The sequence below is a fragment of the Triturus cristatus genome, chromosome 3_1 (genome assembly GCF_964204655.1).
Source record: "Triturus cristatus chromosome 3_1, aTriCri1.1, whole genome shotgun sequence".
NCBI classification, from domain to species: Eukaryota; Metazoa; Chordata; class Amphibia; order Caudata; family Salamandridae; genus Triturus; species Triturus cristatus.
The window spans coordinates 1091115758-1091678260 of NC_140583.1; the positions used below are offsets into that span (position 1 = coordinate 1091115758).

The window sequence follows — 562503 nt, forward strand, 5'->3', positions numbered from 1 at the left end:
CCTTTAATTAATGACAAAGTGGCTCAAGCCTACAGGGACACATGTGCCAGTGTCACTATGGTGACACCAGGCTTTGTGGACCCTGGACAGTACATACCAGGTGAGAACTACCTGGTGACCAATGCCAGCAATGCCACTACTTCACACAGTGTGGCATTTGTTAACTTCTCATGGGGAGGGGTAACTGGCCTCAAAAGGGTTGTGGTTAGTGCAGACCTCCCAGTAGAATGTTTGTTGGGCAATGACCTAGAGAGTTCTCTATGGTCAGAAGTGGAGTACAGGACTCATGCAGAGATGTTAGGTATATCATCACATGTCCTTGCTGTGACCAGGTCACAGGCCAAAAAGTGCCTCACTGAACCTCAGGTCTTGGATCCTGGAACAATGGACCAAGCACCTACCAAGAAGAAGAACAGGAGGGTCAAGGCTGTGCCTTCCCCCCTGCCTCAGAGTGATGATCAGCCTTCCCAGGAAGCTGATCTAGAGGACCCTGAAGGAACTGTCCCTGAAGAGCTTGAACCTGATCAGGTTGAGTTTCTGGGGACAGGGGGACCTTCAAGGGCTGACTTGAGGCAGGCTCAGTTATCCTGTCCCTCTCTTGAACCCCTCAGACAGCTGGCTGCTGCTGAGGCTGCTGGGAATGCTCAAGGTACCCATAAAGTGTATTGGGATGAAGGGCTCCTTTATTCAGAGGCTAGAGACCCCAAGCCTGGTGCTACCAGGAGGTTGGTCATACCTCTGCAATTTAGGGGCTTCCTGCTTACCTTGGCCCATGACATTCCTTTAGCAGGACACCTAGGCCAGAATAAGACCTGGGACAGACTTGTCCCTCACTTTCACTGGCCTCACATGAATGAAGATACAAAGGAGTTTTGTCGCTCCTGTGTTACCTGCCAAGCCAGTGGCAAATCAGGTGGCACAACAAAGGCCCCCCTAATACCACTACCTGTGGTGGGGGTCCCCTTTGAAAGAGTGGGAATAGACATAGTGGGTCCCATGGATCCTCCCACTGCATCTGGGCACAGATTTATACTGGTGGTAGTGGATCATGCCACCAGGTATCCAGAGGCAATTCCCCTTAGGACCACTACAGCTCCTGTTGTGGCCAGGGCCCTGCTGGGAGTATTCTCCAGAGTGGGGTTTCCTAAGGAGGTAGTATCTGACAGAGGTACCAACTTTATGTCAGGATACTTGACAGCTATGTGGAAGGAATGTGGTGTCAACTACAAGTTCACCACCCCTTATCACCCACAATGCAATGGGCTTGTTGAGAGATTCAACAAGACCCTAAAGGGTATGATCAAAGGATTACCTGAAAAGCTCAGGCGAAGATGGGATATCCTTCTACCCTGCCTTCTGTTTGCTTACAGAGAGGTCCCACAAAAAGGAGTTGGCTACAGCCCCTTTGAATTGTTGTTTGGGCACCCTGTGAGAGGCCCACTGTGTTTGGTGAAGGAAGGATGGGAGTTACCTCTCAAAAAGCCTAAGCTAGACATAGTGGACTATGTACTTGGTCTCCGCTCCAGGATGGCTGAGTATATGGAGAAGGCATCTAAAAACCTTGAGGCAAGACAGCCCTTACAGAAAGCTTGGCATGACCAAAAGGCTGTCTTGGTTGAGTATCAGCCAGGACAGAAGGTATGGGTGTTGGAGCCAGTGGCCCCAGCAGCACTCCAAGACAAATGGTCTGGACCCCATACAATCCTGGAAAAGAAGGGAGAGGTCACCTACTTGGTGGACCTAGGAACTCCCAGGAGTCCCCACAGGGTACTCCATGTTAACAGGCTTAAAGCATATGTTGACAGGGCAGACATGGGCTTGCTCATGGCTACAGATGAGGGACAGGAGGAAGAGAGTGACCCTCTCCCAGACCTGTTGTCTCAGAACCCTGAAGATGGCTCAGTTGAAGGAGTGACCCTTGGAGGCAACCTCACTGCCCATCAGCAGACTGAATGTAGACAGGTTCTACAATCATTTTCACATATGTTTTCCTTGATACCTAGTCAAACTGACTGGTGTACCCATGTTGTGGACACTGGTGACAGTCTGCCTGTAAAGAACAAACTTTACAGACAACCTGACCACGTCAGGGACTGTATAAAGGCTGAGGTACATAAAATGCTGGAATTAGGTGTCATTGAACCCTCAGAGAGCCCCTGGGCTAGCCCAGTGGTTCTGGTCCCCAAACCTCACACCAAAGATGGCAAGAGAGAGATGAGGTTCTGTGTGGACTACAGAGGACTCAATGCTGTCACCAGGACAGATGCACACCCTATTCCAAGGGCAGATGAGCTCATAGACAAACTAGCTTCTGCAAAGTTTTTGAGCACATTTGACTTGACAGCTGGCTATTGGCAAATCAGATTAGCTGAGGAGTCTAAGGCCAAAACAGCATTCTCAACCCCAGGTGGGCATTATCAGTTTGTGGTGATGCCCTTTGGTCTGAAGAATGCACCTGCCACCTTCCAAAGGCTGGTGAACCAAGTCCTTACTGGGTTGGATGACTTTTGCGCAGCATATCTTGATGACATTGCTGTCTTTAGCTCCACCTGGGAGGATCACCTGATCCACCTGAAGAAGGCTCTTGAGGCCCTGCAGAGGGCAGGCCTCACTATCAAGGCTACTAAGTGCCAGATAGGGCAGAGTAAGGTTGTGTATTTGGGCCACCTTGTAGGTGGGGGCCAAGTTCAACCACTGGAGAGTAAGATACAGTCCATCAAGGATTGGTCCCCTCCAACCACCCAGACTCAAGTTCGAGCTTTCTTGGGCTTGACTGGGTATTACAGGAAGTTTGTTAAGAACTATGGGTCCATTGTGACTCCTCTTAATGATCTGACATCCAAGAAGATGCCCAAAAAGGTTCAGTGGACAGTAAGCTGTCAAAAGGCATTTGATGACCTGAAGGAGGCCATGTGCTCTGCACCTATCCTGAAAAGTCCTGACTACTCCAAAGAGTTTATTGTCCAAACAGATGCTTCTGAGTTGGGTGTGGGAGCTGTGCTGTCACAACTTAATGTAGATGGTCAAGACCAACCCATTGCTTTTATTAGCAGAAGGTTGACCCCCAGAGAGAAGAATTGGTCAGCTATTGAGAGGGAGGCCTTTGCTGTGGTGTGGGCCCTGAAGAAGCTGAGGCCATACTTGTTTGGCACTCACTTCAAGATTCAGACCGACCATAAGCCCCTCTTATGGCTAAATCAGATGAAGGGTGAAAACCCCAAACTGCTTAGGTGGTCCATTTCCCTACAGGGGATGGACTTTACAGTGGAGCACCGGCCAGGTACTGACCATGGGAATGCAGATGGTCTCTCCAGGTACTTCCACTTAGGACATGAAGACGAGACTGGTCAAGGCTAGTTTAATGTCCCAGCGTTTGGGGGGGGGTTGTGTAGGAGAGTAGGGTCTGCTATCCTATGGTCACCCCAAATTTTTGCTTTTTGCTTCACTGGTTTTTGACATATTGAGGCTGTGGGCCTGCCAATCAGACCCCCAGCCTGCTGTTCTCTCTACTAAATTAAAACTATGCACCCTAGGTGCATAACCAATTGGAAGTGGATCACCCTGTCAGCCCCTGTACCAGTGTACACTAGGTACCCAGGGCATTGGTGTACCCAAGGCCTGCCAAGGGCTGCAGCATGTATTATGCCACCCCAGGCTTGGCCTAACAATCTGACACAACTGGCTGATCACTCAGCTGGGGTAAGTTGGTGTAATCACCTCTTACTTAGGTGTAGTATACCTATACCTAACCTTAAATGGGACACCTGGTAACCTATAAGTCACTCCTATGGCAGGCCTTAACAATCCTGAAGGCAGAGTGCTTGGTTCCATGTGAGATGGTGCTCTGGCATGAGCTGAGCCTGTCTGCAGTGGTCGGAACAACTTCCTTCTACTGTTTCCAGATATCGTCATACCATATACTCTTAAGTGCATTATGAACCTCGCGGTTAAATGCTATCTTTGGTTTGGCTTTATCAAAACATGTCGAGTAAGGTGTCATACGAATTGGAATACTAACCCCTCGCCAATTCTGGCGACGGGGTTAGCATTCCACCCTTCTAGAGGGACACGACATGTACAGTACCTGAAACCCGGGTAAAATCAGACATAGCCTCAGCTCCACAAAATGGATGCTGCCACCACAGACACAAGTCTGCCCTCCTGCTGCTGGGAGTCCTTCCAGCTTGGGAGGTGTGGACAAAGGGTTTCCTGCCAGGGGAGGTGCGTGCACCACCCCAGACAGGATTTTGTGTATTGGTCAGGTAGGGCTTGAAAGAAACCAGACATGCCTGTGGCTCACAAGGAGCCTCGGTGCATATGCCAGTTCAAACCGGTCCTGGGGCACACCAGTCCCGGGCCTGGGGCGAGCTGGACAAAGGATTGGGGGTGTAACCACCCCCCTTCCTGGTCCCACCCATAGGGAGGGACCTAGCAGGTAGTCCGGCCCCTAGAATCCGCTTAAAGGTAGGAGCTGTGTCCTAAGACTTCAGACATCCTGGAATCAACTTGAAACTAAGAAGAAGACGGGAACTTCGACATTCTGCTGCACAGAAGACTGAAGAAAATCTCCCCTGTGGTCAGGGAGTGACCACCTTGCTAACGCAAGCACCATCCAGCGCATCAACGTCTGCTTTGCTGCCGCCTCCCGCCGGAGCCCGAGCCCAGAGACTGACAAGACCTGGACCTCCAGACCTCTCACCGCCCGATCCACAGTCCCTGAAAAGAGGAGACCCGTGGAGGCACCGAGACACGTGGAGCCAGCCATCTTGGAACGACTACGACAAGCTGACCAGTGCAACAACCGAGGCTCCCTCCAAGTTGTGCTTTGGGTCCTGAGAAGCCCAACCCTCGAGCAGCATCTGCACCAAAGGTGAGCCCTCCAGCATCTCCACGATCTGCGTGGGGCCCTTCTGCATTTTGCCACTCGACGCGCCTAACCGGTTGCTGGCCCGCTGGCTAGTGGCCATCTTGGCGACGAAATCTACAACAAACACCGCTGGTCTGGTTGCTCCAGACTGGCCCTTGCTCCCCTCCAAAGGAGCAATCCCTCTGACCTTGCTGGTCAGAACCAACAGCTGATTTCCGAATCCTCCTACAATTGCTTTTGCCAAGGCTTGTTTGCTTCGATCAAGTCGCCGACACCGCCGACAGCGAGAGCCTGCGTGGGACAGCTCGTGAGCCGACTCCTGGACATCGTCGACCTCCAGGGACCACGTGGCTGCGGAGACAAGCTACCCCTCATCACCTGTTTGCACCCGACATCGCCTGGTACCCACCTGGTGCCACGCTGGTCACTGGCTAGTGACTGTGAACACTGTCCCCTCTGCTTACAGGTCTTCAACATCTCCGATCCACTCTTGGATCCACTGCATCTCTCCCGGACCGACCGCCTGCAGCATCTTTGTCTTCAAGCTCCACGGAACAGATAGAAGAAACCCGACGCACTTCGAGGCCTATGCACCCGCTTCCTGTGGGTGAGGTAAAGCTGGTACTCCGGTGCCCATGTGTAGTAATACATCTCTAGTGCCTGTGTTCCAAATCTTAAGTTCCTAGTCAACCCGGAAGATCTCCTTTGCAGTAACTTTGTACTTTTTACGCACCCATTGAAACCTATGGGAGCACGCGTGTGACTATTTGCTCTGCACACGCCACCCGTGGACCTCCTGGTCACTAACTGACGTTAGCTCCTTGTAGGCCCAGCGATTCTAGAGGCCCTAGGCCTTTTCCCTTTTCTGTTCGTGGTACTTATACCACTATTTTAGTATATGGTTTGAGTGGCCACCAGGGCCTATCCATATAACGTGCAACTTCTGTGTATTCTGTGATAATCTTGTTTGACGATTTGTGCTCCTGTGCTCATAAAGAGACTAGGGGTTACTTTGAGAAATAAATACATATATATTTTGAATATATATCTGTGTGGTGTCCTTTCATTGGTATAAAAGGGGGTTACATTTGGTAAAACAGCTGGCTTAACACGCTTCACGAGTTTAGCCTCAAAGACTGCTTAGCCTACGCTACCACTAGGGCAGCTAGTCTGAAAAGGTTGACTTACAACCACACCATAAGGGTTGCTTGGCATGGTACAAGGTGATCACTTTAACTAGTGAGCATCATATACCAGGCCAACTTCTCACATCCTGTACCTGCCCTCTCAGCATGGTTTTAAACGCTTCCCACGGTGTAACCCCAGAATCTACCGAACCCAGGTTCTCACTGAAAAAGCATTCAACTCCCTTCTGATATCTGTTGAGAATTTTTTATCTTTGAGGTACCAGGAATCTATCCTCATGGGCAGAACATGGGTTCTTCTCCGGCCTCCTAGGGTTACCTCCACTGAGGCATGGTCAGACACTCCCCATACCATGTGTTTAGCTCTGGTAAAGTCACCCAGACCACCTGCCTGTGTGAACAGGTAGTCAATTCTGGACAGGCTCCTGTTGGCCGCTGACAGATGTGTAAATTGTTTAGCAGTGGGGTGGTAGCTTCTCCATATATTTCGCTAAGACCCAGTGATGTCCGGAAATCTCCCAAGTTGCCCACCCTTCTACCCGTGGCCAATCCCCCCCGTCGTGTCTAGTTCAGTGGAGATTATATCGTTCATGTCTCCTCTTATTATCAGTCGTCTCTTTGGAAGTTCTAGTAGAACATGTCCCAGTATGTCTAGTGTGGGTGACTGTAGTTCCGGTGGTACGTATACCGAAATAAGATTTACACTTCGTCCTTCCCAAAAGCCGCTCAGTGCCACGAATCTTCCCAATGGATCTTGGCAATCCTTGTCTTTTCTAAGAAGAAGTGAGTTTTTGCAAAGAATGCCCACCCCTTTTGAGTCCGCAGTGTAGCCTGAGTGTCTGGAGTGTGCCTATTAATGAACTGCAGCACTATGGTAAATTTAATTCTACTGTTAATCCCAGTTATATTCCAGGACCATATTCAAATTTTCTGCATGTGACTATCGTGAGATACTATGTCGTGGAGTGTACCCCTTCCTTGTCATCCCTCCCGGTGTGGGTACCTTCTGCTGTGGTGAGGTGTGCGTGTCTTGGAAAACTGTTGTGTCGGGTGCGCTTTGTGTGAGGTAAAAGGGTATAACTACCCATCCAACCATGGATCTCTCTCCTCCCTCCCTGCTAAATCGGCAAACATACCCCAACTTCCCCACCTGCAGAGAGCCTGTCGCCCTTTAAACTGATTATTCTAAATACACAATTTGTGAGGTGGTGACACAGCCACGCTGAGTTCCTATGAAGTAAGCAAAACTTTTAATGACTCCTTTACTTCACTCTGTTCCTGGGTTTCAAAACCTGTATCCCCCAAAAGGCTTTCTGGTATGCCCTGGACGAGTCTTGCGGCCCTGCCTTGGCCTTGCAGAGGTGAAAGAGTCAATAAGAATAGGGTGACGCTGGCACCCCCGTCCCATACTTTGTCCTTCAATCTCAACCAGGGGTCCCCTCTTATCCAGGTAGACCCATCGTTCTCAATTTAGTTAGCCTCGTCTTCTTTGCGACTGCATTCTGGGTGGTTCTTGTCATCGCTTTGCTCAGGCTGCGCTATCATCTCCTTGTCCTGGTTTGGTTCCTTTCTGGAGGGTTCTTGGCCCTTTACTCCCTCGCCGAGTGGCTGTACGCCACCCCTGCAGTCACTCCCATGCTTCTTCCAGGAATGTGAAGTGCCATGTTTTATCTTTCGCTATTATTCGGAGCTTGGCTGGAAACAGCATCATGTACTTTTTTTCTCTCTCTCATAGTTCTCGCTTTATCCCCTCAAAACTTCGTTGTTTCTGCACTTGTAGGGTGAAATCCGAGAAGAAGCGGACTCGGATATTTTCAAAGAGTAGTTCTCCCTTGGCTCGTGCCACCTGAAGGATCGCCTCTCTATCCCGTTAGTTGAAGATTTTGCAATTATCATTCTTGAAGGTGCCCCAGGTTTGGCCGGAGCACTAGGGCCTGGTGGGCTCTTTCGATTGAGAAAAGTTGGACAGCTGTTTTGGTCGCAGTGTGTTCACGATGAAATCTATGAGGAATAGATCCACGCTCTGGCCCTCGGCTCCCTCAGGGACCCCCACCACTCGGATATTATTTCTTCTTGCCCTCCCTTCCTGGTCTTCAATTGTTGCCGCCATGATATTTGTCTGATGTGTCAGTGACTGTACTTGTGATTTGAGACGCTTTGATGTAGATTGGACCTGGAAGATTTGGGTCTCTGCCGTAGTGACTTTCTCGGTTAGTTTCTGCAGGTCCACCCTGATCAGGGTGACCTCTAGCATTACTGAATCTATTTTGGGCTCCAGTGACCCTTTGAGATTTACTATGGCGGCCATTATCACCCCCAGCGAGGGTTCCTCTGTTCCTTCTTCCTCGCCAGACCGCAGGAGTCCAGGTTCTGCGTAATTGTCCATTTTATTGGTTTGACAACCCCCTGTCCCCTTTGATTTCACATTTTTTTCTGTCTGCTAAGCCTCTGGATAGGCCCTTGTTCGTGACTCCTGGTCACTATCTTCAGGTATGTGGTCCCCGATCAGATCCTCCCTCAATATGGTGCAGCTTTAGCATTGCTTTAGTGTTCCCTTCCCTGGGTTTAACCTTCCGGTGTCTCGTGGGATGTCCCTCACTTCACAGTGCCAGCTGGGTCAGGGTACCACCCTTCTTCAGGCCGCCGCTGCACCTGGGCCCACCACCCGAGTTGAGCAGTCAACAGGATCCACGCTGCTCAACCAGTCAGGGGAGAGGAGGGAGAGGGGAAGAGAGAGGGTCCAGCAGCCGCTTGTGATGTGTCTAGGTGCCTGGGGTAGGGGTTAAAGGAGTTTCAACACCTCTTTATTGCCTCTCCGGGTTCAGATTTTGCTCCACGCTTATGCTTTCATTGTGTATGGCTCGTGCCCGCCTCTCAACAGCTCCTCGGCCAGGGCGCCACCCAACTGACACTGTTCCAGGCTCAGGCCTTGCCTCGGTGCTCCTCCCTGTGTGCCGTATACTGGGCCCGGCCCCAGGTGTTCCTACAATCCCAGGGGTACGACAGGCCCCAGCGCCCTGATTGCTGCTTTCTACCTCACTGCACCTCTCCTTACAAGTGTTACGCCTCCAGCACTTTCCTGGGGTCTCTTTTGGCTATGAAGGAGGAGAGGGAAAGACCGACCTCAGGTCCACTCGCAGTGAGGGGGACGGAGTGGGGGAAGGAGTCCCACCCGCTCTTCAAAGTCTCTCAAGGGCCAGAACTCACCCAAGTCTCTACCCCGATATGGGCTCACCCTCACCTTGCTATCCTGGTGACCTCCGTGCGAGCTCCTCAGTTTGTGTGCAGCCCGGCGTTCAATTGGCCCCCAGCCCAGGCGCCACCCAGCTATCTCTGTTTTCAGGCATAGGCCTCGCCCGGTGCTACTCCTTATCCACCCTGTCCCAAGTTAGGCCCAGGGCATACATCAACCACCGGCCCCCTGACCACAGGGGTCCGGTAGGCCCCGGATCCCTGGGTTCATCTCTTCACTGTGCCCTGTCTCTGCTCTTGGATATCTCACTTCCAACGCCTCCCTGAGGTCTCTTCCACCATTTGGGGAGGGTTGGGGGGAGCCGGCTTCGGTTCTACTTACCCGCCACTGTCTGTGGGATGCCCTCCGACTCTATAGTTCGAGCCGGCCTCCTCCGCTGCTCTGGTGATCTCCCTTGCTCGGGGGGCCACTCCAACGCCTTGTCTGCAGCCCTCAATTTCCCGGGTCCCAGACCTGTTCACAGTCACAGGGCCCCTCAGGATGGTCTCCGGGTGTACCTGAAGATATCTCCTCTGGTGGGGGTTGTTAGAACCGGCGGTCTCTAGTTGGCAGAGGTATACACTTCTGACAAATAGGGACCAACCAACTCTAGTCAGGGAAAGGGGATTACACACTCAGATAACCCCTGCTACCCCCTTGGTAGCTTGGCAGAGCAGACAGGCTTATCTCAGAGGCAGTGTGTTAAGCATTTATGACCACATACAGTAATAAAGTGAATACACTACAGATGGACACGACACAGAAGTTATTATAAAAATAGTATTTTTATATAAGGCTTAGCACAAGACCAAATAACGACAAAAATATACCACAGTCTTAATAAATACTCTTTGGAAGGAAAAATAATAGTTCAAATAAGGTTTCTTCTTGGCAAATAGTTCTTTAGCAAAGTATTCTTCTGAGCACAGTTCTTTGGCAACAATGTAACCCCCACAGGAGTCACACGACGTCGAGTCTACAAGATTCCCAAGGTCCGGCGTTGACCGCGAGGAGCGCTGCGTCGAGCCTGGAGTCGCAACAGACCCCACAAGTACAGTACCTTGAGAAACGAAGAAAACGAGGATCCACGGCGTCGAGATGTCGGCGTCGAGGTCGGCGTCGATCGTGCCTCGGAGTCGGGTCAATCCGCAGCGGTGTCGAGGGATGTCGGGCCGGAGCAGCGCTCACGGCGTCGAGAAGGGCGTCGAGTCGATGCGATCAGCAGCGGCGTCGGGACGGGGTCGCTTGGAGGTAGAGCCGATACTCACTCCTCACTGGCGTCGATACCGGCGTCGAGACGGGGTCACTTGGAGCCGGGGCCGATACCCACTGCTCACTGGCGTTGCTGCTGGCGTCGAGACTGCAGATTTTCCCTTGTGTACTGGAAACAACACTTTCCAGCAATTCGGCAATTCAGTAGATGGTGAAGTCCTTTGGCCCTGGGACTTCAACAGGAGACTGGCACTCTTCCAGTCCTTGGAGATTTCCTAGCAAGTGTTCAGAGAGTACACACCAAGTTCCTCTCTCCTTGTTCCTTGGCAAAAATAAAGAAGCAGCTTTCAGGTTCCTCCACAGCAAAACAGCACTCTGGCAGAAAGGGGAGGCAAGTCCTTAGATCAGCAGGCTTCTTGTCCTTGGTACAGGTTTCCTTGTCAGAAGTGATCTGAGTTCTTGGTTCAGGGGTCCTTCTCTTATACCCCTTTTTCCCTTTGTTCCCTTTGTCCAAGCAGGGAGATTCCCACCAGCTCAGGTTTGTTGTGGGTGTTGCCAGGCAGAGGCACCTGGCCTATTCACTGAGCAGGGCAGGGTCCTCAGCCGCCCAGCAGGAGGCGGAGCCAGTATTGTCACTGGCAGGAGCAGGGCTATCAGTCGCCCAGCAGGAGGCGGAGCCAGTATTGTGTCAGGCAGGGCAGGCTACTCTTCCCTCACTCTATGTGTAAACACCCCATTCACCCCACACTGACTCATTCAGACTTCTGGAGCCACCCAGCCCCTGACACACACACCAAACCAGCAGAGACCGGTAGATAGTTGGACAAGAAAATAGCCACTTTCTAAAGGTGCTATTTTCAAACATAGAATTTAAAAACCATCCATCCTAAAGGGTGTGTTATTAAATTCTGAGTTCAGGGATACTAAACTCGACTTGCTACCATGCTCCCTGAGTCAGATAGATTATAATGGAGTTAATAATCAGTCTGCCCAGTCTGGCCTATTGGAGGCAGGAAGCCCTTCAATAGTGAAAAACGAAAAATGGCTGTAATTCACTATTAGGGCATGCCACACACATCAGGGCATGACCTACCTTTTACCAACAATGCACCCTGCCCTAGGGCCTACCATAGAGGTGTCTGAAATGTGGCAAAGTGAAGGTTTAGAGACTGGTAAGTAGGTTTCCTTACCAAGTTGACATGGCAGTCAGGGACTGCACGCAGGCGCTGCGGTGGCAGGCCTGAGACACATTTTACACGCTGCTTCTGTGGGTGGCACAACCCGTGCTGCAAGCCCACCAGCAGCAGTTAACTTACACGCCCTTGGCACACGCAGTGCACTAGACTAGGGTCTGAACAGTAAGTCAACCAAGCCAATCATGGTAACACCAATCAATGTAACAATTTAACATAGGGAGCACTTGCACTGTGGCACTGATCAGCAGTGGCACAGTGCCCAAAGCAATAATCCAGCAAAAACATCGTAAACAGAGGAGGCAAACAGAAAAAAATGGAGGAGAGACTCATGCCAATGATGCCAGGTCTAACACGTGTCCCCTCCAGCTGAAATGTGGGGAGAACTACCCTTCACCCAGGGAGTCCTCATCACTAAGGCGGAAAAATCTGGACAGACGATCAGCATTGGCGTTATCTGTACCAGGGCGGTGCTCCACCGTAAAGTCCATCCCCTGTAGGGAAATGGACCACCTCAACAGCTTTGGGTTCTCACCCCTCATCTGCATTAACCATCTGAGGGGCCTGTGGTCTGTCTGAACCCGGAAGTGAGTCCCAAACAGGTAGGGTCTTAGCTTCTTCAGCGCCCAGACCACAGCAAATGCCTCACGCTCTATCGCACTCCACCTTTGTTCCCTGGGAAGTAACCTCCGGCTGATGAAGGCTACAGGTAAGTCTCGGCCCTCCTCATTCATCTGTGCTAGAACAGCCCCCACACCATGCTCTGAAGCGTCTGTCTGGACAATGAATTCTTTTGAAAAGTCGGGTGCCTGGAGGACCGGTGCTGTACACATTGCAGTTTTCAGGGTGTCAAAGGCGTTCTGACAGGCGTCAGTCCAGATCACAAGTCTCGGCTGCTTCCTGGAAGTCAGCGAGGTCAAGGGGTGCACAATGTTGCCATACCCCTTGACAAACCTCCTGTAGTAACCCGTGAGACCCAAGAAGGCTCTCACCTGAGTCTGGGTTTTGGGCGGTTCCCAAGCCAGGATGGTATCTATCTTGGGTTGCAGGGGGGCCACCTTGCCGCTCCCTACTTGGTGCCCCAAGTACACCACGGAACCCTGCCCAATCTGGCACTTACTAGCCTTGATTGTGAGGCCTGCTCTGCGCAGGGCCAACAACACTTCCTGGAGGTGGCGCAAGTGTTCCTCCCAGCTGGCGCTGAACACTGCTATATCGTCCAGGTAGGCGGCGCTGAAATCTTCCAGCCCGGCCAATACCTGGTTAACCAACCTCTGGAATGTGGCAGGGGCATTCTTCATCCCAAAGGGCATCACACGGAACTGGTAGTGCCCATCTGGTGTGGAGAATGCAGACCTCTCTTTTGCCCCATCAGTCAAGGCGATCTGCCAGTACCCAGACGTTAGATCAAACGTACTAAGGTACCGGGCAGCCCCCAACCGATCGATGAGCTCATCAGCTCTGGGGATGGGGTGCGCGTCAGTCTTGGTGACCGAATTGAGTCCTCGGTAATCCACACAGAACCGAAGTTCTGGTGAAGCACCAGGCGCTGCAGCCTTTGGGACCAAGACCACTGGGCTGGCCCAAGGACTGCTAGAGGACTCAACCACCCCTAAGGCAAACATCTTGGAGACCTCCTCCTTGATATATGCTCTGACCTTTTCAGTCACCCTGTAGGCCTTGTGCCTCACAGGAGTGCTGTCCCCAGTGTCCACATCATGGACACACCACTGAGTGACACCAGGGATTAAGGAGAACAGATCAGGGAATTGTACCAACAGATGGCGACAATCTTGCTGCTGCTCAGGGGTCAGTGTGTCAGAGAGGACAACACCATCCACTGACCCATCTTTTTCTTTTGCACACAGGAGGTCAGGAAGAGGCTCACTCTCCTCCTCCATCCCAGCATCTGTGGCAAGGGGCATGCCCACTTCGGACCTTTCTAAGTGGGGCTTTAACCGGTTGACATGCAGGACCCTTAAGGGGTTCCTGGGAGACTTCAAGTCCACCAAGTAGGTGACATCGCTCTTTTTCTCCACAACCTCAAATGGTCCAGTCCACCTGTCCTTGAGCGCACAAGGTTCCACAGGGGCCATGACCCAAACTTTCTGACCAGGTTGAAGCTCAACCAGAGTGGCATTCTGATCGTACCACCGCTTCATCTCCTCCTGGCTGGCCTCCAGATTTGCCTGAGCAAGATCTCTGAAGCGCCGAGTCTGGTTCCTAAAGGCCAGCATGTAACTATATACATCCTGGGGAGGTTTCCTGGGAGATTGCTCCCAGCCTTCTTTGACCAGACTCAAAGGTCCTCTTACCGGGTGACCATACAGAAGCTCAAAGGGGCTGAACCCTAGAGACTTCTGTGGCACCTCACGGTAAGCAAACAGCAGGCATGGCAAGAGGACGTCCCATTTACGCCTCATTGGTTCTTCAAGACCCATGATCATGCCTTTTAGGGTCCGGTTGAATCTCTCAACCAGCCCATTACCTTGAGGGTGGTAAGGAGTGGTAAACTTGTAGGTTACCCCACACTCCTTCCACAGAGACTTCATATAATTCGAAATGAAGTTGGTGCCCCGGTCTGACACCACCTCTCTGGGGAACCCCATGCGGGAGAAAACACCCATCAGTGCCCGTCCCACCACGGGGGCCGTCACTGTGCGGAGAGGGATGGCTTCCGGGTACCGGGTGGCATGGTCCACCAAGACCAGGATAAACCTGTTGCCCATGGCTGTCTTGGGGTCCAGTGGCCCCACAATGTCAATTCCCACTCGCTCAAAGGGGGTACTGACGACGGGAAAAGGTTGGAGGGGAGCCTTCTGCTTCCGCCCGCTTTTCCCACTTGCCTGGCAAGTTTGACAGGTCCTACAATGGATATCTGAATCCCTTCTCATCTGGGGCCAATAAAAATGAGTGACAAGCCTGTCATAGGTCTTGTCCTGCCCCAGATGTCCAGCTAACGGAACGTCATGAGCCAACCCCAGTAGGAAGGCTCTGAAGCGCTGGGGTACCACCAGCACACGGGCTGACCCAGGTTCAGCAGCCTTAGGCTCGCTATACAGGAGGTCGTTCTCCCAGTAGACCCAATGTGATCCTGACTGATCACCTGTCGTTTGGGCTGAGGCCTGCTGCCTCATACCCACAAGAGAAGGGCACACTTTCTGTTCAGCACAAAATTCCTCCCTGGAGGGACCACCATCCTGCTGCCAATGGGTCAGCTCGGGCAGGTCTCCCAGTTCGGCCACTTGTTCTCCTGTCGGTTCCAGGGCATCCCCCTCAGGGTCTGCTCCCTCCTGGACCGCGGGAACGATGGGGGACGGTTTCCCGCGCCCCCTGCCTCTTCTCTTCACGGTTGGGACCTGGGCCATACTTTCAGGCTCCAGGGCCCCATCAACACCCTTACTGACTGACATGGACCGGGTGGTCGCACACACCCACTCAGGCAGACCCAACATTTCCAGATGCGATTTTCTCTCCACCTTAGCCCAAGGGGAGTCCTCCAAATCATTGCCCAAGAGACAATCAACAGGCATGGCGGGCCTCACAGCAACCTGAAGAGTACCTGAGACCCCCCCCCACTCAAAGGGAACTTGAGCTACCTCACACTGACTCTGTGAGTTGTCAGCAGCTACAACGGGGTAGAATGCATGAGGGACCACCTGCTCTCTGGACACCAAGTGACACTTGACAGCTGTCACACTCGCTCCGGTGTCTCTGAGAGCTTCCACCCTATGGCCATTAATGGTCACCCACTGCCTATATTTCTTAGTGTTACTAGGCAGAGGGGTTGGAGGGACCATTTCCACATCTCCTAAAGAGACCAGGGACATTTCTGCGGGACCCCACCCACCGGGGGCACCCATCTCCTCCCCTCCCAGGGCTACACTCGCTACCTGACGAGGGGGTGCACGCGGCGGTGCATTCGAAACCTTCATGGGACACTGGGGATCATAATAACGGTGTCCCACCTGCTTACAGGCATAGCAGGTCATGGGGCCCCTGTGAACAGGTTTACCTGTCGGGGCCTCTGGCTTCTTTACAGGGGGAGGCTGGGAACCCTTCCCTTGGTTCCCTTGGGGACTACTTTGGGGCCCTTTCTGAAACTCCCTCTGTTTACCCCTGTCCCCCCCACTCTTCTGCTGGGGACCCTGCCCACCTTTGGCTGAGTCTCCCACTGGACCCTTGTGGACCCTGGTACTGACCCAGCGGTCCGCCTCCTCAGCAAGTTTTCTAGGGTTAGATAGCTTGCTATCAACAAGGTGCTGGCGTAGCTCTGGAAAACAGTTATTAGACAAGTGCTCCCAAGCAAACAAATCATAAAGAGCATCATAACTATCAACCTTGCTACCCTTTATCCAACCATCCATGGTTCTGCAGAAAAAAGACACATATTCAACCCACGTAGTACCAGGCAACTTCTTACATTCTCTAAAGGTTTGTCTGTACTTTTCTGGAGTTAAGCCATATCTCAGCATTAAAGCATCTTTCATATGAGTATAAGACATCCTATCCTCAGCAGGAAGGCTCAACAAGGTATCTCTCCCCTTGTTTGTAAAGCGGCTCCACAACCCCGTTCCCCAATCCTTCTCAGGGACCCGGTGGGCCAATAATGCTAACTCATATGCTTTAAACCATTGGCTAATATCTTCATTCTTACTGTAATCTTTGATCACATCTTTAGGAAAATAAAACCTACTTTCTGCAGGCACGGATGGAGTGCTGCCACCAGAGGGATTCAACTCTAAACTCTTAGTTTTAAGCTCCATCTCCCTCACCATCTTCTCACGTTCAAACGCTAATTTCTCTCTCTCAAAATCTAATCTTTTGCTCTCCATTTCAGCTTCTCTCTTGCTTCTCGCATTCTCTAATTCCAACTGCCCTCCTAATTTAAGTTTTGCCATTTCTAACTTGTACCCCCTCTCCTTCTCCCTGTCTTCTAATTCTTCGGGGGAAAGGCTCCTAGAGGACGCACTACTGCCTGGAGATGACACTGGCCCACCTGTGGGCTCTTCCTCTTCCTCTTCTTCTTCCTCTTCCGGTACCACCACCGGATCAGAGGGATTTCTGGCCTCTAACCAGGCCTTCAGCGCTTTGAGGAAGCCCTCTTTCTTTGAGACACCTGTGGTAGGAACTTTAAACTGCTTGCAAAATCCTTTTAGATCTTTTAGCGTGTAGGAATCTATCTTCTCCTTATCGAATTCCCCCACAACATTCTCCACAGGTGTAGCAGCTCCGGCATTCTCCATGGTCAAAACTGGCAGTGTTTAAGAAAATAAGCTCCAGGAAAGCGGAGAACAAAAATAGAATATCCTACCAAACAGACTGTGGCTGCGTTATGGTCTGCTTTCACTATGTAGCGTACACTAATCACTGCACATGAGTCATAAATGCAAAGATCAAATCCTCACCGCTGACCACCAATGTTAGAACCGGCGGTCTCTAGTTGGCAGAGGTATACACTTCTGACAAATAGGGACCAACCAACTCTAGTCAGGGAAAGGGGATTACACACTCAGATAACCCCTGCTACCCCCTTGGTAGCTTGGCAGAGCAGACAGGCTTATCTCAGAGGCAGTGTGTTAAGCATTTATGACCACATACAGTAATAAAGTGAATACACTACAGATGGACACGACACAGAAGTTATTATAAAAATAGTATTTTTATATAAGGCTTAGCACAAGACCAAATAACGACAAAAATATACCACAGTCTTAATAAATACTGTTTGGAAGGGAAAATAATAGTTCAAATAAGGTTTCTTCTTGGCAAATAGTTCTTTAGCAAAGTATTCTTCTGAGCACAGTTCTTTGGCAACAATGTAACCCCCACAGGAGTCACACGACGTCGAGTCTACAAGATTCCCAAGGTCCGGCGTTGACCGCGAGGAGCGCTGCGTCGAGCCTGGAGTCGCAACAGACCCCACAAGTACAGTACCTTGAGAAACGAAGAAAACGAGGATCCACGGCGTCGAGATGTCGGCGTCGAGGTCGGCGTCGATCGTGCCTCGGAGTCGGGTCAATCCGCAGCGGTGTCGAGGGATGTCGGGCCGGAGCAGCGCTCACGGCGTCGAGAAGGGCGTCGAGTCGATGCGATCAGCAGCGGCGTCGGGACGGGGTCGCTTGGAGGTAGAGCCGATACTCACTCCTCACTGGCGTCGATACCGGCGTCGAGACGGGGTCACTTGGAGCCGGGGCCGATACCCACTGCTCACTGGCGTTGCTGCTGGCGTCGAGACTGCAGATTTTCCCTTGTGTACTGGAAACAACACTTTCCAGCAATTCAGCAATTCAGTAGATGGTGAAGTCCTTTGGCCCTGGGACTTCAACAGGAGACTGGCACTCTTCCAGTCCTTGGAGATTTCCTAGCAAGTGTTCAGAGAGTACACACCAAGTTCCTCTCTCCTTGTTCCTTGGCAAAAATAAAGAAGCAGCTTTCAGGTTCCTCCACAGCAAAACAGCACTCTGGCAGAAAGGGGAGGCAAGTCCTTAGATCAGCAGGCTTCTTGTCCTTGGTACAGGTTTCCTTGTCAGAAGTGATCTGAGTTCTTGGTTCAGGGGTCCTTCTCTTATACCCCTTTTTCCCTTTGTTCCCTTTGTCCAAGCAGGGAGATTCCCACCAGCTCAGGTTTGTTGTGGGTGTTGCCAGGCAGAGGCACCTGGCCTATTCACTGAGCAGGGCAGGGTCCTCAGCCGCCCAGCAGGAGGCGGAGCCAGTATTGTCACTGGCAGGAGCAGGGCTATCAGTCGCCCAGCAGGAGGCGGAGCCAGTATTGTGTCAGGCAGGGCAGGCTACTCTTCCCTCACTCTATGTGTAAACGCCCCATTCACCCCACACTGACTCATTCAGACCTCTGGAGCCACCCAGCCCCTGACACACACACCAAACCAGCAGAGACCGGTGGATAGTTGGACAAGAAAATAGCCACTTTCTAAAGGTGCTATTTTCAAACATAGAATTTAAAAACCATCCATCCTAAAGGGTGTGTTATTAAATTCTGAGTTCAGGGATACTAAACTCGACTTGCTACCATGCTCCCTGAGTCAGATAGATTATAATGGAGTTAATAATCAGTCTGCCCAGTCTGGCCTATTGGAGGCAGGTAGCCCTTCAATAGTGAAAAACGAAAAATGGCTGTAATTCACTATTAGGGCATGCCACACACATCAGGGCATGACCTACCTTTTACCAACAATGCACCCTGCCCTAGGGCCTACCATAGAGGTGTCTGAAATGTGGCAAAGTGAAGGTTTAGAGACTGGTAAGTAGGTTTCCTTACCAAGTCGACATGGCAGTCAGGGACTGCACGCAGGCGCTGCGGTGGCAGGCCTGAGACACATTTTACACGCTGCTTCTGTGGGTGGCACAACCCGTGCTGCAAGCCCACCAGCAGCAGTTAACTTACACGCCCTTGGCACACGCAGTGCACTAGACTAGGGTCTGAACAGTAAGTCAACCAAGCCAATCATGGTAACACCAATCAATGTAACAATTTAACATAGGGAGCACTTGCACTGTGGCACTGATCAGCAGTGGCACAGTGCCCAAAGCAATAATCCAGCAAAAACATCGTAAACAGAGGAGGCAAACAGAAAAAAATGGAGGAGAGACTCATGCCAATGATGCCAGGTCTAACAGGGGTGATTTGCTGGTCTGGATCATGTACGGATTGTGGGATCAGCTCCCTAGAGTGTAAGGAGCATGCTCAACTTGCGACCATCTTTGATTGCGGCTTAGCCACGCCCCCATAAACGCTTTTAATGAATATCCTCTATAGCCTTTAAAACAGTGATGAATGGGAATGCATTTAGATGTTCTCAATATATTAGGCTATGCCGAAAAGCAAACTTCAGGTGTTATATACTCTGCAATCTCTATGGGTGCAAACTATTGTGTGGACGGAAAAGTATTATGTCATGAAAAATTGTCATAGAATGCACTCCAAGTTTTTCCAGATTTCTTTTGCTGCGAACAGGCATCAGATTTCTGCCATGCTATCACCCTGTGGTATTCTTCCTGGTTGTTCCAATCAACCAAATATTGCAATTGTTTTCTAACAATTTTTGCATCTACAATCTTATGTACTTCATATATTTTTTTAGCATTTTTCTGAAATGGAGTAGGATTTGGAGCAAGGCATGTCACTGCAGACCAAGGTTTTAACAAGAAAGCATAAAATATAGGATGAATTTTTATGGACTGGGGCAATTGTAATCATATAGTTGATTTTTCACAATTTGTTCAATGCTAAATAGAACCATAGACTTGGGTTGCAATTTAGAAAACGTATTTATTAAAGTAAGTTATTTTTAAGTAGCAAGACTGTCTCACTGACCACACACTTGGGCAGTGGTGTTCATTCTCAATCAGCATATAACTTGCCATTAGCCTTGGCTTTTTCTAAAGCCTCCTGTGCTTATATTTCTGATTTCTTTAAGTTCAGTTAAATGTTCCTGTATTGAGAGAAGAAATGCAGACAGTGGGAAGATGGCCTTATAGAGAAACGGAAGGTGACGTTCTTGTTGCAGAATGTTCTGTATTGTTATATGTTAACTCTGCTGACTACAGCAACTTACTCCAATCCCCTTCATGTAGCAAAGCTTGGTACCCGCTGATGTCAGGTATCATGTCTCAGCCATCCTTGGCATGGGGCTCAAGGGGCGGAGGAGCCTCTAGCCTTCTCACAGAACACCGGCTGCCTCTCGCCACACGTTCTTTGACCTTTTGTTTAACCCCCACCACATAGGGCCACATGCTATGCAGCCGCGGCACGTGCAGGTATGAGCGGTATGGCCGGGTAGGGGGGATTTCAACAGACCACGGTGAGGGAAAATGTATTATTTATTTAATTTTCCCTCGGCATTGTCCGTCAACCCCCCCTCCCCCCCAAAGTGGCCCAACCGCTCTTACCTGCATGGACCCCGGCTGATGATACCTATAGGATCAATTGTTTGAGGGAGCATAATATATCCCCAAATCTATTTTTTGAGAATTTTCACTTGGACCCGCATGTTTAAGTGTTATGCCTACATAGGTGTTGTATATGTAATTGACATGTTGAAACATTTGTATCTCTAAACTGTTTTACGTCTGTATTGTGTAGATGTTTTATGGCTATATGTTTTCACATTGTGCTATGAATCTATAGGAAGAGGAATCCAATAAAAAGACTCAATGACAAATCAGTACTTATTTTATGTCATTGTATGTCTATTGTTTGTGATTGTACAGATGCCAGGTTGAAACAAGAGATGTACATATATATGTGACTAAAATATTAGGAGAACGGTAGAGTGAGGATCAGAAGGGAGTGCACTAAGAAAGAAGTCTCAGGTCTTAATCGCCCGATGGTGTGTGTAAGGGTTACGCGTTTACTGAAGTAAAATACCTATCTATGTTGCAGGGGGTATTTCTTCTGTATTCTTGATTATTCTGATACTGCCCCCCTATTTCCTGAACAGGATCATCCCCTGTATGTTAGATTATGGCTGTGTATGTAGGCATTGCAAGACTGAAAGGTTGCAGTCTTGCACCACTGCAAATTGTACATTTAACACTAACTCGGACATATCCTGACACGTATGTCTCAAGCTACAATGTGCTCTGTGCATCCTGGCTCTGCAAGCTTAGGTAAGTAGTGCCTTGTTTGCAGCAAAAAAGAGTGTGGCACTGTTAGACCTGGCATCTTTGGCGTGGTTACCCCTGACTTTTTGCCTCTACCTCCTGTATTTTTGATGCTATGCTGGATTTCGATTTTGCTGGTTTAGATGCTTTGGGCACTTTGCCACTGCTGATCAGTGTCAAAGTGCAAGTGCTCCCTTGGTAAATTGTTGTATTGATTGGTTATCCATGATTGGGATATTTGTTTCACCTGTTAGCCCCTAGTAAAGTGCACTGCGTGTGCCAGGGCTGGTGATTCAAATGCTACTAGTGGGCTGCAGCACTGATTGTGCCACCCACAGGAGTAGCGCTAAAATGATGTCTTAGGCCTGCTTGCAGTGCCTATGTGCAGTCCAGGACTGCCATGTCGACCTGGCCAGTGCACCCACTGACCAGGCCTTATCCTTCCCTTTCTGTACATGTCAGGCATCCCTATGGTGGCCCTAGGTACCCCCCTGGGCTGGGTGCAGTGTATCTGAAAGGTAGGGCATGTACTGAGGTGTGTAACATGCCCTGGTAGTGAATTACAGCCATTTTCGTTTTTCACTGCTGAGAGGCTATCTTGCCCATAGGATAGAATGGGGAAGGCTGTTTACATGCCTATCTTCCCATAAGGGCAAGATAGAAAATCCAAGTTTGGTATCTCTGTGTTCAGAATTTAATTATACATCTTTTTAGCAAGATGGTTTTTAAATTCACTGTGTGAGAATAGCACTTTTTAGAAAGTAGCTATTCTCCTGTTTAACCTTCCTGTGTGCCTGTGTGCTGGTTGGCTGACTGGTGTCAGGTGATGTGCTAGGTGGCTCCAGGAGCCTGGATGAGTCAGCAGCAGGGTGAATAGGGAGATCTGCTTTAGATGGGTGGGAGGAGTAGTCCCTGGGTCTGAATAGGGCTGCCCCTGACAAACACAAAGCTGGCTCCACCCCCTGCTGGCCAGGCTGAGGACTCTGCCTCTGCTGGCACAAAGAAGGCTCCACCTCCTGCTGAGCGTCTAACGACCCTGCCCCTCACTCTGAAAGGAACCAGGTGCTCCAGAGCAGAGCACACCCAGGAACCGGTTTGAGCAGGGGAATCCCCCCACTGAAACACAAGAGACAAAGACTTGGAGGGGTATAAGAAGAGGACCCCAGACACCTAAAACTTTAGATCACTTTGGAACTAAGAAGAAACCTCTGCCAAGGAGAAAGCTGGAAGAAACTGAAGAGGAGAAGACTGCCTGCTTGCTGTTTTGCTTTGCTGCCAAGGAGAGGGGAAGGACTTTGCTGTGTCCCCTTCTTTTGATTCTGATCTCCAAGGGCCTGAGAAGAGCTGGCTCCCTGTTAAGAAGTCCCAGGAACAAAAGGACTTCACCACCAGCTCCCCTGGAACTCTGCTGAGAGAGTTCTGACCTGCCTTGGAGTGCTTGCCCAGTCTTGGGGCTTCAGGAGGTCGTTTTGCTGTGTTGAGGGAGCTGGGAAGCAGAAGCGTGAACAAGAGTGACTGGTACCCAGCGCATCATCCGATTGCGTGTCGCAAGACGAGAGTGCGTGGAAAATTTCATCGCGGCACCATCGCAACACGCAGGGTCTCCGCATCGCCGAGTGCGTCGAGCATCGTCCCGAAGCGTGAAGCTTCCTGCCATTGCGAGGGTTGTCGCAGAACCAGTTTGCGGGCCGCACCACTGCCGGTGCGTGAAAAGTCTCCAATCGCTGCGTGCGTCGACGCAGAGTCCCGTTCCGTGGCGCATCGAGAGTTGCGGCGCCGGAAGGCAACGCTGCGCCACGCATCGCACCACATCGAAGAGTGTCGCATCGAACCTGTGCGTGAAGCTTCCCCCTAAGAAACCTACGCAACGAAAGCCAAAGGTATCGCATCCTCCCCCTACAGATCGGAGCCGGCGCATCCACCTCTGCTGCGTGAAGCAGGGCTGCTGCAAAGCCTCCCCAGGATCTCAGGAGCATCGCATCGCCTTTGCCATCTTCCTTGTTATAGCTTTTGGGAACCTTATCGCAACTACAGGTACTGTTGGGCACGAGAGTGTCGCATTTTGTGCATTGAGAGTCGCATTGTGCAGGACACTGATTTTGACATCCTGGAGTACTTTCTGCAAACTCTTGAACTATCTTTAAAGTAACCTTTTTGAATTATATGTTGGTTTGTCTGTAATATTTGGTCTTGTGAAGTTTTTAGTAAAGATACATTATTTTTCTAAAACTGGTGTGGAGTAAATCTGTGGTGTTTTCACTGTGTTACTGTGAGTGTTGGTACAAATACTTTACACATTGCCTTTGATAGCCTAGACTGCTCAGGCCAAGCTACCTAGAGGGTGAGCAGGGGTTATCTTAACAGTGTATCCCCCTTTCCCTGACTAGAAGAAAGGGTCCCTACTTGGACAGTGGTACCTACCCTGCCGACTAGAGACCCCCAGATCTAACATTGGTGGTCAGCGGTGGGATTGAACTTGTATTTGTACTTGACCCACAGTAATTGGTGTACATCACTAGTTTAAGTGCAGACCAATAGACAACCACATACTATATTTTTTTTGATTCTATTTTTGAGTAACTCTTCAAGATCATCATGTCTCAGGTGGCAACAAGCGAGAAGGCAGAATTGGAGTTTTCCATTGCGGATTTATATTCATACAAAGTTGAAGATCTCAAGCAATTCTGCAAAGACCGTGGTTGCTCTTTTAAAAGCGGAGCTAGAAAAGATGTGCTACAAAGAGTCCTGAAGGCCTGGTGGGAGGCCCAAGAGGAAAGTGATGCAAATGAAGAGGATGGTTTTGTTCCCCAAGATCTGCCTGTGAGCAGACCAGTCTCAAGGGCTAGCAGCTCCCATTCCAGTAGGGGGCTCACTCCAGAGGAGCTGGAGGAGAATCAGAGGGTGAGAAACCATGAAATGGAAATGATGAAAATGAAAATGAAGCAATTGGAAGTAGAGAAGGACAAGGCGGCGGAGGAGAGCAAGAATGCCCGTGCCTTGGAAGAGAAGAAATTGCTTCTGGCTCATGAAGTGAGCATGAGAGAACTGGACATCAAGGCCAAGCAGGTGGAGTCCGGTTCAAATGGTGGCAGCGCACAGCCAGTGCAGGGGGGTAAAGTATATATCCCCAAAGATTTAGTACAGAATTACAATAGGAGTGAGGATATCTATGCCTGGTTCACATCGTATGAAATTGCATTGAGGATGAATGGGGTGCCTGAACAGCATTGGGGGGCGGGCCTGTGGAAACATTTTGAGGCTTCTGGGAGGAGTGCTCTAGAGCCCTTAGAATTAGCAGGTGCCATGACCTATCCCAATATGAAGGAGGCCCTATGTCTCAGGTATGGACTTACTCCAGAGCAGTATAGACTGCAGTTTAGAAATTCCAAGAAGAAAGAGTCTGAGACTTGGATGGAGTGTGTGAATCTGTACTCGCGGGCACTGGAAGGTTGGATGAAGGGCAGCAAGGTAACTGATTATAAGGGGTTGTTACATTTAATTAGTTGGGAGCACTTGAGTAGTCTATGTGTTCCAGAGCTGCGCCAGCATCTTTTAGATAGCAAGTTGACGGACCCCATTGAGCTTGCTAAGGAGGCGGACCGCTGGACCAGTACCAGGGTCCACAGAGGAATTGTGGGTACCATTGCCAAAGGTGGGCAGGGTCCCCAGCAGAAGAGTGGGGGGGACAAGGGTAACCAAAAGGAGTTCTCACAAGGGCCCCAAAATAGTTCCCAGGGTAACCAGTCCCAGCCCCCCAAGTCCAAACCCAAACCAACCTGGCCCCCTAAGGGCAGGTCGGATAACAAGGGTCCCATTAAGTGTTATCACTGTCAGGAATTGGGTCACAAGTCTCCTGTGTGTCCCAAGAAATCCCAGGCACCCACTGGTGCTCCAACACCGGGTATAGCTAGTGTAGCTTTTGGGGGGGATTTAATTTCTAGTGATTTGGAGGGTTTAGCAGTTATGTCCCTTGTCTCTTTAGGAGACACAGAGATGGTCCAGGAAACCCCTGTCCCTGATAACACTAAGAAGTACAGGCAGTGGGTGACCATCAATGGGAGGAGGGTGGAGGCTCTCAGGGACACTGGAGCCAGTGTGACTACGGTCAGGTGTCAGTGGGTCCCTGAGGAGCTGATCATTCCAGACGTACTTCACCCAGTAGTGTCAGCTGACAACTCTGTGCGCATTTGCAAGGTAGCACATGTTCCCTTTGAGTGGGGGGGGGTCTCAGGTCCTCTCAAAGTTGTTGTGAGTCCATCCATGCCAGTAGACTGTCTGCTAGGTAATGACCTGGAGAGTTCCCCGTGGAAGGAGGTGGAACGCCAGGCTCATTTGGAGATGTTGGGTTTGCCTGAGTGGGTCTGTGTGACCACCCGGTCCATGGCAGACAGACAGGGTTGTGAAGCAGACCTGGAGCCTGAAACAGTGGCCCAGGTCCCTGCCAGAAAGAGGAAGGGCAGGGGGCGTGGTGCGTCCACCCCCGCTGTTCCCACGGTCCAGGAAGGAGCAGAACCTACGGGGGATGCCCTGGAGCAAACAGGGGAACAGGTCGCTGAGCTGGGAGACATACCTGAGCTGACCCATTGGCAGCAAGAGGGTGGTCCCTCCAGAGAGGAGTTCTGCCGTGCGCAGAAGACATGCCCTACTCTTGAAGGTCTGCGGCACCAGGCTGCAGACCAGGCAGCAGGTGCTGATCCGAAGAACTTTTTTCTCTACTGGGAGAATGACTTGTTGTACAGTGAGCCTAGGTTTGCTGAGCCCAGTGGATCACGTACCCTGGTGGTACCCGCAGGGTTCAGAGACTTCCTACTGGGTCTGGCTCACGACGTGCCGCTTGCAGGACATCTCGGGCAGGACAAGACCCGACAAAGGCTTGCCACCCACTTTTACTGGCCCGGGATGAAGACGGACATCGCTTCCTTTTGTAAATCATGCCAGACTTGCCAGGCAAGTGGCAAGGCTGGAGGAAAATGCAAAGGCCCTCTCCAGCCTTTTCCGGTAGTGAGCACCCCTTTCGAGCGGGTGGGAATAGATATTGTGGGGCCACTGGACCCCAGGACCGCCTTAGGCAACAGGTTCATCCTGGTCCTGGTGGATCATGCCACCCGGTACCCGGAGGCTATCCCTCTCAGGACAACCACAGCCCCGGTGGTGGGCCGTGCGTTGATGGGGATCTTTTCCCGTGTGGGTTTCCCCAAAGAGGTGGTATCTGACCGGGGTACCAACTTCATCTCCAGGTATATGAAGTCTCTGTGGGAGGAGTGTGGGGTAACTTATAAGTTCACCACTCCTTACCACCCTCAAGGAAATGGGTTGGTTGAAAGGTTCAACCGGACCCTGAAAGGCATGATCATGGGGCTGACAGAGCCCATGAGACGGAAGTGGGACGTCTTTTTGCCATGCCTATTATTTGCCTACAGGGAGGTACCACAAAAGTCTCTAGGGTTCAGTCCCTTTGAGCTTTTGTACGGGCACCCTGTTAGAGGACCTCTCAGTCTGGTGAAGGAGGGTTGGGAGAAATCCCCGGGGAAAACCCCTCAGGATGTGTTCAGCTATGTGCTGGCCATCCGCAACCAGACACAGCGCTTCCGGGCCCTCGCTCAGGCGAACCTGGAAGCCAGCCAGGATGAGATGAAGAGGTGGTATGACCAGCATACCACTCTGATGGAATTTCAACCTGGGCAGATGGTGTGGGTGATGGCGCCAGTGGAGCCTTGCGCGCTCCAGGACAAGTGGACTGGGCCATATGAGGTGGTGGAGCGCAAGAGTGAGGTGACCTACCTGGTCAACTTGCGATCTCCCAGGAACCCCATGAGGGTCCTACACGTGAACCGCCTCAAACCCCATTTTGAGAGGTCTGAAATAACAATGCTACTTGCTACAGATGCAGGTATGGAGGAGGATAGCGATCCTCTTCCTGACCTCCTGGCAGCTAAGGAGCAAGATGGGTCAGTGGATGGAGTGGTCCTCTCGCCCACCCTGACCCCAGAACAGCAGAGGGACTGTCGCCATGTGTTGGGTCAGTTTGCATCTCTGTTCTCCCTGACCCCCGGTATCACCAACTGGTGTGTCCATGACGTGGACACGGGAGATAGCATGCCTGTGAAACAGAAGTTTTACCGGGTGGCTGACAAGGTCAGGGCCAGCATCAAGAAGGAGGTTTCTAAGATGTTGGAGCTAGGGGTGATTGAGCCCTCCAGCAGCCCCTGGGCTAGCCCAGTGGTACTTGTACCGAAAGCTGCTGCACCAGGTGCCACTCCAGAACTTAGGTTTTGTGTGGACTACCGTGGGCTCAATGCTGTCACGAAGACTGACGCACACCCCATCCCCAGAGCTGATGAGCTCGTGGATCGGTTGGGAGCTGCCAACTACCTCAGTACGTTTGATTTAACGTCTGGGTACTGGCAGATTGCCTTAACTGATGGGGCCAAGGAGAGGTCTGCGTTTTCAACGCCAGAGGGGCACTTCCAGTTCCGTGTCATGCCCTTTGGGTTGAAGAACGCCCCTGCCACATTCCAGAGACTGGTCAACCAGGTACTGTCCGGGCTGGAGCAATTCAGCGCCGCATATCTGGATGACATCGCTGTGTTCAGCTCCACTTGGGAAGAACACTTGCAACACCTCTGCGCAGTGTTGAAGGCTCTGCATAGTGCAGGCCTCACTATCAAGGCCAGTAAGTGCCAGGTAGGGCAGGGTTCGGTGGTGTATTTGGGACACCAGGTAGGAAGCGGCCAGGTGGCGCCCCTACAAGCCAAGATAGATACCATCCGGGCTTGGGAACCCCCCAAAACCCAGACAGCGGTGAGAGCCTTCTTAGGACTCACCGGGTACTATCGCCGTTTTGTCAAGGGGTATGGCACCATTGTGGCTCCCTTGACAGAACTAACTTCCAAGAAGTTACCGAAGAAAGTAATTTGGACCAGTGCCTGCCAAGAAGCTTTTGATGCCCTGAAGGAGGCCATGTGTACAGCACCTGTACTCAAGGCGCCTGACTTCTCCAAGGAATTCATAGTGCAGACAGACGCTTCTGAGCATGGAGTGGGAGCGGTGCTCTCACAACTAAATGATGAGGACTTGGACCAACCTGTAGCTTTCATTAGCAGGAGGCTACTTCCCAGGGAACAGAGGTGGAGTGCGATTGAAAGGGAAGCTTTTGCTGTGGTCTGGGCGCTGAAGAAGCTGAGACCCTACTTGTTTGGGACTCACTTCCGGGTTCAGACGGACCACAGGCCCCTCAGATGGTTGATGCAGATGAGGGGTGAGAATCCTAAGCTGTTGAGGTGGTCCATTTCCCTACAGGGGATGGACTTTACGGTGGAACACCGCCCCGGTACAGAACACGCCAACGCTGATGGTCTGTCCAGGTTTTTCCGCCTTAGCGATGAGAACTCCCAAGAGGGTGGGTAGTTCTCCCCACTTTCAGCTGGAGGGGACACGTGTTAGACCTGGCATCTTTGGCGTGGTTACCCCTGACTTTTTGCCTCTACCTCCTGTATTTTTGATGCTATGCTGGATTTCGATTTTGCTGGTTTAGATGCTTTGGGCACTTTGCCACTGCTGATCAGTGTCAAAGTGCAAGTGCTCCCTTGGTAAATTGTTGTATTGATTGGTTATCCCTGATTGGGATATTTGTTTCACCTGTTAGCCCCTAGTAAAGTGCACTGCGTGTGCCAGGGCTGGTGATTCAAATGCTACTAGTGGGCTGCAGCACTGATTGTGCCACCCACAGGAGTAGCGCTAAAATGATGTCTTAGGCCTGCTTGCAGTGCCTATGTGCAGTCCAGGACTGCCATGTCGACCTGGCCAGTGCACCCACTGACCAGGCCTTATCCTTCCCTTTCTGTACATGTCAGGCATCACTATGGTGGCCCTAGGTACCCCCCTGGGCTGGGTGCAGTGTATCTGAAAGGTAGGGCATGTACTGAGGTGTGTAACATGCCCTGGTAGTGAATTACAGCCATTTTCGTTTTTCACTGCTGAGAGGCTATCTTGCCCATAGGATAGAATGGGGAAGGCTGTTTACATGCCTATCTTCCCATAAGGGCAAGATAGAAAATCCAAGTTTGGTATCTCTGTGTTCAGAATTTAATTATACATCTTTTTAGCAAGATGGTTTTTAAATTCACTGTGTGAGAATAGCACTTTTTAGAAAGTAGCTATTCTCCTGTTTAACCTTCCTGTGTGCCTGTGTGCTGGTTGGCTGACTGGTGTCAGGTGATGTGCTAGGTGGCTCCAGGAGCCTGGATGAGTCAGCAGCAGGGTGAATAGGGAGATCTGCTTTAGATGGGTGGGAGGAGTAGTCCCTGGGTCTGAATAGGGCTGCCCCTGACAAACACAAAGCTGGCTCCACCCCCTGCTGGCCAGGCTGAGGACTCTGCCTCTGCTGGCACAAATAAGGCTCCACCTCCTGCTGAGCGTCTAACGACCCTGCCCCTCACTCTGAAAGGAACCAGGTGCTCCAGAGCAGAGCACACCCAGGAACCGGTTTGAGCAGGGGAATCCCCCCACTGAAACACAAGAGACAAAGACTTGGAGGGGTATAAGAAGAGGACCCCAGACACCTAAAACTTTAGATCACTTTGGAACTAAGAAGAAACCTCTGCCAAGGAGAAAGCTGGAAGAAACTGAAGAGGAGAAGACTGCCTGCTTGCTGTTTTGCTTTGCTGCCAAGGAGAGGGGAAGGACTTTGCTGTGTCCCCTTCTTTTGATTCTGATCTCCAAGGGCCTGAGAAGAGCTGGCTCCCTGTTAAGAAGTCCCAGGAACAAAAGGACTTCACCACCAGCTCCCCTGGAACTCTGCTGAGAGAGTTCTGACCTGCCTTGGAGTGCTTGCCCAGTCTTGGGGCTTCAGGAGGTCGTTTTGCTGTGTTGAGGGAGCTGGGAAGCAGAAGCGTGAACAAGAGTGACTGGTACCCAGCGCATCATCCGATTGCGTGTTGGAAGACGAGAGTGCGTGGAAAATTTCATCGCGGCACCATCGCAACACGCAGGGTCTCCGCATCGCCGAGTGCGTCGAGCATCGTCCCGAAGCGTGAAGCTTCCTGCCATTGCGAGGGTTGTCACAGAACCAGTTTGCGGGCCGCACCACTGCCGGTGCGTGAAAAGTCTCCAATCGCTGCGTGCGTCGACGCAGAGTCCCGTTCCGTGGCGCATCGAGAGTTGCGGCGCCGGAAGGCAACGCTGCGCCACGCATCGCACCACATCGAAGAGTGTCGCATCGAACCTGTGCGTGAAGCTTCCCCCTAAGAAACCTACGCAACGAAAGCCAAAGGTATCGCATCCTCCCCCTACAGATCGGAGCCGGCGCATCCACCTCTGCTGCGTGAAGCAGGGCTGCTGCAAAGCCTCCCCAGGATCTCAGGAGCATCGCATCGCCTTTGCCATCTTCCTTGTTATAGCTTTTGGGAACCTTATCGCAACTACAGGTACTGTTGGGCACGAGAGTGTCGCATTTTGTGCATTGAGAGTCGCATTGTGCAGGACACTGATTTTGACATCCTGGAGTACTTTCTGCAAACTCTTGAACTATCTTTAAAGTAACCTTTTTGAATTATATGTTGGTTTGTCTGTAATATTTGGTCTTGTGAAGTTTTTAGTAAAGATACATTATTTTTCTAAAACTGGTGTGGAGTAAATCTGTGGTGTTTTCACTGTGTTACTGTGAGTGTTGGTACAAATACTTTACACATTGCCTTTGATAGCCTAGACTGCTCAGGCCAAGCTACCTAGAGGGTGAGCAGGGGTTATCTTAACAGTGTATCCCCCTTTCCCTGACTAGAAGCAAGGGTCCCTACTTGGACAGTGGTACCTACCCTGCCGACTAGAGACCCCCAGATCTAACAGGCACTCATTGTAATTGAAGCTTAGGTAAGTCGTGCCCAGTTTGCAGAAAAGAAGAGTGCAGCACTCATTGTAATTGAAGCTTAGGTAAGTAGTGCCTGTTTGCAGCAAAAAAAGAGTGTAGCACACATTGAAATTGAAGCTTAGGTAAGTAGTGCCCAGTTTGCAGCCATGAAGAGTGTGTCACTTATTGTAATTGAAGCTTAGGTAAGTAGTGCCCAGTTTGCAGCAAAAAATAGTGCAGCACTCGTTGTAATTGAAGCTTATGTAAGAAGTGCCCAGTTTGCAGCAAAGAAGAGTGTATCATCTATTGTAATTGAAGCTTAGGTAAGTAGTGCCCAGTTTGCAGCAAAGAAGAGTGCAGCAGTCATTGTAATTGAAGCTTAGGTAAGTAGTGCCCAGTTTGCAGCAAAGAAGAGTGTGGCACTCATGGTAATTGAAGCTTAGGTAAGTAGTGCTCAGTTTGCAGCAAAGAAGAGTGCAGCACTCATTGTAATTGAAGCTTAGGTAAGTAGTGCCCAGTTTGCAGCAAAGAAGAGTGCAGCACTCATTGTAATGGAAACTTAGGTAAGTAGTACCCAGTTTGGAGCAAAGAAGAGTGTATCATCTATTGTAATTGAAGCTTAGGTAAGTAGTGCCCAGTTTGCAGCAAAGAAGAGTGCAGCACTCATTGTAATTGAAGCTTAGGCAAGTAGTGCCCAGTTTACAGCAACGAAGAGTGTGGCACTCATGGTAATTGAAGCTTAGGTAAGTAGTGCTCAGTTTGCAGCAAAGAAGAGTGCAGCACTCATTGTAATTGAAGCTTAGGTAAGTAGTGCCCAGTTTGCAGCAAAGAAGAGTGCAGCACTCATTGTAATGGAAACTTAGGTAAGTAGTGCCCAGTTTGCAGCAAAGAAGAGTGTGGCACTCATGGTAATTGAAGCTTAGGTAAGTAGTGCTCAGTTTGCAGCAAAGAAGAGTGCAGCACTCATTGTAATTGAAGCTTAGGAAAGTAGTGCCCAGTTTGCAGCAAAGAAGAGTGTATCACTTATTGTAATAGAAGATTAGGTAAGTAGTGCTTGCAGTGGTTGTATGAGTGATACATAGCTCGGGTTATTTCACTATTGTCCTGCGGTTTACTCCCGTTTCTAATGCTGGCAAATGAAATATTCACGCCATTCACATTTGCATAGTGTTTCGTCTTGCGAATGGAAAATGTTTTGTGGCAGCCTGCCGGTCAAATGCTGCCACACATATCTATGTGCTGGCCTTCCACACTGATTGGAGAGGGTCCCATCGCGTTAATTGCGCCAGTGCCAGGCATTTTGTATTCACATTGGTATAGTTTACGTTGCTGCCGAAAAGATTTGAATGGGTCTTGAACCAACATTTGCACCGACCGGCAGCAACGTCATAATTAAGATAAAGCATGCCACATAGTAATGTGTGGGTGAGAGTCCGCTAAAAAAACAGTTTTGTCTCATCTGATTTCTGTAGAAAATGTAGGGTTACCTCTCTTCTGATTCTTACACTTATAAACTAGGGACTGAGGTGTCTTCTCCCCCTGTCCCTATTTACCTCTTTGACGTATAGTTTTATCCAAGGCAAACAGCCAAATAGCTGGATATTGCCAAGGCCACTGGAATAATGAGGCAAGGGAGGGCCAAATTATGCAGCAGAGGTGAGTCAATTATGTGACAAGAAAAGGCAATTTGTGCTGCACGTTACAATAGTATTACTTCATTAGTTCGTTATTTTTACACTTGTTAACTCTGTCTGGGCATTAATTGCACCTTATTGGTACTAGTTTGATACCCAAATATAGCAATAAGCAACAGGAAGTTGACCAGTCAGGCACTGCGCTGCAGCATGTGTTGCGGAGATTTTAGTAACTTTTGAACTGTTTGAGTTACAAAAACTTTCTTTGTTGTTGCTAAAATCTGCAGATTATGCAGCAGATAATGGATTATGTGGTAAATGCGTAAAATCTATAACTATGTGGAAAACGCAGCGGCCACACAAACACATAATTCCAGTTGCCCTGGCTATAACCAATGGCACAAAAAAGCCTTAAAGATAATGACATAAGGTAAGTTTTTTATCATTATGATGAGATACCCAGCTTCCAGTAGTAACTCGTTAAGAGACACATTCTACCAATTGGTCAACACACATTTATCAGGAAACCCCAAAACACACGGAACAAGGGAAAAGTGACCATAGTGGAACTCACGGGCAATGTTTTGATGAATGAAACTTGCAAAGCGATGATTTAGAGATCTCTGCTTGCAATAGTCAATAGGTTCCGAGTTCCTATACCGAAGCCAGGAGGAAAACATTTTACATAACCTTCGTTTGACCATTTTCATTCACAGGTGAAGCATGGAATATATAACATATATATAACAAAGCGACCTATTCTGAAAAAAAAAGTAGCTTACCTGTATCATTAAGAACGCACCATATTTGGGTCATTTATTCACCTATCATAGTAGGATTGCAGCTCGTGTTCAACAATTCACATAATCCTGCTTTCCTATGGGGAAAAAACGGGGTTGTATATCTGTGCTACTCTGTAACCAATACCATACTATATTTCAAATATGTCAGAAGGTCAGAAATGTGTATACGACACTTAACCAACGACAAGGTATTTAAAAAATTTAAAGCCTTGTTCCAAATCTGACCACAAGGTGGCAGAATAACACAACTCATGCGAGTCTGTGAAAGTCACCAGGTTGCCCTTCTGTTTTAAGAGGTAAGTGATCATCCCTGCCAAAGCTGCCCTCAAACCATAACAGAATGACTGTTGACGACATGTGGTTACATTAAAAGACATACATAATGAACTTAGTTACACCGCTCCATATTAAAATTCTAATGATAAAAATGCAACATTTTTCCCTAGCTTCTTGTTGACCCTAAATTGATGCTCCCATTATGATGTCTTTTTTAACTAAAAAAAAAATTAATGCGTCTAAGTTTATTACATTTTTTGTCTGGTTTATACGCTCTTCAAAAGTCAGAAATTACTTGTGAATCTAGCAGCTGCTATTATCACGCTACTGCCTTTTAATCACTTAGGGCCAGGTTTACTAGCATTTTGCGCTGGGTGACCCACACCAGAACGACATTTTGTTGTTGTTAATTTACTTTCCTGTGCAAAACTTGTTTCGCACTGGAAAGTTGTATGAAAGTAACACAAACCAGCGTGAAGAACTACTTTGCGTAACTTAGCGTCCCGGGAGCATTCAATGGGTGGTACATGGGTGTTCCCATGCAACCACCCTTGTTCTTTTCATGCAGACCCTATCTGCTAATAATAATAGAAAGAGTTTGTATAAAAAAACAAAGCCACTTCAAACCAGGAGTTAAAAGGAGACATTTTTCATTTCTTTTTTCTTTGCTGACTTTGCATGTGTGCTGCACTTTACAGCATGCATACAAACAAAAACAAAAAATCACTCACATCCTGGCCGGCAGGCTGGCCGGCCACTGCCAACTCTCTTGTGTCCCATCCCGTCCTCTTCCTGGCTTCTTGTTAGAAACAGGAAGCACCAGGGCTCCCACGCTCCCTGCAGCCAATCACGATGCTGCAATGCAGCGTTGTGATTGGTCTGAGCGCCGTGACATGTTCTTCATGCTGGTTGTAGTACAGCCTGCATGGAGAACAGGGAGTAGGCATGACTGTTTTGGGCGGCCCAAGAGGGCTGACAAACAGTCATTGGGCACAGGAGTGTTCTACCACTCCTCTGCTGCCCCGCTGCCCCGCCCCATCACACACGCTGCTGCAGTGGGAGAACAAAATAAAATGATAATAACATCATGTTATTATCATTTTATTTTCTCCTTTCTTCTGCTGCTTCCTGGCAGTGGGGCGACGCTCCACCGCCTGAGCGGAGGAGATGCCACAGCTCTATTGCACTTTTTAAGTTCTACTCTGTGGTTTTTTGGCTTTATTCGGATCAATGTTCCCTCTTATTATTTTTTATTCTCATAAAAGTGTGCTCAAATGGAACTCAAAAGGAGCCACAATGCGAATAAACATGCTACTTCTAAGAGTCATCAACGGCCAGGTGGTGAGACATGTCCATCATGCAACTGTGCTGCTCTCCCACAAATATTTGCCGCATCCACGGGCAGTACAAGTTACATAGATAGGATCAGCAGGACTTGCTAGGAACATTCTTCATACTTAACAGCTGCAAGCCAGGGATTCAAGTAATAAGAGCAGAAGCAAGTACTAAAGTCAACAAAATGCAATGGACTAAAAATAAATATAAAATAAATAAATGAAATAAACAAAACGAATCTAGGTTTCAATCAATCAACCAGTACTTTTTAAGCGGGACTACTCACCTGTGAAAGTCTCAAGGTGCGAGGGGTGAGTTCTGCAGTTCTGACCGGGCGCTGCGGTTCAGTCGAACAGCCAGGTCTTGAGATCCTTCCTGAATTGGGTCAGTGACCGGATAGATAGAGGTGGCGAGGCAGGTTTAATTGACTCTTTCACTATGCCAATGAAAGATCTAATCTATGGGTGGTCAACTATATGTGAATGTATATGAATGTATACACGTATTGATATTAGTATATATTTTTTGTTTTTTACAGAGTTTTATATAGCGCAAAGTTTACCCGAATTGGGTATCAGAGCGCTTTACATAGCACCAGTTGCATTACATGAGGACACATTCATTATTGTTAGACACTGGGAGATTAAGTAATTTGGCCAGAATCACAGGATGATCAGCGTCATTGCCGAGACTCAAACCCAGTTCCCCAGATTCGAGGTCGACCGCCCTAGCTGTTAGGCCAACTCCTCTCCCCAGTTTTAATGTAGCATGATCAATGTGCAGGACCAGTAGACAACAATGGAGCTGCTCCACAACAAACATGGGCAGAAGTAAATGTAAACCCTAAACTGTATTGATAAAATGTTCAAAGAGGGACTATTGCATTGTATTGTAATTGCATTTATATAGCGCTTACTACCCCTGAAGAGGCGTCAAAGCGCATTTTCGGCGAGTAGCAAGCTACTCCGGAACCCAATAAGGATTAGTGATTGAATTAGTACAGTGAAATATGAAAGTAATTTGAGTGGTGGATTGGTTAGTCAGTTATTTGGATTCAGATGGATAGTGGAGGGATAGAAGAGGGGAAAAGGTTTGCATTTATATAGCGCTTGTTTCCCCTGATGGGGTGTTGAAGCCCTTTTTTTGGCGAGTAGCACGCTACTCTAGAACCCATAGATTATTAGTGGTGAATTAGTATAGTGAAATATGAAAGTAATTTGAGTGGTGGATATTAGTCAGTTATTTGGATTGAGAAGGATAGCGGAGGGATAGAAGAGGGAAAAAAAGGTTGCCATTTATATGGCACTTGTTACCCCTAATGGGGTGTCGAAGCACTTTCTTGGTGAGCAGCACTCTACTCCGGAACCCATAAGGATACGTGGTGAATTAGTACAGTGAAATATGAAAGTAATTTGAGTGGTGGATAGGTTAGTCAGTTACTTGGATTCAGAAGGCTAGCGGAGGGATAGAAGAGGGAAAAAGGTTTGCATTTATATAGCACCTGTTACCCCTGTTGGGGTGTTGAAGTCCTTTTTTGGCGAGTAGCAGCTACTCCGGAACCCATTAAAGGATTAGTGTTGAATTAGTATAGTGAAATATGAAAGTAATTTGAGTGGTGAATGATATGTTAGTTGGTTATTTGGATTGAGAAGGGTAGCAGAGGGATAGCAGAGGGACAGAGGTATATATATATATAATCACTTGTTACGCCTGATGGGGTGTTGAAGCGCCTTTTCGGTGAGTAGCACGCTTCTCTGGAACCCATAAAGGATTAGTGGTGAATTATTATAGTGAAATGCGAAAGTAATTTGAGTGGTGGATATTAATCAGTTATTTGGATTGAGAAGGATAGTGGAGGTCAAAAGGGTAGCATTTATTTAGTGCTTACTACCCCTAATAAGTTGTTGAAGTGCTTTTTCGGCGAGTAGCACGCCACTTGGAACCCATAAAGGATTAGTGGGAATTAGTATAGTGACATATGAAATATGATAAGTGGACATGTTAGTCTTGAATTTTGATTGAAAAGGATAGTGGAGGGATAGAAGAGTGAAGGATTTAGATTTTTTTTTGGGACGTCATAGCAGTAGCGGGAGGCTTGGAATGAGGAAGAAGGGACGTGGAGGCTAAGTGTCAGATGGAAAGAAGAGTTTAAAAGGCTTGTTTTGGGGGATCGGTATAGTAAAAGAGGTGTCAGATGGTGCATGGAGGGGTAGAGAGTCTAGAAAGGGCTATTTTGGGGGTCATAGTAGTGGTATGGGGTTTGAGATGAATGGGAGTGGATGTAGAAGATATATTGAGAGAGGTATAGGGTGAGAAATAGGGTGGTGCATTGGATATGCTGAATTAGAAGAAAGTAATAAATATATAGATCCAAAAGTACATGGGAAGTTTATAGATGCATAAAGGAAGTAAGTAGATGTAGATTAAAGATATTGATAGAGGTATAGGGTGAGAAGTAGAGTAATGCATTGAATATGTTATTTGGGGGGGAGGAAAGTAATAAATACATAGATGCAAGTACATGGAAGGTATATAGATGCATAAAGGACGTCAGTATAAGTAGATTAAAGATGCATTAGATAAACTCTGGTTTTCAAGTCTTGTACTTAAACATTTATTTATTTATTCTTTTTTTTAAAAATATAATTATTCAACATGTTTATACAAAGCAATACACGTATACAGGTATGTATCTATAGTACAAATAAAAGCTTATATGCAGAGAGATATGCTGTAATATTTCTGTTTGCGTATGGTGCTTATGTGGGGAAGAGCCAATTCTTGAGTAGTTTTCTGAAGTTAAGGTGGTTGTCAGTGGATCTTATGTTGTGTGGGGGGGAACAGTTCCATATTTTGGCTGCTTGAACAGAGAAGAATGTGCCACCCATGTTTTTTTCTATAAGAGAATAAGCTATATTGAGTGTAGGAAAGTAGGATCTGCTTTTATGTTTCCCCCCACTTTTTGCCTAGTGCTAAGCTGCTACTGACTACTCTGACTGGGATCCTGCTAATCAGGACCCCAGTCTATCTGTTTTCTCCCTTAGATTGATATGTTCAGTACTTAGGTACATCCCATATTGGATACTGGGGTACCCTTATCAGTCCCTGGCATATGGTACTAATGTACACAGGGCATAGGTACCCCAAAGGTCCCCCATGGGCTGAAGCATGCATTATGCCACCCATGGGAGACCATTCAAAATGGAACTACAGGCCTGCCATTGCAGCCTGCGTATGCTGGAGCTAGTAACACTCACTAAAGATATATGATTCCTATGTCTAGGGTCACTGCACTTAAAGCCCATAAGTCACCCCTATAGCGGGCCTTATCAATCCTGAAGGCAGGGTGCTTGGTTCTATGTGTGAGGGTGCCCCTGAATGAGCAGGCCAACCTACAGAGTCCATTCTCCCAAGTTGTAAATGAAGCAGCCATATACTTTATAGAGGGGCACCGAGTAATTAAGCGATGACCATCGCGAAACTGGCTGCAACTAATCCTATCATGTTTGGTATCAAACATGTTGGAATCATACCCCCACACCATAAATGCTGTGGGAGGTATGATTCCAAGCACTATAAGAGCCCTCCGTTATGTTCTCAGTACTCCCAGTACCAGCCTTCTTGACCCGGACAGCACAAAATGGTTGCTGCCAACCAGAGACATGATTCTGCCCTCCGGCTGCTGAGCCAAGCTCGAGTGGGGAATGCAGAACAATGGGTAACCTGTTACAGGGAGGTGTGACCACCTCCCAGACAGGATATAGTGCATTGGGATAGGGTGGGGGTGCTTGCCAGCACCACTCAGTCTGCATGAGGGGCACATTTGGTGTCCCCATGCAGAGTCCAATTCAAACCAGCTCTGGGAGCCGCTGGCTCCCACTCTGGTGCGAAACTGGGCATAGTTTATGGGAGTAACCTCCCCCCTGTCCAGACCCTCCCCTGGGAGAGTCCCCTGAATCGTCTCAACCCTTTCCTTAGGGTACTTAAGGGCTTACCCGTGGGTGGGTCCCTAGATTTGTTGTGGGACAAGATTCAAATCAGACACCACTTCTTCATCTACTGTCTGGGCACTCTGGACTTTGTTTGGACTCGACTTTATCTCCCTTCCAGTCTGCTGCATCGTCTGTACCTGTGCACCATAGAGGATCCTTCCAAGGCCTGTGAGCATCAAAGACACCTGAAGGAATTTCCCTTGAAGTGAAGGAGTCACTTCCCTGCATTCACAGGCACTGCAACTAAGTCGATTGGTCTGCTTATCCTGAGCTCCTCCAGACTCCAAAAGGATCTGCAACACAGGTGGTAGTTTCCACAACTCACAAGGCCTGCCCTGCCCTCTCACCAAGTTTGAGGCCAGTCTCCATTGTGGGGGTTGCAATAACTGAACCCCTGTGCACAGTGTCAACTTGCAGTTGCAAAGGCTTGTTGGATTCCTTCCAAGAAGATCTTCAGGCTCCAAGTAGCCCCAACCTCGAGCACCTCCAGTGACCAGAATCTTCAGCCCCACCACATCATGTGCATCATGGCCTGCATCTTTTGGTAAGCTGCTTGAGGTCCTCTTGCTACTCCAGTGCCTTTGGTCTGTGGGTCCAGTTGAGGGTCACCTTTGTTTCTTTTGGGCTCCCCTAATTGCTCGGGTCCTGCCATGACTCCCCTGCTTCTGGTGAGCCCCTGGACCTTGCTGGTCCCGACATTGCACCTTCTTCGACTTCTGTGTTGCTTGTATTTACCAAGACTTATTGGTGCTTCCGCCAGACACCGACCCCTCAGCACTCGACATCCAACATGGGACAGCTCATTTATGGTTCCTGGTCTTCCTCAGTGTTGCCTGGTCCTCACAGCTGCAGAGTCAAGATCATTATCATCCATCCTGCAACACCCAACAACGGAGGGCATTCGTCCACCAAGTCTCCTGGTCACTCCTGAGTGACATAGACTCTATCCCCTCTGCTTGCAGGTACCTCTCATTTAGAATCCACCTTTGGATTTCACTGGACATTTTCTCCTTCTTCAGCAGCTGCACTTTCCTGAAGTCCTCCATTGGGTTCGACTGCAGTTTCTGACACCACTTCACACCTATGCACCCGGCTTCCCTGGTGCAGGTAACGCGAGTACTAGGGTATCCATGGGTGGGGTGTCTCTCCAACCTTCTATCTTCCACAGGGTTTCTTCAGGGTTCACTGGGAAGGTTCCTTAATCTTTAAAATTCCAACCACGACTTACCCGTAGAGTTGTACGGAGCACGCAGTCTTGTTCCTACACTGCACATGCTCTCCGTGGGGTCCCTATCTACTCACCTTGGGTGGTTCCTTGGGTCCCCAGCACTTCTACGTCCTCTCGACCTTGTCTTGACCCGAGTCATGGTTCTTATACCACTTTCTTAGTATTTGGTTTACCCCCACCCCAGGGCCCAATGTGTATTCTGTGCTTTTTACTGTATTTCTTTGCAAAGTATTGGGTGCATTGTGTTTATCTCCGTGTAGGAGATATCTAAAGGTATTAGAGAGTATTATATAATAGATACATATTTTTATAGATACCTTGTGTGGTTCTTTTTAGCTTAATCTAAACTATAGGATTGCATTCTTGTAAAACTAGCTGCTTTACAGTCTTTCTGGACTATGCCTGAAGGCTGATCTCCACAGCTACCACTTAGAGAGCTTTACAAGGTTCTCTAAGACCTCTTAAATCACCATTAGGGTTGTCTAGACTGGTGCAAGGTGCCCACTTACATTAGTGGACATCATATACCAGGCTAGCTTCTCACACTGAGCAATAGGTGCCAAATGAATTTTTTTATATTTCAAGGAACATTTGTGTTCTCACACTTCTCTGGTACTCTGTATTCCCTTCAAGATGCAGGCTGATTAATGTTTCAGGAGTCAACCGGTTCATCGGAAATTAGCTGAGAGTCCTAACATTTTCATAACATCTAGTTTCTGCGAACTAACCATCTCAGAACATCTAGAAGTCCTTGATGCAAATTCATTCCCAGTTTCGGTGCTCTGTCCAGGACAGTCAGCCTCACCCTAAGGTCTCCCAGAAGTGGTGTGAAAAGAAAGAGGAAGCAGGAATTCAGAAATAATTTAATCTATTTTGCTATCAGAGACTGCCAATAACAGGTAACAGGTATGAGGTTGAACTATCAACCAACATCACCAGCACCACTAAAGGAGCTTTGAGTGCATTGCTTCTTTTGCAAAACAAAAGTACGCAGTATAGTCTAAGTGCTGGGTTTGCCTAATTCAAAGGCTGCCTAGTCTTGATTCCACTTCCTGCATCTTTTCTCCATCTCTCTATGCTTCTTTTTTCTTTATCTCACTTATGAAGGCTCCTTTTATGTCCTTTGGTTTCTCTCTTTGTCACTGTACTACTATATTGTTATTCTTCTCTCATTCTCCCTTCCCACCCTGTGTCCTTGTAAATTTAGTCTGATCTCTGACTATACAGACCTGGATGTCATACGCCCTGCCATTGGCACATCATGATTTCATCTGATGAACTTGTCTTGCTGTCCAGTACCAGCAACAAATACCTTATTTTGATGCAACAGAAGACCCTTCCCCATTTTGCTTCTTTTGGCATCCTGGTGTAGCCATACAGCGAGTTTGGTGGCTTGCTGGGGTTGTACTGCCTGCAGAAATTGTGTATTTCATCTCCCTAGTTCCCTTCTGTTGCCAACATCATGAGGCTGAGACTGGAGGCTCTGTCATTCAGCTTGTCAGGACAGACCATAAGCTTTCCTTCACTGAAGAGAGACTAGGCCGTGGCTACCGTATCTTTTTCTATCTGTAAACCATGTCTGGAAAGGCGAAATCTAAGAATGTCACTGTGTCGGCTTCCCATGTCGGCTTCAAACATAGAGGGTATATTTACAAGGGAATAGTGCCACCAGAATGTTACTTATAGCGATGTTCCGGTGGCACTATGCCCATCTCCATATTTATAAGGTGGCGCTAAGCCACTTTCAGTGGCTAAATGCTACCTTGTAAATAAGGCCCCTTTACATGCATAACGTAGCGTGAAAGGGCCATGTAGTGGTTGTTGCTGTGGGCGTTCCACCGCAACACCCATTTCATTTTGACACTGCCCCAGATTTGCAAGGATGTGTAAAGGTGAGGCAGCGCCAAAAACTAACGACAATCAATAGCAGGCGTAGAAATGGCACAAGGAGGAAAAATACTTTTCTTTCTCCTCGTTTTTGCTTTGCATTCTGCAGCACACCCAGAAAGAGAAAAACACCATTAAGGATTGTTTATGAGCAGGAAGGTGTCCCTTCCTACACATGAACAATCATCAAATAATGACAGTTTTCTACTTCTATGTGGGCTGCAAGAATGCAGAACACATATAAGTAGCAAATCACCATTATTGATTGTTTATGTGCAGGAAGGCACACCTTCCTGCACATAAACAATCATACCCTGCAACGCAGGCACCCTTGCACTGTTATAGGCAACTCATTTTAGCACCAGCGCTAGGGAAAACACAGGATTGCGCTGTATTGTCGTAGATACGGAACATCCATGTGTTTTGGAAATGTCGGAGTGCGGCACTGCCAAATTTGGTGCAGCTCCACACTCCGATATTTCCTTGTAAATATGCCCCATAGTTGTGAATACATAGAGTTGACTTATAGACACCTTCATGCTTCCCTCAGAATTCTGGTAACTTCTACCAAGGTATGGGAAAGCAATGAAACATTATGGAGGTGCATTATGACAAATGTGTTCTGCAGGTCTCCAAATACATCATTTGCACAGTGCTGTAAAGGTGTAGGCGCATTACTCCAATGCGAAGAGCGTGATAAGGTAATCAAAATGATCACACCAATTGTTGACGATGTCTTTCATTTTTCACCCTCTGATGCGTGCAACATTGTTTTCTCCTCTTAGAACCAGTTTTGAAAATATCATAAGGGATTTTATCTGATCAACGGGCTGCAGAAATGAAAGAAAGTGGGTAGTGGTTTCCGGTGGTAGTGGTATTTAATTTCCAGTAATTGATGCATGACCTATATTCCTCTCTGCGTTAATGTATGAAAAATATTGGCGCTCCTGTGAAGAATAAAGTTTTTCTCCGGATTTCCATTAAGATATTACCGTAAAACGTGATCTTTTAGTATCAATTGGTTATTTCTTCCGTGTGCACTCCTCGTATCAAAAATAGGGTCAATAGGTTTTCAAATGCTGCATTGTATATTTAATTGATGATAGGATGTTTGCTACTACTTGCATAAATGGGGCATCTCCCTGCTGCTCTAGTTTGTGCTATGTTTTAGGTTTAAATATGTTTGCTATTAAATTATGACAACAAACAGATGTTTTAAAAAAAGAAGGTACATTGCATAGTGGTAAGGTCAATGTGGAGATAACTGATTGACTCCCCTGGGACTGAATCATTTTTTACATTCTTTTTAGGCCTCTGGAATTGTTGTTTTTTCTTCAGAAGGCATGACTGCTTGGCGTGTAAAAGAAAGGAAGTGAGGCATCTCATACCGAGCAAAACATGGCTTATGGCAATACTTAGAAGAGAATGCAATCTTCTTATTTTGCCAATCAAAGTGAGTATTTTGTCTGCTTTACCAGTTGATACGTAACAAAGTTGCGCATACGAGAATTTTGCGAGGGACAAAAGAGATTGTTCCATATTCCCATTTCTGAAAGCCATGATTTAGGCAGGACTTTGCCACCAAACGTCCTCTGCCAGGAATGGTTTGTCATCAGTTCACTGTAGGACCTCAGGTTTGTTCTTCCTTAGGTTAAGAAATTCCAAACAAAGAAAGAAAGTGAGAACGAATAATCTACGTAATTGTCATTCCAATACTTCCAGTCTTCTTCCTTCCATCCCTTCTGTTGTAGTCCAAGGGATTGGAACCCGCAGAGTGTTTTAAAAGAATTGAGAAAGTACAGTGGCAGTAAACACTGCCATTGATTTTGGCAGCTTTAGTGTGTGATCACTGGTGGGTGACTGGGCCAGAGGAAGAACTAACGATGAGGGCTATTTTGGATCTAAACAGCAATGGCGCATCATGGCCTCCACCTGACACGGATGCGTGTTGCCTCGTGTCTTTTGCTAGTGCTCGTGCCTGTACCTTGGACACTGGGCCAGAGGAGACAGCAATGGCGGGTGGTTTAGCACCACGTCAGTGCACCCGCTCTTGCTGGGCTGTGCAGGTCTGTACACCACAGCAGCAGCATTGCCCCTCTTGGCTCCAACAGATGATCGATTGACTTAGGACTGACAAAAACAAAAGGGCTAATTTATGAGGTTTTGCCATAGGGAAGCATCGCAGGCCTTCCTGCTGTGCTGCCTTGGGCAAAAGAAAAGGGCAGGAATGCACCGTATCTATCAGATATGGCACATTCATGTCCTTTTCCCCTGCGCCGGTACACAATGGGGTGCCGTGCGCCAATGCAGGTACCTTTGCACCATGGTGCAAGGGTGTCTGCGTTGTGGGGGTGATTATTTTTGTGCAAAAACAATCACAAGAGGCTTGCTCCTCTTTCTATGTGTGCTGCGTTCTGCAGCACACATAGCAAAAGGAAAAACAAGGAGAAATAAAGATATTTCTCCTCGTTGTGCCTCCCTAAGTTTCTGGCGCTGCCTCAGATTTATGATTTCTCGTAAAGTGTCAAAAAGTCATGGATGTTGCTAGAAACGCCCCCAGCAACATCCATTGTACGCCCCTTTAAAATAGAAAACAGCGTTAAAGGAAACAATATTTAAGAGGCAGCATTAAGCCAAAAAAAGTGGCTTAGTGCTGCCTCATAAATATGGAGCAGGCTATTGCACCACGGAATGACACAAAAAGTGCCGCTCGGGCGGCGCAAGGGGCCTCATAAATGAGGCTCAAATATTCTTCTTTTTGAGACTGATACAAACAACCTCAATTCTGAGTATCTTTTCGTGTGGGAAATTTATATAGGGAGAAGTGAACTGAAGAAAGGGGGCCCAGAAGACAGATTTACATCAGATCCTTCATAAGGCACAGGTCAGAGCTTGGTCTGAAATTCTTGTATACTACTTTATAATGGGGACTGTTTTTCTTGCCAGCAATCACTTTTTCCCCCACATAGTAACTGTGTGACTGATACATGTGAACAGCGTTCTACTTGCTCTCTCATACTTTATGTACAGTATTGTGTGACTTAATTAAAGTGTTTTTTCTCTTTCAGGTAAAACACCGACCGGAAATTGATTTCTTGATTGCTATTGAATGTTTCAGTGAATTCTGAGTCTTTGGCCCCCATCAGCAAGCCCTGGACTGCTCAGCTTCGTTACTCTGAGGGTCAAATGCTGAAGGATGTAATTGCTGCTCAGTTTTATGCACAATAGTGAGACACAGCCAAGGCTTTAATTGGGATGGAAAATCTGGTGGTCTCTCAAAGGGTTGTGGCTGATGTAATTAAGGGCGTGGCTTAAAAACACGTGAGCTAAAAGCTTGTGTTTAGCATAGTATGCGGACCGACTGGTATTTTTCTGCTTCTGTCATTGCATTCAGATGTACAATACAACAACTAATGTTACAACTAGAACAAGACAGAACTATTGACTTTGTCAATGGTTGTTAGTTGCACACAAAAAAAAGAAACAACTATGGCTTTGTTGTACATATTATTGAAAATGCTTCAGTTTTGAAGTGATGAGACTGAAAGAACTATAACAAGTCTCTTTGAAGTTACATAAAAGGCAGTGAAGAGTGGTACTGATGCAGAGTTACGTCTTTTTTCTCCCTGAGTGTAAAGGCAAAAATGGAGAGCCCAATAGGGACCTGTCTCAGCACATGCTTTTGAGAACTACAGGTGCTGAGCACCGGCAGGACCATGCCTACCTAAAGCACTGGGCATAGCTAAGGGACACCAGTGGTACACTGTTCCGCTTGTTACCATCTAAGCCCAGTAACCTCTGTCCGCCCTGGATCTCCTGAAAATGCACCCATATGAGTTCAAATTCTCCAGGCCACATGACAGGCATTCAGCACCCTAAATGTAGGATATTGCAACAAATATGTGTGGAAATAAAAGCATTAACTAGCATCCTAGAGTAGAGTGATAGAACAAATTGGATACATTTTCTCTATTGGAGATACTGCAAGCTCTTTCAGTTGTGTCAAATGGCTACTGTTTCTCTTGCAGATGCATTAACATCAGTCGTAGCCACTAGCCCCCTGCACGGGTCCTGGACACATGGAGCAAAAATTTGCTGAAGACCAATACCCAACATTGCTGACTAAATCTGTGATCAACTAGGCTAGTTGAAGCTGAACAAACACCCATAAGTGACATAGCTGAAGATCCTTCTATTAATAGGTTTTTGTTTTCTAGAACTTTGCATCACTCCGTCGTTGATGTAGATTTCTTAAGAGTCCTGAAAGGACTGAAAACACAATGGCTCTTGACACATTGTGGACGTTTTACACTAACCCTGGGCGGAGTTCGCGGAGTTGCACTACGCGAAGCTACACGAATTGCAAAAAAAAACTCCGCCGCACTACGCGGGGCTCCGCGGGCAGCGGAGTATGGTAGAAAAATGGTGTTTGCGGTGATTGCACAGTGCCGGCTGCTTGTCTGCACTGTGTAATCATTGTGAACAGCACCATGCACAGCGCAAGCTTACCTTTTCTGCCGCTCGAGTAGATTTTTACTCGAACGGCATCTTTCGCAACGCGTACGGGCAGTTTCTCAATGCGAGCGGTCGCGAGCATACGCGACCACTCGCAATGAGAAACCTGACCCCCCGTGTTGAGAAATCTCGCCGGGAGGTTTATTTTCTATGCTTGCGCTCGCCAACTTGATGTTGGCGATCGCAAACGAAGAAAAATCTCGCCGGGAGGTGGATTTTCCTCGCTTGTACTCCCCAACTTGACGTTGGTGAACGCGAACGACGAAAAAAAACTCTGCTACGCTGCGCGAAGTGGAGTTTTTCGGATCTCCGTGAGCACCGCGTATCGCGGAGTGCAGGAAACTCCGCAAACTCCTCGAGCGGAGCGAAGTTCACTGCCCTGGCTTATTTTATACCTGCTCGCGTGATCTGATTCACCTATTCTGAAATTTGCTCCTGTTATTTTTATTTCTATATGTGAAGCAGATTTGCAACGTTATTGGAATTTTCAAACGATTCCGGGGTTAATAATCAGACGTTGGCACTGTCACAGCTTGCCATGAGTAGTCACGTTTGGAAATGCATTTATGCATTCGGACATGCGATTAGTGCATTTTTCAGACTGCGTAAATTAAACACACTTGCCAACTTTCATTGTTTCTCAATGGGGACAATCGTTTTCACCATCTTCCCAGGACTTTTCTCTGTCTTAAAGGTATTTCTTCTCTTCATCTCCAGGTGATGAATCTACTTTTACCTCTGCGAGGTGAAAAATTGTGACCGCGAGAGAGGGCGAAGGAGAATCTTTGCAAAATATTTCTGGATGCCCACAAATTTATGAGTTTGTTGGTTTTCACATAATCTTTCAGGTTTACGCGAACTGATGTTTGCTCGTTAGTTCAACCAGTTAGGACTACGTGTGCTTTTATGAATTATAAACTGCCAGTTGCGCTTGCTAGCAATGCCATCTGCATGTGTAAGTATCCCTCAACTGAAAAAATAGCTTCGTAGATCGAGGCTTAGAGTGCAGGTTCCTTTGCACCATGGTGCAAGGGTGTCTACATTGTGGGGATGATTATTTTTGTGCAAAAACAATCACAAGAGGCTTGCTCCTCTTTCTATGTGTGCTGCGTTCTGCAGCACACATAGCAAAAGGAAAAAGAAGGCGAAATAAAGATATTTCTCCTCGTTGTGCCTCCCTAAGTTTCTGGCGCTGCCTCAGATTTATGATTTCTCGTTAAGTGTCAAAAAGCCATGGATGTTGCTAGAAACGCCCCCAGCAACATCCATTGTACGCCCCTTTAAAATAGAAAACAGCGTTAAAGGAAACAATATTTAAGAGGCAGCATTAAGCCAAAAAAAGTGGCTTAGTGCTGCCTCATAAATATGGAGCAGGCTATTGCACCACGGAATGACACAAAAAGTGCCGCTCGGGCGGCGCAAGGGGCCTCATAAATGAGGCTCAAATATTCTTCTTTTTGAGACTGATACAAACGACCTCAATTCTGAGTATCTTTTCGTGTGGGAAATATATATAGGGAGAAGTGAACTGAAGAAAGGGGGCCCAGAAGACAGATTTACATCAGATCCTTCATAAGGCACAGGTCAGAGCTTGGTCTGACATTCTTGTATACTACTTTATAATGGGGACTGTTTTTCTTGCCAGCAATCACCTTTTCCCCCACATAGTAACTGTGTGACTGATAGATGTGAACAGCCTTCTTCTTGCTCTCTCATACTTTATGTACAGTACTGTGTGACTTAATTAAAGTGTTTTTTCTCTTTCAGGTAAAACACCGACCGGAAATTGATTTCTTGATTGCTATTAAATGTTTCAGTGATTTCTGAGTCTTTGGCCCCCATCAGCAAGCCCTGGACTGCTCAGCTTCGTTACTCTGAGGGGCAAATGCTTAAGGATGTAATTTCTGCTCAGTTTTATGCACAGTAGTGAGACACAGCCAAGGCTTTAATTGGGATGGAAAAACTGGTGGTCTCTCAAAGGGTTGTGGCTGATGTAATTAAGGGTGTATTCTAAATCACAAGAGCGACCCTTATGTCCCTGTGAACCGGGTAAGTACAATGTACTGCAAAACAACGTTCACAAGGAACTAATTTGAAAAAATCATCTGTTACATACAACCTCAATGATTGCTTTTGAATGAATCTCACACCAATAAGTCAAGAAAAAAGAATAAAAATTAAACAAAACCAAATCAATGATAAACACAGTAAGTCTGCACAGGACCCTTTTGGATTATTGAAATCTACCAAGCCTCAGCCGAGGTCTTTATTTAATAATCACTTTTTTATATCACATATAAAAACACATTTTATATATACACAATACCTCTCTTTCTTACATTCACAGTGAATAGTGAGCCCCAGTGAAAAAAACCATAACCTTTTATAATGTGACAAGACAAAAAATGTGGAAGGTTATTGGAAAAATTATAAGGACAGTTTATATACAATATACAGTGATTCAGTCAAGGCTGTCTCTTATTTTGTTGTCGACGGCGTTTCGACCCACTTTTAAATACCGGGTCTCATCAGGACTGTAATTCTGGGGACTGAGGGAAAAGAAAGAAGGGAAAATAACTATACTATGATCCATTATCCATATACTAATGTTTTAAAAGAAGGGTACCTTAAAGACTTACAAATTCTTGGCTTACCAGTGTAACACATACAATCGTCCGTATAGGATCCAGTATGCTTAGAGATGTGACGGATGGAAAATACATCCAAACCTATGGGTAGGGAATATTCATTTTTAGTGAAAAATCGATCATAAATTTCTCCATATAATCACCCCGGGTGCAGTATATTAGCGCACTTACTTGGGCTTTTTATTCCTCCAAGGGTAGGGGTCAATTAGTATACCCGATATTTGAGGGGATTCAGACTGCTGTTTCAACACTTCTGTAACGTATTGAAAACTGTGATCAATGTACATAGAACAAAAACAAGTGGTCCAACATCGAAATCCACTTAGTTTACTTACATATTCAATTTCAGAAGAGAGGATCAAGTCTCCTATTATCAGTAATGATACTGCTGTATATTCAAGCAGCGGCGCTCACCCACTGTAAAAAACGAAGGTGCCTATGAGTTAGCCATTGTCCCTCCTTATATCCTAATAGTGGATTAAAAAGTGTAATCCTTTTGATGCAAAAGGCTACTTACTTTGTGGCCCCTCGGTCAATACGTGTTCCTTCATGCAAAGTCCGTAGCCGAATCAATCTCGCTAGCATTCGGACCCGGAACTGGCTAGTTTATATCTGCCGATACTATGAAAACAAGACGGCGCGAATGGCGGCCATCTTGTAACAGCAAATTAACGTCCAATGACCTCTCTATTCGTAAAAAATACATTCTGATTATTTAGTGAGCTTATGAATAATATCTTTCCCTTGGAGGCTGTAAGCGGGGGGTGGGGGGAAGGATAGCGGAATCAATCTCGTTGCTAATTAAGGGTGTGGCTTAAAAACACGTGAGCTAAAAGCTTGTGTTTAGCATAGTGTGCGGACCGACTGGTATTTTTCTGCTTCTGTCATTGCATTCAGATATACAATACAACAACCAATGTTACAAATAGAACAAGACAGGACTATTGACTTTGTCAATGGTTGTTAGTTGCACACAAAAAAATAAACAACTATGGCTTTGTTGTACATATTATTGAAAATGCTTCAGTTTTGAAGTGATGAGACTGAAAGAACTATAACAAGTCTCTTTGAAGTTACATCAAAGGCAGTGAAGAGTGGTACTGATGCAGAGTTACGTCTTTTTTCTCCCTGAGTGTGAAGGGAAAAATGGAGAGCCCAATAGGGACCTGTCTCAGCACATGCTTTTGAGAACTACGGGTGCTGAGCACCGGCAGGACCCGGCCCACCGAAAGCCCTGGACACAGCTAAGGGACACCAGTGGTACACTGTTCTGCTTGTTTCTGAGCCCAATAACCTCTGTCCGCCCTGGATCTCCCGAAAACGCACCCATATGAGCTCAAACTCTCCAGGCCACATGACAGCATTCAGCACCCTAAATGTAGGATATTGCAACACATATGGGTGGAAATAAAAGCATTAACTAGCATCCTAGAGTAGAGTGATAGAACAAATTGGATACATTTTCTCTATTGGGTGTATCTTAAAAAAAGATGGGCTGGGCCGACTCGGCAGCTCAACTAGTGAGCCACTGAGGGATACTGCAAGCTCTTTCAGTTGTGTCAAATGGCTACTGTTTCTCTTGCAGATGCATTAACATCAGTCGTAGCCACTAGCCCCCTGCACGGGTCCTGGGCACATGGAGCAAAAATTTGCTAAAGACCAATACCCAACATTGCTGACTAAATCTGTGATCAACTAGGCTAGTTGAAGCTGAACAAACACCCATAAGTGACATAGCTGAAGATCCTTCTATTAATAGGTTCTTGTTTTCTATAACTTTGCATCACTCCGTCGTTGATGTAGATTTCTTAAGAGTCCTGAAAGGACTGAAAACGCAATGACTCTTGACACACTGTGGACATTTTACACTAACCCTGGGCGGAGTTCGCGGAGTTGAACTACGCGAAGCTACGCGAATTGCAAAAAAACTCCGCCGCACTACGCGGGGCTCCGCGGGCAGAGGAGTATGGTAGAAAAATGGTGTTCGCGGTGATTGCACAGTGCCGGCTGCTTGTCCGCACTGTGCAATCATTGTGAAAAGCACCATGCACAGCGCAAGCTTACCTTTTCTGCCGCTCGAGTAGATTTTTGCTCGAACGGCAGCTTTCGCAACGCGAACAGGCAGTTTCTCAATGCGAGCGGTCACAAGCATACACGGCCACTCGCAATGAGAAACCTGACCCCCCGTGTTGAGAAATCTCGCCGGGAGGTTTATTTTCTATGTTCGCGCTCGCCTACTTGATATTGGCGATCGCAAACGAGGAAAAATCTCGCCGGGAGGTGGATTTTCCTCGCTTGTACTCCCCAACTTGACATTGGTGAACGCGAGCGACAAAAAAACCCTCCGCTACGCTGCGCGAAGTGGAGTTTTTCGGATCTCCGTGAGCTCCGCGTATCGTGGAGTGCAGGAAACTCCGCAAACTCCACGAGCGGAGCGGAGTTCACTGCCCTGGCTTATTTTATACTTGCTCGCTTGATCTGATTCACCTGTTCTGAAATTTGCTCCTGTTGTTTTTATTTCTATATGTGAAGCAGATTTGCAACGTTATTGGAATTTTCTAATGATTCCGGGGTTAATAATCGGACGTTGGCACTGTCACAGCTTGCCATGAGTAGTCACGTTTGGAAATGCATTTATGCATTCGGACATGCAATTAGTGCATTTTTCAGACTGCGTAAATTAAACACACTTGCCAACTTTCATTGTTTCTCAATGGGGACAATCATTTTCACCATCTTCCCAGGACCTTTCTCTGTTTTAAAGGTATTTTCTCTCTTCATCTCCAGATGACGAATCTACTTTTACCTCTGAGAGGTGAAAAATTATGACCGCGAGAGAGGGCGAAGGAGAATCTTTGCAAAATATTTCTGGATGCCCACAAATTATTGAGTTTGTTGGTTTTCACATAATCTTTCAGGTTTACGCGAACTAATGTTTGCTCGTTAGTTCAACCAGTTAGGACTACGCGTGCTTTAATGAATTATAATCTGCCAGTTGCGCTTGCTAGCAATGCCATTCGCATGTGTAAATATCCCTCAACTGAAAAAATAGCTTCGTAGATCGAGGCTTAGAGTACGACGTTATTACACCATCTCTTATCTACCCCAGTTTACGCCTTGGATCAACAATACGAACTTGGGGGCATATCAGCAACAACCGGCAATAATTATCGCTAAGCGCACTTAGCGCTAGGATAATTATCGCCGGCTAGCGTGGATTTTTATCACTGAGATAGCGTGCTATTAGCAATGCTTATCTCAAAAGCGATAAAAATCCTCACGCTTACTGCCTAACGTGATATTATCGCTGGAAACTCAGCGATAATCTCACGCAATGTGGCGTTAGCTTTATGATAGGGACTCACAAACTTAGCCATGATATCCACCTTCCATAGGATATCATGGCTAAGTCAGTCCTGAAGCAGGCGTAAGGAAAGTAGCGATAACCCTTTCTTGCCTCTATGCTTCACAGCGTGGGGCTTGATGATAGGAGAAATGTCGCTTAGATACATTTCTCCTGTCATGTCAGGTCAGGAACGCCCACTTCGCATCTCATTAGAGATGCAAAGCTGGGCGTTAGGAATTCCTACGCTAACGCAAGTTTTCATGCTATAGCGTGAGCTTGCTAATTAGGCGATAAAATTATCGCCGCTTTTTGGCCGAAAACGGCCGCAAAAGCGGCGATAATTCTATCGCCTCGCCTTGCTGATATGCCCCTTGATTGGCCGTCCATCCATGGCCAACCCTACCTTAGCGCTTTGAAACGGCGATCAACAGGTACCGAGCACTTTATTAATGCAATAAAATAAAAAGTGAATACTTAAGAGAGGAAAAGCGTGCTAGCATCTTTCCCGGAGTGCAAACACCCGTCATCCCGCCAGCCCAGCCGCTCACGTGCAAGCAAGCATCACGTCAAGGGGTCAGGGGGCGGACAGGGTCTTCTCCTTTCCCGTTTCCCAGGATTATCCAACATGCCCCGCTCCCGGACCTCAAAACCACCCCAGATCGTTTCTCCTGAAAGTTGTGTTAAGTTTTTTGTTTAATATATTTGCTTTGACCATAAACGTTGACCCTTTGTTCTGGTTTTGTTGCACTTGAAAAAAAAACCCTGCAATGACCCTTTGCAGCGAGGGCGACGAGCCACTTAACTGTAATTAAAGACAGGGACCTGGGTCTTGTCAGTGCACCATATACATATCCCGCTCAACACTGGCACGTTGTTCTCTTGCCCGTGCAGACTGACTCTTTCATATCCTTTGGAACACTGCCACATTGTGCTCGCTTTCTGCAAGTGCATCTTGGTGCAGTGTAAGGGGAGTAGACTTCCAGATTCCGTCTACGAATTCATTGTACATACGCAGGGCCAGGTCCATTTCCAACTGCTGGCATTTTCTTTTCTTTTCTTTTTTTCTTTTCTTATTTATTTGCAAATACCTTTACCCACAACTGAAACCAAAGCCCGCAGCAAAAAGCCATATGAACCTAAAATATAAGAAAATAGCATGATTGACAAGGACTTGCAAAGGCACACAGACATGTAATTGCACAACTGCACATTTAACGTTTTTTGTGAAGTATGATTTTTGTAATGTTTGAAAATTAAAGAGGGGCAGAAGAAGGAGGAAACCATTCCTGTTGCAGCAGTTGATTGTGGAGGGCAGCGAAAGGACTGGTTAGTGCCATTCACACGTCCCCAGGTCAAAGCCCTTCTCCCCGCTCCAACTAACTGTCTGCGGCTGTCACAGGATCTGCGTTTTCTCTGGTTCTCCACAACACTGGCGTAGCACAGGGGGTGGTGGTCCACCCTGAGGGGCATGCGTTTAGGGTGCAGCGGCATCCTTCCCCCCGCTCTTACCTGCAGCATCACCAGCACCCCCGCTCTCACACACGGCCGCGGGGCGCTCTCCATAGGTATCTAGTAGCCGCCGGCATGGTTTGGGGTTGGCGGGGTTGGGGGGAAAGAGGGCGAGTGGGAGGGGTAAGGTGATATTTAAACAAAAAAAACTTACCTTACCGCTGCGTCTCTCCGTCCTCTGTCCTCCTGTCGGGAATGAAACAGGAAGCAGGCAGCCAGGCTCCCCTGACCAATCACAATGCTGCATAGTCTCATGCAGTGCTTAATTTGTTAAAATAAAAGTGAGTGATAGGGCCCCTCTCAGGAGACCTCTGCAGCCTGCATTACCCGTTGCCCTAGCCATGCCGTGCAGGAACTGCCTTTGACACTCTCATTTTGATGCCTATTTCATAGGCACCGCCCTGGGAACACCAAAGAACCACCTGCCAGACAGGAGAAAACTCCTGATCTGGTGGGCTGTTCCTACATGGGTTTGATGATACGGGAACAGGGCAGTCCCACTCCTGCACTGCCAAACTCTTAATATGGCACAAATACTTTGCACCTGTGAAGGCTGCGGGTGTTTCATCTGATCTATATCCCACAAGCTCACCCATATCCCTGGCAGACTCTCTGACTCCAGAGCTCACCAGCCTGCCCACCGCTAACAGAAAACCCAACTAGACCATCATAAGTCCTCACCAAGCCTAAACCTGCAGGTGCGGCTGTGCATACGACAAACACTCACACCAACCAACTGCAATGTAGCCGTAGTGCAGGCAGCAGCCTGGTTCTGTGCTTTAAAAAATGAACAGAATTATCGCCATGAAAAAGTGTTTATAAATGAGTTCACTCATATGGTTTCAGAGTAGTGGTGCTTCAAAGGAGGTAATAATAACAGTAGTCCTTATTTGGAATGTGAATGGATAAACAATGCAAAAAACAAGCTCAATGGCAGAATACTATTGTACTGTTCAAGCATGCCATTGGAAAAAAATACAGTCATACATTGTGTTGCAAAGTATTTGTATTTTCTTAAATACAAGTGTGTGATGTGCAATGTGTCCCATTTGAACAACGGAACAAAAAAGAACAATAAGATAAGTGACATTACATTTATACAAACAGCACACAAAAGAAATGTACACGTTTCCAAAACTATAACAAAGGAACACATAGAATTTTTTTTCAAATGAAGCAAACCCTTGTATCAGTCAAGGAATCGGGTTGCTGGTTTGCTGTATGTGTCGACCTCTTTAATAATATGGGGTCTCAGCAGAACCGACAGAATGTGGGGACACTAGATGAAATCTGAGATAAATCACACAGTGTGCACACCAACCAAAGTGCCAAAAACAAAGGGGGTACTCACATGGGGCACCCCGGGTGGGAGCCCCAAGGAGAGGATGGGCCATATTAGCAAGAAATGGCGATAACTATCGCTAACCTAGGTTAGTGCTAGTTTTTCTATCGCCGTCGATCCCTGCAAGTTATCGCCCTGTTAGTGACGTATTACCAACGTGTTGCTGACAAGGGAAAACTGCCGCCGACCTTGTGTGCTCTGAGCGCTACAACTACACACCTAAGGGAGCCCTGCTGCATCAACTGCATCGGGTGGTCCACCAGCAGACTACGCGGTGACTGCTGTACCCAGCCCAGTGAAAGCACACCTGGCTCAGGCTCCTGCTGGCTGAGTCACAGATTTGGAGCGAGTGCAGTGGACTGCGCCACAGGGTCAATGTCCAGGTAAGGACAAGGTGGGACGTGTAGCGCAGGAGGGCCGGGGGAGAGTCGCTCATGCCAATCACATGTAGATGACGCACCCTCAGTGGTGGCTCCACCGCTATGTTGGAAGAGCGTTGCCCCACCAACCCAAGCAGGGCAGAAGAGGAACAATCATCACATGATGATAACTCAATCAATCAATCACTCAGAAGAATTGTAAGCTCGCTACTCACCTGTGAGGGTCTCGTGTCACGGAGGGGGAGGGGGGGGGGGCGCAGATCTGTTAGCCGAAGAGCCAGGTCTTTAGGGTCTTTCTGAAGGTGTTCAGGGAGAGGGCACCTCTGATGTCTGCCGGTAGCTCGTTCCAGGTATTGAATGAAATGTGGGAGAAGGATCTTCCGCCTGCTCTGGCTCTGTGGATGCGCGGGGTTTCAGACAGTGCGAGGCTGGAAGATCAGATGTCTCATCTGTGTACGTGGAAGTTGATTCTGTTGGTGAGGTATTTGATTAAGTTGTTGTGTAGGCATTTGTAGGCGTGAGTGATGATTTTGAAGGTGACTCATTTCACCACGGGGAGACAGTGGAGTCTATGTAGGGTGTTGGCTGATGTGTCAGTGCCGGGGGATGCCGAGGACGAGTCTGGTGGCGGTGTACTGTAATGTCGGTAGTTTAAGGAGTAGGGACTTGTAAATGGCGGCGTAGAGTGCATTTCCATAGTCCAGTCTGCTGGTGATGAGTGCGTGGGTGACTGTCTTCCTTGACTCTGGGGGGTATCCATTTGAAGGTCTTGCAGAGGATGAGGAGGGTGTTGAAACAGCTCGAGGTGACGGTGTAGACCTGTCTGTTCATGGTGAGGGATGGGTCGAGTACGATGCCGAGGTTTCTGGCGTGGTCCGAGGGGGTAGGTGGGCTTCCAAGGGCGAAGGCCAACAGGTGCTGTCCCATGCTGAAGGGGTGGTTCCAAGAACAAGGACTTCTGTCTTCTCGGCGTTGATGTTGAAGATGTCGAGCTCAGAGATGAACCCTCTGGGACTCCGCAAGTGATTTACATGGTTTCGGAGAGGAAGATTGTCAGTCTGATCCTTTGGCCTCTTCTGGTGAGGAATGATCAGATCCAGTCGAGGGTTGCTCCTTGTATGCCGGCGTCGTGTAGTCTGGCTACTAGTGTGCGGTGTCGAAGGCCGCTGAAAAGTCGAGTATGATGAGGGCTGTGGAGTGGCCTTGGTCCAGGAGGGTGCGGATGTCGTCTTTGGCGGAGAGTAGAGCGATCTCGGTGCTATGGTAGATGTGAGGAGGGCAGGGGTTGGTGGGGTCCCCCAAGTGGATGCCTCTCATGGTCGAGGCGGTGTATTCGGGTGCGACCGGCGTCCAGGTGGAGATGGTGGGATGGCTGGTGTGTTGGGGGGACCTCCACGTGCGTCTGGTGGATGAACAGCAAAGTTGTTGTGGAGTATTTTTTATCTTGAGGTGGAACTAGGTTCCACACATATCGCAGAGCTCTTGGACGGGGTGATGTCTGTGGCTACGCTGCCTGCGTGGGTTGGTGAATTCATGAATGACCTTGAAGAGTTGCCTGGAGTTAGTGGAGTTGTTGAGGATTTGGTTGTGGTAGTCCATCATGGCGTCCTTGTAGGTGGTGTAGATTTCAGGTGTCTTGGTGTTTCTCCAGTTCTCCTCCAGGGATCTGCAGGTGCGTATTGCTTCTTGGAGATCAGTGGTGAACCAGGCGGCTTTCCTGGGGTGCTGTTTGTCGGGCTTGCATAGCGGGGTGGGCTAGTATGCGCTGTTGGAGATCGAAGTGTGGAGTTCACTGGCTGCGACGCTGGGATTGGCTGTGTTGGAGGCCGGGGTGGTGGTTAAGGTCTGGCGGCAGTGGAGGCAGGTGAACTGGCCGTGGGTCGTTTTTGGCGAGGCCTGTTGTCCGTCTCTGAGTTTTCCGTGGTTGAGTGCGTGGAGGGGGGCTGAGCTATAGCAGTGGCTACCTCAAGATCCAGGGTTCCTGGCGCTGGTCGCGGTCGGGACACGGACTGGTGCAGACAGGCTTGCCTTAGGCACGCCTTCAGCGCACCAGCGGCGCATGTCTGCTGCGCGACTGCGTAACGGCTGCCATTAAGGAGGGGAGTGGGAGGAACGATCATCTGGGATGCAGGAATGTGCAAGGACAGGGGTGCACAGCCGCAGGGGTAGCAGCCGCGGAAATCGTGAAGTGAGGGCTCAGAGAAGACAAAAATACAGAAAGAAAAGGGAAAAACAAGGGATAACTAACTGATGTGATCATGCTATGTATCCTCAGGGCGTGGAATGGTGGGTAGGACTGCTCCAAACACGGAGCAGGGCATGGGCGGATTGGCATGGCCACTCAAGTGTGCAATGAATGTTTGGTCAGCCCACTCATGACGCCCAAAGCAGTCATGCGCACTACCCTGTTCGCGATGCAGGCTGCCTTTCAGCCTGCATGGAGAACATGGCGACCCCTCCGGCCCCTGGCTGCATGACTTGTCCTATTTCCAATTACCAATCACACTGCCGCATCGCAGGGTTGAGATTGACTTAGGGGAGGGAGCCTGACTGCCTACTTTATTTTCCTGGAGGCAGACGCAGGAGATAAGGAGCTACGAAGACATGGGACACGGCTTCGAGGTAAGACTTTCCTCAATACATTTTTAGCAACATCCTCTTACATACATCCCCGCTTCCATGCACCATCCAGTGTTCTTTCTGGCTTTTACGACCGCACAGCTGTCCACCACCCCTGCACTTCTCAATGGTGGTCGTTGTGCGCCCATGCACAGCGTACCACATGCGTACCACTCTTGTGCCAAAAGCACATATGTACTTGCAACGCATGCCATAACATTGCATTCCATTGCAATGCATACTAATACTAGGCACATTGCAACAGTCGAGTAGGTGTTGCATAGGTGTTGCATAGCGGAGACTTTAGGAACACTGTTTCCACTTCGGTGAGTGCAACCCTAAACTATCCTTTGCACCACAAACCCAACCGTGAAGCCTGGAAATCCTTTTTTAGCACCCACAACACACCCAAAAAATCTAATTTGAGACTAATGCACGCCCCATTTTTAATTTTTAACCCTAAATCACCCCATTTTTCATATTTTACCCCATAATACACCCCATTTTTCATATTTTACCTGAAAATACACCCCATTTTTCATATTTTACCCCATAAACCTACAATACACCCAATTTTTCATATTTTACCCCAATAAACACCCTACAATTTAAATCTTTACATCCGAAACCCATACCCAACCGAAATACTTAAATTACACCATTACTGACCTCACAATGCATTGTATTCAAATGCGATGTTACGGCACCTGCGTTGTCAGAGTTGCGTTGTTAACGATGTACTGCCTGCGTTGTAATGGTCGTCTCCCGAGCCAAAGGCAACCATAGGCTATGCTGTTTGCGTCCGACTGGCCCTGGACCGCGCTTAGCACCAAGGATCATTCCTCTTGGACACCCCACAGATACGACGCCAGCAACCTCCTCGCCATCAACACTGGACGCCACCTCGCCTGCCAAGACCAACCTCTGCTCCAGACATCGCTATCGCCGACTCCGAACTCTCCTAGCACTACCATCATTGTATGAATCACATCTTCACCTTGCCCACCGGACGCCAGCCACATCAGCGCACCCCCTTGCAGCTGGATCAAGGCCACCGCAGAACGCCTTGTCAACTCCCTCCCCACCGACACTCCACCAATGCTTCCTAACGATGGCACCACAACGCGCAACCACCACTGATGGATCTCCAACAACGCCGACATTCGGGCACCCCTCATGAACGGCACTGTGCCTGTTCCTTCCGACTGCCTCATGGCAGGCCTGAGGGTGAGGCAGTGCCACAGTGTTAGGCTGGCCCCATGCATTGCTGGAGTTGCATCATGGTTGTGACACGACTGCAGCAATGCATGACTTTAGTGCAGGCACATACGTCAGGATTCCTGATGTATCTGTCATTAATTGCGTCATGGAGCGCTGTCCAGTGAGTACAGCGTATCCATGCTGTTGCAAGGGTGGCATATTGAGAAGTGTTGCAACGCTGTCTTGTCGCAGCGCAGCAACACTTTTCATGACTGGGGCCCAGGCATGCGCACTATCTTATTGATGGTGCACATTCCTGCACTGTATTTTTGTCACAGGGCTGCGCTGCAACATTGCTTGCAGCGCTGTCTAGCACCAAAAACATGCATAGATGTGGGCCCAAGACTCATCCCACTTCTTAAGACCAGCTATTTTCTGCTCTTAAGTTCATGCAGCTAAGGGGCCTTAGCGCGACTTTTTTTGAAGCTTCGCCGGGCTGTCCTTGCTAATAGGGCGAAGTGCGTTTAGCGGTAGTTTTTGAGTTATTTAGAGATGGAACGCCTACCTTGCATGTCATTAGCGAAAATTATCGCTGGCATGCAAGGCGATAGAAAAAACGTCTGCCATCGCCGGAAAGCTGTCACTAACGCCTGTTAGCGACAGCTTGCTAATAGGGAGATAAATATATAGCCACTTTAGCGGCAAAATAGTGCCGAGCAAGCGGATGCTTGTGAAGAGGAGCAAGGCACCACGGTGGGGGCCTACTCGATAACCGACCAGTTGAAGGAATAGTGCGGAAAACATGCGGTCGGGAAAGATACTCCGACAGGATCGAAACGGGTTGCTTGTATCCAGCCCATCAGTGACAACTCTAGAGCAGCCCTATTGCATCCTTGAATAGCACAATTGTATTCTGCCACTGAGCTTGTTTTTGCATTGTTAATCCTTACACATTTCTAATATGAACCGCTGTTCCTCTTATATTGTTTAGTTCCCTGGTTCTTATTGAGTAGGGCTGTCCTTGTTCTGTGTTAGAATCACAGGAGGGGATGACATTTTTTTTATCAAATTTTTTATTTTACAGAGTTTTATTTAGCGCTAACTTCACCCGAAGGTATCGGGTATAAGAGCGCTTTGCATAGCACCAGTTGCGTTACATGAGGACACATTCATTTTTTTGTTAGGCACGTGGAGATTAAGTGATTTGCCCAGAATCACAGGATGTTCAGCGTCGTTGCCGAGACTCGAACCCAGTTCCCCAGTTTCGAGGTCAACCGCCTAACTGTTAGACCAACTCCTCTCCCCTAATATCCCCATAAATAATTCCATCCCCACCCACAACCCAAAGGAAACCTGCACCTCATAATTCCGGCTGTAAGCTCAACACTGAGGGTCGATTTGCATGACCATGAGACAACTACACCTCAGTCAGCACCTCACAATGACTGAGTGTTCCATAAGTGCTTAAAGCAGAATCTTTACAATGTGCAACTGAAACATAAGAATAAGAAGGCACAATTGAAATGCGTTCACACACATGATTATAGCTTCTATTGCTGCATCCCCCCAAGGCCGGTTCATCTTCAAAACCTTAAGATTTCTGATTGAAGAACAGATTAAATCTTTATTAAACAATGCTTCATAGTCTGGTACCTGCTTCTGAAGTTCTTCCTCCGGCTCGCCCTTAACCGTAGAGACTTATTTTGCAAAGTAAGAGTGCCTCTGTTGTAAATGAAAGATACAGAGTCCATCAGTTCATGTAGGTTACTTCTTTAATGATAGCTTGGTTCCAGTACAGAAGATCAGGATGGTAGCAGAGGTAAGATAGTAGAAAGATAGCCCCACCAGGAGCAAGCTCCATTCAGCTCAGCCTGAGTACACCAACTGACAATCTCCCCTAGAGAGGCACCCAGGCATTCCATGATGTCATGCAACATTCCATCAGAGCACAGTGAAGACAAGCTTACAAGTAATTTACCACACATCCTCTCTCCTTAGGGAACAAAAGAAGTAAAGTAAGATACCCAATAAACCTTTGGCAAGAAGGTGCAGCAATAAGGTGCACCTATCCTCAGGTGTAATGCATGAGGTATCACGAAAATGACTGGCATGAACAGAAATGTGTTAAAGATCACAAACAACATTACTACACGCCCCATCCCCCTCCCTTAGGGAAAACAATGCAAGGCACAGATGAAAAACACAATGCAACAAGAAGGGCGAACACCCACCCAACCTCCCCAAAAGCGGGTACACCCAGGGAAAACACCCTGTTAACCAGGTGGATGTAAATACAGACCCTTGGGAGAAAGCAACATCCCCAATAAAAGATACAACAAGGATTAGAATCACTCTAGTTAGCCCAAAGAGAGCAACCACAACCGGAAAGACACTAGAGAGAAAATATGTTGGAAAGACACAAAAAATTCCCCTGATTAGGCTCGAAGGCATGCTGACGCTTAAGATCCACTAGGAGTAACAAAGAGATCTAAACACAAAACTGCACATTCAAAGTCCTCCAAACATGAAACCCTTGGCCACGAGTTCCATGGAGGCGGACTTCGACTGGAACACAGTGTCAACTAGAAAAGAAGACTCATTGATAGCGCTGGAAATTAATCAAGCACGCCAAAAAACACAGGGTACTAACCCTTGAAAATAGAACAACCTCCCCTAAATAGGGTACACCATAGGGTACACACACCCAAGAAAACTACAAACTAAAATAGAGGCATTGTCTACCCCCACACCCTCCCCAAAGAAATGGGTACACTCAATGTACAAAGACAACAAAACGCAACCTGAACCACATCCCCAACTAGTTTACACCTAGAAGGGTACACAGGGTACTAACCCTGGAACACCGAAAACTAGATTAGAGGCAAATACTACCCCCACAAACTCCCCAAATAAATGGGTACACTCTATGTATATAGACCGAGAAACTACTGACATCAACTACAACCACAACCTCCTCAAAGGGACAGAAACACTGCATGTTAAACACTAGGCAAAACAGCACGACTACAGCTAGGTAGGGTACACCCACAAAGCAGTCACCCTAAAAACTGACATGAGGCATTGACTACCCCACAAAGACAACCTAGAAAACACCACAGGATGTTTACCCTGGGATCCAATACAAGGCATTGACTACCCGCAAAAAACGGAACCCCCCCCCTCAATAGGAAACACCCAAAATAAATGATAAAACTGGGAAACAAACTGTGGACTCAAAACGCTATGTCATACACCTCCACGCCCCTACCACCACAAGAAAGAACAGACATATAGCGAACATGCATGCCCCTACCACCACAAGAAAGAACAGACATATAGCGAACATGCATAGAAAGTTCAAACAAGTTAATCAGAAAACATATAACAAGCACCGGTGAGCGGTTTCTCACCCGGGATCCCAACACACAGTTCTGCGCAGTGACTAGCATCCAATGCGGTATAGGCTTGAAGCATGCAGTGAGCAGACACTGAATTTCACCACAAGCAATTGAGTGTCACGCAGTTTGTGGAATGTAACATCTGAAGAATTGACAAACCTTCTGAAGTTCCATTCACCAAAGTATCTCAGCTTCCGCTTGTCACCCGGGCTGTTACCCTCGGAAGAAATCATGGGACTGAGAACGCAGACCAAGCTGGAAAAGACCGAGAGGCAGACCATAACACCTTCGCTGGAGTCCGTAGTTGCCAAGCTGACAGAAGCGCAATGACGAAGGCAGGCAATCTGAGGCGATAGCGTGAATCCGGGCCAAAATGGCGGCACGTTTCCAGACGGCACGCCGGGTGGCTCACGGCACGCAAATACAGAAGAGCGTCGGTCAGCAGCTCGAGGAATGCGAGAACATCAAAGCGTCACTGGAGATTCCACGAAGAATCAGCGACAGAGGTAAGGGCGCGCGCTACCACAAGCATGGGGATATTTGAAAAATGTGGCTCGCGCTGAGATCAAAGGTGTAACCGCCACGGAGCAACGAAACTCCGTGGGGTCTGGGCAATGCACACGCAAACACAAAATTACCTCCATGACATTGTCCAAATAAAGAATCCACTCAAAGAGTCCCCCAAGCTTCAGGTCCTACCAGCGAGTTTGCTCAAAGTACGCCAACCAGCATAGACCGAAGAGGCAACACTGGAGATGCCTCACGAGTTAGCGCTCATGTCCACACGAAGGCAGACACAGACAGGATACCGTGAGGCGTCAGACAGTTGATGAGTCAAATCACACTCAAAGCTCACCAGACTTGCTGTAGGGCCACGACAGGCTGACACAGGCTGAAGAAAGTTGCTGGAATTTTCCAGGTGACCGCAAAGTCTTGGGTGATGAGACTACAAACCCAGGTTGCAAGCTCCAGATAGGACACTGGTGGGGAAAGCCAGAGAACACTGCAGGCTTGTTGACAGAAAAGTTGTTGACTGTTGAAGTCTTACAGGTGACAGCAGACAGATGGGTGACAGCAGACTAAACGCCCAGGCTGCAGGCTGTCCAGGTGGAACAGGACACTGGTGGGGCTGGCCAGGGCGTTACCTCCGACTTTCAATTGACGTTTTGAAAGTCATAAAAGTCCTTAAAGTCTTTAGTTACTAGTCCTTAGGTTCCTTGATTGACTCTCTCCTCTTGTTGCACACGTAGGTTCAAAATCGTCGCCAAAATTGTTGTAAATGAAAGATACAGAGTCCATCAGTTCATGTAGGTTACTTCTTTAATGATAGCTTGGTTCCAGTACAGAAGATCAGGATGGTAGCAGAGGTAAGATAGTAGAAAGATAGCCCCACCAGGAGCAAGCTCCATTCAGCTCAGCCTGAGTACACCAACTGACAATCTCCCCTAGAGAGGCACCCAGGCATTCCATGATGTCATGCAACATTCCATCAGAGCACAGTGAAGACAAGCTTACAAGTAATTTACCACAGCCTCCTTCAACTAGACTTCTTTTTGGACCATCACCTCATACTTGCAATGTCAAAGAATGGCTATAGACCTAGTACAGCCACCTTGCACATCTTCAGAGTATCCCACTGACCAGGGCATCCCATAATGCTGCTACATCGACTCTCTGTCTCAGTGACTTCAGGTTGTGGATGGGGGTACACGACTGGCCATGATTGTGAGCTCTGCAGCTGAGTCTAAAGGCAGTACAAGTTTCTCACTGTGCCTGTCTAAAGAGTATTCAGACTACATGCTCATCAATGCTCGGCCATTCTGCTGAAAGCACAGAACGATGTTTGCATATGTTCCAATTGTAATTACTATTTTAGATGAAAGTGTGTAAAAGAGGTGCATGGTTGTTAAAATATTGTCAGTGCCAAAGAAAAAAAATGGTGTGTTAACAGGTGAGGGGGGCGTGGCTACGCTAAGGAAGATGGCGGACGTGCCCATGTAGAGCTCCGGCCGCCAGCCCAGTGCATCTGCAACCATCCTGGTTGGCGGGACAAGATTCCGTCTCGGCAAGCTGCCCAATTAAAGGTGGCGGCAGGCACGAAGGTGCAAGCCCGGCATACACGTCCAGGACCCCAAAACCAGGTGGATACGCCAGGAGGAGCGAGTCAGCACAAAATGCCAGCCGTGCGAAATCTACGGTGGAGCCTTGGAGGGACCTGAAAACAAATGAAAGCTGACCTGGGCTCGACCCCACTGCTGTACCCAGGTGAGGAGTAGCTCTGGGGTGCGGGTCGAGTGCCGAGAGCGGCCGGCGCCCTTCCATCAGGTGCCAAAGAGGACCTGAGCACGCGGAAAGGATCCTGATTGAGCGTGAGGACACAGGCCCGTAAGCAAGCGCCCCCCCCCTGCTGCCCCAGAACAGAATATATTAGCGACAACTAAGTGCTATGGGCAGTGGAGACTTTGCGGAGGCGGGGCAGCGAACGCTGGGAGAGAAGACTGCCAGGGGACCCGGTAGGCATAGCTGGGCCCCCGGGTGAGCACTACACATGAGGAACGCGGGAGTCGACCTGCGTGTCCTCACATCGCCAGGAATCTACACGGCACAGCAGTTCAGAGCCTGCTGGGTGGAGGCTGGTACCCGGCAGGCCCGGCAAAGTGAAGGCACAAGTGGCAATACTCCGCAGCGGTCAGGGCGACCCCAGGCGCCGGGCTGGGGCCTGGGCAACGCCACGGTGGGGGAAGGAAGATAAGCAACCCTGAAGTCTGCAGCCCCCCCAAGGGGGGTGGAGGCAGGAAGAGGCCCAGAGCCTGCTGAGTAAAGTGCCAGACCCGCAGTGGTGATTCAAACAAGTTCCCAGAGAGGTGCAAGGTAGGCCCCATGGTGCGCGATTAACTGCGGCCAAGTTTGCAGTTGGTGAGCCCTGCGAAGAAGCGCTCTCCCCCCATCCCTACCATCCAGCGGCGACTGGGCACTGTGACTACCGGAGGCCCTGGGGATGGGGACTGAAGAGTATGGGCACCAGAGACAGCCTGGAACGTTGGTGTTGAGGCCTAGACGCCATTGTAGAACCGATGTCCCTAATATCTGAAGAGGCATACCAGCTGGCTGCCATTCTAGAGCCGACCGGGAGCAGCTGCACAGAGACAACGCAGGGAAGAGACAGCAAGAAGGTACTGTTGCAAAATGGCAGCCAAATGCGACACAAGCAGGAAGGTGAGGAAAGTTTCCCTGTAAAAGCAGTTACGGAAAGAGTAGCGATCTGGGGTCACATGTGAGACGGCACGAGCCCCGCGCCTGAAGGCAGCCGACCATTTCACAGAGGAGCCGACACGAACCGAGAGGTGGAGATTGCAATTAGGGCCAAGGACTGAGCACCCTGCGGGGAAGACGCTCCTTCTTCACCTGCCCAGTAAAGGTCAAGGAGACAATTTCCAGGTGCAGTAAACAGCAGAATTCACACCAGAAAGCAACACAAGATACCCACATTGACAGGGGCAGGGGCCTGGCGAGACGCGGTGACCTCCAGGGGCAACGCTGTAACCAGAAACTTGGAAGATTGACCACCACGCACTATCAAAGCAGCCAAAGCAAAAGTACGGCGCCCCAACAGGAGAGCATCTGGGTACCCCTGCGATGAGACCCGGAGGCTCCTGTTCAGTAAATGCAGCTCACATGCGACGTGCAAGGACATTAGGAGAGCGCCACCGAAATCTGAACCAAAAAACTGAGAACAAGGCAGTAATCCGCTTTCCACTGGCCAGCAGCCTCTAGGATCAGTAGTTCTTGGACCCTTCCATGAAGGAGGCGACTGGACAGAAGCTGAATAGAACCTGCAAACACAGCGGAGCCCCGGAGCGACGGAAATATGGGGCGACAACGCCAAACTAATGCCTTACATGCAACGGGCCCGGCGCATCAGCAGCTCCTGACCTAGACCAAACTCCAAAATCGGATGCTACCACGCCACAAGCGATGTCCGACAAATTAGACAGAGTGTCGGCAGCAATAGAGCACTCCCGTATCACAACGGAAGACAGATTTGGGGCCCTGTCTTTGGACCTTGGGTTATTACACGACGATCACCGAAAGTTGGCCGACAGAGTAACAGAGGGAGAAAATACCCTGACCAGCCTGCAACCGATAACTAAGGCACATCAGGACAATATATGGAGCCTCCAGCCCAGGCGACTAAGTTGGAGGAGAAGACGGACGATTTGGATGGGCGATCCCCCTGCAGCAACATCCGAGTGATAAACTTGCCAGGAGTGTAAGGTTCTCATCCCGAAAGGTACATCGAGACTTGGTTCAAATCATTCACCCAGGATGCTGAACTCACACCTTTCTTCTCAGTGGAGAGGGCCCACAGAGTCCCGGCTTGGCACCCCCCCTCCCACCCCTCCCCCCACCGGGGATGCCTCCATGACCACTGCTCCTGAAACTGCTTCATTTCAGAGACAGGGATGCTGTGCTGAGAGCGGCCAGGCAACACGGCCCTCTCTAAGTTGAAGATAAGCAGTGCAACAGCAAAGGGCCACTTTCATAGAAGCAAAGAAAATGCTCCAACAAAAAGGAAAACAATATTCGCTGTGTTTCCAACCCGCCTTCGAATCATAAATGATGGAAGCACCAAATTCTTTACGGACCCAAAGGCAGTATTTGAGTGGGCAGTGACCAATGGACCGGGCAGCTCGCAGTGGGAGACAGTCCACAGCTCGAGGAGATCGAGGGGCCTGGAGAAATCTGGAGCACAAGAAGCAAGAACAGAAAGGACGCAGCCCAGCTGCTGGTCCCCCTAATCTTGAAGAAAAAATAGCAGAATGCAGGAGGGATATCCAGGCAGCAGCTAAATTGGACATAGCCGCAATGGCATCAGACAGAGAGGATGGCCCACATATCTTCTCGTCTGAGGACAATTCCAGAGACACAAGAATTTCCCGAGAAGACTCGATAACCCCGCCATTGGTGACCCACCAGACGGCAGACATTTTGATCTGAATGAGCCAGCCACTTAAAACTGGCCCTCTTTTCCACTCTCATGGCACACACACGTTACCTGCGCAGCAGTGTCAATCCCAGCTGCAAGCACATTGATTTGAAATGATTAGCCGCCTAAGATCAACTATCCTTCCTCCCTGTATGCCACACATACACGTCACATACACAGCAGCGTCCACCAATACCTCGGCATTGAACACCGCTACCAGTAATTGCCTTGAAACACGCTAAACCCACGACTGATACATACAGAAAAACGGGCAACGCAAGGCCATGGGCTTAGAAAACCAGCAAAGTACACCCCCCACATAACATTGGAATGCAGTTAAACCATACCGTTTGGACGTATCACCAGTTATGATAGGTCTGCAATGTTGGAACTTTGTTCCTCACGACTAGTTGTTGCATCTCCCAGTTGCTTTAACCCTTTACGAACCCAATCACACCCAGGGCGGGCGCCTCAATAATGTCGGATCAGCAGGTGGGATGGGAGGGACGAAAACAGGATGCAACACCATCCATGCCTATTCTCCTGGCTTCCTAGAACTAAAAGGAAACCGTGTCAAGAACAACAGTTATTAGCTTCCTGACCTTAAACATCAGGGGTATGGACACAGCAAGAAAGTGGTATGCAGTGTAGTCATACGCTAAGCGACAAAAGGCGCATATCACGCTGTTGCAAGAAACGCACCTCACCTCAAAAGAACTAGACCGAATACAGAAGCGCTGGCAGGGTATTTTCTGTGCCACCACCTACTCTGCATTCGCCCGGGGGGGGCGATGATATGGCTTAGACCCGGGGTCCGGTTAAAGAAACACGTAGCATAGTGGAAAGAGAAGGAGATACGCATTCCTAGAGGGGCTGTTAGACGGGCGACCTCTGTAAATAGGCAGCATTTACGCCCCAAACACGGACCCAGGGCAATTCTGTGACTCACTCTCGACAGTTCTTCCACAGTTCTTCCACAATTCAGGCACGCGCCATGGGTGCTGAGGGGCAAATATAATTGTGTACTAGACCTGACATTAGGTCGATCACACCCCCCGCAAGTGCTCGCAGAACGATATCGCCTATGGACGCAACATTGGGCTTTGGCGGATGCTCGGTTAACCCAAAACCCAACCACTAAACTATACTCCTATCCCTCAGTACCCCACAACCTGGGGGTGCGACTTGATAGTTTTTTAGGTCTCGCCTGCGTGGGCTGCGGACATGCGCAGTCTCGCTGGCGAGATTTAACGTTTTGGGTATTTTTCTGTAAAGGGCTTTAAGCCCCGCCCCTCTTTTCCATTGGCTGGCGTCACCGTTTATGCTCAACGGTGGCCAGCCATTGGAAAAGAGCTCTTTGTGATGTTTACGTTTGGCTTTTTCTGCCGTCCCACTTGGACGGCCTCGCCTGCTTTCCTTCTGAAGTAAAAGGTTTCTTATCTTTATGGGGCCAAACACATGGCCCCATAAAGATAAGAAACCTTTTACTTCAGAAGGAAAGCAGGCCATCCAAGTGGGATGGCAGAAAAAGAGAAAAGTCTACGTCAACCGCGGCTACCTGGCGAGCGCTTACAGACTTGTTGTGAGGAGACCTGTGGACATTTGAAGGCTGTTATGAGCGGAAAACCATGCTGTAGTGCAGAGTAGGAGACTGTGCACCTGTAAAGGAGGAGCTGTATTCAGGGCAGCGAGGCAATGCGAGGTGCCGTACGCCAGAACTAATAGTGCAGCACAGAGGGCACTATGCTAGGTGCAGTATTGCAGTAAGTACCTGGTGTTTTTAAAGCATGTTTGGCACGCATGTGGTTTCGGTGCAGGGTCTAATGGAAACAATCTTAAAGCTACATACAGTACATGCACAAGTAGTACTGGACAGCATTTACCCGCGCGATGCTGATCTTTTTTGATGACATAGTGACGCCCATCCTCCCTGGAGGTCACTAGGATCGCGGTGCCGATGGAGCCCTCCCTGATTTTGGCTACCCGGTTGTACTTGTCCATGTTTAAGGCATCCCTATAACATAGTGCTGCAGTCTTCGGGACTTCAGGAAGAGTTCATGCGCGAGGGGTGTTGAAGGGTCACAGTCTCTCCCCCGCAGTGGCGCACAATGGTTCGCTCCAGGCACAGAGGCAGCAGCAGCACATCCTCGGCCCAAGCCACTCTCTCTGTGTATCGGTTGCTGAGCAGCGGCCGCCGGAACTTTCCCCACTTTGGACCTATCCCTTTCGATATGCGTCTCGTTGGTAGCTCCGGTCACTTTGCTAAGTCACTATTTTTTTGGGTAGACTTAGTCTACAGTATTTACATTTAGCTTTTGTTGCTTTGTTGGTGGCGGTGGTATTAACAGTCCCAGTTCCAAATCACTGCTGCCTGTGCATCTCCTGAACTGTGAAACGTTTGCATCGCTGGCTAGTTGCATATATTGGAATCTGTTGTTTGCTTCAAGTTTATTTAAGATCCTATGTTCCTCACACAAAATGACCACAAACACAATCCATTCAAGAAGTAATCGATCCTGTATTTTAACTTGTCTCACCAGGCAGTCGCCTCTCACGTCCCACATCAAAGTGTTCGTTTGCACACGCTGTATTCTTACGGCTCTGTTTGTTTGTGCGACTTAAAATGCTTCAAGGGATGGAATTGCGTAGCACGCAGTTTCAAAATATTAGCCTTATCTCTAGCGTTCAATGAAAGGCATTATTTTACCTGCTTCAAAAAATCCCCGCCATCTCGTTGAACGCATAGCGGCCACAGTGCATCGATTTACACAACATATTGTAAGCCTGTTTCTTTGGTAAAAGCAGGGGTTTTCCTATCAAATCTGTAAAAGCTCTGCCGAATTTTCACAAAAGTAACAGTTCAACTTTACCAGCAAAACTGAGTATAGGTGTGAAATATGTGGCGGTACTGTGAGCCAGCCACCCCCTCTCCATGTCCAGAACTGTCTTGACCCCTACCCTGCACCGACGGTCTGCTGCACTCTGCGTTCCCATCGTCTCACCCATGCTGCGGTTTACCCTCCCCCACCCTCCCACGAAGAGTCACAATGTGACTCCCAGACTCGAGCCCGTGTTGCTCAGTTATCCTGTTAAAACATGTTTACCTTCATCACCTGATCTCATCCGTGCATTCCTGAATTTACTGCCTTTAAATAACTCTTTTCCTCTGATCAGGGAAGTTAATGGATGAGTCTCTTTTGCATGCCTCGTCCTTTTGCAAGCAGTAAATATAATGAGACAACTCTCCTGAACGTATGCAAATCGTAACTGTGTTAGCAATTCAATCTCATTTATGCAAACTGTTCTAATAGGCATACTGGAGAGTTGAGGAAACGTGCTCACAAGTTACATTTTGATACAAATCATCTGAGTAAATAAAGAATAGCATGGTGCTGTTCGGCGTCCTTGACTTGAACTGGTTTTATTTTGTTTTATTTTGCTATGATTCTCACAAGCGGTACGGTCTATCTACTTGAGTAATAAGTGGCATAAGCTAACTGAATGGTACCTAGACAATATCCTGTATGTGCTTTGCCACACTATGCAACCACTGTCATGTATACAATATGACTGAATGTTGTTTGCGTCCGTGCAGCGCAAGGTGTTCCATCGGAATGGTGTCACATTTTGTTGTCTAGGTGTGACAGATTGGAGACTGATTAGGCTAAATGATCCACTTCAAGTAGTATGTGCCCATATTCTGTGGGCAGTGAATGAATGGGTGAATGTTCTTCTTTTATGTGTTGAAGCTGGAGGGTGCTCATTGTCTGGCGGAAGCATAAGTGGCGCAGGTGCTGTGATGCTGTAGAAACCAGTTGAGGACATACTTGACAGTGCGTTTTATCCTGGTGTGTAGAGCTGTTATGTGCTACAGGAACAAAAGATGGACGGAATGCTGAGTAAATCAAGCATTTGCCCTCAGTCGAGAGATGGGTTAAATCCATTGTTCTTTTACTCACTATGCCACCCCAGTTTGGACCCAGCCATATGCAAGTCAGTCTTGGTACAGCTCCTCATGGGAACCGTCCAGCTTGAATTGCTAAGCCATGTCCTTATTGGACTGGAAACGAGCATCCTGGAACTGGTTTGGTTTTGCCCCTCATCAGCCAGGCTAGCTTGAATCCAGTGGCACAGCGAGCAAGGGACCCACTTCTGGGCATAGCCATGCCACTTGGGGCTAAATGTGCTACGTTAACACCTCGTGTGGGACGGGTATGCCCAGACGTGGGTCCCGTGCTCTCTATGCCACTGGAGTCATATGCACTGATTTGCATATGGCTGGGTTTAAACTAGAATGGCATGGGGAGCAAAAAAATTATGGAATTGGCACAGATCTCTGTACATGGTGTGAATATTTGACATTGTTTACCATTCTGTCCATCAGTTGTTGTTTTTGTGCATAGAGCTGTTATGAGCACATTGATATATAGCTGTACGGTGTGTATATCACTCCTGTGTTGGATGGGTGTACAATGTATTGTTTTAAGACTATCCTTGAATTTTGGCTGTGTTGAGTGTTTTGCTGATAGCCTATATGTAACATATCAGTGATGTGCTGTAAAGTACTTAATTTGAGCCAGTGATTGCCACCAGCACTTATTTTGCTGCATCAAATATTTACCGAGAGCAACAGAGGGGAAAAACACATAATTCGAAAAAAGACAGATGAAGAGAAAGATGGACAAACCTTCACACAGGGAGAACGTAGGAACCTGCATTAGTGAGATAAAGGTGCAAGGAGTGTCTGGGAGTGGATTAGAGAGGGATCAAGTGGTTTAACCCCTTGCATGCCCGCCCCTTTCCCCACCCAGTGCCGCGCTTTGTATTAGTGGGCGGAGTTCATGACGAGCTGGACTCGTCATGGGCACTGAAGGGGTTAAGACTACTCGCATTGATATTCATGGCACCAATATTTCATTGCACCAGTCATGTACTTCTGAGCAGAGCTTCAGGCACCGGCACTCGTTCTTATGAAAATTAAGCATTACAAATTAAGATGGATGTGTGTGCAACATTCTGTCTAAAAGCACGCACTCTGATACACGACCTAGAGCTTGCAGAAAGAAGTGAGAGACCCCACGTCAAGGGCTGAAGACAGAACAGGGTAGGAAGGTACGTGTGAAGAGGAAGTTTCATACTAATGAAGAAGGCGGCACGGAAGTGGGGCGCAAGTATGGAGGTACACTGCCTGCTGTATCTTGCCACTTAAACGCGATTGTTACCCAGGGTGGACTGGAATTTATGGAAGTTATGAAATTTCAGGCAACCAGAGCCTGGCAAAGTATGGATGCCAACGGGTAAGCCACATGTTGTTCTGAGATGCCCCAGTCCTGTCAGCCTATTGTAAACTCTCCTACTTTCCATATACACAGTTTTTATTGTGCATTGTGCGATTGAGTTTACAGGGAGCCTGTGAAAATTACTCCGAAGTCCTTTGTTTGGTCTCAGCAGCTTGTTACCTTTCCAAGGAATACTAAACGAACGGTCTCTGCCACACCAGTGACATTTTGCTGTTCAACAGGCAATCTTTGTCCAGAAGGGCTCCCTCCCCTAACACTGGGGAACATCAGATGCTTCTGCCATATGGGGTCCTTCTGCTTCAGTCCTTCCCAAGTTGCAAGTGCTGTTTGAGTGCACTTCTCATATAGTATGATGTATGTATATAGCGCTTACTACCTCTGACGAGTCATTGAAGCACTTTGCGGCAAGTAGCGCGCAAGATTTATGACATGCTTCATGCTTAAATGTTAATCACTGTCCACAATTCTCACAAATATTGCTGCTGAAAGGTTTTTTAAAACTTATTTTAAGCTTTTTCGACAGTCTTGTGAATGGGGTACACTGGTACAGAAGTTTTGTGATGTGTACCACCCCGTTAGAATTGGATGCCATTTTCACTAGTCAGCACTGGCTTTTCTTGGAACAAATCTTCTTCCTTTTTGCAATCCCTTCAAAGTTTAACAAAATAAACTGTAAAACTGCACACCACTCTCCTTTGGAAAAAGGATGTGAAGAGTGTGTGAACTCCAATCCTAGATTGTGTGTTTATCAGTTTGAAATCCACACGTTCCCATTAGTCTTATACTAAACAAGCATTGAAAATACAATAGGTCTCGCCTTTCATTAAGTTAAAGCAATTTGCTTTGCTAATGGTATTGTATAGCAAAGCAAATGGCTTTAACTTAATGAAAGGCGAGACCTATTGCATTTTTAATGCTTGTTATGTTTGCAGGAAATGTTGCCTATGACCCAGTATACAGATTATCTGGGGAGAGTAATCTCAGATCAGGATGCGCATCTGTTAACTCTCAGTTGGAGACCGCCTCACCACCAGATCCAACTTGGAAACTGCAACGCGAGTGTCTAGAGGACCCTGTATTTCGCCACGATCATGAGACTAGCATCACAGAATATTTTGAGGCCAACACAAACACAGCATCCATCAGAATGTTAGAGTGGGATGCTTTTAAAGTTGTGATGCGGGGAGCTTGTATCAGACAAATAACCGGAGTGTGCAGGGCACTTGATAGTAGTCGAAAAGGCAGAACTTAGATTAGCATTGCTGACTAAAGCAGAAAATGCAAATACGGCAACCCACACAGAAGTTGCAGAGGCTAAAATAGAATATGAGGAGGCTTGGCGGACCTGCGGCAATACATTTTTTAATTATACGCAGCTAAAAGACACGGGGGAGACAGATCAGGCACACTTCTGCCCTGGTTGGCTTGCCAGCACCAAGAAATCCACCCAGTTACCGAAATTAGGGACTCCTTAGGCGGAATCATGACAGCCCAGTCTGACATTTCGCGGCTCTTCTGCGATTACTATGCAACGCTCTATCAGTGCCCCACACAAGACAGCTGGGATGCACTTGCCCGATACTTAGACCCCCTTACAATGCTCCATATTCCGAGCGAGGACGGAGACCTCCTGGAAAAGGAAATTACAAAGTATGATGTGAAGCAGGAGGTCCACACACTGGCCCAAAATGAAGCCCCGGGGTGGATGGTTTACCCCTAGAATATTATCACACTTTCATTAGTCAATTGGCGCGAGGTGACTGACTGCTATGTATGCACAGCCCTGGAGGAGGAGGAGGACCACCAAGTTCACTGTGGGAATCTCTTATAGTTTCAATCCCGAAACCTGATCAGGACCCAACACACCTAGCCACATATAGAGCAATCACGCTACTCTACACCGACTGCAAAATCCTGGGCAAGATCTTGGCGGATCGATTGGGCCCTCTGCTTCCACGACTCAGACACCGAGACCAGAATGGATGTGTGCCAGGCAGAACTACGTCCCAGAATATTGGCAGGCTCTTTCGGGTTCAGGATCAGGCCGGAGAACGCTACCCCAGGACGTCCTGCGTGATCCTGGACCTTGAAAAGGCATTAGATACCCTAATCTGGCCATACCTCTTTGAAAAACTGGGGCAAATGGGAATAGGCCTCTCAGGGCGTACATAAAACTATTATACACAAAACTCACCTCCATAATACGGCTGGGTAAATATGTCTCCTCGTCCTTTCCAGTGGAGATAGGTACCAGGCAGGGGTGCCCCCTCTCCCACCTCTTATTTGCCGTGGCTATGGAACCCTTAGCGATTAGATTACGGCGGGACAGGGATGCATGGGGCATCTCAATTGCAGGAACCACCCATATCGTTTCAATGTTCGCAGACGACCTACTACTTTATGGGTGGGATATAGAATCCGATCTCAGCCCCATAGGAGACATTCTCTCAGACTTTTCAGCCGCAACAAGGCTTAAAGTCAATTGGATAAAGTCTGTCATATACCCCCTAAACCTTCCCCCACAGGAGTTAAGATTTGGGGCCTCTCGCATAACATGGAGCACCGGTGCTCCAAGATACCTCGGTATCGAGCTTTATCACTCACCGGCTGACTTCTTTGAGGGCAATCACCGCCGAGCCCTGCTGGGAGCCAGGACACAGGTAAACTTCTGGAAGGCATTGCCCTTGGCACCCATCAGCAGAATTGCATTAGCCAAGATGATCCTAGTACTGCAATTTCTTTAGTGTTAAGCAACATTCCTGTTATCCCCCGCGCTCCTTTTTTCACGAACTAGACACTCTACTGAGTTTCTTCATATGAGGTGACAAACGTTGCAGAGTCGCACTCTCAAAAATGCAGCTCCCATTGAAACAAGGAGGATTGGGGGCACCGTCCTTTGAGGCCTACTTTTACGCAACACAAGCGCAGTAGATCACTAGATGGACGGCGGGACGCCACTTAGCAGAGACGGCTACTAATGAGGGGCCCATGTCAACACAGGCCATTTGCCGCCTTCTGCTCCCAGACACACAACCCAGAGCATCGCACTCGATCCAGGTAAAGGTGGCACGGGCATGCATGCTGCGAATACATCGCATTTCGGGAAATACCCCACTATACGCCCCTTTGTACCCGCTAGCTGGTCTGCCCAAAAAAGAAGTGTTTTACACTGCCCGCACAATGCAAACCTGGATGGATCACAACATTTTATAAGTTGGATTTCTATTTGAGGAGGGGCAACTAGTGCCGTTCAATCACCTTTCGAACGAGACAGGCCTCCCCCAGGACAATTCTTACTACACAGGCAATTAATACTCAGCAGTCGCCGTATATGGGATCTCACGGAAGGGGAACCAGCGACGCACCCAGTACTACATTGCAATCCTCCACATGGGACCAGGGAGGCACTTAATCACAAAGCTTTATAAAGCGATTCAGGATCTCACTGCTACTACACTAGCCCCACTGTGACTGAAATGGGAAGAGGAGATAGGTCACCCATTCCATGGCAAGGAATGGGAACAGGTTTTAGAGTTCCCGAAGAAGGTATCTAGAAATGCCCGCCTTAATAACATACAATTTTCCATATTGCACCACGCTTACCTCACCCCAGCAAGGCTCCAGCGCTTTTACCCAGATGCACAGTTGGTATGCCCGAGATGCCAATCTGCAGATGCGACATTTGTACACATGTTCTGGTCATGCCCCACACTACAGCCCTATTGACAGACTATCCACAAGACATTTAACCCTGGGCGGACAGCTACGCTCGCGTAGTTTGTGCTACTTCACGCTACGCAAATTGCACGTAGCATAGTGCACAAATGCATATCGTAGCGTAGTTGGCATTTTTTGCTCGCTCGAGGTCCTCAATGTCAAGTTGGCGACTGTGAGAGAGCAAAATGACATCCCGGCGAGACTTTATCCTCGTTCGCGATCAGCAACATCAAGTTGCCGATCGCAAGCGTGGAAAATAAACCTCCCGGCGAGATACTCAACGCGGCAAGGTCAGGTTTCTCATTGTGAGTGGTCGCGTATGCTCGCGACCGCTTGCGATGAGAAACTACCAGTCCGCGTTGAGAAAGCTGCTGCTCGAGTAAAAATCTACTCGAGCGGCAGAAAACGACAGCTCACACTGTGCAAGATGCCGTTTTCAATGATTGCATAGTGCGGACAAGCATCCAGCACTGTGCAATCACCGCGAACAGCGTACTACGCAGTTCGCATAGTGCAAAGTGCACTTTGCATAGCTACGGGTAGCGTTACTACGCAAACTATGCCCAGGGTTAAAGACATTGCAGGAAATAACAGGACTCAAAGACATTGACACATGGGAAGCCAGTGGGTTGGGGCTCTTTCATAAGCATAAAACTCTCAAGGTCCAAGCACACTTTGCCTCCCTAGCTCTTCTATTGGCAAAAAGGGGGATCGCTATGCACTGGAGAACCCCAAGCGGTCCCCCCTTAGCAGCCTGGGTGGGAGCAGTCAAGAAATTGGGCTCCTCAGAGGAGGCCACAATTAGGAGGGAGGAGGCACAAGGGACATGTAAAAGACACATTTCCATGGAATGTTCATAGCTACTGCATCAGTTCTGCCAGCATAGGGCTGACACACAGCAATCAGGGCTACCCCCGAGCGCACATGAGGGCTCCAACCATGCGGCACAACCCGAGTCCTATCTTGGCGCATGAGACGGCGAGCCACAACGGCCCCAAGAGCCATGACCAGATGATACCTCCCCCCCAGAATGGAACACTGAGGCAGCATACAAAACTTTGGCTGAACAGCATTCCCAATGGCTTATGCGTCCATGGTAGAGCCTCTGATCCCATCCCCTGCCTATGAGAACACATGATGAAGTAGATTCCTTTGTCCCTAAAGGACAACGCAGACAAACCAGGTTGCCCAACCTAATTCCCCAAGTTTTAATTTCCATTTAGGAGCACATGCCGGTTGATTATTCCCTTTAACAAACTGACTTTATGTCCCAAGACACACCATCCTGTCAGGCAAACATTGAAACTTATCATGACCCACACAGTGCCACATGATATGCATGATCCAATTAAATTTCCCTTTTCTTTTTACTTTTGATTCCAGGATCTCACCTGAGCTAGCGAACCGTAACATATGACTGTTAAGTCTTGATTGACTACCATCTATGAATGCCTACATATTGTGAAATAATGAAATGCCAATACAAATAAAAAAAATAAAAAAAGCAGGTGAGGAGAGAGAGTGGGTGAGTGTGTGTGAAGGGGCAACACAAGAAAGTGCATGCGGAAGGATAGAGTGAAAGAGGACAAACAGGAAGGAGATGACGTGTGGTATGCAGATGAAAGATTTCAGAAAGACATGAGGTGAAAAAATGCACAACTGGCAAACAGTGAGAAACATGGAAAGATGAGGGATTGGGAAACTTTGTAGATCAATACATCTTCCATAGACCTAATTAATGTTTTAGTCGAAGTCCATGTTTTCAGAATTGTAACATTTTCAAATCTAATTGCTGACAAAATGTAAATGTTATTACTCATTTAATTGGTTTAATTGGTACTGCTAACATGCACTGGCAGCACCAATAGGTCGTGATTATATTCGATGTATGTTCATTGTTGTGTGATACGTATGAATGAAACAACAGAGAACTCACTGAGTGGTACCCTCACACTAGTCATTGATTACTCATGAGAAAGTGTCACTCAAATTGTCACATATTTGGCAGTAGAATGTCACTCATATGCAAACTGAAACCATAAAAATATCATTTCAGTTCAGGAAAACTTTATTTTGGTCGATAAGACCATTAAAGTATATATACAATACAATACATTTCATTAAAAAAATAAGATAATGAAAGGGAACCATCCATCTTACACAAAAGCATACGCATCATCTTAGTATTTCATAAAGCAGTCTAGAACGACACGTTTCCGGAGCCGTCGACCTCATTAAAGTGCAAGTGCAAAATATATACAATTACAAAGGAGAGTTACCATTACAGGCAAACATGGGGTACAACTTCTCGATTGTGGTTGTAAGAATACAATTGATTTTGGACAACATTAAAGTGGTTTGCTGGGGTCGTAGGATGGTAGGTCCACAAAAATCATCGCACAAGCCACCTTGAGGTTTAGAGAATACACATAGAAGGAGAAGTAAAAACTTAGTACGACATCAAAATTAGGATTTGAGACATAAAAACTTTACATTGAGATTAAACCATTAACGGATGGGGATATTATTACATTTTGAAAGGCTTTAGAGTTTAAGTTAGACCACTAACAGATGGGGACATTATGTGCACTTGCTGCTTTGATATCTGGTTTAAATGAGTCCAACGTCCATGCCACATTGAAATAAAAATTTGGGATACAGCAAATACAATGGGCTTGCGGGTGTCAGTTTTCAGGACTCTAAAGGCCTGACTACAATACACGAACCATAGATTCCTACACAACTGGATAAGTCAACGCAACCTAACTAGCTTGTAGCCAGGGCAAAAAAAGAAAACATGGAACTCTGACTCTTCCTCACAGTTGCAGGCAGGGCACCCTCGCAAAGCTGTCTTGGACCATTTACATAAAAAGGCGCAAAGCTGCAGGGTACCATATCTGAACTGGACATATAGTTTCCTTGCCAGGGGAGGTTGGATATCATCCAGAAAGGGCTCAATTGTGTATTCCTCTTTCATTAGCAGAAATTTGGTGGTCAGGTGTCCTGAGGTTGAGCTCCCTTCGATAGCTGCAAGTTTGGTCATATGGTAGATTTTTACTAATTCGGTGCGTGAGATTGCAAAACATGCTTCCTCTCGGTTACTCCAAAGACTAGGCTTTCCCAACCTACAGCATTCATCCTTGATGGATGTAAACCAAGGAATTTTGTCTACACCCGGGAGACCCAGTAACTCTTTTAGTTCTGATCGATGGGCTGCCAATTCCGGCTTCACCCACAGTCTACGCCAAAAGGTTAGGGTTCTGAGACCAATTTCATCCCCAATTGGTCTAATTCCTAGGTCCAGTTGTAGGGGGATTAGAGGGGTGCTTACAGGGAGACCTAGGCTCCGCCTCATAAAACTATTCTCTACTTTGCTCATGTTGGTACCCATATTTCCACCCCGTACATTGTTGCACCCCTGGCTTGCACCTTGTAAATCTCTACTATTGGCCCAGCAGGTTTAGAGGAAGAGTTTCAGAGTAATTTTATAATGCCCCAGTAGTCTGAGCTAATTTAAGCTTGGCCTTGGCTATCTGTGGACCCCACTCCATATTTTCAGGGTGAAACCCAAATAATCAAATACCGTCACCCTCTCCAGCATAGTGCCATCCAGACAGGGATTGGAGTGTGATGTCTTGGCTGGGTTGAAGACCATAAACTTGGTCTTCTGGCTGTTAATCTCCAGCCCCCTGTTGTTACAAAAAGAGACAAAGCTATCCAAAATCCTCTGGATGCCCAGGGGCGATTTTGACATTAAGAGGGTGTCATCCACAAACATCATTGCTGGGACCTTTGTACCTTCTAGATTAGGGGCATCATTTTCTTTTACCTCGGTGAGTTGGGCAACCAATGCGTTGACAAAGAGGTAGAACAGGGTAGGTGCAAGCACACACCCCTGCCTTACTCCTCTGTCTACTGGAAAGCGGGAAGTTGGTTCATCTCATTTCCCACACCTTACTTGGGCAAAGTTCCTTTCATGCAATCTAATGAGCATGCTCAAAAGATGGCAGGGGTTCCCCATGACTCGTTTTTGGCCGAAAAGCGGCGATAATTTTATCGCCTAATTAGCAAGGCCACGCTAACGCGTAAAACCTTGCTTTAGCGTGGGGATTCCTAACGCCCAGCTTTGCATCTCTAATGAGATGCAAAGTGGGCGTTCCTGACCTAACAAGACAGGAGAAATGTCGCTAAGTGACATTTCTCCTATCATCAAGCCCCACGCTATGAAGCATAGCGGCAGGAAAAGTAGCGATAACCCCTGTTATCGCTACTTTCCTTACCCCTGCTTCAGGACTGACTTAGCCATGATATCCTTTGAAAGGTGGATATCATGGCTAAGTTTGTGAGTCCCTATCAGCAAGCTAACGCCACATTGCGGGATAATCTCACGTTAGGCAGTTAGCGTGAGGACTTTTATTGCTGAGGAGATAAGCTCTGCTAATAGCACGCTATCTCAGCGATAAAAATCCACGTTACCCAGCGATAATTATCCTCACGCTAAGAGCGCTGAGCGATAATTATCGCCGGGTGTTGCTGATATGCCCCTAAGTATGCCCCATAATTTAGCTCTGGGCACCAGATCAGAAGCCGACTTCAGATCCACAAAAATTAAATAGAGGCTGCCACCATCCATTCTCACGATTTTCCAAAATATAAGTTGGCTTCTATCACTCATAAGCTACCTGAAAACTTGGCAGCTATGCTGTATCTTGTCCCTGTGCTGCGTGGGGTCACAGGAGCGCGTTCTGCTTTTTTGTGTGCTGGATATCTGACCCTTGAGACTTCCTGGGCCAGAAAATAAAGTGTATCAGCAGGTCAGGCGAGTTTGTCTTTTGTGATGCCCACTTGGCAAAAGTGAATATTACCTACTAAACCAATTTTGCTGACATTGTTTAGAGCTTTGCCAACTCAGATATAGCAGACCTATGTTAAAACTAGATCAATGTCATTACAGCTAAATCTAAACAGAGAACTGCCTTAAGAGGACAATACATAGAAAAGTCTTTACGGAGCCATTTCTATAGGAGAAAGCCATTACAAAGAAAAAACATTTACAACAGAGAAATCATTATTGAGATGGTTTGTTCAGATAAATATTGTTACACAGAAATCATCACACCGGAAAGTAATTACAAAGAAGTTGCATTTACTTTGCAACAACAAACAATAAAAAACATGAAAGTATACATTCATTTCAATATTGGTTAAAAATAAAAGAAAGGTTTAAAGATCTTAATAAAGGAAATGGTAAGGGTTACAATAACTGATAACATTAGAGCTATGGTTTAGGATAAGGGCCATAGTGATTGAAAGATATCTGGTTTGAGTTAGATTCACCAATTTCAGTTAAAGATAAAAACAACACATTGTGAAGCCCTCCAGTCTAACGTCCTAAATGCAAAAATAGCAAGCAACACTAGTGTTGCAAATAAATAAAAACTTTGACCGTTTCAACTGACCAAACGTCTCACTAGAGAAGGGGTCATTTGAAGCCTAATGATAAAATACATTACATTTAGTGCAACATAGATATGTTTTCTCTTAATACAACTCTGTGAAAATGGAACCAAATCATGTGACAGAAACATGTTACTTTCATCAAGAACTTATCTAATGGGCAAGTGGCAGGTCCTTCTCTTGTGGGTAGCGCAAGAGTCCTTGAGGAGAAGATGTAATTCATTAATACAATACCCAGTTTATTATCTTCCTGAAATCCCGCTTCTAAATACCTTCTCTGAAAATGAGGATTACCTTCACAGAATTGTGCAAATGTACTACGCTGAATAAAATGGCTTCTAGACCTACTAACGTCATGAAACTTAGCAAGCATAATTGAGGCTGAAAGATGCTTCAGATCAATAAGAAATAACATCCATATTTGATTGTAAAATATATCAGTAGAGACAGATATATGTGAAAAACAATAACGCTGACGTACATGATATGTGAATATGTTTTCACACCAACCTTATCTGCCATCCTAACCCTTAAATGTGAATGAAAGTGACAGTGAGATATCACTCCAAATTAATAAAACTGTTTGGAATCTGGAGTTTGTTTATCACAAATATTTCTCCTTTGAACCTTTATGATACACCAACAAAAATATTAAATCCTGGCACTAGAAGAGTGTCACTTTGCTTATAATAATTTCCCATTACTGGAGTTTCATGGAAAATATTTACAAAACCAACCAGCCCAGCTCATAAACAGAAATGACATTTCAAAAGTACACTTGTCTGGTTCCCAAAGTGTTGCCTTCACTGTTGGTGAAACAGAAAGCAATTCCATGACCTGTCAGTCCAGCACACAGGTCTTGGTGTCATTCCTCAAATAATTCAGCCATCCACTCAGCTAAACTCACTGTAATTGTTTTTAAATTACAGCTAAAACGAATACAGTTCAATGTGTAAATACATTTTCAATGTACTGTAGTTACTGACCCATTGCCCTTATCACAGTCAGAATATACTCATCACAACACTGGGTAGTTATACTCGTATCTGACCATTAAATTCTAGCCCCATTTGCAAACATACTAGCCTTTCACAACGACTTTAAGCTTTTCTTTTAATCATTAAGATTTTGACATTTAAATACAAATATTTTCACATGTGCCCTCGTTTTCTTTCATTCACAAGTGAAGTGATGCACAAAGACAAAGTAGCTTTGAAAAGGTGTTTAAGGGATGGCCTGGAAATGTAATTTGTTTTTTACAATGCAAAAAATTGGAACCAATGTATTGTGTGTATATACTTTTTATATTAATGTATACTAACAGCCTTGTAAAAATCCACGTCTCATGACTATTAGGAGGCCAGGCATCTGTTGGTAGTGGTTAAACAGAAATGCAATCAAATGACAAGTTGTAATGAGTCAAGAAGAAAGCCAAAGTATAAATTCACCAAGGAAATCTTTGTTCCTTAATGTAATCTGTGTTTGGCTTTCAAATCAATCATTGTTTGACAGCCCAGGCTCCACACTTACTGTAGGAAATCTGCTTCTTTCTGTGTGGTCACCTCATATTTTTTTATTTTTACTGGACCCTATATTTTTGCTGGTGTTAAACCTCTGTGAACTTTAAACCTGCTAACCAGTGGTAGAGGGCTTGTGCTGCCTCTTTAAACATGGTTGAATTGTCATACTCCTAATTGGTTTATTTAACTTTCCTCTACATCCTTAGTATATGGTACTAATCGCATCCAGGGCCTGAAGGTTAAATGCCACTAAAGGACTGCAGCATCTTTTGTGCCATCCACTACAGTGTCAGTGCAAACATGGCTTCAAGCCTACTAGAGTAGCCAGACTATAGCAGAGTATAAACCACAGTTCAACCTGTTAAAATAAACCCTTTTGACAGGTCAAAACCTCCATTTTAAAAACTGATAAGCCACCCTATGTAGGCATTGTAGTCCAGAAGGCAGGGTGTATGGTATTGTGAAGTAGGACATGTAGACATGTAATGTAATGTTCACATGTCCTTACAGTAATTCACTCCATAAAGTCAGGCATTACTGTCCTATGAATAAAACCAGGCTGTAGCTTAAAATTCTTAAACTGTATTTCGGGAATGGGACTGTCTATGAAAATAATTAACACAACTACTTTTAATAGTCATTAAAACTCCAGACACATGGCAAAGACAGGCTTATAATAAATATTAAGGAAGATTAACTTTTAGAAAGTTTACTTTCCCTGCTTGCATTTCCTGACAGCTTATTTCTATTTGAGCTCAAACTTCTCCCAGGAAGAGATTAGCATTTGAATAGGTGTGAAAAAGGTTCAAAAGGCTTCCCAGGAGAAATTAACAGGCTGACCTGAACTTCTTTGAACATCCCAGAATAAGCAGGGTTGGGGCTGTGAGCATTCATTTTTGACATTATAGTGTCAAATCCTGCTAGAGTGTCTGCTGGGTTTACATATCGCACTTTGAGAAGCACTTGAAAGGCGGGAGAAGAGGATGTTAAGAAAATTCTTGCATATCCACTGCCTGGTTGCTGCTGAACCCTGATTTGTCCTACCAGACTTTTGTCTCTAGGTTTTACATATAACACTGGGGGCACACTTGAATGGAAGGGAAACAAGATGGCATATCAGTTATTGTGTATTTACTGTTTGGTTGCTGGAAACCCCCACGTTTGTTCTACCGGACTTCTGTTTCTGGGTTTATTGTGGGTACAGTGTCAGCCTCAATCTTGATTTTATTGTGAGATGTTGAAGGTCATTAGGATTACCATAGTACACTCTCCACACACACAAGTTGAGTGTGGAGGAAGATGTTTGCCATCTTGAAAACTTCAAAGGTGGGTAGGGTTGCTCCAGGGAACTTTTATTTCATTAGTTAGGTGTGCCTAGGAGTCATTCCCACCCACTAACTCGCACCAGGCATAAATATGGCATTGCCGGCTACCCATTCCAGGTCACTGCTGGACTTGAAAAAAAAGAAGAGGGCTGGACCTGCTGTATGTGGTGAAAGAGGAGCCCTGAATGACTAGACCAGCTCCTTCAGTTACCCAGGTCAAAAAATATACTCCATGGGTCATAAGGCCGACCTCATGTTCTAGCTAAATTGACACATGCTACAAGAATCCTTTTCCTGCAACTACCCAGCTGATCAGTGGCCACTGCACTTGGATTGGAGCCTGCTGGTGGCCTTTACCTGTAACCCTGGGTGTCAGTCTCTAAGTGCCCATCCCTGCCGCTGAGTTCCTGGTTGGCTTTAGAAGGGCACTCTGGTGGTGGATTGGGACGTAAAGGACTAAAGTCAGAAGGTAAAATCTTTGACCAGGACGAACCTGGTTTATCTAGCCCATGCTCCATTATGTCCTGATCTATGCAACAATTTGCTATCATTGACAGTTTGTGCTTCTTGGCACTATTCCTTCTTGCAATTTTAAAAATGATTGTCTCCTGTTCCTGTTATTGGATTACTGTCATTTTGTTTAATTAATTTGACTCTATTTTTCTAATTCAGCTTGGGATTTGTATTATTTTGGGTTTTGAATGTATTACTGTTTTGGTACTACATAAGTACTTTACACATTGCCCTAGCCTCTATGTTCTGTGCCATAGCTATTAGGATTTTGAGCTAAAGTTAATTTCGTCACTGAGGATTAAGCCTGCCAAGGATAGTCATTATTCCTTGAAGTGGGTTGTCACTCCCCAAAATAGTAATTCAATTTCTTGCACTTGCCCTATGTGTAAATTGGTTATTTTTTTGTCACAGGGAGTGGATCAAATCCTTATTCAAAGTGTAGACATACTTGATGTATAAAATCTAAAACTGGTTTCGCAATGTAGATATGTGAGGATATGGGTGTATTATATGGTATGACTATGCGGCCTTACCATTCAATCCACTTCTAAAAACTGTCAGGGGTCCAATCAGGCTCATTTGTAAAACCTTAAGCTCAAACCTGGGTAGCTATGGCCTTGAGCAGCAAGACTTAAACAAAGGAACTAGTGTAAAGCATCTAACAGTACCACACAAAGAAATAAGAAAGGAACATGGCACGAAACAAAACCAACACCAATTTATAAAAATAGATTATATTTTAATTAATTTTTAGAGTCCAAGGTGAGCAAAATCCACCAGAGGGTTCAGGAGATACAGATTTTCAGCAAAGAAAACTTAAATTTCCCTGTAGCCATAAGCAAGCATTGGTAACAATAAAGATTGTTAACTTTTGAAACGTTTGTTTGGGGTCCAAATCCAACAGGGAGAATTTGTTGGGTGGGGGACGAAAAGGATTTTATGGACAGTTACCTCGCCACCAATGCATTTTACAGCACAGTTCCAAACTTTAAAGCGTGACCGCCGTAGACTTCAATGGAGTGGTCCTGAAGTTGCCAATGCAGGATATGGAAGATGCTCAAGGATGCTCTGGGTGCTGTGCAGTCAACATGGGTGCCTTTGCAGTTATTCCGCGGTCCATGGGTCAGGTGATGCGACTTGGCCACAGAGGTTGGGGTCCCTCGAAGTACTCTTTGAGACAGTGGAAGGCCAGCTGCAGTGGGGCTACCGTCTTCCTCTACAGTGGTCCCAGCGATGTCCTTTATAGAAGGCTCGTGTCTCTCCTGGGCAACCCATCTGGACTCAAATAACACTCCTAGGTCTGGCTGAATTGGATGCAACTGTTGCCCATCGAGGATTGGCCTCTTTGGAGCACCAAGCAGCACTCAGCGATGGTTCTACCAAAGAGGTTACTGACTTGCCGAGGTGGCCTACATCTGCTTTGATTGCCCTGGTGCAGGTTCCAGGGGGTCAGCTGACTGACCCTTGGATTCACGTGTTCTGGGACTGGGGAGCAACTTTTCCTCAGGCCAAGAGCCACATTCACAGTCCTCTCTTCGCTAGCCTAGGGTGCAGCAGGTGCAGTCCAGCAGATAGTGCAGCCCCTCTTTGCCAAGTCCAGGAGTCAGCAGGGCTGTCTTTTCCCCAGTTCTGGTATGATCTGAGGTTCAGTGTGCCAGGGGTGCCATATTTATTCCCAAAAAGTGCCCTGGGAGGATGATGTAGTCTCAGGCCAAAGGGTAACCAGGTTCCCTCCTTCTTGGTGATGACTTTCTGGTTATGTGTGCCATCTAGCAATCCCAGAGTGCACTTTTCCACCCACTCTCAAAATGTCTGAATCCGTCCTCGGATTTGAGGAGCTTGGTAGCCCACGCTAGAGATGTGGCTACCTGAGGGCTACATGCCCATGACAAAACCGGTTTGGGTTCTGGTCTCTCCTCTCTGTTTTCTCCATCAGCTTATCTACGTCAAAAAGGGCAGCCCCTCAAGAGTGTGAATGACTTTTGCCCACCAATTCCAGCTTCGCCTTTTTGGCCATCACCCTGAGTGGCTTCCTGTGAAGGGAAGATAACACCTTGCCTTGTAGTAGGCTGCTACTGCACCTAAGCCTGGGGGTTGTTCACACTACTTCCCAGGAGGGCAGAAAGCTGTCTGGTGGCCACTGACTGTGTGAGGCAACTGGACAAACTGCAGAGTGGCAACATTCTGATATGTTCTAAAAGTTGCATTTCTACAACAGTGAAATTAAATATGACTCCAGCATCCAGTCAAGTTTAATACCATGATTAATTTGATACCTTGCAGTACCCATCTCATTAGTCCAATTCAGAAGTTAGCCAGGCTGGATGGTCAGCCGGTAACCCTGTGTTAGCCAATGGGGCTACTAACCCTCCCACAGCAAAGCAACAATTTGGAAGTGATGCTGTCAGGACATATGTATAAAATACATTTCCAACTTAATAATATGCAGCTCCCTGACTTAGGGATCGATAGGGCTTTCTTAGAGGAGACTTACATGTATTGTTAAGGGAAGTGGGGGCTTTACCATTGGATTGAATGGCAAAGCCGAACTAGCTGAGTTACCACTGTCCTTCCAGGCTGCATTGGTAGGCTGAGAGACACTTTGTACTTTCTCACACACAGGGTGGCACAATCAGAGCTGCAGCCCTGTGTGAACACTCTGCCTTACCTACCCTGGGTACCATATACTAGGGAATTATAAGTAAGTCAGTCTCTGCCAATTGGGGGTAGCCAGTTTGACATTCACTTTGTAAGGGTTAAAACACTGGTGCTGGGGTCTGGTTAGCGGGCCTCAGTGCACTCACAGAGAGTCATAAATCCAGGGGAGTCAAGGCCCCGTTTTACTTGTAATACACATCCTATCTCCTCTCCCTATCACTCCATAGTGAGTAGGTATGACATATTTAACCTTCTTTAAAAATTCTAAGCATGTGGCGAATCTAATAAGTAGACCAGACAACAATGAAAGAAGAATACACACGTATTTTGCATGCCTGGACCATTATCAAGTACCAACTATCCACCTAATCCTCAGCCAGGAAAGCATCCATTTAGAAGACAGCCAAGAGGCAGACAGCAACATTTTGGTAGGTAATTTTTCTCAGAAAATATTTGGAAGTGGGCAGAATTCTAAAAGTGCTAAAATACTAAACTTCTCCAGGGAAGAAAAACTGATTCTGGCACAAGGAAACAGAATGCAAATGTAAGAACCTCATAAAATAATATGTTGGAGCAATATTTTGAATTTGCTGACGAGGAATATAACAAATTTAAAACCAGAGTTGAAACTCACACGCCAAGGATAGAAGAAAGCAATTGTGGACAAATCATAAAGAAGAATTATGAAATCCTGAATTGGAATGATAATGAAAGAACAGGAAAGTTTTCACAGAGACAAGCTGGACTGTCCATTGGCAGGGCTATGCAACTTTGTGAAAAACTATGAGAACAAATGTAAACCTTCACTAAACACATCCACCCCACCAACATCATCACTATCTTAATCTTTCAACTTAGAAGTAGAATGCAGTTCAGTGGATGAAACTTCAACCTCAAAAATATTATTTAATATTTTACAACATTTATGAAAACACTGGCTGGCACAATCATTAAACAACAGACAGGAACACAGATACGAGCCTACAGACAAGAAACTAACACAAAATATCACAAGGAGAAAATCCAAACCTACAGTAGGCCTACAGACTCTAGCCAGACGGAAAGAACAGAGAGAACCATCACCACAAACAAAGGCCTATCCTCTAACCACAAGCCTGAAAAGATTGAAAAATAGCTTTCTGAATAAAAGATTATCGTATGATCCAACTGTACAATGGTCATAGTGCAAACCAAAATAAACTTGATCAAATGCATACGAAGGAGACTTAAGATCCGCTCATTCAACTCCCATTAACCACAAGTAATCACATAAAGGAGTAGCAATAATAAACTGTATGCAAGAACTTCAGCATAAGACAAAGAGGTTGCCACAAATAACACCCATCAAATTAGTTACATAATACCTCAAAAAGCAAGGTCTGGACCAGAACATCATAGGCCTGCCCACAAGATCATGTTTCCCTTCTCTTTTGCACCATCATATCACTTCTTATATACCTTATGATTCACTTCATCTGGCACCACCAACGCCTTGGTCTTATTCCCATGCGACCATCGTCCAGCAGCAACACATCACCTTTCACTGTGACAACTTTTATAGGAAAATAAAACCCACACTTTCTGCAACCACTAAGTTCAGGGTTGTACGTTTCTTGTGCCCATTTCCCCGCTTGTCATGTTCGTGCCTAGAGTCATAAAAAGAACAAGAGCTCACTCAAGTTTTGTGCAACTTTCGGGGAACAAGAAGTCTTTGACATGCTCCTGCTCATTCTGTCACCTTTGGCCATTGTAATTTCAGAGTGGGGTCTTTTGTTTTTCAGAGTTGCTCTGGTGCCTCTGCACCCCTGGAAGCTAAGAGGACATCCTCTTGTGCACAGTATGGGTGGTGGACCTCCACATTATCGCTCGGCACAGGGAATGTCCAAATTTGGCGTACTTGTGGAGTCTCTAATGCCACAATATCCTGTGGAAGATGGAGCTTGATCAAATAAATTACCCACTTCAAGATGGTGGTCTCTCCACTGGGGACCACATAAACTTTCCAATCCAAGATGTACCAGATTCTCCTCGTCCCAGGGCAGTTCATGTTTTTGGCATATAACAGGTAGTGCTCGGAAAGGATGGGTGTGTTGCAATCCATTACATTTTCTTATTTTTTCATCGTCCTGAACTTCCAATTGCTTTGTATTTTTGTCCCTGGCTGACTTAGATCATTCCTTGTGATTGTTTCCTTTTCTGTTGTTTCGTGTCGCTTTTTCTATTTTTGTTGTTATTTTTCCTCTTAGCAATTTTTGAGTATCATCTTCTTTGTTGATCATGTGACTCTAGACCCACTATTCTACTTGGTTCTTTTCTCCCTCTTACTGCCAACAGGAGTTTAGTGCCTTGCTAATTATCACAATATAATCTACATCACCAACCAAGATCCACGCATATTGCCAAAGGAGGTTTTTCCTTTTTCCCTCTTATTTGCGATTCACTAAAGAAGGCGACTGTCACAATTATTATATATTAATATGCACAAGGTGGCACTTTTACTATTAGGAGGGGGCACCATTTCCTGGGATAATCTCGAAAGGGACTCAACAGACCTACATTGCATATAGTCCTTGGCATCCCTACCTCCCCAGTTTGTTTTTATTTAAGATGATTCTTCCCATCCATTCTTTTTATAAAAAGTGTTCACCACTCTACATCTCAGCAGTACAATTGTGGCTTCCTCTGTTCCTGTATCTGGAGGGGTAAGCACAGCACACAACGTGTGCTTGACCTGCACTTTCCAACTGATGTCAATGACCAACTCCAACTGCAAGAGGTCTTTAATAAGCGCTCAAAAATCGTATCACTTCTGACATGGTATGAAGATGACTTTACATATTTGTGATGCATTGAATCAAGACACGACTCCATTTCCTCTCACTCGAGAGCCGTTGTCATAATCCATTACTCATTCCTGTGGAATCCCATTCCAATTAAACACATGCCTGGTAACCCCAATTCAAAGTTTTAGAACTCACAACATTAAAAAACCTCACCTGAGACCACCTAAAATAATAATCTACTGTAACTGTGGAATATTTTGGTCCTTCACTCAGCACTTCATATGGATTAGACTTATCAAGAGGCAGTTTAATACCCACATGATCAGAACCCCTACCGGTGCCATCCTCATCACCACAAGAAATATGTACATGAACCACACAGGTAGGGATAATTTATCTTTATTGCACAAACATATTCCAGGTGCATCTGCACCCACAAGCAGGCGGCAACAGTTGGCTCGTGAACCTGTTCATCACCTCATGCCAGAGTAACCCTTTATGTACATCATTCAGTTGTGGGACATGTATAAAAGACTGCGCAAGTAAAGAGAATCAGAAAAGGGGCCTGCCCATATTTTTATCTTACTCATGGGGTGTGTGGCACAAAAAAAGGTTTTGGATAACACTTCATTAGGTTTTTTCGCACAAAGAATGGTCAAGTAGAGAACAAAAAAGAGCAGAGCCCGTGATTCTAGGCAGACGCCTTTGGCAAATGTTGGATGTTGGAGTAGGTAATATGAGAGTTTGAATGATTGTATAGGGGCGGCTCCTTTGCTAAGGTGGAGGAGAGTCGCCCCACTGAGCAGGTCGAAAGGAAAAAATTTAATGATAATAACTCATTGTTATTATCATTTTATTTTTAAGTTGTTGCTCAGCTGGGTAGGGGCAGAGCAGGATGGGCTCTGACAGAGGAGCTGGAGGAGGAGTGGTTCGCACTCTCTTAAGTGCACATGACGGTTTGGCTGGCAGTCCCGGGCCGGCCAAACCGTCATGCGCACTTTGCATGTTCTCCACTCAGGCTGCATCACAGCCTGGGTGAAGATCATGCCCAGGCTCCCTGTTTCCATATGAGTGCCGAACCATGGCTCTCAGACCAATCACAATTTTTGCATTGCAGCATTGTGATTGGCTTAGGGGAGCCTGGAAGCCTGGGTGCTTCCTTTTACTGTCTACACACAAAAGAAAGTAAGGCATCTTAAACTTGCAATTTTGATCAAGTTGCAATCTATTCAACAGTGTAGCAAAAGCACCTTCACTTTGTAAAAACTGACCTCACCCACAATGTGTTGTGGCATGCTTCATCATAGGGCTGCTGCAATCGCCTCAGCGTAGACCAACGCTTGAGACAGAGCAATAGGGTGGGGTAGACAATACAAACAAATAGAAAAGTAAAAGAAAGGATCCAAAAAAGGTGCAGACAGTGAATCTTAAAACTAACTAAGGGATATTCAAATTACAATTTTATTCCTGGATTCCCTTGTCAGGGTTAAAAAGGTAATTCATACCCCCGGATAGTGGTGAACTGAGTGTATTATGCACTCTACACCACTCTGTTCTGCATAGAGGTCGACATGTTTCTGCCGTGATCCGTGTCTCTATCGGCATTCATCAGGACTATCGGATTACTATGCTAAATTTCCTTTCTGTAAATATACCCCTATTATCTAAATATACTCAGTATTACTCCACCTGTTTTATGTGGTGTAGTCCAGTACACTTACTCTTATTTGAGATCTGTAAATGGAGAGAATAAAAAACAAGTGAAGAAAGTCCGGGCAGAAATAAACAGACGAGCAACAATAGTGTTACAAGTGATTAAAAGTGCTATATATGCTACCATTTATTCTTAGCCAAGTTGGTGCGACACAGGCGTTATTTTACTTATACGCCACCTCTCGTCGGGGAACAATTGCCCTTATTATTTTTTGTTAACACTAAATGCAAGTGTTATTTATTCAAGCATAATGTGTCTACGTCCTAACGGGAATGAACGCACCTGTTGTAAAGAAATTATGCTGGTAATCATGCCCCAACAGTACACTTATCGAAAAATCTAGAAATTAATGTGCTTGGGACCACACATGGCCAAACACTTGGCGAATCTTACCGAGTTTATTGAATTGATCGCTAGAACTGGCACGGGAGCAGAGGGCGACCCCATGTAGTCACACACTGTTTGGAGAAATTGCAATCAGGCAAGTTTAGTAATACGCTGGACTCACACTTATGGTATAGCTCACTATATCCAGTGGGATTTACTGTGGTATACCTGGTCTGGTGTGGCAGATGTAATACCTCCTCAACCCTTGTAAAGACCCCAGGTCCCCTGGATAACGTGTGAGCTCCACCTAGAGCTGTCCTCGTATACACAATGCCAAGCCCATTCCTCGTATACACAATGCCAAGCCCGTTCCCCCTCTCCTTACATCATCAAGGGTGGTGCGCCGCCTCCAATTTGGGCCCTCCTGGTGCCGTGCAGGTGCACGGCTTCAGGGCCAACCGGCCCTTCTATGAGGAGCGGCTTCCTGTCACGTGTGCCACGTCCCAGGGGGCATGGGCATGTGACGTGGGGCGTTGGGCGTGTTGGGCACGTTCAGAGCAACTAGAGCGCTAGCTGCCGCTTGTACTAGCGCAATGTTCTCAGTGCGCGGTAGTGCACTAAAACATGAAGACCCATACTTTCATGTACATGGCAAGTTAACCAAAAAACCAAGCGCCAGATGGCGTTCATTAAAAGTAATAAACTAAGCATGCGGTTGTCCTACTGAACGTCCATTCCCTGGTACCCCCCCCCACCCAGTGCCTTGAGACACTCACAGGTGAGTAGTCGCACTAACAAACACCTGATTGATTGATTGATTGATTGATTGATTGATTGATTGACTGATTTATTGGTAATATGTGAGTATCAGACTCTAAAAAGGAACAAGGAAGTAAGAAATAATAAAATGTTTATAGCAGGTTGCTTGTTGTTGCTTGTTGAAACTTTATTAACAAGCATCACAAATCTCCAAAAAATGGCTCAACAGAGCATGTTGTCCCATGCTTGTATGTCAGTACCAGATCAACTCAGGAAACCAGGAATGTAGAATTAGTAGATTGTTTATAACAGATTGTTTGTTATTGATGGTTAGAACTTTATTAACAAACATTCATGTCCCTGGCTTAAAATAGTATAATGTTTATACCCGGTTGTTTGTTTTTTGCTTGTTGAAAGTATATTAACAAGCGAACTGGTCTACATATAAAAAGATAAACAGAGACTGCTGTCACCTGCTTGTATGTCAGTATCAGACCAAAAAAGGAAACAAGGCATGTGGTAAAGGATTATTTTAACAGATTGTTATTACTTGTTAGAACTTTATTAACACACAAACAAATTTCCATATCGCTGGCTAAACATCGCAGGTACTCCTTATATATGAGGCCTCTACAGGCATGCTTTGTATGTGTTATGGCCTCCCCAGACTTGTCCATGGGATGTCATCATTAAGGCCTCTCTCATGACTCCGTATCCTGTAGACCCATTTCTGTTCGCGTATGAACAGGGTGCGAATGGGATCCCTGGTGTTGGATGAGATGTACGATTTATCCAAAACATTCCAGTATAGAGCCTCCACTGTGTGTCCCATTTCTGCATAATGTGTTTTGAGACATGTTGTAATCTTTGCACAGCAGATGTTACTCCTGTGATCCATAATTCTCACTTTCACTTTTCTTGATGTCATACCCACATAGATCAAACCACATGGGCATTTGATCATTTATATCACATTTGTGGAGTTGCAGTTAGTATGAATTTGTTGATCCCATGGGTAATTTAAACCCACGTCTACACTCATGGTGTTAGTGGTTAATCTGCAGACGTCACACATGCCACATCTAGTGTGTCCTGTGACCGATGGGAGCTCCCAGTCTCTTTGTGGTGCCACTTGAGGAGTAAGGCGAAGTCTTGAGTGGACCAAATGGTCCCTGATGTTAGAGTTTCTCCTAAAGAAGAATAAAGGTTTTTCAAGGTGGAGTCCGCTGGAATTGAGTATACACCAGTGTTTCAGGATAATGCATTTAATATGGGTGGAGGCTGTATTGAATGTTGTTACGCAAATCGTGTTTTTGTTCTCAGGTCTCTCTACCTTCTCCAACAGGGCTTCCCTGTGGCAGTTCTGCTCTATTTTCTGCGATCATCGTACCACTCTCGTAGGGTACCCCCTGCTCCCTAATCTTCCTGATAAAAGGGCTGCCTCCTCTTTGAAGTTCTCCAGTTCCGAACAGTTCCTGCGTAAGCACAGAAATTGTCCCACTGGAAGGTTCTTCCTCAATGATTTGGGGTGAAAGCTACCAAATAGTAGTAGTCCATTTTTGTCTGTGGGTTTGTGGTAAAGCTTAGTAGACAGTTTACCTCCATGTGGAATAATTTACAGGTACAGAAAGGGAAGGCCATCCTTCGCAATGGTTGTGGTAAAATGTAAGAAGGTGTTCTGTGTGTTAAGCCATTGCATAAAGTCTACCATAGATTGTTCACTTCCTTTCCAGATGAGAATAACGTCATCTATGAAGCGTTTCGAGACCCGGATATTATGTGTCCATGGGTTCTCTGTGTCAAAGATGTATTTATGTTCAAAAGCTAAGACATACAACCATGCTAGGCTTGGCGCACAGGGGCTCCCCATTGATGTCCCATGGGTCTGTAGGTAGTATGTCCCTTTATACTCAAAATAGTTCTTGGTAAGTGCTAATTTAGACAGATGTATTATGAAGGGCCTGGGGGTGTAGTCCTGCCAATCCTGCTCAAACAATATCTCCTCTACTACCCGCAGAGTTTCCTTCTGTGGGATACTGGTGTACAGGGATTCTATACCCAAACCCACCAGATATTCCTCATCAGGGTTGAAATCCATATATTGTAGGAGGTTCCAGACATCAGTGGTATCTTTGAGATACACTGCTTGACTTTGGACCAAAGGCTTAAAAAAGAAGTCACAAAATTGTGACAAAGGTTCCAAAATGGATCCAATGCCTGCGACGATAGGTCTCCCTGGTGGAGGTCTTGCAGCTTTATGCACCTTGGGTAGTGTGTAAAAATAAGGTATGACAGGATCTTTCTGCTGCAAGAAGCTAGCCTCATGTTCCGAGATGCAGTTGTTGTTTTAAGGCCTCTTCTACAATGGTGGTGATTTCCCTTTTCAATTCTGGTGTAGGGTCTCTGGGGAGGACCCTGTATTTCCTTTCATCACCCAGTAGCCTCAAGCATTCATGATCATATGCTGTTTTAGTCTGGATCACAATTGCCCCTCCCTTGTCTGCAGGCTTTATGACCAGCTCCTGATTTTTTTTCAGTTGGTCTAGAGCCTCTTTCTCCTCCCTTGTGAGGTTCCTAAACGGTTGGGTGTGTGACCTGCCCAGTTCCTTTAACTCATGAATGACCGCCCTCTCGAAAGTGATGACTTCCAGGAGAAGAGTGGAGTTCGGAGGAATGAAATTGGATTTTGGGCGAAAGTTAGTATCACCTCTATTCTCCATTCTCTCTGGCCGCTCTTCAAAAAAGACCTTCAGTCTTACTGCTCTGAAGAATTCTGACAGCTTCTGTCTCAGCCTGAAGCTGTCCAAAGTGTTTGTGGGAATGAAACCCGGTCCCTTATTGGGCAGTGTTTCCTGGGCAGCGGTGAGTTGGGTGTCTGTGAGGTTCATTACTAGATTCCCTCTCTGCTGGTCCCCGGTGAGGCGTCCCGTGCCATTCTCCTCGTCACCCTCTGACTGAGGTCTTCCCACTGTACACCCAATGTCCCTCTTTGCTTTCCCCTGCCACGCCCCCTGCCTCTGCCTAAAAAAGGAGTGGGGCTCTGTGGAAAATAGGGGTTGTGGGGTCCCTGCATAGGTGGAAAGGGTTGGAACATGGGGGGACCAACCAAAACCATGGCCTGGGTAATTTTGGGACATGGGGTTGTAACTAGGTTCCTGGTACTGACCGCTCCCTCTATCTCTACCCCTCCTCCTTGGTCTGTTCTCGTACTCACTTCCATCGCTGCTGGAGGTCATGGAGTACCAACACTTTCTCCCTGTCTGTTGTCCCTTCTTTAACTCCTCCATCTGTTTTTCAATATATTCATCTGTAGTGTATGGATATATTTTTTCTTCCGAAATTTCTTAAGATCCTTCTGCAACTTTTAGATCATGAATTGCATCAGGTAATCTTTGTACTCCCCAATCTCCTTGTTTGTCTCCTCTAGTTTCCTTTTATACGTGGCCAAGACTATACTTGCTTTTAATCCCTGCTCACTTGTTTGTATTTGAATTAGCAGAGTATCCGCTATCCTTTTTGCTGTGGTTATGATTAACACTAGCCAATCCCTCGTGCACTTCCATGCAATTAGTGCCCAATCTCTTCTGAATGACGAGTCTTCCAGGAAGATTAGTGGTTCATTAGTCACTATTAGGCTTTTGGGGGCAGCATTCACCCTCAAATACTCTGTTAGGATGGCCCCATGCAAGATGGCTTTCACATGTGTCTTCCTAAGTTCTACCAGGGTATCCCATCCTTCCCTTTGGGTCAAGACCTGACTAATGGTTGTTTCTCCTAGCAAAAAAGGGCCTGCCAGTATCTCTAAGACAGCTTCCTCATGGAAGGCAAGTCCTTGCTGCAAGGACATGATTACCTGCAAGTGTGTTCACTGGACTGTAGGTAGAAAATGCCTATCTCTTTAACACAGTGTACCCAACAGGGTACCTGTGAGCTCTTATACCCCTACAGCTCAATGGACGTGCTTACTAGACTTCACACAAGGTAAGGAGAAGGAATACGCCTTACTTCACCCTCCTCAAAGTCAATATCTACACACAAAAGAAAGAAAGTCACAATTTGTATCAAGTTGCAATCTATTCAACAGTGTAGCAAAAGCACCTTCACTTTGTAAAAACTGCCCTGGAAGCGGGCGAAGAGGACCGAGAGGCTGCGGCACATAGGTAATCAATTAACTATTTATTTTTCATTCCATTCCATTTGCCCCTCCCTCCCTCCGCGTCCCGCCCCCACCCACTGGCATTAATTAGCAGCCGTCACTGTGATGGAAATCAACTATCATAAAGTCTTGTGCAATCACTCTTTACTAGTAGTGACTATTCCATTGGTTCTCTTTTGGCTTAGAAAATGCAACCTATACATGCTGGCTTTGACCATTAAACCAAGCAGTGTTTTTATAACACTTCAATCAATGTGTTTTATATAAAACATTTGTGCATTCTTTTATTATTGGCCAGTTAAAATGTGCATTATTTTTATCTACCATTGGAAGCATGAGAGACTGTGCTGAAATTGGCGGGAGTGATCCTAGGACCTGAAGATTGCAGCAGTGGGAACTCGTGTGATTAAGTCCTTACACTCTAAAAGGTAGCTGGCAGAGCCTCAATGAGTTTTTATCAATTCGGGATCCTAAAAACACATTTTCAATGGAAAAATGAGAAAACACTCTTGTTCGTTGTCTGGTGCTTCCGGTTGGATGGTGCCTAAGTTCCACGGTTTAAGAACTAGGATGCTCTGTCTGAGCCTCCTTGCTGTGGATCTCCGAGTATCTAGAAGCCACAGTGCCCTGGTAGCGTCCACACCAAAAAACACTTTAAATGAAGTGTACACTGCGAAAAGCCGATGAGCCTGTTAGATCTCATCTCTGTGCATAAGCCTACATAAGAAGTCCCACCTTGTTGATTTGTGAGTAAGTAAGTAACTTTTTGTTTCGATTAATTAAGATCTTACAAAAAGAAAAAATCAATAATTAAAATACATAAGACAAAATGTAGGCTCTGGACAAGGTTAAAAATTGATTTAAGATCCGAAAGTGCTGTCTGGAATTTGTCAGACACATGGCTTATCCTCCCTATTCTCCTAGTTAAAATGCAGGTGTTCAGGATAAAGGGTTTTCTCAGAATGTTTTGTAAAAATTAAAGAGTCACACAGCTGTCTTTGGAATCAAGCATTCAACGTTGTCTAAAGGTTCCTGGTTGCCAGGAGTTTCCCAAGATTTTAATGTTAATGTCTGTTCCCTGGCTGGCAAGCTGGTGCAGGAGTCACGACTCATGCACGAGGTCCTGGGGCCAAGATTGTTATTAAGGTACAAGCATACAAATTAGCAGCTTTTGAAGTCGAGAATCTGTCAGATTTAGAAGGTCCCCGGGGGCCAGAGATGCTATTAAAGTGCCAGGGTGCAAATTAGCAGCCTTAAAGTGCATGGAAACTGTCTAGATGTTGTCAAGCCCAGGACTTGTCTGACGGCCTCCCAATGACGTTATTTAGAAAGCAGGTATCCAAGATGAAGTAAGTGTATACAAACTTTTTGATAAGGTTGGAAACTTCTCACAACTGTGGTCAGGCAATATAAACGTTATCAGTGATCTCCAAGGAGCCAGGATAGCCCAAGGTTTTGCTGCTAGTGTCCCCTCCCCCGGCTAGCAGCCTTACCCAAATGTTTTTGTGTCAATGACCAGCCCCGGCTGGCAGCCATTTTCTTTGCAACTCAATGCACTCGTTTGCCTGTTTAGGTAGTTTTTGTTCGAAAATCTCATGAAGAGACAGTTCAGAATGGGGTCGTTGGGTTCTAGACAGCACATGACAGCCTGCCTGCATTTATGAATCCCTTTACTTATTGGTCAAGGCTTCAGGTGGCACCTCCTCTCTACTGCCATCTCGAGCAGATGCAGGCTAGATGCAAGCGATCCTCTTTGCTTGAGTCACGCAAGCGGCAACCTCTGTTGTCGGAGTACAGCCATGTGGGGTTTTCCACTAGTGTAGGTGGGCAGCCTAGCTGGCACCGCAGCAGCTTTAATTTTAAATGAAGTGGATATGTGCAGGTTAAGTACGATGCTTGCTTTAGCTTTGGGTAGCTGTTGATGACCATCCAGGCATGACCTCTTTTAGCGAGCTCCTCTTTGTCTTTTAGGAGAGAGAATTTGAACAATGGAGAGTTAACTGTTTTTTTTTTTTTAAATAATTATATGACAGGGGTAGATACCAGAGGTTCCCAAGGTGCAAGTTTACTGAGGATTGGTTCAGGTACACTTTGAAGCTGTTACTATAGTTCCAGCTACCTGGGTTGTCAATTGCAGACCATAAGATGTTGTTTAAAGTGTTAGGGGCCGATTCACAGAACTAATCTGAGACAAAATCCTAAACTTACTACTTTTGGTATTCACAGAAGGCATTTAGTAGTAGTGAAACTAGGATTTTGTCTTAAGATTGACTTAACACAGACTTAAGACAGACTTAAGACAGACTTAAGACAAACTTAAGACAAACTTAGGACAGACTTAAGACAGACTTAAGACAAACTTAAGACAGACTTAGGACAGATTTGAGACAGACTTAAGACAGACTTAAGACAAAATCCTAACTTTACTACTACTAAATGCCTTCTGTGAATACCACATGTAGTAAGTTTAGGATTTTGTCTCAGATTAGTTCTGTGAATCGGGCCATTAAGCTCTCTGTGATTTAATTTAAAGCAGAACTTCACAATTGCCCCTGCAGCCTGACTGATTGCCTCATGAGACTGAACTCTAGCCAGATTTGACTTAGAGAAGAGCTTTGTGCTACGTTTAACACATAATAATAATACACTTTTGATTGAAACTTGTCCAGTAGGGCTGAATTACGACAGAGAAGGGTCTCACTACCGTAGGTTAAAGTTGGCACATTCTTTGTCACCATTACGTTAAAGAGTGGCTCGAGTGTTGGGCCTTTCAGTTTCTTGCTCTTGTGCAGGGTGTTAATAGCGACATTTAGGGTGCTGCTCTTGTTTGTGATGGATGGGAGCTGTTGGTTGGCCATTCCCTTGACATCTAACAGTATCCCTGGGTACTTATTTTTTTTACTGTTTCTAGCACGTGTGTGCAGGGATGCCAATTTACAGTTTTCCTGATTGCCTTGCTGACCATCATCATCTTGGTTTTGCTTTGGTTAATGACCAGGTCATTTTATTGTAGCATGCAAGTGCAGGGTGTTAATCAATCTCTGCAAGCCTACTTTTGTTAGGCTACACAGGACCACGTTGCCTGCATATAATAAGTGCTACTGTGCCAAGACTAGGAGCGTGGCTGTTAGTTTTGTCAAGAACCGGTGAGAGGTCACCCATGAAAAGGTTGAATAGGTATGGAGCCAGCACGCACCCCTGTTTTAAGCATTGCTGGTTGATCTTTTTTAACAGGAGGAAGCCATCTCCGATTTTATTCCGCACCCATGTTTGATTGTGAAGTGACTAGATGGTTCTGTGCAGATGTGAAGGGATGTTCCAAGCTCTGATCTTCCTCCCAAGCTTTGCTTGGTTTGCACAGTCAAAAGCAGACTTATAATCGACAAAGCAGAGGTAGATTCATGAGATTCTGCTGTCTTGTTTGGTCTAGTAAAATGAACAAGGCCAAGATGCTAGTGATTGTGCAAGACCCCCTCCTGAAACCAGATTGTGTTGTTGCGATTATTTGATTTGCATCAGCCCAGAATGTCAAGTCATCTAAGACAAGAGATGTGAAGTATTTTGCTTCATTGTCTAGAAGTGTGATGAGGTGGTGGTTTTCCGGTGAGGTTTTATCTCCATCTTTGTGGGGTGATTACTGCACCTCTCCATGAGTCAGGTATAATGCCTGTATGCACTGCATTGGAATAGAGGGGAGTCAACTTTCCTGTCTATTACGTCAGATCTTGTTTGTAAATCGCCTGGGATATTTCGTTTGGCCCAGGGGCACATCCCTCCTGCCTTTGATGATGACGTTAGCAGTTTCTTGTTCAGATAGTTGAACTCCATCTAGAATGAAGGAGAAATGCAAATGTGTCTGTAGACAGTTGAGTTTGTGGGAGGTTGTCCCCGTGTCTGGATTGTCTGTGGTGTGTGCCCCAGTTAACAGGTTTATCTGCTACTGTGGTGGCCACTTGGAAGGGAGTTGGTGCTGATAAAGGCTCTTTACAGGGAGAGCTGGGTTGTCTGATGACAGCAATGTTGAATGTGCCTCTAAGAGTGTTGTGGGCACTAGGTAATATGATGCAGAGAAGTGTTTCTTGAGAAAAGCAACCCAGCACTCTCCTCTGATGGAAGTGTTCCCTAAGGGCAGCTACTGCCTGTTTAGATTATTCACAGTTGACTAGATCTTTCTTGAGTTGGGCTGCTTGCGGTTGTGGATCAGTTTGGCCCATAAGTCATCCGTATTATTACAGTTGTCAACCCAGACCGACTTGGTGTATTTTTGTTTATGGCCCTTAGAGTGTCTATGTTGCCTTTTGTTTTGGTACTGCCCCTTCGAACCATTCTCAAGGCCTGGTTTAGTTTTTTCTTGGCCAGGTGACAGGCTACAGATCTCTTGTTGGGTTTTTGGCAGTGTCCTGGAGGTGCTGACTTGGTGGGCCATCCATTTTGCTGTTATTATTTGCAAGTAGGCCAGTTCTAAATTTGTTCCATGTTGCTAGTTGGGTTAGGTTGTATCTTTCACATTCTTATAGGACTGCCTTGGCGTTGTTGGCAATCTTCACTATAGATGTTTCTGACAATTTCAGCTTCTTCTAGTTTATAGTGAATTGACAGCCAAACTTAACAGGCCTGTTCTCGACAACCTCTCTTCTTAGGCCTAAGACCAGTGTTTGTCGGAGATGATCACTCTCGCAATGCTCTGCAATTTGGAAAGAGTAAACGGAATCAAAGCCCATACAGTTCCAGCTTCCTGTTTTCAGAAAGTGCCTCCAAGGATCATTAAACATGTGTGAAAATCTGAGCCCCAACTAAAATCAGAGGCAAAGTGCTTGCATTGACTCAAAGAAAATATTTGTTGAACTTCACCAGCCCCACAAGTTTTTTGATCCCCTACAACAACTTCAGCCACTTGCGTTGCAAGAGTGTCTTGGCCACAATGTATATAATGAAAAGTACCCCCTCTGCTCGGTTGTGTAGAAAAATACAGCCATAATTATAGTGCAGTGGTTCTCCCATCATTGGGCCTTCGTAGCACAGCACCTCGTGCACCATGGATAGATATGCCCAAGACTTCAGCATGAGTTCGTTTATGCTCTTATTCTTTATGGACAAAATACTTTTTTGATCCTGAGTCCATGATATGGCTCATTATGATAGATGTTATTCATGCCAATGCATCATAAGGATTTTTTATTCTCAAGTCCCATTTGGTGGACACAGGGCGATGGGGACAACTTGGCCCCAATTGTGGAATTCGAGTTTGTCTATCGCTGTTGTCCTGGAGCACCTTATACTATTACCCGGCAAACTTGGCCAAGTGCAGCCCTTCCCATACTTGACGTGACCAATCACTGGCTTCTCAGGGAGGTGGTGTGAGGTATGAGCTTAGAACTCAACAATCAACCAGCAGAGACAAGTATTTTGTAATTTCACAACAGTACTACACTCTATACAATTCAATTCCGTATGCATGGCACTGATCCTGGTCAAGCTATTACCTTGTGGTGCTACACCCGCTGATATCTCTTTTGCAATCTCCCACCTGGGAGACCCTTGATAAACTTCTCACTCTACAAATTGTTGCTGTAGCATAAATTCAGAAAATAGTCTGGAACACACCAAAAGTACAGTTAAGCAAGTGAGAGTTTTATGTAGACTTAAGGTGTGTTTTATTATATGTAATTCAATGAAGAAAATAAGAAGCAACAGTGACAGCGGAAGTAATCCAATAGGTAACAAGAAAAGCAAATAGTTGAATTTGCCACAACATTCCTAGACAGTCTCTCTACTGTAGTTCCAGGAAGACTCCTTGGCTTTTATCATCTTGCAGACAGGCTTCTGGGTAATAGGCAGACCCTCAGGACCTCCAGCAGCAAGTGCAAATTTCAAGTGACCTCTGGGAGACTTGCTATCCGGCAGGCACCAGCTATGTCCACGCTTCAGTCTTTGATGTACTCTGAGGAACATACCCTTCCATGGTTATGAAAAGCTTGGAAATGTGGTGGCTTGGGTCCCACGTTAATCCACAACCTTCAGAACGGGTTTTGGATGGAACCCATTTGAAGAGCCTTCGTGAGGCTGCTTTCCAGACTCAGCCTTTGTGTAGCTTGATGGTTCTCACAGCACGTAGCACCGTGACTGTGTCCAAACTGAGCACTGACAATATGGCCAGAATGAAGTATGAGGATTTTGGTCCTGGCTGTCATGAGCCTCTCCGAAGCAATAATCAGGGATAGACAAAAGGATGTCAGGACCTAGAAACGTCCTCACCTTACTCAACAGAAACTGTAGTTCCACCACTCACGTCTACCATCCACCAAATGGCAGTGCACAAGATAACTAATCATTAGCCCCTTGTTAATTAAAGTCTTTATGGAATTTCTAAGTGTAGCCCTATTTCCAACCTCCAGAGTTTCTGGATAGCCACACTCCAGCCACAAAAATGTTTATATGTATGTATGTGTAAGGAAACACACTTTTTGCAGGCCAACTAATCAGACATTGGTGCCAGTGTTGTAACCCATTACAAACGGTATGAAGGACAGGCTATCCCCAGTTGACATAAACTGACTTAATTACAAGTCGCTAGTTTATGGGACCCAGGGCACGTAAGACAGAGTGTCTCCCCAGGGCTGTAGCACTGGTTGTGCCACCCTGTGTGTAACAAAGAACAAAACAGCTTCCAGTTTGCCATTGCAGCCTGAAAGAGCAGTTTTAAAACTGCTAGTTTCATAATGGGACAGTCCCTCCTTCCCTTAACAAGAAGGCCTAGTGAGCCCTAAGGCAGGGAGCTGAATATTATTTAGCAGGACACATATTTTTAATATGCCCTAACAGAAAACTTCCCAAATTGTCATTTTTGCTGTGGAAAAGTTAGTGGCCCTTTGGCTAGCACAGAGTTATTGGCTGACCCCTCCGCCAGACTAACTTCTAAGAAGGACTACTAAAATGGGTTCTTTGAGGTATCAAATTAGTCGTGGCATTTAGCCTGATTTGATGCCCAAGTCAAATTGAATAGCAAACAGATGGAGCTCCCTATATTCCCTAGAACAAGGGTAATACATTTAAAAAAATAAGTGTTCTACAAGGAAAGATTTTTAAAAAAGATTTGTCAAATTGAGGTTCAGTCATGGATTTCAAAAGTACGAAAGAATACATCAAACATTTTTGTAATAACAAAAGAAATACGTGCAACCAATGACGCAGATATTTTAGTTCTGTATTTGAAGCATTGGATTAAAGAGACCAATTATCATAATGTAGTCAAATGAAAAGGTGCACCAAGTGACGACGCAGTGAGAAGTGAAAGTCAGTGAGCCTTAACAAATAATGGAAAAGATACAAGAATAGATAAGTATTTACAACATCTACAAATGGCCAATACCCATGGAGTTTAAGACTGAAAGAATTACAAGCAAAATTATATCAGCATTTGAGTTTGAGTATCCAACAGTGAATAATATGGGTAGGCCCATGATATGTTAATGTTTCGACCCGTAAATACACAAATCATCCGGGGTCTTCATTAGGACAAACATTTGGTAGTCACCAACAGAATAAGATATACAGAAAGTCGGTCTCAACTCAGTAGGAAATAAGGGACAAGGCAGAATAAGAGTTCTTACCTAGCTCGAACAACCAGAGGCAAGTTCAATATCAAAACAATCATAAAGGTTTCTTTTAATAGGATAAGGAACGAGGAAAAACGAAACCCATACAATTAGTCACGGGGGAATGAATTCCCAAATAAGAATTTTAGAACAAGGTGTATAAAGAGCGTGATTGGAAATTCTTCTAAAAGTGGAAATATGCACACATGTGAAAGTGTGCATGAGGACATGCTAAACATGGTCAGAGTCATGGGACTTATCGTGATGATGGAAGACATGCTCTTCGAAGATATTGGGTCCCAGCTTTCATAGGGGCATGCATTCATATGACTGGCATTCAGATATCACCTTTGTCTATGTAATCTATATAGGTCATAGTGATACACAAAACTGTATATGGGGGAGGAGAGTGTGGCAAGCTTTTAATAATTGTATCAGGTGCATGTCACATGTGCAAAGTGCTCTAAGGAGGCGATTCTGACTTGTTCGGACAAAATGCTGAGAGGTCACTATACACTGGAAGAAAAGAACGTGTGTGTCATCAGGTGCCACAATCCCCACAAGTGACTCATAGTGGAACCCTCGTGCCCACAGGAACACCTGCGTACATTGGGGAGAGGAGTTGGCCTAACGGCTAGGGCGGTCGACATCGAATCTGGGAAACTGTGTTCAAGTCTCAGCAATGACTCTGAACATCCTGTGATTCTGGGCAAATCACGTAATCTCCCTGTGCCTAACAAAAATGAATGTGTCCTCATGTAATGCAACTGGTGTTGTGTATTGCGCTCTGATACCCAATTCGGGTTAAGTTTGCGCTATATAAAACTCTGTAAAAGCAAAAGTAAGTGCATCGGAATAGGAGAGTCCATGTGCACAATCCCATTAGTATGATTCACGAAATGCACTTCCCTTGCGCATAGACAAAATTAATTTCCAATCATTGTAGCAATATCCTGCAATATTACACATGATCCAAATGTATAAAGGACTGATGGCTCCTGGTGCCAGCGAATGTACTACTAAGATTCCAAACACTGTGAAAACACATGTATGAACCACTGCTGCATAGACACAATGTCAAGAGGCTAGTAGCTCGTTGAGCCAGAACGTGATTGCGTCACAAGATCCTAATAGTTATGTAAGGGTGGAACCTGGCACCGACAAAAGCATCTTGGAAATGCCAAACACTTGTGGAAACACATGTGCATACTTACAATATGTAGCAACAATGGACCCAACTGTGTGTACCTTAAACAGGTCGGGCTAACAAAGGAGTAAAGGCTAAAATGCTCTTCCGCTGCAGTATACACATACAATTCAGCTCTCCCCTTCTAAACAAGCATTTGCAATGCAATCGGTCTCGCCTTTGGGACCTTATATGTATTTAGCTTCCTTTTCTTTAGGCGCAGGGCAGTGCAGCAAAGTGACTTACTGCGCTCCCCTGCATCAAAATCTTGTAAATGAGGCCCTGTGTGTGTATTACTTTGCAAACACTGACAACGAAACACCATAAGGGTTGAGATTACAGGCAATGGTTGCAGACTCAGGGATGGGTTTACATCCCAGATTTTCCAAGGACACAACATGCAATTTTAACCCCTTCGCCGCGGCACGAATTTTGCAGCGATGCTGGGGGGGTTCGGGGTGAGCGTGGCGCCGCCATGCTCGTGACGGAACCACTCCGTCATGAGCCACGGGCGCGCTGTGCTCATGACGGAGTGGTTCCGTCATGACTCCGCCCACTTGCATTGTTCGCCCGCACAGGCGGGGAATCAGCGCCGCGTGGGCGGAGCGGCCGCAACGGCCGGAGCATGACGGAACCACTCCGTCATGAGCACACGGCGCCCGTGGATCATGACGGAGTGGTTCCGTCATGAGCAGGCAAGGGGTTAAAGTATATATCACGCTCCCCAGTGCCTTACTAGGACAAGCCAGTGGTCACAGTTATTTGTCGTTTTTGGTGGACAATATGTCTTTTGAACCCTGGCCACTACACTGACCCTTTCAAAATATGACCCCTTGAATTAAGGTGCTCTTACACACAAGCTTTCTCAAACAACTGGCATAAATAAATACACATTTGCCACTACTGCAGTCAGTGCATTTATTATAAAAATCTACTTTGTACACACACTAAATAACCACCTTTTCAGACACAGGGGTGCAGTTGAAAAGCAGCAAACTTGTAAATGTGCATTTACTTCTGTCAAAACACATCTGGCAGGCTTTGTGTTCAAGGATGTGATCACTGGAGTCAGGCCATGAGTGGAAAGAGCAAAGTGGTGCATAACCCCCGCACTTGGCCCACTCCAATTCGTACAAATCCCACATATACCTTTCTGAATAAATTTACATCCGCCACGTGTTCGTCTTTTTTGTGGGATTACTTGGCCGCAGTTTTATTACCATGCACTGCCCCACGAATGTACATTTTGCAAGGGCAGCACAGTCCTTTTAACCCCCTGAGCCCCAGCTGAGGGTGCGTGGTGTCCCCTTCGGGGGCGGCCTCTGCCAACCTTATAATTAAATATACTCCAGGGCTAACAAACACCTGCCAGTGCACAATATACAGGTTAGTGGCGTGTGTGGAGCATTCTTACAAAGAACCGTCTTTCCATCAGAGCCACCCCTCCTGGGCTGACTAGCATAGCTGTGTTAATGCAAACACCCTCACTTAGGGGCATATTATCAATAAACTGCGTTAAAATTATTGCCGCTTTAGTGGCGATAATGGACTTGATAATATGCCCTTAAGAATTCCCAGAGAAGCCCATGTTCTGGTGTCAACATGGGCTTCCATGGGAATTCTCTGCGGCATGTTATCAAGCTCATTATCGCCGCTTTAGCGACAGTTTTCTGCCGCTGAAGCGGCGATAATTTTAACGCCGTGCTTGATAATATGCCCCCTAGCACCTTGGGCCTATGTTAACTCAACAAGTAGCTACACTGTTTTCTTAAATTAGTATTTTAATTTTTGATCATGGGTTGTGAGAATCAACATATAGGCTTTGCACTGCATAATGAAGGTTGCATTTTCATGGTGTGTAGCACCTACTCATTTATTTATGCAGGAGGTGCATGTATCGCTGGGCATCACTTCAGGGTAACTTCACAGTGCTAACAATGCGCTGCTCATGCCAGTCGAGACCTAAAAACAACCCAAACAGCGGTGCTTCACCACGGGAGCAGAGCATTGACTGCTTCGCGCAAGTAATACACGGAAACATAATTGTTCTGCTCCAAACACAAACATGGCGGGGTCAGATCGCTTGGCTGTGGTTTTGTGTGAATATGTTTTAAGACCAGACAGTTAACACGAGGTCTTCACCTTGCCCCCAAGCGCACACATACTGGCTGTAGATAAAACGCAGCGGCAGTGTGACTCTATTTTTATTTATTTTTTGCAGATTTATATAGGGCTAACTTGACCCCAAGGTATTGGAGTGCTTTACTTGAGCACCAGTTACGTTACTCATGGACACATTCCTTTCTGGTAGGCAAGGGGAGATTTAGGGGCATATTATCAAGACAAGCGATAAAATTATCGCCGCTTTAGCGGCAGAAAACAGCCGCTAAAACGGCAATAATGGGCTTGATAATATGCTCCATTGAATTCCAATTGAAGCCCATGTTAGATGTAAAGGACATCAAACATGGGCTTCAATTGGAATTCCATAGAGCATATTATCAAGCCCATTATTGCCGTTTTAGCGGCGGTTTTCTGCCGCTAAAGCGGTGATAATTTTATCGCCTGGCTTGATAATATGCCCCTAAGTGATTTGCCCAAAATCACAGGATGCTCGAGCCCACGCCGAGACTCGAACCTGGTTCCCCAGCTCTAAAGTCAGCAGCTCTGGTCGTTGTTCTTATTTTTAAGTTCAGCCTTTGATTGTGCTGGTACACACAAACTTTGCTAAACATAACAGCTTGCGCATTTACGCACAAAAGACCATGCCGTCGAAGATGTGTACTGACGAGTTTGGAAAAAGTTAGCAGGTACAGGACCCTGCATCGGCTCCACATTGTGTGATTCTGGGCAAATCACGTATTCTCCCCGGCCCGAGCCGACACATGAATTTGACCTCGTGTGAGTAGTTTGGTGCTCATGTAAAGTGCCCCAAAGCCCTTGGAGCGAGTTCTCACAATATAGAACTGCAAATAATAATTGTAAAGCGCAGTCACTGCCTGTTGGATTGACCTTGTCTGCTTATAAACCTGATCATCCCCTGGATGGTAAACAGCGACAGCAGGAATGCACGAAGTATGACAGTTCCATACCAGACAGGGGATCAGCAGGCAGCACTCTCGCAGATGCACAGTCACAAAATGGTGCCTTAGTTGCCTTTCAAAAAGTGGTGTGGGAGCTGAAACATTTTTTCAACCCGAAAAGTCTACCTAGTAGCATTATGCTATATGTGATATATACCCTGCATGCAGAGATGCAAGTAGAGCCACATTTCTAAAGGGGGGGGGGGCTACTAAAAATGTCGGGGGGGTACTTTTTCCACCAATAGGCAGAGTGGAGATGAAGGGGTGAAAACAACAACAAAGCCCCTTTAACGCGTAAATGGTCTTTTAAAGACCCGTGAAGTTTTCGGGTGCGGCTTCGATAAGCTCACAACCTGTGTGTGTGGGGGAGGGGGGGTCATGACATGGCTTAAAAAACGCTGACAAAGCCAATTGCTCTCTCACAGGCGAGCCCTATTGGCTCTGCAAATGCTGGTTTGCTTTTGGGATCTGTGCAAACAATATGATCATCCTCCTTAGTTAATGGGGGCTTATTTAGGACGCGCCAGAAAGGCTGCACAGTTGCTTTGTTTAACTCTGCAGCCTTACAAACAGTTCTGAATGAATTACCAGGAGCGGGAATACCATCACACCTGTCTGAACTTCCATTGGACTCCGGCAGCCCTCACCTGCCGGACGGAAGGCGCCAAAATGAGCCACGTCAACGACGGCCATTTTACAGTTTCATTGGTCCCTTCAGATAAGCAGACTGTACTCTAGAACGAGCAATACCGTGGCAGCAACCCTGCTCTATAGAGCGGGTGTGTACTAAGTCGAGGCTCATATTGTTTGCCCAGAACTCAGGAGCATATTATCAAAGGTCCAGCGATAAATATCGCAAAGCGCGCTTAGCGCTTGCATATTTATCGCTGGCTATCTCTGGAATTTATCACCCGGTTAGCGCGTTATCAACAACACGCATCGCAGAGGCGATAACAATTCCAGAGATAGTGGGGATATCGCCGTTTTACATGGTGGAAAACGTCGATATCCTAGATGATAGGGCCTGTGGTCTTAGCCACACAATCCACCCCCCATGTTAGGTATGCCTTAGTCAGGAATTTAACAGACGTTAAATTCCTGCGTTAAGGCATACTTAACTTGATTTCAAATATCGCTAACCCGCCTTGTCAATATGACGAAGCTGGGTTAGCGATATTTTCCCAAGGGAGTCTTGTCAGGCACGCCTCCTTTGCATCTCATTAGCGATGCGATCGGAGGCGTGCTGACAAGGGGCGCTATTCCCAGTAAACTGTAGCTAACAGCTGTTAGCGACAGCTTGCTGATAGGGCGATAAAAATATCGCCGCTTTAGCGTCAAAAAGTGCCGCTAAAGCGGCGATATTTCCCTTGATGATGTGCCCCCAAGGGGCACATTTACAAGCAGGCGATAAAAAATTATCGCCGCTTTGGCGGCCGTTTTCGGCCGAAAAGCGGCAATAATTTTATCGCCTAATTAGCAAGGCCACGCTAACGCGTGAAACCTTGCTTAAGCGTTGGGATTCTTTACGCCCAGCTTTGCATCTCTAATGAGATGCAAAGTGGGCGTTCCTGACCTAACATGACAGGAGAAATGTCACTAAGTGACATTTCTCCTATCATCAAGCCCCACGCTATGAAGCATAGCGGCAGGAAAAGTAGCGATAACCCCTGTTATCGCTACTTTCCTTACGCCTGCTTCAGGACTGACTTAGGCATGATATCCTATGAAGGGTGGATATCATGGCTAAGTTTGTGAGTCCCTATCAGCAAGCTAACGCCACATTGCGTGAGATTATCGCTGGGTTTCCAGCGATAATCTCACGTTAGGCAGTTAGCGTGAGGATTTTTATCGCTGAGGAGATAGCGTTGCTAATAGCACTCTATCTCAGCGATAAAAATCCATGTTACCCGGCGATAATTATCCTCACGCTAAGAGCGCTGAGCGATAATTATCACCAGGTGTTGCTGATATGCCCCCAAGTTTGTTAGTAAAATTTAAACTACAGCATAAAATCTATAAAACGAAAGACGCGCACACCAGTTCCAGGCACTGTGCATGTTTGACGGTGATCTTATTGTCATTCAAGTTCACACATATAGGTTTCAAGGTAAAACTATAGCATTTATTGGTAGCCACGGCGAGGTTTTAGGTGGTAGGTAAATTGTGCGCTGGTGGACGAGGAGACTCGAGATCTAATCCCAGCTTCTCAGTTTAACTACACGTGTGATCCTGAACAGATAGTTTTCTCTCTCTCTTCCCATTTCTGCCAGAAGAGGGGGAGATTACACTGCGCTGCAGGGAGATGTTAACGTCTGTGTATAAAACGAGACATTAAAACTTTGAATGTATAGCGTTTGCAGTGTGCTTCAGTATTGTGCAATCATATGCAACATGGAAATAATTTTGAAGTTCTAAGGCAAACGTGGTTGGGTATGCGGTAAGTACATCATGATCCCACACGCAGTGGACAGAAACTGGAAAACAGCACATAGGGGATTAGTTTTTCAAAGTAGGCAATATTAAACAGTTTTTACATTACAGAGAAGGTTGTTTCTTTTAGGAATAAAACACATTTTTGGCTGTGGTTTAAGGACTACTTTTAGGAAATTTGAATAATGTTCTCGGAATTTTTAACAAAACTTGCGCAAAATGACGTGAAAGTTTAATTTCTCGATGTGTGATGCGCTGCGGCATTTCGCGGTTTCAAAGGTCGCACGACATACAGGCAAGTGGACACGTTTGAGGTGCAAAGTTTATATTTAAAATAACTATTTACACGGGCTTAATGTCTTTTTCAGACTGTTAAGCCCACAACTTAAAGCAATGCCCCCTTTATGTTTAAAAAAATAGCTTTTTTTCATTCGGATAACTGACTGGAAAAGGAACTCTTTGTTCTCGTGTTCTCGAGGGGCTACCAACCAAAATTCCCGAGTCTGTGTGAGCCCCTTTAACGTCCTCATCTTTACAAATACTACGCTAACAAGGTGTTTAGTCTGTATCAAACTACGAGCAACCCATAATGCTATATGGTTTAAATCCTTTGTCAGTTAAAAAAAACGAAAATACTGCAATGGGCGATTTTGCAGAGTGGCTGTGAACGAAGAGGGTGTTTGGTTTGTAGGAAAGTTGTATCAGCAGAGATACACGTACGGCAGCTCTAACCCACGTGCACGGCTTAATAAACAAGTTCTCGGCTTTGGCAAAGGCAGCCGCTTGTTTATAATTGCATAGCGCTTTCACTTTAAGTGAAAGCACGATGCAAAAATAAACACGTGGCTGCCTTTGCCAAAGCCGAATGATAACAAAAAAGTGCGTAGCGGCTAATTAGGAGACACTGTCTCCCTCCGCCAGTAAAAGATGCAATCCCGGTGGGCAGGGCCAAAAGGAGACAGGGTGGTAACCAGGAGGGACTAGAAACCCTCCTGGACAATCATAACACCGGTTTTGCATAATTGGTGACACAAAATGACGCGCACCAATGCAAAACATGGGCGGAGCAGAAAGCGAGCTTCTGGAATCGTATTGATTCCAAGAAGCCCTTGTATGACGAGAGCTGCGCATGCGCTGCTTTCGTCAGGCCGAGACCTAAAAACCACCGTGTCCCTGCGCGTGCCATCCGCATTTGCAAGAAATCTGTAGCAACAATTAGCCCTAACTGGTATACCTCAACCAGGTTGGGCAAACAAAGGCACATATAGCAAAGCCCAAAGCAAGCTCCCCGGAGGAGCATGAAAATAAAATTAAAATGACGCTCTCAACTTCTACAGAAACATCTGTGAACCTGCGTGTTCCATCCAGGTTTGTAAGCTGGCGAGTCTTCTTCACGCGACGTGAGGTTTCATGACAATGTGAGGCATGCAACCACTATCATGTTAACCGCAGTGTGGTATGAGGAATGAGGAAGCAGCGCATTGTCACCACGTGACATGCAAAGGCAGGAAAGCTGGAAAGCTTATCCCAATGTGGTGTGTGTGACATGATAACCTAGAAAGAACCTATAGAGGCACCACGAGGGCGGGTGCATGAGATTGCTGGATTGTTGGCTCCAATGTGGGCCAGTAAAACAAGCCCTGTGATTTCTAAGGGTGAATATATTGCCAAGTACATGTTACCATGACCAGTGTGTTTTAGAAAACAAAGACCTACCAAAGCGGGGAAGTCAAGAAAGCCAGTATGTATGTAATAAGGTCTTCCAAAATGCAACTAAATACCAGGTCTGCCCTACAAGGGAGGAAGGCTTCCTCATCAGAGTTTGCAGTAGGTGCTAGTAGTACTGGGCATACACATACAATACAAGTGAATTTAAGGTCACTTTTAAGGAAAGGAAACTTTTAGAAAGTTGTCACTGTTGCCCAGTTTGTCCAGTAGCCTCACACAGCTGTTTGCCACCAGACAGCCTTCTGCCCTCCTGGGGAGTAGTGCGAGCGACTCCCAGGCTCAGGAACAATAACAAGTCTGCTATAGGGAGAGGTGTTACCTCCCCCTTGCAGGAACCCACTCAGAGTATTGGCCCAAAGGCGAGTTTTAAAGGTGAAGTCCCATTGGTGGGCAAATGGTGATCACACTCCTAAAGGGTTGCCCCTTTGTTCAAGTAGGTAGACTCAAAGCAGGAACAAAGAGGGGAGACCAGTGCCCAAAATTGGTTATCCCGTAGGCGTGTAGCCCACAGGTAGTCACACCTCTATGGTGGGCTGCCAAGCTCCTTAAATCCATGGAAGGGTTCAGACATCTTTGTAGTGGGCAGAATAGTGCACTCTGGGATTGCTAGATGCCACACACAGCCAGAAGTCATCTAAAGTTGGGATGGATCCAGATAGCCCATCATCCCTTCAGGGCAACTTTCTAATCATAAATATGGCATCCTGGGCACCCTGAACCTCATATTACTTCAGAACTGGAGGAAGGACCAAAGAAGGAGTGCCCTGCTGACCCCTGTACCTGGTAAAGGGAGGCTGTACCTTCTGCTGGACTGTACCTGCAGCACCTTGGGCTAGCGAAGACAGGCCTGTGCCTGTGTCTTGTGGCTTACGGAAACATCACTCCCAAGCCCCAAGCCAAAGAAGTGATGCCAAGGGTCAGTTGACTGACCCCCTGGAACCAGCATCTGTGCCATCAAAGCTGGAATAGCCCAACTCTGCAAGTCAGTAGTCGCTTCTGGAGAATCACCGCTGATGCCCACTGTCTCCTGGAAAGACCAATCCTCAACAGGCAAAAGTTGCACCTGAGTCTGCCAAACCCGGGAGTGTCATCGGAGTCCAGATTGGTCACTTAAGAGGGACACTCGCCTCCTCCAAAGGAAACCGCTAAACCCACTATGGATGCAGACCGATAGCCTAGCAGCAGCTGGTTTTCTACTGGCTCAAAGAGGACTTTGAGGGACCCTCACCTTTGTGGCCAAAGTCCTCCCACCTGACTCATGAACTGGGAGTAAAACACCCCCATCAACTGCACAGCACCCAGAGCATCCTTGGGCCTCCTCTATCTCCTGCATCCCCAGCATCAGCACCACTCCTTTAAAGTCTACGGTGGTTGTGATGCAAAGTTTAGAACTGTGCTGGAGATCACTTTGGTGACCAGGCTGCTGCTCAAATACTCCTTATTGCCCCCCGACCTTCTCCCTGCCAGATTTGGTCGCTCTAGTCTGGCAGAAGTAGCCGAACACAACTCTTTCAAATTTTTTGAAACTTTACAGTTACCAATGCTTGTTTGCTGTTGTAACTAAGAACTGTGATTTACATTTACTTTAAAAATGTATATCAATGGAAGCCACCAGTGGACTTTGCTCATCTTGTTATCTAAAAAAGCACATAAAATCTAATCTATTTTTATAAATTGGTGTTGGATTTCTTTAGTGCTGTCTGACTTTATTTTGTTGTTTGGTGTTTCTAAATGCTTTACACTAGTTGTTTAAGCCTTGATGTTCAAAGCCACAGCTACCCAGGGTTGATCTAACAGTAACTCAAACAAAGCTGACTGGATCCAAGACAGTTTTTCGAGTGCATTGCAAGGTGAGGTTGCACAACTTTACCAGATAATACACAAGTATTCATGTATGTAAATGGAATTTCTATAGCACAAGCCTAACAAGCCTAGCTAAAAGACAGCTGAGCAATTTACATGGTCACGTCAATGACAAACATAAAGTCAATAAGTAAGAGGAGAGGAGGCTGGGTTGTGGATGGTTACAATTTTCTGATTTAGTGCTCTTTAAAGAGGTGAGCCTTCAGTTCTTTCCTACATTGGAGCAGCATTTGGGCGGTCCTGAAGAATGTTCATCCAAATCCTAGGTACATAGAAGGAGAAAAAGGTTTCCTGTCTTATTTTCTTCACGCTTCTTAGTCTGCACTCTAATAATGTACTGGCTATGGGTGTGTGGAGAACCACCAGAGAATGTGAGCTTGTCTGCAACATACCAGTTGTGATAGCTTTGTAAGTGATGCAGCTGGTTTTGAAGATGGAGAGGTCTGGCAAGGGGATTGAATGGTTTCCTATCAGGAATGGAGTAATGTCACCATGTTTCTTCATGCAGTCAATCTGCTCCCATCCTACACTGTTAGACCTGGCATTTCTTGGCGTGATTACCCCTGACTTTTTGTCTCTACCTCTCCTATTTTTGATGCTGTGATGGATTTCGTTTTACTGGCTTAGATGCTTTGGGCACTTTGCCACTGCTGATCCGTGTCAAAGTGTAAGTGCTCCCTGTATAAAGTGTAATGGTAATTGGGTTTCCATGATTGGTATGTTTGCCTTACTAGTAAAGTCCCTAGTAAAGTGCACTATGTGTGCCAGGGCTGGTAATGCAAATGCTACTAGTGGGCCTGCAGCACTAATTGTGCCACCCACACAAGTAGCCCTAAAGAGAGAACACAGGCCTGCCACTGCAGTGCCTGCACGCAGTTTGTTAAACTTCTATGTTGTCCTGACAAGTGCACCCACTTGCCAGGCCTCACCCTTCCCTTTTATGGCAGGGTGCAGTGTATGTGAAAGGTAGGACATGTACTGAGGTGTGTACCATGTCCTAACAGTGAAATACTCTCCATTTCATTTTTCACTGTTGAAAGGCCATCTTGCCCATAGGACAGAATGGGGAAGGCTGTGTAATATGCTTCCAGCCTATCTTCCCAACGGCTTAAGATGGAGAGGTGAAATTTAGTGTGCCTGAACTCACAATTGAATAACACATCTTTTTGTGAAGGTGGTTTTTGCATTGTGTGTTTAGAAACCACTCTTTTAGATGTGGCTGGGTTTTTGTGTTCTAACATTTCTGTATGTCTCTGCCTGGTAGTCGATTGACTGTCTGGATTTGAATGTGATAGGCTCTGGGGAATGTCTTGACCCAGGAGAGGAGGTGAGACAGCAACAGGCTGACCTGCATCTGGAGTGTAGGGGGGAGGAGTAGCCCCTGGAGGTGAAGAGGCCTGGGCTGCTGCCATGAAACAATGGCTCCATCTCCTGTTGAGTGATTAAGGATCCAGACCCCCACTATCAAAGGAAGAAGGTGTCACTGGCAGGGAGACACCCAGAACTGGTTTGGACAGGGGTCAGTTTCCCCCTGAACACAAAAACTTCAAAGACATTTTAGGGTATAACTAAAGAGCTGAAACCCCTGAATGTTGGAATGGAATGGAACTGATCAAGAATGATAAGGATTGAAACTACTTCGTGATCAAGAGGAACATCTGCCCAGGAAGAAATAGCTGAAGAGAATGAAGGAAGGGACTGACTCTTGCTGTGTGTTCTGGGGCTGGCCTGCAGTTTGCTGATTTAACCAAAGAGAGGGTAAAGTGACTTTGCTGTGTGCTGTGTTCCCCTGCTTGAAAGGACTTTCCTGTGTGTTGTGTCCTGAAGTAACTTATCCCCAAGGGCCAGAGGAGAGCTGGCTTCATGTTGTGGAAACTCAGGAACATTAAAGTTTCCAGGTGTGTCTCAGCAACGCTGTGTGCGTGTGCTTTTTGCAGCCTGAGACCCTCCTAAGAATTGCCCTGTGATCGTGGGCACCTGGAGTCCAAGAGATTCTCAGCGACGCTGTGTGCGTGTGTTTTGTGCAGCTGGAGACCTTCGTGAGGATTGCCCTGTGGTCGTGTGCACCCGGAACTCAAGTGAGTCTCAGTGACGCTGTGTGCGTGTGCTTCGTGCAGCCTGAGACCTTCGTGAGGATTGCCCTGTGATTGTGTGCACCCGGAACTCAAGTGAGTTTTAGGGACGCTGTGTGCGTGTGCTTCGTGCAGCCTGAGACCTTCGTGAGGATTGCCCTGTTATCGTGCACACCCGAGGCTCAAGTGAGTCTCAGAGACGCTGTGTGCGTGTGCCCTGTTGCAGCCTGAGATCTTTGTTATCACCATCGGCCCGGACCGGCATCCCCAGAGGAGCTGTGCTGCCGGTCTGAGCCCGCCGTTGCCAGAGCTTGACCTCGAACCAACTCTGTCGGGAGAGGGCCGGAGTTCCACTGCCCGGAATCAACAAAATCGCATCTGAGGCCCAAGTCACGAGAAGAGGAAAGGAAAGCGAGGTCGGACCCCCCAGGTAACGCCTGTCGCCATCTGGGGTCTGGTGCGGGCTTGGAGAGAGACGCTCTCGGCCTTTCCCATTCTTGCAGTGCGAGGCTCCGCTCAAGCTCGTATCGCGGCCCGTACTTGCCGAGAAGTGGCAGTACCGGCACCGGAGTGTGGAGCTGCACTTTGGTTTACACCATAACCGTGTTGGGGGCATTACGCATTGCATTATTTTTGCATAACGAACTGCCTGCTTGTTGCATTACGCATTGCATTATTTTTGCATAATGAACTGCCTGATTGTTGCATTACATATTGCATTATTTTTTCATAACGAACTACCTGATTGTTGCATTACGCATTGCATTATTTTGGCATTACGAACTGCCTGATTGTTACATAACGAACTGCATTATTTTGACATTACAAAGTGCCTGATTCTTGCATTACGAACTGCATAGCATTGCATTAGGACTGCAGGGGATCATAGAGAATTGCTCAGTAATACTGCAAGAACCTGCAAGGGCTTGCTTGCCTAATAACCGTCCTGGTGAAATATTACAAATACGCGTATGTTGGATTCTTATTGTGTGGTCTCATCGTATATCTTTTTATATAAACATATAATTGTTTCTTTATTAAACTCGTTTGGAGTCCATTTGTGGTATCATCATTGTGTTGCTGAGAGCATGGTTGCAAATACTTTACACACTTGCCTTGAAGATAATCCTGGCTGCTCGTGCCAAGCTACCGAGGGGGTGAGCAGGGGCTATCTGAGAAGGTGTCCTTCCTTTCCCTGATTTAGAAGCAAGGGTCTCTCTTTGGACTAAGGTACCTACCTCAGCCAACTAGACACCCCCAGTTCTAACATACACCATGTGCCATGCTAAACCAGGAGCATCCAAAACAGATACCACTGGCTTCAAAACTCAGACTCACACACAGAGTTCTACTAGCGCAGTTGCTACAGGCACACTACAAATGCATACACACTCTACATACAAACAGGATGTCAGCCAAGGTTCGTGGCATCCACATAAAAAGCTCAATTTTACACAAAAAATCATTCTCACATCACAAAATAGTGTCCTCACTGCTTTATGTGCGAAACCAAGGACAGGGACAGTGGTCCTCTGTCCATTATCATCTCATGCTTGTTGTTCTACTTAAGGTGAAATGACAGGTCCAGGGCGTCACATAGTCGGGGTCAGGCCTAGACTTCTGCACTCACGCTTAGTTAAGTGTGATGGTAGGGAAAAAATAAAAATCAGGATATGAGATACACACTTAGTCTGGCACTCAAGGCAGGGCAATGTGCCTGGCTATTATGCAGGATCCCCTGCCCTTACCCACCATTAGGATGTGACATTTCGTACTCGATAAAATGTGATGCATGCGCGGCGCAGGAGCGCATGATGTATTCGGCACGGGGTTGCCCCAAAAAGTTTAATAGAATATGGGGAAAGTGGCTGGGGGGTCTAATCTAGGGGTGTCGGTGCGGGTGGAGGGAGTGAGGGGTTCGGGGAGGGGGCGGGAGATCTCGCTATTGATTGTCAATGAATCCGGGAGATGCCATTTTGATGCCAGTTCATTTGGACTGTTGTATGTGTATTTATGTGTGTTCTTTTGCAAAATAAAAATGTGCTTATCAAAAAAAAATGTGATGCATAGGGTTTGGAATTTATCAAATGTGCTAAATAGAACCTAGGTCACGTTTGACCTTGAAAATAAATGGGGCACAACATGAAGATTTTGATGCTTACTAAACCAAACCTTTCATGTTTTGGTGATTTCTGGCCAATTTTATTTGTAAATCCTGGCAGGTTTGACTTGTTGAAATGCAATGGGTCTGCGGACTTTATTGGTTTTATCACCTTTTAATTATTGAGGGTGATAAGCTATGCAACACTCATAGTTCTGACTCTTACACAAACAGGACTTTGAGCAGGAATTAGTAAATTTCCGTCTCACTTGTACAGGTGGCCTTAGTGTTCAAAGCAACTATTTCATACTCAGTAAACAGCTGAAACTTTGCTGTTTTTGATAGTGATATGAAAAATATTCGCTGAACTGATTCGGTCAGATTCTACGCCATAACTTTGCAACTATCCATTCATCCACCTGCCACATTTATGAGCCTGCTCTCTGCCTCTTCCATGGCTATACTATTATACCGGTAAAAATTGTGTTGTACCTGCACACCTATTATTGAGTAAGAATCAGTGATATAAGAACAAGTAGGCTTTGTTATAACTGATATCAGCGTGCTGTCATGTGTTAGGGTTTCAGCCCTGACCCTATCTGTAACTATGTAGAAATGAAAAGGGGTGGAGTGATCCACACCTACATGACGCACAGCAGTCGCACTCTGGAGAGTTTTCAAAAAATAGTATGCAATTTTAATCAACCAATATTTCAAAATAACATGATTGTTTGATATTCAAATACATAACGTGAATCAAAAGCGTATTATTGAACATACGTTGTGAGTAAATGAAACATAATTCATGGCTGTAATACTTGACAAACAAAATGAATCTGCTGAACAATGTGATTCCTTAAACTTCAAAATACATCCGTATTTTTTAACTTTTATCCCAATGCATTTCGGGTTATTAACCCTTCTTCAGGGGGAGCGGTTCATGTGCTTCAGAGAGCAGTTCCACGTTTACAACACTACAAAAAATGAAACAGTCGTACTTAGTTGACATCAGTAATACTAGGATTTGCACTCAAAGCCAGAAGTGTGTGAGTGAGCAAGAAGTTGTTTTTAAGTAGCCCGGTGTGTTTCAGAAGCGAAGAGAAAGTCTTGAAGGCCAAAGAAAAGTTTTAGTGAATATCGTGCAGGAAACGGGTGATAAGATCAACGCAACCTGTGTCCAAGGAAAATTCTAGTGAATATCGTGCAAGAAACGACCGAAAAAAGAGAGAACCAAAGTCGAATCGCATTAGTGTGAAAACCATGAAGTAAGTGTGTCGTATTCACATTCAGGGGTCCAAACAAATACAAGTATATAGGGACCGTGATCATGTGGCAGTATCCGGCTGTTAAAAATGTACGAGAATCCTGTTAGTGCGCAAACGACTTTGTAAAAAAAGTGACTGTCAAAAGAAAGCAGTCAAATCTTACCCTTCAGTGTTCTAAATGTTGTCCATTTCAAGTGTTGGACGTGTCTAAGAAGAAAAAATGAGCTACGTTGAGTTCGGTGTATGGCCGGCACAGTACCAATACGTTAACGAAAGATCAAAAGGTAGCGTAGCTTACCCGTCAACAGATCCAAGAAACGCGAGACGTGGGAATCCTGATGCGTTCGTAACAGCGACGCGTCATCATTGTGAGTCATGAAAAAAGGTTGTTTTTATAGGCAGCCTGAGTTGTTATGGAAAACTTTATTAAACTCGGGTTGCTTAGAACAATCTTAAACGGTTAGTGAGTGTCGTGTAAACGTATGCCATCCTACTAACCACGGAAAAGGAAAGAGAGAAAAAGAAATATAATAAAATCGTGAATTGAATAGTTGGGTAATATGGTCTCAGGACCTACTTGAAGCGATTAGGCACTCCAGTAAGTTGCGGGAGCCACAAAAATATAAGCGCGTATGTGTCAATGAGGGGAAAGAAAGTAGTGAATTTAATTAGTTAATAAGGTGATGTGTACTCAAGCCCTGCTAAAAACCGTGGGTCACTCCAGTGAATAGTAAGAACCAGAAATTTAGAATGTATGAGGCGAGTGCAAATCCTTCACAGAGCTGTTATCCTGCGGGGCGAGCGTGAGTCTGCCGTTCAGAAATGGGGTGCATTTATAAACATGAATCATAAGAAACAAGAGAATTCAATATGATCATTGAGCCCCCCCGGAATTAAAGTGCCCAATTTTTTTATCCAGAACGTTTCTTTTCTTGCTAGCGTGTTGTGTGGGTCATTGCAAGATGTGGTACAAATTTTCTCTAAGATGGTGAAACGTAGCTGGGGTATTGTGTGTGCTGTTTTTATCCAATGTGTGGCCAAACAGGATTTAAAATTCTTATTGCGAATAGTGCTCTTATGTTCTATTATCCTTGTTTTTATTTTTCTCGAAGTTCTGCCTACATACACGAGTCCGCATGGACATTGTATCGCATATATAACGGCTTCTGTGTTGCAGTCTGATGAATGTCGCAAGGGAATTTTTTCTCCTGTATAAGGGTGGTTGAAAGTCTGTCCCACCATTACATTACCACATTGGCCACAGTTGTGGCATTTTTGCATGCCTTTATGCTTGAGTTGTTTATTTGAAGGTTTGAATTTTAGGATTTCTCTTATATTATTAGACCTGGTATGTGCAAATATCGGTGGACCTTGAAAGAGATCTATAAAATCAGTTTCTGACGTAACAAGTTCCCAATGTTTATTGATTATTTTCTTGATGTGAGATGCCTGAGTGGAATATTTCAAGACACATACTTCGCGATGTGATGTGGTTTTGCCTGCTGGAAGTAATAGATCTTCTCTGTTTTTATTGGAAATTTTCTTCTCGGCTTCATTTAGAATATCATCTGGGTATCCTCTTTCTTTATACCGCTTCTTTTGTTCATTGATGAGTTGTGAGCTTTCTAGATCATTTGACGTGATCCTCTTTATTCTGATGAATTGTGAGATTGGTAAGTGTTTTTTCAAGGAGAATGGATGTCCGCTGGAGAAATGTAACGCATTATTAACATCAGTTGGTTTTCTGTAAACTGAGGTTTGTATACCTTCCTGGGTCTTACGAAGTTCTATGTCCCAAAAATTTATTTTTTCCGGTTGTATGTCATGTGTGAATTGTATTCTGGGGTTACAAAGATTTAGCTGTTGGATGCAGGTTTCAAGAACTTCTTGTGGACCCCTCCAAAGGCACAAAATGTCATCGATATATCGAAGAAACAGTATCGTGTGTTGTTGCCATAAAGGATTTTGGAGGATATGATGGATATGATGATATTCAAAGTGCGCCATGAAGGTGTTGGCGTATGCGGGTGCTCCAGGAAATCCCATTGATGTTCCTGTCTTTTGTAGATAATATTCATCTTGCCAAAGAAAGTAGCTGTGATACAGCGAAAAATGTAGGAGCTCTAGTAGAAACACGCTCAAATCCCGCTCTAGGGAAGAGTCTAAAAGTCGCCATTCGATTGCTTCAAGTCCCTCATTGTGAGGTATCGAAGTATAAAGTGCTACCACATCTATTGTGCACAGTAGAAAGTCTTCGTTCAAAAGATGATTTAATGTTCTCAATTTTAAGAGGCAATCGGTGGTGTCTTTTACATAGGTTACCCATGAGAAAACTTAGGTTGAAATGGTTCTTTGCACAAAACAGACCAGACGCAACTGAATCCACAATTGAACGTTTCAGACCTAAAAGCAAATTTATGGCTCCCACTTCACATAAGACATTGGATAACTTTGAATTACTAGTGAAAAAAGAACTTACTCGGATCAAATACAGAAGATCACAATACACTAACCTCACGTTGAGAGAATCACGAATACTCAATGCTTTGCAACAAGACGATACTATCACTTGTCAACCAGCAGACAAAGGTGGAGCCTTAGTTATCTTGGACTCTGGATTTTACACACAGAGTGTGGATTTACATGTAAAGGATGAACACACCTACATTCACTTACAAGGGAACCCCATTAAAGTTTTTCAGGAAACATTAAGTTCTATGCTTCAGAAAGCTGTTGACAATGCTGTCATTTCAGAAAACACCAGAAGATTCTTATCAGTTTCCACTCCAAAGACACCGCATATTTATATGCTCCCTAAAATCCATAAGAACTTGAAGAATCCACCTTTTCGACCGATTGTAGCAGGGTGTGGATCCATCCATGAACCGATCGGACAATTTTTGGATTACTACCTACAACCACTGGTACAATCATGGGTAACCTATGTAAAAGACACCACCGATTGCCTCTTAAAATTGAGAACATTAAATCATCTTTTGAACGAAGACTTTCTCCTGTGCACAATAGATGCGGTAGCACTTTATACTTCGATACCTCACAATGAGGGACTTGAAGCAATCGAATGGCGACTTTTAGACTCTTCCGTAGAGCGGGATTTGAGCGTGTTTCTACTAGAGCTCCTACATTTTTCGCTGTATCACAGCTACTTTCTTTGGCAAGATGAATATTATCTACAAAAGACAGGAACATCAATGGAATTTCCTGGAGCACCCGCATACGCCAAAACCTTCATGGCGCACTTTGAATATCATCATATCCTCCAAAATCCTTTATGGCAACAACACACGATACTGTTTCTTCGATATATCGATGACATTTTGTGCCTTTGGAGGGGTCCACAAGAAGTTCTTGAAACCTGCATCCAACAGCTAAATCTTTGTAACCCCAGAATACAATTCACACATGACATACAACCGGAAAAAATACATTTTTTGGACATAGAACTTCGTAAGACCCAGGAAGGTATACAAACCTCAGTTTACAGAAAACCAACTGATGTTAATAATGCATTACATTTCTCCAGCGGACATCCATTCTCCTTGAAAAAACACTTACCAATCTCACAATTCATCAGAATAAAGAGGATCACGTCAAATGATCTAGAAAGCTCACAACTCATCAATGAACAAAAGAAGCGGTATAAAGAAAGAGGATACCCAGATGATATTCTAAATGAAGCCGAGAAGAAAATTTCCAATAAAAACAGAGAAGATCTATTACTTCCAGCAGGCAAAACCACATCACATCGCGAAGTATGTGTCTTGAAATATTCCACTCAGGCATCTCACATCAAGAAAATAATCAATAAACATTGGGAACTTGTTACGTCAGAAACTGATTTTATAGATCTCTTTCAAGGTCCACCGATATTTGCACATACCAGGTCTAATAATATAAGAGAAATCCTAAAATTCAAACCTTCAAATAAACAACTCAAGCATAAAGGCATGCAAAAATGCCACAACTGTGGCCAATGTGGTAATGTAATGGTGGGACAGACTTTCAACCACCCTTATACAGGAGAACAAATTCCCTTGCGACATTCATCAGACTGCAACACAGAAGCCGTTATATATGCGATACAATGTCCATGCGGACTCGTGTATGTAGGCAGAACTTCGAGAAAAATAAAAACAAGGATAATAGAACATAAGAGCACTATTCGCAATATGAATTTTAAATCCTGCTTGGCCACACATTGGATAAAAACAGCACACACAATACCCCAGCTACGTTTCACCATCTTAGAGAAAATTTGTACCACATCTTGCAATGACCCTCACAACACGCTAGCAAGAAAAGAAACGTTCTGGATAAAAAAATTGGGCACTTTAATTCCGGGGGGGCTCAATGATCATATTGAATTCTCTTGTTTCTTATGATTCATGTTTATAAATGCACCCCATTTCTGAACGGCAGACTCACGCTCGCCCCGCAGGATAACAGCTCTGTGAAGGATTTGCACTCGCCTCATACATTCTAAATTTCTGGTTCTTACTATTCACTGGAGTGACCCACGGTTTTTAGCAGGGCTTGAGTACACATCACCTTATTAACTAATTAAATTCACTACTTTCTTTCCCCTCATTGACACATACGCGCTTATATTTTTGTGGCTCCCGCAACTTACTGGAGTGCCTAATCGCTTCAAGTAGGTCCTGAGACCATATTACCCAACTATTCAATTCACGATTTTATTATATTTCTTTTTCTCTCTTTCCTTTTCCGTGGTTAGTAGGATGGCATACGTTTACACGACACTCACTAACCGTTTAAGATTGTTCTAAGCAACCCGAGTTTAATAAAGTTTTCCATAACAACTCAGGCTGCCTATAAAAACAACCTTTTTTCATGACTCACAATGATGACGCGTCGCTGTTACGAACGCATCAGGATTCCCACGTCTCGCGTTTCTTGGATCTGTTGACGGGTAAGCTACGCTACCTTTTGATCTTTCGTTAACGTATTGGTACTGTTCCGGCCATACACCGAACTCAACGTAGCTCATTTTTTCTTCTTAGACACGTCCAACACTTGAAATGGACAACATTTAGAACACTGAAGGGTAAGATTTGACTGCTTTCTTTTGACAGTCACTTTTTTACAAAGTCGTTTGCGCACTAACAGGATTCTCGTACATTTTTAACAGCCGGATACTGCCACATGATCACGGTCCCTATATACTTGTATTTGTTTGGACCCCTGAATGTGAGTACGACACACTTACTTCATGGTTTTCACACTAATGCGATTCGACTTTGGTTCTCTCTTTTTTCGGTCGTTTCTTGCACGATATTCACTAGAATTTTCCTTGGACACAGGTTGCGTTGATCTTATCACCCGTTTCCTGCACGATATTCACTAAAACTTTTCTTTGGCCTTCAAGACTTTCTCTTCGCTTCTGAAACACACCGGGCTACTTAAAAACAACTTCTTGCTCACTCACACACTTCTGGCTTTGAGTGCAAATCCTAGTATTACTGATGTCAACTAAGTACGACTGTTTCATTTTTTGTAGTGTTGTAAACGTGGAACTGCTCTCTGAAGCACATGAACCGCTCCCCCTGAAGAAGGGTTAATAACCCGAAATGCATTGGGATAAAAGTTAAAAAATACGGATGTATTTTGAAGTTTAAGGAATCACATTGTTCAGCAGATTCATTTTGTTTGTCAAGTATTACAGCCATGAATTATGTTTCATTTACTCACAACGTATGTTCAATAATACGCTTTTGATTCACGTTATGTATTTGAATATCAAACAATCATGTTATTTTGAAATATTGGTTGATTAAAATTGCATACTATTTTTTGAAAACTCTCCAGAGTGCGACTGCTGTGCGTCATGTAGGTGTGGATCACTCCACCCCTTTTCATTTCTATACTATTATACCACCAGCGGTTAATTTGAACCGGTTGTTTCCTCTGCCCTGCACCAGTACTTAATCGTCAATACCGGCACTTGTGACAGATTGCCACATGGTGACACTGTTTGTCCAATTTAGAGAGGAGCACAACCACAATTGTTTATTAATTCAATCTATATTAAAAATGACTACTATCTGCCTTACAAGCCATTCTTATAACTTTGGGGGCCTGGAATAGTCTGATTTGTCACACTTGTAGGAGTATGATAGTTGGTAGTTGTATTTGGTGCTGTTATTGGCCACGCTGGAAGGGGCACTAGGTGGTGCAAGCTGCAGTGGCCACCTGACGAGGGCCCTGGCACTGTATAATGAGACTCTCCACTTCTGTACCTCAAGCCGTTGGGCATTCTGTCACATCCAATTCTTGTCTTTCCAACAATGGGGCAATTGGGTAGATAGTTACCCCGAGCCTTCCCATCCCCTTCACCCGCAGTCTGGAACCATGTTCACACACCCAAGCACCCCTGACAAGGAGCGTTTGCAGCAGGAGCGTTACGGCGCTGCCGCGCATATTTTAAAATTCTTACCTGTTATTTTTTCTTTTAGGTCTCTGGACTTGCGCTTCACCTCCCCCTCACTTGCACAGTAATTCGTGCCCTCACCGCCGTTTGGCGGGCTGGTTCCGGGGTGGCAGACATCTTGGGTTGGGGTGCGAGGATCGGGCTGACAGCGCTTACTGCGCATGCGCCAGCGGGGGAACGGGCATTTAAGGCGAGTCCCCGCCTTCCCCCCCCCTGACAAGGAGCGTTTGCAGCAGGAGCGTTACGGCGCTGCCGCGCATATTTTAAAATTCTTACCTGTTATTTTTTCTTTTAGGTCTCTGGACTTGCGCTTCACCTCCCCCTCACTTGCACAGTAATTCGTGCCCTCACCGCCGTTTGGCGGGCTGGTTCCGGGGTGGCAGACATCTTGGGTTGGGGTGCGAGGATCGGGCTGACAGCGCTTACTGCGCATGCGCCAGCGGGGGAACGGGCATTTAAGGCGAGTCCCCGCCTTCCCCCCCCCCTGACAAGGAGCGTTTGCAGCAGGAGCGTTACGGCGCTGCCGCACATATTTTAAAATTCTTACCTGTTATTTTTTCTTTTAGGTCTCTGGACTTGCGCTTCACCTCCCCCTCACTTGCACAGTAATTCGTGCCCTCACCGCCGTTTGGCGGGCTGGTTCCGGGGTGGCAGACATCTTGGGTTGGGGTGCGAGGATCGGGCTGACAGCGCTTACTGCGCATGCGCCAGCGGGGGAACGGGCATTTAATGCTCCTCCCCTAGCGCAGCGGGATCGCGCAGCGGGCGTGTCCTCGCGTGGCCGGAGTCGTGCCAGAGTCCTGCCCGTCTGCGCCCGTCTGCGCCCGTGTGCGCCCGTCTGCGCCCGTCCGCGCTAAGGCCGTGCGGGACGTGGCGGGCTCTGGCTCGGGTGCGTAAGAGCTCAACTAAGTGTCTGTCGCCATGCTGACGTATTCCAGGGAGAGTTTGATGCTTATCAACAAGGTGAGTTGCTGCTGTGCGCGCCCGCCTATCCATCCTCTCTGTGGTCCATACCGTTGTCCATGCAACGGCTTGATACTCGATCCCCCAAAGCCTCTCCCCCGGAAATCTCCCTCGGTTTTCCAGCATAGTAGGGTCTCCTCTCCCGCTTTGCGGATCATGAACTTGAATGTGAGGTCGATTCTGAAACACCAACAAAATCTGTTCGATCTCATTGAGGATGAAGATCCGGACATTATGGCTATAACTGAAACATGGCTTCAGGAAGCTGATACTGCCATTCTCAATCTGGCATGCCCCTCTGGCTACTCGATATACACCTTGAATAGAGCCTCTAGAGGTGGGGGAATAGCGCTGATAGTTAGGTCCTGTTTTCCCTGTGTGTGGAATAGCATTAAGATCGCTGGCTGTGAAAGTGCCTCCTTCAAAGTTTCTGTCAATCCTGAGTTTACACTGTCTGGGATGGTGGTATATCGTCCGCCTGGCAGTGACGTGTCGTTTAGGAATGCTTTTGTGGATACTGTTGGCACTCTGGCCACTGACTGCGCCAATTTTTCCATACTGGGCGATTTAAATCTGCATTTCGACACATTGTCCAGCTTGACAGTTCGTGCCATCTCTTTGGATTTAGAGGCTTTCCAATTATTCCAGCTGGTCTCATTGCCTACGCATATCGGGGGACATACTTTGGATCCTTTCTTTACCAACTTGACTGAGGCCAAGGTCAATGCAGTTACACCGGTAGAATGGTCTGATCATTTCCTGGTGTCTATTCAGTGTCCCGTATCAGTGACTTTTCCCATTTCCTCAGCCAGACGGGTGCTTAGGAGGCCTTGGAACAAACTCAGGCTGGAAGATTTTCACCATTTTCTGTTGGTGGAACCCTTGGGCACATTGGACAATGTGGAGGAAGGATACGATCTCTTCTGCTCTTGGCTTACTAGGGCGCTGGACGCTCTGATACCTATTGTATCAATTAAGATCAACCCCCGTGAGTCTAGCCCCTGGTATGGCGGGGCCTTACGCGCCTTGAAGGGAGCCTGTAGACGGGCAGAGAGGGCATGGCGGAAGACCTACGGGGCCGACTTAAAAGCCGCATATGCTGCTTCGGTTAAGCTTTATCACCGGGCCATATGTCGGGCTCGTGCGGCCTTCTATGCTGAAGAATTTCGAAAGAGCATCAACCCGTCGAAGGCTATCTTCAAAGCGGTTAAAGATCTTATGGCCAAACGGACTATTCCTTTAGCTGAGAGCTCAGTCTCCCATTGTGAAGCCCTAGCCTCTTATTTCCTGGGAAAGGTCCAAGCCATCTATCGGGCCTTCCCTAGTATTGGGGCTCCGCTGGAAAGTTCTATCGAGACATCATGTCAGCTCACCCTGCCTTCATTCCCCCCCCTCACCTCTGATGGGTTTGACAAACTTGCTTTGCAAGTTAAATCAGGATCTCCATCTGATCCGGTAAAGCCTGCTCTCTTTCGAGACCAGACCTTTTTGGGGCGCCCTGTGGTGCGCTCCCTTGTCAACCTCTCCCTGGAGTCGGGGGTAGTTCCAACTAAATGGAAGCAGGCGGTAGTGTCTCCGATTATTAAAAAACCCTCCTTAGACCCGTCTAAGCCTGAAAGCTTCCGCCCCATCTCGCTGCTACCATGGCCGGCAAAGTTGACAGAGGCCCATGTCAATCTGGCCCTGTCGGACCATCTAGCCCGGACCAATGCCCTTGATCCCACACAGAACGGTTTTCGTGCTGGGCACAGCACGGAGACCGCTCTCCTCGCAATGGTGGAATATCTGCGTGCTAGGTTGGATGCGGGTCAGACGGCGGCGCTGATATTGTTAGATCTCAGCGCCGCCTTCGACACTGTATCCCATGGCATCCTCCTGCATCGGCTAGAGGAGATTGGTGTTCGGGGTCTGGCGTTGCAGTGGTTCCGCTCCTTCCTGGACAATCGCTCCTTCTGTGTGGCCATTCCTCCCTTCTCGTCCAGTTTTCAGACTCTGGCCATGGGGGTTCCGCAAGGGTCTTCGCTAAGCCCCACGTTGTTCAACCTTTACGTGAGACCGCTGGCTGAGGTCGCAAGGCAGTGGGGCCTTACTTTGGTCTCATATGCCGATGACACTCAGCTGGCGGTTACTCTTAGCGGAGATGTCCATCTAGACGCCCCTAGGTTTCAGTCCGGATTGAAGGCGGTGGCTTGCTGGTTGACAGAAAACTGTCTCCAGCTTAATGCCACAAAAACAGAGGTGATGGTTGTCGGGAAGGGAGTAGAGCTTTGGGGGGATCAGTGGTGGCCTTCTGAGCTGGGCCCCACTCCGACCCCTGTGTCGGAGGTGAAAAATCTGGGGGTCTGGTTGGACGCCGGCCTTTCCTTCGCAGGACATACAAAAAAAACAGCTGCTTGTTGTTTCGGCCTATTAAGAGGTCTTAGACCAGTCCTCAAATACTTCGATGCCCCTACCAGACAGCTTGTAGTCCAGGCTACTATCATCTCTCGCCTGGACTACGCTAGCTCTCTTCTGGTTGGGGCGAATCAGGCTGAGCTAACTCGCCTTCAGCGGGTTCAAAATGCTGCGGCTAGAGCCATTGTTGGCCTGCCCAGATTTTGCCCGGTGGCGAATGTCCTCCGATCCTTGCACTGGCTCCCTGTAAGGAAGCGTATTCTTTTCAAGGTCCTCTGCTTGGCTTTTAAGATACTTAGAGGTATCGGCCCCGAAATTTTGTCCAATCTTATCTCCTTTTATGTTCCCACTCGTAGCCTCCATTCTCAGGGCCAGGCCCTCGCTGTGGTCCCTAGATTTAGACTCTGTCGGATGGGGGGTCGTTCCTTCAGCGTGAAAGCTGCACTAATTTGGAACACCCTCCCAGTTGAAATCCGACAGTTAGACGATCTGCTTTCCTTCCGTAGAGCGATTAAGACTTTTCTCTTTTAGTTGTCTATTTTGGGCGTCATTGTTTTGTTGTGTTGTGTTCCTCCTTGTCTTTGCGCCGGGACGCTCCTTGGCTGGAGTAGCTGTGCGCACAATAAATCAACTTAACATAACATAACATAACTCCAGTCGTGACCTCTGTCTGGCCCCATCAGGGACCTTTTCCAACACAAGGCTCCACGTTTCGGGCACAGGAGCGGAGTTGTGAAAAGAAAGCGCTTATGGGCATAGAGCCAGGGCAGCTTTTGGGACAATGCATCAGGTGGAAGGGCAACATGCTCCCACTTTTATATCCCACACTACAGCTTCGATAGTTAAGATTCTTTGACTACCAAAATGCATAAAGTGGAGGAATTACTGTGTTGTGTACACATTAGCCACTCAAATTAGAGTTGTCTGAGGTTTGGAAAAGGGACCTTTCACACCAAAATATGTTTGGAAAAAATTTCCCATGTTTTGCGATATTGGGATTAAGGAAATTGGCTGTAGTGGCAGAAAACACTAATTTAAATTGGAAGTAGTGGCAAAAAACATTAATTTAAATTGGAAACACCTCCAAATATTCCCACGCACCTAAAGGTTTCCATCAACACTCACTTCTCCCCTCCTTCTCTCTGCTATGGTAGAGCTGAGTTAAAGAAAAGGACTTAACTTATTTTATTAAATCCAGTTCCTGGTGAAAAGCCGGCAAAGTCAATTTCCTATGATTGTCGCAGGACAAAAAAAGCTTTTAATGGTCGTGGGCTTCTTCATTTGACCGTAAAGTGCGGTGCCTTTGTTTCATGTCTTAAGCTCTTTCTGTTTCATGCTAATTTGGAAACTCAATATTGCGGCTTTTTTTCCCAGAAAGGTGAAAGGGGGTTTTCTCTTTTGTGTTTTCCGAGGAAAGCAAGTCCGATCAGAAAGACGACGGATTCCGATCCAAGGGGCTGACATTTCCATCCGAAGCCATTAAAAAAAGGTTTCGTTTTCAGGGAAATTGCCTCGCTCTGATTTCACAGCCCAAAAAGTCATCATTGGATTGCCTTGATCAATAGGAAACAACGGATTGAACACCAGTGTGCCTGCGGTAACCAAGAGTTGTCTTAATTTTTTATTGGAAAGGAGGTGATCTTATATGATTTTTCCACGATTGTTGATAACTCTTCGCTTGCGGGGTCCAGTTTTTCTGGGATTGCATCCTTTTCCAGCTCTTTGGGCGTACAGCAGGGAGGACATTGTCCAGACTCTCTTGGCAGGTTTGAAATGTTATTTTCTCTTTCTATACCTCTAATTGACATTTGGTAAATGTGATCAATTGTGCCATGATGTTCTTCTGTCCTCAGTGCATGTTGGACAGAGCAATGACTATATTGATGCATATTGTGTCACTGTACCTAATTAGTTCCACAGGGCACCAGTACAGTCAAGTGCTCTACCACTGAGCTATATCCCAGACCGCGTGACTGATTGAAGACCTTTGTACAGTGCGCACTACAACAAGGTGTCTCTTAATGCTGGTGATCTGACAGTGGGGCTTTAAAATAAGGGGTGATTTCTGTAAAAGCTCAAATATCAAGTGATTTTAGCCGGCTAAACTGCAAAGAGTGGAATTAGGTGCCCTTTTATATTTCCTTACACTAATATCTCAACCAAATTTAGAGAAGATAAAGTGCCAAGTGCTTGCTCCTAAAATGAAGTAATCCTAACCACTGCTAGATCAGACTGTCAGAGGGTACAAAATCCCACCATTGGCACAACAATGTTCACAGACACAAATAATATTGAACCAACTATTAATTTTTGGGAATAAATGTTAATAATTTCCTATTTCATGCAAGAAATGGGTAAGCTGTGAAGTCAATAAGATGATTGCCTTTGGGACTTGTTCATGCGGCTGTTTCACTTTCAACATTACATGTCATCCTGCCGAAAATGTAACACAGCTGATTAAGTGGGATTTCCAATGGAATGAAAGAATGAATGCAAACGTGTTTATAGCACACTTTACATGTGAATGCCTCAAGACGCTTGTGAAATCTCTGGTGAGCGTATTTATTTCTCTACCATTGGAAATCTCTCTGAAAACAGAAGTGCATCTATTGGGTGGCAAAATGAATATATGGATATTGCTTTAATGTGTGATTAAAAGCACTTGTGCACAAAGTTCACCACAGTAGTGTCAGAGTTTCACATTGCCTGCACAGATGCATGCAATTCAATGAAATGACAGCATTGCCGAAAACAATATACAGATATTTATATCCCTAACAAAACTGAGTAGTTATGAATATCAAACTTTGATGACCTGACTTGTCACTAGATCTGTGTTACAGTCCCAGCTACTCTATTTTGCCTAATTGTGTCACTGTGGAGAAATCTCATTTTTTAGATCTGGCTTGGCTGCACAGATGTCCACTGACCTATTGTTACCAATTCTGTAAACTATACATAGAATGGGGCTTGACTCCACACAGAGGAATGTCACTCTCCTACCTCATTTAATCTCCTGTGGAGTGCTTGCTTGATATATTTGAAGCACTATTTTAGATCTCAAAGACACACTGAATTATCTCACATTAAATGTGCTATCTCATCATGCAGTGTATACAGAAAGTAATTGGATATGTTTTATTTTTCACTGCAGCTGGCGTTTCTGCGATGTTTTAGCCAGCACTCAAAATGTAAGCTTGGGCTATTGGCTCTGCCAATGCTTGCTTAGTTCTTGTGCCTCATTTCCTTTGCCTTCCAAATCTGAGAGCGACTATAAACACGCTGAACACCAACAGCAAGCGCTGTAGAAAACATTTTTACTTTTATATTCTTTTGGTCTTTACCGTCACCACCATATAGAGATGACGTTCACAAATTATTGTGTGTGCTCTGGAAGTTATGTGATGAAAAAAGGCTTGTTCTATCCTACGATGGACAAACGTCTGTAATTTAGCAACCTTGAAGAAATATGTTATTACATTGCTGGAAAAAATGCAGGGGGCAATGTTCAAGTGCACCAATAGGTTTGAATCTGGGAAGCACCTTGTTTAGTTTTGAAAGGAAGCAATGGGAAGTAAATACATGAATGAATGAATCAGTGAATGGCTAAATATGGAAATTAACGAATTATTAAACAAACGCGAATAAATATACATGAATGTATGAATGAATAGACAATCAACAAATGGCCAAATGAAGTCATGAATGAACGGATGAACAAATCAAGAAATGATTGAATGAAGAATAAGTCAATGAACGAATGATTTGAAGAATCCCTTAATGGATTTGTGAATGAGTGAGTGAGCGACTGAACATATTTTCCAAGGAGAAACAGAACAAAGGGACTTAGCTATGTAGTTCTCGAGTACTTTGTCCTCGAATACAAGTTCCCCTTTTAGCGGTGTGATTTTGGAATTTAACGGTTGGGACAAATAGCATCTATTGTGAGTGTCCCCAGTGAAATGGGCCATAGCATGTTCATTTTAGTGCTTGCTGCACAAAAATCAACATGTCCCAGTACATACCGAGCCTCTTCACCCAGAGAATATTGTGATGTTTGACCTGCTAATACCTGTAGAAAACACCGAGTCGTGCAATAAATGTGATATAGTGCCACCATGCCTCAATGCATTCGTTTCAGAGAGCTCAGAGACACTGTGTGGATAAAGGAGTGCAAAAATAAATCATATATAATTCTAAAAAAGCAGGCAATTGCTCTAAAACTAGGTCAGCATGCTGGAGGGAGGTGGTTCAACGAGGGTGGAAGAGAGCAGAGCGTTGGCACGCTCAGCCCTTCCAAGGTAGGGCAGTCTGGGCACAAAGGAACACTGAACATTTACTAACTATACCAGAGGTCATGGGGTCACCGGAGTCTGTCTGCCCTGGGTCACTATGTTAACCATGTCGAGGCCTCCGCCTCACAAAGAAGCGCTCTGTTCAGACACCTGGTTACCATGGAAATCCAGCATCCTCTGCCCGTTGTCTGGTCCAGGGATCTCGGCGACAAATTGGCATGTCTGGGTTCTGTGCACAAAGTTGCAGCAGGTGCCGTGTGCTTAAAAACATGTCTCAACTTTTTGTTTCTTCTTTTCGTGCAATATTCCGATGACTGCAATATTCAGATGAGTGCCAGGCCTACAAGTGGGTAGATTTGATGGCTGATAGATTTTTACATTCTTGATCTTACAACAACGTAATGCATTCTGGCTCTTGTAATCCTGAAATGGTCCCACTGAATCGCATGCATTAACGGATAATAATGCCTTGTAATATGAAAGCCCAGGACAGGAAACGTAGAGGCATAATCACGAAGGTATTTTCAGACATTAACATAAGTTTGGAGATAAAAAAAATCCCAGCTAATCGAGGCATCAGTTCCTAAAAGAATTCCTGCTGGACGTAAATGCATTTACTATTGCGATTTTTCTGCCATGAGTTCAGAGAAATTTGGAATGGTAAATCCCACTCAAGGGGCGAGAAGTCGGTGATCCAAGATGTGGTTTGAATTGGAAATTTGGGAACGGCCACAAACATGTACACGTGTGTCATTCCCAAATGTTTATACCCTCCCTTCCCACCCTGGAAATGGTCGACAATTAACTAGAGGTAAGGGCTGAAGTAACTTCACTTTTATGAAGCGAATGAAAACCGACCACCAACAGATAGATTGCTGGTAGTAAAGGACAAGAGCTTCCTACATTGGGAAAATGTTTCCCCCACAGAGATGACAAAACATGCAATTACACAGGAGGGTTCCTGCCGTCTATAAAAACTGCTATGCTATGAAGAACTCTACAGTTCTGAGTAAGAGCCTGCAGGAATAGTCAAAATACATTATCAGTAATGCGTCAGGAAACCTGCAAATCCTACTATTGAGAATGCTTGTGAATACCAAAGAAATGTAAATGCACATTCAAGCAAAGATCTAAATCTCCGCCAGAACCTTTTTGCTTTTACAGCAGAATAGATCACAGGTGTCCTTCTGACGCAGTCCTAACTCCATGGGGTCTCTCTATGACCCACAAGGTTCCACATCGAGCCTCTACAAGGGTAAGAGCTGTAGTGCTCAAGCCTCTATTATAAATACAAAGGGGCAGATTTACAACAAAGTAACGCAGCACGGTGCAGGAAGTCATTTTGCTGCGCCGTGCTGCGTTACTTTGGAAAGCACGGAGATGCGACATATTTTCAAGAATATGTCGCATATGTGTGCTTCCCCTGCGCTGGCGCACAAACTGCAGCCATGCGCTGGCGCAGGCACCCTTGCACCATGGTGCAAGGATGCCTGCGTCATGGGGAGATTGTTTTTGTGCAGGAAGGGACACCTTCCTGCACAAAAACAATCACAGGAGGCTTTTTCCTCTTTCAATGCGTGCTGTAGAAAGCAGCACGCATTGAAGAGGAAAAAACGAGGAGAAATGAAAACATTTCTCCTCGTTGCGCCTCGCTACGCCACCTCTAGGGTGGCGTAACATTCACACGCATCTCCAGATTTACGATTCCTCGTAAATCTGGAAATGTGTCTTGTTCCATGGGTGTTGCGTGGGAACACCCACAGCAACACCCATGGAACGCCCCTTCCAAGCACAGTGCTGCGTGTGAAGGGGCCATATTTATGAGGAGAGGAAAATTCACACAGGGTGGCTTTTCCTCTCCTTGTAAATATGGAGGAGTGGTGGTGCAGGAGAATTGTAAATCTGCCCCAAAGTATCTTGGAACAATTCTAATGAACTACGATGGAGAGTTTTTGTGCTATATCTATCCTAGCTTATCTGTCCATATAGCAATCTAAAACATTTGTGGAAACATCTGGCCACTATATGTTCTAAAGCTGGAAGCCAGAGCATATAAGACTTCTGTGGCACTCAAATAAGATTTCCTAAAGACATACCATTGTGCTTACAGCACTCAGATTTGTTTGTGCACTATGGCGCCATCAGTGCAGATATAGACGCCGATGGGGAGCTTTACGAACATTTTACGTGGTGTTTGCATCACAAAAATGAAGCAAATCAGCACAAAATCTTTTTTTCCGATTTACTTTCTAGCTCCAAACCTGTATAGTGCAGGAAATAACATGAAAGTAACGCAAAGCAGCTTATTACTTAACGCTACGCTGGCTTACCAAGGGTGGAGCATGGGCGTTCCCATGTAACCACCCAAGGTTTCTGATGCTAAACCCTATTTACTAAATAAATGAGGCAGGGTTTAGCGTAAAAAAACAGCGCCCTTTTGAAGTAGACACAACAAGAGAGAAATGCTTTAATTTCTCCTTCCTTTTCCGACTTTGTACATGTGCTGCACCATACAGCACACATACAAAGAGGGAAAATGGTTTAAGTCAGTCTATGCATAGTATTTTGTACTGGAAGGATACCCATGGCCATGCTTTATGGCACAAAGGTATCTCTGTAGCACACAGCAGCTGATTTCAACGGAGGCGCTAGGGAAAGGGGAGTAGAGTGCCATATTTCTGTAAATATGGTGGACCCCTCCTCTCTCCTCTTCAAGCAGCACAGCATTTGCAGCTGCTGCACTGCGCTGTGTGAATAAGTGGTAAATCTGGCCCTAAGAGTGGCCATTTACTGGTAATATGCCCTGTGGTAGGTTTGATGGATATATCTCTCTGAAATGGTTTCCTAAATGGTGGCCAATCTTAGATTAGGGATATCACAAGTCTAAATATGTCACTGGGTCAGAGGGGGAAGCTTGACCAGGTGAACAGTGGGAGGAGCTGGACTTTGCTTGACAGAGTGGACGCTGACCCAGATGGACCATGCAAGGACCTTCACCTGGTGGGGAGCGGAAGCGGCAGCCAGTTGACAGCAGAGTGAGAAATACAAATGTGTATATTGTGGAACGCTAACACACAGAGGGGAAGTATGAAGTGCTGCCTATGACTGGAAGTGTGGGGATCTGGTATTGAGTTGCATTGTGAGGAGTTGCTTCAGGTGTAGGGAAGGAGACGGTTGATTTGTTGCGAAATGTGTGAAGCTGACACTGGTGTCAGTGCGAGAACTTGATTGGCAGTGTGTAGAGCTTGCATCAATGGGAAGTGAGATGCTTCCAATGCTAGAAAGTGTGAGGTGTTGGCAGTGATGGGAAATGTGGAGTTCTGGCACTGGAAGCAGTATGAGAAGCAGGCAGTAATCAGAGATGTGGGGTGTTGGCAATAACAAGCCAATTTTCAGAGCAAGCCTGGTGGGAAGCACAAATAGCTCACTATGGTGCACAGTATTAGAAGCTGGCACTGTTGTGGAGAGGTTAAGTAGGTGAGTGAATGCGTGAGGAAGGTCAAGAGGTCTCAATGAATCGCCTGTTTTTACTCTAGGCGCCATTTTTTGCATATGCATATGGTGCTCCGTCCTGTTGTTCACAAGTTTGTTTAAAGGCATTAGCTGCTTCAGAAAAACTGACGCACATAAAAATAATGTTGATTATCAAAGAGTAGAACCCAAGACTCTTGGCTTCACAGTTGGCAATCTAACCACTAAACAAGATGGAGCATATTTTTCATATTTTCATGCAAGGCAACGCAAGAAGCCACCTTGCTCTGTGTAAAAGGGAGAGGGTAGGAACGCGCCATATTTAACACCTTTATATGGCACATTCCTGCTCTCTGCCTGCATTGGAGCACAATGTGCTGCCCGTCGCCAATGCAGGCACCCTTGCGTCATGGTACAAGAGTGCCTGCATTGTAGGATTGTTTTTGTTCAGGGACTTGTACTGCCTTGCCTTACTCCACATTTACCATGCCACGAAGTGCCACGCAACATCACCTCAAGTGGCTTGGTGAATGTAATTCTAGGTTTTGGTTCTCCCTTGTGCAGTGCTAGGGTGACGCAAAGCCATGATAAATATGCCCCCAGATGTCTCTGGAGAAGGCAAGCAACTTTGACAGTTATCCTGGTACATGGTAATTGCCTGCAAAAAACACTACGAAAAAATGTGGAAGGTCGTACCTTGTAGAGAAGCACACAAAATCCTATGGAGAAAGCTTGCCATGTGCCCAGCACACATGTAAGGTCACGCCTTTTTCTCTTTTCAGGATGTTTCATGCATCACTGCATGGTTTGTGGGTTGCACTCGTCTTCATACTCGTGCCCAGCCAAGGTGAGTGCTACAGACTTTTTTGATGCTATTTGAATATTGATGTCACGGGTGCGCAATGATGCAAAGTCCATGATCTCGGAATTAGTCAGTTAAAAATAAAATAGCTTGCAAGCTTCAGGCAATGTTAGTGTGGTAAAGACTTGCAATTGGAAGGCGGGATGGTCTTGCATGGCAGCACTTGAAACGTTCCTACTGGTGCTCTGGGCTGCGATCAGGGCCCAACTCAGTGACCAGGTGGCATCTGCCTGCCTTTGGCATGATGTGCACATCACCACGCACTGCCTGCAGTTCCAGGGCAAACATTCTGCTGCAGGGGAACTGGGTGTTTTGTCTGTCAAGAATTGACTATTGTGTTTACTTGCTCCACTCAGGGCTTGGGCAAGGCTAAGTGGCAGAGGGGAATTACAGTTCCTTGCATCTTGAGGTCCTGTCCATCTTGAGAGTGACGTTTAGCACCAGGAAATTGGTAAAGTGAGTAATCGCCTCTTTGGAAATCAGGAAACTTAACCATTCTTTCTGATGCTGTAGTGTGCCACTTTGTCCAAATTACATCCTCATGGTATAAGTTCCCCAACCCCCATTTATACAGCACCAACCTCCTGGGCATTAATCGAGAGATAGTACCAATTACTGAGCAAATCAGCTAGTGACAGAGAGTGTAGAACATAGACAAAGCAGAACACGTGAATTTATTATTGAGGCAGGGGGTTGGCAAACACTGTCAGACCATTCAATGGACATCCTTAAACTCTACCTACTTGGAGGTGACCTTCTGAGTTAAGTTTTTGTGGAATGTACACTTTGGGTGGTTTAGCTGCTATCCCAAAGGCTCTTTTTGGGTTCAATTTGCATTGTGTTCGATTAGCATTTGCCGCCCTATCATCACCTTTTATAGCAGAGGTAGTCCCGTTTTGAGGTTAAAGGGCTGAAGTTTGTGGATGGTGTCCCCCTAAGAATGTATGGGTGTGACTGAAGAGGAGATGCAAAATCTCCTTCTCACTGGCAAGAAAGATAACCTTTTTACCTGGAGACAGGGACAAAGGAAGATTTGCCTCCTCCAAAGGGAGGCTGTGTACTCTAGTTGTAGGTTCCCCCAAATATACTCCACAGGTTTGTCCAAAGTACTCAAATGGAGCTGACATTGCTTGTCGCAGTGCACTTTCTGCCACTCTTTACCCACCCACCTCCTAAAGTAGAGTTCTGTACGTCACATACTTCCACTGATTTGAGTACAGATGTGACCACCACCAGTGCTGGGCACCCAACTCTAGCTGTAGTTTCTAGAGTTCAGCGCTATAATGTAGTTATGCCTCTGCATGCACCTTTGGCCACAATAATCCTGACATAGGTTCCAGGGTTTACCATAGTGCCCTAGATTTGCTCAATCCACTTTTCCCATAGAAGAGCACAGCATTAACATGCATCTTCCTAATGTGGCCCCAGCACCGCCGATGAAGCCATGAGCATATCCTCCAAAAATAAGCATTGCATTCCAGGTAAAACTTCCACAGTTAAACACTAGGGGTGGTTCAATGTAGTTTAATCACACAGAATTACCTGAAAATTCCGCCAGATTACCCTAGAATTACGTGAGAAGAGTAATTTAGCACTATTTTTAGTGCAAAAAATGCCTTAGCGTATCCAAAATGGACTCGAGCATGCATTTTGCACTGAAGAATAACGCTAAATGAAACAGAGAACAAATAGCGAGCACAGGCGGCCTCTCTTGCTTGGTAAATGTGCTTTTGGGGTTGGATTTCCCCCCAATTTACTTCCGGTTTAAGTGCTATTTTTTTAGCGCAAAATGCAACTATGCATCCAATACGGACACTTAGGGGCATATTAACAAGGCCTTTATCTCCGCTTTTTTGGCTTTAAAAGCCAAAGAAGCGAAGATAAAAATATCGCCCTATCAACAACGGGGTGCTAACATGCAAAATCGCAAGTTAGCACCCTTTTTCACTACGCTTCCCTTTGCATCTCTAATGAGATGCAAAGTGGGTGTTCCAGAGCAAAATAATAGGAGAAATGTCGCTAAGCAACATTTCTCCTATTATCAAGCTTCACGCTAACCCTGTTAGTGACAAAAAAAGCAGCGCTAACCACGGTTAACGCTGGTTTTTTTTTTAAAGTCTGCTAATTTTCAGACTTAACCATGTAATCCAATGGGAGGTGGATTACATGGCTAAGTCCACCATGTGCTATCAACAAGGATATCCCTATCCTTGTAGTTTTATCGCTGCATTACCAGCGATAACCTCCCAAAATGCCGCTATCGCTGGATTTTTTATCGCCTAGGCGGTTAGCGTTGTTAATAACGCGATAACCAGGCGATATTATCCAGCGATAGCGCGCGTTAAAAAAATTAACGCTACGTGCCCTTAGTGTTAATTTTCCCTGTTCCTTGTTAATATGCCCCTAAGATGCATCTTGCACTAAGAACAGCGCTAAATGCAGCAGAACACAAATAGTGAGTGCAAGCAACCGCTCGCTAAATGTGCTCTTGGGTTGAATGTTTTCATTCAAATTACTCTTAATTGTGTGAGGAGGAGTAATCACATAATTATCTGTAATTCCATGTTAAATAGTAAAGTGGAATTACCAAAATGACTGCACTTACTCTGGCGTAATACAAATTCACCCAGGCCTGTTAAACACTGTAGTCTAAACAGGACCTCAAAAGTTGGGGGGCGGAATTCTACACATAACTATAGATTGTGACATCTAAAGCATGGGACAGGTTCACAAATGTGGACTCTGAGCTGTGCAGAGTACTACTAATGTGGGCTACAAAGCCGGGCTCTGTACTATTAAAGGCTGGACACATATTTTGTGGCTCGAGGACTGCCATGATTTCACAAATTGCATCTATTAGGCCTTTGCTTAATTAGGTAGAAGAGAGCTCTATATCCCTGCTAGTTACCATGCATGATCCATTGATAGGACATTAAAAGCATGCAAAGATGTGTGTGAACATGTCTGTGTGGCAGTGCATGTCTGCTTGAATGTGTATGATTTTCCCTGTGCTTGAAGTGCCCATCTGTGTGTGTGTCTGCCTGTTTGGATGTCAGTGTGTTTATGTCTGTCTCCCTGGGCTATGCGTGTTTGCATGTCTGTTTCCATGCGTGTGTGTGGCTACATGGGTTCGTTTTTGTATGTGGATGTGCCCATCCTTGCATATTTGTTTGTGTGTGTTTCTGTATTTCTTTGTATGAGTGGTGTATGTGTGTTCAGAGTGTAGTGGTGGATGTTTTCAAGTGTCTATATGTGTACCTGTGTATGTGTGCATATCTAGTTGTGTTTTTCTTTAATTGTATGAGGATGTATCTGTGTGCGTACATGTATCTCTATATCAGTGCGAGTGTCGATGAGTTTGTGGTTTTATGTGTCTGGGTTTGGAGGTGCGATGCATACATTGGTATGCTTCTGTGTTTGAATGTGGTTATCTTCATCTTTGTATGTACATGGCTAGGTGTGCTTGTTTTTGTTTGTGGGTGTGTCCAGCTGTGCTTATGTATGTTCATGTGTATCGGTATTGCTGTGTTTTAGTGGTATATGTGTGTGTGTCAGTGTGTTGGGGAGATGGGTGTCTTCAAATGTTTATAGGTGTACCTTTGTGTGAGAGTGTGTGTTTGGTTGAATGTGGATGTGTCCCTGTTGGTCCCTGTATCTGTGAGTCAGTGTGAGGGTTGCAGTCTTTGTGTCTTTGTGCATGTCTTGATTTGGAGGTAGGGAGCCATGTCTTGGTTTGCCTTTGTATGTAGGTGTAATTGTGTGCATGTGATTGTGTGTGCGTTTGCATAAATGCATTCCTCTTCATCTAGTCAGTGTTGTGTTATTTTATGCTATGTGTATTTTTTAAAGTGCGCTATCACCCTAGAGGGTATCCTGTCTCTGAGCAGGTGTGTGTGCCTAACCCTGCCTAGGGTAGGTTGTTTAATTGAAAAGCCAGGTATTTAGCTTCTTGCAGAATTCAAGAAGGGGGCTCTGATGTGGAGTGGGAGATCATTCCACACTTTAAAAGCAATGTAATACAACACCCATCCTCCTGATCTGGTTCTGTGTAAGTGTGGGATGTATGCAAGCAGGAGTCCTGTGAGGCAGAGGTATTTGGATGGTTGATAGAAGTAGATGCAAATGTTCAGCTGGGCAGAGTCTAAGTTATGTAGTGCTTTGAATGTGTGTGTGAGGAGTTTGCGGTGGTTGTGCTTGATTGTCAGTAGTCAGAGAAGCTCTCTGAAGAGTGAGTGCGACCATTCGTTTTGCTTCACATGAGAGGATCAGTACCCAAATCTGAAAGGAAGCGAGATGCATGACGACTGATTTTCAAAACGAGTAGTGACTTCTGTCTCCTTCTCACAGCCCACTCCAGAGAGCTCTTGTATCCATTCTGGCACAATGACTCCAAAACACCCAAGGTGGATGATGGCAGTTCTGCTGAGATCAAAATTGCAATTCCTTTCATCTTCTTTGGAGTCCCCTACAAGTCACTGTATGTAAGTAACGCTGAGCCTTAGAGCCGAATAATACTTTTGTAGTATGCCACAAATTTGGTTTTAAAAAGTTTATGCTATTTCTGTTTTAATAGAAAAATACTTTTTTACATTGACATTGTTTTCTTATATTTATAAACTGCTACTCTGTCATTTTTTATCATTTGATGGCAAAGCACAAATTGGAAGGAGATTAGAAAAAACAAAATTTTTCAAAATTTTACTCCACCATTTAGGTAGCCACAATGTGTGATGTGTAACAAGAAGTTAATGAATTCATTAACATGTTACTAATGGTTCGGCACATCATTTTCCTGCAACTGGCTACTGAATTTATCACTGTGAAGAGATTCTCTCCTTAAAGTCCCTGTATCTCTGAGTGTTGGTCAACCTTTCTTTTACAATAATACTTCAAAAGCATCATGGAGAGAACGCCTTCAGAATAATGTACTTAGCAACATTCATCAGACAAATTACAGATCAATCTAAAGTTATATTTCAATTCATTGAGAACTATTTTCTTGTACCCCCTCACTTTATGATTGAATAAACTAATGCTCAAATTCAGAAGTCACCAAACCCTTACTCTAAAAATGTTAATGCATTTTGGAACTTCATATTATGGATGTACAATAATATCTATGTCCTAGTTTGAGTCTTCATATTTCTCTGCAAATTATATACGTTATCGATAATGAATATAGTTAAGGCCAATAGTGTCAATAGTGATGAAAGAAAACCATTTTACGTGTTTTTTCTTTGTCGTCATTATAGCTTTTGATTTGCTGAATGTAAGACTTAAATCTTATTTGACCATTAACTGTAGTAGGAAAATTAAAGTATGGAGAGGTCACACACCAGCCCTTCTAAGTTTATATTAGGAGAAAGACCGTTTTAAACATTGAATGCTTAATTCATATATACATATCTTGATTCACACTAGTCGTTTTGTAAAACTTTGAACACTACTGCTAAACATTAGGGACGTGTGATATGCTACATTTGTAGACGACGGTTTGATGTAGGTGACAAACCTCTCTTCTTCATTACCTTCTCCCACAGGATAAAATTCCTGCAAGGAAATTGTCTTGCTAAATGTTGCCTTTTGCATGCATTTCTTTCAGAAACGTGCTACAATAGAAGGAATTTATTCTCCCAAATGTTCCTTTTTCAAAACTTCTCTTCACAAAGACTCAAAGTTTTGAAAAAATATTTTTAAAGTTTGCAGAGAAAAGCTTAGTTACTTTACACATCCCTATTAGACTTTCCTAATTTAAACACCAAAAATGTGAAGCTAAGCACTTTAAACTGTAAGAATATAATAATTTAGCAGTCAGTTTAGCAGTATTAGAAAAACAATGCATAGGTATTGTTTTGGAAACAATTGACGATATACCACTCCTTCAATGTAATATTTGGGATAAAGTGTCCCCTGCCGGACATTATAAGGATTTTGCAAGTCACCAAGGAGTTCCATGACCATATAGAGGAACAAGGCTGAAGGCCGAATTCTTTCATAAGGTAATGGCACTTCAAGATGACTTGCAATATCCTTATCATGTGTTTCAGAGAGTACTTTATACCTTATAATACATGGTCCCACCATCACCTTCATTACAAACCACTTTAACCCTTGGTGCTTAGCTCTTTCATATGAAAGAGAGAGCATGTTTGCAAACATGAAGAATACTGCAAAATGAAATACATCAAAAAAGCTGTTAGATATCTGTTTCAAAAAGATATTAGAATCCGTTTAATACAAGTCAGATAAAAAAAATGGTGCAGTACCTCAGAATGTGCAGAAGCATGCAGGAGTACTCTAACTTTTCTATAATTACCTAAGGGGTGAAAAAAAGAAACCTGTTGCTAAAAATATCTCCTTTCACCTTACTACTGGAAAGACAGAGTAGAAGAAAGAAAAGCAACATTCCCATTTCATTTTTAAACTGCTGATTTAGTTCTGCTTTGTGACCTGCCTTTCCAGATGACTACTGGCAGGAGGCATGGTGATGTCTTAACTCAATTGCAATAAGTTATAACACTTGAGTTCTGACATCTTTTCTTTATAATCTGTGACTGAGTGTATCAAAAGTCACCGATTATATAGAAATTAGAGACTGGTTTTAATACAGGATTGCAGAATACCATGTACTATATATGGGATAAAGTACCCCGTCATTCACTCTAAGGATATTGCAAGTGACTGAGGAGTTTCAATATCACATAGAGGAACGAGACAGAAGGCCTCCTTCCTTTATAAAGGTATGGAACTCCGAGTTGAGGTAGCTATTGGCGGTAAACTGCGGGACTCCGTATTCTCACCAGGACACCGGTTTGAGGACTCTTGCGGTTCGATATCTGTCCGGGGACGTACACGAGCCGTAAACGATGTCTGTGGGACCCTGCGCCTTCTGAATCTGTATCTGATCCTCGCATATCTTCGTTCAGCCAATTTTTATCCCCTGGAGCTTTAATTGGTGAACTGGGTATTCTGTATCCTTTCTAGGATACCGGCTTGGGGACTTACGTGATTCGATCACGACCTGAGGACACATGCGAGCCGAATACAATGTCTGGTGGACCCTGTGCTCTTTTGATTTTGATCTTTACTTGATCCACTGATATCATCAACTAGCCCATTACCATCTTCTGGAGTTTTCTATTGCTGAGTATGCGTTCACCGGCTTGAGTTTCCAGCCTCTAAATGATGTACTAGGTGTTTAAGCTATGCGCACACCAGTGAATTACTAGCATTGCTGAGATATTTCTCTCCTTCTAAACCGACTACGTGCTTATGTGCCCGAAGCCCGACATGTAAACTAGCATTCAGTCTCAAACTAACTATTTGGGCATTGTCATTAAGACTGATATGTCAATTGCGCCCTGAGGAAGGAGCTCATTGCAAAATATTTTGGGATCTCCGAAACGCGCGTCGGCTCTCTTTTGCTTGATTTACTGTGTTTTATGTATGCTATATTGTACTGTGCTATTTTTGTCCATTGCTGTATGCTATATTGTACTGTGCTATTTTTGTCCATTGTTGTTTTTATATGTATGAATTTGGTATATGTACTGTATTTTGTAGTTTTTTGTGTTGGGCATATGACTGTGTTCTCTAGATTACTTATATTGTTATAATTGAATTTACTATATGTTTGGTTTTATATGTAATTAACTAGTAGTGATTCCACTACAACACTATAATGCATAGTATCATTTTAGATAAATAAATGAAAATGAAAGAAAAAATAATCTAACTACTTCTTTCGGCCTGTGGGCACATCTTTATATATGGACTTATTGCCTATATAGATTGTATCAGAGGGGGGAATGTGCTTCTGTTTTTTGTATTGATTATTCCCTGACTCCTTTCCCCTCCTATTTGCTGACTCAGGGTCCCTCCATGTTTTTCTATTAACGAGACAGAAGGCCTCCTTCCTTTATAAAGTTATGGAACTCCGAGTTGACTTGCAATATAGTTATCATGAACAGCAGGGGGTATGTTTTCCTTTAAAATACATGGTCACACCATCACCTTTCCCACAAACCACTTAAATGCGTGGTGTGTAGCTCATTCAAATGAAAGAAAGAGCATCTTTACAAACCTGAAGAATAAAAATAAATCTTCATTGTGCAATTAAACACATCAAAAAAGATATTCCATAGTATTTGCGAAAAGATATCAGAATCAGTTTAATATGTAGTTTTTTATCAAAAAGGTGCAGTAGCTCGGAATGTGCAGAAACATGCAGAAAGATTCTAACTTTTCTATAATTACCTCAGGTGTGAAAAAGATAAACAGTTTGCCATATATATCTAATGTCTGTGTGTCACTGTAGAGCAGAAGAAAGAAGAGCCACATGTATTTTTTTTACTTTAAACTGCAGCTGGCATTGTGACTTTAGAACTCAACTGTAATAACTTATTATGACTGTAGGACTTGGCCCTTTTTGGCTAAAGTTCCTTAAACTTTTTGCCTTCTTCCTAGACCTAGATGCTTTGAGCACTTTGCCACTGCTGATCACTGTCAAAGTGCAAGTGCTCCCTGTATACAGTGTTATGGTAATTGGTTGTCCATAATTGAAATGTTTGTCATACTAGTAAAGTCCCTAGTAAAGTACACTATGTGTGCCAGGGCTGGTAATGCAAATGCTACAAGTGGGCCTTCAGCACTAATTGTGCCACCCACATAAGTAGCCCTAAAGAAAGATCTCAGGCCTGCCACTGTAGTGCCTGCGCACAGTTTGTTAACTGCCTTGTTGTCCTGACAAGTGCACCCACTTGCCACGCCTTACCCTTCCCTTTTTATGCACAACAGACACCCCTATAGTAGGCCCAAGGTACCCCCCTGTGAAGGGTGCAGTGTATGTGAAAGGTAGGACATGTACTGAGGTGTATACCATGTCCTGACAGCGAAATACTGCCAAATTCGCTTTTCACTGTTGCAAGGCCATCTTGCCCATAGGACAGAATGGGGAATGCTGGGTCACATGTTTTCAGCATATCTTCCTATAGGCATATGATGGAGGGATGGAGTTTAGTGTGCCTGAACTCAGAATTTAATTACACATCTTTTTGTGAATATGGTTTTTAAATTGTTTGTTTAGAAACCACGCTTTTAGAAGTGGCTGGTTTCTTGTCTTAAACCATCCTGTGTGCCTCTGCCTGGCTGTAGATTGACTGTGTTTGGATGTGACGGGGTCTGGGGAGTGTCCTGGCACCAGGGAGGAGTAGTTGAGACAGCACAGGCTGGCCTGCATTTGGTGTAGTGGGAGGAGTAGCCCCTTTGATGCGAAGAGGCCTGTGCTGCTGCTACAAAAGAATGGTTCCACCTCCTGCAGAGTGTCTGAGGCCCAGAACCCCTCTATCAAAGAAAGAAGGTGTGCACTGACAGGAAGACACCCAGGTCTGGTTTGGACTGGGTGCAGAGCCCCCTGCACACAAAGACTTCAAAGGCATTTAGGGGTACAAATGTGAGAGCTGAAACCCCTGAACTCAAGACTGAAATCCCGACTGAAAAAGGATTGAAACTACTTTGTGATCAAAAGGAACCTCTGCCAAAGGAGAACAGCTGAAGAGACTGAAGAGAAGGACTGCCCTTGCTGTGTGTTCTGGGGCTGGCCTGCAGTTTGCTGGTTTGACTAAGGAGAGGACAAGGGACTTTGCTGTGTGCTGTGCCCCCCTGCTTGAGAGGACTTTGCTGTGTGCTGTGTCCTGAAGTAACTTGTCTCCAAGGGCCCGAGGAGAGCTGGTCCCCTGTTGTGGAAACTGAGGAACATCAAAGTTTCCAACCGTGTCTCAGCGACGCTTGGTGCGTGTGCTCTTGCACGCCTGAGAATGCTGTGTGGTCTGTGGTGCTGTTTACGAGCGACCGCATTGCCCCCGCAGGCAGCGTGAAACATCGTCCACGCTGCTGCATTGCTGTTTGTGGCTCGAGCCGTCATCGTAACTGAGGCTGTGAGTGAGATCGCCGCCACTGGCATGAGCTACAACGTGCTAAAGGATTTCTTGAAGCTAGGGAAGCTGCAAGGAGAAAGGGATCGTGATCGTTGTTCGCCAGGAGGAATCTGCCCAAGATCGTCAACGAAGGAGAAGGCAGCGCTGTAACCCATCCGGCTACAGCATCGCCTAGCAACAGAAATGCAACGTCATCGGGGCCACCCAGCAGGACGTCCGAAGAGCAGAAGGAGAGAGGGAGGCAGCACACCCCCATGTAAGGCTTGGACTCTGGTCAGGAGCCGCAAGCGTGTGTGGCCTGGGTAGGCGTGCCGGAGGAGTACAGGAGTGCTCTGATCTCTCTCCCGCTGCACCGCGTTAGACGCGTTGAGTCCCCGAGTGCCCTGTACCTGCCCAGCAGTACCGGGGCCGCCTCTTTAAGCATACAACCGTTGTCTCCGCTGTTGGGGCTTAGTGGTGCCCGAGGTGACCGCGCAGATTGGCTTATACATTATTCCTTGAATTACGAACTGCCTGATTCTTGCATTACGAACTGCATTATTCTTGCATACGAACTGCATTATTCTTGCGTTGCGAACTGCATTAGTACTTGCATTAAGGACTGTCTTATTACTACATTACGAACTGCATAGCAGTGCATTAGAACTGCATTACATCATCGGGAATTGCTCATTAATACCGCAAGAACTTACAAGTGATTGAGGGTGGGCAGAATTTGTGTAGTCGCGCTACGTAAAGCTCCGCGAAACGGTAAAAAATCTCTGCTAGCACGCAAAAGTTCAGCGAACACGCGGAATTGCTTGTTCCGCCCGTTCCCGATGCTTTTTTCCTGTTCCCGAATACTGTTTGCGTGCTCGGGGGGGGGGGGGGGTTGTTAATATCTCGCAAACACACATTTTGAAAATGCGAACAAGCAAAAAATTCCGCGTAGCCATGGATCGTGGAATTTTTGGCAATTTCGCGCTCTCTGCAGAACGCGAAATTGCCCAAATTCTGCAAATTCCGCGAGCGGAGCGGAATTTGCCGCCCAGGCCTACAAGTGATTGCTGGCCTAATAACCGGCAAAGTGAAATATTACGAATATGCATATGTGGGATTTCTATCGTTTGGTCTCATCGTATTCCTCATTGATAAAGATAATGCTGTTTTTATAAAACCAGTGTGGTGTCCATTTGTGGTGTTATCACTGTGTTACTGGGAGTGTGGTTGCAAATAATTTACACATTGCCTTGGAGATAAGCCTTGCTGCTCGTGCCAAGCTACCGGGGGGTGAGCAGGGGTTCTCTGAGAGTGTGTCCCTCCCTTCCCTGACTAGAAGCAAGGGTCCCTATTTGGCCTAAGGTACCTACCATAGCCAACTAGAGACCCCCAGTTCTAACAATAACTTATTATGTAGTTTCTTTATAATCGGTGACTGGGTGCGTCACAAGTCGCCGATCATAAATAAATTGGAGACAGATTTTTATATAGGGAATGCCAGAATCCAATGTTTTATAGTCGCATGAGTCACATCCGTGCTGGCTTACCTGGTGGCCTCCTAATAAAAGCAGATTGACCTACTGGGAAACCAGGAGGTTTCTGTTGAGGCCAGTTGTGAGCCTTTTCTTACCATGCAAATAGCAAGAGAACTGGAAGAGGTGTTAACTGTTGCAAAAGTAGATGGAGATAGCTCCTAAAACAGATGCTTCTATAATAATACTACAGGCTTTATTACGAGTCTAGTGGTCCATGGGTTGCCAGACTCATGGGGGCGCAGTGGTGGCAGTCTTCCAACCGCCCCATTATGACCAGGGTGGTTGGGCCACCCTGGGACCACTGTAACCGCCAGGCATCAAAGATCCCTGGCGGTGACGCTGCGGTATTGAGGCCACAATCTGCTTGGCGGGGTCGCTGCGGCCCTGCCACATATATCGGGCCCGATTCACAGAACTAACTTAGGACAAAATCCTAAACTTACTACCATTTACTCATTTTGGTATTCACAGAAGGCACTTACTCATTTTGGTATTCCCAGAAGGTACTTACTCATTAATGAGTAAGTGCCTTCTGTGAATACCAAAATGAGTAAGTGCCTTCTGGGAATACCAAAATGGTAGTAAGTTTAGGATTTTATCTTAAGTTAGTTCTGTGAATCGGGCCCATTATGTGTTTCCTCACCGCCACACTTTTCATGGTGGTGCGACTGCCATGAAAAGTGTGGTGGTGAGGAAATAATGGGAGCCCTACAGGGCCCCCCTTGTGCATCACGCCATGTGGCCCCTGTGTGCATGCACACCAGTAACTGCACGACATGGACTGCACCAGTAAATGCTGTGCAGGTACTGCCTTTTATGTTCCCATTGCGGTGCCTATTTCATGCCAAAGAACTGCCTGCGAGACAGGAGAAAACTCAAAATCTGGCAGGCGGTTTGTACATGTGTTTGGCGGTGCGGGAATGGTGCGGTCCCGCTGCTGCACCACCAAACTCATAACGAGGCCCAATGCTCTTTAAAACAGAGTAACACATCATTTAGAAACAACTGAGAACTATAATAAAGACAGTAAACCCTGTTATGTACTGAAGATAATTATATAGAAATTGGACACTAATTTATTATCTACAGTCTCTGTTTAGATAAAACAGAAAACAACATTTATGTAAAAATGCAATTGTTGATATAAATACAGGAATCACTGACACAATATCATGGTAAATAATATCGTTGACAAAAATACTTTGTCAAAAATGTTATTTACCACAAAATTGTGTCCCAGTACTTATGATTGTAAGTACCAAAATATTGGGAAAAAATATTGTCAACCCTAATATCATCCAAAAACATACAAAAATGTCAATTAAAAAATAAATATAGTAGTAAATATTAAATATTCTAATATATAAATGTAGTATAATGTAAAATAATTAGTATAAATATTTATTTTACATCTTATAATTTTTTATAAATATTTTTCATTTATTGATGGCGGTCACCAGTAGGAAGTTATAGTTAGGAACTCTAGGGCCTGATTTGGAGGCCATCTGTGACGGTCTGACTGCTGACATCCCTTCAGTCTGACCACCGCATTACAATGCTGGCAGTCAGACCCACTTCTGTACGATGCAAGACCGCCCCCTCTGCCAGAGTCAGAGATCCCGAAGGGACCCTGTCGGTACTGTATCCCAGAATGGCAGGGGTGCTGAGGCAGGCACCGGTATCGGGATTACAACATCCCTTTCCAACAACCAATTCATGGCAGGAACAACTCCATGAAAAGGTTGTTGGAAACAGATAATGGGACACCAAACATACATCGGTGGCCACTGAAAAGTGGCCCTTGGGGCACATGTCGTGCTCCCACACTCTTCTATGCACTGTGGGCCATGTGCATAGCACTTGGTGCATGCACGTGCAGGAGGTGTTGCTCGGTGGAGGCACGTGCTGTGTTTCCGACATCCATACCGGTGATGGCATCATGATGCGGTGTCAGACCGCCTGCATGTATGTCGGCGGTTGGTCTCCTGATCGCTGCAGTAGCAGTCAGCAATCCGACCGTCTGGCATCATAACGATGTCCTTAGTTTCCATAAGAAAATTGTTCTTTGACTTGCCTATATCTTTGGTGTCATTTGACGAATCTTCAGTAAATTTCCCCACAGAAGAACCCCGGTTATTCGTGTTGCGCATGGAAAGTTTCAGGGTGATCCATCAAGCCGGGGCAGAGAATCATGCATTTCCCATGGTTATTCCATTAGGACACGGCTACAGCGCGAACTGCTGAATGGAATTACACCAAATTTGGCACAAAGGTAGATGCTGGCACAGGGAAGTGCCTTTTTTGTGATTTGGTGTAAATACATTCAGTATTTTCAGAGATATTAACTGAAATCCAAATTTGTATATATAGGGACATGGATCCTCTGAGGACACGACAGTCCCCATGCTCAAATTTGATTGGCTACCAACACTTCAAACCAGGTAGTCTTAACAGCCATCTTGGTCCGAGTCCCAGAAAAAACTTTTTTTTTAAATAAAAAGGGGGCAGGGTAGGAATACCCTGACCCCCTATGCCTCTTGGGGACCCAACAGGGCCAAAAAGGCATTTTTATTTGTTTCATTTTCAGCGAGAAACGCATTAGATCCAAGGCTACTGTCGAAAATGACTACAGGCTCTCCCAGCGGTCCCCAGTGAAAGTCACTGGGTGCCGTGGGTGGGAGGGGGTCCCAGAGACCAAATTCAGCCCCGGTATGGGTGCCTCCTTCCCATCTCTAAATGGCCAGGCCCGAGGGATAGGGTCCCCAGGGCCAAAATTGGCCAAGTGAGAGGGACCACGCAGCCCCCTCCCTTATTGCAATTAGGCTCAGCCCTGGGGGATGGGGTCCCTGGGGCAGAAATTGGCCCAGGGAGGGGGGCTGCATGCCACTTTTCTCATTACAGAAAGGCCAGCCCTGTGGTGGTGGGGCCCCTTGGGCCAAAAGTGGCCTGGGGAAGGGGGGGCCATATGCGACCCCTCCCCTAATAAAAGATTTGAGAAAGGAAAAACGTCCGGCCTGGGGAAGTTGACAGAGACCCCACTCCTTTTACCCCCTGCAAATGCACCTCCTGGCACCCTACGGAGTGGGGAATTATGTTCTCTTGGATGCTGAGGGTCCTTGGGGGCCAGGAGCACCTCCTGTTACCTCCTGTAATTCCAACACAGTGGGTTTGCTGAGAGCTCTTCAGAGGCTGCCTCCCCTTTCTCCACCACGCTGCAAACAGTTGGGGGATGAAGTCCCCTTGGATGCTGAGGGACCTTAGTGGCCAAGAACCCCTTCTGTTACCTCCAGTAAGACCGCCACAGAGGGATTGTTGAGAGCTGAGTGGGCAGAAATAGGCCTCATGCCATGGTCAGTGACATAACTGATGACATCTCAAATGACATAACTGATCATATATAAATATATACCGTAAAAATATAAACGATTCAGTAAAAAATGTTTTATTAATTATGTTGGTCAATAAATAAGATATTAAATATTTTACATCTCAAAATAAGTCAATAAAAAGTAGTACATACATTAATACTTCTGCATATTAAATGATTTAAACATTTTGCACATATACTTCAAAACATTGTTAAATTAGTGTACATAAAAATAAGGTCCAGCAATACATGCTTCGCTGTACGTCAATGGCCCATACAGGGCGGGCTTCCCTGCATTAATTAAGGGAGGGGTCCGGAGTGCACGCACCATTCTTCCGCGTCTATGCCTCTGAGGAAGAGGTTTCTAACTTCGAAACGCGTCAGGCTGAATAGACGCTGTGGAACTGCTAAATGCTATCGATGTATGCTGTGACTCCCATACCATTAAATGTTTGATACCTATGACAGCGTCAGAGTGCTTCCTGAAGGAGGGCATCCTTGGAGCGAGAATATTAGGCGGCGAGCCTAGCCGCCGGGAATGCACCACCCCATGGCAGGGGGCCGTGTGATCGGGGATACACCGGGTCGCAATGGAGATGCTGTGTCTGGATTGAGGGAGAAGCGCTACACATCGAGGCCCATCTGGGGGCTTTTAACTTTTGCGGCAGTTTAATCAAGTGTGCAATAGATTGTAAAGTTCATCTTTCACGGACTACAAGGCCCAGCAATACATGCTTCGCTGTACGTCAACGGCCCATACAGGGCGGGCTTCCCTGCATTAATTAAGGGAGGGGTCCGGAGTGCACGCACCATTCTTCCGCGTCTATGCCTCTGAGGAAGAGGTTTCTAACTTCGAAACGCGTCAGGCTGAATAGACGCTGTGGAACTGCTAAATGCTATCGATGTATGCTGTGACTCCCATACCATTAAAGGTTTGATACCTATGACAGCGTCAGAGTGCTTCCTGAAGGAGGGCATCCTTGGAGCGAGAATATTTGGCGGCGAGCCTAGCCGCCGGGAATGCACCACCCCATGGCAGGGGACCATGTGATCGGGGATACACCGGGTCGCAATGGAGATGCTGTGTCTGGATTGAGGGAGAAGCGCTACACATCGAGGCCCATCTGGGGGCTTTTAACTTTTGCGGCAGTTTAATCAAGTGTGCAATAGATTGTAAAGTTCATCTTTCACGGACTACAAGGCCCAGCAATACATGCTTCGCTGTACGTCAACGGCCCATACAGGGCGGGCTTCCCTGCATTAATTAAGGGAGGGGTCTGGAGTGCACGCACCATTCTTCCGCGTCTATGCCTCTGAGGAAGAGGTTTCTAACTTCGAAACGCGTCAGGCTGAATAGACGCTGTGGAACTGCTAAATGCTTTCGATGTATGCTGTGACTCCCATACCATTAAAGGTTTGATACCTATGACAGCGTCAGAGTGCTTCCTGAAGGAGGGCATCCTTGGAGCGAGAATATTTGGCGGCGAGCCTAGCCGCCGGGAATGCACCACCCCATGGCAGGGGGCCGTGTGATCGGGGATACACCGGGTCGCAATGGAGATGCTGTGTCTGGATTGAGGGAGAAGCGCTACACATCGAGGCCCATCTGGGGGCTTTTAACTTTTGCGGCAGTTTAATCAAGTGTGCAATAGATTGTAAAGTTCATCTTTCACGGACTACAAGGCCCAGCAATACATGCTTCGCTGTACGTCAACGGCCCATACAGGGCGGGCTTCCCTGCATTAATTAAGGGAGGGGTCCGGAGTGCACGCACCATTCTTCCGCGTCTATGCCTCTGAGGAAGAGGTTTCTAACTTCGAAACGCGTCAGGCTGAATAGACGCTGTGGAACTGCTAAATGCTATCGATGTATGCTGTGACTCCCATACCATTAAAGGTTTGATACCTATGACAGCGTCAGAGTGCTTCCTGAAGGAGGGCATCCTTGGAGCGAGAATAAAAATATATTTATTTAATTGAAAAATGTTAGCATTTAAGACGCTCTAAATCAGAATTAGGACGCTCTAAATCAGAATCACTAGGGTACAACGACTGGATTGATAAAGGGATCTTTTTCCCTCATCAACTAGAAAACTTAGCGTACCCGATCACTTTTAAGGATCTCCAAGCTAAATATAACCTGAACAATATAGAGTTTTATAACTTTCTAAAGGTTAAAGCATCACTGTCAAAGGCTAAACTACATACCTCAGCTCCATCCTTACCAAACTTTGTAATGAAGGTTAATAAGTTGGGTCAACAAGTCTCTAAGATCTATAAACTAATTCGCCCAAAGAACTCAACCCTTAATAAGAATCTGATATCCTTCTGGGAATCACACTCCTCTAACACGATCTCTGAATCGAATTGGCCACAAATATGGAGCTCTGCCACCAGAAATAACATATCCCCAGTCCTATCACAGACAAAATTTTGACTTCTACATAAGGCATATTGGGCGCCAGCTCGCCTACACTCGCTAAATATAAGGGATGATCCTAGTTGCTGGAACTGCAAATAGGAAACAGGTGACTTGGCCCATCTTATACTGCCCTGTAAAAGTGTTGTGTCATATTGGAACAAGATATTTAGTTTTATATCCAAATTACTTTCTTGCAATCTTAAAAAAGAATTTTCCACTCTAAAGACCGGCTACTTGGGTGTGGATACACTAAACGATGAGGATAAAGCCCTACTAGACCTTCTGCTTCCGTCTGCAGTTAAGATCATCCTGAATAACTGGAAAGACACACAAAAGGCGACTTTTCAGTGTTGGTTGAACTGGATCACTCACCTTAGGGGCGCTGACAATATCGCTTTCCAAAACTCCCAATGGAAATCTCCCAATAGACAAATGTGGGATAGTTTAAACACATATTTCAATATGCATAAACCTCCATGAATCACCAGTGAAGATGTGTCAACATGGCCCTTCTCGTGACACTCCTGTAAGCTACATGTCTTGATTGTGATCTTTATTTATTTATTGACTTATTTTACAGGGGTACTACATTACTTCTACTATATAGTTTATTGCATAATTAGAGAACAGCCTGGTTTTTAGGAGCATGTGGAACGCCAAAAGAATGCTTTCCTTCTTGAATTCCAGAGGGAGTAAGTTCCACAATCTAGCAGTGCCCGCAATGAAACTACTGCCCCCATGAGGCAGTTGTGCCCTAGGGATTACTAGATTAAAGGACGTGGCTGAGCGGAGCTGCCTTTCTGGGACATTCCCCCTGAAACTGTGTGTAAAGTAATCAGGGGCAAGTCCATGTAGTGCTCTAAAGGCGATGCAAAGGGTCTCAAATTCGATTTGCCTTTTAACTGGTAGCCAATGCAAAATTGGGAGGGCATGAGCCACTGACTGAGGTTTCGGGATGGCAAGCAGCAGAAAAGCTGCTGCATTTTAAAGGACCTGCATTTTGTTGAGGAATCATGATTGTAAATTAAGAAACAACCCGCTGCAGTAATCAATTTTTGACAGGATAAGTGCTGCATCCACAGCTTTCTGAAGCTCTAATGTCCCTTGAAGGACAGCTTGGTGTCAATGTAGACTCCTAAGTTTTTCACCTTTTTGACTGGAATCGGTATTTCTCCCAGTTCTTGTGGCCACCAGCTTGGTGTCCAGAAGTAGGTATCGCATCCAAAGAGAAGCAACTCAGTTTTTCCTGTGTTTAGCTTCAGGCAGTTTTGGGACATCCAGTGTCCAACTTCATGCATACAGTCATGAAATCTCGATGCAGTGTTTGTCGGGTCCCTGGCAAAAGATGCCAAGATTTGCGTGTCGTCAGTATATAACACTGTCTTAAAACCGAAGGACTTTATAAGTGAGCAGAGGGAGGTAACATAAAGGTTAAAAAGGGTCAGAGTCAGCGAGGAACCCTGCGGCACCCTGCATGGAAAAGAGAACAAAGGGGACCTGTGTCCACCAAGCTCCACCCAATGCTCCCTATCACTGAGAAAGGACTTCAGTAGAGCCAAAGCCCTACCCCTGATGCCCACGGAAAGAGTCGGCTAATAAGAGGATTGTGATCAACCGTGTTGAAGGCCGCAGAGATGTCCAGCAGTATCAAGGCTGCCTTCCCACCTTTGTCCAGGACGTCCCTCTTTTCCTCCGACACATTGATCAAATCCAACTCAGTGCTATGTTGACTTCTTAAGCGATATTGAGAGCTGTCCAGAAATGTATTGTCATTAATAAACTAGGTTAGCTCTATTGTTAGAAATGGGATTTCTGGTTGGCTAAGGCTTGCGGCAAAGCCAGGCAGAAACCACCACTCTAGTTAGGGCAAGGGAGTTACACGTTGAAGATAACCCCTGCTCATCCCCTCGGTAGCTTGGCATGAGCAGTCAGGCTTATCCCAGAGGCAATATGTAAAGCGTTTGCGCAACACGCACACGCAGCAGCAACACACAAGGCACACTACAAAAGAAACTCCACACATGGTTATATAAAAAAATATGTAATGTGGTTGAAGTCAGCGCACTACTATAATTTTCATAAGGAAAACATTTTTAATCTCTGAGATTCCTCATACTAAAAACACGTACTGTGTGCAAACCGGATGAAGGGAGCCACCCTACTTAAACATGAAAAAAGCAGATGCGCAGCATCTGTATACCGATTGCACTGCTTAAAATGTATGCTTCTGCATGTAGACCACTTAACCAACAATTGTATACAAATGTTACTGAAATAAACAGCTAAATCAACTTTGTTGATGTTGGCATTTACTCATTGAAATCATGAGCTTAAACAACTACTTAGTTGACGAATTTCTTACAAACAATCACTTAAGATAAACACTGTTGGTTGTGAAAATCAAAACATTTTTCAATTAGCAATTATTGAAATTATCAAAATTACAAATATTATATGACAACAAGACGGTTGAGAATGGTGTAGCCCAATGCATTTCGGGATAGTAGATAATCCCTTCTTCAGGGGCCTATAAATGAAAGAGAAAAAGAGAAAACAAAGAACCATGTTTGCAACAATAAACTGTGTACAATGCATTATCATGTACAATTCGAAACTGATACATCGTCTAATGACCAGAGTGGCCTTGGCACACCTGTACTTGTCCTGCACGCAGAGTTGAAAGAATAGAAAAATCAAGTCTAAAACCAGTGTCTGTGGTTGAAAGCAACTGAGAAACAACCTTAACCCCGAGGTAAACCACTGTGCACCACTCACCGTTGCTATAACAAGGTTTGTGAAATAAAGTTTTAGTCAAAAGTGAAAAAAAGTAAACAAAACTGGACAACTGAATCTTACAGGAAAGCCGTCACGTGTCCATGTCCAAAGCTGCTGGTTGATGACACTCAAAATGTCCTCCTGGCCGTAAAGGTACAGCTATGCTATGGCTACCAACCACATCTCCAAAAAACGCTCTCGAAAGAATCCACCAAAGCACTGTTTTCCAGCACGTGATCCCCAAGGGAATATCTAAATGATCAGGTGCCTATGTACAAAATGGGGATGAGGTCACTAACTGGAATGCTCGTGTATATTATTCCAAATAATGTTAAACCAACGAAACAAATCCCATGCTTAAAAAACGCTGTTACCTGAAGTACTCTGCACGTAAGTCTGCTCTAGAAAGCTATAGATGCTGAAAATAGGTGAACAACGTTCCCACACTCGAAAAAATAGAATGGAAATCCAACGTGTCATACCAAAAGGGAAACCGTAAACCCTCATTAATAATAGTGAAAACATGGTGTGTAGATACACAGCCCAACCAACAAACTGTATGATAAAGGCACTCAGTAAAACCTTACCTAGATTACCAGAGTGAAGGGACAACTGCTGCTACGAAATAGGAGATAATGCTGTAACAGCGAGCTGGCGTGACAACTAACGGAGCTTAAATCCAACGGAGACGTGTGTTCGTGCACCTGCGCTGCATGCGCGCCAACACGCTAAAGAAAGGACTAACGCTAGAGACCTGTGTAGTTACTCCCAACCCAATCTAAGATGGCGCGCCTTCAAACAAAATGATGCTGTGGAATGCTGTGTATAAATTAAAAGCTAGCTCACAGGGGGAAGCTGAAAAACGATGATGTTAGCAATAAAAAGAATTATAAATGAAGCCTGCGGCTACTACATGAAAAAGTTACGTGAAAAAGATTACAACCATAGGCATAAACTGGTGACAAATAGGGAAACCGGACCACGAGCCCAAAGTGGAAAATGTGGAAAAACCATTGGAAATGAAATGAAAAAATGTTAGTAATAAAGTCTGAAAGGCTAAAATTAGTATCTACCACCAAAAGTATGCACCACTGGCAGAATCACTGTGGCTAAGGAAAATGTAGACAGAAAGAGTGCAAGTATTAAAACGAAGTGTAGTTACCCACGAACCAAATAGTGAGGACAGTACTTACAATCTTGACACCTTCACAAGAAGCAAGCGAATTCTATCTTGTCATTTAATCCTGCTGGTACCAATGTGTGCAAGAATTTTACCCACCAGACCTCCCTTTGTGCCAATAATTTGGGAATGTCCAAATCCATTTTCTGAGGCACCACTTCAAGTATTGTGTACTTTAATTGGGCAATGGTATGTTGGTGTTCAATCCAGTGTGTTGCTAGGTGAGACTTCTGGTTTTTTGTTCGAATCGAACTCTTATGTTCAGAGATCCCAATTTTTGTCTTTCGCGATGTTTTACCAACGTACAAGAGTCCGCAAGGACACTTGATAGTGTAGATCACGTTCAAACTATTACAATCACCACTGTATCTCAAATGAATAGCTTTCCCAGTATGCGGATGGTTAATGATGTTCCCTGACATCACATTATTGCAGTTGACACAATTATAGCATTTCCGCATGCCTGTGTAAGATGTGTGAATTGCGGCTGATGGTTTTTTAAGCAATTCATGAATGTTCCTGCTCCGCTTGTACGCAAACAAGGGCTGTTCCTGAAACAAACCATTGAAATCAGGTTCGTGTTGGAGCAATTCCCACCTATGTTTGATGATTTTGCTAATTAATGTTGATGTAATGGAGTATTTTGACACAAACACCTGTCTTTTGTGAGTGCTCCTTGGTTGTAACTTCAATAGTTCACTACGATCTTTAAGTCTGGTTTTAGCCAATGCTGTACTGAGAACTTGTTCTGGATAACCCTGTTCTTGAAACTTAATGCTTTGTTGAAAAAGAGCCTCTTCTAACTGATTGTGGTCTGATGTAATTCTCTTGACACGTAATGTTTGTGAAAATGGTAAATTGCGTAGCAAGGAAGGTGGATGAAAACTAGAGTACAACAAAAGATTGTTCCTATCAGTAGGTTTTGAAAATACTGAAGTGGAAAAAGAATTGCTATTCTTGGTAATGAGAACATCCAGATAAGACAGAGATTCTGTGCTGATGTTGTGTGTAAATTTAATCCGAGGGTTCTTATCATTTAGTTCTTTGATGCTGGATTCTAGTTTGACTCGTGAATCTGTCCAAATCAAAAAAATGTCGTCGATGAAACGAACGTAAAATGCTAGGTTCGTACTCCAATGGATGTTATTGAAAATGTGGTCTTGTTCAAATTTGGACATGAATGTGTTGGCGTACACTGGTGCCCCGGAAAAACCCATGCTAGTGCCACTGATCTGGAGATAATACTCATCATGCCCGTGAAAATAGCTATGCTGAAGGCAAAATGTTAATAATTCTAAGATGAACACCTTGTTGGTAGCCAAATCAGGTAGCTGAAGAAGAGCCCATTCACACGCCTCAATACCCTCTGCTAGCGGTATAGACGTGTAAAGAGATGTAACGTCTATAGTACACAGAAGCCAAGATGAGGTGTAATTCTCTGAGACATTGTTCAAAAGATTTAAGAAATGTGTGGTGTCCTTGACATAACTTCTCCATGATTGTACAAACCTTTGGAGAAAGTGATCGACAAATTGTCCTGCTGGTGTGAACAAGGACTCACATCCTAAGACAATGGGACGGAAAGAAGGGTCTTGTAAATTCTTATGAACCTTGGGCAACATGTACAGTGTTGGTCTTCTAGGATGAGTTACTGTTAGAAAGCTGCGGACTTTTTTAGAGATCCATGACATTTCTTCTGCATGGTCTAGAATCTGTGACAAAGTGTGTGCTATCTTGGTAGTCGGATCTTGGTCTAATTTGAGATACGTATTGGTATCTTGTAGATGTTGCTCTACTTTGTTGATTCCTGTCCAGAGTATTTCAGGTAACAGCGTTTTTTAAGCATGGGATTTGTTTCGTTGGTTTAACATTATTTGGAATAATATACACGAGCATTCCAGTTAGTGACCTCATCCCCATTTTGTACATAGGCACCTGATCATTTAGATATTCCCTTGGGGATCACGTGCCGGAAAACAGTGATTTGATGGATTCTTTCACGAGCGTTTTTTGGAGATGTGATTGGTAGCCATAGCATAGCTGTACCTTTACGGCCAGGAGGACATTTTGAGTGTCATCAACCAGCAGCTTTGGACATGGACACGTGACGGCTTTCCTGTAAGATTCGGTTGTCCAGTTTTGTTTACTTTTTTTCACTTTTGACTAAAACTTTATTTCACAAACCTTGTGCACCCCTGATGTGGTTCACACCCTGCCTCCTGGATATGAAATACAAAGAGTAGATAGAGAGAATGAACAATGCGGGGGAGGAGTGGCCATTATATATAGGGACTCCCTCAGCTGCTCGACGATACCACTGCAAGAGCTAACAGATGCAGAAGGGATGGGTTTCATAATTAAAATTAATGATAACTTCTCCTTCTCGGGGGCTTTGATCTATCGCCCACCAGGACCCTGTGCTGGCTTCCTGGGTAACATCGGAGAGGTGCTCAGCCCATTGATACTTAGATATTCTAATTTCACTCTGATGGGTGACATAAACATCCACCTAGAGTCCACAACCGATGCACCTGCTGCCTCCTATCGGGAAACCATGGAGGTTTTGGGCCTCACTATTCGAGACACCCTAGCCACCCATGAGGCAGGGCATACAATAGACTGCATTGCCACTAACCTAGACACTTTGACAACTAACCCCCTTAGACCCCAAATTTGGACTGACCATATGCTGATTCCTTTTATGCTTCCCCTTAGGTCCTACCGAGAAAACGATCATAAAAAGGAACACAGCAAGGTCACAAGGGATGAATGGAAAACGATACTGTCCCACCCAGAACTTATAACTATAGCCAGGAACTGTAGACCCCAGCTGGTAGTACCTGTAAATCCCATCAGTTTCAGAACATGGATGAATGATCTGAAAGGTACAGTTGGGCAGGGAAAAAACAGAACGAGGCAGGGTAGAAAGAAAACATCTGCACCCTGGTTCGATCGAGATCTCAAAGATAAACAAGGGGAGCTTAGAAGAGCTGAACGAAGCTGGCGGAAATACTACTCTAGCCTAGAACGTAGCAAATACAAAAGGATAAAAAATGCCTATCATGCGCTAAACAAACAGGCTAAAAAAAGGTACTTCTCGTTGGCAATAGAAACAGCCAGCAGCAAACAAAAGGAAATATTTAAAATTGTAAACGGCTTTAATAAGCCTAAATGTTTAGCGCAGGATATCCCGCCCTCGCAGGCACTCTGTGACAAGATCGCAGATTTCTTTGAGGGAAAAGTACAGGGGCTGACGAAGGACTTCGATGTCCCTATATTAGAGCCAAGAACAGAGGATGATATAGTGAGGCAAGGGGCCACGCAGTTGACAACTTTCCTTCCAGTTAGCCTGGAGGATACCAAAAGAGGAATTCTGGCAACAAAATCCGGATCCCCCTTCGATCCATGCCCAGTTAGACTTTTACACCTCATTGTGGACATTGCCAATCCAATAATAAATGCCATTGTCAACACCTCACTGTCCACAGCCAAAGTCCCCCCAGAGTGGAAACTGGCAGCGGTGAAACCACTGCAAAAAAAACAACTCCCTGACCCCACCACATTGTCGAACCTACGACCCATCTCACTACTTCCGGCTCTGTGCAAAGTCACAGAGTCAATTGTAAATAAACAACTTACTCGTTTCTTGGAAGATAGTGATGTATGGCACCCCAACCAGGCAGGTTTCAGGGCCCAACATTCCACCGAATCGGCCCTCCTGTTCACTACAGAAACTATCCGCTCAGCCCTAGACCAAGGCAAGAAGGCCGTCCTGATTTTATTAGACCTATCGGCGGCCTTCGATACGGTCTCACATGCCATCCTATTAGACCGGTTAATAACATCTGGTGTCACAGGGACAGTGCTTGAGTGGATAAGAAACTTTTTAAGTGACAGGAGGCAAGTGGTGACCCTGGGGGAATTCTGCTCCAGTGAAAAAGCGCTGTTGACGGGAGTTCCGCAGGGTTCGAGCCTGAGCCCGACCCTGTTTAATGTTTATACTGCACCCCTGATAAAACTGATATCGTCATTTGGCATAGACGCTATAGCCTATGCCGATGACACACAACTTATCCTGGTAATGGATAAGGATAACCAAGCCTGGGAGGATAAGCTCAAAGATTGCCTAACGGCCACCTTTGAATGGATGCGCCTAAATCACCTGAAATGCAACACAGGTAAAACAGAGATCATGCCTATAGGCCCAAAAAATGAGTTCACCCCACGATTATGGTGGCCAGAAAAAGCTGAAATACCACCTCATACAACCAACTCGGCCCGTAATCTGGGGGTGCATTTTGACTCTGACCTGTCTTTTAGACAACAAGCAGCTAGAGTGGCAGGCATGTGCTTTGGGGTAATAAAGGGACTGAGAAAGTTCTTTGATCTTTTGCCCCTTGAAGCAAGGAAAACAGTTACGGTTGCACTTGTAACATCGCGCATCGATTACTGCAACAGCCTCTATGCTGGTACAAATAAAGTTGTCACACACAAACTTCAGATGGTGCAACATGCAGCAGCGAGGCTGGTTCTAAAATGGCCGAAAAGATCATCTGCAACCAAAGCCCTCAAGGCATTACATTGGCTGCCCATTACAAAAAGGGTTTTGTTTAAAGTACTGTTAATTACTTTTAGAGCTGTTCACAACCTAGGCCCGTCCTATCTGAGGAAAAAATTCAGCAGATACTGTCCAACCAGAGCACTGCGTTCTTCAACGGCCAACCTGCTTACCGTCCCGAGTTTCAGACTCAAAACTCGAGGGGGCAAATCCCTGGCGGTACTGGGAGCAAAAGCATGGAATACTCTTCCCCCCCAGTTGAGATTACTGGATAAAGAAATAGACTTCCGTAAACATCTAAAAACCTGGATCTTTAATCTCCAAGATATAACTGCCAGAAGCCTAGTGTAATTCGGGTTCTCGGTCAAGTAAGCATAGGGACTACCTAACATCTGGTGGTCCTTTCTGGCGCCTAGATGCTCCTTGGAGCGATTGCCGCGCGATACAAATTGGCACTTACATTACATTACATTACATTACATTATAGCAACGGTGAGTGGTGCACAGTGGTTTACCTCGGGGTTAAGGTTATTTCTCAGTTGCTTTCAACCACAGACACTGGTTTTAGACTTGATTTTTCTATTCTTTCAACTCTGCGTGCAGGACAAGTACAGGTGTGCCAAGGCCGCTCTGGTCATTAGACGATGTATCAGTTTCGAATTGTACATGATAATGCATTGTACACAGTTTATTGTTGCAAACATGGTTCTTTGTTTTCTCTTTTTCTCTTTCATTTATAGGCCCCTGAAGAAGGGATTATCTACTATCCCGAAATGCATTGGGCTACACCATTCTCAACCGTCTTGTTGTCATATAATATTTGTAATTTTGATAATTTCAATAATTGCTAATTGAAAAATGTTTTGATTTTCACAACCAACAGTGTTTATCTTAAGTGATTGTTTGTAAGAAATTCGTCAACTAAGTAGTTGTTTAAGCTCATGATTTCAATGAGTAAATGCCAACATCAACAATGTTGATTTAGCTGTTTATTTCATTAACATTTGTATACAATTGTTGGTTCAGTGGTTTACATGCAGAAGCATACATTTTAAGCAGTGCAATCGGTATACAGATGCTGCGCATCTGCTTTTTTCATATATACAAAAATAGCCTTTGTATTATCATAAACACATTAGAAACATAATCACACATTCACACTGTGACAACTGGCACCAGGAAATATTCACAGGGAATTATATACAAGACACGGCCAATCGGGCCACTGTCAGAACCATTAGGAAATACAAGTAATGAAACAACCGGTAACTACCGGCAAAATACTCTACTTAGCATCACCTTAGGCATAAAACATCATAAGCATAAACGCATTATACCATCTCATTAGCCCTAAACATCACAGCATGACATTTGCATTAGGCATCACCTTAGCATAAACACATTATGCAATCCTCATATTAGGCATGAACCACATTAGCACTTCTCAGTATAGCAGGTTGTGTCACACATAATTAGCAGCAGAGTACCATAATAAATACTGCACACATGGCCCTAAGCATAGCACATTATGCCTAAGCATCTGCCACAGGGCACCATAGTAAACGCCTGCCACGTGTACATGTTATCAACACATTACCTTATGGCACACATACCATAGGCAGGACACAGGGGTAACAAGCCCTAGATTGCACACATTACAAAAGTCACGATTAGCTGTGCATCAGCTTAGACCACCTGCCCCTCAGTCACCCCAACCAATGCAGAGGATCACTTTGGGCAGTAACTACCATAGGTCGCTGTGCCTAAATTATGCCACTACGTGGGCAGACCCATCTTCACTCTCAGTGAAGCAACCCCTGCATCTTGTGGGGAATACTTGCCCCCTAGCTGCCGATGCAGCTGTAACAATGCTCGCAATGCCAAAGGGGCAGGGGGTGTAACTCACCCATGTCTTCTTAACTGGAGAATGCCCCTGATGCTGTGCGAAGTATGCAGCAGCCCGTGATCATGTGGCGTAGCTACACTCAGGCCAGGGAAACAATCTGCCTGGTCAGGAACCTCCGTCGAGGTATCTCTCAGGGCCCTTCATCGGAGGTACAAGGGGGAGCCTGCAAGGTTCCGGCTCAATTTTGCGGCTAGCCCCGCCCACAACCAGGTGCTGTTACGCCCGACTTCCTTGTTGGCCCAGTGCAGAGCTGGAGGTTTCCTCCTCTGGTTCTTGGTCCCCTGTTGGAACTCCCCACCACAACTCTCCTTTACGGGTGGGACAGGGGGCTCGAAAGGTTCCAGGTAAAACGTGTCGCCGGTCCCACCCCAGGCAATCTTTGCCTGTTTTCCTGTTCTGGCGCAGCTTCCTCTCCTGAGTGCCCCGCCCACAACCTTGCAATCTCCGGCCTGACTTGTTTCCTGTGTGACGTGGCTGCTCCCGCCACACTGAGCAGAAGAGCCCGCTCTCCTCTTGCATAAAAGTAAGGGGTGGGCTCCCGCCGTTGCTCCTCATGCAGTCACACTTTGGGGGCTCCCAAATAAACTTGGCAACACGTGGGGCTCTCTCTGGCCACGGGAGCCCCGCCTACAAACAGGCACCAGCTGGGCCTGACTTCTGGCCTGCAGCTGATCACGGAGCGAGGTTTCCGTCAATTTCAGCTTCTCTGCCACGCAATACAGGGCGAAGCCTCCGTAACTTCTTTGTGTAGGGAGGCTGCCCCACACCCCCAGCATGGCACAAACGCACACTGCACTCACCATAATTAAGAATGTTGAGCCCACTTCTAGGGCCCCAAATGAAAAGAAGCCAAAGCGCTTAGCATGTGCTCTTCGCAGATTACTCCCATCCAGTCTGGGCAATGTCCTTCTCGCGCCGAATGCGCTCTTCAGGGCAATGGTCATCAGCTCTCCATGAAGCAGGAGGGGAAATCCAGGGCTGCGACTCCCTCAGTCCAGGGTCACCAGGGCAGAGCCTGGCACAGCAAAGCAGGGAGGATAAAGAAAAAGTATTTGGTCCTGGGGACACCCCAGCAGGGCGCAGTCAGGCAGGCCAGCATGCAGGGACCCCCAAGTACAGCAGCTGGGTCCCACAGCGGTTCCTTTTGGCTGTCCAGCAGACTGCCGGCCACTAGTTCCAGGTGCACACCATGCAGCACCTTCATGGGGTCACAGCCCCAGTACTTATACCATATTTTCCCTTTGTTTGTCTGCCCTGGCACAGGACTTGGTGGGACCAGCCTAAACTGGTTCTGGAGCACTGTGTTGACAAGGCTCCTCTTCCCCTTTGTCATGCGGGGGCTCGTCATCAGACACACCACAGGGGGTGGAGCAAGCATTCACATAGGCAGGCACAATCCTATTCAGGGTCCAGGGACTTCTCCTCCCACTACTCCAACTGCAGATGTCCCATTCAGTCTAGCGCTGACTCACCCTGCCCCTCCTGGAGCCACACACACCTCCCAGCCCCTGTCACTCAAAAGCCAGACATGCAATTCACATCAGGCAGGCAGACACATAGCACACAGAAATGCTGACTTCTAAAAGTAAAACACACAAGATGATGGACGGAATGTTGCACATTGGCAAAACATTCACCCCCAGTCACAGATCTGGGTTTAATCCATCGTTATTTCACTCACCACGCCACTCCAGTTCAGACATGGCCATATGCAAATCAGTCTTGACCCTGTGCCTCATGGGAACAGTCCAGCCCGAACTGCCAAGCCATGTCTTCCCTGGACCGGAATCAAGCATCCTATGACCGGTTTCGGGGTTTCACCCCTCTTCAGCCAGGATAGCTTGACTCCAGTGGCGTAGTGAGCACGGGACCCACGTCTGGGCATACCCTTCCCACATAGGGCGAACAGCAAAACACACAAGATGATGGACGGAATGTTGCACATTGGCAAAACATTCACCCCCAGTCACAAATCTGGGTTTAATCCATCGTTATTTTGCTCACCACGCCACCCCAGTTCAGACATGGCCATATGCAAATCAGTCTTGACCCTGTGTCTTATGGGAACAGTCCATGCCACTGGAATCAAGCTATCCTGGCTGAAGAGGGGTGAAACCCCGAAACCGGTCCTAGGATGCTTGTTTCCAGTCCAGGGAGGACCTGACCTGGCAGTTCGGGATGGACTGTTCCCATAGGGTACAGGGTCAAGACTGTTTTGCATATGGCTGGGTCCAAACTAGAATGGCATGGTGAGCAAAAAAACGATGGATTTAGGCCCAGATCTCTGTACCGGGGTGAATGTATGACATTGTTCTGCATTCTGTCCATCAATAGTTCTTTTGCATTTGTCAACCCGAGTGGGACGGGTATGCTCAGACGTGAGTCCCGTGCTCTCCATGCCACTGGAATCAAGCTATTCTGGCTGAAGAGGGGTGAAACCCCGAAACCGGTCCTAGGATGCTTGTTTCCAGTCCAGGGAGGACCTGGCATGGCAGTTCGGGCTGGACTGTTCCCATAGGGCACAGGGTCAAGACTAATTTGCATATGGCTGGGTGTAAACTGGAATGGCATGGTGAGCAAAAAACGATGGATTTAGGCCCAGATCTCTGTACTGGGGTGAATGCATGACATTGTTCTGCATTCTGTCCATCAATAGTTCTTTTGCATTTGTCACCCTGAGTGGGACGGGTATGCTCAGACGTGAGTCCCGTGCTCTCCATGCCACTGGAATCAAGCTATCCTGGCTGAAGAGGGGTAAAACCCCAAAACCGGTCTTAGGATGCTTGTTTCCAGTCCAGGGAGGACCTGGCCTGGCAGTTCGGGCTGGACTGTTCCCATTGGGCACAGGGTCAAGACTGATGAGCATATTGCTGGGTCCAAACTGGAATGGCATGGTGAGCAAAAAAACTATGGATTTAGGCCCAGATCTCTGTACTGGGGTGAATGTATGACATTGTTCTGCATTCTGTTCATCAATAGTTCTTTTGCATTTGTCACCCCGAGTGGGACGGGTATGCTCAGACATGAGTCCCGTGCTCTCCATGCCACAGGAATCAAGCTATTCTGGCTGAAGAGGGGTGAAACCCCGAAACCGGTCCTAGGATGCTTCTTTCCAGTCCAGGGAGGACCTGGCCTGGCAGTTCGGGCTGGACTGTTCCCATAGGGCACAGGGTCAAGACTGATTTGCATATGGCTGGGTCCAAATTGGAATGGCATGGTGAGCAAAAAAACGATGGATTTAGGCCCAGATCTCTGTACTGGGGTGAATGTATGACATTGTTCTGCATTCTGTCCATCAACAGTTCTTTTGAACTTCTAAAAGTGGAATTTCTAAAATAGTCATAATAAATCTGCGCATACCATTGCGTAGCAATTATTATTACTATTTTAAACATACCAAACTTGACCACGCTGCTCCTCTCATATCAGGAATTACCACTGAAACATGTATCAGGGAATCCCCAATGCATTCCTATGGGGAGGCAGCCCCACAGTAGTGAGAAACCAAAATGGCCGTTTGTCACTACCAGGACATGTCACACACTTAAGGTACATGTCGTATCTTTTACCTACAATGCATCCTCGGCTAGGGCCTACCTTAGGGGTGACTGACATGTAGTAAAAGGGGGGTCACGGACATGGCACACACTTTAGGTGCCACGTCACAGTGGCAGTAACACTGCACGCACAGGCCCTGCAATGGCAGAGGCCTGAAATAGGTTTGAAAGGCTACTTTGGTGGGTGGCGCAATAAGCGCTGCAAGCCCACCAGTAGCATTTAATTTACCAGCCCTGGGTATATCAGATACCATTTTACAAGGGACTGACAGGTAAATTAAATAGGCCAAACAGGCGCAGACCAATCTTACCACATTTATCACAGAGAGCACACACACTTTACACTGAACAGCAGTGCTAAAGTGCCCAGAGTCCTAAAACCACCAACACCATGTCAGAAAAAAGGCTAGGAGAAAGGCAAAAAGTTTAGGAATGACCCTGCAAAAAGGGCCAAGTCCAACATCTATAATCATTGCCTTCTCCACAATCTTAGCCTGAAAAGGTAGTCGAGAGATCGACCTGTAACTGTTTGTGTCTTTATTATCCAGATTTGTTTTTTTCAGCAATGGGAGGATGGATGCCCTCTTCCATTGTATTGGAAAATTGCCATCGGAAAACATACAGTTGAAGATATCTTTAAGGTAATTGGCTGTGACCTCAGGGACTAAGTGGAGGACTTTTTTAGGGGGCATGGGTCCCAGGGCGATCCCGATCTTGTCTGACTGAGAATAGTCATGACCTGTGTATCCGAAATGGGATTAAAAGTGTTGAAGCTAGGGATAGTGACTGCTGGGGTGCCTAAACAGCTTAATCCCTCCATTGTAATGGGGAAGGGTCCCTCAATGCCCATTCCCGCCACCCGATGGGTGGAAGAAAAGCAGTCTGAGACTGCTTTAACTTTTGCCTGGAAGGAATCTGCTAGCAGATTTCAGAATTTTTGATCTACAGCCGTGTTTTCATGTACGGGGAGTTTACTCAGCTTCTGTACTGTGGAAAAGAGTTATTTGGAGGAATTGAGGGAGGTACTAATTTTAAAAGAAAAATAGCCATTTTTTTGTGGTTAAAATTTTTGTTTTGTATTCCACTGTGGCTTTTTTATAAGCAATCATGTCATCAGGATCATAATGAATGCGCCATTTCCTTTCCAACCTTCAACAGGCTTGCTTCTGTTGTCTCAGAATATCGTCAAACCACGGCTCAGAGGGTGAGGTCCTTTTATTGGTTATAGTTTTTAGAGGTGATATATTGTTTAGGTTGTCAGTAACCCAGTTGTGATAGGTGTTGGGGGCCCCATCTAGGTCCACTGGGAGACCAGGTTTGGAGTAGTGCAAGGGGGTCTTGAGAGTTTCTGAGGTGATTTTGTGCCAAGGGCGTTTCAGCGATTAATGCAGGAAGGGGGGTGCCGGCTCAGCTGCAGCTTCGGGGCAGATGCTGAACATCACAGGTGAGTGGTCAGACCATGATAGAGGAATGATGGGAGAGACTTTAAGATAAGGGTTGTCTGAAAAAATGCCATCCAGAGCATGGCCAGCCTTATGGGTAGGGCTATTCACTAGCTTTGAGATGCCTGCACTTCCCAGAAGGACAGTGAAAGCTGCAGTGTCTTTAGTAGCCCTGGGCAAAAATTCCATTCTGCTTGCGGAAATTGCAATAATTTGACATTTTCGCGTTCCGCGGAGAGCGCCTAAAGGTCAAAATTTCCGCAATCCGGATCTTACCGGAAATTTTGTTCTTGCTCGCGCTGTAAAAAAATACATTCTCGCGTGCGCGCGATCGCCTTACCTGAATCCCCGCGTTCACCGTCAAGTTTTCCCGATCCGGTCGCGTTCTCCACGAGATGTTGGATTGTTGGTAGCCATTTGCGCTGTCTCGCGACAATTCGCGCCCACATTAACGTCATTTGTTGCGCGATCACGTCATTTGTTGCGCGATCACGTCTTTCTTCTCGCGATCATGCACCGCAAGAGTATGAGATGCTTGAGATCTCGAACACGTCATTTTCCACCGCGAGCAAGAGCGTGAGGACGCGGGCACGTCATATCGAACGCGAGCGGGCGGGCCGAGTGAAAACAAGATGGCCACACCCGTGAGCAACTGCTTGGGTAAGTTGGCGAGCCACGATCATGCAGAAAATACCGCGAACAGGCGGGAAAAAAACTTCCGCGTCTTTGCGATATTTCCGCGTGTTTGCAGAGATTTTTAACATTTTCGCGATAGTTTGCGAAAGTGAATTGCGCAAATTCTGCCCACCCCTAGTCTTTAGATGGAGGTTTAAGTCCTCTAAGATGGTGTAATCAGGAAAAAGGACTTTGATGTCCAGCAGTTGACTGCTGTTGTACAAAAGAGTTGCAGTAAGACCTGGGGGTCTATACAGTAGTACTCCGAATACCGGCTAGTCAGGGTAATTTTAAAGATCAGCGCTTCACAGTTCCGAACCGTTCGGAAGGGCTCGAAAGAGACTTTCAGATGTTCCTGCAAAATAATTCCTAGCCCTCTGCCCTTTTTTAAAGGATGGTCTAATCTGGAGATGGCAAAGCCCGGGGGTGCGGCCATGATGAGGTCTGGGTCAGACCCGGCGTCTGCCCAGCTATCAGTAACAAACGCCAGGTCCAGTTCCTGAGACTATAAATTCTGCAAAAGCCTGTGCGTTTTTATCAGTGACCTGGCAGTGACAAGCGTTGCTTTAAAGCACCTGAAACCTTTCCTTGAAGGGGTTAAGTCAGCGATTGTTTGTTTTGAGTTAGACGGGGTGAGGTCTGATATGGTGGGGAGTGTACCTTTAATTTTAAGGTTTGTCAAAGTAAGTCAGCATTAAGAGCAGATCCTCAAAGTCAGAGGGTACTGAGGTTTTAACGTGGGGTCGGAACAGCATCTACAAGAATCTCGTATCGAGGTCAGCTCATCTCGTGAATACTGCTGGAGTTTAGATGCAAAATTAGCAGAGTGCCTGGCACTAAGCGCTGTTCCAGCACGGATGGGCGCAGACGGGCTCACCTTTAGTGCTCCTTCGGTGCACCAGCGGCGCTTGTCTGCTGCACATCAGCAGTGCCGTCAAGTTTAAATAATGGAGCAACTTGACCGTCACCCTGTGAGAGCACTGGGGACCGGAAGCGGTCGGGCTCCCTTCCCTTCCCCCACGCTCTCGCCACTCAATCAGAAGTACCCGCGGTGGACCAAAGACCGGGTGGAAGAGGGCTCCTGGGAAACCAATGTCTAAAAGGAGGTGAGCCCAGGTTAAAATTGCCCAAGTTAAAGATAAAAATTAAAAACAATTCGGCATGCAGAAGTTTGTTAGGACTTTCACTCACTCCCACCAGCAATTCAGTGTTAGCCTGGTAGTCCTTCAGTCATTCCTGCCTTGCTATGACATCATCTGCTAGGAGGAGCTGTAGTTGTTTACACCCAATAAAACCATATCTTGTTTTCCTAAACAATAAATTATCCCATTTCCTGGGAAACCGTGTAACTATCCAGTGGTGTTTCATAATAATCTTTCCTATTCTATTTATTACCATGGGCACTGTGGGTGGTGGGTTTTTTGGCGTGTAAGTCTCACATTCCAAATATTTATGAGCCTATAGAGGTATCACTGTTGGTGCTTGTTTCTGTAACCCTCCAATCATCTCTAAGTTCATCATTCCTGCTTGTCCAGGATCTCAGTATTTCTGTCCATGGCTCAGCGATAGGACATCTGTGAGGCCCCCTGGTCTCCTCCCTTTGTGTGGCTCTTTCCTCCATCTTGGCCCAGTTATCTACAGCCTGTTCCTATAGCGTTAATGAGGGACCTTTTGGTGCTTTCCACCTCCTGGCTGCCTGCCTACCTGCCCAAACCAAGGCCAGGTCTGCGAAGCACAAACCCACCTCCTTAGCCTTCAGCCTGGGAAACAGCCCCAGAAGGCATACTTCCACGGTGCATGCAAGCTGTCAGCCCAGGGTGGAGTTAATCTGAGACAGCACAGCCTCCCAGTATTCCTGTAGTAGCACACATCCCCTTGTCATGTGTATGAACCCCATGTCTTACTGCGCACATCTCGGGCAGCCTCGGGTTTCCCCACCGTGTATAACATTTAATCTGTGGGGCGTCAGATAAACCCTATGCACGTATTTAAATTGGATGAGTTGTAACACCGCATTCCTGGATATTTGCTTCAGGTTCTTCAATACCTGAGACCATTCCTTGTCCAGCAAGTCCCTCCCCACTACTGTATTCCATCTGGTTCTTAATTGTTCCAGGGGTGTTTTCACCATACCGATCACTGCACTGTAGTACCATTTCACCAGCTGTCTAGAAGACCCCAGTGTTACCAACACTTGTAGGGTCTCGTGTGTTTGTGCTTCCAGCCAAGCGCTACCCCATAATTCTTTAAATGTTGTAACTACTGCATGGTAAGTGAGAAGCTGACGTCCATCCAAACCATACCGGTCCAGAAAGTCCTCTAATGGGATCAGCATGCCATCCTGATAACAGGCTCCCTCCGATGTTACCCCAGCCTCCGTCCAACTAACCATTTGAGTACTTGTAAATTGGGTAGGTGGTTTCCCCCCCTGGAAGCTATTAGAGGCAGACTCTGCATATGGCGGGACTCCCACCATGTGGCTACAACATCTCTACCAGCTATACAATTTCACTCATACGAGTATCCCCAGGTCCTGAACCGTCATCAAGGAATGTTTCAACCCAGTCAGTAGGTGTTTCTGGGTAATGACCAAATTCTTTTGCATTTAGAAGCTCCGGGCTCCGACCTTCAAACCACTGGGCTAGCCACTGCAATTAGTCCGCCAAATAGTATAACTTGAATTCTGGGGCCCGAGTCCTCCCTCCTCTGTAATTCTCTGCAATGTGGCCAGCAAAACTCTAAACCGCCCCCCATCCCATATCCGCTCCCGCACCAGTCTGTGAAACCCGTTGAACCACGAGAGTGTGATTATCACCGGTAAATTCACAAAATAATATATCAGTCTGGGGAGCATAATCATTTTTAACAGCGTAATTCGAACCATCATGGAAAGCCTGAGTGAGCACAAAAAATGGGACACATGACTTAAGGGACCGCTGGACTGGGTTCAGGTTTCCTTCTCGTAAATCCTCTATCTTGGGAAATACCTGTATTGCAATATACTTGAAGGAGCAGGGAGCCCAGTTCAAATCTACCTGCAGGTCAGCTAGGCGATGTGCCTCTTCTGATATTGGGAATATATGCGTTTTTGTTTTGTTTATTCGTAACCCTCCAGAAGAATCAGTGCTTGTGTCACACACCGACTCCTGTCTCCCAGGTATATTAGGAGGAAATCAGCATAGAGTGAGATGATTTGGTCTCTCCCTCCTATCCGCATCCCATGTACTGGATCATTTAGTCTAAACGATTCGGTAATGGCGCAATTTCAGGGCGAACAGAAGTGGGGACAGGTGGCACCGCTGCCTGGTGCCCCTAAATATATTGTGTGATTGTGATATCGACCCTCGTGCCTTTACTCGAGTCGTAGGATCAGTATACAGCAATTGGACCCACTTTATCCACCCATCTCCCAGTCCCATTCTGGTCATCGTAGCACACAGAAAGTCCTATTGTATCGAATCAAAGGCTTTCTCCAAATCGACTAACATTATCAAAGCTTCAGGATAACCCCTCCTGTCTGGGTGGTGCATGATATGAAAGAGCCTACGAATGTTAGAAGATGTGGCCCTTATCGGAATGAACCCATTCTGGTCCAGGTGAAGTAAGTACTGCATATGCAGGAGAAGTCGCGATGCCAGCACTTTGCTCAGGATTTGACAATTGACTTTCAACATAGAAAGAGGTCAGAACCCCAATACTCACGCTCCCTCTTGTCCTGCTTTTGGCAGGGGTATCAACAAAGCGTCTCTTGTCGACGCCGGCAGTGCACCCACTTCCAGGGCCTCCATGTATAATATTTCCAATTTAGGAGTCAATATATGTGCCATTACTGAGTAGAACTCCTATGGCAGGCCGTCCGGTCCTGGAGTCTTACCCACAGCCATCTCTCTGATAGCTCCCCTTAGTTCATGGATTGTCACTGGTCCTCCCAATGCTTCACGCAATTAGGGGTCTAACGTCCATAGTGGCAACGGAGACAAAAACTCCCTTATGTCTTCTATCGGTACCAGGCCAGGGGCCACATATACCCTTTCATAATATGAACTAAATGCCTCATTTATTACTTTAGGGGAGTATAAACTCACCCCAGCTGCAGATGTGATATGCGTGATGGGTGTCCCTCTTGACTCCAGTCGCACTAGCCAGGTTAATTGTCTGCCCGCTTTGCCCCCCTCCTCATGCACCCTGGTATGGTATTCGCGAATGTCAAATTTTCGTAGCCTCTCCAATGCACTGTTATATTCCTTTCTCGTGATTTTCATTTGCTTATGTGTTTGTTCGTCATTAGACAGTTGGAGGCCTTGGTCATATAGCGTGTTTTCCAACTGAGCCACTTCAGTCAATAGTTCTCTTCCCAGACCCACTGTCTGGCCCAAGCAATGCCCTCTTACCACCACCTTAAACGCCTCCCACTCCGTGGCCCTGAAGTCTGTCGAATCATACTTATGCTGGAAGTATTCAGTGATTGTCACATCTAGAGAGTGCTTAAAGTGTTCGTCCATGAGGAGATTGGTATTTAGCTGCCAAGTTGGGGTAACAGTCGGTTCCGCAACCAAATGATAAGGAGTAATGGGTTATGACCTGAAAAGGTATTCAGGATGCATCACTGCCCCCGTTTAAATGGTCCGAACAGACAAACAGATCTAACCTAGTGTGAAGATCATACAGATGCGAGTAGTAAGAATACTCTCATGGTAGGCCATGTTGTACCCTCCAAACATCTGTTAATTTCCACTGTTTCAGCCAGTCGCCAAATCTGCGAGCTAGTTTGTAGACCGACATGCCACGTAACAGAGGGGTGGATCTATCCAGTGTGGTGTTCACCAAGCAGTTAAAGTCTCCTCCAAGAAATAGGTCAGCTGGGTCCAGAGCAGACAGCCGTGTGGACATTTTTTCTAAGAAGCTAATCTGGTCATGGTTAGGCGTGTATATGCTTCCTAGAGTGATTTACATCCCAGCAGTCTATCCTGCACTAATACATATCTACTCTCTTTATCTATATGTGCATGTAGCAGTTCAAATTGTACACCAGCTCTTATCCTCATTAATGCTCCCATATAGAAGGTGATAGAGTGTATCTGGCCTCGCCACTTCCGCCATAATCTAGTTCCCTTTTCCGCGGTCAAGTAGGTATCCTGCAACATGGCTACTTGCACACCCCTTCTTATGAGCTAATTATGTATCTTATGACTTTTGGCAGTTGTACCCATTCCTCTAACATTCCAGGATTTCGTGATGTGAGTCTTGCATGTTCAACTTAGGCATGTCTTAGAGCCTTTCCATACCCCTCCCCGCTCTCTCCCCCCATCCCCACCTCATGTTGTGTCTGCACAAGCACCACTGGATATGAACTAAACCCAACAGCCCAACAACTCTTTGCCCTAGAGCAGCTTTGCAACAGCTGGCCGCCCAAACATGTAAATTAAGTATCAGAATATAGAAATAGAAGGTGTCTAACCACATCAATTTGGGGGTATGATTCAAAATAAATCCGCTGCTCTCCTGTCCCTGCCCAGGCTTTGGTGTGAGCCCACTGCAGTTCCACTACTGTCAATGATTAAACCTCGTCTTCCTTTTCTCCCCCCTTGTATCTCTTCCATCCGATATCAACACTTTTTTCCATTGCATCATATCCCTCCCCCTTAATCTTGCCGCCTCACTCATTACCCAACTTGTACTTTGAGCTCTGCCCTCCCCCTCTGTTCCGACTCCCCAACCATATCACCTGATTCTGCTAGCACCTCGAGTCCAGTTCATATCAGTTCATCAATCAATCAATCAGGGGCGTGGCCTGACGGCATGGTCGGATAGACGCTTCTCTGTGGAGCTCCTGCCCCATAGGAAAAACTCCTACATAATCCTGGCGAACTTGCTATAATTCTTGGTGCTGTGGAAGTCGGAGCCCCCCTCTGCCCCTAGGGTCTTTGTTTGGGGGTACAGAGGAGGTCCGCGGTGGGGGAAATCGCCTCTGAGGTCCTGGAGATGCTCCGAACCGTCTGGAGGCAAGATGGCTGTGCCGACCTATGCCGGGAGAACGGGGACCGCTCAGTGAGCCGTCCCTCGCGGCCCCCGAGGTGAGGATCCGCGTTGAGGTCCCGGACGGAACCGAGATCTCTGCCGCAGTGAGTGGGGGCATGTAGGTGGCGAACCCGGAGGCGGATGACGGCGGCGGCTCCCCGGGCCCCTGGAAGTGGTGAGATCCGGATGGGCGCACAGGCCCGGTGTAGATAGTGCACAGAGGCTGGCCCACCTGATATCCTGCGGAGCCCCCACGGAGAGTCGGAGGCCGGGAGTGAGCGGATCCACCCCCCAGGCCTCTGGTCGTGCGGTGGTGCCGGTAATTCAGTCCCCGGAGACGGAGGAACACTACTGTAAGTAGGAGGAGGCGGGGCCTAGAAGGCCGGCTGAGACATCTGCGCAAGGCCGAGGCTCTGCGGCCTGCCTGCTGGTTGGCCTGGAGGCCGCGGGGGGGCTGCCTGGGGGCCCGTTTGGGGGCCTTAAAAATCTGTGGGCTGTGTCTTGCGCCCGTCTGGGAGGGCCACGTGCCTGGTGACCGACTTGTCCCCCAGAAGTGGATGTTCATAAACGGAGAGGCCGGAGATAAGCCTGGATGACCGCAACAAGGAGAGGCAAGGCTAACTCTACCCCAGCGGTGTGGAAGACGCCGGGGGGACCAAGCGGCAGTGTATAGTGCCGGAGGCACTATACACTGCCGCCAGGAGGTGAGAGGCGGGGTCCCCCCTTGAGTGCCGTGTACGGGGTTCGGACCCGGGATACCCTACGGGAGCAGCCCGCTGGGGTTGGGGAACAGACGCAGAATGCCTGGTACTGGCTCCGGGCGGAGGTCGGGTGGCCTGCTTGGCGTGAACGGCGCGGAGTCCCCAGCGAGGAGGTGGATTGTTGGAGGGGCACCCCTTCCCAGATTCCTCTGAACGGGGGGGACACAGCGTCATCCCCGGCGGCGGCCCCGCAGACGATGGGGAAGGACCATCCCCTGAGAGGCACCCAGGCGACTAAAATTGTGCAATACATGGTCCCGGGGCCGACAACGACGGATCACCTTCGTGCTGGTATGGAGCAAGGGGCCCATCAAGATACGGCCGCTCGAGATAAAGAAGATATATTGGCAGCGATTCGCGACTCCAGGGTAGCATTGGCAACAAAAATGGATGGGATGGCCATGGACATTAATCACCTACGCCTGGATCTCAGGAAGGTGGCGGACAGGGTTCCCACTACGGAGGGAGACCTAAGTACCCTGCAGTCGGAGGTTAGACAGATGCGGGAGACGGTCACGGCACTTCAGGATCATACGGCACGCCTAGAGGACAGAGCGGAAGACGCAGAAGGACGCTCTCGGCGGAACAATCACCGCTTTATGGGATTTCCTGAAAAGGCGGAGGGGCCGGCAGCTGACCTCTTCTCGGAAGACTGGATTGGCAGAGCGTTCCCCCAGCTGAGGCTCTCCAAGATGTTTGCGGTGGAAAGGGCACCTAGATCGCTGGGGCCACCACCAAAACCAGGCTCCCCGCCAAGAGCCTTGATTGCCCGGCTGTTCAACTTTAGGGATCGGGACATGATTTTGCAACCTATTCGTGCCAAAGGCCCACCTCGGTTTGAAGGCCAAGACATTCACATTTACCCCGATTATACTGAAAAGGTGCAAGACCTACGGAACAACTTCCTGAGTGTCAAAAGACGGATGCGAAGCCATAATATTAAATATAGCCTGATGTTTCCCGCTAGGCTCCGGGTACAGTATGCGGATAGAGTCCACTTCTTTGGTACCCCGTTGGAGGCTGCAGATTGGATGGACTCGTTGGGACTGGCCGGCCCGGACCAAAACCAAGGATGGCAAGAGCAGAAACGCCGGAGTAATCGATGGGGGAACCAGCAACGTAGTGCAGAAGGACGACGGCGGCAAGACTGAGAGCGGACAGACGAGGGGTGTATCGTGGTGGGATCAGATGGCACGCTACATACGGAGAGAGTGGAGATCCCGACGCAGAACCAGTTTTCCCCACTCTGTCTGGTGCAGGAAACACAGTCAGATCTGGAGGGGGCCGCCGTCCCGGAGGTGGTAGGCTCTGGAACTGGGTGAGGGAAGACCCTGAGGCTAAGACTGAGTGATGGACATTCAGAGTCACTGTTAGTATCGGGTTTGGCCCGGGGGGCGCCTGACTTTACTGAGGAACGATAGAGCACGGGCATTGTGCCCCCTGAACTTGAGGGGTGGAGGGGGGGGATTGCTTGATAATTGTTGGAGGAGAATACACTAGTTCGCCTACACGCTGGTTAGGTTTGCCAGCTGTGGAGTACCGAGGCGGCCTGGATAGACCTTGGTCGGGTGGGGCTACACGGTGCCAGGCAGTCGGCTGAGTCACTGAGTCAAAGGATGGAGGGAGGTAGCAACGGACTTGGGGGTGTAAGTGTGGAAATTGTTCTAGTACGTTGAAAGGGGATTGCTGGGGGGAGGGTGGAGCTTTGGGGCGGGGTCGGAGTCCTCAAACCAGAAATGGCTGTGAGAATGACAGGCTACTGCCTGAGGGTGCGGGAGTTGGGTTTTTCAGTTCGGGGTTTGTTGAGGTTGCTGTTGGGTCTGGTCTATGGTAATAAGGGGGGGTCTACGTACCGCAGGCACGGGGGATGGAGATACCCACAATTGTTCAGTCATGGCAGGGGATAAGCAAAATTACAAACTGATCACTTGGAACGTCCGAGGGCTCAATAACAGGGTGAAACGGATTCGGGTAGCCTCATACCTCAGGCGGTATGGGGTCAGTATAGCTCTACTCCAGGAAACCCACCTATGGGGAGACTGTCTTAAATTCGTCCAACGGAGGTGGAGGGGTCAGATTTTTGCTACACCATACTCTGGGTTTGCCCGGGGAACACTAATATGGGTGGCACCAGGAGTCCCTTTTCAGGCTCTGCATGTTAAACAGGATTCAGATGGGAGGTTTGTGGTGGTGAAGGGGACTCTAGATGGGCGCAGTATATGCCTGGTGAATGTCTATGCCCCGAATAGTGACAATGGTGGGTTTTTAAGCCGGGTATTGGGACTGTTGGATCTGGACCCTGACACGGAATTGGTGGTGGCAGGGGACTTTAATTGTGCGATGGATGGGGAGCTTGATAGACTCCCCCCCAGACTGGATGCTAAGCCCCGAGTCAGAGAAGCGATGAACCAAATGCTTCTTAATTATGGCCTTCTGGATGTGTGGCGCCACCATAATCCTAGTCGTAGAGTGTACTCGTGCCACACAGCTGCTGCCAATACCTTTAGCAGATTGGACTACTTTTTCATTCAAAAGACGGCGATCTATCGGGTAACGGAGACGCAATATTTAGCCCGCTATCTGTCGGATCATTCCCCGCTCCTGATCGCGTACTCGCTGGCCCGACCAAGGTCTAAGATACCATTATGGAGGCTCAATGTTGAAGCTTTCGGTGACCCGGTTTATAAAGACGCCATATTGACGGGACTGACAGAGTATATGGAGCTCAACTGGGGCTCCGCCAGCACCAGGGCGACAGAATGGGAGGCGATGAAAGTGGTGGTTCGGGGGATCTGTCGGTCCACGGAGGTGGGGGTCAAAACAGTATTGGAGCGTGGTCTGCGGCAGCAAGAGGAACGATTGGAGGTGTTGGAAAACGAACTCCCCATGAACAATAAGCGGTCGGCGGAGGGGAAAGATGTGAGGCGGCGGATAGGAGAATTATGGGACTCGCTAGGCAAATATGCTAGAACTGCGAGTAGGAGTCGCTGGTACACGGACGGGGACAAGGCTGGACGGCTACTGGCGCACCTGATACGGGCGGAGACCCAGCCCACCCGATCTTGGCACTAAAACACAATATGGGACTGTTGGTGTATGTCCAACATGAAATAAATAACGTATTCGTGGCCCACTTACGTAAAATATACTCTGAGACACAGTCCCCATCGGCCTATGAGGCGGTGGCGGCCTATTTGGTTGAGGAGGAACTGCCCAGTGTAGACGCGGACAGTCAGGAAGCCTTGGGGGCCCCCTTTAGTGGGGAAGAACTACGGGCAGCTATCGCCCACCTCAAAACTGCAAAGTCCCCGGGAATGGACGGCAAACCCGCCGAGCTATATAAGGAATTTGGTGGCCTACTGGTCCCCAAACTACTGGAGATCACAGTGGAGGCCGAGAAACGTGGTATACTCCCAGACTCCCTGAGGAAAGCATTGATTGTGATTGATTGTGATGATCCCTAAGCCTGGGAAGGACCCCCTCCTCCCCGGCTCCTATAGGCCCATCTCCATGTTGAATGTTGACCTTAAGATTCTTAGTCAGGTATTGGCGACTCGGCTCCTCCCCTACCTTCGACGGCTGGTACATGATGACCAGTCCGGCTTTATACCGGGCAGAAATACGCTGCGGAATATCCGACGCCTGGCCCACATTATGCAATCGGTGGAAGGACGGGCCCAACAAGACACCCTGGTGTTCCTCGATATCGAACAGGCATTCGATTCAATAAGGTGGTATTACCTATGGCAGGTTTTGCTAAAAATGGGCTTGGGGGAGGGGTTTGTAAACTGGATTAAGTTACTATATGCACGGCCGATGGCGTGAGTTCGTACGGGTCGGTATGTGTCGGATGCATTTCCCATAGCACGGGGTACGCGGCAGGGTTGTCCACTTTCCCCACTGCTATTTGCCCTGGCAATGGAGCCCTTGGCGTGTCACCTGCGCAGGATACTTGTAGGACAGGGAGTACGAGTGGGGAATGCGGAGCACGTGGTGTCATTGTACGCCGATGGCTCGTTAATATACTTGAGTCAGCCGACCCAATCAATGTCGATATTGCTATCAGCATTGGCCCAATTTGCTGAAGCCTCCGGGCTCTACATTAATAGAACAAAGTCACAGCTTTATGCGATTGCCGCAGAGATTAATTGGGGGGAGGACCAACGACCGGCGCTGGAACTTCCATGGGCGGAGGACACGGTCCGATACCTGGGGATATGGGTCGATAGATCCGAGACGGGGTTTTATCAGCGCAACATGTGAAGGATAATCCGTGGGTTGCAGGGTAGTATAATGTTTTGGAACACTCTTAACCTCTCACTGATGGGAAAGATTGCACTCATGAAGATGGTGGTCCTGCCCCGTTGTCTCTATGTCATGCAAGGCTCCTTTTTTGAAATTCCACACAGAGTCTTCCGGGAACTCGATTCACTGTTGGTCCAATATTATGGAATGGGAAGAGATGCAGAGTTAGTTTAGACATCCTGAATCGTAGTTGGGGTACCGGGGTCTAGAGATCCCTGACTTGGAACTTTACTACTTTGCATCGCAATTGCAGCATACCATAGCCTGGTTGGACGCTGATCCCTCTTGGGAGAGATCCCTGCTGGAGGGTACGTATGGGGACTGACAGCTCGGGACTTGGGGCTGCAATTTGGAACCGAGTGGTTCGTAAAATTATACAGGACAGACCTTTTGCCCCGGAGGCGGACATATGGCAGCTGCCGCCCTTTGTACAGATTGAACAGGTGATGTCGACGGAGGCATGGCAGACGGGGGGCTGCCTGATGTTGTCCGACCTGTACCCGGAAGGAAAATGTATCACTTACCAGGAGGCGATAACTGCCTTTGAGTTGGGCAGTTTCTGCAATATGCAAAAATAGCGGCAACGGCACGACAACTGTGGCCTACGTTTCCGGAGGCCCCGAAACACACCCGGACTCTGGTTACTCTGATTGCCATGGCGGGAGGGTGAAAACGTGTCACTCACCTCTACAGGGCGTTACGGGATGATAAAAAGAGCGGAACCCTAAAAATAGAAGAAAAATGGCAGCGGGTGTGTCCTCAGGAGGTCATGACACGAGACTGGGAAAGGATACATGAGAATGTGCGAAAGGTGTCAGTGAGCAATCGTTTTAAGCAAATTCAGTACAACATAATACATATGACGTACCTCTCTCCTAGAAGGTTGCACGCCATTGATGGCTCCAGAGACCCCCATTGCCCTAGATGTCGCTTTGATCCGGCAGATTTTGTGCATATGGTTTGGACGTTTCCATCAATCCAGGCATATTGGGGGGCGGTTCTTGGTGCTCTGACCCGGATAACCGGATGGATCCCCGCACATACCTCCTAGGCTTGATTCCACGGGACCCAAAACGCAAGATAAGTAGGCGGTTCCTGATCCTGGGGCTAGTTATTGCCAAGAGGCGCATAGCCATCCACTGGTTAACACAGCAGGGACCGCCATTGGCAAAGTGGAGGTCCGATTTCCGGGAGTGGGCCCTGGCTGAGGAGGGGCATATGCGAAGTACAAGGAAGGATGACAAGCTGCCTGAGGTGCTCTTGGCATGGGGAGCAATGGTGCAGGAGATATAGGGACAGGCCTCCCAAGTCACTATATCCAGTGTAGCTGAGGCGTCTTCCGGGGAGGGAGGGACCCCGGGTCCGGGGAGGGTGACAGAAGGCGGCCCTCATGAATGAATATGTCAAAGCATGGACCACGAGTTACGTTGACCCGGCAGAGGGGGGGGAGGGTAGGATGGGGGATCGTTGGGATGGGGGCAGGAGATGGGAGGGGGGGCACTTATGTTACATTCAGAGTAGTTATTGTATATTTCAAGAGTCAACGATGGACGAGGTTGAAGAGTATGGACATTCCGTGGCAGTGAACATGGACATTGTTGTTCCGGATTAGGTCACTGGTCACTCACAGTTATTTGTCTCACTGTTTATTATTATTGAGCTTCTTTGCCGAATGTATCGATAGTGATCTGTTCTGATGTATACTGAGGTCGGCGGAAGTTGTAATATTCAGAAAACCAATAAACTACGTTTACAATTTAAAAAAAAAAAACAACTTAAAAAAAAAAAAACAATCAATCCATCAGTACATTTGTAGAGCGCGCTACTCACCCGTGAGGGTCTCAAGGCGCTGAGGGGAGGGGGGGTGCTGCTGTTGTTGCAGGGATTCTGCTTATGCACAGAACTATGCACAGGAAACCAGGACCTCAGTGAATTGTGGTGTACCAAAAACTCACCTCAGAACCCAGAACCCCTTATCCGACCAGCATCAGTGTCCCATTTGTTATCCGAGTTTTATCTCGGCGGTCCCAATGTATAGACAACCCAGAACAAGCGACTTAGTGTATTCTCAGGAATGGTGGGAATCATAAATACCTGTTCGTAATTATTCTCATATCAGTCCACAACAGAATAAACAGGGACACAGTAAAGTTTAAAGAGTTTATTTTATAAACCTCGTGTCCTAAGATGCAGTACTTTGGCTAACATAAGCAGACAAATGATTAAGATCAAAACCATCAGCATAGTTACAATACCATAGAAAATGAAAGGAGTAATCATAATAAAATGACAGTGGATGACAGCCACCTTCCTTTCACTAGTAAACTAATATTATTATTATTAGACTAATAAAAGGTCTCTAGGCTTGAATGGGGAACCCCATACCGTAAAGATCAGCTTAGTGGAATCACATCACAGGATCAGCTAGACTCTGCTCCTGGGAAAGCTCTTCTTCCGAATGTCTCTAAAGCATGCAGCACTGTAATATTAAAAGCACTCGACTTTCAGGTATTTGCAGCTGCGTGCGTGTTATGGCTAAATATTGGGCCGATCAACCTGAACCCAACAACATGCACCGTCTAGCGACCCAGACTGATTCTTTACACAATGTTCAGACCAAGGTCGCTGGTCACTGTTAGGGATGTGAACAACAGACAGTTCTCATGTGAAGCAAAGGCGAGCAAGCATTTCTCAATTAACAACATGTAACTACAGTGTCGTTTGCAAAAGCAGCAAAAGTGACAAGATGGCTTTCTAACATCTAACGCGGTTGTGCTAACTTAGCATTGTACGTATATAAATAGCAGTCTTCACTACACCCCCCTTGATCGGACCACTAACCATTAGTGGCGCAATTTCAAGAACGCAGAGATCAAGTTCGATAGAACGGAACTAAGGGCACAAATTGTGAATCCATATAAGGTAAGTGAAGAGTTCGATGGAAAAAAAAGGGAGAAACAAAAAAAAACATTTAAAGGGGAAAAAAAATATCATCGATGGATGTTCAACGAAAAGACAAAAAACAAAAAGGCATTCCACAGGAATTTTGGATGACCTCCAAGTTAATCCATCAAGGTATAAGCACAATAAGTTGCAACAGCTTCCAAGAGGAAATCATTGGAACGTTCTGCAAAATTATCTGTCATCCAATTCAGCAAGGGGAAGGAACACACATGTTCCTCGACAACCGGAGCCTCTAGTACTATCAGAGGACAACTGGCGTGTTCTTCAAGATAACTTCTCGCCTAGAATTCAGCTGCAGCCGTTCCGATGTCCCAATTCCATAGGACTCCATGTGCTGCTCCACAGGCCATAATCCTGACGCCAGAACAGTCCAACTCTTGAGCCACTAAGGGGCTCATTAGCCGATCATAATCCGGGGCAGGAGACACCGAGTTCGACAAGCACAAATCCAGAGCCCATTGGAATGGACACTCTAGGCAATGAAAGACAGGCTGCACGCAAGTAAAGTAGGGAAACCGGAAGGACAATCCATAGGCTATGCTTAGAGTTGCCAGTGGTAAAGTTCCATAGTATTCAAGCATCCGGTTACGAAGATGGAGCAGCCGGGACATGCTGTCATGTGACGCAAGTTGTGCATCCATAGCGTAGTACGCAGATCAATAAAAGCACCCCAGCTACGAGGGCGAGAAGCAAAGGGAGACCTCCGAAGACGCTGGAAAAAATAGAATGAAAAAATGCTGGGATCACACCAAAAATAGTTTGAAAGGACGTCACGAGGCCGGAGCCCACAATTTTAAAAAAATGAGCCAGGCCACTTGTTGACGAGGCATTAAAGATAGTCTGAATCAGGGCCCCAAAATGAAGTGGGAGATCAGTATTCAAAAGCGCTTGCACCTCTGTGCGCGTATTTGCTACGTGAAGGACAAATGTTTCCCGGGACGAAGTCAACACGACTTCTTTTTGAGTCAATAGAGCCCTTATTCTGCTCATCTTGTTGAACTCTGCTTTCAAGGTTGGAATGGAAGGCCAGATGGATACATCGAGCTGTCCATGCGGGGGTGGGAAAAGAACGTTATTACAGCAGACTACTCTCTGTGATACAGTCACTATGTAGGGAATTCCCACTAACATCCCACAGCAAGCTTCATTATTTAATAGCAAATAACTACCGTTAGCAAGCAGCGTAAAAGACGGTGTTATAATTGGCACCGGGATCCCTTTCAGGATGCAAGCTAAATTAGGAGTGTGCACATTACATGCACCATGCAACTGGATGTGCCTACACACCACAGAGTGATCTGGCGTGGAAGTGCACTCTTCACCTTTTAAGTAAACCTCTTTTCCATCCCTCACGCATCTATACGTGAATGGGAGTGACCAAACTTCGTGCAGGAAGGCAGTACCCAGTCTTTCATATCTGCCAAGGGCATAATGTTTCATGAACGAACTGAACTTAAACAGGGGGAATGGTAATGTGATCAACCCGTGGATAAGCCACACAGCGGAGTTTAATTTGGCAACAGAGAAGGGTTAAGGTTCTAACTTTTCAATGTGCAGCAATGAGTATGTTGCATCTTTCATGGACATGAACTGTTGTTTCGCAGTTAAATTAAAAGGAAGGAACAAAGATGAAGTATTCATGTAATTCCAAGGGACTTTCCCAGCCTTTAACGTTTGCAACGTCCATGCAAACTGCATAATGGAACGCAATTGATTTTGACCATGATACAAAACAGACAAATCATCCTGCACAATGTCAACCACAGATGAAGCAATATTATCTAAGGTATAAATTCTGGAAGACAGGGTGTTAATGCTATTATCTATAACAGCCAATACTTTCTCCATATTGGCTTGGTCAATAGCTCGTAATCTGGATGCAGCTTCAATCTGTGATAGCTTCCAAACTTCCTTGTAAACAGCATATACCCATCTTTTGGACCTGCCAACCGCAGGACCCTTAACAAAATCATTCAAATCTATTTTGTCGTTCAATTGTGATAAATGAAGCTTAACCGATGCTAAGGTGGAATGTTGCAGCCAAGATTGGCATAACTTCTCTACTGAGTAGGTAGTTACAGTGTGAGAAGATTCAAAACGGGGGTCTACACAAACTTGTGTATACCCCGGTGCCAAATCCAGAAACCGATGTTGACAGGAATCCGAGCTCGTTTGCCATATCAACCACCCTTCCGGATTTAATTCAGAAATATTGAAGGATGTGTTGGAAATGTATGACTGCAACGTAGCAAGGGACAGATCCGTATGATTATCCCAATTAGGATAAGCACCCAGACCCGGAGCTGAGGGAGAATTTAGTTTTTTAGAAGTAGCCAATCTAAAACAGGTGGTCTGAAAAATTGACGAATTCAAAAATAACATGTGGTTCGGGATGAGGCAGGCACGATGCAAAGCTTCTGTTCCCTGTACCTGCCACGGTTTAGAACCCCAAACCGATTTAAGATCGATAGTAGCTTTCCACAGATCATAGCCTCCGATTGCCAACTCGTCCATAAAGGACTTGGAATACAACAATTTGGTGTGTGTCAGTCTAACTTTAGAAGCAGACTCAGCCGCAACCTTAAAATAAAAGGAGGCCGGATTCGACACACTGAAATCAGAAAAATATGTGAATTTGTCCACTAATGTGATGGAGCTGCCCAGCCTAGGGGCTGGACAGTGTTCCCATGGCGTATAATTTACAAAATTTCTAAACGTATTTGCTTCGTGTAGGAAATGCGTGCCATAATGTTGATAGCAAAATTGCTCATCATAATTAGCAGTATCTAAATACAAATCCTCAGCATCAAATGCAGCATAATATTTCAAATCAGAAAACAGTGCTTCTATTGCTTGTACATCCCAATCATCCAAGTGGATGTTCTGCCTAACTACATCACCCATAGAAACACGAAATACATTTGGCACATTGATTACTTCAGTGGGACCATGAATTTGAAATTTAACAGCATCCCAAGTGATCCCATCCAATACAGGCCAGGCAGTAATGTTCACAAAAGTCTGGTCCCTTTTCATAATATGTGATGAGGAGTGGGGGGCCAAAGTTCAATCAATTAGTCTAATTGTAGATCTTTCTTTCAGGTAGTGTCCATTTATAAGTCTAAAAAACACTACCACAAAGCCAATGGACATAAACAAAAAAATACATATGAGCACCAGCCAAATGTAAGTCCAAGGGGGAATTAAAAAATGTCTTTTAAACCAGGCAACAAAAATTGAAACTTTTGACGGGGCAATAGAAGTCATTGAATTAGTGTCAAAGGAGTAGCGCGACTGGGTAACTGTGGTGGATTGTAAAACAGGCAACGGGACAGCCGCAGGATAAGCATACTCAATATCTTCAGGTAGACCACCATGTGTCGGTGGCAATAAAGGACCAGTAACTGTATGCATCTCGACGGCAACATCAGGGGTGGTAGAAGCTGGGGCCACAACAGAATTTCTCAGCATCGAAGGGCAAGAAACCGCTGGAGTCATACTAAGAAGAATTGGCCACTCGCTGTAGCTTGACATTGTCAATAGAGATGTACCTGTTATCCTTGCGACCAGGAAGTGGAGGTAAAATGACTGTACGTGTACCCTGTACTCCAAGCACCGGAACTGGTGCATGATAAGAGGGGTGAAACTCCTTCTTGTTCTCCACCTTCTCACGGACCAGATCACCAACTCGAGGAAGCCAGGCGACTACCAGAATCTGAAGCGCAGCATCAGATGTGGAGGGTACGTGTTCCTTCGCTAGACTGTCTCTGGCTTCTTGTAGATTCTGCAATACAGCACAGTGATCATCTACGTCAAAGGGTGTGGCCGACGCCGCCATGTCTAGACCATCAAGGTCCGGGACAAACATTCGTATGCCAAAGAGCATCATGTATGGGGTCCGCCCACCCAGAGACCTTCTAGGGAGATTATTAAGTGCACGTTGTACGTCATACAAGTGGGCTAGCCAGTTCCGGCCAGTACCTAAAACCCTGGCTGTCAAAGATTGCTCTAAGTCACGGTTCATTCGCTCCACTACACTATTACCCTCAGGTCGGTATGGAGACAAAAATTTGACTTGGACCCCCAAATTTCTCATGGCTTCTTTGTACGCCTTAGAGGCGAACGCAGGGCCCTGATCAGAATGAAAGGTACCACATGCAAAACTTCCAACAAAGACACGCAAATCCTTGATGACAGTGCGGGTATCAGCACTCCTTTGTGGCCACACCCACAGAAAACGTGTGCACGAATCCACTGCAACCAAGATGTATTTGTACGCAGTATCAGAGGTGAATGGACCGCAATGATCTAAATAAACACAACCCAGTGGTTTATTAGATATGTACAACTGAGTTTGTGGTGAGCGCGCCGCAGTTGAAGGTTTTATCTGCTGGCAAATGTCACAATTAAGAACATAAGCGCGAGCTTGTTTATATAAACCGTACCACCAGTAACGTTGTTGTAACAGAGATACAGTAGCTGCAACGCCGGCATGAGCAGACGCCATGCCCTCGTGAGCCGCTAATATCAAAGATGGTCTGCAGTCCGTGTTGGGAATCAATCTGTCACCAACGTTGTTAATCCTCACTAACAGGACGCTATCAGGACTTAAGAGAAGGGAAACCTCTAGGATATTTTGTTCCCTTCTCTGTAGCAGCAATAGCTGCCAAGATGTCATCATCGATCTTACTTTGTGATCTTGTTACTGCTGCTACTAAGTATGTCGCCACTGCTGTTTTTTGCTGCCTCGTCAGCTAGGCTGTTGCCTACAGCATGGACACCAACTCGTTGGTGACCAAGAGTGTGAATAAAAATCACGAAAGGCAGATGTTCTTTAAGTTCTGCCACTCGAACCCAAAGTGTTTTATGCTTAATTGTGCTACCTTTGGAATCACGGTAGTCATTTTGAGACCAAAAATGTAGATTGTCGTTGTAAGATTGAACACAATAGAACGAGTCACTTACTATAAGAGTAGTGACTCGAGGATCAGCAAACTCCAGTGCAAGCACCAGAGCCCGAAGCTCCGCCAATTGTGCGGTACAATCACTCAATGACTGCGTATGCACGACATCGGATTGGAATTCACCATTCACGAAAGTACCGACCACAATTGCGCAGGCCGCTGAATAGGCATGCTTCGATCCAGTAGCCGGTTGCGCAAAACCGTCAGTGTATATGACATAATGGTAATCCTCGAGCGGGCGCAAGGACAGAGGAGCTGGATGAATGAATTCATACTGTAAGAACTCCTGAGTCTGTAGAGCCGCTTCAAAGATATATGTGACGTCGGGTGATGTCAAGGAAGTGGCCCATTGTATCCACCTTGGATGCAAAACCTTAGAATTAGGTACACTTGCTTTCGTCACCACCTCAAGGGCAGGATATGGTGTTACCACCAACATGCGTTTACCTTGCGATAGCGCTTGTTCTTTCAGAATCGCCATCTGCACTGCCGTCAGAACTTTCTCGACAGCGGAAAATCGCGGTTCAGCCGAAGTGTACAGGTGTGATTTGTAGGCAATGGGGACGGTGTCGCCCTCATTGAACGTTAAGTACGTGAAACCCACTGCGCCCGGCACAATTCTTATGACCAGGTTAGTGTGGTTATCACACGTCAGTAAGTATTTTGAAGCTAGAAGGTCAGCCTGCAACGATTGCAATATAGCTGAATGCTCCGGCAGCCAGCATGATTTGGAAAAAGTAGGTTGTACCAAGGCATAAAGCGACTTGATACGCTGGGCATAATCAGGAATGTACGTTCGACCGAAATTCAGAAAGCCCAGCAGAGATTGTAATTTCTTTAGTGTCGTAGGAGCACGTAGGCATGCGCATTTTTCTAGGAAGTGCGGAGCCAATCCTCGACCTTCATTGTTGAGTTCGTATCCCAAAAACAACACTGTATATTCCGCAATGTGAGACTTCGCAAAGTTGAATTTGTAACCGAAGTCTGCAAACAAAACAATAATGCGATCAACGCGACACAGATGCGGCCACAACTCGTCATCTGTGAGATAAATATCATCCACATACGAGTACGCATCAGGGTCTATGCTCTCTAACAGAGAGACTACACTAGCGGCAAAGACACCAGGGCTGTTCTTATAGCCCATCGGTAATCTTTTGAAATGTTTTTGTTTGCCACCCGAGGTATATGCTGTCCACTCACTACTAAGAGAGGACAGGTTATGGCTGTAAAAGCCGTTGGAAATGTCAAGTGTGGTTTTAAACCGTTTTCTCACGAGACTATCGACGAGAGCCGAACTGTGGGTATTCTGTACTGCGCATGTCCGGCAATGAGAGTTTCAATGCCGGTAATCCAAAACCAGGCGGTACGACCCATCAGGCTTCGTCACAGTGAATAAAGGATTATTCATTGGTGACACACATGTTTCAATTACACCTTGATATTCCAATTGTTCAAGGATAGCCGCGACATGAGGTCTTGCTTCGCGACGCATGGGATATTGGGGTTGTGGCTGGGGCGTGGACTGCAACGGAATCTCAAGGCTGGGGGACAATTTGTCCCAGCCTACCTGATTACGATACAAAGCAGGTGCAAGCACCAGAGCCCACTCCTCGGCAAACTTCTTAGCTTGGTCCTTTGGTACTGTGTGCGCAAAGGACGGGAGGATCATCTCCTCCCCTCTAGGAGCATCTAAAATGAAAGCCGGGGGCCAATCAGCCTCTGCCAATAGAATATCATACGAAGAGGTTAGATTATCCCCAAAAAAACCTTGAATCGTGCGTTGTATGTCACCTTCGATTAAGAGGACTATATTATACAGTCTGTCAGGGGGAGCCACTCTAGTGTCTGCAGTTTCTACAGTTATGAACGTATCAGTTGCTGTCGCCACCAGATATGGACGCAGTGCTTGTCGCACTACTGTAACTTCCGCCGCGCTGTCGAGCAGCGTTTGTGCCCATGTCAGGTTCTGAAGCTGCGTCCGCACTATCTGTGGCATACCTCTCTGTTAGCGCAGCAACTTTCTTCTTCTGAAACGGGGGTCGTTGACGTGCAGACTCGTCCTGCTTGCCTTTGCCGTCAGTCTGACGGGGTTGCTCACGACTTTGGGCACCCCTTCCTATCCCATGGTCTCCGCCACCGGATTGTGAAGCCGATGTTTCCTGTGAAGAACGAGGAGAGCGTTGTTCAGAAACCTGAAACCTATCAGGTGACTTAATACTAGATCGATCGCGCAGATTGTATGTGCGTTCACTAGACGACTGTAAGGGTGAGGAAGGACGAGACCCCTGTTTCTGTTGCTGCTTCCCCTGTTTCTTTGCTCGCCAATTTTGTTTAGGAAAATTAGGGCGTTCGTCTTTAGTAGACGAGCTCACCTTAGTTTGCTGTACCATATCAGGAATTATCACAGTAGGTTTAACACCTAAGGCACTGCGGCCTATGGTCCTATAGGCTTCCGCAATTATTTTAGCTAACTCCTTAGGCCTGTCGAGTTCGTCCACGCGATCCAGCTTATTAGCTACTTGGAACTGCATGGCATCGCCTTTGAGGTTGCCCATTACCATGGAAGCAACCACATCGAACACTCCGACAAGCCTCATTCCCAATTCAACAGCAGCCTCCGCCCCTTTATTCTCTTGAACACGTTTAATGACGGAGGGTAGTACAGACATCGATGGATTGCCGAAGCACTTCGAGTAGGTCGCGGCAAAGACCTTGCCCCAGTTTGCGCAATCGGCCATATCTGGGACCAAGTCTTTCGGCAAACTAATGGTGAGAATCCAGTGTTTCTCCACAGGAGAGGTACGCGGAAAAACCGCCTGCAGTTGGTCAAATTTCTCAGCAAGCCAATAAGGTAAATCATCCTTATTTTGGGGGGCTTGCCCATCACCGAATTAACCATAACAGGACTAATAACCACCGCGTGGTGGTCCGTTGGTTGTCCCACAACAGCAGGTGCCCCCACCTGCACGTTGCGTGACACGTACTGCACTAAAGCCCTATGAACTGTGATCAGGGCTGTGTGTAGCACCCGCAACTCAGCCACCGCCACCGTGAGATAGCAGGGATGAGGCGTAAATCCTTCTAGCACCGGCCATGTGGCCCCTGCAATAGACAACGGGCCCATTCTAGCCTGTGCAACCGCATGGGGAAGGGCGCAATTAAACTAAATGGTATGCTGCCAGGCAGAAATAGGAATTTCTTGTGTCCTTTACGGTGTATAAATGGCAGGTAGCTGCGTGGGAGTATAGGAATGAAACGTATGATCGTCTGCATCCACCGCCGGAAAGGTCACCTTAGAGTAAAACAACTCATAAGGGTAAGACGCATCAGCGCTCACCACAAAAATAACAGCCATCCCATCATCCGGCACCCCATATGTCATCAAATGACGGTGCAGAGGTGCACGACTATGCGCGGCAATGTCAACCGCCATAAGGACACACTAACACACTAAAGAGTATCAACGATATCAACAGTAGCACTGGGGTTCAGTAAAAATAACCTTTTTAATGATCAAGCTTGAAGGAACCTATTAGTCGAAACACAGGTAGGTTAAACCCGTCACTCCTGTTAACCGGAAACAAGAGTGAGGGTGTTCTGGACTAATATAAGCACTACTAAGGCGTTTCAAATCAATCGACCAAACGTTAGGTGCTGCATGTTGCAGGGATTCTGCTTATGCACAGAACTATGCACAGGAAACCAGGACCTCAGTGAATTGTGATGTACCAAAAACTCACCTCAGAACCCAGAACCCCTTATCCAACCAGCATCAGTGTCCCATTCGTTATCTGAGTTTAATCTTGGCGGACCCAATGTGTAGACAACCCAGAACAAGTGACTTAGGGTATTCTCACGAATGGTGGGAATCAGAAATACCTGTAATTATTCTCATATCAGTCCACAACAGAATAAACAGGGACACGGTAAAGTTTAAAGAGTTTATTTTATAAACCTCGTGTCCTAAGATGCAGTACTTTGGCTAACATAAGCAGACAAATGATTAAGATCAAAACCATCAGCATAGTTACAATACCATAGAAAATGAAAGGAGTAATCATAATAAAATGACAGTGGATGACAGCCACCTTCCTTTCGCTAGTAAACTGATATTATTATTATTAGACTAATAAACGGTCTCTAGGCTTGAATGGGGAACCCCATACCGTAAAGATCAGCTTAGTGGAATCACATCACAGGATCAGCTAGACTCTGCTCCTGGGAAAGCTCTTCTTCCGATTGTCTCTAAAGCATGCAGCACTGTAATATTAAAAGCACTCGACTTTCAGGTATTTGCAGCTGCGTGCGTGTTATGGCTAAATAGTGGGCCGATCAACCTAAACCCAACAACAAGCACCGTCTAGCGACCCAGACTGTTTCTTTACACAATGTTCAGACCAAGGTCGCTGATCACTGTTAGGGATGTGAACAACAGACAGTTCTCATGTGAAGCAAAGGCGAGCAAGCATTGCTCAATTAATAACATGTAACTACAGTGTCGTGTGCAAAAGCAGCAAAAGTGGCAAGATGGCTTTCTAACATCTAATGCGGTTGTGCTAACTTAGCATTGTACGTATATAAATAGCAGTCTTCACTACACTGTTGCTCGAATAACCAGGTCTTGAGGTGTTTCCTGAAGGTGAGATGGTCCTGGGTTAGTCGTAGATGTGCGGGGAGGGAGTTCCATGTCTTGGCTGCCAGGTAGGAGAACGATCTTCCTCTGGTGGTGGTTCTGCAAATCCGTGGGACGGTGGTGAGGGCGAGGCTGGTGGAGCGGAGCTGGTGGGTGGGTGTGTAGAGCGAGAGGCGGTTGTTGAGGTATTCGGGGCCCCTGTTGTGGAGCGCTTTGTGTGCGTGGGTGAGCAGCCTGAACGGGATCCTCTTGTTGACGGGGAGCCAGTGCAGGTTTCTCAGATGGGCGGATATGTGGCTGTGGCGAGGGATGTCGAGGATGAGTCGTGCGGAGGCGTTCTGTATGCGCTGAAGACGTTTCTGAAGTTTGGCTGTGGTTCCTGCATATAGGGCGTTCCCATAGTCCAGTAGGCTGGTGACGAGGGCCTGGGTGACCGTCTTTCTGGTTTCGGTGGGGATCCACCGGAAAATCTTTCAGAGCATGCGCAGGGTGTTGAAACATGAGGATGAGACTGCGTTGACTTGCTTGGTCATCGTGAGGGAGGAGTCCAGGATGAATCCCAGGATGCGCGCGTGGTCCGTGGGTGTCGGTGAGGTGCCCAGCGTTGCGGGCCACCAGGAGTCGTCCCAGGCGGATGGGGATTGTCCGAGGATGAGGACCTCCATCTTGTCCGAGTTGAGTTTCAGACGGCTGTGCTTCATCCATTCTGCGACATCTTTCATTCCGTCCTGGAGGTTGGTTTTGGCGGTGGATGGGTCTTTGGTGAGGGAGAGTATCAGTTGGGTGTCGTCGGCGTAGGAGATGATGTTGATGTTGTGTTTGCGTACGATGGTGGCGAGGGGGCTCATGTAGATATTTAAGAGGGTTGGGCTGAGTGATGAGCCTTGGGGTACGCCACAGATGATCTTGATGGCCTCTGAGCGGAAGGGAGGGAGGCGGACTCTCTGGGTTCTGTTGGAGAGGAACGATGTGATCCAATCCAGGGCCTTTCCTCGGATTCCAGTGTTGTAGAGGCGGGTTATTAGGGTGCGGTGGCAGACGGTATCAAAGGCTGCCGAGAGGTCCAGGAGGATGAGGGCAGCTGTCTCTCCGTTGTCCATCATGGTTCTGATGTCATCGGTGGCTGCGATGAGGGCGGTCTCGGTGCAGTGAACCAGGCGTAACTACTGGGAGCCTCACTTCACTCCTCATCGATTCTCCTGTGTCAGATTGGCCAGTTCCACCGTCAGAGGATTCAGCCATTCTGCCATCCTCTGGCGGTGTTGACAGTACCTCTGCCACTGCCTTGATGGCCTTGTGTCGCTCCTGCACCATTGGGAGTGACAGGTGGAAATAAGTTTTTGCAGGTTGAGCCGCTTGGTTGCTCTCTGTAGTCTCCTCCGTTGAGGCTTGGGTGCTACCTTCAGGCTATTGCATGGCTCCGCGGACAGGAGATCTGCCCTGTAGCTTTCAAACAACAGCCAAGCCTCAGCTGGAGAGTCACAGAAGTATGCCTTCCCTTCTAATTATACGCGTAGCTGGGCCTGGAACTGCAACGAGTACGGTATACCGTCTGCTCTAAGTGCCTTTTTCACTTCCAGAAATAATGCACGTTGTGCCTGCACTGTGAAGTCGGGAAACACTGTCACTTTACTGTTGTCTATTACATATGGACCATGAGTTTGCGAGTGTTAGATTATAGCATCTCGATCTACACAATACACCAGTTGTGCTAGCACTGGCTGCGATGGCACCCAGTGTGCCCTTTCAAGTGCAAAGAACTTAGAGAGTGACCCCGGGGCACCGTCTTCTGAAACCATTTGACTAGGAATCCCAACATATCTGTCCCTCTGTGCCTTCCGGGATCCCCACCACTCAAATGAATGAATGAATGAATAGGTGTATTTGCATAAGTTAACTAAAACCATTGCAATACAAAATAAAAAAGAAAGAACATTTTCCTATACTATAAAAAAAAGATGATAAAATAAGGTTCTTAAGTGCCACCAATTGTCTCAGGTCTTATTTTCAAATTTGGGTTTGACCGTTTCACTGTGGCCCCTCCTGTGGGAGATTATCGCCACCCAGAATGTTCGGGACTCCAAGACTGCCTTTATTGCCGTTCCTCTAGTTTTGAGATATTTCTATTGTAAAGTGCTAATGCATTGCTAATTCATGACCTGGTGAGCCAGATTTGTGGCTGATTATGCGCGACTGTTGTGAGCCATCTGGAGACACAGCCCCGTGGGCTCGTAGTTTCATTTGTTCGGTGGCTGCGACCAGTAAGGTGCAAGGGAGCTTTAGGCTCGATTGCTTCTTCCTAGGCTTGGTTTGTTCTCTTTCTGGGACCTTTGTTTGAAGTAATCCGGGATCAGCGTTTGGACTCTTCGAGGGCAAGGTGCAGTTGCAGGGCGGGGATAGATGGCTTGCCTAATAGTTTTGACAAATCTTCCACAGAGGACCAAAATGTTGGATTCTCTTTGTGAAAAGCATATAGCAGAGACCTTGAGGCAGGTGTTTGCTTTTTCAATTAGGCATAATTGTCTAAGGAAGATCCTCTTTCGGTTGCTAGGACCGGGCACTCTAATGTTGTTGCTGCAGTTGCGCCCCTTGGCATCTCCGGCACACCTTTCTAATGCTGTCACCCTATTGTTTAGTTTGTCCAGTTGGTGGGCTGTCTTCTTTTGCTCCAGTTGCACCTCTTCCAGGGCAAGTTTTAACATTTTCATCCTATCTGTCAGTTTGTGGTGCTCTGCTTGCAGGAGACCCAGCCCTACCGACATTGTCCCTATGTCTTGCTGTAGGGTGACTTTCGTGTCCGCTATTGCAGGCAAGATTTTGTTTAAGTGTGTATGTATGGATTGTCCATGCTCATCTACTTCCTCCATGTCCGTGTCTATATTTCCCTGGGAAGATTCACCTGTTTCCGGCGGTCCACTCCCCTGTTTGGGTTTAGGCTTTTCTTACAGCTTCAAAGCTCCTATCTTGGTCACTCAAACATTCTCAGTGACTGGATCGAATTTCTTAACAAGCTGCTTGAAAAACATGAGTCAAACACACCTTCCAAAACTAAATCAAACCATGGTCATCAGTAGTGTGACATGTATACATCGTGAAGATTCATGGGTTTACAGGTGAACTCAGGGAACCAGGACATCAATGTACTAAGGCAAAGTTCTCAAATCTTTAGGAACCTCAATCAAATTAGTATTGGTTTAAGGGTTTTCTCACAAATTCCTGGACAAAAATCTGAAGGAATAGGACAGAAACAATCTGAAAAAAAATCACAAAGCATCATTCCAGTGGCCAAATTCTTGCATCGGGTGCCCAATATTCTAACATCCTTTGCCCCTTCTCAGAAATCTGTGCTACTGTGGCAAGAATCTTGACAATTTTACAGATGAAGGATTCTCCTGTACATAGTCCCCAACCTCCTCTAGAAGTATGTCATTTCAGAGACATGTCGGGTAATTTTTTTATAAAGGTGTTGCATGCCATAGCTGCTCTATCATGATGCATCTTTGAGAGATGGATTCCTGATTTCACTCACCCTGCTAAATATTCTGAATTCCTCGAAGGTTCTGAGTTGAACTTAGAGTGTAGGATGCCAAGATGGTGTAAAGAATAGCAAGTTGTCTCAGAAGACTAATTTTTGCAATAGGTGAAATTGGGTTTGGTCAAAGTAATCTGCCACCATTCCAATTAGGGATAAACGTCAGTGTAGGTAAAAGAATTTGGGCAAAAATAACTGAGAAAATTGCAACAATTGGTTGGCTATCTGGGACACGCTGAGAAGTTCCACACTCAAAAGTCCTATCCTGAATTTAGATAAGGAGGTGGAGGAAGAGGATAAAATATCTGTATTTAATGGCTCCCACTGGATAAAAGCATGATCGGACCATAAAAAAGCTATCATTCCGAGTGCGCACAAGCTTTATCTTTAATTTACATTTCTTCCTTTTCATTCCTTTCCCAGTGGGTAACAGAACCACAATGTGTGAAAACGCCAATCCAAAAGCACTGAATGAACATGAAGCATCAGACTTGCCAAAAATAAATAAGCTAACAAGTAAATAAATAAATTCATAAAGCCATAAATAAATACATAACCTAGTGAGTATGTTAACATTTCAATGCCAATTTAGAGTTGAGGGGGATGGATTGGACTAGACTAGAGTGGGTGGGAGTGGGGTGTATTGGATTGGAATAGGGTGGATTGGAGTGGGGTGGATTGTATTGAAGTGGGGTGGACTGGAGTGTGGTGGGCTGAATGGATTGTATTGAGTGGAGTGGACTGAACTGGGCTGGGGTGGATTGTATCTGTGTAAATGGGGGTGGATGGGGTGGATTGGACTGCAGTTGAGTGTGGTGGATTGCAGTGGGTGGACTGGATAGCGTGGATTAGATTGGGGTGGGGTGGATTTAAATTGGGTGGGGTGGGTGGATTGGATTTGTGGGGTTGATTGGAGTTGAGTGTGTTGGGGTGGGGTTGGGTGTTATGGAGTGGGATCGATTGGATTGGAGTGGGGTGGATTGGAGTTAGTTGGACTTTTTATGGGGAATTAAGCATGGTGGCATGGAGTGGGATGGAATGGGATGGGGTGGAATGGAATGGGGTGAACTGGAGTGAGGTGGATTGGATTGACATGGGTGGATAGGGTGGATTTGAGTGGAGTAGATTGGACAGCAGTATGGTGGGTTTGATTGGAGTGAGGTGGATTGGATTGGGTGGGGAGGGTTGGATTGGATTGGGGTAGATTGGATTGGGGTGGATTGGATTGGGTTGGGGTGTACTGGATTCGGTGTTGGGTGGATTGGATGGAGGTGGGGTGGGGTGGATTGGAGTGGGGTGGGTGGCTGTGTTAGGTAGATTGGATTTGGCTGAATTGGGGTGAATTGGATTGGTATATGGTGGATTGTATTGGAGTGGGGTGGATTGGACGGAAGAGGGGTGGGTTGGATTGGGGTGAGGTGGATTGTATTGGAGTGGGATGGATGGGAGTGGGGTGGATTGTTTTAGATTGGTGTGTGGCAAATTGTTTTGGATTGGAGTGAGGCAGGCTGGAGTGGGGGAGATTGGCATTGGGCATATTGTTTTAGATCGGAGTGGGCAGATTGGAGTGAGGCAAATTGTTTTAGATTGTAGAGTGGCAGATTGTTTTGAAGTGGGCAGATTATTTTGGATTGAAGTAGGGCAGATTGGAGTGCAGAAGATTAGAGTGGGGCACGTTTTTTTAATTGGTGTGGGGCAGATAGTTTTGATTTGAAGTGGGGCGAATTGGAGTGGGATGGGTTAGGAGAATTGGAGTGTAGTGGATTGGAGTTTTTTTTTTTTTAATTTTGTTTATTGGCATTTTTCAAACAAACAAAAAGCAACAGTTCGCATTCCAGGTCACATTACAATCAATATAACCAGGTAAAGATACTGTTCGAATGCGTAAACACAAAAACTTAACAATCAGTCAGGAATCAATACAGTATCATTTAGTATCCAAATTGCAACCTCTAATGATAATTGGTTCACAAGTGCGACACCACTGTGCGGCACATGGTTTGTATTTGTGCCTAGTCCCATTGGCGGGGGGTTTGTAGGCCTAAGGTTAACATAACTATACAATATTTCAGCCTGACATTCCATCTATGCCTGTACAACTTCAGCTAGTATGTTCCTTTTAGCGTCAACAGGGGTTGGGGAGAGGGTGTTGCTGCCTTGTTGAGCTTTCAGCCAATCCAAAAAGAGATCCCATATATTTTTGGGTCGGGAGGCCGTTGGCATCAACTCCCAAAAGGTGGTCAATTGAGTGTGACTAAAAACAACATCTTGTATCCATTTCTTGCTCGCAGGAGTTCGTCTATCACCCCAATGTATCGCCACTCTACATTTGGCAAGCAAGAGCAGCATGGCATGTAACTTACGATTCTCTGGCTTGGTATTTTTAACATACCCTAATAGTCCAATGAGTGGCTGAGGCTCACCTGAGGTCCCTAAAATCTTCTATATTTTGCTAAATATGTCTGCCCAAAAGGTCGCTACAGGTGGGCACAGCCATGACATGTGAAGGAAAGTAGCGGGGGCAAAGCCACACCTCCAGCAGTTCTCATCAGGTCTGATCCCCATATGATGTAACTGAGACGGGGTTCTATAAAACCTATGCAAGTATTTAAAATGTATTAGCCTCAACTTATAATTTGGAGAAAGCATGAGAAGTTAGCCGCAACAAAAAGCACAGACGTCGCCCGTCATCTGGTTATCTAGCTCTATATTCCAACTGTGTTGGGCCTTAGGCACAGTCAGAGGTGCTGTGGTTTGCATAGAGATATATAGTTGTGTGATCAATCTGCAAGGTGATGCATTTGTGAGCATCTGCTTGAGTGCAGGTAGTGGAGTGGGGGGTTTGGGAAGGTGTCATGGAGTTGCCTGCATGGCGTTCTTATTTTGTAATATAGAAACAGCTCAGAGAAGCTCCTTGTGCCCTCAGCCGTGTGGCCCGGCTAAGTGCAGAAAACATCGCCAGGGTAGAGATCGGCAAAGGTTTCAAAGCCCATGGATTTTGCCATAGCAACATTTCCACCGTCTGCCAATGCCGGAATCATACGACTCCGCACCAGTGGGAGAGATGGGGCATATAGGACCTTCAAGTTGGCTCTAGTACGCAGCCTGTCCCAGGCCCAGCTAAGGGTTTCGACAGTATCTATTCCATCCCGTGACCTGCGGTATGGTTGGCATAGAGCCATCTGAAGAGGAACCGGATCCTTGACATCCCTTTCCACTGCTGCATGAGGCTGAAAAGGGTAGGATGTAACCAATAATGCAAGAATTGGGCTTGCGCACAAAAACGCATAAAGTGGGACATCTGGGACTCCCAATCCTCCCTGCATGAGGGGTAGTGTGAGCAGCTCCCAGGAGACGCGTGCTTGCTTCCTGGACAATATCATTTAAATCAGCAGTGAGCGAAGAGTGTGAAAAAAGGCCTTGGTTAGCGGAAGCGGGATGTTAACCAACAAATATAAAAATGTAGGCTAGACCACCATTTTAGCAATGGAAATCGTACCAGCAAGAGACGACGGCACTCCAGACCGTACCTTTATCTTGTCTTCCAGCCACCCGTTCGCCCGTCCATAATTTAGGTTCCAAATTTCTTGCTCATCTCGGCTTAGCCAGATGCCCAGATACTTTACCGAGCCATCTGCCCATTTCAACGGGTGGCCCAGGTCAGAAGGCTTGGTTGCCTCTGTGAGTGGAAATAAAGTGGACTTTTTCCAGTTTATAAATATACCAGAGAGCCTGCCAAATTTTGTGAGTTCCCTAAGCAACGGGTTTAAGATAATCTCAGGGTCCACAATGTACAGCATCACATTGTCCGCATACAGAGAAATGAGTAGCCCTCTAGTGCTAAATCCCAATCCCCTTGCGATGTTGGCGCAGCCGAGCTGCAATGGGCTTCATTGCGATGGCAAAAAGGAGAGGGGATAGCCCTGACGAGTCCCTCGGGATAAACAAAAAGGGTCCGATAAAATCCCGTTCATGCGCAATCTAGCTGAAGGAGCAGTATACAATAATTTGATTAGTATTATAAAGGTCGGACTAATGCCCATCCTTCCCAGAATGGTGAATAGATATGGCCACTCAAGGAACGCCACAAGCGCTTTAAATTTGGGATTCAAATAATGCAGTACCGTAAAAAATTTACATAAATTGTGGGAAGTAGATCGGCCTGGTATGAAACCAGACTGATCCGGTCTGGCTATCAAAGGGAGTAGACGTTGCAGTCTGTTTTCCAACAGTTTGGCATAGATCTTGGCGTTGATATTAATCAGAGAGAGCGGCCGGTAAGAGTCTATCTCGTGGCTTGGTTTACCAGGCTTCGGTATGGTCTGGATTATCGCCTCTCGCATAGATGGAGGGAGTATTACAGAGGTCTGAGCCTCCTCAAAAACTGCAAGAAGGTGGGGCGCCAAGAGGTCAGCATATACCTTGTACAAGACAGTCGTCAAACCGTCGGATCCCGGGGCCTTGTCCGCCAGCAGACCGCTGATAAGCTGCTGGATATCATTGGAGGTGAAAGGTTCATCTAAATATTCTCTGTGGGCCCGCCAGAGCCAAAGTAATTCAATAGACTCAAGAAATGATTGGAGTTCCTCCGGTACCGTCTGATGAGTGGCAGTATATAAACTAGTATAGAATTTAGTGAAGTTGTCCATGACCGCCCGATGTCCTCTGACTATAGTGGAATCATCACCTGCTATTTCAGACATATAAGTGACTGTGTGCGTTTTTTTTTAGCATATTCACCAGTGTCTTGCCAGATCTGTCCCCCTCACCGTATCGCCTAGCTTGGGAATATTTTCCCAAAAATTGTACCTCCCTGCGGGCCTCCTCTTCAAATTCAATGAGTAACTTCTTAATAGACAGTAAAAGCGCAGGCTCTTCCGTAGTGTAATATGTGGTTTCCAGTTCCCTGATGCGAGTCTCCAGAGCAGTCAACGTGCCTCTAATAGCTTTGAGGAACCCCACCTGGCGTGAAATACATTTCCCTCGTATAACCACTTTGAATGCCTCCCAGAGTGTTGCATGCGTGGAACTGACCCGGCATTGGTGGCAAAATATTCCTTGATGTCCCTCTGTATCTCCTCCTTAAAAGCAGAGTCCAGCAAGGCGTTAGGGGGTAACTTCAAAACTGACCATCCTTTGTGGTGTGTTTGGGGTGCTCAGCTGTAGCAAACATGGGGCGTGGTCAGACAGTGTTCTGGGGAGATGCGTAGTGTCTATGGTCCATGCTACAATATCTCATGAAACTACCCAATGGTTTAGCCTGGACCAGGCTCCATAATGTGCTGATATGCATGTGCTCTCCGCCACCCCCGAGTTCCTCTGCTTCCAAATATCAACCAGGCTGCCTTCCCCTATTATAGTGTTTAGGGGATTCCTGGAATTGGGGTGTAAAGTGTGAGAGCTACCCTTTCTGTCCAAGGAATCATTTAGCACCACATTAAAATCACCCGTCATATTATAGTATAGCACCCAAGAAGTTGCATTTTGGCCCAAACATCGCAAAAGAATTTGGGGCAATCAACATTCGGCCCATACACCGCAGCGATTGCCATCTTTATTCCTCCCAATGACCCACAGAGATTTACAAAACGGCCCTCAGGGTCTATCTGCGCATCCATAGATTTCCAATCTAGTCCCTGCTGAATCAGTAGCGCTACCCCTCTTGCATAATTAGAGTATATAGAGGAATAGACATGTCCCCAAGATCTGGAGTGTAACCTAAGGGGAGATGTGCTGGTCAAATGGGTTTTTTGAAGTAAGCAGATGTCAATACGATGTCTACTTAAGTAAGAGTGGACTAATCTAGTTTTCCTGCTATCATTGAATCCCCAAATGTTCCAAGTTAAGAATCTGTAGTCAGTCATGCTGTCTGGGGTATGTGTGTGTGAAATCCAATTTCAGGACAATCAGTGCATAAAAATTCCTAGCTTCTCTCACGTGCTAGCATTACTTCTCGTGTGCTACACGCTAGGCTATTCTGAAGGTTGCAATCGATTACATCATTTGGTTCTTCGTTAATTGCATTCCTGACAAACTTACCCATCAAATCAAATCCAACCCTCCACCCTCCTCCCACCGACACCAACCCCCCAATCAGGTTGTGCATGACATCCCCCCTTTAAGAAAAAACAAAACAGTGCGTTCCAGGCCAGCGCCTGAAAAGGAAACTTGGGAGCTCTCCTCAGGGGCATGGTTTTACCGGCAAACAGCCCTTCCAGAAGGCGGGGTGGCGGAGGGCTATAAAGGGAACCAACGGCAAGTGTAACAGAGTTATTCAAAAATAATTTCCAACAATGCAATTGGAGGGTTATAACGCAATACTAGCATCACCCCACAAAGATGGCAACATAAAAGCTCTCATAGGCTGCTTGTGGCTTGACAAGTATAAATCAACTGTTATGCATAGTGTTCAATCATTATCACTTAGGTGCACCTCAGGACTCACAGTTTTTGTAGTGTTCGAAGCACGCCTCATCCCACATACATGTTTAGCAAACTTTAGAGCTGATTTAGCATCCGTGAAAAAGTGAGCAGTGCCATCATGAGCGACTTTTAGCTTGGCTGGTTTGAGTAATGCATAAGTGATCTCCGCCTGCAGGAGTGGGCACTTGACCGGCACAAACTCACGGCGTGCTGCCTGCACCATGGGGTTGAAGTCTGGGAATAAAGAGATATTGTTACCTTTGTACTGGATTGTCCCCCTTTCTCTGGCCAGGCATAGTACGACATGTCGGTCTCGGTAGTTCAACAGCCGAGCCAGTATCGGACGGGGAGTGTTCCCGACGGGTGGCCTTGGCCCCAGCATACAAAGTGCCTTTTCTACTATAAAGACAGTTGATAAGTCTGATCCAAACAGCTCGCGTAACATTTCCTCCACAAACGTTTCCATCTTAGAGATAGCCGTCATCTCAGGTACGCCTGTGATGCGGATATTGTTGCGCCTTGATCGGGCCTCTAAGTCATCATTTTTAGCTCTGATCAGGGTCAGTACATTTGTAACAACTGTTCCTTGGACTCCACCTGGAAGTCATGTGCATTGGAGGTACGGTTCTCAAGCTGATCCAACCTGTTGTCGTGCGTATCTACCCGTTTTCTGGCCTGATCCAATTGAGAGGTGAGAACTTCAAGCTTGGTGTTTATAGTCTTCAAGCTGGACCTCATCTCCAGCAGAAGCGCCTGCATGTCCTCTTCCTGATTGCCTCTGTTGGGTGCAGTGGTGTTGTCTCCCTCTCCTTCTGTACCAGAGTCCGTTTGTCACGTCAGCTGTTTATTTTCAAAGGTCAGTTTAGATTGCTTGGCTTCGTGCTTGCCCATAATTATGAAGTGTCAGTAGTCAAAAGTGCAGTCTGGAAAATAGGTTGACCTCTCGCTCTGAAGAACCTCCAAACTCCTATAAGGCAACAAGGGCTCTCAGAGCTTCCCGCAATTGCTTATGTTTCCAAGGCGCCCCAGGTTCGATATCAATAGTAGGGCGGGGGGTTCAGCCAGAGCAAAAGTCACTGCCCTCAGAAGACAAACGCTGTAATAGTGGCAATGACAATACTAACTTTGGGGGCACTTGTCGCAGCAAGCTAGCAGAGTCCCAGGGCCTCTCCAGTAGCGATGGGTTGGTGGCCACTAGTGTCTTAAGGCGTTCATTAGCAGAATCTCAGTAGGCCTTCCGCGAGAGGTCACATGCAGTGTTTCTGAGCAGTAAGGCTTAAATGTCCCTCACACGCCTCCTGCAATCTACTCGCCCCCGCAGTGGCAGGCTGATTTCAACAGGGGAGGCTGTGACAGTACCTCACCGCGTCCTCTGCAGGAAACTGCCTGCGTTTTTCCTCTCAATGCAACCGCCCTAAGCCTGTAGATGCTCGCAAGTTCCCAGAAATAAACTCAGGATAGCCCAGGTGCTCAAATTGTGGCCGGTCCCCTACCCCGTCTCCCGCAACAGTCTTGGGGGTAGCAGATCAGTAGAGGCCGAGCGTTTTCTCAGCTTCGTGCCCAACTGCGCCTTATCTCCAGGAATCGGCCAGGGGGCGTTGATGCATCTGAGGGTGAGGCACATGATATTATAAAGCCTCCTGTGTCCAAGCGCAGGCACAGAGATAGAACGCGAGCGCGCCCCCGTTGCAAACGAGGGCCTCCAGCTTCCCACCGCTCCTGCCCCACTCCTCACCTCTGTGTATGTCCTCTAGCGTGCCTCAGGATTCACTGGCCGGTGTCTCTGCTGATCTTCCCGAGCTGGGTCCGGTGTTCTCCCATGTCAACACAGGAGTCTCAGCACCAGCGCTGACGGGCGTCTGCGTACTTTCTCTCCCTCTGTAAAATGGCGGACCCGTCCGATCCGTGCTCAGGAGAAGGCGTATGATCCTGCACTCCTCTTCCAAATGGATTAGCCTGAGTCTCCGGCTTGCTCCCACACTGCCACCAGCTCCACGCACCAAAGCGAGGCTCCTGAGCCCCCAGCGCTCCAAGTTAGTGCGAACGTGTACAGGCCACGCAGTTCAGCCGATGTGTTTTTGCAGTTGTCGTAGGGAACTTCCAGATCACCCACTTCCACTCGGCTAGTATCGGTGTATACTCTGCGTCTTCCAACACACAGAGCTTAGAATATCTGGCACCGTTGGTCCGGCTAAAGGGTAGATTTCATGCAGATTTTAGCCTCGGCCGGCGGAGCACAATCAGAGAGCAGCCATCTCGCTGCTCGGCTAGGCCACGCCCCCCGTATTGGGTTGGAGTCGATCGGATTGAGGTGAGTGGTTTGGATTGGAGTGGGGTGGACTGGATTTTTCTGGAGTTGATTGGATTGAGTGGGGCGGATTAGTGTGGGGTGAGGTGGATTGGTGTGGTTTGGAGTGGGGCAGGTTGGAGTTGGGGGGGTTTGAGGTGTACTGCACTACTATGTGTTAAGGCATCCTTTCAGAAATTAGAATTTGCACATAAGAAAGAAACAACGTTGCTTTGCAATAAAATAATCCTCATCTTTTGAAAGAAGAGCCCACAAGCAAAATCAAAAGAAAACATGAATGCAAAGTGAGAAAAAAAACTTGGCAAAATAAAAGAAAGTTAACTATAGAAAATTAATCTTTGCAATTTTGTTTGTCCTGCTGGGCAAGTTTTTGCCAGTCACACACATTCTGTTTGCAGGGCACTATAAGTAAAAAAGAACAAAATAGTACCTAAATCACCTTGGAGCAGCATCAGAGCACTAATTACGTTGAATCAACCAGTGCTTGGTCCCTGCTCCACAGAAGGGAACGGAAATTATGTTAGGCCTCCCTTGACGAATTATGAGGCTGTAAAGAAGAGTACTACACAAGCGAACAATTGGTAAGCAGTGGGTGGACTCCCAGCCCTTTTTGTTAAAAAACGTCTCGCTAGCGAGATGCATGTGCTTTCGCATGCTCTAGCAGGCTCCACCGTAAAAAAAGACTTACAGTTGGAGTTACATTACGGCGGGTGGCCTGATGTCTGCCAGGGGAGTGGAGGTGATCACCTGTACTGCCAAGGTGGACTACCTGAAGTCATATTTATAAATCTCAATATTTTACGCAGAGATCTCTATTCCATGAAAAGAGCCACCACTTCGTTGTGAGACCAGGTGGTTTTATAATGATTGGGACGGCTGTTTTCAGTCTTTTGTTTTTTAAGATGCTAGCTGGTTAGTCTCATGGACCTGCCCATAAAAGTTGTACAAATGTATCATTGGTAACATATTTTACCCTCAGAATTTGTACACAAAATCTCAGATTGCTATTATTACCCCCAATGAACGGTGACAAATATGCATCTGTAGAGTCACACATCTATCATAAGCGCTCAACAATCTCAGACATATTTCACCCGTTTTAGAACTCATCGAAATTAAAGGGCTGGCTAGTTGTTGCCAATCTACATAATGTTTTACAATCCATGTAAGTGACGTGTACCTTTTGTTCTATAGGTAAACAACAATGGGGTGATTTCCTTCAACGTCCTGGTCAGCCAGTTCACGCCCGAGGCCTTTCCTCTCTCAGATGGCCGGGCATTCATTGCGCCTTTTTGGGCTGACGTACACAACGGAATCAGAGGGGAGATCTATTACCGCGAGACCAGCGACCCCGAGATCCTGAGGAACGCCACCAAAGCCGTCAGGAGGAACTTCCGGAACTTGCCATCTTTCTCAGCCACCTGGGTGTTTGTGGTGACCTGGGATGAGGTCACATTCTACGGTGGCAGCAGCACCACCCCAGTAAGGCCGAATTTGATTTCTATGAGGTTCTGTGGCTGCAGTCCATGTCATTCTGCACTAAATTATATGTAAAGTTCACTTTGTGAAGTTTTCGATATCATTCTTTTAAGATCTAACATACCTCTGAACTTGACATGACAGCAAATGTTTGGATGGTACCTTTGTTATATAATCCTTCAGCAAATGGTGCTGTCTTCCTGTGCACACCACAGGATCTGTAACAGTTGCAAGCTTTGTTGCTCCCTTCTAGTAAAGGCATATATTGTCTATTGAGATCTTCTATTGTCTGATTGGACATGGGCAAGGCACATAAAATCAAAGTGTAAGGTAAACATTTAACTCGTGGTTAAACTCCCAGTGCATCAGGGACATTTGCTTCTTTATTCCTGGAAATGTGCTCCGTTTTGTGGGTTCATCTTCAGGAGTACCATACATGACTATAATTCCGCCATGACACCCTGGCATGGCAGACATGTTACCATATTTTTACTTCCCAAAGCTGATGCCGTCATCCAGGCAGGAGCCGTTTTGAGAGAAAATGTCCTCCCTCAATAAGGGATACTTCAAATTTCGAACAAAGCTTAAATGAGCCCCTTACTTCTATATGGTTCAACAATTGTGCACTATGTTCATTCCAAGCAATTTGCAGTCGCAAACCGCCTCATTCACAATGAATATTAGACATAATGGACGACATGGTCACAGGGAAAGGAAGTGTGGGCCTGCTGTGTGCACACATACATATCTTCTCTAAGCCTACAGCTCATTATCATTGGATTAATGCCCTGCGCATGCATGGTTGCCCCCTCAGTTGAACTGGGCAAGCCAAACAAAATGCTGTGACTCAGGATTAAATCTTCGATCACTTTGCTTCAGACCCCTATTAAAATAGGAATATATTAGAGCCATAGGCCCAGGGCGGAATAGAGGCCCCTGCAACCACTGTGGTACGGGGATGCCTAAAAAATTCAGCGGGTGGGTATTCATCCCAAGACATGTGTCCTCGTGTAACGTAACTGGTGCTCATGTAAAGCGCTCGGTTGTATGATGCAACAACAAATTCCCCAACCCTGCATGCCTAAACAATGCAGTCTGAGTAACGACCACGCCTTAATCACGCATTCCTTTACCACGCATGCCTTTACCATGAATCTTCGTGGTAAAGGCATGTATGGGAATGGGGTATGCATGGCTAAGCTCGCCACCTCCTCCCTACCGCTCTACGGTATAAATTCCCAGCCCCGCCCTTAGGTGCAAATACCCCTACCCCCTCCCAAGCCCCACGCAGTGCCCTCCTCCTGCCCTGATGCCTAAAACCCTGTCCCTTAACCTGACCCAGCCCTGACCCAGCCCTAATAACTGCTCAGCCCTCCCCTAAGCCTACCCGACTACCCATTCCCCTCCCCATGTCCTGGGGCCTAATACCCTAACCCCTAATTAAAAAAAAAAACCCAAGACTTACCAGCCCTAAAAACTACTCCGATCCCCCCAGCCCTGAAAACTACCCCTGACCCCGCAGCCCTGTAAACTAGCCCCACCACCCTAGCCCTGAAAACTACCTCCAATCCTCTGCCCTGAAGACTAGCTCGAACCCCCATCCCAGAAAACTACCTCGACCCACCCCAGCACACAAAACTACCCTTGGCCCACGCCCCAGCCCAGAAAACTACCCCAACCCCCCCCCCGAGCCTACAAAACTACCCCAACCCACAAAATTACCCCGACCAACAAAACTACCCCTGCCCCAGCCCACAACTACCACGACCCACCCCCAGCCCACAAAACAACCCTGACTGACCTCCCAGCCCACAAAACATTCCTGACCCACCCCCAGCATACAAACTTACGCCCGACCCCTAGCCCACAAAACTCCCCTGACCCATCCCCCCAACCCCACAGCGGATCTCTCCCTGCTTCCTGCTTCTGTACAATGCAGCCTGCAGCCCACAAAACATCCCTGACCCACCCCCAGCACGCAAAATATCCCCGACCCACCCCAGCACACAAAACATCCCAACCCACTCCCCAGCCCACACAACAATCCCGACCCAACCCCCAGCCCCACTTACCTCACTGCGGATCTCTCCCTGCATCCTGCTTCTGTTCAATGAAGCCCGCAGCCCACAAAACATCCCTGACCCACCCCCAGCACACAAAACAACCCGACCCATCCCCAGCCCACAAAACATTCCCGACTCACCCCCAGCCCACAAAACATTCCAGACTCACCCCCAGCCCACAAAACAAACCCAACCCAACCCCCAGCCCAAAAAACAACCCCAAACCACCCCCCAGCCTAACTTACCACACTGCTTCCTGCTTCTGTCCAATGCAGCCCGCAGCCCACAATACATCCCTGACCCACCCCCAGCACACAAAACTTCCCAGACCCACTCCCCATCTCACAACTACCCAGACCCACCCCCAGCCAATAAATAATTCCTGACCCACCCCAGCTCACAAAACAAACCCAACCCACCCCCCAGCCCACAAAACAACCCTGACCCACCCCCCAGCCACACTTACCTCACTGCAGCTCTCTCCCTGCTTCCTGCTTCTGTCCAATGCAGCCCACAGCCCACAAAACATCCCTGACCCACCCCCAGCACACAAAACATCCCAGGCCCACTCCCCAGTCCACAACTACCTGACCCATCCCCAGCCCACAAAACATTCCCGACCCACCCCAAGCCGATAAAACATTCCTGACCCACCCCAGCCCACAAAACCACCCCAACCCACCCCCAGCCCCACTTACCACACTGCGGATCTCTCCCTGCTTCTGTCCAATGCAGCCCGCAGCCCACAAAACATCCCTGACCCACCCCCAGCACACAAAACATCCCAGACCCACTCCCCATCCAACAACTATCCTGACCCACCCCAGCCCATAAATCATTCATGACCCACCCCCAGCTCACAAAACAAACCCAACCCACCCCCCAGCACACAAAACAACCCAGACCCACCCCCAGACCCACTTACCTCACTGCAGCTCTCTCCGTGCTTCCTGCTTCTGTCCAATGCAGCCCACAGCCCACAAAACATCCCTGACCCACCCCAGCACACAAAACATCCCAGACCCACTCCCCAGCCCACAAAACAACACCGACCCACCCCAGCCCACAAAACATTCCCCACTTACACCAGCCCACAAAACAAACCCAACCCACCTCCCAGGTCCACTTACGTCACTGCAGATCTCTCCCTGCTTCTGTCCAATGCAGCCCGCGGCCCACAAAACATCCCTGAACCACCCCAGCACACAAAACATCCCGACTCACCCCCAGCACACAAAATATCCCAGACCCAGCCCACAAAACAACCCTGACTGACCCCCAGCCCACAAAACATTCCTGACCCACCTCCCAGCCTTCAAAACTACGCCCGGCCCCTAGACCACAAAACTCCCCTGACCCATCCCCGAGCCCCACATACCTCACCGCGGATCTCTCCCTGCTTCCTGTTTCTGTCCAATGCAGCCCGCAGCCCACAAAACATCATGACCCACCCCAGCACACAAAACATCCCCGACCCACCCCTAGCCCACAAAACATCCCAACCCACTCCCCAGCCCACAAAACATCCTGACCCACCCCCAGCACACAAAACATCCCCGACCCACCCCCAGCCCACAAAACATCCCAACCCACTCCCCAGCCTACAAAACATCCTGACCCACCCCCAGCACACAAAACATCCCAGACCCACACCCCCAGCCCACAAAACATCCCAATCCACTCCCCAGTCCACCAAACATCCTGACCCACCCCCAGCACAGAAAACATCCCAGACCCACTCCCCAGCCCACAAAACAACACCGACCCACCCCCAGCCCACAAAATATTCCCGACCCACCCCAGCCCACAAAACAAACCCAACCCACCCCCAGACCCACTTAACTCACTGCAGATCTCTCCCTGCTTCCTGCTTCTGTCCAATGCAGCCCACAAACATTCCTGACCCACCCCCAGCACACAAAACATCCCAGGCCCACTCCCCAGCCCACATCTACCGCGACCCACCCCCAGCCCACAAAACATTCCTGACCCACCCCAGCCCACAAAACAACCCCAACCCACCCCCCAGCCTGACTTACCACACTGCGGATCTCTCCCTGCTTCCCACTTCTGTCCAATGCAGCCCGCAGCCCACAAAACATCCCTGACCCACCCCCAGCACACAAAACATCCCAGACCCACTCCCCATCCCACAACTATCCTGACCCACCCCCAGCCCACAAAACATTCCTGACCCACCCCAGCCCACAAAACAACCCCAACCCACCCCCCAGCCCGACTTACCACACTGCGGATCTCTCCCTGCTTCCCGCTTCTGTCCAATGCAGCCCGCAGCCCACAAAACATCCCTGACCCACCCCCAGCACACAAAACATCCCAGACCCACTCCCCATCCCACAACTATCCTGACCCACCCACAGCCCATAAATCATTCCTGACCCACCCCAGCTCACAAAACAAACCCAACCCACCCCCAGCACACAAAACAACCAAGACCCACCCCCCCAGACCCACTTACCTCACTGCAGCTCTCTCCGTGCTTCCTGCTTCTGTCCAATGCAGCCCACAAAACATCCCTGACCCACCCTCAGCACACAAAACATCCCAGACCCACTCCCCAGCCCACAAAACAACACCGACCTACCCCAGCCCACAAAACATTCCCGACTCACCCCAGCCCACAAAACAAACCCTACCCACCTCCCAGATCCACTTACGTCACTGCAGATCTCTCCCTGCTTCTGTCCAATGCAGCCCGCGGCCCACAAAACATCCCTGACCCACCCCAGCACACAAAATATCCCAGACCCACCCCCAGCCCACAAAACATATCCGACCCAGCCCACAAAACAACCCCGACTGACCCCCAGCCCACAAAATATTCCTGACCCCCCTCCCAGCCTACAAAACTATGCCCGACCCCTAGCCCACAAAACTCCCCTGACCCATCCGCCAGCCCCACATACCTCACCACGGATCTCTCCCTGCTTCCTGCTTCTGTCCAATGCAGCCCGCAGCCCACAAAACATCTGTGACCCACCCCAGCACACAAAACATCCCGACCCACCCCCAGCCCACAAAACATCCCAACCCACTCCCGAGCCCACAAAACATCCCGACCCACTCCCCAGCCCTCAAAACAACCCGACCCACCCCCCAGCCCCACTTACCTCACAGATCTCTCCCTGCTTCCTGCTTCTGTCCAATGAAGCCCGCAGCCCATAAAACATCCCTGACCCACTCCCCAGCCCACAAAACAACACCGACCCACCCCCAGCCCACAAAACATTCCCGACCCACCCCAGCCCACAAAACAAACCCAACCCACCCCCAGACCCACTTACCTCACTGCAGATCTCTCCCTGCGTCCTGCTTCTGTCCAATGCAGCCCACAAACATTCCTGACCCACCCCCAGCACACAAAACATCCCAGGCCCACTCCCCAGTCCACAACTACCTGACCCATCCCCAGCCCACAAAACATTCCCGACCCACCCCCAGCCCACAAAACATCCCAACCCACTCCCCAGCCCACAAAACATCCCGACCCACTCCCCAGCCCTCAAAACAACCCGACCCACCCCCCAGCCCCACTTACCTCACAGATCTCTCCCTGCTTCCTGCTTCTGTCCAATGAAGCCCGCAGCCCAGAAAACATCCCTGACCCACTCCCCAGCCCACAAAACAACCCCAACCCACCCCCAGCCCGACTTACCACACTGCGGATCTCTCCCTGCTTCCCGCTTCTGTCCAATGCAGCCCGCAGCCCACAAAACATCCCTGACCCACCCCCAGCACACAAAACATCCCAGACCCACTCCCCATCCCACAACTATCCTGACCCACCCACAGCCCATAAATCATTCCTGACCCACCCCAGCTCACAAAACAAACCCAACCCACCCCCAGCACACAAAACAACCAAGACCCACCCCCCCAGACCCACTTACCTCACTGCAGCTCTCTCCGTGCTTCCTGCTTCTGTCCAATGCAGCCCACAGCCCACAAAACATCCCTGACCCACCCTCAGCACACAAAACATCCCAGACCCACTCCCCAGCCCACAAAACAACACCGACCTATCCCAGCCCACAAAACATTCCCGACTCACCCCAGCCCACAAAACAAACCCTACCCACCTCCCAGATCCACTTACGTCACTGCAGATCTCTCCCTGCTTCTGTCCAATGCAGCCCGCGGCCCACAAAACATCCCTGAACCACCCCAGCACACAAAACATCCCGACCCACCCCCAGCACACAAAATATCCCAGACCCACCCCCCAGCCCACAAAACATTTCCGACCCAGCCCACAAAACAACCCCGACTGACCCCCAGCCCACAAAACATTCCTGACCCACCTCCCAGCCTTCAAAACTACGCCCGGCCCCTAGCCCACAAAACTCCCCTGACCCATCCCCGAGCCCCACATACCTCACCGCGGATCTCTCCCTGCTTCCTGCTTCTGTCCAATGCAGCCCGCAGCCCACAAAACATCATGACCCACCCCAGCACACAAAACATCCCCGATCCACCCCCAGCCCACAAAACATCCCAACCCACTCCCCAGCCCACAAAACATTCTGACCCACCCCCAGCACACAAAACATCCCCGACCCACCCCCAGCCCACAAAACATCCCAACCCACTCCCCAGCCCACCAAACATCCTGACCCACCCCCAGCACAGAAAACATCCCAGACCCACTCCCCAGCCCACAAAACAACACCAACCCACCCTCAGCCCACAAAACATTCCAGACCCACCCCAGCCCACAAAACAAACCCAACCCACCCCCAGACCCACTTAACTCACTGCAGATCTCTCCCTGCTTCCTGCTTCTGTCCAATGCAGCCCACAAACATTCCTGACCCACCCCCAGCACACAAAACATCCCAGGACCACTCCCCAGCCCACAAAACAACACCAACCAACCCCCAGCCCACAAAACATTCCCGACCCACCCCAGCCCACAAAACAAACCCAACCCACCCCCAGACCCACTTAACTCACTGCAGATCTCTCCCTGCTTCCTGCTTCTGTCCAATGCAGCCCACAAACATTCCTGACCCACCCCCAGCCCACAAAACATTCCTGACCCACCCCCATCCGACAAAACATTCCTGACCCACCCCAGCCCACAAAACAACCCCAACCCACCCCCCAGCCCGACTTACCACACTGCGGATCTCTCCCTGCTTCCTGCTTCTGTCCAATGCAGCCCGCAGCCCACAAAACATCCCTGACCCACCCCAGCACACAAAACATCCCAGACCCACTCCCCATCCCACAACTATCCTGACCCACCCACAGCCCATAAATCATTCCTGACCCACCCCCTGCTCACAAAACAAACCCAACCCACCCCCAGCACACAAAACAACCAAGACCCACCCCCCAGACCCACTTACCTCACTGCAGCTCTCTCCGTGCTTCCTGCTTTTGTCCAATGCAGCCCACAGCCCACAAAACATCCCTAACCCACCCTCAGCACACAAAACATCCCAGACCCACTCCCCAGCCCACAAAACAACACCGACCTACCCCAGCCCACAAAACATTCCAGACTCACCCCAGCCCACAAAATAAACCCAACCCACCTCCCAGATCCACTTACGTCACTGCAGATCTCTCCCTGCTTCTGTCCAATGCACCCCGCGGCCCACAAAACATCCCTGACCCACCCCAGCACACAAAATATCCCAGACCCAGCCCACAAAACATTTCCGACCCAGCCCACAAAACAACCCCGACTGACCCCCAGCCCACAAAACATTCCTGACCCACCTCCCAGCCTACAAAACTATGCCCGACCCCTAGCCCCATCCGCCAGCCCCACATACCTCACCACGGATCTCTCCCTGCTTCCTGCTTCTGTCCAATGCAGCCCGCAGCCCACAAAACATCTGTGACCCACCCCAGCACACAAAACATCCCGACCCACCCCCAGCCCACAAAACATCCCAACCCACTCCCCAGCCCACAAAACATCCCGACCCACTCCCCAGCCCTCAAAACAACCCGACCCACCCCCCAGCCCCACTTACCTCACAGTTCTCTCCCTGCTTCCTGCTTCTGTCCAATGAAGCCCGCAGCCCATAAAACATCCCTGACCCACTCCCCAGCCCACAAAACAACACCAACCCACCCCCAGCCCACAAAACATTCCCGACCCACCCCAGCCCACAAAACAAGCCCAACCCACCCCCAGACTCACTTACCTCACTGCAGATATCTCCCTGCTTCCTGCTTCTGTCCAATGCAGCCCACAAACATTCCTGACCCACCCCCAGCACACAAAACATCCCAGGCCCACTCCCCAGCCCACATCTACCGCGACCCACCCCCAGCCCACAAAACATTCCCGACCCACCCCCAGCCAACAAAACATTCCTGACCCACCCCTGCCCACAAAACAACCCCAACCCACACCCCAGTCCGACTTACCACACTGCGGATCTCTCCCTGCTTCCTGCTTCTGTCCAATGCAGCCCGCAGCCCACAAAACATCCCTGACCCACCCCCAGCACACAAAACATCCCAGACCCACTCCCCATCCCACAACTATCCTGACCCACCCACAGCCCATAAATCATTCCTGACCCACCCCCAGCTCACAAAACAAACCCAACCCACCCCAGCACACAAAACAACCCAGACCCACCCCCCCAGACCCACTTACCTCACTGCAGCTCTCTCCTTGCTTCCTGCTTCTGTCCAATGCAGCCCAGAGCCCACAAAACATCCCTGACCCACCCCCAGCACACAAAACATCCCAGACCCACTCCCCAGCCCACAAAACAACACCGACCCACCCCAGCCCACAAAACATTCCCGACTCACCCCAGCCCACAAAACAAACCCAACCCACCTCCCAGATCCACTTACGTCACTGCAGATCTCTCCCTGCTTCTGTCCAATGCAGCCCGCTGCCCACAAAACATCCCTGACCCACCCCAGCACACAAAACAACCCCGACTGACCCCCAGCCCACAAAACATTCCTGACCCACCTCCCAGCCTACAAACCTACGCCCGACCCCTAGCCCACAAAACTCCCCTGACCCATCCCCCAGCCCCACATACCTCACCACAGATCTCTCCCTGCTTCCTGCTTCTGTCCAATGCAGCCCGCAGCCCACAAAACATCCGTGACCCACCCCAGCACACAAAACATCCCGACCCACCCCCAGCCCACAAAACATCCCAACCCACTCCCCAGCCCACAAAACATCCCGACCCACTCCCCAGCCCTCAAAACAACCCCAACCCACCCCCCAGCCCCACTTACCTCACAGATCTCTCCCTGCTTCCTGCTTCTGTCTAATGAAGCCCGCAGCCCATAAAACATCCCTGACCCACACCCAGACCACAAAACAACCCGACTCACCCCCAGCCCACAAAACATTCCCGACTCACCCCAGCCCACAAAACAAACCCGCCCCACCCCACAAAACAACCCAGCCCCACTTACCACACTGTGGATCTCTCCCTGCTTCCCTTCCTGCTTCTGTCCAATGCAGCCCGCAGCCCACAAAACATCCCTGACCCACCCCCAGCACACAAAACATCCCAGACCCACTCCCCATCCCACAACTACCCGGACCCACCCCAGCCCATAAATCATTCCCGACTCACCCCAGCCCACAAAACAAACCCAACCCAACCCACCCCCAGCCCAAAAAATAACCCAGACCCAACCCCAGCCCCACTTACCTCACTGCAGCTCTCTCCCTGCATCCTGCTTCTGTCCAATGCAGCCCTCAGCCCACAAAAAATCCCTGACCCAACCCCAGCACACAAAACATCCCAGACCCTCTCCCCAGCCCACAAAACAACCCTGACTCACCCCCAGCCCACAAAACATTCCCGACTCACCCCAGCCCACAAAACAAACCCGACCCACCCCCAGACCCACTTATCTCACTGCAGATCTCTCCCTGCTTCCTGCTTCTGTCCAATGCAGCCCAAAGCCCACAAACATCCCTGACCCACTCCCAGCACACAAAATATCCCAGACCCACTCCCCAGCCCACAACTACCCCGACCCACCCCCAGCCCACAAAACATTCCCGACCCACCCCCAGCCCACAAAACATTCCTGACCCTCCCCCAGCCTACAAAACAACCCCTACTCACCTCCCAGCACCACTTACCTCACTGCAGATCTCTCCCTGCTTCCTGCTTCTGTCCAATGCAGCCTACAGCTCACAAAACATCCCTGAGCCACCCCCAGCACACAAAACATCCTCGACTCACTCCCCAGCCCACCAAACAACCCGACCCACCCCAGCCTACAAAATATTCCCAACCCACCCCCAGCCCACAAAACAACCCTGACCCACCCCCTCCAGCCCCACTTACCTCACTGCAGATCTCTCCCTGCTTCCTGCTTCTGTCCAATGCAGCCCACAGCCCACAAAAAATCCCTGACCCAACCCCAGCACACAAAACATCCCAGACCCACTCCCTAGCCCACAAAACAACCCCAACCCACCCACAGCCCACAAAATATTCCCGACTCACCCCCGGCCCACAAAACAACCCCGGCCCACCCCAGACCCACTTATCTCACTGCAGATCTCTCCCTGCTTCCTGCTTCTGTTAAATGCAGCCCACAAACATCCCTGACCCACCCCCAGCACACAAAATATCCCAGACCCACTCCCCAGCCCACAACTACCCTGACCCACCCCCAGCCCACAAAACATTCCCGACCCACCCCCAGCCCACAAAACATTCGTGACCCTCCCCCAGCCTACAAAACAACCCCTACTCACCTCCCAGCCCCACTTACCTCACTGCAGATCTCTCCCTGCTTCCTGCTTCTGTCCAATGCAGCCTGCAGCCTACAAAACATCCCTGACCCACCCCAGCACACAAAACATCCCCGACCCACTCCCCAGCCCACAAAACAACCCGACCCACCCCCAGCCCACAAAACAACCCTGACCCACCCCCGCAGCCCCACTTACCTCACTGCAGCACACTCCCTGTTTCCTGCTTCGGTCCAATGCACTCCCCAGCCCACAAAACAACCCCAACCCACACAATATTCCCGACTCACCGCCAGCCCACAAAACAAGCCCGACCCACCCCCAGACCCACTTATCTCACTGCAGATCTCTCCCTGCTTCCTGCTTCTGTCCAATGCAGCCCACAGCCCACAAACATCCCTGACCCACCCCCAGCACACAAAACATCCCGGACCCACTGCCCAGCCCACAACTACCCCGACCCACCCCCAGCCCACAAAACATTCCCGACCCACCCCCAGCCCACAAAACATTCCTGACCCTCCCCCAGCCTTCCCCCAGCCTACAAAACAACCCCGGCCCACCTCCCAGCCCCACTTACCTCACTGCAGACCTCTCCCTGCTTCCTGCTTCTGTCCAATACAGCCTGCAGCCCACAAAACATCCCTGAGCCACCCCAGCACACAAAACATCCCCGACCCACCCCAGCACACAAAACATCCCCGACCCACTCCCAGTCCACAAAACATTCCCGACTCACCCCAGTCCATGAAACAAACCCGACCCACCTCCCAGCCCACAAAACATTCCAGACACACCCTCCAGCCCCCAAAACATTTCCGACCCAGCCCACAAAACAAACCCAACCTACCCTCCAGCCCACAAAACATTTCTGACCCACCCCCTTCTCACAAAAGATTCCCGACCCACCCCACAGCCCACAAAACAACCCCGACTCACCCCAGCCCCAAACGTACCCCAACTCACCCCCAGCCCCACTTTTTTCACCTCTCCCTGCTTCCTGCTTCCATCCATCCATTCTGCAGCTACACCACGCTTATGCCTCAACTGCACACATGCGTGGTTAAGGCATATGCATGGTTAAGGCATGCATGGTAGGTCTTGCGGAGTCGGAACACTTGTGGTATAGACCACGGTGTTCCGACTTTTTCCCAAAGCACTCCAATACCTTTGGGTCAAGTTTGCGCTATATAAATCTGCCCCCAAAAAATGAACAATGAATATTTGTGAGAGTATGGGGGACTTAAGGGCCCCTCCTCACATTCTGCTGGGGTCCCCATCAGTTTGTATTACACAACTGCCAATGGCCTATGCCCTTTTCAATAGTCTTAATCACCATCCCTTGCAATAGGAAAACACACTTTGACCAACTATCAGGTCTGTAGTACCATTAACACATTTCAAGCCAGAGATGTCAACTCTCCCTCTCGATATTGCCCCTCCACAGTCATTTGTCTATAGCGAGAAAGAAATCGTTTCAGCTGAGGACCTGCAATGGTTACGACTCCATACCAAGCAACCTGATTGGCTGATATGCTCACAGAAGTCCAATGAATGTGCTATAATCTCCTTACTCCTCCCTTCCTCAGTTGGATGCCAGTAAATCATAACACGTAAATCTTTATACCCGCTTCCGTTATTTGGCTTCTGATAGACTGAAATACTATAAAACTGAAGTGCTTAATTTGAGCCGGTGTTTTCCGGTGCTCGTCACCGGCACTTAATTGTCAGCACCGGCACATGTGGCAGTCTGCTGCATGGTGGTGCTCTTTGTCTCTTTTAGAGACAAGCATACCAACAGTTGTTTAATAATTCAGTGCACTTTAAAAAGGACAAATATCTGCTGCCAAAGCCATTCTTAGAGCTTAGGGGATCTGGAATCGTCAGAATTGAATTTGTCACATTTGTAGGAGCGTGATAGTTAGTAGTTGTGTTGTTCCTGTTATTGGCAACGCTGACAGGAGAAATTTGTGGTGCAAGCGCAAGTGGACTTCTGAAGAGAGCACTGAAACTGATAACTGATTGCAGCTATCCATGTCGCTCAGGAAGTGCGCCCTCTGCTGTCCAGCCAGCCCTACACAAGAAGAGTCATGCATTGGTACCTAGAATTGTCACTAGAAACTGTGGGGCAGATTTACGTTTCCTGGCGCATCCCTGCAAATCAGCAGGGATGCGCCAGGAAAGATGCGTGACACAAGTTTACCCTTGCGACACAACAGATGAGCCGCATTTACAATGCGGTGCTTTATGGCGCAAGGATAAACAGATGCATGTCGCATCTGTCGGCGTAAGGTTGGCGCCGCAGTGCTGGAGTTGTGTCGCGGGTGCGTCGCAACTCCAGCACTGTTCCAACCTGGCCTATCCTCAACATGGTGGGTCACGCCTTACTTAGTCAAAAAAAGAGAGCTGGTTATGGTCCAATGTCCGTGCTCCACTCATGACAGTTAAATCAATGAGGACATTGTTCCCTGTTGGCGGTGAAACAAAAATAGCGATCACCTGTTCAACATGAAAAGGGATAGAGGAAAGAGGGTAGAGGGGGGAGGGAGGGTAGAGGGGAGATGAAAAGAGGCAGAGAGAAATTTCCCCAGTCTCAAGGATCCAATCCCGAAGGGGAGGACTCTATGTAGCCTCTAGTTTGCCCTCACACACCCCGAAGGATGTCTTGCTTCATCATTGGGCTTGTTGTTGCTCCTCGTCGGGCCGGCGCTGCAATGCCCGACGGTCCCCCGAAGGGTCTCTTTTTCGGAGGTCTTTTAAAGAGAAAAGCCGTAAGGTGAATGCGGGTGTGTGGGCTAAAAAACAGTAGGTAGGATCCGTGAGATAAGTGATGGCGTGCGTGCGTGGTGTGTGAAAAATAAAATGCCTAGGGGTGTCCAAACAGTGAATTTTAATATAATGGAGCCCCGGGCAAGGTAAAAAGACCAAAAGGTCGCAAGGTCACTAATAAGCGCAAGGTGCTAATGTGACTTCAGTGAAAGGTCGACATGTTTCACGCCTGAAATGCCCGAACGGGTCAGTGGCGTTTCATCAGGACCAGAGCAGTGTGAGAGGTTGTGCACGGTGAAGACGGGGGTGCCAAGGATTAGGACCCACGTCTTAAAAGAGGTTAGAAGAGGTACGGGGCTGCGGGGTATAGTGACCTAGTCAGCAGGAAAGGAAGAGCGTACCAAGCTAATGTAACCCTCGTGTATTTGGAGATCTCCAGGCAGCCGCTGGCAGAGGGTAGGTGCTGATTGAGCTGGCCCCCGACGCAACCCAAATAGGGCGCTGGCAGCCTCGGCTAGACCTAGGAGGCCCCGTTCAAATACACGAGGGTTAGATTAGCTTGGTACGCTCTTCCTTTCCTGCTGACTAGGTCACTATACCCCGCAGCCCCGTACCTCTTCTAACCTCTTTTAAGACGTGGGTTACCACTCCAATCCTTGGCACCCCCGTCTTCACCGTGCACAACCTCTCACACTGCTCTGGTCCTGATGAAACGCCACTGACCCGTTCGGGCATTTCAGGCGTGAAACATGTCGACCTTTCACTGAAGTCACATTAGCACCTTGCGCTTATTAGTGACCTTGCGACCTTTTGGTCTTTTTACCTTGCCCGGGGCTCCATTATATTAAAATTCACTGTTTGGACACCCCTAGGCATTTTATTTTTCACACACCACGCACGCACGCCATCACTTATCTCACGGATCCTACCTACTGTTTTTTAGCCCACACACCCGCATTCACCTTACGGCTTTTCTCTTTAAAAGACCTCCGAAAAAGAGACCCTTCGGGGGACCGTCGGGCATTGCAGCGCCGGCCCGACGAGGAGCAACAACAAGCCCAATGATGAAGCAAGACATCCTTCGGGGTGTGTGAGGGCAAACTAGAGGCTACATAGAGTCCTCCCCTTCGGGATTGGATCCTTGAGACTGGGGAAATTTCTCTCTGCCTCTTTTCATCTCCCCTCTACCCTCCCTCCCCCCTCTACCCTCTTTCCTCTATCCCTTTTCATGTTGAACAGGTGATCGCTATTTTTGTTTCACCGCCAACAGGGTCACGCCTTACGCCTGCTTCAAGCAGGCGCAAGGTTTTGACGCAGCGGCGACGGAAAAGTGACTGAGTGAAATCTCTTAGATTTCACTCAGGCACTTTTCCGAGGCGTTCCTGCGATGGATGTGTCACGTTGTAAATAGAGCGCAACGTGGCGCATGGTTTACGCCGCCACTGCATCACAGAAGTGACGCAACGGCGGCGCAAATGTGGTGTACAGGGGTCATAAATCTGCCCCTGTGTACACTGTGGGGCAGATTTACAAGCCCCGTACGCCACATTTGCACCGCCGTTGCATCACATTTGTGACGCCACAGCGGCGCAAAGCCAGCGCCATGCTGCGGGGTATTTACAACGTGACGCATCTAGGGAGATGCGTCACGTTGTAAAGCCCTGCGCCACATGTGGGCGTTCCAGCGCGGGGGGGCGTTCCGGCACAGGAACACCTCCTAAAAGTGGCTGAGTGAATCAGTCACTTTTACAGCCATGCTGCGTCAAAACCCTGCGCCTGCTTGAAGCAGGCGTAAAGATTGACGCAGCATGTTAGGCATAATGGAGTCCCGAGCCTGGCTGGAGCTGCGTCGCGCTTGCGACGCGACTCCAGCAATGTGTCACCTTTACGGCAGCAGATGCGTCACGCATCTGTCTATTCTTGCCCCATGGTGCGCTGCATCCATGGTGGCGCAAGAGGTGTCTGCCGTGATGCAAAATAACTGGCGCATGTCTGCTGATAAGCAGGGATGCGCCAGTTATTGTAAATCTGCCCCTGAAAGACCAAAGATATCAGTGCCCGTCATAGCACACGCAGAGGTAACCACACACGATTCACACAGTGTCGACAAAGCCAGTAGGGCAGGCTTTAATGTGATAAAAAGCATTTGTTCGGGAAATCTAAATAAACATCATTTATAAATGCCCCAGTGATTACAAAGGACGCTGCACTCCCAAGTACACAATCTGTCTGCACTCTGCAGTGCAGTGTATTTGTCAACGCTGGGTGGATGGCCGTATAGGTATTCCTCCCGATAAGCTTGTTTACTAATCCCCTTGGCCCCGATTCCAAGCCTTCCACGCCATGTCTAGCTGTAACAGGAATTCACGCTTGACGCAGTTTCCCGGCTTCGCCGTCCGGGTCAAACTGTAACCTCGCACAATGTCCTCATTATGCGCCGTCTCAAGGAATGCGCTTGTTTCGGTGAGACCGGGGCATCTGGGCTCGCACAGTTCACGTGTACTACATTACTCCTTGTGCCGCTAAAGTTACCTGCTGGAAGGGAGACACAGAACAAAGGGAGGGAAACCTGAGATGGGAGTCGGAGAAGAATTCAGACTGGACTTTTATTTTTTTTCCCACAGGTGAACACTTTCCAGGCGCTCCTGGTCACAGACGGCACTTTGTCGTTTGCCATGTTCAATTACGCCGAAATCAGTTGGACCACCGGTACGGCGAGTGGGGGAGACCCCCTGACTGGCCTCGGGGGTGTCATGGCACAGGTAAGCTCTGACTTAAAAGAACGAAGTGTCACATCTCAGTGGGTTAATGCACCACATGAATAGACCTGTGTGTAAACTCAGGGTCACAAGGCCAACCCAGACTTCCATCTTAGTATGTCAATTAGGGCCGGATCCACATACATTGTTCAGGGGTGTAAAGCAGGCCCAGCAGCCTCTGCAGCGCAGGGGGCGCCCAGCCCTTCTGGGGGCCCCATTGAGCCCAAGGCCAATGAATATCTGTGCGATCTGGGAGACTCCTGGGACCCACACTATATGCTGCAGGGGAAGGGAGCATCATTTACGTGAAGTACATTATTCTATGCGTATGAATCTTAGTCACATTTCATGAAAATCTGGCACAGAGCCAACCCTCTTGCAGATCTGGACACCCATGGATGCAATTCTTTTTTTACTAATTTATCCATTTCCATGGACAGGGAAGTTAATTTTACTCTTCAAAAGGTACACAATCTGAGTAGGCCACGTTTCGTAACTTTGCCCACATTTGGCAAACATACCATGTTAAACATTGCAACCACTGCAACATTTTGTTAGCATTGTTTAGTGTGCTCAGGACTCACTGTATCCTTTTGATCAAGGAGGTGGTTATACCCATTGTGAGCAGGCAGGTAAAGTGGGGGTGATAAGTCAAATAATAAGGGGGCATATTATCAAGACAGGCGATAAAATTATCGCCACTTTAGCAGCAGAAAAATGCTGCTAAAACGGCGATAATGGGCTTGATAATATGCTCTATGGAATTCCAATTGAAGCTTGGGTTAGATGTCCTTCACATCTAACATGGGCTTCAATTGGAATTCCATAGAGCATATTATCAAGCCCATTATCGCCGTTATAGCGGTAGTTTTCTGCCGCTAAAGCGGCGACAATTTTATCGCCTGTCTTGATAATATGCCCCATGGTATTTATACAGCAATTTTTGTATATGCATTAAAATACTTCAGCCTCCAATAGTCATACCCGTAATGAAATGGGTCTGACACATTGTTGAGATGCTGTTTGGGGAAGGAACTCAAGGTCAAAAACATGCAACATGGAACAAAGAATTGGCAGCTCCTAATCACAAGGGGGCTTATTTACACAAGCCCCTTGTGCCGCTGGTGCGTCTCTTTTTTGGATGCACCAGTGGCGCAGTGTGGTGCTCCATTCTACAACGCCACGCAAAGTCACCCTGTGTGGCTTTTCAAGGCCTTGCAAATATGGCCCTTTTTATGCAACACTTTGTGTTGCTGTGGGTGTTCCCAGCAACACCCATGGATTATGCCACATTACCAGATTTACAACATTTTGTAAACCTGGGAATGGGTCAGAATCCTATGCTTCCCCAGGGGATGCGTAAGGAGGCTCAAGGAGGAGAAAGACTTTTATTTCTCCATGTGTTTCCTCTTTCTATGCGTGCTGTATTCTGCAGCACATATAGAAAGAGGAAAACACCATCAATCATTGTTTTTGTGCAGGAAGGTGTTCCTTTCTGACAAAAACAATCATCCCGCAACACAGGCACCCTTGCACCATGGCGCATGGCAGCCAATTGTGCCCCTACACAGGGGAAATCACAGGAATGCGTTGTATTGTTGTTAATATGACGCATTCCTGTGCTTTAAAAATGCGCAGCATGATGCAGCTAAATGGATTGCGGTGCCACGCTGCGTTATTTTCTTGTAGATGAAGCCCAAGAGCTCTTTTTGGTGAGATCTGCTGTGAACACATGAGGGGGCATGAGGTAGAGAACTCAGCGTGCACTCCGCGTTCTTTCTATGCTGTTTTTTTCCACTACCTCCTTACATTTACAGTGGCTCCAATCCATCGAAATCCTTCACAAACAGCCAGAGCAACAACTATCTTTGATTCCCAAAGTTCCTCTGTTTTTACCCAGCTAATTTGTTTAGTCTTTGCCATTTTAATGTCACTTCTTTGGCAGACAGGGAGGTACAACACCAGGAAAATAAAAATCCAGTGAGGTCTGTAAGTAGAACCAATTTTTATATCAATGTAATTAGATTAAGCTTCTGGGTCTCCAAATTAAGATTTCAGCAGGCAAGTCAATCAAAATCAATCAATCAATAGCTCAATCAATCCATGCAGAGCCCAAAGATTTTCTTCTCTGCTTCTGATCATTTTCTTCCTGCCTTGGTTCCCTTTTCTGCCTTTCTCTCTTTTGCTCTGCTTCAAGTATGATGATGAAAAATAAGCCATGGTCAAAAATTTGAAGATTAAACTAAGTCCTGCCCCCCTAGGATGAATGTGGGTGCCCACAACCTCCAGCCACCTCCATAAATTAAGCACTGCCAGAAATTAATTTCAGTCTCGAGTGTCGTTATCATCTTCCTTTTAAGTTAGTGTTCTAACTGTACCGAATTTGACATCATTCAAACTATTTTAATATCCTGTTGTCTTAAAGAAGCCATGAAGCAAATCGCCTTTCACTGTTTTTGTCTTTTCAGGCTGGTTTCAATGGAGGAAATAGCACCAATTACTTCAGTGTTCCAGGATCTAGATCATTAGAAATCATCAACATCAAAGATACCACAAATGTCAATTTTCCCGGGCGCTGGATGTTCAAAATCGACGGAAAGGAAATTGATCCAGCCAATGGGTGTAGTCTGAGAGGTACATTCAGGCCCAATCTCAATTGTTTAACTTTTTGTTATCTACATCCTCGGAAATATTCTCATTGCAACCTAGATGCCTCATTTCAGGGTCAATGTGCCCCCACTGACTACCTGTGCATGTTTATTTCCTATGATAAATAAATCTTCTTAGCCATAATTCCACTCAGACACATGACACCATAAATCACACTTATGGGACCTGAACAGGACAAAACATATCTGTGATTAATGAACAGTTTTGAGAGACATAAATGCATCGATAAGGTACTTTTTAAAAAGGGAGGTGAAAGTACTCTTTGAGCCAGTGACGTTTTGCAAATGTGACAACTTCACAACATTTTTCACTTATGCAAACATTTTTCTGTCAGCAAAGAATCCTGCTGGAAAAGCTTTTGCAGAGGAATGTTCTCACAAAAACTCTTTTTACAAGGACATTATGACATTAAAAACGTAGCTGCTGTGAGTAAAGACTAAAAACATTCCTCTTTCATAATGGTAGATAGAGTTGGACTCTGCGTGTAATTTAGTATTTGTTAGTTACATTACAACACCATTGTCAACATTTTCCTTTTAATTATTAACAAAAGTCTAGGAGTTTTTTCAATAGTTAAAAAAAAAGTCAGAGGGTCCGATTAAGGGTCTGGCTGTGAGGGAGTGGACCGCTATGGTGGCAGCCCTCTCCCACGCTGCCAAACCTGTGTGGAGTGCCCACACAGGTTTGGCAGCGTGGGAGAGGGTTGCCACCATAGCGGTCCACTCCCTCACCGCCAAACCCTTAATCAGATTATGAGTTTCCTTGTGTCTGGTGGGCTTTTTTGGGCGGTCCCACAGCTGTGCCGATAAAGTCCATGCCGTGCACAAATTGGGGTGCATGCACAAAGGGAGGTACATGTTGTGCCTCCCTGCATGCATCCCCATGCATATGGGCAGGACCCCTTTGTTTCAGGACTGCCAGCCTTTTCATGGAGAAAAGATCTCCATGACACCGCCGGTGGTCCTGAAACTCGTAACATGCATGGCGGTGCCGCAGCAGCACCAGGGAACGGCTGTTGCAGCGGTGCAATGGTGGTCAAACAGCCAAAGTTGTAATTGGGTGGTTGGACCTCCGGTGCCCCCGTGAGTCTGGCATAAATGTTGGGTGGGCAATGGTTTACTTCTTGGGCATTTATCACACATACTATGAATAAGACATTTGCTTTTACTATCCACAGTGCATTAGTATGAAAAATAGAACAGTAATTTTCTGATCTGAGGAAGAGTCCTCCTGTTGACACTCAGAGCTTGATTATGAGTGCCCGGAGGGTTAGATGACATGTTTCTCACCCGATAAGTAATGATACACCCGGCGTCAGAATTTATTGGTTGATAACAATTTGCCTATAACAAGTTTATCCCTTCAAAATGGGGCGAACTGTGTAGATTTTGAACCTTTCTGCACCAAAATCTCTATGTCCTTATATTTACAAACCTTTTCCCTGATTATATTTTGGGAGGTTTCACCAGGCAAAACATTTTTAGGGGAAAATCTGAAGAACCGTTCTTAACATTACCAGGTGTGATGAACATTGCACCACTTGTAATTGCGACCACTTTACAAATATGTGTTTGCAAACTGGTGTGAAACAACAGAGGCACTATAATCGAGGCATATTTGTTCCGCAGACGGGTCTTCTGGAAAGTACACACATTTGGCCCCACAGACCTCAAACTCCAAGGGCATCTCTTATCATTTATTGGACTTACCCTGGGAAAGATGGCTACTGCATGATTTATATTGCACTGAGCCTTCCTCCTCCGGCCTGCTCACCTCCAGTGATTTCCTCCTCAGCCCATTCTCCATTTCTCATGATGTGACTGCAAGAAAAAGAATCCCACAGCCAACATATCAAAAGCTGAAATCTACCTCTCTCTCGATTACACACTTTAAGAATTCAACTAATTGTTCTCAGTCCTGAAAGACGAGATTGAGGCTGGATGAATGTGAAAACATGGGAAATACACAGAGTCCTACTTAAAGCACTTATCAATCTGCTTGTTCAAAACCTGAGCATGGCTGAGTTCACAAAGGAAATTTGTTGTAGTGCACATCTGAGCCGGAAATACGTACTCCATGACAAGATGTTAGTTTAAATAGTATACATGGAAGGAAAGGTTGTATAGTGCTAGTGTTACCAGCGTATGCCCCTGCTTGCACACACTCCTTTCTTGAATAAGGACTTATAGTCAAAGAAAAAAGTGTACTCTCGTATAAAGGGGTTCTAGCCAATGTGCAATTTCACTAGTAATTGTCATGTTATGTTATTATGTGATCTGTTGTTTTTATATTGTGCTACTCACAGGGCGGGTCACAACTCCAAAAAATTACTAGCGATGACGAAGAGCAGGATAGGAAGGTGGTTTACTTCCTGCTTTCGAATTGGTTGGATCAGGTTAACCCAGCACTCATTTTGAGGCTGGGGGCATGTGTCAGCACTCCCTGGGCTGTTTTGCAGGACTGGGAGTGTGCAGGCTGAAGTGCGGATGTCATATTGGCGAGATGTAGACAGACGGACAGTCTGACATGCTCTTTGAGCACCTATGATGTCATCCTGCAATCTGCAGGAATCTGCCCCGCCCCCACCATCCATTCGCTGCGGCTGGTAGCACATATAAAATAAAATGATGATGGCGATTTTATTATTGTGTGTGTACCTGCTGTGCTTGCAACAAGTAGGGTGACGCTCCTCCGCCTGAACTGAGGAGTTGCCGCTGGCTAATCACCGATGGGGGTATCCCGGTGCTCTGTAACCAGTGTTTGAGGCCAGCCCTGGGGGCTTCAGCTTCTTGCGAAAGTCAAGAAGAGAGAAGGATGAGGCTCTGATGGGTGGTGTGAGATTGTTCCAAACTTTAGGGGCCAGGTGCTAGAAGGTGCGGCCCCTGCTCTACTGATATGTATGCGTGGTGTGTGGTAATGGGAGACCAACAGAGTGGAGGTTTCTGAAAGGTTGGTGGAAGTAAATGCGGCTGTTCAGGTAGACAAGGCCAGTGTTATTGACAGCTTTGTAGGTGTAATTAGTTCTCAAGAAGAGATTGAGAGATTCTTCAAGAAATTCTGGAGATCAACCAGTCTACACAAGGGTAGTCTTAAGGCCGTTTGATGTTATGTCCACTATTCATGTCTATTTACTTAATGAGAAGTGAATGTATATCTATCCAGATGAGATTTTTAATTGGCCCTATGTCCTTCTGGTAATTGCTAATCATAATTGTTATCCTTATTTTATACAGGTCAGTTTCTACGTCAAGGTGAGACCTTCTCTGAAAGTGCCAATTGCTCCACAAAGTGCCGTTGCTTGGATTTCAACAATGAGATCTTCTGCCAGGAGTCTGTGTGTGGGCCATATGAAGTGTGCGAACCCAAGGAACGCTTTTTCCAGTGCCTGCCAGTGGAGAGTAGCACCTGCGTGATCTTCGGAGACCCCCATTACCACACTTTCGATGGACTTCTCTTTCACTTCCAGGGCTCGTGCTCTTACTTGCTGGCTCGTCAGTGCTGGCAGACTGCTAACCTCCCATTCTTTAGTGTGGAGGCCAAAAATGAAAACCGCGGAGGCTCGTCTGTTTCCTGGTTGAAGGATATCTCGTTGGAAGTGTACTCCTATAGCATTGTCATCCCTAAGGGCAGCTTTGGGAAGGTCAAGGTAAGCCTTATGCAGGAGCAACAGGCACTATTAGGGTTTTGGGTAGCGTTCAGCAGGAGAACACTGTACACATTCCTTCATTTCACTGTACCCAGGACTACAGTGTGGATGACTGTGGTGGGAATGCATGTTGATTTTCTAGTACTGAATCTAGAGTTAACTTGCTAGTCTAATGATTCTGCTTGGTAGACTAAAGAGGAAATGATTGCTATGCCTGGAATTTCTTATAACTCTTTAGGTCCCAAAGCTGGAAGAAGTGCAAAGCAGGGGATAAATATCATGCCCCTACTGGTATATAATCATCTATATTGGTGTCTTGTATCATTGTTCAATGCTGTCCATGGTGTAATGGTGTACAGAAAACCATTTGTGTATATTTAAGCATATCTCACATCTGGTTGTATTTTGACTTCTCCTGATTTTTTCTTTGAATTAACTCTGCTGAACTCTCCATTATTCTGATACAGCTACAAAGTGATTTGCACCCTTTATCATGCTCATCTGAAGGCCCCCCCTTCCTTTTATCTAGTTCTTCTGTTGTAAGATACAGAGAGGCAAATTTATCATGATGCTGTGTCACCCTTACACCACGCAACAGAGCGCAAGGGCGATGCAACACTAAAGTCAGATTTATCAAGCCACGCAAAGCAGTTCAAGTTGTTGCTTTGCGTTACTCTGCCCCAATGTGGCATTCCATGGGTGGAGCTTGGGTGTTACCACGCATCCACCCATGGATTTTGGTGCATTCCTAGATTTACCATTACTGGTAGACCTGGGAATGCGTTCAAATTCTACACCCCCCCAGGGGAGGCGTAACGAGGAGAAATATATTTTTTTCTCATCGTTTTCTCTTTCTATGTGTGCAGCAGGATGCAGAAAGGGAAAATGCCTCTCAGGATTGTTTTCGTGCTGGAAGGTGCAGCTTCTTGCACAATAAAATACAGCTTACAGAGCAGACACCCTTGCACCGTGGTTCAAGGGTGCCTGTGCTGGCACAAGGCAGCACATTGGGCATCAGTGCAAAGAAAGGACAGGAATGTGCTGTATAATGTTAAATACAGCACATTCCTGTCCTTTCATGCAGCGCATCAGGGTGGATTGCTGCGCTGCGTGAAATGTTGATAAATATGCCCCAAAGTATTGCTGTATTTTGCACACAATCCACTTCTCTACCACTGAGTGGTGTCAATGCTTAACTTAATCAAGGAATCACAACTTTTTGTTTAAAGTTTCCTTTCCAAGAAACCATTTATTTGAACACAATTTTCTACTCAGGACAGCCATAAAAGTAAACGGAATTTAGAAGTGGGTAGTGGTCAAAAACGAATCCTGCCTGACCTTCCCTGCCTATCTTTGACAGCACATCATACTTGATTTAAAGCAATGATCCACTCTTGCTCCCTGTGCCTGCCACAGTAGACTGGCGGCAAAAGCAGCTGACAAGTGTACGTTATGGCACTTCTCAGTTGTCACTGGGATTAAAATCATGAATGGCTACGGAGAGTATCTCACTACCGCTCATGTGGTGGTAGTTTTTGTCTGCATTTTATATAGCGCCAACTCTTCCCAAATGTATTGGAGCACTTTACAAGAGCACCAGTTCCATTACATGTGGACGCATTCATCTTTTCGTAGGCACGGGGAGATTACGTGATTTGCCCAGAATCACAGGATCTTAAGCGGATGCCAAGACTCAAAGCTGATTCCCTAGCTACAAAGTCTGCAGCTCAGGCTGTTACACCACATCCTCTTCCGTAGCAAGGCCTTGCCAATTTTCCAATAAGCACTAGAAGTACAGAGGAGTTTAACACTTGATCAAGTGTCTGCTTCAAGGAATTTCTAATTTCTTGCAGCATTATCCCCCTTTCTGACTCTGTCAATGAACTGACCCATACACATGTGGGTCGCTGAAAATAAATTGAGGTAAGCTTATGAGACAGAGGCCTATCCTAAAAGAAAAAAACAAGTTCAAGCTCTTAGGAGAGATAAACACAAGGCAAGACATCATGAACAATGAAGACAGAGAGAGTTATAGATGTGAAATATGAATGTAGGAGGATTGAGAACTGAATGTAGCAGTGCTTAATTTGGAGAACATGAAGTGCCAGGACCCTTCTCAGAAGGCCACTGCAGATTGTACCACAAACTGCCCCTGCCAGCGCTGCCAATAACATTACCAACATAACACCTCACTGCTACAAGTTTGACAATTCAGACTATTTTATGTCACACAAAGCTATAATAATGGTGTGAGAGGCTGGGAATACTCATTTTCACTGTATATTGTCTTAATAAACACCGTTGTTGTGCTTATCTCAAAATTAAAGACAGTGCAACCATGTGGTGGTCTGTCACTAGAGCTGGTGCTGGCATTTAAGTGCAGGTGCTGAGCACCAGAAACCACCGGCTCAAATTATGCACTGGAATGTAGTCAAGAAAGTTCTTATATAAGGACTATTCTTAGAGTGCATCAGCTCCACCTGGGGGAATGGGATTGTGAGGCACTCTAAATTAATACCACTTTTGGTAATAGAAAAATAAATATTCTTAGAGTGATGGATATATGTCAACCGTTATAGAAATCTGGGTGTAGTCCATGGGACTGCATTGCAGCAGATTGAAGCAGACTTTCATCATCTCTAGGGGGCAATGCTAAAGGTGCTATTAGAGAACTCTGTTAGAAGTAAATAGTAATTATCTAATTGTTATGATGTTGGTCCTCTCTATGTTACTATTATTATTGTGTTGTTATTCAAGGTGTTTTAATCATCTTTATTATTAATAGCAGTGTGAGAAGTTGCAAAAAGTGATTAAAAACTGCTTTGTTTGTGTAATTCACAAAGGATGAAAAGGTATAACATTCAAAATTAATCCTAGGCCTAAGGTAGATTTACTTAAAAAAACTCCACAAAACCCACTTTTGTACAGGAATTCTAACATTACTGAAATTGAGACACAATTACAAACTGGTAAAGTTTAACTAGTGCGAAGTTTGGCAACTTGACTCCATGTCAAGGCCAAAATTATCATCATCATCATCATTATTATTATTATTATTATTATTGGGAATTTAACACTCCGTAGGCTCTACGTCATAATCTAATTCTTTCAAGGTTTCAAATAATCCTTTTATACCCAGACATGCAAAACCCTTTTTTCCTGGACTGGTATCTTCATAGCTTTTTGTCTGTCTAACATGTTCTTCTGCTTTCTTTCTAGGTAAATGACTTGGTGACTTCCCTTCCTGTTGTCTTGGAGCTTGGAGCAATCAAAATTTACCAAAGTGGGTTGTCAACAGCAGTAGAGACTGACTTTGGCCTCTTAGTAACCTACGATGGGGAGCACTATGCCTCTATTTCTGTTCCAGGGACCTACATCAATGCCACTTGTGGGCTGTGTGGGAACTACAACAAGAACCCTCAGGATGACATCCTGCGTTCTGACGGCAGGCCGGCGGTATCTGTCGTGGACTTGGGTGAAAGCTGGAGGGTGTACCATCCGGACTGGCGATGCTCACCGGGCTGCATGGATAATTGCAGCTTCTGCGATGCTTCCACTGAATCTCTTTACTTTGCGTCTAATTTCTGTGGATTTATCAACAAGACCAGCGGCCCACTGTGGGAGTGTGGCGCTGTGGTGGATCCCATGGCCTTTGTGCACAGCTGTGTGTATGACCTGTGTAGTTCCCGGGACAATACCAGCAGCCTCTGCCAGGCCATACAGGCATATGCTTTGGTGTGCCAGGCTCTTGGAATTCCTGTTGGAGAATGGCGGACTCAAGTAGGGTGTGGTAAGTCGGACTGAAATCAATAATTCTGAAATAGCTACGAAATTGTCTTAATCGAAAACAGATGTAGTATGAAGTATGAATCTGTAAAATCTTTTCTTCGGCCTTTTAAGACTTGAATGTATCGATCATCTCATTAATAGGAATCCTATTGTGAGAGAAGCACTGACTGATCAATCTTATAATGTGTCTGGTTTTGGCATTGATCTCCCTGATCTTTCCTTTTGCTCTGAGAGCATCCGGTTGTACAGACATTGGGATATATTTACAAGGGTTTAATGCCACAGGAATGTCACTTTTTGTGATGTTCCTGTGGCGTTAAATTTAATGTAGCTTAACGCTGCCTTGTAAATAAGACCCCCTTTCTTGCTAAGTGTAGCGTGAAAGGGGTGGACTATGGGTGTTGTGATGGCCGTTCTGCCGTAACAACCATTGACTTTGACGCTGCCCCTTATTTACAAGGGTGGCGTAAATAGAAGGCAGCGCCAACATTAAGACCAGGGAAAACCATGTCCTAGCATGGCAAAACGAGGAGAAAGTATAAATTTCGACTAGTTTTTGCTGTTTCCATGTTTGCTGCATATGTACACATAGAAACAGCAAATCACCATGAATTATTGTATGTGTGCAGGAAGGTGTCCCTTCTGAGTTGTCTGTCGAACACTCTATTCCTTAGTAAAAGATAAATTGGAACTGGAACAACAAGTTAGTAGGTCAAAATGTTATACAGTTGAAGCAGATAGGAGATGTGGTTTCTATGCCTGCACTTTGAGAACTGGGTTGGGGTGGTTCTCTTTTCAAGTGTCTTTTTGAGGCTGCTCTATCAACACAGCCTTTGTGTAGAGTGATACTCTTCACATCAGGGTAATCTCCAAACTGGAGCAGCAACAACAGAGGCACAGAGAAATGTGAGCTTCCTGCACCTAGTTCTTAAGAGCGACACTGAACAGTTATAAGGAAAGAGACAAAAAGCTGGCCTCACCTGAAAAGATCTAAACAGATTGTAGTCCCACCATTTACCCCCACCTTCCACCAAATTTCAGTGCTACAGGAAGACTAATGCGCAGCTCTTCTCAGAAAAAGGACTTTTTGCATTTTAAAGGAGCCTTTTCACCTCTGTCCCCATTTCAATGTCTAGGTATATCCCACTAGCTTTAGAAATTTCAGCTATACACTTCTGCTGTCTGGGAAAACAACCTCACCTCTGTCTTCTGCACAGAAAAAGACCAAGAGCTTCCACAATGGACCCAAAGGCCGCCATTGCTCTGGCTCACTCATACACAATGCATGTACTATTTAGGCCTCATATACAAACACACACAACATACACTTGTTAGTACTAGGATCTGAGTTAGAACATAGAAGCAGAATTTTACACGAGTGGGTCAGTAGGTATCCACTGCAGTGACACAAGTTAAAATATATCTGGTCATGAATTCACAGGAAATGGTACGCTGCCACCACAGCTCTATGTACTAACCCTATGCCAGGGACAGTACTCCACTTTCTGTACAATGAGGGCATACTTGGTGCACCCCTGTAAGTCAAAGGACAGGTCCAGGACCTCAATGATATCAGGGGGCACAGCTTAGGCTCTGTATTTATACTAGACTTGATGTACCATATAAATAAACTAAAGGACTATACCTACCAATAGTCCCAATACCATTACCAAATAATCAGTCAGTTGGCAGTGAAGAAGATTCAATCGTTTATTTAAACAAAATACCCTATAGAGGAGCCTCTCCGAACCTCATCCATCAGGTGCGCCGAGAAGACTGTTGGCTCGTATTCAAACATGAGGTTATATACTTTTCAGTTCAACACATACAATCACTGTAAAAGGAAAAACACGAGTTGGCCCTCGAGCTCCAGGAAAGGACCATATATGGCACACATCAGACCAGTACAAAGGCTTTACTATCTATTACTGATGAGGTCAGGAGGGGTCACTCCCTTTCATCTTGGTGCCTGGGAGTGTAGACACGGCGCCTCCAGGAATGCGCTTATCACCCCCAAAGCCAGATGCGACCTTGAGTCTTAGAACAGTCAAGTAAACAGCCTACCTTCAGCTGCTACCAGTAACTCAGATGAACTGGGGCCTGACAACTGCCCGTGATCAACACGTGATCACGGCCCGTGCTCGAGCATATGTTCGGAAGATGGCGTCTGTATGGTTCTCGTCCTACTCTTTTAGCAATAGACGTACAGGGAGGAAATAAACGAGTTTCCTCCAAGCAAAAGCATATATATCAAACAGGGAGCGTACGTATAGATGCATCATGCTAACATAATATGGGTCCGATACTCCTTATATACGGGAAATCTACTTTTTATCCCTCAGAACGGCCCTTTTAGCATGATGTAGCTAACTAAAACAGTTCAATCTTCAAATATTCCCTCATCAATCTGCATTAGGTCTTTGAGCTCCTGCTGAACTAGCTGAGCTTTTACCGCTGTTGGGGATGGACCAGACACAGAGGAAGTGAGTTTTGTTGCGCAATAAGAGCAACATGTAGGTCCACATTGTATACAAACACAACACGTGAATATGATACTGGCTATACATGCCAGCACCATCAAAATTTTCCATCCCCAAGTAGACAGCAAACCCCAGAACCAAACAGAGAGACACTACGTACCAGTTTCTACATGTATCTCGGAAGCTAAACGATGTAGCTTCTGTATGGCCAAATGAACAGAGGGGGCGGAGTCAGGAATATAAACACAGCAAGAGCTGCCGATCACACGGCATGCTCCTCCTCGATCTGCCAAGATAATGTACAAAACCATACGGTTCTGAAGCGAAACAAGTCTGGTCGCCTGTAGCTCTACTGTTATATTGGTCAGTATTCCTGCAGTAGTGTTAATTACCCCTTCAACTACTCTAGACAAACGTCATACTTCTTGGCTAGTAATTATAGGCCCCCAAAAGGGGAACACTCCCTTCATAATGTTGGTGAAATGCTGCAGTGGAGTATTGGTCTGATCTATATCGGTGGTATCTATCACCCTTTTATTTATCCTAATAAGCACGCTACGTTTATCTAGTTGGTGATCCTTGTGATAATTAGAAGGGGCAATATAGACTGGAGGGTACAGGAAGGACAGGTAGCAACGTCCAGTCCAACCTCGGGCAAGCTAAGTATAGGCACTTTCTCCACAGACAAAATATACATTAGGAGGGGTTAACAACGGGGGGCTGCTAAAGGTACGCAACTGATAAGTGTAATTACATCAGCTTTCTCCTACTGGGATGTACCCTGCTCCTTGAACACAAACGTAGAGGTACTGTTTAATACAGGCACTGGAATAGCCCTATCTTCAGTAACATTACGGTCCTGAAACTGTCGATAATATTGAGTGAAATTGAATTCAACAAAGTCCAAAATTTCATTTTTCAACCAAGTGGTATTTTCATGCATTATATACATATTCATACAGGCATTCGGATCTAAGGTTCCTTCTCCATTATTCCCATCGGGGTTAAATCCTTGATGAACCTCAATATATGCTAAAATCATTTCATAATCTCTCTCTGAAAACCTTCAAGCGTCCACAGTGTAATGCATATACATCATAGAAAGCAATTTGAACCAAGCCTCGCAACTTCCCAGATGAGACAAAGATAGGGATATAAATAAGTCGTGCTTGTGCATAACAGATGGTAAAAGACCACAAACCCAACAATTTGTAGTATTGGTGGCACTGTGTTCTTGATGAAGCATTTCAATGAATGCGTTTCTCACATAGGTCTGACGATGCCTTTCCTTATGAGGGGCCAAAGTATGAAATACATGTTCCGGAGGTGGGGTAGTTGTTCCTAAAACAGTATGTATAGGGTGGTGAAATTCTAAATATATGAATACTCCCAGTAATATGATTAGCAATATTGCTATAGTAGCTATAAATGCAATTTTAACACGATTGGTCCAACTAGAAAAAACAGGCATATATGTAGGAAAATAGCGTGGTACAAAAGGACGTTCCTCTCAGGAACAAAACGAGCAAAGGGATACATGCTAACTAAAAGTCCAACAATAAACTAGGGCAATGCAGTCCAACCTGCCAGAGGGTGCTTCTTTCCTGTGTCCGTTTAGAGCCTCACAGGCAGGCTCCTATCGTTCATCACAGATAATACAAAAACAAACTTCTCACGTTGGAGTTATGTTCTCACAAAACCCTTGAAGAAAACACAACCTGGTCCCCTTTTGAACATGAAATTCAGTCTTTCTTTCTGAACAGAGCAAACAAATGTTCAAGGCTCTCAGCGCGTTCAGTCCAGTGTCTCGCTCAGTACACCAGAAGCGTATCTAACAGACATTCATAACACAGGTCTGTACCCTATCACTCAAGTCTCTCCCTATCTCCTACCATGTTCACCTGGTGTACCGTGTTGTTTTTTGGGCCGCAGGTTGTATCGAGTATGGCCAGGCACTTCTTGATCAGAGAACAAAACAGAGGATGACGAATCTGGTGAAACGGGGGTACTGTGAGCCTCTGGGTTAGCTGTAGGAACAACAGAATCTGGGGCGGTCAATTGTGCTGATGACAGAGCCCCTTCCGAGCCCGGTGCACCTTCTCCATGCCCTGCTCCAATTACCTGGGCATCAGAAAAAGGGATGAATCGAGGAACTCGCTCACTTTCCTGAGTCAGAACCCCGTCTTGGATTCGCTGATCATATGGAAGCGGGAGGGGTAGTTTTTTTAGATGTGACACATGTATCCAGTGTCGCTTGTCGTTCACTTTTACCGCCGTCCGCGTGGCCAACAAGACTTGAAACGGTTCAGACCAACGAGGATCCAAGCTGGATTTTCGCTGATAGTTACGGACCAGAACCCACTGTCCTGGTTCCAAGCGATGTCCAGGACCCTCCGGCAGGGGCTGCAAAACTGCTGAGACCTGTTGATGAAGGGAATGAAGATTTTTAGTCAAAGCATACAAATAGTCTGTCAGCATAGGATACTCTATATCATGAAAGGTTCTGGGTCTCGGGATGCCCCAAACATTAGCAGGGCGCCCAAAAATGACCTCATACGGAGACAAACCAGAACGAGAATGTGGGGTAGCTCGTATTGACATTAATGCCAGCTGCAGAGCATCCGGCCACCTCAATCCAGTACTTTCTTGAATTTTTGCTAATTTGAGCTTTAATATCCCATTATACTTCTCGACCAACCCAGCAGACTGGGGGTGTTGAGCCGCATGGAATTTCTGTTTAATCTGTAATCCATTACATGTGTGATAAGTTCTGCATTAAAATGTCTTCCGTTATCACTCCAGATCACACGAGGCAATCCGTAGCGAGGGAAATATTCCTTTATCAACGCTTTTACCGTTGCCAAAGCAGTGTTTTCTTTTGTCGGGTAGGCTTCCACCCATTTACTGAAAGCGCATACCACGACCAGGACATACTTCAAATTATTAACGCTCTCCAGCTGGATATAATCCATTTGAAGCACCTCAAAAGGCAAAGATGGTGGTGCAAAGTTTCCACTCAGAACAGGCTCCCAGCCCCCTAGATTATGTCATAAGCAAACCATGCAATATTGTACCAAATGAGCAGCGGTCCTAAAAATATTGGGATTGTACCATACAGAATCTAATAATGCACAAATGCCTTTCACCCCAATATGAGCTGGACCATGTGCCATTGTCTCCACCGCATTCACTAATGCATTAGGCAACAGCCACCGCTGCTTTTTTGACAGATCAATCCAATAGTCCTCTGCATCTAATCTCCCAATTTGCTCTTTCCAGTGAGCCAGTTCAATAGAGGTAGCTTCTTTCTGTATTTCTTGGACACTCTCCATGGTATTATCAAACATCTCTGTTTCAGTCACCCACCTGGCAGAGCTAGTCACAAACATTGAGGTCAATTTGGATTTCGCAGTTTCCTTAGCTACTTGATCGGCAAAGGCATTACCCTCCCCAACTGCATCAACCACTGCCTTGTGTGCACTACATTTGACTACAGCCACTATTTCTGGTAACGTCAATGCTGTCAGTAATCGCAAAATCAAGGGGCCATGCTGTATTCGCTGACCATGAGAAGTAAGAAAACCTCTTTCTGCCCAGAGTCAGCCAAAAGTATGAGCCACGCCAAAGGCGTACTGGCTGTCGGTGTAAATATTTACTCTCAGTCCTTCACTTAACTCACAGGCCTGAAACAATGCCACTAATTCAGCCGCCTGTGCTGTCTGATAGGGTACTCGAGAAGCCTCAACTATAGTGTGAAGAGTAATTATCGCATATGCAGCAGTTGTCGTGCCATCTGGTAACTTGAAACAAGAGCCATCGACGTACAACTCCCCTTGAGGGTCAGATAGAGGAGTGTTAGTCAGATCTACCCGTCCCATCCTCAGTCCGAACATCATTTTTCTTTTCATTCGAAGGGAGGGGTAGTAACGTAGCAGGGTTTTGTATCCGGTAAGACGCGCACTTGTAAGGTGCTGGGTCTTTGTTTTGTTCAATAATGTATCCACAGTGTGCGGTACCATCACTGTGAGGTCAGTGTTCAGAACGAGCCCTTCCGACTGTCGAATAGCCACCGCAACCACAGCAGTAACTCTTAAACAGCTAGGGAGTGCTCTGGCGACGTTATCCAACACCGCCGAGAAATAGGCACAAGGTCTCTGCTTATCACCAAATCTTTGTTTTAACACAGAAAGCGAGCAACCGTCCACCTTGTGTACGTAAAGCACAAAAGGTTTCCGGTAGTCAGGAGTACCAAGAACAGGTGCAGAACAAAGCGCAGATTTCAAAGAGTCAAAAGCATCTTGACAAGCATCAGTCCAGGGTAAAGGTTCATGCACATCGTTAGTGGTTAAATACAGAAGAGGTTTAGTAAGAAGGGAAAAATTAGGGATCCGTTGGCGACAGTAAGACGTTATGCCAAGAAATGCATGAACATCACGCTGAGTACGAGGTACAGACATATTAAAAATGGTAGTCACATGCTCAGGGGTTAGTCTCCTCCCCTCCTTTGACAGTAGATGACCGAGATAGGTCACCTCCTGTCGACAATATTGAAATTTAGAAAGGTATACTTTATTGTGATTAGCAGCCAAATGAGACAATAATTGTACAGTGGCCTTCTTACAACCTTCCTCGGTATCAGAGGCCACTAACAAATCATCTACGTATTGCAAAAGCACATTACCAGGGGGCAAAACCAAATCATCCAACAACGTTTTCAAAGCTTGACTATAAATACTAGGTCTCTCTGTGTACCCCTGGGGAGCGCGGCAGAACTGGAAGCAGTAGGAGGAATCATAGTGAGAATAGTAGTGATGTCTGAAACCACAGGGTATTGGGGCACCACTATTTTATTAATTTCACGCAAATCAATCACAAAACGATAAGTATCAACATAGTCAGGATCGCTTCCAACAGGGGCTCTCTTTAAGATAGGCAAAATGGCGCTGTTGCACCCATTAGCAGCTGTCTCTTCCACCACACCCCTTTTTACCAAATCTTGTATGATGGAGAGCAAAGTCTTCTCGCCTGCCGGAGAAATTTTGTACTGAGGTATACGAGGAAGCCGAGCATTTTGCTTCAAAGTAATAGAAACGGGCGGAATCTTTAATAATCCTACATCTGTGTCACCAGTGGCCCATAATGTTGCTGGAATAACAGCAAACTCAGAAGGGAGGGGTTCATTTTTAGTAAAACACTGCAAATTATGCTTCCCAAGGGACTTAATAGTCAAAATAAACACCATCAGGTGAACAATGAATCTTAGCATGTAATTTCTTCAACAAATCCAAGCCCAACACATTTTCGCCACAATGGGAAGTCAAAAGAAACGGGGAGTCTACCGTAACAGGACCAATCGTAAAAGGAATAGGTTTGGAGATGGGGCTCACCACCGGAATTCCCGAGAATCCTACCGAAACATTATTGTGCCCGGACAGAGCAGCCCCTGGGACCAGGGAAGAGAAATAGAACTATTCATTGCACCTGTATCAACTAGAAACTTCTCAGATGTCCCCATCAAATGCGCTTCTACATAAGGTCCTCACTGATCAACGGGTACTGACACCTGGCCCTCACTCTGTCCATGGCTATCCTATATATAAGCATACCCTTCGGTCGTGTCCATTGCACAGTCCTCATTATAACACTGCCTACCTCTTGGATTATCAAAATAATTATTTTCTTGTCCAACTTGCGTCGCCTCTTCTCGTCGCATATCACTGCGATCCACACTTCCCCGACCTCTTACTCTACTTCTCATAGCCCCGTTCTGGGCCGGCAACAACGGACACTGAGATCGCCAATGCCCTTCCTCCTTACAATAAGCACACTGATTTATTCCCAAAACAACAGCAGGCCCTCTGCCTCGTCCAGTTCCCGTCCCCCTTGGGACGAACCCTCTACCGCCTCTCTCTCTGCCTCGTCCTTGAACACCTTGTTGCAACAACACCCATGTTTTAAGATCCTTTGTTCTCTTTTCCGTCTTAGCCTTACTCTCATTTTCTCTATGTTCATAATATTGGGCCATACTCAATATTACCAAGGGTGTGGAAGTGGTCCAGGTACTTTCAGCGGCTTGTAGCCTTGCAGAGACTTCTGGTAACAAATTGGTCACAAAGCGATTAACAAATAATCGTACACCGCCTTCCAACGATAAATCCTGTCCACTAAAATCAATGAATACGCCCTCAAATCTAGTGAAAAAAATCAGAAACACTTTCATCTTTCCTCTGTTTACATGCGGTCAGTTTGTCCCAATCCACCTTACGAGGCGGAATTAAGGAATGCATGTACGTGATAATACGGCCAGGTAATGCCAATAATTCAGGTTTCGGCTTATCTCCAGGCTTACGATCCTTGTCCCAATCTTTTATCTGCTCCCATGTTACGCCTAATTCTTGAGCATGGTCCTGATCATGCACCTGACGCCATCCGTCAAAGGGAACTAACAATGCAAAAAATAGCTCTATGTCAGCTAAAGTCATTACGGTCGAAGAGGCCGCTTCTGTGAGTTCTTTATAATAAGCCGTGGGATTCTTACGGTGGTCGGGTAATTGTGATTTTAGCGAGAGGACTTCACTCCTCTTCCAGGGGGTGTAAACCCATTGCTCCTGCACTCGGGCATCTACACGAGGTCTAGTCACCACGCCGTGGTCATCCTTTAGTTACGGTATTTCAGAATGAAGGATAGGATGAATTTCTCACTTAGGATGCTAAGTGTCCCACGAGGGACACTTTTGATGCATTCGTTTTTGATAATTTAAGAAAACCTCCACATTTCTATACACTTCATCTGGGCTAAGTTCAGACTTATGAGCCCGGTCCTGGATGTCATACATCACTTGGGGGGCCATCCCTCCTGGAAAACACTGTTCACAGAGGGTAATAATACATGCAGCCATGTGTTTCAAGGCATGTTGCTGCATAACAGGCTCATTGTCTCGAAGCGTGTTCCATATATCAGTTATAGTGTAAATAGGCTGTCGCATCCACTGGGATAACTGATTCTCAATCATCTGTTTCTCATTCTGTCCTACAGCCGAACGGGTAAACAACTTCCGTGCGTCGAAATCACCCGGAGCACGAAATGGAGTTGAAACAGCTGGAGATGGGGTCGTGCTCGCAGAAAGGGAAGCCCACACAGGGGTGGGGGGAGACAAAACTGCTGTGGACATAATGGAAAACGGCAGGGTAACAGGCCATAAAGTAGCCGTCTCAGACACTGAGGGTGACAAAACAGAGGACATTCCCGGAGAGGCAAGGGAAGAGGAAACGACAGGGGCGGAAGCTGAGGGGCCCTGTACTAGAGTCGGGGGAACAACGGGATATATACACTGCGGAGCATAAGGTGGAGGTGGACGAGTATCCAATAAATCCTCCATCTCATCCTCCGATTCAGTCCTAGCCACATAGGTATTATCCACTTGCAATCTAAATTGTCTGTCTGCACAATCAATCCTGTGTTCAGTTTGTGCTTTATCATAAGCTATAGCTTTCTGCGTAATCGTCTGATTTCCTTTCATCCTACATACTTTCTCCTCCCGCGTACGTCTGCGATTTGCTTCCTTCTGCCACAGGTTTAGGGAGTCAAACATTGACTGTCAACTTCGTTTAGAAAATAATTGATCCTGCAGAAAATGTATCTTTTTCTCATCAAAGGACCCGGTTAAGGGCCATTGTAATTCCACATTATCTTTAGTATATTTATGCCATAGTGTATTAAACAAAAGAGGTGAAATACCATGCTTTACATACATATCATAACTTGGGCTGCCCTCAGGCGGGGCAGGTTGACTTACAGCCAAACGCGTATCATTAGGGCGGCAACAACATCCAAAGCAACTCAATTTGCTAAAACATGGCATGGTTATTGTCGTCACTCATTCCTCATTCGATCATGAAAATAAACTTCCAAACATGGCTATGTTCAAACATGCGCAAAACATACAACCTCACGCTCATTCAAACATACACAAGACAATAATATATATATACATACAAAGATATTCAAAATGACGTATTTTCAAACAAAGAACAGAGCCCATCGACTCCTGTTCGTGGAGAATCAATCAAATTCAGATTCAAAGACCGACAGATACAAAAATCAGGCAGTCCAAAGACTACCAAGAGACTGTCAGACAGGTATAACCACAGACCGACCTACAGACCATCCCGCAGCCTTCCTGGTTCACTCTTGGGACTATTCTGACTAAGCCCGCTTCATTAGCACCTCTTCAGATGTGTTCCCAAGGCTACCCAGGTACAGCCACAGGCTTTTCCGAGAGCAGTCCGGCCGGGCGCGCACCACTCGTGCCACACCGGGCGTCCGATCGGCGTCTCTATTCTTCACAAAAGGTCCGTGGAGCATCTATACGTGCAGCCACCACAATGCTGCCCCATCAGACCCCCAAGATTCTCCGTGGTACACTGACCACCAAATTCTTACACAGTTAACTGCTTCAAAAGCACTGCTCAACAGTGCATGCCAAGAACATCAAAACAATTCTACTCACCTGGTGCACACAGGTACAATTACGTGTTCTCCACTCCCAACTCCTGAAGACCAACACGGTCAGCTCCTGGGTTACGCCCGTAGGACTACGGTGAATGGTCACTAGCAGCTGGAGATACTCTGATCATGAGAGCGGAGTAAGTTCATACCAAAGATGGCTTAATTTCAAAAGGATCCTTTTTCCGTCCACCCGCTCGACCAGAATTACCCCTTGTCCTTACCACCCGTTTACGGGGAGGACGACCCAGTCACGGAGTCCCGGCGGAGTCGCCAACTGATGTACCATAAAAATAAACTAAAGGACTATACCTACCAATAGTCCCAATACCATTACCAAATAATCAGTAAGTTGGCAGTGAAGAAGATTCAATTGTTTATTTATTTAAACAAAATACTCTATAGAGGAGTCTCTCCGAACCTCAACCATCAGGTGAGCCGAGAAGACTGTTGGCTCGTATTCAAACATGAGGTTATATACTTTTCAGTTCAACACATACAATCACTGTAAAAGGAAAAACACCAGTTGGCCCTCGAGTTCCAGGAAAGGACCATATATGGCACACATCAGACCAGTACAAAGGCTTGACTATCTATTGCTGATGAGGTCAGGAGGGGTGACTCCCTTTCGTCTTGGTGCCTGGGAGTGTAGACACGGTGCCTCCAGGAATGCGCTTATCACCCCCAAAGCCAGATGCGACCTTGAGTCTTAGAATAGTCAAGTAAACAGCCTACCTTCAGCTGCTACCAGTAACTCAGATGAACTGGGGCCTGACAACTGCACGTGATCAACACGTGATCACAGCCCGTGCTTGAGCATATGTTCGGAAGATGGCGTCTGTATGGTTCTCATCCTACTCTTTTAGCAATAAACATACAGGGAGGAAATAAACGAGTTTCCTCCAAGCAAAAGCATATATATCAAACAAGGAGCGTACGTATAGATGCATCATGCTAACATAATATAGGTCCGATACTCCTTATATACGGGAAATCTACTTTTTATCCCTCAGACTAGTGTGAGGTTAGAGGCAAGGGCACTCAGGATAGAGGAACAAAACTGTCCCCATGCTGGGATATTCCCATCCCAACAGGCCATACTGCACAAAATTAGGGCAAAGATCCAACAAGATCCTTTTGCAACATTGTTGATGCTTGTCTAATAAAGCTAGATCAAAAGGGTTTTCTGGAATACATGCTCATACTGTGTTGTATAACGTTTAGCAGTGCTGCACAAAGAAGTAAATTTAATTTTGCTGTTTTATCTTCTTTTTTAATGCAGCAGGTGTTAAAGTCATTGTACCACACATAACAAATATGAAAAGTGTTATGTTTTAAGTAACATTATTTAAGTCAATTTCTTGACAAATAAGAGGCAAAAATTCAGATTGCTCCATTTTTTGTGCTAAATTCTGTGCTATGTTGCTTTTTCTGCAGATATCAACAAAGGAGCAACATAAAATGTCTTCCATTTTAGTCCTTGTGAAGTAGACTCTTCTTTCTCTTCTGTGATCATGAGTGTTAGACTTTACTGCCTTAGTGTGGTCTCCCCCTCAACTTTTTGCATACTTCCTTCACATTTCTGACCTCGTTTTTGCTGGCTTTAGGACTCTGTATACTTTACCATTGCTAACCAGCGCTAAAGTTCTTGTGCTCCCAACCTTAAACATGGAAATACTGGCTCACCCCCAATTGACATATTTAATTTACTTATAAGTCCCTAGTAAAGTGCACTACATGTGCCGTGGGCCTGTAAATTAAAGTCTACTGGTGGGCCTGCAGCACTCATTGTGCCACCCACTTCAGTAAACCTCTAACCATGGCTCCGGACAGCCACTGCAGATCCTCTGTGTCCAGTTTACCCTCGATTTCGACCTGGCAAGATAAATGTCCTGTCAGGCCTTAAACCTTCCCTTTTTTTTATATATATATGCCACCCCTTAGCTAGGCCCTGGACAACCAAGAGGGCAGGGTGCAATGTATTTAAAAAGTAGGACATGTACTTTTATGTTTTACATGTATTGGTAGTAAAAAACTCTAACATTAATTTTTCACTACTGCTAGGCCTATATCTCCCATAGGATAACACAGCGATTACCTTATTGCATTTTATAAGGGTAATTCCTAATTGTGAAGAGATAGACTTTCCAAATTTGATGTCTCTGGAATCCCAATTTAAAGTCCAAACTTATAGTGAAGTCAGATTTTAAATTGCAATTCTGAAAATACCACTTTTAGAGAGTTGTAATTTTCTTACTTTAGCCATTTGGTGCCTGCTGCCTATCTCTGATACGCATCTCGGGAGTGTGACAGCTGAGCTTTGTGTATTCCCCCTAGACCGCCACACGCAATGGGAGCTTAGGTGTGACGTGATGGACCATCCTGGGAGGCTCAGAGGGCGGAGCTTGACCCAGCCTCACTTACACCTGAATGGTCTTTGTTCTCTCCCCACACAAAGGATTGCCTACCTCCCCCTTCCATAGTGAGTCTGGAGCCAGGGCGGGAAGGGAGGACCTCTGTGCACTTCAAATGCCTTTCTTTGAAGTTTCACCCACTTCAAAGGCACCACCGGCTATAAGTACTGGACCTCAGACACCACCACATCAGTACACTTCTGGAACTGTGAAGACCCTGCCAGGAAGAATGACTGCTGTGCTTCTGAAGGACTGCCCTTCTGTTCTACTGCTGCTCTGCTGGACTCCTGCCTTGCTGTGGTGTCATGCTGCCTGCTGTTCCCCTGTCTGGGGAGAAGGATTAGACCTGCATCACTTGAACCCAGAGTGACTCCAAAGGCTAGCTGACTGGCCTCCTGATCTGAAGTCTTAGGGACATAAAAGACTTCTGACTTGCCGGCTGTGCACCTGGAAACTGCCATCTGTGAGTCTGCCCTGCCAAGTGGTGCCTCCCAAGTCCTGGACCCTTGGAAGTGAGGCCCGAGGTGCTTGCTTCAGGAAAAACTCACGCATCCTTTGTCGAATCGTCACCCTTCCTTGGATCAGAATCGGCGCATCACCCCTGTTGCATGGATCAAAATGGGTGCATTGCTCCTGTTGCATGGATCGGAGCCAGCGCATCGCTCCTGTTGTGTGGCCTAAACTGGCACATCCCCTTTACTGTGTGGATCGGCCCTGACTCATCACCTTCAGAATAACCACTGAATAAGGTCTCCGTATCTCTGTCAACGGCATCCTCAACGATGACACTGATATTCCGCATCGCTCCTCTGTGCTCATTGGAGCCGATGCATCGTTGCTGCTGCGTGGATCAGGCACGGCGCATCTCCCCTGTTGTGTCAAGCAACACAGGTGCATCGCTTCGGCTGTAGCCCGCATCTTCGACATCAACCCAGCCCGGATCAAGGTACTTTTGTTCAGGGGGCCTCACTGGGTCCCTGTATCTGGCCCACGCTCTATCGTGGTCGGCCTGAACTTTTGTCTTTGACCCGGTTCGGCTCAACCAGATATCCAAGTAAGTGTTTTAACATCTTAAGTTCTACTTATTGGATGTTGGTTGTTTTGGTCTTGTTTTATATAATAAATTAAGTTATATTTTTCTAAACTTGTGTGGAATCTTTTTGTGTAGTGTTTTTCACTGTTTGAAGTGTTGCGCAAATACTTTACACATTGCCTCTAAGTTAAGCTTGACTGCTCTGTGCTGAGTTACCAGCAGGTGAGCACATGTTAATTTAGAGTTTGCCTGTTTCCCACCCAAATTAGGATTGTGGTTGCTGCCTGACTTGGTCTCATACACTAGTCAAGCAACAACCCAATTTCTAACATTGGTGATCAGTGGCGAGGATAGGACTTGTGTTTGTGCAGTGGCACACAGTAACTTGTTGTACACTACCCATGCACATCCAAGACCAATTCGAATTTGAAATTCTCCCTGATGGGCTTTTTGATTTTTCTCCAAAATCATGTCTGTGGCTGCTGGTTCTACAACTGGAAACATGGAATTTGGCTGGCCGCCCTTGAATCCTATACAGTGGTCCAGGTGAAAGAGTTTTACAAAGAGACTGGACTTCCTGCCAACAGTGCCACCAATAAGGTGGAATTGCAAAAGCCACTCAGGGCCTGGCCAGAAGCTCGCTCGGAGGAGGACAACCACACAGCTGACTATGATGGATTGAGGGAGTCTGAGACTGACTCTTCTGAGGAACCATCAGCAGTGGCTGGGGGTGAAACCCCTGAATTGTAGCCGCCTGTCACAGCATGGAGCTGTTTCTCTTTCCGTGGCCTATCCCCAGAGAAACTGAGGGAGAGGAAGGGTGGAGAGAGCATTCAAGCTGCAGCTGGCCAAATTAAAAATGGAGGAAAAGAAATTGGCAATGGAGGAGAAAAAGGCTGAAAGGGCCTTGGAGGCAAAGAAGGCTGAGGGAGAGAGCCTTAGCAGAAAAGAACATCTTACTTGCCCATGAACTGAGTCTAAAAGAGCTGGACAAGAAGGCCAGGCAAGCAGATTCCAGCAGTGATGGTGGAAAGATACCAGCAGGACTTGAAGTAGACAAAAGGGTTTGCATACCCCGGATTTGGTGCCCAGTAGTGTGGTGGGAGGTGATATTAATAAGTGGTTTTCTGCTTATGAAGTTGCACTGAAGGTTTACAGGGTTCCTGAGGAGCACTGGGTTGGGGGGGCTGTGGAAACACATGCTTACTGTGGGGAAGTACACATTTGTTACACTATAGGTTAGGGACCAAACTAAGGTTACCCCTATGAAAGTCATTTTAATTGTAAAATTTGGGCTGACCCCTGTGAAGAATCGCCAAAGAGTCAGTGACAGCAGAAGTCTCCCAAACAGTCCTGGGTATATTTTGTGGACTACTCCAGCAAGGCACTGAATAGTTGGGTGTGGGGCAGCAAAGTTAATGATTAAGTTGGGTTGTACAATTGAATCTTGAGAGAGCACATACTCAATATCTCTTTACAGAGTTGCGCCAGCACCTACTTGACAGTAAGCTGACTGACCCCAGGAAGCTCGCTGAGGAAGTGGACCTTTTTGCTAGCACCAGAGTGTCCAAAAAGATATATGTGGGTGACACCCACAAAAGTGGCAATGGTTCGACTGAAGGAAGAGGGGGGAGAAAAAAGTAAAAGTAAGGAGTTCTCAAAAGCCCCCTAAAAGAATTCTCAAGGGAGTTGTGGTAACCGGTCCCAGTCTGATCCTAAGAAGAAGGGATTCTATGATCATAAGTGTTGGACTTGCCCTTTTTGCAGGGTCATTCCTGAACATTTTGCCTTCCTCCTGTATTTTTTCTGACCTGTTGGCTGTTTTATGACTCTGGGCCCTTTACCACTGCTGATCAGTGCTAAAGTGCATATGCTCTCTATTGTAAATTCATGTATTGCACCATGTGTGCCCGGGTCCTGTAAATCAAATGCTGCTGGTGGGGGGCTTGCAGCACTGGTTGTGCCACCCACAGAAGCAGCCTGTAAAGTCTGTCTCAGGCCTGCCATTGCAGAGCCTGTGTGCAGTCTAGTACTGCCATGTTGAAGTGCACCCACTTACCAGTCCCTAAACATTTCCTTCTCTTCATATCAGACACCCCTAAAGTAGGCCCAAGGGCAGGGTGCATTGTAAGTATAAGGTAGAACATGCCCTGGTGTGTGTGGCATGTCCTAATAGTGAATTACAGCCATTTTCGTTTTTCACGATTGCATGGCTACCAGTCCCCATAGGCCAGAATGGGCAGTTTGATTATAACATCTTATAATCCTAAATGACCCAGGGAACATGGTAGAAATTCAAATTTAGTATGCCTGAACTCAGAATGATAAAATACATCTTTTAGTAAAGTTGGTTTTAACATTCTGTGTTTGAAAATACTACTTTTAGAAAGTAGGTATTTTCTTACCTAACCATCCAGCCTGCCTCTGCTAGCTTGTGTATTGTATGTCTGGTTTTGTGAGTGAAAGTGGCTGGGGGATTCCAGGAGACAGGGTGAGTCAGCACAGGGCTGAATAGACCTATCTGCATGTAGAGTGGTGGGAGGAGTCAGCACCTGGGTCTGAATAGGGCCGTGCCTGCCTTCCACAATGCTGGCTCCACCTCCTATGGTGCATCTGATGTCCCTGGCCCACACTGTCAAAGGAAAGAAGGAGTCCTGTAAACAAAGGGCTCCAGGACTGCACAGAACTGGTTTGGACCAGGTGCAGGTCCCTCTACCTTCAGAGGATAAATGATTTAGTAGTATAAATATGGGGACCCAGACCCCAAGACTTTAGATCACTTCTGGAACAACAAGACAAACCTCTGCCAAGGAGAAGAACCAAGGAAGCTGTAGAAGTTGGACTGCCCCCCTGCCAGTGTGCTGTGTTGCTGAGTTGGCCTTCAGTGGTGTCTTCAGTGCCAAGGAGAGGAGAAGGAACTTTCAAAGAACTTTCATCATCTTGCAGAATATTACTCCAAGGGCTTGAACTTGTGCTTGCCTCCTGCTGAAGTCTCAGGGACAAAAGACTTCACCACCAACTCCCCTCTGAATTTCCTTGCTGGGAATTCTGTCTGCAGAAGCCTGCGTGTCGCTGGGAGCTGGAAGCGCGACTCAACGAAGAACAAGCATGTCGCAGTCGCAACTGTTGCCGTTGTATCGCGGAGGAGCTGGTCACTGCTGCAGAGGTCACCGCTGCATCACCAGAGAAGCATGCCTTCGTTAAATCTGTTACATGACGCATCACCGGAGAAGCGTGTCGCCGGCGCAGAGGTCGCCGTCGCATCACCGGAGAAGTGTGTCGCAGGGCCTGTCGCGGCTCGAAAGTTACAGAGTTAGCCACACGGCCGCCGGGCATGCACACATCGTCTTCACGTCGTTGCATCAAGGGCACCATCTTATCGCATCGCACCGGATTGTTGCATCGAATCGAGGCGCCAACTTGTCGCATCGTAACCGGAATGCAGTACGAGAATCAACGCATCACCTCTCCTCCGGTAAGGACCAAGACGCATCCTCTACTCTGCGCAAGCATTGAGGCGCGATGCATCGTCTCCCCCGAAATAAGGAACCGACGCATCTCCATCCCTGTGAACCTTTTGTTTGTTTTGCGTTACGCATCCAGGTACTTTTGTGAGAACTTTGTTGCATTTATCATCAACTTGAACTAAGTGACTTCTACCATCTTGAAGTATATTTTGGGTACAGTATTGTGGATTTTTGTCATTTGTGGTCCTGTGTTAAGTCTATATAAAGAATACTTATTTTTATACAACCTGTGTGGTGTCCATCTGTAGTGTTTTCACTGTGTTCACAATGCTTAACACACTGCCTCTGAGATAAGCCTGTCAGCTCGTGCCAAGCTACCAAGGGAGTGAGCAGGGGTTATCCAGTAGTGTAATCCCCTTTACCTGACTTAGAAGCAAGGGTCACTATTTGGTCAAAGGTACCTACCTCTGCCAACTAGAGACCCCCAGTTCTAACAATAAGACATGGAGGTTTGTACCCCAATGTACTGAGTGCTTTGTATGGCACTTCAAGGGTGATTTCAAATGTTCCAAGAGGGCACAGCCCCCACCGGTAGGCAGACACGTGGGTTAGTGACTGTAGTGCTTGCTGATGGGGTATTCCCAGTTAGCTTTGGGGGACAGACAGAGGTAAAGCCAGTTTCCCTGGGGGATAAAGAGATGGTACCTAAACCCACAAATTGAATCTTGGCTTCAGGAAAAGGGGTAAACCTAATCCAGGCAGGAAGAGTAGAGAGGTTCTTCCTCTTATAGGAAGAGGTACTGGAGGGATACGTCCTCCCTGACTAATACATGCAAACAAATAAGTATCCCACCTAAATACTAGGAAAGGTCAAGCTCTACTGTGATGAGGTGATACATCGCAAAGCCTCCACCTATTACCATTAAAGGTGACCCACTTCCTATACTTTGAAGTATTCGCAAGGCATGTGGGTTTAGGTGGGGAAGAAAGCAATTTCTTTTTATTATATAACACTTACACACTCTAGTAGTGCCATGCTTCATCATCAGGTTCACCCTGACTCCTAAAGGCCAGAGTGGGCTTGATAATCTTCCAGGGAGCACTTAAGAGAAATAGGCCAGGAGGTTTAAAGACTAAAAATCCTCTGTTAAATCCAGGTATCCCTTTATTTGTGGAGTCGCCGGGGATATTAAAATTTATTATAAAGGTAGGGTCCTGAGGAAGTAATGGTCCTATGGCCCTTGTGCCGTGCCAGCATGTTTCAGCCCTTTGCGAGTGGCCTGAGAGGGTCCGGGGCTTTCTTCAGGACAATGAGTATTCCCTCCATGGATTGTAGTGAGGTGCTACCTAATTTCTGATATAAAGGGCAGAAAGCTGCACTTTGAGGACCAGTCTGTTATATACTTATCTTAGATCCGGTACTCCGGAATGATGTGTCCAACCTTATTATGGTGGATTTTTCGTTTCTCAAGAGACTGCGAGTGGAGGAGTAGCCCTATAGTCAAACATTCGTCATGTGTCCTGCCCAGTTTGCTCACCTACTTGGGTTTGCGTCTCACACGGGCACGCAACTAGGGGCATAGGACAATTACTTCCTCACGACCCTACCTTTATAACAAAGTTTAATATCCCCGGCGACTCCGCAAATAAAGGGATACCTGGAATTAACTGAGGATTTTAATCTTCAACCCCCCTGCCCTATTCCTCTTAAGTGGTCCCTGGAAGAGGGTCGAGCCCACCCTGACTTTTAGGAGTCAGGGTGAACCTGATGATGAAGCATGACACTACTAGAGTGTGTGAGGGTTATGTAATAAAAAGGAATTGCTTCCTTCCCCGCCTAAACCCACATGCCTGTGTGTACTTCAAAGTATAGGAAGTGGGTCACCTTTAATGGGCAATGGGTGGAGGCTCTGCGAGACACAGGAGCCAGCATGACTACTGCCAAGTATCAACTGGTGTCTGTGTCCTACCAAACACATTCCACCAAGTTGTAGTTGCCGATAATTGAGAGTCATCTACTGGTGCCTCTGGTTCCCTTTGACTGGAGGGGGTGGCCCAGGTTCTCTGAAAGTTGTTGTGAGTCCTGCCATACCTGTTGATTATTTGCAAAGCAATGACCTGGAGCACACTGCCTGAAGGGAGGTAGAGCTCAGGTCAAACTTGTAGATGATGGGATTGCCTGAGTGGGTCTGTATGACCACACGGTCCATTGCTGCTCGCAAAGGGAGTCAAGGGCGTCTGAAACCTGGAAGAATGGCCCAGACAACTGCTTAGGAGAGGGCTAATGGGTGTGGGAAACTGTGGAGGTTGACATCACACACACACACATATATATATATCACACACATATATATGTATGTATATATATGTCTATAAATATATATATGTATATATGTTTGTGTGTGTGTGTGTGTGTGTGTAGGTAGCAACAGACTCCCACAAAGTTTCTTCTACAAATCAGGAATAAGCAGCACCAAAACCATTGAACAAATGTTCTTTCTTTCAATGACAGTGCAAAAAGGGGACAGTCATATATATATATGTGTGTATAAAAAAGTGTAAAAAGAGATTCCCAGGCATGCCACTATAAACAATACCATGTGACTTGAACACATATAGATAGAAGCCCATATGTTAGAACATGTACACCTTCAAATTAGACAAACAACTTACTAAAATCATTAAAAAAGTCTTTGAGATACAGTACAGTTTGATTGTTCCAAAGAGTAGTATTTCGAAATCTCCATACGGATGTGTCAAAATAATGACAAAAATTAACTGTCTGTCTTTGTCTCTCTGTGTAGTATACTAGATCACAACAGTAACAAGATTATTTGTTAGATTTGGTATGCAATTGTGTTACACATATAGGACTGTACGGTGTTGGGTGTAATTGTTCTCTTCGATCAGTTATTGTACACTTCATCACAAAAGTATTTTTACAGTGTTTTTAACAATATAAAAATAAAAAAACTTTTTTAATGATTTTAGTAAGTTGTTTGTCTAATTTGAAGGTGTACATGTTCTAACATATGGGCTTCTATCTATATGTGTTCAAGTCACATGGTATTGTTTATAGTGGCATGCCTGGGAATCTCTTTTTATACTTAGCATAAGTACCCTATTTCCCCTGGCTATTTTAGGGGGTCCCTCTCATTCTCAATTTTCTAATAGTATAAAAAAGTGGTCTTTAATAGAAAATGCAACTATGCTGTTTGATAAATAACACATTTTTCTTCTTTTTTGCAGCTGCAGCCGTGCGTTGTCCTCAATTTAGTCATTATTCAGTTTGCACCAGTAGCTGCCCTGCCACCTGTTCTGATCTCACTGCGCCACTCATGTGTAGCTCTCCTTGCACCGAAGGCTGTGAGTGCAATGAAGGATACGTTCTTAGCACCGACCAATGTGTCCCACTGCACAGCTGTGGCTGTGACATGGACGGGAGGTACTACGTAGTGGGGGACTCCTTCTGGGCATCTGCTGACTGCAGCATCCAGTGCTGGTGTGAGGATGGTGGTGACATCACATGCTTCAACACCACCTGCCGCGAGGGTGAGATTTGCTCAGTGGAAAATGGATATCAGGGCTGCTACCCCAAGAGGGAAAGCATATGCTTAGTGAGCCAAACCCAGGTCTTGCACACCTTTGATGACACAACATTCAGCTTCCCGCTGGAGTATTCCTACACTCTGCTCAAAACCTGCCCTGATAAATCAGATTTCCTTGAAGTGGACATCAGCAAAAAGAAGCCAGACTCTGACAATAATTGGCTCCGCCCACTGCGAATCCAAGTAGCTAAGCAGGAGATCAAGATTAGTGGTGGTATCACATCGGAAGTCAAGGTGAGTCCCATGATCTTATTGATTTATTTGATTATTTATTTATTGTAATTATTGAAAATATGTTTAGTAATTGAAAATCACTACAGACAAGGAGATTAGACACAGATAGGACAAAGAATCTACATTTTTGTGAACTTTTGTTAGGCCATCCCCTAAACGTTTTTGAAGTAGACACCTGTGTTTAGCCTAAAGCAGCTTTTTATATGCTTACATCTCTGACAGAAACCAGTCCTTAACAGTGAACTGTAAAATTCATATGCTGTGCCCCTCTCAGGGGATCAACGAGGCATCCTTTATCAAGGGGGTTGGAAGATGATTCATGAAAATAAAGCAAGCAGAGGATGGGATAGTGAAGTCTGCTCTGCATCAGAGCTTGTTGGCACTTATTGATGATGGATGAGGTTTTCTTCGAAGAGATGCTCTAAATCTCCTTTCAGAAATGCAGATGGGATCAAGCCACCCTGAGGAGCAGAGGAATAGTGTAATAGATGCTGGCCACATAGTACAGGAAAGTCTGCCTATAAATTTGCATTTCTTTACTACCATTCTACCAATGTAGCCGAGAACCAACTCATACAACTCTTGCCACTTTACTTTGAAACCTATTAGAAATTATGTTTTGGTATATGTTATTTTTATAGTGCAAACCTAGCCAAAGTAGTGCAGCTCTCTATAGGATCAATATAAGCATAAAGTGAATGAAGGATAGGAGAGATGACTGGTTTGTGGACTGTTAATGCATTTTGATGCGGTGTTCTCTAAAGAGGTGCATCTTCAACAGTTTCTTAAATTAGAGAAGTCCTGCCCGGGGATGTCTTAATGGATAAGTGATGTTCCAGACCCTGGGTGTATAGATGGGAAAAGCCAGCTGCATTGTATTTTTAACCACTCTTAGTCTGCAGTTTGATGGTGTTGAAACCAACAGAGATAGTGAGCTTCTCTGAAAGATAAGCGGGGTGCTGGTCATGATGGTTCTGAGTAAATGATGCAGCCAGTTTTGAGGATGGGGTGATCTGGCAATGCGAGAAAATGGAGTTCCATCAGAGCTGGGTTGATGTGATCATATTTCTACAGGCCCTGGAAGACGTGCTTCAGTGTTTAGGATTCCCGTAAATAAAGCCAGAGTAGAGTGGGAAGGCCATGGAGAAGGGCATTACCATCCTCCAGATGCGAGAGTATAAAGGCATAAACAGCAATAATGAAGTCACTGTCTGGAAGAAGCAATTTAATTTGTTTTTGTTTTAGAGGAGATACCTAGTACCAGGTTGTCTTTGTTGTTTTGGCAATGTGTTCCCTGATGGAGAGGTTGGTGTCCAAGGTGAATCCAATTGACTTGGCATTCAGTGTGAGCTAGGGATTGAAGCCTTCGAAGTTTGTGTAATTGAGCCTGGCTTGTACTGTTTCTTGTTGGTTTTTTTTCAAGAAAAATAACTGGAATTCTGTCTTGATTGGGCTCAGTTTTCAGTAAGCATTGGACATCCACTTCTGGATGATGTTCAAGAGTGTTTGAGGAATAGTACCTTTATTATACACTCACTACTAAATACTGTACATTAAATTACAAATATATACATAAGATACATACATTAGCTAGATGGTAATACCCTCAGTGACACCCTCTGTTGGACCTGTCCCTCTCTGCAGTGTCACCTCCAAACATTTTGCCTTTTGCCCTCCACTTTTTGTTAAATTTGTTTTGTTGGCTTAGGACTCTGTGCATGTTACCCTTAAAACATGGTTAAATTGCCCTATACCCCATAGGCATATTTAATTTGCGTATAAGTCCCTTGTAGAGTGCTATACTATATATCCAGAGCCTGTAAATTAAATCAATCAATGGACCTGCAGCACTTGGTGTTCCACCTACTTAAGTAGCACTTTAAAATATGTCCCAGGCCTGCCATTGCAGCCTGGATGTAGTTTTAAACTGACATAGTGACTTGACATTTACAAACACTTGCCAAGCCGTAAACTCTCCTTTTATTACATACACATCACTCCTAAGATAGGCCCTAGGTAGCCCATAGGGAAGGGTGCGATGTCATTAAAAGGCTGGATATATACTTTTAGGTTTTACATGTTCTGGAAGTGAAACACGTCTAAATTCACTTTTACACTTGTGAGGCCTACATCTCCCATGGGATTTCTTATTACAATTAATAAGCTGTGATTTCCAATTGAGAGCTGGTAGCTATATCATGATGTTTTGTGTCTTTGGAATTGTAATGCCTAAACCTATTTATAAAAGTGGCATTTTTCTGCCTTAAGCCCCTTTGTACCTGTAGATTGTCTTGGGTTACATGACTGGGTATAACTGACATTTGGGCTTTGTGAATTCCTCCAAGACAGTCACACAATAGAGGGACTAGTTATGCTTTAATGGGCCATCTGCTTGCAGGATGTTTGGGCAGAACTGAGCACCTCCTAATTTGCAACTGAATAGGGAGTACTCTGTAATAACACAAAGGACCTGTCACCCCCACATTATCACTGCTGCCAGCTTAGAGCCAGGGCAGGGGAGTCAGGTGATTCCATGCACTTCAAAGCAACAGTCTCAAAGCTTCTCCCAAGTTCCAGAACCAGGGCACCAGGGTATAAAAGTAGGACCTCAGATACCAACTCTTCAGTACACTTCTGAACCACTGGACTCTGCCAGGAAGAAGGACTGCTGGGCTGCTGAAAGGACTGCTACTCTTCTGGAATGCTGCCCTGCTGTCCTCTTGCCTACAATGGAGAACTGCTACAGATGCCAGCAATCTACGTGCACTGCATCAAAAGTCAGATAATTAACAACAGATGGTGACTTGCTGGCTGAATGAGAGATCGGATTTATGGGAGTCTGCCATCACTGACTGTGAGTGATTGACCAATGGGAGTGGTGTTTCATGTTTAAAAGCTCCTTCCCCTGTCCTTGCTGGCTGATTGTGGTTGTACTGTGCCTCCCAATTCCCCCGGTGTACCCTACAGTGTAGTTGGAGTGTGGTCGTGCAGGAGTCCCCAGCCTGTTCTCTCCCCCAGTTCCGAGGGATGTGTTCCCTGGTACAGTATATTCTTGAGGCAGGTCCCGAGAGATAGGGCCACATGCCCACTCCTCTCCCCTGGAGCGAAGTAATGGTGCACTGACCCCCAGTCCTTATCCCACTCTCGGGCATCTTGGAGGAGATCAGGCAGAGTGCTGCACTCTGAATGTTCTCACTTTATTTATTAGCAAGGCAAATATGTAATCCGCATACCTCTGGCCCCGTTGGCAGATTTTCTTAATCCGGGGCACGTTTTGCTCCTAGGGGCCAGGCCTAGTGACCAGGAAGATTTATATCTCTCATCCTTTCCTGGATTTACTGACTCCCTGCTCCAACTTTCTCCTCTGCCTCTCATTTGTGCTCCTCTCTTGTTGGTAGGGGTATCTTTTGCAGCCCTTTCACAACCAGTGGGCAGTCATCCTCCTGCTCGGACTTCCCAGGCCCCAGAGCCTCCTGGCTGTTTTGTAAAGCACCTGTGAGTATGCCTGGGCATAAAATTCTGCTCCGCTAGCTGAGTTTGCGGAGTTTTTTCTACTCTGCACAGTGCGCAGAGTTCCAGAAAATTCTGTGAAGTGGCGCGGAGCGGAATTTTTCCTCTTGGATGTCTCACCAGCATTAAGTTGGCAAGTGTGAGCAAGGAAAATCATACGCTAGACCACCTCAATGTGGGTGGTTGCGGCAGGTCACTACCGCTCGCATTGAGAAACCTACTGCTCATGTTGAGGAAGCTGCCGCTCGAGTAGCACATCTACTTGAGCAGCAGAATGAAGTAGCACCTTCTTGCATTGCATTTGGTGCCATTCTCACTGATTTTACAGTGCGGGACAAACCCACAGCGCGAAAAATCAGCACAAGCAGCGCAACTTACCGCACTCTGCCGCTTGCGGAACTCCCCGGAAAGCGACAGAGTTTTTTCGGCACTTCGCTGAGTTCCACATAACAGAACTCCACAAACTCCGCCCATACCTACCTGTGAGAGGGCAGTGGTGTCCGGGTCTTACTCCCAACTGGTCCTCAGCTGTCATCAGGGGGCCAGCCCCACTTGCCCTGGAGAGACCCATCCTAGTCCTTGAGGTATGCTGGTGACAGAGTCCTTAGTCCATCTTTGCATGGCATCGGGTGGCTTCTCTTCCTAGCTGGACATCCTTTCCACTATTGCTGCCTCCTAGTTCCAGGGTCTTCTCAGCTGTCTCTTCCTTGTACAGGGGTTTTTAAGTGAAGGTGGAATGTTCTAGATGCCTGGAATCTCTTGCCAATCCTAGGATGCCACATCATTCCTCCACCCCTGTCCTAACCCTTCTGCAGAGCATTCTGGGGCAATCCAACATTGTTTATTCAGGTTTTCTCTGGAAAGAGCTCCTCTGACGGGCTCAGCTCCACCCTAGCTGACATCACTGCCTGACCCCTTCCCACGAAATCATCGAAGGTGAGTCTCTACAATATTGGCTTCGGAGGTCTGGCCCTTCCATTTTGTTCTAGGGGGCCTGAGCAGTTCCAGCCCAGATGCAATGTGACAAGCTAATTTTCAGAAGCAGATTTTCCCCATGCCCCTTAACTCTCCCAGGATCTGTGTCAATTGCTTATAATTGTTTTCTTGTGTGGAGAGGCTTTTGTTCACTCTGCTGGGGATCAGAGTAATTAACTTGGACATCTATATGGACAAAGGCCTGGAATCTGCTTATGAGCTGAGCCGAAGAAATCTGGAAATTTATGAAGTCCCAAAAGATGTTGATGTAGTATGTTATGACCTGCACATTCAACTCAGTGTGCATCTTTTACTCCAGTTTGATACCTTACTGGGCCCTGTATGCCTACATGGAGTAAAACATTAATTACGGGCAGATTTCGTCTATATGTATAATACAATAAAGCACCATAGATTTCAAGATGAGTACTACTAAAATTCAAGGCCTACCAGAGTAAGCACCAACCCTTGCAGTCCCTCCTGTGCCAAGCTACCTGTATGCAAATATTGGGCTGCAAGCTAGAGTAGCCTCATGTGCACACCCGACAGACATGCCGACACAGGTGTGCACATGTGTAGCCAGCACAGTGCCTCTTACATTAGCTGTGCTGCAGCAACCTTATTTTAAAAGTCAAACCCTGGTGATAAACATGCTCAGGCTAATTTTCGTGAATTTGCTGTGAGTGTGACTCAGGTAGCAAGACTCAGCCATAGTAAAATGTCAAAAAGGTGTAGTGACTTGCAAAAAATCCTGATGAACTAAATGGGGGGAACCCATTCCCTACAGAGACATTGTTGAAATATACTAAGATCTTTTATTTTGGTTCAATGTTTGTTGTATTTATGTTCTTTTAATTGGCATATAATTGCTGACATATAAATACATTTCATTAGCTTCATATTTTCTGTGATGCAAAAGAGCACTGAATGGAGTTGCAGTTCTTTACAATAAACATGTAGTGGAACCCCAGTAGATTTAACAAGCAAAGAGTGCCATGTTCAGGTAGAAATCAATAAATATGAGAGCAAGGCTATGGAGTGGGAGGGTGATAAACTATTTAGCAGGTTAATGGAAATTAGTGAGGAGATCATAGGAAAAGGGATTCCGGGAGGCAATAAGTCATGAGAGAGAAGAATTGTCTTCATCTGAGTGTTGGTGAAGAGCCTTGAATTGTTTTCTCGATGTCAATTAGAAGGAGTCAGTCCATCAAAGGAAGAGGCAGCATTCTGAGCCGTAGTGGCTTATTCAGAAAATGACTGCAAAAGCATGTTTCTGACGCTACGCTTCAGTCCTTATGATGGACTCTTGCTTTCTCATGCTTTTAGGTTCCGGAATAGAAAATGTGGGGCAAATTCATAGATAGTTTGAATGGTTTGAAAGACATTTGCGATATGATTCTGATCTCTGGTGGGAGCTGTGAAGATTCTTTTTATGTAACATATTATTGCTTTATATATTACATAAGAAGCAGCATTCTTCATCATAGTTTGTGTTTGGTTACAATTCTCATTGGTCTATAAGAAAAGATATGCACACATTACAAACCCACTTAAGCTAGATGCCCTCGACAGAGAGTTGTCTGTCAAGTCCAGGATGTTGTATTGTGGTGTTTAAATGACCACCCCCTCCCAAAGCCTCCTCCTAGTATCTCAAATTCTCAGAGGCACATCCACTCCCCCCGAATTCTGTGGTGTGGGGCGTGTCCATGGCGTTTACTTTTATATTGGTATATCAAGACATGCACAGTGATTCATACTCTTCTCCCTGTCAGTCAAGGTCAGAAGGTCTACCCTCTGCCAGCTTTAATCGATATCTCTTTTAACCATGACAAGGCCTAATAGAAAAGCCAGCTTGTATCTGTTAGCTCCAGGTGAGATAAACTATTAAGCTTAGCAATTTCTGTGTTGCTTCCATCTGCCACCCCACAACCCTCTCCAAAGTCTGGGTTACACTTTGCCAAAAGGTTTTTATCTGAGGACAGGACCATACAGTGTGTAAGTTATCTCTGGAGGGGGTCTTCAACTCACAGGCACTCGAGGGAGTGTATGTGGATATAGTGTCAAAGTTTCTGTCGGTTGCAGTAAACTCTGTGTAGGTAGTTGAATTAGATTGTTCAAAACTGTGTAGCTATGGCTGCTTCCCATCAGTGGCGCTTGATATTCCGCATCTGTAAGTGTTCCTACATCTCCTTCCTTTATATATTGACTTAGTGCTGAAAATGTGTAAGAAGTATTTATTACTAGGAAGTGGTAAAGCGTAGATAACCTACATATCCCCATGTCTCCCATTAGTGGTTTAGTCTGTAGTGGGCTGAAGTCAGGGATATCAATCAGGTCATCCAGAATGAATGAATGAATACAATCTGTATTGCCAATTAATAAAAATCATTGCAATATAAAGCAAGCTAATACAATTTTAGCATTTAATGAGATATTACAAAATTATGTAAAAAGGAAACAAAAATAAAAGAGTTAGGGAGCGAGTGTAAAATAGGAGGCGACAGCAAGTCGAAGTAGAATTACATTAAGATCAGCTGCAAAAATGTTTGTTACCAGTTGTTCATGGGAAGGCCGAAGAGGCTTCTAGCTAGAGTCATTCCTTGATTATTAGTGCAAAGAAGCTGGTGTATGCTGTATGAGCAGCCGTGATACATTTTTGAGAGCCCCATAAAGCTGGATGTAGCAATTTCCGTCTAAGTGGTAGAACGGCAGGACACAAACACAAAAGATGAAGTAGGCTTTTTTGGCTGTAACCCCACAGGCGGCATTAACTGTCCGACTAGGACTGTTTCCAGGAAGGGACCAGGTCTTTTGAGGGAAAAGCACCCAAACGAAGTAATAATACTGCATGTTGGGTGGGTCCTGCTGTGTGGGTCCTCAGGTATGATTGCGGGTTCCAAGAAATGTAAGAGTGCATGACAGCCCATGCATGCTGTTTCTGGGAGAACTCCGCTTTATCCATGATCTGGGATTGTTGGTAGATGGCATTGTTAATGATTTAAGTCAGCAAGTCCAGACCTGAATGCCATGTGTTGTCAAGGTAAAAGCTGCTTATGGCCTGCTGAAGCACTGTTGGCAATGAAGATTTATGTTTGGACGGCCTCCTCATTTCAAACCAACACATGGTGGTGGCTGGTGAAGATCTGGGGGCTGCCCTGAGCTTCCAACAGAGTTTGATGAGGGCACCGCTCCTGACTGGACTTTGATTGGAGCATGTTTAATGTGGTCGCGTCTCTCCCCTTCAAGAGTCCGGAGCCATATGCGAGCGATGGAAGAAATTTTGCTTCAGTGACCTGTAGCAGACAGTTGCCGATCACTTTTTGCAGCAATTTGAACGCGAACTGAAGTTTGTTGTCAAAGGCTATTCTATGAGTGAAATCTTCAATGAATGATAATCGCCACTCCTAAATATTTATATGATTTGACCAGTTCTAAGGGTTTTCCGGAGACGTGCCAAAACTAATTTGAAGAGCTGCTCCTTTAATTGGTAAAGAAGCATACCACTTTAGTTTCAATGTGGTTTAATTCCAAGGCCAACATTTGCGTGTAGTGTACCAATTGAGTTATTAAATGCAGGAGGCCGATCGGAGTTTGGATAAATAAAATGATGCAGTTGGTGTACTGGAGACATCTAAGAAGTTCATCCACCAGTTTAGGAGGAACGCACACCACTTCTGATAGTTCACTGTCAAGGTCGGCAATGTAGATGTTAAATGAGCAGGGGGCTAGCACGCACCCCTGCTTCAGGCCAGTATGAGTTGGAATCTTGCATGTGGTTCTGTGACCATTGTCAACTTTAATTTGGACCCAAGTGTGTGAGTACAAGTTGATAGCAGCTTCTAGGAATTTTGGTGGTGCACCCCATTTGGCCATTTAGGTCCAAAGGTGAGCCATTGAAACCCTGTCAAATGCTGCTTTCAGGTCCACAAAGCTGGCATAGGGTTTGGGGCCTTTGACCTTGACTTGTTCTATGAGAAGACAGACTGCCAGGAGGTTAGTCATTGTATTAATGCTTACTGTGAATCCAGTCTGTTTTTTTGGGATGTCGTTTGTCGAGGGAACCCAGGCTTCCGGGTCTACTAAGAGGTAGGAGGCATATATCTTTGCTTCAACATCTATGAGGGCGATAAAGCTGTAATTTGCTGGATTGGATGACGGGCCAGATTTGTAGACGGGTTGCAAGATGATGCCATGCCAGGAGTCTGGGATTGAGTTGGAACGAAAGGTGTGATTAAACAGTGGAGTAAGGTAGGAAGCCCAGATATGTTGGTCATTTTTGAATAGGGCATTTAGCAGGTCAGTCAGGCTGGGTGCCCCTTCAGATCTAAGTTGCTTGAGGTTGCACTGGGTCTATGTGTCATCTAAGCATGGACCAGCGGATTGAGTTGGTAATGGTGCCTCCAGTGAAGGGTGTTGCCCACGTGGCCTTGGCATTTCTGCTGTGGTTCCCGAAGAGTGGTCGGTGGAATCCACGGTGTAAACTGCTGTTATGTGTATTACCCAGTCTGCCTAAGAGATACTGGAATTATGGTGGCAATAGCACCCATTTGCAAGCTTGTTGATTTTGGCACAAAATGATTTGCTGTTCTTCAGTTTACTTGTGTGGAGATGGTTGATCCATATGTTTGTCTGGTGAGAAGATTTGGCAATCCATATGGCCTTCCTACAAGCTTGCCTCAAAGTTGCCGGCTTCTTTCATGTGTGTTGAGTTATCAAAGGGTCTGATTTCAAAAGACTCTGAATCTCCTGGTTTGGCTGCCATTTTTTTAAAGTAGTGATGTGGTGAATCAGGCTGCCCCCGACTGAGTGGTATTATTTGTTGGGGAGGGTTTAACTGAAAAAGTAGAGATGAGATCCGTGACAAGAGATTCTCAGGCTTGTACCGGTGTGGAGCTTAATTGTTCTGTTGTGAGGTGAATGAGAACAAAATCCATGATTATCTCTACTGAGACATTTTAAGTTTAAGACCCTGGGAGAGGTTAACAGGCCACTCACTTGTGGTGCCCTCAGTGGGCAGGGCAGTGGCTCCAAGTGCTGGGGGAAGTGGTCACTCTCCACTCTTGTAGTGATGCCGTAATGGATGATCATTGGAAACAGATCGGCGTCTGCCAAATTGTAGTCCAGAATTGCATTTGAATTGTCTGACAACCTAGTAAAAGCTGCTGGTTGGTCCTGGAAGAAGCTGCCATTTAGCGTATAGAGACCAATGTTTTCTAATGCCTCAACACATGATTTTCCGCGTCGGTTGGTTCTGGTGTAATTTGAAATGACTGCTGGCACCGGTTGTGTTTGAGACTCTGGGAGTGGTGAGGGTCTGCTTTGTATTAGGTGCATGTTAATGTCCCTTCACAGGACCAGGAGAGCTTGCGGAAAGGTAAATTGGAGGGATTTGAGTAGGGCGATCAAGAATTTTGTTTTCAGGTCATCCATTTATGGACATTGCATGGTGTAGTTATAGGTATCATAATAATTGACTTTTATGCATGTCAAATTGAGCAAATTGAGGTGAGCAGAAAGTGCCATCCCCTGTCTTTGATATACCAAGTATATCCCATCCCTTAAAGACCCTGGGCCCGATTCACAGAACTAACTTAAGACAAAATCCTAAACTTACTACTTTTGGTATTCACAGAAGTTAGGATTTTGTCTTAAGTTTGTCTTAAGACAAACTTAAAACAGACTTAAGACAGACTTAAGACAAACTTAAGACTGACTTAAGACAGACTTAAGACTGACTTAAGACAAACTTAAGACAGACTTAAGACAGACTTAAGACATACTTAAGTTAGGATTTTGTCTTAAGTTTGTCTTAAGTCTGTCTTAAGTCGGTCTTAAGTTTGTCTTAAGTTTGTCTTAAGTTTGTCTTAAGTCTGTCTTAAGTCTGTCTTAAGTCTGTCTTAAATCTGTCTTAAGTTTGTCTTAAGACAAACTTAAGACAAAATCCTAACTTCTCTGAATACCAAAAGTAGTAAGTTTAGGATTTTGTCTTAAGTTAGTTCTGTGAATCGGCCCCCCAGAGTTAATGCACTGAGCCTAGATTTGAGACCCTACCTCGCAATTGTAAAAGCAAAGTCCTTATCTAACTTGATTAGCCATTTGTTTAAAATTATTAGATGTGAGACCCGATAGTACAAAGTAATGTTAGTGTGGGTAGATGTGAAGCTGGAAAAGCAGGTGTGGAATGACATCTTAATGATGGCCGTCTGACCCAACAGTCACAGAGGAAGAGGGCACCAAATGATAGATCTGCTTTGAGTTTGTCTATACGGGCTGCCAGTTTTTTTTGCTAGGCGCAAGATGTACCTCATTGTTATGAAGGCCCTTAGCTCTGTGAACCTGTCTTTGAGAATTTTAAAGGTGGAGGTCCATGCAATGTCTGTGCCTTTATCCGTAAGAGTTTAGACTATTCATTTTGATAAATTTACCTGTAAGCCAGATACTCCACCAAGCACTGCTAGCATCTTTAGGTATTTGGAACTGGACTCATGAAGTACTGGAGATAGCTCAATAGGTCAGCTGCATGCAGGGATACTCTATCTGTGACTCCAGTGGTTCCCCTGACCCCACAGATGTTCATTGATCCTGAGCCATTCGTCCAGTTGCTCAATGGCAATGCAAAGCAGAAGGGTGACAGTGTCACCCTTGTCTGGTACCCCTGAGAATAACAAAAAGCGCAGAATGTATCTCTCCCACTCAGACCATGGCTTTTAGTTTTATATATAGAAGGTGCATGAATTTGAGAAAAACAGGACCAATATCAATTTTCTCTGGGATCAAAAACAGGATGTCCCATCTAATGAATCAAATGATTTCTTCAAATGAATCATTAGGAGTGCTAATGGGCCCGTTAAGTAATCAGCCAAGGATGCTGGGTGATGGGGCATCTAATATTATCTCTGGACGAGCGCATGGGCAGGAAGCTGAATGAGTCTGCATTTGCATGGAAGCCTATTACTGCTACTAATCAGTTTGCAAGGGCCTTCACTATAATTTTGGATTTGATGTTGACAAGTGAAATCGGATGGTATGACAAGCATATCTCTGGGGGCCTTGCTATTTATGTACTACCACTATTACTGCCGTCTTCATGCCCGGTAGCAGCTTACTAGTGCTCAGAGATGTATCTAATATGACCTTGTATGGTGCCATGATCTTACATGAGAAATGCTTTAAAAGTTCCACAGAAAACCCCTTGGGGGCTGGGAATTATCCATTTTGAAGCTGGTGCAAAGCAAAGCTGAGTTCTTCGACCATGAGAGACATCACATAGGGAGGTCTTTCATGAAGACCGTCCGGGCCGCCATGTCAGGAGGCTCCTTCATCACAAACAGTGTCTGATAGTACCATGCATATGCCTTGCCAATGCTGTATCTGTATCACACTGCATTTTCATCTAGGTCTGTCACCTGGCCAAGCCTTCTGTTTGATCCATCTCACCTGTAGAGCCAGTGCAACATCCTGCTAGCTTTTTCCCCATATTAATGTTCTCGAATCCATGAAGCAAGACATGCCCCTCTGGCTTTATCCATCAGGGTCTGCTGCAGAACTGTTATGTTGTGCTCTGTTTGGCTCTGGAGTGACCTGGTATTGGACCTGTACACCCAGAAAAGTGCCTATAGCTGCAAAGGTTTTTCTATGTAACATCGTTTGTCCTGCATGTGACTCATGATTCTGCCTCTAATGGAGGCCTTGAAGGCCTCCAATAACACTACAGGGGACTGCACTGATACCAGGTTCAGTGTGAAATACAGTTCAACTGGACTGTAGAGGACCCTAAAGTTAGCATCGGTTAGCAACCATGTGCAAAGTCATCACCCTTTCCCTCTCATTCCATCCCCAACAAAATTCTATGTTAATTCAACAGGCAAATGGTTGTACAGGCCACGGGTCAGTATCTCCTCTTGGTCGATTTCTCAATTCTGTGCACAGCAAAAAGTGGTAGTCAAATGTAGAACTCCGCTTGTGTGTAGGTGGCACCATGCACCCGCCTAGCCCATAAAGTCGACAAAACTAGCCAGATTGATGACTCATTGTTGAGGGATGGTGTCTTTGACCATCCTATCAACTATCCACCTTATCCTGCCATTGAAATCTCCAATGTCACTAGTGGTCCCATGTGGAGTTGCACCAGTAGAGCCTCGATCTCTTCCAGGTAAGTTGCATTAAGTTGAGGTAGAGCATACAAGCAAATTGTAGACAAATGTCCTCCACATAGCCTCCTATGGGTCCCTCTATATGTACTGAGGACGAAAGTGAAGGCGGTGCTTAATAAGAATCTTCTCATTCTGGAATCCATTTGTGAAACCCTTTTCAAACACTGTAGTGAATCTGTGGCATGCCAAAAAGTTGCATTTTGTGCCTAACAGATTAATCTCCTGTAAGTGGAGGACATGAGAATCATATCATTTTACTTATTTCAATAAATCGTATTGCTTGCATCTCTCAGGGTACCCCTGAGTTCAGATTAGAAGGATTTCTTTCCTTGATGGGAGGGACTTTGGGCTGTGTCCGAATGCTAGTTGTGGTGCCAGTGTTTATCAGCTTTGCCTACTCCATTCCACGTCCTGTTATCCTCCTTCATCATCTTCTGGTCCCTTTATTCTCTTTGGTAAACATTTACTCACTTTTATCTTTATACCTTTCTGAAACACTCAATCTGCATATCTCACATCGAATCTCTTTCCTCTGCAGCACACTCTTTTCACTCGCTCCTGCACTCAATTCTTTGCAGCTCTGCACCTCAGCAATCCCTACACAAAATGCACCCACTCACTTGCACACACTATATTCCCTTTAAGTTTTGCCCTGCCAATATTTTGATAGCACGTCCTCCTTCACACAGTTGTGCGTATAATCGCAATTACAATTGGCACACCTGATCATGTAATGTGTGCTCAGGAAAAAGGATAAGCATGTATTTCAAACCCATATTTGGAGCAATGAAAGGTATGGTGAAAAATGTCTTTGCACTGTGTGCAGCCTGAACACCACAGTTGTCAATTGTGGCCCACCCACAACTTGAACTCACACAGCTATCTAAGAGTGACTTTTCATACTATGCCCTACATATGAATGATTTATTGAATGAAAATGTACAGAAATACACCTTCCTGGAAAAAGCTTATGCACTTAGGGAATGTAAGAGTAAGTAAAACATAAAATGTGCAAAGTAACAACATTGTTCTTCACATGTCTGAGAGGATAGAGTCTGTGTTTCTTGGTATTCGCCGATGGTGGTGCACAAGGTGGGAAGGAGGACATTTACAGATGGGCCACCAGTCCCAACAGGCCCTCCCTAGTGATGCCACTGACCCCATTGTCCTCTTTCCCTTTGTTGTTGCACAAGTCCAGTTTAGTCTGGGAAGACAGATATTCAGACAGATCCATATATAGGGTTACATTTTTTCCCAATGATCTATGGGAAATTGTGTCATGGTCTGTTGCAGTTCAATATTCTGGCTATGAGTGCATGATAAGCAGCGTTGAGAGGGAGTTGAAGCAAGGTGCAGTGGACTCTGTCAACTACAAACAGGGATTCTGAAAATATGTGATTCTGAGGCTGTGGTGTTTTAATGCGTAGTAATAGATTTGCCACATTTGCCACATAATCTATCATCTGCTGCATATTTTGCAGATTTTACCCCCAAAAATAGTTTCTAGCCTAAGCGTATCAAAAGTTACTAAAAATGCAGCTCAATGTTTTGCCGTACATTGGAAGGCCCTTCACAAAAGTTCTCTGACCACCTTTCAACTGCCTATTGGTGTATTTGAATGTTAAACTGTTTCTAATGAGGAGGAACTTTAGCCCAGGCACTGTGAGCAAGTGTGAAAAAGACGAAATTTATGCAGTAATACTGTAATAAAGTATGCTGCATTACTCCACATATTTAGCTTTATCGCAACACAAAATGTAGTTACCTCTGCCAAATAAATTAGTCCTTCCCTGTTGCATAATTCCAGTGTCCCTGACTATAAAACACAGGGAAAGGTACACACAGGTCCCAAGACTGATCCAAGCATCCAGGAATTGTTCTGAGTTGTTACCCCTTGTCTCCTTCCTCTCTAGGAACCCCAGCACTTAAAGGCTAGTGTGGTATATCAGTTCTCCTGCAGTTCTGTTCACATTGAAAGTGTCCCGGATTGGTAGTTTTGAAACCATTGCCTCAAGTCCCTGCCCCATGTCTTCCAGCTCCGAGATGCAGATCTCAACCTCCAGAACTCTGTTGACACCATTCCTTAAGTCTTGCCAGAGAAGTTGACATCTGACCTCACTTCATCAATTTTAGCTTCAATGACTTAGTGGGTGTTTGTCTATTGCTAATGATATGTCTGAGGTTTGTGCAGCTGTGCTGCCATCACCCTGGCTTCCAACTTTACTCAATCGAAGGACATTGGTTCTGTTCCATTAATTTACACTTCTAGCCTGGTGCGGGGGTTGGGTTCTCTTGTCTTTTGCTATTCATCAAGTGCAAGTGGATCTACTTTCATTGAGTGTCCAGCTCTCTTCAGCAGTGGCCACAGTGTCACCTCCCCTGGGGCCAAATGGGGAGAGTTTTTCCTGAGCCAACTGCTCGGGAATCCTATATCTTTGATCGTTCATGTGTAGGGCCTCTGTGTTGCCCAGTGAACTATGTTGTCCTTTGACAAGTGTGTTTCTTTGGCTGGGCTGTTATATAATCCAATTGTTTTTCACCTCTGAGGTGCGCGATGTTTGACAGCTCTGGATCATTGTAAGGGAGCGAGCTGGGCTTGTCTCACTCAGCAACTCAATCCAGTCACATTCCGGCAAAGCTTTTGGCCTCTCTCTTGCATGTGCCTATATGGCATCCTGCTCTCTTCAGTGCAGGTCTGCCTTGCTCGGCCAGCCTACTTATGTGGTCTGTGGCAAGGCGCCATTTTTTGTGATAGTAATTCCGGACAACAGGGGCAACCCTAGAACCTGAACAAGGGGCTAAATAATACTGGAATCCAAACAATGGTTCAAGTAAAACTACTCAAAAATCCAAAAAGGAATCGAAAAACTAAAATACAATGAGAACATAAACAAAATATATCATTGAAAACTAAACAGAATTTAAAATGGTACCCCAAAAGAAAAGATTTTCCTAGGGGCACACAAAACCCATGTACAGGAAATACGTTTCAAGTAGAACATTTATTTTTTAATATAAATATAAAGGAACAATAATAATGGCGCTCATAGAGTTACACAAACATTACCAACAGATATAAACAATATCATGTGTAATCAGACAGGGAGTGGCTGAGGAAAACATATTTATACACAAAGGCACGGTTCAAAAACCAAACAAAAACCACATAGCAAAAGAGATATGTCCTCATCAGTTAGAGCCACTTCTTTGCGTAGACGGCGTTTCAACCCATTAGGACTTTGAGGGTCCTCATCAGGACAAACAAACATACGAGCGTCCAATAAGCTTCAATAAAGTCTGTATAAGAAGGACACAGCACTCTACACTGGAAGATAAAAGAAGCTCAACGAGTCCAAGGCTTCAGTGCCCCAACCAAAGGTCACACACTGACAACGTGTCAGAAAACAATGCGTTGAGATAAAAATTGTTGAAAAGGAATTCGCTCAAAAATAGGAGCACTACTTCAAAATCAATCCAATTAGAGGTTTAAGGATGAAGGTCATGCTGAATCAAGAAATCTCAGGCGGTGCACTTTTAAAATGCTTATTTGCACTATTTGGCTCCATCAGCATGCCATCCAGAACACAAAGCCAGTAACACGTGCAAAAAAGCGTTTAAAAATGTAACCGCTTCAGATTTCTTGATTCAGCATGACCTTTAAAGTAGTGCTTCTAATTTTGAGTGAATTCCTCATCAACAAATTTTATCTCAACGCATTGTTTTCTGACATGTTGTCAGTGTGTGACTTTCGGTTGGGGCACTGAAGCCTTGAACTCGTTGAGCTTCTTTTATCTTCCAGTGTAGAGGGCTGTGTCCTTCTAATACAGATTTTATTGAAGCTTATTGGACGCTCGTACATTTGTTTGTCCTGATGATGACCCTCAAAGTGCTAATGGGTTGAAATGTCGTTGACGCTAAGAAGTGGCTCTAACTGATGAGAGCATATCTCTTTTGCAATGTGGTTTTTGTTTGGTTTTTGAACCGTGCCTTTCTGTATATATATTTTTTCTTCAGCCACTCCCTGTCTGATTACACATGATATTGTTTATATCTGTTGGTAATGTTTGTGTAACTCTATGAGCGCCATTATTATTGTTCCTTTATATTTATATTAAAACATACATTTTCTACTTGAAACATATTTCCTGTACATGGGTATTGTGTGCCCCTAGGAAAATCTTTTCTTTTGGGGTACCATTTTAAATTCGTTTTAGTTTTCAATTATATTTTTGTTCATGTTCTCGTTGTATGAGATTTGGTTTTTTATTCCTTTTTGGATTTTTGAGTAGTTTTACTTGAACCATTGTTTGGATTCCAGTATTTTGTGTGATAGGCCATGAGTCCTTGGTCATCCACAGTGATCAAGTTGGTGCCCCCTCTTTCTGGACTTTCTCAGCATCAACCCTAGGCAGTGCCTCCATTCAGTGGGGGGGTGGGCTCACAGATTCAGTGCCCTACAAGACCAGCTGTCTGTACCACAAGACCTGTTTCTCACCTTGCTATTCAAGTATGAGAAGATGGCCACAACTCTGTTTCTATTTCATCCGATATCTCCATGACTCACCCAGCTCACCCATTTCTTGTAATAAAGCCATTTACGCTCTGTGTTTAGAGCTGATGGAAGCTGTTGTGTTGCGGATGCCTCTGGATGTAGCTTGAGTCCGAAGGGAATCTTAGGAAAAATTGTCTGCCACATTGATTTGCAAGCCACTCAGTTTTACCGAGTTGTTTCTTGCTTTACAATACTTCTTCTATTCCTTAACCTACTCAGTGAATTGATCTCATCAATCAATCAATCAGGGGAATTGTAAGCGTGCTACTCACCAGTGAGGGTCTCAAGGCGCTGGGGGGGGGGGTTGGGGGCGGGGGCGCATATCTGATTAGCTGAGGCCAGGTCTTGAGGATCTTCATTAAGGTGTTCAGGGCGGGGGTGCGTCTGATGTCTGCCGGTAGCTCGTTCCAGGTCTAGCGAGTTTGGTTACCAATCTGAAAGAAAGTATTTTCTTGAGGAACTTTAAGTGTTCCTTAAATTGTATTTAAACAATATCATTCTTCCTTTCAAATTTACTTTGTATAGTTCCTGTAATATATTTATTTTCTTTGCCCGAAGAATTTCAGGAGTATCCTTTCATCAGGGACATTCCCAACAAAATAACTTTCCATAGGGAACCAGAAATACCATTAATTTAATATAAGGTCAAGTTAAACTCTGTAAATTAGTTTCATATAGTGTAGAGAATAATATTAGCAATGAATGTCTTGTTTTTCTCCTTATCAATGTTAATCCCACTGGCAGAATCAGTTATCAGGCTTCTTCAAACATCAAACCCATCTGTGCAAATTGGCTTTAAGTGGTTCTCTTCCAGTTATTTTTCTGAACTTGTGTTTAGCTCAAAGACGTAAATTCCTGCAGTTTGTAACCACAGCCTGTTATCTTGATATTTATGCACCTATTTTGATATTTAAAAAAGACAAAGACGTACCCTTGGATTTAATTTTACCATTTCACGTGAATGGTATCAACATATTATGTCCGTCAGCTTTTATGATAAAACAACTTCTGAGTGATATTGACTCCTATTGGTGATCTGCATAGAATTTTACAGACTTGGTTTCAAAGTTGCACAATTGTTTGATTGTATTCCTGGAAGCAGGGCCGTACTAGCCTATAGGGCAATCAGGCAGTGCCACCAGAAGGGCTGCTCCGACAGGCCACTATGTGTGCCGTTTTTTTTTTTAGGTCGAGCTTTTGAGACCTCTTGTATATACTTTAGTATATACTTTAGTATATACTTATATGTGTATGTACTTTGTGGGCTTTGGAGATCAGTCCTAGGACTTGTCTTCTTCCGCTTAGGGACTTTTTTTCTGTTCAAATGCCTCTATTTAACTGTTTTGATAGAAAATGACCAGCAGAGGTCAGTAAAATACCAGAATTGCTTTATGCTGAGTGACTTTCCTTTTAAAAAAAATTCTGGCAACTGCCTCTATTTACCTTTTTAGAAAACGACCAGCAGAGGTTAGTAAGATACCAGAATCACTTTAGCATTCTCTAGATTCCAGTCCATAGAAATTGGCTTCCACAAGTACCCGTAGACAATTTTTTTTTCAAATCTTGTATTTTCAGTGATATAACCACCGAAGGCCCTGCTTTTATATTAAAAACAGAGCTTTGGACTATACCATTTCCCTGCTGAAAGGCAATATTTCTCTCCATGTGTTCCCTTACCTGACGTGTCACGCAGTTTGATGCTTACTTTCCCTCCATGTTAAAGAACAGTAGATGTTTCAGCACCCAGGCTAATGTGCTGCATTGCTAAACACATATAAGGTACCAAAGGCGAGACCGAATGCATTGTAAATGCTTGTTGTTTGTTGGTGGGCCTGTTTTATAGTCTGGAGAGCTGGATTTAATTGTTGACTTCCCTGATATGACCACAAACATTGCCTGCAGCAAGCACAAATGCTTGCAGTCTCCCAGGCCATGACAAAACACCTATACAGCTGCCTTTACTAGTGGTATAGAGACCCAATTTGCAAATGTGGACCAACTTTTTAGCTATCTGATTCCCCAATGTGGTGGCGGGGACTGGGGGTCACTTTTATTATGTTGCCCTGGCCTAAATTCTGTCACAGTCTGACCCTGGTAGTGTCTTCCTACCTTTAGTATTATTTGTGTGAATTTCTCAATCATGTTCAATTAAACATCATTTTATTTCGTCTATCTGATATATAACTCCTCACATGAACATTTCAATGTATGAACTCTTCTTTCAGCGTCACATGTAGGATAAACTCGCAAAATAATTTCCCATCCACTCAGCGGATGATTCATTTCTGGTCCCTAAGCAACATTGTTACAGTTGCTGTACTAGAGACAGTGATAGAGGGGCCTGATGTACTAAGAGTAAGTTCTCAAAAAGTGGTTGCAAACTGCACACCAACTTTTTGTGAAAGGACTCTGATTTAGCGAAGCAACCTAAAAGCTGCTGCCACAAAAATCTCAATTCACAGGGGGTCACAGACTACCTAATGAATATTAATTAGGCTGGATTAAATTTTCAACCTCCAATGATTGGGATGGTGGCATGCCAGGGATTGCAGATCACTATCCCTGTGTTTGCATTTGCAAATGGATTTGTATTGTAAGCAGCACATTGAGATTGATATCGAATGCATTTGTAAAGCGCAACATATATCCAGAGGAGTCTTGGCACTGTCTGTGATCAATGAAGAAAGTGACATAGTTGGAGAAAAAAACTGTTTTTTAGAGATTTTCTGAAAGGCAGAAGAGTGGTTGAAGATTTCAAAGATTGAGGGAGACTATTCCATTTAAGGGCAGTACATATGATAACATTACTGCCCCCCAAGACAGACACTTGTTGGGGGGGGGGCTACCAGACTTTTAGAGTGGCTGGAGCATAGAGATCTGCCTGGGGAGTACCATTTAAGGTTATTCTTGAGGTAGTCAGGGCCAATTCCATGAAGTGCCTTATACGCTAGGCAGAGAGCCTTAAAGGCAATGCGCTGCCCAATAGGCATCCATTGTAGCTTACTTAAGGCCTGGGATGGAGATGTTAAAGAGCATGATTAAGGGAACTGGTGCATCTTTAAAAAAACATAAAATTGTTACATTTGCGATAACATCAGGGAAAGCAACTTCCTGAACTTCATGAAGCTTTTTCCTCATCCTTTGGAAGATGGAGAAAGCCAATATGGATCATTGCACACATTGTTTCTGTTAATGTACTTATATTTTTTCTGAAAGACCGCAAAGTGAAAGTGCCATTCAATCTCCTCCACTTTGCACATGGGAATGCCACAGAGAGGCCACAGTTACAGGCCATTATACTTAATTTCATTTTACAAATTTGTCATTCAATGTATATAGTTTTCTCTCCACTAAAGATGATACAAAGTACTTGAAACTTGAAATGAGATTAAATGGCGGGTACGGTGGGAACATTGAAAAGCCAGATGAACAAAAAGTGAATCAAATGCAATATAGATCCTTCAGACAGCAGTCAGTTCTAGATCCGTGATGTCACATTCAAGACGGCCACTCTCAATACTTAGAATTGGGGGCATTTGATTGACTCAGGTTCGTTCTGAGTCACACTGGATTTACTTTTCAAAAAAACTAACCATATTATTTGGTAATTAATTTTTGTTCGCATTCAAATGTGTGTCCAAAACATATTCCTAGGGAACGGTTTGATCTAAAAATATTTAGTGTTTGTTGAATAGCTCAGAGACTCAAAACCTTTTCTAGTCTCAATACTGTTTTTAATTTTACTCTTAAAAGTAAATAAATATAATGAAAGTTGCAAATATAGCATTAAATAAAAAAAATGCTTGCTAAGGAAATGCTATTTTATAATGCATTTTTCTTCCAATATTTCACCTTTGTTAGTATCACATTTTATTAAAATGTCTTTGTTAATGTGACACCTGAGCACAAATACTCACAATAGTACTACTTGTCTATCTTTATGAAAGAGAATCCTAAATACCTAATTTATTTCTTATGGGTGTAAATATGTAGATATGTGGGTGGTTGTCTTAGCTTATAAACACGATAATGAAGTCCACCAGCAGTGACATTTAATTTGTAGAGTAAGGCTGAGGAGAAAGGATGCTCCAGGAATGCATGTGGTTGTTTAAAGCCTAATTGTGTTTTGCTAAATTTTCAGATGTCTGAAAGTTTAGAAAGTAACTAGAATTTTTTTACTTCCATTGTAGGTGAATGGCTTTGAAGTAGAATTGCCTTATTTCCACCCGACTGGGAAGCTGGAGATTTACCGTAACAGGAATGGGACCATTATCGAGTCTAATGGATTGCTCAAGCTCCAATACACAGACTACGGGTTGGTCTCCATCAGCCTATCCACATTTTACTACAACTGCACAGGAGGGTTATGTGGTTATTTCAACGGGAATGGAGATGATGAGTTTTGTTTCTCAAATGGAAAATGTACTGACAACTTGGATGTTTTCTTGGAGAGCTGGACAACCTTTGATGAAATCTGCAATGGGGAGTGTGGTGACCTCTTGAAAGCCTGTAACAATGACTCTGAACTCCTGAAGTTCTACAGGAGCAGATCTAAGTGTGGCATAATCAATGATCTGAGCAACAGTTCCTTCCTTGAGTGTCACTCAGTAGTCAACGTCTCTGCATACTACAGAACCTGCCTCTTTCGTCTGTGCACGAGTGGTGGGAACCAGTCAGAGCTCTGTGATTCAGTAACGCGGTATGCTAGTGCCTGCAGGAATGCCGCTGTGGATGTTGGCCAGTGGAGAAGTCGCAACTTCTGCCGTGAGTCAACATAATTTATCCTGTTTTCAGTAGTGCCAGCTGTTAAATGCAATGTGAAACACAAACTGTTCATGAATAATGGAGATTCTTTACAATATGAGTTTGGGAAAGTTGACACTTATAAAGTATCTTGTGTTGCTCTCCTTCTTAAGGAGACATTGTACTTTTTTTTTTATAAATGATTAATTCTAGTATTTACTTTTATTCTTCACAAGGGTTGTCAGATTACAATCTGGGATTGATGATCACAGTGAGCCAGATTCATAAAAAAATCTAAATATATGCTCTTGTAGGTTTACACCCTTTCATGGGTGCAGGTTATTGAATCTTTGGAAGTGACTACGTTTCCCCCGAGCATGGCTGGAACATTCAATAGCCAATGGTTGCCAGACATGCTCTAGAGAACCTATGTGAACTCTCAAATACAGCCATGCATACGTATGCCTAGTACACTACTGCACATGTGCCAATACCTCCTTATGTGTACTGTTGTATTTTTCCCATTCATTTTTCTACTTTGAGAAAATATATTTCTCCATGGATAAACTCCTTGCCCCACTGTCTGTGCCAACATTGGGGGTGTCAACTTTCCATTCTATTCAAGGAAATGGATTTACTCCTGCCACTGAGAGGATTAAGGGGGCTCATAAACCTTAGCAGGTGGTCTGTTGAGCTCTCTGGGTTGATGGAGGTCTCACCTCCAGTCATCCTGGCAGATGACTTACCCTATTTAGGGTTGACTTTATTTTCAGTGGTTTTGTTTTGATAGAAGTGTTCCAGATGACACAACCGATGCACTTTCATAATGATTGACTGCCTACATACATATGGCATTAATAACAGTAAATCCATACTAACCTACTTATACTTATTTCTGGATATTGTGGTAATTGATATTCTAGACACAGTATAATATAAGGATGATATTGACAATTCAGTATTGTGGTAGAACAGCAAAACTTTTTTCTATACTTCTAAAGTCATCAATCTTCACTCAGCAATAAATAACACAAACTAAAAATGTTTCAGTCACTTGACTAGCTGTTTTTTTCCTTCCAGCTCTTCTCTGTCCTCAAAACAGTCACTTTGAGGAATGCATAACATGCTCCGAGACCTGTGAAACCTTGGCATCGGGACCTTTGTGTGTGGACACCTGTGCCGAAGGTTGCCAATGCGATGAAGGGTTTGCACTCCATGGCACAAAGTGCATCCCAAGAACAGAGTGTGGCTGCAATTATGGGGGACGCCAGGTTTTGACCAATGCCACCTTTTGGGTAGACCAGGATTGCCAATCCTTGTGCTTCTGCAATGGCACTGACAACAATGTCTACTGTGAGAACACCGTCTGCAAGGATGACGAATATTGCATGGAGGAAGGTGGTTTGTACTACTGTCAGCCACGGACAGACGCCTCCTGCATTGTGTCGGGTTATGGCCATTACCTCACATTTGATGGGTTCCCTTTTGATTTCCAGAGTAGCTGCTCCATCATCCTCTGCACTACAGTGGTTGGGATCAGAGCCGACTCAGTTCCCAAGTTTACAGTTACTGCTAAAAATGAGGACCGTGACACATCACTAGCATTGTGGGTAAAGCAAGTGGAAGTGGAAGTGTTCAACTACAACATCGTTATCCATCGAGCTTACAAACACACTGTACTGGTAAGAACTATTATTCAGAATGCATTGTTTAGGTACTGTGGAGTGAGGCATGCTGGTCATGCTAACCATATAGCAAACGTGGTTAATGAATACAAAAGTGATAAATCAAAATTTTGGAATTAATCTGAACCACTTGTAATTGCTCTAAATATATTCTATTTTTTCAGTTTGTCTAGCTTGCCTGTGCTATTTCAGGCAGGAATAAAAAATATACAGATCACTTGTGCCCACCCAAGAATGAACAGTCTTCACAAAACTTGAAGGCCACATCCTATTTGAAAGGGAATACCAGTGACCACATATGTGTTTCAAATTTCTTTGGAGTCCTCCTTGATGCTCATCTTGAGTACTCCAGGTAGTTTGTCCATTAATAATACAATGGAGAGTCTGACTGCAGAAATGGTTTGTAAGTGCTATTCAGTCTGCCCTTTGCTCTATCTTCCCTAAAAAGTACATCTCTTGCTCTGACATCCACAAGGGTTGAAGGTAAAGCTAATTCTATCATGCCTATCTGACAAAAGCTGACCTAGATCAATGTATTCAATGTAAGGCATTCTTCACCCTACCAGCCATGTACTATTCATCTCTCAGATAGATAGTGGCCAATAATACTCTGATGAACCATAAGAATTTCCTAAAATTTTTCCCTAAGCAGCCAAACTCCCAATCACCACCCACACAACAGCCCCTCTGGCAATATTTCCTTAATCCTACATTTACTGTTTTATCTTTAACCTGTATCTTACTGCATATTCAACTAGCTTTGTAGAGTTTGCTATAAGCTCAGCTAGCTATAATGTTGACATTGTAGGAAAACCAGGCAGTTAAGTTAAGTCTCTGCTGGGTATTTCTTTTTTTGTGAGTTCCATGAGTGCTTAGTGTTGATTCAGGCCACAGTCCTTGTAAGGGTCCATAAACAGCCCAAGTGCAGCAATTCGAGCAAAAGAATGAAATTCTACTGACATTATGGGAAGTTCATCGAAAGCTCTCCGAGTTGCTGGCCTGGCCATTTATATAATCATTATAACTTATGTTTTAGACAGTGCTTCATACTGCAGTTGTACTATTTCATATCCCAGTAAATAATCTGTGTTTCTTCAAGGTATTATATCTTTAGGATATGACACAACAGGATGTTAGAGGATATCTCACATTAGTCAGACAATAGGACTGAATTTACACAAATATTTTCCTGGTCTGTCTTGGTCTTGGTAGCAGATCCCTTGACATACTTGGAGCATACCAGAGCTTTCTAGTGCATAGGATCATGTGATACTGCAGATTAAGTCAAGAATGTCACAGCCTTGCACAGAATGGCCGCTGAAGAATAAAGGTCTATTATTGTTTTTAATATAACACTCTGATTATGGAGAACAGAACTTAGCAAACAAGACAGTGTGGGCGTTGTGATCACTCTTGGGGCATTTTGAGTTGGAGGGTTTCAGTTTCATGCTCTAATTCATAGGAGCAGTTTGCTAGATGTAGTACACACCATGTTACAATGTAAACTAACATTCATTGTTATCAGCATAAGCCTTAACAATATACATAGTATAAAGAAAAGACTGTTAAAACCAAGAGAATTCATCTCTTAAAAGAATATTAAAGGTGCAGCACTCAACTAATGACTATGCAACAATACAAATAATAAAATGCTCCAATTAACTATCAGTTATAAAGCAATGACAATCAATCAATTTTAAATTAAATTACAATCAATATCTTATCCAAGAATTGTTAGAAGAAAATAGAAGACTTTCATGGTGGTCAGAGTGAAATAACATATTAGGAAGCCCCAATACCCCTGCTCACGCACATTCAAGTCGGTCAAATTTTCACATGTTCTTATATATGCCTGTCACAATCCAAGCAGCCTGTATATAGGATAAAATTGCACAATGTATTATGGAGCAATAGGTCCTGCAGTACAATAATAGGGCATCAGCATGGTTCCTAATACCATAGTTGGGAAATAAAGATGTAAGCCATTTCATGCGGACCGTTGAGGTGTTGGGGCAAAACAACATGAAATTGAAAATAGTTTCACTAACCTCAAGTGCACAATCACACCAATCATCTCTAACATTAAGTGTTCTCCATTTAACCGCAGGGCTCTTCAATGGAAGGGTGCCCAAAGAAAACTTGAAATACAATGTACATCTTGCTTCTGGGTAGATATACGCCAAATATGATTCAAATCTAAACCTTTATTTATATTTAAGATATCTATAAATCATGGATACAGTCTTATCAGAATTGATTATGCTGCTCTCTTTGTGCCACCAGTACATGCCTGTTACTTTCTTGACTGTATTACTGCCAATACTGGAGGGATCTCCATGTATGGAGTCCAGGTTGAGCGACTTTAAATCATCCTGTACATGATTCAACCAATGCAGTTTAATTAAGCTAGCTGGAGTAATTGCCTCCCTCAGTGAGTGTACAGATATGACAGGCTACTTGTTCTTAAGCAATCGATTCCCATACAAAACAGTGCAAAGAGTGATAATATCAGCAATAGGCTTCATTCCAAATTCCAGACAGAGTGCATTCAAAGGGGTGCCAGGGCCCAATGATAGCAAAGTTCTTGAAAACCTGTTCTCTACTCTCTGGATAATAGAAACATCTATGTAACCCCACACATTAGCTCCATATAGAGTCACTTCTACTGCTTTAACTTTGTAGACATGTAACAGAGAGCTCAAGGATTGATTTCTATGTTTTGCTTACATCTAATAACAGCAGCGGCAGCTTGCCTCAAGGTGGCCAGAGCTTTCTCTCCATGCTGGTTCCAGACCAGCTTATTATCAAAGAGAATGCTCAAATAATCAAAGTTGCTCACCCGTTTTAATTGCTTATTATTAACATAGAAAAAACACCTTATAGGCATCTTTGGTTTTATTATCATAACCTTTGTTTGTGCTATGTCAACAGTTAGCTGCTTTCTGTACATTAGTCTGTAAAACCCTTTCTAAGTTTATGCATCAAGAGCTCTGTCAATGTAAGCGTAACTGCATCATCTGCAGACAGTAATACAGAAATTCTTCTGTTGCAGAGTTTTGGGTTATCCAAATTCATGCTCTCGAGATATGGGCCACAATCATTCAGAAATACTGAAAAGATTAGGGGAGCTAATAGGCAACCCTGGTAGACATCTGTGTGGAATGGAAATATATCAGTAGTCTCTTGTTTCAGACCATAGCACACTTGAGCTAATATGTTAGAGTGAAGGCTTTGCAGGGCTCCCAAATGTGGATAACGTATCGCCTGTTGACCCAATGCAAGCCATAATTCATCTATATTAACTAAATCAAAGGCTGATTTAAGGTCAATAAGTGTTAAAAACAAAGGGACACCTCTTTGTTTTACATACTTCATGCAAGTTAAATATAGGCACATTACCCATTCAATTGTTTGAAGACCCTTCTGGAAACCTGGTTGATTATCAACTAGGATAACCTTTGCTTCCACCCATTCTTTCATGTGATTAAAAAGAACTCAACCATAGATTTTGCCAGATCTGTCTTAAAGCAATATGGTATGATAAATGGATGGATTTGTTAGTGGTCCCTTTGAAAGGACTGTAACAATCGTAGCAGTTTGCCATGACTCAGGAGTAATACTGGATCTCAGAATGGAATTAAATCGTTTTATAAAAACTGGGGCCCATAACAAAGATGCAGCTTTAGAGAGATCTACTGGAATAAGGGAGAGGAGTTTAGGGGTGAGGAGATTAACAAGTGCTTATCAGGGGTGTTCCCCTGGCAAAGGCTGAACCAATTAAAGTGCAATCCTAAGAAATCGGAGATAATCTTCTTTGGTTCCTCATCCTGTGACGTATGGCATCAATGGTGGCCTGCAGACATGTCACCCCTGCAACATCAGTAAATACAGTTAAGAATTTGGGGGTCAAGCGAGAGGCAAAGCGCCTATGGTGCTCCCACTAAGGTATCTCAGTCCACAGGTCAGTAACAAAGGCCCTCATTACAATGCTGGTCGGACAAACTTCTGACATTGTTTCAGGATTGGGACTGCCCGACAAGTCGGTGGCGGTCCCCACACGGCAGTCGGGAATATGCCTTTTTGCATTGAGGCTTTTGCTGCAGCCCAGAAAAGGGGTCACGGGGTCATGCTAGGGGCCGCCAAAGTCCCCTTCGGATCGTCTTTCTATGACGGTCAATGGAAAGGCTGTCGGAAAGGGAAATTGTAATCCCTATGGTGGTGCCTGAGCATGCACTGCTCCTATTGTAGTGTATTATGCTCTGATCGATGGTCCCTCCACTCGCTGACTCAGACCGCCCACATCATAATGCGGTGGTCAAACCGCGTTACCAGATGCTGGATGGACCGCCACCGACAGGCCATCAGTGCCGGTCTGTCCAACATCGTGATTTGGCCCATAGTTATACATTGTTTCTTCAAAGTCTTACTCCACTACTCGCCTATATAATGGATACTGGGACTCCTCATGAGGAGTCATCCTCGGGAATTGCACTGATGTGGTTGCCATTATCCAAAAAGATTTTAAAATCTCCATATACCATTACTGTATGTTGTGAAAAGGCTCTACAATCAGATATGATCTTTAAGAGCAATTCTTTAAGAGCAGCTAAAGTATTCTTGGGTCTATCCTTCTTCTTTATGGGGATACGATATACACTATATCGATAATTTCCTTCCTGGTGCTATCCCCTTTCAATCGAGTATGTTAAATATTCGTAGTCATATTTTGTACAGTGAGACATTGCACAGGCCCTTGCAGGTTTGCAGATGTTCAAGTGACTAACCCCCAGAATGTGGAACAGGAACATATTTACACGCTGGAGCAAAGTGAGCTAATTATACGCCCAAACTAACTTCTGCCATAGCTCATGTCTCTTTTAGGCAGCAGATGTCATTTTGTTTACTAAAAGATCATCATTCTAAATCTTCTATATTATCCAATAAGCAATGGATATTCCAACTACTTTGGTTAAACATTTTTTCTTGCGATCAATCCTAATCTTTTCCCACTCTGTGTCCCTATTCTGCTGTGGCTCAGTTTCATGGATAGTGCTAAACCCTTTCTCTATGCCCCACAGCAGTTGTCGATTTAGTTGCATTTGCTTAGGCTACAGGTAACCATGCCCAGGTGTTGTCTTTGTGATCCGGGTTATTTAAATGATCATTTTCTCTCCATTTGGACCAATCATATACTACCCCCTCATCCTCCTTTTTGTGAATACTGAGGGCCTTATTAATGAGGCATTGCAACAGTTTTGCGCTGCTGTTGCATCACTTTTTGTGACGCATCGAAGGCATAAATCATGCCCCCTGTTGTGCCCTATTAACAAAGTGACACATCAAAGCAGATGTATCACTTTGTAAACCCCTGCGCTACATTATACCTGAATCAGGTATAATGTATGCAGGGGGGGGCGTTCCCAAGCAAGTAAGCCTCGTAGAAGTGATGCAGTGAAATCCATGAGATTTCACTGTACCACTTCTAGGACGCAAATGCGTCAAAACCTTATGCCTGCCTCATGGCAGGCATAAGGGTGACGCAGTGCTATATGCATAGCCCTCCTCCTGAATTGCTGGAGTTGCGTCACGCTTGTGACACAACTCCAGCAATGCGTCATTTTTGCGCTGACAGATACATCAGTAAAACTGAGGTTTCTGTTATTCCTTGCGACATGATGCGTCATACAGTAAATATGACGCATCCATCATGTTGCAAGGAGGGCACAATGAAAAGTGACGCATCAATGTTTACTCGCAGCGATGCGTCACTTTTCATAAATGAGGCCCTAATTGTTTAGACTCATATCTGATTTTTTGTGGTGGGATAAGGTGGTTCACTGGATGGAGTGATCCTGCCTCCTGTGAAACCTGCAATAAGACGTGAACTACATCAGCCCCCATTGTATGCAGCCCATCAGCATTATCCATGACCAGTGTTGCAGCTTGGGCTGTTGAAAAGTCCACACAGTGACATAAAAGGCATTCTTATCATCATATATCATGGGAGTCACAAATTTTAGATTCCTAGAAATGAGCAATCCTAGTGATGGTATTAGATAAAAAATTATTAAGAGAACAAGAGATATTAAGAGGCAAGTTAACAGATACATCCACAAATATGTTCACAAAATCTAATGTAAGAATTTCACAGCAAGTTTCATTCTTCAAATGTTCATAATGGAAATTTCCCCGGATTTTCTCAGAAGTCTTTAGACTGCTTTCGCTAGTCACCAGAAATGGATCAGTGAAAAGATTCAATAGGGGAGATGTTGTAGCTTATGGAGCGAAAGAGTAAGCTTGTAGATTTTTTGCTGGCAACTGAAATGTATTTCTGAACTCCAGGTTCACATCATTCAGTTCCTCTTCTGCTAGGTTAAACCCAACTCTACAAGTCCTCGTTTTAGTAATCCACCAGTGTTTCCTTTTTTTATTACTACTGATCAAACCACATCTAAGGGCTTTTTGCTTGATGAAAAATAGGATATGTAATTAGTGTGGCAGCCTCTAAGAAAGCTGTGTCTATGATGATTAGAGGTTTCTCCTGGAGCATGGGTTCATTAATTTCTTGCCGGTCATCAAATCGTTGTCTCAAAGAATATACTGTATCACCTTTGTTCTTGAATTTGCTGTCTCCCTTATACTTCTTGCCTTTATTAGCTTTTTCTTTATGACACTGTTTCTATTTTCATATGTTATGGAAGAACCAGTGTCCAGAACTGCTTGTAATGTTATCTATCTATTACATTGATCCATGCAGCACTTTCCATTTGTATTGCTACTTCCATCTTTAAGATTGGTTCTCTTGCTGTTCTCCTTCCGTATGCATAGAGAGAATCTGCAATATTTAAGTCGTTACTGTAGACCTATGGTCAGTATTCAACAGAAATTTCTCAAGTAGAGCAAAAACCAAGGTCAATATCCTTTCTAGAGATTGCACGGAATCTGGTACAATATGATCAGTACTAAGGTTTTGTTTTAGATGTTAATCAAATACTACCGTAGAATCAGATAAATCAATTCTAGAGGATTGACCCTTTAGAGCCAGTTCCTGGACCAAGATTTAGAAAGGTTTTGCATCAGGTTTGCATTACTTTTTTAACACAGACCCGATGCAAAATCCTTTTTAGCATTTACGAACCAATGCAAATTTGTATTTGCGATGGTTTGTAAGAAAAAGTAACGCAAATCAGTGTGAAGTGCTGCTTTGTATTACTTCGTGTCACAGGATGTTCCATGGGTGGTACATGGGTGTTTTCGTGCTACTACCCATGGAGCTTGATGCAAAGACCTATCTACTAACAATAGTAGACAGGGTTTTGCAGCAAAAGGTAACACCACTTGAAAGCAGGCGGTATAAGGAGAAATGATTAGGCCTGGACGAAAAATTTGTTCCGTTTGAGGAAATTGCGATAATTTGACATTTTCGCGTTCTGCGGAGAGCGCGAAAATGTCAAAATTTCCGGTTTCCGCAGCTTGGCGATAATACATTCTCGCGCGCGCGCGATCGCCTTACCTGAATCCCTGCGTTCGCTGACAAGTTTTCTTGATCCGGTCGCGTTCTCCATGAGATGTTGTATTGTTTTTAGCCATTTGCGCTGTCTCGCGACAGTTCGCGCCCGCAGTGACGTCATGCGTCGCGCGATCACGTCTTTCTTCTCGCGATCATGCACCGCGAGACAACTCAAAACAAGATGGCGGCGCCCACAAGCAACCACATGGGTAAGTTGGCGACCCGCAACCATGCAGAAAATCTCGCGAACATGCCGGAAAAAAACTTCCGCATCTTCGCGATATTTCCGCTTGTTTGCGATAATTTTAAACATTTTCGCGATAATTTGCTAAAGTTAATTTCGCAAATTCCGCCCACCCCTAGAAATGATTTCATTTCTCCTTTCTTTTCCAACTTTCCATGTGTGCGGCACTGTACACCAGACATATAAAGTAGGAAACATTTTAAAAGTTGTCTAGGCATAGTATTTTGTACTTGAATGGAAGCATTCCAGTACAAAACAAATGCTACACTCATGAACACCCACTTGCACTATGACACAAAAGTGTGAGAGTGGCGCTCAGCAACTATATTTTGCGTCGGCACTGGGGAGAAGGGACAGAGTGCCCTATCTCTGTAGATATGGTGCTCTCCTGCTCTCTCCTTCTCTTGCAACACAGCACAGCATTTTTTGCTGCTGCATTGTGTAACGCTTTTGTAAATCTGGGTCTAGGTCTCTCATTATCGTCGGATGTATGATGTTACAACGCATGCTTTTACAACGCATGCTGTTACAACAAATTTTTTACAACGCAAATGCTGTGACAACGCAAGTCTTTACAACGCAAGTCTTTACATCGACTTGCAGTAGATGGCGTGCTAACATTAAAAAAGGGTAATTTACTATTCTAACTCCAGTCCACGTTGCAGTAGGGAAGGTGTTTGGATAGTAAACAGCATTTGCGTTGTAACAGTTTCGTTGTAATGGCAGTGCGTTGTAAAAGTTGCGTTGTAATGGTTGTTCACCATTATCGTCAGATTTGCTCCATTCCCTTGTTTGGTTTTCCTAGCTGGATAAAGAGCATGTCTTTTCTAAATATTAGCAAGTTGTATATCCAGGAGTGCAATATCATTAATAAAGGAAGATGGAATTGAAGACAGTGGACTAAAAGATGTAGGCTTAAGGTTTGTACTTGGGCCTTCTTCATTCAACTTGACCCCACACAGATGGGTCCCACCATTCCTGAATACCAAAGACTCCTTACAACTGGATATCACCACAAACACAATAGAAGGAGCAATTTGGAAAGCAGGATTACTTTCTAGACACTCTTGAGAATGGCAAATATTAGATTTCAATTGTCCTCCTTGTATTTGACAAGCAGGGGAAGTCTGCGGTACTGTTACAATAACTTTGGTTGGACCACTTGTTAAGTAGTGGGAGAGTGGCAGCATACCGCCTGGAGTCTGTGTATATATTTGGGGTACTCTCATCATAATTTGAGTAGAAGGACCCCCTTTGCCCTCAGGTAAAACAGACATTAACTTATTATAAACTCTCAATGAGTGCCTGGATAAAATGACGTAGCATGAATTTTCTTTATTGTCATAATATGTCTTGCTGACCTAAGCTATTAATAATGTCCTGCTACCTCAAATGGAATTCTTTTAGGGATCAGGACAGATAATTGGCCAAGTGTACATAATACAAGGGGGTGCAGAGAAAGTGCAACATCGCCACTTATATTGTTTCCCCAAAAAGTCACTCTGTGGGCTCCCAGCGAGTGCCCCAATAAAGTAGCTTATCAAAAGAAAGACACAGGAGTATAGGGTAAAGTATAAAGGGAAAGATGCCTAGTGTTGCATTTTTAATTCCCCCACGCACTTAGTTCTACAATACAACTGCACTCAGGAGCAAAGCCCATTTTCCCCGCCATCTCCTGCTTCTTCCTCCTCCTCCTCCTCCTTGGGTCTAGTCTGTTCTGAGTACCATAGGCTTTCTGCTTGGCATACTGGTCTACCCTCTTCCTGTAGGGAGAGAACCGGCTCTGGGAGCAGAGGTGGGAACAGGTCAACAGGCCAGGAATGAGAATAGTCAAAGGATATTTGTTTATTATGAAACAACATGCACAATACAGATGGAAAGCAAGCCGCACTGGTGGGGACAGAAAGCAGAGCAGACGGCTGGGCAACCGACCGAAGTACAAGGAGCAAGAACACCTCTCAGAATAGGGTCCGCAAACAGGGACACTAATTACAAGCAACTCAGGAACGTGACGTCTGAGTCCTTCTTAACTCAACTAAGAATAAACTAAGGAATGAACCCTGAGTGAGAGAACCACATGACACGTGTGACTCACATTAGAGGTCACTTTTTATGAAACAGCAAGCTTCTTCTCTGCATCGGACTCTCCCGGGGGGGGGGGGGGTTCTGCAGGAACAGAGGTCCACCCACAGAAGGACCAGCTATATCCCAAGTCAGAGCACTATATGAGTTTTGAGACCCACATTAGAAGTCAGCCCGTAAGAGACCAAAAAGGTCACTTCCAATTCTTAACACTCCATCTGGAGTGTCATACTGCAGGTCCAATGGTCCAGTTCTAGAAGACCCCCTATCCTCCACTCGTATTAAATCACGAAACATTGGTCCTGAAGAAGATGGAGATTAACTGCAAATTCCATTGAAACGTACGACGACCGGATGGTGTGACATCCCAGACATCAGCACAGCCACTGTGGGTTTATGACTCACCCCTTTTGATTCCATCTGTGCATGCAGTGTTGTACTGGGATGTTTATGAGTGTGTGTAGTATGTGTCAGTGATACTATTGACGAGTACGTGAATGATGTGTGAGCATGGGGTGGGATTGCAATAAAAGTGGATTCCAGTCCTCCAGGACGATATGTGAATTGTATATTGAATTTATATCAAATATAATTACAGCATTTGTTAAATACGAAAATTATGCTAATTGGTTGTATAAATTGTTTTGCAAATGAGGAGTATTGCCTAAACTATGCATTGCAATGAAAAATGCTGTCTCCTTTTTTATACTAAATGGATAAAGAAAATAAATTAACTTTGAACCATAATTAATGTGTGAATACATGTGAGTAATGGGTGATGACCCACACGACTGATATCAGTTAGTACTAAAGAAATAGAGGTCAAGTGGGAGGCTTTCTAGTATTTAGGGGACAGAAAGCTGGCCAATTATGGCGAGTCCCTAGGTGTGCTGCAATGCAGCATAGTGCACGCCGCTTTTCGGCCATGTCAGCCCATTTGGAGGAAAAGCAAACAATACTGCACACCGCTAGAGCCAACCACTTCTGCTTCCTATGGATATATGTGTAAAAATATTTTAAAATGTAATAATGTATAAAAAGCAAATTCGCCAGTAGGTAGTTATAGTTAGGACCTAGTTACCATAGGAAAATCGTAACATTCTTTTCCCAATAACTTTGGTGCCAGATGATGAATGTTCGCGGAATTTTCAAAACTGGTGGGGCGCTCGGTCAGCTCCTATCCTCAAAGTTTGGGGGTGATTCGTCAAGCGGGGGCAGAGAAAAAAGGTTTTCTCTATGTTATTTCCCATAGGAAATTTTGGAACAGGCTACAGCCCGAACTGCTGAACGGAATTACACCCCAACTTAAAACGCATCACAGAGCGCGTTTGCACACTGGTGAAGGGAGGGGGAAGGGCCTAAGGTGACATGTGTGCAAACTAGGTACCTCCAGTAAGTACCACAGAGGTGCATTGCAGAGAGGTGTAAAAAGGGGCATGGCCTCTGAACACCTCTCTGCAAGGCAGCTCCCTGGCGCATACTGGAACTATTCCTCAGAATTGAAGAGGAATTAATTCACCAACTTAAAACGCACCACAGGGTGTGTTTGCACATGTCACCTCAGGATCCGTCCCCTTCCTTCACCACTGTGCAAACACGACCCCTGGCGAGTTGTAAGTTGGGGAATTAATTCCCCTTGAATACTGAGGGTCCCTGGAGGCCAACTAGCTGACCAGGTAGCTCCAGTATGCGCCAGGGAGCTGCCTTGCAGAGAGGTGTTCAGAGGCCATGCCCCTTTTTACACCTCTCTGCAATGCACCTCTGTGGTACTTAATGGAGGTACCTAGTGGGCTAGTTGGACCCTAGGGACCCTCAGGATTCAAGGGGACTTAATCTCCCAACTTAAAACGGCCACAGGGCGCGTTTACACAGTGAGGAAGGGAGGGGACGGAGCCTGAGGTGACGTGTGCAAACACGCCCTGTGGCGCGTTGTAAGTTGGGGAAATAATCCCCCATCAAACCAGAGGGCCTCTGGGGGCCAACTAGCCCACCAGGTGCTTCCAGTAAGTGCCACTGCGCTGCATTGCAGAGAGGTGGTCCAGGCCATGCCCCTGTTTATACCTCTCTGCAACGCAGCTCTGTGGTGCTTACTGGAGGTACGTAGTGGGCTAGTTGGACCCTAGGGACCCTCAGGATTCAAGGGGATTTAATCTCCCAACTTAAAACGGTCACAGGGCGCGTTTACACAGTGGGGAAGGGAGGGGACGGGGCCTGAGGTGACGTGTGCAAACATGCCCTGTGGGGCATTTTAAGTTGGGGAAATAATTCCCCCTCAATCCTGAGGGCCGCTGGGGGCCAACTAGCCCACCAGGTGCTTCCAGTAAGCGCCACTGCGCTGTGTAGCAGAGAGGTGGTCCAGGCCGTGCCCCTTTTTACACCTCTCTGCAACGCAGCTCTGTGGCGCTTACTGGAGGTACATAGTGGGTTAGTTGGACCCAGGGATCCTCAGGATTCAAGAGGACTTAATCTCCCAACTTAAAACCACCACAGGGCGCATTTACACAGTGGGGCAGGGAGGGGACGGGGCCTGAGGTGACGTGTGCAAACACGCCCTGTGGCGCGTTTTAAATTGGGGCAATAATTCCCCTTCAATCCTGATGGTCCCTGGGAGCCAACTAGCCCACCAGGTGCTTCCAGTAAGCGCCACTGTGCTGTGTTGCAGAGAGGTGGCCCAGGATGTGCCCCTTTTTACACCTCTCTGCAACGCAGCTCTGTGGCGCTTACTGGAGATACCTGGTGGGCTAGTTGGACCCAAGGGACACTCAGGATTCAAGGGGACTTTATCCCTCAAATTAAAACGGCCACAGGGCGTGTTTGCACACATGTCACCTCAGGCACCCCCCTCCCTTCACCAGTGTGCAAACGCGCCCTGTGGCGCATTTTAAGAGGTAGTTTTAATCCCCCTGCCCTATTATATACTAGGGTCTTACAGAGGAGGTCATGGTAATCACAGGGGTACCCCAACGCATAGTGTTCCCTAGTGTAAGTAGGTGTTTTCACTGTATTCTAAGTGTCTTTTAGCATATGACTGGCTCTAGGCCTGGTTAGTCAGATTCAGTTACCACCAGTACCTGTCTGAAAAGGTTGTGGGCACAGGAGGATTTTCTGCTCCTCTGTTGTTTTTTTCTGTACATCTCTTCCTGCACTTTTCTTCGTCTTTGTGGACTCATGTTGCTTCTTTGTGCATTTCTTTTTTTTCTTTCTGTGCGTTGTTTCTTCTTTCATCACATGTCCTACCTCTGTAGGTATAGTTAGAAACTAGCATTTAAAAAACCTTTGAAATTCACTGAAAAAAACATAGGATTCAGGCACGTTATAGTTAGAAATTAGCCTTTAAAAAACCTTTGAAATTCACTGAAAAAAACATAGGTTTCAGGCATGTTATAGTTAGAAATTAGCATTTAAAAAACTTTAGAAATTCACTGAAAATACCATAGGTTTCGGGGGCGTTATAGTTAGTTGGACATTTCACTCGTATAAAACCAGTGAAATTCCCCATATGATGACTGAGTACATATATGAGTGACTGTATAGGACTGTTGGTGAATGAGTGGATGTGTGTGTAGATCTTGGAATTACTGAATAGGTTGTTGTAACTAGTATTGGTATGTCCATTGTTTTGAAAATGTTAATTTCTATTTTTGAGTGTATGTATCAAAGGTTAAATTAGAGTGAGAGGTCAGCCACTCTATCACAAGGTTGATGTCATCAGTGATGTCATCAGTGATGTCACTGACTATGTGTGAGAAAGTGCCATCTTTCTTGCATGGTATGCCCCACTTTTTGCTGAATTACTGAATGTACTTTGACTGAGTGTGCCCTGGACTCCTACCAATCTGGTGCCCAGGGCCTATGTCCCATCCCTAAAGCCTAAAATCACAAATTGGCAAACCCTGGCCACATGTCAGCCCTTGGTAAATGGCACCCTAGGTACCCAGGTCCTTGTGACCAGGGAAGGCCTCTGAGGGCTGCAGCACTTATTGTGCCACACTCAGAGGCCCTGTACCCTAACACAACCACACTGCCCTCGCAGGCTGAGTGTCTGGGTACAAGGCAAAACAAAGAGTCAACATGGCACACATCCCTGTGTGCCATGCCCACAACCTACACTGCCCTGGCATACATCAGCCACCCCTCTAGCTGGGTGCTCTATGCCAGTGGTGTGGGCACAGGAGCATGAGCCCTGTGCCCCTACAGTACCCAGGTCCATTCCTGGGCACTGTAAGTGCAGTGCTGCCATTTAAGAGTACATGGTGCTGAGAGCTCGTCAAACACGAACTCCACAGCACCATAATGGCAACACTGACGACTGAGAAGTTTGGTATCAAACGTCTCAGCACATTAAACCCACACTTATGCCAGTGTGGGATTTAATGTACAAAGCACTACAGAGGTCATCTTAGAGATGCCCCCTGAAACCTAACCTACAATCCACGTCTGTTCTGGGAGGCTGTCTAGGCTGCCACAAAGCAGACATGTTGCTGGACCCCTGGGTGGGGAGCCCCAGCTCTCCTGGGCCTGCAACAATGCACATCCTGGGCGAGGTGCTAGGTCTCCTCCCCCAGGATGGACAGGGGGAAGCTTCAAAGGCATGCCGCCTCTGTGAGCTTCACCAGGCCACTTGCTGTACCCAGTAAACTGGCCCCCACCGGTTCTTACCCCCACTCTGGTGGGAAGACTGGCTGGAAACCCCAAATAAGGACAGGGGATGTGCCAGCCTGCTAACCCCACCCCTCAGGTGGGGGAGGCGAGGTGAAGCACATCTCCAGGCACTTGCCATCTTGAAGATGGGAGGCCCTGCCCAATCAGGACTAGGCTACTGCCCCCCTCCCACAGGAGAGAGGCAGGATAGGGGATGTACCCACCCCACGGCAGGGACACATTGGTCCCTGCCCTTTACCTACCTGTAACGCCCCTAAATCTAGTATTTAGAGGCACCCTGAACCTTCCTTCTGGAGATTCCAGATTCCGAAAAAGCAAAGGAAAGCAAGAAGAAAGAAGACCGCCGTACAGCTGCTAAGAAGAGGAAGACATCAACTGCTTTGGCCCCAGCCCTACCGGCCTGTCGACCCTCGAACCTGCTCCTGTTAAATCCCGGCACCTCACAAACCCCGGAGGACCTGGCTACCTTGTGACTCTGAGAATCTGGGACTCCCATGAGCAGTGGCTTTGGTCAAAGCAAGTTTCTAACCCCTGGCATCAGCCCGGAACCGCGATCCCTGCACACTGCACCCGCCAAGCCTGGCCTGTGCCGGAGTGGACAAAGACCCCGAGGACATTCCCCCGGCAACTGTGACCCTGAATCCGGCACCCAAGGACTCACCTCGATGCTCCTGATGACGCCTGCAGCCTCAGAATCAGGGACTCCCCCAACCGCGATCAACAGAGGGTAAGATTTCCCGACACCAAAAGGCACCCCTGCACCCGGTGCCCTGCGGCCCTGTGTGCCTGACTCCTGGGTACCTATCTATCCTCCAACTACCCAACTTACCTCTCAAAGTGGTGGTGGCACCTGAAGCATCTTCGTCCCCGAGCTTGCAGCCTTTGTTCATCCTGGAGCTTTCCCATTGAAATCCAATGAGCGCCCGAAGGCTCAAAAGCACCCTGCACCCAGCCGCCCGAGTGGCCCTGGCAGTGGCCCTGGCAGTGTAACTTCTACTCCTACCTACTTCTCCATTTGCCCTGAGCAAGTGACCAGGAGCCCAGCTCCCACATCCGCGTGGCCTGCTAGTCAGCAGCCACCAACCAAGGCCCCCCTGCCTCCCGTAGGATAATATTGTGCCTAACTCACTCACTCTGCACCCGTCCGCCCCAGTGCCGCTGAGGGTGTAACAACTGTACCAACCTGACCCTGGGAGACCCCTGAGTCTATGCCCAGAACCTTAACTCTGCCAGTCAAGTACTTACCCAAAAGCCGATAACCCAATTTTCTTCCATAAGGTAACATTGACTGGTTTCTTCTGAAATTGTGGAGTTTCTAAAACTTAAAATATTCACCTAAAATCACCCGAGTAACGAAAGCGGAAATACTCACCTGCTATTAGGAGAGATCCCAGTGCTGGATCTTGGTGCCCAGCTCTGACCCTGAAAAGTAATCACAACCATACTTACCAATAACCCAATATTATTCCCTAGGAAATCATTGACTGTTTTTCTGTGAAATTTCTTCTGTCGATTTTTGCAAACTACAGACATGGATTACAAAAGTAACGAGAACATACTTTACCTGTAACTTGCATTTTCTCCCATAGGGAATCATTGACTGTTTTTCTCTGAAATTTCTTCTAAGTGTCAACTTTTAAAATAGCAAAATATTGCCTACAAATCACAACAGTAACTAAAACGAATTTACTCACTTGTTTCCAAGACCTGTCCCAGGACTGAATCTAGGATCTAAAGATAATGCGTTTTGGCAAAATTCTTTTTTCCGCGCACTGCCAGAAGAAGAGGACCTGGGAAAAGTAAACGTCACGGAGAACTGAGTGATATTGAGACCGGACCGGACCATAGCGCAACAACGGCTTTTTCTCCGAGGTGGAGTGCTGAGAAATGCTGATTTCCACGTGCTTCAGTATTTCTGCAGCTGAGCACACTTAATGCTGGACCAGTGCTAAGGCTGCCCCAGCTGTCAGGAATAACGAGGAAGTAAACCACGGCAGGAAGAAGTAGAGGTGGAGGTGAGGAGAAGGGAGGAGGTGAGGAGGTAAGAAGATTGGGAAAGGTGGAGTGAGGACCGGTGGAGCTCAGTAGAAAAGTATACTTTTAAGGGCAAAAGCGAAGGCGAAGTAGCGGTGATAATTCACGCTAGAAAGAGGAGAAATTGCCTTAAGCCACGCTTGGTAATTTATTTACTTGCATCGCACTGCTGGAATCGGCAATGGGGAGACATAATAGACAGAACAATCCTACTGCTAAAGTCGATATGGCAACTGGCCTACAGGCAAAGACCCGACAGGCTCTGGCTCAGGCAAAAACGCTATCTTCTGGGACAGGAAAAGCTGGACCGGTGGGGAACCGCCCTGATCATAACTGCAGTTCTGAGAGCTCTGAAGATGATCCCACTGACGAGTGTCCCCGAGTAAGCCTGGGCGACAGAATCTCCCCTACGGCACCTATAAAAGGAAATGATGGGATTCATGAACCGAAAGTAGACAATTCCGTAATGGTCGCAACTACCAAAAGCAGTAAAGAGGAGGGAAAAAGTCTTAAAGAGTTTCCCCTCTTTACAAAAATGTTAACGCATTTGGCTCTTTCTCCGCCTAATATATCTCAGATGCGGGCTACGGATCTTGCCAGCCCATGCAAGCTCCCCCTCGATCTCAGTTCACCTTTTTCGCCTGACACCTCCTCAGTCTCTTTAGCGCCTCCTCAAGATCAAAACTCATTTACTTTATCCATTTTATCACAAGATCTGAATGTTGATTCCTTGAACATCGCTCCTGCACTTGCACCTGTGTCTGTGTCTGTAGTCGAATCCATCCATCTGGCACTCTCTCAGCCTGTCCTTAACCAGTCTTTATTTCACAGTAATCCGGTATCTTCCCCTGGGTCCCAGGAACAGCTACAACAATTGGCTCATAGCCAAAAGGTGCGGAAGCTAGTAGATACCTCTCAAAAAATTGCTTCCAGTTTAGGTTCAGATCCTGTACATTCTGTAGACCCTGTAGAAACTCAGACGGATGACTCAACAAGACAGCTCGATATTAAAACGATGCTTAATCTTATTCTGGATGAAATAAGAGACATGAAAAGGTCCCATGAAAATGAAATTGCTTCTCTTCATCTCCGTTTGGGAAAGATAGAAGAGGCCGTGGCTGGTTTTCCAGCTAAAATACAGGAAGCACAGTGCAGGATCTCCCAGTTGGAGGACCAGATAACCGGATTATTTAGCAAAGTCTGAGAAGCTACAAAGGACAGGAGTACTCTAGAAATGAAGCTCGAGGAATTGGAAAACTATTCTCGGCGTTCCAACTTACGCTTAGTGGGAATCCCGGAGAGAATCGAAGGGGCCCAGACATCGCAATGGGTAGAATCCTTTATTAAGGATAAAGTTCTCCCAGAGTTTAGCGGGGATCTCACAATCACCAGGGCCTATCGAGTTCCGTTTGATTCCTTGCCAAATATGAGCAGCCCCCGAACTATTTTAGTTAACTTTGCGGACTTTCGAATAAAGGAGAGAATCTTGTCCAAAGCCATTCAGCAGAGACAATTTCGAGATAATGAGACCTCCAATTGTAGAATTTTTTCCGATATGTCTGCTGTGGCTGCTCGGAGACGTAAAGAATTTGTTAAACTCCTGTTTTTGTTCAAAGCTCAAGGTGCTCAGGCATCAATTGCACAACAGTCGAAATTGCGTGCACTTGTTAAGGGGAAATTTCATATGTTCACCAACTTAGAAGATGCACAGGATTTTCTTAAGGAAATTTCCAGTTCCAGTTCATAATGTAGTCATTGTCTTAAGGTTTGTCTTCTTTTTGATAGCTCTTTTTTTTTTTAGGGTTTAAAAGCGAGCTATCGTATGTATTTTCTTACTTCCTATTGCTTGTTTGCTTTGCTATTTTTTGTTTTTTTTTGGTAGTTAGGTGGTGTATAGTATCCGTGTGCTGGTTTGGGGGGGGGGTGGGTTACCCTGAGTGCAGATTCATGGCACCCAGTAAAATCGCTAGGGGTAGAAAGAGGTGGTTAGCGTGTTGGGACACCTCTTCTGAGGGTTGGGTTGAGAGGTCTAAGGGGGGTGTAGGGAGGGTTAAAAAGAATAGCAGTAAAAAGAGCAGAAGTAGGGACATGGTAGTAAAAGTTTTTAAGAAAGTGGGAGTGTTGAAATGTTTTAATTTTGGCATGAATTTTTTGACTTCTATTTATCCACAATCAGGGCAAAATGAGTAGTTTGTGCCGCATTATCTACATTAATGCTAATGGGTTATTAAATAAATCGAAATATGGAGCTTTAATGAGGTAACTAGTATCCTGTATGCCCCAGGTATTGTTTTTCCAGGAAACCCATTTGAAAACTAATTTTCCTAAATTATACCCCCCCAGGTTTTTTTCGCATTTGTTTTTTGCCTCTGCTGGGTTAGCTAAAAGAGGGGTTGCGATTTATTTTTGCCGCAGTCTTTCTTGGGAATTTGGTCAAATTCGGAGAGACTCCCTAGGGTGTTGGCTCTGGGTTGAGGCCAAATTAAACGGAACGACATTAAATTTCTTAAACTATTACGGCCCGATAGTAGATGATACTAAAGCCCTACTTAAAATCAGTGAGCTACTCAAGGGGCCTCGGGAAAAATAATTCTGGGTGGGGATTTTAATTTTATTCAAGAGCTGAAAAAAGACACCTCAAATAAAAATAAAAAAGAACTTAAACCCCAAACAAAGAAAGTCTTGGAAGCCTTAAAACAGGAACATCTACTCGTGGATCAATGGCGCCAACACAATCCGACTGTTGCGAAATTTACTTGTTATTCTAAACAATTTCACACGGCTTCTCGGATTGATTTCTTTCTTATATCACGATCTCTTATGGTCTTAGACACCAATATAGGCGCTAACCCATTTTCAGATCATTCTTTAATTTCTCTAGAATTTGAGATCGAAAGGGGAGCTAAGACTCAATCCAGGTGGCAGATGGATCGTCTACTCCTCCAAGATCCCAACTGGATAGTTCAAACCAAAAAGTGGATACTAGAGTTTTTTTATTTAAATGAAGGCTCAGCAGAATTTTTTTCAGTCTGGGGCGGGTTTAAGGCAGCCATTAGAGGACAGATGATTGCACGTTCAGCCGCTCAGTCAAGAGAAAGAAGGGAAAAGATCAATCAACTCCAACAGGCTGTAGATTATGCTACTAATCTGAGAGATACTTTATCTGTGAGGAGGGGAGATGCTGTTTTACAGTTAGAAAGGGCGAAGGTAGCCTTAAAAGAGTTTTTTTCAATTGAGGAAATTAACAGTTCTAAAACTTTCCAACAAAAAGTATACGAGGAGAGTCAAATGGTGGGCAAAATGTTAGTGGGTGAAACAAAAACTAAACAGGAAAATGCTTTAATAACAGAGATCGTTGACCCCAAGACTCAAAACATTATTAAAGACCAAGAAGGTATAGCTCAAGTATTTATAGATCACTACTCTCAGCTTTACTCCACCAAATACGAGGTAGGGGTAGATCTTATTCATAGTTACCTTGATGAAGTTAATCTTCCTGTTTTACCTCCCCCGTTAGTTGATCAACTTGAGAGTGATATTCGGGATACAGAAATTTTAGACATAGTTAAATCCATAGCTGGGGTGAAAGCCTGTGGAGCAGACGGGCTCCCAATTGAATTTTATAAAATCTTTTCTAAAGAACGGACTCCTTTTCTGGTCAAATTATTTAATGTTGTTAAATGGGAGGCATTGTCCCCCCGAGGTTTAAGGAGTCTATCATCGTCAGTTTTGTTAAAAAAGGGAAAGATCATAAAAATGTAAACTCGTATAGGCCAATCAGCCTTCTTAATGTGGATTTCAAGATTTTGATGAAAATATGGGCCCAACGTTTTACCCCGATTGCCCAGGCTTTAATTCATCCCGACCAGTCTGGCTTTGTGTCTGGGAGGTCGATGTTGTCAAATACTGGGTTTTTAATCCAGGCCCTTGATTATGTTTCTACCAACAAAATTCCAATTATGGTTTCAATGGTCGATGCCGAAAAGGCATTCGACCTGGTAAACTGGGATGCTTTATTCCTCGGTATGCAAAAATTTGGTTTCCCGGCCCAGATAACTACTATGTTGAAAAATATTTATCAAGGTGCCCAAGCCAGGGTGGTAGTTAATGCCAATGCGATAGGGACAATCAATATTAATCGAGGAACCAGACAAGGGTGCCCGAAGTCCCCCATTTTGTTTACTTTTTTTATTGAGCCCCTAGCAATAAGAATTCGTGAAAATCTTGAAATCAAAGCACCAATAGACGGAATGGCGAAATTAAAATTATTTGCCGATGATATAGTTTTATATCTATGACCTGATAAATCAAATTTTGATCAATTTCTATTTGAATTTGGTCAATTTAAACAGATCGGTGGATATAAAATGAATCAAAACAAAACGGAGATTCTACTATTGAACGCTGATTGTAATTTTTTGCCTTTAAATCTTAGATCTCAAGCCCTAAAAACAGAACCAATTAGATACTTGGGGATCTATGTTTCTTATCAGTTTGACCAACTATTCAGCTTGAACTATTTATTTATGCGCAATAAAATAACAATTCTGCTTGATAGATGGACTCTTCTTCCTTTAACCTTAATTGGCCGTGTAGCATTAATTAAAATGTCAATACTCCCCTTATTAATTTTTCTTTTTATAAATGTCCCGTTAAAGATCAACTCTAATTTCTTTTGAGAAATTGAGTCATTGATCAGGGATTTTGTTTGGAATAAGAAAGCATCCAGGGTTAAGCTGTCAGTATTGCAGTTGGGAATTGCTCAAGGGGGTTTAGCATTGCCAAATATGCGTTTTTATTATATGGCAGCGATTATGGATCTCGCAGCACGTTTATTAGATCCTAATGGGCTGCTTGATATGTTGTTTTATCACAAAATGATACAAGAAGCAGGTTCGCAAGTTCCGATTTTTTTAAAAACAGTTAAACTACCCAAAAAGACCAGGTATAAGACCATCCGGGAATTCTCCGATAGACTACAGTCTTGTTTTAAACTGGTAGGGTCCGGTGTTTTGTATTATTTAAAATTGGACGAGTGTAAGATCTTTGGGTTGCAAATTCATTCTAGTAAGCTTATAAAATGGAGAGATTCTGGATTGGGCGATTTGGGCTCTTTTTTTTAAGCCAGCAACTTATCACCAGGTAAGAAGTCCAGGTCAGGTCTAGTCATCAATTAAAGACGGGGTTTCTGGAATACTTGCAGATTGTAAATTTAATAAATAAATACAGTCTTTTGGAATGCGGGTCACCATCATCTCTGGCTAATGCCCTTTATAAAGTCAAATTAAAAGGAGTAGGGAATTGGTATACTTTACTGAGTAAGGGCGAAGAGTCGTCTTTCGTTGAAGGTATCTTGGCCAAAATAACTTATGAAACTAACTGCTCCTTCTCGAGGCAGAAATGGGAGCAGATCGCCCAGTTAGGAGGCAAGGCCCTTAGAGCTGCCAATTTCAAAAGGATGTCGTTTTTATCCCGTTGGCTGGCTTATTTTACTCCAAAAGCTTTAAATAAACGCTTTCCGGGAGTCGAAAATAAATGCTTCCGATGCCAGCTTCAAGAGGGGGGCGACTGGCTTCACATTTTTTTTACTTGCCCTAAACTCGAAATGTTTTGGCGCAAGTTTTTTTTATCAATAAGTCAGGCCATTGACAAGACGCTTGATCCTGAAGCTAAGGTTGCTTTATTTGGTATCTCAATAAAAAGATCTGACTTGTCCAAAGCCGAAGAGTTTTATACGGCGATCTGTTCTTTAGTAGCCCGCTCTTTAATCCTTCAAAATTGGAGATCAGAGGAGATTCCTTCTTATTAGAAATGGGTGAATAAAATGAAATTGACAAAAAAGTTTAAAGAGGCCTACGCCAAAAGAGTTGGGACGATGAACAAGTTTACTAGAAATTGGACATTTTTTAATAGTGATCAATTAACGACCGGCACCTAGCACTTTGGCACAGGACACTTTATTTATATAAGAAGTCCAGGATTAGTAGATATGCACATCTTTTTTTGGGTTGGCAAAGGGAACAGATAAGAACTATAATATAGGGTTGTCTATATATCCCTTGTTTAAGCATTTTGCACCATTTGTATCTTTTTGGAACTGTGATTTTAGAAACGACTGTATGTTACACTTTTTGTATCGGTTTCCTGCTCTGTATCAACTATAATTGCTAAATGTTATTAATTAATTAAGAATTTTATAAGATCTTGTTTGATGTTTTCATACGTTTTTCTATCCCTGATCATTGAATATTGTATAATGTTTTTATGCCCATTTCAGCTGCTCAATAAAAAATAAAAAAAATAAAATCTATTACCTACAAAAGTCAATTGCATATTGCAAAAGTATTTAACTAAAGCCTCTAATTCTGAGAAAGTATATTTTGATACCTATTGTTGGTTCTAAAATAAAACAACCATATATTTTTTATACAAACCATTGGCCTAGAGTTCAGTTCTTCAGTGTGTGAGACCATTTGCTGACTGAGTGTGCACAACAAATGCTTTACACTGTCCTCTGATACTGCCTTACTGCTCGACCAAGCTACCACTTTAGAGAGTAAGGTTATATCTAACTTTAACCTCTGCCAAACCTCGGGGGACTGTGGACTCTGTACACACTGTACCTATTTGGGAACAGTATATACAGAGCCACTTTCTCACATTGGTGGATCAGCGGTGGGATACAAACTTGCATTTGTTGGACTACTTGGTTACCATCTGATCACACGACAGAACTCTTAAAATTGCCTTTAGAATTCTGATTGGTCTTTTCCAAAATACTAAAAGTCTTGTCAGGGCCTTGCTTAAGTCCCATTAGAATTTTAGAAAAATAAAAGTCACTATAGTCAGGGTAGAGGATTAGAACTGTCAGGTTAGAATGACTCAAACAAACCCAGCTATTAGTGAAAATAATAAAATGGACCTGGTGGAGGAGCTCGACCTCACATCTTATTTACACTGGTCTTTCAAGGAATTGAGGTCCCAATGCAAAATTAAAAATGTACCAATGGGCCTGTATCCAACCAAACTAGGGCACCAGGAGCTCTTGGATGAGTATGCTAAGGACCACCTATGTGAACATGGTGATGACCAGTCAGATTAGGAAAGGGAAGAAGAGGAGGAGGATAATAACCCCCTACACTATTCCCTAGGGAGGAAAGGGTCCCCATACCCTTGAATCCAAGAATTAGCGTCTGGGAACCTAGAGTTCACAAAGGTGAACCAGGTACCAGAGAGATCACTGGGGGACCCACCAGTGAAGAGGACAACCTTTTAGCAAGGCTGGCCAAAAGGTTGGATCTAGAGTCCAGGCTCCTGGCTCTAGAAAAAGAATGGAGAGAGATGGGTGTAGCACCCATCAATGGTGGCAGCAATATTAAAAACAAGGATATGGAGGAAACTTATGATCCTAAAATCCCCAAAGGGATTGTCCCTAAATTTGAGGAAGGTGATGACATCACCAAATGGTTCACATCCTTTGAGAGGTCTTGTGAAATAAGAAGAATAAAGAAACCTCTCTGGGGGGCACTCCTGTTGGAACTGTTCTCTGGTAACTGCAGAGACAGGCTTCTGACCCTCTCTGGGCCAGAGGCAGGATCCTATGACCTCATGAGGAAGACTCTGATTGAGGGATTTGGATTCACTACTGAGGAGTATAGAATTAGATTCAGGGGGCTCACAAAACCCAGACCCAGTCCTGGATTGACTTCGTAGACATCTCAGTAAAGACACTGGATGGTTGGTTAGTTGGACATGGTGTGCAGGATTTTACTAGATTGTGCAATTTGTTCATGAAGGAACATATATTAAGTAATTGCACAAATGAAAAGTTGCATCAGAATTTGGTAGACCTAGGTCTTATTTCTCTCCAAAAATTGGGAAAGAAGGCAGACCACTGGGTCAAGACTAGGGTGACAAGGACAGCCACTGGGGGTGACCAGAAGAGGGTGGTCACCAAACCTCCACAGGGGAAAGGTGATGAGAACCCCCAAGATAAAAAGTCTGAGTCTTCCAAAGGGCCCCAAAAACCTGTTCAGGGGGGTGGGACCCAAACTACTCCCTATGTGCCTCAACCCTAGAGGGGAAAGAACTTTGATCCCTTAAAGGCCTGGTGTAATAACTGTAAGAGGTCAGGACACCTAACTGTAGATAAATCTTGCCCCCACAACAAGGCCCCTAAGGCACCCAGTACAGCTATTCCTGGGGCAGCAAGTGTACAGATGGTATCAGAAGTGTACCCTGAGCAAATCTGGGAACACACTGAGGCAAGTCTTGTCTCACTGGGGGAAGTGGAGTTTGCCACTGTAGCTGTGTGGCCACCCAACTTAAAGAAATATTTGCTGTATTCCTGGGTGAATGGAACTAGGGTAGAAGCTCTGAGGGATACAGGTGCCAGTGTCACTATGGTGAAAGACACACTGGTTTCCCCTGAGCAATATTTGATTGGGAAAACGTACCCATTCACCAATACTGACAGTGTCACCACTAGTCATCCCATGGCCATGGTGACATTAGGCTGGGGGAGGGGGGGGGGGTTACTGGCCTGAAATAGGTAGGGGTCTCTCCAAAGTTGCCAGCTGTTTGTCTGCTAGCAAATGATCTGGAAACCTCAGCCTGGGCTGAGGTTAAGCTGAAAGCCCATGCAGCCATGCTGGGCATCCCTGAATTGGCGTGTGTGCAAACCAGAGCACAGAGCAAGAGGAAGGGTGAAAAAGTAGGTCTGGAGCCTGAAATAATGGCCCAACCAACCAAGAGGAAAGGTAAGAAGACTGGGGAACCAGCTTCTGTACAGCAGAACACTCAGGACCCCTCTCCACAGGGAGAGGACTTGGAAACCCCTGAAGGAACTTAGCCCATGGAGCTTGACCCTTACCAGGTTGAACTCTTGGGCCCAGGGGGACCCTCTAGGGAAGAGCTGTGCCAGGGTCAGCGAAACTGTCCCACTCTTGAAAGCCTGAGGCAGCAAGCTGCTTCATAACCAAAGTGAGATGTCAGTGGTACCCACAGAGTTTATTGGGAAGAGGGATTACTGTATGCTGATGCAAGAGACCCCACTCCTGGAACCACCAGGAGGGTGGTAGTGCCATAGAAGTACAGGGAGTTCCTCCTAACTTTGGCTCATGACATCCCCCTATCTGGACATCTGGGGCTATCCAAAATTTGGGAAAGGCTAGTTAGTCACTTTTACTGGCCCCAGATGCACCAAAAGGTGAAGGAGTTTGTCAGCTCCTGTGTTACCTGTCAAGCCAGTGGCAAGACAGGTGGCCACCCAAAGGACCCCCTGATCCCACTACCAGTGGTGGGGGTGCCCTTTGAAAGGGTAGGAGTGGACATTGTGGGTCTACTTGACCCTCCCACGGCCTCAGGGAACAAATTCATTCTAGTAGTAGTGGATCATGCTACTAGGTACCCTGAATCAATTCCACTTAGGACTACTACAGCTCCTGCAGTAGCCCAGGCCCTCCTGGGTGTCTTCACCAGGGTAGGGTTTCCTAAGGAGGTGGTTTCAGACAGAGGTTCCAGCTTCATGTCTGCTTACCTGACCCATATGTGGAAGGAGTGTGGAGTGCAGTACACGTTTACTACACCCTACCATCCACAAAACAATGGCCTTGTTGAGAGATTCAACAAGACATTGAAAAGCAGGATCATGGGACTCCCTGAGAAACTCAAAAGGAGATGGGATGTCCTGTTGCCATGCCTGCATTTTGCTTACAGATAAGTACCACAGAAGGGAGTAGGTTTCTCACCCTTTGAACTTCTGTGTGGTCATCCTGTGAGGGGACCACTTTGTCTTGTAAAAGAGGGCTGGGAGAGGCCTCTTCAAGAGCCCAAACAAGACATAGTGGACTGTGTGCTTGGCCTAAGGTCCAGAATGGCTGAGTACATGGAAAAAGCATCCAAAAACCTTGAGGCCAGCCAGGAGCTTCAGAAGCACTGGTATGACCAAAACGCTGCACTGGTTGAATTTCAACCTGGGCAACAGGTGTGGGTTTTGGAGCCATTGGCACCAAGGGCACTCCAAGATAGATGGAGTGGCCCTTACCCTATCCTAGAGAGAAAGAGTGAGGTCACCTATTTAGTTGACCTGGGCACTAGCAGGAGACCCAAAAGGGTTGTCCATGTGAACCGCCTTAAGCTCTACAATGACAGGGCTGACATCACCATGCTGATGGTGACTGATGAGGAACAGGAAGCAGAGAGTGAACCTCTCCCTGATCTCCTCTCCTACAGCCCACAAGATGGGTCAGTGGATGGTGTAGTCTTTTCAGACACCCTCTCTGCCCAACAGCAGACTGACTGCAAGCAAGTCTTTCAGAAGTATGCTAGCCTCTTTTCCCTGACCCCTGGTCTGACAAACTGGTGTACCCACGATGTGGACACTGGTGACAGTGCACCTGTCAAAAACAAGATCTATCGCCAGTCAGATCAAGTCAAGAAAAGCATCAAAGCTGAAGTCCGCAAGATGCTGGAGTTAGGGGTCATTGAACCCTCTGAGAGCCCCTGGGCTAGCCCAGTGGTTCTGGTCCCCAAACCTCATCAACAGGGTGGAAAGAGAGAGATGAGGTTCTGTGTGGACTATAGAGGGCTCAACTCTGTCACCAAGACAGATGCTCACCCTATTCCAAGAGCAGATGAACTGTTAGATAAATTGGGGGCAGCCAAATTCCTCAGTACCTTTAACTTAAATGCAGGGTACTGGCAGATTGGCATGGCCCCAGGAGCAAAAGAGAAAACAGCATTCTCCACACCTGATGGGCATTACCAGTTTACTGTGATGCCTTTTGGGTTAAAGAATGCCCCTGCCACCTTCCAGAGGTTGGTGAACCATGTCCTGGCTGGGCTGAAGTCCTTTAGTGCAGCTTATCTTGACGATATTGCTGTTTTAGCTCCACCTGGCAGGATCACCTGATCCACCTTGGGAAGGCTTTAGAGGCTCTGCAAAATGCAGGCCTCACTGTCAAGGCATCCAAATGCCAGATAGGGCAGGGCACTGTGGTGTACTTGGGCCACCTTGTAGGTGAAGGCCAGGTACAACCCTTACAACCCAAGATCCAGGTCATCCTGGACTGGGTAGCTCCAGCAACCCAGACCCAAGTCAGGGCATTCCTTGGCTTGACTGGGTATTACAGGAGGTTTGTGAAGGGATATGGGTCCATTGTGATTTCCCTCACAGAACTCACCTCCAAGAAGATGCCCAAGAAGGTTAACTGGACAGTTAGTTGCCAAAAGGCTTTTGACACCCTGAAAGAAGCAATGTGCTCAGCACCAATTCTAAAAGCTCCAGATTATGCCAATCAGTTCCTAGTGCAGACTGATGCCTCTGAGCTAGGGATAGGAGTGGTCCTTTCCCAGACCAATGATGAAGGCCAAGACCAACCTGTTGCTTTTATAAGCAGTAGGCTACTCCCCAGAGAGCAGCGTTGGAGTGCCATTGAGAGGGAGGCCTTTGCTGTGGTTTGGTCCCTGAAGAAGTTGCGGCTATACTTGTTTGGTACTCACTTCCTGGTTCAAACTGACCACAGACCTCTCAGATGGCTAATGCAGATGGAAAGGGAAAATCCAAAACTACTAAGGTGGTCCATCTCCCTACAGGGAATGGACTTTGAAGTGGAACACAGACCAGGGACTGCCCATGCCAACGCTGATGGACTTTCCAGGTTCTTCCACATCCCTGTGTGCCATGCCCATAACCTACACTGCCCTGGCATATATCAGCCACCCCTCTAGCTGGGAGCCCTATGCCAGTGGTGTGGGCACAGGAGCATGAGCCCTGTGTCCCTACAGTACCCAGGTCCATTCTTGGGCACAGTAAGTGCAGTGCTGCCATTTAAGAGTACATGGTGCTGAGAGCTCATCAAACACGAACTCCAAAGCACCATAATGGCAACACTGAAGACTGAGAAGTTTGGTATTAAACTTCTCAGCACATTAAACCCGCACTGATGCCAGTGTGGGATTTAATGTACAAAGCACTACAGAGAGCATCTTACAGATGCCCCCTGAAACCTAGCCTACAATCCACGTCTGGTCCGGGAGGCTACCTAGACAGCCACACAGCAGACATGTTGCTGGACCCCTGGGTGGAGAGCCCCCGCTCTCCTGGGCCTGCAACAATGCACATCCTGAGTGAGGTGCTAGGTCTCCTCCCTCAGGATGGACAGGGGGAAGCTTCAAAGGCATTCCGCCTCTGTCTTTGGCTGATTTGCAATTCTTTGTATCCTGATCAGCGATGGCTCCTCCGCAATGGCGGAGGAGCCTCTCCCCACTGCCTGGCTCAGAGCCAGCAAATGAAAAATAAAACAATGTTCTAGCATCTTTTTATTTTTTCACTTGCTGGCTCTGAGCCAGTGCTGTAGGGAGAGGCGGGCCAAGGCATGGGAGGGGAAAGAGAAGTGCTATGTGCACTCCCTAAGTGCACATATGTTTTTGGATGGCCATCTCAGGCCGACCAAAACACACATGCGCTATTAGGTTTCTCCAGCCCTGCTGTTCAATGCAGTCAGGCTGGAGAAACCAAAGAGAAACCCCACAGACTCCCTGGTCTGAGAGGAGCGTCTTTCTAGCCCGCTCAGGACAATTGGATGGGAGTCTGGCCCAAAGGGCTGCTGGTACCACGAAGAGGAGAGGAGGCGGGACGCGGGAGGCAGCCGGAGGCTTCAGGTAAGTTAATTTTTGTAAATATATATATTATTACTACTGTTCCCTCCAACCCCCTCACCACCCTTTGTTTGTGGCGGCTGTCACTGACCCTGAATCAATTTTTTCTTTTGGTTTTGTGGTTTGTACTAAAGAATCCGTGAAGATGTTTTGCTTCTTCTTCTTATGCAAGTACTAATTAGTTCATTCTCTGCGGGGAATTGTCTTGTGCTGAAACTGAGTCTGTCCCCGATTTTTGGGTGCTTCTAAGTCATTAAAGCTGTGTGAATATATTTCTGAGTTCCTGGTCCCTGCTGGTTATAGACTGTAGATGCTAAAGAAAAATGTTCAGTTGTGCTAGTTTTGGGTGATACATAACCAGTGACAGTCGTTCTTTGGTTCTGCTCTGTTTGTATGGTTGCGTACTCTCTGTGGGCGTTCTTGATGAAAAAAAATATAATTCCCTTCCAATATGTTTACATTCTGTGAAAAGGATGTGCTTAAAATAGCACTTATTATAATATGCCTGCTCTAAAAGGTAAGCCCAGTAAAAATCAGGTGACCCGATTCTCCGAAAGTCTGATTCTTTTTCTGGTAGGGATATTTCTAAGAACATTTTTCACTTTCACGGAAAGTGTCAATAAATTTTTTTTTTTAAAAAGACCAGGGATAAGTTATGTCAAAAACACACATAAAAACAGAGTAGGATCAATAGGTTTCCGTCATGATGTATTAAGAGTAAATACATTTTTTTTTTTAAAGTTTCTTTCGAATAACATTCGTTAATAAAAATGCTTTAGCATTACTTTCGAGCTACCGACTGTGGAACTGGGAATCCAGGTTGGAAAACTGGCGTTGGTTTAACATCCTGTGATTCTGGGAAAATCACTTAATCTCCCCGTGCCATGCAACAAAAAAAACCTGACCATGTGTAATGTACCTTGGTGCTTAGATGAAGTTCTGAAATGTCTTTGAGCTACTCTTCTGCCACATAAACATGCACAAAATAAACATTAATAAGTAAGTGGAGTACTAGATTTTAAATTGGGCATCGGAGGTATCAAATGAGAAGCAGTTTGGCTGCAATTTTTAGCCCTTAAGCAAACAGTCATCCCGGAGGATCCAGGATTATTTCCTTTCGTCTCCCAGACATGTAGGGGGCAGCTGTTGGTATATTCTTCCAGCAGTGCAAATAGTGTTGGGTGATTTTCAGGCCCCCTTTCACCAGCATATCCATCAAGGGGGATTCTACCATGAGTGGCAACCTTGGTCTTAAAGCCTTAAGTGTACTTGCTAATTGAACATAAGAGAGCCAATGACTTGGAGGAATACCAGCTCTACGCTAGAGGACATCGAACCCCCTTATCCCGTCTTCCCCCTCTATATCCACTAGCGTCTTAATTCCCAGATCCTTCCAAACCCGAAGATTTCTGTCTAAACCCATCCTCCAGAATAGACTAGAATTGCAGAGATGGAGATACGTGTCTATCTTAGGGATTTTGCAGAGTCTAGATGTAGCCCTCCAAACACCCCATACCCCTTCCAAGATCTTAAAACGGGCCCTTTTGTAATATCTACGATCGATTTCACACATCAGGAGACCTAATGCTTTTCTTTCAACTAGTAGCTCATAGATTGAGGGTGGCCTCTGAGTATCCTTGTCTACTGAGTTATGACCTGGCTGTGGCTGAAAAAGAATGGACATTTGAGTTAACAAACATGACCAATGATAAAGCCTCAAATTAGGTAGAGTCAGCCCACCCCTTTCCCTCGGAAGTGAGAGTAGATTCGTAGAACGCCTGATTTTCCCATACTGCCATATAAACCTTATGAAAATTGATTCCAGGTTTTTAATTACTTTCTCCTCAATTAAAAGGGGTATAGCGCGAAACATATATAAAATCTTAGGGAACATTGTCATTTTGAGGACATTGACCCTCCCGATCAATGATAGATGTAAAACATCAATTCTTTTCAGATCAGCCTCTATAGATTTGCCTAATGGAACAAGATTCTCCGCTACTATCTTATCAATTGACGCATTAATTCTAATCCCCAGATAGCTTGCAGAGTCCACAAATCTGGGGTCTGATTTAACAATATTTTGAGTACATATGATTTGCGTTTTAGATTCATTTAACAAATACCCAGATTGACGACCATACATTTTAGCCAATTGAGCGATGGCCACAAGTGCCTGTTGAGGGTTAGTAGTAATCACTGCCAGATCATCTGCATACGCCATAATCTTGCTTTCGTAGCCATTACACACCACGGGACTTATCATAGGGCTCTCTAATATCTTCCGAATGAGTGGGTCAATGTAGAGGGCAAAGAGGATTGGGGAACATGGGCACCCTTGACGCGTACCTCTGTTTATTTAAATTTTATCCGAACTCTCCCCCATAACCACGATCCGTGCCACTGGATCGACATACATCGCTCTAAGCACTTTAATACATTTCTCACCAAATCCTCTCCCAATTAAAATCCGCCAGAGAAAATTCCAAGCCACTCGATCAAAAGCTTTCTCCGCGTCGAGCAGGATCATAGCCATCCCTCCCCCCTCCGCCGCCTGAGCATCGAACAAAGCTATTGCCCTCCTAATATGGTCCGTAGTACCTCGCCCAGGTATAAACCCATGCTGCCATGGGGAGACCAGATCGCCGATGACCCTTCCCAACCTCTTAGCCCAAATTTACAAGATGATATGGAGAAAACGGAGCATACACTCGCATTAAAATTAGGGAACCCTGATGTTGATTTGGATAAGGCTCTCTCTATGAATAAAAAAGTATTTCGCTCTACGAATTTGAGGGCTCAGCACTACAAGACTTTGTTTGACCTCTGTTATACCCCCGCAAAGCTTTCCGCATGGGGGTTAGGGAAGATGACAGATGTCCCAGATGTAATATGGGGCATGCAGATCTGTTGCATATGTTTTTTAATTGTGGCTCGTTAGCAGTTATTCAGGGAGAGATAGTTAAATTCTGGGAGGAATTACTAGGTCAGAAGATTGATTTATCCCCTTCTCTGATGTTATTGGGCACAGACAATAGGTTAAATCTTGGAAAAGCCGAGGAAGCCCTGGTTTTCATCTCTGTAGCTGTACTTCGGGTCTTAATCTCCTCAGGTTGGAAGGATACAAATGTTCCCTCCTTTCAAATATGGATGTCCAGATTATTGGGCATACATAATATTGAGTTATCTCTGTATGCTCAGAAGGGGAAGAAAACCGGGGATTTCGGTAAATCTATCTGGTCCCCCATCTCCGACTGGATCGCGCGAGACCGTGAGAGGGAGAAAACAAAGTATTGTAAAATGTTTATTTATCTTGCCTCTCTGACCTTCTCTCTGACTGTTAAGTATGTGAAGTTAAAGAATATCTGTAACGCTGTCAAATATTTCTTTTTCCGTTCTCCCTTATTATATCCAAACTGCATAAATAAAAATCTAAAAAAAAAAAAAAAAAGCAAATAGTGTTGGGTGATAACCACGCAAAAAAAGTACGTTGATTTTTTTTAGTAGGGGTTTGGGTTCGAGAAGAGATGTGTCAGGAAAGGGGGTGACATCCACGATCTGTGGATCAAATGAGAGTTAAAAACCCCATGGGCCTTGCTTGGCTGTTTTAGCGGTAACTACTGGCTAATGTCCCTCTGCTGTAGGGATTTGTTTTTCACGATGCATACTCCATGAAACCATATGGTGCAACTGATGAAGGGCTGCATATCCGAAATGCACCCAAAATGGAAGTGGGGGCTTGTGACTCAAAGGGAGGTGAATAGCAATGCTTCTTGTGGTGGCAAATGTTCAACACTGGCCCTGTCTGTCAGTCAGTCACTACCCCTTGCGTTTTCGCCCAATACCAGACTCTAGTACAACTAGCGTTCACATACCAACGTCCAGGTGATGCAACAACGCAGAGGGAACCCACTCCCTGACTTACCAGTACTAATAGTTCAAAGAAAAAAGTGACATGGTTTCTTCCTCTTGTGCTGAAGGGGCACTTAGGGAGCATGGGTTTCACATGTGCCATAGTTTGAGCTCTGCCCTTAGTGCTTCCTTGACAGCCAAAGCTTAAGTGCTTGACAGGCAGGTATAGGTGGCAGGGGCGGCACCTCCGGTATGACGGAGGAGCGTCACCCCAACACATTTAAGCAGTGAAGTAAAGGAAATATAACATTTTATTTATGTTTCCTTTGTGGGTGGGTGGGAGGGGCTGCTCTGCTCTCGGAACAGGGCAGGATAGGAGTGGTTTGCCCATTCCAATCTGCACAATGACTGTTTGGTCGGCCCTCAGGCCCCCATTCCCTGGTGGAACTTTGAACCAGGATACTCAAAACCAATCACAATGCTCCATTGCATCATTGTGATTGGTCAGGGGAGCCTAGGTGCTTACCAATCACAAAGCTGCTTTGCAGTGTTGTGATTGGTCAGGGGAGCCTATTCTATGCTTCCTGTGCCTCCGTCTGAGGAGGAGAGAAGGAGCAGAGACTCAGAACCGGCATGGCAAGAAAGTTTTGCTTTTATTTATTTTTTACCATTTCCCCACCCCATCGCGATCCCCAGAGTGTCTGCACCTGCCTACCACCCGCGAATAATGCTGTCCACCACTGATAGGTGGGTGGGGCAAGCAAGGCTCGAGGAAGCTAGCGCAGGATTTTATATGCAAAAATCCTACTCGCAGGACACATGAGCACATACATCTATGAAAGGGGGCTTTTTTGCTTGAACTATTTCAACTTGTTTATAAACGAGACACATATACATAAAGGTCTGTCTGCAGCACAGCCCTGCACTTCACTTATGTCTCTCTAAGGATGTGGAACTCGGAGACTTTATTCTTTGGCAACATATGTTTGACTACCTTAACTGTGGGGATTGAGTCTCTCTGGAAATAGGTCTTTTAGGTAAGTCAGAGAAAGGATACATCAGTATATAAATAGAGTATTCTGCATTCACTTAACTGTACACTTTTCTTTATGAAGACTTATTTTGTCAGCTTGATTTAACATCTACTAGGTTTATTTATGTAATACAGTGCACTAAGTTGGCTCCTTACACAATTAAACACAAAGCATTGCTCTTTGGCACTAAAAGAGAGAAAGATATGTACACCCGGAAACTTGGGTTAAATCCTGACTTCTCAGCTTGAACAAACGGTGTGATCCTAGGAGCTACTTTTCTCACTGTGTCTCCGTTTCCTTGATCCTCTAATTAAGGACACCTTAAAAGAACTCCGTTCAGATTGTATGCTATAATGTTGCTCCATTTATAATTAGTAAACATGCAACAAGGGCTCCATATGATGAAACATTGAACCATTGAAAATACAATCAATGTATTCAACTAATGAAAAGAGACACACATTTTGTAAGTATCCATTATTTTACTGCTGTATAAAAGGTGCTCAATGCACGTAAATGTTCACAGTGATAAATAACATGTCGAATAGTGTGTGGTGTATGAAAAATAGCCCAACAAAGGAACTAAAAGTGTAGACAAGCAATACTGCTGCATGTACATTAGGTTATAAATCAATAGGGTTCCATTTTCTTTTTATGTTGATGGAGTTTCAAGCCCAACCGTGTAATACGTCATCAGGGCTGTAGAGATGCATGAGAAGATGGTTTATGATTTAATGTTTCATCAAATGAAGCCTTTGCTGCATGTTTGAATTTTGCCTAGGTTCAAAGTGTCCTAATACTGCGGACAGCCTCTGTTTCCTAATTACCTATTTATAATTAGGGCCCCGGCTTCATGGCATTTAGTTTTTGATTTTTTTTGTGTATTTATCCATATTTCTTTTGAGTCCATATAACTAATGTGTATCTATATTTATATATTTATATATACTAGGTACAAATGAAGTTGTCCTTGTATACATCCACTTTTATTTAGCTGCTAAATGTGCACTTGCACTTTGAGCTGTCTAGTTTTAGCACTATAAGCATCTAACTATAATATATCCAAATACTCAGAGAAAATATTAGCATTATACTGTATACCATTGTACATATAAAGCTATTTAAGAATATTGCATCACTTTTTAAACTTTCCATGCTGTCAATTTACGTAGGTATTGACCTAGAACTTTTGAATGACAGCATGGTGAATTATTGAAACGAAGACCATTTGTTTTATATTTTCTGTTATCAATAATAAATTCATGAAGGAAAATTTTTGTTCTGTGGCTGCATTTATCTTTAAAAATCAGTAAAAGCAGAAAACTGGGAGACTTATTTATAATAATAAGTCATATAGAGGGGAATTTGAAATCTAACTTGCCTCTTGTTTTACTAAAGAGGTCATCATGTCGGAATAGGGATTAGGGATAGTTCATGAATGTTTCTAAGATCACATTTAGAAACGTTCTCCTTTAATAAATGCCACTCAATGCAGTGATTTCATGTACTAAAGCCAAACGGTTAAAAATTTTAAGAAATACGCTTTTTGTGAATGTTGAAGATATTTGTTCCACATGTACATGCCAATTCCTTTGGCGACTTGGCTTGTGCATTGGACGATAGGATCAATCCAGAATCTCCGTTCTACTCCGGCACGGCTCTTCCTAATTTTTTGCTGGCTTTAACAGCTATATTAGGTATAAGTTATTGATTAAAACCCTATATTAAATAATTATATTTTAACATATGAGTTAGGACATTAGAAAATAATAAAACAAATTCAAATAAAATGGCAGAATCTATGGTCAGTGAACGATATAAAATAATTAAATAAACATTTAATACATAGAAAGAAAAAGTGTTACAATTGCAATAGAGACAAAACTCTACGAATTACAAAATAAAATGTCTTAGAACAATGAAGTTTAAAGTAAGCTAGTTGCCACAATAAAGTAGTGATGCTTCATGTATAGTCCTTGATATAGTGTCTCACAATCTAGTGGTACATGATGAAGGACATACACTCTACTGGTGTAACTTAATGTGTGAGTACAGTCATGGATATGTGAAAATTCATGTTTTATGAATAACAGGGATACGCTTGCACTCACAAATGCTTCTCTTTTTAAAAGTGCCTTCAGGTTTGCAAATAACTTTCTAAATTGGATCCAGAACCACCATATTTTATTTGCCAAAGTTTATATTGTCTAAAACGTGTCTCGTATGAATCCCAATGCATATGTTATTGGTGTGAAAAATTAAAATGTGTCTGAAACCTAACTTCCATAAGGAAGTGCATTCGAGGTAGATAAGAGATGTCTCTAAAACTGTGTAATTGCAGAATCTCCGAATGTGCAATGTTTGCTATGTCAAAATACCAGGTTCGATCATTGTGTGCACAAAGTAGATATCTTGTCTATTCACCATACATTATTTATTCATGGTCTGCTGCTTTTACTGTTATTCTGAACACACCTTTCCTGTAGACATTCAATTAAAAGCTGATAATATGTGATGACATTTGTATGATACTGCTAGTTGTAGCTGCTTGTTTTATGGTATTTGGTGCTGAGAAGTCAGATAATAACATGCCATGATTGTAAATTCATGGAAAGCTAGAAAGTGATTTGAGGGAATGGTGACTTTGCAGAGTCAGGTGGGTGAGGCAGATGTGAATAAGGCACTAAAAGGTTCCTAGGGCTAGGAGAGAGAAAATGTGACACAGGAAGATAGAGAGAGCAAGCCCTATAGTTTTGGTTAAAAGGAGTTAAAGGAAGTTGAACCTTTTGGAATTGAGGATGAATTCTCCATCCAGCATTCCCCTCTGCCTGCCCCCTGCAGTACAAGTCAGCAGATAAAAGCTTGTTTTAACAAGCCTTCCTTAAAGACCCGCTCAGGAAAAAGTGGTCAACCTAATCTCATCAATCTGTCTTTGATTTGATACAGAGCTTATGCCCCTTTTCTTAGAGTAACCTTTTCAGTTTGAGCTAAGGTTTGTTAAATTTCTAGGTGTTTTTTGATTTGAGATTTTGCCATGCACATGTAATGTGATAAGCTATGCAGGAATTCTGGCCTCTTGCTCCAGTATTTCATGGGTTGCGGTTAGAGGATATTGAATGCACATCAAAATAATCCCCATTCATCTCCTCTGAAGGCCCATTCACAGTCCCACGTGAAGGTTACTAATCTGTACACTTGGTATGTTTGAGATGTTGGTTATATACCATTAGACACAACTAGAATTCATTTCCTGGAAGGAAGAGTTTGATGCTTCTACAAAATAGTTATTTTCTAGTTTGTCAACCAAACTTGGACATTTTTAATTGATGCAGTCTCAATTGGTGTTATGTAATTCGAATTCAGAGTATCTAAGTAATGCTGGTCAAGGTGTAGAGTCCACCATCACCACATCTAAAATGTGAGTGTTCGACAAGGTCACCATTTTGCTCCTTAATTTGTATGAGGACTCATTCATCTTGTGCAGCGCCAGAAGTAACGGATCAGGATGAAACTTGTCCTAAGGTGCCAAGGCTCCAGAGCAGTGACCACACAGACTGCACTATTTCAAATTTGATGACAAGGAGTTTTTCTACTAATTACTGGAAAAGGGAGTAAGTGTTGGGTCCAATCTGATACATTAATCATACAAACTAAACAGAAGTGATGTTTAATATTAATTACTGGATATCACGTGTACATGTAAACCTATATGACCTGTCACATATTTGAGGATCCACACAAACAATGAAAGGTTCAAAGACACACATCCAAGCATTTTGCAAATATTTAAAGACACACACACGTTTGTGACAAAGCACAAACAAACCTTCACTTGCAGGTATAAAATGCAGAAGCAAAACATACTTGCACAAAAAACCCCACATAGATTTACATGAAAAAACACATATGCCCATCACGCGTATACATACATAAATATATATATATATATACACATACACACACTCATATATAGATGTATATAGATATATATAAAACACAGAGATATACTCAGTGTACACTCATGCATGTGAGTGACCTCAGGCAGGGCACTTGAGAAGGTGTATAGCGGACTTCTTGAGCCATGATACAGGACACAGCATTATGAATGTGGAGCAACTGTATGCAAGGTGGACTGGCCTATAGGGCAGTGAGGCAGTGCCGATGGGCTGGGGTAACAGATCAATGTGTGGACCATTATTTAGCAGTTGTGAGCTGGTTTTGTGGCCAAGTGGGCCGTTTTATACTATTGATGTCCCTGATATTAACACTTTTTAGCTCCATGCTTTGCTACTGGGGGCCTCTTTTATTTTGGTGCTCAAGCCTATTTTTTGTCTAAGTCCGACCCTGACTGTATGTTTAAAGTGAGAAAGAGTGCCACAGTAGACACCTTGTGACCCATCAGCCTGACTCCCACCATTTGAGATGCCGCTTCGTAATCAAGTGATTGTGCGTGCCTGCATCATTTCCCCAGGGATGCTAAGTGACACCAGATATCCTCTCTCAAATTCCAAAGAAGACAAAACCTTTTGTAGCAGTGGAGATAAAGAGTAGATGGTACAGAATGGGCAGACGATATAGCGAAGACAGAGAAGTGTTGACAGGTGTAGTTATAGAAGCAAGAGTCTGAAGAGAGAAGCCTTTGAGCCAAACCATTCATCATGCCATTATGGATGGGTAGCCAGGTGTTGCAGTCTTGCTTGAAACCCGCAGGACTGGCTGGGTACCGTTCATTGCTTATGTGGGGCACGCTGTTCACATTTTCAGGGTAAAGCAGGGGAACATCCCTGTGCTACTGTTGGAAAACTGCCCTTTTGATGACCCTTGACTTTATAAGGTATTAGCCAAATTCATTCCAATGTACCAAAGTTTCAAGGGGTGTAATGGTTCTTAGCATCTAGTAATGCCAGTGGTATGGTGTATGAGATTTGGGTCCACAATAAGTTTTACAGGCAAAACATGTTTCCCTCAAAGTGTGTCCAACCAGTTAACTACATAGCACATTTATTAACTTTTCAAATCTTAATAATACATTTGTGTTGTTTCCATGAAAGGTGTAGTATTACCAATGGTCAGTGTACATGTTTATTAGACTGAGGGCTCTAAATATTTAGACAACAACTAAAAGGTTCTTGACTTTGTAAATGTGGGCCCTGGTCTCTCCCTGTTTTTTCACTGCATTGGGTCACTGCCATATATCACTACAAAAAAACCCCAGAAAAGTTGAAAGGTGTTTAAAGAAACATGACTACTAAGGCTAAATCTACACTTCAGACCCAGTTCTGATGATGAAAATAAGAATCTGAGTTGAGAATATGGTTGTTAAAAATACTTCTCATTTATTTTAACATCCAACTGCCTCAGCCAATATGTGCTTCACTCAAGCAAACAAGTCAATGAGATGCTTAAAGGATTTCTAGATACAAAACAGATGTTAAGTATTGGATGTCTTCAGAATAAACATTATAAGATTAATATAGTTTGCCATCACCACACGAGTGAAAAAATATCAAATAAAAACGCTTATCAAAGAAATCAATGCAATAGTAGGTATATCAAATGGCTTTTGTTACTTCATGAATCACTGATGATTTCATAGTTAATAGTTTAGTAAAGTGGATAAAACATTGAGAAGGAAGAAGGCCAACTAAAAGAATATCATAAAGGAGAGACACACTGACATCTCAATATAGACCCAGAGTTTGAATTTCTCATAAAGTAGAATGAAAGAACTGAAATCTGCAACCTGTTTCTCTTTTCACAGGCATATTAGATTTCAGTCTCATATGCTGACATGTATGCATTTCAGCCACAGATATTCCTTATGCCAGAACATTGTACACCAACATATATGCATGTTTGATAATTGAACTCTTTCCAGTTAAGGCACTCACACACACAAATCAATGAGTCTTTGGCCTACCCCAAACTATGTACCTTCTGTCCTCCCTCCCTCCCTTCAACATACACATAAAATGTAGTCTTTGGGTCTCACCATGATCACTTTACCCATCCTCTCTTCCTAGGACAATATATTATATTATTCGAGTCACATTAATTGGAATGAGGTGGTAATGACTTTGCATGAACAAGGACGACTAGGACATCTAACTACATTCTTCTTTCCAACAGACATCTTTATGGAACCTGCATACAACTACTGTGCATTTAATTTCCCAATTTAAATCTATTATTGGGATTCTGAATTCCATGTACACGTTATGAAACCATAACTTAATATTTGTACCTATAACATGGTGAGCTTCATGTCACACTTACACTCAACAGCCCTAAAGGTTTTTATTTTTTTTATTTCAACCTATCTTATTTATTTTTATACAAGAACACATTTGCAATTCTGTTACATGGTTCGCATAGGTTGTACCAAGCGCAGCTTGTACATCAGTTTACTGAGACATTATGTCACGTTTGTTTAGCTAACCCCACATGACGATAGTTAGAGAAGAAAAAAAAAAGAGAGAGGCAGGCAGAAAAAGACAGAAACAAAGGGGAAAATAAGAGGTAGGAGACAGGCAAGGAGAGTTACATTTCTTATCAATTACATCTGACATTCTGTGGCGATGTTAGGTATCATTGTTCATAGGGGGTACCAGGTTGTGTATCGCCAGCATATCTTATTTTCATGGAGGTTCATAAGAGTCTAGGTACGTGTTGAGAGATTTCCACATCCTTCTTGATGCCGGTTTCCAGGGTGAGTTCTGTAGTGCAATGTTGTCCGCTCCTCCGAGATGGGGGATCCAGTTGATCCAGCCTTTGTAAGAAGTCTTACTTGTGTCTTTCCAATTGGGGAGGACCATTTTCACTGCTGCTGTCAGTAGCAGGTCTAGTAGGTCCTTATCCGATTCGGATCTCAAGCCTGTTCTCATAAATGCCATGGTAAGGGTGGAAAATTGTTTTGTTAGCGTACAGTCAAACAAACCATTTACAAAAACAAAGATTTTCTCCCAGAATGTTTTGAGTATTGGGCAATGAATAATAAGATGTGCTAAATCCCCCGTTTCCTTGTTACAGTGCCAACAAAACGCATCATCCCTGAGGCCTAATGAGAATAAACGGGCAGGGCTCCAGAACGCCTTGTGTAGCAGCCAAAATTTTATTTGTGAGAGCACCGGGGAGATCTGGTTACATGAGGCCGAGCCCTAGAGGTTTTCAAACACACATTTACAGATGATGGCTGCCATGTTTTGCATCAATTTGAAGTTTCACTCATTCACCATGAATTATTAATTTACCTACAGTAGGTTGCTATAGATCTATATATTTGCACTGTTAGCATATTTGTCCTTCCAGAATAGAAGCAATAAAGTACATTTAGGTGCAACATGCTTAGAGCTGCTCACAAAATGTACCTAATCTCAAATGGTGGACACAGCTTTCTTAAGCCAAACCATTTTGTTGTGTGTCCAACTTTTTGTCAAATTCCGAGCATGAGTTGATTGTTAAGCCTATTATATCATAAGTATGATTACTTTCTGTGCTTTCATGAGTAAGGCTTTTCCGTTTTTACTGATCTTTGAAGATAAATATAGACAGAAAATCATCTATTTTCCTGCCTGCATTTTTTTGTAAAAATTGATAAATGTGGAAAAAGGGTTTATGATTCTCACTATTGTCAATCATGAGTGCTAGGTCAATAGCTGTGCAGATTGAGAGTTAGAGTAGTTAAAAAATTGTAAGAGATTTCCTAATGAAGGTTTAATAACTGCTGCAGTACAGCTGTTTAAGCTGTTCTACAATGCAAATGGTTTCAAATGACTTTATTGTACAGTAAATGGCTAAAATCCATTGGTCATTCAAACATAGGTAAACATTTTATCAGTTAAATAAATGTGGAAATATACCCATTGCAGCTTAATTTTGTTCTGCCAATCACAAAATAAAAGTGAATAAATACAGATAAAATTAGCAAAAATAAATATGAATAAATAGAAACAGAAATGTCAAAGAAATGAATATCATAAAACCGGGAGCCCTAATTATGGTTGTATTTAGTTAGTTGCCAATGCAGGCAGCTGACTATTTATTTGTACATATTTATAGATACAACAATCTTAAATAATTTTTTTACATATTGTGACAGTGCTTAACAATAGCATAATTGAACTCTGAAGCTGTGCTCTGACCTCAACATCTCAACATAGAAGTACTATATCAAAAACCCCTATTCGTGTAGTTAGTTTTATATACCACCGACAATATCCTAAATTAGCTACACATTATGATGTGCTCAGATATCCGATGAGGCACTGTTGCATTAATTTTATTAAACCATACACCAGCCTTCCTAAGGGGTAGTTGTCCTATATATTGTTATCCCAATCTCTGCAGACCAGTTGCTTCCTTGTGCATCTTATCCATATTGTCATTCCATGGCAGATAAATGCACATACGACCTTTGAAGCCCTACTAAGCTATTTCTAATATGCTACAAGTAAGAGGGGTCACTGTTCCTGCAAAAGATCAAAAGAAAAGGATCTAGGTTGTTGATAAGATTGTGCTGAACAGTCAACAAGACTGTTTCTTGTTGCCCTCACACATCCCTTCATCATAGGGTGGATGCGCCTCGTCTGGCTGGCGCTGCAATGCCCTTCGAGTCCCCTGAAGGGTCACTTTAGCAGAGATCTGTTAGTTTTCTCGCCGTATGATGCGTGTGAGAGAGTGCTCATAAAGTGGTGAGTGGGTATAAAACTGGCCAGGGTATATTGATTCTATGTTTTTGAATGAGTGAATTCCCCAGTCAGATTATAAAAACAGGTGGGTTGGTGCTACTTGGTGGATTGTAATGTCCCTTAGTAGTCAAGTGTGAATATAAGTGAAAAAATTAAACGGGTCAGCATGTTTTGTGCCTCTGTTGGTCTCAGAAAGAACTCCCTGGTGCTTCTTCGGGACCAGAGAGAATGTGTATAATAAATGGTCACTGGCGGCGGTTGTGTCCCACCACCAGTATGGTTTAGTAGAGAATAGTCCCCCTCTTGTAGGGTGGTACCAACTTCTGGATCCTATCACTGGTTGTCCAACCTAGAGCACAGAATCAAGAAACAAAGAGAAAACATAAGTGTTACAATGTTTCTGGCGTAAGAGGTCCTTATTGCCCAGAAGGTCCCACAGAGTTGACCACTGTCTATTTCTGGTGCATGACTGGACACCAGAGATCAAGAGTGAAAATTAGCATGCGATAAATCATATTACCAAATATGAGGGGTCTGTATGGCATAACTATTCTCTGTAAGCTGAAAGGTCCCTCTATTTGGACCATTAAGTATGTTCGGCTCTCGGCTCGTCTGAAGACAGATCTATGTAATGGTTAAAACTATTTAAAAATATCTCAATCATCATTGTGGCTATGGTATTGTCAGTCTGGTATCAATGAGGAAGACAATTGATTTTGTATTGTGTATTAAATGAGTTATTGTATTTAGTCTCATCTCCCATCTTGAATTTAGACAGACCAGCACCACAACTGCATGCCCTGTGTGTCATTATCGGAGGTATAATGTGGTCAATGTTGGTAAATCATATCATATTCTCATGCAATCTCCTTACCTATTTCGATTGGGTAGTATGCCCCATGTGTCAGATCGAGAGGGTGCATGCCATCACATACTTGCGTAGAAATGAAAAAGAGGAATCTGGAGACAGGTTCACTCTAACGTGGCCGAGCTATGCGGTAGAGTTTGCATATTGTGGTTACTCACGGTTTAGCTGGTTTCTCTGCTTTGCTGCACATACCATTCCTTCTGTGTGCCTGAATGTTGGCCGTGTGGGTAACCTGGGTTGAATATCTAGGTGTTGAGGCTTGTCATTGCGCAATGTTGCTTCCGGCGTAATACTGGAAGAAGACTATCGTGCATGAGTGGCTGCCATCTTGGAACGGTAAAGGTGCCGAAAATGTACATGTATCGCTATTAAAGTTGTTGGCAACTGTCACCGGAAATCTAGACCATGTCATGTCTGTTATAAAGATGGTGGAGTTTCATGTAAAGGCACTTCATATATGTGTGTGTTATAGATCTGAAGTGTTTGTGGACTTGACATGTAGACTCTTAGTACATGAGATTTATCCCTGAGGTTACTGGAGTTGTTTAGACACGTGAGTCCTAAGATCTGGATCATAGATGTGTTTCATGTTAACTAGCCAAGACCCACGTTGGTGTTTTATCATGTGAAGGGATGTAATTGAATCAGTTGTACAGGTGTATTATATGTTCCAGGCATGACATATGAGTTGAATGGATTTCATTACAGTTCTGTTCAAGGAATGTCATCATTCAATCCATGGATGTGCGTTTGGAGGCAGACAACCCATTGTTGTTCCTTTCTAAGTAGTGTAGTAGCATTCCATGATGGGTTGGCCTCTAAAATAGCCCTTGTCATGTCTTCCGGCGAGTGCTTTGATTCAATGGTGGTTGCACATCTTGGTGGCACTGCGTCCCCAGAGATTGGCGCTTTTGTGCACCTCTATCCTAACCTTGATAGGTCTTGTTATCATTCCTATGTAGTTGAGTTTACAGGGACAAGCAATCAGGTATATGCAATTACTTGTATTGCAATTGGTGCATTGTTTTTGCGTCCACGTGAAGTTGCCTATATCCAGGGTTTTAGTGTGCCGAGTTGAGGCACATGTGTTGCTAATGCCACATGGATAGTGCCTTGTCACCGCAGGAAGGTTCCATGGTGTCGATAGTTTGGGAGGTATATTTGATCGTGGTCTGGTTTGAGCCAGAAGATCTCTGAGATTCTGCATTCTCTTGAAGGCAAAGCATGGGCGTGCCAGGTCTAGATCACCTGTGTTTACGATTTTCCAATGTTTCATGACAATGTTCCTGATTTTATTGGAATGAGAGGTAAAGGTGGTACACATGTTGAATATATATCTTTAAAGTGTTGTAGAAAAATCTGTGAAATCTCATCTCTATCCTCTTCTACTCTGCCGTTGTGGGGATTCCAAATCTTCACTATTTTTGCTGCCTCCTGCTTATTCCTAGTAGCGTTAGCCAGAAGTTTTCCTACCAGCTGACTCTCTTCATATACCCTTTGCTGATACATATTTGAGCTGTTGATTTCCTCTAATAAAAAAAACATCTCTAAGAGCAGCTCTCACCTGCTCAAATTTATTAGGAAGCAGTTGTAGATGTAGAGCATATTCCTGTTCAACTGCTTTTTCTAATGTATCTATCCTTAATCTCCGATTCCTTGCCTGCGCAGCTGTATAGGCAATAATCTGTCCACATACAGCCGCCTTAAATCCACCCCATATAGAGAAAGGTTCCGCAGTTCCTTCGTTGATTTTAAAATAATCTACAATCCATTTCCTCAAACTTTCGACCCATTTTTGATCCTGGAGCAGAGTGCGGTCCAGTTGCCACCTGGGTCGCTCTCTGCTCCCGGTCTCCAACAGAATCTCAAGCTCGACCTTTGCATGATCTGAAAAGGGATTACAGCCATTATCTACTTTAACTATTTGGAGGGATCTCGATATCAAAAAGAAATCGATCCGAGAAGCGGTTTGAAAACGATATGAATGACAGATACATTTTGTCTTTTCTGGATTTTTAGCACGCCAGGGGTCTATTAACTGATATTCTAGTTTCAAGGCTTCGATGGTTTTCAAAGTTTTTGTTTTTAGTTGTTTTTTGTTTTTGTTAGATGTATCTCTCTTTAAGTCTTGTATAAAATTAAAATCCCCTCCCAATATAAGCTGTCCCGAAGCTCCTCTTAAAAGCCCATTTATTTTGACTAGACTGATCGTATCGTCTGACACTGGTCCATAATAATTTACAAAATTAATAATCTGCCCTTGTATCTTAACTGAGACCTCTATCCATCTCCCCAGTATATCTCTTTGGACTTCTAATATTTCCCAGGGTAGTTTTCTTGAAAAATAGATTGCTACACCTCTCTGGGCCAAGCCAGCTGATGCAAAAAATGCATATGAGAAGTATCTGGGTATATATACTTTGGGAGAGTTTGATTTTAGATGGGTTTCCTGAAAAAATATTACTTGAGGATTGCAGGATATCAACCACTTCATCAGGGCCCCATACTTTTGTTTGTTCAACATCCCGTTGATATTGACTGATAAGATTTAGCATTTATTAATTGCCATTGAAATTCTGTATTTCTATATTTATCTCAAACATCTGATTGTAATAAAAACTGCCACTTTGCACTTGCACTTGCTCTATTTTTCCTGTTTTATACCCCACACCCTTTGACCCTTCCCTTATAACCCCCTCTGAATGTGGAATCCTCCCCACCAACCACGCTGACCACATCCCCCACCCTCCTCTTCTCTGGGTGTCCTGTTGTTACACCCGAGTGATCACACATCCCGGTAATCCCAGCAAATTTATTTTTCATCATTTTCTTTTTTTTCCCCCTTCTTTCCTCCTTTCTTCCCTCCTATCCTTCTCCCTTCTTTCTTGAATCAAAGAGAAAGTCTTAATCTTAGACCAATCCTGCCTAAGATGCCTGACCTTCTGAGATTTCATTCAATAATTTCTGTGCTTCCTCCAAATCAGAGAACATATAAAACTTGCCCCTTATCAATACTCTCAATTTGGATTGCTGAGCAATGGTTGCTTGAGCTCCTCTGGCTTTAAACAAACAAAGCATCTTAACAAATTCTTTCCTTCTCCGAGCCGCGGTCGCAGTCATATCAGAAAAAATACGACATTTTACATTTTCGTTTACTGAAAACTGCCTCTGTTGTATTGCTTTAGTCAATATTTTTTCCTTGATTCAAAAATCAGCAAAATTTAGCAGTATTTTACGTGGCATCGTGGAATTGGGGAAAGGGCGAGCTGGGACTCTATGGGCTCTTGTAATAGTGAGGTCGCCCTCAAACTCTGGAACAACTTTTTGTTTTATAAATGCGTCAACCCACTGCAGAGTTTGAGAGCCCTCCATTCCTTCTGGAATCCCGACTAATCGTAGATTAGATCTCCGTGAATGGTTTTCTAATTCTTCCATTTTATTCTCGAGGAAGTTTTTGCTACACATGTTATCATATTTTCATCTGGTCTTATGAGATGTTGCCCAGCAAGGCTTCCCGATGGTTATTACGTGCTCTTTTGTAGGCTTATCTAATCACTCTTGTTGTGCATTTTCTTTCTGTCAGATTACTGCTTAAGGTGTCCGCTTGTGTGTCATAATCCTATAAGTTGCTTCAGTTCCTCCGGAGTCATAGGAATTGGCCATAATGTAGATTCTCACGGACAGCCTTCTGGTGGTGACTGTCAACAGGGAGTAAACTATTGCAGTCAGTGTTTTTCATGTAGGTCTTGGTTTGAAGGTGACCATGATCAATGGATATAAGAAGTAGGGGTGGGCGGAATTTGCGAAATCCACTTTCGCAAATTATCGCAAAAATGTTTAAAATTATCGCAAACAAGCGGAAATATCGCGAAGATGCGGATTTTTTTTCCCGCATGTTCGCGAGATTTTCTGCATGGTTGCGGGTCGCCAACTTACCCATGTGGTTGCTCGCGGGCGCGGCCATCTTGTTTTGATTTGTCTCGCGGTGCATGATCGCGAGAAGAAAGACGTGATCGCGCGACGCATGACGTCACTGCGGGCGCGAACTGTAGCGAGACAGCGCAAATGGCTAAAAACAATCCAACATCTCATGGAGAACGCGACTGGATCAAGAAAACCTATCGGCGAACGCTGGGATTCAGGTAAGGCGATCGCGCGCGCGCGAGAATGTATTATTTTACAGCGCGAGCAAGAAACAAATTATCGCCAAGCTGCGGAAAGCGAAAATTTTGACATTTTCGCGCTTTCCGCGGAACGCGAAAACGTCAAATTATCGCAATTTCCGCGAACGGAACAAAATTTTTGCCCAGGCCTAATAAGAAGGTCCAAGAATGGAATTTCTTTGTCAGAGTGTGACATGGTAAAGTGTAAGTAGGGGTCCACAGACTAATCCATTTATAGAACCTCTGACAGTTATCCTCCGTTCCTTTCCATAGGATGAGAATGTCATCTATGTAACTCCATGAGATGATTTCTGTTCTCTGAGGGTTGGAGGAAGAAAATATATGTTGTGATTCAAAATGGGTCATGTACAGGCAGGCCAGACTCAGCGCAAAGGTACTTCCCATGGATGTAACCTGTATCTGATGATATTGTTGTGTTTTGTACAGAAAGAAGTTGTTCTTCAGGGCTAGTGTGGCACACTATATGATGAAGTCCACATAACACAACTATATTATCAGATACAGGGTACAGGGTACTTCCATGGCAAGTACCTTTGTGCCGAGTCTGGCCTGCCTGTACATGTGTCATTTTGAATCACAACATATATTTTTCTCCTCCAACCCTCACAGATTTAGGTTGGACAACCAGTGATAGGATCCAATAATTGGTGCCACCTCCTAGAAGGGGAACATTTTCTACTGAACCATACTGGGGGTGGGACACTCCCCCCTCGGTCAGCATTTATTATACACATTCTCTCTGGTCCTGAAGAAGTGCCAGGGATCTTTTTCTGAGACCTACAGGGGCACGAAACATGTTTACCTGTTTAATTTTTTCACTTATATTCACACTTGACTACTAAGGGAAATTGAATCCCACCAAGTGGCACCAAACCACCTGGTTTTTAATATGACATGGGAATCCACCCTTTAAAAACATAGAAACAATATCCCCTAGCCAGTTTTATGGCCACTCACCCCTTTATGAGCACTCTCTCCACTCACATCATACGGCGAGAAAACCAAAATATCTCCAAATTTAACCTTCAGAGGACCCATATGGCATTGCAGCGCAGGACCGATGAGGAGAATCTGCCCTATGATGAAGCATGATATCCATAGGGATGTGTGAGGGCAACAAGAAATGTTTTTGTTGACTGTCCAGCACAATCTTATCTACAACCTAGACCCTTTTCTTACGATCTTTCGCAGGAACAGTAGTGACCCCCCCTTACTTGCAGAATACTTACACTTGGAGCACGGGCACTGGACCTTTATTTGCCCCTACTACCCCTCTCTCTTCTCTTTTGAGTACTATTTCCATTATAGCCATGTAATAATTGCATATAAATTCCATCTAACAATCTGGTTCCTTACTTGGACTGTGTTGTACATCAATGTCTCCGTAGTTTTGCACAGCATTACGATCATCTCTTACGGACACCCTGTACTCATCTTTATAAGGTCAAGATCACATTCAATTTCAGATCTCTGCTGAGACAATTTTTATGGATTTTCTAAGATATTACATATTTTTTTGCATTCTACTCTATGAGGACTAAAAGCCCTAGTTTCAAATTAAAATGTCAGCACAACTCTCTTTTCTTCTGTACTTTTAGTTTGACAACTGTGTTTGATTTTTACCCACTCTACTAATCTGGTAGCAATGGAACCAACCGTGATTCATGCAGTTAAGAGAGCCCTTTTATTTTGTTTTATGTCCATAGATTTTTTTCAATAAGCGTGTTCCTTTGTCGGCAGCATACTAATACTGTGCAAAAAAAAATATTCTTTATCTGCAGTCTTGAAAAAGACAAAAGGATGATTGTCCTGAGCAAAACATGCTTGAACTAGAAAAATTGGGGGACATATTTACAAGCTCCTATTGCCACAGGAATGTCACTTTTTGCAACATCCCTGGGGCGATAGGGGCCTTGCCCTATTTACAAGGCAGTGTTAAGTCACTTTACATGACTTAACACCACCTTGTAAATAAGGCCCCTTTCATGCTAGACTTAGCTTGAAAGGGGTATGCAATGGGTGTTGCTGTGGGCGTTCCCCCCAACACCCATTGATTTTGATGCTGCCCCCTATTTACACAGGTGGTTTAAATAGGAGGCAGCACCAAAATTAAGACCAGGGAAAACCTGGTCTTAACATGGCAAAATAAGGAGAAATGCTTTATTTCTCCTAATTTTTGCTGTTTCTATTTGTGCTGCCTAATACAGCACACATAGGAGTTGCAAATCACCACTCTGGATTGTTTATGGGGCCTGCAGATAAACAATCATTCACTCAATGCAGGTACCCTTGCACTAAGGTGCAAGGGTGCCCGCGTTGGCGCTTGGCAGCTGAATTTTGCACCAGCGTAGGAAGAAAAGCAGGGGTGTGCACTATTATCGTGAATACAGTGCATCCCAGCGTTTCTAAAGTGACAGAGTTAGCAATTTTGGAGTAACCCATATGGCGGTGGCGATCTGCCCGCAGAAAACTACCGCCCGCCCGCATGTGAATTCCCCCTGCCACATTACCATGGCGGGGGGGACCCCGGCGGACGGGAAGACCGTCTGCCAGTTTTCCGCCAGTAGGCAATCCGCACGATTGCCTACCAGGTGGAAAAGCAGTTAATATGGTGGCGGTGTCTGGTAGATACCGCCATCCATATTAGTATGCGGGCGGGGTGTTGCCTTTCCCGTGTGGCAATGCGGCCATGGAAAGGCAAGTGTTTTTCGCCATTTGGGGCCCATAGCGGGCCCCCAGGGATTCTGGGGGGTGGGGAGTGCACATGGGGGGTACCTATGGTACCCCCCCTGCAGTTCCACGCACAACATGGCAGGCACCGCACGGTGCCTGCCACGTTGTGCATGGAGGTGCATGACATGCCTTCTTGGCAATGCGGCGGGCGGTGCTGAGAGCACCGCCCGCCGCAATGTCAGGTATGCAGGATGCACCAGCCAGTGTGACGGGCTCATCCTAATTTTACCAACGGGACCCCCGCACCAATGGCGGGCGGTCCCATTCCACAACAGTATGTCCACCCGCCATCCTAATGACCCTCTGTGTATGGAGTACATATGTATTTGAATTTGTCCTAGCTTGTGGGGGTAGGGTTGGCAATGAGATCAAGTTAGCAGTACGGGTACCATTATGTGATTGAATTGGAATAAGAGGAGTTTGGGGAGAAGAAATATCAGGCGAAGAATTTGGTAAGTGCGTGTTCGGCTTTTGGACAATCGACAGCAACTCCAATACCAATTTCTTTAAATCACTGATTTCTTGTTTTAGGGCCTTGATGGTTTCCGTTATTAGCCCTGCCCCCGATAGTACCCCACCTAGCTGATCTTGTTGCATCCCGGCCCCCTCTGGCACAACCCCATATCGATTACCTGAACCAATACATAAATCTGGTGTTACAGAAACATCGGTGATGACAGTATTACCATCGTTATCAGCCAATACCTCAAATCGATTATTACAAACAATAGCAATTGAGTCGAGAGGTACTAGGTTAACAGCAGCATCAGGAAGGCCCTGTTCCTCTATATTTGGCATGGAATTGTCAATATTACTCTGCCAAACATCCCTTTCAGTCAGTTGGTTTAGGGTAGACTTTTTACTAAACATTTGGGGAATGGTAACAGGACCGGATCGAGTTTTGTTTAGGGACATATTTTCTGAAGGGGATGTAGGCGTGTCGTTTGGAGCTAAGACAAGAATGGTTGCATAATCTTCGACCAGTGACTCTATGCAATCCAGGGCGGCAATTGGAATAGATTTCTTGCAGGTCTTCCTAGCCTTTTTCCTTGTAGCTGCCCCACCAATGTTACTGATAGCGCCTCCGTTAGCGTCCAACAGTTTCCTCTTGCCCATCGTGGACCACACCCTAAGCAATATTTGAGATGGCAACAATATAAGCTACGGACAACTGCAAGTTGTTATAGCCCTCAAAGGTGATAGCACAGTACCTTGATCTTAGTCCTGCAAAGTTGTAAGCATCAGATACGACGAATGGGCGAAAGAGGGTTGGCCTGGCCGGGCCTCTTCTGGCCCCTGACGGCCGCAGACGGCCCGTCCTTTGCCCGGGCTTAGCACGGCGCTACCTGCGCGCGATCCCGCAACGCGGGGGCTCTCCTCTTCTTAAATGCGCCTCCGAGCACGGGAGAGGCGTGTGCAGCTTCCTGCCGCTGGGAATGATGGGGAATGTAGTTCTCCCCTCACTGCGGCCGCGCCGAGGATCGAGAGTGGCAGCGGCGGCAGGGGAGACAGGCGTCAGGGATGAATAGGTGCAGGTATGGCAGGGTAATCACGTTGGCCCAACAAGCAAAAGCCCCCGCTCCACCGGGGCTCTCCTCCTCTTAAATGCGCCTCCGAGCACGGGAGAGGCGTGTGCAGCTTCCTGCCGCTGGGAATGATGGGGAATGCAGTTCTCCCCTCACTGCGGCCGCGCCGAGGATTGAGAGTTTCAGCGGCGGCAGGGGAGACAGGCGTCAGGGATGAATAGGTGCAGGTATGGCAGGGTAATCACGTTGGCCCAACAAGCAAAAGCCCTCATGTTCTTCCAGGACTTGGGCAATGATGGCCTAGGCGTCAGTGCCACCAGTGGCCTTATTTTGCGGACCCACAGCTACCCTCCCACTACCCCTGCCCCAATGGACCTAGGTCATTGGGCCAGTCTGCCCCCTCCCACTGGCTCCTCCATCCTCAGTGAGAGTGTTGTCGATCCTCACCTCCAGAAGTCGGACTGGGGTGCAGGAGATGTTGCTGCCCATGCTAGGTCCACCGGTTGTTGGGGCAGAAGTCAGCAGAGATGATGTAGCTGGGGTGGGAGTTGTGGTTGTGGGCAAAATGAGACTCACTGTTGCTGTCTGCACAGGCTGACCAGATGTGCCAGTTTGGTCCTCAATGTCCATGTGTCCAGGAGATTCTGCATCTGTGGAGGCTTGAGCCAGGGGTCGAAGTGAAGTCTGGGTGGTGTTCAGACTCTGGGCAGATGTTGTGCCCGATCAACCTCTTCAGACATAGTGTAGATTGTGATTGTTATAAGTATGATATGTGCATCAAACATAATTTGGTACACAGTGAGTTTAGACCTGGAAGGGGCAAAAGGGGTGAGGTTAACATTGTGAACTATCCCAGTTCTGTTTGTCTCGTTTGCAAAACATTGGGAGACATCCATTAGATGAATTGGTATTGGCCTGATCATTTGCTGTACTGATGTGCTTCATGCTGACATGAGGGATAGACATGCCATCTCCAAATAACTTCAACTCAACACAGTGTTGAAGTTATATGTGTATTAGTACATTTCAAGTCCTAGGTGTGTACAATATTGGTATACACACAACTTGGTAGTAGATTTAGCATTGGCAACCATGTGTCCTGTGCAGAGTCAATGGATCATCAGCCATTTCAAATTAGCTGGGTTACCTTCATGCGTTACTGTTATTTCAAGTACACTCTTGATATTGTGTCACTCATGGCCTTATTCTTTTCAGTTATGGAGACCAGGGGAAGTTCAGGCTGAATAGGCAGACATGTGCCTGAGCAGAGCATTGTGTGTAAAGTGATCAGTCCATATGACCTGGGGATCAGTGATGACATTTCGCAGATCAGATTATGGCATCTGATAATTCCTCTAAAGAAGTTTTTAAAATTGTGAAAGATTTCGTAAAACCGCAAGCCTTGAAAAGTTCGATCGCCCCCTCTTTGCACCTATGTGAGGATCTGGCTACCTTCTTTCAAACAAAAATTCAGACCATTTACGCAACCTTTCCTAAAACAACCACCCCAAGGTCACCGGCTGAGCTCTTGCCGACAACTCCCCCCATGGAGGGCTGAAGTGAATTCCACCCTTTCAGCCCAGACATCTCTCTGTCTGAACATTGTCAAGCTAAATCAGGTTCTCCAGCCGACCCCTGTCCTCCTACGTTTTATAAAATCCTAGCCCCATGGCTGAACCCTGTACTTAACTCTATTTGGAATACCTCCTTGAAAGTAGGTACTTATCCTACTAACTGGAAAACGGCGTTCGTCCAGCCGATCTTGAAGAAAGAGGATGCTGAACCAGCAGATTTAAAAAACTTCAAGCCTATCTCACTCCTTCCAGTCCCGGCTAAAATACTAGAGAAGGAAGTTCAAAAACAGTTGACTGAATTCCTGGAGTCACATAAACTCCTTCACGACTCACAGTCAGGCTTTAGGACAGGCTATAGCACCGAGACGGCCTTACTTGAAGTGGTGGAAACAGTTAGGGAGACGATGGACCAAGGGAACTGTGCGATGTTAGTGCTGCTGGATTTATCCGCAGCATTCGACACGGTGTCGCACCAGATCCTCCTAGAAAGACTTGCCGCGCTAGGAGTAATGGGTACCACCCTAAGATGGTTCCGCTCCTTCTTGGAGGGACGTTCCCAAAAAGTGCCCTTGCACCCATATGTATCTTCTTCCACCCCTTTGACATCTGGAGTTCCACTGGGCTCAGCCTTGAGTCCCTCCCTTTTTAATATCTATCTTGCCCCACTGGCCCCTATAATCGAACAACTAGGGGTGAAAGTCATCTCTTATGCGGACGACACGCAGCTTGTTTTCTCCTTTAGGGAACACTCTGAGGCTGCATTTACTAACTTCAGGAGATGCCTACGGAAAGTTGCCTCCTGGATGAATGACAATTGTATGAAGCTTAATGCAGAAAAAACGGAGATACTCTTTTTTAACCAACCTTCCCCCCCAGCCCAGAACTCTGGTGGCCGGTGGAACTAAACCCCCCCCCGGTGCCAGCAACCGCAGTAAGGAATCTGGGATTTAAATTCGATGCCTTCCTGTCAGGCAAATCCCAGATTAGCCAGGCCTCTGCCATCTGTTTTTGGAAACTAAAAGCCCTGAGAAGATTCCTGAAGCTAATACCGACCAGCTGTAGAAAGTCAGTAGTCCATGCTCTGGTCATTTCCCAGCTAGACTATGCGAACAGTCTGTATCTTGGCATGCCAGAGTACCTTGTCAGAAAGCTGCAGATTATACAAAACGCGGCAGCAAGACTGATTAGGAATGTCCCTTTCCGCCATCACATCTCGCCTCATCTCCGGAGCCTTCATTGGCTACCGGTAAAAAAACGCATTGAATTTAAGGCTTTAACCTTGGCCTTCAGAGCTTCTCGAGACTCAGGCCCAATATATCTTAAGAAAAGACTCCAAAAATACCTTCAATCTAGGACTCTGCACTCGAATCATCAGGAGCTACTGGTAATCCCGTATTTCAAGAAAGCTAGGATGGGCGGCAGGTCGTTCTCGGTAAGAACAACCATGTTATGGAACTCTATGCCGGAACATCTGCGTAAATCCCCTTCAGAACGGGTCTTCAGGAAAAACCTGAAAACATGACTGTTCGACCGGACTTAGCCCCTCTTGGCGCCTTTAGCGTTTTTCGTGCTCTGCTGCTAGCGCCGGGACACCTCCGTTGGAGGTAGCTGTGCGCTCTACAAATGACAGTAATAATAATAATAATAATAATGACATGGTGACAAGTAAGTATGAACAAACAACAGTGGTGCCTCTTGTTCAGAGTTAGAGGTACAGGGCTCATGATAGTTATAGTCATTTCATCCTCTCATACTTGACCAATGGATAACTGCATGTTAGGTTAACATCAGTAGTCACATGTCTGACAAGTGAATATGGACAAACAACACTGCTGCCTCTTGTTCAGAGTTAGAGGTACAGGGCCTCATGGTAGTTTTAGTTGTTTCAAACACTCGTACCACACACTTGACCAATGGCTAACTGCATGTGAGGTGAAGATCAGTGCATCGTAATACGGCGGGGCTAACTTTGCGGCCTCTGCATGCAGAACCGGACCACTGCCATGGTGCAATCGTGATCAGCCCCTTAGTCTTGTTGTTTGTAGGTCAAAAATCTCCAGCGGGACAAAGCTACAGGCTGTAGCAAACAAGGGCTAAAGGAGGCAAGATACCCTTTTGCAGAGGAGCCACTAAACAGGATTTGCTGCTGCGGAAAAGAACATACTCAAACAAAGGGGGTTGCCTGAATACTCCACCCGCACCTGGGCAGTATCAATGAAAAAACACAAAAGTGATGCAGCGGATAAATCAACCAATAACTAAATATCTGAGGGAAAATTAAATTAATCCCTCACATAGAACTTAATGTCCTCAGGAATTAATCGTATTTCAAAAGCACAAACTGGCACGTGATCCAAATGTTTGTTCTTACATATATATTTGTTTAGATGCAAAAACACATAAAATATTTATACACAAAATTCAATGACATGACACACAAAATATATACATATGAATTCCTGCTATGTAGACAATCACACACATTCTGTACAAAAGGAAGAGTCCTTGTTACCCTGATTTTTGTACGGATGCGAAAAAAACAATAATTCTCAACAGATATGCTACGCAATCCGCATAAAAGAGATAGCCCTTAATTATAGCACAAACAAGGGGGAAATCCAATCTGAACCCCTTTCTGCATTAAGTTGTGCAATGTAATTCCTTTAATTCAATTCAAAATTGTTAGGGCTTCTCCAATCCATAAGGTCGACGCGTTTCAGCCCATTCACTTTGGGCCTCATCAGGACTGGGGCAAAAAGGAAACCTTACATAGTTCCGGCATAAAAAACGAAACGCCGTCCCACAAAGGGTGTCTTTGAATGTAAATTTTTAAAGTAAATACTTGGCGTAGGCTTGCTTCCATAAAACCTTATTTAAAACAACAGAAACCAAGCCGTTTTTTGATGTCTGGCTCTCACTGTGCCACAGACCACAAAGCTATTTACTCTAAGCGCCGGGGGGAATCCTCTGCAACTCAGTTGTTCATACATTAGGGTTCACAAAAAAAAGCAGGAGCCACACCAAAGTCAGGCTGAACTGGTGATATACCTTGGGCAGTTGGCAAGCAGGTAGGTCCCAGTCTCCTGTTGGTTCTAAGAGCACTTTTTGATAGAACATTGTTTAAGTCTCAAAGTTTGCTTTTTGGCTATTTGAGCACATTTAGCACCTCTTCTACCGGTCCAAGACTGGGTGGGCACCACTTGGAGGGCAGGACTCACTTCAGGCATGGTCCTGGTGCAGGTTCAAGGTTTTGGGAGCTTTTTTAGTCCCTGTAGTTCAGAGGAGGAGGTCAGCTAACTAGCCCTTAGAGTCCCTCTGGTAGTCTTGGGATCAAGCAGCAAGGCATGTCTCAATTAATGGCAGTCCTCTTAGGATACAAGGCAGGCTTCAAGCACCAGGGCGGTCCTCTGATAGCAACAGGGTAGTGCTCTGAAGAACAAACCAGGCCTCAGGCAGCAGGGCAGTCCTCTGAAGTACAAGGCGGTCCTTCTGGGAGTCCTCAGCAGGTCCAGGAGTGAACTGAATAGTGCATCCGAGGGTCCTATTTTTATACCTGGTGCCAGCTTTGAAGAGGAAAAAGAACATCTAGAGTTTTACCCATACAGATGGTTCGGGAATTTCCCTCCTCCCTGTCCAGGCTCCAAGAGGTCTGGAGTGACAAAAAACTGGTTTGAAGTTCTTTGTAACCGTGCTGAGGAAGCTCCTATAATATGTAAGTGAGGCAGGGAACAGCTCCGCCTCACACATCCTGGCAGGATGGCCCATACTGTCAGCACCTCAACACCTAGTCCTCCTTTGTCTCACTGCCCGGGTCGAATACACAAAGGCCAACTGCCATGTCTGACCCAGGACACAGGCTGCAGGCACTAAAGGGTTAGGACAAGAAAATGCCAACTTTCTAAAAGTGGAATTTCCGGAATTGTGACTTAAAATCCAACTTTATCATAAGATTTTGAATAACAATTCTTTTGAGACCAAACATGATATTTCTACCTGTCCATACAAATATTATCACTTATTAAATGTTATAAGGCAACCTAATGATTTCCTATGGGAGAGGTAGGCCTCACAGTAACGAAAAGCTAATTTAGGGGTTTTTCACTTCAAGGACATGTAAATCTTAAAAGTACATGTCCAACTTTTTAATGCACTGTACCCTTCACCAATTGCCCTATCACACTAGGGGCCGGGCAAAATAAAAAGCACGCCTACCGATTGGCTTAGCTTTGAACAACATTTTAAAGGGTTAGTACCCTTTACCCCAGAAGAATCAAAAAAGACCCCAAGATAGGGTCTAACCTATTTTTACCAAATATAAGGGAAGGGGTGCTAAGCCATTTGGGGCCACATGCCATGTCTTACAATTTGGTAAAAGTAGTGAGCAGATCAAGATCCTCAAGAAACTGGGTAAATGAATTAACAAGGAAAAGCATGGCATTTGGGATACACTCCATCAGGCCTGCATCGTCAGCACATAATAATGCCGTAGTTGGGTCAGTTTATCATTGGGACGTCCAAGCAGGGAGGGGTTAAACCAGGACTTAATTTATTAATATATAGAATAAAAAGGAGAGAGGTGAGAGAACATTCATGACATGCCCCTTAGTGAGTTAACACGGTCCGATAGCTCTCTGCTTGGACTAAACCTAATCCTAGCTGACAAATTTTCATGTAGCGCTAATAAAAAGTGCACCAGTGCAGCATCTATTTCCAGCTCAAGAAGGATCAACCACAGCTTCGTAAACTAAGGTCAACATTTAGATATTGCTCCATAGTACCTAGCTGCTCCCTGAATCCAAATTGACAAGGATATAGTATATTGTTGTTGTTAACCCATTGTCGCATGACTCCTCCAATAATTTTGAGAGAGGTATCAATGAGTTAGATAGGTTGATCACAACTCAGGTCAAGCAGTTATGCTTTTAAAATAAGGGAACATGGTTGAGGAGGACCAAGAGCTTGGTAGATGCTTCCATTCGAGATTTTCAAAAATGTTGGTCAATAGCGTAGCCCAAAAGTCGACAAGTCAATAAGTATCCCATAGGGTCCGGGGACTTTGCCTGGAGGACTCTGGTGAATAGCTTCAGACGAATGTATGATGAAACAATAAGTGCCTTCACCACGCACTCCTAAACCACACAGTTTTTACTATGCACTATCTATTACAATGCACTTTTTCACCACGAAACACACTACCACGCATATACATAGGGTATTATTAAAAGTGTAATTACCGTGCATTCCATTACCACAGAGCACATCAGCTCGCAAACCGTTACAACGTGTCATTACAATAAATACAGAAAAGGACTTTAATTCACAAAATATTTAAAAAATGACAAGAACTTCAAAAAATAACAACAAAAAATATACAAACAAATATCTTCCAAAACACATTCTACAAATAAACATCATAATTGAAACATGAGACAATACAACTAATATTAAAAAAACGCATTCCCATATACGTTTGCAACTTAGTCCTACCTTTATTTGAACCCCTTACTTTCAACTTTCACAAATAAAAATGCCTCTCATTTAAAAACAGGAGATTAAATAAATGTTTTCTTTTTATGAACAAAATAATAAACATCACATACACAATAAAACTCAGTGAAAAACAGACATTTCAACACATATCTTTGTTTAAATTTTCAACTACCACATCAAACATGTATAAAAAGGGCAGCTACTACTATACTAAAGTGATTATGTTTGAGAGCATACTGAAAATGTAACAGAACCGAGACTTGACTACCACAAACTACACCATTCACCCATCCCAGTAAGCAAAACTCTCAAAATGAAATGCTTATATTTGCAGTGCCTCCTTATATGAGACATCTATTAATTTTTATTTTGCAAAATTTACACATTTTGACCATAAACTTGAAAAAATTTGACTCAATACAATCATTTTCAGTTTGATAAAACCTCGTCTTTCTAACGCAACTAAATACTATACTCAGGGCACTTGCTTGAGAGTAACTAAGGGGCAAAATTAATATTCTAACTCTACCTAGTACTAACTTTAATGCAGATGCTGGACAGTGAATAAAGGCCAAAATTACTATTCTAACTCCACCAAGTATTTCCCTCCGGGCAGGAAATGGGCACTAACTATGGGTAAAATTACTATTCTAACTCATCTAAGTACTTACCTCAGGGCAGGTGCTTGACAGTGATTAAGTGTCTGATTATGATGCCGGTCGGACTGACTTCCGTGGTCCTGTTGGAGGCGGTCGGACCACCATGTTCTCGTCGTAAGTGCTTGATTTGACCACTGAATTCCGATGCATGCATCCTCTATTCCAACCGACAGCTGAAAGACCGCCGACTCCGATAGCCTTCGTCCGACCACCAAGATGGTCAGAGAAAAACAGCATCCACAGGGCAGTACAGGGACCTCTGACTGCTGTCCAGATTACAATTTGGGTTTCCAACGACCCAACTGTGGAGGTCCAACCGACAGCCTTGAATCACTTCAGTAGCTGCACCCCGATGACTACGACCCTGTGGGCTTAAGAATCTAGGTAAGTCCGTATGTAGTATGTATCCCCATTGAATGGACTATGCAAATTCCGTAACACTCCAGCAATGGGGTGCAATGTGCACAAGGTATATCCCCCAATATGTGTGTACAATTCACATGTTTTCTGTGATTTTGTACACATTTGTAGCAACATATTCAGGGATATTTGCCCTGATGTTGATGTGACCGCCGCGGTAGCAGCGGTTGCATCGTAATACGTTGGGGGGAAACTTTCCGGCCTCTGCACCAGAGAGGCCTGTGAAGATGGGGGTTGCATGGTCAGTCTGACCGGCATCGTAATCAGGCCCTAAAGGGCAAAATTACTGTTCCGGCTCCACCAAGTAATTACTTCAGGGCTGGTAATGGACACTAACTAAGAGAAAAAACATATTCCAACTGCACCAACTACTTTCCTCAGGGCAGGTGCTGGACAGTAACCAAGAGGCACAATTACTATTCCAACTCCACTAAGTAATTACCTCATGGCAGGTGTTGGACACTAACTAGGGGAGAAACTACTATTTTAACTCAACCAAGTACTTACCTCAGGGCAGGTGCTAGATAGTGACTAAGAGGCACAATTACTATTCTAACTCCACCAATTACTTACCTCCAGGCAGATGCTGGATAGTGACTAAACACCAAAATTACTCTTCTGACTCCACCTGGTAATTACCTCAGGGCAACTGCTGGACACTGACTAGAAAAATTACTATTCTAACTCCATCAAATACTTACCTAAGGGCAGATGCTGGACAGTGACTAAAAGCCAATATTACTATTGTAACTCTACTGGGAAATTACCTCAGGGCAAATGCTGGACACCGGCTAGGGAACATTACTTATATAACTCCAGCAAGTATGTAACTCAGGGCAGGTGTTGGACAGTGACTAAGGGCCAACATTTCCATTGGAACTCCACCAAGTACTTATCTCAGGACAGGTGCTGGACAGTGACTAGAGAACAAAACTACTAATAAAACTTTATCAAGAACTTATCTCTAAACAGCTGCTAGACAGTGACTAAAGTACAAATGCAATAGTTTAAAAGCACCAAATATTCAACCAAAACAAAATGCTCAAATAATTCATACAATACATATATTTCACAAAATGAATAAAGTATTTTGTTGTTTATGTAAACTGATACACCTATCTACAAAACATCTAAACATAAACACAACTATGAGACCTATCCTAAACAACAAATAAAAAACTATTCAGGTACGTATTGTAAATATCAACAGTAAATAATAAGATAAACACCATAAACAGAAACGTTTATGAAAAACTAATTAACCCTTTGGGTGCCAGGCCTTTTCCCCCTCCTGTGCCTGGCGATTCCCTAGTGGGTGGGTTCATGACGAGATAGTCTCGTCATGGGCACAGCGCGACTGTGCTCCATGACGAGACCATCTCGTCATGGGCACAGAAGAGGTTAATTGCATTTTTCTTTTCATAACAAATACCAACAAAATTGACAAAAGAAAAGTTAACCTAGCGAATACTTCAAAAAAGATACAACAACTACCAATAACATACATCAGAAACAAACAACTCACCAAATTCAAGGTAAATAAATACTCATTTTTCAACAATAAAAATATATATGGTTTTAACAGGTGAAAACTAGTAGCTAGTAAAGAATATTCAAACATTTTTCAATTTTAGAACAGTCAAACAAACAAAAGTAAAAATATAATACAGTAGCAAAAACACAGACTTACACTTTTTTCTAATTCTATTTTTTTATCAGAACCAACATTAATGGGATCCCCAGCTAATGACGCTAACTGCGTCAAATCCCAGAGAGGCAACAGTCTACTAAAGTATGCTGGCTACCTTTATTGTAGGGACAGATTCAGCAAGGTGTGTGCAGTACTTCTCACCCCACTGCACAGGCAGAGCGGTTACTCTGGAAGACAGCGTAGTTAGGACAAGTGAGCATAACAACTCTGCCTCTGCAATGGAGATAGCAATATGTGAAATATACAAAAAGTATAGACTTTTCACCAACCTCGAATGAACCCTGCGGCACAATTTTAAGGCAGGTATCTGAAGCCATTCCCATGCACATATTCAAGTAGTATGCCCACAATTCGCAATATGAGGAGATTGATACAAAGACAAAAACAGACAAGTAATCACCAATGAATAACACCACAAACTTATTCTGACTTTGATATCCCCCCTGAATTAACAATCATTTTCCCTTAGGAACCATTTCTACTTCATGGAGACAAAAAGCCTCAAAAAGGAGAACTAATATTTAGCACAAACCATAACCTTTTAACACTTGAAAATATTGAAATTTGGATGATTGAAGGTACTTTTAAATCAACACCACATCCATTCACCCAAATTTACACTATTCACGCTAACATAAATGAAACAACCGTCCCTTTAGTATATAGTTGACTCCCTGATAAGCAATCCTCATCATACACTGAGGGCCTGATTATGACTTTGGCGGTGCTGCTACGGCTTTGCGCCATGCATGGCCCAACTGCCAGATTACGAGTTTAAATTGTGTTTGGCTGGCTTTTCTTCTGCTGTTCCCAAGGTAGTGCCCTGAAAACAGGCACCGCAATGGGTACACAAAAGCAGTTCCAGACTGTGAAGTCTATGCTGTGCTGGAACTTGCGGTGTATGCATCTCCATGATGACGGGGACATGGGGGATCTGCAGGGCCCCCATTGTTTCCCCACTGTCATGAAAAGTGGGGAAACTCGTAATATGTTCGGCAGACCGTGGCCGTCCTGCCTTGCATATTGCATACCTCTGTCCGCTAGGCCACAGCCAAGGAATGGCCGTTCCCTTGCGCAGTTGGCGCAGCGGTGGTGGTCTGAATGGCTGCCTCGTAATACGGCAGCTGCAGGACTACCACCGCTGCACCAGCACGAGTCTTACGGTCAAGGACCACCAGACTCATAATCAAGCTCTAAATTATTAAAAGTTATAAAATCCAAAACAATGAAAAAATGTCCTAGAAAAGTAATAATTGACTTTGAACTATCAATGATTAATACAATTACAAAAATATACCCTACAACCCAGTTTCACTTTTCTCAGGCATATTGGTGTAAAATTCAAAAATCATCCTTAGTTGAGGATTACTTATCAAACAGTAAACTTCATTTTGAATTTAAAAACACACACCTTGACTTATGCTTTGGTCCTCCTGACAGTATAGATGAGTACTACACAGCAATTTCTGAATCACAATATTTTACCTAAAATAAAAATAAATTGGCACCACTACTAAATCAGTTTGAAAATACCTGGATTGGCCATCTAAGCAGGTCAGATCACAGGAGGAGACCAAGATTTCCTGTTGAATGGTGGAACTGTTACACACAACCTGCTTAGAGGGAGGTGTAAAGACTAACAATGCCATTGAGGGATGCCACAGTTCCTTCAGCAAATCAATTGGCAAATTTGACCCAAACCTATATAATTTTTGGGGTAATTTGAAGAAGGAACAGGGGGCCTCATTATGATGGCAGTGGGTTGGAATGCCGGCCACCTTGATATTGGGCCAAGGTGGTGGTCAGAAAGTGCTTTTTTCTAGTGCGGCTTAAAAAGGGCAGCAGCACAAGACGCAATAGAAAAAAGCACTTTGTGCACATCCATGCACCAGGCAACACAATGCAAGGGTGTGTAGGGGTTATTGCATGTGCCCCTCAGGCCACTTAACAGTGGCCCATGGGGGAGGGGGGTCATGCTAGGGGCCCCGAAAGTACCTCTCCGTCTTACTTTTCATGGCAGTCGGACCGCCATGAAAAGACAGTTGAAAAGGGACATCCTAATCCCTGCGGCAGTGCCTGCACATGCACTGCCTCCATTGTCGGGTTAAGACTCTGACCCCTGCCATGATGGGATCCTGGATCCTGTCGAAGTCGGCGGTCTTTCCACCCGACTGCTACCGTCTGACTATTTGCATTGTAATGTGACGGATGGCCTGGATGCCAGTGGGACCTCTACCGATGGCCTGCGGATGGCGGTCCCAGTGACATCATAATGAGGCCCAAAGTTTCCTGCGCAATCACTGTCAGGTAGCCTGAAAAAGAGTAAAGAAATGTCTGAGATTATTGGGTTATATGTAACAATTTTCATTGATGGTGGCTTCAGACTACCTGGACAGTATTGCATACATATTACAAAACTAATACTTACTAATATTTCTCTAAATTACTTGGCTGTTTTATAAATGCTATACAATTCAATTAGCATTTTTCAATTTTTACCAAATTATCACTAATTTGAATTCCTACCTGTAGCTTTCTTATATCTTCAACTCTTGGTGACTTTTTGAACAACGTGTCAACAGTAATCCAACAATCCATATATATAAAAATTCACATCCACAGGAAAAAAATGTTTAAATCCTCTAAAAATATGGTTTTAAATTAAAAAAAACATCAACTGCAACTCAATTATCACAAATATATTAATTGTGTGTCTAAAAAACTCACTATAATAACGGAAACATTTGTTTACAACTTATTTTCTGTTACAGTAACTTGGAAAAAATCCATTCTCCAAAACCAAACTGATTTCCCAAAAAAAACCATTAGTAAAGATCATCTATATTGAAAATGCTGTTAATAAAAACATCAACCTAAAAAAATTACCACTGTTTCAAAATTGTAATATCCCAAACATATCGTTGTAGTACTGTATTCAATACATCCATCTTCATCCTGAAGCCATGTGATCTTCGTTCTGAGAGAAGTGCAAACTGTACAAAAAACACATAGGCAAAAAGAAAAAAAGTTGCTTTTAATTCAAAGAATTTAGAAATGTTTTACTAACTTATCTTATAACTTTTCTAAACTGACTTTGCAAAAAAAACAACCGTCCCGACGTAAGCATATGAACACTACCTGCATGGGAATGGGAATAGGATAAAAACACCAGATATTAGAATCTAACATCTAACTACCTTTCCCTGTACCATATAATAAGCATGGCCACTAGAACTCCACTCCTGAGGCGGAAGCCGGGAGTTAGCACGTTATTTTAAATTGTATGTTTCACTGCTTTTTAAATTGCAAATCCCTTTGCTTCCAGCACACCGGACTAAGACCGTCCAGCCGATTCAGGGCTGACACGGCTTCCGGTTGCTAGGGCAACGCCGGCTCTCAGCAGCGGACACACCCACCCACTCACGTGATCAATCACGCGACCACGCCCATCAGCTCTATATGAGCGCGCGCTGTCTTGGATCGCGTGTTCACTAGAACTCCACTCCTGAGGCGGAAGCCGGGAGTTAGCACGTTATTTTAAATTGTATGTTTCACTGCTTTTTAAATTGCAAATCCCTTTGCTTCCAGCACACCGGACTAAGACCGTCCAGCCGATTCAGGGCTGACACGGCTTCCGGTTGCTAGGGCAACGCCGGCTCTCAGCAGCGGACACACCCACCCACTCACGTGACCAATCACGCGACCACGCCCATCAGCTCTATATGAGCGCGCGCTGTCTTGGATCGCGTGTTCACTAGAACTCCACTCCTGAGGCGGAAGCCGGGAGTTAGCACGTTATTTTAAATTGTATGTTTCACTGCTTTTTAAATTGCAAATCCCTTTGCTTCCAGCACACCGGACTAAGACCGTCCAGCCGATTCAGGGCTGACACGGCTTCCGGTTGCTAGGGCAACGCCGGCTCTCAGCAGCGGACACACCCACCCACTCACGTGACCAATCACGCGACCACGCCCATCAGCTCTATATGAGCGCGCGCTGTCTTGGATCGCGTGTTCACTAGAACTCCACTCCTGAGGCGGAAGCCGGGAGTTAGCACGTTATTTTAAATTGTATGTTTCACTGCTTTTTAAATTGCAAATCCCTTTGCTTCCAGCACACCGGACTAAGACCGTCCAGCCGATTCAGGGCTGACACGGCTTCCGGTTGCTAGGGCAACGCCGGCTCTCAGCAGCGGACACACCCACCCACTCACGTGACCAATCACGCGACCACGCCCATCAGCTCTATATGAGCGCGCGCTGTCTTGGATCGCGTGTTCACTAGAACTCCACTCCTGAGGCGGAAGCCGGGAGTTAGCACGTTATTTTAAATTGTATGTTTCACTGCTTTTTAAATTGCAAATCCCTTTGCTTCCAGCACACCGGACTAAGACCGTCCAGCCGATTCAGGGCTGACACGGCTTCCGGTTGCTAGGGCAACGCCGGCTCTCAGCAGCGGACACACCCACCCACTCACGTGACCAATCACGTGACCACGCCCACCCACTGGGCCAGCCTCACATCATAAATATGTGCTGCAACAGGAAGCGCAGCGGACGAGCGCAGCGGGCGCGACGAATGCGCGCCGAAGGCGCGCATAAGGCAAGCTCGTCTGCGCTCGTCCGCGCCGAGGACGGGCCAACGGCCACCCCCCCTGCAACTCTAGCACCTCGACCTTCTACATCTATGGTAAGATTAACATACTCCATCAACGAACTACAACAACTGAGATACCTAGCAGATCAACCGCACAAACTTCCTCAGGTAAGATACTCCAATCACATCGTAGGTCCTCTATCTTGTCCAACTTGCACCAAATGTCCAGGCAAACCTTCATTAATCAATTCACCTTTAATACAGGCAGCACTAATAAATGCCAGATCCCTTCCCAAACATAAACTAGAAATCGCCGACTTGATAGATGCGCAAAAACTCGACCTATTGTTTATCACCGAGACATGGGGTGATGAGGCCTCAGGTCCCGACTTTGCAGTAGCCACTCCCAGCAACTACAATGTTTGTAGACTTGACAGACCAATAAAAAGAGGTGGCGGCATTGCCATAATCTATAAAAGCCACCTCAAACTTACGACTAAATCGTACATATCCTCAGAATATGAGTCTCTCTCATTCACCCTAGGATTATCGGCAAAATCATCCTTTAAGGGAATGTTGATTTACCGCCCGCCAGGCTCAAGAGCTAAGTTCCTAGCTAACATAGGGAATCTAATCGAAATAGTCGCTGATGCCCCTCATTTCACGCTATTAGGCGATTTCAACTTTCATCTCGAGACTTCAAATAATCATGACTCCATGCAACTTATTACAGACCTTGAAGCTGTAGGCCTAAGACAACTTATTAATTCTCCTACCCATCGCGCAGGGCACACATTAGATGGACTATTTACGAATAGCCCCTATATAAATATCACCCAGATAATTCCTTTGATCTGGACAGACCATTCTGCTATTTGTTTCACAGTACAAACAAACTACATTAAATCTAATTCCGTTGCACCAGCTCGTTCAACATTCAGAGACTGGAAAAATACTGATTTATCTCAATTAGCAGAGATGATACAGGATAAATTTGACCCCACTGAGCTTGATCCCATCAAAGCATCCTCTAATTACCTGACCAACATAAACATGGCCTGTAATAAATTAGCCCCACCTAAATCATCACATAAAAATAGACCTACACCTTCAGCCCCATGGTTCACTGAAGCCTTACGTATGCACAAACAATTCTGCAGGAACCTTGAAAGACAATGGCGTCGCAACTATAACCCGGTAGACAAACTCAACTACAAAAATGCCCTTACTATTTACAAAAGAGCGATAACAACTGAGAAAAGCCATTACTTCATCACCAAGATTAATCAGGCAAAAAATTCGTCAGGAGAACTATTCAGGGTAGTCTCCACCTTATCCAACCCCCCGTCGCCGCCCTTAGAGGCATCTCAACCACTGACTGATGCCTTGGCCAGGTTCTTTGAGGAAAAAGTTAGTTCCATCTTCCAGACTTTTTCACGTACTACCCCCCTACCTTCTGTGATTTTTCCTACTACTAGCATTCCATCAACTCTATTGGCTTTTAACCCCGTAGACAAAGACTATATCCAACGTCTAGTAGCCATCACTAAATCCGGATCTCCCCTTGACCCATGTCCTCCTTCCATCCTTAACCGAATACCGGAAGCAATCTCCCCTTCATTATCCACCATATGCAACGCCATGTTTGCAACAGGAATATATCCTTCAGTTTGGAAAGAAGCAATCATAAGGCCACTACTGAAAAAACCAACGCTAGACCCTCTTCTCCCAGCAAGCTACAGACCTATCGCTTGTCTCCCATTTCCAGCTAAGATTTTTGAAAAGTCCATGAACTTGCAGCTGTCAAAGTACATCAATGACAACAATTTGCTAGATGACACACAGTTTGGCTTTAGGCAGGGACATGGGACAGAGACGGCATTACTGAAAGCCGCGGACGAAATCAGAATAACCATGGACAAGGGAGGAGCAGCTGTCTTAATACTCCTAGATCTCTCTGCTGCTTTCGACACGGTCGATCATATCACCTTGATCGACCGTGTCGCAGCTCTGGGAATAGGAGGAACAGCTAAAGACCTGATTACTTCGTTCCTCGCCAATCGGCCGCAGACTGTCAGAATGGGCAATTTCACCTCCCGAACCTTCTCTCTCCCCTGTGGCGTTCCACAGGGCTCCTCGCTAAGTCCGACGCTTTTTAACATCTATGTATCGGACTTGGCGAGGGTGATAAAATCCTATGGCATTGCCCTGACTACATACGCCGATGACACGCAACTGGTGCTGTCGGTGTACAATAACGGAGCTAGCGTGTCAGCCAACTTCCAGGAGGGCATGAAGGCAATAGGCTCCTGGATGTCATCAAACTGCCTCAAGCTTAACTCCGACAAAACGGAAGTGATGACATTCGGGAGCTTGAAACCAGCATGGTCCCCACAATGGTGGCCACCGGAGCTGGGACTCCCCCCCCAACCGGTGGCTAAGGTCCGCAACCTGGGAGTCTTATTCGACAACAAACTGACCTTCCACCATCACGCAAATGCCATTTTATCATCTGCATTTCATACACTCAAAAAGATCAAGAAACTTCTTCCATATCTACCACAGTCAGCCGGTAAAACACTTATCAGTACTTTAGTGTTTTCAAAAATGGACTACTGTAACTCCTTGCTTCTTAATGCACAAGAAGGAGTCCTCAATAAAATCCAAACTGTTCAAAATGCGGCCGCAAGAATTTTACTCTCTATCCCCAAATTCGCATCAATATCCCATCACATCAAAGAGCTCCACTGGCTACCCATCAGGAGCCGAATAAAATTCAAGGCTCTTTGTATAGCCTACAAGACTCTGAACTATCCAGGGCCTAAGTTCCTAAAAAAGGCTCTCCATCCATTGGAGCACAGCAGAACACTTCGATCCTCTACATCCTTTCTGCTGTCTGTCCCTCGGACAAAAAAAGCCACTTGGGGAGATAGGTGTTTCACTACAGCTACTGCTAAATTATGGAACACCCTCCCTTTGCATATAAAAGCGGCCCCCACTCTCATTAAGTTCCGAAAGAGCCTCAAGACGTGGCTTTTCTCCTCTGTTTAAATTCCCTTAAAGAGTAAGGAGTTCTCTGAACGCCAGCGCCGAGACACCTGCTTAGGTATTTGCGCGCTTTAAAATAGCAAAAATAAATAAATAAATAAATAAATAAATATTTACTTATTAATGTAAAGTATTTTGTTCTTACCTGATCTCAGCTCTTTTGAACATCTGATCTTGACCATGACGCTCCACCGAAACATACGTACAACAGCGACAGAAAAATGACTATATTTACAATTGAAGTTAATAGTGAACTGTGGGAAAATAGCTTATAAATGTTTAAAAAATATATTACATATTACAATAAATGTGTTTATATTTTGATTTATGATATATTTTTATTTGTTATATTATTTACTATTTTGTAATTTTTCTTGTTATTTTTATACTATCTTTACATAAATAATATAATTTTTTTATGTTGCAATTGTTTTTATTGTAATACAGAGTGATTAAAATGTACTTCGTGAGGTGTCAAAATCTGCCGACTAAATGCAATAGCGGGCAGCAATAAAAATATGAGAACATGAATGGCCATTCGCATATGAAAAATGGAAAATATATGAAGGATTGGGGCTAATGGAGAAAGTAGGAGGTATGGAGGAGCTACTTGTCATATGAATGTTATACACAAGTGTGAGGCGGGTGGACTGAGTGATCACGTGCGTCCAAGTCTTTAAGATATCAGGATAGCAGGACATCAGGGTGTCTGGACATCAGCCTCATCCCCTTTTCCCCCCATTATCTCCTTTAATGGCACTGATGTCCATAAGAGGAAGAGTGTCAAACCCGGGTGATCTAACAGTTCAGTGTGTCCCGTGGGAGGAGTGTCGCCGAGAGGCTGGACATTATTCCCTCCAGGGCAGGACCGTATATCCATTATGGAACCTCAGGAGAATCCCCGGTGACAATTGACTGTGGCCAGAGGCCAAGGGGGAGGCGTAAAACTAGGGGGGAGGACATGTGCGGAGCGTGCCATGGGAGTGGTGGTAGTAATGGTGGCCGTGTATCTGTATAAGTCTAGAAGTGTCGAAGGACAGCTGTGTGAGATATATGATGGTTAGCGTGTATGGAGGGAGAAAGCGGTCCATGAGGGACTATGACAGGGGGTATTCTACTCCTCTATGTCCACTATTCTGGGTGTGAGGGTGCTTGTGACTGTTCCCTTGTGGTGCTGTGTGGTGGTGCCAGGGGTCTGAGGGGGGAAAGGCGGTGGGGAAAGGAGGGGGGACAGGGAAGGTAAGTCAGGTAGACAGATAGAGGGGTAAGGGGTAAGGAGTGCTCTAGGGTTGGGTCATAGAATGAGTGTGAGCACCTTTTGAGATATGAGCGTGGAGAAGAGAGGAGATGACAGAGCGGTCGGAGAATAATGGTAGGTGGGGGATGGATGTAGACAGGTAGGCTGTAGATGTACAGGCCATAAAGGGTGGGTGTGGAGAGTGTAGTGGTGAGAGGGGAACGGGGGAAGTGTAAGCTTGCAGTTCAATGAGAGCACTGTGGAGGGGGTACGGGATCTCGATACTTCGAAGAACATTAGATGCTGTGGTTTATGGTTTGGCTGTGGGAGATAGGGGGTCCGAGCCCCCTGCTTTATAATTGTCCACAGCGTTCTCCTCTGCATGCAAGAAGGGTGCCCATATCTGTAAAATCTGGTCCATTAGATTGTAAATGACTCGTTCATTGAAGGCGATATTGATCATGGCCATTAGTCAAGCCTCCTGTGATGACGGTGTCAGCGACCTCTATTGTCGCAGGATACACATTTTAGCTGTGGCAATCGCTGTGTGGAAGAGCTTGCATTGTGTCTTTGATAGCTCTGGCGAGTGCTGCAGGTCATGCAGAAGAATGGCGGTGGGGTGTGTGGAAAATGTAGGGGCACATAGGACCAGAAGGATTGCACCGATGGACATTCGCAAAAAATATGTGTTGTATCCCATCGTGTGTCCGCACATTTCCAGCAATTCGCATGCAGTTTCATCGGTGTCCAGTCGAGTCATGCAGAGTCTTAAAAATAATATAAATATTAAACCACTGTACTACATTTACTTTTTTTTTAAAATAATGTGTTAAAATGAAATTTTGACAAAAAAATGTTTACAAATTATTAAATAATATCTTAGAAATCCAATAATATATATTTGTATATGTCAAACAAACATTTAAACATCAACTTTTCTTTACTTTAATAAATTCCCTTTAAATATAAATATTCAACTATTGCAACTAATACCTAAGTATTAATACACCTCCACAACAAATACCCCTACATCCCTTATCCCATCCCTAAATACTAATTTTACGTTTTTAATTTTTTTCTTAATTTTAATATTAATGTTATTCTTACTAAATTCTAAATATTACATATTAATGCTAAAGTGTTAAAATTAATGCCTGAGTATTAATACAGCAATATCCTTTCCATCCTCTCTCAAAATATTATTTACAATTGTATAACATATTTTTCAATACTACAATTTTAAAATGAATACCTACATAGTAATACACTTCACCACCCAATACCCAAAATACCTTACAAACCATCCTTAAAACTACTTTTTAACTATTTTCATAATTAAATTTATCATTAATTTAAAATAATTACAATTAATAAATATTAAGAATAAAGTACTAAAAATTAATACACTTTACCACCCAATAGCCCTATATCCCTAGCATCTCGCCCCTTAATACTAATTTTTCATTTTTATTTAATATTTCAAAAATTACATTTTTATTAATTCAAAAAAATTACAATTCATCACTTTCAATACTGAAGTAGTAAAATGAATACCTGAGTATTAACACACTATCCCATCAAATGCCTCTATATCTCTTACAAATGCAAAAACAACAATTGATGGACAGAATGCAGAACAATGTCATACATTCACCCCAGTACAGAGATCTGGGCCTAAATCCATCGTTTTTTTGCTCACCATGCCATTCCAGTTTCAACCCAGCCATATGCAAATCACTCTTGAACCTGTGCCCAATGGGAACAGTCCAGCCCGAACTGGAAGGCCAGGTCCTCCCTGGACTGGAAACAAGCATCTTAGGACTGGTTTTGGGTTTTCACCCCTCAGCAGCGAGGATAGCTTGACTCCAGTGGCATGGAGAGCACAGGACCCACATCTGGGCATACCCGTTCCACTCGGGGTGACAAATGCAAAAACAACAATTGATGGACAGAATGCAGAGCAATGTCATACATTCAGCCCATTACAGGGATCTGGGCCTAAATCCGTTGTTTTTTTGCCCACCATGCCATTCCAGTTTGAACCCAGCAATATGCAAATCAGTCTTGACCCTGTGCCCAATGGGAACAGTCCAGCCCGAACTGCAAGGCCAGGTCCTCCCTGGACTGGAAACAAGCATCCTAGGACCGGTTTCGGGGTTTCACCCCTCATCAGCCAGGATAGCTTGACTCCAGTGGCATGGAGAGCACGGGACCCACGTCTGGGCATACCCGTTCCACTCGGGGTGACAAATGCAAAAACAACAATTGATGGACAGAATGCAGAACAATGTCATACATTCAGCCCATTACAGGGATCTGGGCCTAAATCCGTTGTTTTTTTGCCCACCATGCCATTCCAGTTTGAACCCAGCAATATGCAAATCAGTCTTGACCCTGTGCCCAATGGGAACAGTCCAGCCCGAACTGCAAGGCCAGGTCCTCCCTGGACTGGAAACAAGCATCCTAGGACCGGTTTCGGGGTTTCACCCCTCATCAGCCAGGATAGCTTGACTCCAGTGGCATGGAGAGCACGGGACCCACGTCTGGGCATACCCGTCCCACTCTGGGTGACAACTGCAAAAACAACAATTGATGGACAGAATGCAGAACAATGTCATACATTCACCCCAGTACAGAGATCTGGGCCTACATCCATCGTTTTTTTGCTCACCATGCCATTCCAGTTTGAACTGCGCCATATGCAAATCAGTCTTGACCCTGTGCCCAATGGGATCAGTCCAGCCCGAACTGCCAGGCCAGGTCCTCCCTGGACTGGAAACAAGCATCCTAGGGCCGGTTTCGGGGTTCGCCCCTCATCAGCCAGGATAGCTTGACTCCAGTAGCATGGAGAGCACGGGACCCACGTCTGGGCATACCCGTCCCACTCTGGGAGACAAATGCAAAAACAGCAATTGATGGACAGAATGCAGAACAATGTCATACATTCACCCCAGTACAGAGACCTGGGCCTAAATCCATTGTCTTTTTGCTCACCATGCCATTCCAGTTTGAACCCAGCCATACGCAAATCAGTCTTGACCCTTTGCCCAATGGGAACAGTCCAACCCGAACTGCTAGGCCAGGTCCTCCCTGGACTGGAAACAAGCATCCTAGGACCGGTTTTGTGGTTTCACTCCTCATCAGCTAGAATAGCTTCACTCCAGTGGCATGGAGAACACAGGATCCACGTCTGGGCACACCCGTCCCACTTGGGGTGACAAATGAAAAAACAACAATTGTTGGACAGAATGCAGAACAATTTCATACATTCACCCCAGTACAGAGATCTGGGCCTAAATCCATCCCTAAATACTAATTTTGAAATAGTATTAAATATTTTAATATTAAATCTATCATTAATTTAAAACAATCACAAATATTAAATACTAAAGTATTACAATTAATACTTCAGTACTAATATACTTACCCACCCAATACCCCTGCATCCCCATATCCCTAGCCTCCCATCCCTAAATTCAAATTTTGCATTTTTATAAACATTTTTAACATTTAACATTTTTATTAATTTAAAACAATTGCATTTCATAAATATTAGTATTAAAGTATTATACTTATTACCTGACTATTAATACGCTCCCGCTCCCAATACCCTTATATCCTTTACATCCTGTCACTAAAATGCATTATCATTAAAATAAATTAAAAAAATTATAAGATTAATATTTATCAAATACTTATAACTGTCAAGAATTCCTGTCATGCGAGGGGGAGGAAAACGGTAACCAGCGAAAACGGACTACATCTCCCAGGATGCTTAGCGGTTGAGAGGTTATGTAAACAGGAGAGCTGTTACATAACTCAAGGAAAACACGCCCTTATGTAAACAGGAGAGCTGTTACATAACTCAAGGAAAACACGCCCTTATGTAAACAGGAGAGCTGTTACATAACTCAAGGAAAACACGCCCTTATGTAAACAGGAGAGCTGTTACATAACTCAAGGAAAACACGCCCTATAAAGGGAGGAACCGGGAGGCACAACGCTGTCGGATATTGTGTTTACACCGACGTACCTGCTTAGTGAAGAGCAGTGTTCCGGAGTGGTGCTCCAGTAAGGCAAGAACGGAGGTAGGTCGAGTCGTTACTCCCTGGGCCGTGTCTTGCCCCATCGTCACCTGTGAAGGACCCGGAAGCTCTACCGGATAACCATTGAGCTTCGCTTTTTGACTCGGCTGAGTCAAAGCGCAGTGCGCTTTTGCTGGTTGGAGTCGTAACTCCCAGCCCGACCAGAGATACAGGGACTGCCAGCTGTAACGCACACCAGGAGGTGTTTGCCGCGTTACAGACTCGGAAGTCCACAGGATCGATCGAGCGGCTGCTCTCGGTTCAGTCTTCTTTGCTTGTGATTGGGGTATCGGTGACGCATCACCAGGAGGTGACTCCGCGTCCCGGTGCAGTCTGAGGAAGAGGTTGAGCGGCTGCTCCCTTCAGGTAGAGACCCCGGCTGGGTGTTTTCCTGACTCCTCGATTCTCCCCAACACTCTTCGTGCCCCTCGCAGCCTACCGATTGGCATTGTCGGCCATTTCATTTCTGCCCTCTGTTGGCATACGCCGGGATCGGCGTATATGCAGAGGACGGTTAGGACCATCCGTGCTGTGGGCTGGTAACGTACATAGCCTGGAGGATTCCAGTGACTATAAACCTTTGTTTATTCCTTGTATTATTTTTGCCTTCATTAAAATAACTAAACCTTCACAAGTGGTTGCGTTCTCATTATCGTGTCTGTTAAACGATCCTGAGACGTTCAGGGCGTTACAATAACACATACTTACTTATATACTTACCCATATACTTACATATTAGTGGTAATGACACTAGTGATAAAACATGTAAGTACTAATTACACTAGTAGTAACAAAATGTGTGATAATGAAACTAGTTGTAAAACACATAAGTAGTAATAACACTAGTGGTAAAAAATGTGTAGTAATGACACATGCGTTCTAAATATTTAACTCCCAAAATGTTGAAAAGTAATGCGTGGTAATGACACTAGTATTAAAGCTTTAGTAGTTGTTAATACCTGTGTGGTAAACACTCATCGCTGAGGATAAATTGTCACTCTGCTTGATATGCTTTGCAATAGACAAAAAAGCCTTATGCTTCTTTTTGTTAGCAGTTGATAAAATGAGTTCCCCATTTTCATTGTGCAGCCCTGGTTTCCTTCTTTTCAATACTAACTTATAAAATGAGTGATACATGGCCAACTTACAAGGATTCCTTGGTCTGGCTTGCCATTAAAGCTTTACGTAACTGCCCTGTTAGTAAAGGAACGTTTTTTTAATCTAACCATCAAGGGATATTGTTAAATGTTCACTTTGTCTAAAGCATGGCAAATTTATAATAATTACGGAATCCATCAAAAGAGATGAAAATAAACTAATCGCTAACCAATTAAGAAATACAGTTTACAAACGGATCACGGTTCTTACTAGGCAAGAAGGCAAGAAACTTATTAGGGTTCTTAAGATGCCAAGACAGTCGAAGACTGTTATGTTGAGGGTAAGCTATGTACTTAGTGAGGCAACTGACTCTAGGTATTGGGAGGCTAACCACCAGAGGTTTGTGATCTCCGTAAAACAAAGTCAAAATTTTACCCTGATGTAAATATCTCATTAAGCCTCGCAACAAAATGTTTTTGTTAATCACTGAGGCACAACCCCTCCCATAGAATCATGGTAGAAGATTAGTCCCACAATCAGCATATTCAATATTATTAACTAGGTCATGCAAATTATTTAGCTGTCAAGCTCACTTCCTCTGTGATCTCCAAATTGCTCAACCCCCTTAAAGAACCTGGAACAGGATAGGCAAGCAGGCATGGAGTAACACAAACCAATGGCACAATAGCCCAAGCTTCATGGAAAAATATAATGTCAAACTTATTGATCAATGATATCCAAATGGGTAAAGACACTTTGCTCTAAGCCCTGCCAAATTCCAGCCCGTGACATTAATAGGTGATAGTTAATCATCAGCAAAAGAAACTTCTTGGATGTGACTGTCCCTGATTATATCACACCACTAGTTATATCCTCAGGGGTGGGGCACTTAAGTCAGTTGCTCCCCACAAGATTTGATTAGGCATGATATATGTTGTTCAGTAGCAAGTTTCCTGTTTCAGGTTGCTGATATGTTTTCAGGGGCTGAGCAATTTGGCCAGTCACTTCATACATGTATCTGATCCTTTCACAACGAGAAGGGAGGTTGCAAAAATAACACAGAGACAGAGTAATACTGCTGCTCTGGTTACCAGCAGAGCATTTAGAAAAGAATAATAGATTTCTCACAAATAATGGTTTTCTGTAGTGTACACCAATGCAATTTCCGGGCAAAGAACCCATCCAATCTATTTTGCTAGTCATGAGAATCTGATTGGCCAGTATTGTTAAACCCTTTTTTCTGGGAGAGCCAATGGATTACTTTGTGGTATAAATGTTCCCCCTTCTCCTCCTGATTATGCTCAACCACCCAATAGAACAAGAAAACAGGGGCAAGCAGATGACGGAAGATTTTAATTGGTTTTTATTATGAGGCATTGACTTCCAGTACCCATCACATACACTATGTCTAAAGGTCACTGATGGCCCTCGTGAGGAATTATGCCTAAAAGAGTCTGAGGAAGTAATGGCTCACAAGCCAGGAGAGGATATTGCCTGGGTTAAATCATGGGGGTAGCAGTATGATGAGCTAAGCTGGGCAACATTTGCGTGGCCATTGCTTTGTTTGAGTAAACAACCACCAGCTGAGACTCAATCTGCCTCAAACCGTCAAAGATTGGTTGCAAATGAGCCTACAAAATTAGGTTAAATCTGCAACAACACTCTTAGAGGAACATGAATTCTGATCTACCAAATGGCAATAAAGATTTCCCTGGAATCATATTGCTATCTTCTGATGTAGCCAACTGTACTCCCTTTTTCTTTCATTTAGCAACCGGTAGTAGGGCGGGATAAAGAATCAGCATTTGCAGGGTGCCTTGAATAATTACAGGAGTCATTTGTCATTAATTAGGTTCTATATAGTTCTCTGAGCCGTTTCCCATACTCTAACTGTTAGTGGTGAATATATGCTTTATGGAAAATGTATTTTCTGTAAAGACAATTTATTTTATTATAACCCCAACAGCTCTCTTCAACATACTGTAAACAGTCGTATCTTTGTATGGAGAATTGGAGCCTCTGGACGTATTCCAATTCCCCATAGTTCAGCTTGCTAAATTAAAGAGAAGTAGATAAAAATAAAACAAGCCCCAATGCAAAGATGAAAGAAGGAAGGCCTTTCTTGGCCCAGTCTTTGCCCAAGGTCTGCCCGCTCATGTCCCGCAGTGCGGGAGATGGCAGCAGGCTATATATGGCTCTGGCGCTGCCTCTAGGCCAGCCAGAAGCAGCAGAGCAGTATGGGCTTTTAAGTCCCTGGCCCTCTCCAAAAGGGTAAGCGTCCTACACTGGAGGAGATGGTGGTGCAATACATAGCACCGTGACCCCCTACCCAGGACAACCAGCAAAGAAGTATGGGTCTTTAAGTCCCTGATCCTCTCCAACAGGTAAGCCTATGAGTGTATACATCATCACAGCCTGTAATTTTTTTTCTACAAATAATGAGGCTTAACAGATCTATCGTTTTCAACAATTTTGTCATCCTGTTCGTCCTGTATTTCTGTTTATGTACATAGCATTTTTTATTCAAATGCATCATTATTTTTTTAGGTTTCGTAGTTTGTTTGATTTATTTCCCTATTTTCATTTACACTGCATATTCATTAATCTTTTCACCCAAAGGTGAGTATTTCATCATATCATTTTATCACATTCTTTCCCTCCAGTTGGGATGATATCTGCTTAGAAATCCGCAGGAACAAACATTTACATCTGCCAGAATGCATTTTATGATTCCTAACTACCATAACTGCAGCCATTTTAGACCTTTTGCACGCTTACAGTTGGAACTGGATCTGTGGATCGGGCCCTTTTTTTTAAGTTCTCTTACGTAGCAACGTTCTAATGTTCTCAATTTCTTTTCTTTATTGCCATATTGTGTGATGCCCTCTAATGTGATCTACCAAGTAGGGTACTCCCCTATTTCAGTGAGTTCTGCCAAAAAGTGTGGTGTTATTTTTGATCAGTTTCTCTACTTTCCCAAGTATTATGTATTATACGTCATCATTTTAGTTTAAAAAAAAATATATCTGACCTTTTATATTTATCTTCTTTCTTTCCTGCTTGCTCAAACACATATTTCGATGTCCACGTCCAAAAGTCGTTTCTTTGTTTCTCCTATTCATGTTGTGTTGAACAGAATCTTTTTATTATGAATAGTTGCCCATGCTGTGACATTATCTGCAGGCGTAGAAGGGTGATTGTGACTGGAATCTTTCACTTTAGAATGATTTGAATTTCACAATTTTCCACAAGGATCTCAGTGACCAATTCAGTGAGACTTTCTTTACTTATTTCATATATCAAACACAGGTTATAAAAACTATTAATTTTCTGAAAGAACTTCTCAAGCATAATATTGAATCATCCCTATTATATACTATTTCATTAGCCATATTGTAGTTTTTTTCCCAAAGAATTATTCATTGTCATCTCTGCAAACAATTTTTGATTTCCATTAAACAATTTTGAGGTTGGAGTAGGCAGGATGAATGAATTTCCCATTGCCATTCCACATTTTTGTCTCCATATATCTCTGTTGAACAAGACTGGGCATCATTTTGATGCAGGCTGGTTGGACCTCTGACCGCTACTGCGGCAGTCAGGAGACTGCCGACATGCATGTGGGAGGTCTGACTGCCCTATTAGGATGCGACCACTGGGCTGGCGGTCGGCAACATGGTGGCCATGGGAAAGGGCCGCAGCATATGCCAACGCTGGGAAGGCACATCCTGAACGACCGTGTGCCATGCACGTTGGCTGTACTTTGTTCGTGTCTGAATGATCGTGAAAAAATCTCAGGAATTAAAAGAAGAGAGATCTTATACTGTTTGGACTATTTGATTTAATGTGTCCGGATACAAGGAGTGCACCTTCCACCTTTGGCTATATGTGATTGGGAGGTACTATATGTGCCCTCAGGGCCACTTTAAAGTTGCCTACGACTTATGGGCTCGCTGGTTGGGGCCCCAATATCCCTTTCCGACAACATTTTCATGACAGTATTCCTGCCATGAAAAGGCTGTCGAAAGGTATATTGTAATGCCCACGGCAGTGCCAGCCTCGGCACCGCCTCCATTGTCGGACACTGCTCCAACTGCTGCCCCATTAGGATCTCTGATCCTGGCGGCGGCGGTGTTTTGTCCATACAAATAGGGTTCAACTACCAGCATTGTAATGCGACTGTTGGACAGATGGGCTGTTGGCTGTCAAACCACACCTGATGGCCTGTCGGTGTGTGGTCTGACCGCCTTCATAATGAACACCTTTATTATTTGTTAAATATGGGTTTATCATTTAAAAATCATATTTTTGTGTTGTAATTTAGTTAATGAGTTTTTTCAGGACATCAGATTAGCACTGGTGGCAGACAATTTTTATTATTAATTTGTGCTTTAGACAACAGCCAAAATCCCTGTCAGGGTGAACCCCAAGTGATATCCCAAGTTTAGGATTTTGGCTATCTGGGCACCTTTAACACCACAACCAATGGTCCAGACCTGGAGGGGCACATCATTGGGGTTTAGGACTTACTCAGGCTGGATCCAGGTGTAGAGTCAAGATGGTGGGAGACTGTTAAGTCCCTGTGGCTTTGAACAGGAGACCAGTTACTCTGGTAGTCCTGAGTTCAGGTGAAGATGCAGGGCACGACAGGTCTCAAACAGAGGGCAAGCCTCTGATGATTCAAGGCAGGCTCCAGGCAGCAAAGCAGACCTTCAAGGTGCAGCAAAGGAGTCTTGTGCAGTACACAGCAGGCCACATCAGCAGACACCCCTCTAAGAGTACATTCGCAGGTCCAGAAAGTGACCTGAAGAGTGGGTCTGAGGGTCCTTTATTTATACCTGGTGCCCTCTTTCATTTAGGAGAAGTTTCTAGAGAATTCCCTTTGAAGAGCTGAAGGTTTCCTGCATTCCCTGCCCTGGCTCCTTTCTGTCTGTTTGGACAAAGCAGGGGTCACAAGTCCTTTAAGTGAAGGCAGGGCACAGCCCATTCAGTTGCAAGTGGGGCTGTGCCCAGCTACTCCCTCATCGTGTCAGAAGACGGTCCATTCAGGCACATATAATACCTCTTTTGTGTGACTGTCCAAGAGAAATTCACAAAGACTAACTGCCAAATACCCCGAATCAAGTGACCTAGGACAGGCTGCAGGCACCAAATGTCAAAGGGCTGGAAAATGTCAATATTATAAAAGCGGAATTATCAAAATTGTAATTTAAAATCCAATTTTGCCATTAAAGATAATATTTAATTACAATTTCATAGATACCCACATAATATGCTTATCTTTTCACGATCAAAACTTAACACTTATTAAATTTAATAAGGCAACCCAATGTTATTTTATGGGACATGTAGGCCTCACAATAGTGAACAACGAATTTAGGAGTTTTTCACTGACAAGACATGTAAAATTAAAAAGTACACGTCCAACCTTTTAATTGCAATGCACCCTGCCCTATGGGCTACCTAGGGTCTACCTTAGGGGTGATGTATATGCAATAAAAAGGGAGTTTAAGGCTTGGCAAGGGGGTTGTATTGCCAAGTCGAATTGGAAGATTAAAACTGCATTTAGGCTGCATTAGCAGCTGGGATATGTTTAAAGGGGCTCTTAAGTGGGTAGCACAATATGTGCTTTAGGCCCGCTAGTAGCACTCAATTTACTGACCTTGGGTATATAGTATATCACCCTACAAGGGACTTATAAGTAAATTAAATATGCCAATCAGATGTAAACCCATTTTACCATGTTTAGAGGAGTGAGCACAAGCACTTCAGCTCTGGTTAGCAGTGGTAAATTGTTCAGTGCTATGGCCAACAAAAACGAATTCCAGCAAAAGTAGAGGGGAAAAGGCAAAAAGGTTGGGGAAAAACCACCTTAAGGCTGACAGGTCTAACAGAGTTCTCAGTAGTATTAAAGTTAAATGCAAAGATTCATTTTAATACAAAAGAGGGTCCATCAGTATTTTTCACAGGAATGACCATCATAGGTTCTGGAGGACTGGGTCCAAGAAAGAGTTATGGAATTCACATTAAATAATAGTACACATAATAGTACTAAATGAAAATAATCTATACAGTGAGTGATTTTCCTGAGAATCTGTCATGCCTAAGGGCCTAATTACGACTAAGGCGGTTCAGCGGACCACCGTAGTTGTAGTGGAGGTCCGTGGACCGCCAGACTAGCAGTCCACCCACTGTATTACAAGTTCGATGGTTGGACCAACTTTATCCACTGGGGACTTCTAATCCGATAGATTCAGTGAAATTTAGCTTTGTGCCTGGCAGTTAAAGTTTGTTTTTTATTGTTGACCATGAAGATAATTGACAATTCTGGGGAAATAATTTCAACATAATGTGGTTAATTGTTATGCAATGTTTATATTGTTAAAATATACTTTTGCTTATCTAAATATTTTTACTCATACAATTGTAGAAAATTTGAATATTTCGTTTAGTTTCAGACAGGCGAATATTCAAAGCATTTTTAAGAATTAATAATCTAGTTAACCTACCTAAGACATTATTGTCTGTGAATGGAGTCTTGTAGAATTTGATTTGACTTAAGTCAATTTGGCGTTGAGTGCTCGGAGTGCAGAAAAGCTGTCAGCACAGGTCCATACTGAAGGCTCAAGAGCACTCTAAGTACATAGGGGATGGGATAAAGTGTTGAGAGTATGTTAAGAGATCTGGGTGAATATGCAGAGTGTATGATAGCTATTGCACATGCTTAAAACAATTTGCTTGTGATATATTAGTTTAATTGAATTCAATTTCCAGATAGATACTGCATTGGAAGGCATGGCACTTTGCCATTTATCTTCTAATGCAGAGGGTTGTCATTTGGTTCCTGGCCTTCCAGATTGGAGGTGGCCCACCCTAAATGTGGCATAGGACCACCTGCCACATTTTCAGATCCCCGTTATCTGGCGGGGATTGTGGTGATGAAAGTGTATCTAATGGCACATTGGATGCACTTATTCTCAGTTCAATGCTGAATGGGTGCCCATGTTTTGATGGCTCACACAGCATTATATCTCACAGAGTTTGTTTCCAAAAATCACAATGACAATGACCCTGACTATCATGGAGTGTTCTTTCTGTATGACAGGTCATTGTTTGTTTTCCCTGCCAAGGACAACCATCCTAGTCATGGAAAAACAGTGGTATTGGCTCTACCCTAAAAAAGGCATGGCCAACATCATTGCGATCTCGCTATCACTTGAGCTGAAAGACCACAGGGTCATGGATTTCTAATGCCAGAGCTAGCTGGTACTCCAGCATTTGAAACCCAGCAGTTCTTTTACCTCCAAATGAGGCGAGGTAACCAGTTCAATAGAGCTTTACAAATTCATAATCTTCCCATTCCACTGAACAGTCAGTAACTCCCTATGTCTAAGGTATTGAGATATTAGGGGGTAATTACAATGACAGGCGGACCTCAAATTAACTCGAATTAATGTCAGATGCAATTGTCTTAAATGTTTTCTCGACTCTATAATATTGTATTTGTGTGGTCTTTATGAATAATTATTTTTATATCCTGTTTTTATATCTATGACATTTCAAATTTATGAAACAATTGCAACAAAAGCTGATACATTGATGGACAGAAAGTTTTTATTACATTTGGAGATATAAAGATTTGAGTCACTGTGCAGCATTTGACTTATTCAAGACTGGTGGTAAGAATGTGAGGTGATTGGATGCTTGTATGTACAGTTGGCTGAATGTTAGTGATTTCCGAAGAACGTTATCTGCGACTGGAAAGTCTATTATGGAGCTCTGTCCCTTTGGATTGTGAGGCCCCTCTCTCTGCATTTGATGTGTACTGACCGATTTTACCCATATATTTACTCTACAAAATGACTACGATGGGGCATATCAGCAACAACTGGCGATAATTATCGCTAAGCGCACTTAGCGCTAGGATAATTATCGCCGGCTAACGTGGATTTTTATCTCTGAGATAGCGTGCCATTAGCAACGCTTATCTCAAAAGCGATAAAAATCCTAGCGCTAACTGCCAAACGTGAGATTAGCGCTGGAAACCAAGCGCTAATCTCACGAAGGTTGGCGTTAGCTTGATGATAGGGCCTCACATACTTAGCCATGATATCCACCTTCCATAGGATATCATGGCTAAGTCAGTCCCGAAGCAGGCGTAAGGAAAGTAGCGATAACAGGGGTTATCGCTACTATTCTTGCCGCTATGCTTCATTGCGTGGGGCTTGATGATAGGAGAAATGTCGTTTAGCGACATTTCTCCAGTCATGTCAGGTCAGGAATGCCCACTTTGCATCTCATTAGAGATGCAAAGCTTAGCATTAAGAATCTGGGCGCTAATGCAAGGTTTCACGCGATAGCGTGACCTTGCTAATTAGGTGATAAAATTATCATCGCTTTTTGCCCGAAAACGGCCGCAAAAGCGGCGATAAGTTTATATTGCATCGTTGCTGATATGCCCCTAAATTTTTATCCAGCTTTTTCATTTAAAATCTGAGTTTTTACAAGCTTTTTTTTATTAGCACCCTTCCACAGCTTTAAAAGGTTGAGAGCTAATATCCTCAACAAATTTATTGCAGCTATTGAAGGTCCAAACAAAGGGATTGGTTTTATTGGAGTGAAATGTATTTACTATGTAATATCCCACATTTTTGTCTTCATCAATACTTGCTTATATATTAGTAGATATAGTGCTCTTTTTTATTTCAATTGATTTTTATTGAGATTTTGTAATACAAACAGTAGAAGTATGGTAAAGAGGGGAAACATTGCATATTGGGATATGGGGAATAATGCTGATTACCTAATGAGCTGTCACAGAATGATAGATGTCTGAGCAGTATTGTGTTGTATTCGGATCTGGTATCTCAGTAGTGTTGAGTTCTATTGTTCATGGTTTTCAAGATAATTGGGGAGTCAAGTGGATGGTGGTCAGCATTTAGTGTCACGGGATAACCAGAGATAGTTTTGAAATATAGACAGGAAAGGAAAGGAGAGGAATGAAGAAGAGGTTAAAGAGGAGTGTTGAAAAGAGGTAGAATGTAGCGCATGTGGGGAACTAAGATGCGTGGGAAGAGAAAGGGGTGTAGAGGTAAAGGGTGTGAGAATCGGGGCATGGGACGGCAGCGGAAGGGGTATTGGATAGAATGTGAGAGGAGGGTGGGGAGGAAGAGGAGAGGGGAAAGGTTAGGGGAGAGTGGGTATTGGGAGTGGCATCTAGGGTACTATGGGCTTGGATATGTATGTGTCAAGTTTTAGCTAGATTTTTAGTTTTTTCCTCAAGCGAGATTTTTGGAGGGAGTTCAAAGAGTTATCAATGCCACTAGTAAATAGGACCCATTCCCACCAAGCATGGGTGGAGAGGTTGGAGAGGTCTTTCAATTCAGAAAGTATGGGTATAAGACCAATTTATATTAGTATGTCTCATAAGATACATGATTCATAGTTTAGGCCTTTAGAGAGTTCAGGGGAAAGGCTACCCAATGCTGTGGAGGCAAGGTCAGGGGTCCAGTCTATCTAGGGGATCTTTGATATGATGGGCCCCAGTTCGAACCAAACTCTTTTGGTATAAGTGCAGTTGCGAAGCATATGGGGTAGGTCGCCCATTGCCTTCTTGCAACTCCAACATTTGTTTGAGTCTGAGAGACCTAGTTTATGCAGTTTGTGGGGGTCCAGTGGGTGATGTAAATGATCCATAGTCTACATTCAGCTAATGCTGGTGTGATTTTATTAGAAGTTAGATTGGCCCAGATGGATGGCCAGTATGGGGCTGGTGCTGTGCATTGTTCCCATTGTGTATATAATTTTCTCAATTGGTTTGTTGTGGGATGCTGAGGGAGGAGGAGGTGTAAATTTGAGAGGTTATGTGTCCTGCCGTGGTGGTAAGCTTCCTTTTTGAGGGAAGGTCTGCTGTTATCTGGGGTTTCTGTTTGGAAACAATAGCTTTTATCTCTAAAAAAGTGTAGAAATCAATGTCCTCCAGATCGAATTTGGATTTAAGCTGAGAGAAAGGTATAGATTCTGAAGGGGAACGCATATCCCCTTTTATGAGGATGCCTCTGTGTGCCCATTTCTCTATGAAGAGTGTTTTGCCCTCTGATATGAGGTTATCGTTATGCCATAGAGACATGAATGTAGAGTAGCGCATTTTGTTGGGGAGTTTAATGTCAATTTTCTGCAGAGCTTGTACTGTGTGAGAGAGGATGTTTGTGGAGTGTTCAGACTTCATTGTCTTGGTACTAATAAAAGAATGTCAGGGATTGAGGTAAGGCAAGGGAGTTTTCAATACTAAGCCAAGCTGGTGCAGCCATATTGGTTTGGTGAAAACAGTGCCTCACTGGGTAAGCAGTTTGGAATCTATGATACTCAGGAAGGGTTAGGCCTCTGAGCTTCTTTGGAAAGTGTAGTTTCCTGAGAGACATTCTCGGTCTTTTGGTTTGCCGAAAAAGTTGTTGAGAGTGTGGTCAATTTTGGTGAAATTTTTTTTGAAATTTGTATAGGTGACACACTAATTAGGAAGTAGATGTGGGGGAAGTTCGTCATTTTAATTGTTCAATACGGCCCCACCAGGTAATGAATCTGGCTAACCATTTGGCAAGGAAGTCCTTTATTTTGGTTAAGGTGTTTCTCTTATTGTGGTCAAGTTATTGTCTGAGGTTTTGGTTGAAACAGATGCCAACCCCTCCCTGAACCCCAACATGACTACTGTAATACCCACTGGCTACAAAATGATACACCGAGACAGCACCAACAAACATGGAGGGGGAATTGCTATCATCTTCAAGGAAACCATCCGATGCACCACCACCAAAGACAACCCCACATCTCTCATGGAACACCTCAACTTCCAACTACAGACCAATGCGAAGACCACAATAAGAGGCACCCTTGTATACAGACCTCTGGGACCCAGACTGGCTTTCTGCTGTGACATCTCCAACCTCCTCGCCCCCCTAGCCATCGACTACTACCACTACGTCCTACTTGGTGACTTAAATTTCCACGTCAACAACCCAAACGACTCCAACTCCACCACCCTACTGGAGAACCTGAACAACATCATCCTCACCCAACTGGTCACCAAACCCACGCACAAAGCCAAACACACCCTCAACTCCATTTTCACCTCCAGCAACCAAATTCAGCCACGTCACAGAACTCACCTGAACCGACCATGCCATCGTTCACTTCACCATCTCTGGCGCTCAGCACATCATCACCCACCATTACAGCTCCTCCCTCCGCAACTGGCGCAAAGAAACTGAGACACAGTGGACACAGACCCTCAGCACCACCCAACCCGAAGCTTGATCAGACCTTGACCAGGCCGTTAAGGACTGCGCATGGATCACCAAATGTGCTAACAGAGTCACCACAATGAAATCAGCAAAAACCTAAAAACAAGCCAGCTGGTACACCTCAGAGCTCAGAACCACCAAGCACAACTGCCCCCAAATTGAGAAACCATGGCGTGCCCAAGGAACAACTCTGACAGAGCGTTCACAAAGGAGCCCTCAGCAACTACCAGGAAGCCAAGACAGTGGCCATCACCAACCACATCGATACAGTGGCCAACCACATGGAAAAACTCTTCAAAATAGTTGAGGAATTCTCCAACCTAGCAGTCACAGAGAACACCATCCACCCCTCCCAACATCTCTGTGACACCCTCTCGGACTACTTCCACAGCAAAATTAGCACCATCTACAACAACTTTGACTTCTAACCCACTGCTCTCAACCTCAACAGCCTCAACCAACCAGCACACACCAGCCAAATGATCACCACTTGGTCTCCGCTCACCACTCAGACTATCATAGACATCATGTCATTCATCCTCTCCAGGGTGCCCACTGACCCCTGCAGCCACCGTTTCTTCAACCTCAGAATCAACCTTATCAGAGCAGAACTCAACAGCATCATTAGCACCTCCACTTCAGCCTTCCCAGACAGATTGAAACATGCAGAGGTCAGACCCCTCCTAAAGAAACCCTCCGCTGACACCAGCGAACTCAGAAATTATCGACCAATCTCTCTGCTCCCTAACCCGGCCAAAGTACTCAAGTAGGCCATCAACCAACACCTCACCAAATACGTGGAACAAAGCCATCTACTTGATGCACCCCCCAGAATTCCGTGCTAACCTTAGGACTGAGACCACGTTGATTGCTGCCACAGACGACATCAGAACCCTTGTCGACCATGGAGAGACTGTGGCCCTGATCCTCCTCGACCTATCTGCTGCATTCAACACTGTCAACTGAACTTCCACCTACCCGCAAGACACTTGCACTCTGTCTCGCTTGCCCTTGCACACACCCCTGAATTAGCCACAACAGGGGCCACTCCTTCTCCTACATCACCATCAAGGCCTGGATTGACCAGCCTCACCATCTCCAAACAGCACCCTTCCTGGCAAACTTCAGGAAGAAACTCAAGACCTGTTTTTTTTTATGGAGACATGGCACGCACAGCATCCAGAAAACCCTAGGGGTGACACTGCTGCTGTAAACAGATTTATTGAACAATAGTTTATCCTATAATTAAGCATACAACAGTGACATTTTATTTCATATATGATAGACATCATATATTATCTATAGAAATGTTAAGGACAAACAATATCTTGGTATGAAAATGAGACCATATTATTGCGAATAAAGTCAACAAACCATTAATTGATACAGATCTAATAGACAAATACTGTTTGTAACCAGAAAAGCAAATAGAATTCTAAATAATATAAGCACCACTTCTGAGAACCTCTGAATATTAGATAAGGCAGACGTGCACTTTGAAGTGGTATTCTAAAAGTTACTAAAAATTATTACTTTAATATTGTAATGTAACATACAAACAAAAGGGTCTCATTTATACATTTTTTCCGTAGGGCAACACCGCAGGCCTTTCTGCAGCGCTGCCCTATGGCAAAAGAAAAGGGCAGAATGAGTCGTATCTATCAGATATGGCACATTCCTGTCCTTTTGCCCTGCGCTGGCGCACTATGGGATGCCATGAGCCAATGCAGGCACCTTTGCACCAAGGTGCAAGGGTGCCGTCTTTGAGGGAATGATTGTTTTTGTGCAGGAAGGGAAACCTTCCTACACAAAAACAATCACAATAATCGATTTCCTCATTCTATGTAGAATGCAGCACACATAGAAAAAAGAAAAACGAGGAGAAATAGAGATATTTCTCCTCATTGTGCCTCCCTTAAACCTCCCCTGGGAAGGTGTAAGTTTTTTGCGCTGCCTCAGATTTACGATTGCTCATAAATCTGGGGCAGTGTCAAAAAGCCATGGATGTTGCTGGGAATGCCCCCCGCAACACCCATTGCACTCCACATTAACGCAGAAAACTGCATTAAAGGGAACAATATTTATCAGGAAGCATTAAGCCAAAAAGGTGGCTTAGTGCTGCCTGCTAAATATTGTGCAGGCTCCTGCTCTAGGGAACGTCACAAAAAGTGTTTTTCTGGCAGCGGCTCAAGAATCTTTCAGTTACAAAATTGGAGAGTGTACTTAGTTGAATATATTGTGTGAAGATTTTCATCATCCAGTTGGAACATACATTGAACTACTATATTAGATGTATAGAATGCAAGCAAGAGAGCTTAAGGGAATATATTGGCAGTCTGATCAGATATGTATTAATTTAATATTTAGCTGATGGTGTAGAGCTCCACATTTCAACTTATTTATATTTATTTATATTGCTATCCATTGCCCCTGCACAGCGGTACTAATCTCTCCTGTTCTCTCAGCGATGACCTTGAGTTACCTCTCCCGGCTTCTTGACAACCTAGTACCTTTGCAGCAGTGTCTTCCTCAGCCAAGGGCACCTCCAGCATCCCTCCTAAGCAGTTGACCAACTCTGTACTTGAGCAGCCATTTCTGCCCCAGCAGCCACTCCCAGCAGACGTATTGCGATTCTTCAGCTTACTGCTCTCAAAAAGTTGGCAGTAGTTACCCCATCCATAGCGCTCTAAAGTTTTTTCTGGTCTACAGTGGTATGGGAACCCAGGCTTCTTGCTGGGCTTGTCAACCGGATGAACTTCCTAGGATCAGTGCAATGCTCAATTGGGTCACCTTCGTGTTAATCCCAACTGCAGACTGCTATTCGAGCACAGACAATTGAGGGAGGAGAGGAAAGGAAGGGGACAGCTGGGAGGGAGGCCTGAAAGGCACAAGATCTAAATTAAAAATGATGCCACATGAACACCCCTTTACATACCTTAGCCCTATTGTGCTACACCACCTTACCTGAAAGAGAGAATGGTAGGGATTGGTTTCTGATATCTTTCAGAGAGTATATCAGTGGTTGGTTCTAATCTAGGAGGTGCAAATATGACATTCACTGCCAATTATATTATTAAACCTTCAACAGTACGGTTATCAGAATGTTATACACCCTGTCCTACCTTAGACTATTGTCTTACCTTACAGGAAATTATAGGCATCCAATTCCCTGTTAAGCAATAAAATGAATATATTCAATATTCATTCAGATGACTGAAAATATCTGTGTCTCTTCTTATTAAGCACTGTGTGTAGTTCTTAAGTCTTTACAAAAGCAGAGGCTACCCAAAACAATTAAACAGAATGATGCATGTCTCCACATTCTCAACAAGTAGAAGGACAGTCCACCCACATTTTTGTCCGTACTGCACGTAATCACTTCATAAACCAAAAGAGTGGTGCCTACTTGCTCGTCTTCACTGTTTCATAGTCATAAAATTAATCGGAGGCCACATGCATAAACCAGGATGAAAGCAACTTGCCTGCTCTGTTGGGTATCTGCAATGGCAAATACTGCTCCAGGAGCCATTTATGAAGTAGTGTAGAAAGAGCACTACTGATGCTGCTAGCGTGCCCTTACTGCTCCAGACGGCATGTCCAGGGCACAAAAGAGGAAGGCCAGTGGGTGGGGGAGACATATATACCCCCCATTCCTCGTGTCCCGGAAATGACGCACCATGCGCGCCGCAGCCCCTGGCTGCCAGAGTAGGGGGACTCCTCCCCGAGGGGTCCCCATAATTAGAAGAAGGGGGGTGGGCCAGTGCCTTGCTGGCACTAGAGGCCCGCCCTTCTAGGGCACCCTGTGGGCGCCAGGGCAGCCGCATAGCACCAGCAGTAGGCAACACTCCCCACCCCCCCACAATAGCATGCTTGTTCTACGCATAAGTAAAACGTACCACACAAATTTTGTTTGGGTAAAAACTGCTGCAGGTTTATTACATACACTGTTATGTAATATGGTGGGTTGTCTTATGGGAGATCCAAGGGCAGGCAACCACCTGGGCCGCCTGCCCGCCTGATGAGCCAAGCAGCACTGGGGCGAACCCCATCTGTGCTGCCCCTTCGGTGATCCTCTTCCCGGATCACAGTCCCTTATTACTCGCGCCCCTTTCAGGGCGGAGCGTAGCAAGGCAAACCCCCGGTTGTTCAGGCCCACAACCGCCCGAAGGACTAACGGGGCGCGACACGGTTTTCCAGGAACCTCCCATGAGGCTCCTGGGCTCTGGCACCCCAATGGTGCCGCGCAGAGGTACCCTTCGGTACCCATTTGCTTCCAGATCGCCCTGTAACTCCGCCACAGCTCTGGAGGCGGCCACCGTCGCCGCCTGAGCCCCCCACCAAAATAGCTATAGTCTTGCCCGCTAACTCTCCTGTCTAGAGCCTCCTGCAAATCTAGATGAAAGAGAACATCCCTACTGGTTATCGATGCCTCATCTATATCCCAATAGCCCTAGACGTTAGCTTGGATCAGCTAGTGTCTGATGAAACAAAAACGCCCTTTATGCCTGTGAAGTTGTGCCAAGCACTATTCACCTCAAGCCACAAAGTTCCACTGCGTCACGTGACTCAGCCCCGTCCCACTCAGGGCGGGACAGTTTCAGACACCCTGGAACACAATGCCCCACCTATTTGCTGATCACACTGGCAGCCGCCCATCTAGCACCGTGTGTGACTGGACACATGTGTCTCCCTTCTCTGGGATAGCAGCTCACATGTTAGAAGACCGTTCCAACCCCCACTTGCCAGCTTAGGCTATACGGGCGAGGGGGATTATGCTTAACCCTGGCACGGTCCCTTTACTTGCTAAATCTATGCGCACAGGGATGTCCATAACAGGCATATGAGACAATGACCACGGCTGCCCTCCTGCACTTGCCCTGCATCCCTTATTCCTTATGGGAATTTCAAACGCTCAGCTCCCTCTGGTGAAGCCCCCTAGGCATACCCGCTCAGAGAATCAGTCCGATTCGATAGAGGGCGCACAGTCTGTAATCCAGTGCCTAGTACTTGATGTGGGAGATGCCACACACTGACTAGGTCATGGGAACCTTAAGGAGCACACCATTTCCCCCCGGGCGTACCACGAAATGGGACTGGCTCCACCCAGCTGTAACGCTCCTACTGGGCTGAGTAAATGTGGCCCAGCATGACCCTTAAACAATCCGCGTGATGTGCTGCCACAATCTGTATTGGTAATAAGAACCTTAAGAAGCACACAATTACCACCTGGGCGTACCCCTCTATGAGACCGGATCCACACAGCTGTTGACCAGAGGGACACAATATTCAACCGATTTACTGGATTTTGCCACTTGGTACCCTACTTAGTGCAGCTCTGTGTTTATGTGAAGTGCGCTTGCCCCCGGGGCATGAAGTCGCTGATAGCCGGGTATGGTACCAACTCGCTGATGTATCGCTAACTTCCCTTATTTGGACTGAAGGAAAGCTGAATGATTCCTAAAGACTGTGGACTTAATACTCCAACCCAGTTTGACCTCAAAACTTGGGACAGGCCGCAAAGTAATCACGCCCTTCAAGGTACATCTACCCCAGCAATGACTAACAACATATTTGGGACACCGGTCGCAGAAGATGCCCCTTCTAGTCTCAGGTTCTAGCCCATAGAAGGATAACCAGGGAGCGGACATGTCTGTGCGAACCAGAGGGGGGACAACTGTGCAAAAACCTGCCCTTTCCTAAATCTTGGGACCCTAAAAGGTATATGATACCCTGTCACCCTATGGCTCTAAAGCAGTGTTAACCCAACTTTACTGCGCCACAGCACACTTGTTATATTGAGAAAAAAACAAGGGGACCCAAAAGGTAATCAAGGACCTTGGGTAGCAGTTAAGTACAAAAACAGTGGTCCTCAAACAATATAAATGACAGTCAGATAAATATAGATTGGAATCAATGCTATATTCGGAATGTCCAGCCGGACAAACGGTTTAATATTGTAATAAACTAATGAACACATATAAAAACAAAATTCACGTGAGACACAGTCCTGTATCCCGTAAGGAACAGCAACATTACAAAACACACAAGGGCATTTCAGCCAAGACAGTTAGAGCTTGTAAGATATCTGTTGTCTTAAGCTTGGAAAAACAGTCAGTGCACTTTTTTAACACAATGGATTGATGTGCACGCTGTTTTGTTTGGGTCGACGACGTTTCGATCCTTTCACGGGGATAGTAGGATCATCTTCAGGACATTGATAGGTGCATGCCTGATTTTAACAGAAATTGCCTGTGAGAAAACGGGGGTGGGATGAAGGAAGGGAGGGGTAAGCGGTAGAAAAAGGGGGGATAGAAGGAAAGAATTAGGGCGACCATGTGATGGCGTAGTAGGATCTCATGTTGATAACACATATAGTGTGGGTGTGGTAACCAAAAGGCATGCTATGTTGGTGAGCCTGCGTATAGCTCGTAATTTGTGAGCACGTATCAAACAAGGCGAAAAGTGAGGAACGGCTATTGCATTGACGTGATGTTTGGCATTAATGCTAGCAATCAGTGATAAATGGTGTCAATAGTGATCAACGTGATTGTAACTGGCGATGGAATAAACCGCTCAACAATTACCAACAACCAAAAACGAAAACACAGATGCCGCATCCAAAGGTGACATGCGCGATTCGAAGTAAGACAAGGGGTAAACAAGGCGGCGCTCACCTTGGCAAGGTTATAAAGAAGACACAGTGAGAGTTCCGTATCGTCGCTCTGAGGGGAGAGTGGAGGATCGGGACCACTGGCGAAAGAATAAACAATTGACAAGCTAGAGTCGTGCTATAGCAACTAACCGGGGTGTGAGTGGCTACAAAATTAGAGACAACCTCTCACCTACTAAAGTTGAGGTCCGTGCTATAAAGTCCGACAAGGTTATGGTCCAACGAATGTTTCCAATGTAACGCAATTCTTCGGCGGCGTGATAATACACTAGGGATAACAATGCCAGGCGTTAAGTAGATCAGACAGCAGTGAGGCGGGGGGGCCTGAATCGTAATGAGGACTGGACCAACCTCATTTGATGTACTGCATTGTTGCAATTGAATTGCTGTAATACTTATTTTCCCATTGTTGTTTTTTCCCCGTTTTTGCTCTTCCTTATTCAGGTTCAAGTGCTCTCTGCTACATGGCAATCATCATGCCTCAACTTTAAATTGTTTAATTTTTGTTTTTTCTTTCTCCCCCTCCGGTTTGTAACCATCTTCTGCTTACTGCATTATTCTCGTTTGTTGGTTCGCTTAAATTGAGCACTTATTGTTGGTTACTTCGTATTTATGCCTGTAATTGTCTCCAAAGAATTGCGTGTCCCCCATTGCAATTGTATCGTCAATATAATCTTCACTACCCCCTTCCCTTTGCCTCTGTCTCCCCAGTCTATCTTCCCTTTCTATATTTCTCACCCAAGATGGCGCCATTCATGTACGTATCACGTTTTTAGTCCCGAGCATTTAACCACGAAGAGCGAGCGTCCGCTCCGTCACTTGGCTCATTACACCAGAGGACTCGGTTGGAAATCGGTAAGCGCTGGCACCCCTGCCTCCCTTGTACAATATTCAACCGATTTACTGGATTTTGCCACTTGGTACCCTACTTAGTGCAGCTCTGTGTTTATGTGAAGTGCGCTTGCCCCCGGGGCATGAAGTCGCTGATAGCCGGGTATGGTACCAACTCGCTGATGTATCGCTAACTTCCCTTATTTGGACTGAAGGAAAGCTGAATGATTCCTAAAGACTGTGGACTTAATACTCCAACCCAGTTTGACCTCAAAACTTGGGACAGGCCGCAAAGTAATCACGCCCTTCAAGGTACATCTAGCCCAGCAATGACTAACAACATATTTGGGACACCGGTCGCAGAAGATGCCCCTTCTAGTCTCAGGTTCTAGCCCATAGAAGGATAACCAGGGAGCGGACATGTCTGTGCGAACCAGAGGGGGGACAACTGTGCAAAAACCTGCCCTTTCCTAAATCTTGGGACCCTAAAAGGTATATGATACCCTGTCACCCTATGGCTCTAAAGCAGTGTTAACCCAACTTTACTGCGCCACAGCACACTTGTTATATTGAGAAAAAAACAAGGGGACCCAAAAGGTAATCAAGGACCTTGGGTAGCAGTTAAGTACAAAAACAGTGGTCCTCAAACAATATAAATGACAGTCAGATAAATATAGATTGGAATCAATGCTATATTCGGAATGTCCAGCCGGACAAACGGTTTAATATTGTAATAAACTAATGAACACATATAAAAACAAAATTCACGTGAGACACAGTCCTGTATCCCGTAAGGAACAGCAACATTACAAAACACACAAGGGCATTTCAGGCAAGACAGTTAGAGCTTGTAAGATATCTGTTGTCTTAAGCTTGGAAAAACAGTCAGTGCACTTTTTTAACACAATGGATTGATGTGCACGCTGTTTTGTTTGGGTCGACGACGTTTCGATCCTTTCACGGGGATAGTAGGATCATCTTCAGGACATTGATAGGTGCATGCCTGATTTTAACAGAAATTGCCTGTGAGAAAACGGGGGTGGGATGAAGGAAGGGAGGGGTAAGCGGTAGAAAAAGGGGGGATAGAAGGAAAGAATTAGGGCGACCATGTGATGGCGTAGTAGGATCTCATGTTGATAACACATATAGTGTGGGTGTGGTAACCAAAAGGCATGCTATGTTGGTGAGCCTGCGTATAGCTCGTAATTTGTGAGCACGTATCAAACAAGGCGAAAAGTGAGGAACGGCTATTGCATTGACGTGATGTTTGACATTAATGCTCGCAATCAGTGATAAATGGTGTCAATAGTGATCAACGTGATTGTAACTGGCGATGGAATAAACCGCTCAACAATTACCAACAACCAAAAACGAAAACACAGATGCCGCATCCAAAGGTGACATGCGCGATTCGAACTAAGACAAGGGGTAAACAAGGCGGCGCTCACCTTGGCAAGGTTATAAAGAAGACACAGTGAGAGTTCCGTATCGTCGCTCTGAGGGGAGAGTGGAGGATCGGGACCACTGGCGAAAGAATAAACAATTGACAAGCTAGAGTCGTGCTATAGCAACTAACCGGGGTGTGAGTGGCTACAAAATTAGAGACAACCTCTCACCTACTAAAGTTGAGGTCCGTGCTATAAAGTCCGACAAGGTTATGGTCCAACGAATGTTTCCAATGTAACGCAATTCTTCGGCGGCGTGATAATACACTAGGGATAACAATGCCAGGCGTTAAGTAGATCAGACAGCAGTGAGGCGGGGGGGCCTGAATCGTAATGAGGACTGGACCAACCTCATTTGATGTACTGCATTGTTGCAATTGAATTGCTGTAATACTTATTTTCCCATTGTTGTTTTTTCCCCGTTTTTGCTCTTCCTTATTCAGGTTCAAGTGCTCTCTGCTACATGGCAATCATCATGCCTCAACTTTAAATTGTTTAATTTTTGTTTTTTCTTTCTCCCCCTCCTGTTTGTAACCATCTTCTGCTTACTGCATTATTCTCGTTTGTTGGTTCGCTTAAATTGAGCACTTATTGTTGGTTACTTCGTATTTATGCCTGTAATTGTCTCCAAAGAATTGCGTGTCCCCCATTGCAATTGTATCGTCAATATAATCTTCACTACCCCCTTCCCTTTGCCTCTGTCTCCCCAGTCTATCTTCCCTTTCTATATTTCTCACCCAAGATGGCGCCATTCATGTACGTATCACGTTTTTAGTCCCGAGCATTTAACCACGAAGAGCGAGCGTCCGCTCCGTCACTTGGCTCATTACACCAGAGGACTCGGTTGGAAATCGGTAAGCGCTGGCACCCCTGCCTCCCTTGTACAATATTCAACCGATTTACTGGATTTTGCCACTTGGTACCCTACTTAGTGCAGCTCTGTGTTTATGTGAAGTGCGCTTGCCCCCGGGGCATGAAGTCGCTGATAGCCGGGTATGGTACCAACTCGCTGATGTATCGCTAACTTCCCTTATTTGGACTGAAGGAAAGCTGAATGATTCCTAAAGACTGTGGACTTAATACTCCAACCCAGTTTGACCTCAAAACTTGGGACAGGCCGCAAAGTAATCACGCCCTTCAAGGTACATCTACCCCAGCAATGACTAACAACATATTTGGGACACCGGTCGCAGAAGATGCCCCTTCTAGTCTCAGGTTCTAGCCCATAGAAGGATAACCAGGGAGCGGACATGTCTGTGCGAACCAGAGGGGGGACAACTGTGCAAAAACCTGCCCTTTCCTAAATCTTGGGACCCTAAAAGGTATATGATACCCTGTCACCCTATGGCTCTAAAGCAGTGTTAACCCAACTTTACTGCGCCACAGCACACTTGTTATATTGAGAAAAAAACAAGGGGACCCAAAAGGTAATCAAGGACCTTGGGTAGCAGTTAAGTACAAAAACAGTGGTCCTCAAACAATATAAATGACAGTCAGATAAATATAGATTGGAATCAATGCTATATTCGGAATGTCCAGCCGGACAAACGGTTTAATATTGTAATAAACTAATGAACACATATAAAAACAAAATTCACGTGAGACACAGTCCTGTATCCCGTAAGGAACAGCAACATTACAAAACACACAAGGGCATTTCAGGCAAGACAGTTAGAGCTTGTAAGATATCTGTTGTCTTAAGCTTGGAAAAACAGTCAGTGCACTTTTTTAACACAATGGATTGATGTGCACGCTGTTTTGTTTGGGTCGACGACGTTTCGATCCTTTCACGGGGATAGTAGGATCATCTTCAGGACATTGATAGGTGCATGCCTGATTTTAACAGAAATTGCCTGTGAGAAAACGGGGGTGGGATGAAGGAAGGGAGGGGTAAGCGGTAGAAAAAGGGGGGATAGAAGGAAAGAATTAGGGCGACCATGTGATGGCGTAGTAGGATCTCATGTTGATAACACATATAGTGTGGGTGTGGTAACCAAAAGGCATGCTATGTTGGTGAGCCTGCGTATAGCTCGTAATTTGTGAGCACGTATCAAACAAGGCGAAAAGTGAGGAACGGCTATTGCATTGACGTGATGTTTGACATTAATGCTCGCAATCAGTGATAAATGGTGTCAATAGTGATCAACGTGATTGTAACTGGCGATGGAATAAACCGCTCAACAATTACCAACAACCAAAAACGAAAACACAGATGCCGCATCCAAAGGTGACATGCGCGATTCGAACTAAGACAAGGGGTAAACAAGGCGGCGCTCACCTTGGCAAGGTTATAAAGAAGACACAGTGAGAGTTCCGTATCGTCGCTCTGAGGGGAGAGTGGAGGATCGGGACCACTGGCGAAAGAATAAACAATTGACAAGCTAGAGTCGTGCTATAGCAACTAACCGGGGTGTGAGTGGCTACAAAATTAGAGACAACCTCTCACCTACTAAAGTTGAGGTCCGTGCTATAAAGTCCGACAAGGTTATGGTCCAACGAATGTTTCCAATGTAACGCAATTCTTCGGCGGCGTGATAATACACTAGGGATAACAATGCCAGGCGTTAAGTAGATCAGACAGCAGTGAGGCGGGGGGGCCTGAATCGTAATGAGGACTGGACCAACCTCATTTGATGTACTGCATTGTTGCAATTGAATTGCTGTAATACTTATTTTCCCATTGTTGTTTTTTCCCCGTTTTTGCTCTTCCTTATTCAGGTTCAAGTGCTCTCTGCTACATGGCAATCATCATGCCTCAACTTTAAATTGTTTAATTTTTGTTTTTTCTTTCTCCCCCTCCTGTTTGTAACCATCTTCTGCTTACTGCATTATTCTCATTTGTTGGTTCGCTTAAATTGAGCACTTATTGTTGGTTACTTCGTATTTATGCCTGTAATTGTCTCCAAAGAATTGCGTGTCCCCCATTGCAATTGTATCGTCAATATAATCTTCACTACCCCCTTCCCTTTGCCTCTGTCTCCCCAGTCTATCTTCCCTTTCTATATTTCTCACCCAAGATGGCGCCATTCATGTACGTATCACGTTTTTAGTCCCGAGCATTTAACCACGAAGAGCGAGCGTCCGCTCCGTCACTTGGCTCATTACACCAGAGGACTCGGTTGGAAATCGGTAAGCGCTGGCACCCCTGCCTCCCTTGTACAGTGTTAATCCCACGGTCACTGCAGTCTGATCTACTTAACGCTTGGCATTGTTATCCCTAGTGTATTATCACGCCGCCGAAGAATTGCGTTACATTGGAAACATTCGCTGGACCATAACCTTGTCGGACTTTATAACACGGACCTCAACTTTAGTAGGTGAGAGGTTGTCTCTAATTTTGTAGCCACTCACACCCCGGTTAGTTGCTATAGCACGACTCTAGCTTGTCAATTGTTTATTCTTTCACCAGTGGTCCCGATCCTCCGCTCTCCCCTCAGAACGACGATACAGACCTCTCACTGTGTCTTCCTTATAACCTTGCCAAGTTGAGCGCCGCCTTGTTTACCCCTTGTCTTAGTTTGAATCGCGCATGTCACCTTTGGACGTGGCTTCTGTGTTTTCGTTTTTGGTTGTTGGTTGTTGGCAATTGTTGAGCGGTTTATTCCATCGCCAGTTACAATCACGTTGATCACTATTGACACCATCTATCACTGATTGCTAGCATTAATGCCAAACATCACGTCAATGCAATAGCCATTCCTCACTTTTCGCCTTGTTTGATACGCGCTCACGAATTACGAGCTATACGCATGCTCACCGACACAGCATGCCTTTTGGTTACCACACCCAAACTATATGTGTTATCAACATGAGATCCTACTACGCCATCACATGGTCGCCCAAATTCTTTCCTTCTATACCCCCTTTCTCTACCGCTTACCCCTCCCTTCCTTCATCCCACCCCCGTTTTTTCACAGGCAATTTCTGTTAAAATCAGGCATGCACCTATCAATGTCCTGAAGATGATCCTACTATCCCCGTGAAAGGATCGAAACGTCGTCGACCCAAACAAAACAGCGTGCACATCAATCCATTGTGTTAAAAAAGTGCACTGACTGTTTTTCCAAGCTTAAGACAACAGATATCTGACAAGCTCTAACTGTCTTGCCTGAAATGCCCTTGTGTGTTTTGTAATGTTGCTGTTCCTTACGGGATACAGGACTGTGTCCCACGTGAATTTTGTTTTTATATGTGTTCATTAGTTTATTACAATATTAAACCATTTGTCCGGCTGGACATTCCGAATATAGCATTGATTCCAATCTATATTTATCTGACTGTCATTTATATTGTTTGAGGACCACTGTTTTTGTACTTAACAGCACACTTGTTAGCTGACAACTACCACCACCCGCCTGCTGCCAAACTCGCAATGGTCGGATTCCTAGATTCCCAGTTTCATGTTAGCTGCAGTACACTCTCAGCGGATCCGCTGGGAGATACCACAAACTGCATTGGTCATGAGAACCTTAAAAAGCACCCAATTTTCACCTGGGCGTACCTCTAAATGATACTGGCTTCACACAGCTGTAATGCCAGAGACACACATCTTAAACCTATTTACTGGTTTTTGCCACTTCGCACCCTTCTGGGTGCTGCTCTGTGTTTGTGAAGCGCGCGTGCCCCCGTGGCACGATGTCGCTGAACAGCCGGTGTCTGTTACCCACTCGCTGATACTTATCTATCGCTAGCTACCCTTACCTGGATTGAAGGAATGCTGGATGCTTCCCAAGGACTCTAGACTTAATGCTCACACCTAGTTTGACCCCATAACGTAGGGAAACCCCAAGTAGTAATCATGCCCTTCATGGTACATCTACCCCAGCGTTGACTATCAACGTATTTGGGACACCGGTAGCAGAAGATGCCCCTTCCAGTCTCAGGTTCTAGCCCATTGAAGGATTACCCGGGGGCAGACAAATCTGTGGGAAGCAGAGGGGAACATCTTGTGCAAGTACCTGCCCTTTTCTGAATATTGGGAATGCAAAATGGTCTATAATACCCTGTCACCATTTGGCACTAACGCAGTGTTTCCCAAACTTTTTTGCACCGCAGCACACTTGTTCGATGACAACTACCACCACAACCCGCCTGCTGCCCTGGCTAAAGCGCGGGTGAAAATGTCTTAACTGAAGCAACCTGAAACCTGCCCTTGGTTACAGAGGAATGCCCACCCAGTGTACATGGTACCTGTTTCTATATGGTGCCAGCAGATGTTCCTCATAAAGGCCCTCAAACCAAATTGCCCCATGCAGTCTCAGTATTTCGCAGTGCCTCTATTTGCGTTGTAATTCCCAGAGTAAGTGTAAAATTGTCTTTTCCGACCATTGGGCTGTTATCCAGAGGCAGACAGAACCTGGGCATAAGATCAGTTTCCTAGAGTAAAACAATAATTATCCCGCACCATTACCACAGACAGTGAGCGTGCCCCATGAGACACCCCCCAGTTCTGTGTGACACAACACTAACGCGCCGTGTGCCAGTTTGTGCATATCATTCTAGGGTGACTAAGCCCTAATGTCACTTTGTCACCGGTTGGTAGTTGCATGAGGTAATGAAGCAACGACTGTGGCTACCTTGTAAATACCTACAAGGGCATTTCCAAATACGCAGACATATCTTTGCATCTACCCTTCCCTCAGTGGATGGGGCCTCATTCGTTCATGCATGCAAGTGAAATTTTGAGAGGACTAACAGCACAGTCCAATCAGTTCAAATTCCACACTGGTCCTGCCCCTGTCAGAGAGTGCTGAATGCATTGTGCACATTATTGTCTGTTCGTTGGGCCCCTTTTAATGTAAGTAACATTGATATAAATGGTGTCTTGCAGCCTCTGACAATATGTGCCCCCATCGGCCAGAACTGTTGTTGGTATGAGAAAACTGCTCCCAAACCATAGCAATGCATCCCCTGCACGTGCCCCAGCTTCAGAGCAGCACGGATGCTCTGTGCCGTGCTCTCTCTCAACTCCCCATTGCTGCAGGAGTGGAACCAGATACCGTGCGAAAAATCACACTCGCCTCGACATGAGGGGAATACTACTTAGCGAAGTGGTCCGCGGACCTTCCTACCCTTCATTTGGAGGTCAGACCATGTCATACCAGCTGTGGCATCGTGCATGTAACTCGACCCAGGGGTATTAGTGTGCTTCGCCGGGGCAAAAGAATTGCGGTCTGTCTACGGGATCACTGTACCCAGTGACCACCAGCTATCTATCCTTGCAACCTCGATCGTTCACGTGGACCTGGTGCACCTACCCACACCACTGTACGACGTACCTCCGCCACGCGCCTGCCATACCAAGTGACTTTAATACCAGAAATATCAAAAATTCTGTCAATCTTCTGTCTTTACCCGTTTACCTTCCAAGCTGCAATGCTGCAATTGCCTTTGGGTACTGGGGAGAAGCACAGACGCTAAGCCTGCTCAACACCATTTCAGGTCATTGTCTGCTATAGCTGTTAACAGGTGTCAGTCACAGATTCAGACCTGCGAGGAATCACATTTTTGACCTGCCACAACACCTCAGGTCCCCCTAAGAGTGTTCAGCTCACTGAGCCATTGTTGGTTTCATAAAACATAACTGCCTTGGCCTTTCTGCCGCAGCGCACCTCATAATTTTTCGGTCATTGTGCGCACCTGGCACCTCACCCTATTTCGACCATAAAGCCCCCCCGGCACCGCCCCAGTTTAAGGCCATCCCGCCTTCCCGGACCTACCATCCCTCATAATACTGTGGAGCGCAAATGCCTGCTGACCGGCCAAAGCGTAGTGCCTCTGAAGAGGTCACCATGGGTGATCAATTCAGACCGTCACAGTGTCGTTGAAGGGCTACTTCATGACCTTGCCCAGGATGCAGCGACATGGCAACCGCTGAGGTCCGGTTCAGCTGCCTGGCAATATAATTAAGTAAACACTACTAATGCAATTGTGCCTTTGCTTCCGAATTGCAGGCCGAACTCACCCGATGGTCTACGGGAAAACATACCTTCGAGCCAACCGGGGAATTTACACATCCATTACTTTATTCACTTTCCATCTGCAATAAATGCTTGGGATGGAGGATAAAGTGGCCAGACAGTAGTCATGTAACAAATTCCCGGCAGTGTATGTTTGGGAAAACCGAGGAGCAGTGCCACCTTGTGGCGTGAACTCTATGCCCTTAGCAGTAATACAACAAATTCCTATACAGCTAATCTACGAATTATGTCCTACCGCAACGCTGCCACTTGTTTACGACCTTTGATATTCAGCTGGTGTTCCCACGTTAAGAAATATACTTCTTGCACGCTGAGGCCATCAGAATGCACGAAAACGTGACTTTCACGGAGTCCGAGATGCCTGACTGAACAGACACCAAGGCTACGGTGCCCTACCCACGCTGACTCGAATGGCTCATGGTGCCTGCTCCAGCCGCCAGCCCGGCGGGCGTTGTCCGGAGATACCTGTCGCCACCCCGGTGAGTGGATGATCTACAATGACTGCCCAATGCTAAATCCTAGCAACTATACATATGCAGAGGATACATAAATTAATCCTCGGACCCAGCTCACTTTCCATTGCTCTGCCCTTACCTTCCGTGCGCCCCCCCCCCCACTCATGGCGGAGCCACAGGGGCGAGACCATAAGTGGTAAATGTGTGGTAAACTTTTACCCTTCATATAAAAGTAACGGCTGTCTGGGCCCACACTGGCAACAGGAGTTAATGCATTGCCATGGCAACCGCTGTGCGTCACAGTGTGGTAAACTATTATCCTTGTTTTCATGGAGCAAACTGGTCTGGGCCTTCACTGCAAAGCGGGATAACTTGTTGCCATGGCCACCGCCGGGCCTCATCGTTTGCCGCGCAACTGGACTTTTCACTTAGCAGAAGGAGCACATGTCTCTCCCCCTGTGCCCTTCCTTCTGCCTGAAACGCAACTCGCGGCAGCCACTGCGGAAACAAATGCTTTTGTAGGTACGGTAGATGAGGGATTTGTCCAGACTCGCAGGATGATGTACGGATGCCGTGTTCGAAACTGGCATACCAGCTCCACGTCAGCAGCTCACTACTTGCAATATGAGATGGGGAGTATCCGCAAAAAAACCCCTCTTATGTGCCTTTTGAAATAACACGGCTCCCTCACCCAAAGCGATGCCACGCTTGCGTTATGGGAGGCTCCAACCCCCGGGGCGCGGCCCTGATGGCCTACGGGTTGGGTTAGGAGACAGGGCCGCTCGCACAAAAGAGAGGAGCCGGCGGGGGGCGCGCCTGCGCAAGCACCAAAAGTTACTGCACAGGGGGCAGAGGGCTTGACGGCATGGTGCATTGCACATCATTACGGCGTGGGGGGGATCGCTGTGTGCTTGAGCAGCCACTGGAGCAGGCGGCCCGGGCCTAAACCTCCATGGATGGTGCCCCCGCATGAACCTCCGCACCCAATGCCGCCGGAATCCTTGGTACCCCACACGGGCCTAGCGCCCCACTGCAGGATACCCCGACACAGACCCGACAGTTGTTGCATAACTCAAACCTGCTATTGTAGCACCCGTCACTGCTTTTGAGAAATTTAAGTGAGTGACTCGATTTTCAGTTCTAAATCACCAACATGGCATGTTCATTTTTGCATACAGGATGTCGGGCAGGCATCCGGCTCGACCTGCTTTCACAGCGCTATCGTCGGCCGCTCTAGCCTTGCGCCCCACCTCACCCGAGCGAACATGATTGCTGTAATGTCCACGACACTACAACCCAAGGCTACCTGTACTCGGCCACGGATCTATCACTTGAGAGCTGGCTGTAGAGTCGGGGGATCAACCGCAGTCATGGGCCCCGCAGGCCCTATCCACCCCCCCACTTTGCACGGAGAGGGAGTGGCTCAAAAACCACCCCCCGGGACACCCCGGCGGTGACGCCTCTGAGTAAACGGGAGCTGCCCGACCACCCCGCGCCCAGGCGGCCAGTAGCACAGCCCCAAATGTAGAACCGGGCAGGGGGGGAGGGAATGGATATGTCTCACCGGTGAATGCATTCAGCAGCTCCCAAGGGGCAAGACCCGAAGGAGTCAGGGTTGTGGGACGACTTGGATGGTCAGTGACATTGGCTTAAAGCACCAAACAAACTGCTACTCTAGGCTGCCTAGGAGGCGACGAGCACACAGCCGCAGTGATAGCTGCCGGGCCCGGGTCTCCCCCCCCGTGACCAATACGCCTGCCCCGGAGATGGCTCCCCTTGCCGCCGGGTCACTCGATGCCACCGCGCGGTGCGAGGCCACCCACTGGGGCCCTCGGAGGAGGGCCACGCGGCATCCGCTGTCCACCAACCGCAGGATGACCCCCGACCCCAGGCTGACGACATTGCAATCAGTCCCCCTAGGTCACTGAGACACACGATGCCCACGTGGGGCAAGGCCACCCACTGGCACCCAGGAAGGAGGGACACGTGGCATCCGCTGTCCCCCGGCCCGTAGAATCGCAGGATGCCCACTGGCTCCTGACTGTCTTGACCACTGGGCACGTTTAAACACAGACCGGAACGGATGAAGGGGCGAAATAGATTTTACCCGCAACCTCATATGCATAAATGAAGCTGCCGGGGATTGACTCAGGGCTCCTTAAATGCAAAGCATGCACTTACCACTGCGCAATGTCCATGAGACAGGACATCCACCCCAGGTCACCTTCTAACAACATGGCGGAGGCCGGGCAGCAGTGAGGCCACGGACCAACATCCATGCCACTCGCACGGTGCCAATGCTCCCCTGTAGTAGTACTTCTGTACCTTGCAATGTCAACCAACTCGGAAGTTGCAGCGAAGATAAAGGCAGCTGCGGACTTGCAAGACAGAGGGACTCCTAATGACACCCTGCTCTATTACGAGTCGCACGGCTGTTACCAGCCACGGAGTCAAAACCCCCCCCTTCCCACCCAACTCAGGACCCGGGAACCCAGGACCGCCTCAAGCCCCCCGACCAGGGAACAACCAGGGGGTCGGGACCACAGAGTCCTCAATAGTGGAAAAGAAAGGGGAGGCTGTTAGGCCCCCGCCAATGTCCCCTCCTAGCCCACACTCACCGCTACCGAAAACTGACATCGCGATCAATGGACCTCAAACGAGGCAAACGAAGACAAACGAGGAGTCGCCTGACCAGGGGGCCCAGCGTGTCAGACGGCGTGTCCAGGGCGCAAAAGAGGAAGGCCAGTGGGTGGGGGAGACCTATATACCCCCTCCATTTCTCGCGCTCCGGAAATGACGCACCCTGCGCGCCGCAGCCCCTGGCTGGCAGAGTAGGGGGACTCCTCCCCGAGGGGTCCCCATACTTAGAAGAAGGGGGGTGGGCCGATGCCTTGCTGGCACTAGAGGCCCGCCCTTCTAGGGCACCCTGCAGGCGCCAGGGCAGCCGCATTGTCTTCTGTTGGCAGCTCCAATTTGCAATGTTGCGTCTCTCTTTGGATGCGACTCACACATTAACTGGGGGCTCCCAATGTGCTGCTGGAGTTCGCTGACATCACACAATAACAAGCAATGATTGGCAGGGCGGGGCTAAATTGTTAGGATCATTCAACCCAACATGGCTGCCTGTTGCTGTACTTCCTGTACCAACTCATGGGTTTTGTACTTTCAAACAGCATATTAGTCTTGTTTTTACCTGCAGACAGGAGGTTTTGGCCAAAAATCATGGGCATATATACTCTCTGTGCCGGGGGGAGAGGAGTTGGCCCAATGGCTAGGGCGGTCAACTTCGAATCTGGAGAACTGGTCTCGAGTCTCGGTAATGATGCTGAACAGCCTGTTATTCTGGGCAAATCACTTAATCTCCCTGTGCCTAACAAAAAAATGAATGTGTCCTCATGTAATGCAACTGGTGCTATGTAAAGCTCTCTGATACCCGATGCGGGTCAAGTCCGTGCTATATAGAAAAAACTCTGTAAGAATATGTTTAACCATACTCTATTCAAATGGTCATTCTATAATTTTTTTAATGTATGAACATCTCATATGCAACATCCTATGTTTAAAAGGTTCATAACAACACTGTTAAAGTATACAAAGAATTCCTCTTCAGAGGGGTTGAGTTCGTAAGGCTGGCAACATTCCTTAGTGATGGAGGGGAGGCTTGACAAGGCTGGACTTGCCTTTTTTTATCAGCCATCTCTCAGGGGGCTGGAGCCATTGGAGGCTGGTTTAGAAAGACCAGGAATGCTGCTGATGCCTTTGTCACTTTCCTGGGCCTCTCAAGATTAACTGCAGCAGACAGAGGGGATGGGCAGGGAGGTGGATGAGAAATAGATTGGATTGGGAAAAGAGAGAGAGGAGAGAAGGAGAGGTAGAGAATGGATGGATGGCATTGAGAGACATTAGGAAGGGTACTATGATGGTTTGAGCTTTTCCATCATAACTGCTTTTGGATGTCCAGAGTACTTACGATATGCAGACTTTCACCGTCAGCTACCTTTAAACCAGCGGGCGGTCACCCTCGAAGGGAACAAAGACCTGGAAAGGACAGGGGGAACTCCTGAATTCAAAGGGATCTATGCTCTCCTCTGCAGAACACTCTCTAGACTGGCCCATCACAGAGGTCTTTGGAATATCTGAAAAGGCCCTTTATTTTTCAAATTATCTCTTTGGGTTCTCTTCTTCTGTCTTCATTTTAGGTTCCAGTGGGTTTGTGCTATATCCCAAATGAATATGACTCGTTACAACGCGAGTCATCACAACGTGTGCCATTACAACACGGTCGTTAAAACGACCGCGTTGTTACCACGCAAAGCCATTACTACGCAAGTCATTACATCGACTTGCAGTCAATGGCGCGCAGACATTAGAAATGTATAATTTACTATTCCAACTCCAGCCTACGTAACAGTAGGTAAGGTGTTGAAATAGTAAACTATACTATTTCTAATGCTAGCATGCCATCCACTACAAGTCAATGTAATGAGTTGCGTAGTAATGGCATTGCATGGTAGCAACGCCGTCGTTGTAATGACTGCGTTGTTATGGCATTGGGATGTGATGCCCGCGTTGTAGTGGCTGTTTCCCATCCAAAATGAGAGCCAGCATAGACTTGGCCACATGCACCACACATACTGCACACACTCCTGTGACTCACAGGGACACGCACACAAGCATCACTCATATTGCACATAGACCAAGGACTGAGGCTGACAAATTGAGAAAAAGGGTAGGAGAAGCCAGTAGACTCTCTCCCTAGAATACAATAGGTAGAGAGGCCTACCTAGATTAATGAATTCAGTATCACTGCCGCTACTGTCAGTGTTCTCCAGCCCAGCAAAGGTACACTAATCAGGCTTGTGCAAGATGGGTGCCCTCCTACCTCAGAGCCTCACGCTGATTCCTTATTACAGAACAAAGTCTCAGCACACATGCACAAATGCCATGTCTTCAGTGGTGGGATCAAGACTTCTCCAGCTTGCTATGGGAAACATTGGTCAGTGGTAAACACTCTGCAGAGACAAGCAGGGGGGCCTTTCTCCATTCCATCACTGTGCATAATCTTCAGAAAGTGACAAGAAAGTTTCGAGATTGAGGTAGAAGTGGAAGATAGAAAATGCAAACAAGAAATCAACATTTTGAAAGACAGAACATAATTGTAAAAAAACAAAAAGAAGCAAATATTGATGGGAGTAGAGAGGGCAGGGCACCTGAGACGTTGATAAAATGAGTAATACAGATCTTAGAAGTGGTAACACCTATTCTTCAGGTGGTTATTTGAGTCACCCTTTATAAACAGTCAGTACATTACCATTGATAGCTTTAGCATCATACCTTGGCTGATTATTATGATCAGTATTGTGACTATTTGGAATGTGATACTTGGATCATTTATTTAATTCTGTTCTTTATTATATCATTAAGTGGTGACATTTGGTTAAAGACTTTTTATAGTTATCATTTATGTAACATACATACCAAGAACAACATTTCTAACAATCATTGGCAATTATAAAGCATGGGTCTGACCTCTTTATGTTAGAGTTAAATATACTATTCAGTCGTACAACGAAATCAGCTTCATCTCTTGGGAAAAAGAAGGAAAAATGGTTGAAACCTTATAAAACATGAATTTATTATTATTGTCCTCCTCAATATTATTATTATTATTATTAGTAGTAGTAGTAGTAGTAGTAGTAATAATAATAATCGTAATAGGCTTACTAACATTAATAATATAATGATGATAATAAGGATAATAATAATTATAGTTATAATAATTATAACGATGATAATAATGATAATACTATTATTAATAGTAATATTAATAATAACAATACTACTACTACTACTACTACTACTACTACCACTACTACTACTACTACTACTAATAATAATAATAATAATAATAATAATGATCTTATAAGGATGCTCATTATTGTTATTGCTGTATGATCAAGTTGATAACTGTGTGAGATTTCAGAAGTCTTCAGTATGCCTCAGGTTGTTATACTTCTCTTGCAGGTGAACAAAGAACGTCTCTACCTGCCTCTGAAGCTTGGCCACGGAAAGGTGAACATATTTGCTTTTGGCTTCCACATAGTGGTGGAGACGGACTTTGGATTGAAGGTGGTCTACGACTGGAAGACGTTCCTATCTGTCACAGTCCCACGGCACCTGCAGAATAGCACCTACGGCCTGTGCGGTCGCTACAATGGCAAGCTGGAGGATGACCTCCAGACTGCTGGTGGATCCATCACTTTGAGCGTCAGTGAATTTGGGCACAGCTGGGTGAAGAGGGACACGTTTTGCCAAGTCGGCTGTGGAGACCGTTGCCCATCCTGTGGGAAAGTAGAGGGCTTTTGGAAAGCCCAACAGCTCTGTGGCTTCATCCCTAACCGGAATAGCGTCTTTGCCAAATGCCACAGCAAGGTCAACCCAAACTTCTTCTACAAGAACTGCTTGTTCGACGCATGCATTGACATGGGAGCTGTGCAAACGGCATGCAGCTGGTTGCAGAACTATGCGAGCACATGCCAAACCCAGGGCATTGCTATCACTGGATGGCGAAACTACACCTCCTGCTGTGAGTACCATGGTTGTCATTGTTCAAAAAGATTTTGATGAGAATGATATATCATTGCAAGGGGAAAAAACTTGCATATGCATTAATGATTGTGCAGAATGTGGGGTATGTGATTGGCATATATTTATGCAATGCTATTTATTAAGAGCAATCCAAGATTGGATGTAATGAAGCACAATACAAAGGTTGTTGTGAAATGATTCAGGACTTTGTGTAAGAGTCTATGTGGAAGTGGCGAGGAGAAAGCTTCCTCTTTGCAGTTTGGCTCATGAAGAGATGGATTTCCAGCTCCTGTTTGAAATGGAAAGAGAATTAGTGAGCCTGATCCATGATAGAATTTTGTTCCAATTCCTGACGACACAGCTAGTGAAGTTTTTGCTTCTGGCTGTTTCTTTTTTGCATTTGTTGTTTTTTGTCTGATGATGTTCTGGCTTTGTATGTTGTGTTGGACTTCTGAGATGTTGGATTTTCTTACCAATCAGGTTAGTCTGCTGGTTAATATTGTTGGAGGTGATCCAAGTAGGCCAGTAAATGGTGTGGGCTTTGGTGAGCAGTGTGCGTAAATCTATCTGAGTGAGAGTAATGGAACCATGTGTCTTCAGACATGTGATGAGTCAGGCACTGTTGTGCAAGACACTTTTCATTAGAGCCAGGGAGCAGGCAGGGATATCGATGTGTTGGCTGTTGCCTCTAACCCAGTAATAAAAGACCTCACATGCACTGCTCAACTGTGCAGGTATTGTCAAGCTCTGACTGCCACCCCTACTTTATCACAGGAATAATGCTGGCACTACATTGAAATAATGGCATCCTTTTAATCAGTTGAGGAGCGTCTCAGAAGGAAGCAGATTCTTCTATATGTTTTAGCCTGGCATTGCAGTTCCAGCGGTGCACAGGGTGCATTTAAATGACCTACCCTCTCAGTCACTGCTTCACTTATGTTGGGGCCTGGTGGCAACCTTATGTTGGAATGGGGATCGCTGGAGAACTCAGAACAACAGACCTGTGGAGTAGCACTCGTGTACTGCATTTACAACCTTTCACATCTGGGTGCAGACTGATACTCAGGTACGCAGTTGTGGCCTCCAAGCCATGTTATCCATTGTGGTGGGTTTTCTGCAGTTGTGGCATCTGGACTAAGTCATGCGTGGAGGTGTGTCTTCAGTTGTTGTGGCCTCTGACCTGATCAGAGCATCTGCTTTGGTGGCAACGTGGCGCCACTTCCCGATGCCGGCAGCAACATCACCAGTCTCATGGGCTCATGGCGGATCGCCAGAAGCCAAAATTATGGTTATTCTCACAAATCCATGGTGCAGTTCACAACAGGAATTGCTCAGAGAGACCAGGGATCACCTAATAGCCCAGGTAACTCCTGGCATTTCTCTCCGTTGGAGCATACTTTCTCTGGGTGTTTTGGACAGTTTTTCTTCCTGCAGGGCCATTCACTCTCCCTCCCTCTCTCACTTCTATGCACTAGTCAGTCCTTCAGTTCTTCTATCAGACAGTGCAGACTTCTGGTGATGTCTCCCCAACTCTGGAAAACTGGCTGTCAGAAAGACACTAGCCTGCTTCACAGAGATGCCCCCCCAAGTACTCTGCAGAACACTCCCTTCCTAGGTCTAGCAGAACTTGGAATGGGAAATGAGTAGGGTGGTTTTGATCCCACTTTTATACACATTTATCAGGCAAGGGATGTACATCAACTGTCTATGGCTCCAAAAGTATTTTGAGTTAGTTCTCTTTGGCTTTCACTGCAGTTAGCAATGGGGCTGGCCACAAGCAGGAGTATCCAAAGAAAGTACACAAATAGGTATGCAATCTCTACACCTGGCTGCCATCAGCTTTCCTGAAGCAACAATGATAGACAGACAACATGGCACGCTGTGCCTAGAAATGTACTCTCCTTTACTAACAGAAGTTCTATCCCCTCCCCTCTCATTGGTTTAGTAAGGGAACCCCGATTTCAAACCTCAGTCCCTTCAGCTTGTGGTTCTCCACCATCCAGCCACAGGAATGCAGATAATAAACTTCCACTATCTGAGGAAGATGCCCTCATTCTCCATCGTGTGATATGCTAAACCAGAGGCATCTAAAATGTATTCAGGTCTCCCCAATACCCAGACACATATCACACACAGAGTCCTACTACCATACATGTGCTACACATTCATGTCACATATTCACTTGACATGCACACAGGATGTCAGCACAAGGTTCTGCAGGATCACATGAGAGTGGAACTTTACATGGTTGGGTCAGAGCCATCGCTCTCTCTAGGACAGAGGAAAGTCCTGGTCACACTTAAAAGGTAGAAAACCTGGGATGCTGCTACCACTACTTTACTCATCGTTTGCATAGTAGGCGCAGTGCTCCAATATTCACCTTGACGGCATGTTTGCTGTGCCGCTTCAGGTCACAGACAAAGTTCTAAACCTAGTATTATCTTGGACAGGTCCAGTCCTTTGCACATATGCTTGATTAGTGTGAAGTCAGTGCCAAACAAAAAATAAGTATACCACTTTCACATCCCATCGGAAACTCAGGCAAGGGTTACATACCCGTTTACATTGCAGAGGACATTTTCTTTCCATCAAAGTGCAAAAAGCCTTGTGATGGAAAGGACATTTGAACAGTGCTGGTGAATTGCATATACACAAAAAGCATGGATAGAAAGTTCGTAGGATTAATAACAGAACATACTTTTATATACAACAGCAACCAACACCCTTTAATCGACATTTTGGTCTCTATACAAACCAATGTAGGGTATTATCATTGCAACAGTTGATCCAGAGAACATTTGTGGGCCGGGTATACCACAGGTCACTGCAAGAAGGGCAGCCAAAAAGAGGAAAATTCTCTGGCATATCTAAGGATCTGTCCGTGAATTGCAGAAACAATAAACCATTTAGAGGTGGAAAGAAATAGGGAGCATTGTATTTGTCCACAGTCTCAATTGTAGTTTTACTTTAATTAGAGCTCTGGAATGCTGACAGCCCCATTGCCAACTTTGGAGTGGCTCAGGTCAAAAATGGCTCCAACTTTCAAATTTGTATCTTTCTGTTTTTACCTTTTTAATTTAGACCATACGATCCCCAGGGGGTGGAATGTTGTATTAGCAATATAGACCCTCTATCTCTGGCTATACCTGTTGTTAAAAGCCCTTTACACTTCTTATAAATCGAGTTAATATCCTTTAACAAGTATTATAGCCATTGGAAGCAGGCTGTAATGCCATATTATCAACTAGGTATAGAGCTATATTAAATGCAGCCAGTAAAATAACTCCAAAGGTGTCCTCTACACATGGTCCAGAGAAGCAATCAGGTTAATGTTGTGCCATCAGGGAATGAGGGTGGAGGTGGCTGAGGACTGACTTTTGCCTTCCTTTATACCAGGAAATGAACCTCAATTTGTAAACATAGCTCAGGATGAGGGCATGCAGATTTTTAATGCAAACGCTGATGTTCTTTGGATTCTCCAATAATATGCCTTAACTATTACGAAAAGAGATTGCTCTGGATAAAGAAGACTCCTTGCACCGCCGGTGCATTACTTTTAATATGGGAAAAAGGGATGTAACAGCGGCAGAAGGGGCTTGCAAATAAGCCCCTGTGTTCTTAGATTCTAACTTAGCATTCACAATTTATGAGAACCGCAGCATTTTCTGTAGGCAATCCTCAGAAAAATGCAGTGCACAAGGCAGGTTGGAATGAGACATGTGCCCCTTGACCTAAACAGATCTTTGTTGTGTCAAACTAGGCCATTATTCACCCATCTCAGGCATGGAAGCACTTAACTTGTGCCTGCCTTTGCCTGTGCTCAGCACTGACGCTGGCAGGAACTTCTTACAGTGTGTCCCTTTTGCAGCGGTACTGCTCATGTAGCTACCTTTACTGTCTCTGTTTGTCTGTGCCTCCTACACTCACCCAGTTCCAAACATACATGCCACCAATTGGCACTTCAGTAGATGTCCCAAGCAATATAATATAACAAACGACGTCTTAGTTATTTTAAAACAAAGTCTGTGTCCCTTGATACATCATCGATATGCACAGCCCATGATCATCACTGTTTTGCTTTAGCATTTGTTTGATGACCTGTGATCATTTCTGTGAATCTCTGCCACTGAGCTAAAAAATTGAATGTGGCCTATCACAAACTGTATTTTTTAGTTCATCTAGAAGTACTATAGTAGTATTACTGAAATACTATAAAATGTTCTACACAAACCTACAAGTATAAAGCTCCACCTCTGCCTCTCCTATCACTTAATTTACTACAGAGAAAAAAGAGACTCAAAACAGTAGGAATTTACTCCAGCTCAGAGCTGGAGTAAGTCGAACACCACACATGGCCAACCATCAGCATTGGAAGACCCTTCCATAGAAAGTAATTAATGTTTGGGACTCAAAATAAAACCCGCTAGGAAATAATGTTACATTAAATTATTTAAAATAGTTAAAATATAAATAAATACAATTTCGGGTCTGATTACGATGTTGGTGGGTCCCACATCTGCTCCTGTAGTCCGGCCACTGCATTAAGATGCAGCAGTCGGCGTTTCTGACATGGAAAGGCTGTTGGAAAATGTCTTTGGGGGCCCCTAGCAGGGCCCCTTTCCCCCATGTCCCTCTGCTATGGTGCCCCCCTAAACATCCTTGCCCTGTGTGGCAGGCACTGTGAGATGCCTGCCACAGTACAGGGATGTTTACAAACATCCAGTTCACTATTCCAGCTTGTGTTGCAGGCCTTTCCGCCCACCGCACAAGCTGCCATAATGAAATGGATGTTTCCAAATGCCCTGTGGTTGGTCGCATCCCAACTGCAAAGTCAGAACCGCCGACCTATGGTTAGGTGGTTCCAGACCGATACGGTGTTGAATCGTAATCCGCCCCTTAATGACAATAAAACTATAATAAAAGATATTTAATATCTAAATAAAACATTTTTTGGCTTTTTTTGAATGTATACATTAATGTTACATTATTTGTATTAAAAGTTTATTAAATTACATTTGATTAATTATATACATCACTTTTAATAGTTGCTGATGCATAATACAATTAATTTGTTTTTATAACTGTAGGTGGAAATTTGTTTTGTAATTTAAACTTTCGAATAATATTTTTATATAATTTATATAATGTCATATATTTAAATTATTTAGAGATTTAATTCAAAATTAAGTTAATATTTCTGTGGCATTTTTTTATTTTCGCTCTACGATTTAAGTAAATAAAGAAAACAAATTTATATTAATAATTCACATAAAAATATGTTTACCTTTTTTTAGTCGATTAACGTTTTTTACTTTTCACAATACTTTAGCATAGAGAGACACCACAGTCGGTGTGATCTCCGTATGGTAACATATAGGGAAAATGGAAAAAGTTCATTAAACGCTATACTAAATTCGCAAAATATTTAATGTTAATTATTAATGTAAATTCATTTGATATATTTATTTTAAATGTAGAACACATTGAAAACAAGTTACCACACTATTACCCTAATTTTGAATAAAATTTGTAATTATTTTAAATATATTAAATTAAATACAAGTTATTTTTCTGAGGTTAAATTGATCAAATAAATTCCCATATAAAGAAAAAAAATATCATATTGCAGTACCAGTGGTTAGCAATGTGTGGTGCTGGATTTACTGCTGTTTCTCTTTGGCAGTAAAAACTAAAACTTGTAATCTTGGCTAAACTCCCTTTTTCAGGTGGTAGGAGATGTGTAAGTCTACATTTTTGAGTACATTAAACCTGCATTTTATGAATAGCCCAAAGTATTAAAATTACTCAAAAGTATAAGAGCAAATTACACTTGTAAATTACTCAAAAGTGTAAGGCACCTTCGTGAATAGCCCCAAAGATTTGCCTCAGCAGAAAGGTAGAACGTGAGCAATGTAGTGCATGCGCTTCGCAGTGATCTTGTGGTGCATATATCTCTTCCTGCATGTTGCTTTGGACATGGGCCTGCTGCGCTCGCCTTCCATGGCTACGACCCAGCTATTTGTGTCACCTGTTTCACCCTTGCTTGCCTAAAGGGTGAGCCCGGCAGGGAAGGCTGCTTAGTCCAGGCTGTTGGAAGACTCCAGAGAGCTCCTAACACAAGCTGTGACGTAACAACACTTAAGGGCCCCCCTGCAAAGTATATAGAGGGGACCCCCCATGCTCCAGACCCAGTCAGGAGCTTTCAGACCATGAGTCCACTGCCCGTTCACAGTGCCGGAGGGGGCTCCTGGAGCTCGGGGGTCAACCCGCACCGTGGGGGCTGCAGGGGCAATTGTTACACCACTGAACACAAGGCACAGCACCTAATACTGAATCTGATGATTAACAGGGAGCCAATAAGGCGCAGCAAACAGAACAAAATGTCCGCATTTACAGAGCCCGCAGGCCAGTCACACTGCATGTTTTGAATGCTTTGCTCACAATCTCCAGGTCCCCTTGGCGATAAAAGAAATCTGGTTTGGAAATTTAAGTGTCACCTGTTTGAAGTAGATTTTAAAGTACATTTTAGTGTCTACATGGTCATATTCCGAAAATACTGTTTATATAGAAAAAGGGTCAGTTTAATAATTCCTGCAGTGTGGGACCCGAGCCACTTAAAGATTAAAGATCTCTGGCTGATGCTCTCTGATTTGAGGTATTGACTGCAGACTGACTGAAAGAGTTCAAGCAAGGTCCATGTTTGTTTTTTACATTGAGACTGGCAGCACATCTTGTGGGACCTTTATAGCACAACTTTGGTCAATCTTGGTATAACAAGGATACCCGTGGCATGGTAGTGCCTAACTCTAGTAATGCTGACTCTAGCATAATGATGGGAATGCTTAAACATATGGTAGAAATCCATGCCCATCTTTGATATAATGCTCTCTTGGAATAATGTATGTAATTCATGGCCTTCTGGAAGCATCCTTGGTATAATGGTGCATACCCCTAGTGTAATGGTGGTTCTGATATACTGTATCCCATAAAATGGACAAGGATTTGTTTGGAGAAATTGAAAAGTGTATATTTAATGGCAAACAGTGCTACATTTAAAAAAATGACAAGTTAATGCATGCAGACATAATTATAGTGTCCTCAAATATATATTTACACATGATTTTTCAGTGATAATCGCTTCCACTCTAAATTATCCTGCAAGATTAGTGTAATCCGGCTGTTCTACAAATGTGCATATTCTGTGTAACCTGAGTGACAGCATGCAGTATGACCCTATGAAATCTGTCTAGCTCTAATGTGCAGCCTGAAATTTGAGTATTTTTGCATTATTGAACTCTGCTCCTTTCAAGAAAATTCTTAATCATATTTGTGATTGATAATCTTGGAATGGACAGGGTGGAAAATAAAATACATAAGTGTAGGTTAGACATTATAGTAAACTCGAACCAAGCGCGCACCCTCCCGATCGCGCGCTGAATGCTAATTGGTTGTCGAGTGTCTGTCTACATTCGAAACCAGGAACTGTTGGTGGCCATTTTCTGCCTCGGTAGAAGTGAGGCTGAAGAAGCAAGGGGAATAAGTGTGTAAAACATATAGAGGGGGCAGAATGGAAATACTTTGACCCTCTAGAGGTGCTTAGGGGGTCCCAGAAGGACCCCCTGGGGCCCCCTTTAAAAAAAAAAAAAAAAACGGCGAAATGCGCGCATGGTGCGCGCATCCTATCGCGTTGGGTGCACGGATTCTCTCGCGTTGGGTACGCGGATCCACAGAATGTTTTGGGAAAAAAGACAAGAAATCATTGGTTGTATGACTACTTTCTACACTGAAAGGTAGGGTGTATATTTCTGTTTGTTAAAGGTATGATTCTTATTGGTTAACAAAAACAGATTGTAAGGAACATTATATATGATAAGCTGATATGTTGAAAAGTCAAGCACACTTCCTGTCTTGTTTAGCAACATTGTGTGCTGAACTTGTGACCTGTGTGCTCAGTGCAGTGTTTCATGACCTGTTTCTATGGTAAGAGGCAGAAGGCAGATTGGGGGAAGGGTTGAAATGTATTTCAGTTGAAAAGGGTTGAAATGTTTAACCAATAGAAATGTGTGTTTGCTTTTGAGTGTATGTGTGAAGGATTGTGATTTGATGTTTACATGTATATGTGTGGAAAATGAAAGGGAAACTTTTCCATTCTTTGTTTTTGCTGAGAGGTGCACAGTGCAGAGATTCTGTAAAAGAAAATCTGGTGTGTGACTGATATACTTCTTAATCTACAAAACAACTTGAAAGGTGAGTTATTTAATTGTGAGGGGATGTATGTAGAGTATTTTGATTTTAATCAGACTAATGTATTTCTCCTGCTAAAGTGTACGGCGTACTTTTTCTCTCTACAATCTTATTGACAGTGTGTGTGCATGTAGAAACCATTCTGTGATAAGCATTTGTGTTTTTCATGTGTTTGCAGACAGATAACTGTGCTGTTTTTATATTTTGGTAGAATTAAAAAACAGTCATTGTTAAAATGTAGTACTCCTTTTAGATGAAGAAATGTGTTTTGGTATAGTGCAAGGGATAGTGTTGTTTGTCTAGAATGACACAGTGAGTATGTGTGCATTTGGGAACCACTGTGAGAGAAGCATTTGGTAATAACGTGTATTTGCTGACAGATAACTGTTTTAAAACCGGTCATGTTGTCAAGTTTTAGTAGCATTAGAAGCCAGTCTTTGCCTATGCATTGATGAAATAAGTCATGCTTTGACACTAATATGCTGTACTTTAATATGTAGATTGTGTGTAGTCTCCTTGCCCCTTGCACAGTAGTGAATGAGTTTTGGTAAGCTGCTAGGGATAGTGTTGCTTGTCTAGAATCACACTGTGAGTCTGTGTGCATTTAGGAACCACTGTGAGAGAAGTATGTGGTAATATTGTGTATTTGCTGACAGATAACTGTTTTAAAACCTGTCTTGTTGTCAAGTTTTAGTAGCATTAGAAGGCAGTTTTTGCTTATGCTTTGATTAAATGAGTCAGTCTTTGACACAAAAGTGCAGTCCTGAAATATGTAGATTGTGTGCAATTCTCTTACCACTTGCACTGTAGTGAATGAGTTTTGGTAAACTCCTAGGGATAGTGGTGCTTGTCTAGAATCACACTGTGAGTCTGTGTGCATTTAGGAACCACTGTGAGAGAAGTATGTGGTAATATTGTGTATTTGCTGACAGATAACTGTTTTAAAACCTGTCTTGTTGTCAAGTTTTAGTAGCATTAGAAGCCAGTCTTTGCTTATGCGTTGATTAAATGAGTTAGGCTTTGACACAAAAGTGCAGTCCTGAAATATGTAGATTGTGTGCAGTTCCCTTACCACTTCCACAGTAGTGAATGGTTTTTGGTAAACTCCTAGGTATAGTGGTTGTTGTCTAGAATCACACTGTGAGTCTGTGTGCATTTGGGAACCACTGTGAGAGAAGCATTTGGTAACATCGTGTATTTGCTGACAGATAACTCTTTTAAAACCTGTCATGTTGTCAAGTTTTAGTAGCATTAGAAGCCAGTCTTTGGTTATGCATTGATAAAATGATTCATGCTTTGACACTAAAGTGCAGTACTGAAATATGTAGTTTGTGTACAGTCCCCTTACCCCTTCCACAGTAGTGAAGGAGTTTTGGTAAGCTGCTAGGGATAGTGTTGCTTGTCTAGAATCACACTGTGAGTCTGTGTGCATTTGGGAACCACTGTGAGAGAAGCATTTGGTAACGTTGTGTATTTGCTGGCAGATAATTGTTTTAAAACCTGTCATGTTGTCAAGTTTTAGTAGAATTAGAAGCCAGTTTTTGCTTATGCTTTTATTAAATGAGTCAGGCTTTGACACAAAAGTGCAGTCCTGAAAAATGTAGATTGTGTGCAGTTCCCTTATCAGTTCCACAGTAGTGAATGATTTTTGGTAAACTCCTAGGTATAGTGGTTGTTGTCTAGAATCACACTGTGAGTCTGTGTGCATTTGGGAACAACTGTGAGAGAAGCATTTGGTAACATTGTGTATTTTTTAGCAGATAACTCTTTTAAAACCTGTCATGTTGTCAAGTTTTAGTAGCATCAGAAGCCAGTCTTTGCTTAAGCGTTGATTAAATGAGTCATGCTTTGACAGTAATGTGCTGTACTTAAATATGTAGATTGTGTGCAGTACCATTACCTCTTCTAGACTAGTGAATGAGTCTTGGTAAACTGCTAGGGATAGTGTTGCTTGTCTGAAATCACACTGTGAGTCTGTGTACATTTGGGTAAGGATTGTGAGAGAAGCATTTGGTAACATAGTGTATTTGATGACAGATAACTGTTTTAAAATCGGTCATGTTGTCAAGTTTTAGTAGCTTTAGAAGCTATTCTTTGCTTATGCATTGATAAAATGAGTCAGGGTTTGACACTAAAGTGCAGTACCATGTACTATTCTCTTCACTGTGCCAGAGCTGAAAATGTAAAAGTTTTACCCAGGCACTAACCTAGCAGTAGTCTGATGATTTAGTCAGTTTCCAAGTACTCATGTTGTGAACCATACATAACCACATAGATTGTTTCAAATGTCTATGCAGTATGCATGCAGTCTTCTAACATACTATACACTTGTCTTTCACATTTTCAATTCGCTAGTCAGTATCCATACACTTCCAGGAAACACGCTGTAACTCCCTTTGCAGTCCTCTAGTGACCCATTCAGCATCATGAACTAATCCATTCACTGTGCCAAAACCCAAACACTTATACATTCACCAAGATACTATCTTTGCAGTACTCTAATCATTTAGTCAGTGCCTAAGTATTCATGCACTGAGCGAGGCCTTAGCACACGGATTGCTTCAAACCCCTATCCACTATGTATGCAGTCTTCTAACCACCTAGACACTTGTCTTTCACACTTTCAATTCCCTAGTCAGTATCCATACAGTCCAGCAAACATCCTGTCACTCCCTTTGCACTCCTCTAGTGACCTATTCAGTACCAAGTACTAATCCATTCCCTGTGCGAAAAGCCTACCACTTATAAATTAACCAAGGCACTCTCCTTGCTGTACTCTAATCATTCAGTCAGTACCCAAGTACTCATGCAGTGAGCCAGGCCTTAGCACATGGACTGCTTTAAATGCCTATCCAGTATGGATGCAGTCCTCTAATCACCTACACTGTTGTCTTTCACACCTTCAATTCCCTAGTTAGTATCCATACACTTCTAGCAAACACCCTGTCACTCACCCAGCGTGTCTCCTTATAGTACTGTAATCATTTAGTCAGTTAGCATGTAGTCTTTTAGTGAGGTAGGCTTTAGGGCATGAACTGCTTCAAAGTAGTATGCACTATGCATGTAGTGTTTTAACGATCGTCACACTTGTGGTTCAGGGCTATAGTTTCTTAGTCAGTTTTTATATAAAACGTGTTTGTACATTAATGGAATAGTATAAATTTGAAAGTTATTAATATACATTTATTTGTGATTCTTTTTTACAGATACAGAACAGGAGTGTTTCTCATCTGTTTGCACTCTTCTCGTGCAAGATTGTTTGGATGAAGGGTCCTTAGGTGTTTCATCATACTTGCTGTGCCGCACGAGTATATTTTGTTAGGATCCCCTCGTAACAGAACTCTTTTGCAAATCTTGTGCGTGACGAAGGTGGCATTGGTCTTTGTTTGCCCCTCGAGAAAAGTAGAAAATTTCCTCCTAGGTATAGTGGTTGTTGTCTAGAATCACACTGTGAGTCTGTGTGCATTTGGGAACCACTGTGAGTGAAGCATTTGGTAAAATTGTGTATTTTTTAGCAGATAACTCTTTTAAAAGCTGTCATGTTGTCAAGTTTTAGTAGCATTAGAAGCCAGTCTTTGCTTATGCGTTGATTAAATGAGTCATGCTTTGACACTAATGTGCTGTACTTAAATATGTAGATTGTGTGCAGTACCATTACCTCTTCTAGACTAGTGAATGAGTTTTGGTAAACTGCTAGGGATAGTGTTGCTTGTCTAAAATCACACTATGAGTCTGTGTACATTTGGGTAAGGATTGTGAGAGAAGCATTTGGTAACATAGTGTATTTGATGACAGATAACTGTTTTAAAATCGGTCATGTTGTCAAGTTTTAGTAGCTTTAGAAGCTATTCTCTGCTTATGCATTGATAAAATGAGTCAGGGTTTGACACTAAAGTGCAGTACCATGTACTATTCTCTTCACTGTGCCAGAACTGAAAATTTAAAAGTTTTACCCAGGCACTAACCTAGCAGTAGTCTGATGATTTAGTCAGTTTCCAAGTACTCATGTTGTGAACCATACATTACCACATAGATTGCTTCAAATGTCTATGCAGTATGCATGCAGTCTTCTAACATACTATACATTTGTCTTTCACATTTTAAATTCGCTAGTCAGTATCCATTCACTTCCAGGAAACACCCTGTAACTCCCTTTGCAGTCCTCTAGTGACCCATTCAGCATCATGTACTAATCCATTCACTGTGCCAAAACCCAAACACTTATAAATTCACCAAGATACTATCTTTGCAGTACTCTAATCATTCAGTCAGTGCCTAAGTATTCATGCACTGAGCCAGGCCTTAGCACATGGACTGCTTCAAACCCCTATCCACTATGTATGCAGAGCGACCTTTGACCCTGCCTGCAGGTAGGTCGCCCCCCAGCCGCCACACGGTCCTCCTTGTGCCCTGCTGCTGCCTGTTCTCGCCGCCGCCGCTGCCAAGTGAGTCCCCGCTCGTTGTGCCCTGCTCTGTGCCCCAGTGACCTGCTTTGTTTCTGTACCCCGTTATTTTGCTCCCCCCGCTCTGTTGTGCCCTGCTCTGTGCCCCAGTGACCTGCTTTGTTTCTGTACCCTGTTATTTTGCTCCCCCCGCTCTGTTGTGCCCTGCTCTGTGCCCCACTGTCCCGCTCTTTGTTCTGTACCCCGCTGCAGCCCGCCCCCCCCGAGCGTCCACCTTTCCCGTCTCTGAACCCTGCGGCCACGTCCCCGCTGCCCCATTCGCCACCCCGCTCCCGCCTCCCAGCTGCCCCTCCCTCCCACTCCCACTTATATGGAGGCCGTGCAGCACTGAAGGGAGCGGCCTTTGACCCTGCCTGCAGGTAGGTCGCCCCCCCAGCCGCCACACGGTCCTCCTTGTGCCCTGCTGCTGCCTGTTCTCACCGCCGCCGCTGCTAAGTGAGTCCCCGCTCGTTGTGCCCTGCTCTGTGCCCCAGTGACCTGCTTTGTTTCTGTACCCCGTTATTTTGCTTCCCCCGCTCTGTTGTGCCCTGCTCTGTGCCCCAGTGACCTGCTTTGTTTCTGTACCTCGTTATTTTGCTCCCCCCGCTCTGTTGTGCCCTGCTCTGTGCCCCACTGTCCCGCTCTTTGTTCTGTACCCCACTCCAGCCTGCGCCCCCCCGAGCGTCCACCTTTCCCGCCACTGAACCCTGCGGCCACGCCCCCCGCTGCCCCATTTGCCACCCCGCTCCCGCCTCCCAGACGCCCCTCCCTCCCACTTATATGGAGGCCGCGCAGCACTGAAGGGAGCGACCTTTGACCCTGCCTGCAGGTAGGTCGCCCCCCCAGCCGCCACACGGTCCTCCTTGTGCCCTGCTGCTGCCTGTTCTCGCCGCCGCCGCTGCCAAGTAACTCCCCGCTCGTTGTGCCCTGCTCTGTGCCCCAGTGACCTGCTTTGTTTCTGTACCCCGTTATTTCGCTCCCCCCGCTCTGTTGTGCCCTGCTCTGTGCCCCAGTGACCTGCTTTGTTTCTGTACCCCGTTATTTTGCTCCCCCCGCTCTGTTGTGTCTTGCTTTGTTACCCACTGTCCCGCACTTCGTTCTGTACCCCGCTCCAGCCCGCGCCCCCCCGAGCGTCCACCTTTCCTGCCTCTGAACCCTGCGGCCACGCCCCCCGCTGCCCCATTCGCCACCCCGCTCCCTCCTCCCAGCTGCCCCTCCCTCCCACTCCCACTTATATGGAGGCCGCGCAGCACTGAAGGGAGCGACCTTTGACCCTGCCTGCAGGTAGGTTGCCCCCCCCAGCCACCACACGGTCCTCCTTGTGCCCAGCTGCTACCTGTTCTCACCGCCGCCGCTGCCAACAAGTGAGTCCCCGCTCGTTGTGCCCTGCTCTGTGCCCCAGTGACCTGCTTTGTTTCTGTACCCCGTTATTTTGCTCCCCCCGCTCTGTTGTGCCCTGCTCTGTGCCCCAGTGACCTACTTTGTTTCTGTACCCCGCTATTTTGCTCCCCCCGCTCTGTTGTGCCCTGCTCTGTGCCCCACTGTCCCGCTCTTCGTTCTGTACCCCGCTACAGCCTGTGCCCCCCCCGAGCGTCCACCTTTCCCGCCACTGTACCCTGCGGCCACGCCCCCCCGCTGCCCCATTCACCACCCCGCTCCTGCCTCCCAGCTGCCCCTCCCTCCCACTCCCACTTATATGGAGGCCGCGCAGCGGCCGCGCGCGGACGCGCCGATGGCGCGCCTAAGGCAAGCCCGTCTGCGCCCGTCCGCGGCCGGACTGCGCCAAGCGCCAGGACCCCTGGCCCCCGCCATCGCCAGCCCACACGACGGACCTACGACGCCGCAACACTCAATGCACTCCAACCCTGCCGGAACCCCGCCTGCTACCAAGCCACCCCGAAACGCACCCACGGACCCTTCACCTGCCAAGCCTGCAACCTCACCTGCCTCCGGACCTGCAACGCACCCGCCAAGCCGAACACCAGCAACAACCACCTCAAGTGCATCCTGCTCAACACACGCTCCGTCCACAGACACGCCGTCGAACTCTGGAACCTCCTCGACACAGCATCGCCAGATGTCGCCTTCCTCACAGAAACCTGGATGAACGCCTCCTCAGCGCCCGACATCGCCACAGCCATCCCAGACGGATACAAGATCTCCCGGAGGGATCGCATCAACCAGATGAGAGGAGGCATCGCCATCGTACACAACAACACCATCCGCATCACTACCAACTCCGACGACACCTTCATCGCCGCCGAACACCTCCACTTCCAGATACACTCCGACCCCAAGACGACCCTCAGAGGCACCCTCATCTACAGACCCCCGGGACCACGCACACAGTTCAGCAAAGACATCGCAGACTTCATCAGCCCGCACGCCCTTCCCTCCGCCGACTACATCCTACTAGGGGACCTCAACTTCCACCTGGAGAACAACAAGGACTGCAACACCACCTCCCTACTGGACAACCTTGCCAACCTCGGACTCAAGCAACTGGTGAACACCCCCACCCACTACGCCGGCCACACGCTTGACCCTGTCTTCTCATCCAGCAAACACATCTCCTTCAGCCACTCTACCGGACTTCATTGGACTGACCACAGCTGCGTCCACTTCAGCTTCAGGAGAACCACGACCCACCACCAACCGCATCAGGTTCCTCGCCGGAGCTGGAGGAAGATCATCGCCGAGCAGCTCACCACCTCCCTCAGCTGGAACCCTCCCACCAGCACAACGGACCCCAATGAAGCAGCCAGCAACCTCACACAGTGGCTGACCGCCTGTGCCGACGACCTCGCACCACTGAAGAACCCTCCCAACAGACCCGGCAGCAAGAAAGCCCCCTGGTTCACAGACGAACTCAAGGACTCCAAGAAGATTTGCCGCACCCTCGAGAAAGCCTGGCGCCTTGACCAGACCACAGACAACATGACCGCCCTCAAGCACGCCACCCGCAGGCACCACCAGCTCATCCACACCACCAAGAAGACAGCATACAAAGAAAGACTGGACAACAACACCCACAACAGCAAGGAGCTATTCAGCATCGTCAAAGAGCTCTCCAACCCCAGTGCCGGAATCAACGACATCACTCCTTCACAAGACCTCTGCGACTCACTCACCTCGTTCTTCCACTACAAGATCGCCGAAATACACAACAGCTTCGGCGCACCAACCACGAACCCTACCGCCGAACCAACGCCCCCCCCCACCACCACCCTCTGCGCCTGGACCCCGGTCAGCACCGAAGACACGAAGACACCACCCGCACGATGAACACCATCCACTCCGGATCACCTGCCGACCCCTGCCCCCACCATGTCTTCAACAAGGCCGACTCCATCATCGCACCCCAACTACGTGACATCATCAACACCTCCTTCCACACCGCCACCTTCCCAGAGAGCTGGAAGCACGCCGAGCTCAGCGCCCTCCTGAAGAAACCTTCAGCGGACCCCACAGACCTCAAGAACTACCGCCCCATCTCGCTCCACCCTTTTCCTGCCAAAGTCATCGAGAAGACCGTCAACAGACAGCTCGTCGCCTTCCTCGAGACGAACGGATCCCTCGACCCCTCGCAGTCCGGCTTTCGAGCCAACCACAGCACCGAGACCGCACTGATCGCAGCAACCGATAACATCAGATCCCTGCTCAACAATGGGGAAACAGCGGCCCTCATCCTCCTGGACCTCTCTGCAGTGTTCGACACTGTCTGCCACCGCACCCTAGTACAGCGCCTCAGCAACATCGGGATCCAAGAGAAGGCACTGAAATGGATCATCTCGTTCCTCGCTGGAAGAACTCAGAGAGTCCACCTCCCCCCGTTCAGATCCAAGGCCACCGAAGTCATCTGCGGTGTACCACAAGGATCATCCCTCAGCCCAACCCTCTTCAACGTCTACATGAGCCACCTAGCAGCCATCGCACGCCAACACAACCTCAACATCATCTCCTACGCCGACGACACCCAGCTGATCCTCTCCCTCACCAACGACCCCGCCACTGCCAGAACCAGCCTCCAGGAAGGGATGAAAGACGTCGCCAAATGGATGAAGAACAGCCGCCTGAAACTGAACTCAGACAAGACGGAAGTCCTCATCCTGGGATCATCACCCTCCGCCTGGGACGACTCCTGGTGGCCCCCTGCCTTGGGTGCCACTCCCAAGCCAACGGACCACGCACGCAACCTGGGATTCATCCTGGACTCATCCCTGTCGATGACCAGACAAGTCAACGCCGTCTCATCATCATGCTTCAACACCCTGCGCATGCTCCGTAACATCTTCCGATGGATCCCCACCGAAACCAGGAAGACGGTCACTCAGGTTCTCGTCACCAGCCGTCTGGACTACGGGAACACCCTCTACGCCGGAACCACAGCCAAACTTCAGAAAAGACTCCAACGCATCCAGAACGCCTCCGCAAAACTCGTCCTGGACATCCCCCGACACAGCCACATCTCCGGCCACCTGAGAGACCTGCACTGGCTCCCCGTCAGCAAGAGGATCACGTTCAGACTCCTCACCCACGCACACAAGGCTCTCCATGACCTGGGCCCCAAGTACCTCAACAACCGCCTGACCTTTTACACGCCCACCTGCCAGCTACGATCAACCAGCCTCGCCCTCGCCGCCGTACCACGCATCCGCAGAGCCACCACCGGAGGAAGATCCTTCTCCTACCTGGCAGCCAAGACCTACCTCCCCATCCACCTTCGGCTGACCAAGGACCATCTCTCCTTCAGGAAGCAACTCAAGACCTGGCTTTGTAACGGTCCCCTCTCCCCCAGCGCCTTGAGACCCTCCGGGTGAGTAGTGCGCTATACAAATGCCATGATTGATTGATTGATTCTAACCACCTAGACACTTGTCTTTCACACTTTCAATTCCCTAGTCAGTATCCATACAGTCCAGCAAACATCCTGTCACTCCCTTCGCACTCCTCTAGTGACCCATTCAGTACCAAGTACCAATCCATTCCCTGTGCGAAAAGCCTACCACTTATAAATTCACCTAGGCACTCACCTTGCTGTACTCTAATCATTCAGTCAGAACCCAAGTACTCATGCAGTGAGCCAGGCCTTATGACATAGACTGCTTTAAATGCCTATCCAGTATGGATGCAGTCCTCTAATCACCTACACAGTTGTCTTTCACACCTTCAATTCCTTAGTTAGTATTCATACACTTCTAGCAAACACCCTGTCACTCAGTCAGTGTGTCTCCTTATAGTACTGTAATCATTTAGTCAGTTAGCATGTAGTCTTTTAGTGAGGTAGGCTTTTGGGCATGACCTGCTTCAAAGTAGTATGCACTATGCATGTAGGGCCCGATTCACAGAACTAACTTAAGACAAAATCCTAAACTTACTACTTTTGGTATTCACAGAAGTTAGGATTTTGTCTTAAGTTTGTCTTAAGACAAACTTAAGACAGACTTAAGACAGACTTAAGACAGACTTAAGACAAACTTAAGACAGACTTAAGACAAACTTAAGACAGACTTAAGACAGACTTAAGACAGACTTAAGTTAGGATTTTGTCTTAAGTTTGTCTTAAGTCTGTCTTAAGTCTGTCCTAAGTTTGTCTTAAGTTTGTCTTAAGTTTGTCTTAAGTCTGTCTTAAGTCTGTCTTAAGTCTGTCTTAAGTTTGTCTTAAGACAAACTTAAGACAAAACCCTAACTTCTGTGAATACCAAAAGTAGTAAGTTTAGGATTTTGTCTTAAGTTAATTCTGTGAATCGGGCCTGTAGTGTTTTAACAATTGTCACACTTGTGGTTCAGGGCTGTAGTTTCTTAGTACAGTAATGGAATAGTACACATTTGAAAGTTATTAATATACATTTATTTGTGATTCTTTTTTACAGATACAGAACAGGAGTGTTTCTCATCTGTTTGCACTCTTCTCGTGCAAGGTTGTTTGGATGAAGGGTCCTTAGGTGTTTCATCATACTTGCTGTGCCGCACGAGTATATTTTGTTAGGATCCCCTCGTAACAGAACTCTTTTGCAAATCTTGCGCGTGACGAAGGTGGCATTGGTCTTTGTTTGCCCCTCGAGAAAAGTAGAACATTTCCACACCACTGAAGGAAAACGTTGTGGGCGTGGTGCATCCTCCAAAAATCCATCCTTAGATTTGGTGAATATTTTAAAGCGACAACATTTACAGTTGTTGTAAGTTAAACTTATAGGGGCAGATTTACAAGCCCCTTGCGTGACTTTTGCGCTGCAGTTGCGTCACTTTTTTGACGCAACAGCGGCGCAAACAATGCGGCCTATTTACAACGTGACGCATCCAGGGAGATGCATCACGTTGTAAAGCCCTGCGTCACATTATACCTGCGTCAGGTATAATGTTTGCAGGGTGGGCGTTTCCACGCAGGAAGGCCTCGTAAAAGTGACTCAGTGAAATCTACAAGATTTCACTGCGCCACTTTTAGGACGCCACTGCGTCAAAACCTTACGCCTGCTTCAAGCAGGTGTAAGTAGTGACGCAGTGTAGTGGGAATAAGCCTCAACACGCATTGCTGGAGCTGCGTTGTGCTTGCGACACAACTCCAGCAATGTGTGACTTTTACGCCAACAGATGCGTCAGAATTTCTGACGCATCTGTCAATACTTGCACCATAGTGCGCCGTATTGTAAATACGGCGCATATATGGTGGCGCAAGGGTTTCTAAGGGTGGCGCAGGGAAAGTGACGCATCTGTACAGATGCGTCACTTTCTTGTAAATCTGCCCCATAAATTTTAGTTACCTGTATGCATTTTATAAATCTGTGATTTGTATCTTTTTTTTGGGGGAGAATAGCATGTTGTTTTTTTTTAACAATCTTTGAGATTGTTTTTTTTTTGCCCGCTGTTAAGTGATGAGTACGATTGAAATCACTATTTTTAGTGAAATTTAATATATTCTGAGAACAGCAAAAAAGGCAAAAAAATACTTTGTGGAAATTATGCTGTGCTGTAAAAAATGTAATATTACATGTTATCATTTTTTTCCCTTTTCTTTCACAGATTCAAATTTTAAAATAAGCAATTTTTATGAATTTAGATTGGAATGAAAATGTGAAAAAAATGTGTACCATTTTTTATTCCTATTACTGTGAAGGTAAGTTTAACTATGTCTCAATATGCAGAAGGAGGAGGTCTGCAAGAAGCTACAAAGTTGAAACATGTTTCTAAAAACACTCTGTTTATACCTATGTAGTTTTGAAATCTGACCATAATCAGATATCATGTGACCTGCAAAAAAAGAGATTTGAGGGGTTCATAATATTTCCTATTTTAGCTATTGAAGGACCGCAATCATTTCAATCATTCTTCTTTGAACATCTTTGCAGACAAAACTCTGTGCTTACCTTCTATCATTCGCAAGGAATTTTAAAAACGGAAATATGTCACTTTTTGTAACATAGTTATTGCGCAAGACACTCTTTCATATTTACAAAGACAGGAAAAGGCACTCTGTGCACTTTTTATACTCCATGTTAATACAACCTCATTATGTACACCACTTTGAGTTGAAATGGTGTTCTATAAGTGTTGTTGTGCATGATTGCACTGAATACTCATAGAACAAGTCACATGTATAGATTTATCAGAAATCATGAACCTCGATATGTGTGAGAACGCTGCACCATTCTAAAATTGGTGTAGGAAAGCACAACAAGGAGAATTGTTTTCATTTCTCCACATTTTTATATCTTCAATGGATGCTGAAATGTTCAGCATACATTGAAGGAGAAAAATGCATTTTCTCATTGTTTTTGTGCAGGAAGGTGTGTCTTCCTGCAGAAAAACAAACAGCACATGACACAGATATCCTTGCACTGTGGTGCAAGGGTGCCTGTGTCACCACATGGCTGCAGTTTAAGCAGCCGTGCAGAGAGAAGCATAGATTTGCAACATATTTATGTACATATGTTGCATCCCTGTTCTTAGGAAGTACTACAGCAGACTGTAGTTAAAGAGGTTACTGGGTAATGCTGCAGCACTTTCTCATAGTTCTGCACTTATACATTCACCACTATTAAAAATTGAAATTGAGGACGGATGTCCAAGGTTTGGGCTGATGGATGCACTCTTGATGTGCTCGGCTGCGATGAGGTGGAAGGTGCAGGAACAGGAGTGTTTCTCATCCGTCGGCACTCTTCTCATGCAAGATTGTTTGGATGAAGGGTCCTCATGTGCTTCATCATACTTGCCATGCCGCACGAGTATTTCTTGTTAGGATCCCCTCGCGACAGGACTCTTTTGCAAATCTTGCACGTGACCAAGGTGGCATTGGTCTTATTCTGCCCCTCGGGAAAAGTAAAAAATGTCCACACCACTGAAGAAAAACGTTCTTTGGGTGGTGCCTCCTCCAAAAATTCATCCTCAGATGTATGAGGAGATGCAGGTGATGCCTGCTGCCCTGAAGCCACTTTTGGTTGAAAAAAGTTAGAGCTAAGTGTAAACTTAGTCTAAAAAATCTTCTTCTCTCCAAAGAGATGGTCCTCTAAAGAAGGTCAAAGAAGAATGATTGAAATGGGTCGGGTCTTTCAGTAGTTAGAAGAGGAAGTGTAATGAACCAATCAAATCTTTTTTTTTGCAGGTCACATGGGATCCGCGCACCCTGCGCTTATGCAGCATGCACCCAGCGCGCATCCGCAAAATTGAATTAAAAAAAATTATAGGATTAGATGTAAAAATATGTTACTTTTAAGACTAGTTTAGAGTTTGTCTTCAATTAATATTCACATGAAATACATAAATATGTTTTTTTAAATGTTAAATACCTCGCGGGATCTGCGCACCTACCGTGTCATAGACGCAGATGACGCATCGCGGAAGCGCGTACACGTCGAGTTACGTACATCGAACGTGTCAGGTATAGGCTGGGAGTCGCGTACCGGTCGCATTGGAATCGCGCAGTAACCACGTACCCGACGCATACCATGCGCGGATGCTATCGAGTAGGGATCGCGAACGGTGCGCATAGGGTGCGCGGATCCAAAAACATTGAAAAAAATATATAAAATAAAGTTTTAAACATATAGTTAAAAATATTGTGAAAAATATAAAAAAATATGTATGAAAAACCCATTAAGTTCAAGTAATATTTTTTAATTTTTAAAAGAATTAATTGAAAAAATAAGTTTTTAAAAATGGTGATAAAATAGTATTAAAAAAAATGTAATTAATGAAATTGACACACTGAATTTGAAAATTATACAAATCCAATCAAAATCATTAAACATGATATCTTCAGAGACAAGTTATAGATAGGAATTAGCATTTAAAAAACCTTTGAAATTCACAGAAAAACCATAGGTTTCATGCCGGTTATAGTTAGGAATTGGCATTTAAAAAACCTTTGAAATTCACTGAAAAAAACAAAGGTTGCAGGGGCGTTATAGTTAGGAATTGGCATTTAAAAAACCTTAGAAATTCACTGAAAAACCATAGGTTTCTGGGGCGTCATAGTTAGCTGGAAATTTCCCTCGTACAAAACCCTAGAAGTTCCCCTGTTATAGTTAGTTCAGCTAACTATAACTCGCGCCCCCGCAATGCACTGCTGATGACATCACATATTACATCACTCATGACATGGTGAGTGACATCACTGATGACATCACTGATGACATCTCAAATGACATCACTGATGACATCATCCAGTGAGTATGTGTTTCTGTACAGTTTTAATTTGTTTAATATACATAGGGAAAGGTCTGTTGAAGAATGAGTGGGTGTACAAGTGTGTGAATGGATGATTTTCTAGGTGCGTAACTGACTCTATAAGTGAGTCATTAAATGTATCTTACTGCAGACTAGTGACTAAACTGTGTGAATGTCTGTATGTGTCTGTGTGTTGGTGTATAAGTGGCTGCATGGTTTTGTGAATAGCTATATGAGTGTCTATATGGGTTATTGATTGGTTGTCTGAGTATCTGTATGGGTCCCTGAGTGTTTGTGTGGGTAGGGTGTGTGTGACTCTATGCATAGATGTGTGAGTGGGTGATTCTATGGGTGCATGGTTTTAAGAGTGCATCTGTGATAGACTGTATGGTTGGGTGAGTGTATGTATAGGTGTGTTAGGGATTGAATGTATATCTCAGTGGTACATGTGTGACTAACTACATATGTGAAAGGCAGTATATATGCGTGTAAGAGTATATAAGTGGGTATATGTGAGAGTGTGTGATTGTGAGAGTGTCTGTATGGATGAGTGTGTGCTTGTATCAATGATTGTATAAGAGAGTAAGAATGTGGTACTATTTTTATGAGTAAGTGAACTTGAGTGTGTTTAACTGTATAGGTGAGTAAATTGGACTGTGTTTAATTATTTGCACGACTGACTAGGTGTGTCAGTACCTCAATGGATGATTGGCGGTGTGTGAGTGTCTATATAGGTGTATAAATGCATATGATAGTCTTGTACGGAGTGACTGTAAGTATGAGTGACAGTACAGGTGAGTGAGTGGAGGTGTTTGTAGACCTAAGAGTTAATGAGTGGGTATGTAGTTATTGGTATTGGAGTATCTATGGTTTTCAAAATGTCCGTCTGAAATTTTGAGTCGGTGTATCAAAGGTTATATTAGGGTGTGAGAAGATGCACTAATTTATCACATGGATGACGTCATCAGTGATGTCCTCAGTGATGTCATTTGAGATGTCATCAGTGATGACATCAGTGATGTCACTAACCATATCATGAGTGATGTAATATATGACGTCATCAGCAGTGCATTGCGGGGGCGTGAGTTATAGTTAGCTGAACTAACTATAACAGGGGAATTTCTAGGTTTTCGTACGAGGGAAATGTCCAGCTAACTATAACGCCCCTGAAACCTATGTTTTTTTTCTGTGAATTTCTAAGGTTTTTTAAATGCCAATTCCTAACTATAACGCCCCTGAAACCTTTGGTTTTTTCAGTCAATATATATATATATAAATATACATACACCTATAACATACAATCTAATTAAAAAAATATCATATTATAAATTAAAACATTAAAATATTTGATAGTCTTTAAACTTACATTTTCCACTCAATTGAGTGCAACAGTAGGGAAAATGTTGGATAGCAGAGGGGTAAAAATTATTATTCCTACTCCAGTGAGTGCAACAGTAGGGAAAGTGTTGGATAGCGGAGGGGTAAAACTTAATATTCCCACTCCAGTGAGTGCAACAGTAGGGAAAATGTTGGATAATGGAGGGTTACAAATTACTATTCCCACTCCAGTGAGTGCAACAGTAGGAAAAGTGCTGGATAGCGGAGGGGTAAAAATTGCTATTCACACTCCCGTGAGTGCAACAGTAGGGAAAGTGTTGGATAGCAGAGGGGTAAAAATTAATATTCCCATTGGAGTCAGTTCAAAGTTAAAAACAAACAAAATGTCAACTACAACACAAAAGATTTTAAAAAACAAAAAAAGAAAACATATATAAAAATATTAACAATTTACAAAAGATAAAAACGCAGTATAATTTTTAAAAAATCTAACAAATACATAGAAAGTTTTTTTTAATTTAAAAATAATTTACAAATAACTATTTTTAATAGAAAATATTTATAATCAGAAACATTAATTATTACATAAATGAAACCTTTTTTATTTCCTACCCTATAACACCGCACAATTCAAAACACACATCTACATTTAAAATAAAATGTACCTCCCTAATTAACATAATTATTTATCAATTAGAGAAATATAGTAATTTGAAAAACAACTTAAAACAGATACAAATTAATTTACTCCCCAAATGTTACCCCTATAAAACCAAAACCCACACACAAAATAAAAATAACCAATTACCATAAATATTTAGGAATTGATACATTAATATTAATGATCAACTAATTATTAATGAGTTATACAGAAATAACTTTTCACCCTCTACCCAATAAACACCACAACCCACACCTAAAAATGATTAAACAACTCCCATAACTAATTTAACATTAATACATTAATAACTATTACCAACAACTTATTAATTAATGTAAAAGAGATTACATCCCACCCATTACCACTATAAACCCCACCACTCACATCTAAAATGAATTACACAACTGCCATATTTAAATTTTAAGTAATTAATTAGCATTAATTAACAAATAATAATTAATTAATTATAAATAAATTACTTCCCACCCTATTTCCCTATATACCGCTCCACCCAGTCCTAAAAAAATAACACAATTAGCATTATTATTATAGTAAACTTTATTCGATTTGATAAACAAATCATAAAAGCATATAAATAACAATCCATTCATAAAATATGTCATAAGGATATATTTTATTAAAACAAACTGTCAGAGGGTTACCACATACATGATTAAAACCACTTACACTAGGTATTGTGGGGGAATGATAAAAATATCTCAGGACTTCAGTCCCTCCTCGTGGTTCTTAACTTTAGAGCAGCTCTTAAAAAGTTGGACACACAAAAAAGTGTAAAGACATCAGGCGACAATTTAAAAAACAACAAATCTCTATGTGCCTGCCTAAATCTAACTTTTCTTAACAGGTCCTTCAAAAACATTTTTCTGGGGTAGGCGTAAAACGGGCAGAGAAGGACTAGATGAAGGGTATCCTGTGGAGACCTATTGTCGCAGCCACAGGGCCCTCTCTCTTCTAAATTTATAATAAAGCCTGCCGGTACCGCCAACAGATGATGAATGAAATTTAATCTAAAACGAGTAATTAAAAATCTGTCATGTGCACTTGTCATTAATTTTAGATATGGTTCTATACTATGAGTTGTTGTAACTAAAATATGCTCTCTCACTGTGTGTTTAACAAGTTCAGTGGCTTCACATTGCGCCGTGGCAAATTTTGAATACAAGTCTTTGGTGACATCCTTGTCCTTGGGTCACATTGTGTCTGGTTTGGTAAACAGGTCTGCACGCCCTTGTTTGGTGAACGAATCCCTGACATATTTTATCCAGGGGATTTTCAGCGCGTAATCTAAGGAAAGACAATCCTGGATTACCAGCCTTGTCAGACCGCCTCTACGTTTGTCCAAATCTTCAGCCAGCATAGTAGGGGCTTAACTGCCACCAGGTCAGAGATATGTTTGACCCCCAGTTCTTCATGAACGCTAAATGCCGGGGTACTATGAGGGGCCTTCAGTAAACGCCTCAGGTATTGGTTCTCTTCCCTTTGCAAATTAGTAGCCTTAACGAATCCCCACACCTCACTTCCATACAGAACCTTGGAGCAACAAATTGAGTTATATAACTTTAAGATCATGCCCGGAGTCCAACATCCCACCCTTTGTGGAAAATTTGCAATAGAACCTGTAGACCTGTTCAGGGCCAAGCACCTTTCCTCCAATAAATGTTTAAAATTCAAATGACCATGAAAAAACATGCCCAAATATGCAAAGGCTGAGTCTTTACCTAAGGTATGTGAGCCTATGCTATAATTATAGGATTTACTTGGCTTCTTCCACATTTACATAACATATGATTTTGCGAGATTAGGGGACATATCCAGGTTTTCCATAAACTTCACAATACTATCAATTAAAAGCTGCAATCCGTGTGGGGTACGGGCGAGGAGCACCACATCATCTGCGTAAAGCAGAACCGGGACCGCTCTTACACCTATTCTCGGCGGGTCTGCTTTAATGCCGCGCAAGATGAAATCTAGACTGTTAATATATATGGGGTAAACAGAAACGGCGCTAATATGCATCCTTGTCTGACCCCACTTGAACACTTAAAATAATCCGTTACCTTCCCATCCTGTGGGTATCTAACAGCAGCTGCAGTATTGGAATGTAGCGAATGAAGAATATTTATTATTGCTGGGTCCTCCCCGGGTTCACCCATTATTGCCCACAGTTTGCTACGATTCACGTGGTCAAAGGCCGCAGTGAGATCCATAAAGGCTAAGTATACCGCCCTATGCTTAGCTACTGTATATTTTGCGGCGATGAGGTACAACAAGTTGAGGCATTGATCTACAGTGCGGAGCCCATATTGAGCATCCGTAATAATTTGTTTAGCTTCTGCCCATTCCATCAACCTGTTTAAAATCATCCGCCCCAAAACCTTCACTGAAACATCTATCAGAGATATGGGGCGATAGCAGTGTGGGCTATACCTATAGCCTTTCTTGGAAATTGGCACAATAATGGCGGATGACCAAGATGCTGGCATTGCTGAGCTTATTGCTGCATTTAATACCCTAGTTAGAAGAGGGGCCCAGACCTCCGTGTTACAACGAAGGAGGTCTGGTGGATCCCATCTGGCCGCGGTGCCTTTTTCCTCATCAGGCCCTCAATTCCTAAACTTACTTCATTCAGGGAGAAGGTCACAGAATTAATATTTAGTGGTGCAGATGAGGTGTGCAGCTCATCCCGACTAATTGGGTGGTTATACAAGCCCTGAAAATGCTGCCGCCATTGTTCTGGAAGAATATTATTGCTTAGCCCCGGCTTGTTTAGGTCCGTGAAGCAAGGGTTATTAATTACTCTCCAAAAGCGGGCAGAGTCCTTCAAATCCGCTTCCTCGATGAGCTCCTCCCAGGCTGCACGCTGTGAATGGCCCTTTTGTCCTTTAACAGCTAGCTTGTAACTTAAACGGCAAGCAGCCACCCTCTCCCTGTGTCTTGGAGTCTGCTTAAGTGCCACTTTTAGCTCTCTTAGGGCCTGTAAGCATTGGCTATCATTGGCTATCAAACCACCTAGGAGCATCCCCACTGGACGGGTGTGTTGAGGACTTCAACAAGTTATCCACCAAGTTTGCAATATTCATGAAAGCTTCTATTAATTCAGCCCCTTCCACACCTAAATTTAAGCATTTCAATATTTCCTAATAACCAATTAATTAATAATTAATAGTTAATAATAAATGTATAAATAATTGATAATAAATTAATTATCACAATTAACATTCTAAAATAGAAATTAAATAAATATTGATAAATACAAAATATTAATCAGATGAATTATAATTAAGTTACTTCCCACCCTATTCCCCTATAAACCCACAACCCACTCCTAAAAAATGACTCAATTAACATAATTACCAAAGAATTAATAAAAAATAATTAACAACCAATTAATAATTAATTAATAATACATTAATTCCCATAATTAACACTATAAAATCTACATTTAATAAATACTAATAAATAAAAAATAATAATGAATTTATTATAATTAAATTACTTCCCACCCTATTCCTCTATGAACCCACAACCCGCTACATTACTAAAAAACACACAATGTATTTAAAATAAAATTAATAACTACCAAAAAATGTAACACATATATTAAAAAACAAAAGCAATCATTGATCATTTTTTTCTTTTTTTGTCCCTCTTATACTGACCGGAAAAACTGGTTAATTCCTGCCTGTCGTCTATTATCTTTTACACACCCTGTTGATGCTTTATGCATTTTGAAGATGCATACCACAAGGTGGCTAGTTTTTACAATTTCGAGATATTTGCTCTTTGCTTGGTGGAAGAGGTTAAAAATAATCAATAATGTCTCTGTGAATTTAAAATGATTATGTATGACACCAGGTTGTGGGGTCTCAAATTGGACACTAGGGAACAGAATTATGTTTTTTTACAAATTTAGATTTTTATGGAATATGGACATTGTCTCCTTTTAAGTACTTCTATAAATTTAGGAACTTCTGAAAAATACTATTATTGCTAGAGGCATGTGATAGCTCTCTTTTTAAATCACCTTTTTATGATGAAAGAAATTCATTATTTTACAGTTTTTATGGTTATGAATTTTATGATGTAAATGATCATAATTTTGATCGAATAAAAAAAAAATATATATATATATATACAAAAGCAATACTTACACGATACTTATGGGGATAGGAGTTGGCCTAACGGCTAGGGCAGTTGACCTCGAATCTGGGGAACTGGGTTCGAGTCTTGGCAACGATGCTTAACATCCTGTGATTCTGGGAAAATCACTTAATCTCCCTGTGCCTAACAAAAATGAATGTGTCCCCATGTAACGCAACTGGTGCTATGTAAAGCGCTCTGATACCCGATACCTTTGGGTAAAGTTTGCGCTATATAACACTCCATAGAATAAAAATATAATACTAAGAAATAGTTCACATACTTTTAAAATACATAACACTAATTAAAACATCGATATTTTAAACAACTATATTTTTACAAACGATATTAATGGCTTCAATATTTTCAAAAACTATATATCTTACCTCCAAGACAATAATCTTGACCACGATATTCTTGCTGTCGATTTTTTTGCATCTCGATATTTCCAACTCAATATTTGTGTATGTCGACATTTAAAACTCAATATTCTGTCTGTGCACCGTATTTCAGATAACCTTTTGGAGCCAACTATGCCTTCACATAGAAACATTATACAGGGTATTGCCAAAAATATGTTATGCACCTCATATAATTTTTTTTAAAAACATTTAGTGGCAGTATAAACAGACATAAAGGACAGATTACCCAAATACAGGCATATTTTACACAAATTCATACAATTATGACATTTCTTGATCAACACTTCTTAATAACAGCTATTGCGTTACTTTCTGGATGTACAAAGAGTTAATACAGGGGAATAGTGGATCAGGCATAGACAATGTGCATTCGTATGGACCATATTGAATGAAAACACCTAAAGCCGGTTTACTTGTCTATTGACTCCTACACAGGCTTAGGAGTATCAGTTTCCGCTAACCACAACCAATTCACAAAAGGGCCTCAAAAATCCCTCGGTCTGGATGCCACAGGCATCAACTCCCAAAAGGCTTCCAGTTGCTCTTGACAAAATGTGGCGTTGACAATCCAATGTTTTATCAGGGGAGACCATGCTCTATCCCACATCATAGCTATCCTGCGCTTTGCCAATAACAATAGCATAGCTGACAACCTGCACACACCCACCAGGTTCCCCCTCACATATCCAAATACCCCAATCAATGCCGTAGGCTGAACAGGTATCAGGAGAATATCGCTTATAGTTTTAAATGCGTCTGTCCGGTATTCCGCCACCTTGGGGCAACTCCAGTCCAGATGTGGAAAATTTGCCTGATCTGCGTGGCATTTCCAGCACTCTGCGCTAGGCCTAAGTCCCATACGGAACAACTGTGTAGGTGTTCTGTAATACCGATTAAGGAATTTAAAATTAATTAACCTGAGTTTATAATTTGGAGACAGGTGTTCCAGCTGCGCACAGCAGAATTTCCATTCTTCTTCTGTTATGTGTGGTTGTATCTCGGTGTTCCATTGTTCCCTTGGTTTCAGTGTGATCTGAAGGTGATGTGTTTGCATAGAGGTGTACAGTCGAGTAATGAGCTTTTTTGCTGATGGATTCATGAGAATGTGTTCAAGTGCCTGCAGAGTAGGTGGGGGGTCTGGAAAAGTATTATGTCAGTTGGCACCGGTGGCTCAAGAAATCCCTCCTCCTAGTATAGATCCTCAAACTTGTTGATACCCAATCCCATGGCCCTCACTATGGCGCCTTTGTCCTCGAATGGGGACATTAATGGATTCTTAGCAAGGATTACTGAGGGGGCATATAGCATTGGCGTATTTGCTCTACGTCTGAGATTATCCCAGGCCCACCTTAGTGTTATTGTGGTGTCAACTGTGTGGCGAGCATGCTTGTATGGGTGGTATAGCGCCACCTCAAATGGAATAAGCTCAACTCTATCACACTCAACCGCTACATGTGGCTGGAAGGGGGTCGGGTGTGTCCAAAAGTGTAAAAAGTGAGCCTGAGCGCAAAAAGCGTATAAGGGAAAGTCTGGTGCCCCCAATCCTCCCTGACTCTGTGGGAGTGTCAATGCTTCCCAGGCAATCCTGGCCTGTCCTCCCACCCACACCAGTGAAATCAGCAGTGAGCAAAGTCTTGTGAAAAATGCTTGAGTCAATAGAAGCAGGATGTTTACGAAAATGTAAAGAAACTTGGGGAGGACCACCATTTTGGCAACAGCTATCCTTCCCGCAAGTGATAGGGGAAGTTTAGACCATAATTAAATTTTTTCCTCTAACTACGTAATGGCATGACCCATGTTCATATTCCATACTTCCTGGATATCTCTGCTTAGCCAGATTCCAAGATATTTTACCGGCCCATCCGCCCAGCCAAGCGGAAAATCTAGTTCGAATGGAATTGTGCCTTCAGTCAGTGGAGACAGATGGACTTTTTCCAATTGATCCGTATGCCTGATAGGCCACCAAATTTTGTTATCTCACGCAATACTGGCTGTTAGTTTGTTTGAGGGTTTTTGACATATAAAGTTATGTCGCTAGCATACTGCGATAATATTATTCCTCTGGATGTAAAACTAATTCCTCTCTCTGCATGATGTTGTCGTAGCCGCGCTGCTAAGGGCTCCATTGCGATAGCGAAAAGCAAGGGCGAGAGATGACAACCCTGCCGCGTACCCCGGGTTATTTGAAATGCCTCGGTGATGTGGCTGTTAACAAATAGACGCGTAGTTGGGTCAGTGTATAGAAGTCGCATCTGATTAATAAAGAGCGGGCTAAACCCCATTCTCTGCAGGATGGCAAAAGGAATCGTCCATTCTAAAGAATCAAATGCTTTAGTAGCATCTAGAAAGGTGGCTACTGCAGGGAGATGTGGATCCAGATAATGCAAGATAGAGAAGAAAGTTATGCGCGGTCTATCTCCCTGGGATGAATCCCGATTGATCAGGTCTAGCGATAAGGGGCAATAGCGGTTGGACTCTGCTAGTAATTTGGCATAAATGTTGTTATCTGTGTTAATGAGGGAGAGTGGGCGATATGAGTCAAAGTGGGTTGGTGGTTTATCAGGTTTAAGTAGCAATAGTACTCCTGCCTCTCTGAGGGTGGGGGGTAGTTTACCTGTGTCAATTGCTTCTTGATTTACTGCCATCAGGTGTGGGGTCAGAATAGAGGCATAACATTTATAAAAGGAGGCGAACAGCCCATCCAGACCTGGAGCTTTGTCCGGAGGCAAACTATTGATGACTCTGACTACATCTTCTTCCAAGAATGGTTCATCCAGGTATCCTCTGTGAGCGTTACGGAGCCACAACAGCTCTATGGGCTCAAAATAAGGTGTAGGTCGTCAAGTGTTTGTGTATTGTGCGAGGTGAATACCTCAGAGTAAAATTCCAACAGTTGTGCCTTGATTTCTTGTGTACCCCTAACCATCTGCCCCTCCTTACCTTGAAGTTCAATAATATAGTCTGTGGTGCGTGGAGGTCTAAGCAGGGTCGCAAGTGTCTTACCGGGTCGGTCTCCCTCCCCATATCTCCCTGCATGCGCCGATTTCCCTAAGTAGTTGATTTCTCGTTGTGCTTCTTCTTTGAATTATCCCTAACTTGAGAAAGTGTCTCGTGTTCGCCAGTCTGATGGTATTGAAGTTCTTGTTCACAAATGTCATTTTCTAGGGTTTTCAGTGTTTGGCATATGGATTTCAAAACGCATGCTTGCAGGGCTATACATCTGCCCCGGATCACCACCTTGAAGGCTTCCCATAAGGAGGGCGGTGATGATACTGAGCCTTCATTATGTGTGAAATAATCTAATATATCTTGTTTGATTTCCTCTCTAAAGGCTGCATCCAAAGGAGCACATGAGGGAAGTCGCCATGTAAATACAAAACAGGGTCTGGTTGCTATCTATAGTCTAAGCAGACACAGCGCGTGGTCTGAAAGAGTGCGGGGGGAATGTCTAATGTCCACAACCCATGTAGCAATGTCTTTGGAAATAAGCCAAAAGTCTATCCGGGACCAGGCAGAGTGTTTTGTTGTGACGCATGTGCCCTCCAATGTGTCTGGGTGCCATACTCGGCATATATCCACCAGCTCAAGTTCCCTCACTATTGTGTTCAATGCAGCCACAGCCTTTGGGTGTAGCGAGCGTGATGTACCTCTGCGATCTCGGGCGTCGTCTAGGATGGTGTTAAAATCCCTCCCCAAAGAATGGTGTCACATCCAATGCTTTAGTATGTGGCCCCAAAGGTCGTGGAAAAATCAGGCGAGTCTGAATTAGGGCCATAGACTGTCACTAGGACCACCCTTGTCGTGTCAAGTGGGCCCTCTAGTATTATGAATGTGCCATCAGGGTCTGACTTTGAAGACGTCTGAATTCAGACAATGTTTTTCCGAATTAGGATCGCAGTTCCCCTAGCATAGGTTGAATATGTGGCCAAGTATATATGGCCGCAGTGCCTATGCTGGAGTGTAGTAGACGACGGATTTGAGCGGTGCGTTTCTTGTAAAAAGCATATGTCGATGTTATGGCAAACTACGTACGATTGCACAAGTCGTACCTTACTATTATCATTCAGTCCCCGTATATTCCAGGTTAAGCAATTGTACGTGGACATAATCTGTGTTGTCCCATTTTCTTTCTCTGGATTGTATCATACACAGTGTGGTGCAATGAGCCTGACATTTGTGCCCTAATTATTTCCTGCCATTTTAATTTTAATCTTTTATTTTCCCCCTTACTTTACCATCCCCACCCACACCAACCCCCCAACAGGGTGAGTTAACATTTCCCACTCACGTAACTGCTTTAACCAAAGAAAGAAGAAGACAGTAAATCTAAACACACGGCAACACCGAGTGGACACAAGGGAGATCTCCCTGGGGGGCGTGGGGAAAATCAGAGAGCTGGGTGGCCGAGGTCTATATTCTTTTTGCGCAACCTGAACAGAAGCGTGCCTCTGGCATATAACAAATTACCGCATACTCACATTAAGGCCCCACTCCATTTGTATTCGTGGGGCGAAGGCTAAATTTTAACATAACATAGGCAGAAACCTATGTTCACCTAGGGTTACATTTAGTCGTTGTCACTTAATGTGTGGTCAGCATCGCGCTATCAGAGCGCTCTTTTTGTTTCCTTGTCCCATCAACATGTTTAGCAAATTTTCATGCGTATTTCGCATCTGTGAAAAAGATAGTGTCATTGTCGTGCATAATCTTTAGCTTGGCAGGATATAAAAGTGCATATGGCACGCCGGCCTGCTGTAGGGCCTTCTTTGCTTGAGTGAATTCTTGGCGCGCAGCCTGGATGCTAGGAGTAAAGTCGGGATAGAATGAGATATTGTTCCTTTTATAAGAAATCTGACCACGTTCCCTGTCTCCTCTGAGTATGGCATCCCTGTCTTGATAGTTTAGTATCTTGGCTAGAATTGGCCTGTGGGTTCCGCCCACCGGAGGTCTTGGTCCCAGGGCACGGTGGGCTCTTTCCACGATGAACACTTGAGGTAGCTCTGTCCCAAATATTTCTTTTAATAAGTCCTCCACAATGAGTTCCATTTTCCCTGTGGCCGTAGTCTCTGGAATGCCCACAAGGCGAATGTTGTTCCTCCTTGAGCGTGCCTCCACATCGTCATTCTTTGCTCTTATAACTGTAAGGACCCATTCCATATTCAGTACTTGTTCTTTGGTTTCGATCTGAAACTCATGCCCTTCAGTCTGCCTGTTCTCAAGTTGTTCTAGTCTGAGTTTGTGTGTATCCACCTGTGACTTTACTTGGTCCACCCTGGCATTTAAGTTGTCGAGCTTGGAGTCAATCGTTTTCAAACTGGCTTTCATTTCCAATAATAAACTGCGGAGGTCGGCCCCCCACCCTCCGTGTCATCTAGGGGACCCTGCACTGCTTCCGGATCTGGGTCGAGCTCACCCTGCATTGTGTGTCTTTTGTTCTCAAAAGTCAATTTAGGTTGCTTGGCATCCGTTTTGCCCATTTTGTTAGTCTCAGCTGGGTACTTTGTACAATGGCGTTGAGATCACAGGCCCCTCATCTCCCCCGCTGTTTTGCAGCTTTATATTTTCCCTCTTGGTTCAGGGAGAGGTGGGTGGGGTGTCGGGGGTTCGACACAGCAGTTCTCAACGCCGCCGGTACAGCCACTCCACGCGTTGTTCCGCAGACTCCCAAGTCACACCTACGCCTATGACAGCCGCCGGAACGCCATTGTATCTCATATCCAACTCGGCAATTTCAATGGTGGCAAGTTCGTTGCCCAATCCAGATGGTTCACTGACCAGAGATGGAGGGGAGTAGGCCTGGGCGAAGCACTACGCTACGCTCGCGTAGTTTGCGAAGTTCGCGCTACTTCGCGCTACGCGAACTGCACGTAGCACAGTGCGAACACGCGTAGCGTAGTGTTGCGTAGTGCTGCGGTCATTTTTTGCTTGCTCGCGGTCCTCAACGTCAAGTTGCCGATAGCGAGCAAGCAAAATGACATCCTGGCGAGACTTTTTCCTTGTTCGCGATCGCGAGCATGGAAAATAAACCTCCCGGCGAGATTCCCAACGCGAGAAGGTCAGGTTTCTCATTGCGAGGGGTCGCGTATGCTCGCGACCGCTCGCGATGAGAAACTACCAGTTCGCGTTGAGAAAGCTGCAGCTCGAGTAAAAATCTACTCGAGCAGCAGAAAACTACAGCTCGCACTGTGCAAGATGCCATTTTCAATGATTGCACAGTGCCGGTTGCTTGTCCGCACTGTGCAATCATTGAAAACAACATCTTGCACAGTGCGAACATGTTACTTCGCAGTTCGCGAAGTGCTACGCGTAGCTCGCGTAGTGCGAACTTCACTTTGCGTAGCTTCGCGAAGTGCTACTTCGCGAACTACGCCCACCCTTAGAGGGGAGAATTATGGTGCCCACTGTATGCAGAGTAGAGGCCCAATTTATCGTGCCAGTTATGTTGTGGTCTCACTTACGTCTAACTGCAGCTGCAGAGGCGTTACATGCTATCACAGTTCTCACCCCACTATCTAGTTTGGGTACCTATGGCGGGCACCTTGCTGCAGACATCAGCGCAGGGAATGCTCTTGACAGGGGAGGGGTTTGCAATATTACCACGGCAGCGCAGCCGTCTCCTCAGCTGTACTCCCAGAGGTGCAGTTTCACATGAAGTGGTGTTGTCCCCTCCACGTGCCCCCAGCCTTGCAAGGGGCCGAGTAAAGATGAAGTGTCACGCTGCACTTTTATCACCTATTCTCTGCTTGAATTACAGCGCAGTGGGGGTGCCCTAGTCTTCCCCAGCAGCACAGCGCTTTCTCTTGCGGCTTACCAGGGCTTCAGCCGTACATGCCGGTATGGCGCACACAGCTCCCAGAGCCTATAGATCACTGTTGGGGGTAAGTCACCTGCTGAGCCCCCACTTCCCATCAGCACCCTACTTGTGGAAGTTGTCGTTGTCAGACGGGTTCGGCTCCGGATAAGCTCATGGTGCAATCTGGTTCCGCCCTCACCAGGCTATGGGCTACAGGGCTACGCAAGCGACGTGGCTTCAACACGTTCACCAGGCCCATCAGACCCCGCCTCTACACCTTGGGCGGTGGCAGGAATGGAGCTGTTAGGTGCTGCGTATGCAGGGTTTTTCGGGTGCTGTAGGCACCCCAGGCTGTGATTTCGGTCCAGATTGCAGCAGGATAAATTACAGGAACACTCCTCGGCCGGCAGAGCCCTCTTACTGAGCGGCCATCTTGCTGCTCGGTCAGGCCACGCCCCACCTCATATAATTTAATTTAGGACTTCCGATAAATTTCACTACAATTTATTAAGAGCCCTATTTACAACCCGCCATTTTCAAAAGATCATCCTCCACCTCCACCTCTTGTCCAAATTGACCTGCGTGTATTTGGACTCTTCTAATTCAAGTTGTCAGATTTGTAAGAATCTGATCTATTGAGTGAATGAGGAGAAGAACATTCAAAACTAAGCTAAAAATTAGAGCCCCGCTTTAGGAAACGCCCCAGAACCATCAAGTTTCCAAGCCTTCCTGGAGAGGTTACCAAAATTTTTAAGCAGTGTCTTGTCTGCCAGTGAGAGCATGAGTTGCAGATGTGAGAGGCACAAAAGATAGAGTTGGGATAACATCCTTACAACACATTTGAGACCTGCCACCTATTTTTGTAATAAACTAAGGAATAGGTATTGTAGATGCATCATGAAATACTGTACACTTCTGGCCAATGTCTAGATGCAACATTAAAATATATATAGATGCGATATGGATCAATTTTCTGCTCTGTAGTTGAGACATTAGTTGATCAAACTGGCTCTATATTTTAGAACTATGATGTCCACCACTGATAAAACAGGGCAAAATCCATCCTACGTTGTCTGTTTAACTGTAGACGCTGTATATGATTCCATTTTAGATTCATTCCATCAATGTTTATTTTGTGTGGATGGTCTTAAAATCAGTCAGAGAATAGCACACCTTGGATACATTTAGATGGAGCTCAACTACTCGTTCCCTGATTCCAAATTCCATTGATATTTGTTGCACTCAAGAGCTTTGCTAGTGGTCCACATATTTCCACAAATTCAAAGAAGCCATGTCATGGTTCCAGTATCTCATGTGTTAAATTTCTATAGTTAAGGGTGGGTACGTAAAGGTTTCTACTACTGCCTGCAGGAAGGACCTCTCAGCGACAGGTTTGGAAAGTTACATAAATGTGCTTTTGGTTTTGTTTCCAGTGGGTAGCATTGATGATCCAATTAGCGACGGGTACCAGATTGCACCTCCAGGCTGATGATGGTAGTCATTTTCCCTAGCAAATGCATTTGGAGGTGCTAGCGAGCAATATCAAAGGTGAGGAGCCTGGTGTTCCCTTCCAACTAGATATTAAGGAACTAGGGCTGTGATGGAAAGTTGGCCTCCTAAACTTTCTTGACTCTCCGGGGAGAATTGGACGAAAAGTCAAGGCATAGCTCAAGGCGCATTGGGATGGGGTGTTTCTAGGTATAGGTCCATCACGATACAGGGGTAAAAGAAAGTCCCCAGCTGAATCCACAGTTCTGAAAAGCCCTAACATATCACTGTAAAAGTGCAATTATGAGAAGTTTGGAAGTGTTTAACAGTATATGTAAACCTGTTCATATCATGTTTACCGAGGGTGCTCGCAGTGCTTTAAAATAGTGGATTCTAATCCACTCATCAAAACTTAAATACTTTAGGCCCCATTAGGATGGCGCTATAAGAAACAATGGTTCTGTCGGGCAAAGACCAACAATTACTTTGTTCTACGAATGGATCAAGACACAATTGAATACATCAATTATGGAAGAGAGTATTCTCTTTGTAACAGTGACCACAGAAAATATGAAGTACAAATCACATATACCATGTCAACATACAAATCACGATAAAGTCAAAGTCAAATTTAGTGGGTGAAATGCTGTTCTTTATATATAAATTGCATCATTCATATAGGCACCCACATAATTTATAACAAAGCACGGTTACCAAAGTAGTACACCATAGAACAAGTTTGTGAATCAGTGAAAAAGTGACATGAGTGACAAAATTGTGCATAGTCTATACAAAAATGAATACAAATGATCTTTATGTACACGATAAAAAGAAGAGGGCCAGTTTCAAAGAAAGTTGCAATGACACAGTTTCATGAATCAATCAAAGTATGTATGGAAACAGGTCTTGTACTGGTCCTAGCTATTGTCGTCGACGTTTCAACCCAGTATAAGCGACACTAAATCGTCAAGCGGGTCTTCATCAGGACTTAAAATAAACAATGGCAACCTAGCCGTGGGTCTAGGATGGCCTAACAGTCAAGTATTCAGGAGACAAATTAATCATCCAATGGGGATTCTCAAAAAGTGTTTCCTTATATGCAGAACCGTGTTAGTAGATTGTTATGCGTCAGATCTGATGTTAGAGTTACTATTTTGGTAAACTTCAAATGTATTTGATATTCAGCGTTAGCCACTCGCGCTGTCACACCACCTTTCGTTGTGGGGAGAAACCATTAGGATGGCGGGCAGACTTTAATCCGCCCGCCAACCTAGCGGTCCTGGGACCCGCACCACCAATTAGGATGCGACCGCCACCCTGGCGGTCGCATTCCGCATCTTCAGCATTGCGGTGGGTGCTGCTGTAAGCAGACCCCGCCCCTATGCCAAAGAGGCATGCTGTGCATTGCCATCCACAACGTGGCAGGCACTGCCTGGTGCCTGCCACCTGGTGCATGGCAATACCCCCCAAGTGCAGCCCCCCCACCTACACCATCCCCTCGCCACCATGGAAAGGCCTTTACCGCCAGGCATCATAATATAGATGGCGGTGCCTTCCAGGCACCGCCACTGTATTATGCCCGAGTTCTCCCTGGCCGGCAATCGTGACGATTGCCGACCGGCAGAAAAGTGGCGGACGGGCTTTCTGTCCGCCGCAGTACCCCCCGATGGCGGGTGGTAAATGTGGTTGTGATGGCGGCCGGGCGGTGGCGATCCGCCTGCCATCATAATCACCCCCCTAGTTGCAAAGTTTCAAAACGTTACTGTTCTTGACTACAGTGCTCATGAACACTGAAAGCAGGCAGCAACAAATCAAACATAATAGCAAATGAAAATATATATTTTACCTGTAGCCTACAAAGTAAACCAAAAGTATCCCAGATTTATAAACATCTCTTAGTTTTATTGTTAATTATGTAGACAACCTAAAGTGGGAAAATTCTGTCAGCCTGAGGGCTCTACTTGCTCCAGTTCAATGGCTCCTCACTCAGCTGGAAATCAGCCTCATTGATGAAGGGGCAGACTACAGCTTGACCCAGACCATCAGATGCACGCCCAGAGGCATACAAGGCACTCCTCAGACTGTGCAGTTCTCTCCACCCAAAAGCGGAAAAGCAGACTGGGTGCAGAGTCACACCAAAAAAGACAACTGAGTCCAATGAAGAAGCAAAAAACACACAATTAGGTGCAGAAAGAGTGTGCTCACCTGGCAGGGTCACATGGCTCACTTGCATTTCTAGCAGTCTTTTCTTCATCATCCTTTTCTGAGGAGCCCTAGAGATGGATTCAAGGTGCTGTGTCTGCTTCTCTGGACTCAGAGGTTGCGGATAGCTCCCATGGAGGCAAGGTCTGGAGCAGTGGGGCAGGCCAGTATGGGTTTAGCAGCTCCATTAGGTATGTAAGCAGCCAAGAGGATATGGGGAATCCCCATTTCCACCTTCTGGGAGTGTGAACAGAAAAGGGCCTCGAAACTCTCGACCCAAGGGGTGTTGAAAAATCGAATGGAATTCCTAGCTTATGTGTTCAAGTTGAAGAAGTGAGGCCACAACCCATCAGCAACCAGAGCAAGTGAATTCTATACATTTAAGCAGTCCAGATTTTCAGACGGAGGAGGAATTAACTTCCCAATAGAGGCTTCTGTAAAGTACCTTTTCCAACAATGCATTGCAACAGTGCAATGCTTACATGCGGAGATGGACCTTATGTGTTCCCTTCAAACAGCCCTAGAAATAAGACACAGCAGACAAAACAAACATTTGCAATGCAATAGGACTCGCATTTAAGCGAGACTTATTGTATTCCAAACTGGAGTGCGGGCAGGCGGGATGGCACAAACAATGGGAGTGTGGGGGGGAGAAGGCACAGACTGTGGGGGGGAGGCACGGGAAGAAAATAGTGCTCACAATCTAAATAAAACATACTGTGCAAGCCTCTAAGTAAAGGGGCCAGTAACCAAGGAAGGATACACATGACGACATAGCCGTCATAAGAAAGGACTAATAAGCCTAAAACCAATTGGAAGGCAGCATTTAGGAACTAAGCTAATGAAAAAGATGGGCGGAGAGTGAGCGGAGCTTCGACAGAGCTTTCACTCCATACTGAATACTGCATGCCTCCCAACGTGAGCAGCGCATGCGCGCTGCAGTTATCAGCTTAACCTAAAAAAGAGAGTGGGCAACATCAATCATCCCTCTTGCAGCTATAATTTTTACAAAAACCAAAGTTTGCAAATAGGTTTGTGTGCCCTGACGACAGATGCACAACGGATGCACCACAAGTTTTCACAAAGCGTTTACCGTGCACACACAAACGATATTGCAAAAACACATGTTTATACAGTTTGCAAGCATCCCAAACTCCCAAGGGAAATTGAACGAAAAGGGGCCTTGTTCGCCAGAGGCTCTGGACTTAATTTACACAGGGTTAGCTGGTTGCAGATACCAAAACCTCCAAAGATGAAATTTGCTGAACCAGGCATATCCTGTGCAATATTGAAAGAGGGGCTACTCCTTGAGTCTACAGAACGAGAACGTCAATGTTTGTCTCCCTTCTCAAGGCACATGAAAGGATTTGAACCAGAGGAGAACACATTTGCAGTTTGATGGGTCACTTAGGATCAAGCCCTCCTGGTATGTTGTCAAAAAAGACTGTTTCAAAGAAGAAATGGCAAGAATGGGGCAGGGCATACATTATCAAAGACTCATATTTCGCACAGTGCAGTGTGTAAAGTTATCACAGTTTTAGACTTCATGAGGTCTCTGCTACTATACATGTCTGTGTGTTCTTTGCAGATGTCACGTGCCATCCATACAGTCACTATGAGAGCTGTGTGAGTGTTTGCCAACCCCGCTGTGCTGCCATTCGGCTTAAAAGTGACTGCAACCATTACTGTGTGGAAGGCTGTCAGTGTGATCCGGGCTATGTGCTGAATGGGAAAAGCTGCATTCTTCCCCATAACTGCGGCTGTTATGCTGATGGTAAATACTATGAGGTAAGGAAATACCTTTATTCCCTCTTCTCTCTCACTTCCATCCCTTTCTTCCTACCTTTGTTTATTTCACTCATCCAGCCATCTCATTCATCCATCCATCAATCTATCCATCCTCCTCTATCCAATCTACCTACCTACCTACCTACATCCCTTCCTTCCTCCCTAATTGCCTCCCCCTTTCCTTCCTTCCTTCCTTCTACCCTCCCTCCCTTTCTTCCTCCCTCCCTTCCTTATCTTCCTTTCTCCCTACCTCCCACCCTCCCTCCCTCCCTCCCTCCCTCCCTTCCTTCCTTCCTTCCTTCCTTCCTTCCTTCCTTCCTTCCTTCCTTCCTTCCTTCCTTCCTTCCTTCCTTCCTTCCTCCCGTCCTTCCTTCCGACATTCCTTCCTTCCTCCCTCCCTCCCTTCCTTCTTTCCTACCTTCCTTCTTTCCTTCCTTCATTCCATCCCTTGCTTTCCATGCCCTTCCCTTCCCGTCCTCTTTTATCAGTCCCATCATACCTTCACTCTGACCTCCATTTTATTCTCCATCACAAACTTCAAACTGCTGTCTTTCTTTCCTCGTCTCTTCCCAATCCCTACATTTCTTTAACTCTTTTGTTTCCATGTCCCATCCTTTCTCTGCCTTACTCACCTACTCATTTTATTTTGTCTCTCAAATAAAACCATGTACAATTAACACTTTCAGAAAAAGTATAGAAAAAGACATACCAAGATTAAAGATACCAGTAACCCTTGACACATAGAAATGGCTCTTGCATATGCAGAGATCTAATCCATATTTTAAAAAATGAAAATATGGATATAACCCAATGTCAAATATTTTTGTTGAGGACATAACGTTTTCAGTCCTGGAATTTCTTTTGGTAAATCATAGAGTTATGGTGTTAATATTCAATAGGCTTGAATGAACCAAACCAAGACTACAAATCCCAGAATTCCTTGTTAGTAAGTGAAAGCTGAAGATAAGAAATCGAACGACCTTGTGGCATGGGGTCTTACGTGAAATCTAATAAGAGCAGAATATAAATAAAGTCTTCTTTCATGCCCTCCAGCAATTGCATTTATTTATCCTTGACTCAAAATGTTACTTGATTTCCTTCCCAAAAATGTAAATGTTCCAGTAAAATACCCCCCTACCCCCTGGTTTTTAATTAATGGTTCTGTTGGGATCTAAAGCAATGTTGTGCAGGGCACATGCTTGGTCGTATGTGGCTGTCAGTGGTTGTTTCCTGAAATTACAATCTCAGACGGGGGTTAGGAGCATTCTCTTGCTGTGTACCTCATTCCAGTGCTCCAGTAATCATCCTGATCGGACGTTGTTACCGCCCCCAGTGGGTTAGTGAAATGCAGTAATTCACCCCAAGACTTTTAAGGCGCTATCCTTTGTTAATTAAGGGGCAAAAGCATGTGAGAATGCAGAAGCACCGGCTACCAGCAATCACAGGGAGCAAGAGTGCTCAGGTGGAATACCAGGCAGAGATCGGCTCACCTTGTAGGAACCCTAAGAATATTTACCTCATTGGAATTTCCATCAATTGAACAGTCGGTCATAATAATGTATATGAATGAATAAGGATTTCAATAGTATTCATTTTCAGACGTCATTTTCAGTGTACACCTAGGACCAGGCAAAATCAGGATGACCATCGATTTGGGGACGGGTGTTTCCCCAATTTTATTAGAATAGACTTTGGGACAAAATATACTTTAACTTGTTGCAAAATAGAAATCAGCCGTCATATTTTCGCCAAAACCTTTCACACGGTAAAAGTAATAAACATGAATTGATTTGTCACAAAAAAGGAATTGATTTTTCAATTCTCGAAATCAGTTTGTCACAGAATACTGAGCTGCACATGCTAATCTCTTATGGCAAATTTTCATTAAGACAAAAAAATAATTTTGGGGGTTTGTAAAAAAACTTGCCACTTGGGCAACATTTTAATTACTCTACCTGCTAAATTTTAGTGGCGTAACTAATTTGGAGGTGGGGGGATTAGCAATTTGACTAGTGTAGCAAAAAAAGTTCTTACTTTCACTGATAATTTTAATAGTCTTTATGCTTTAATTGGTAGCCGAAACAGCTGTTCTGGAACAGTGACTGCACCCGCCGTTGCCGCTGCTTTGGGAGGAACCTCATTCAGTGTGATCCCCGTCAATGCAAGTCCGATGAGGAATGCGCCTTGAGGAACGGTGTGCGCGGATGCTTCAGCAAGAAAAGCTCGTATTGCATTGCGGCTGGCGGTGGAGTGTTTCGCACCTTCGATGGGGCTTTCCTCAGGTTCCCCGCCAACTGCGCCTTTGTGCTGTCTACCATTTGCCAGAAACTGCCAGATGTTTCTTTCCAGCTCATCATCAATTTTGACAAATGGTCATCTCCAAACCTGACTGTTATATCTCCAGTATATTTTTACATCAACGAAGAGCAGATTCTCATCAATGATCGCCACACGGTGAAGGTACCAGACTTGGGTGTAAGACCAAGGATCTTTCCTCTCCCTTCCTCACTCAGTTCTCCTCCTACTCCTCGCTTGTTTCCTTTCCACCTTCCGTTCTCCCAGGTTTCTTTCCAACTGTTTGCCTCTTAAAATATGCTTCTTACAAGTTTTTGGTGCCAATTCAACTGGCTGAGGGTTTCTCTCAGAGTTGAGTGGTCACAGAAAAATATTTTAGTTTGTGGATGAAGTGGCAAATCTGAAGTCAGAGGATTCTCCAACAGTGCTGAATATTCTACAAGAATTTGCTCCACCAGATGGATAACTTTAGGGCAGCATTGCACGAACTGTGGATATCAACTCACTGCTGGGCCACAAGCTAATTTTTAGTGGGTCGTGAAAGGAAAGAAAGTAGGATGTCATTTTTTTGTAGCGCACAGCAAAATGTTAGTACCTGTAAATGAACTGTACACATCCAGAAGTTAGGAATGCAAAAATGAAGCAATTGTTTTAAATACTTCTGAAGTGTGATGGAAGCAAGGATTTTAATAGGATCAAAACAAATCTAGACACTTTACTTGATGATGCACACATGATAAATATTCATTGAAACCCATTTCCACACATCATTTGTGTACAATATAGTTTTATCAGTAAAACAGTATGCCTGTGCAAATTAGTGGCCATTTCAATTAAAAAAAGTGCAGTCTGTAAATGACAGTGTGTTGCGATATGGTGCTTTGGCTACATTAAAAAATCATCTCCATCACCATGGCCATTAAAGATAGGTCCATCCTATAAGAAATCTCTGATTATATTCTCTCAATTGCTTTATTGACCTTACTTTCTAAATCAATTTCCTGTGAACCTTCACTTGAATCCATACTGGTATTTATTCCAAAACAAATAAAAGTATCTAACTACTGCAAAGTTGTTTCCCAACCCGAACGGAAACACGCACACACCTGAAAAACCTGCCTACACCTCAAAACAGTCTAGTTTTGAAAATACACACAGTGTAAATTCACCCTTCAAAATGGCCTCCAGTACTGATACGGCAAACCCAAACAGCCAAAAGTCACAAACCAAACTAAAATGGCTGCCCCCAAATGACCAAAGGAATGCTGTCTCAATGGAATTGAAATGCTCTAACACTGACTCTAGTCATCTCCAAAATGGTTGATTACCATATGCGGCAATGGAGTTATGCTAGAGACGAAAAAACAGAAGATAGCCTCCACGTGCGAGCGTGCCCTGTGTTCACCACATAAATAATCAAATTACCAACCATGAGTCTTATAAAATATCATTGTTTTCTACAACATAATCATGTGCTGTAAATTTAAGCTGCCTGAAAATTCGTACAATATTCCAACAAAACTCTGCACAATACCCTTACCTTTTCACAATTTCACACAACCAGCACAAAGTTGTGACAATCACCTCATTCATTTCAACATGCTGAACATACAACCCACATAGAGCTAACTTTCGATACATTTTATATGTACTCTCCAGACGCTCATACACTACTTATCTGAGTGAGAAGCTGCAATGAAAGAAGGAAAAGGGTTAGTTAGGCTGGGCTTTATTGGCTTTGGAATTTTCTTGAGTTCTGAGTGCTTTGAACTTAAAAAGGGCTGCTGTGAGTGGTGGCAATAGAGGGATTGATGCATGATATTTACTGAATAAATCACGTATTACTTCCTCCACAAATAGGATGATTTTCCATTACCACTCAACTCTAAATTAGACCTTCCCTCTTTTCTGATTTCATTTTGATGCCATTATCCATTTCACTAATGTAAAATGTTGATTTCATGCTTGAGGTATTGCTCTTTGTTCATACCACAAGACTCTTAAGACAATCTCCCAATCCTTGTGCATTGCAGGTCAATGGCACCCAGGTAACTGTCCCCTTCGTGACCGGGCTGTCAACAAAAATTTACAGCAGTGAGGGGTTCCTGGTGATTGACACAAGTCCCGACATCCAGATCCATTACAATGGCTACAACGTGATCAAAATCAGCATCAGCGAGCGACTCCAGAATAAGGTGTGCGGCCTGTGTGGGAACTTCAATGGTGACTTGACTGACGACTATGTGACGTTGCGAGGGAAGCCGGTAGTAAGCAGTGTGGTGCTGGCACAAAGCTGGAAGACCAATGGCATGCAGAAAAGGTACCATAACAGCTAGACTCTTTCACTATTTATTTCAGGAATCTAGAAAGTTTCAGCACTTGATGATCATGATTCATGATTGAGTCGGCAGGCCACCTGAATGGAAAATGTCCAGAATGATCAACCGCTAAATGTCAGTTTTCGAATGCCAGTGTCTTTTTATCTGTGTGGAATATGTGGCAATGACAAATTATAGAGTACAGCAAGCACGGAATCCTGCAGGAGGACTCTAGAAAATCCAACATTGAAACTAGGCATCTTCGTTTACTTGTTGGTTGATTTCAGTAATGTGCAGTTGTACCTGGAGCTAAACAGTGAAGAAATATATAATGCAATGCATAGAACAGTTTAGTGCATGGGGTACAAGTGATAGCAGATTACAGAACTGAAAATGGAGGATTAGACATGAATGCAGAATAAACGCGTTACACAGATTTCACATTCCACAAATTAGTAAACTGAGGCGCATTGATTTTACATAATTTGCTCATCATCCCATGATTTATTTGGTTGAATATTGTAGCACGATTAAAGTAACATGTTCTTGTGACAAGGTTAGTAACATGAATGACAGCTCGTACCCTCCCACTCCCATTTTCTTCTTGGAATTCAGGACCACCGGCAATGAAACAGATCCAACAATAATTGTAAATCATCTTTCAGTTGGGGTTACAGATCACATTACACTTACGACTTTGACAGAGATCCTGATTGTAATATCATATACTGGTTTGTGTATGTGCTGTTGTTTAATTACATTTTTTTTGTTGTTTATTGGTATTAATTGGGGGGGGGCAAATCTGCAGTAATTCTCTCTAGCATAATTACTTATAATTACAGCAAAATGACTTGTAATTATGCATAATTATCTGAGAATCACAATCCAGCATTTAGCACTATTTTCTTGCATCCAAAATGGGCCTGTGGATACATTTTGCACTAAGAAAATAGCACTAAATGCTAGAGTACACAAACAGCAGTAGCCAGCGTCTTCTTGCTCTCTCTTAGATTGTTGTTCCTGTGCTCCTGTGGAAGGAAGTTTGCCCCTAATTTCACTTAATTACTCAAACTGGCGTAATTGTGTAATTTCGGGAAATTCCCATCACAAGAGTAATGCGTAATTACTGAAGATACTCCGATTACTCTGGCGTAATTAAAATTTTACCCACACCTAGTACAAATATTGTGACGTCATAACCATTGCATTTAATTAGAGTTATGGTTTGGATGGCCCCTTGTGTAAGTTATGGATTGAGGTCCTAACCATAACCTGTAAATTTCAGTGCTATAACTAAAGCTTACCATAACTTTACTTTACCTTCTGTTGTTTTCAGCAAGGTTTTTTTGAAGTTATACTACATGCAATGTTCCCTGTGCCCAACAAACCATTAGCAGCCATACAGTGCTGTGCTTGGCTTTGAGCTGTTCATAGTGGGGATTGGCCACAGGGACTGACCTGTAATCAGGCTCTGAACCCAAACCCCTCAGGCAGCCAACACCCATTGTGAATGGCCTTTGACCTTGCATAGCTTGGGGTGGGCTGCAACGCTTGGTCTTTGGCCAGACCTGGTGCACAACCCTAAACTGAAGGCCAAGCCCTTCTGCACATGGACTTCAAACACATGCAGCAGGGGGTGTCTCAGGGCCCTACTGCGACATGAGTGGCCCAACACATGCTGTGCACAACTGTGGCATTCAGCCATGTGCATTCGGTTTGGCAGCAGGGATTTGTTTGCAGCCAAGCCCTGATCCCAACCTGCTGCCCTTGGTCTACACCCACGTGTGAGTAACAAGAGACTGAGCAATGCATTCTGGAGTAGAATGCAGTCAATACATGATAAGTATGATGCAAGGGTGCCTGAGTTGCGGGGATGATTATTTTTGTGCAGGAAGGGAAACCTTCCTGCACAATAACAATCACAAGGCTTTTTCCTCTTTCTGTGTGCAGAATGCAGCACATTATTGAAAAAGTAAAAATGATGAGAAATAAAGATATTTCACGTCGATGTGCCTCCCTTACGCTTCCCCTGGGGAGACTTAAGTTCTTGACGCTGCCTCAGAGTTACGATTTCTCGTAATTCTGGGGCAGTGTTGCGTAGAGTTGCGAGACCCTGCATCAAGGATGTGTAGAGCAGCGGTGGTTACGGGGAACTGCGGGTGGTGATGTGAGCTCCTATGTCATCGTCCAGGATGCCATCAATGTAGGTTTGTGATGCAAAGTCCTGCTTTGGGATACGTCACACAGCAGCAGTTCTAAAAAGCTGTGGCTTCAATGCGTGTTCCTGCATCAGGGATGTGTCTCTCAGTGGTGGTTCCGAAGCAGGGCTGCAAGGAAAGGCATTTTTGCTGAGTTGGTTCTGCCCATGAAATCACCGCTGGGCTAGCAGAGCCCCTTCAGACCCATTTCCAGGGAGTCAGGACTGGGGGCAAGACTCACAGCAGGCTGGGTTTCAAGAAGGTTACAGCATTTTGTGTACCTGAGGCTCTGATCAGTAGGTCAATCAACTAGCTCTTGGAATCACTCTGGTGGTCCGGGGTTCAAGGCCCAGTCAGGCCCAGTATTTTGCACTCAGGTAGCAGGGCAGCAGAGCAGTCATTAGGAGTCTTCCACAGGTCCAGGGGTGTACTAAAGATTTGGTTTAGAGGGTCCAATATTTATAACCAGTGTCAACGTTTAAATAGAAGAAGGTTCTTGAGGTTTCCACCCCCAGAGGTGTTTGGAATTTCCTGCCTCCCTGTCCTGGCCCCAACTCTTCTGGGGGCAAAAAAGACTTGTGTCAAGCCCTATGTCAATATGCTCAGGCAGAGGTTTTGTGAATTGCAAGTGTGATAGGTGACAGATCCTCCCGCTCATCAAGTCAAAGATGGCCCATCCTGCCAACAATTATTCCCCTTTGTCTCACTGTCTGGGAGCAATAAACAAAGACCAGGATCCGGCTACACCTAGTCTTCTGTCCCAGGATACAGGCTGCAGGCCCCAAACGGCTGAGACAAGAAACTTCCAACTTTCTAAAAGTGGATTTTGCACAATTGTGACTTAAAATCCAACTTTTACATTTAAGAGGGCTTTAAATGACAGTTCTTTAGACACCAAACTCGTTATTACTACCTGCTCCCAATTGAACCAATTGAAAGTTTTTACTTATTAAATATAATAAGGTAACAAGGGGTGGGCAGTAAACTCCGCTTTGCTGCCAGAATTTGGTGAGTTTTGCCCACTCTGCATTCTGCTTGGAGAGTGGAGTTAAGCAAAAACTCTGCCAACCACCACATGGCAGAGATTTTCTTGTGCGCAGTTTGCCATTGTTAAGTTTGCAAGTGCTAGTGAGAACAAACAAGTGCTAGACCGCCTCCTGGTGAGATTTCTCAACGTGGGCATTCGCAGCAGTCCGCTACTTCTTGCACTGAGCAAGTTGCCGCTCACATTGCAGATGCTGCTTGAGCAAAAAACCGACTTGAGTGGCAGAAAGAAGCAACGCCCTCTGATGCACCGAGTGGTGCCATTCATGCCGATTTTACAGCACGGTACAAACGTCTGGCACTAGAAATCAGTGCGAGCAGCACGATCAACCGGAATTCCGCTGCTCGCTGAACTCTACGGAATCTCGCAGAGTTTTTAGGTAACTCCACGGAATTCTGCAGAGAAAAACTCCTCGAGTTCCGGCCACCCCTAAAGGTAACCCTATGCTATCCTATGAGATATGGCAGCTTTGCATTGGTGAATAATGAATGCAAGAGTTTTTCACTACCAGGACATGTAAAAGTTAAAAGTACATGTCCAGCTTTTTAAATACATTGCACCCTGTCCTATGGGCTATTTAGGGCCTACCTTAGGGGTGACTTATGTGTATTGAAAATAAAGGTTTAGGGGTCGCAAAAAAGTTATTTTGCCAGGTCAAAATATCAGTTTAATATTACACACACAGTGTGCTGGGGCAAGCCTGAGACATGTTTACGGGGTACTTGAGCGGTTGGCACAATGAGTGCTGCTGGCCCCTGGTAGCATTTAATTTACAGGCCCTGGATACATGTAGTACTACCTTACTTTGGACTTACAAGTAAATTCAGAGTGCCAATTGGGTGTAAGTCAATGTTGCCATGTTTTAAGGAGTGAACACACACACATTAGCACTGGTTAGCAGGGGAAAAGTGCACAGTACTAAGGCCAACAAAAAGGAGATCAGCAAAAGAAATGTAGGAGCAAGGCAAATGTTTCGGGGAATACCACCATAAGGCTGTCAGGTCTAACACTAGGATTATAAATTTAATATCACCATATATATCATAGGAAAAATATCCCATCCGTTAGCTCGATCTCTACATACCTATTTCCTAAAGAATTTCATAATGTAAAGCATTTACTTTAATAGGTTTCAGGGCTGCTGTAAATTTTTCTCAAGTAATTAGCTCTTTATAAACCAAGATCCCTGACCATATTGACTCGTGCTTTATAACAGCATTCTAATACCAGTTTTCTTATTGGTGTGGGTAATTCAAGGTTGTCCCATAAAAGAACAGTGAAATGTCACAAAGGATTTTCAAAGTGTCTGATGACATTATACCATATTTTAAAGAAAGTCAAATTGTCCTAAGTTGACTGATCTTAACATATCAAGGGTGTGAAAGCTGAGCGAGATAACTAGAAATAATAGGAAAAATACAGGATCTGTGTCATAATACAAGTTGTCCAGCATAGCAGTCTGACCATAACCCTATGTGTAGCTGTTATCAAATAAATACCCAATTGTAAATTATGTGAAGGTCACCCCCTTCAACTTCAAAAAGTCAATTGATGAGAACCAGAAGCTACAATAATCTATTTACTAAATTCTTTACTATAAAATACCTCAGTGCTACACCTGGCCGTCTCTGCAGGGTCACCCCCAAATGTTTTGCCTTCACCCCTCCAGTCATACTGAATTAGTGTTTGTTGGATTTAAGACTCTGTACACTTTACCAATACAAACCAGTGTCAAAGTGCTTGTGATCTCTCCATAAACATGGTAAGATTTACCTACACCAGATTGGCACATTTAATTTACTTGTAAGTCCATAGTATAAGGTACGACATATATCCATGGCCTGTAAATTAAATGCTACTAGTGGTCCTGCAGTACTCATTGTGCCACCCACTTAGAAAACACTTTAAAATATGCCTCAGGCCTGCCATTGAAGCCTGTAGATTGATAATCTCAGTGGGGTAACCCAGTAACGTGCAGAGCCTGGGGATAGGTACGTTATGTGGAGAGTGGTTCTGCCACATCAATACCTTTCATTTTGTGTCTCCCATGGGTGGGACGATCAACAATGATGTACAAACGCACAACACTGATATTTTAAACAAAAAGACAATCAACTTGAAAAAACGTTAGTCTATTTGAAAAAAATCATATATATTTAAATAATGACTTAACTGGACACGTATCAAACCTACACAACAAACATAAATGATTATCTGCAATAGTGACATATAAAAGGGATAAAAGTGACTGTACATATTATATATCAACAATACAAACAAAAAAACACAGTACATGTAACACCAAATTTTCTTTTGGTGGCGTTGTACAAAGAATAGCAGAAATCCTATCCAGACCTCCTTTATTGTATGGGTCTGGTTGGGCACTAACGCTTAATAATTAACATCGAAGTTTTGACCCCTATAACCGTGTGTGTATCAATGACATCACTGTAGGGTGTTCATCAGGACAATAGGACAGTTGTGTAAGCCAAGCCTTCTAATGAGACTAATCAGCCTTGATTCTGTTAGTAGCTTGTAACCTGCACTGTCAATTGCAGGACTGTGTGTCATACTGAGCCCGCCAGGCTAACCGTGACTTCAAAAATATCAGAGGTGAAGAAATCTTCCTCCTGGAATGCCTCGTGTCTCAACAATTTGGTTGACTATTCAGTACAATTTAAGTATCAGGAGCAAGCCTGCTCCTAACAAATCTCTGGGGCCGGGCGCTCAGAGAACTTGATGGCGTCTAGTGCCTGTGAAGCTGTACTCATCAAACATCAATTAGACAAGGTCTTTGCCTTTGTCTGAAATATACCTTCCAGGCAAAATTCTTGGCTCTCTCAGTGCACTCTGAGCGCGAGACTCCGGAGATTCCAAGGATTTTGCCATCTTGTGCAGTAGCATTTTTTGACCCAGCTCTAAAAACATAGGGACCAGGGGAGCGCTAATAGGGAGGTTTAACATTGATCGAATGAACCTGTTTTCTATCGAGGTGAGTGAATTTGTATTTCCAGTGCCCCACAATTCAGCCCAATAGAGAGTCCCTTCCAGTATTTTGATGTTATACATTTCTAACGCAGGGGTCACTTTCTATCCCTTTTCTATGTCACTATTGCAGATAATCACCTATGATTGTTGTGTAGGCTTGATACGCGTCCAGTTATGTCATTATCTAAAAATATATGATTTTTTCAAAAAAATAACTTTTTTTCAATTTGATTGTCTTTTTGTTTAAAATATCAGTGTTGTGTGTTTGTTGATCATCCCACCCATGGGTGACACAAAATGAAATCTATTGATGTGGCTGGATCACTTTTCACATAACATTGAAGCCTGTAGTGCAGTTTTAAACTACCATTTTGACCAGGCCAAATAAATCTTTTGAACCACAAAAGTCTCAACACCAGAGTCTTAGGAATATTGTCTCGGAGTCACTTAACTAAAGGTTCACAATCTGCAGTGTATATAATCTCTGCTTAGTGTGGTTTGGTGGAAAATGTCATAATCGGGTCTGTCACTTAGGTGTCTCATTCTCCAAGTAATATTGTAACCTCCACCAGGAGGGAGACTGTCTGGATGTTCACAGTGGCAAGTGAATTAAACTGACCTCTTATCCTGTAGGTAAATCTTTATTGAGGGAAAAGGATAGGATAGGGATAAGACTAAAAACAAATTGGTAGAAAGTGGATGAGTCACTGATCCACGGCACCTAATGATTGCATCCACATGTTTCGGCCTGGAACAGCCTTTATGGGTCTATGGCCTTCGTCAGGACCTTGGGACTCATAGGGCAGGGTACATTGTATTTAAAATGTAGGATATGTGACTTTAGGTTTTTTTATGTCCTGGTAGTGAAAACCTCCTAAAGTTGTTTTTCAGTACTGTAAGGCCTATCTCTGCCATTGACTAACACTGGCTCACATTATTACATTTAATAAGTGCCAACGTTGGACTGGGAGTAGGTGGAGAAGTCATGTTTAGACACAAATGAATTGTAATTAAAAATCCTCTGTAATGGTAGGGTCAGATTGTATGTCACAATTCTGAAAATGCATGTTGGGAAATGGCCCTCTCTGAAGGGTCACTCCAAACCTTTTACCTCCTCCTCCTCTTTTTCTGAACTTCTTTTTTGTTGGCTTTAGGACTATGAGCACTTTACCACTGCTAACCAGTGCTAAAGGGCATGCGCTCTCTTCTCTAAACATGGTATTTTTGTTTACACCTCTTTGGCATATTTAATTTACTTGTAAGTCCCTTTTAAAGTGGTATACCATATACCCAGTGCCTGTAAATTAAGTGCTCCTAGTGGGCCTGCAGCACAGATTGTGCCAGTCACACAAGTAACCTTTCAAACCTGTCTCAGCCTGACACTGAAGAGCCTGTGTGTTTAGTTTACTGCAACTTCGATATGGCATTTAAAACTCTTTGCCAAGCCTTCAACTCCCCTTTTATTACAATAAGTCACCTCTAAAGTAGGCCCTAGGTAGGCCGTAGGGTAGGGTGCTGTGTAAATAAAAGGTAGGACTTGTACTTTTACATTTTGCATGTCCTAGTAGTGACAAAAACATCTTTATTCAATGACTTTATTTCTGCTATGTGCAATAAAAGTAGAAACCAAATAAAATAAAATAGCATACATTATATCACATAAAATATTAAAAAGCAAGTAGTTACAATATACATAAAACAAGGTAAAAGCTGGTTATTAATAGTAAAATACATTAGCTAGAGCCTAAAAACTTCTACAAAGAATAAATAGCCAATTATAGACACATCTTTTGCACAATCCTCCATATTACGATTAAAAAGCGGGATACAGCAAAAACCAGACTTTGGCTAACATCAGTTTTTAAAATGCGATATGCAATTTGATGGTTTCTAGCACTTAAAAGTTGACAGACAGGGGTGATCCACTTTTCCGTGCTTTTAACATAAGCTGGGCAGAAGAACAAAACACGCATGTCCGACTCCCTATTTGCCCCACAGCTAAGGCAGGTGTATCCTGTAGGGCTCTGTTTAATTGCCCATTTGCCAGTAAAGGAAGCAGTCGCTAAGGTGATGTATCTGAACTGCATATACATTATTTGGGCGTAATGTGGCTCTACTTATTCTAAAAACTGCTCCAAGGTATAGGCTACCTTGATCTTAAGAAAAAAGTCATCAGGGTGCCAGAAGAGGAGAATGCCAGCAGTTGATCCATTTTGCATTGCTGGTACCTCCTCTTTAGAAGGGTTTTACTAACGGTCAGGGTGGCCTCCGGTTCTGTCCATAGAGCCACACCCTACCTTGCGCAAAGATGTTTTATCCATGGTAAACTTCCAGACCATGGAATCTCTAGCACTTCTTCAATGTCAGCTCTATAGGAGTGCAGTTCTGGTGAGGCCCAGATCTGTCTCCAGAATAGTGTGGGCCTGATCGCTGCCCCCTCAGTAATAGGCCTAACTCTCAGGTCAACTCTAAGTTGAAGTAATGGTGTACCATTGGGAAGTTCCAGTAGCTGACGTAGGAAGTGGTTATCGCTATCTACCAAAACCGAAATATCCTTATGCCTCCAACGCTCAGGCCCATACAAGGAAGCTTCTAGTGAATGCATTTTATAAATTTGGATTGCTGGGGAAATTGGATGGAAATGTGAATTATTTTGCTCTCTTGACAACACCTCACTATGTTGAGTTAATTTAAGCCTTCTCTTTTCGATATGACATCTCCATTCAAAGTCTTCTGTAAGTGTCAGTCCCAGGGAGTCAAAAACATGAACACGGTCTAAGGGGACACCACTTAGCTTGGGATTGGCTCGAGTGGAGTGACCGGGATTTAAAATCATACATACATTTTGTTTAGTCTACATTTATCTCAAGACCCCTCTGGTCGCAAAATCTCTCAAAACTACATAGACATTTTTGGAACCCCATCGGTCTTTGAGATATAAGGAGGGTATCATCCGCAAACATCAATGCTGGCATCTTAGTAATGGCCAGTCTTGGCACACCTCCAGCACAATTATTCAAGAAGGAAATCAAATCATTCACATAAAGGGAGAACATGGTGGGGCAAAGACACAGCCCTGCCTTACCCCCTAACTCGCAGAGGAAGGGGTAAGTCAGTTTGCTGATGATCCACATCAGACTTGCGCAAAACTATTGCTGTGTAATCTGATTAATAAAGTCAGTAGGGACACCCAAATCTGCCAGAACCTGCCAAATTTGTTTTTCACTACTGTGAGGCCAACTCCACTATTAGGTTAACATTGGGAATTCCTTAATACACTTTGAAGCTTTAATTCCTGATTAGAAAGAAGAAGTTGTGTCATGTTTTAGATCCTTGCAATGGTCATGGCAAATCCTCTCTACTGGTGAAGTTCGATTTATCATTACTATTTTAAAAATTCACCTTTTAGAAAGTGGACATTTCTCTGCTCTTACTGCTCTTTGTTTCTGAAGCCTGTCTCCAATACATGTGTAGGGTGGATGACAGCTTCACTTTGTGCATTCCCTCTAGGCCGCCACAAACACAGGCAGGTTACTTGTGTCTGAGCACTCATCTGCATTCTAATGACTCTCCCTGGGTAGGAAGGGAGGGAGAAGCTGACACTTGCAACTGAGTAGGTAGTGTCATGTCCCCACACAAAGTGCTGATTACCCCCCACTGAAAGTCTGGAGCCAGTGCTGGGAAGAAAGGACTTTTTTGCACTTCAAAGACCTTTCTTTGAAGTCACTCCCATTTTAACGGCACAACTGGGTAAAACTACTGGATCTCTAACCCCACCAAGACAGTACACTACTGGAACAGTGAAAATGTCTGACAGAAAGGCAGACTGCTGTGCTGCTACAAGGACTGCCACTCTGCTGGACTGCTGCTCTGGAAGAACTGTTTTTCTTCTTTGCTGTGCTGCTTGTTACCTGCTATATGCTCCCTCTGCCCTGCTGAGGAAAGGACTAGACCCATCTCACTTGAACCCAGAGTGACTGCAAGGGCTTGCTGGCTTGCCCCCTGTTTCGAAGTTTCAGGGCCATCAAAGACTTCCTACAACTCTGCACAGCACCTGGACTCTACCATCTGTGAGTCCTGCTCTGCCAAGTGGTGCCAATCCAGTCTTTGGACCTTGAAAGAAAGTGAGCTTTTCTTTGCTGACTCACCAGAATCCATGCATGAATGACTTTGCGCTGATCGGAACTGACACATCTCTTTTGACGCCAAGGTAGTTGCTGCACAATGACATCACTTTGATGCACTGCACAGCTCGATGACGACGGACTGCGCGGCATGATGATGATGCATCACCTGTATCGCAAAGGGGTTTGTCACTGAATTCTTGCTGATTGTGTGGATTGGAACCAATGCATTGTCTACATCCAAGGGATCGATAACGACGCATTGCCTGCTATGCTCCTTGCATCGGGACATCAATGATGATGCTTCCTCCATCGAAGGTACTTTTTCAGCAGGACCTGTGTGAGCCCGGTAGCCGGCCTGTGTTCTATTGCCGTTGGCTTGAACTTGGATTTAGCCGTGTCTAGAGTGACCAGATGTCCCTAGTTGGCGCTTTATGAATCTAAGCACTATATTTTTAAATCATTTTTAAAATGTCATAACTCCGGTTTTACCTATTGGATTTTTGGTGTTTTGGTCTTGTTTTACTTATATAAATATAATCCATTTTTCTAAACCGGTGTGACGTATTTTTGTAGGTTTTTCATTCTGTTACTCTGTGTGTGTGTTGCACAACTACTTTACACATTGCCCTGTTAGATAAGCCTGACTGCTCTGTGATATGCTACCAGAGGGCGAGCACATGTTATCTTTTCATGTATATCTAGCTTATGCTGACTAGAGTGTTGGTCACTACTTGGACAGGGTGCATCTCTCTGCTAACTAGAGACCCCATTTCTAACATGCGACTTTTGGAAAGTGGGCATTTTCTTGCCCTAACCATTTGTGCCTTTCTGCCACACATGACTGTGAAAGGCTCTGCTGTTGGGGTTTGTTTATTCTTCCCAGACAGTGACACAGAGTGGACTACGTGTGGGCAGGATGAGGCATCCTGCCAGGATGACTGGAAGGCAGAGTTGTGCCTTACCCTTCTTGCACTTCATAGGGCTTGACTCCAGCACACACAAATGAACCTAACACCAGTCTTTTATCATCCCAGACTTCTTGTATCCTTGACAAGGGAATGTAAGAACTTTCCAGAAGCAGATGTGGTGATAGAACACGGTGTTCACCCACACACAAAGGTTGGTACAGGGTATAATTATTGGACCCTTAGAGCAACTTTTCAGTACACTCTTAGATGTGTGGATATAACCAGAGGACTGCTCTGCTTCTACCAGAGGGCTGCCCTGCTGCTTCAGGACTGCCCTGCTTTGTGAGAAGGAAGACTGGACCTGCTCCTTTCATCCCAGGCTAACCTGAGTGACTCAAAGGGTCAGTTGACTTACCTCCTGTCTGAGCTACAGGGACATAACATGATACAGAGACCTCCCTGCAAATGACCAGCTGACCTGCTGCACTGGACCTGCAACTTGACCTGCCTGAGCTCTACTGGCATCTATTCATCCCCAAAGGTGCATCCCCAGGTCTTCCATCCTTGGCTAACATCAGTTGAGCTCCTCCTGAGACGAAAGGTGAAATCCTGAAGTTTTGGGTTCTTCTCAATGGCAAAAGTGCCCATTTGTGCCGCGACCCTGCCGCCTGTGATGACCGCCAATGTGAAGTTCCAGTGAGACCAGCTCTTCACGTTACAGAGACTGCCAGTTACGACTGGCAATGTGAGTTCTGCACTAAGAGCTACAGCACTATCAGCCCGTAGTTTGTGCCAATGTGAAAATCCAGGAATGACTGTCCACGACGCCCGACTGGCTGTTCGGGCTACTGCAATGAAAGCCTGCACCGCCTGGCTGCTTTTTGCATCACAGCAACCACCATCTGTGATTCTCTCCCTGCTCCTCACGGCCTCCTCCACTGTGAATGGAACTCTTTACACCGAACTTTGAAAAGATAACGTGTGACTTTCCTCCGTTCTAGCATGACCAGATGACACTGAGTCGTGCTTTATGATTTTAGGTGCTATATTTATTTTTAGTTTCAAAACTGAATATCTCCAATTATACTTTTGTTGTTCTGATATCATCATTTATTTTACAAATTAGCCTAAAAATTCTGTCAGCATATCATAATTTTCATGACGACATGTCGTCAGTATACAAAATAAGTTTGAATTCCAATAAATAAAACTGTTAAACTTTCATCATGATTTATTCTTCATTCTAGAGGGTCTATATATACTTCATAAAACATGCATAGCTAACAATCATCCATGTCTTACTCTCCACGTTTTCAAAAATAACTTTGGTAAGTGTTCAGTAAACACAATCCTAGCCTAGCCTTAATTGCAGCCTTTCACAAGGCATACTATCCAATAACCTCTTTGCATCGTAACAGCTGAAAGATAGTGGGAAACTTCCCATCTGTGCTATGTCGGTTCCTGACTTAATCAAATACACTTGTGGTAATACTTCTCATTTACGTAAAATTCCTGTTTGATATGGACTAGCATTTTTATGGATCCTTCAGTTAAACTGTGGCTAAAGCCCTCAGAAATATCATTAGATCCACATGTAATAGTGTTAACGCACTTTATGAGGTACGTACTGATGAACAGAACTAATGGTGCTATTTTTAACAATGATCTTCTTTCTCACATTGATGGTGGCAAATCCCTGGTAGCTGATCTTCCCCAAACATCTGTGTCACATCTCAGAGCCATCTTACACTGCTACATGCCTTGTGAAGGGTGCAAAAAAGCAGACAGCATTGCACCGATTTTATGGAACCTCTACTAGCTGCCACCTATGGCCAGAATTGACCTCAAAATAGCCTACCTGTCCTCCTACCTAAGAAGCAAACTCCACACCACAGGGCAACAGAGAACACAGGAAGCAAATTGACACTACTTCTGGAAATCTCATGACAAAAAGATCAAGAACCCTGAACCAAACTTTCTCCTGTCAAGCTCCCAGAATTGGAACTGCCTCAAAGAAGAACTCAAAGGCAATCCAAACTTGCTTTCCTACAATAAGGCCCTAAACCCTCACCTTTTAAGAATCCACTTGAATTCGGATAACTTTTTGGACCTCTTCTTTAAGAACTTTTACAGCTGCTGCTTATTATTGTCTCTTAAAGTTTTGTCTTTATTCTCACGTACGAATATGGATACATTCCCTCTGTGTTGCTGTGCTGTGTTCGCTACCCGTACCTCGAAGGCAGCGTGATATAAGTACCATAAACACAACAAAAACGATAATAATATTAATTATAATGCAAACAATAACAATACTAACAACAACAATAATGACAATAACAATAGCAATCGCAATACCAACAACAATAATAATAATAATAATAATTATTATTATTTTTATTATAATTCATGGGTAACGGTGAATAACAGGATTTTTTTTTATCGAAGGGTCCTAATTGTTATTAAAAATATGAGAGTCCAAGGGCCCGATTCACAGAACTAACTTAAGACAAAATCCTAAACTTACTACTTTTGGTATTCACAGAAGTTAGGATTTTGTCTTAAGTTTGTCTTAAGACAAACTTAAGACAGACTTAAGACAGACTTAAACCAGACGTAAGACAAACTTAAGACAGACTTAAGACAGACTTAAGACAGACTTAAGATTTTGTCTTAAGTTTGTCTTAAGTCTGTCTTAAGTCTGTCTTAAGTTTGTCTTAAGTCTGGCTTAAGTCTGTCTTAAGTCTGTCTTAAGTCTGTCTTAAGTCTGTCTTAAGTTTGTTTTAAGACAAACTTAAGACAAAATCCTAACTTCTGTGAATACCAAAAGTAGTAAGTTTAGGATTTTGACTTAAGGTAGTTCTGTGAATCGGCCCCCAATGGTCTATTTTTTTTTTTGGGGGGGGGGGCGGGATTTATAGCGCAAACTAGACCCAAAGGTATCAGTGCACTTTACATAAGAACCAGTTGCGTTACAGACGGCCACATTCATTTTTGTTAGGCACATGGAGATCACTTGATATGCCCAGAATCACAGGATGTTGAGCGTCCCAGCCGAGATTCGAACCCGGTTCCCCAGCTGAAAGGTCGACCGCTCTAGCCATTAGGCCACATATTCTTTGATGTCGCTCAGAACCACAAGGTGAAAATTTTTTGCTGTAATTCACTTTTTATCTATATATAATTTTAGGTTATGTATGGCCCCCAAAATCTTGTGACACAGCTTTTAGGAATAATGGAGAAGCCATACCTACCATAACCTGTCCTCCTTATCCTAAATGTGAAAGAAAATACCCTGCTACATGCCTGACAGCCCCAACACCCGCTGTGCATTACCTACCCCTCCAGAAGCGGTGCTTTATGCTCTCAGTCAGAGCTGATAGAGCCCTCTCAGACTGGCCTGTTATCCTTTATGATGTAGCAGCAGTGGGAAACAACTTTTTTTTTCCACTGCTGCTGCGTCATAGAAGTAAATAACCGGATTTAAAATCTAGTATTCTTGCTAGAGGTTCTCAATGAGAGCCATACATAATGTGTAGAATTATAGATTGGGAACAGTGAATATGAATATGAGAGGCTGTCTTGGTATATGATGCACACTTACGTAAGTGGGCACCCTGCACCAATCCAGACAACCCTTATGGTGATTTTAGTGGTTTTAGACAACCTTAGAAAGCTCTCCAAGTGGTAGCTGTGGAGAGCAGCCTTCAGGCTTAGTCCAGAAGAAGTGTAAAGCAGCTTGTTTTACCAGAACATAATCTTATAGGTATAGATTACGTGAAAAAGAACCACAGAGTGTATTTATAAAAAGATGTATTTATTACAAGACACTCACTAACACATACAGATATCTCCTAGCCGGAGATATACACAATGCACACAATACTTTTCAATAGAAACAGGTAAGTAGCACGAAATACTCAGTCGCCACCAGGGGGAGACCAAAACATATACTAAGATAGTGGTATGTGAACCACGACTCAAATTAAGACTGTACCCAGAAGATGAAGAAGTGCCGGGGACCCAAGAAGCCACCCAAGGTAAGTAACCAGGAGCTCCACGAAGGCCGAGTGCAGAGTGGGAACACGACCGCGTGATCAATGCAAGTAAATGGGTAAGTTGTGGTGGTAACTTTAAAGAAGAAGGACCCTTCCTAGTGGACTCTGAAGAAACCCAGTGGAAGACAGAATGTTTGAGAGCCATCCCACCCGTTGATATGCTATGAACCAGTATACCTTCACCAGGGAAGCCGGGTGCATAGGTGTGAAGTGTCGTCAGAAACCGCTGTTGAACTTAAAGGAGGACTTTAGGAAGATGCCACTGCTGGAGAAGGTGAAAGTGTCCGAAGGAACCCAAAGGTGGATTCAAGTTGAGAAGTACCTGCGAGCAGAGGGACAGAGTCTATGCCACTCAGGAGTGACCAGAAGGCACGGAACACGAATGCCCACTGATGTCGGGTGCTGCAGCAGAGATGACAGTGACCTTGGAGCTGCAGCTGTGAGGACCAGGTGATGCCCTGGAAGACCAGGAGCTATTCATGAGCTGCCTCATATCGGATGTCGAGAGTTGAGGGGTAGGTGTCCGTTGGGAGCCCTAACAAACCTTGGCAACTGCAAACAATGGGAAAAGCAAAGAAGGTGCAGTGTCAGGCCCCGCAAGGTCCAGGTGACTTACCACAAGCAGGGGAGTCAGGGTATGCCCCGAGCAATCAGGGGAACCCACACAATTAAAAAATGACCCCCAAAAGGACCCACAGGCCGGAGGCACTGGAGTCGCATGAGGACCTCGAGCAGCCCACCAAAGAAGCAAACCGGTGATACAAGTCATGCGGTGAGGACAAAGATCTTGGTCACTGGAGGTGCTTGAGGTGGGGGCTACTTGGAGCCCGAAGATCTTGATGAAAGGAAGTCAACAAGCCTTTGCAACAGCAAGTCAACAGGGTGCACAGGATTTACGTGCCTGCGGCTCCAACACGGGATACTGGCTTCTAACTTGGTGAGAGGACAGGGCAGGCCTTGAGAGATGTGGAGAGCCACCACCAGTGTTGCTGAATCTTTCAGAGTCTGTGGGAGCCTAGGATCAGTAGACCAGGCAGCTTAGTTGTAGTGCCTGCAGATGCAGGGAAGTGACTCCTTCACTTCAAGTGAGATTCCTTGAGGCATCTTGGAAGGCCACAGGCCTTGGAAGGTTCCTGTATGGAGCACAGGCATGGACGTTGCAGCAGATGAGGAGGGCAACAAGATCAGGAGCAGCAGGAGTCTTCCAGTTGCAGTCTTGATGCCCAGGGCGAAGTCCAGAGTTCCCAGACGGTCAACATAGAATTGGTGTTTTGAAATGAATCTTGTCTCACGACGAATCTAGGGACCCACCCTCAGGTAAGCCCTTAAGTACCCTAAGGAAAGGGTTGGGACAATTCAGAGTTCCCTCCCAGGGGAGGGATCGGAGAGTGGGAGGATACTCTCATGTCCTTTGTCCAGTTTTTCGCCAGAGCAGGAGCTAACATCTCCCTGAGCTGGTTTAAACTGGATTATGCAAGCAGGGCACCAAATGTGTTCTTCAAGCACACTTAGTGGCACTGGCAAGTGCTCCCACCCGCCCCAATACACTAAACCCTGTCTGGAAGGTGGTCACACCTCCCTGTGACAGGATACCTATTGTTCTGCCTTCCCCTGCTCATGCTTGGCTCAGCAGCAGGAGGGCAGAATCGTGCCTCTAGTCAGCAGTAGCCATGTTGTGCTGTCCGGGTCTAGAAGACTGGTACCGGGAGCACTGAGTGCCTCCCGGGGGAGATTTACAGTGCATGGAATCATACCTCCCACACCGTTTATGGTGTGGGAGTATGATTCCAACATGTTTTGTTGCCAAACATGGTAGGGTTCGTTCCAGCCAGTTTCGAGATGTTCATTGCCCCTCTATATGTTAAAGGGCTGTCACGCTTACAACCCGGGTCAATGGACTCCGTAGGCTGTATGGAGTGTCCTGCTCATTCAGGGGCACCTTCACACTCAGAACTGAGCACCCTGCCTTCAGGATTGAAAAGGTCTGCTCTAGGGGTGTCTTATAGGTTTTAAGTGTAGTGACCTTAGATATAGGGCAACCTATATCTTTCGTAAGTGGTGCTAGCACCAGCTTACATGGGCTGCAATGTCAGGCCTGTAGTTACAGTTTGAGTGACCCCTCATGGGTGGCATAATACATGCTTCAGCCCATGGAGGACCCCTGGTGTACCCATGTCCTGGGTACCTTAGTACCATATACTAGGGACTGATTTGGGTACACCAGTGTCCAGGGGAGAAAGCACAGAGACTGGGGTCCTGATTAGCAGAATTCCAGTCAGACTAGTCAGAAACAGCATAGCACCAGGCAAAAAGTGGGGGTAACCATGAAAGCAGATCCTACTTTCCTACAGTGAATAACGGATTTCTTTCCTCAAGGGGTTCTGAGTAACATTAAAGAGACAACAAGAGCATCGCTCAAATTGTCTATGATGTCATTCAAAACACCCACATGACAAAAACACAGTTCTTTGCTTTTTACCCGTTTATAATTTTATGTTATATAAACATCCTCTGCACCTGCTTTCATCTGCTATAAAGGGCAGAGAAGTAATGTGGGAGTCATACCTAACATGTCCTCTCCTCACTGTACCAAATAAAAAAATGCCTGGACTCCTGCCTCCCACAACCCAATGTGTCTTCCTTTCACCGCATCCCTTCCAAAGCTGTGCTCCTTTCTCTCCATTGGAATAGAGAGCCAGCGCTACACAACAGGCTCTCAGAGAGAGCCCGAACAGAGCAGCAGAGAATCATTTAATGAGAAAGCACTAGTTGGAAACAACATCAGCAACATAATAATAAAAACAATGGGGCCGATTCACAGAACTAATCTGAGATAAAACCCTAAACTTACTACTTTTGGTAGTCACAGAAGGCATTTATTAGTAGTAAAGTTAGGACTCCTAACCTTACTACTACTAAACTGGGATAAAATCCTAAAGTTACTACTTTTGGTATTCACAGAAGGAATTTAGTAGTAGTAAAGTTAGGAGTCCTAAATTTACTACTACTAAATGCCTTTGGTTAATACCAAAAGTAGTACATTTAGGATTTTATCTCAGATTAGTTCTGTGAATCGGCCCCAATAATACTAATAATAATAATACTACTACCACTTATAATAATAAAAACACAAAAACAAAAGATTAAACAAGTGGAATCAGGATCTTTGACAGGATTCGTCAATTAAATTAAACTCGTCCATTAAATTAAACACATGTTAGACCTTTTTGTTTCATTTCAGACTGCTGGATCCATGACAATTACACTATATTGGTTCAGACTCATAGCAGCAAAATGTGATCTTTTCAATAGGAAGCATATCTACAAATACTGGAATGTATAAATAATTAAAGTCTAGGCTATGAATTTTGCCCAACAATAGGGAAAAGATGTCACATTTTGCTTTGGATCTTTTACTGCCTAAATGCAACATGAATAACATATACAAATTCACCATAATACTTGCTAAAGACTCAGGTGGTCAATGAGTAAAGCTATACATAGGAAGATTTATTAATGTATTTAATTATTTTGCATGCTAAATAAGAAATTAAATATGCTTTCTTTTTTTTCCTGTTAGCTTTTGCTATGCATATTTGTATGACTGAAGGCACCAATTTGTATGATTAACCCTGTATTAAACTGAAAACGTTCAATTGAACCCGGTGGAGTTGCTGATCTTATAATGTCTTCTATTGATTTGTCTGTGATGTTGTCTGTGCCCTTTTTTTTTAAACATTTGCCTTACAGCTGCAACGAGCTGCAGTACTCTCAGTATGTGTCCACCTGCGACAACGTGCACATCCAGAATCTGCAGAGTGATGGCTACTGTCTGAAGCTCACAGACATGAAGGGCTTCTTCCAGCCATGCTATGGGCTCCTTGACCCTCTCCCCTTCTACGAGTCCTGCTTTCTGGATGGGTGTTACAACAATAAGAAGTTCCAGCTGTGCGGCTCTCTGGCTGCGTATGGGGAAGCTTGCCGCTCCTTCGGGATCCTAAGCACAGAATGGATTGAAAAAGAGAATTGCTGTAAGTAGGAAGTATATGTTGCCTTTGAACAGTCACCTAAGATAGAGGGCCTGATTTAGTCCAGCCGGTCTTATTTCAAATGCCATAGGATATAATGCACTTGTAGTAAGGCAAACAGGATATTCTTTACATTTGTGATGAAGTAACCTATCTGCCAAACCCTAAAAGAGACCTAGAGTCTGCATGTATGGCATTAGAGAAGGACATTGTTAGCTCATCATTCATTATAAGGTGCACAGTACCCACTAAGTTCAAACTCCACATCTGTTGATACTGAAACCATGCAGTACCCTTATCAAGTACCATGCAGTTACAAGTTGAACCCCATGGAATGAAAAATAACTGCGGCCCTGGATTTCCGGGGGCAAAACCACATGGACTTCCCTGTTTAGTGGAAGTTAATGCTCACATTTCCCACCTGTTCGGAGCATATTTTAAACTTGAGCTGGGGTATGGAGGAGGGTGGAGGGACGGGTGAGGGAGGGTAGAGGGGAAGAGCTAAATGCCCTGTCAGAGGGTAGCATTTAGCTCCCCCTTGCTCAAAAAATCCAAACAAAAAACTCAGCAGGGAAGGGGACTGGGCTTGGCTGCTATTGCAGTCAAAGCTTCAAGAGATTTTAACAGCTATTTTTTCCAGCTTTAAAATCAGGGCCTGCAGCCGGCTGAAAACCAGATACGGGAACACCGGCCCACTTCAACATGGTAATGTCACCTGCCTTGTAATGAGGCCTAAGTATCAGAGTAAACGCATTTGGAGTCGATTTGCAATGGTATTTTCAGAATATGCCTCGTTGAGTCTGATTTTGAAAATATTTTCGTAGATATCCAAACGTGCCCAGTGATAGGCCAAATGTAGATTTGATACCAATATTTTCTTCCTGTTTTTTATTGAAAAGTTGTGAAATTTATCCAAATTAAATTTTTCTGTATCTTATGCTTTAATGTTTTTCCAGCCTCTTAAATTGACATTATCACCAACTCTCCCTCACCACTCACTACTGTCGTAACAACAGGTTATTAGGGCCAAAAGCGAGATGCCACCAGCGGCCAAAACTGGGCAAGGATAAAGCCTAAGAGACAGAGACTATCACCCACCCAGGGTGGATGCTACTCTAAGGCCATTTTAGGCTGACTTACTGGGCCAACAGAAAATGGCTGAAAAGGACGCCAGATTGCAACAATCAGTTTTTTCTGAAGCTAAAGAATCCTCTCCAAAGCTGCCTCCTGTTCACTTTAGGGACTGTGCTAGTGAGGGAAATCTGGCAAATGAGGAGAGTTTGATAATGCATACTTCCAAGCTGAGAGCAGTCCATGCACGTGTGCAAGGTACACTTTTGAGGTGCATTCTGCTGTAAGTCAAGTAGGGACCCTTACTCTCCTAGAGCACTAGAACTCCAACTAGCAGGGAGCTGCTCATCACCGGCTAGTCAGGGTTCTGTTGGTCTTTGGGAGTATCAAACTCTCTTCATCTGACTTACAGCACAATGCACCTAAACAGACTTCGCCAACAATAACCTACCGCTATTTACACATTGTTTTAAGATCTCATTGACATATGTATATTTGATGTGATGCTTCCCAAACTTAACAGTTTCTATTTGCCCCTAGCCCAAATTTTTTTTTTTAAATCAACGTACTTCAGTTACAACACTGTGTTGATGCTCACAGAACAAGTTGAGTGAGGCCGAACCCTAGAGCTTATTTCTGACACACACAGATGTTTACCAGTTACCCCTAGCTATGCTATGTGGGTTTAATTTTAGCTTTGATTGGCAAGTAGTTTCAGATACAAGGTTCCATCACTAAGAATTGCAGGTCACACTTCAATTTAAGGCAAGTGCAGGGAATCAATACCAGGTACATTTTACGTAAAAGTGACCCGTGAATTGAAATGTCCCAAAAGAAACTGCTCTTTGACCCTGACTTTGCTTGGTAACCCTTTAGGTTCTCATTAGCGATATCGGTAGAAACAATATTTCTCTATTATATCTTTTATAAAAAATAATTTGTAATGGTGGTTAGGCATAAAGATGTATGATATTGGTAGTCGCTGAGATATTTTAATTGCTTTGTTGTCAAATATTTGTATCTGCTATCATGAAACACGGTTGTTTTTATACTGCAGCGTGTGTCACTCACTCAACATACGGGTAATACAGAAGGGCCCAAAATATTTTCATCCAATTGGTCCAATATCCAATCACTGGCATGGATGTTTTACTCTCTGGTCTGTGCATTATGCCTAGAAATTACTATGTGTAGGGCTGGGTGTAGTAGCGGAACTCCGCAAGCGGAGGAGAGTGGTGCGAACTGCCGTTCGTGTTGGTCTTCCTGCCACTAGTGTGGAAATTCTACCCGCGCAGCAGATCGCGCTCGGCAACTTACCATTGGCATGCGCGAGCAAGGGAAAAACTTTGCTTTGCTCTGCACAGCGGAGTTTTCTGCACTCGCGGAGTGCAAAAACTCTGCAAATTCCGCGAATGCGGTGGAGTTCACCGCCCAGCTCTAACTACGTGCTTTGTGAAGCACTACATATAAAAACAAATATTACCTCTGCCTGCTACTGAAAGGGAAAACTTTGTAAGTGGATTACTGCCCAGTCATGCTGCCTTACTGCACAACTAAAGAAAAGTCTGCTTTTAAATATCAGCAAGAGGTCTAATTCTAAGTTAGTTTATAGTGTTTTGCTCTCATTTACCCTAAATGGACATTTTGTGTAGAAAACAAGTTTTTGTCGTTCTCTTCTCCTCTTTAGCAGGAGTGATTGAAGATCCCTGTGTGGGTGCCGACTGCCCCAACCGGAGCTGTGAACTGGACAATGGAGGGGAACTGTGTGGTTGCATGGAGCCTCCAGCCTATGGAAACGGTACAGTATAGCATAATAGACCTACAATATGAAGGCCACAGATTCGGGCAAATCATACATGAGAGTGTGATTGCATATAAAATATATTGCAAAAATTATTGCTGGTTGCCAAAGTGATGGTTCTTGTCTTGCCCCCCACTGTTTTAAAATAGAGAAGTAAAGTAGGAAATTCTCCTTAAACGTAGGTAGAATTCAAGGACATGTGACCAAACTTTTACTGGAAGAGAGAAGTACTTGAACCTGTAGTGTTGCATGTGGAGACTCCTGTCTGAGTGAAGAGAAATCACAAATTTTACTTGGATGGTGCACATTGTGAGCTGTATCACGTCCTGGTGCATGAACACATTTTGGGTGTTGGTGAAAGGTGATGTTTTGAGAGTATTGAAACAATGGTTTCTGCAGCGGTGCAATTAGCAGTATTACTTAGCATCCGCAAAAACTAGGTGGAAATGGCAGAAGTAACCGAGCCAAAATCCATTAATAATATTTTGAAAGCATGACTAAATATAATCAGAGAAGACAGGAAGCTTTGAGGGACAGACCTGAAATGTCCACTGGCCTTGTGTGTTGGAATGCAATAAGTAAAGGACTGGATAAAGACCAGAGAGTGACATGGGTATTCTGCCCACCTACCAAAAGGTATCTCTCTCTACCCCTTCGTCCCACACCTACAAACTTGGGGGCTTATTAAGAATAAAAAAATATGCATAAAAAAACAAAGATGTTAAGTCACAGATCAGCAACAGTCATTAATTCCCCAATTGCGTTGATGGAAAAACATACATTAATAAACAAAGCTGAAAACTAAACTGAAAGAAGTGCAAATCATTGGCGATAGACAAAATGCTGGATCAAAGGTGAAGGGTTTGAGGTCTTTCTGTAATAGGGTGTAACGAGAAGGCCTTTTTGATATAGGTACAGCCAGGGCAAAGACATGTATTATTACATAGGAACATGGATTTTTAGATATAAGGAATCCTTTTGTAGTAGAGGTGATTGAAAGTGTAGAAATGTAATCCATGTCCCATCTCATCACTTGTTGGTTTTATTTGTAGACACACATGATATCATCGATGCTGAGGTGATTTGTAAAGCTGCCCAGATGGAAGTTTCTATATCAAAATGCAAGCTTTTTCAGCTTGGCTTTGAACGGGAAGGTGTGCGCATCAATGACCGCCATTGCCCAGGCATCGAGGGGGAAGACTTCATCTCGTTTCAGATTAATAACACAAAGGGGAACTGTGGGAACATTGTCCAGGTGAGACAGTGAAACTTTTATTCTGTTGTCTAGCATACATCATTGAGAACTGTGGAGAGATGAGGCTCTGCCCTCCAGGGCCCTCCAGGACTGTCCTCAGAGGTCATACTTTGCAACTGCTTAGAGGCTTTACTTTTAATCTGCCATAAATATTGAGTGGCACATTTTTTCTTCACTATGAAAAAGTCCAATTTCCCATAAACTTTTATGAAGTACCATTTTATTTTTGATGAATGAGGCAGATGCTAAGAAAACAGCATTTGGGTGGATACTTTGAAAGCAACGAGTGAGTAGCTCATCACCAGAAAATATGATACAATTAGCACACTTAAAAAGCATTGGCATTGCCAATAGGTCTGGCTTTAAAGGAATGTTGAATGGTAATGAGAAGCATTACAAGTTGGTCACATGGGAATGGATATGTATTTGTCTGGAACCAAAGAACTATTGAATAATATTGGTGTTGGTAAACAGGTCACGTGACAGTTGCACTGTCAAGTCAGAATAATTAAAAACCCATGTAGGTTAATGATTGACCTCCTCCCATCTGTGCTGCTGCCAGACAAAATCACCATAAATTATCTAGTTAGCTAAGACACTTCAATAGTATTGCAATGTCATGTATGTGTCCCTGAAAGTTCAACCTCTGGCAGCTAGATAAATAAACAAAATGATCACAGTTGTGTAGAGGGCAAGATTTATTTTGTGGAAGAATACAACTTCTGCCCAATCAAAACATGTACTCCTGCCTCCCAACATATGGACTGAGTCAAAGCCCCACTCCTGGTGATTTTCACATAATTGTGTGGTGACAGTTGCGCTGTCCAGCCAGACCCTAAAAAGCAGCTAAGTTGCGAGAGTCAGTGAGTCCCAGAGTGACTATGTCATAACATGATCTGCCGTGCACAATGCACACACGGTGTCCCACCCGTATATGAGAAAAAATCTAGTTAAGACTGCAGGAAGAAGCGAATAGAGAACCAAACACGCATACCAATGTTCCAGCTGCACCTATTTCTACATAGCATCTAGATATTATAGTTTGATTTTTTATTGATTTTACCATGTGTGCACTCAAGGAAAATTGCATTAGGAGTAAAAAAAGAGCATTTGGACCAATGCTTACACATTTACATTTAATGATTACTTTTTTCAATAGTGGCCAGCACATTCATTTTCTCATTTGGCTAATATATGGCTGCATTTGCCATGGAATGTGTGCTAATAGGGTTTCCTAATGGGTGGATGAGTAATTTGTTTTTACACTTCTGATAACATTGAGGACCTCTTCATCATTAAAGGTAAATAATGTAATTTAGTAAAGGGGAATGTATAATTAAAATATAAGAAAAACATTAAATATAACTTGTCTGCTAACTTAAGATATCTTGTTATATGATCATATGTTAATGCTTTAATGTCAGATTTATGTTTTTTTATTTCACTCTATAGTCCAATGGCACTCACATAATGTATAAAAATACGGTCTGGATTGAGAGTGCAAACAACACAGGGAACATCATCACTAGAGACAGAACAATAAACGTGGAGTTTTCTTGTGCGTATGAGCTGGATATCAAGATCTCCTTGGATTCAGTAGTTCGACCAATGCTTAGGTGAGGTGCATTGAAAATGTATCCCCTTTGTTTTGTTTTACTTGTGTTTTTCTATGGCAAACTCACTGATCTTCTTGCACCCCTCAGTGTTATCAACTTGACCGTCCCAACTAAAGGCGGCAGCTTTACTACCAAAATGGCACTTTATAAGAATTCATCTTACAAGCATCCTTATCGGCAAGGAGAGGTAGTGCTCACCACACGAGATGTCCTATTTGTGGGAGTGTTTGTTGTGGGAGCAGATTCCACGCATCTGATCTTGACGCTTAACAAGTGCTATGCAACTCCATCGCGAGATAGCAACGATAAGCTTCGATACTTCATCATTGAAGGAGGGTGAGCATTCCATATTTATAGGGGACTTGCAACTGGTCTTTCCTTTGGAGAATATGTGATGGGTGCATGTATGGTTTTAAAAGGTTCTGTTCTCTGCTGCGGTTAGGTACTCGTGATATACATCCTGCCCTACTTTTAAATGTCAAATGCTAGTCTTGAAAAGTCTAGTTGACTCTGAGGTTCTGAAAGGTTTGTAGACCCAACACTTCCACTAAAGACTTATCAAATATGATCTCACCCATGTAACTTGTATTTAATGTCATGTGACTTAATTTCATTCTGTTTCATATTCATGACATGTCAATAAGACACTGCCTTTTAGTGTTCATGCAAGACACATGTGATTGTGACATAATTAGCCAGTTATTAAGGTGCACCGGCCTATCAGGGAGTCGATATTCACTAGAGCCAAGATCTCATTTGGCACTCTGTGGTTCCTTGCCAGGAACTGGTGGCATCATGTGTTATGTGATCCATGATTTCTCTCAATGAGCACTCTTAATCAGTTTGGGCGTGTTATTTTTTAGAATTGCTATATGTACAGATACAATTTCAAAAATATCTAGGCAGCGGCTAAAATCAGACAAAAACTTACATATTTTATGTTTGAATTCTCTCTGATCAATAAAATAACTTGATCCAGTAAACTAGAAACTTAATTGCCCAATCCAAGAATGTGGGTCACTCCAGTGAGGAAGCATTAACTCATGGTGTCCATTGCAGAATAATTTGCAGGAGTAGCAAATTGAGGAAGCTACTACATTGCCATGCTGCTGAAAGATTAGTGAGCTGAAAACAAACACATTGAGGCTATGTTCACAAATGTTCCAAAATGGAAAATAAAATATTACAATTACTATCAGTGGCATAACATTATTGTGGGCATGAAGTGGGAAGAGGAGTAATAAGTGATTCAACATTTTACAGTAAAATTATAACTGGTGGTATGGAATATTTCTCTGCTGTCCTACATCCACTGTGCACTCATCTCTAATCTGAGTGCTCTTATTTTACCCCGAGCACATCATTTCAGACATTTGTGAAGGAGATACTATCTTCTGGTAAACTGCCTATCTGACACCAGTACAACTGTTTTTAATCATAAATTACCCCCTTCTTTACAATGATATGCTCCTGTGAAAATCGCTCTAACCACCTCAACCATACTACCTTGCCTACTTAAATCAGCAATGCTTGACAATAGGCTGATGTATGTAGCATGCCACTCATTAAAATGAACTACACTGGAGTACAGGGTCCCTCCTACTGAAACTCAGTAGTCAGCCAGGAATTAGTCACAGAACATTCTTTGAGCATTTTTCTCATATCCACAACATTTCAAATATTCACATAGCCACCATAGATACATATCTAACTACAATAATTTTAATCAGCACCTAAACCTACAATCAAATTCTTGTCTTCAAATATTCTAGGACAGGAGCCAGAACAGTAATGACCCATGTCCTAAAATAAGTTAGATAATAGTAGATTCTCCTAGTATTTGAAAGTATGTCAACAATTGGGTGGGGTTACTTATGTGTAATTGATATTTTGGCAATCTATATTGTTTCAACATGCTTTTTCAACTTAATGTATTATCTTTGTTTATATGATAAAAGGCACCAGACATAAAAACAATCTACTCTTTGAAGTATTACACGCCTACCAGGTCCATAGATTGTGATGCCATATGAGTACCTAAAACAAAGTGCAATCTGTAAACCCATAATATGATCTTGGTCATTCCATCCCTCACATTGTTGAATACATGTTCAAGTCAATTCAAGTCAAGAATTGCTTTATTCAGTCTACGAGAGATCATAAAAGTACATAAAAATATGATATATACATTGAGTGAATTTCCATAACAATAATCAGGCTATAATATAAAAGCTTATAAAGGCATAAAAAACATAAATACAAATATATTTACCAATTTAAAAACAAAATGACCTACAACAATCCCTCCAATGTCAACCACACAGACTAATTATACAGACTGTAATTTATAATATAGGAACCACCAAATTTGAGCCCGCCAAATGTAATCCCGAATGAGCATAATACACTTGATTTCTTGGCCAATAAATAAATGTATAGAAAACATTATTAACATGATAATGACCAAGACAAGAAAACATAGTAAAGTGTATTGTGTAAAAAGAAGAAGAAATGAAACACTCAAATGGGATCCCCCAGCAGTTCAAGTTACTTTCTCAGCCTCAATGATGAGGCGAGGAAGCAAGCAACAGCGTAATTTGAGTGCACATCTGGAAATAGCGTAAAAACATTAAGGTGGGCCAAACCTGAACAAAATGCAAAGATTTCAACAGAGGCAATAAAAAAACATTTCTTTGAGAGGTCTCATAAAAACTACAGAAAAAGACGAAATGCAAGAAATCCTGTGGGAAACATTATCACAGGTACAGCGACATAACTTCATGCTCCACGTACCGGGTTTGGGGTATGCCAGCAGCATACGACACCGAATAAACCATAAATCTGGTGAGGAGGAAACAATGTTGAACATTAAGAGTGCCAAGCAAATAAAGTTCAATGGCAAGACCTGTTACAATCAATGCATGTCCATGATCGAAAGGTTTCATAAGTTCAGTTGCCTCCCTCTCACTTTTCCTCCACAACAGGAAAGTGTCCCTGGTTCATGCTATATCTGCTTTTGTTATGGAAGAGGGTGACTCAAACAAAGCAGGCCTACCCAGTTTAGCAAAGGTATCCCTGATATTTGTCAGTCATCTAACTGATCTTCACCCATCAAGCTCCAAACAATCCTTAACTATCTCTCAGTCTAGATGGTTTTCCAATCGCACCCAGATTGTAACCCATCTAATCAAGGGGTGGAGGGAGATGAGTTCCGGCAGAAATGACAACCGTAACTCCTCATGAACCATAAATGCGAAGGTAGAAGCAGGAACCGCTAATAAGCACCTACAAAAGCCATTTTCAACCACTTGGAGTTCCTTTGAGTTGGCATAACCCCCGACATCACTACCATAGGTTGCTACTGAGACACATTTAGCTTGGTAGATCTTAATCCGGGCATGAAGTGGCTTGCTACCTATTCTTGTGGAAAAGGCAAAAAGAGCGCCAATAGTTTTTGATAGTGCTAGTCTCTTAGATTTTATCAGGCGACCCCACGTAGTTCGATCGTCAGAAACAACTCTGAAATAAGTGTAAATCTGGACCAGAGACAACCTGATACCCATGGACATGAAAATATCTCAGCTTGGTCTTTTTGAGTCCCAGCACCATCACCTGTGATTTTCTATAATTAGTAGAGAGATCTAAATTGTTCATATATTGCACAAAACCATCAAGTAATGTCTGAAGAACCCAGGGCTGTTCCTGTCAGTAAAACAGCGTCATCTGCATATCTCAGTGAGGGGATCTGACAATAACCTATTTGTGGGCAGTCAACTGGCTTATCAAGTAACCTGCCCCCCACAAGTCAATCACATACAGCATGTACAGAGTTTCTAACTCCCCTCTTCAGTCAGAAGGAGGTAGAACAAGACCCATCTATATTAAAACGTACTACCGCCCTCATGTTTCTGTGTAACTCACTGAGAAAACTAACAATAGCTATGTCTTGGCCCGTGTTCAGCAAAATCTGCCACAGTTTATATCTATTCACCTTATCAAAGGTGAAAGATAAGTCCATATATGCCATAATGATCCTGATTTAACAAAAATGTGTTTGCTGATCAGCATATAAAAATGTAAACACTGACTACAGGTGCCCAAACCCAGTCAGAACCGATACTTCAGGTCAGATAAAACAGACCCCTCCTTTGCCCAAGTCATGGCTCTTTCTAGGATCACGCTGCCCATTACCTTGGCGGCCGATTCTATCAAGGAAATGGGCCTGTAGCAACATGGGAAATTCATGGAGCTCTTTTTATAGACAGGGATAATGAATGACTAGGAGCATGAATGTGGTAACCCCATACGTGTGACCAGATTAAATAGTTGAGTTACAATCAGGGCCCACAAGCTAGGTGATATCTTAAACAGGTCATCAGGAATCCCATCAGGGCCATGGGCCTTGTGACTTGTCATACGTTAATTGCCAGCTAAATCTTCTCCACATCAAATGTTAAAATACACTCTTATGGTACATGAAGCTATGAATGGGGGCTCATTCGAACAAACACCATTCTCAGATCCATATATGCACTCAAAGTGCTCAATCCATTTCTCGGTTGGGATGTGGGAGGAGGTGGCATGGGCTCCATTGTCATTAAATAGAGGATGATAAACTGTCTCCCAGAATTGGTAACTATCCGCCTTGGTCAAAGCCTCATCAGGTCAGACCAGGAGTCCTCTCTGAGATCCTTTTCCCTCCGCTGTATTGCCTGCTTATATGCTCTGCATCTGCATGATATTAGGCATTGATCTTTGGGTTGGGCTTTAAGCGCAGACAATAGTATTTTATGGGTGTCAGAACAATCTTTGTTCAACCATCTGGGTTTATTGTTGATAACGGTTTTGGGAGGAAGGGACAATCTGGTTCTAGCATCCAATTGGATCTCCAGGTACGAACCAAGACAATCAACCTCATCAAACAAATTCCTCAGGTACAATTCAAATTCCTTGCCCTTAGCAACTACTACGCTCTTCAAAAAATCTTCAGGGTCAATTTTTGACCATTTCAATATTCTTCCCTGATCAGTTACTTTGCCATCCAACTGGAATGTAGTACTATGTGCAGGGAATTCTACAAACAAGCAGCTACTAATATTGACAAAGACCAGTGATATTTACATCAGAGGAAAATAACCAATTTGGCAATGGTGCAGTAACAAAAATAAACTCTAGTGTAGAATTCTTGCCACGGCCTACAAAAGTGGAAGAAAAGTTACCATCCAAATTTTGAAATTATTTGGTCATTGCACATTCCAGATTAATCTCCACTAAAATATTATTCAAGTATACATGTTCAACTGTATGTGTTGCAGGTGTCTTGAGCAGTGCAGCTTAAATATTTCTAGCATGATCACTGTTAGGTTAGAGTCTTATGATGAACAGAATACATCTGATCTCACTGAAGTTGAAAATAATATTGAAACCCTACCCAGCATACACAATGACCAAAAGATCTATGCATTTAAACAGTCACAAACTATATTAAGGGTATGATTAAAGGCATGCAACATTTTCAAAAGTTACTTTTGACGATTGTAAAGGTTTTTGTTTTATTTCACCATTGGTGTGAAGTTAGAGAAATAAATAAAAACAGCTCATGAATAATCTTTTAGTCAGTCAAAACGTCTTTATTGCGATCATTGTGATCATAAAAGATACAACCATTATATACAATAATAACATTTTTGTGTAAATTCATTTGACAATAATACGCATTATAAGAACACTAACAATTAAAAAAAATATCAGTAAAAAGTTTTTAAATAAGTTACATTCCATTATAAAACTATGAAGTAAAAACAATGAATTAAAACGGGGATAAAGTACTCGAAGCACGACTCATGGCTATAATCTTTCAAAGACAGATTTTTGAGGGAGAAAAACATACAAATGTAACTTATGACAAAAAGTCAGAAAATTATGAGAAAGTTCTGCATGTTTGCTGGAAATTTTAGAAATAAGGCAAAGATTTTTCAAATGTGAGAAACTTTGCAGTTTTATAAAGCTTCAAAGCTTTTCAACTTCCCAGAACCTCGCTGACAAATTTGTAGCTTTATACACCCCATAATTGTTACACAACTCATGGGTAATAGGTGTTAAAAGATGTCTGTAATTGGATCTTTCTAGTAGGAATGTTCAATTATAATCATGGTTAGAAATATTCATGCACTATGTTTTTCTTCAATTATGTCAGATGCCCAAATAATAAGGACAATACCATCGGGATTGAAGAGAATGGCATGTCCTTGACCTGTCGATTTCACGTCACTGTGTTCAAATTCATTGGCGATTACGATGAGGTACACTTGCACTGTGCAGTGTCGCTATGTGATTCAGAGCAAAATTCTTGCAAAATAGTAAGTATTTTTTCATTTTATTTCAAAGAACAAATTATAATTTGGTAGTTCTTCAGCTTCTGCAAGCCAGTCAGTCAAGAATAGCTTTATTCGGTTAAACATTTTAAAATCATCAAAGCATACGACGATATTTCATATTGCAATTAGTTACAGTTACAATAGTCTAATATTCCACTAATACAATACCAAATAAACACAATTAACAACATTTCATAAATAATAAATGATACAATATGATTGGCAGATAATCACAATAAAAAGTATATCATCCAAATGATTCTGCAGTTTTTACGGATCCCATAAAACCAGTACTAGTTCATTAATCCACATTCTCCAACTATTAAAACAATACTAAAAAATGTGGGGAGGTTACTAAAAGGACAGCGCCCTATTTCTACACCTGATAACCCCTGTAATGTAGCTGGCTACCCCGAAACATACCAGTGGTGACCCTAGCATTTGCAGATAAACAGAAACAGATGGAATGGTTTGTTAATATAGGTCAGGTATAGCTGGATCTCTCTACCTATGCTTAGCATGACAAACCTCCTGACTGCCGGCTTTCCCAGTTCCCCTCCTTCCCTCAGTAACATCGCTCTACTCAAGAACTGAGTCTTAACGGCCTTTATTTCTATTTTACTCAACGCACTTGGTCTATCAAACAATTCGAGGCAGCCGAGTGACTCCAAGTTAGTTTTAATATATCGAAACCATGGGATAGACATGGCTTTGTCAAGAGACAAACAATCTTGGATAATAAGTTGATTTAGGTTCGGAGGATGCTGTGCCCAAACTCTCAACCAACCTAATAATGGAGCCACAGAAATTTGATCAGTAAGATAACCTACCCCCAAGTCTTCATGAATATTAAAAATAGGAGCAGATGGGGGGAGTGACAGCAATTTCCGAAAAAAGGCATTTTCTACTGATTGGATCTCTGTCGAAGCCTTATAACCCCATACCTCGCTGCCATATAGGGCCATAGGAACACATTTAGCACTATATATCTTCATAAGAGCGGGTAGGGGTTTACAACCCAAACGTTTAGCAAAGCCCAACAGCGCTCCTGTCGCCCTAGCAAGAATATTCTTTTTCTGGGCGCATTGCATGACCCAAGTTCTCCTGTCATCAAAGACAATCCCCAAATATGGGAAGGTCTGCACTTTTGTGAGCTCCTGCCCATTACAGTAGAATTTAGCCTTTTTCGCCCCCCCACGACCAATTGACATGGAATGTGATTTTTTTAAATTTATTAATAAGTCTAAAGAGACCATAAAATCATTAAATCCGTTTAAAAGGGCTTGTAGGCCTCTCGCGGTTCTTGACAGCAAAACCGTGTCGTCGGCATACAGTAAAGTGGGAATCAATTTTGAGCCGGCTCTGGGTATATCCTTACTGGTCGAAATTAAAGCCTCACCCAGATTATTAATGTACAGCGAGAAAAGCAGGGGAGCAAGAATGCACCCCTGTCTTACCCCTCGCTTTACCTGCCAAGCTTCTGACAGACTGCCGTCATCATTGTAGCGGACGACTGCGGTAGTGTCCTCGTGAATAAGCGCCAGGAAGGATATCAACACCGGGTCAAGCCCCAATACCACTAGGGAGGCCCATAATTTTTGACGATTTACAAGGTCGAAAGCAGTGGACAAATCCATAAATGCTAAGTGTAAGTCCCCCTGCTTAGCGACCGTGTGCTTCCCAATGATAAGATGTAAGTTGAGGCATTGACCCACGGTGCCCTTTCCTTGTCTAAATCCATACTGTAAGTCAGAGATTATGGATTTATCTTCCAACCAATATGTTAATCTAACGAGAACTACTTTACCCATTATCTTCCTGGCAGAATCCAAGAGAGAGATAGGCCGATAACATGCCGGATCTTCTCTTGAGCCTTTTTTGAATAATGGTACTATAACTGCTTTGCCCCATGACATAGGGGCACCCGCCTTTGATACTGCATTAAAACAGAAGTTAAAAGCTTTGCCCAGTACCTTGAATCTGCTTTATAAAGGTCCGCGGGGACACCGTCCGGACCTGGGGCTTTACCTTTTGCCATTGACTCAATGGCCTCCAGCACTTCGTCATCCTTAAAATGAATTTTTGACGCTTGATTAATATCCCCGTAGTTTACTGGATTAAATTGATGAATTTCAGAATAAAGACCACTGAAGTGGGCCACCCATTTGTCTGGTGGGATAAGACAGTCTCTATTTGTATTCTCCAACTCGTCAAACAGTGGACTATTAATCACCTTCCAGAATTGGATGCTATTTTTTAAAACACTTGCTTCTGATAATTCATCCCATGCCAAGTTTCTTAACTGGGTTTTCCTTGCCTTTATCGCTTTTTTATAGGACCTTCTTGCCTCTACAATCTTACTTGAGTCTTTTCCACTTTCTTTTAATGCCGACAGGAGTGCGGAATGAGCACTAGAGCAGGCATGATCAAACCAATTTTTAAATTTCTTAGACCTTGGTCTCCCGTGGTGGGTTAAATTGCCCACTACCTGTTTTGTTATTCTCTCGAAAGCACCAAGGATTTCCACTGGTTGCGACTCTATTGACAAACATATGCTTAAATCCACGATGTTACTATTGTACAAATTCTCGAGGAAATCAGCCGGGGTGATAACATCCCATCTCAAACGTCTTCCCTGATTTTTAGAAACTAGGTTTAAGTTAGAAATCGTAGGCAGAGGATTAGCCCTCATCAAAGCCTTAATATTAATTTCCATAGTGAGCTGATTGTGATCACTTAAGGCATTTTGAGTGACACAAAAGGTACCTATAAGGTCCTTCAAAAGACAAGAAACAAAAATATAATCAATCGTACTATGATGGCCTTGTCCAGTGAACGTGGGGACAGGAGACAAAGAATCTTGTACAGGAGCAAATAAGTGAAGGGCAGATACAATACTCTCTAGGTACATCCCACCCTTAGAATGTTCAAAGTGAGTTACCTCTTGAGGGCAGAGATCATAATTAATATTTTCAAAACAATTAAGATGACATGCATGAATATTAAAATCGCCAAAAAGTAAAAGAGAATAAGGTGTAACATTACTTGCATCAAACTCGTCCAAGAATGTAAACAGTGCTTTTAGGTGCTCTAGTTCATCAGACCTAGTAAGTGAGTTATAAAAATTCACCACTAATAATGATGGCAAATTTGCACCTTCAAGTTTAACCTTCAAGCATTTTACCTCCTAGCCTACTGTTCAAATCTATATGATGTCCATGATAATCGAAGCTATTTGCAAATAGTTTCATTTGCCTTGACCTTTGTGAAATTGAGTGATGCTTTTAGTTTACTTCTGTCTAAAAAGGATGATCAACTGACCAAACTTGAGTTGATTGCATATGATTGGATATGAACAGTTCCTAATTATTATTCACCTGCATCAGAACTACTACCAAACATCAACTGCCAGCCGTTTCCTTTTCTTTTCATCATCATATTTCAGGCTACATCACTTCAGACCTCCAATTTTCTTTCAAAGGAACAAGCTGCCCATTCACATATTAATGTCCTACCTTCTATTATACGATTTTACAACAGAGCTATCACAATTTCCTCCAGCAATGTTTCATTCACCTCTTTACATCATCTAATTTCTCATTCTCCTTTCACCCAGCACTGCATTTTTCCATCAGAAGGATACCCTTGCTGGTGCCACACACATTATGAACCTGCATGCTGCTAATAGCCTACCTATGATGGGCTAGAGAGTAACAGTTCTATTTGTAAAACGTTAGCCAGGGTCAAGCCAAAATTACACTTAGAAAAAATATGGCCTTATTCATGAAAATGATGCTACTCATATACAAGGAGAAACATTTTCCCAAGCACAAATGTACCTTCAGAGCACACGTCACTGTGAGCCAACACAACCCATTGTGTGTAAACTCACTGTTAGAACTGGGGGTCTCCAGTTGGCTGAGGTAGGTACCTTAGTCCAAATAGGGACCCTTGCTTCTAGTCAGGGAAAGGGAGTTACACTCTGAAGATAATCCCTGCTCACCCCCTTGGTAGCTTGGCACGAGCAGTCAGGCTTATCCCAGAGGCAATGTGTAAAGCATTTGTGCAACACACACTCACGTCAGCAACACACTAGGCACACCACAAAAGAAACTCCACACAAGGTTATATATAAAAATAGCCTTTGTATTATTCAAAACACATTAGAATATTAATCACACAATATACACTGTGCCCACTGGCACTAGGCAATATTCACAGGGGATTATATATAAGACAGGGCCAATTGGGCCACTGTCAGAACCATTAGAACACACTTAGTAGTAAAATGAAACAACCAGTAACTACTGGCACAGACACTTTGCATAAATCACATTAAGCATAAGCTGTAGGCATATACACATTATGCATCATCCTAAAACACATAAGCATAAACACATTATGCAGTAACTCAGCAGTGCACCCTAGTAACACTGCCACAAAGTGCATACATCACCTTAGGGCCTTGCGCCCTTTAACCATCACAAAAAAGGGGCCCCCGGCCAACTGGCCTTTCACGAGGGATCAATGCCCTATGTCCACAAAGGCAGGGCTCCTACAGGACCTTCTACTTGGCCTCCTCGTTGCAGCTGCCCGTGCTCTCACAGTCCAGCTGGGAAGATCAATGAGGCACTGGCACTCACTGTGCCGGGGGAGCCCCACTTTGAGACTCTGAACACAAATGTGCCCCTCCGTTGCAGCTGCCCGCAATTGCGGTGCAGCTTAGATAATCAGGCACTGGCCCTACCGTCCCTTGTGAGCTCATTCACTGGGCTCTTTGGGTGCCTCTGCTGGCAGGGAGGAGGCACCGACAACGTGAAGAACGGAACACCACTCACCGGGGCCTCCTAACTGCATGGGGGAAGGCACCGACAATGCCTCGACAGTCCCCCCTTCCAGGGCACAACTCGGCACTACTGTGCCTCCGACGAGCACCAACAATGCTCCCGCTTAGCCCCCACTCCCCCTTCATGGGACCACGATGAAGGCGGAGTGGGCTCCCACCAGGACATAGGCTCTGCGGTGCCTCCTGACTTCACCGGGGCACACAGAGAGGCGGCGATGGAGCCCGCAACCAGCTCTGGACTCGTCTGCCACCTGCGAGGCCCCCACCAGCACACGGGAGCCCCGCCATCCTCTCGGAACGCTTGGCCTTTCTGGACTTCACCCGGGCCCCCTCCTGGGACCCAGGACTTTGAAATGGAGCCCGCGAGGCTCCGGACAGCCGAGAGACAGCAGGCCCGCCCACCTCCAGGCAGCTTTTCCTGACTTCCGGGTCACGTTGGCAGCAGCCCGGTGACTCTCCTTTGGCGCAGAATGTGGGGTGGGCTCCCACAACAAACTTCAGATGCGGGGTGGGCACCCGCTTGTCAATAATGCACAAATGCGGGGTGGGCACCCACAAAAGTAAAGGCAGATAAAGGGTAGGCTCCCGCTGGGTGGGCCATGCATGGGGGAATCCCTACGCTCGGAATTCCCTCAGCAGACACCTCTGCAGCGCAATGCCAGATGCCAGCTCCTCCCAGCAACAAAAAGCCAGCGCTCTTCGGAATAGAAGTAAAGTGCTCACCAAGCGCTATAGTCCAAAGTCCAGGGGGCACAGCTGGGTCCAGGAAGGCCAGCACACAGGGCCCTCCAGCAGGGAGGCAGTCCCTCATGGCGGCCTCCTCCTGGGGCCCAGCAGCAGCAATTCTCCCCAGGCAGATGAACAGCAGCCCAAACACATGGGGCTCTAATACTTATACCCCTCAAAGCCTTTGAAGTCTTTGTGCTTATGGGGCACTGAGCCCTGTCTAAATCAGTTCTGGGAGTCTCCCTGCCAGTGACACCATTTTCCTTTGATAGTGGGGGTCTGGTTCCTCAATCACTCAGCAGGAGATGGAGCTATTGTTTTATGACGGCAGCCCAGGCCTCTTCATCTCCAAGGGCTACTCCTCCCCCCTACACTCCAGATGCAGGTCAGCCTGTTGCTGTCTCACCTCATCCCCTGGTTCAAGACATTCCCCAGGTCCTATCACTTTCAGATCCAGACAGTCAATCCACAACCAGGCAGCGACACACAGAAATGTTAGAGCACAAAAACCCAGCCACTTCTAAAAGAGTGGTTTCTAAACACACAATGCAAAAACGACCTTCACAAAAAGATGTGTTATTGAATTGTGAGTTCAGGCACACTAAACTTCACCTCTCCATCTTAAGCCTATTGGCAGATAGGCTGGAAACATATTACACAATCTCCCCATTCTGTCCTATGGGCAAGATGGCCTTTCAACAGTGAAACCGAAATGGAGAGTATTTCACTGTTAGGACATGGTACACACCTCAGCACATGTACTACCTTTCACATACACTGCACCCTGCCCAGGGGGGTATCTTGGACCTACCATAGGGGTGTCTGATGTGCATACAAAGGGAAGGGTAAGGCCTGGCAAGTGGGTGCACTTGTCAGGACAACATGCAGTTTTAACAAACTGCGCGCAGGCACTGCAGTGGCAGGCACAATTAGTGCTGCATGCCCACTAGTAGCATTTGCATTACAAGCCCTGGCACACATAGTGCACTTTACTAGGGACTTTACTTGTAAGGCAAACATACCAATCATGGACAACCAATTACCATTACACTTTACACAGGGAGCACTTGCACTTTGACACTGATCAGCAGTGGCAAAGTGCCCAAAGCAACTAAGTTGGCAACACCATGTCAGAAAAAAGGTCTAGGGGGGAGACAAAATGTTTAGGGAACTTTAGCCAAAAAGGGCCAAGTCCAACACTCACATTTACCTTGATAATGATGTTTATGTCCTAAGTTAGCTGTTGTAGGCTGAAATAACTTTCATAAATTGGGTTGTAACCCATACATGATCATATATGATTCCTAAATAAGAACAGATTTGTTTTGTATTTGTATTTGTTTATCTGTGAGACATATATGCGTTTCTGTGTGGACATTTTTCCTATGCTCATACACATATGATGCAAATCTTTTTTCCCACTAATATAAGGAAGGTCGCACTAACCAAAGAATGATCAGGGGAATGTAATGCAAATTAGTTTGTTGCACACAATCTGGTTACTTCCTAGGTAGTTACAAAAATATAGAAATGGACTTTGCGGAGGTGCCAAGCCTCTTCCCTACATCAAAATGTATCAAGTGTGGTGCGGAAATTGAGGGAAATTGCTCAAATTTGTTCAGCTTTTCCACAACCTGTGTAGCAAGAGTTACCATATGAATTACTCCAACACAGAAATAATACCTAAAAAATAATTTGTCAATTTTGCTAACATATTTTGTCATGTATGCAAAGCATGCTTGATGTACAGTGTTGGTATATAAAAATTGTCGAGTTAACCAATGTATGTGAATGTGGCATTCAAAGGTACATAGCTTATGACATGCCAACCGTATGCACAAGTGATAAAGGAAATAGACGTCAATATCCATTAAGTAATGAATTGCTCATATATGTGGATATTACACGGCATATTGTTTACAAGTAGCATTTTATATTTGTTGACTTAAGTCTTTATTAACCCCTTGAGTGCCCTGCCCTTTCCCCGCCCTGTGCCACGCCTTTCATTAGCGGGCGGGGTTCATGAAGAGATAGTCTCGTCATGGGCACAGCGCAACCGCAGCCCATGACGAGACCATCTCGTCATGGGCACTCAAGGGGTTAAACAAAAAGAGGTCAGGTTTAGGGGTATCGGAGACTCATCATGGGGGTTTGAAAGTGCAGTACCCAATAAATAAAACCGTTATTGAGTAAACCAAATTGAGACTGCTTATAATTCATTTTTTGACTACCTTGACTGAGCGTGTGTAAGATGTTCGAAACAGAAATCAATTTTCTTGACGAACTATGGGCTTATTATTAGGGGTGTGCAAAATTAAAATTTCACCTGCACAATTTTCATGAAATGTGAAAATATATCTATATATTTAAGTACACCTCTGGTGATCTTCTCTTACATGTGAAAATGCTCTGCAAAAATCACCTTTCTGTGTTTTTCAACAAAATGTTTAGGGAAAAAGGAATCATGAAAAAGGCAAAGGCACAGTTTGTTTTCACATGCAAAACCAACTTTTGTAGTCATCTTTTCTTGCAATTTGTTTTTCAGGCCGGTGAGTCTGAAACAACAGGTGCCTTAATGAGGAAGGTCAGTTCTTGGTCCGCGAATTATTGTAGTGGAGGGAAAGACATTGCCGCCAGTATAATTATGGCCAGAAGGGTGGGATGGATAGGGCATTGGCCAAAGGCAGTTAGGGGGGACTGCATTGTAGTCAATTTCAATAATCCTTATACAGCATATAAATTGTTCTGGGATGGCTCAAAAGTCGCACAGGATGGTATAAGACCAGTCCCCCTACAGTTTTTTTACCCCTCTGTACCACCCAGTGTGGATACTATCAGACCTCCCAATAACAATCCTGCCCGTCATAAGGCCCTTTTTCCCCGTAGTTCGAACCTGGTACAACATAGCGATCCCCGGCATGCGACACTGGGGGCCCAAACTCTAGAGGGTTCTGATAGTACATCTCTCCAACAACCTATACATCAGGTACAGGCACCTTTGCTGTTAGGTAACCGTTTCAACTCTCTTTCAGACCTAGACTCTAACGATTGACGGCCTGTCACAGCCGGGCCCCCTGTAGATAACCTTGTCACAAGAGTTGGCCCGGCAGGTTGTAAAATTATTAGTTGGAATGTCGCTGGCATCAGACAAAAGCGGTCAGATGCTATTTGGGTTGGTTTTATAAAAAAACATGACAGCATAGCGGCACAAGAAACCTGGGACACTACATCAAGTTTTTACTTAGATGGATATACCAGTTTTTCGGTCCCAGCCATGATGGGAACTATGGTCAGACCTAAGGGTGGGCTCATCCTTTTGTTTTCTGTTAACCTTGCGGGTTCTTTTAGGCAGTTGGACTCTGGTTCTTGTAACTACCTAATAGTAGAATGGGTTCTTCCTAATTTTAGGAACATTCTTCTGATAAATTTTTATAATCACAGGGAGAGGGAAAATATAAATACACACATAGCCGCCCTGGGATCTTTAATACTTGAATATAGTCTTAAACAAAGCACTGCTTTCGAGCTTATTTTAATGGGCGATCTTAACATCCACCCTTGCGGGGATGGTTGCTATGAGGGGGTTTTTGAGGGTCCGCCTGGAGCTGCGATACCACATTTTGAGCACTCCAGGCAGGGGGAGGCCCTTGAAGAACTCCTAGCTAACTGCACCGTATTTGAACCCGACCTTATAGAAGGGGTGGATAGGGTTCCTACTTTTAAGGGTTTAACCTCGGGCACCGTGATAGATTATTTCTTCATCTCCACGGGCCTTTTGCAACTGGTGGGGACATACGGGGCAGTCTCGTCGTCCTTTAGTGACCATAATCCTGTGTTTCTCGAGTTGATTCTGGGGGACATTCTTACCCCCAAGAGCCGCATATACAGGGTGGGGGCCCCCCTTGTTGCAAAGGACCAAGGTCGGAGAATAAAGTGGACGAGGGTTGTGCCCGATACTTTCTTAGAGATTTTAACCACTGAGGTAGGAAGTCAGATGTCCATTTGTTTGGATAGTGAGCGTGTAGATAATGAGACCATAAGCGCCTTCGAGATAATCTGTTCCCGGATCGCGGCGGATCTCACTAATACGAATAACAATAGTGGCAATTCCGACCCTAGGTGGTTTGATAGTAGTTGCTCCAAGGCACATCGGGCGCTACTACAAGCATTAAAAACTAGTCCTAGAGATAGGGGGAATGTAGCCAATTTACGAAAGGCTTATAAATTAGCAATCGAAGGGCGAAAGAAGTCAATTAAAAAGGAGGCTTGGCACAAATTACTTTCTATAGATGTTTTGCGGGATAGTGCCAAGTTCTGGGCTACCATTAATGACCCTTTTCTCTCCGGTCAAGAGAATACTAACACCGACTGTGTTATTCAGGATGATGTTTGGCTTCACCATTTTGAAGAAGTTTACGATGTTGGTGGCATGAGTAACGAGGGCCCTCCCGAAATATCTCACCCAACGACCCCAATAAGTTTTAATCGGGGGGAGGTTCAAAAAGCAATCAAAGAAACATTAAAGAATAAAGCCCCGGGCCCAGACGGTGTCCCCGCTGATCTATACATGAACTCACCGACCTTTTGGGCAAAAATTTTAACTAATGTTTTTAATGCATCTGTTTGTAATCCTTTACCAGTCTCTTGGTCCACCTCAGTCATAGTCCCGATTTTTAAAAAAGGTCAGCACATGGACCCCTCTTGTTATAGGCCCATTTCCCTGTTAGACTCTGCCGTTAAAATCATGGGCAGAGTCCTTCTATTTAGACTCAGGGAAAATGTGGAGAGGCTAGGGGTGCTCTCTAATTTACAATATGGCTTTCGAGAAAAAAGGGGTACCATGGACCAATGCTTAAACTTACATCTGTTAATAAGCAAGTACACAGTGGCAACGGATGGGTCCTTATTTATGGCATTCATGGACCTATCTTCGGCCTTTGACATGGTGAACAGGGCCAAGCTTTGGAGGATCCTACATGATATTGGCATTGATCCCCCACTGATTAATTTTCTAGCGGCCCTACACGAAAAGCTTTTTGCCACCATTAGGGTAAACCAAGAGGGAAGATGCACTCGACACTTTAGTTCAGAGAGGGGGGTTAGACAAGGTTGCATTTTGGCCCCCCTCCTTTTTACTATTTATATAAATGCCCTGGATAGCTTCCTAGGTACCACTAGGGCAGACTTCCCGCTTGTAGGAGCTTTATCAATCCCCGTTCTCCTATACGCGGATGATGCTGTCTTACTGGCCCGCACTGGGGTGGGCCTGCAAAGGACGCTGGACTCTTTTGCCTCTTTTAGGGACCAGTTAGACCTGAAGGTGAACATTAATAAATCTCACACCATGGTCATGGGCAGAAGTAGCCGCAGCTGTAAATTAAAAACCTTTCATTGCAAGGGGGCGGAGGTGACAAGGGTTCGTACCTTTCCATACCTAGGCGTTCTCTTCGATTATAAGGGTTCTTGGGGCCCCCAAATTAAGTTAAAAAGCATTTCTATGGCAAGGTCCACCAGTGCTCTTTTGGGTTTCTCAAAAAGGTTGGGGGCGAGACCCATGGAGGCACTGAAAAAAGTATACAATGCTAAATGTTTGTCCATCGTTTTGTATGGTGCCCCGTTGTGGGGCCACGTAGCCCAAGTTCAAATACAAAGAGTTGAAAACAGGTTTTTGAGATCCCTCCTGTCTGTCCCCAATCCACCCCCACATTTAGTACTCATACAGAGGTGGGGATTGGATATATTACGGACAAGTTGAGGGTGGCCCCCTGGTTTGTTGGGCAAAAACATGGTTAAATAAGGAAATTACGTTGAACCATGCCATACTTACAGACATTATTGCCATGGAAAATGCTAAAAGGATCCCCTGGGTTGAGTATGTGAGAAAGACTTTTGCTGATCTAGGTCGTCCAGAGCTCTTTACGTCCCCGGAGAATATTGTCAAGAAGGACGTCCTATGGATCAGGGCTACTTTTCTAGAAGAGGCAAGGTTGACCCGGGAGGAGATGGAGCTTAAAAAACCAGTTGTGAGACAGAACTATGTTCTGGTCACCTCGCCCTCCCTGGAGCCATATTTACAGCTCATAACTAAACCTTTTCATAGATTTTTACTGACCAGGTTTAGACTTAACCTAATTCACTACTCCCTGGGGAGTTTCCCTGTGTGGGCCAAACCTGAATGTAGTACGCCCTGCAGGTGCGACAATTTTTCAACCCAAGATACCCTGCATTTTATCATGTTTTGTAGTTTTTATTCTGAAATGACGAAAAAATATCTGCTCCCACTTTTAAAAGAGAAAGGTTTTATCCAAGTTAGACCAGCCCTAATACATTTACAGATGCTGAGTAGCACTCGCGACATTTTTTATGTGGCCAGCTTCTTGGTGGCAGCTATGAGGCTTAAGAACAAAAAACTGTCTTCCTCTGGGGAGATTGATTGTTAATTTGTATAATTGGGGTTTTTGTGTTTCTTTTAATTGTATTTTGGGGCTCCATATGAATCCTGCTCCTTGTACATAGAATGACTTCCTACTTTTATAACTTCTTTTATTATTGTTTTTATTACACTTGTTTTATTCAAATTTTTATATGCTATTTACCAGTGAATTGTATTTGTTAGTAATTTTGTGTGATTGCCCATTGCTTTTATGATTTTAATCAATCGAAATAAAGTGCTTTGACTGACTGACTGAAATTTGTTTTTAATTGTGTACAATTATGTGCCCAAATATATGTATATATTACTTGTAAAAATATTTTGAGATTCTTATTATGTTAGTAAACTGGATTTGAAGAATTAATGAAGGGATAACCGATGCTAGTGTGATTGAAAACTGTGTTCATGTTGCAAGAAAACATTTTCAGCGCAAGCAGGCTTTGGGGAGCTCTGAAAAATCAGATTTTAAAGCATGTTTGTGAAGCACTGTTTCAGCAATTTGTAGAGGCTAGCTCACAAATTAATAATCCATTAAAAGGGGGAAAATAAACAGGAACAGACCATTTAATTTAAGTGTGTTTTTTGATGATGTTAAACACGATAAATAGGATTTTATTGACAATTAATAATTTTCCCATTTTTTTAGAATTGCCCTCAAAATTCCAGAATTGCATCAGACTACATACAGGAACCAAAGGAGCAGATTATTTCTGTTGGGCCAATAAGAAGAAAAAGTAAGTGATTGGTGCAAATATCCATTATAAAATGTATGAATTAAGACTGACCTCTGGTGCTCTTTCTTAAGAAGAAGAATATTTTTGTCAAAAAGAACTGTGAAATGTCTGTGTAAGAGCTTAATACCTGCAGAGGAATCATAGCTAAAGATGTGAGACAGACAGAAAAGGAAGTAGCCCACTGTAAGCCAGATAGGTACTTTTTAATTGTTTCAGGATCAATATGAGTAACTTTTGTGTTCCACACATCGGGCCATTCTTCAATAGAAGAGACTGCTTCAATAATATAAATGACGGCAAACTTCTATTTATTGGGGACAAATCACATATGTATTTAAGAGTACATGAAGTAGTAATCAGATGTACTGAGAAATACCTTTGTGAATTGGCCCGTAACATTTAAAATGGGATTATTTAGGAAATATAGAAAATAGTCATGTACAATTAGTACTATTAGAAAGGATTATTCCTTCTTTGTAATTTCACTAAGAGGTAGTAGGACATGCTAATGCAAATTCACAAAGGTATTTATAAGTACATAAAGTAGTACTCCTATAGTATTACTTCACACACTAATAAATGCCTTTGTGTATTTATCCCATAAAGTGAGAGTATGGGGATTTGAGATGGGTAGGTATTGTTTACCGTTTAATATAGCACAGACCTACCTATGAGGAACAACTGGACACTCAATAGGCATTCACAGATTGAGACAAGATCTCCCACCAATCACACAGTTACTTGTAATTAAATTAAATGCCTTCATAGGAAGTAAAACAGGTATCTAAGCTGCTAGGTCAGCTGTTTAATATATATTTAAAAAAACCTTGTTCTATGAGTCAGCTTTGTAAAGCCTATATGCTTCAGATGAATAGATGAGTGGAGGAACTGACAAAATTCGAATGTAAGTACCAATTATCAAACTTCTTTGCTGCAACTGAGGTCCAGTATGGAAAAAAACTTTTCTCCTTGAAAATGATTCACACTTCCTGGGAATTTTGAAGGCAGCTGTTATGTATATGTGATGATTTAAATAAATGTATTTTTCAGTTTCAGGCCTGGCTGATTAGAAATTTGATGTGAACAGCAGCATCACTATGAGGTCAATGGTTTGGAAGGACAGTGAATCCCAGTGTATTGATTTTGCTAAAACCCTCAATGCTTGCTGTTTTCAGGGCTGGATTGGTGTGAAGAGAATGGTGGATGTGAACAAATCTGCACCAGCAGAGTCGATGGACCGCTGTGCAGCTGCGTAACTGGGACACTTCAAGAGGATGGCCGGTCCTGCCGAGGTAAGGTTGTACACCTGGGATACCAGCATAAATCAAGAAGGTCTTATCCATGCCAAGTTTTCTTGATAGCCGCATAGGGCATACATGTATGTAGGATAATGAAACCCTTTTATTTCATGAATCCGGCCCTGTTGGACCTATGTTACTTAACATTCATTTCATTGAAAATGTATGTCAATAAATGGAGAGCAGATCATATATGATAACGGTTTGAGGGAAGGAACATTTGATTGATTGTCAGATAACCTTAATACGATGGTTACTCTAAAGATTTGTTACTGAGTATTTTTTTTAGCATAACTTATAAGTATTTTGTTAAGCAAGGCATCTCAATGACTTCAGTTAAAGTGAAAACACTAATCAGGATATTAGAGTTTTTTATGTGAGGGAGGGGTGATAAGCACTTTAAATTCACACTATTGGTATTTGTAGAAAGTGGACCAAAGTTTTACAAGTTTGGCAAAACAATTTTGCTTACAATCGTGTTCATACGTGTGTGTGTGTTTCGGTAAAACCCTTGTTGCCAGTGAGAACAACATAAAGGTCCCACAGGTAGTCTCTTTCCATTCACACTTTTGTGCATAATGACATGTCCCCTTTACGTTTTGTGGAGAGAAAATAGAAAAAGGACTTGTAGGAAACAGCTACTATAGTACATAATGTGAATGCTCTGGTGTCAGGTTTCCGAATCACATCAACTGTAGTACAAGGAGGTGAAAGTGAATAGATAAAAGGATAGGTGGAAAGCTGGGACAACTACTGTTTGCCTGCTATACTTGGTATATCTTTATAAAATATTGCCTCTGCGTTTATTTGTTAAACAGAAGCTCAACACAAAAAATGTTTAGAGTCAAATGGATACTTAAACTATTTGTGATAAAAAAGGAGCCATATGAAGCAGCCGCTGCTGCTGCGCGGAAGAGTGGTGGGGCGGTGGGGCTGCCTGGGTGGAGACTTTGAGAGCCGACCATGAGGGAATATTAATTATTTATTTAATTTTCCCTCATGGTTGTCTCTCATAATCCCCCCCAGCCGCCCTACCGCTCTTACCTGCAGCGGCCGCAGCTGATATGGAGTTCTTTACTTGAGATATGCAAGCAACACGCTTTTTTAAATTTAGAAATATAATTATGTGTTAATTGACAAAAGATTCAAAAGGACCATTTTAGCAGAAATACAATATTGTACTTTCACATTTCTATTGCACAATTAAAAATACAGAAGTTGGATTTGATGGCTCTCGTTTCTCTTTTTTTTTCTTTTTCTTGCAGTTTCAAGTTCTTCAATTGAAATCCAAGCTGGGAGCATTCTTTTAATATTGAATCAAATATCAGCATGGGTCTTTATTTATAATTTCATTGTCAGTTCCTAAAAAATTACTATTGGAAATTTGTAATTTATGTAATAGGAAGCTTTTGGATGTGAACTCTGACTACAAAGAAGAGACTGCAAAACAATGAAGGGGGATTTTATTCTACAATGAAAAAGAAATCAGTCTTCTTTCCTAGAGAGTGAGCAACATTTGAATAAAATTCATTCGAATTTTATCACGCTTCAAAATGTGCCAACATCTGCTGTTCCACAAGGACTTTTACATAATATGTCATACTGAAAATTTCAGTAAATGAAAGGAAAGCAAATTTTGTATAAACCTGAACAAGTGAAAATAAACTTGAGAATTTTGTGTCTGAGCCTCTTCGTATGATTTGTGATTTCTTTGAGAAATTGTGGAGGAAAACATGTACCTTAGCATTACAGAATTTGTGAATTAAAATGTATCACTTACTGAGGCCACAAGAGTTCTGCAATAAGTTGATTAATTCCGTACACAACTTTTATTTACTATGCCTCGATTATTATGCTAGCAGTTTATACATGCCTGAACTATCACAGCCCCTTAATTATAGAAAGCAGGAAACAAATCTGTTAACTTTATATTACAACACTGAAATATTGAGAGTGCCTTTGAAGACAATAGAGTGGCTATAGGGCAATAATGGCTTGTATAGACCTGCTACAACATTCATATGTTTGTCGGTTTGTTTCTTCCTGTTGGCAGATTCTACACTCAGTGGATGTACTGTTCTAAAAAACACCATAGCCCTTCTACCACATGCTATATCATGGGTAATGCTCCTCTCCATTTCTAAATAACCTGAATTCAAGACCATTAACCACTGGCCTAGCCCTTGGTTGTGCGCTACAGATCTATAATATAAGATACAAATCTGCATATGTTTATCTGCTGTTCTCTTTGCCGGTCAACTGTCTTCATTTCAACTTTAAATTACTCTTTTTCAGGTTCAGAAAATATGACATATGCATAGAGTTGCTTGAGTATTTCCATTGAATTCCATACAAGGAGCCCAGTGGCCAGAGGTCTGTAGAGTGCACTTGATTGTAAGACAGAGCAGTTGACATTAGGTATCTACCCAAAAATAGATAATGCACTGAAGTCTCCAATACAAGCCTCTTCCTGTAAACATGTCCTATTCACTCCTGTGCTTGCAGTTTTGTTATACATTTGTCAATCTGCCAAGATCAGAGTAAACACATTGCTCTATAACTAGTGCAGTAATCTTTCCAAGCAGGCAAAAGTAATTTTCATTAATAGATCCACTTCAACCAAGTTAACTTTTATAGATGTTGCTTCATCCTTTCTTGTCCCTAAAATCAATTAATCATTCATTTTTCATTTCTATGTAGTCAGACCTTGGCTTTTTTTCTGACACATAACATTTGCTAAAATATTTGCCATCATAATAATAATAATTATTATTATAAACTTTATTCAATTTATCAAACTAGACCATAAAAGTACAAAGAAAGGAAAAATATCACAATAATAGAAATGGATGACGATATAATTTCCAGTACATTATAAAAATGCTTCATAAAATTATGATATTAAATCTTTCATCGCACCCCTTTCTAAGAAGTCCTGGTACTAGTTTTACATTTAGAGCTAAGGTCTAAAGGGAGCGGGAAATAACAAAAACCTCAGCTAGGGGTCCACTATACCGTCCTACCTACCTGCATTTCTCTTAAGATGATCAATATTTATTTGAAACTATGTACAATGTTTACGACAAAAAGGATAACAAAAATATGTTAAGTTAAAACCACACAGAATACAGCTTATAAAAGAATTGCAGTAGTTGAGCAGGTCATTTACCATATCTCATAATTTACAAAAATAATGTGCCGGGTTATATCCAAAACAGTAGAGCCGGAAATGGGTTAAGATCTAAATGACTTTAGCGATACAGTTCATAGATGCCTGACCCTTTGATTACAGGAATAAAAGAGCGGGTTATGACACAAACTAAAACAATAATATATAACAATCACCACAATTCCTTAGTAGCCACAGACATATAGGTTAATGACAACTAGATCTAAGCCTGACCGCAGCCCTTAAGAAGCTAAGGACATATAGCACAGAAGTACTGGAGAGCGGTTGTGAAAAAATAAAAGTAGGTCTAACCTGTCTAAAGTTTTCTTTCTTTAAAATAGGAATGAGGTAAGACTTTCTGGGGCCTCATAAAAATGGCAAAACATAAAAAATTCATCATGTCCTGCGGGGACTTCCTGTCGCAGCCACAGGGAGGGAGACTCTGGCCCCTATGTGCCCCACCCGGTTGGGCCAACAGATCATGAAACAGGTCCAAGCAGAAGCTTGTCAGTGAAATTTGATCGTGAGTACTTGTAAGCCATTAAAGATAGGGCTCAGTCAATGACACATTTTTCAATAAAAAGTACCTATGCACACTAGGTTTCTTCAGTACCCCCTTCTTCCCTGTCTACCTGCTGTTTTTTAAAGAAGTTCTCTTTCACCCAGTACTCGTTTCTTCTACACATACTCTCTGGGTTGGTAAATAGGTCGACCCTTCCCAAATCCGTGAAAGAATCCCTGACATACTTGAGCTAGGGAATACGGTAATAATGATCCAGAGAAAGGCAGTCAGTTAAAATATCCTTACTTAGAGTGATTCCCTCCCTGAGCCACAAGTTTATCCACAATGAAAGGGAGTGGTAAGACAGCCGGTCAGAAAGAAAGGCCATCCCCAGTTCTTCGTGGACTACATTTGAGGGAATACACTGTGGTAAGCATAAAAGACAATTTAGTAATATGTTTTCAACAGTTTGAAGTTCCTCGTGCTCCATATAACCCCAGATCTCACTACTGTAGGCCACCTTAATGATACACTTGACCTTGAAGATCTGCAGGAGGGCCTGATGGATCTATTGCCCAATCTAGATGCAAAATAAAAAATGGCGGTATTGGCCCTAACAAAGTCCCCTTTTCTCTTGCTGATAAGGGGACGGCAGCTCATGGGAGCATCAAACACTACCCCTAAATATGAAAAGACATCAGTCTTATGAACCGGCGTCAAACCCACCACAAAAGTGTAAGGTTTACTAGGGCATAAACCTACTTGGATTACAAAAGATTTGTTGTTGTTGACCAGCAAATCCATGGCCTCCATAAAGTGGACAAATGAGTTAATAAAGAGTTGCAGACCCCTAGCTGTCCTAGCCATGAGGACGGAATCATCTGCGTTCAATACCTGTGTACAGTCAGTTTTCAACTTCAAGAGGGTCTGCTCCAAATTATTGATGTACAGGTTAAAAAGAAAAGGGGCCAGGATACACCCTGTCGGACTACTCTCTCAATTGAAAACTGGCGGGTGACTCTCAGATCTTTGGAATATCGTACCGCCACCTTAGTGTCTCTGTGTGGATCACTCAAAAAACAGACAAGGTATGGGCTAACTCCTAGAGACAACATGATCTACCAAAGCTTCAATCTGTTGACAAGGTCGAACGCTAAAGACAGATCCATGAAGGCTGGGTGAACAGTGTACTTGTTAAGAACCATGTAGAGGTTTAAACTCTGGTCCACCGCGAATGACCCTGGCGGAAACCGTATTGGGCATCTGACAGAATTTTATTGACATCTGCCCAACTGGAGATCCTGTTGAGTACAATGCGGCCCACCACCTTCACAATTGAATCAAGTAGAGATGGTCCAATAGCAATGGGTACTGTCTCCCTTTTTGAAGACTGGTACAATTGTGGATAGAAGACCAGTACAATTGTGGATAGTGTCCAAGAAGCCAGACAGCCTGACACGGCTGCGGCGTTAATAACCACAGATGTCCATATTCGAGATGTAGAGATCCTGGAGCCTTGTTTTTAGTCAACCCTTCTATGCCCTCTCTTACTTCCTCCATTGTAAAGACCACATGAGGTGTTCCCCTCTCCCAAGCACAGGTCTACCTCTGCAGCGGAAGAGAATAAAAATGTTTCCACAAAGTGCCTTACTCATTCACCTTCAGTAATGTGCGAGTCCAGTAGGTTGACACTGTCAATAAAAGGGCTGAAACGCAATCTGGATAGATTTTCCCACGAATGGGCATTCCCGTACGTGGAAGATAAATATTACCAAACAGGGAGCGAGCAGGTACAATCCAACTATCAGAGAGGTGGTCGCCAATGACACAGAAGGACCCCTCAAAACTGGACATTTGACAACACCAGTAGTGAGGAGGAAGAACTGGTAGTACAGCCACTGCATCAGAATCGGTTGAGATTTGATCCCCAGTCAAAATCCAACGAAGATCTGGGTGCTTTGTTGCGCTCTTTTTTAGGAAGGAACCAAAGGGGCAACAGAGGGGGAGGACAAAGCGGCAGGGGTCAAGGGCGACAGAACCTGCAATGGCAAACATACTCACCGCAAATTACTCGCAGCCGGGGGAGAACCCCCCAGTGAATGACTTGGTGGTGAATTTGTCAGATTATGAATTGTCACAGAGTGAGTTACGTGTTCTGAATAAAGGTTTGGGATAAGTTCCTACACTGCAACATGATTCCTTTAAATGGAGGATGGAGTTCCACGAAGTTAAGAAACAAATAAAACTAAAAAAATTATTTGAAGGTAAAGAGCTGGAACCTCCATCAGTGTACTGTACTAACCTACGTCGCCCCTCTAATTTCTGTCCTCCTATGACATCAGTAGGACTGGAAGTAACGGTATTTGAGCAGCATGTATTGCATGACATTACCGCTCTAGAACAGTCCAACCAACGACATAGCTTCCAAAGTATGAGGCGTGAAGATTAGCAGGCTATCAAATCCCTACAAAACAATTAGGCTATTACTATAAAGCAGGCTGATAAGGGAGGAGCAGTAGTGCTAATGAACACCTGTGACTACGAGGCTGAAGTTATGAGGCTGCTAGGGGTACGTGAGAATTACCAACTTCTCCCTAGAGACCCCACAAGTGACTTGCAGGCTTTGATCAAGACACTAGTAGACCAAGCAAGTGAGAAAAGCTGGATTTCTAACAAAGAGGCAGAGTTCTTAATGAACCCTAAACCTAGGGTCCCGGCTTTCTATATTCTGCCAAAGATTCATAAAGCCACTAGACCACCACCAGGACGCCCGATAGTATCGGGGATACAATCAGTCCTGGAACCACTATACCAGTTTGCGGACTTCTTCTTACGGGAGTCAGTACTCAGGCAGCCTTTGTACGACCAAGACACAACAGACATTCTTAATATCTTGAATTAAGTGGAGTTTGACCCTATGAATAACATCTTGGTGACTATAGACATCGAGTCACTACATACGTGTATACCCCAAGATGCCACGCTGGTGGGAGCAGCGCGTGCTCTTGGGGCACAAGACTGGTTTTACGATACTCCACAGTCATTCGTGTTACAGTGTATAGAACTAGCTTTGACAAGGAATTACTTCAATTTTAAGGACCAACTTTTTCTACAGGTGTCCGGCACATCGATGGGCGCAACTCTTGCGCCCAGTCTGGCCTGCATTTATGTAGGCCAGTTTGAAGAGAACTGCATTTATCACTCATCAAACCTCTTCCAGAGGAATATTTGGCTGTGGAAGAGGTATATTGATGATGTGTTGCGTATCTGGACGGGGCCAGAGGAAGATCTGCTTGAATTCCTACAATGGCTCAATGGATTAGACAGGTGCCTAAGGTTTACGTGGACAATTAGTAAACAGACAGTTGTCTACCTTGACGTAGATATTACAGTGGATAACAAAAAATTATGTACCACTGTACACCAAAAAACTACTGATAAGAACTATTTGCTTCACTACCAGTCTTTAAATCCCAGGGCCTTAAGGGATAATCTCCCTGTGAGCCAATTCATTCGATACAGAAGGAATTGCTCTTCCACCGAGACGTATGTGGAGCAGTCAGAGAAACTGGCAAATACGTTGGTACAAAGAGCATACCCTCCCAAAGTGATCAAAAGAGCAAGGAAAAGAGCCTTAAATACACCAAGGCACGCACTTTGGAGAGAAATAGTAAGCAAAGGAGCGACTGTCTACCGGTCGTCAGGACCTATGATCCACTATCTACCCAAATTAGACAGACCATCAGGAAACATTGGCCTCTATTGTCTTCAGGGGAATTTAAGATGCCTCCACCCTGGTTCGCGTTCAAACGAGCGTGCAACCTGAAAGATAAATTGGTTCATACTCGCCCTGTACAGCCAGTTAAAACTGTCTACGGCTACCTGTGGACATTTCCCCTGTGGGGGTTGTTCTGTATGCAACTTGACAGAGAAGACGAGTAGTGTGCAGTTACAAAGTGGGAGAAGATGGTACCAGAACAAATTTAGTAATTGCAACACAGTAAATGTACTGTATAGACTTAGATGTGAGTGTGGGCTACACTATATAGGTTTAACTACCCGCAAGATTAAAATACGAATTCAAGAACACATTGGTACTATCAAGGCGGGTAAACTCACTACTAAATTAGTGAGCCACTTCAAGGAACACCGTCACAACCCAAGGGCTTTTAAATGGACTGTTCAGGAGCGAGTTATCAGTGCGGTGGGCGATACTGAAATGATCCTTGCTAGGAAGGAGGCTCGTTGGATTTATTCTGAAAAAACTGATCGCTCAGGCTTGAACGACTGTATTGAGTGGAATAAGATCAGTAGATAATACCATGATACAATACGAACTAGGGTACCTCTTTATCTGTGATTCCAAGTGGTCCCTGATGAGAAATGTGGAACATGTTTTCTGTATCAGTAAAAGTGGTTTTGCTGTTGATAGTGCTAATGTCTACTTTGGGGACATGAATGAAAATTAAGTACATTGGGGGAAATTGCAGTTTTGTGTAAGGTATATGGAATATATGGGTCCACATTCGTAAGTGGACATTCCTGGATTTTTAATAAATAATTGGATGGTGTAAAACATATAGGAGACTGGAGGAATACCTTTGCAAGAAGGCGCCCGTGTAAAAGCAGGAAGCTTGTAATATGACGGTCTTTTTGATTAATTGCGATTTCCTACTGAGTATGCCCTGTAAATACCCACATTTCATTGCATATATAACATGTAGATTTAAAGGTTACACTTATAACAGCACTAGATCAGCTTTCCATTTAGTGATCTATTGACAAATACTTCTTGAGAATAGAGGAGTAACACCATGTAAATATGGTGCCCACGCAGGAGTAACAAGCTTGCTGCACAGGAGACGTCCTCTTGCAAGTTTTTTGCCGACGCGCTGACGTTTAAAAACAAGGGGGCTCATTTATGAGTCCTTGCGTCACTTTTGGGCCGCCGGTGCGTCACTTTTTGTGACGGATCAGCGGCGTAAAAACTGGACCTTGTTGCACCATATTTACAAAGTGACGCATCTAGGTAGATGCGTCACTTTGTAAACCCCTGCGCTACATTATACCTGCGTCAGGTATAATGTATGCAGGGTGGGCGTTCCCACGTAAGTAAGCATCGTAGAAGTAACGCAGTGAAATCTACGTGATTTCACTGCGCCACTTCTAGGGTGCAAATGCGTCAATATCTTGTGCCTGCCTCACAGCAGGCGTAAGACTGACGCAGGCCCTTTCACATGGGGCTTGCCCCATGTGAAAGGACACATTGCTGGAGTTGCGTCACTTTCGTGACACACTCCAGCAATGCGTCACTTTTGCGCCTACAGATACGTCAGAAATACTGACGTATCTGTGACTCCTTGCGACATGATGCGTCATACTGTAAATATGACGCATCATTGGAGTCGCAGGGAGGGCGCAGTGAAAAGTGACGCATCACTGTTTTCACGCAGTGATGCGTCACTTTTCATAAATGAGGCCCAAGGTTTCTCCATGCAAACAAATGCATAGGAACGAGTGAAGGTTTCCTGTGCATTGTAACGTGGTAAGAGTATGCATGTGGGTCTCTCGGAATGGGAGACGTGTCGCTATAGACTCTGGGGCTCATTTATGAGTCCTTGCGTCACTTTTGCGCCGCCGGTGCATCACTTTTTGTGACGCATCAGCGGCGTAAAAACTGGACCTTGTTGCACCATATTTACAAAGTGACGCATCTAGGTAGATGCGTCACTTTGTAAACCCCTGCGCTACATCATACCTGCGTCAGGTATAATGTATGCAGGGTGGGCGTTCCCACGTAAGTAAGCATCGTAGAAGTAACGCAGTGAAATCTATGAGATTTCACTGCGCCACTTCTAGGGTGCAAATGCGTAAATATCTTGCGCCTGCCTCACAGCAGGCGTAAGACTGACGCAGGCCCTTTCACATGGGGCTTGCCTCATGTGAAAGGACACATTGCTGGAGTTGCGTCACTTTCGTGACACACTCCAGCAATGCGTCACTTTTGCGCCTACAGACACGTCAGAAATACTGACGTATCTGTGACTCCTTGCGACATGATGCGTCATACTGTAAATATGACGCATCATTGGAGTCGCAGGGAGGGCGCAGTGAAAAGTGACGCATCACTGTTTTCACGCAGTGATGCGTCACATTTCATAAATGAGGCCCTCTGGATTTAAATCCATGTCCAAGTGCGTTGATATTAAATAACTGCAAGAAAGATCAGCAACATGAAAAATTCAGGCTTTTTGGCATAGACGCATTTACATGCATTAGGACAAGTGTTTGAACAAGGGTCTCGATTATAGGGAAAACTGCTGTGTTTATAATACAGCGTAAATGCATGGTATCATGCACTAGAGTAATCGTTGATCAAATGTTTTCACAGGTTTTGATTCCGGTGACTTTGAGCGCCGAGAAGAGGGGTTCAATTAAAACAAAAGGATTGACCCTGTCATGTTGGGAAGCCGGTATGACTGAGTTTGACTACCAAATAGCAATGAAAACTATGGCTATTTGAGTCACTCTGACTCGACCTTTTTAAGTATTAGAGAGGCACCAGAAGGGATGGGGTATTAAATCACTGTTCTCTCTTTCTTTCCCTTAATGAAATTTGATGTCCAGGGAGGTGGATGAAGACCTCAAGCCCTGATGAATTTGCCAAAAAGGGATAAGAGGCAATGAAACATGTTGGCCCATCTTTGAATAGTCCATAACGTGCAATCTTGATTTTAATTTGAGTATGGTTCACTAGTGTGATTAAAATGGAAACTTGTTGTTTGTGAAACCTTAACTCAATTTTACGCTGGGAGAAATCATTCTTCCTGTTTGCACTTTTTGGTCTGTCTAGGATACATACATCTTTGTTTGCACTTCCTTCCTTTACACTGGATATTCTTTGCTTTATTTCTTTCTTTAGAGGAGAGAGATCCCAATGATGAAAAACGTGGGCAAGCCGGTGAGAACCAACCAGTAGCCCCTCTGTTGTAGCACACGTCAGGGACTCTCTCCACATCATTCAATTTTTTGTCTTTACAAACACTTTTCTATGTATGTGTTTTTTTTGGGGTGTTGACAGATAAATTACATTATTAAGTTGTTGGGGGGTTGATACTGGATGAGCGCAGTCTGTATGTTTAACAGAGGAATTAAACACATATAGTGAAGGTACTGCTCCTTTCCAGTATCATTGAATGAAAAAGGATATTGTAAGCCCCTTGGTTTGTCAGGTCTTTGCTGTTTTTTGTGACACTGTCGCCTGCCAAGAAAGGATTATTGATAATAATCCAGAACTTTGAGTTATCCGTCAAAGTGCTGGCTTCTATAAGATTTGACCAAGCCTCGTCCTTCAAGGCAGACTTGCAATTAGCCAGGGCGGCTTTGTATAGTCTGCGACAAACCTTAACAGTGGAGTGATGTCTTGGTTTGGTGCCGAGGGCTACCTTCAGGTTCCTGGAGGCTTGTGAACATTCAGGGTCAAACCATCCAGGGACCAAGCAGGGTCGCTGCATCACCGGGGCATTTAGTAAGCTTGCAATAGCACCTGAAATTGCATTAAAAGCCTCTAGAATGTCTAATGGCTTAGCCAACATGTCTGTGCAGGTTGCAAACTCCCTTTGACACTGGGAAAACAAAGACTCTTAGAACTGGGCTGGGGAAATCTGTACACACTTCAGTCTCCTTCCACCACCTGTCATTGTCAATGGCCCCCTGGGTATCACCCTGTTAATTTGGGCGGCCCGAGACCAACAAATAGACATAGTCACTGGGTTATGGTCACTATGCACACTCTCCTGGATGTAGAAGTCCAAGATGTGTGCAAAAACGGGAGTGGAGACAAAAATAAAGTAAATGAATGACTTGCACCCTCTACCAGTGAAAGTGGAGTAAATGTCCTTAGTCTCCGGGGACAACTTGTTCATGACTAAGGTTAAGTCGCACTCATTTACAATGGCATTGAGTAAGTTACACTGTAACGTATTCTCCATATGCATGTCGGACAATCGTGCACATCCCATGTGTTTGATCCCTTTGCGCCTCAAGTCCTCACACAAGTGAATATTAAAATCTCCTGCAATCACAAGGTTAGTATAACTTAGTGTTCTTAAACACTGGTTGCTCAGAAAACAGCCTATCCAGAAGATGTTACAATCTACAACAAGGGAGGGTACAGCGTTACAAATATTCAAGACCCACAACTTATTGGTCCCCCATGAAAACAACAATGCCTGCAAAGTGGACAGATCCATGGGCACCGCTACAAAACTGCTACAGGCAGCCAAGGAGATGAAACTAACCAGACCCCCCCTTAGGTATGCCCACACTAGTGAGAGTAGCTGGTACAAAGAACGTCTTAAAGCCTTACAGAAAGATGCAGTTTGACAGTGGCCCATGGTTCCTGCAGGCATATTACGTCATACCGTTTTATATAAAGTGTCCAGTTTAGATCGTGAAACTTGCTCGCTAGCCCTGCGATATTCCAAGGGATAAACTTGCATTCAGATAAAGATGGGATGACCTACCCGAGGGGCCTATTTGACTGCTGAGTTAAAAAAAGATCTTAGAATCTGTTAAGGCTCTGGCAGGCAGTCAGTCGCAATAGTCTAGCGATCCCAATGGTGCAAACCTGTTGGATGTGTCAATGCCAGAGGCAAACTCCTGCCATGACCCCCGGCCCAGATCATTGGGTCTACACAAGTTCCTGGCTCTGGAGTAGGATAGGTCGGGCCTGTAGAAGTCATCCAGGGGGAGGGCCATAATGACCAAAGGGGATCCAATACTGGAGGGCTCCAAGGTCGATGCAAATATTTTGTCTACAACATGCAAATTGTTAAAGTTAATGATGTTACAATTGCCGTACCAAACCTCCATGACCCTCCCCACCCAGTTTATTCTCCTCAACCTAATGATTTGTCTTTCCACCCTTGAACCTTGGGCTTAGTTGGAGTTCAACCAATGCAGCACTTTGTTCTTGAGTTGGCCGAAATCCTCCTTTGTTCCTGCTGGGAGAACTGGGACATTTGCTTGGACTACTACGAAAGGCATCGCTTCTTGTGGTAGGAAAAGAGAGGTCGGACACCAGGTAGAGTAGTTGGATGCCTCCTGACAAACGTTGTTTACCTCTCCTCCGTACGTCGTGACTGCACGGTTAATGATGTCTCCTGGATTGCACCTGGGCTGGGACGGGCCCCACTTTCGGGGTTGTAGACAAAGTCAATAGGTGTGCATGTGATGGAGCGGGTAATACAAAATTTTGTATACCCCCCTATTCTGCATGTTTATATTAATTAGAATAATCTATTAATTGTAATACTATTAATGTGTTTGTGTGAAGTTTAACCAACATTACTAATGTACGAAATATACGTGAGATTTGCATTTTGCATGGCTAAAATAATTTGTAATTAACATATGTACGCATACTAATACTAGGAAAAAATAGAATATCGCATGATATATGTTGCTTTTGTGACGTTATCGTAATGTCGCACCAGATTACATCAATGGGTGAATATGAACGCTTTAAATGTCGCCATACGCTAGATAATTACAAGCACATAGGGGAATTAGTGAGGGTTTAACATTTTATTCATTATTTCTATGTATTGATTACTTTTTTGTGTTTGTTTCGCTTAAGTTGTCCTTTGGGCCTAAAACCAAGATGGCTGCTAAACTGACACGACGAGATGGCCACCATTCCACGAGGTTTCGGGCGAAGTGCGCCTGCGCCAACAACATGTACCAGTGGCCTCGTATCTTGACAAAGGACTTGAACAAAAACCGGATGGAACATGTATAGTGACATAACCTCCTGAACTGTATGAAACCTCACCGGACGATCCCAACCAACCAATGGGATAAGCCCAAATTTTCTAAAATGTATCTTTTAGACCTTACTTTCATTATAACATAACGGTAGAATAGAGAGGACTAGTAGATTGCGTGTTTCCTTTTTGCTGACGGAGACGACGGTGACGCTACGTGATGGCTGCGTTCCTGAATCTTTGACAGACTGAATTGCTGCCCAAATTCTTGATTGACTGAGGACTTCCTAAAATCTATGGGCACTGATCAATGTTTGCACGTCTCTGGTCCTTGACCCAATCTTTGGGACTGTAGCGTGCTGACGACTAAATTTGATGACTTAGAGGACGACCAATAGCCAGAATAGGTAAATATGGTGTTCTGTGATTTGCGTAATGATTAATAAATTTACTAGATGGAACTAAAATTCTTGCATTAATTAGATAAACAAAAATATTGATTAACAAGAAAATGTGTTTGGTCGTTTATTGAAACAGGATAGATCAGGATCTTTGAGTATGTTTTAGCGGGACTAAATCATCAATACCAATTCAACTAAATGATCCATTGATCACGTGGGAGGAGTATCTTAATGTTTAGGTTTACGATGTGTAGAGATAAGGATATTAATGTATAGAAGTGTAAATAATTATTTTTCTATTGGTTATAAGGTATTCCTTTCATGTCAGCACTTGGAACATTCATCTCTCCTGTAAGTGCAGACCAGTGAAAAGTAAAGTGTGAATGTTGGTGTTATGGGCCCCACCAATGATTAAAGGAGTGAATGTGTTAATGTGATATGTGGTTTGTGATGAAGGGAGGATATTAGGTACAGGGGTTTGTCCTGATTCCCGTTACACAGGTTTCCGCGCTGCAGCAGTTTTTCTGGTAGCAGAGTTATGGTTTTTATTGTTTTGGTTTGGTGATTATTGCTTGTAAATAGCTTATTGATTATTGTAAAGTATTGGTTTATGTATTAACACTCCATGTTGAGTCACGTCAGTTTCTATGTTGTTTGCACGGCTTCTGGGAGGTAGGAAGTCTGAAGTTTGTAAACGGTTCCGTAGTAGAGCAGAGGTAAGCGCTGCTCTCGGGAAAGACGGAATTGCGATTCTCCTATTACCATGACCAGAGAATCTGGATTTCATTAAAGACACGGAGGCTGACATTATGCATTATCTTTTAATGCAAGTACAGCCACTTTAAAGTTACATCATAAGTAAAACTTCTAGAACAAACAAGTGTATCTAGGCAACAGCAGCACAAGGATCAGCCTCTTTTAAATGCATTGAACACAGGAAAATAAGAAACAGTTCCTCAGAGGCAACGAAGTCCAGAAGCTGGCATCATCTCGAAAAGGCCACTCCATGGAATAGAGGAAGGAGGTATCTGCCGTTACAATGGATGATGAAGAAGAGTTCAATCAAGACGAATTATCTGAAAAGGGAAAGAAAGTTAGGAAATGTACTTATCACCCTTTGAAGGGGAAAGAAAAACAGTGGTTAAAGATAGTATAAACCACATTTGGTAATAAAAGGCAAAATTGCTAAACAATTGAGTTATATAATAAATCAAAGCATTACATATGACAAATAAAGAGATGTTAAAATCCACTCCGGGGAGGGAGGGATGGGATAATGTCAGCCTCCGTGTCTTTAATGAAATCCAGATTCTCTGGTCATTGTAATAGGAGAATCGCAATTTCATTACAAGACCGGAGGCTGCCATTATGCGTGTTGGTAGTCAATCAGAATTACATCTGACATGTGTTCGACAGGTTTGCAGTAATGTTTTGCAAAGGTAAAGGAGCTTGACCAATCTGCTGCTTTGAGGATGTCGTCTAATTTTGCTCCTTTCCAAAAGGACTGACTAGCCATAGCTCCCCTTAAGGAATGTGCTTGAAATCTAGATAGATCGATGCCTGCCAATTGCATAGCTAGTTTAACCCATCTAGCTATTGTAGAAGAAGAGACAGGTTTGAAGGGTTTAACGAATGAAATTAGGAGTTGGGTCACGCCAATAGTGCGAAGAGGATTAGTTCTTAAGTCATATTCACTCATGCAATCCACTACACATAACTTTTTACAAGAGTAAAACCTAGGATAAAAAAATCATATCAGACATCGTTTTAGTTCTTTTGAAAATATCGAATCTGACACCGAAAGCATCATAGGATCTGTTGGCTATCTCTAAGGCTTTAACATCCGAGACTCTACGGCAGGAAATTAGACAAAGGAGGGAAGCTAGTTTGATCGAGAGAAATTTGTTGCTTAATAAATTATTATCCGGCCAATTACCAAAAAGGTCAAGAAGTAATCTTACGTCCCAAAGGGAGTCATATTTAGGTTTTGGAGGCCTCTTAAGTGTGATACTTTTCATAATTCTACAAATAATAGGGTTTTGCCAATAGTTCGACCATTAAGGAGGGAATGACCAGCGGAAATGGCCGATCTATAACAGTTAATGGATCTGTAGGAAAGACCTCTTTCAAATTGTTCTACAAGGAAATTGGTTACATGCACAATAGGGGCCTCCACGGAATCCAGGTTCCTTTCCAGGCACCAACGAACCCATCTTTTCCAGATTCCGTTGTACCTATAGTGTGTACCAGGTGCCCAGGATTCTTGGAGGAGAGAAGAAGCTTGCGCCGAAAGTCCAGTGATTTAATTGGCTCGCCTGACACTTTCCAGGCAAGAAGGTTCAAAGTCCCATTCAGAACGAGGGGGTGATCGAAATCGTTTATGTCTTTTAGGAGGTCTGGAGAAGCTGGAAGTAGAAAGGGTTTTTCGTAAGCTAATTCCAATGTTGTCGGGAACCAGGCTTGGGACGGCCAAAATGGCGTCACCAGGACTATTGATGACCGTTCTGTCCTCAGCTTTTGGAGGACACGTTGGATCATCGCGAAGGGGGGAAAGGCATATGCCCGAATGTCTTTCCAGTGTTGGAGAAAGGCGTTCACTGCTAGAGCCCCCGGGTCTGTTGGCCAGCTGAAGTATCTTGGAAGTTGGGTTGTGAGTCTGCTTGCGAAGAGGTCTATTACTAGTGGACCCCAAACATGGTCTAGATTGTTGAATATAATTGGATTTAATTTCCAATCGGTGTTATCTACGAGGAACCTTGAATTCCAATCCGCACAGACATTTTTTAGGCCTGAAGTTTCTTGAACGGAAGGAACGGCCTCGTTGAGGGAAGAATGATGAGTTGTGTTGGTAACCACGTCCGAAACCTCTTGATCTTGAAAAGGGTCTCTGAAAGAAGCGGCCGGCAGAACGACCCCTTCTGCCGGCCCTTGCAAAAACGTTAGGGTTGAAAACTCTGCGCATGTTGGCTTGCGCCTTATCCAGAGCCGTTAAGGTAGCTACGTACTTCCCCAGGTCTTTAATCATATCCTCTCCGAATAACAGTCCATTAGGATTAGAGGAGGATTCTTTCTCTGCCATATCGCAGAGTTTAGGGTCAATTTTAGAAAGGACTATTTTCCTCCTCTCCCTATTGAGAGATGCGTTGGCATTACCCAGGAGGATAAGAGCTCTCTGACTCTATCCCCGTAGGAGGTCAATATTGGGTTGAGTACCTTTGATATAGCTCTCCTCGATTAGATCGATCATACGGCCTAAGGGGACGAGCATGTCAAGCATGCGATCCTGACAAGTTTTGAGGGAGCGTTCAAACCCTTTCCTAGGGTCTCTGCCCAGTTTAAATAAGAATTTAATAAGCTCTGGGTCTAGGTTAGGAGTAAGGCAAAATTTGTCTTGGATGATAGGGCGTGGGCATTCTGCCCTAAGAATATTTCTTGCCTCTCTTTCTAATGGGTGTTTGATCCAAGTCTTAATAAATTTGGCTACATGATTTTGGGGCCACCACTGGGAGCTTCTAGGGTGTTGAATGTTGTCAGGGGAAAACATTTCGCCGCCAAGGGGATCAAGAATAATTTTTTTAGATGAGGAGGGGAGTTCCTCTTCTGAGAAATCGGGGTCAAAATCATCATCAGTTTGATACAGATCTAGTATATACTCGTCAAGTGACTCATTAGAGGGTACATTAGGCAAGAGAGGGGTTGTATTGCCATTAGGGTATTGTGAGCCGCTTAGGGCATCCAAGTGAGGTGTGTCGTTATAGGCACGGAGTCTTTTTGGGGCGCTTAGGCCTCCCGTAACATTTGAGGAGCTTAGTCCTCCTTCAGGTTTTGAGGCGCGTGGACCGACTGCTTTCTGCCTCATCCTACAATAATACTACTACTCCACCCCTTTTTTCAAGAGATTATTATCAGAAACTAATTTACTCTACTAAATTAAACACTCCAAGTGACTTAAAAAAAAAAAAAAAAAGGAAAGAGGGAAAAAATGTCTGATATGTCCGACTCTGATGACCCTCAAATTATTACACCCGCTCCTTCTAAAAAAGAGGATCTTATCAAAAAAATGATCCATAAGGAGATTCATTCCTGCATGAGGGAGACTATTGACAAGATTGTTGCAGGTAAGAGACCCCCCGCACTCCTCGGAGCGCAGTCCAACGAACCACCTAATGTTGGGGGTAAAAGAACCAAAAAATGCAACAACTTAAATAATGAGGGAAGTATGGGAGGTCAAAGCACCTCATTTATATTGGGAGGACCATGCGCCTTGTTGTTGCCCTGTAGGTACACAGGGGAAACGTGTAACGAGTGAAGTTGCATGACGCATTGTCTGGGTTCGGTTCGGTGACATCGTCGTGTGTTGCCATTAGAAATATCTCCTGTATGAAAGAAGTGTATGGTAGCGAAGGTCACCTGTGAAATTTTGGTCTTAGGTACCAGGAGTCCAGAAGGAGCTCTGATTACGCTTATCACTGGAAAGGTAATAGGTGTTCCCTAAGCTTGTTAGAAGGAAGTAGAGGGAAGGGCTACTTTGTTAACGAGTGTCATAATTCTGTAGTAGGGCAGACTGTTCGCTGCTCTCGGGAAAGACAGAATTCTGTGTGAATGAACTACATTTTCTGTATGAAAGTGCGTGAATGAAATAGCATTCAGGTTAATTGTGAAACTCTGGTTTTATTTCTCAGAAGCATTGGGTCTCCAACTAGGTGTCTTAATTCTGGAGAAACAGTTAGCTAATGCTTGCTAGAAGGGTAAGGTAGAGGGATGTGCTACTTTATCAACGGAAGTAACAATTCCGTAGTAGGGCAGAGGTAAGCGCTGCTCTCGGGAAAGACAGAATTCTTGTGAGAAAGGTCTTTTATTATTCTTTAATTAGCAAAGCGGACAATGGTGGCGTTTTTATGTTGTTACTAACAGATTTGTGAATTTGAAGAACGTAAAAAGCTTACCGAGGGAATTTTGTAAAGGAGGGATCAGTAGGAGCAGGAGCTGCGACAGCGAGAAAAGCTGATGTCAGAAGAGACGCGCTGGGATTGGCTAGTCAGTGAGAAACATAGACGCCCCTGATTAATGTGCTAGTGTATGCCGCGCTAGGAGTGGAGAAATACAGGGTGACGTAGACGCTGCTGATTGGTGTGCAGGTGTGAGACGGCCTGGGATTGGAGAATTGTAGAAGTGACGTAGACGCTCCGGATTGGTGCATTAGTGTAAATCGCGCTACGATTGGTTAAAATAACAGAACAGTCGTAAGGAAAAGACTAGCGATACACGAAAGACAAAATGATGTATTACGATCCACCTGAAAAGGAGAAAAAGTCCTGGTTTGGGAAAATCAAGAAATGGTTTAAAAAGGACAAACCGATTGTGACTAGGGAAGGACAGTTGCTTCGCCCGCCGAAATCGCCCGCATCCTTTATGGTTGCGAAATACGGATATCATACTTGTATTTGGTTAGACAATTGGGTAAAATACACTAAGAACGACTGAGTTTTGGCATTTCCAGAGCATGGTTTGTTTAATTTAGCGGTTTTGAGAAATTTGAGAGAAAGAATGATGAATCTAGAACCAAGACCTAGACCGACATAGTTTGAAGCACTGACAGAATGGGAAGATGAGATGCATGACAGAGAAAGACAGAGGAGTGGCGGAAGATATAAGTACATGTTTGGTAGATACGGGCATGACACTCATGATGAGATAATGAGAAGGTGGCGGAATGCAAGTATGACTGACGGTCTGTTTCCTGTGAGAACTGCTGAAGAAGTTGGAGGTAGAAAATGTACAGAAAAGAGACATAATATAGAATCAAGAGGGTATGGAATGAATGAATCAGAGGATGATGTTCTTGATGACATGTTTTATAAAAATCCACCTCCGTATCAACCAGAATCTGAAATGTTCACACCAAGTGCCCCAATGAGAGAGACTTTGCGAATCACTAAGACTGAACCAGTTCCCCAAGAATTAGGGAAAAATAATGCCATCAGAGAGATAGAGAGAAAATCAGATGATAAAATGAGTGGTGAAAATTCGGCAGAATTAGCAAAAATAACTTTAGAATTAACTGAAAAGATAAGAGAATTGACTAAAAATTAGGGGTGGGCGGAATTTGCGTAATTCACTTTCGCAAATTATCGCGAAAATGTTAAAAATCTCCGCAAACACGCGGAAATATCGCGAAGATGCGGAAGTTTTTTTCCCGCCCGTTCGTGGTATTTTCTGCGTGGTCGCGGCTCGCCAACTTACCCATGCGGTTGCTCGCGGGCGCGGCCATCTTGTTTTCACTTGTATCGCGGTGCATGATCGCGAGAAGAAAGACGTGATCGCGTGACGATTGACGTTACTGAGGGCGCGAACTGTCGCGAGACAGCGCAAATGGCTACAAACAATCCAACATCTCGTGGAGAACGCGACCGGATCGGGAAAACTTGTCGGCGAACGCGGGGATTCAGGTAAGGCGATTGCGCGCACACGAGAATGTATTATTTTACAGCGCGAGCAACCAAAAAATTTCCAGAAAAATGCGGATTGGGGAAATTTTGACATTTTCGCGCTCTCCGCGGAACGCGAAAATGTCAAATTATCGCAATTTCCACGAGCGGAGCGAAATATTAGCCCAGGCCTACTAAAAATGTAGAAGCTGTAACTGTTCCAGTGACTATAGGCCCTGTGATGCCTATTTTTGATAAACAGAAAGATAGTGAACATTGTTTAACCATTCCTTATAATAGTAATAAACAGACTGAGAAGCCAAAGCAGAGTCTAAATGAAAATCCATGGAGAGAGACAATGAGTATGATCGAACCAAATGTTTCGAGTAACCCATTTATAGGTCCAAATATAGCAGAAAGGTATACAATGACAATGGAATCAGTATTAGAGACCCAAAGGGACTCAGAACAAAGTAATGTAGAGAAACCAGTAGGTCCATCTTCAGAAGAATTGAGCGAATGGTTAAGAAGCTTGCAGAGAAAAGACAAAGAATCCCAATCAATAGATGTGGCTAAATTAAGAATGTTACTGGAAGAGTTAATAGTAGGAACTATCCCCACAGAGAAATTAAAAACTTATCAGGATGAGGAATTACTGTTTTTGTGCAAAAGTGTAACATGGAGAGCAAAAAATCTGCATGAAAGACCAGAAGAAGTAGCAAATGAAATGGGTATAGATATTGAAAAGGTGAAGGCTTTACAAAAACCATACCGAATAGATTTTACTGAAAAAGATATTGAAAATTTGAATACCACATGACGGATAAGTCATATTAAGGAGATAATTATTTTGTTGAGAAAATGGGGAGATGTAGATAAATGGAGAAGCAGGTGGTTCCGAAAACGAGATGATGCCTCAGATAAAACATTTGCAGCGTTCCCGGTGAGAGAAAAGGAAAAGGTAGTAACAGAATGCCCCATGAGAGAAATTCCAGGAGGAGGATATGTACATGTTCCATGGACTAGACAAGATATTTTGTCATTTACAAATGATTTCCCTCAACTACGCGAAAAGCCTTTCGAGTGGTATAGGCAAGTGGACAGATTTGTGAAATTATCTAAAGTATTATGGATTGATTTGAATAGTCTATTTGACATAAAAGTGCCAGCAGATTTATTGACAAGTGCAAACTTATGATAAATTGGCCAACACAGGAATACCCTAGCGATCCAAAGACAGGAGCCCCTGACCCAGAGGTTATGAAGAAATGTGAACAGGTTATTGCCTTTCTGAAAAATAAAGTACCTCCCAAAGAAACAGATTGGGTGAAAATTGACAGAACTCATCAGGAAAGTAAGGAGTTGGTACATGCCTATTATGAAAGGTTGATTTTGGCCTTTAAACAGTTCAGTGGTGATGAGAATTTGAGTGAGAAGGATCTGAGTCATTTTGTATACAGATTTGTATATGGTTTACGTCCAGAAATTAGTGAGATGATCAAACAGCATACTGTAGATTCGCAAAACAAGAAAATAGATGAAGTTTTGAGACATGCAAAATATTTCAGTGATGAGATTGAAGCAAAACAGCGTAAATTAAAAGAGAAAGCTATGTGGGCACAAGTAAAAGTGGCAGAGAGGCAGGAAGCTCAGTTAGCGGAACAAGCGAATAATACAGGACCCAGATCAAAATTCATTCCTGGGAAAGGTAAGGGAAATTTTAATATAGAAGAAGCTAAAAAGAAATTCCCATGTCATAATTGCGGTAGAGTAGGGCATTGGAAATCCGAGTGCAAATTTCCCCCAAGTACTAATAATGAAAATGCATCATTGAATCCACAGGTGCAGAATGAGGTCAGTGGTCAACCGCAGCGACAGCAGCAGGTTGTTACCCATCAGAATCAGGTGCCAAACCCACCTTTTCCACAAAGCAAAAACTCGCAGAAATACAGTAATGAGACAGGATTCTACAACGAAGAACAGGTAACTAAGCTGCTGCACGCAAGCGCTGTTTCGCAGTATTGGCTACAACGCGATGAGAGCGATTCGGAAGAGGGTTTTTGACGGTGCCGAAGGGAGGAAGAAGAGTGCGTACTTGGCGCAACTCTAGAAGTAGACCAGACAAGCTCATTTGTGGATGGAAAAATAAATAATGAAAGTATTACTTTCTTAGTCGATACTGGTGCTACTCGATCAACTGTTAGGTCAGCTGATGTTAAGAATCTTCCTCTCTCGGATGAAACGATCCAAGTAGTTGGTGTATCCAACAGACAGATTAAAACTTATCTTACAGAACCAGTGAAAGTTAGCATAGGGAAATTCTCTGAAATGCACCGCTTTGTTGTGTGCGACACAAGTCCTGTGAATTTGTTAGGTAGGGATTTGTTGTGCAAAATGAATTGCACTATTTTCTGTACCCCTGGTGGTATAGCATTTGAAACCCCTGATGAAGATGTGCTATATAAAATGACTATGGCAAACAGAGAAACTGAGGTTACTGAAGCCAATGCTGTATTTAACCCTGATGAATTACCTAAAGAATTGAAACAGACTGTAAAGGCAGAAGTCTGGGATTTCACGGGAGAAGATGTGGGACTAATGAGAAATGTAGACCCAGTAAAAATAACATTGAAGGAAGGAATAAGCTATCCAAATGTCCCTCAATATAAATTGACACCTGAGATAATTGAAGGAGTTACTCCTGTGATTGAAAAGATGATAAAACAAGGCATTTTGAGAGAAATAATGAGTAGTCCATGTAATTCCCCGATTATGGGACTGAAAAAGCCTAATGGAAAGTTCAGATTAGTGCAAGATTTGAGAAAGATAAACAAAATCGTTGTATCGTGTTGTCCCATTGTACCAAATCCATCTGTGATTTTGTATCAGATTCCCCATGATGCAGAATGGTATACAGTGATTGATCTATGCCATGCTTTCTTTTCCATTCCATTGCACCATGACAGCCAGCAGATTTTTGCATTTCGTTTCGGCGAACGTATTTTGGCTTGCTGCCGAATTTCACAGGGGTATACAGAAAGCCCCTCAATATTTAATCAGATATTGAAGAAATCCTTAGAAAGTCTAGAGATGTCCGAGAATTCAGTGTTAGTCCAATATACCAACGACTTTCTGTGGCGTCGAAAACCTGCGAAGCTTGTGAAATAGACACTATAGCCTTGCTGAATCATCTGGCTGATGGAGGACTTAAAGTGTCACCATCAAAATTACAATTTTGCAAGAAAGAAGTACATTATTTAGGCCATAATATAGGAAAAGGACTGAGAAAGATAACAATAGACAGAATTAGGATCATAAAAGGAATGAGAGCTCCCATGACTCAAAGAGAGGTGAGAATGTTTCTTGGAATGGTTGGATACTGTCGCCAATGGATAAGCAATTTCTCCCTGATCGCAAAGCCTTTGGTACGTTTGACAAGAAGTGATGTGAGAGATCCAATTGATTTGAACAAAGAGGAATTGGCAGCTTTTAAAAGATTGAGAGATGGTTTGTGTGAAGCGCCAGCATTAGGAATGCCTGATTATGAGAAGGAGTTTGGGGCGACCCAACCACTTTTTGAAGAGTTTAAAATGGTCAGGCGTGTGCCCTGGGTTGGGCATGATCAAAAGGCCATAAGAGGTGACTGTGTTGTACTAAGTTTCAGGTCTCCCCTACTGGTAGAACGTATCCTGGAGCAGGCAACACACCTTGCTCCCTCCCAAGAAGAGATTCTAATCCTACCCCTAGGTTACTTCTACAGGCCAGTAGGGGTATTGACCCATATGTCACTACGTGGGTCCCATTGTGGCCCTTTATTGGGACCTCGTCCAATTAGGTTAACTAATCGCTTTGCTGCACTATCCACTCTGGAGGACAACGATTGACAGGGGGATAATTTAGTGTCGACCTGTCCTGTGTTAAACGGGAGCTTATTGCGGGTCTGTAGGGAGCCAGTTCTTCCCCTACAACCCTTGTCACAAGACAACGAACTGGCCCCTTCTGCTACACCTGTACCCATGAGTGTATCCCCCGTCTGCCTTATTAATGACCCCCCAACGGAGGCACAGTTAGTAAATTCGTCAAATATTAATGCCTGCTCATCAATTTCTTCCTGGAATATAGCCGGACTTCATTCTAAACTGGCTTCTCCTGACTGGGTGGCGTTTGTAGATCGGGTGGACATTTGGTGCTTCCAAGAAACATGGGCAGTTGACCCGATTTTTCGAGTAGGGTACCTAAACTTTTATAAAGCAGCTACGAGGGGTATCAGAGGCAGACCGGTGGGTGGCTTGTCAATATGGGTACGCCAACGTGAAGGTATAGAAGTAAGGGAAGTCCCCACGGATAGCCCTGATATATTGGCCATACATAATAATAATAATAATAATAATACTGCATTTTATAAAGCGCGAACAGCTACCTCGCAATGGAGGTGTCCCGGCGCTAGAGGAGTACAGTTGACCTAGAGGCAGAAGGAGAGAGGCTAGCGGGGATGAATGAAGAGCCACGTTTTCAGTAATTTCTTGAAGCAAGGCTCAGAAGGTGCCTGTTGAATTTCTTGAGGTAGGGTGTTCCAAAGAGAGGTGACGTTTGCCGAGAAGGTCCGGCCGCCTAGTCGAGCCTTTCTCGATCGTGGAACAACCAGCTGAACACGGCAGTTGGACCGAAGTGCACGTGTTTGGGCATACCTTGGAAGGCGTTTTTTCAGATATTCTGGGCAGGATCCATGCAGAGATCTAAATGCTAGCGTGAGTGCTTTGAATTTTATTCTGCTGGTCACTGGCAGCCAGTGCAGAGAGCGAAGATGCGGAGAAACTGACTGTCTGAGAGGAATTCGCAGTAACAGTCTTGCAGCCGCATTTTGGACTACCTGGAGTTTTTGCGTCAGGTATTTAGGTTGGCCAAGGTAAAGTCCATTGGCGTAGTCCAGCCGAGATGTGACAGTGGCGTGGATAACTGTTTTCCGGCAACTCTCCGGGAGGAATCTCAGGATTTTCCGGAGATTTCTAAGTTTGCTGAAGCAGCACCCGGCAACTTGTTGGATGTGGGCGGTGAAGGCCAAACTATCGTCCCATCTAACTCCAAGGTTTTTTGCCGAGCGGCTGGGCGAGGGGGCCCATCTCCGTTGGCCACCAAAAATCTGAGGCGGGGGTGGGGCCTCTGCCGAAGAAGATCACTTCGGTCTTATTGGCATTCAGTTTTAATTTATTCGTGTTCATCCAGTGGGAGATATCTTGGAGGCATCCTTTGAAGTTCGAAAAGGACTCCTGCGTCATCTCTGAGTATGGAAATACCAACTGGGTGTCATCGGCATAAGAAATTGCCTTGACACCCCAGTTGGCAATCAACGTAAAGAGCGGCGCAAGGTATATATTAAATAAAAGGGGGCTGAGGGCCGACCCTTGTGGGACTCCACAGCTAAGGGCCTTAGGGGCTGAGGAAATCGTCCCTAGTGCTACCTTTTGTGTCCTCTCGGACAGATAGGAGTGAATCCATCCCAGCGCCTTGTCCTGGATGCCTATCTCGGCCAGCCGGCTGAGTAGTCTGGCATGGTCCACCGTGTCGAAGGCGGCCGACAGATCCAGGAGTACCAGCATTGCTGAGTTGCCTGCATCCATCGACCACCTTATTGATTCAGCTACCTCGACGAGCGCAGTCTCCGTACTAAAGCCTGGACGGAAGCCTGACTGTGTCTCATGTAGTACATTATTTGTTTCTACAAATTTGCTAAGTTGGCGCTGTAGGATTTTCTCTAGCATTTTCCCGGGGGCGGCTAAGAGTGATATAGGGCGGAGATTAGTAAGGTCTTCTGGATCACCATTGGGTTTTTTTTTTAATGGGAGGAGAGTGGCATGTTTCCATACATCTGGAAATGTACCCGAGGAGATGGATGAGTTCCAGATGTGTTGTAGTGTAGGTGCTACAAACTCAACAATGGAGCTCCATAATTTTGCTGGGCAGGGGTCGTCAGGGGAGCCGGATTTGCATCGAGTGAGTTCTTCTCTCGCCTCGCTCAGAGGGATAGTCATAAACTGGGTGAGGGTCTCGTTAGGTGCGTCTTTAAACACGAGGTCCTGTTTTAGCGTGTTTATTTCAGGTCCAAAGGATTCATACACCTTTTTGATCTTTTGATCAAAGAACTCGGAAATTTGCTCGCAGAGAGTAGTTGTCGGTGCGACCTCCCTCTCAATGCACTTAGGCTTAAAAAACGATTGTACTACTTTAAAAATCTGTTTGCCTGACTGCTCTGCCTGAGAAATAGAGTCCGCATAGTATTGTTTTTTACCTTTCCTAATGGCTTTCCGCAGTTTTTTGGAGGCCTCCTTATATATCGTTCTTTCTTCCTGGCCGTAATTTGCTCTCCATAACCTTTCCAGCTTTTTGCAAGCTGCTTTCTCTTTCCTTAGGTCCTGCGAAAACCAGGGCGCTGAGGGGGATTCTCTCTTTGATAATGCTCGTGTAGCCGGAGCAATGGCAGAGAACATCTTTCCGATCCACTCATTAAGAAGCTGGGCATCTGTATTAGCATTATTGGTCAAAGAAGGGGTGGTTTGTGCTAGGACAGGGCCCATAGTGTCAGGGGTCAGCCTTTTCCATTGTCTCTTCAAGAAGTAACATTTGCTTGAAGCAGAAGTGTCATAGACCATGTTTAGTGTAAAAGGGACCAGAGAGTGGTCTGACCATGTCAGAGGGAATGGTGCTTCAGGCAACACGTTCTTCATATTAGAGAAAATGAGGTCAATCGTGTGGCCCCCTGAATGTGTAGGGCCCTCATTTATCAGTCTAAGACTGGCAGTATTTAGTGTTGCTCTGAGCATCTCTGCCATGGCACAGTCGGACTTATCCATATGGATGTTGAAGTCTCCTACCACAAGGAAATGGGGGTGGAGGAGGGAGCTCTGAACAATCGTATCCAGTAAATTGTAAAGGTTGGCATCTGTGCTGCCAGGGGGGCGATATATCACCAGTCCTGCGAGTGACAGCTGAGGGCTAACCTGGAAGCAAAAGTGGAGGCCTTCAATTCCCTGGATAGTTGTCGGGGCCGAGGATGTTAGCCTTAGTTGTTCTCTGAAAATAATAGCTACGCCACCGCCTCTTTTTGTCCCAGGTCGGTTGGCGAGACATATTTTGAATCCTAGAGGTACAGCTAGTGCAATGGAGGTCGTATTGTCCTCCTTCATCCAGGTTTCAGTTAAAAATAGGATATCCCATTCCTGCTCTTCTAGTAATAGCCAAACATCATCTGCATGTTTGGCTAAAGATCTGCAATTCAATAGGCCAGCTCTAAGGCTTGTGCGGGTTGGTAGTTTACGGTAAGGGGGCCCTACAAAGTCATTTCTACCTAGAACTATTTCACAGTTGCCACAGGTCTGCGGAGGGTTGAAGGTCAGAGGGTCTAAAGTGTGAGAGCACCGATTGGATGGGGGGGCAAATGCTCTTAGTTCCTCACCTGACCACACTATCCTCTCACCTTGAGTTCTGTGACCGGCAGCATAACTGGCCTTGGCCGCGGTCTGGTCGCGGACGGGCGCAGACGGGCTTGCCTTAGGCGCGCCTTCGGCGCGCAAACGGCGCTCCCGCTGCGCTCGTCCGCTGCGCTTCCGGGGGAAGCACTTGATAAATAGGGAATGGGTAGAGGGCGTGGCCTGGCGGTTAGTGGGCGTGTCCTGGGAGTCCCGGGGGGAGCGTCAATAGCAGGAAGTATCCCGCCGCAGCGATGCCAGCAGCTGCGCGGTGGTGCCCAGAGGGGAGGGGTGGGTTTATGTAGTAAAATCACAAATCATACATATTTCCTCTACTAGGGGCCTCAACGTTTATATATTTAACACCTACCTTAAGGGTGTTCCAAGTGGAAAATGCCCTCCCCCCATCTTTGTATTGGACCAAACTCTACGAATTTTGCCTAGAACTGGCCACAGGATAGTGGCAGGTGACTTTAATGCCTGTTTCGAACCGCTTGGCTTCGATGATGGGCTTCTTTCAGAGGCTGAGGATTCCGTGTGGGGCATTCCCCAATTAGAATTAAACCCCATAGGCAAATGGTCACAAATAGCCCTGTTCCTAAAAGGGCTCTGTTTGGAAATGGGGTTGTGTGCTGTCAATGGAAGAACACCATCGGATAGGGTTGGCAAGTTCACCTTTGATAACGGAAGAAGTAGGAGCAGAATCGACTATATTTTAGTTAATTGTGAGCTATGGGCAGATGTCATTGACATGGTTGTGACGGACAGGCTAGAGAGTGATCACAATCCCCTGATGCTGACCCTTTCCGATAGCAGTTTTTCAGGAGGTGCTACGGATGATGTATGCTCCTTTCAGGTCCAAGTCACCATGTCAAACGATTTGAGAAGGGTCCGTTGGCCTAAGATTGCCCCTGATCCTACTGCTAGGGCTGCTATTAGGGTACTGGTTAATGATGCTCTGTCTAAGTTGTCTAATTGTGACTCAAAGGAAGAGATTATTAACTGCACCCCAGACATACATTGTGAATTATTTACTGCTCTTAAAATCTTTTTCACTAAAAATGTCCCAGCCACTGTTAAACCCATTAGCCAGCGGGAAAACACGTGGTTTGATGCAGGGTGCAGAAAGTCACGTAAAGCCCTAATTCAAGCAATCAAATTAAGGGAGCCGATATTGATCAGGAGCTGTAGAGCCGCATATAAATCCGCCCAAAGGGCAGCTAAGTTAAACTGGGATGAATCTCGCTGGCGTGAGTTATTTGAGGCTTGTGTGGGCAGAAACATGTGCCATTTTTGGCACCTTTTGAAATGGGGCAGTAACCCGCAGGCTATGACCCCGGCCAACCATGTTGTACCCGACCAGTGGGTTAGTTACTTTGAAAATCAGTTTAAGTCCACTAATACCTCACTTAATGCCTCGCTGCATCTCAGTGATGCAGGTGTGTTAGAGTTTACCTGTAGTGAGGTGACTCTAATACTAAAATCCCTCCCCAACGGTAAGGCCCCAGGTCCTGACTGCATACCTGCTGATCTATTTAAACAGGACTTGGATCTATGGGTCCCCTATCTAAAGAACCTAGCTAATGCCCTGGCCTGTGGTGCGTCGGCACCGGATTCTTGGTTTGGGGCTGAAATTTTGCCAATTTACAAGAAGGGCGATCGTTCAGTCCCCGCCAATTATCGCCCAATTAGCTTAATAGATGCGTCCCAAAAAATTACTGCGCGGTTGTTGTTGGGCCGCATCACTAGTTGGATCACTGATAATAATGTCCTGACGCCCCTTCAGGCCGGGTTTCGGTCACATGTTGGAACCTTAGACCAAGCCCTTAGGTTTACACTTTTATATTGGAAGGAAGTCTATTTAGGGGGGGGTATGCTCTTTGCAGCATTTGTCGACCTAAGGTCCGCATTTGACTTGGTGCCTAGACCAAAACTGTGGGAGGCTCTTCGGGAGATGGGCATGCCTGCCGAATATCTGAGGCTTTTAGTTAAATTGCACACTAACACATATGCACAGGTTAGATGGGGTAAGCCTGGGGAAGTGACTACGAGATTCAAAGTGTCTAAAGGGGTCAGGCAAGGGTGTGTCCTGGCCCCTACACTGTTCTCCTTGTTCATCAATGGAGTAACTAGATACTTTTCTGACTGCCCGACTGATGCCCCCTCGTTGGCAGGAATGAAAGTGCCCCTGCTCATGTTCGCGGACGATACGCTCCTCATTTCTAAAACCCGACAGGGGCTTCAATTGGCCCTCCCTAGGTTTGAGTTATTCTGCCGCGAACATGAGCTCGAGGTCAACGTGGGGAAAACCAAATTTATGGTTCTTCGTGGCCCACGCCCCGTTAAAGCTAGGGTTGAAATGGGTGGTGCAAGGCTGGAACAGACCTCTACATTTACATATTTGGGGGTCACCTTTAGTGATAACCTAAGTTGGGGGCCCTAGATAGAATTGCTTAGGTTAAAGCACTCCCAACTTGGTGGTGCCTTATTAAAGGAACATATGCATTCCTGCACTAAACCCATTGCACCTGTGATACAAATTTATGGTTCTAAAATCCTCCCTGCAGTCATGTATGGCGCCGAGCTATGGGGGTTTAGTAATCTTGACTCCTTGAGGGTGGCCCAAAACAACTTCTTGAGATCATTGATAGGGCTACCCCCCTCCACCCCACGTATCCCCTTGTTATTCGATCTGGGCTGCCAACCCATAGAGGATATGATCCGGTATAGGCCCCTGGCGTTTTGCCGACGCCTATGGACTACCCCGGAGCTATCCATTTATGCTAAAGCGCTGCATGAGGTAAAGGATATGAGAGGCTCCCATAGAATTCGTTGGCTCACAGAAATCAAACTTATTCTGTCAGAAATGGGCATGGGTGACTTGTGGTCCAACCCTGTGTCGGCTGTGTTTCCCCCTAAAAAAATATATAGGGATGCCTACTGGCTTTGGGCTTCACAAAAACGATTTACTCCTTCTACTGGTGGTTCCCTGACCTCAATTTATTTGTCTATTAAGGATCAATCATCTTTAGAAGTATATTGGGACGTAATAACCAAAAAGCTGGATCGGAAATTATACCACCAATTCAGAATTGGTACCCTTCCTTTAGGTTCCTTTACTTCTAGCTGGTCCTTAAATTGCACTGATAAATGCCCATTCTGTAAAAATTTGGTCGAAACAGAAGATCATTTTTTATTTGTATGCCCGGCATATTACCAACCTAGGCGAGCCTGGCTGCGACCTGTGTGTCGTGAACTAGGTGTCAGATCAGCCCAGGCCGCTAGAAGGATCCTAAAGACTGATACTTCCTCTCTTGTGGTCATCGGTCTAGCCAAATATATTAGTTGGGCGTGGCTTATACGGAAAAGGTGAAATTTTACCACTGGTTATACATACTATAGCGTAGCATTACCCCCAACTGTAGAATGAATTTCAAGTCAAAGTCTATGTATGTTTAATACTTTTTTATTGATCTTAACCTGTTAGTTATTAAATAGTTTTTAGTCTCAATTGTTATAAATAATACATTAACTTTTTAATTGTATTTGATGAATTTTAAATGTCTTTTAAGATGAAATACTCGAAATAAAGACTGTTTTGATTGATTGATTGAGAAGGAGTTCGAGTTGTATTGCAGTGAAAGGAATGGATGTGCACTTTCTGTATTAATACAGAAGCATGGAAAACTAAGGAGGCCAATTGCATACTTCTCATCGATGCTAGACCCAGTAGCTGTAGTCTTGCCTGGGTGCTTGAAAGCAGTGGCTGCTACCTGTCGGAGTTTGGAACAGAGTGAAGGAATCGTGATGGGATATCCTGTGAAAGTGTTTGTACCTCATGATGTGGCAATCCTTTTAACAATGAGGAAATTTGATTTTCGATCGCGATCGTATCAACCCGTCATTTTGTGCTCCGCCGCCATTTTGTATTGCCCTCACTCAGGCAGCACGGCGAACAAAGTCTTTTCTGCTTTTCCTGCAGCATCGTGTCAAAATAGCTTTTTGCCTCTATTTACAAAGCTGGTGTTAGGGACCGGCCGATTACACTAATCCCTGTCTGGCTTCCCTAATCCTCGTCTCAACTATCTGTTGGTTCACACGATTCTGTTCTGACTTTATCTTATTGTCTGGCCTTCGCTGTCCTCTGCTCGTATTCTCTCATTTCACAACTGTCCTCCAAAACACACAAAGGTGTCTCGCCATCTGCAAGTCAGTTACAAATCCGTTAATACATCAACCTGTGAAGAGTGGTGGCAAACTCAGATGGAGGAGAGGCTTCTTCGAGTTACACGATACTTCTGTTTTCCAACTTTTCCTATTGGTCCTGTTCTGTTTTCCAACTTCTCGTACTGGCTCCTTTTATATGTTTTAGGTGTGTTCTTGGTTAATGTATATGTCACCTATATACTATATAAGATTGTGCGCCACGGAGTAAAGTGGCAGTCTCCTGAGAACATACCGTGTGTACTTCTAGGACAACTGTACTAGCTGCAGCTAATAAATCTGATCTTTTACGCCTGACAGAGTGTCCCGTGTCTCTGTGTAGCTGAGCAGGAGAACCCCGGAGATTAAGGCGTACCCTGCGCCGCCAGGCCCATAAGGTTCTGGTTCTTCAAATGGCGCCCAACGTAGGGCGGTATCAGAGGTAGTGGTTCTGCCTGAAGGTCGTGAGGAACCCCGCGAGAAAATTCTGGAGGAATCGCGAACCACGTCAAGCGACCCCTGTATGTCAAAGTGGTCCGAAAGTCGTTTGCAGCATTGTTACTCCTTCCTGACGGCTACTGACGACTGCTGCCCTGACTGCCGCCCTGCCTTGACCCTTCCTTTGGTGATGTATGGTAAGGCGAGACGATAGACGGGCCTCTGTTGGCGTAAGAAGACATCCTTAGTTAAGTATTTGATGGGTCGCTCCCACAACTTTGGTTCTTTGTTTTGTTCTTAGGTCATTAGATTCGACTATTGCAATAGCCGAAGCCGAGGGTAAGTGCATTTGTGCTGCGTAAACAGAGTTTTACCCCCTTGAAGTTTGTGAACAGTCAGGTGAAATCACGAGATGCCTGGTCTGACTAAGTTTGGAAAACTTTGTTGCTTTGGCTGTAATAGGGATTCTCGGCTTGAGGACTCTTGTCCGATTCCTTCGGTTGAAACTCCCACATATGAGCTCTATTCAAAACATGGTGTTGGCCCCATTGCCTTTAACGAGACATGGACCCGATACACAAAGAAAGATGGTGTTTTAAAATGGCCAGAAAATGGTAGTTTCGAGCCTGATATACTAGATAATTTGGAAGCAGTTTTATTCAAAAGAAAAGCCTGGCCGGCAATGTTTGACTCTTTCAGCCTTTGGCGTAAGGAAGCAAAACAGAGAGAAATAAAGCAAGCAAAACGAGATAGGAAAGCACAGGGTATGACAATTATACAGGCTGCCGAACAATTCAAAGATGATGAAATTAATAATGCGATGGAAATTTCAGAGAGACAGCATCGTATGGCGATAGATAAATGCTATCCGGTGTTGCCTGCTTCCCCCTCTGATAAAAGAAAGGACTTAGAGGAAGATCCCTTGATGTCTCACTTATTGAGATTGCTTCTGCGCTATGCGCAAGGTGCTAATACACCCCAGTTGCTACAGCCTGTTCAGCCGCCAGCAGTACTTCCGCCTGCTCCGGCTCTTCCGCATTTGCCCCTTCAAGTATTACCGCCCCTACCAGCTTTACCTTCAACTTCGACTTCTTTGCCTTCATCTTCCGATTTTCGATCTCCTTTGCCTTCTGCTCCTCCGGTAATTACTGGTTCTCCTTCTGTTAGTTTGCCTAATACTTTGTCCCCTATCCTTATGTCCAATTCTCCGTCTGTGCGTAAACGACTCACAGATACTGTCACTGGTATTTTATCTCCTTTCTTTGAGGCTTTAAATGTGTCTCTGGCTTTTTCTCGAAGACAGTCTCGTAGTCAGTTTCCAGATTCTGAAGAACGGCAAAGGTTGAACTCTCTCGCTCACAAATGGATCAAGAGGGGTCCACAGTATAGTGTGTCCGACATTATGTCTACCTTTTCACAATGGAATGCACCTACGCAGAGATATGTTTTCAATCTTATGTGTGACACTCTTGTTAAAGAATGGGAAGACATGGATTTGGGTTCGGTTCCTCAGGGTTTGTTAGATGTTCAGGCTGACTTTGATAAAGGTCTCATTGTAGGTTCTAAGGTTGAGAACGCTGTAAGGACACTTGTTACCTTTAGATCCTTATTGTCCTCCCAAACTTTTCTTGACTCCGATCCTTCGGTTAGACTGACATTAAAGAATTATCCCATGAGAGAGGTTCCTCCAGTGTGGAAGGAAGCGGTTGCAGCTCAAGGCAATAATCAAGCTGTTCCCGCTCACTTTCAGCGTATATGGGTATATGTCCCCTGGAAGAGATCTGAAGTTTTAGCACTTAAACAGACTCTACCGGATCCGCGTAAGAACCCTGCGGGTTATTAAAAAGAATTGTCACAGACTGTTGATGCTTGTATTATGAATCTAGCCGATATTGATATGTTAATGGGAAATATAGTCCCACAAGCGTTATGGGCTAAGATCTGTAGAGAGGATCACGTTCAAGCATTAGGTGGTGATTGGGCTGCTATAATTGCCGCATATACAGCTCAAGTAGGTGGTGCTAAGCCTGAAGTTTTGATCTCAGAACTCCCAGGTAGAATTATTACATTAATGAAAACGATGATGCCTGCCTTGAGAGTTAACTGGGATAAACTAGCGGCATGCAAACGAAAGAAAGATGAGAGTGTCTCCGATTACTTTACTCGTTTTGAGGAGACATTTATCGATCACAGTGGTCAAGATATGACTACAGAGGGTGGACAGCGATTATTTGTAGATAAGTTCGTATTTAATTTGCTTCCCGAGCTGTCACACAAGTTGAAAGATTCCGAGAGTTCATGGGCTGTTTCTTCTTCTGCCCAGATATTGGCTACTGCTCAATATTATGAAAATAGAGATAAAGAAGAAAAAGAAAAGCAAGAGAAAAAGACGAAAGAATTAAAAACGAAGGTTCTCTTGCAACAGGCTTATCCTCCTCGTTATGCTCAGCCCCAGTTTCAACAGCCTCCACAGTTTCAGAGGTTGTATCAAAAACCTGAGCCACATATTCCATGATCTCTGTTGGGACCTAATCAATGTGCCTATCGTAGAGAGGAAGGTCATTTTAAGAATAATTGTCCGGTTTTGTTGCAGCGCAATGGAGCACTATCTGCTCCACGAGGTCGTGGTGGCCTCCAGTCAGCAAATAGAGGTAGAGGTCGAGATATATTGACCCAAGAACAGCGTTCCCTTCCTCCTCCAAATTCCGTGAACTACTTTGATCAGCAAAATGTTAGGTCTACACAGTATTACAATGAAGACCATTATATTGAAGGCGAGAATGAAAGTCTTCATGCTAACTAGGACAGCCTTGGACAAAGTAAGGGAGTTGTGTCGATTCCAGTAGATCAGAATGGACCTTATGTTAATGTCACTACAATGGGTGTTTCAGAGCCATTTCACCTAGATACTGGTGCGATGAGAAGTTCTATCATTCATTCTAAACTCCCTGGGGCACCTTTGTCTGGCTTAACGAATGTATCTGTAGGATTTTCTGGCGCCCCAGTTCGAAATCTGGTTTCTTGCCCTTTGTCTATTTCAATTGGCCCTTATGATTTGGAAGCTCCGCTTCTTTTGACGAATGGTTGTGGTGAGAATCTGTTGGGTTTAGACTTATTGAAAAGAATGCATGCTACGATATATTGTTCTCCTTCTGGTGTATATCTTACTTTAGGACAGAAACTGACTTCTCCAATGTACTTGTCTAAAGATCAATTGCCACCTGAATTGCTTTCTCTTCCTACAACACTTTGGACTACAGGTCCGAATGATGTGGGTTGTCTTGAAATCCCACCTTATGTTGTTATTCTCAAGCCTAATGCTGAGTTGCCACGTATTCCACAATATAGAATTTCTACTGAAGGTGAAAAAGCGCTTTTGGAAATCATTCATGATTTGATTCAAAAGGGTGCGGTTGAGGAAACGAGAGGAAACATATGTAACAGCCCTATTCTTCCTGTTCTTAAACGCACTGATCCTTCTCAGCCTCCTGTTTATCGTTTTGTAATTGATCTTCGGGAGGTAAACAAAATTGTTGTACCACAGTTTCCGGTAGTCCCAGATATCACTGCTCTGTTGACAATGATACCTTCCACAGCGACTTGGTTTTCTGTTATCGATCTAAAGAATGCTCTCTTTAGTATTCCCATTGCAGAAGAGAGTAGGGATATTTTTGGCTTCTCTCTTGGAGGCCGAAGCTTCCGGTTCAAGCGCGCACCTCAGGGCTATTGTGAAAGTCCCTCTATTTACAGTCAAGCCCTGAAATGTCATCTTGATGTTTTTCATTTGCCGTCTGGTGCTGCTCTTATACAGTACATGGACGATTTGTTAGTCGCTGCCGATTCAGAGGAGATCTGCAAGAATGTGACTGTTGCATTGTTACGTCATTTGTTTGATCTGAATCATAAGGTTTCACCTTCCAAATTACAATATGTTCGTCGAGAGGTTACCTATTTGGGTCATCTCTTGTCAAAGGAGGGACGGTGATTAACCCCAGAACGTATCCAAGCAATTGCACAAATGTCTGTGCCATCTACACAAAGAGAGGTACGTGCCTTTCTGGGTATTACTTCTTATTGTAGGCAGTGGATTCCGAACTTTTCTTTGTTAGCTAAACCTCTGTTGGCACTCACTTTGAAAGATACACCTCAGCCCCTTCCATGGACTGACGAATGTCAGAAGTGTTTCACTGACTTGCGTGCTGCGCTATGTTCTGCTCCTGTATTGGGTACTCCCGATTACAGTAAACCTTTCACGCTCTATGTCCATGAGAGAGAGGGTTGTGCGTTGTCAGTTTTAACGCAGCGATTTGGAGACAAACAACGGCCATGTGCCTATTTTTCGGCTACATTAGATCCAGTAGCTAAAGCATTGCCTAGTTGTCTTAAAGCGACAGCAGCAGCAGCAATTTCTATTCGACAGTCTGCTGGAGTGGTGCTAGATAATACTCTTATTGTTATGGTGCCACATGCAGTGGATACTTTACTGAAGAGGACGAAAACGCAGCATCTTACGAGTGCTCGTTTGTCTGGATATGAGCTGACGCTCTTGGCTAGTCACGTGCACATCAAACGATGTAATACTTTGAATCCAGCTACTTTGTTGCCTCTTCCAGAAGAGAAAGGTGTTCAAGAACAACATGATTGTTTCTTCCGTACTGAGGAAGAAACAAAAGGAAGAATTGACTTGAAAGATACGCCGCTAGAAAATCCGGACGGAATTCTATGGGTGGATGGTTTTTGTTTCAAGCTTCCTAGTGGAGAAACGGTTTCAGCCTATGCTGTTACTACTTTACATACAATTGTGGAAACAGCACGCATTAGACACAATTCAGCTCAAGCAGCAGAACTGATAGCTTTGACGAGAGCATGTGTATTGTCAAAAGGAAAAAGAGTGAACGTGTATACTGATAGCCAGTACGCGTTTGGTGTGGCGTTCAATTTTGGGCGTCTATGGAAAGAAAGGGGATTCCTTACTTCCCATGGCACTAAGATACAGCATGGTCAGTTGGTGACTGACCTTCTTGAGTCACTTGCTTTGCCTGCCCAGATAGCGATTGTGAAGTGTAGTGCACACAAAAAGATTACAGACGATGTTGGCCGAGGAAATGCATTTGCAGATGAAGTAGCGAAAAAGACAGCGAAAAATGCTACAAGTCGAATGTATGTTGCAGGTCCTGCAAATAGGGTCAGAGAGAGAGGAATGCATGAGGATACAGTAGAAAGTGTAAAGTCGATTCAAGAAGAGGCCACAGAGAAAGAATTGAGAAAGTGGAAAGAAAGTACAGGAATGTTAGATGAGATGGGATGTTGGGTGGAATTGTCCGAGCACCAACGTTGGCTGTTACCAGACACTTATGTACTACCAGTAGTTACTATGGCGCATGGTCTAGCCCACTTAAGTGCGAAGGGAATATGCAAGCTTCTGGCTCCAGTGTGGCAAAATATAAGAATCCCAAAGTATGCAGACAATGTAGTGAAACATTGCATTGTTTGCATAATGTATAATCCGGGAAAGGGAACTCCAACTCCAGCAGGACATTTTGCTCCTCCAACATATCCATTTGAGGTGTTGCAAATCGATTACATTCATATGGAAAGATGCAACAACCTCAAATATGTTCTAGTAGTAGTATGTGCCTTTTCTAGGTGGATAGAGGCTTACCCTCTGAAAGACAATACTGCTTTATCAACTGCCAAAGTACTTCTAAAAGAATTTTTCCCTAGGTTTGGTTTGCCGCGCACTGTCTGGAGTGACAATGGGAGCGAATTTGTGGGCCAAGTCATGCAAAATGTTTGTGCGGGTCTTGGTATTAAACAGAAGTTCCATGCGGCAAACCATCCACAGTCAGCTGGTTTAGTAGAATGTTACAATGATACACTAAAACTTAAGCTTGCTAAAGTACAGGTTAGTACAGGACTCAATTGGCCCGATGCTCTACCATTGGCTCTTCTATCCACCAGAACAGCAGTACACTCTCGTTTGGGACTTAGCCCTTATGAAGTGTTTTTTGGGCGCCCAGCTAATATATGGGGAGTCCCTCGTCCTAAGAAATACTCAGACTTGCCATATCCAATGTTGATTGATTATTTGCATGAACTTACAACTAAATTGCGTGTTCTCCATCAACAGGTTCAGAGTGCTTTGCCGGAGGCTTCCACAGACTCAGGTCATTCCATCCAGCCAGGCGACTGGGTCTGTGTGAAGAATTTCCAAAGGACAAAAAATTTGGAGCCTCGGTGTAAGGAACCTCGGCAGGTTCTCCTAACCACGAGAACAGCGGTGAAAGTCGAAGGAAAGAAAAATTGGATTCACGGCGTGCATTGCAAGAAAGTGCCTTTGCCTTTGCCCTTTGATCAGTGGGTCCGTAAGGGTATTAGAGACTCTGAGAACGAGAAGGTTCCACGATTTGTACCTTTTAGTGATGCACGGCTGAATGGAACACTGTCAGAGAAAGAGGATGACGACATTCTTCAGCAAGCTGTACCACCATATCGTCGTTTAAATACTACCAATCCACGAACATTGTTCCGAGACCAAACTGCACCTGACAAAGAAAACTATAACCTAAGACCTAGACTAAGGAACACTTAAGATTTTCTCTCTTATGATGTTTTCTATCCCGGTTGCAGGGTCACAGTAGGAGTCTTGGTTGTGACCTGAGTAGTGGCAATAGGCCTGCAGGACTTGCAGTGTCATAGGACGGCAGATAATCATAATTAAGTGATTAAGGAAGATTGCCGTGAGCATCCACTTAAAAAGATGGAAACTACACTAAGAGAAAGAGAGAAAAAGGACAAAATGAAAGACAAATACTGTAGATCACTGTACAGTCGTTGTGGTGTAACTTTATGTATTTTCATACTATTGTGTATTCTACTGGCGTGTATAAGTTGGATTGTTTATGCTTTGCAGCGAAAAGTTGTTCCTCCTTCTAACTCTTTATCTTCTCCTACTATCTCTCCACACCTATTTCATACACTTCCTCAACATGAACTCATTAGAAGAACTGAATATTACAATAGCTCATTTATCCAGTTATTACATCAACACCAATTAGTGATCAATACAACTGACTGTTGGATATGTGGACTTATGCCACATACCACAGAAAAAGGAATGCCGTATTTAGTTCTTCCGTTCTCTTATGAGGGTTCTGCTTGGGCTTATTTTGTTATCTTCTCCAATGCCTATCAAAGCAAATTCAGACGATCCGTTAGTTCATATATTGATGGTCCGGATTTTAGTCATAGTTCATTGATAAAGGGAATGGTAGCTATGGCTAAAATCATGGAAAATAGTAAGATTTCCATTGATGAAAGAAAAGCGTATACTAACTGGAACGTTACTCATTATATCACTAGCCTTAGCGATAAGGTTAAACAGGGAAAATCTCCACCGATTTGGACTAAACCACATCAGGGCAATTTCTGTCTACAGATAAATGATCAGTCTGCTGACATCGAACAAAGAAATAGCTGTTCTCACACATACGTCTACTCCTCTCAAAATTCGCCGCCATTAGTACCATCTCAAGGCACATATTTTATCTGTCACGATAGGGCTTACACGTGGTTGCCGACTGGTTTTTCTGGTACCTGTTATATAGCCTTCCTTCTTCCCCCTACATACACTGCTTCTGCAAACCATCATAAAAACAGATATGGCAGGGGGATTATTGATTCCAAAGACACAGCAGGACAAGAGGAAGGAGATTTCCTCAAAGGATTTCTTCCTTTTTGGGGTCCTATGGCCAACAGCAGAAATATGAGGCAACTGGTTCGTGTCGTAGAAACCACCATAGACATCACTGTAGAAGCCTTAAGTAATATCACGGCAGAACTACAGGTGGATCGTCTTATGACCTTACAGAACCGAGTTGCTTTAGACTTTGTTCTTGCGGATCGTGGTAAAGTATGTAAATTGATCGGGTCGAGTTGCTGTATTTTCATACCTGATGACGCTCCGACAGTATACCAAGCCATTTCTAAGTTACATGTAATCTCTGAATCGATACATCAGGATGAAGGAGATTGGTCATTATTGGAGTGGTTTTGGGGACTACTGTCCAAATGGGGTTGGAAGGTATTGACATTCCTTGGAATAGTTTTAGCCATCATTTTCTCTTGTTGCCTTTGAATGCACTGTGGCCCCGCCATCTGCGACCTTTGTGCTACTGTGTGCATCCCAAAACCCAAGTCACAGACAACAGAGAATATTAGAATGATGTTACAACAACAGCTCGATGACCTCATGGCTATCAACATTGACTCAGATTAACATGAGTCTATGTATCTTGCCTGAGTTCTGGCAAAAGGAGGGTCTGAGGAAATTCGATTTTCGATCGCGATCGTATCGACCCGCCATTTTGTGCTCCGCCACCATTTTGTATTGCCCTCACTCAGGCAGCACGGCGAACAAAGTCTTTTCTGCATTTCCTGCAGCATCGTGTCAAAATAGCTTTTTGCCTCTATTTACAAAGCTGGTGTTAGGGACCGGCCGAGTACACTAATCCCTGTCTGGCTTCCCTAATCCTCATCTCAACTATCTGTTGGTTCACACTATTCTCTTCTGACTTTATCTTATCGTCTGGCCTTCACTGTCCTCTGCTCGTATTCTCTCATTTCACAACTGTCCTCCAAAACACACACAGGTGTCTCGCCATCTGCAAGTCAGTTACAAATCCGTTAATACATCAACCTGTGGGGAGTGGTGGCAAACACAGATGGAGGAGAGGCTTCTTCGAGTTACACGATACTTCTGTTTTCCAACTTTTCCTATTGGTCCTGTTCTGTTTTCCAACTTCTCGTACTGGCTCCTTTTATATGTTTTAGGTGTGTTCTTGGTTAATGTATATGTCACCTATGTACTATATAAGACTGTGCGCCACGGAGTAAAGTGGCAGTCTCCTGAGAACATACCGTGTGTACTTCTAGGACAACTGTATTAGCTGCAGCTAATAAATCTGATCTTTTACGCCTGACCGAGTGTCCCGTGTCTCTGTGTAGCTGAGCAGGAGAACCCTGGAGATTAAGGCGTACCGTGCGCCGCCAGGCCCATAAGGTTCTGGTTCTTCAACAAGGAGTCGCACTCAGTTCATGACACATAGTCGGCTGACTAAGTATGAGAAAGTCATATTAGGTGCAACGAATGTGAGTCTTGTGAGATGCTTGAACGTGAATCCTTTAACGTTATTGCCTGATGCTGAGAATGTGGAAGCCAGAGACGAAGCGGATCATGATTGTCTGGATGTACTCGATTTCTGTACCAAACCACGTCCTGACATAAAAGATGTACCATTACCAGAAAGAGATTTTGTGATGTTTGTAGATGGTTCTTGCCTGAGAACAGATGATGGAATGTTGAGTGCAGCATATGCAGTATGCACAGTTGCAGCAGTAATAGAAGCATCCTACCTGAAAGGAGTAAGATCAGCCCAAGTGGCTGAACTTGTTGCTTTGACTAGAGCATGCAAGATTGGGAAAAGTGTGAGAGTGACTGTGATAACTGACAGCCAGTACGGATTTGGTGTGGTTCATGACTTTGGCCAAATATGGCTACAGAGAGGATTTTTGACATCAAGTGGAACTCCCATTAAGAATGCTGAGGTGGTTGGAAAATTGCTTGAGGCGATACAGCTGCCAAGGCAATTGGCTGTTGTGAAGTGTGCTGCACACAGTCAGTCTGGCGATTACATCGCCATCGGCAACAAATACGCCAATGATATGGCCCAATACTGTGCACGTAATCAGAATTCAATCAATAGGGCAAAGGAGAAAGAAGTGACTTCTTGCACCTTAATGTTTACTAACAATATGGGTACCTGGGAGGAAGTAAGGCAGTTGCAGGGAGAAGCAGTAGATGAGGAAATTAAGCAGTGGGTAAAAGCAGGATGTGCACCAAGGGAAAAGGACCATGTGTTGGTCTTTCGGGATAGAAGACCAGTTATGCCTGATAGCATGATGTCTGCCATGGCACGGATGTATCATGGTCAGGGACACATAGGGAGAGATGCCATTATAAGGTAATTTAAGCAGACCTGATACAATGCAAAATTTAGACTTGTAGCATAGAGTCTTTGTCAGAGATGCCTTATATGTCAGCAATACAACCCTGGAAGAAAGACAGTAGTGAGTCTGGGAACAATAGGTCGAGAAGGAGGGCCTTTTACCAGAATGCAAGTAGATTTTATTGAAATGCCTCTCTGTTACAGGTTGAGGTATGTTCTGGTTATGGTCTGTTTGTTTTCTAGATGGGTAGAAGCATTCCCAACAAGGAGAAATGACGGAATCACAGTGGCAAAATTGCTTCTGAGGGAATGTATTCCCAGACTCGGGTTCCCAGTAACAATTGAATCAGATCGAGGAAGACATTTCCATAATGAGATCATAAAATTGATTTCTGAAGCATTGAATGTACGACAAAAACTACATTGTGCCTATCGCCCAGAGGCTTCTGGTGTGGTGGAACAAATGAATGATACTATCAAAAACAGGATAGGGAAAATGTGTTTAGCCACAGGTATGAAATGTCCTGATGTCTTGCCTCTAGTACTCATGACTATTAGATCAATTCCAGACAGAACTACAGGGTTGAGCCCCCATGAAATATTCATGGGTAAAGCAATGCGTCATGTGTTCATACCAGTCAACAAGCTGTTGCCTATAACTGATGACATGGTGTTGGGTTACTGTAAAAGCCTGGCTGACGCAGTTCATTCTGTGTTTCATCAGGTTGGAGCGGATGCCACCACCCTTGAAAGGAAGCAAGCTCATGATCTGAGCCCAGGGGACTGGGTAAGAATCAAAGTACACAGAAGAAGAAACTGTTTGGTTCCAAGGTGGGGAAAACCACGACAAGTAATTTTGACCACAACAACAGCTGTGAAGTGTGCTGGACTGAAGAACTGGATTCATGCAAGTCACACATTGAGAATTACAAATCCAGTGGATAGCACAGAAAAAGAATATTTTGATGAATCAGAATCTAGTACTGAATCAGATGACGAAGAGACAAGAACAAAAGAAAACCCTGAAAGGGGGGAATCAGAGTCAAATCTAACTTTTGTCCCCAGAAGTATTTCCTTGAGGAGAAGGCTACTGATTTCTGATACCAGCTCAGACTGAGAGACTGAACAAGGAACTCAACGTTCGAGAAAGGAAAAAGACAGTGAAAAGAAAATTAAAGGAATTACTAAGAGAGAAGTTCCAGATGAAATATTGAGAGAAATTCCACCTGAAATAACAAATCTAGATGGACAGGTGCCAGATACAGAGAGAGAGGAAAGATTTCTGCGGAAGACCCCCGAGGAGCTGTAGGGAACTCCAACATCCAGTTAGAGGAAGGGACATGTAGAGTCAGAGGAAAGCGAAGATGAAGTACCAGAAGGTCGAGTTCTAAGAAAGCGAGCTTGGAAAGCTGAAAAGAATGATAAAGGAAGTAAACTGAAAAGAGCAGCAAAAGACGAAGTTTGGCCGAATAAAATAAAAAGACTGAGATATCGACTGACACGAGTAAATTCACCAAGAGCTGAACAAGTGAATGAAGTAACAAGTCAAGAGAAATCAAAAGACGAAGAAATAGTTGTAATTAAAGAAAGCAAAAGAACGAGGAAACCTAACCAGAAGTATAAGTCGCCGGAATGGACATATGTGGCCCTGCCTGAAGTAAAAGAAGAGACGGTTAGCCAAGGAAATCCAGAGGTGACCGTACCGGAAGTGGTTGAGGAAGACGAGGAATCGGAAATCCTGAGAGTTATCGCATCCGATATTGGAGAAGAAACGGATGTTCAGGACCTTCTGTACTCGGATCACGAAGGAAAGGTGAAAGATGATGAGATGCCAAACTGAATGAGACAAGAAAGCTGCTAGTGGAAAGACAATAAAATACGGGAAAAAGACAACAACTGGTAGAACCAAGTAGGTGCTTAGAGCCTTGGGTTAGACAAACTAGTTGTGTAGTGGAAGAGGCTAAGTCAAAAGACACTGTTCATTTTTACAAAAAACGGCAAACACAGATAGTAGAAAAGGTAGATGTATATTTTTGAAAAGATGGTGTAAAATGTGTTGTTGTTGTACAGGATTACTAATGCTTCTGTGGAGTATACTTGCTCTAATGATGTCATTTAAGGTTACTATAGATACAATAGAAGGACATAGTGAAAACAATACTAATATAGAAAATATTCAAAAGGTAGTTCCAACTAGAATAGATAGAAACTATTTGCATAAAGATAGGTCTATAACTGATTTTTCTAACAATGTATTTTCGTAATTATTGAATGAATATGTAAAGACAATGGACGTAAGGGACTGCTATGTCTGCATGCAGTTACCTGCATCTGTATCGGAGGGAGTGACTTATCACCACCTTCCAGTAACTTATGGAATAACATGTAGTGTAATAGCTAGTTTATTTTACCAAACAGGGAAGTTAGAGTATTATTTTTCAGATGTAGATAACATATTTTCACAAGTACCATCAATTAACAAGCTAAACAAGGTAAATCCTGCAAAGGTGTTAGGTGAATTTTTCTTAGAAACAATGGGGCATATTAACAAGCCAGGCGATAAAATTATCGCCGCTTTAGCTAAAACGAGCTTGTAATGTCCTGTCAGTGTGAATTCCAGTCCGTGTTTTTGCATCATCCAGACGAGCCGGAGCTCGGCGTGCAAGTGAGGAAGTGAGGAAGGCGAGGCTCCCGACTCACAGCTGCCGGTTATCGGCTCTCGCCCCTTGGCCCCCGCTGACTTTCCGCCTCCGTACGACCGCCGGGTATTCAAGCCTCACCCCCTAGGAGAGTATCGCACGGAGTTAGCGCCGGAGGAGCGCTGGAGTAGCGCTGGTGCAGCTGAGGGGCATGGGGCAAGAGCTGTGAATTCAAGCGGCAGTAAGCAGGGTGGAGGTGAGCTGAGTAGCAAGCAGAGTGGAGCCCGGGTGGTAGATTGGAGCTTGGAGCTTGGAAAACGCCTGGAACGCCTGAGCCTGAGCCCGAGCCAGGAGGTCGCCAGAGGGGGAGGAGTCCGCTCACGGAGTTCGAGGAGCTAGAAACCGAGGGCAGTGCACCGCACGGAAGCTTGGAACTGGAACTTGGGTTTTGACTGGTTCGAGCTTGAGCTCGAGCGAGACACTGTCTCTGCTCGCTCGCTCCCATCTTTTCTGTCAGCCCCTTCCCACCCCCTTGCCAGCCGCAAGAGTCTCTGTGTTGTGCCGTGTCTGGAACAGTGGGCTGGAGAGGAGCGGAAGAAGGCTGAGAGGCTGAAAGGCTGTGGCTGTAGCGGCAACCAGGGGGGCTGGGCTATTCGAGACTCGTGGACCTGAGGACCATAGAGGTCCGCAGGGATCAACAAAGGTGGAGTCGGTGGAGGAGGAAAACGGAGAACAGCGCACAAGTTACACGGGCTGTATGGTGAGGCATTTTAACCTACTATCTCACTACCTTACTGTCTCCACTGGCTACTGATACGCTGGTTCATAGCACAAGCCTGCAAGCTAACAAACGTAGAAATTTTAATCACATTTCGGACACGTTTCCTCCCCCCCTTCTAATTGCGGCGAGGTGTGCCAAATACAACCTATTAAGAGGGGAAGACAAGATACTAATTTATGAAAAGACACGACACTAGGGAATTTTATAGTAGCTTCAACTTAAAACCGGTACGCAGTATCCCGCACAAAAAATGCGATCCGGAAGGATAAGACAACAGGAACCTGCTAACCCTACCAAAAGAACCAGGAGAGCAAACAAGAAGTCTACAAACAAGAGTAATACTGAAGCACTCATGAGGCCTATAGATGAAGCCCAGCATCTAATCTCCCCGCTTCTTACCAGTCCTGAACCCTCATCAAGCGGATTGACAAGCAGCTTAAGCTGTGACTCCAGATGGCCCAAGTTAACATACCAACCGAAAATTTACACAAAATTCTCATTTTTAAAAGATGCTGGGCCGGTACTGTGCTTAAATAGTAGTAAAGTAACCAACCTCCCGGACCCACTTCAACCTCTCAATGCATACCAAACGGAACATCAGCTGGTACAGCAGAGGAAGCAATGGCAGCAGGGGTCAGACGGGAGAGACCTATCAGCTACCGGAAAAAGCTGCGACATGGGCATTTGCGATGTAAGCCCCAAAGTGAGAAAAGACACACAAGCCAAAACTAAGGAGGCAAGGACCCAGGTATCCAAGGAAGATAATCACCTGGGACTCGATGACATCGCAGAGGGAGGACTTGAAGGTAGAGAGGGAAAAAAGGGGGAAAGCACTAACAACACCATCCACTACAAACAAGATAAGGATGGACCTTTGTCCAAAATGCTACCATCGCAATTGGGAGGAGAGGCGAAGGCTCCTGGGAATCAGAAGCATAGCCCTGCTGCTCACGGTTCGTTACAGCGACCGGATACGCCATCGTGGGCTAAAACAGAAGATAACCCTAAGGATAACCGTCCCAATTTGGGTTTTTTTTCTATACAGGACTCACCGGATGCACTGGACAGACTTGGATTATGTAAGTACCCGGAGGTGTGCAAAGTTAAGACGACCACGTCTAATATGAGCCAAGCAGATAGCACAGACTCTTATAATGCGATAAAACAAACAGTGGCTGAAATACCACCAACTTCACAAGACGCGCACACTCAACTACTCCGGGCAAAATCTAACACCCAACTTAGCCCTGTCACTCCACAACTTGAGGGTATTATAGAACGACCATCAATATCTCAGGAAATTGAACTAGAAACATCTTATCTTACACCTGAAGAATGGGAGGGATTAGTCACGTCCTATTCTGCTGCCAACGGAGGCGAATCAGAAAGAAGAAATAACAACTCTCCAAAATCACATATCGGGAAAGATACATTATTGGATAAGGACGACATCTGGTCCACACTACTGCACACAATGCAAATGTCTGTGAATGCACTGCAGTACCATTCAGACAAGATGGACCTTCAGCTGTCAGTCCTCAACTCACTCTCCATCTTTGTCGCTGGTATTGATGACAAGCTGGCCGACCTCAACAATTTGATCAAGAGGGCACAGTCAGAGACAAAATTCACCCAGGCCAGCTGCTCCTGTATAACAATTGTAGATAAGCTAGCAACATTACCATCGGCACTGGATAACCTCCTTGCTGACATAAGGAAAGCAGTACCTGCCCAATCACTGCAAGGAGAGATCCCCTCTAGCGTTATTGGCCAAGAAATGACCAAGTTAAGCAAATCCCATAGACGCAAGGCACAGGTTAAGCAAACCGGAAGTGCGGCATCAACATCAGATGGTAACCAGCCCTGCGAGGATGGGGACTCATCCATTCTAGTGCCAAACGCCAGCGCATTATCTGAAGGAGCAACAGCAGCCCTGATGAGTAACACTGGTCAATCCAGCAACTCTCCGGAAAAACAGGCACCAATTGAGGGGGCACAACTATCCGCTAAACAGCGGAGAAAACAAAGAAGGAAGGGGAGAAACCAAAATCCAATGCAGGCATCGCCTCACAACAAGGACAGAACCGATAGGACCCGGGACGAACTAAGGGAAGACCAACCAGTGCATATGTGCAGCGAGGGAGAAGATACGGCCCTAGGGCGGGAGAAAAAAAAGAGCCTAAGACAGGAAAATGGACTAGAAACTATTGTACAAACTATTGCCATTGAATTGATTAGTGATGGACTGGGGCAGAAACCAGAGAACAACAGCGGGAGCTCTATAGGGGAACCTCCAATACTAAAAATAATGGACTGTACTCTCAATAAGGTAATGCAAGGCTCAGCTTCATCGTCAACTAATGGCTCGAGGGAATTAGCAGGAGAAAAAACAGTCCCACAAAGCAGCATTGGCATGAAGGAGGTGATAATCAAAACACCAGTACTGAATATGGAGAAAGCTTTAGTAAGCGACAGCCAGTCATTAGGTTTGACTATGACATCACGGGGGTCATCACTGCCAACAGAGACCTCAACAGCGGCAGAGCCCATCATGGCTCAACAAACAGGGCGCTCAGACGCTTCGACAGCAATCATGTTTCACCCTGAGTACACATCAAGGGGTCGGGTCGACATACTAAACAGGGGTAACATCTTGCGTCTACTGAGGTCCATTAACACTCTTGAGAACATAAAAACCACTGACCTGGAGTCAGTTGAGTTTATAGAGTCACCTGACTGTCCAGGATCAGAGCTAACAAAAACAGTATGGGCCTCACCAGACCTAGCCGAGAGAGTCTTAAAGGAACAAAACAGGTTCAATGAATGGGGCATCAAACTTCAGCCACTACCAAAACCAAGGTATCCCGACCCCCTACTGGCCGATTTAAAGTACCAAGAAGGAAACCTCGGTCACGAACATTTGAGCCCACGACTTTTCTCAGTTTTGCGAGGGGCACGCAGTAAAAGCATAGAGCACAGGGCAAATGGAGAACACAATGTATTGAGGGTACCCGTGGACAGAAGCAGGTCCACACTGGAATGGAGCAGGGTCTCCAGGACAATAAACATCAAAACTGGAAGACCATGACACACTAAGCACAATGAAACCCCACATAAGAACTTATTGAAAATCTGTTCCTGGAACATCAACGGGCTGGGAGACAAGACTTCTGACCCAGAACTGTTAGCCTATCTACAGAAATTTGATATAATTACGCTTCAGGAAACATGGAGCGAATTACCTACGGCTCTGCATGGCTATAACATGCTCCATTTGCCGGCAACTAGAAATGCAAAATTTGGTCATAACAAGGGAGGTCTTGTTACATACACTTCCATAAACAGCATTTACGCAATAGAACCCTTACTATACAATCTAGCGCCACCAAATGAAATGCAAGTAAACCGAATTACCCTACAGGGGAAGACAAGTAAAGAACATATAATACTTGTAAATCTCTACCTACACCCACGGGATACAAATAAAGGGAGCCAACAACTAAAGGAGGAGTTGGTGAAAATTATAACAGGAGAGAAGACAAACAATTGGGTAATCACCGGAGACTTCAATTTAAACATGCTGAGGAGACGAGCTAACGATATCTATCCAGAGGAGGACCCATTTGCGTGGGAGGAAATGCCCCAAGACGTCAGCACAGTTGGAAGAATCACTAACACCTCGAAAAATCTACTATCGTTCCTAGAGCAACTGGGTGTACGTGCATTAAATGGCAGATTCCCGGGAAATCGCCCGCAAACAGCAACGTTCAATAACACTGCAACAAGGTCAACAATTGATTACACATTCTGCTCTTGCAGCATGTTCACTAAAATAAAAAACTTTTGCATCGGGAGCGAAGATTTTAGCGACCATCTACCCCAGGAAATCACGGTAGAAGAGGCATCACTATATAAACTGCCCCCAGCAAAAACACTCTGCTCAGAATTTACCAACAATGAAAGAAGAGTAAAATGTAGTACTAAAGACCCTGAAGGTCTACTCTCTCGAGCGAAACAACTCTGGGAAGAAGGGAAGGCAGCCACCCCCGGTATAATTGGATGCTGGGAGGCATTCACAAACGCCCTACGTAATAGCTATGGAGCTATAAGGGGTAACCCTCCAAATGGGAGAGAAAAACAACAGCAAAATCCCCGCCCCGGCCCCACTATACGGAATAACATCAAATGAAAAAAGTTAAAAACACGGATAAATTTCACACTGCGGAGACTGAAGAAAGATCCTTCGGCACTGCAAGAGCTGAGGCAGATGAAAGAGACTCGGAAAAAAATTATCTGGCAAAATAAAAAGGAAGCCGAAGAAACTCTTTGGGCCAAACTTCTGCACGACATTAAGAACAACAACAGCGCCCAATTTTGGAAGAAAATTAATGCCCTATCTAAACCTCAAGGACAGTGTATCAGTTCTAACGTCACAGAAGAAGCTTGTACTACTTTTCTTGAACCACATTTTAATAAAAATCAGACCCCCCAAACTGGCTCAAATACTCCTGTGTCCAGCATGGAAACCCAACCGTATAAGCTGAATCTGTTTACAGAAAACGTGCATAACTGTACAATTACAATAACAAACACACAAATTCACAAAAGAATCTTGAAGGGTAGACTTGAAGGAGCTCCTGGGCCTAATGGGATTCCGCCGATATTATTCAAACAAGACCCTGAATTTTGGGCTACTGCCCTAAAACCGGTTTTTGATAGAATCCTGCAGACGTCGATAGTACCAACATCATGGAGAGGTTCAATAATCTCTCCTATCTACGAAAAAGGCAACAGGAATGATCCAAGGAGCTACCGATTGGTAGCCCTTTTGGACAATGACGCAAAATATTATGCCGGGGTGCTCCTCCAAGAATTAACAACATGGTCTACAGAAACTAAAGCAATACCTCACAACCAAACCGGCTTCTGTAGAGACATGGGCACTGTTACCAACATCTCTGCCCTCTCATTAATGATGGACGCTGCACTTCTAATCAAACAACCTTTATACATCTGTTTTATCGACTATAGATCCGCATTTGACCATATAAACAGAAACATTCTGTGGCAAAAACTAAAAAAGCTAGGTATTCCACCATTGCTATTAACACAATTAATCCTTCTGCACAGTAACACCTGGGTACAAGTAAAGTTGGGGGCAGGAGACCATCTATCAAAAAAGATGAATACAACCTCTGGATTAAAACAAGGGTGTGTATTAGCCCCGACACTATTCAACTTATTTATGGCCGAGCTCTCAATCAAACTTAATGGAAGCAATGCGCATGCCCCGAAGTTGGGAGGTTGCCAGTTATCTAACCTCCTATACGCAGATGATTTAGTTCTCATCAGTCGGACACCCATAGGATTACAACGCCTGCTGGACATCACATCTCAATACTCAGAAAACAACAAATTAAGTATCAACCAAGACAAGACAAAAGTCATGTGTGTAAATTACCGGAAAATAAAAACAAAATACAACTGGCACCTGGCAAAACACAAGCTTGAAGTCGTCCATGACTACAAATATCTGGGGGTTATGATAGACAGCAGAGGCAATTACAAAGCTCAGCTCGATGCAATAAAAAAGAGGGGGTTAATAACAGCAGTAGCTTTAAGAAACTTGAAGAATATAACCGCTGGACCAAGTTATCTCCCACTGACCAAGGTGATTCAGGCCAAATTGATACCATCAATCACCTATGGAAGTGAAGCCATGAGAGGGAGGGATGCGGAAATATTAAATGGCACCATTACAAGAGCACTGAGAATAATTTTTGGGTTGCCTGGATTTACCTCTCCGGCACAAATGAGGTTGGAATTTGGGATACAAGGGCAGGAGTTAGCCAGAAAAGGAGCCTTTGTTAAAACCTGGTTCAAGATAAAAAAGGGGCAGCCAGGAACGCTGAATTTTTACTTGTGGAGAGAAGTGGAAACAACAGGATCTTGCCCAGCCAGACATTACTTGAACACTGCACTGGACCAGCTGGGGCTACGGCAACTCTGGGCATTGCCCGGGACCATGGCTAGCTTCAAGAAAATTGTAAACAAGATAGTCAAAAAAGAGTCCATTTTACAAGATAAAGCGACCTTGACAAAACGCTCACACGGCTGGCTTACGAAACAAACCTATAGGAAAGCGACTCCTCAAGCCTACCTCCTTTCTAACTTCTCTAGAACTACTAAAGAAAAGTTTTTGAAATTCCGGCTAGGTCTATTACCGACGGCATACCATCTGCCTCCTTGGCTGCTCCCTCCTAAACCGGCAATGTGTCGTCTTTGTGGTGAAGGAGAGGAGGACATAGTTCACATTCTAACGATTTGCCGTGAGCTGATGCGAGAACGCCGGTTACTACTTAGGCCTATTTTTAATAAAAACCAATTACGGTCGTGCAGACAAGCGGTGCTTGCAAGCTTCTCTGGTGAAGACATTCAGCTAAGTTGTCGCCTAGTAAAGTTCTTATCTGTAGCTGATCTTCGTTTTAAAAATAAGTGTACTGTAACAGTGTTTTAAGTTCATTACCTCAAGCTTTTTAGCACAAGTAAGTGCCCTAAGAAAACCATCAAAAGGTTAAATAAATGGCCATCTTTCACCCTTATGGCGGCACTATGTACTTTAAACATGTATTTTAAACTTGCACACCATGGCCTGATATCATTTTGCAGTTAAGACTCTGTTTAGGGGGGTAATTTTACCTAACAAATTGCTGCTAATATTTCCAATAGAAATGAAGAAATAAGATTATGGGCTACCAATGCAGGGGGAGTGGATATTCTGTGCAATTTTAAATGTGTGTTTTTTATTAGCTGTTTATCTTTCCTTTTTTCTTATCATGTTAATAAGAGATGGTCAATTTTTTTTCTTTTTTTCTTTCTTTGTAATGGTTTTAATTAACTGTACAATAAACATTTTACTTACTTACTTACTGCCGCTAAAACGGCGATAATGGGCTTGATAATATGCTCTAAGGAATTCCAATTGAAACCCATGTTAAGATGTCCTTCACATCTAACATGGATTTCAATTGGAATTCCTTAGCCCATTATCGCCGTTTTAGCGGCAGTTTTCTGCCGCTAAAGCGGCAATAACTTTATCGCCTGGCTTGTTAATATGCCCCTAAAGAACTAACATTAGAGTATATATTTAGAAATAATTTGACTTGCAGTTTAAAGAAAGAAGAAAATACATTTTTGGATATGGTTGAAGAAAGGAGATTAAAAATGCAAAGGAAAGCATCTGAGGGAAAAGTGGAAAAGACAGTCTGGGATGTTGAAATGAAAAAACACTTGAAAGGAGAAGCTCGTCCAACTAAAGCTTTAGATTGGCCTCAGAAAGGGAAATTGTGTATTAGAAGGAATCAAACTGCATATGATAATTACTTTGTAGGTAATAGCGAGTTTCATGATACATACCGAATCATGGGTGGATAGGGATTTAAAGGAGGAAATGATCCAGTTTTTCCTGGGTTATGCTTTATTTTTGGGAACAAGGCGTATTATCGTTTGCCAGACCATTGGTATGGCACATGTTATGTAGGCTTGGTTTTCCCGAAGATTTTTCACATGGGACGAGGAGAAGATGGTGTACATAACTTAGGTAGTTATTTAGCACGTAGGAAGAGAGAATCTTGGTCAGAAATTGTGGGTGATATCTTTGGAGCATTGATACCAGCAGTGGGAATATCTCTGAATGCAAACAAAGTTAGAAGGCTATCAACAGTAGTGGATCGCTTGTCAACAAGCACCGCTGGAGGATTTTTATTGGTAAACACTGAAATGGTTGCCATGCGTGCCATGGTAATGCAAAATCGACTTGCCCTTGATATATTATTGGCAAAAGAGGGTGGAGTCTGTGGAATGCTGAAAGTTCAACATTGTTGTACTTACATTCCAGACGAAAGTAAAGATTTGAAAATTTATATTAAAAATATAACTGAACTGCATGAGGAAATTGCACCACTGGAAGTTGAAGGTGTCTGGGAAAAGATTGTAAAGAAAATATCTGCTATTAAAAATTTCTTAGTAAACCTAGGTAGTACCTTTTTAGGTAAAATTTAACTTCCATTAACATGTGTGATTTTCCTAGAATTAATATTAAAAGTAGGATGCCTTTGTCATAAAAAGAAGAAAATTCAGAAAAAGTTAAAAAGAGAAAATTTAAGGAGGAAAGACAAGAAACAAGAGAGGGAATTTGAAGAAATAGAATTAGAAGAAGTTAAGGAAAGTATGTATAAAACAGCAAAAAGAGAAGAGATTGGAGAGACTGAGATGTGAATAAAAGCAAGAACTCACTTCGACTCCATGAAATGTAATACAAAAGTTTAATGGTGTGGTGATAAAATCACCAAAGGGGGGATTGATGGACCGGGCAATACAACATTTTGTATACCCCCCCTATTCTGCATGTTTATATTAATTAGAATAATCTATTAATTGTAATACTATTAATGTGTTTGCGTGAAGTTTAACCAACATTACTAATGTACGAAATATACGTGGGATTTGCATTTTGCATGGCTAAAATAATTTGTAATTAACATATGTACGCATACTAATACTAGGAAAAAAGTAGAATATCGCATGATATATGTTGCTTTTGTGACGTTATCGTAATGTCGCACCAGATGACATCAATGGGTGAATATGAATGCTTTAAATGTCGCCATACGCTAGATAATTACAAGCACATAGGGGAATTAGTGAGGGTTTAACATTTTATTCATTATTTCTATATATTAATTACTTTTTTGTGTTTGCTTCGCTTAAGTTGTCCTTTGGGCCTAAAACCAAGATGGCTACTAAACTGACAGAACGAGATGGCCACCATTCCACGAGGTTTCGGGTGAAGTGCGCCTGCGCCAACAACATGTACCAGTGGCCTCGTATCTTGACAAAGGACTTGTACAAAAACCAGATGGAACATGTATAGTGACATAACCTCCTGAACTGTGTGAAACCTCACCGGACGATCCCAACCAACCAATGGGATAAGCCCACATTTTCTAAAATGTATCTTTTAGACCTTACTTTCATTATAAAATAACGGTAGAATAGAGAGGACTAGTAGATTGCGTGTTTCCTTTTTGCTGACGGAGACGATGGTGACGCTACGTGACGGCTGTGTTCCTGAATCTTTGACAGACTGAATTGCTGCCCAAATTCTTGATGAACTGAGGACTTCCTAAAATCTATGGGCACTGATCAATGTTTGCACGTCTCTGGTCCTTGACCCAATCTTTGGGACTGTAGCATGCTGACGACTACATTTGATGACTTAGAGGACGACCGATAGCCAGAATAGGTAAATATGGTGTTCTGTGATTTGCGTAATGATTAATAAATTTACTAGATGGAACTAAAATTCTTGCATTAATTAGATAAACAAAAATATTGATTAACAAGAAAATGTGTTTGGTCGTTTATTGAAAGAGGATCGTTCAGGATCTTTGAGTATGTTTTAGCGGGACTAAATCATCAATACCAATTCAACTAAATGATCCATTGATCACGTGGGAGGAGTATCTTAATGTTTAGGTTGACGATGTGTAGAGATAAGGATATTAATGTATAGAAGTGTAAATCATTCTTTCTCTATAGGTTCTAAGGTATTCCTTTCATGTCAGCGCTTGGAACATTCATCTCTCCTGTAAGTGCAGACCAGTGAAAAGTAAAGTGTGAATGTTGGTGTTATGGGCCCCACCAATGATTGTAGGAGTGAATGTGTTAATGTGATATGTGGTCTGTGACGAAGGGAGGATATTAGGTACGGGGTTTTGTCCTGATTCCCGTTACCCAGGTTTCCGCGCTGCAACACAGGCAGTAAAGATAAGCGTGTACAATTTGAGATGCCATCCAATCCCGACTCCAATAAGGACCGGGGCTGGGTCCTTGGGCTCCTGATGTCACGCACCTGTGCACTGCAATGCGCTGGGATGGAAGAAGCAGTTGTAGCCAAGGTCCCTTCACCTGCTGCCCCAAGGTCAACTTGAAGGCTCGAAGGTACAAGTTCAAGGTGGTAAGGTGCCTTTAAGTGCTGACAGGCGTTGGACAATAGGATCTAATTGAAGGTTCAGGACAGCTGTAAAGGAAGCCACAAAGGGCTCCAAAGTGGCAATTAGAGCAGGTTTAGATATAACCGGGGTGTTTAGATCTTGTTCCCTTCCCCATCTCTGGAACCTGTGCAAACGTCGCTGAGACTGTCCCCCGGTCCAATATCTGAAAGGTACCTTGATCAGGGTGTAAACCAGTTCCACTACCCTCAATCAAGTCGATGAACAACGGGTCTGGGACTGCAGTGGTTTCAGAATGATCTGGAGATAAAAGGGAAGGGGCACTCGGGGGCCATTGAGTACATGGCTTATGGGGGAACGAGAGAGATGTCGGGCAGCTAGATTGATCTCCTTATCCAAGACGCCGATACCTCTTTGTAAAAAGGCGCCCATGATTGACACTGCATTCGTAGGCATTTTGGAAGTTCCTTCTGCTGCCTTTTGCTTCCCCATGATCGCATGCCAACCAGGCCAAGATGGATGAAAACTATATACTACAGGGTTAACTGCGGTCCCTGTAAAGTTCATTAGTGGCTTGGGTTAAAAGCTACCAAGTGGTGCCATGTCATAAGCAGTAGGGCAGACGAAGAAAATCTAATGGTTAAAAAGTCCCCCAATTGTCAAACCAGGAAGATGCTTATGCTTATGCTGATGCTAACACGGCAGCGGTATTATTTCCAGAATAACCTAAGATGGAGAAAAAAGGCCGTAGAGTCCCTACCTGCCTCCGCAGGCGTTCCAAAGTTCCAGTATACTTCTATCCTTCATGCTCCAGAATCTGCTCTTCCTTCTCAGTCGGTAAATGTCACCCGGGCTAAAGACCATGGACCAAATGTTGTGGCCCAGCCTCCTCGAGTCTCTGACGGGCTCAGACGGGCCCGTCGCGGGAGTTGTAAGTCCCTCACCAACCTCCAAAGTCCTCACCAGCACCTCTCAGCACCTCTCAGCTAGCAGAGACGTCCAGCAGCGCAGGAGGTGTAACACACTTTTAAGTGCATGGCGCAGGAATGAGAACTGTGGCAACACGGGATTCTGGGACAGTGAGTCCCTGGCCAACCTCCAAAGTCCTCACCAGCACCTCTTAGCTAGCAGAAGTAACTTCTCTCCCCAGAAATGAGAGATATGGGTCGTTGGAAGATGCTCCTACACCATTTCTGTATCAACACTGCACCCGCTGGCTCGGCTACCGGACCGCTTGCCCTTTGTTGCGCAGCCAACAAGGAAATGCCCCCTCTGGGAATTCCTCCCAGCTAGAGAAAGTTGGCACACTTGCTAGGCCCTGCTCTGTCACTGAAGCACCACACATTGGTCTGGTGCGGAATTGCGAGTTGAGGCTCCAGCCCTGTCACTGCTGCACCGCACGTTGGTCCAGTGGGAAGGTGCGATCTGAGGCTCCTGCACCGTCGCTGCTGCACCGCACGTCGGTCAGGGGCAAAGGTGTGAGATACGGCTCCTGCCTCACATCAGGCCCATTCTCCGGTGATAGGCAGGGTCACAGCTTCCTCTTTGGAGCATCACTGGACTCACTGACTTCCGTGGGCATTACCGGAGATCCACTGAGGTTCTGGTACACTCGTCAAACAAGTTGGTTGCAGTCCATCTACGGGTTGACATGTATACAAAAATAACACTCTAATCAGAAGCTGGTATTTGGAACAAAAATGCAAGGCAGACAACAGAAGAAGAGTCAGTTCAAGTTATTGCACCATATAGGTGCACTCACTGACATTTTGGCTCACACCCTGACTCATTTAGTTACACATTTGCCCACATAGTCACTGCTCTATCAGCACTCGCTGGTTCGTTTGTTCATTCACTCACTTGTTTACTTACTCACTGACAATTTAGTTCACTCACACACTTGTGTGCTCAGATGGCCAGTCAGTCACTCACAAATCCACCTATTGCTCACTCTTCCACTCATGTATTTACCTTTCATTATTCCTAAATTGACTGTAGTATCATTTAACTGGGCTACAGTAACACCAAGGGCCTGACTCACAAAGGTAACTTACACCTGTGTGTAATTTACACTACTGAGTACAGTTACTACTTTTTGGCATTTACAAGCTCTGAGTGTAATTTATTGCAAATGTGTACGTTACACGTCTCCACCTCCCTTTGTAGCGCAATTGGCTTACTCTTATGTGGGTGGGTGACGTCCCTCCTTAAAACCTGTTGTGATATTCCCAAAACCCCTTTTACTCATGGAAATGTCCCTTTCTTCACAAGAAAAGCCCCCTAGGAGACTTTTCAGATAGCCAATTAAACATATAAATCAGATTCATATGGCAAACATTACAATTTACTAGTGCAAAGTGTTCAGAAAAATGAATTTACACACATAAATCTTTTTTCTCAGGCATAATTTTACTCCACAATGATGCAATACTACATGCGAGTTGCAGGGTGAGATTTCCTTGGAATTTTGGGAACGCCTGTATAATAGAGATTATGTGGGTATTCTCATAGTCATCTCAGACCCCTTGACACCTTTATAATGCTCAGATATTTACTCCTAACTACTCCTCATTTAGGAATTTCTAAATTTCCAGGTTAATGAAATACCTGCAAAACTGGATTGAGTGTAAGAAGTTCAGTGTCTTGATAATATTTTGTCTGTGTACAATAAAAAAGGTGTCAATGCACAAAAGCAGCAGTGTTTCAGCAGAAGTATAATAACAATATTCAGCATTATTGTACAACATATACAACTGCATCAACAGAAAAGACAATGCGAATGAGCAACAGCAATGCACAACAGTTTCCTGTAGTATGTCTGCAAACAAGCGACTAGATCAGCATTACAGGTGTAAAGCAGAATGTGAGGGAACAATCAGAGTGCAAATGGCAAAAAGGATAGGGAGTGAGAAAAAACTGGAAGTGGCCAGGGCATGGGTAGCGCTAGTGGAGCTCCTGAAACACCCAGCTGAGGACAGGGAAGATAGCCTAGTTGGAGAGGGCCGTGACAGTGGCGACTAATCACCCCGCACTACCACTGTTCCTGATTGATGGTCACACATCAGACCAGGCCCACCATCTTGTATGCACCCCACCAGCGCATCCAAAGGCACACTCTAGTTGGAACAGAGAACAGTTCACACTCTGGGGTAGCTCTAGGTCACACATATATGGGCTGATAGTAAGCGGCATGCCTGGGGTGTGGGGAGGGCGGGAGTTTGGGTAAGGGCGGACCAGAGTTGTAAGGGGAGCACAACGACTGAAAGAAGAGATCCTAGTGGATTGATAACTATTGTATTAAGTGGACACTGAGTAAGGGGTCATGGGTTGGGAGTTGGACCGTTACTATGATGTCCCACAAGTGAGGGTAATGGACTATTGTAATTGAAGAGATTGCTTTCATTGTGATTACTTGCTTACTTATGCTTGTTGGCGTTTCCTATATAGTGCTAATGAATCCTGAGATCCATTATGATATGCAACTTGAAAACTTAATAAAGTTGTGTCTTGTAAAAGAATATGTGTTGGTGCCCAAAGTTTTTGTTTGCAGCTTACTGCCAGTGCAGTAGAGTGTTGGAGTTGTGAATACCAAGGCTGCTTACTCTTGATTCTACTTTCAATCAACCAATCAGATATATATAAAGCACTGTAAATCACCTGTGAGGGTCTCAAGGCACTGGAGTTGCTAGCTGCTTGCTGCTGCAAGCTGGTTTTGTTCATTCAAACTGGCAGGTCTTGAGTCCTACCCTGAATTGCTGGAGCGATGGGTCAGTTCTGAAGGGCAGGGGAAGGTTGTTCGAAGCTTTGGCCCCTAGGTGTGAAAAAGAGTGTCCTCTGCAGTTGGTTCAGCAGTTCCAGGGGGGGGAGGTCTGTGAGGAAGAGTAAAGCAGATCGGTGGTGTCTGGTTGGCTGCTGGAAGGTCATGCGTTTGTTGATGTATGCTGGTCCTTCACTGTGCAGGGCTTTGTTTGTGTGGGTCAGCATCTTGAACTGGCATCTCTTCTGGATTGGGAGCCAGTGTAGCTTCATGAAGTGGGGTGTGATGTGGGCCTGTCTGGTGAGGTCGAGGATGAGTCTTGCCCCTGTGTTTTATATTGTCTGTAGACTCTTCAGGAAGCATGCAGTGATTTCTACGTAGCTTGTGTACCCATAGTTTAGCCTGCTGGTGATGAGGGCCTACATGATGGTACTTCTGGTGTTGGCTGGGAGCCATCTGATGAGCTTGCGGAGCATGCGTAGGGTGTGGAAGCAGGTGGATAAAACTGTGTTTACCGGTTTCTTCATAGATAGTTTGCTATCCAGGGTAATGCCGAAGTTGCAAGCATGGACTGTCGGGCAGGGGTTGGCTGAGTCTTGTGGGCTACCATGCATTATTCCATGGCGATGTGTTGTTCCCAAACATGAGGAAGTCCGTCCTGTCTGAGCTGATTATGAGGCAGTTGTCCTTCATCCAGTGGCAACGTCCATCACACATTTGTGGAAGTTGGCTCTGGTGGCGGAGGAGTCTTCTGACAGCAAGAGAATGAGCTGGGTGTTGTAATCCTTAGGGGATTCCACAACTGATCTTCTTGGGTTCTGAGGTGAACGGTGGGAGACAGAATCTCTGGGTTTTTCCAGTGAGGTGTGAGGCAATCCATTTGAGGACATGGTGGAGTCTGTTGATCAAGAGTTGATAGGAGATGGTGTAGAAGGCGGCTGACAGGTCTAGGAGGATGAGGGCTGCTGTTTTGCCACGGTCCCGGTGTGCCCTGATGTCCTCGGTGACTGAGATCAGGGTTGTCTCTGTGCTGTGGTTGGCTCAAAATCTGGTTTGGGAGGGGTCTAGGAGGTTGTTGTGTTCCAGGTGTTCAGTGAGTTGCTGGATGATTGCTTTCTGGAGATCTAGTGCTGGAAAGAGGAGCAGAGTGATGGGCCAGTAGTTCTTTGGTTCTGCTGGATTGGCAGATGGCTTCTTCAGGAGGGGCCTCACTTCAGCATGAAGCACCTTGTGCCTGTTTTCATCCACCATCCTACACTACCTGCTCCTTTATCTCACTCTTGCATGCTCCTTCTTCCTCCCTGATGTCTCCCACTATTATTTTTTCATGTCCTTCTCTTTCCTCTCTTGTCCCTATTTTCTGCTTTTCTTGCTCCTGTTCTGGGTCAATGACTGATGATGAAAAATATATCTCTGCTCCATAAATGAATTCTAGTGGGCCCCATATGCAGCCATAACCTCAGATGGAGCACTGATTATAAATAATTGTTTGGCAGGAGTTTTACTTGATAGAACAAGGTGCTTCTAGTAGCCGATTAAGTGTGAACCCAGGCTAATGTCAAAATAAAGCCACTGATTGAGAAAATATACCTGTTTATCAATACAATTTTCTGTCTGTAGTATTGGAAAAAATCCTTGGAGGCAAGGGGGCCATCCGGTGGTGTGCTGACAGTGACATTACTGAGTGTGTCCCTGTGAGTGCCTCTAGAAAAATGAAAAAGGGGCCCGTGGACCTCCTGACATCTCCTGCCGAGGGAGGGGATTTCTGTTCCCCTTTAAAATGCAGTCTAGGCGCCTCCTGCACAATGAACGGTGGACTGGAAGCTTCAAACAGCAGCTTTGCCATTCACTAATGCGCTGCCCCAGGACAAATGCGAGTTTGCAGCTGCTCCGGGGGTGGCACATTGATTGGAATAAGGTGTACCGGCCAGGTCTGCACCTAGTGTCCCCAGTGAGAGGTGCACCGTGTCACAGACCAGACAAGTGCCTCCTTTACTTTGAAAAATGTCTGGTCTACAAATACATGAAGGAACAACAAGAGACTAGGATTCTACATGAATAAATTAAGAAGTCTTCCATCTCTCTTCACCCACAGGCTTCCAACCTCAAGAGAGCAGATTTGTGACCATTTGGAATTGACACACGTTTTTATTTTATTGCCTGGAAACCTGCAATAGTTGCAGGTTTTCAGGTATGTTTTGGAAAACGTTTGTGAATTCAGTTTTCAAATGTGAAGGTATATACCTGTATATGTTTTGAATCAAAGAAATAGAGCAAGTGCAACCACACTCACTGACTTGTTTCTGTTTTTGGGGAGAATGTTTTTGTCTATAGAAATACCCGTCAGCTACACCCCGCAATTAGTGATGGTGGTTGACATCTGCACTTGACAGGAGGTAGGCAGTCATTTTGATCCTGGGTTTGATAAAATAAAAAAGAAATGTCCCTGACAAGCTTTTTCTTTGCACATTGCTGACATTTCTGTCTGTATTCCCTGCCTAGGCCATTTATACATCTCATTTCAGATTTAGGTAGGAAAATGAATATCAGAAGACCTGCCTGAATTGGGTGAGTCTTCACTTCCAATGATAGTCCTGTTGCAAATGATTTACTAGTCTAAGGTTTTAACATCTTGGCTACCAAGGCTCTTCTCTTGGAAACCCGGTGGTTCCCAGAACTATGAATTGAGCTAGTTGTATGCTCAGCCAAGCCCTAAAAGATGTCCTAAATTGTTGAACGTTTACAGCATGGGAAGGGGCGAGAGACCCGTTTGTGAGGTAAGGCTAAAGATGACTTAAGGCCCTATATCTTGAGAACCGGTAGCCACACTTGGGATTCAGTTCCAGAGATGCCCACAGGACCAAAAGCAATAAGCCCCATCGGCAAAAACAGCAAGGACAACGGTGGAGACAAAACTCCTCCTGGAGTTTGGACCGGCAGTTTAAAAGTCAATATCTGTGAAATCTTATATGTTTTAAAGATACAGTCTTCTTTTCTGGACATGGATGACATCCCCCAGCCCCTAACCAAGGGTGACATTGATGTAATTATCATGCCCTCTCTCGCAATGAATGGCACGCAGAGGCTATCTTGCAAGACAGATGGGCAGAAACAAAGGAGGCTCACTGACTATAGATACAGAAAGCAATGGTTTTTCCTCTGGGTCCCAGGTAGTGCAGCAGATACTGATGAAAACGTCTCAGGTAGCTTTCTGGAGGGGACTATGTATCCCAGAGCTTGCACAAACACACGACATCTCCAACAGTTCCTCACAATTCCTCACCGTTCCTCACAATTCGGATGGGCTCTGACCATCCCTACTAGCCATGCTGTTCTCTGTAAAGGCACAGTGCAGTGTCTTCTTCGACATGCAGCAGTCTTTCCTCATACAGAAAAGTAATAGCTTTGCTTTCTTTTGAGAAATTGGTCTGTGCCTGAGTGGAAGGGTGTCACCAACAGAATGTTAACTCTAGAGTTCTATTGATTCTGCTACACTAGTGCACATTTCCAATTTGAATGTTTTTGTCCTCATTTTCTACAAGAGCTGCAAGCAGAGGACTGCTCTACTGCAAGCAAGGAACTGCCCCCACTTCTTGGTTTGCTAGAACATAAAAAAATGTAATGAAATGTGACCCTCATGCCCCTGGCCCCTGCACATGCCACACAATTGATAGTTACAACCTTGACTTCAGATAAATGGATACTACGACTTTACGTCCATTACGTGGTCATTTTTAAGTGTACAAATCAACCAAAATCATCATCATCTGTAGTAAATGTGTAATACCTTGAGATTTTGAGACAACCCCTTGAAAATTGTTTCAGAAATACTCCTAAAAAAATTGCAAGCACTCCCTTTAATCAATCATGTATTTGTCCCAGCCATTCTGTAACCACACTCAAGCACTTATACACAAAAGTAGCCTCAGGCAACAATCACAATCCTTGTGAGGGGGAACCACAAAACTCAATAAATTAACCTGTGCTTAATCCTCTGGTAGCGCGGCACAAAGCAGTCAGGCTTACTTAAAGGCAATGTGTAAAGTATTTATTTATGCAGCACACACATAGTAATAAAGCAAAACACAAAAAAAATCACAAACCAATTTAGAAAAACAGATTAGATTTTAATAGATAAAATTATACCAGAATGACAAAAATCCATCAGTAGAACTGGAAATATTGACTTTTAAAATTTTTAGTAAAAAGAGCCCCAAAAGCAGAAAGCACAAGCTGTAGTTATCTAGTCGCACTGGACTGGGGCAAAGTCATAAGTTCAGGCCGACCGTGCTGAAGCTCGTGCCAGATAGAGCTTGAGCAGGATACAGGGATCCGGTTAGTACTACCGAGAGTCATACCTTATGTCCTTGATAACAGGCTCTGCTCCACTCCGAATGGTTCCAATCAGGAGCTGCGTGATGTGAATTCCTGCTTCGAGTTGCATCGTACTGCATCAGTTCCAATCAGGAGCTATGAATGCTGTGATGCCAGGTCCTTTGTCGAGTTACATCTTGGTGCTTTGGATTTGATCAGGAGCTGCGAGGACTGCGATGCAAAGCACTACTTTGAGTTGTGCCACACTGCACCGGTTCTGATGAGGCCACGGATCAGGAGCTGGGTGGGGCTACAATGCAAGGATCGAGGTTCGCCACGCCAACATTATTTTTGATGGAAACCACTGTTAGCCAGGGAGGAGTACACACAGATGCCAGCCAAGGGTCCGGACTTGGGGGGATCAGGATTCTCTCTGGGCAGAAGCCAGAAGCAGGGTTCAGGCAGGTCCAGTGCAGAAGGTGAGCTGGGCAGTTACAGGGAGGCCACTGAAGCATGTTGTGTAGCTGTAACTCACACAGGAGATCAACCCTTGAAGTCACTAAGGTTAGCCAAGCAGGTAAATTCCTTCTCAGACAGCAAGGCAGTTCTTCAAGCAGTGGGGTAGTCCTTGTTCTGATGAGTGGCTTTCAAGGTCCAATATTTATACCTGCTGCTAGTCTTTGTGTTTGAGCATTCCCTTTACCACCCCCACATCTGGTTCTGGAAAATTCTTCCCCTTCCCGTCTCAAGGCTCCAAACTTTCTCGAGTGACCAAACTCAAAGTAGGCTTGGTGTAAGCTTTATATCTGTGTGCAGGTGGCAAAGCCCTTTGAAATGTAAGTGGGGCTGAGTACAGCCCTTCCCAGCCATCCTGCCAGGATGGCCCATCCTGTCCACACCTAAGCTCCCTTTGTGTAACTGTCTGGAGCAATACACAAACCCCAACAGCAGATCCATTCACAGTCATGTCACCCAGAACACTGGCAAAATGAACACATGTCTAGGACAATAAAATAGCAATTTTCTAAAACTAAAATATACAAAAAAGTGATGGATGAAATCCTAAATTAATCTCACACACTGGCAATTACTCTGGCCACATCCCAGTCCATCAATTGTTTGCATACCTTAGTTTGGACCCAGCCATGTGCAAATCAGTCTTCACCTTGGTACAAAAGAAACAGCAGTCAAGCCCGAACTGCCAGGCCGGATCCTCCCTGACCTGAACAGCAGCAGATCACCGCTAGTTTCATCCAAACTAAGGCTCATCAGCCAGGTATAGCTTGGTTCTAGTGACGCAGTGTGTGCATGGGACCCACGTCTGAGCATACCAGTCTCACTTATGGCGACACATTACAGTACACACAAATATTGACAGGATTGTTGAATTAATGTCTGTCTTTGGTAAATACTTGGGCCGCCGACCAAGCCATCGTTATTTTGCGGACCATGAAATCTCAGTTAGACGCAGTTTTGTCTAGAATGTTCCCATTGGAGCAGGGTCAAAACTGATTAGCATATGGCTGGGTCCAAACTATGGGGGCATGATATGCAAAATAAAGATGGGCTGAGATGCAACCCGGGTAATTACCAGTGGCAGAAATGAATACAAGCATTCCAACCATCAGGTTTTTGTAAACTTACTAAATGTGGCATTTTCTGTATAGTGCCTTCAAATACTACTTTATCATTAAGGAGAATTTTAAATTACAATTAATTTGAATGTCAACAGCATATCTCTATCTGATTCCAATGCAAACTTATTGAATAGGAGAGACAGGCCTTACAACAGTGTAAAATGACTTTAGGAGTTTTTCACTGCCAGGAAATGTAAAACTTAAGCACACATGTCCTACTTTTTAAATACAAAGCACCCTGCCCTATGAGCGTTTAGGGCGTACCTTAGATGTGACATATATATTAAAAAGGAAGCGCTTCAGGTCTGGCAAAAGGTTATTTTGCTAGATCGAAATGGTAGTTTATGTGAGAAGTTGGCCTGGTATATGCTGTCCACTAATTAAAGTGGACACCTTGCACCAGTCCAAACGACCCCAATGATGTATGAGGTCAAAGATAACCTTAAGAAAGCTATCCTAGTCGTAGCTGTGGAGAGCAGCCTTCAGGCTTAATCTTGAAGGAATGTAAAGCAGCTTGTTTTACCAGAATATCACCTAGTATATTGACTAAATGAAAGGAGAACCACACAGTAGTTATATAACAAATATGTATTTATTAATATAACACTCTCTAGTATCCTCTACATGAGGATAGAACACAAAGCACACAATACGAGATCAATAGAACAGTTGTAAGTGGCACAATACACAGTGGGCTCCAGGGGGAGACCAAACCATATACTAAAATAGTGGTATAACAATCACAACTTGAGTCAAGACAAGGTCTAGAGCACGTAGAATTGCTGGGACCCCAAGGAATCACCCAAGGTGAGTAGATAGGGACCCCACGGAAGACGGGTGCAGTGTCCTAACACGACCGCGGGCTCTGTACAATTCAATGGGGAAGTCGTCATTACAGTTTTAAAGTTTAAGGACCCTTCTAGGAGGACTTCGAGCAAACACTTTGGAACTTAAGAGTTTGGAGAGCCACCCCACCCATGGATATCGTAGTACCCGAGTTACCTATCCCAGAGGAGCTGGGTGCATAGGTCTGGAGTTGTGTCGGAAACCGCCGTCGTTCTCAATGGAGGGCCGTGAAGAAGTACCACTGCCGTGAAGGTGAAAAGGGGCCGGAGGAATCCAAGCCTGGATTCTGGAAGGAAGGAACCTGAAAGCGGGGGGACAGAGTCTGGGTCACTTCAGAGTGACCAGGGGGTCGGTAGGCGAATGCCCACCGATGGGTGCCTCAGGTGCGAAGAAGGGATGCTTGACTCTGCAGCCACAAGGACCAGGAGATGTCGAGAACAACCAGGAGCTGGAGGTGAGCTCTCCCATGAAGGATGTCGAGTGCTGAGGGGTTGGTGTCCGCTGGAGCACCAACGAGCCTTGGCAAACGCAACCCACGCAGGAAAGTCAAGCAGGTTACTGTGTGGACCAGCAAGGTTCAGGAGACTCACCAAGCAATGGGGAGTCAGGGCACGTCTGGAACAACCAGGAAAGCCCAACAAAAATCAAGCTAACCCTCAGGGGGATGCACAGGCCAAAGGACCAGGAGTCACAAGGGGACCTTGAGCAAGATTGCAAAGTACCAGCCCACGGAGCACTTGGTGTGAGGAGGCCGGAGTTCTTTGGTGCAAGTAGTGCTCTGGGTCAGGACTATATGGAGTCTAATGAACAAGCTCAGGAATTGCCAACAAGCATATTCAACTGCAAATGGACGAGGTGCACAGAGGTTTGGGTTATGCAGTCCCCACAAGGGACACTGGCCCCAAGCTTGCTGAGAGGGCAGATCATCCTCAGGGATCTTCGAAAACCTACCTCCTGTGTTGCTGAAATCTTTGGAGTCATCAGGAGCTCAAGAGCAGCAGACCGGTCAGTTGCATTAAGGTGCCTGTAGTTGCAGGGGAGGGACTCCTCAACTCCAAGGGAGATTCTTCAGTTGTCCTTAGTGCACCACAGGTCCTGCACGGAGCCTGTATGAAGCAAGGGCGCAGACAAAGCTTTGGACGGAGAGGGAGATGAAGTCGGGCCCAGTCGATGTCCAGAGTGTCCAGACGGTCGAAGGTCAGTGGTTTCTTCTTGTAGAATCTTGTCCACATAAAATATAAAGTCTTACAGTCAGGTAAGCCCTTTTGTACCCACGGGAGAGGGTTGGACAGATTCAGGGGACCCTCCTAGGGGAGGGTCAGGATGGAGGTGTGGTTACACCCATGTCCTTTGTCCAGTTTCGAGCCAGAGCAGGAGCCAATGGCTTCCAGAACTGGTTTAAGCTGGACTATGCACAGGGACACTAAATGTGTCCCCAGTGCAGACTTTCAGGCACTCTCAGAGTGCACCCACCCAGCCCCAATACACTAAATCAAGTCTGGGAGGATGTCACACCTCCCTGTGACAGGATGCCTATTGTGCTGCCTTCCTCTGCTCGAGCTTGGCTCAGCAGCAGAAGGGCAGAAATGTGTCTCTGGTCGGCAGCATCCATTTTCTGCTGTCCAGGTCGAGAAGGCTGGCACCGGATAGACCAGTGACCCCACGAAGCTTGCTTCTGAAGGGTGGAATCATACCTCCCACACCGGTTACCTGTGTGGAGGTATGATTCCAAGGTGTTTGATGCCAAACACTATATGTTTCCATGCAGCCGTTTTCAAGGTAGCATTTACCACAAAGATATAATGCACCTCTACCTATATGTCCTGGCTGAGTCACTGACAACCCGGGAGAATGGTCTCCGAAGTCTGCAGAGGGGCTCTGCTCTTGCAGGGGCACCCTCTCACTAAAAACTCAGCACCCTGCCTTCAGGATTGATAAGGCCTGCTATAGGGATGACTTATATGTCTTAAGTGTAGTGACCTATAGATATAGTGAACCTATATCTAACGTAATTGGTGCAAGCACCATCTTACACAGGTTGCAGTAGCAAACCTGTAGTTCCATTTTGCATGGCCTCTCATGGGTGGCATAATACATGCTTCAGCCCATGGGAGGCCTTTGGGGTACCTATGTCCTGAGTACATGGGTACCATATACTAGGGACTGATAAGGGTACCCCAGTATCCAATCTGGAGTGTACATAAATACATGAATGACAATTTAAGGGAGAAAGCAGATAGACTGGGGTCCTGATTAGCAGGATCCCAGTCAGACTAGTCAAAAACATTGCAACATCAAGCAAACAGTGTGGGTAACCATAAGAATCAAATCCTACTTTCCTACAGTTTAGAACTGCACTAAACACTGCAGTGTCAGCCCTGAGATGTGTATTAAAAGGCTGCTTTAGTTGGTAGCCAAATGAGATCTGCCGACCCACTAGTAGCATTTAATTTACAGGCCCTGGGTACACGTGGTAGCGTTTTCTTGGGACTTAACAGTAAATTAAATGTGCCAAGTAGGTGTAGGCTAGTTTTACCATGTTTGAAGGAGAGAGCACAAGCACCTTAGCACTGGTTAGCAGTGGTAGAGTGCACAGAGTCCTAATGTTAACAAAAACAAAAATAGCAAAACAGAAGTGAAGAAAAAAGGTTTGGGGGAGTACCATGCCAAGGATGCCAGGTCTAACAGATCCCTATCCTATTTACACCATGTGCATATAAACACCCTTGCCAACAATATAGGTAGAATACCTATCAGGAAATAAGGCACCCATGAAAATATATCCTACATACCCAGTGACGTCCCGGTCAGGAATTTCACCTTTCAAAGTCATTTGGAAACCTTGGGAAACCTGTGGAATGTAGAAATCTCCTAAACTTGCCACTCCCAGAGGGATGTGAAGAGTCGCAAGTTCCACAAAAAAAATAGAAAGGAGGCACCCCACAGCATTCATTAAATAGTTAAAACAGTCCAAATCTAAATGAACGAGTAAGAATAATTTTTATCGCTTTTCTGTCCTTAAATGTTACAGTACAGTCAGATGAAGTATGTGAATACCAATACATTGTGGACAGTGAATTGGTACAGGATAATGGGAAATATTACGTGATGTCTAGCAAAATATTTTCGACAAATATCAGTCCCAACATATTGTTTTCTGAAATGTTATGAGGAAAGTTGTCCTACTAATAGAGATCATGTCAGTAGCAATCCAAGAACCTTCCATTAATACAAAGGAAGTGAATTCAGCGTAAGGCCTGGGTTTTTAAATCACTCTGAGCAATCAGGATATTCTTTTCCTGATTTATAGTGTGGAGGATGGGATACTGGCCACGAACAGGAAGAATATCCCCTCAGTTGTTTTACAAGGGCCAAAGAATATAATGCACTTATACATAGGGTGTGCAAGATATCTGCCACATTTGTGATGGTGTAATCAATCCACCAAACTCTACATTTGGGATTGCTATTGACAGGATCTATATTGGTAGGACAACTTCCCTCATAACTTTTCAGTCGTGTCGTCAATTACAACTGTCAAAGTCATTTGGAAACCCTGGGAAGCCTGTGGCATGTAGTAATCTCCTAAACTTCGAACTCTACTGATGGGCTGAAAATGTTTTGACTGCCGGTTTAAGTACCTGAATCCATTCATCCTATTTAGAATGAACGTTCTTGGATGCTGTTCAGTGACATCAGAGAAAGCCTGGTGGTTCAAAAGGAAAAAAAAATGTCCACATGGGGCATTATTTTTTGGTTTACAAAATCAAACTCCAGCATTGTCAGTTTGTTTTTGTAAAGCAAAAAGGTTTGCTCATTGCTGCCATGAAATATCGCACAATAAACACACTCCACGCTGTTGTTGAAGCGTAAAACGCCATTTGTTTAGGACAAGGCTGTATAAACACAATAATTAGGCATAAACATCTATTAACCATAACAACACCCAACATCAACCTTTCATTCACTCAATCCCTTTCACATTGCTCCACATCACTCTTTCCATGCCACTCTGTGACCCCTTTCCATTCTCCATCCATTTCTTCACTTATCTTTGAACATCCTGTCCTGTATCTTCTGCCATCGCACTCATGCATCCCACACCCCCATCATTCACCCTTCCCCCCCCCGAGGGGTGGGTGTGCCTGTCAGTGACTCCCCCACCCCTCCAAAATACTGCCCGCCAAACCTGCAAGCTCTCCTAAACTGGCTTGCTCCAACCAGTCCGTCACCTCAGCCCTAAAATCCGCAGGGTGGGCGGGTGGTCAAATTAACTTTTTAACAACCCTCCTGGATGGTGTTGGATGCAGGAAGAGGAAGAACCCTCCTCCCCTGCACCCTTATACTCCTCCCCAACTCTGCCCCTTGACACCACCGCTTTCTCCTTCCTGCACAAAAACCGCAGGGGAAGACTGGTCTGTGACCTTCCTTCCCCCGGGTGCCATCATTGCGCAATAAACACACTCCACGCTGTTGTTGAAGCGTAAAAGGCCATTTATTAGGACAAGGCTGTATAAACACAATAATTAACCATAAACATCTATTAACCATAACAATCCCCAACATCAACCTTTCATTCACTCAATTCCTTTCACATTGCTCCACATCACTCTTTCCATTCCACTCCATGACCCCTTTCCATTCTCCATCCACTCCTTTACTTATCTTTGAACATCCTGTCCTGTATCTCCTGCCATCGCACTCATGCATCCTGCACCCTCATCATTCACCCTTCCCCCCAAGGGGTGAGTGTGCCCGTTAGTGACTCCCCCACCCCTCCAAAGTACTGCCAACCAGGGAACCCCCTTTTGGGCGGTTACCTGCCCCTCCTTTGCAGTCCTGTGCACCTTTCGCCATTACTTCCCGACCTCCCTGCGACACCAGATTGACTCATTCCACATTTGGCTGATCACATCACGCATCACAATCATATAATAAGCATTCCTGAGCTGCGACGTGCAATTACTTTGATGTCCTTTGTTGCACAAAAAAAACTCAATGCTCTGTTTAGTTTCCTGCAGGCTTTTTCCACTGCCGCATGTTTCAGTGCCCCTTTCCACATCTTTCATGACACAAATTCCATCCACACAATGCATGTCCCTGCCATATTCGTTTCATGACTTCCAGGTCCCTCTGCTTCTGCTGTAGGATTGCCAGACCCGACAAACGTATCAAGTAATTTTCGCCTAAATGCAGGACCAACATATCAGGGCAGGTTCTTTGCGATATCATTTTCATCAGCCATGGCAAGAGTGCCCCCCAACGCATCCCGCCCTTACCCCACCAATGCACCTCATGATGACAGCTCTTCAGACCCAGGATACGGACGTATACCTGCTGCTCTGCATACCTGGCTGCCCAATGTATGAACGAATGTCCAACGATCCAGGTGACCATCATGGCCTCCGGGCCACCCACACAACATACGACCAGAAAAAGATGTTAGTGTACAGAAATGCCCCCTATGTCATCCTTACAATCCCTCCCTATCCCAAACAAAACTATGCCTATATACATACATATCGTTCACAACACCTGGACCTCCATCTCTCAATCTGACAAATTCTATCCCATGACCAGCCCAGGTGAGCCGTAGCTGCCCCAGTATGGAAAGAATGTGTGCCGTATCTTGCCAGGTCCCTGCCCAAGCGCCTCAACGCCATACGCAAAACCGCCAATAGCTGAAACGCAGTTAACCTCTCCCTGGACGCATGATAAAATATTTCCCCGACTGTCTGCTTGACCTGTTCAAGAAACTTCGCCACCCCCTCACCGGGCACATTCCCTCTCATCCACTCTCATTCAACCACACCCATTTACCCAGTCGCATCTGATCCGTCTTAGAATGGCCCAGCCAAATCCCCAATCGATCACTATCCATTCTTGTTTCTTCATATGTTCTCCCTGCCCGCCCCCTCATGCCCAACAACTCAGAGACCCAAAAAGCCCTGAAATACATCCACACCATACATAAACAAAACACAGAAACCTCAGAACCATCATAACAACAACTGGGCAACACCCCAGCAAACTCCGCAATAACTCAAATGTAATCGCCTTGCTTGGCGCCCCTTTGCACTTTCCCCCTGCTTTTGAGCCCATCCCTTCAGCATCCTGCTGAGGCTCTCATCCTTCACGGGGTCAAACCCCATGTACAAATTACTGTAAAAGGAGATCCCTGACAGTTTCCCCATTGCAGTTTGTGACAAGCCCTTATCAATGCAACTCAGAACAGAACGTATCACTCCCTGTTCTGTGTCTTAACGAGACATGTTCCATGTATCAATGGTCCAGCCCATGAAGGATCCAAATTCATCCCAAGCCAGCCTGTAGCTGCGCCTCATTGATTCCGCTATAGACTTTTCAACCAGGCCTTTCCATCTCACTCCCCCCGGCCCAGATGCCGTCCGGCAGCTCTGTCTTGCATTCATCCGCTCCCGGTAGCAGTCGTCAGAATCGCCGCCACTGCAAACGAGACAAAGCATCCGCAACGTCATTACTTGCCCCTGGAACATGCTTTGCCTGAAAAACCACATCCAATTGCAAGCATTTCAGCATGAAACTACAAAGCAGCAGCAAGACCCTCAAGTCCTTTGCGCTCTGTTTTTCCACAAGCTCCACAATACCGTCATGTTGTCCACATGAAACAGCACTGACCTATTCTGGAATTCTGGGCCCCAAACAGCCAAAGCCTCCAACAACAGAAAAAACTCTAGGAAAGATATGCAACTCCCTTGTTTCCCCAATGGGCCAGCCATTTCTCAGCACGCCATCAGCCATCCCAAAAAACGCCAAAACCAGAAGCCCCAGCCGCATCGGAAAAAATCTGAACCTGCCAGATCATCCTGTCATCTACAAAATCCAAGGACACCCCTTTGAATTCAGTCAAAAATGTTAGCCATACTCTCAAATCCACTCTGACACCCATTGAGATCCTGACCCTGTGGTGTGGAAGCACCGCCCCCGACATGGCCATGCAGAGGCATTGGCAGAACGTCCTCCCAGCTCTCACCGCCCGGCACGCAAAATTCAAGAAACCCATGAGCTGTTGTACCGACCTCAAATCGATCTTCTTTTCACCAATCACCCATAGCAAGAAAGCCTGTATGTCCACCACCTTCCCTGCTGGCAACCAGGCCATCCACTGGACCGAGTCTAATTCGATTCCCAGGAAAGTCAATCTACAACTGGGCCCAGCTGTTTTCTCTGGCGCTAGGGGAACCCCAAAGCGTTGCGCCATGTCCTGAAACTGTGTTAGAGCCTTCCCACAATCCCCTGAATTTTTCCAGCCGATGAATAAGAAATCATCCAGGTAGTGAGATACCTCCCGATGACCACTGATCTTCATGAAAGCCTACTGCAAAAATGTACTGAACATCTCAAACAATGCGCAGGAGATTGCACAGCCCATAGGCAAGAACTTGTCTACGAAAATGGCCCCTATAAACTGCATCCCCAGCAATGAGAAATACGCAGGGTGTATAGGCAGTAGCCAGAAAGCATATTTCACATCACATTTTGCCATTTCCGCCCCCTGCCCACACACTAGGCGGATCGCGTTGTCTACCGAAGCATACAACACCCTTGAGTCCTCATTCCACAATGAAGTCGTTGACAGACTTCCCCTCTGGCTAGGACAAGTGGTGTATCATCCAGTGCTCACCCGGCTCTTTCATAGGGACTACCACCAGAGGTGAAATAATCAAGTCGTGAACCTGCCAGTTGACAAACGGGCCTGCTATTCTACCTTCCTCAACTTCTTTTCTCAATTTGGCTGCCACCACTTCCGGCAATTCTTTGTCTGATTTCAGATTTTCTATCCACCTCCTTTCTCTAGGGCCCTGATACCCCACCTGGAAACCTTCAGTAAATCCCCATTGAATCTTCAGCGCAGCATCTCTGTCTGAATACCTCAAGAGCCACGGGCCTCTGGCCTCGATCCTAAGTGGGGTAGGAGCCCTTTGGCCCAGCCTGTCCTCTGCCCTTCGTGGACCACCATTGCTCTGACGGCGTGGCAAAGGTGAAACACTGCGTGACCGCGTATCGCCCCCCACATTTAGAGCATTCGTGCTTAAATTTGCAGGGGTAACGGGAACAGAAGCCCTTGTTGAAATTCCAACAGGCTCCTGTATTGCCTCTCCCTTGCTTCAGTGGTGGCCCTGTAGTGCCTGCACTAGTGGTACTTCCTCCTGCCCCAGCCTGGGCGGGATGAGCCTGAAAGGACTGATACATCACTGGCAGGCCGCTAGCCATGTGCGTGGAGGTGGATGACTGCATGGATGACATCCACTGCATCCACAGTTCTTGGTCTACTTCACCCCAAGGCTTGTCTGGGTTGATACTAATTCTGGCCCTAAACTCCTCTTCGTAACTTAGCCATGCAAACTCCCCAAAATGCATCTGAGCCTTCCTAATGATGACCATGTACTTTAATAACGCTATGGCCCTGTTGAGGTGCTTCTCGCAATATATACTAGCATAAATCAAAAACGCAGAAGTCCAATTCTCCATGTTAACTGGAACTTTAGGTCTCCTTGTGAGTTCCCATTCCTCTTCTTTGGAGCCTTCCTCTGCCTGGATCTCCCTATGCAAGAGTTTGAACACATTCCCAAATTTGTGTCTCCAAATCCTGCCTCTTGTTTTGTCTGATAATTGGGACCCTAGCAGTATGGACAGCCCCATGTAAGGCAATTTCTTGTGATTTTTGTCCTCCCCTTGTCCTCTTTCCCGTCTGACCTCTCCGTTTTGTCAGTCTGAACACTTGCCACGACTAACTTCTTTGACCCAGTGTCCTTTCCTCCAGTAGCTGGTACTGCTGAGCTGCATGGTAGCACCTCCCTGTCCCATACTGACCCCTCTCCCACACCCACCGACTGGCAGGCTTTCTTCCTTCCCCCTTTTGGACTGCCGTCCCAAGCAGCCCACCAATCACCCTCACCTGTCAGGTTCGCTTGCGTCTCTCCGTCCTTTCTCTTGGCGCTGGTATTCTTCGGATTGCCGAACCTCGACTTGCCTCTGGCTGCACTTGCCTCCTGAAAAACACCAAAGCGTCCGGTTGCCTTCTCCCCTCCACCCGCAGGCCTTCTCGTCACATCATGCTCATCATGCAGCTCTCCCTTCTCCAGCCCATCTCTCTCTGCACCATAATCCAATAGAACTCAGATTCAAACTCAGCAGGCGTCCACGACACCTCCCGCACCGCTCTATTCACACCTTTCCCTTTCTTAACAGGTGCCCCCACTACAGCAGGGGGGTCCACGGAGGGAAGGCCTCCGTGGACCCCCCTGCTGCTTCCAGCCGGCATCTCGGGACTGTTTTGCACCCCCCCGCCATCTTGCTGACTGCTCCTGACTTGGAATTCCCCAAGCTGCTCCAACCTGGGAGGGCCCCAGCAACATCAGGTCTCACCTCCGTCATGGCTGTCCCCGCCCTCGTCTAGGGCTGGCTGCCCTACTCCACCCACACCTACTGACCCTTATGCTCCCCCACTCCTGCCTCCTGATCAGCTCAGGCCTCCTCCTGCGACATGGGCATGGGGGGCCCCTCCACCCAGTCATCGCACGTCTTCACTTCCCGGGCAGCACAAAGCTCCCCCACCTAGCCTCGGTCTCTTGGATGATCCTGCGCTGCCCCTTTATCTTGTCCTCTAGGGACATGCCCTACCATCTGGGCAAGAGTGGTGGGGGGCTTTGGCCCCTCCCTCCCAACCCCCAAGATCCCTCACCTGCATGAGCCCCATCCCTAGGCCCCCCGGACCTTCATAATCCCCAACTGAGTGGGCCCAGACTCCCCACTCTGGTGTGGAGGCCGGGCCGACGCCCTCCACGTGTGATCAATGTGAGCATCCTCCCACTGACCCCCCTCCTCTCCCTGACCTGCATTATTCTTGGATAAATTCAGGACCTGGAACTCTCCCGAATCCCCGGTCCCCCCCACCCTCCACGTACATAAAGGCTCCCCTGCCGGTCCCGGCGCACTGCCAGGCCGGCTCAGCAAACCCACGGCCCGCCCCGTCACCTCCCACGGGCCTACGGTGGTAGATTGCAGTCACACCTGAAGGCCCCACGGCCTGCCTGACTCCAGCTGAAGCTCGTCTGGAGCAGCCTCGGCCTCACTAAGCCGCGTGGGCAGGCTCCTGCGACTGTCCCGGTACCTCACGGGCTCCTTTTTGGTAATGCCCCGCCCCCGGCCTGACGTAGCTGTATTAGTTGGGGGTGGCTCATCTAGGCACGCCACCACCTCTGCAGCAATGCCCGCAGACGTAGACCTGGAGGTCCGGATCATCACGACCCTGTCCTGCTCGAACACGCCGGACTGTAGCAGGTCCTCCTGGCCCGTGCTTCCCGGGATGCGCAGTGCAGCCCGGACGGCATCTGCGTCTGGTGCCGCCATTCGCTATCAGAGAACTCTTGCCAGCAAGCCCCTGAATATTCCCTGCCAATCGTCCAACTGGCGAATAGATAAAGACCCCGGGCCTACACTATACTCCCCCACTTTGCTCCAATTAGCTTTTTAACAACCCTCCCCAATGGTGCTGGATGCAGGAAGAGGAAGAACTTTCCTCCCCTGCATCCTTATACTCCTTCCTAACTCCACCCCTTGACCCCACAGCTTTGTCCATCCTGCGCGAAATCCGCGGGGGAAGACTGGTCTGCGACCTTTCTTCCCCCTGGGGCCATCATTGTAGTCTGCTCAGAAAAATGTCAATGCCTTTAGACAAGCTGCTATGGCTCGTCTCAAGGCACAGATATTTATGCCAGATTGATAGAGATCTCTAACGATGGCGGTTTGTCTCCGCCTTCCTGGAGGAGAGCAAGGTGTCCCACCAAGCCATATTTGAGGGCCTCTGCCTGTCATGGAGACCTGGGACAAGCCCACAAGAAATCCAGGAGGTTTGAGAGCTGTGCTGGCTCTCCTCCAGCCAGTCTGCCTTGATTGAATGCAAGTGGCAGCTTGAAGCTGGGAGTCATGCTGTGCTGCTGGTGTGGGGAAATAAACCTACAGTGGTCAATTGCTAGTAATGAACAATAAGAATTCCCCTAGGCCCAAGCTTAAAAATCCCCAATTGGTGTGAACTGTGCAAAAACATACCACACAAATGGACAATTATAAAGAATATATTATTTATTAACGCTAAACACATCAGAGTTGCTACAAATAGAAGTAAAACCATATAACACTGATCAAAAACAATTATTTTCAAACTTTATTTCTTTTAAAAGTAGCCTTTGTTGCACATCATTAATAAATGACTCTGTATATATTTCAATGCTTTCTGGGTTCCAGAGTGGCAAAGGGATGCCTCTCATATTCGTTCATGCGTTTCGGTGGATGGTATTGTACTAAACACCTTGTTCAGAACAATTCATTACATATTACATATACATAAAATCCTTTCCACTTAAAATTCAGCCATTTGTAAACACATAAAACCACCTTCTAAAGTAATTCATTAGTTCATTTTAGAATCAGTTTTCTTCTTCACAGAGTCTTTACGTTGGGACACACCAAATCTCCAGGTATATGGACACCGGATATACAAATCATTCACAAAGATAACACATATCACTGCAGGTTGATTCACCAGCAAAAGCTTTAACATCAACTGGACACTCACAATAAAGGAATTTCCCTGATCATCCTTTTACTCTGAAAGGATAGCGATAATTCAGAACTACTCTTCTTTATACTAGCAGGCCATAAATTAACCAGATAGCTTGAGAGTGGCTGACCAACTTTGAAAACGGCCTTCTCTGTATCTGAACCAATGTGTGGTAAAAAGTAGACTTTCCAACATCGAGTCTTCTATACAAAAAAGCATCA

General features: G+C 45.0%; 1 protein-coding gene across 1 annotated transcript; it reads left to right on the plus strand.

The window, feature by feature from the left end:
* The first annotated feature begins 140143 nt into the window (after window positions 1–140143).
* Window positions 140144–485993, plus strand: TECTA (tectorin alpha). Its single transcript, XM_085646453.1, has 23 exons — window positions 140144–140207; window positions 144570–144703; window positions 210658–210945; window positions 227136–227273; window positions 229739–229904; window positions 233174–233586; window positions 236806–237376; window positions 258525–259117; window positions 280498–281071; window positions 282131–282732; window positions 392431–392992; window positions 433997–434196; window positions 436273–436656; window positions 438525–438811; window positions 457881–458161; window positions 460917–461027; window positions 462083–462285; window positions 463738–463901; window positions 463989–464237; window positions 470098–470260; window positions 482930–483017; window positions 484193–484309; window positions 485581–485993. The coding sequence occupies exons 1-23, from the start codon at window positions 140144–140146 to the stop codon at window positions 485679–485681; spliced, it is 6453 nt and encodes a 2150-aa protein (XP_085502579.1). The 3' UTR covers window positions 485682–485993.
* The last annotated feature ends 76510 nt before the right edge of the window (window positions 485994–562503 follow it).

Excerpts from the sequence above, each read along its gene's own strand:
- TECTA (XM_085646453.1), top strand. The coding sequence starts at position 140,144 with ATGTTTCATGCATCACTGCATGGTTTGTGGGTTGCACTCGTCTTCATA. Across the intron at positions 233,587-236,805 it reads GCAGCTTTGGGAAGGTCAAG|GTAAATGACTTGGTGACTTC; the intron begins GTAAGCCTTATG and ends CTTTCTTTCTAG. Across the intron at positions 462,286-463,737 it reads ACTGTGGGAACATTGTCCAG|TCCAATGGCACTCACATAAT; the intron begins GTGAGACAGTGA and ends TTCACTCTATAG.